Raw genomic sequence first — 515,506 nt, 5'->3', positions numbered from 1 at the left:
GTACAGAACTCTGCAGCTGCAAAGAGTTCTGTGGGGAAAGGGGGGGGGGGGGGAGGGGGATAACATGACCCTTGACACTGCCCACACCTAAAACGTTCTGCGGCCCGCAAAGCCCTTGGGTTAAAAAAAAAAAAAAAAAAAAAAAAATCACTTTTTATATGTGCTGTCAGTTGGTATTTAGGCCTATATCCTTTTACTTTCTGTGAGAAATGACTCAATTTTCACAGTTCATCGTTGCATACAGTATGATTTTTCCCTTTTTGACATTGATCAGAAACCAATGTAAAGCTAAGGTTTGTGAACTAAGTTTGTAAAGAACAATACATTTTAAAGTGAAGTTATAGCATGCCTCCATCCTACTATATTATAATTCAATTCAATTCAATTCAATAGTTTATTTATTTCCATCATCACAAAGAAAAGAAAAGAAAAAGTTGACATAATCCAAAGTGATACAATTTTTGTTCATTTCTCTTACACTCTTCTGATAAAGGATTTTTTCAATACAATATGAAGTATATACACGAATGATGTCGTATAAAAGAAACAATGCACTTTGCCATGGCAACAAAAATAGTAAATAATCACAATGATGGAAAACAGTGTTCCACTAAAAAAGCCAAGCTTGTAAGACGTGGAACACTGGAACAAAACAACAACAGCACCAATTTGTTATTTCAATAAGACATATTCATTTTAGATTCTTCTATATACTATTGTACATTTTACTCATTGATATATGATGCTGATACTATGAACAATACTTACTAGGATTTTAGAATGCAAACGTATAAACTATGTAACATATCACATTTGTGGCACAGACACTATGGGGCCAGGTGTGCCAGGAAAATTGAACGGAAAGGAAGATATGCAATCGGCCACAAAAACATAACGACGATAACAACAACAATAACACAATACACAGAAATAACAGAATTTGAGGATATGCACTCAGACAGATACTGGACAACGAAGAACGAGGAAAAAGGAGCAGGGAAGAATAGAGAAGGAAAAGGAGAGGGAAAAGGAGATGGATGGAAAAGGTCTGTGGACACACTACAAAATCTCAAGGAAAAGTGAAACATGACGGGTTTTTTCATTGAACAGAATTAGCTGGTATATTTAGAAAACAAATATTTTTTGAGTTTATACTTAAATGTAATTAACTTCACAGATTCTTTTAGATCATTATCTATGCTATTCCAAAATCTGGGTCCGGTACAAACAAATGTATTTTGAGTGTGTACAGTTCTCACTAAGGGAAGATGAAATTCTTTAGATTGTCTCGTGGGATAATTATGTACGTGGCTGTTACGGTGAAATAAAGAATAAAATATTCTGGGTAGATGGTTGCAGTTGTAATTAAACATAAATTGACCAAGTTGAAACAAATACAACTCTTTTATTTTCAGAACTTTGTGTTCAAGGAACAGCTTGTCAGTATGTGCTCGGATATGAAGGTTAAAAACGATTCTGAGCGCCATCTTTTGCAGAAGAAAAAGTTTATCTAACAATGTCGAATATGTATTCCCCCAAGCAAGAAATCTGTAATTCAAGTACGGCAATACCAAACTTGAATAAAGCGTAATCAAAGCCGAAGAAGGAAGATAATATTTCAATCTATTCATTATGCCTATGTTACGTGCAATTACATTACAAATATTGTTTATGTGACACTTCCATGATAACTTATTATCAACACAAACGCCTAAGAATTTAATAGACGAAACCTCTTCTAGGGGAGTAGTGTCAAATATAACATTACCTGGTAATCTATCTAAAGAATTACTGAAAAACATATACTTTGTCTTCTTAATATTCAGTGACAATTTATTTGCATATATCCATTGTGAGACATTCTTCAATTCATAATTCACTGTACTAATTAAAGTATTAGGGTCATGGTGGGAATAAAAAAGATTGGAATCATCCGCGAATAGTATGAAAGAGAGTTTATCTGAAGATCTATAAAAATCATAAATGTAAACTATAAACAACAGTGGGCCTAACAAACTTCCTTGCGGAACACTAAATTTTATTTTCTTCATAGAAGAATCAAAACTGTTCACATGTACATATTGAAATCTGTCAGATAAATAACTCGTAAACCATTGCAAGGCTTTTCCGCGAATACCATAATGGGATAACTTAGAAAGAAGTATACCGTGATTAATCGTATCAAAAGCCTTGGAAAAGTCCAGTAAGATGCCTATTGTATGCGAAAATGTATCAAGTGCATGTGTAATCTTTTCCACAAAGGTAAGTAAAGCGTGGGTGGTGTTGTGATTTTCTCTGAATCCAAATTGAAAATTCGTAAATATATTACTCATATTAAAAAAAAATTACATTGTACTGTATACATGGACTCCGGTATAGTTGAGCACTGACGTACGACAGCCATATTGCAGTTCACGCTCTACTATACGCACATGTAGTTGCTCCGCGTATTGGCAGTGATATTAGACATAGCAATAATAATGTCACAATAGAGGAATGCATTAAATGCCAATTGCCTTGATTTTAATTCAAAATCCGAATAAGCACTGTCATCCCTGACGGAGGGGGAGGCCCCAGAAAATTCGGTTTTTGAATTCAAATCAAGGCACTTAGAATTTGATGCATTCCTCTATTGTGACATATATATATATATATATATATATATATATATATATTCACAACAGTAGGTCAATATAAACTCCGTTGGAGACGTAAATTTGACGAATTTTCGCCCATAGGGCTTTGTCAAGTCAATACATTTGACAAATAGACAAATTGACAAATTAGACGAAGAGCGCACAAGGGCGCACATAGACAAATAGCGCACAAGGTAGGACGTCACAAAGAAAACTAGGAAGGTAAGGAAAATACAAGAAGCGTACAACGGCTTGAACTTGATTGAATTAGAAAAAAAAGAGAGACAACATAATAATGAAAAGTCAACAATTCAAATCGAAGAGAGAATAAAACAGCAAGAACAAGCAAAAAGAATAGGAAGTGGTTATATCAAACACTCTAAAAAGAATTCGGGTCAGAACTGACCCGGAACCGGGTCTGTTGGGGGTCACACCCCGTTCCGGGTCAAAAATGACTCGGAATTTGGTCATGAAGATCCGGAATGGGGTCACCCTGACTCAATTCATGACTCTGAATGAGGTTATATCTGACCCCATTCCTTGTCATTTCTGACCCGGAACGGGGTGTGACCCCAACTTACCCTTTCCGGGTCATTTCTGACCCGGATGTTTTAAGAGTGAACCTTACCTACCATTGATCATAGGTATACAGTCAAGCCTGTCTTCAGCGGCTAACCAATGGAGAGTGGCTGTTGTGGCTGCTATAGACAGGCTTTCCCAAATTTCGTGTGCATCACACATACAGTTCTGCATGTAGGCCCTAGTGGTTATAAGTATCAAGCATAATATGCAAGTGTTTCATGCTTTATTGGACAATGTTGTTATTGATCGCGTCATCGCACATGAGCATGCACTGACAAATAAGTTTTTCTGAGTGCATTGCTGTGCACTTTTTTGTTTGTTTGTTTGTTTGTTTGTAACTGTTCACCATGTATGGCTGCAAAGCAGAAAAACCGCCAAATCTTCGACTCAGCTGCGGCCGCTATTCACAGGTTAAAATCTATTAACCACTGGATACATAATTGGTGGCCGCTGGCCGCGTAAGACAGGATTGGCCGTTATTCACAGGTTAAAATCTACCGCGGGATACATAGTCCGTGGCCTGACTATGCACATGGTCTTAGCACTGTTTTCCGAGGGGGGGGGGGGGGGGGGTTCCAATGGCCGTATACGGCAGGTAGCCACTAAAGACAGGTGACCACTAATATAACCCAGGTGTGATCGTACGTATTGTTTAGTTGAAACGCTTTTTTATGATTTGACTTCGTTCAAAGACAAACGGTGTCTACAAAGTTTGTGACCTATCAGCGTATCACTCCGGAAAGAAGATTTATTATTTGGTTCCTTAATTTTCATTACATATAGGAGCAGATTATCATTACGACTGAATGAAGAGATGTACAAGATAGAAATGAATTATGAAACTGTAACTATCAAACAATATACATTATTTGACAAAAGTGATCATGCAGTGTTGATGACTAAAATCATTCAAAATAATGTCTTCGGTGGAATCACACAAAATTAATTATTTAAAATAGTGGGCGCTGTACTACACTTTCTTCAGAATTACGCGCATGCTGTATACCTCATAGCAAGACTCATTATATTTCCCTGATCGTGTTTATTCCTTTTATAGTGTAACAGTGATAGAGATCATCCGAGCTCTCTTTAATTCTTTATGCAGCTGACACATCTTGTATGAGAATAAAGACATTTAAACCTTGTAATGACAGTGTGGTCAATTCAAATTGAGGAAAAAAAAGTGTCTGCGGCTGTTCAAAAGCAATAAGTGGTTTGTTAATCCAAGTTTAATGTTCCAAGTCTGCTATTCCTCAACAGGAAGCAACGAATTAATTGAATAAGACAATTTACAAATTAGGGAGAAAGATTTGCGGTGACACCATGTGTATGTATAGTCCTTAACCGGATCGTTGTTTGGCAGATGAGCCTAGAAAGAGTAGAATTGAAGAGGGAAGCGACATATGGGAGTTGTAAGGAGGGCAGAAAGTGAAGGGTGGGGGACAGTAATGGGCTAGAAGTTGAAGTTGCACTAGTGGAGACGGTAGAGAAAGGAACAGAGAGAGTGGTAATGAAGAATAGAGTGAGAATCAGTAAGATGTTCGGACATACAGAAGGGAAGAGGAAGAGGGAGGAGTTGAATGTTGGAGAATCATGGAGATAGGAGAGAGAAGTGAAGATTCATGAAACCAAGAGAAGAACGAATTCGGCGAACAGTGTTTAGTATGGAATGCGGAATCAATGGAGAAAGGACGAATAATCCCGTGAAGGAAAGGTAAGTAGAGGAGAGATGAGACTAAGTTGAGAGAAGGGAGAGAGAGAGAGAGAGAGAGAGAGAGAGAAAGGAGGAGAAAACAAAGACAACAAGAAGAAAAAGAACAAATTGAAATTCAAGAAGTAAAGGAGAGGGAGCTTAAGTGGATCCTAGAAATAAATGCTGCAGAGGAGAGAAAAAAATATATTGGAGAGGAAAATAACATAGATAACAGTTAAATCCTGAAAAGGTTCCTGAGGGAGAAATGCAAAAATGAGAGATTAAAATAAGGTTAAAGTGTAGACCTGAGGGGAGAAGACAGGAGAAATAACCTGTGAAGAAAACTGTAAATTAATACAAGTGGTCCCCAAAAGGACCGTTGGGTTTTATGAAAGGATGAAATAAAATGAAAAAGCCGGAAGAAAAGAAGAGAAGAGAATAGAAAAGAAAAGATATGTAGCGTAGAAACAGATAACTAGACATCTTGCTCTACCTTCACTTGTTCCTTTTACTCTGTATTTCATTCCTTTTTCCTCTCTCTCCTACACTTTTGTCTGTGGTGTCCTGCACATAAAAAAGGATAATCAGAACAGCATCTCACCGGGAGACATTAGTATGATACGCTTGTGAATAATATATTGTTTCTATTTTTTATTTTTATTTGAAGTGATTGAAATTGTCAGATGCTAATGTGCTCCAACAATGTAAAAGATATAAAACTATGCATGAAATAAAGCATCATAGTTTAAAATCAATCTTGATCTTAACCAGAATATTTCTAGACAAAATTCAGGGTCAAAGGATGTCATGTAACAATTCCCATATTTTTATATACAAAAAGTCCTTGTCTATGGATATAAGCAAACCATATTTTAAACTGGCCCAAAACTGTTGAATGATTCACCTAATTCTTATACAAACAGAATTGTCATGAATAAAATCCTCTTCTTTGAGTACGGAAAAAATAGTTCACTTCATTATTACTTTTGTTAACTGTACAATGAAGTCCAGTTTTTATTATTAGTGTGGTTATGATGACTTTTTCTTTACAGGGTACATGTAGACTATCAATCCGGTACTATTTTGTGCTCGTTTTTGTTATGCCTACATGTATAACATTGTAGGCGTGCCCAATACAACTTTTTGGTGCCACTCCCCCTTTAACGTACACAGATAGTCATTACATTCGATTTTCATTGTAACGATTATTGAATTGTTATTGAAGAATACACATGTACTGAAATAAAAATGTTGCTTTGAGTGCTTCAGCTCTAATGGCTTTTATATAGCGCCCTCCTACGCTTGCTATGCCCTAATAGAGGTGAACTCGAAATGAAGTTAGTTGTCATCTGCGACGACTGTACGGATCGGAGCGATACTGTCATCCCCTTCTAGCCATGTGTAGGAAAATCACAGTCGTCGAACTCTTTTCACCCTCGCTGTCTCATTCCACGGAATCGCACGAATTACGTCCTCCCTTCAGCGTGAGAATAGTCCAGCACATGATTTACCAGACAGAGGTCATGTAGACCGGATCAAAGACTGACATTCGCGGCCGATTTCAGGAATACGTCTAATGAAATTGATTTTATATCAACGTCAGAACAGGTAGCACATTGTGCAACTGATGGAATAAGCGCTGTCGGGGGAGTTTGTGATCTCTTCTTTTTTAGACGAAATCCCAGGTCGTCGTGAGTTTAAAGCAACAACATACTGAGGGACGCAGCTGTTGCTTCAGGTGTTGGCTAAAGTTTCACAGTTTGGAAACGCTAAGGTGTACTGTAATTACTCTATTTGTTGAGATCACTACACAGAATCACACACTGACAAAGATGAGGACTATCTCGAGACAATTGGCTTCTCTCAAGTTTCATGGAGTCACTCATCTCTTTCTTGTAGTGATACAAATATCGTGTGTTTTCGGCTTTACAGTAGGAAACTCGTACAGCGGCGGGTATCAGACCGGTGGTGGCTATCCAGGACCGGGCTCCTCTCCCGGCGGCAGCCCGCCGGGTGGTTTTGGAGGCACCTGCTCGCCGAACGTTTACCTGGCACCTACTGTGAATTGCTCCACGGAGGGTATACAGACTGAGCTGAAGCGAATCCAGCGAGATGTGGCGATGGTATACGAGAATATGCAGCGACTTGTGGATAGAGTCGGATCGGCACTGCCAGGTATACAAATCCTTCCTTATCCATCATGTTCTCTTTTTTTTCTGTTGGCGTGTGTTTTTTTTTTTCTTTTTTTAAGTGTGACTTTAAAGTGCCAAGAGTATTACAGACTTGAAGCACGGGTTGGCGGAAACCAAAAACAGACACAATGGTTCATGAAGCCTATTATTAGATTTGACGATACACCACACACATAGCCATAGATTTACCATATCAGCTGAGAAAATTTACCTATATAATATAGGCCTACCACCATCCCCAAAATAACATAATTGTGATGATAGTGCATGTGTTTGTGCGAGTGTTTGTAAGTTTTGAGATTGTCTCTCTTGTACTTTATTTCCGAAGTTACGTAATCAAAATCGATGAGTGTATTGCATTTATAATTTACTAGATATTTGATATCCATTACATAGATCTATATCCGCAGATATTCGCCTAGTAAATGATTACTAGTACGAGAGAGACAGACAGACAGACAGAGAGACAGACAGACAGACATACAGACAGGCGTTCAAAAAGTGCAGTGGGATAGTCATGAAAATGTTCGATACCGAATTACTTAAAACATGATTCTACCCCAATGCTCTGCCCCTCACAACAACTTGAAATGCGTAGCGGCCAGAATCCTCTATTTTATTTAATAGGCCTATCACTGCAAAAGGTTACTGATATCGATTAGCTATTCATAGATAGAGCGAGAGAAAAAATATACATTCATTTCTTTCACATCTGTGTCCATACCAAGGAAAAACGGATTAAAAACTCTTCAAATCCATGTCCAAATATTCAGTGTCAAAATTAGGTTGACTCGTAGATTGAATTCACCCCATTTTCTATAATTCGTCATCATAATGCGCCAAGTATATCCATGGAAAGTAAAGCAGCATTTTGTAAGGTGCTAGGTGTATATGTGCACGAAAAATCTAAGGAAAAGTTTCGAAATCTGGTAAAGTATTAAAACAAACAATAACAGACGCAATCTTCACAGAGATACAGGCGTATACAAACCAAAATGATACATCTGCAACCCTAAAGATACTTCATAATCTTACACAGTCCACCTCCCGCATTAGATTTGATGGCGAAAATAATAATCGCCAAATTATGATAGTTAAAGTAAATTGAAGCATATCAAACAAGAAAGGAAAACATTTAAAGATATACACCAATGCTAATCGTTCAGCATCAGTTGGTGCACTTATGTACTTCATTGCCCAGGACAAGACCAGTATATTGTGTAATGAACAAACAGAGCAAATGGGAATTCGACCTGGAACAGACACATGACTAAAGTGCTTCATAATGTGAAATTGATGCATGTAATTTTTCGAAAGATTGATGCAAAAAAGTAATTATGCTATTCGCACAAACCAGTAATGGGTCGACGAATACTCGAATAACCCACATGCACGCTTGGGAGACACTCCTTACAATAATGCATGTTCATAATTAATTGCACAATCATGTTTGTAATTCCGTACCTACAACACGTACACTGATGTATGATCGTAATACTGGCAGGAGAGAGATGAGACATGTAAAGCAGTTATAATTGAGACTCTATTATGGAGAATGAAAGAAATTTACTAATAATTCACTGTTTGAAATACGGGGGGGGGGGTTCATGAACTGCATATTCAAGTGTTCAAAGCGATCGCCAAATTAGATTAGAGCGGAGATATTGGATCTTGGCGATATTTTACCATATGAGGACACAAGCTTCCCTCCCCACCCCCCCCCCCCCCCCCCATAGTTAAATTTCTCTCGATTTCTATAATAATCTCTTATTTCTATACATGGTCATTATAGAATTCTCCTATCGTAAATGCATATCTTATATCCCCTCCGAAAGGGTGATGTGTCCCTTCAATCGATAAAGTGCACGTCATCTTATGAGTCAGCTGTCAGGAAATAAGATTTGAAAAACTGAAATCGAAATTCGAATGATATTTCTTGCTTGCTGTGCTGTTGTCATGGTAATCGTATTATGAAGGAGGGTGTGGTCATATACTGGAGACTGTTTAATCATATAATATATGAAATGAAGGTAGAAAGTTTCGTGAATCAATATGACAGCAACATCCCAGCTGTATGCAAGTGGTATGGATTCACTAGCTGATGTTTGCTTGTTTGTTATATACGTCCTTTTTCTACTCCTAATTTGTTTTTTCATCAAGTGCGTCAAGATGGGCTTATCATGGGTCATCATTCTTTTAATGAACTAACCTTCTGTATTTCAACACCCCACCATATCTAAAAAGACCAACGAGAACATCTACATGTATACATTAAAAAAGTTCATATAAAAACCGGTTACTCGTGTTAGGCAAGGTATTGAGCTGAATTATAATATTGTCGTACAACTAACGGCGGTTTCAACACACCACAACACCTCAAGTATACCCACAATAATACCTCGTGACGGTATTAGAACGTCTACCCCGCTTCTTTCCATAATCTTACACAAAAGGTGTTAAAGAGAACCAACCATGATATTCACTCCTTCGTTACATTGAGTTCGAACAAGGATAGAAATCGATGAAAAAATAAGATCCGATAGAAATAAGAACGTTACAGAAATTTCAGATTTCATATTATGTATACAGTTTATACAATGAACAGCCAAAGCGAGTTCAATAATAAGTTATTTACAATGTAATTCAGATGACTTAATGATGTCATCATTCGCTGAATAGATCTTCCATAGACCTATCGACAAGTCTGAACCATCCATTGGTAACAATTATATTCAACAAGGATAAATCATACCCTTCACCGTTCAGGTGAACTAATCATTTAGCAATGATGGGTTTACTGAGACGTTTTGGTTCCTAACTGAGTGTAAATATCATATTTCTTTTGTTTCTTTTGGTATTTTGTGCACGAACCAGCAGAAGTATCCCTTTAAAGCCCGTGTCCTCGGATTTTTTTTAAACCTTACTTAACAGAGTTAATTGCTCTCTGCCTCCCTTCCCGTGCTTTTTCTCCTCCCCGTCCCCCCCCCTCCTCTTTCTCTGTTTTCTCTCTCCCTCTCACGCTGTCTCTCGCCGTCTCTCCTCTGACTTTGTCAGCTTACATTCACTCTCTCCTCTTTCTCTGTCTCTTTCTCCCTCTCTCCCTCTTTCTGTCTTGCTTTTCTAATTTTGTCATATTGCCATTTTTGTCTTCGACGAAAAAAAAAAATTCGTCGGATGTTGCTGGCCACAGTTTAACAGTTCGGAAGCAGGCAGTGACTGATCGATGCACAGGAAAGTGGCTTGCTTGAAACAGCTGGTGGGAAACATGGCGTCACAATTGAATGGGAAACAGGCAACTGACTAGGTGGGGAATAGAGAGAGAGACAAAAAGGACATAAAGTTATAGAAACATAAAAAAGTACAAATCGCAGTCGCGTTCACATTGACTGTATATCCGTGCGCATTTTATTTGATGTTTTTAAGTGTACTGATATCATCAGTAAAAACAGTGATAAAATAAATAGTAAGGTCAGTAGGAGCAGGGAAGTGGAAGAGAGAACAATTAGCAATGTATCAGATACCAACCTGAACAGGTTGGCAATGAAAGGAAGGACGACGGATTTTATACAACTGGAACATTAATGTGAACGAGTGTGTGATAAAAAATGACAATATTTTATGAACATCTTCAGCCGTTTCTTCAGGGGAAGGGACGGGGTAATTGCCCCAGACCCTCATTTGCATGATCAACGGTATCACTGTGACAATTATTGAAAACTAATGATTACATCAGCAGCTCAGTTGAACTTACTTGAATTCGAAGAACAAAGGTGATTAATATTCATATGCCCGATTTACTAATGACCCTTTCTTAAATCTTTCGACTCCACCTCTAAATATCCCTCCAATCAAAAGTAAAATTCGCTTCACCCTTATCGAACGTGATGGTGATTGTGTGAATGCGCAAAAAAAAAATAGATAAAAGAAAAAATATTAGTTCAAGTTCAAGTTCAAGTTCGAATTTATTCGTTTTTCCACAATAAAGTAATATAAACATAAATCTCACTTTCTTGAGTGACAGAAACAATGCAGTACAATACCTCAGAGAAGTTTGAGGAAAAGCACAAAAAACACACACTTTTTTGTGTGTGTGTTTGTTCTTCCACTTTTGATGAATTCAGTTCAATTCAATTCAATTCATTTTTATTCGTCCAATAAAAAACATTACAGGAAACTCATCGTGGGATTTTCACATATAAATGACAATGCATAACAAATACATACACAGAGAGAGAACAACACGGAATAGTACTTGACAGATAGATAAATAACCGGACATAGTTGTCTATGCAAGAGTTAAACTGAAAAGAACAATCGTATAAAAACGTGGCATAAAAACGGACTCCATTGGCATGATGTTAAAAACTTAAGAAACCTCCCCTGTTGTTACGTCCCAATCTCAGCCCCCCCCCCCCATGTCAGCCCGTAATAAAGTGAAACCCAAACCAACTCTCCCTGAAATACAACACAGCAAACAAATCAACACATTCATATTATTACTCTCTTTATGTGAAGTTACTCGTTTTCGCGACTTTCACTTGAGCGTGAGAGAGTGTTCCCCTTTAATACTGGAACGTGGCCCTGATGTCCGTATGGCTAGGTGAGTCAGTCACAGGTAAACATCACCGCGAACACACACGCACACACGCACACACGCACACACGCACACACACACGGATTGAAAAAGAAAATCGAATATTCGAGTCAATTGTGAAGAGCGTGAAGAGAGTTACGGCAGTTTTATATATTGTTTGTTTGTTTGTTTGTTTGTTTGTTTGTTTGTTTGTTTGTTTGTTTCTATAAGCTTTAAGAGCTTATTCATAATGGTGTATGTCAAATGGGAACCTCGTGGCTTATAGTCTGTTTAGTCGCCTAACAGTAATATTTTTGTTTCTTTATGTAAAAAAAATAAATAAATGGAAATCAATCTATAAAAATGGCACTTTTTGCGGGTGAAGATTTCCATTCCATTCTAACCTTAGCTAATGGCCGATAACGTAACATGATGTCATTATTCAGTAATGAGTGTTGATATACTCTTAATGATATAAAGTGGCATTTCACTCACACAAACAAAAACGAGTGCAACATATCAGGGAACTCGAAAACTTTACACAACAGAAAATAAGAATCGTGATAAGATGAATGTTGATAAATGAATGATGTAGTGACGAAGGCGTAGGGCCTATATACAGGTTTTAGACATTTTATAGATCAAGTGACTGTGATCGCACTGTTACTTCTTACAGCTTTGCGGTGTAGACACAAAGAATATATCCTCTGGAGGGAAGTGGAAAGTTTCATTTCAGACAAAAGCTGTTCATTGTGAAAGCACTTCTGGGTATATTGTACATTTATGGGATTCGTGCAAACTCAAAATAGATAGTTCATATGAACTCGCGCAGTCACAAAACTTTGTTTTTCTTTGTGAAAGTGTACATTATTCTTTTAATGTATATACTGAATGCAGGAAGTAGCCGACGAGCTGATTGAGAGCACATTCGCTATAGACAGAGACGCCCTTTTAATGTGTTAGGAGGATCCCAGTTGATGACGTATTACTTGACCTGATTTGCTGCCAAAATAAATACTCCAAGCAGTCAACCAATCACGACGCCTCTCTTTTGTATTCCACGGGGGCGTGATTATTTATGCACTTATATTAAAAGACTGTTATTTGTTTGCCAGTCCGCCAATTTTTGAAAAATGTGACGTCATACGTAGAAACTTTGTCCATGTCGTGGATGGTGCTTCAGTATTAGCTCAAATTCCAATTGATTGACAGCTTTTAAATGAATGTTTGCCTCTAGGAGCCGGAATGATTTGAATCAAATGGCAACGAAGGCAACATATCAAGAGAGAACTGATCACTTCGTGACAAAAATTTCATGTTCTAACATAAAGTTAATGAAATTGGTTGATGGTGTCCAATGGTGAGTTTCTTATTACGTTCGAGTGTTGCAAGTGCAGTTACTCGATATCAAGCAATATAATATCATGACTCACAGTCAAAAGAGGAATGGCTATGTCATTATAGCGATGACAGCTAACACGCAATAAAAGTCAGGCACCTCTAAAGCACAATACCAGATATCTGGAACTGATCGGAGTTTGAGAGTGGTATATGAGAAAGAAAGTACACGAAACCATGCAATTTTAGATTCCCTAATTCCCAAAGTATTATTCACGCACCTTGAGTTTATAATTAAACAGTATTATTATGTAATCGCGAAACCAAAAAAAATTTGCATGTTCTGATTTTCCGTGAGGACTCAAAACAGATAAAAAGGGAAAATCTCTTTAGTAAATTTGTTTATGTATTTTCTGAAAGATCAATTCTTCATCTAACATTGCTAAAATTTGGGATCATAAAACGAATGGGAAATTATATTCTTGCAGTTTCTTTCTGGAAAACTTTGATTCGGTCTGACGTAGGCTTTCTCTTATTTACGGATTCGCAGCACCAAAAACCATTCAGTTCAAACACTTATCGCTTTCAAGCCTTATATCTTTTGAAAGGATGATGCTATTGCTTTGTAACTTAGTATCGGTCATGAATATAATGTACTTAATGATGTGCAAACTTTCAGTTTAGTTTGATAATCCCTTCAAAGTGGTTGCCATGGAGCTCTATATTCCGTTCTTTGTTCCATGCATTGCATAGACCACAGCGGGAAAAATCACGCAATTGTTAGCAAGCTGTTTTGTAAGTATACACACTTTTTTAGAGTTAGTACTTATTTTCCATTATCAAGATGAGTTTGGAAAGTCCCTTAACTTTGCATTGAAGTATATGTTATTTTTAAGGTTAGAGTCTGCTCTGTCCGAATCCGCCCTTGACTAAAAAACTCACGTCTGGAGACTGTGTCATAATTGGAACAACTCTGGTTACTTAATAAAGAAAGATGAGCCCAGAGCGTATTACCACCATTTACAATTATTAGAGACGATTTCATACAAAAATTCATTTGTAAATGATTATGAACAATTTATGAAAAAAAGAAGAAGATACAAGTACGTCGCACTTTCTCGTTGATTTTCTTTAGAAAAAAAAATTCAAGCTACTCTATAAGTTATATTAAACTCAGGGTTAATTTTTTGCCCTTTTATTAATTATATAGATCCAACCGCATGAGTTGTCAATATTTGGGATGAAATTCGTGTTTTGTTGAAATTACGTCAGTGATTAATTTAGTAAGCAAATTTTATTTTCTCATTCTATCTAAACCTTGATGAACAAATAGGTCTGTCGTCTGACTGGTGTTTTTAAAATCTTTGAACAGTCAGCCACTGAAGACATATAAAAGCAAAGTGCTATTAAATTCTTCTCCGTGGAGATGGATACATTTTGATAATTTAATTCAGTGATACGTGCTCAAATTGATGGTAAATGTCTGGACCACGTCGGGCAAACATTCTACATGCAGTCAACAACATCCGTAAACAATATATGGGGGCCTACATAATACGTTGGTAAAACAGTTCATTGTGGTAAGCATAGCGTGATAGATTGGATACTCACGAAAGTCACACAATGGATTGAATTAGGAAGTCGATCACAGACCGCAACTGAAGCTCCAAGAAAAAAGATTGAGGTCACACTTCACAATAAAAACAGCCTGTAAATTTTTTATGACATCTGCAGCAACATTAGCCAGTCGTATTTTTCTTGTTTGTGTTGCTGTAGCCTGGTAACGCATTTGTCAAAAAAGCTTATTCACTGCACGTCTCTTCCGTAAATTATTTGCATGCATTTAGTGTTTCCATCATTATTATTTGCAACTTACTTCAATTAAGAGTCCCTTTGAGACAATGTGCTACCGTGTTGACATTCTGAACACAAAAGGCACTCCAGTATTATGCATCGTATCAGGAAGGGTGATAATGGTAACGTAACGCTTAGGGAGATACTCCACTGTAAACTCCGATGTTGAAACAATAGTATTTACATGAAAAATATAACACTGTAATGAAAAATCATGACTATTATATCATTTTATGTAAAAGTCGTATTTTATCAATCTTTTGCAATCCTAGACTAATGGAATTGTAGTATTAAGGATGTAATTTATTCTTTTTTGATTAATTTCAGAAAGTTTAATGTGTCAACCAATCAGATGATTACTTTTGAAGCGATGACATTATTGCCCCATTCAATCTGCATAATATTCATGCCGTTACCAATGCTGCTGTTTTGTGAAAACACTATTTTGAAAAAACGTAATTCCAACACTGTTATTATCATTATTTTTGGTCTAATTTCAATATAGTTGACTGTTCTGTTCTCGGGGGATTATACTCTATATCCCAAATATACAACGTGCATGTAGTGGGTCTCACCTGAACACACGCACTATATTGTAACAGTATACCTAACGTTTCAGAGGGTATGTTCGTAAGCGGGGTCTAAAAACGGAAGCCCGCTACAGCGAGTATACAACAAGAATAACACGTGGCGGACACTTGAATGTTATTCATCTAAACTTTGCCGGTAGTGTGTGTTCCTGTATGAAATTTAGATTGATTTCCTCGACCATTGTACACGCCTATTTCAATACATTGGTTAGATATGATGTAGTTCCGACCGAAGAGAATACGATTCTGTCTCTTTCCGTCCAAATCCATCCCTTTCACATCGTTCTTCTCTTTCAAATCCAATAGATTGTTTCTGCCTCCTCCCTTTGCCTTAATCGCAAAAGCGTGTACAAACGTTGTTACGAAAATGATACAGTGACGTCGGTAATAAGTCCTTAATCATCGAGGAACAGAACAGATTTGCGTATCCGGGCAATTACCCCCAGAGGGCAATTGCCCCCCCCCCCCCCCCCCCCGGCTAAATACTGGTTAGTGGTAATGTTAGAGTAAAGATTAGGATTAGGGTTAGGTTTAGGGCTAGGAGTTTGGGTTAGGGTTAAGATTGGGTTCAGGATTAGGATTAGGATTAGGGCAAGGGTAAGGGTCCAGGGTAATTGGCCAGAGGATAATTGCCCTTGACCCCAGATTTGGAATGAACTTCAAGTTTTAGCAATTCACCGGACTGTCTTTAAAGTTAGCTTAAAATCAAGTGAACAAAAACAAGGCTATCTTTCAAAACAAAACTGTAAAAACAAGAATTAATATTGTCAAACTAATCATCCTCGACAGGCATAACACCCAAACCACAGTCATGAGGGCATTAATCATAAAAGTATATCTTCTTGCTTATGAATATGACCCACTTCGCAATAATATTCAGTGTCTATGATACCTCCCACAGTCCTTCAAACACGCGAACAGGATATTTTGGCTACCTGCTTCGTATTTCGAAAATCGGATGTGGCGAAAAGCAATAACAATGTAACAGTCTTATCTAATCAATCATATCTGTACTTGTCTCCTTCTGCTTGTTTATTCGCAAAAATTCCGACAAAACACGGCAGCTGTCCGCCTACTTTATCAAAATTTTGATCTCATTATCAATATGTACGCACATTGTATTCCTTATTTTTTAGGAGGATTAATTACATCCACGTTGTTATTGTGAAGGGTGTAACTGTAGTCACTTGTCACCATAGAGTGTATATAACGACTCATGTCATTTAATCTGAGAAGCAAAACTGTTGCCATGAAACGTCCATTCAGAAACACTCGTAGGCTTAGCTAAGAAAAATTATGATGATATAAACTTAAAATAGGAATAGAGGATCAAGAAAAGGTACATATTAGGTTTTTGATACATGGAGCTGTTGAAATTGAATTTAATTGGGTTGAATTGACTTGAATTGAATTGAATTGAATTGAACTGAGCTGAATTGACTTGAATTGAATTGAATTGAAATTCTTGATGAGCATAACATTGACGCATTTGTGCATATAGAATAGATAGTTTATGATAGATCTTGTGTGCTAAAAGTTTGTTTGTTTGTCGGACACTCTTAGAGGTAGTAGTACACGTAGAGCAGGGAAAGTAACCTCAGTTTGACACTCGAATTCCGATGGTTATGATAGTCAAAATTTCCTTGCAATTTTTCAGCGGAGATGATATCGAGCGCCGCGCAGGCGCTCTATCATCCTTGGCTTAACGTAAAAAAGAAAGAAAGAAAGAAAAAAGAATCTGAATTGATTCATGTAATGAAACAGCTACATGTACAAGAAATCAGATATTAAATAGTATGGGAGCCAGAATCAAAGCATCAATCTTTTAGTGTGTTTGCAGGAATTATCGCTCTGTAACAGGAAGAACCGAAGTATTACGTATATAGACACTCAGAGAATTGAAGGATTTATTATGAAATATGGCAGGGTTGTGTTTCTCCTCTCGAGTTAAGAATCATGCCGACAAAGAGAATCTTTCTGCGAAGCACCTCTGATACACCTCTTTTAGATGATGGATGGACTATGGGGCTCAGATAATTCCACTCAAACAATATTGTCAAATAGAGGAGAACACCAATAGCTCCTCCATCTTCCTCGGGCTCACTGTCTCGTTACCATGGTAACGCTCATGCATCATTTTGATTTGCCCCGTTTTTCAAACCTTCAACCGCCCTCCTTGCTTACCCAGAGAAGTGGCAGATAAAAGGGGTCACGACCGATCCCCATGACACCTTCAAGACCTCGGAACCATGCCTGTGTGTCTTGCTGCTATCAGCATCACCTTCCCTGAAAACTCGTTCAGGTATGTCGGGAGTGTTTATCCAGCCCCGACACAGCGGGATCTTTCTCCTCCATGGAAGTATTCATCAAAGAATACGAATACTGAGAGAATAATCGAGCAACATAATCAGAGGGATATTGAAAGTATACCACTCTCTGAATGTCAGTGAAAGGACAAAATGGCGTTCTCCGGCATTCTCAAAATAATGATATTTATATACAGATCGCTCCGCACCATTGTGACGCAATCTTTAAGTTCCACTTTGCACAAGGACCTCATCTTGGCTCTCAGGTAATGCTTAAATGTTGCCTAAATTGCCTTAACTTCCTTTCTTTTCGAGGGTGTGTAAAACTTGCCAAAACTGATGATATAAATGTCAAGTGAACAAGTTTGATACTGTTTTTAGCTCACCTGAGCCAAAGGCTCAAGTGAGCTATTGCGATCGCCCTTCGTCCGGCGTCCGTCGTGCGTCGTGCGTCGTCCGTCGTCCGTCGTCCGTCGTCCGTCGTGCGTCGTGCGTCGTGCGTAAACTTTTTACATTTTCATCTTCTTCTTGAAAACCCCAAGACCGATTTTCATCAAACTTGGCAGGTAGCATCCCTAGGGGGTTAGGAACTCAATTTGTTAAAATGGGCACCATGCCCCACCCAGGGGGCCCCCAGGGGGGCCCAAACCCCCCAAAATTAAGGAATCTGTAAAAATCTTCTTCTCTAGAACCAGAAGTGATAGAGCTAAGTTAATACTATGAGTTAGTACATTGATGACTGTAGTTTCAAGTTTGTTCATGGCAGAATCAGGGGTGCCCCCCTTGGGACCCAGGGGAGGGGGGTGGGGAAGGGTTCTAATGGGGCCTAAATTGTACATTTTCATCTTCTTCTTGAGAACCCCATGACCCATTTTCACCAAACTTGGCAGGTAGCATCCCTAGGGGGTTAGGAACTCAATTTGTTAAAATGGGCACCATGCCCCACCCAGGGGGCCCTCAGGGGGCCCAAGCCCCCCAAAATTAAGGATTCTGCAAAAATCTTCTTCTCTAGAACCAGAAGTGATAGTGCTTAGTTAATACTATGAGTTAGTACATTGATGACTGTAGTTTCAAGTTTGTTCATGGCAGAATCAGGGGTGCCCCCCTTGGGACCCAGGGGAGGGGGTGAGGAGGGGTCCTAATGGGGCCTAAATTGTACATTTTTATCGTCTTCTTGAGAACCCCATGACCCATTTTCACCAAACTTGGCAGGTAGCATCCCTAGGGGGTTAGGATCTTAATTTGTTAAAATGGGCACCATGCCCCACCCAGGGGGCCCCCAGGGGTCCCAAACCCCCCAAATGAAGGAATCTTTATAAATCTTCTCTAGAATCAGAAGTTATAGAGCTGAGATAATACTATGAGTGAGTACATTAATGACTGTAGTTTCAAGTTTGTTCATAGGAGATCCAGGGGTGCCCCTCTTGGGTAGGGGGGGGGGGGTGGTTGGAAGGGTCCAAATGGGGGCCTGAATTGTACATTTTCATCTTCTTCCTGAAAACCTCATGATGGATTTTTGTCAAACTTGGCAGGTAGCATCCCTAGGGGGTCAGGATCTCAATTTATCAAAATGGGCACCATGCCCCACCCAGAGGGCCCCAGGGGGCCCCAATCCCCCCAAATTAAGGAATCTTAAAAAAAAATTGGGCCTTTATTGTACATTTTCATCTTCTACTTGAGAATGCCTGGTCAAATTTTGGTAGAGCTGTGAATAATTTAGGTTAGTGACTGCGTGAAAGGTGAACTTGCGATACTCAGGTGAGCGCTAGACCCGCGGGTCTCTTGTTTTTTCTTAGCCATGAATCTATCGAAGCACTGTATCAAAAACTATGAACGCTCTAGATGGCATATCCTGTGCGATATGCTGCTAATGGGCGAGGTGATAGTTTCTCGCACGCACACTTTTCATTACATCGATGGTAACATCGATGGTAACACTCCGCTTATAGCTCGGTAAATCTATAGTTTGGTAAATATGTCAACAAAACTTATTACTGTTTGAAAGGAGATTTCAACTTAGGTTTAAAGATGTACCAAAGTATATCATGTAGCTTTGTCTGGCGATTAATATATTCAAATAGGTTTATAATTACTCCCTTCGCCCCCTTCCCACTCCCTCCGGTTTTTTTTTCCTCCTTTGGAAGGAACAATGCACTCTCGTCACAGGAAGTCACCACCTGCATCCAATGTTAGAGTACGGACACTCCGTAAGAAATCATATTTCCCCCTTGCCTCCCCTGCCATTAGACACCTCCGACATAGCGGTAGGGATGAATAAGCTTTCATCGGTCATCATTCAATTATTCAATTCAGATTTGCTCACCCGCTCTCACGAATGTCAATCCAAAAGGAAGAAGAAAAGAAAAGTGGAAAACCCTGTTGTCTGACTTTGATGTTTGCCTTGTGGTATTCATATATTTGACCTTCCTCCTGTCGACGCGTCGCTGAATCATTTTGTGTGTTTCTGTTTTCAACAGTTACTGATGGAAAGATCAGGAAGAGTATTGAAAAGTATCCACAACGAGAAAAGTGGAATTTCGCAGAATTTCTTACCAATGCTACATCCGGAATCCTTCCGATGAGAGGCGTTTTGTGCTATCTCGAGGTCTTTTTACATCTTTTATCAGTAATTTATTATCATTATTACTATTATTTTGGTCTGTGAATACGCAGTAACGGCGTAGATTCAGCAACTTATAACTACAATGATTTAAGGGATAAAAGCCACCGATTAGTTAGGACACATTTTCAGTTCTGCATATTTGGTCAATTGATAACAGAAATGGTCGCCTTTAAGCATGATGGAAAACGGTCGATTGGCTGTAGTTTTGCATGACGGGCCCAAAATATTTGTTGCCTTAAATACACCAGCTGTAACTTTTTTTTAAGGCAAGTATAGCACTGTATAGGGAAAGAGGCCGGGTATGAATTTCAAAAGTGCACGCACATGCCTAGTTTTTAACGAAGTGGAAACTGGAGTGATGGAGCTTAATTAAAGGCACCGTGTAAGAATAGTTCCAACTTGAAAGCCTGTGAGCTGATGCTACCAAAGTCTCTAATATTGTTTGAATATTAAGATAGCGAAGAGATTAGGATTGGAAATAAATTATGCTAGATGATTCAAACGTGAAAATCGGCAACTGACTGTGAAATGCTTTTCATTTGCACATAGAGAAGTGCTATAATAAACCATGTAGGCCCTCATAGATAAACGCTTCATCAGCAGGGTAGTTCATAGTTGTCGTAATATAGTATAAGCCAAAACTGTTGTAGTTTTATGCTTTTTATGTTTTTAATCATCCTCATATACAGAGCTCAATCAGCAAACTTTATCAATTTCTTGAATTGAGCTAACATCGTCTTTAAAAATGCGGTTGACGTACTTATCCTAGTTCGATGATGATTTTCGGAAGCGGTGTAATGATAGTAATGCACGGTACGAGAAACATGGATTCACCCAAGGTTGCGGAATGTCGAGTCATCGCTTAATTTGGCTCGTTCCTAAGCTTCCAGCCGCTTCAGAACACTGCCTGTCAACTAAACTTAAAGTTCAATTTCACATCAAGTTGAATAATAATAGTAAGACTATACTACTTATATTTAAGTACAAGTAATGTTGACAACATGCTTGTATAATGGCAAACTAATGCTTTTGTTCAACATAAATGCATTCTGAATAAATATGTTATACTTGCATATCGTTGCTTTTCAGTGGATCACGCTTTTCCATCTCCGTATTTACTTCCTAACGCAATTTTTACAAGGTATGCACTATTTGTCTTATACATGTACAGGTTCATACGTACATTGTACATACGCATATTGTGCTATTCTGTATAGCTTGCACTACTTTCCTTCTTTGCTTATATTTTGTAAAATACATCGCCTCTTGTTCGATGAAAAAAAAAGTGATTGAATTGAAGAAGAACAGAGAATGAGATACATGATATAGTTTTGTAAAAATCGGCAGTACACTATAAGAAGGCTATGGAATTCTATAGTTTTCCATGTTTCCATCGGATACGGAAGTGGAACAAAATGACGATAATACCATCACCTCACAGCTCTCCCATTGTTTTTATAATCAGAAACTGTACTTAAAGGATGTTTTTGGTTGATATAATTAGAATTTTTTATATCTAGAAACTGTACTTGAAGGATGTTTTTAGTTGATACGATTAGAATACTTTTTATAACCAGAAACTTTACTTAAAGGATGTTTCAGTTGATATAATCAGAATAATTTTTCATACCAAGATACTGTACTTTAAAATTATGTTTTTTTTGTGTGATAATATTAGAAACTGCAAACTCTCTCCCCCATAAAAGCCGTCGTTGCCAAAGGTTATTACATGACTACACCATTCGATGCGAAGGCGACACCTAATTCTGATTTATGCAATAAAGATTTTGATAACTCTCTGGGAGACGTGTCAGTCAGAGAGAGTATGTGGTTGCGACTAATAACCGATCTGAAATATCTTTAATAGAACGTTTACAATTACTGATTACCTTCGTCTGATTTTACTTTACACCAAATTGAATGATACTCTTTGGTTTGGAAATTGAACTTCATGTAAGGATCACTCCACTCCAAACAATAATGTGTAAGTTTTTTCGTTAACTGTCTGCGGCTTTTCAAAAGTGAACTAGACGTGATTCTGCTTGTATTTAACTTACGATGCTGGTTCTGCTAATTTGTTTCTCACCTGAATAGCTATCATGATACCAGTGATATTAACCAACACATTGATTCACGTTGGCCAATTGTAATGAAGTATGAATGCATGTATGCATGTCAATCTGCGTTATTTCGTATGCTGATAACGTGTCTATATAGGTTTGAGCGAATTTAAAAGTTGTCTGCCTCTATCGTGGAGGAAATTAGCAATGAGTGATCACGGGCAGCATACTAATATACCATTGGATGGAACGTCCCCATCGCTAAACCCCTGCCAATGCCCCACGTCTTTGCCAACTCGTTTTTTTTTTTTTTTTTTTTTGAAGACCATATAAAGAAACAATAAAAGTGCGGGTAATGTCTTTTTCAACACCTCAGACACGTCATAACAGATGATGGTAGATATAGCTAGGACTGATGTATTGGTGCATGGATTTGTTTGTGGTTTTTTGTTGTTGTTTAAAAGAGTACATATTTAGTTTAGTAACTATAGTTATAATACTAAACATGTACTTTTTTTAACTGAATGTATGACATTCAGTTAGAGATATTGCTATGAATCCTAATCTTGAGCTGTCACATCAATCTGTAAAAACAGATGAATTTATTCTTTGTGATGGCATTACCGTTCACTCATTATCTTTTTATTTAGTCAAAATCAATGGAATCTGTCAATGCAGTAATATCAAACATATACCATTTTTGTGTGTGTGAATGGACCAATGACATACGAAAGGACACCAATCAGTTAACATAAACTACTATAAGTTTACAACTAGGGCACCAAGTATAGGCTGTGCAACAACAAAATGTGAAGTTGATCCACTTGGGTCACAGGTAATTACCAGCATGTCATCTTCTATTTGCCGTGACAGGACAGAATTACCAAGTATTGACAATGTTATCTTCGGTAATTAACTGTGAAAAGGAAGAGTGAAAACAGAATGAAAAACAGAATTTCCGTTCCTTCTTGGATTTGTGGTTCAAATGAACGAAAACACAATGACAGCAGCGACACAAGCGCGGTATATTGGCCAGTTTTCAACTGCTATCTGCGGGGGTCACATCAATTCCCTTTCTCATGGAATAAACCTTTATCGGACAATCGTACTTTTTTTAAAGGGATCTCATGGGCAGAGTCTGTGGAGTCATGTGCTCTATATGACGAGGGAGAGAAGTTCGCAATTTGACAGCAAACTTGCCATGAGCTCAATCCCTTTTGTTTCTGAGAGCGCGTCAAGGCAGTTTTCGAGAGAAGGAAATTGAACGAATTGACGAGTGGAAATTACTAATTAGTTGTCTTGTCATTGGGTCAAACGGATCCCGTTAGCAGCTCACGCTGAAACCAACTCTAACTAGAAATGGATTTTGGAAAAGAGGGGGGAAAGTGTCTCGTCCTGCTGGACTTTTGCCAAATATTGACTAATCTATTTTTGCCTGGAATGTTAGTCTTTTAACCGTGCGCGGTGCTGCTGGAGAATGTTGAAGTGCCATGCGTTTGACGCGGCGTTGAAGTTTTAATGCCGACAGCTCCAAAAACTAGTGATGCATTTCTTTGTAGGACACCCTTTCTTGAAGTCATTTATTTTGCAGTAACAATAGTAAAGGCTTTCAGCTTAAATGCAAATCAGTGGACAGATTTACTGCTGTGAAATTTCCCATGATATTGTACGCATGTATTTTTAAGTATAACTTTCCTTTATTTCATCTTTATACTGGTGCAACCGTGCTTCAGAGCGAATTTGTATACTGTAGTTTACTCACAGTCATCTGCGATTTCTTTTTTCGAAGAGTCAGTTGAACACATTGAGCTGGGCACATCCTAGCGTCTTAATACACGGCTAATTATAGACAAGGCGCTATGAAAATGTACCAATCCATCAGTGACGAAAAGCAACCAATTGCTCGAGCAAATTGACCGAACAGAATGAGGTGCAAAGTTGATACACACAGTTTTCATTCATGGATTATAGCGGCTTGCAAGCTAATGGCAGTAATAGGAAGGGGGATGGGGTTCTGACGTCATCCAGCTGAGAAATTCTGTTTTGTTAAGTTTTATTTCCCCTAATTTTTGACAGACATAGCAAATGTCATATCTCGCATAGTCATTTTTCGTCGGTATAAAAAGAAACAAACTTTCTATTGTTTTAATGTCAAAAATCTTATTTGTTTATACCAAACCAAGATAGTGGCTCTACCGCTTTATCACACGCACGCACACACACACACACACACACACACACGTACATACACGTCGAATCCATCACATCGCATCCCAATCACTTCACACTCCATCACAGATGAAAAACTTTACAGAAAAATACTAGTAAAGCTTTGACGTATTTCAGACATCAATGGACAAAACAGAAAACATGTTTTGATGGTTCTTTTTCAAGAGAACTGATTGCAGAATTCCTGGAAAACGATGCGAGGAAGGTGTGTGTGTGTGTGTGTGTGTGTGTGTGTGTTTGTATGGAGGGAAGAGGGGGGGGGGGGTGGGTGCAGCCCTGCATGCATGCTTCCACCATTATGTCCGCTCGTGCGCCAAGTTTCTTTTTGTCCCACATTTGGGTCCAGTCACAATTCGTGACTTCAAAACAATATTGTCGCAGATGAAACACGATATTCAGCTACATGAACGTGTCTTTCAGGAAGTTCTTGGCATTTATGATTGAGAAAGCGGTCGTTGCAACCGCTGGTCAGACAGCCGAAATTATATCGCTTGACTCAGAGGGAAATGTCCATCATAACTTTGCAGGGAGATGAATTAATAACGAGGACCAGTCACGGCTTGACGGACAGGGCGATTTCCGATGAAGTCATCCCACTGAGAACTGAGGAAAGGGGAAAGGAAGAGAGAAACTTACCCTGACTGTGAGACCGCCTGTAGATTTAAGTTCAACTGAGATGTTACTAATGTTTCAAGCATATGATATTCATCGATACTGCAGGCGGTTTTTATGTGACATCGACCTTGCGAGCCATTATTCATCGGGGTTTTTTTTCACTTTTATTGAATTGAATTCTATACTTCTCATATTTCATGACAATAACCAAATGCATTACATATCATTGAGCATAACAATCTCAAAATCGTCAAAATACAATTCAAAACATAGAACTAGCGACAAAAGCAAATATAATGATAAACGATAAATGACAAATGATAATATGATACAATTAAGGTTTTTATTTAAATAAATGACGGAACCAAAATTTTGGTCCATAACACCAGGGTAATAATAATGGCAGGGCCCACTGGTAGAGCAGTGGCAACACTGAAGAGGCTACTCTTGATAAAGAAGACCATTATCATTATTATTATTATTATTAGGAGTGTGAAATAGTACAGAACCAACTACAAGCAATGCTCATATTAGGTAGCTACTCTAGTAGGTTCCGGCGGTTGAATGCGTCTTCAATTACGTCATAGGGAACACAATTCTTACGACAAAAAAAAAATATCCATAAGGCCAAATTTAGATATTCAGTTCTTGCTGATAATTGATTTTCTTTGATATCCTGTGGTAGTAGGCGTAAAGTCCCTTTGAGCGAGTCAAAACGAACGAATGAGATGGCTGATGTGATGATGGAATCATGCTGGACTTCTCAGGCATACACATGTTTTACGCAGCAGTCAATTAACCTATCTATTGCCGTGCTTCAGTGCTATGCCTCGGGCATAGCACGCACAAGCAGAATTGCTCGACAGCATAGGGCTGCCGAAAGCATGCCTGCGCCCTGTGCACTGTGCACTGTGCACTGGTCATAGCAGGGAGGTGAGAAGACCATTTTCAGCCATATTCAGAATCATAGACCAATCGATCAAGATCTACAACATTAATGGCTTTGACTGGAAAATGATTCTCTTCAGTCAGTATCAATACACACAGATGTGTAGAACATGATAGCTTCAATGCGTTCAAAGTATCAAGGCTTGCAATACAGGAATTACACAGTGGGGAAATTGAGTCTTAGAAATTTTAGTTTCCATGCAGGGCTGATAGGCGATCTCCGCATGTATTCACATTGATGCTCGCACATGCAAGGAATGTTCTAGGTTATTCTGATGTTAGATATTGATGAACTTATAGTTTCCCCACCCCCGTTCCATCTCCTCTCAGAAATATGTCTGTAATAATGAAACGGTATCAGTGACCAAAATATCGTATGATACATAATTTATCTACTATCAACAGTATAGTCGCAGTTACCTTGTTAGCCCAGTGCATTCCCTGATGGAATATCTTTTGTATTTTGTCTCTTTTTTTAAAAAGGAAAGAAAAAAAAAACCCTCTGTAAGGGGCTTTCAGATAAAGCATGCCGAGGTAGATTTGACAGAAAAGAACTCGAGAGACCAAAAATATTGGGATGATATGCCATGAACTATGTAACCCTCCGGGTTATGGCTCTGCTGGCCTGTTTTTTCCTCACAGGGGTCGCCGAATGTTATGACAACTTGTACTACAGGTTACCGCGGGTCAGCGCGTGCTGACTTTTCGTCCTGGGTTATGGCGAGATTGTATTCCCTCCAGTCAGGTAGTGCCTACTGTCTAATTGGGATGACTGTAAACGATCCCTGTGATCCGCAGCCAGACCTCGATGGCTTGCAGAGCGCGACCAACGCATCAACAGGCATGACAGGTGAATTAACCCAGCAAGAACAAGTAAGAAAGATTGTCTCAAAAATGTCCTTGCTGATGTACACAGGCGTTGCTCGAAGACCTTCTCCGGATACGTCATCACAGTGAACTCAGCTGTCGCTGGTCAGTCCGTTACTGATTCGCGGTAATTGTGTATCATCGACGCATATTACATCATCGGCATTACAGTAGCATGATTATACATGTGTGTACCGTGCACATGATGGGTAGTAGTGTAGGCATGTGTTATCTACAATTTACAAAGAGGTTAGAATTTACAATTTTCCGTTTTAAATACTTTTACCTTGTAAACACACTACTTTCTCGTTTTTAAATGATTGAATAATCAGTAAATAAAGAAAGTATGAATCATAGCACGACGGTCGTGCATCGTTCGACCTATGACGTCATCTGACCTCTTCGGGGGAAAAGTCACCTCGAGAGCAAATCAACAGACAGCTTATCCTGGTGTCCTCCGGAGGCTACCCAGAGTTTACCCTGTACGGTCTTAGGGTAAAATTTACCCCAAGTCCTCCGGAGACTAGTCAGACTACGCGGAGGCTACCTGGAGGCTGTCCATCGCGTGGCGTCTTCAGACACTATAGGTAACAATGTTCTTTTTGGTTCCCCGTGGCTACGCGTGATTTGCGGACTGAAGAGGTTCAACTTATTCACGAAGATCCACTCACATCAGACCAGTCCTCCAACAACACCACTGGCTTCCTACAACGGCTCACCTACAAGGTCCTCTTCATCACATCACCGGGCTTTGAGGTTATCGTCACCACGATACCATCCTCATCTCTGCTCAGCCTCCATAAACCATCTCGATTATAGACTGCGCTCCTCTAAAGCCTCTTATCTTCTCATCCCCCAAATTAAAAGATCATGGGGAGACAGAGCATATGTCAGCAGCTTCCAGCTTATGGAACAGACTTCGGGACTCAATGAAGGATTGTGACACTGTCAACGACTTCACGAGAAAATTAAAGATGCACATTTGGACTACCTTTCTTTGACATTATTGTTTGAGGATGAACATGTTGCAGCTGTAGGAAATTATCTATACTGTCAAATTGTGTATTTTGTAATGAACATAAATTGTGAGCGCCTTAAACACCTATATGATGAGTAGATATTTTAGGCGTTATAAATGTCATTTTAATATTATTATTGTTGTTATTATTATTATTACTATTATTATTATTGCTATTATTATTACTACTATTACTATTATTATTAATCTTTTACTGCGCCATTAGAATGGCGCTATCACACGTTGTCGTCATACCGTCCTGCGATCGTTTTGTGCCTGCTTGCACCGATTCCATGAAGTGTGTCAGGGTTGGACTATCACTGTCGACGTCATTGCGTATACAATGTCTACTGAACTTTTGAAAATGGTTCTCATTCTTTGGAGAGTAGAGCCCAAGCTTGTTTTCAACCATGTTTAAAAGAACGACGAATTTCCCCTACCCTAATTGTGCCCTACCCGACAAAGCCGTCTTATGCACTTATCATTGACAAGAACAGTTTCTGTTCTCCCCAAACAATCAAGTATCATGGTCCTAAGGTCTGAAATGATCTTCGTAATAATGCCACTATTAGTCATTCCCTCCGTATACATGTATTTAAAAGCAGATTAAAATCCATAGTTAGAAAAAGATATGACAACGAATCTGTTTCATCCGCTGTTTGTGTTAATGACAAGATTGTTTCCATTCTTTGGCATCCAGACAGTTGATACTCAGTTCGACACTTTTTTTTTTAGATATTCATTTTCTTAACTCAAGAATTTAAAGAGGTGTTTTGAAAAATGAAGTGGCCGTGGTAACTTGTGCCCTTCTTTCTGTTTTTCCATCTTTAAATTTAGTGTTTATTTTTAGTATGAGCAAAAATTTAGTATCATTCTCTTGGCTAATTTGTTTTCCATTATGTATTGTACAAAACGCATTCAACCTTAGGAACCGACAAGTCCGTACAAGTATTGCTTTTTAATAGTTGGTTCCTTCATACAGTGTATTTCACACCTGAGTCTTGGTTCCGTTAGTATTTAGGCTCAAGTGAACTATCGCGATCGCTCTTCGTCCGGTGTAACAGTGGAGAGCGCCCGTCGTGCGTAAACTTTTTACATTTTCATCTTCTTCTTGAAAACCCAATTACCAATAATTCCACCAAACTTGGCAGGTAGCATCCCAAGGGGGATAGGATCTCAATTGTTCAAATGGGCACCATGCCCAACCTTGGGTCCCAGTGGGGGCCCAAAACCCTCAAAATTAAGGAATCTTAATAAAAAAAAAACAACAACAACTTCTTTTCCAGAACCAGTAGTGAAAGAGTTTAGTTGATACTTTGAGTTAGTACATTGATGACTGCAGTTTCAAGTTTGTTCATGGCGGAATCAGGGGTGCCTCCCCCCCCCCCCCCCACTTTGCCCTTGGGACTCAGGGGAGGGGTGGGAGGGGTCCTAATGGGGGCCTAGACTGTACACTTTCATCTTCTTCTTGAAATTGAATGAAAACCCCAATTTTCACTATACTTGGCAGGTAAATATCATCCCTATCGGGAATATCATCTCAATTTCTTCAAATGGGCTTCATACCCCACCTGGGGGGGTGGGGGGAGGGGCAAACCTCCTAAATTAACGAATATTCAATAATATTCTTCTCTAGAATGAGAGGTGATAGAGCTTTAAGTTTGTTTGTTTCTCCAAACTGCATTATCCAACTTTCGAAGTACAGTGTACTCGTCAGGTATTTTTGTCAATGTGATGGAATATGCAAATGGACACCATGCCCCTGCCCCAAGTTTCCAATGTTCTCAGATGAGAGTCTGCACAAGAATGCATGGAAGGTGAACTTGAGATGTGAGCGCGAGAACCCCGTGTCTTTTGTTTACTGAAAGATAACCTTGTGTTATATATTTGCTCTATAACATTATTGCATTTATTTCTGTAGCTATATACGTTTCTGTGTTTTGAATTGTAACTGTGTGATTTCGATGATGTTTGTGGCCAGTGATATGTATTATATGTGGTTTTGCTGTGAAATATGAGAAATAAACTCAACTCAATCCAATTCAATTTGATTGCCCTGCATGCCAGATTAAAACGCATATCCAACGTAAACATATTTGACAGTCAACCGTATAGGTTCAACGTCTGTGGTGCCGATTTGTTGCTAGTTGAGACACTGTTAATATCTATGTGTAATTACAGACATGCCTGTGTATGTAACATGATCTTGATGTGCATTATCTAACTCCATACTCCGTCTCTTTTTCTCTCCCGCCGCCCATCCTTCTCCTCATCTCAGCTTTCCTTCCCTCAGTCTTGTTACTCCCCCACCCCACCCCCGTCCTAATCACTCATTGTTAATAGGCGTCAGCAGCCTGTGCTCCATATCAAATTTGTCTGGCAAGCAAAATGCACCATCTTGAAACATTCTGCATACCATTTAAACTGAGAATGATGATGATGATGATGATGATGATGATGATGATGATGAAGACGATGATGATGATGTGGTCTTCTTTATCCAGGGTAGCCTCTTCAGTGTTGCCATTGCTATACCAGAGGATCTTGCCTTCATCTGTGTTCATCATTACCCTAGCATTGCCAGGTTCCCATACATATGCATTTTGTAAAACAGTGTGTTCCCGTCATAACAAGTCCTCGGGACTGGAGGTTTTCTTTCGTTATTTTGAAATTTCGTTAGAACCGACTGGTATAGTGTATAACTTATAGATGTATATAGATGATAATTTTGGGACCTGAATTTCGATTTCGTTGAAACTAGAATTTCGTTATAACCGCGTTCGTTATAACGAGAGTGCACTGTACATACCCTGGTCGAGTTGGACATGGTGGGCAAAAACATCTTTTTCAAGGAAGTTTGAGGTGTGTTGATCAAAGCGAAGTAGATGAAGAAACTGCAGTTTTAGGGGATAGAGCTTGGTGTGTATAGCTCTTAAAAACAGCCACAATAAATCAGCATTAAATTTGATAATCCAAGAATAACGCCATACATGCAACATGAACGTTTGTAATCATCCCGCAACTGTATTACAGAAGAGTACTGAAGTTGTAAATGTTGACGCTAATTTTTTAAGAATACGTGTAGCAATGTTGGAATCATGTTCCTAATCTCTTAAACAGCATTATTCACTGAACTTTAATCTCATATCCCAAACTGTTACGTGCAGAACATGATAAACACACTTTTTGAAAAGGTTGTTGCACCGACATTACACCCCCCCACCCCCTGGGTTGGCACTCTAGCTCCGGGTCCCCCACCCCCTGGGTGTGGGCACTCTAGCTCCGGGTCCCCCACCCCCTGGGTGTGGGCACTCTAGCTCCGGTCCCCCACCCCCTGGGTGTGCACTCTAAGCTCCGGTCCCCCACCCCCTGGTGTGGCACTCTAGCTCCGGGTCCCCCACCCCCTGGTGTGGCACTCTAGCTCCGGGTCCCCCACCCCCTGGTGTGGCACTCTAGCTCCGGGTCCCCCACCCCCCTGGGTGTGGCACTCTAGCTCCGGGTCCCCCACCCCCTGGTGTGGCACTCTAGCTCCGGGTCCCCCACCCCCTGGGTGTGGCACTCTAGCTCCGGTCCCCCACCCCCTGGGTGTGGCACTCTAGCTCCGGGTCCCCCACCCCCTGGGTGTGGCACTCTAGCTCCGGGTCCCCCACCCCCTGGGTGTGGCACTCTAGCTCCGGGTCCCCCACCCCCTGGGTGTGGCACTCTAGCTCCGGGTCCCCCACCCCCTGGGTGTGGCACTCTAGCTCCGGGTCCCCCACCCCCTGGGTGTGGCACTCTAGCTCCGGGTCCCCCACCCCCTGGGTGTGGCACTCTAGCTCCGGGTCCCCCACCCCCTGGGTGTGGCACTCTAGCTCCGGGTCCCCCACCCCCTGGGTGTGGCACTCTAGCTCCGGGTCCCCCACCCCCTGGGTGTGGCACTCTAGCTCCGGGTCCCCCACCCCCTGGGTGTGGCACTCTAGCTCCGGGTCCCCCACCCCCTGGGTGTGGCACTCTAGCTCCGGGTCCCCCACCCCCTGGGTGTGGCACTCTAGCTCCGGGTCCCCCACCCCCTGGGTGTGGCACTCTAGCTCCGGGTCCCCCACCCCCTGGGTGTGGCACTCTAGCTCCGGGTCCCCCACCCCCTGGGTGTGGCACTCTAGCTCCGGGTCCCCCACCCCCTGGGTGTGGCACTCTAGCTCCGGGTCCCCCACCCCCTGGGTGTGGCACTCTAGCTCCGGGTCCCCCACCCCCTGGGTGTGGCACTCTAGCTCCGGGTCCCCACCCCCCTGGGTGTGGCACTCTAGCTCCGGGTCCCCCACCCCCTGGGTGTGGCACTCTAGCTCCGGGTCCCCCACCCCCTGGGTGTGGCACTCTAGCTCCGGGTCCCCCACCCCCTGGGTGTGGCACTCTAGCTCCGGGTCCCCCACCCCCTGGGTGTGGCACTCTAGCTCCGGGTCCCCCACCCCCTGGGTGTGGCACTCTAGCTCCGGGTCCCCCACCCCCTGGGTGTGGCACTCTAGCTCCGGGTCCCCCACCCCCTGGGTGTGGCACTCTAGCTCCGGGTCCCCCACCCCCTGGGTGTGGCACTCTAGCTCCGGGTCCCCCACCCCCTAGGGGTGTGGCACTCTAGCTCCGGGTCCCCCACCCCCTGGGTGTGGCACTCTAGCTCCGGGTCCCCCACCCCCTGGGTGTGGCACTCTAGCTCCGGGTCCCCCACCCCCTGGGTGTGGCACTCTAGCTCCGGGTCCCCCACCCCCTGGGTGTGGCACTCTAGCTCCGGGTCCCCCACCCCCTGGGTGTGGCACTCTAGCTCCGGGTCCCCCACCCCCCTGGGTGTGGCACTCTAGCTCCGGGTCCCCCACCCCCTGGGTGTGGCACTCTAGCTCCGGGTCCCCCACCCCCTGGGTGTGGCACTCTAGCTCCGGGTCCCCCACCCCCTGGGTGTGGCACTCTAGCTCCGGGTCCCCCACCCCCTGGGTGTGGCACTCTAGCTCCGGGTCCCCCACCCCCTGGGTGTGGCACTCTAGCTCCGGGTCCCCCACCCCCTGGGTGTGGCACTCTAGCTCCGGGTCCCCCACCCCCTGGGTGTGGCACTCTAGCTCCGGGTCCCCCACCCCCTGGGTGTGGCACTCTAGCTCCGGTCCCCCACCCCCTGTGTGGCACTCCCACCCCCTGGGTGTGGCACTCTAGCTCCGGGTCCCCCACCCTCCTGGGTGTGGCACTCTAGCTCCGGGTCCCCCACCCCCTGGGTGTGGCACTCTAGCTCCGGGTCCCCCACCCCCTGGGTGTGGCACTCTAGCTCCGGGTCCCCCACCCCCTGGGTGTGGCACTCTAGCTCCGGGTCCCCCACCCCCTGGGTGTGGCACTCTAGCTCCGGTCCCCCACCCCCTGTCACCTAGCTCACCCCCTGGGTGTGGCACTCTAGCTCCGGGTCCCCCACCCCTGGGTGTGGCACTCTAGCTCCGGGTCCCCCGACCCCCTGGGTGTGGCACTCTAGCTCCGGGTCCCCCACCCCCTGGGTGTGGCACTCTAGCTCCGGGTCCCCCACCCCCTGGGTGTGGCACTCTAGCTCCGGGTCCCCCACCCCCTGGGTGTGGCACTCTAGCTCCGGGTCCCCCACCCCCTGGGTGTGGCACTCTAGCTCCGGGTCCCCCACCCCCTGGGTGTGGCACTCTAGCTCCGGGTCCCCCACCCCCTGGGTGTGGCACTCTAGCTCCGGGTCCCCCACCCCCTGGGTGTGGCACTCTAGCTCCGGGTCCCCCACCCCCTGGGTGTGGCACTCTAGCTCCGGGTCCCCCACCCCCTGGGTGTGGCACTCTAGCTCCGGGTCCCCCACCCCCTGGGTGTGGCACTCTAGCTCCGGGTCCCCCACCCCCTGGGTGTGGCACTCTAGCTCCGGGTCCCCCACCCCCTGGGTGTGGCACTCTAGCTCCGGGTCCCCCACCCCCTGGGTGTGGCACTCTAGCTCCGGGTCCCCCACCCCCTGGGTGTGGCACTCTAGCTCCGGGTCCCCCACCCCCTGGGTGTGGCACTCTAGCTCCGGGTCCCCCACCCCCTGGGTGTGGCACTCTAGCTCCGGGTCCCCCACCCCCTGGGTGTGGCACTCTAGCTCCGGGTCCCCCACCCCCTGGGTGTGGCACTCTAGCTCCGGGTCCCCCACCCCCTGGGTGTGGCACTCTAGCTCCGGGTCCCCCACCCCCTGGGTGTGGCACTCTAGCTCCGGGTCCCCCACCCCCTGGGTGTGGCACTCTAGCTCCGGGTCCCCCACCCCCTGGGTGTGGCACTCTAGCTCCGGGTCCCCCACCCCCTGGGTGTGGCACTCTAGCTCCGGGTCCCCCACCCCCTGGGTGTGGCACTCTAGCTCCGGGTCCCCCACCCCCTGGGTGTGGCACTCTAGCTCCGGGTCCCCCACCCCCTGGGTGTGGCACTCTAGCTCCGGGTCCCCCACCCCCTGGGTGTGGCACTCTAGCTCCGGGTCCCCCACCCCCTGGGTGTGGCACTCTAGCTCCGGGTCCCCCACCCCCTGGGTGTGGCACTCTAGCTCCGGGTCCCCCACCCCCTGGGTGTGGCACTCTAGCTCCGGGTCCCCCACCCCCTGGGTGTGGCACTCTAGCTCCGGGTCCCCCACCCCCTGGGTGTGGCACTCTAGCTCCGGGTCCCCCACCCCCTGGGTGTGGCACTCTAGCTCCGGGTCCCCCACCCCCTGGGTGTGGCACTCTAGCTCCGGGTCCCCCACCCCCTGGGTGTGGCACTCTAGCTCCGGGTCCCCCACCCCCTGGGTGTGGCACTCTAGCTCCGGGTCCCCCACCCCCTGGGTGTGGCACTCTAGCTCCGGGTCCCCCACCCCCTGGGTGTGGCACTCTAGCTCCGGGTCCCCCACCCCCTGGGTGTGGCACTCTAGCTCCGGGTCCCCCACCCCCTGGGTGTGGCACTCTAGCTCCGGGTCCCCCACCCCCTGGGTGTGGCACTCTAGCTCCGGGTCCCCCACCCCTGGGTGTGGCACTCTAGCTCCGGGTCCCCCACCCCCTGGGTGTGGCACTCTAGCTCCGGGTCCCCCACCCCCTGGGTGTGGCACTCTAGCTCCGGGTCCCCCACCCCCTGGGTGTGGCACTCTAGCTCCGGGTCCCCCACCCCCTGGGTGTGGCACTCTAGCTCCGGGTCCCCCACCCCCTGGGTGTGGCACTCTAGCTCCGGGTCCCCCACCCCCTGGGTGTGGCACTCTAGCTCCGGGTCCCCCACCCCCTGGGTGTGGCACTCTAGCTCCGGGTCCCCCACCCCCTGGGTGTGGCACTCTAGCTCCGGGTCCCCCACCCCCTGGGTGTGGCACTCTAGCTCCGGGTCCCCCACCCCCTGGGTGTGGCACTCTAGCTCCGGGTCCCCCACCCCCTGGGTGTGGCACTCTAGCTCCGGGTCCCCCACCCCCTGGGTGTGGCACTCTAGCTCCGGGTCCCCCACCCCCTGGGTGTGGCACTCTAGCTCCGGGTCCCCCACCCCCTGGGTGTGGCACTCTAGCTCCGGGTCCCCCACCCCCTGGGTGTGGCACTCTAGCTCCGGGTCCCCCACCCCCTGGGTGTGGCACTCTAGCTCCGGGTCCCCCACCCCCTGGGTGTGGCACTCTAGCTCCGGGTCCCCCACCCCCTGGGTGTGGCACTCTAGCTCCGGGTCCCCCACCCCCTGGGTGTGGCACTCTAGCTCCGGGTCCCCCACCCCCTGGGTGTGGCACTCTAGCTCCGGGTCCCCCACCCCCTGGGTGTGGCACTCTAGCTCCGGGTCCCCCACCCCCTGGGTGTGGCACTCTAGCTCCGGGTCCCCCACCCCCTGGGTGTGGCACTCTAGCTCCGGGTCCCCCACCCCCTGGGTGTGGCACTCTAGCTCCGGGTCCCCCACCCCCTGGGTGTGGCACTCTAGCTCCGGGTCCCCCACCCCCTGGGTGTGGCACTCTAGCTCCGGGTCCCCCACCCCCTGGGTGTGGCACTCTAGCTCCGGGTCCCCCACCCCCTGGGTGTGGCACTCTAGCTCCGGGTCCCCCACCCCCTGGGTGTGGCACTCTAGCTCCGGGTCCCCCACCCCCTGGGTGTGGCACTCTAGCTCCGGGTCCCCCACCCCCTGGGTGTGGCACTCTAGCTCCGGGTCCCCCACCCCCTGGGTGTGGCACTCTAGCTCCGGGTCCCCCACCCCCTGGGTGTGGCACTCTAGCTCCGGGTCCCCCACCCCCTGGGTGTGGCACTCTAGCTCCGGGTCCCCCACCCCCTGGGTGTGGCACTCTAGCTCCGGGTCCCCCACCCCCTGGGTGTGGCACTCTAGCTCCGGGTCCCCCACCCCCTGGGTGTGGCACTCTAGCTCCGGGTCCCCCACCCCCTGGGTGTGGCACTCTAGCTCCGGGTCCCCCACCCCCTGGGTGTGGCACTCTAGCTCCGGGTCCCCCACCCCCTGGGTGTGGCACTCTAGCTCCGGGTCCCCCACCCCCTGGGTGTGGCACTCTAGCTCCGGGTCCCCCACCCCCTGGGTGTGGCACTCTAGCTCCGGGTCCCCCACCCCCTGGGTGTGGCACTCTAGCTCCGGGTCCCCCACCCCCTGGGTGTGGCAAAATATTCACTTGTTAGAAGACAGAAACACTCGACCAGACAAGACTCAGTATCATGTGCCACACCCAGTGGATGGGTTGTAAACAAGAGTACTCCTGTTTAAACTTCACCCTTTGAGTGTGGCACATGATACTGTGTCTTGTCCAGTCGAGTGTTTTTGTCTTTTAAGAAATTAATATTTTTCCATATCGTTTTGTATACTCTTGTTTACTATGTGATAGGACACCACGCCGTCACTCCAACACAAATTCAGTTTGAAATCATTTTGTATACTGTGATGTATACAAAGTGAAGTGGATGTCACATTTCACACTTTGCACTTTCACAACACTCCCGAAATTACAAGCCTGAATAAATGAATTTTATTTTCCACTTTCATTTTGTATGCCAGAGTATATATGGGATAAATATGTCAAAAGTGCAGAGTGTACATACCCCAGGGGGTGTACTGTCACAGACGGTGCTGACAGCACACCCCGTGGGGTCTGTACATTCTGCACTTTTGACATATTTTATCTTATATACTCTGCATACAAAATGAGATGGGTGTCACATTTCAATCTGGGAACTCTGAAAATAAAGACAAAACAGGGTTTGGAAAAAAAAACTTTTATTTTCATTTTGTAACGTTATTTCTTCTTTATTGCAATCAACTGTACAAGATATCTACAAGAAGTCCATGAAGCAATTTGTATTTCCACTAAAGATTTGATGCTAAATCAGGTCTTTGAGCGATTTTCAAGTCTTAAGATGAAGCTGTCGTTTTTAGATGGTAAGTCATGTTATTCAGCTAAATGTCTCGAGGCAACGGGGAATACTGTTGTACATACGACATGCATCACAAAGCACGTCGCCAGCTATTTTGTTGGTTTCTTGGAAGAGAATTAAACCAAAAGAAGGGTCTGTCTTATGGTTTAAGATATTAGTAGATTTATATCGTCCGTCAGGAAATACCAAAATGGATTGTGGATCTGATCTATCTAAATATCATCTAACCTTACTCGATGTACAAACGGTTTTAACAGCAGTTCCACCCGAAAGCACTATTATACAATTAAAAGCGAAACTTGTTCGTAGTCATTTGCCTTCCAAGATCATTCAGATTTTATCGTAAAGGAATAAAGTTATCTGGGATAAAGCAAAGAAGCAGCCAGTTCCCAAAAAGACAGCCAAGTCACTTAACAAGACTCAAGATGCATTACCCGGGATGGTAAAAGTCGTCCCCACGTGCACCGTGCTGATCAATGTGAAGTACGGGAGGGAAGGCCCCGGCCGTCAAAGATGGCTCTATGGTCAGCTCTAGTAATGGATGTTTGAGCGTGGATTAGTCCCGTTGGTTGTATGGTATGCCACACTAAGGCAATGGGATGCTCGGCATTCTGGGTCGTAGACTGGACAAGTAACCTGTAGAAGTCTTATTAACTAGAGACATAAAAAACATGATATCGATCACAAACTTTTCTGCAATCTATATCTCACTACACTGATCAGAATCGGTATTACTTTTCACTTTTTCAAATAAAAAGAAAACCAAACGGAAGTCGATGATATAGATATGGTGGCACATAGCATGGAGTAGCATAGCAAATTTCTATACTTCCGTCCCAAATATGGAATTCAAAAACCAAAGGCAATGAGAGCTTACAGCCAATACATTATCACCGCTTAAAACCGTATTCTGCTAAAATGATATCCACTTGAGCTAACTGCTAGATTCTATAAATGGTTACGGAACCCTGTACAAGAGATAAAAGAGATAAAGTGGCATATTGGACACGCCCTATACTGTAACACAGGTGAAACAATATCATTTTGCAAGCATAGATTTAAAAAAAAAACACAAACTAGTAATGCATGGCCCATTCGTGGCGGGTACAGGTGGACTGGTGTCTGCTGCCGGGGATGGCTCCGTGGTCGGTCCAGCAAGTGTTGGAGCTTGGATTGGTCTCACTGGCTGCACGTCCCCCATAAAGGCTGTTGGGACACTCGGCATGGTGGGGTTGTCGACTAGCATTCACCTTTGATACGACAGGCATAAAAAATATAAGTAGCCAGTTTAATACAGTTTCCACACAAACAATGTTACATAACATAACTTGTAAACATTAAAAAAAAGCATTGGACAGTGGATGCATACATTGTGTGTAGTTTTTTCCTCACTAAGACCATAGATCTATATAGTCTACAGATATTTCGTGAAGCAAATAAATAGATAGATAGATAAATAAATAGACGGCTAAATGTGTTTTACTTACATTTGCTTTGAATACCGGTACAAAGGAGCCAAAGTAGACAGCTGCCCGACTCCTGGGAGAGATGATGTCCACGAAACGGCCGTGTGGTCTCACCGGTTTGATGTCGGATGCCTTGCTGCAGGGAAAAATGACTCGTTCCTCAGCATGTACGACTCCTTCATGAAGCAAAGACTCTCCTCCAGCGGCGATACAGGCTGGTCTCTATCCACGCTGTCCCCTTTAATACTTTTCACCAGGGAGGTGGTCCCACCTTCCTGTTTTCACTGAATCTACCCCCTAGCCAATGACAGGAGTAAAAACTCTCTTCAACGCCCATATAAGAAATCCCTCGTTTTCATTGGTTCTCACAAAATCAGCAGTTTCTCAATATATTCTGTCACGCGACCCAAAGTGGGTGCGGTTAACATTCCTAGTCTCCAATCATAAGTCTAATTTTATTCAAATGCATGCGAATTCCCGCCAACTGATGTTATGTGGGGCAAACTATACTAGGAACAATACAAAAGGGGCAAAATGTCCACTGACTGCCCTATTGACAAAATACCGTGTCTTCATTGGTGCTACGAACAAAATCAGCTGTTTCTTTGAGTAGGCCTGGCCTATCACATGAACCAAACTGGGTGCGGTTAACAATTGGTTAACATTCTTAGTCAAATGATTCCTGTCAAAAACTGAAATATATTCGAATGCATGCGAATTCTCGCTGATGCTGTGAGAGGCAAACTACTACGAACATTACCAAATAGGCAACCTGACCACTCGATCGAAGCCTTATCGAGAAAATGCCGTATTTTCATTGGTGCCAACAAAATCAGCAGTTTCTCAAAGTAGGCGTAGCCTATCGCACGACCCAAACTGGGTACGGTTAACATTCTTAGTCAGTTGATTCCTTTCAATACCTGAATCGTATTCAAATGCATGCAAACTCCCATCACCTGGTGCTATGTGAGGCAAGCTACTACTAACATTACAAAAGGGGCAACGTGACCACTCCCTGCCCCATTAACAAAATACCGTGTTTTAATTGGTTCTATCGAAATCACGCAGTTTCTTTAAAAGAAAAAAAGTCGCACAAGGATCCAAACTGGGGATGTTAACATTAATGTGCTTGCTTTCAAAACCTGAATCGTATTCAGATACATGCAAACTCCCGCCGCCTGATGCTATGTGAGGCAGGCTCCTATCTACGGACGGTACAAAGGGGCAACCTGATCACTCGCTGCCCTAATGACAAAAAAATACCGCGTCTTCATTATAATGAAGACACGGTATTTTTTGTCATAATAGTGCTATCGAAATCAGCAGTTTTTCAAAGTCGCCCAAGAATCCAAACTGCGTGCGGTTAACATTTCTAATCATGATCCCTTTCAAAACCTGAATCCTATTCAAATGCATGCAAACTCCCACCACCTGGTGCTATGTGAGGCAAGCTACCACGAACATTACAAAAGGGGCAACCTTATCACTCGCTGCCCTAATGACAAAATACCGTGTCTTCATTAGTGCAATCGAAATCAGCACTTTCTCAAAGTCACCCAAGGATCCAAACTGGGCGAGGTTATCATTTTCTAGTCAAGTGATTCCTTTCAAAATCTGAATCGTATTCAAATGCAACAAACTCCCGCCACCTGATGCTATGTGAGGTAAGCCAATTTCAACAATACAAAAGGAACAAGATGTCCTCTGTTATGGGTGCCCTATGGACAATTCCCCGTGTCTTCATTGGTGCCATCGAAATCAGCCGTTCTTGAAGGATGCCTATCACGACGTCCGTCTGAGAGGTGTTACAGAACATTTTCTTTTTTATACCCCAAAATTGCTCCATGTCGCTCAGAAGTTACACGCTCTATCGCAGGTTTTATACTGAATTGCTTTGACCATGGACTTTCATCACCCGTTAATTACAGTTTCTGTCAAAGGCGTTACAATAACATTTTAAACATGCTTTCCCACTTGGATCCCATCATAACCGCCGACAGCCTGCCTGGATAAAAACAAGGAGGCGTTATAGAGCGGTTTTGGAACATGGAACACCAAAGCCAGAAGAAATGCTACTTTTTCAACTGTCATGCTATCGGGCCTATGCATAAATTTGCAAAAGCGCGAAGAGATGTCACTTCTTTTCTAGTAACCACCTGCCTGCGCCACCAAACTGAGTGCAGATAACATTTTCTAGTTAAGTGAATGCTTTCAAAAGCTGAATTTTATTCAAATGCATGCAAACTCTGACTGCCTGTTGCTATGTGAGGCAAGCAACGGCGAGCATTATAAAGGAGGAAAACAAACAAACAAGTCTCTTCCTTCAAGACGAATTCCTTGTCGTCTTCAGTGCTAACAACCAGAGATTCAGCAGATTTCATACAGTATGTCACGCAATCAAAACAGCTTGTGCTTTACATGACTGTGATGGGGCCTGTCATATGAATCCTGCAAACTGTGAAAATTGAATTCTATGATTACTCAAGCAATTATCGGCGCCTGTTACCTTTGAGACCAACTGCTGTAGACATAACCAAAGGAGCAAGATGTGTAGACCTACTCCCTGCCCTCATGACGAAATCTTTTTCTTCACCAATGCAAATTGAATCAGCAGTCCCCCCCCCCCCCAAAGCTCCTATTATATTTTATGTAATTAGTCGTAATATTGGTCTTAGCAGCCATATTGGAATTCAATATGGCGGGCAAACCGTTCGTCAGACAGATCACATTATTCCATTTCCTAACCAAGTGTGTTATAATATTTATGTGCAACCAATTTCAGCGACATTCGTCATTTAGAACTTAAGATAGGGATTTTCAACTTTTGGGTCTAGGCGGCATACTGAAATTCAAAATGGCGGTCATTCGATATGTTTGTGAGACATTTCAAATCCATCCGTCACATGAATTTGAATTTAGCATGTCTAAAAGCCCTTGTGTACGAAACATATTATTGCCACAAGTCATTTAGAAGCCAAGACAAGAATTTTCAAGCCCTAATTGTTTCATCATGGCGGCCATGATATATTGGAATTCAGGATGGCGGCCGACCCAGTGGTCATGTCTCTTGGATTCTGCAATTTTTTTAAATCAGCGCCCCCAAAATACCTCTAGAAACAAGATGTACTCACTAAGATGCACATAATCAGGTGTCGGCGACGATCATATACATCAAAGAAAGACTGCAGTGAACAGCCCATGCATATTATGTCCATGGTAGGGCAAGCCTCCGGCAAGGTTTGCAACTTTTGTGAATCATAAGCATGCATGATATCTTAATACATTACCTGTCTATTCATATCAACAAAGAAATAAAAACAGCGAACATTATCTTTATGCAGGAGAGGAATATGAGCTTTAACGGATTCATCATCTCATCTGATTTGTCTATTGTTGTTCATTATGACTTTGCTGGGAAATCATGAAAAAAGCCCTGCATTTCCAAATTTTCCATAATCTAATCTAATCTTCCTTTAAATGAACTGTTACTATAGGACCTATAATGCAAATGCACGTGGACTTTGCGTTAATTCATGATACCCTCGACGGCATGTGCAATGACCAATGTCTAAATACATGTCATATGTTTCATAATAGTCTTCTATTATTTTTCTTATATGCCCATTAAAAAAAAACACTTCAAAACCAAAATCCTACCAGTGGCCTTATCTGTCAGTCGATTAGGTACTAATGATTAATGAAAGAAATTGGAATGCGGCTTTCCCAAGCCTAACTGTCATGCTTCCATGTTCAAAAGACATTGCAGTTGAACACCCAAGTTATGTCCATTATACTGTGAAGGTGCATTCCAATGTCTTTTGTTAATCAAGTAGTTCCTGAATTTGGGAGCGTTGTGAATGTCGGGGGGGGGGGGGGGGGGCTGAGAAAACAGAGGTACATATGTACTGTATACAACAGTTTCGTAATCAAAACATCACTCTGTTATGGCGATCGCGTCTAAAATAACAGCTAATGCTCTCCACTACTATACCCCCCCCCCCCAAAAAAAAAAAAAAAAAAAGTGTTGGAGAAGAAGTGGAGTCTCTTCGCAATTTGTGCGAATAGCATATGGGGTCTATAGCAAGACAAACCCTAACGCTAACCCTTAGCATTTCACTGGCTTTGATGTTCCATGCTCCACACCGCTCTTCCATAGAGTTTGGATATGGAGACCAAAGAAGAGGTTCTTGGTTTTAAGAATTTTGAACTGTATACAGAGGAAATTTTGAAATCTTGTATGCAATTTGGTGGTAATCGTGTATGGAATAATAATTTTTTTCTTCTTCAAATCTCCTTGTTATTAATACCTCCGGACTGAATATTAATATCTCATAAAAAAGGTACTAGTAATATTTAACAATCTTGCGTATATTTTTTAGTGCATAATATTGTTTGTCGGGTTCAACACTCAATTATCAAATCTTTCGAATTTAGTATTTGGCAATTGCGTGTTTCTGCCTGTTTAGTCGCATTTTACAGTTAAAGAAGTAAATATTTTACTCCATTCCTTCGTGTGTCCTATCTAAATTTATGTTCTTTGCACACTGTACAATTGCTGCTGAAAATATTGGAGGAGCAGCGCATTGCTGCTGGCTAGGTACAAGTATGTTGTATTTTAGGAATGATGCATACTTAAACAGAAGTGCTGTCTTAGGTCAAAGCAACTTATCAACACCTGCCGTATAGAGTGCATAACTTTTCGGCGGCATGGAGCATGGGCAAAAGAAAAGATTCTCGTTTCTTCTCCTTCTCTGACACGCCCATCATGCTGCTGTCAATGATGGGTAATCCCGGCACGTAAAGTAATGCGTTAAATAATGTGCCAAAGCGGGTAGCGTTTTTTATTCAAATGAAGCCTTTCGATCGTCGAATATCATGCAAATAATGCATGTAAAGCTCGGGGCTGTTGCTATGCTGTACAGGGATTCGCAGAGATACGCTAGAGCTGACTTTTATTTTGAACATGTCCAAAAAAAAAAAAAAAAAAAACTGCTCCAGCTTTAGCGTATCTCTGCGAAACTATAGCTACTGGAAACAAAGAACGTCAAACTTGGTGATAGTTATGAGCTATTCTTAAGCATTAGCAACGAATCCGAACGCATCTCCGTTTTTTTTTTTATTCGTTTGGGCATTCGTTGTCTCGATAGGCCTTTAGGCTGCGTTCACATAGAAGTATACTATTCGGGTATACGGTGCTCGTTTTCGAGGGCACGCGAATAGCTTGAATCGAACGATAGGATTTCCTAACACCGGTTCACATAAGAGGGCACTATTCGAAAATGCAGAATAGCATAGAATAGTATAGCATAGTGGGAATCGTGCTTGTTCGATTTTCGAACAGCGTATACCGTCTCTCGTTTATGAAATGATGACAATAATGGTCTGGATTTGCCCTTTAGCAAAAATAAGCATGTAGACTGACAGTCTGATGCAGTTTAGAAATTGTTAATAAGATTGCTGGGATAGTTGTGTAGGAGGAAGAAATGCGGATGGTGCGGGTGATGGTGTACTGGGTCGACTTGACGGCGCATAGCGAATAGCGAATAACGAATAGCGAATAGCGAATACCGTATACCGAATACTTCTATGTGAACGCAGCCTTAGAGAAGGAGCGAAATCTCTTCGCACTTTGTGTAATTTTTTTTCGTAGATTCATTGCATAACAATTCTTGAATGCTTACAGACATTCCACTGTCTTTGACTGTGCTCTAAGCCGCTCTTTTACAGAGTCTGAATATATTACGGATACCTCCGTTCTGAAGAAATGTGGAAATCCTGTGTGGGACTTGGGGATAATGGCAGGAACAAATCCCTTCAGTTTTTCTTCATTAAAAAAAAAATCGATCAACTACCTTGCGCACAAAACGGCTTCGTTTGGGAAGTTCAGAACTTGAATGTGAAATTTTTCTGATTATGAAATGTAATTGGCTAAAGCAGGGACCTATGTGTATATGCTTAAGTATCATGTTACAGTTAACGATCCGAAGTATGCCTACATTTTTTTAACTGATTTTTGTTCACGTGTCCTGTTCTCTATAGACATTGCTGCCGAAAGTATTGAAAGGGGCATCGAACTGCTGCTCGTTCGGTTTGCTGTGATTGAGAGGAACTATGCATATTTAAACAGGAACGCTGTGTTTCGTCAAAGCAACTCATCAACACCTGCGTTAGATCTCATTAATTCTTCCCTGCACGGAGCGACATTAGTCATTTAGAACTTAAGATAGGGATTTTCAACTTTTCGTCGAGGCGGCATACTGAAATTCAAAATGGCGGCCATTCGATATGTTTGTCAGACATTTCAAATCCATCCGTCACATGAATTTCAATTAGCATGTCCAAAAGCCCTTGTGTACGAAACATATTATTGCCACAAGTCACTTAGAAGCCAAGACAAGAATTTTCAAGCCCTAATTGTTTCGTCATGGCGGCCATGATGTTGGAATTCAGGATGGGGGCCGACCCAGTGGTCATGTCTCTTGGATCCGGCAATTTTTTTTTTTTTTTTTTTTTTTGATTAGCGCCCCCAAAATGCCTCTAGAAACAAAATTTCATACTCTCCGCCGATGCAAGCATCTCGACCAATCTTTACAACTGCGCCACTACCAGTGTTATTATATACATACCAACAGCATGCATGAATTCCTGAATCTATCATGCCTAACAAGCAAGCTATGTTTGGTACTTTTCCAGGGTAATCCAGACATGAGGAGTCTACAATAAACATTCTTTATTTTGAATCAAACACACCATTTCTAATTGTCCATTTCGCTACTCGTCCATTTATGCTACAGTGTATAAGGGTTTGGAATAAATCGTTCCATAGTTTATAAGTGACTAATTACTGTACTTGCCTCATTCAAATAGCTAACAAATCAGCGATTCCGTTAGATTTTCCATTACTCAGCCCAAACTGCACGTACAGTATATGGCATAACCAACTGTCAGATAAACCCCTGCAATGTCGAATGTCATAAAAGATTATATACGGAGAATAGATTCTTTGATATCATGCGAAATCAATGCTCACTAATTCTCGGTTGCCAGTATGTGAGGCACTCGTGTAGACCAATTCGGTTTGGGTACTGTTTTTATGCTAATTTCTAACCGGGGGCTTCAAGTATGCCTGACAAAAGATAATTCATGCACTGACATTGCAACGCCCTGACTCATCTCATAACCCATTGAAAGTGCTTTTGTTCTTCTTTGGAAGCCCCCAGTTATGGCTGCCATAAGCTACAGTGCTCTGAAGTCAGATTTATCTATAGGGCGACTTGCCCTCGGGAGTGCTCAACATCGCTATTAAACTATCTGTTACGATTAATGTTGTATTGTTAGGCAGAACAGTGAGGCCAAACAAGCAGATATTGGTAGAAGTTGAATCCAGAAATTAAATAATGGAAAACTTATAACTATCGAAGTTTATTGCATTTTCCGAAACTTCAATGGCCGTCACAAGCACATAATATGTGACGAGGACATTGTCATTGCCTCACAATTGATATTTGACTTGTTTGTTCATTTGAAAAAAAGATATCTAATAAAAGTGTGTGTTTTTTTTCTTCAATATGGACAGGGAGGTGTAACCTCCTTGTCCATATTCACAAACAACATTGTAAAGCCGAATGCCCCGTCCTACTAATTGACGCAAACTAATGGAAACTGATGTAAACTGATACAAACTAATGCAAACTCAATGCAAAGTACTAGTTAACGCAAACTAATGCAAACTACTGATTAATGCAAACTAATACAAACCGTCAGCGGTGAAAATTAGGGAGAATAAGCCAGTTCGGAGATAGCTCATGTGCACATGGATACAAATGACCTTTCATTTTTCTCAGTTGGTTGGGCACTTCACTTAATTCAAAGCGACTTAATGCATCAGCTTGCCCAACATACCGATTTATGGCACTCGTACTCAAATAGAGAATGAACCTGCGTAGATGAAGTGACCAGATTATGGTTCGTCAGTCAACACTTTGGGAAGCATCCATTGTGCTGTTTTGAACACATTATCGGTGGATTTTTTTTTCTGTTAACATTGCCAAATACCTGGCAGGCTTGCTGTCAGGTGGATGTACTGTCAGGCACCATTTATAAGGATTACATGAATAATCATAGCATTAAAAAGCAGCCTGTCTCTCAGTACAAATGACCTTTTTCTGCTCATGCTCAAACTGGAACCCCGAACTGGCTTATTACAGCACCTGACCCGGCTCTTCGTAGGCCACTTAGTCGTCTCGAAACAGATATCGATCAAGTAAATCCGTCCTATCAAAGAATGACTAAAGTCAGGTTTACTTCAGTTCTTCAAACAGCTCACTTCAACAGTCAACTAAAACGCGGAAAATCATTTGTACTAGAATGTTAAAATACAGAACAGAATGATTAATGATTACTTTGAAGGCCGAATAACTAATTAATGCAAACTCAACACAAACTCCCAAGCCCAAGACACAACGCTATCCTATATGAAAACCACGTAATATCGATTACAAATATCGAAAAATGACACCCCGAAATACAGTGACGGGGCGATCGTTAATTGGCAATTAACTATCGCCCCGACACTGTATACAGGCATGCTAACCCGGAAACATTAAACTGCACATTACTTGAATATGAGACCATTCTAAAGCAAATAATTTTCACACAACAATAGATATATAACGTACTCCACAAGGATTGGAACAATCATCCCCTAGCATTCCCACTGATTCCCACTGATCAGTTACTAGCCAATCCCTTTAAGTTTAGTATCAAACAACTATGATAAAGTAAATAAGAGTGACATGCGATTGCTGAACAGAAACAAAGAAGAATGTACAGAAACACATGCTTTATATAAACAATATAGTGAACAAGAAAGGAAGGAAAATATGACGACAGATGAGAGAGGGAGAGAGAGAGAGAGCATAAATAAAGAGTGAGAGGAAATAGTAAGAAGGACACAAAGCTGATGACAAATTCCTTGGACAAATTAACAAAAGAAATATGAGTAACATATAATTGAGAAAACAACACACAAAAAAAGAAACTTAAAAAACGTAAAAACGTATAGATATATATTCATACGATGAATAAAGAATGTTAAATGTTTCTTAGGGGCAACATGTGTGGGTTCACATATCTACGGGCAATAGTAAATAACTTTTGTGTCCCCTGACTCTGATTTTGGCTCCATTTATTTCATTTCCATTTTGTGTGACATATACAGTTCCAGTGTATTCCTTTGTAATGTTCATTCTGGTTTTGTTTCATGTTTGAAATGCTTATAGTCGATATGTATCCTATATTCTTTACTTGGTCGAATAAAAATTACATGAAATATGGACACAAGAGCGAGAAGAGAAAGGAAGAGAATGAGGGGAGAGTGGGATACATGTTGCAGATAAGGCACAGGCTGTAAAAAGGGTTATGTATTATATAGGAATTAAGAAAAGGTCGAAAAAATATTAGTCATCTAAACATATTTCGTTATTAACTTTACTACCCTCTTTTCACAATAAATAATTGATCCACCTTCATTTTGGGTATTTCCTGTGATATCTTACTAAGTATTTCTTTCGCTGCTCATTTAAGAGGCTGCAATGAAAAAGTAATCACCAATCTTATTCTCATTGCAATGGGTACAAAACCTTTAATTTCTAGGAATGTGATTATATCTTCCAGAAACAATTGGCAATTTGGGATTTGCCCGACGGAATTTGCTTTAAAAATTCACTGCGAATCATTGAAGTGTTGGAAGTATTTCTTAAAATAAAGCTCCCGCTTGAAAATTCGAGAGTTCTTAACATTGGGAATTACAATTTCCTCTACATCACTACCCCATTCTTGCTGGAAACTGTTATTCAGTATGGTGCTAATTAAATTTGCGCTTCTGCAAGAGTGAAAATTTGATACAGGAAAATAAGAGTGTTTTTTGAGTCTCGTTTTAAATGTGCTATATAATCGTGTTTTTTTTTAATATCGAGGTGTTATTTTCCGATATTTGTAATTGATGTAGGTAGTTTTCAGGTAGAAAAACTTTTTGTTTTGAAATTTGCAGTACTATAGTGTTTCGATGTGTCATTTCCCGATATTTATAATCGATTTAGGTTATTTTAACATTGGATAACGTTATGAGTTTGCATATTATACATCAGGTGTCATTTCCCGATATTTGTAATCGATATAGGTGATTTTCACATACTAATAGGATAGCGTTGCATCTTGAAGTTTGCATTAATTAGTACTAGGTATTATCCCCCCCCCCCCAAAAAAAAAAAAAATCAAAAAAAAAATCCCACTTTTGATGCTTAATAGCTCAAAAACTCGATTTTGAAAGTATTTTTATGAAATCGACATACCTGCTGGAAAGAATATTTTGATTTGTGAGATTTATAGACCACCAAATTGTAATCATACTGCTTTTTTGATGTATTGAATTCCGTATTGAATTCTGAGTCTTTGCATAAACATTGCTTTTTAATGGGGGATTTCAATTTTGATTTACTGCTGTATCACGAAAAGCCCTATTGCCAGGATTTTGTAGACACTGTGTTCTCATATGCTCTTACGCCGTGTATATCCAAACCTACCAGAATATTTGATTCAGCGTATACAATTATTGATAATATATTCACTAATATTCATTATCCAACTGATCAAGGTATAATAGTTTCGGATATGTCTGATCATTTCCCAGTGTTTGCTTCCAGTCCATTTATACTAAATCGTTTTAAGCCTGCAACTTTTGAAATAAAATCTACATCTCGTGTTATGTCTGAACAAAATATTATAAGATTTACGGAAAGCCTGTTAAATATTGATTGGTCAGTGGTTATCAATGCAAGTGAGGCTAATGACGCATAATATTAAGTTTGTTGATCTGATCGCCCTTCTTTTCTCTTTTCATTTTCCAATAAGATCACAATCTAGATCAAATTATAAAAAGATACCACGATCCCCCTGGATATAGAAAGCTTTGTTGAGGTCTATCAATAGGAAAAATAAGCTCTATTATGTATTCAAGTCTAAAAAACTGATGTGGCTAAAAGCAAATATACTAGCTCTATCGCAATATTCTTACTTCTGTATTGCGTGAGGCACTGTTTCTTCTCCATGAGGACATTAAAGGGACTGTAGAGTACTGGTTGAGGTAGGGATTCATGTTTTGAACATTCCTAAGTGAGATAATGAAAATCCTCTAATGAAATATGAAAGAGCATGTAATTTTAAGAAGGATTCAACGTTTATTTGATGAAAATTGGTTTTCAAATGGCTGAGATATCCAAAATGTGCTAATAATAAAAGGCAACATGCCACAACTTTATCAGGATCTCTTTGTTTCACCTTGTTTTTGGATATCTCAGCCATTTCAAAACCTATTTTCGTCGAATAAACTTTTGATACCCCTTAGAACTGCATGCTCTTTGACATCTCATAGAGTGGTTTCTGAATATCTCGCAAAACGTTAAAAGCTAAATCTACACCTTGACCAGAACTGTACACACCCTTTAAATCCACGTGGAAAGTTATTAATAATGTTCTTCAGAAGAAACGAAATAAATCGGATATTCATAAGATTTGTTTAAATGACATCGAGTTAAGAGATGATAATGAAATCTCTGAATCGTTTAATTCATATTTTGTGAATGTCGGATCCAATTTAGCTAATGCCATTCCGGAAACGGACATACCGTTTTCTACGTATTTAAGTTATCGCAATAATCAATCTTTGTTTTTATGCCTGTATCAGAATCCGAAATTGTTGATATTGTAAATAATCTTAAAGCTAAAAAAGTACTGGTTATGATGGAATTTCTAATTATTTTCTGAAATATATTGTACATGAGATTGTTGTACCTCTTGCCCATTTGTCTTTAATGAATGATGTAGTGCCTATACTAGGATGGAAATCACTAAAGTTATCGCGATACATAAAAAGGGCAGAGAGGATGAACTGGGAAATTATCGACCAATATTGTTATCAACTTCCTTTTCTAAATTATTTGAAAAGATTGTGTACACACGTGTGTTCCGATTTTTAAACGAGTGTAGTGTAATAGATGATAATCAATTTGGAATTCGCAAAAAGCATTCAACAATTAATGCTATTTTACTAATGATAGAGAAATTTACCAAAGCGATCGATGCCAAGTGTCACACAGTAGGTATCTTTCTTGACTACTCCAAGGCCTTTGACACAATCAACCATGAAATATTATCATACAAATTACAACACTATGGGATTCGTGGAAGGGCCTTGGAGTGGTTTGGAAGTTACCTTACTGGAAGAACTCAGTTTGTTAGTTTGAATGGCCATGTGTCCAGCTCACAGTCTATAACTTGTGGGGTACCGCAAGAATCCCTTTTAGGTCCTCTACTGTTTATTCTTTATATGAATGATTTTCGCAGTTCGTCCTCTCTGTTCTATTTTCTTCTTTTTGCCGATGACACCAGTATTTTTTATTCGAATCGAAACTCTCATGTTTTACTGAATACCATTAATACTGAATTAAAGTCAGTATTGAAGTGGATTCAGGCTAATAAATTGTCATTGAATTTGATTAAGACAAAATTTATGGTTTTTAGCAATATGATCAATATTATACCGGGTAAGTTGTTCGTAAACGACGTGGAATTGACTCAGGTTGAATATATAAAATTCCTTGGTCTTTATATTGATTGTAAGTTGACATGGAAAGTTCATGTTGATTCTCTGCGTAAATTATCATAAAAAAATGTAGGTGTTATGTATAAGTTAAAACAGTATTTTCCTAAGCATGTTCTGCATTCATTGTATTCCACTATTTTTATTGCCTTATACAGGTTATAGAATCCTGGTGTGGGGAAACTGCTGTACAACTATACTTAATTCTTTATCATATGATACAGAAAAGAGCTATACGGATAATTAACTTCGCTGAATTTCTGGAACACACTAATGCCTTATTCTTTTCCAGTAGAACACTTAAGATCCAGGATTTATATTATTTCAATATCGGATCGTTTATGTATCAGTTATACTCAGGTGGACTCCCTGATGTGTTTTTTTCGATGTTTGTTAAAAATACTGAAGTTCATTCTTACCCTACTAGACAAAAATATGTTTTCATCTTTCTCCTGTACGAACCGTATTTGCTTTAAAAACAATAACTACTATACAGGACCTAAATTTTGGAATGATTTGGATAGAGAAATAATCTAATCTCAGTCTCTTAATTCATTTAAGCATAAACTTAAACTAGTTTTTCTGAATACATACTTAAAGTTATTCTTCAATCCTCCTCGACATTCTCTGTTCATACTTTGTATTATTGTCATTATCGATTATGTCATGTGCCTCGCTGGTGATTTCTTATCTCCTGAACCTCTTTGTGCATATTTTGTATTTCTGCTATTGTACACTGGATCTGACTTGTACCTCGCTCAGGTGATCACGCAACTCTCAAGAAGTCTTGTGCCGCGGACATTGTTTTCTTTGTCTTTTCTTTGTCTTTTTTATTCTTCGACGTTTGTATTTCCCCAAATCACAATGTCATTCCTTCAATTGCATATCAAGTAAGAATTAATCTAACATCCGCATCTGGGAATCTACACCCTATACAAACAATGCTTCTGTGTAGATTCCTCATATTTCACATGTCAAATTGTCTTATAAGCTGTACTCGACAATTCATCCATGCTTTTGTATTGTTATGTTTATGGTTACATATTTGTTGAAATGTGGAATATTGAACAAAAAACAACAACAACAAAACAAAACTATATATCAGATAAAACTGTCATTGATATGAGTAATAGCTGAATAGTGTACATTTTAGTTGGAGGTGATTTGAGTATGAAAACCTATCAGTTTCACGAAATCCATGATTAATTTCAAAGTTAGGTTCCAGATTTCGGTCACATTTTAACCCTCTGTACAAAACCTGAACTAAAGGAACTAATGACGTGCATGTGAGGGTGTATACATGCAATGACCCTGAACAATGGACCTGGATACCACCTGTTCAGAGCTCTGCTCCAAGGCACATGAATGCTTTATTAATTATTCATGATGGATTGCCTGGGCACTGCTAGATTAAATTCTAGCGAAGGGCGAAATGCATGCACATGAAAAAAGTAAGCACATGTTTCCACGTGCTTGCATACACCACATTTCAGAATGAATAAAGACTAGCTGTGATAATGGGATTTCTCATGAATAATGTAGCATTCAAATCCTGGTCATTGTCCAGGACCATTGTCTGGGTGTCAACTACACACTCCCATACACACCAATCGACTTCTGTGCGAAGTTAAAGTTTTGTACAGAAGGTTGAAAATAGAGCGAAATCTGAAAACTATCTGAAAAATTAATGTTTTATTTAATGAAACTGAATTATGCTGTCATTTTGAAATTGCCTCCAACTAAATTGTAAACTATTCAGCAATTGCTCATATCAATGTCAGGGTTATCTGATATATAGTTTTTGAACTATTAAGGATCAAAGTGGGAATTGTTTTTTGTAACACTTACAATATTAAGGGGTGTCATTTTCCAATATTTGTAAGCGATATTCGTGGTTTTTACATATATAGGATAGCGTTGTGTCTTGGAGTTTGCGTTGAGTTCGCATTAATTAGTATTTCGGCTTTTAATGATCGGTCATTAAAATCCGTATTTCTGTGCCTCACTCTGTTCTACATTATCTGAATTTTGAAAGCAAAATGAAATGCAAACGACATCTGTTTGGTCAAAAAATGTGAATTTAATGATATTTCTATAAAATGATTTTTCCAAGTTTTTGTTGACTGTTGGGGTGAGATGCTTGAAGTAGCAAGTACTGAAGTAAACGTGACGTTAGTCATTCTTCGATAGGATGGATTTAGTTGATCGATATCTGTTTCGAGACGACTAAGTGGCCTAGGAAGAGCCAGGTCCAGGTGCTGTAATTCACCCTAATTTTCACCGCTAACGGTTTGTATTAGCGTGCATTAATTAGTATTTTGCGTTAGTTTGCATTAATTAGTAGTTCGCATTGAGTTTGCGTTGAGTTTGCATTGAGTTTGCATTAGTTTGCATTAGTTTGCATTAGTTTGCGTCAATTAGTAGGACCCCCTCGGGGTGATAGAAGGGTCGGTATGAAAAAGTCTTAAACGATGAGTTATATAAAACAAATATCAACTGCTCTGTATTCGGATGGTGGTGGAAATTATCACTCCCTCGGTGCTTTTCATACCGACCCTTCCATCACCCCTCGGCTAACGCCTCGGGGTGATAGAAGGGTCGGTATGAAAAGCACCTTGGGAATGATAATTTCCACCATCATCCTCATGAGCAGTCAATATTTGTATACTATTTCCCACCGGTGTATAGTACGGATATTGTCTTATGTTTTATAATCCATTTCACTGTTAGGCCCTATGCCTCTATAACTCCCATGTAGGCTCCTAAATATGTACAACTTTTTTTTAAATCTCATGCACGCATCATTCCCCTCATCATTTTCGTTTTTTATGTAGGGCCTATATCATTCTATACTTTATTTGTACGAAGATTGTAAATTACACATCATTGCATTATTCTTGATAGGTTTAAAGTTATAGCCTACTGTTTAGTTGGCTCTAAAAGTGTGGTTGGCTCCTAATTTTATTATTATTATCATTATTGTTATTATTATTATTACTATTATCATCATCATCATCATCATTATCATTATTTTTGCCATCATTCTTGTAAACCAGCATAATGGACTTTGTCTATCGATCCTGTTTGACCACAGGGCCTACACTGATCAAAGTTAAAACGAACCCTGCATGGGTGCATGCCTTATATTGATTGGAACTGTTCATAATATTAAATTAACATAAAGCCCAGATTTTAATACCCAATCTCCTACCCCTTTGTTTTCATTGTTCTGTGTCCCTAGCCCCTCCCACGTGTGCACTATTATGTTGTTATAATAGATGTATAAATAGGCCCGTGTCAAGCCCATCCGTTTTCCCTCCGAGGAATTCTTCTAGAGACGAAAGCTCAGGTGCCTTTTTTACTCATTTTTTGGAAATAATTCATCAATTCGAAATGGGTAGAAATGCGCTTTTTATTGGACCTTTATACTTACAAACTGTATGCAATATTGTAAGATATCCCGGAAGTACCGAAAGTGATGTACGTTACTTTGATGGCCATGTTAGAAAAAGCGGGACAACCTTGGAACTTTGAGACCATATTGCGTTACCAAGTGTGTATTCTTATATCATTCGTTATCGTTGGAGTGTAACAAACACTGCAACAACGGTGTCAATCATGCAAAATTATGATTGATGATGTTGTTTGAAAAAGATAACGATCGATAATGGAGATTTATGTCTCACCAATGGTAACACTATAGCAGTCGGCGTAGGCCCTACATAGGCCTATAGCTATACGGGGAACATGCAGTGTAGGCCCCTATTATGGTAGTAGATTATAGTTATAATAACAATAAAGGATGCATTATCAAAGTGGACACTGAAAAGCATAAGACTCGCGTTGTATGAAGTAGGCAACATCATTCTCTTCTTAATCCATTCTACATTATACATAATTGCGTTGGAACTGAAATATCGAGAGAAACCTCGTCTCATTTTTCTTGTTTGTAAAATCTTTCTAAGGAAGAAGAACAAAAAAATTTTTTTTTTGTTCTATGATGTTTTGGTTTGTGTTTTCTGTAGTTTTGCACTACTGCAGCTTCTAAACTGGTATGTAAATCTCGCTAAATAAAACAGGTGGCATAAAATGATTGTTTTCTGTAATAAAAGATTTAGAATGTGACGCATCATTTTTTCTACAATAAAACACATGCATAAAAGACTGAAATGCAGGATGAAAGCAAAAACCTTTAGGTCGACAAAATTGAAAAGTTCAAGATGTGCCTATGAATGAGATGTTTAAGTTGGCAATGAATCATTAGAACTTATATTCATGATAGAGATGTAAAGTAGTTTTATTTTTAGATAAATATGCATTTTTTTTTTTACAAGGCAATCACTATACACAATACCCATCATGCTAAGAATGTAAAAGAAATGTCTTGTCTTCTCTCTTAGAGGACTTTCCTTTCTCATCCAGCTACGAAAGCCTTTAGGTAGTCACTTCTATATTAATAATGATTATTGGTAAATACAATGTAATACTAATATCACTCGGTTTATTTGACCTTTGATAGCTTAGTTTGGCTAAATTTGTTAATTCTAGTTTTGCCAAATTGTAGTTCACTTGTACTTTAGAGCGATTGTGTTTTACCAATAAGGATTGTTGTATGTCATCTTTAAAAAAAAAGTAAGATTCTTACTAACATTAATTTTGAGAGATTGTAAGTCAGACAGGAAGACATTGGAAGATTAAACATAAGATTACCAGTCTCAATAATACCTCTCAGATCAGAGCAAATGACAAGGGATTATTATACACTACAGATAAAATGATACGTAATCGTGCTTCTTTCATACATAACAAAAACAAAATGCTGCAAAGGGAAACTGGTGACAATAGAGTCAAATCTGACGAATCCAAGGAGGGAAATGGTTGGAGCTCCAGGGTGTATGACTTGTAACTGATCCCGAGGATGGTGAAGCCACCGGCAAAATGAATAGCGCCAGCTATCATCACATTGCCTGTCTGTAAGTACATTGTACTGTACGTTCCATCGATACTGTAGTCCAGTGCATACTCTTTCATGTTGCCCGTGTGTACTCTACGTATGTACGTACATATACATAGCTAACGTTAGAGGTGCGTGACGCGACGGCTTACGGATACTGTACTCGAATATTCAGATGTGAGGTGCTGGTACCTGGTGACAATACAGTATTTGGTCTGCTGGCTAGGTCCTCAGCGAAGGTCAGTATACAACTTTCATCTATTGATATTGACTCAGTATACATGTAGTATAATGCTAAGTTATACATAGCCCATAACATATGTAATAAATCATAGAATTAGGGTCTAGATCCAGGCCCTATGTTTGTAATTGTATTAGTGGTATCATTGGTGAGTGTGACTGTACTGTGTTGCAAATGACTTTTCAGGTGTCGCCATGTCTCGTGCCGTGCTGAGGTTGGGAATGCTCGCTTCCAGCTCGCGAAGGGCAGCCCACTTCTGCGTGCTTGGAGCAGCGGCCGTCAAACTCCCTTGTCAGCGAAATCATGTACAGATGCATGTGAGTTAACATTAATCTTTATTTAATTATAAATATCAGGGTTGGACTTTTGAATGTCTGACGTTTGTTTGTTTTTTTACATCATGCCATGGACATGGTGTACAGTAGACCGTTCTACTAAAACACCATTTAGACTGATGGTCGTGATGGTATCTGTCTCTTCACGGTGGGCTTCTTATCTGACATTGGGACATGTATGGTCAGCCCCCGTTCTAATAAATGGGGGGATGACCATCATGTCCCGACGTCAGATAAAAAGCCCACCAGGAAGAGACAAATACCATCGGTCTACTAGAAGCTTCTAGAATCTAACAGTTAGGTGTTGTTATTAGATAGAGTCTAGCAAGTCCTGTAAAGCATGATATTTTCATGGCATGATATTTTCGCAAGTTGCCTCTAACATTCAATGCATAGAATGGATCTATAGAGTAGACAAGAACTTTCATGTGCATTTTAATTTCGCAAGTCTTGGCTCTCGCAAAATTCGCGAAATTAAAATGCACGAGAACATTCCTCATTTTACAGTGTTGCACCTGCAATCTCGAGGCCCTCACCACTGTGTAGAGTATTCTTGGGCCGGGGGAACAGTTAAACTTCTTTTAGGAAGAATTGGCATTGTTGTATTATGGTTTGAGTGCTTGTTATTGTTTTGCTTAAGTTGCATGCGCAAGGGTCTATAACCAATTCCCCTATTTTTTATTATTATGTATGAGACAACGAGGTTAAAGCAAACACATATCAGACAGTTCGGTTTACATTGGAAATGGCCTTCTCAATCGAACAGACTTTATTTACAACCGATCAGGATCATACGTGCATCGACATTCTGTCAGTTGTAGCGTTGTAGTGACAGACAAAAATCTTATATTATTCTGGCATTCAGAATAATGCTTACAACTTGACCATAAATTGAACAGATGTACATTACCCTTCTTGACTTGTTCAACATCAAGCTAAATAATGTGGATCCACAGATATTATCCGAATTAGGAAATTCCAAATATTGTTATAAACATTCACCACCAATAATCTAACAAGGTGTACCAGGGCAAGAAATCTCCAGTTTATGTTAATTCCGGAATGTTCTGCGAAAGTCCACTGAATGGTGTGCGTCACTTTGCGAGGACGGCGTCGTCGAAGATGAGTGCAAAAGACGAGACCAGAGCGAAAAACTCGAACATGACGGGTCCAGAGCGTGATGAAATGGGAACAGGATGACAGTTGACCGGATGCTCGACGTGAACGAGGCTAGGAGCAAAGAGTCAGAGTTGACTGAAACGATGTAGATGCCGCATTGTGGTAGTCATCGGAAGAGATTGAGCGGACATTATCCTCTTATACACGTGTGTATGTAGAGTCAACAGTTTCTAATTGCCGGTTGTGATTAAACACTGATTTTGGGCTGCGGTGCTGTTCTCCTCCCAGAAAAAATGCTTATTTTCAGGCTGTCGAGGCATGGGGCAGAAAAGCAAGGACTGCCAGGCGAAACAAAGTCCTCTCAAAGTTTTCAGCCAAAAGTTGTGTAGAAACAAGGACTGCCTAACGAAACAAAGTCCTCTCACAGTTTTCAGCCAAAAGTCATGAAGTTGAGGAGAATAATCAGCTAGACGAGCTGATCTCGGGCAGCATAATCAGCAGTCAATGGCAATTTCAGTGTCATGCTATTTCCGAGTTTTCAGGGTTTTTATATGGCTCGGTCATGACAGCGGAGTGGAGGTCGTGGTCATCCTCACTTCCTCTTCAGGGGTCAAAGATGCACACGAAGTCTCCGTCCAGTCTGGGGTCAGATTTTGTTTTTAGCTGCCTGGCTTTAGGATGTGTCAATCAGACAGCAACTGGTATATTTCCATGTCATCTTATTTCTATTTTCATTCATACGCACAATGAGATCTATTTGCCCTGAACTTGGAAGAAAAACGACCCCGGAAACACTAAAGAGTGAGGGGTCAGTGGCGGTGTTCTTCCCTAAGAGGTGGTGATTTGTTATGGTCAGTGATAATGAGGCTTTGGGCCAAGGGGTACTTTATCAAAAGGTCAGGCAGAGCGGTCAACTGTCAGCTGTGGTGCTGTGCTGCAGTGTGACATTTTGCAGTGCCCACTTCTACTGCCTATATCATAATAAGAAACTGTACAAATACAATAGCAGGCACCCGTCCTAGTTTTAAACAGACTTTCCTTCTCTTTTCCTAAATCAATGTAAATATAAGCTGCAAGAGGGTTTTGCACATTTTCACTTTCAGGACGGAGCAGTGCACTGTGGTCACCATGGTAACGCAGTACAGCGCTGCTACATTCTAGTGGACAAGTCAACATTTGTAGTTTACTGTAGTGTACTTTGTAGTTATGGCATGCATGTAAATTATGAATCGTACGATGTGATCATCATGATCATGTATTACGTAACATTAAGAGGTCTAGTCTCTAAATTGTGGACTCTTCCATCTACATGCAGTATACAAGTTCACATCCGCTCCACCCCGCCCCCTTCAGCTGCTTTGTTGTTTCTCACTCCCAGCCAGTTGAGAAACTTGGCATCTCTGTAATAATCAACTCTCGGCTAACATGCAGAAACTTGCATACAATGTAGCAAATAGTTTTGAAGGATTTTACCATAAGCCTGACCACAAGAATTTGAAGTCCGTTATGAGATATGTGGCATGCCTTTTGATTGTATATATACTTATGTACGTACTGTATATATAGGATTTACTGTTGCTCCTTAGCTTTTTGTTTTTGTTTGTTTGCTGTATGCATGGAAGCATGGGCAACATTGATATTCAAATTCACTCCTTCAGGTCTTGAGAAAATAGAAAGTATAAGATATTAGATAAAAAGTTTGGAAATGATAGGAACAGGGGCGGATCCATGAATTTCGTAAAGGGGAGGCACCTTTACAAAACTAGGGGGGCACACGTGCCCCCATTTTTTCTTTTTATTTCTTTTGTTTAAAAATAAATAAAGAGGGGGCGCACGCCCGGTGTGCCCCCCTCTGGATGCGCCACTGTAGGAGTGACAGGTATATGCAGGTATTGTAAATGTAATGAACCTGTGCTTTAACAAGTGTTTTCTTTAATTCCCACTTAGCAACCAAAAAGATGTCGAGGTACAGGAGGCATTCTGGGCAACCTCTTTGGCTACAAGTTCCTCGACAAGTTTGATGAGAGAAGCAAGATTATCGTCGTAGATGGGAACATTGGTGCTGGGAAGAGCTCCCTGGCCAAAGGTCTTGCAGAAAAGCTTGGGATGCGGTACATGAAGGAAGCCACTCTGCACTACTTTGATGAAAAAGATCTGGGAGAGGGCAAGAAATACGATGACAAATTCGTGGGTATGTAGTCTGAACATGTTTGATAGATCAAGCTTAGATTGTTGTCTGGGACCCCGTTTACAGTGCGAGGCTCGGCCGCGGCTCGGCCCAGCCCCGCTTCAGTGTAAACGCGCAAAAGGCCAAATGTGGGGCCAAAATTGGCCTCGCATTTGGCCTCGCTCTGGAGGTGGTCTGGCCGCGGCCGAGCCGGGCCTTTTCTCGGTGTAAACGCAAACTGGGCCAAATGCGTGGCCAATTTTAGTCTGGCTTCCGAACCCTCTGCCCGTACTATTTCGTTATTCAGGATATTAACCCCCTCAACGTCGAAAACTAGTATACACTTGTAGTTTAAGGTGGTTTTGTCCTGCAAAGGATTTTTCCTTCGGCAAAGGCCTATGCCCGAACGGCGACTTCGTTGCCACGGAATCCAGGTGGCAAAGGGTCTGAAAACCAGACTATACCAAATTGCGTTTGTTTACAAGCAGAGCGCCACTACGACAAAATATTGAAAGGTTTGAATCAAAAGCGCGGCCGAGCCCGGCAGTGTAAACGGACAAAATTGTGGGGCTCGGCCCCGCAATTGAGGCTGGGCTCGGCCGCGGCTCGGCCCAGTCCTGCACTGTAAACGGGGTACAAGAACTCCTTAAAAATATAGGGTAACTTTAAGAGTGTTTTACATGAGCACTTCAGGTTTAGAGAAAAACTTTGCTACTAGGTGTTTCAAAAAACATTACCCACTTTTGATTCTTAATAATTCAAAAACAATATATCAGATAACACTGTCATTGATATGAGTGATAGCTGAATAGTGTACACTACAGTTTTGTTGGAGGTGGTTTAAATATGAAAGCATAAATCAGTTTCATGAAATCCATGATTAATTTCACAGTAAGGTTTCAGATTTTGCTCTTTTTTCAACCCTCTGTACAAAACTTTCACTTTGCACAGGGGTCAATGGGTGTGTATGGGAGTGTGTGGTTAACACCCTGACAATGGTCCTGAACGATGGCCAGGGTTTGAATGCTTTATTATTTATTCATGAGAAATTCCACTATCAACAACTAGTCTTCATTCAGCCTCTGGCAGTACATGTGTAAAGTCAAACGCCTGCCGATACTGTCGTTGAGTCACGACAGTGCTCTCCCTACTTCTGAAAAAGGAAATTACAATGAATACCTTCTGTTCTGTGGTAAACATGGTGACAGGAAGCAAAGAAAATCAATTAGAGTATACACTTGTGTATATGGAGCCTTAAATAAATCTACTGTGAAACAAATCGCCCCAACGAAAAATGCTGCTGAACTCTTTACCAAAAATGATCTCTTTTTATCGAAAAAGCGACAAATTTGTCAGACTATTAGTAGACAGTTGTATTAAAATGAAGAACTTTAGATCATTTATGCTTATTTATATCCCAAATTTAATGATATGTGAAGCAAAATTTGAAAATGATTGTCAGATGGAATGGAATGTGGTGTTTAACAAGCACATGGAAACATGTGCTTACTTTTTCGATGTGCATGCATTTTACCCTTTACCGTGCATGAATTCAGACTAGCAGTGCCTAGGGCAATCCACATGAATTATTGATTAAGCATTCATGTGCCTGGGAGCGCGAGACTGACGCCTAGTCAACAGGTGGTTCAGGCATGTCCATTGTTCAGTGCCATTGTCAGCACACACTCACATACACATCATTGGTTCCTGTGCAAAGTTCAATATTTGTATAGAGGGTTAGAATTTGACCAAATTCTGAAACCTTACTTCAAAATCAATCTTATATTTAATGAAACTGATTTATGCTTTCACATTCAAATCACCTCCAACAAAATTGTACACTATTCAGCTGTTACTCGTATCAATGACAGTTTTATCGGATGAATAGTTTTTGAACTATTAATGATCAAAAGTGGGAAATGTTTTTTGAAACACCTAGCATAAAATCAATTTGTACACAAACCTTACAACTTATTGTATGAGCCCCACATACTCATATATAGTTTTACTATGTTTGTGTACATTAGCTTTTAGCAAGTTTGTGTGTAATTTATGGCAACAATAGGATTGAGAATTTCAAGTGTTTGTATCAACACCAAACCACTAAGCATTAGGGTCCCCAACAGTCTACTCTAACAAGTACAACAAATATCCTGTTATCTGCAGATGAAAGCTGATAAGTGTTTGATAGTAAATGCTGAATTCTTTGACAATATTTATATAGATTTACTTTTCATACTTGTGTAGGAGAGTACAAATGATGTTACATAGTAAAATATTGTGTTTTTTTTTCTGTCTACTGTCCACAGGCTACTGTTCGTTAGAGCGGTTCTATGCTGACCCCTTTGACAAGGATGGTCATTCCTTCCGCTTCCAGCTGATGATGTACGCTGTCCGCTTTGTGCAGTACGCAGACGCCGTACAACATCTACTGGAGACTGGTGAGCCACTGGATGTCTCATGTCTCACTCTATGACACAAAACACAAGCCTTATTTTTTTCTTTTGTTGAGCAGATGTGTAGTTGTTCTTAACCTAACAGTCAGTCTTAGTTGCTAGTGGCAGATATTGGGTATTAAAGCTTGTGTAGCATGTTAAAAGACTTTCTTGCTGTAAAGATATTTTGTCAATGAAACCGTTGCCACAATGTTTATGGGTCTTAAAGTAGATTATACTGGCAACACAACTGCTATGATTAGATTGCCTGCTTTTGAACAATGCAATATTTTGAATTTTACAAATTTATGTTAATATATTTGCCTCAGTAGTGGAAACAAACATGGGAAAATGCAAGCTTTATAATCATTCTTGATTGTTTACTTATAGTATACATGGACCCATGTGAAATATGAGTACAAAATGTAGATGTAATGTGTACTATTTCATTGGCATTGTTCTCATTGTTGGAAAATCCACAATGACAGACAATTCAGTAAGGGTTGTCACAAGCAATTCACTAATTGTTTTAGTCTCAATAGTCATACACATGTGCACCATTCTGTTGGGTTGGGTTTTTTTTGTGAGGTATTATTTACATTTACATTTAGGTTAAATGCAACATTAAGCACTATTAAAAAAAACCAAAACCCCAGGGTATAGTGATGGTGCATTCAAACATGAAATACAGTGTTCTAATGAATATCACTGGTATGCTATTCTTGTTAGTGACCTTGTAATCGTTTCCTCTGGTATGTTATAGGTCAGGGTGTGGTGCTGGAGAGGTCAGTATACAGTGACAGTGTCTTCATGGAAGCCATGTACAAGATGGGCTACTTCAGGAGAGAGTGTGAGTCTCCCATTCAGATACATACTAAATGGAATACTTTAAGCCTGAAGGTACTATTCACGTTCTTCACTAGAAGAAGAATACAGTGCACTCCTGTTATAACAAACATGGTTATAATGAAATTCTGGTTACAATGAAGTAAAAATTCAAGAAGTTTCATAACTGTCATATTTCCCTGTGATGTGACTTTCTTATGTGCAAGAACTATGCTGTGTTTTAATTCAAGTTGTATTTGTATTTAATTAATTGTCCTCTGTTTTGCCTTTGTTTTGTTTTATGGACAAACCCAATTAAGTTCTGCAATGCTGTAGTCAAATGTTGCAGTGGGGATTTAGAGGATTTTTATTCCCTATTTACTGACATTTGATTTTAAGACATTGGTGCTGAATGGTCATTGAGCACAGCAGCAGATGTGCCAGCGAGGGTTAAAGCAGTGCATATCTTGTGATTCTCCATAGATTATAGGTAAGATACAATGTACCACAGGAGACAACTTCACATTTTAAATGGTGTACACATATATAATTGTGTGCAGGTAATCTCTAGGTACATACCTAAATATTATTTCAAGTGTGTTATTTTATGTAGACTCGGTACATCCCAGTGGATGATGTTCTATTCCGTCTCACTCATTCTCCTCCAATTCTCACAGGTTATGACTACTACTACGAGGCACAGAAGATTTCCTTGTACCGCCTGAAGCCACCCCATCTAGTCATCTACCTCGATACTCCAGTCTCCCAGCTAGATGCCCATATCAAGGCAAGGGGTCTTGTAAGCATGCATACTTTGACATCGCTCCATCTCCGCATTTCTGAGCTCGTGTGTGATCTGCTTTCAAATCTTTGTACCTTACATTCTCACAAATTTTAAAGCTATCTTTAATTCTTCTCTTTCTGCCAGAGCACGTTGTGTGAGTACATGTGCATGCTGAATTGAAAAGTAACCTCTTGACTGAGAAAATATGACAATAAATGTCAAATGAAGTATAAACAATGATGGAGTGGTCTCTGTGTGGACCACTGTAATAACATCTACAGTCAAAGAGATAGAAACACAGTTGTGTCTAAATTGAGGTAATCTGGCCTTAACCATAGATTCCTACTTTCTCCTTGTAAAATGATGAGTGACATGTCTAGTACTTCGGGTTCCCTGCAGCTACTGTTGGCGAGCAAAAAAAGTGTTAAGGTAAAGCTACTGAGGTAATGTGATTGCATTTTGGTAAAGAAATGTTGTTTGCTGTGTGCATAGTTGCTATACATGGATACATCGATTATCAAGGCATTCAGCAGTCACCTTTGATAATCTATCACACAGTAATTCCTAATATAAGGTTTGAATACTGGTTTTAATATATTTTATAGGCTTTGTGGAAGCTAAATAACAGATCACACTGGATGCTCTACTTGCTTCAATCATAACATTTATTGATTTGCGTCATTCATAATCACCAAATGCAAACTCAACCAAAGCCATCTGTTGCATGTAATTGTAGAATTAGATGACTGCAGTGACCAAGCAAGCTAGTCATATTTCAATGATATAGTAAAATTTTCAGGTAACTTGGCCACTAAGACATAAGACTCATGAATTGGCATGAGTTTCCAAACTTTTCTATGTCTATGAATCAAAGGGTCACCTGGGAACTGTAACTCTACATCTTTTAGGTGAATTGAATCTTGCAGTTATGAACTCTGAAAGAAATAATCCTTTTTGCCTCCTTTGCATCTCTGATTCTTACCAACCTTCCTCTTCTTTGTCTTAATTGTATGTGACTGCTCCCCCCAATCTGTATGCACATTGCATGCTGTATGTACCCTGTCATTATGATCATGTTTAATTTCATTCTTACATTGTTGAACTACACACATTTTTCTGTGTTACCTATTTCATATCTATTCCCATGCATTACATGTTGATTACTTATCTGTACTGTTGATCACTCCACCATATCATCCCTTTCTTGACAATTGTCTTTGTGCATGACTCATTGTCATTTCTTGTTCTTGTGACTTTCCTCTCTTGTCTTTCCTTCATATCTGTACCTGTCTGCCATGCCACTGCAATCCATTTTTCTTCTTTATTTCCTTCATTTTGGCACAAAACAATTTTACCCATTTTCTCTCAATCCTATTTGATATCTTACATGTCCGGTGATATTGTTTGATCGTGATAACCTTTGACATGGTTGTGAATTTGGTACTAATGTATCCTGGCGTCTGGTGGCAATCCTCCCTTCCCTCCATCTCTCCATCTCCTTCCTCCCTGTCCTTCTCCATCTTCCCCTTCCCTTCTATCTGTCTTTCTGCCAGCCTCATGAACAGGACATCCCTGTGGAGTACCTGCAGCACATAGAGGATGAGTACAAGGAGAAGTTTCTTCCCGCCATGGGAGAGACATCAGAGGTCCTGGTGTACGATGTCAACAGTCCCAGGGATGTGGACAGGGTAAGAACCACTCATCCCTATAGGAGGTATCTGGATATCTTATGGGCCCATTCACGCTATACATACAATTTAAGCTGCTGTGCCTCCATGCTATTACGCACGCTCTGTGGGGACTTGCACACATTTTCCAGCAGAGCTTTTCACACAAAGTGTATGACGATGTGCATGGTAAGATTGGGGCGCGGTGGCTTCAAAGCGATTGGCTAATGAGATGTCTAGATACCTCCTATAGAGATCAGTGATAAGACCCCATAAAACCACAGTTTAGACTCGGAATGCATGATTAGGTGATACGCCATTGGCGTATCATCTATTGTATTTGTACGGAATCTTCCTTTTTTTCCCCCTTGTTTCGTAATGTGTTTCCTCCATTTAGGCTATGACTGCTTTAAATTGACATTTGATTTTGATAGCTACTGGAAAAATTCATGCTCACAAATGGATTTTTATGGAACTACTGTTAAACCCAAAGCTTTTGTGTACATGAAATTTTTGCAAATTTTGTGTGGAGCCAAGATTCAAGCGAAAGTTCATGTCTAAACTATATGCATTGGAAACCAGTCAGCAATTTGCAAAAATTTCATGTTATGAAAATATCTAGTTTTATGGTATTGGTGACTAAATGATTGCCACAATCATAATAGAAGTTAAGAAATGAGATTGCTTAAGTGTTACTCTATGAAAGAATTTATCTTGTTTCACTGATTTCTGAGAGGCTAAAAAACCCAAAACAAATCAAAGTTGCAGTAAATTCAGTTTTTGTTACATACTTTATTCTGTCAGGAAGGCTGATCAGGAAAATGTTGCTTCACACAGGTAATCACTTTGACAGAGTTGATGATTGGTTTTGACTCCTTATCTTTTCATGGCAGATGGTTGAGGATGTTGAATTCTTGAAGTATGAGCATCTTCCATGGAATGAGATGACTGACGACAACTTTGACAGGCTCTACAGATTGTGAGTACTTTGGTGTACTTACCCTCTCTTGTACGCACTTTCCCTTGTTTAAAATTTTGTTTGTTTGTTAAGGAGGGCATTTTATCAGGGTACATTGTACATTTAAAACTTGCGTGATTCTTAAGAGAGCATGCCACTATCCTGTTCTGTTCAGTTTATAAGCAAATCAAAAAGCACTATATGTGAGATCATAGCTAGGAAATACATCACGTGATGCGATGGGTGTATATTGTAGGGCAATATATCGCTGGCCCCCGCATGCAACCAGTCGCAACTACTGAGTGTGCATGCATGATTAGCAAGTCTATATGTATTGTATGTGGGTTCATGCAGCCAATGCACCACTATTTTTGGTGGAACCAACAATTTAGAAGCAATAAGCAGTGAAAGTATATCCAGCATTAACATACAAACACACAAAGTCATGCATGGAATTAATGTATTTTATGAATTTTGCAAACGCGGTAGATCATTTCTTGGTTCCTAGTATCTCTTTGCAGAAATCAAAGCCATAATACATGTCTCATTAGCATAAAGCAAAAACAGTAAACAAAAGTCTTGCTAGCCTGGCAGTCCCCTTTACAGCAAAAACTGATATAATACAAAATTCATCTGTATCTTGGCGCTCCCCTTTAAGGACCAGTTAAGATCGGTAAACTGCTTCTCCTGCTGAGTGTTAAAAGGGTGTTATACTGAGCTTTGCTTCTGAGTAGCTTAAATTGCTATGACCATTCCTTATAGTTCTTCATTTCGCCTAGCCTCGTGGGTGAAGTAGAGTGCTTTGCTTCCAGTGTCAGCATTTAAACTCTGCTTAGAACAACGATTTCCTGTATCGCCAGATTGACTGTTTTCTGGTACATCAGCATGGCATCGTTAACAAAGAGGATGGAAGAAGCCACACACAATGCACATACAGTAAATATGGACAGGACATGACTTTCTTTATACCTGTCATCGCATGACAACACTGACATAATACATCAATTTCAGTTTGGGATTATAGTAGTTAGTACATGGGTATAGATGATGGAATGTTGTGGAGGTGATTTTGCATTGAAACCGATTTCTTGTCTGCCTGCAGTGTGCGTAACAAGATGGAGGTGACGCGGTCTATGTGGATGCCCAAGTATCTCCCTGAGATCACCTTTGGAGCTGACCAGTTCAACAGTCTGACCCGAGACTTTGAGGAGGTGAGTGACAGGCCCTCTGTAGACAGAGTTTTGCCAGCTCAGTTTGAGACTGTCATCATGTTGCTTCCAATCACAAAAGTCCTGTATGAGGCAGATGTGTTCACCATGTGAAGCCTTAAACCATTTGCCATGCAAAGTTTGGCCTGCTGAAATTTGATAGGTTCCCTACCTGTTGTAACCAAGCACCAGAGCCCCTTTTAATTTGAGTTGGACCAACTCAATTATAGACAGTTACAATATTCAAGTGTAGACCCTTATAACGTAAAGTTTTGCCAATTTTAGCTCACACTTTCACTTTGTTGTATCCCGATGTGTATTTTTGACAGTGTTTAAATGAAAGCCCATGCTTGACTTTTTTTTTTGCTCACTCTCCTTGCAAACCTTTGTCATAGAATAGATGCAACATCTAGAGTTCTGATGTACTTTGCACACCACATTCACGGCACTTTGTGTGACTCCGGGACAAAATTGTATTGATGGCAATATGGTTAAACCTTTTTTGTATGAGAGACTCTTGCAAGTGACAATGGCTGCAGTTCTCAAATCTCATTCACCATGCTTTGTGATGTTCCTGCAAAAAGTATTTTTTCCCCTGCATTTGCATATTTCTGACACAGAGTTTTTATGTCCTTTTTGGATGAATATGCCTTATGAGTGTTATGTTGTTGCATCTAATTGTTTTGTTCTTTGTTAACTTGATTCTTTTTTTTTTTGGGGGGGGGGGGAGGGTCTGTGAATAAAACTTAAAAGTATTGCTAGGATGAATGAGAAACATTTTGTCCCATTCGTGTTTGACAGAACCACTCCATTCACAAGGGATTCAAACCAGGGTACAGTCCAGACCAACCCATCTCCAAACTCTTCTTCAAGTAGGTCAGAGTTCACTGCCATGGTACCATCCAGGGAGATGTAACCATGGAAATCTAGCAAACCTCACTTGATTGGATGGAATGAACTGTGATGATGAGGATGACAGAAGTTGTGACTTACATCTAGCATGTGTCTGGTGTGTATGTCTCACTCTACAAGTTAACTCTATGGCTGCATACAAGGCTACAATTATGTTTTGTTACAGAAGCAATAAACCATTCTCAGTGGACATTGCTTTAATCGTATCTAGTCTTTACCAGCTTCTTGCTGCATACCAGACATGACATGCCAATGACAGGTTGAAAGACTAGTTCAGCATTATCTCAGTGCTACTATGATCATTAGATTTACAAGGTCTCCAAGAAAAACTGACATATGTGCACCCATCTCTGTGGAAGAATGATAAGAACATGTTCACATAACTTAAGGGAATGAGTGCCATTGACAGGGAAGGTTTAATGTTAGGTCAAGGTTGAAGACTCCTATTGTTTGTTGTACAGGAAACATTATAATTGTTCCCATGCTGTCTTGGACTACTAAAAAGGAACAAAGAAGGACAGACCATATTGTATAGGAATTATTCATTTATATAGGACAGCTGTGTTTTGATACCACCATGGTCTCTTAATACTGTGAAGGTGGCATGGTCATGTCAAACATGTTTTGCTTTTTTCAACACACTTCATATAGCTATGCACCATGGGTGCCAGAATCATTGCTTTAAAATGCACTGTATTTTGAACAGTTTTCTGCAGATGAAAATGTAAATGTGCTTCATGCTTTGGTGCACATGACATCAATGTTATGCTATTAATGATGCACCACAAGAGTGCATTTTGTCTATTTATGATATACACAATTTGTAGAAGAGAAAGCATTGATGAGATGGCAGAGTTTGATGTCTACATTGTCACAGTTCATTCAGCATGAATGGCCTAATCTAGTGAGGGACTTATTTGTAAATAAATGAGTGTATGGAAACACTGATGACTTCTGAGAACAGATAATACAGATAATAAAGTCATATTGAATGTTGAAAGAGAGGAAGGTTTGGGATGTTTTGTAATTTGTGTCCAAAGTTATCTTGAAGCGGTCATTATGGTTTACTAAAGCGATTTGACTGATTTTGCAGAAAGGTGTGGATTGCATACAATATGTGGCTTTACCTGCACACTGTATACATGCATCTGCAGCTATCCTTGCCATGTTCGAGTGACTGTGACTTAGTGTTTGATTATGTGATAGATCATAATAAGCTCTTTTTTTTTTTCTGACCCTACCAAATAGCGTCTGTAGAGTCCCTTCCAAACTTTATTGTTGTGTAAGTTAGACAAGCCCACTCAAGTATGTTGCTGACGTTGCTACAGAAAGGCTATTGTAATACATTAGAGATTAGATGATTACATCATGCCCATCCATGAACAGTTTCAGGGCACCTTTGTGGATTAGTGAACAGGAGTAATGTAGTAGATGAGGCCATCAAGGAAACAGGCCTCCTAAAGGATGGCTTAATGTCACAGCCTTCGGAAGTTACTGAAGTAGCGATGACATATTGTGCAGTATCTGTCAACAACAGCATTCATGTATTGAGAACTTTTATGATGTGTCTTCCATGTGGTGCAGAAAAAACATCTTCCATTATAGTAAACCCCAAACAACATTTATGACTTGCACTTTCATAGCTGGTGGGAAAAGGTATCTTAAGGACCGATACATTTTGCTTCCCTTTGTCTGAATGATATGTTGGCAAGGATAGAAAATGTTTTGTGAGTGATATACTGTACGAGCTGAAATTTTCGCGGTGGCTTTATTTTCGCGAATTTCGCGAATCGCCTTTGAACCGCAAAAACAACACACGAAAATAACAACGCGCGAATAACTAAGTTCAGTTAGACCCTCGCAACCGCGAAACTAACAACACGCGAAAATGTCCTCCAAGTAGCAATTCGCGAAAATATCTGTACGCGAAAATATCTGTACGCGAAAATTTCAGCTCGTACAGTATGACTTTGTGCTCAGTGTGCTTGGTGAACATCGATCAAAAGACCTCCATGTGTTAACTCCACTTCTCCATCCCTTCATACTTCCTGCTATCCGTAGACATACACGATATCACCGTTCCATCTATCCTTCCATGTGTCCATTCATTCACTTAAGTCCTACCCATCTATCTAAACTCCTTCCACTTTCATTTTACCTACCTCTCTCTATCATTCTCTATACCAGTCTCCACTTTTCTATTTCTATTTCTACCTTTCTACCTATACTGTTTCATCAAATCTTCTATAATGCAAACATTCAAATCTGACCTTGCCCCAGTGTTCACACACCAAACATTCATCCAAACTCCAAGAAGAAGGACGATGCTTAGTGTCAGTATGTACATGTCATTGTCACACTGATGGTAGACTTACATGTGGATCATATTTTATTCAGTAGATCTTTCTTTTATCTGTCTATGTACACATATAGAAACACAATATACAGACCATAGATGTATCCACAATTATTACTTTTCAACAGTTCTGGAAAACACTTCCAAATATAAACTTTATATTCACTTGCTATGTACATAGCATTGGTGATATCACAAACTGCACCAAACAATGCCATTTACTCTGGAGCTCGATATCAAACACACTCAAATGGTGAGCAAAAATATAAAAATCTACACAATGTGCACACAAAAAAAAGACATTTAGAAAGTACAAAATGTGCCTGGGATGTCCCTGACAGGACACAGGTATACTTCAGTTGGGGTTCTAATTTCAAGATAGTCACATATTTACTCTGTGTTTGTGGTTGGGATAAGGGCACAAGAACATTTAATATAAAATCACCAAAATAGGTCAATAGTCTCAAAAAAAGTATATTAACTTGTCCTGCAGATATTCTGCAGTCTTTTCAAACATAGTTGTTCCTCTGTGGACCATTAATACATATTGTACTTCACATCAGATCTCAATTAGATCTCTTATGATGCTACAACACCATATTTAGCAATCTGCTAGAGTAGTCTTGTGTGGCAGTAGCACCTTTTCTCCACATATTCCTTTGACAAAGGTGTCTGTGTAACAATCAATTTTATAAACTAGGACAATCACAATTGAGAACCTCTGGCCAAGCTATCAACATTTTACTTCCTCTGAAAATCTGATGAGAAAACTTTCTAGTTCTTGGCTCAACTAAAAAAGGTTAGAGTCGTGTGGGCCATCTCTGCAGATGTATAAAGTTGAATGCAGTGGCTGTCCCTCATGATGAAAGCCACGACTTCACTCTCTTAGCCTGGTGCGTTCATCTTATACTGTATCTCTCACAGGGGTTCTCGATGGTACAATGTATCTACAGATGTTTCCTGAGGTTTACTTAGCACTTTCACCACCTAGCAACAACAACAAAAAATGCATCCACATGCATCAATATATTTTACTAACAGTGCTTAAATCATCATATAAAGAGAGGTGACAGCAATACAGCCTGTACATGAATGTACTCTATAGATGCTCAAAGTCCAAAAATCTACAGTAGTAATAGCAAACAAATTAGTTGAGAAGTTTACACTTCTAATTCTTGAAGAATTACCTTAAACCAACAATATGCAAAACTCAAACACTGTCACTTCGTGAAGTGATGAGCAAAAACACAAATGTGGAACAATTCCATCTAGTATATTTTCTGTAAAGACCACACACAGGAAACTTGTGAACAAATGCCTTTACACTATGTTTTTGGAGCTACTGAATGCTCTTTCAAACTCTCTAGATATTATCCCATGATAACTGTACATGGCATAAACATCACTTCTCAATCCTCCTTTTACCAGTCAATATATGAGATAATACCCAGAGAATACAAAGTGCATTTGAGCCATGTTTTCTTATTTCTTGTCTTACAAACCTTTTAAAGGATAAGAAACAAGATGGCAGTACAGTGAAGTCACCTTGACTTGTTTTTACACAGTGGAATGTGCAGTTTATGTTTGCTTAGATCTCAGTACTTGTGTTTAACTTCATGCTTCATGATTTCATGTTAAAAAAAAAACACAACAAAACAAAAGAAAGAAAAAAAAGTGACTTCATAATCCTGGATGGAAAATTCATAGAGAAGATTGTGCCAAACAAGTACAAAGACATATAAAGATGAATTACTTGAGTGCCGAGTACTATCTTTGGATTTGTAAAAATAAGCTTATTTACTGATGTGAAATCAACATGTTATTTCTGATGTTACATTCACGCTGTACACATTCAACATATAATTTTGACAGTGTGAAAGTAATGGTATCAAAATCAGAAACACATTCATCTATTCATCCTTATCTGAAGTGATGTAACAATTTGCACATAGAAATCTTCTGAACATGAGAGTTCCTCATAACTATTAAAAAAATATATAAATTGTAAATACCTGCTCTTGGGAGTGATAGAATGCATCAGATTAATAGGATAACCCTTTACTGAACAGTACCTGTAGGTGCTTGCAGATTTGAAAAAAAAAAAAACAAACAAACAAACAAACAAACAAACAAACACCACATATCATTACAAAAAATTGCCTTGGCTCTGAGAGGTCCAGATATGTTTTGCTGAGAGAGAATGGGTTCAGATCATAATACATATGTTTGCTTGCATCATTACCAGGGAGAATCTTCAGATTCTCTTTGCTCTATAAAGCAGAAATGATTATAGAACAGAGAATATTTGACATACATGTGTGTTTTGAGAAATCTTTCTCTCTGCTTCATATGAGATACAAGTTCACAGAGGCTTGAATGTCACAGCTTCTCTTTAAACATATCCACTCATCTTCCCCCCCCCCCTTTCCCTTTATTAATGGTTTGGATAGAACAAAGTGTGAAGGCAGGTGGAAAACACTTTGCATTGAAGTCAGCTTTTTAAGAAATCTAAGCATGAACAGGGGGGGCATTTCATGAAGCAGTTTGGTTGGATATTTTTCTGACTAACTGTTACAAACTACTGAAATCCTTGCATCTGATTGGCTGAGAGCAAATTTGTCGGACAAAATGCTTCATGAAATGCCCCCCCCCCCCCCGAACAAAGCTGCACAGCATTAGACTCTAAAAAGTAGAAGGTCTTTGCCATTTCACTACCTCCAATGGCAGTAAGATGTACATGTATAAAACACTCACACACACACTGCATGGGCAGTTAGTTTATACAGAAAAGACACTCACATATACATTGAATAAATTCAAATCATATCATGTTCAGAGACATCTTCCCGTATTGTTTTACAAGCTACTGTTGGCCTTCTTCTGCAAAGCACAAGCTACTTCAAACATGATTCAAAATGTCAGAATCTCCATGACTTGTTATCAAAAACATTCCCCAGAACAATGGTATCATATCCCCAGCTGGACCCCCTCCCCCCTCCATTCCATTTGAATTACAATTGTACATGAAGCATTGTCCAACCACAGCCAAATGTCACAATACATCTAATAGCCTGTCAAAGACATATAGTCTTGGGGAATATATAGCCAAATCAAGAACACATTACCAGTTGCAGAAAGAGACAGGTAGATATGCCCAGTAACAAAAAAAGACAAGTAGACACTTTGAATTCTTTCACCAAAATAATATGACAAAGCATTCTAGGCATTGTCGCTTATTGCACAAAGGTGAATAATCAAAGCACGAGTAAAATCAGGTGAAAGTATAATTATTACTCAATGCTGATTATGTTTAGTCCTGAATGTCTGACAGTGGAGAAGGCCCATGTGATGTTGAAACAAACCTGCCTTGTGTATGATACTACACTCATGAAGGAGTGTACTGTCCTACATGTAGACCATTGGTACAACTGACATATACTCTGCAAAAATGCCTATTCTAATCTCTGTCTCTCTTCCTTTTTTGGTATGTAAATACAAACAAATTATTCTGTAAACTTTCAGACCATGACTGATAAAGATGCATAACTGTTTGTCTCTAAAACTACAAATATAAAGAAATGAGAGTAAAATTTGGATGGAATCAATTCATTTCATCTGTAAACTCTGTTAGAATGCAACTTCTTTCACCTGTAGGTGATCCGTAATCATATACACGAACAAATTCAATACACAACTCAATGACATATACTCCTGTAGACATTTGAAACAGAGGTGATAAAATGCATGTCATGCAGTAGGACTCCTACACATTGCTCACTATTTGCATGGTGTTCTGACACAGCACTACATAAATCACAGACCAGAGCAAGAAACACGCAGCCAGTAATGGAACTAAAAGTTACATAACAAGGCTAACTTTTAGTCCCAACATAAATACACTCAATGAGTGTTTCATTTTATTGCCGTACATATTGTACATACTTGTGTGATGCACCTTCACTTCAATCATCAGCATTTGGATGTTTGTTTGGAGTCTTGAAAGCAAAGCAAAAACAACCAGCAGGGTTAAAAAGGTTAAAGAAATGAAATGAAAATGATATAATTACACAAAAATGCTGGACACACTCTAGAAAGAACTTAACATTTAATACTTAGCCTTAAATTCACAATGTAGAACATGGCACTTGGAACTGGTAACTTCACACAACACTTCGTACTATCAACTTCTGCTAAAAAACTTGATGTAATCTCACTAGTACAGACACTATCGCTATCAATCATAAATTGATAGCATCTTACTTTGTGCTGTTACATGTATGCAGACTGTAGCCTGGATTTCATGGTCACAATTAAGTATTCTACATAGAGCCAGTTTAATGAGCAAATTACATACATGTAGATGGAGGTTCATAGCCACTTTGCGTCTTGTCTCAGTACCCTTTACAGTAAATGCTACATACATGCATTACAAATTCCTCAAGAACATCATACACATTAAGATGCATTATAAGCTTGTTCAGACCTCTTTAAACCAAATCTCACTTCAAATTGACTGAAACAGCTCTCTTATGTCAGGGGGTTCACTTTGTGGGCTGACTGCACTGCAAGTCTTTGATATTTCTCAAATTTCCTCAGATCTCTACAAATACCTCTTCTTCACCTGATCTATTTGCTTTGTAAAATGACAACAAAAAGTGTCATCAATCAATAGTGGGAACTGACCGATAGTGGAATGTCGAATCATCTTATCCATACAGCGAAATGAAATAGATAAATAATAATAATTTAAAAAAAAAAAAAACTTTACACATACCTGGTCAGGAGTAAATCTATGTGGCATGATGGACAGATTGTTATTCAGTCAACCAAGACTGACACATATTTATCATTATTATTATTTTTTTTTTAAATTAAACTTCAAATCCAGCTTGATATTGATATCTCTCACATTGCAGCTGGTGAGAGCTGGAGAATGCAGATTAAGAAGTCCATACCCCAGGACCCTCTCTGTACATTTCTTTTGCTCATTTCAGTGCACAAGAAGAAAAACACCCAATAATGTCATCTTTTTTTGTGTGTGGAAAGCATAGTGAAGGCAGAGTTCATTCCATTCTCTTTAAGACAGCTACAGTACATTGTATTGCAATTTCTCTTACTCTCATGTTCTTGCTGCAAATAATGTTAGAAATACATGACACACTTTTGCTTTGTTTTTACATAGATTGCTGTAATGCATGGTTCTGATGTTACACACTATTCACCCTTTATTCTTTTTACATGAATAGATCCTCATAAAACAGTTCACTGTGAAAGACCATCATAAAACTTTGAAACAAAAACAAAAAATAAACCATTTTCTTAACCAAACACACACATTTGTATAAATAAAGAATAACCAAAAACAAACAAACAAACAAACAAACAAACAAACAAACATAGCACTTCTATGGCAGCAAAGTAAGATCACATACACTCTTTCTTTTCTCTAATAAATGGTTCTACATCACTAAACCAATTTTGCATTGGCAAGTGCTGTCAGGTCATTCATGTCTGGTCAAAAAGCATCCCCCAAATGAGATGATTTCACACTATCTCTCAAAATGTATTTGTAACTGCCCAGCTCAAAACCCACAAAAAGTCTATGATTAGGATCCTCTCTAATGGATCAAAGAATGTCATTTGGATTGACTATTTTTTTTTCTTTTATACTTGGGACAGTACCTTTTTCTCTACTTACTGTGAACATTTGGTGGCTTAAAACAATACAACATCGAGATAGTACCAATTTTTCTGGACCATATCTTTTTTTCTTTTTTTTTCCAGGCACTGCTTTCACTTGGAAAAAGAATATACTTCCTGCACAGCATGCCTGAGTAACTCTTATCTTTAAATCTTCATTTCTCCCTTTTCTATGAAACTGCACCTCCCAAGTCTGATGTTTAAATTTCCTCATATATGTGTTGGGATGGCCCAATTTCAAGAAGTTATTACTTTGATTCTTAAAGTTCACTCTTATAAATGATGTAGAAAGGTGGAAATTCATTTTGGTCAATATTTTGAGGGTTTTGATGGTCCAACTTTAAGGAATTCACTCTTATAAACAATGTAGAAAAGCAGAAATTTAATTTGGTCAATATTTTGAGGGTTTTGAGCGGGGAGGACACATTTGATATCTGAAATATATTTGAATGTTTAGAGGGGAATGATGGCCTTCAAATTTATTCAAAATATTGCTAAAGTCATTTCACATTGACACAGATTCTGCAGTAGACTAATAAAAATAATGGGTTATTATGTCAGTAAGAAATATGTTACCAACTGTGTTATGTATCATTGCGTTATTAAAGTTAAGGAGTAATGTGTTATTTAACTGTAGTGAAGTAGCTTTGAGAGTGCAAATTTTTCGTCAGAGATCTACTGTATACGCTATATATTTTGCAGGGGTTTTATTTTCACGAATTTCGCGAGTCAGGAGCTATTCGCGAAATTAACAACACGCAAAAATATTACCTTCCACAATGAATCCCTTGCCTTGATGATACAAGCATTTCAGTACTAGTATACCATGTCACGGCTTACCGAACAGACCATACTGGCTAAGCTTGTTTACGCACGTCCACGTTTACTTACGAATACTGTAGAGAGTCAATCCATTATCGCAAGGGGACCACTCGTCAGAAATCTAGCGCGATGGACTTAACCACTTCAAAAATGTTGAATTCTAACTTACTAGTTCGCAGAGTTTGGTAAGTTTTTTTCATGCAGTGTATAACTAGTATCATTCTTATTTGCTAGTAAGTTGAAAATTCACACTTTCTTTGCCACTTCATATTTTCTCCGGTCTCCAATCGCGAATTTAACCACTCGCGAAAATGTGTGAAAGCGGCAATTCGCGAAAATTTATGTACGCGAAAATTATAGCGTATACAGTATTGACTCCGAAGCATACCTAGATTTTCCCATACACACAAGGACACCAGAAAATATCTGTGACATGATATATATACCTCACCTTCTGTCTGTATAAACACAGGACAACAAGTGCACCAACAACAACATAAGAAAGACATTCACCAAGATAAAGGAGATCGACATTGTCCACATGATGCTGCACAAGCTAGGCTGGTATACATGTTACTATCAAAGGAAGCAATGTGCATCCTATCAGTTAATTCAGCAGTGAGCTCACAGCAATTACACACAGGCCTGGATATCTTAAAAGTGGCAGTATATCTTGGGACTGCAGATTTGCCAGCTACATTTTTCAACCTTCCACTCATATTGCACAAGCTATCATGCTCAACGGCAACAATCACAAAATCAAAGATAAATATGAGATCACATTCATGACATAGGAGATGTTGAAGCAACTTGCATATAATGGGATTGTTGATATTGCGAACCATATTCAGATTTGATGAATGCCAAAGGGTCATATGTCACTCTACAGAAAACAAAGCTGCTTCTAGTCGAGAAAGAACACATCACAGAGCATTAAAGACATCATATTCATAGAGTAAAGACTATTAATATCAATCAAACACAATTACATTGCACCTGGAAAAAAATTTGCAGTGAGGAGTTCCTGTAAAAGTAAAAAGAAGAAAAAAATGATGCATGTGAACACACTTTGTGTTGACTTTAATACCAGGCTAGTGATACTTCAGCAGATTTAAGTGACTATGTAATTATCAGCATGTCTAGCACACTGTGACCTAGAGACTTTATTTCTACCACGTAGCAGTGACATATTTGAAAAGTGAATGCAGTATGGATTTGTACGTCCCTATGACGTGTGTAACACATCTCTTCTCATGGAATTTAAAGCAGATGCTTAAGGCATATATTGGTGGTCCTGTCAAAAATACCTCTCGACACAAATGTCCAACAAGAAACAATAGAAAGTGCTTCCGAATATTGTGTAGGTATAAATGCAGACATGACAGTGTTGAGACTAAATGACAGGAAATGGATTGAGGAAGTTTCATGTGAACAACACAAGACACAGTAACACATATCTGTGAATATTCATAAACCAGAGACTTACAGGTGTTGCCATAGAGATTGGACCCTCCCCTCTCCCACAGATGTTCCATCTGACATGTTGACTGTCTCCAGCGTACAGTCAAGTCAGATCCATTGTGATACACAGAGAAACAAAGACTCAGGGTTGGCAAGTGCTGGTGCCGATTACAGATAGAATGATCTTTGGCGAAGAGGATGAATCTACAGTCCGGTGAGAGAAATCTCTTGGTCTGGCACCCTTCTGGCCCTGTGTCACCTGGCGTCACGGCGACGGCGCATCTCTCGCTCCCGCTCCTGCTCCTGCTGCTTCTCCTTGCGTGCCCGTATCCGTGGCGACTGCGAATGCAGTTTCTGGAAGATTTCGTTGAACTTGTTTTCCGGGAACAGAGTCTGAAGGAGGTTCTCCAAGAGGACGTAGAAGAGGCGCTTGTTGAGCATCTGGTTCTGGAGCATGTCAAATATCCTCAGCATGCCACGCCTTGTCGTCTCGGAACCAATGAAATTTTTCAGATCATCTAATAAAAAGAAATAATGGGTTCTCAAGTGAGCCTAGATTATCAGTTTATTAACATTACTCCTGCTGCAAAACACATTGGGACTTTGTCACATCCAAACATTCCTTGGTTCAAGTAGTACACTTAAATTTCAAGCGTTGACATGTCAAGTTTATGGAGCTTTCTAAATTCAATTCAAATCATATCAACTCAAATTAGGTCAAACCATGTTACTTGCTTCTCCCTGTAAGAGGGTGTGAGGACAATACCTTATGGTATCTTGTTGATTGTCATTTCTTTAGATGTATGGTATCAGATAATTTCCACACCAGTTTTCCTTCAGCAAATAAAAAACAAACAAACAATAATATTCTATAGCACACCACATAAATGAAACACCTAATAGTCCCCCTATTTCAGCCTACGTACATCACAATGTACATTTAATAGTGTATATCCCTTCCATCACTTTATTGTATCATGTGCTCTGCTCTTACTCTGCTAATCTAAGTCATCTGCAATCTCCTCCATTCTACAGATTTGATTATAAAGGAGACCTAAGTGCCACTGATAATGCATATTTGATTCCTAAAATCAACCCGACACTGACAAATGCACATTCTGACACTGGTCTTACATCCCATTGGGGATTGTAAGGGTTAAAATATCAAACTAATCAATAGTAAGGCTGGCAGCTGCAATATCTCAAGCTACTGAAATGTTCAAACTTGAAAGCTACAACACTATATCTCCGCAGTAGAGGACATGAGATAATCTATGTAGTGGTTCTATGAATCACTAGTCATTATGACTTGATCTGAGGTCTCACCTGGCACACTGCCAAAGAGTTCAGCCTTGGCTGCCACTCTGGTCCTAAGTTTAGTTGACTCTTCCCTGGGGGTAGGGTCCTCAGCCAAAACACCCCCAGGCCAGAAAGATTCTCTGTCAAGGGGAGAGAAAGATATCACCATGTAGACAAGCAATCAACAATCAATGTGACAGACTTGTCCAATGCACGTGATTTTAGGAATCAAATATGCATTATCAGTGGCACTTAAGTCTAGATATAAACAATATCTTTTAAATGCCTATTGAATTGTATCAGTCCATCTTTGTAAGTCTTGTTCTGTCTGTTTGTTTTTATTTGTGTAATGTAGTAGCATATGTCTTTTATTTCATCTTATTTGTCTATGTTATCTGTAACTGTCATTAAGTAATCTGAATGTAACTCTGAATTTGCATTTGCATGTATATTCTTATGTATCCAACTCTCCTAAAGGGGATCACTTGTCTCAAGCCTTTGGCTTTCTTTGTGAACTCCCCGACACATTTTACTCTGTATATATTTCCATTTTTATGATTATCAATAAAGTGAATTGAATTGAATTGAATTGAAACACAAATACCAGTACTGTGGATGCCTCCATACCTTTCGTGCTTACGTGACTAATCATTTCAAACACTGTATGTTCATATGATTGAAGAGGTTGCATTCTTTAACAAGCACTTCACCTGATTGATTAACATTGCTGCCTTTGAATTCTTGCTTCAGTGATGAATATTACAGGGGTACAGGGTGAATGATTTACTATATATCTAGCAGATCTGCACTCAATTTTCCCAAATCTTTTCTATCACTAAAAAACAAGCAGTAGCTTTCATTGGCTTCTCACAAACTGAAGTACATTTGCATAGAATAAAGTAAATCATGATGGCAAGTATTAATGTAACTACAGTAAACCTCGGATAAGTCGACGTCGAGTGAGTCGAAAATCACTTAACTCGAAGCAAAATAAAAAGTCCTGATTTTTCCCTATGTATTTTCTCTAAGAAATATTTGGATAAGCCGAAGTACGAGAGTCGAATTTCGGCTGTGTCGAAGTAAAACAGTCAGTCCCTTTTGTACAAAATACACGTAGTTTACATCACTTGAGCCGAAGAAGATTTGTCTGGCATTCTCATTACATTTAGAGGAGAACAAAATAATCGGCATGTCGCAGAACCCCGTCCCTGGCCTGCTGCAGGTAAGCATGCACACTCACCGTACCGCTCTGCACGCATGTCGAATACATACACATGTATGTATACACACAGCACATCGATCCATGTACTTTATCCATACACACAGCACATCCATACTTTATCCATGTCAAGCCAGAACTCCTTGGTCAACCAATCGCTGCTTTAATATTTTAGTGACAGGCCAAGTGGGTGGAGCTTGTTTGTGCGTGCCCGGCTGGCTGTATAGTTTTGTTCAATGGAGGTAGGATGGGCCTGGGAGAGTGTTTGTCTCAGGGTAGGTTGACAGAGATGGCTACCTATGTTGCACCATAGACATAGCACATGCACATTGCCACATTAGCGCAGACATTCTCAGCGAACTACGTTTAACTACTAGGTACTAGTATTGATACAAATTCCATGTTCAATTTAGAACAAAATAAGAACATTATCTTCAAGTACAGACAAATTTGAATGCAAACACACACAAGCACGCACACACACACACACACATGCATGCAAATGTCCTATACTACATGTACATAACTGTGAGTCGAAAAAAAATCGACTCTCGCGAGAGTCGAATTTCACTTAAGTCGACGCATTTTTGTCAGTCCCGAGAGCTTCGACTCATGCGAGGTTTACTGTAGTTGTAAACCAGTGTTGTGACACGTAGGAAACACAAATGAATAAAAAGTGTTCAAATTTTTGGTAAAATTTAAGTGGGTAAATATAAATGTAAGTAGAATTTGAAAAATTAGTTCAAAATATTCTACCTGTTGGGAACCTCTATTAAAAGGAGAGTTTACAAAACTTAATTTTGGCATGGTTTTAGTGCGTAATCAGAGCAATAGGGGAAATTTCTCTGTTGACAAATCAACTGTCTTGAAATGAGTCACTCAGTTACATCTTTTTTATGTTTATATTTCTCACCTCTGTTGCACTCATTTCTGTGCTCTGGAACAATCTGAATTTTCCTGCCTATAACTGTGCTAGCTGTAATCTTTTACTTACATACTATAGACAGACCCTGATGTTCTATATGTCATTTCCACAATACGTCAATCCACAAAATGTGATTGCAATGATCACATTCGATAATTTTTGTTTCTGGGATCTTTAATTATCTGTTCAAAAAACACAGACACATTTCCACAAATTACAAGCAGGTTATATAATAGAGACTCAAAACTTTATGACTTTTCTTGACAGAGAGGGGTATTAGACTCTAGAATGATGTCCTCACTTGAATCTTTTCACGAGTTCAGCGACCTGTCCCGGAGCCGTCAAAGCCTCAACGCCCTCAATGATGCGAGAGTTGATTTTGGTGCCGAATGCTGCCTTTATGATCTGGCGTAACAGTGCGATCACCTGTCGCCGCAACCACTGGTCTCGGTTCTTGAGGTCAAATACTTCATCCACCAGTAGCAGCATGACTCGAAGTGGGATGTTGTCATCATCCTACCAGAGAATAGAACCAGGAGGATGGTGATAACAACAGGAAGAGAATGGCAAAATTAGGTTATAGATAAAAACAAAAGAAGACACTAAATATGAAGATAAAAGAATATCTAACAGTTTGTAAATACAAAGATAAAAGTGAGCTAATTCTCAGTACTTGTTAGTTGCAAACCTTCTATTGCTTGCAATGTAATCCTCATTATTTATCAGTTTTATTCATTTAGTACCAGTCCTTGATATAACTCTCTTCTCAAAACATGTACTGCATTACTGAACTGTTCATTAAGATGCTGTGTAAACATTTGAAATCTTATCAACCCATTCAAGATTGTAAACGCATGGTGGTGGGGTTCAAGACAGCTTACAAACTTGTCCATGCTTGCAAGATATGCAAACCTGCGCCAGTAACGAGGGCTGTATCAGCAAATCTACGGTGAATTAAACATCTTAGACTAGGTACACTATCCTGGAACATGTAACATTTGTTTTGTTTATTTTTATTTTCATTTTTTGAATTCTAAACGAGATGTAATGCATTATTCATGATGGTCATAATAGACATGTGAAGAAAAGGCTTTGTATGATGTCCAGGTAAACACTAATAAAAAACTATTCATGTTGGAAGCCATGCCCAAATGACGATTAACAAACATGATACTGTAAAGCAATGTTTTACTGTCTATGATATAGAGTCAATTCACTTTGCACTGCATGAACAACAATTATCACCGTAGAACCAACTTGCTACGGGTTTGGCTCTTATAAAATTAGAAATCGGTTTGTACTCACTGATGATCCAATAACTGAAGAGACTCTGCCTATATCTTGAAGTTGTTTGTGTGGCTGGAGGGATACAGAAAAGGGTCAATCCAACTCAATGTAGTAATGCTATGGCATTTCAATACTGAATGCTTTAATGTGACCACATAACATGATTTTGAATGAGGAAATAAATATTGACAACCAGCATCAGCATTTTGCTCTGCACATGTCAAACACATGTCTACCATTCAGATCTTTCTTCATGAATAGATGACTAATTTAACATGCACATTTTCAACACCTCCCTATCAGTAGATGGTATTTAAAAGTCCATGTTGCCTGCCATCTGCTGGGCTTAGATTGGATATTGATCATTTGTTCTGCTGGTCCACATGACACTAAAGTAAACTGACCAAAAAATGAGGAACAAGAGTGAGACAAGAGGGAGGCTCATCAATCAAAAAGCAGAAATATAAAAGCATTACTTACAAATCAGAGCTGCACCATTTGCTACATCTGCCACATTAGTAGAGATCTGTTGTCAAGGAACTGCCTGCATATTACTATTCTAACATATGTACATTCTGCCTAGCAGGTAATGATTTGAGAAAACAGCTATGGTATGAAACAAGCTGATTAAATTAAGTTACCATCAACATCAGACAGTCAGTATGTCTGAAATGACTACATGCTTTCTTACCTTGTTCATAAAGACTTTATTAATACTGTCAGTCATCTTGTCTGATACCATGTTCACACCATCAAACAGATTGCCTGGGACGGATTTAACTGTGTGTGCCACATTGCGTACGCCTGTCTTCAGTGGGTTCACTATGTGATCCATCTGTTAAGTTGTCACGGAAACGTGGCATGATAAGCAGAGTGAATTTCCAGTGGTTATTTAATGGAAAACACTTATTTGATATAAATTCATGAGTAGACACAGCTAATGTGTCACTCAATGAGAGTAACTTCCTTATTCTCAATGACACTTAAGACCTTGAAGTTAGTGGAGACCAAAAAGTGTTTAGCATCACACATACTACAAGACAGCACCCTGCATGTGGTAACAAATGGGGTAATGGGCTTTAACCCTGTGTTTCATGAACTGGATGTGAGGGCCATTACTTCATTACATATAGATTGTTGAGCAACAAGCAATACTGTAAACGTGGAAATTTTCGCGGTACATTAATTTTCGCGTATTTCGCGCTACGTTCGGCTAGCGCGAATTCAAAAACGCGCGAATATATCTTCACAATTTTCTATGCACATTTTGAACAGGATGCGCTTCATCGATGATACTGCTACGTAGTACAATGTACAGGCATGTTTACGCTACTGTGCGAAGAGACGATAGATTGCTGTGTACTGTAGCATGCATGTGTGTGACTAGCAGTATTATCGCACGCACCGCACGCACCGATGCTACATTCCCCCGTGACTACGGTACTACAGTCACAGCTGTACTACGTATTTGAGTGCTTGCACTCGCAGTCGAGCCGCTCGCTACGTCGCTTGTCGTACGCTGGCATAGCAAGCTATGTAGCAGAGGCTTTGGATGAAAGCAGTGAATGTGTACTACAGTAAAGTAACCTGCTGCGGAGCGCGAATTTAAGAACCCGCGAATACGTTTTTGAGCCGCTCAGCGCGAAAAATTAATCGCGCGAAAATATTGACGTTTACAGTACAAGGTCTCAATTGACACAGGGATGTTTTTATGCATTTCATTCCTTTCCTTATAAATGCATGGAAATGAATATGATACAAGACTATAGGAGACTTCAGGTACATCCTGAATAAGAGTATTGATAGCAGTATAAACCTTTTGATGTAAGTTGATTCTATTGCATTGCTTTGACACGGAAACCAATTCAGTACTCCTGCCATGTACTGTCAAAGTGATTATTTTCACATACAGATACTTTTGCGAGATGTTGTTTTCGCAATTTGACACCTAAGCTATAGGAAAAGCTCTAATGCCCAGCCCTTCATGATATTTTTGAATGTCGTGACATGTAATTCACCTCGTGAAAATAAAAGCTTTTACAGTACGTAGTTGGACTCACCCTCCTAGCCAGTTGACCTTTGCCCCTTGTGTAGACTCCTGGCTCCAGGAAATGACATACAATGGACTGCAGGCCAGGATTGTTGCTAATCACATCCTGGTTTAGGAGGGTCTGGTGATAAAGAATAGATGACAAATTGAGGTTATTACTTTGATGGCACCATTTAGAGTGACAAATAAATTGGTCTTTAGCTAGATGATAACTTGAGGTTCATATCACATTGATATCATCAATGCCATTAAACATTTCAAATGAATAAAGTCAAAGTTGTAAAAGGAAACTTTGGACCTATGATGCTGCAAAGCTGCAAACAGATAGTACCGGTACTAATATATTTTCTACACACCCAAAACAACCTGCACTCCTCCTGAAAAATAGGGTGGGGGTAATTGCCAAATTTGTGGATTAATTCATTTTTTGTTATAATGACAGCAAGCTAACAACAACTGCAGATGTATGCATGTATTATTATTTCTTTAAAAATGCCAAATGGTTTCACACAAATGTCATTCTTGTTAAATCTGACCTATATGGTTTTGTAGACATAATGACAAGCAAGTAAGTTTCAATGCCATGCTGTGTATAAGTTCTGATTATGCCACAAGGTATCTTTCAACAGTTAATGTAATAAAGTTTTGTTCCTCACCTGCAAGTACTGAGTAAGTGCCTTTGCTCTTTTTTCCAGGAAAGAAGAGCTGGTGTTCTTGAAAGCCCGCTTGGCAGGCAGCATTAGCGTCTTCAGTGACTCGTACTTCTCTGTCAGACACATGTGAAGGTCGTGGAAGTCACTGTATCGTCTGAAGACATCCCAGATTTCAGTCACCCCTTGGGGGTCTGTCCGCGTGACGTGGATAGCGTACACAGCGTACGACTTGCTCTTTTCTTTGACAATGGCTGGTAAATGGAAAAGCATTCAGTTGATGGTATCAATATATAGTGTCAACAATCACATTTTTTTTTTTAAGATGAAGATGATTTGTGGTGAATTATGGATATGCTTAAAAGACAAAATGATATGTGACATAAAAACATGATGTCACGCTGGAATCATGTCTCTGTTGCTTCTTCATGTTCATTACTATTTCTTCTGCTCAAAGTCTGTTAAACTTGTCAGCTGTTCTACAAAGTGCACCGCAGCAAGTTTATTGGCTAAAACCCAGCTTATCTCTTGGTATACAAAGCAAGACTCATGATTTTAAGATAATTCATTTAGTGTTATTTTAGACAAGCTAGTGGATGAAAAAAAAAAAAAAATTGTGAGATTGACTTACTGGCATGAGTGATACATGCCACAATGTGAGGTTTGCTGGTGTCTACATCACCCAGAGGCTCTAGTTCACTCAGGGCTTCCACTGAGCCTCGGCTACCCAGAGAGGACAGGTCCTCTGATGACTGAGTAGGGAGAAGGAGAGAAAAATTGCCACTCACAGAAATTTGTAACAACACAAACAACATACATTCCTAATTTTAATTGTTTTCTGAAACATGTAACGGTCCGGCATCTCACAGTTAAGGTTACGATATGGACCACATTTAATGCCAACAGGTTCACATTATTTTCTACTCATATTTGGCACAGTTTCAACATTGCACATCCCCCTAAAGATATGGTTCGTCAACACAATGCAATATAAGCATTAACTTTTAACTGTGAACAAACACGCTTGGTTGTTCTGTAAACATGGAATATTTTGCACTTTGGTAATCTTCAAGAAATTGCTCGTTTTTGAACAAGTGCAACAATAAGAACACGTAAACATTTCTGTGAGATATTGAAATACATGCATATGCACAAAAATATTTTCATTTTACAATTACAAACAAGTTACTGATATTAGCCCAATACAAAATATTCATTCCGAAAAACAAAAAAAAAATCACTTTGACAATTTCTGTCAATATCACTCTCTTTGATTATAGAATTATGACAAAGGTCACAGAATTGCCATAATCACTGTATTAGACTTGGATGAAGCCAAGAAGTACCCACTTTTGTGGTCTTTGTGGGAAAAAGTACATGACATGAATTGCTGCTGGCTGGCATGTAAAGATTAAGCCACTCACTGCAACAGTGCTATTATCCGGAGAGGAATCCAGCTGGACCGAGGCGTCATCTCCCAGCCTTGCAGACTCATCATCTTTCAGGAGGTCCAGCTCAGCTAGACACTTGACATAGCTGGGACTCTGCTTGAAGGCTGGTAGGAACCTATCCTCCTCCAGCAGACTGAAGACCTGGAGATCATCCATTACCATGGCAACAGATCGATAAGCATTACGGATTAACTTCTCTCCTAATTCATCTGCAATGCAGTCTCTACAATAAACTGATTCATGACAGAGAGACAAGAGGTCTACAGGTGTAAGCCATGGTATCAAAATGGGCAGATACTTCTTATATGGCCAAAGGAATAAGGTACAAGAATCAAACTATATACAAACAGCGTTTTCAATAATTTGACACAGATGAAGATTATAACATGCCATAAGGTTGATATGATTCAGTTTTGATATGAGTAGCTAAAAGAGCTAGAAGTATTATAGAGGTCAGTATGATTCCAGGTTGTATTTACTGCTCAATGCAGAGCATAAAGAGCCTCTTTCTCCCAAAGAAAGATGCATTTTGTCATTACACTGATCTTACTTACCCTTTTCTGTGCTTCATCAAAGACTGTCTCTAAAGAGTCGTCAGTCTTGATCTTTTGACTCGTTCTCTTGACAATTTGACTGTCAACCTTGACTCTGTTGGTTGCCTGCAATAACAAGAAGCATTTTGCAGAAACATGTTTGATGCAAAGCACATTGGTAGCTGGCAATTCATCACTATCAACACTGTCCTTGAGGAAGTAAATAGGGTAGAATTCTTCTTTACCCTCTGTTCAGAATCACATACCGGTAAATAGCATATACAAACTAGAAAAGCACTCTGAGAGCGCACACCTCCGCCAAGCAGTTTTTTACACCACTGATCTTAATTGTTCTTCCATAGAGATCAGTGATTTCCACTCATGCATGCTGAAAATTGACCACTTTCCCAATATAGAAGCCTTTTGTTACGTCATCAACCCTCAGCTGCACGGCACGCCTCGCCCTTTAGTGCGCGCATGAAAACCTCAAATGCGCGCAGCTTGAACTTCCAAGTTCATTGACCCTACCTTCCAAAATATTGAAAATCCTTCATAAAATCCATAAAAATTCCCCGATCACTACCAAAATTTAATTATCTGTTCCTCGTGTCATTCTCAATCTTTCCTGTAATTTTCATCCAAATCCATTCACAACTTTTTGAGTTATTTTGCACACGGACAAACAAACAAACAAACCAACAAACCAATGCCAAAAAAAACATAACCTCCTCCCTTGGCGGAGGTAATAAGGGTACATCCTACAGAAGGAAGTTAATAGCACATATCTACCTGTTTGTGCTTTGAAGGATTGAGGTACACAGAAACACACACTAGATACCTCTTTGGGAAATACATGAGGTAATTCAGGGTTGCAATTAATGTATGTGCCTTGCGTGGGTTGCCTGGTTGGAGATGGATTATTCACTGTTTTTCAGAAAACATCCACAGCAAAACTCAACATCTGTAAATTACTTACATGTAACTGAAAAGTACAACTCTGTATATTGGTCATCTCCCCAGCCTTGAAGTAATAAACTCATTTGCAGAACTACAACATACAACTTCATATGAAGGTATGATTAGGTGAAATCTGACTTTTGCAAACATATATCCCGAGCAAGCAAATAAAAAAGAAATCCTATGCAATTGCTTAGATCTATGTCACATTTCAATGAAAATACAACAGTGTAAATCGAACACTCACATCTTCGGCCAAATATTCTGTGAAGATGTTGAGGGCTGCTGATCTGAGCATCTCTATGGCAGCTGCCTCTTTTTGTGGCGCTCCCTCGTTGGGCTGAACCTTGGCCAGGTGAATAGCCGACAGCTGCTGCTCTGCCATAGCTCGATAACCCTCCACAGTGTGCCAGAAGAACACATAAGACTGACAATCCTGCTTACGCATGAAGTCTGCACAAACAAACGGTCGCATAAGACTTATGTTAAAAAGATGAGGTGCATTCACTTATCAATGAATGAATACTAACTTGAAAACCACAAGGATATCTACAAAAATTGAAACAATTCATTTGTCATCCTTAATACTTGCACTGACCAAATTTCACACTTAAAGCCAGATCAGAAACTAACATATTTCTTTCCATTTACAAAGAAACATTATGATCATGTCATATCTCACAAAGAAATATTACCTCTTCAAAGGTTGACTTATCACGGCTCAAGATTAGTGTCCAGCATGAAAAACATATCCTGGATTATGTCATTAACTTTCATTACAAAAAAAAAAAAAAAATCACAGAAATTCATGGAATTGTTTCTTTGTTGAAGTAAAATTGAAACAAACAAACAAACAAACACATTCTTGCCTTTTGGACATACATTGTAAGGGTGGAAAATGCCTTTGGAACATTGAATATTAGAACTCACCAATGAAGTAGGAGAGGGCAATGCTGTTGACTAGGACAATATTCAGTGGCAGCGAGTAGAGAGTCTTAGGATCCAAGCACTGGGTCTCTCCTTCCTACACAGACAGACAGACAGACAGACAGACAGACAGACAGACAGATGCACAGACGGACAGGAGGACAGACACAGAGAAGGAGAAAGAACAGGTGGCAAGGACCATGAAGGGTGGCTCTAATAATAGCATGATGTTACATGATGCATGAACTTACTTCAAACTGGATGAGGTTTAATACTTCTCAGATCTTTTATACAAACACAAGTTAGTTGACCACAGGCTAGGATTGAAGAGAATGTGGATGACCTTATTAGGCAACTACAAACTGCTTTCTTTACACAATCTGGCAATATCTTCAGGGAGCTGTAAATCACAGGTGTCCCTTGTTCAGCAGTTCTCCAAAATATAAACACAGAATACTTCAAGTCACAGGGTTTTAATGCTACTTTGCAAGGGAAATGAAATAGGAGGGTGTGTCATATGAATTGGTGTTGACTCGCGAGAACATGTGATACTCAGTTTGTGTCCTACAAGAAGCACTGGCGGCTTAATTGTCTCTCTATAGACGGAATGCCATGACATCATAATATGATGGCTTCAGCTGGTCTCCATGGGGCTTGAACCACAAACCTCTTACATCAAAGCCAATGTGTTAGCATGCTGCTCATAGCAATTCATAACAGATCTGAATAAAACTTCGGCTAAGCCTTTACAATGCATATAATGAAGGTAAGGAAACTAGTCTACAGGAAAGTGGTTATTACGCCATGAATGCTACACTAAATTTCAGTGTGTGAATAATTGTTAGTTATAGCATCCCTTACAATTGATGAGATTTATGATAGCATCCCTTATGATAGATGTAACCAAGGAGGCAATGGATATATGCTGCTGTATGTGAGCTTTGTTAGTGGATAGCCTCTAGAGAGAGAATACTAGAAAGCGATTCTCTCACACACTGACTTGTACAGAATCATAACACAGATAATTCATCTGACGTATCAAATGGCTATCAGTACTAAACATAAATTGAGAATGATACAATACCGGAGACAGGAACCAAACACAGTACAGCTAAGAAGTATCATGAATCATTTTGACCTAGAAATACCAGAACACCACATGTTCTACACTCTCTTTGTCTTTAGTCCATGTAAAGCATGTATCCGTGCATCTACTTTCTGAATGCCTTTTAATTTTGACTTCCATTTTTTCCCCATGTGTCTACTTTCTTTTTTTCCCCTCACAAGGACTCAAGTTATTACTATAATGATGAACACATGTATATTCCTACATAGCATCATAAAACTAGGTTTAATGTTGAACACCATGACATCCCAAAAAATTGTTAAAAATAAATAGCGCAAAAACAGTAGCAAGTAAAAGTATGCATATTTTCTTATTCTTTTTTTTTTTTGATAGATATGCATTTAATGTGGCATGAAAGAATTTTGCAAAAGTTTGAAGATTGGAGATAAAAGAGAAAACAAAATATGCACTAAAGAAATGATATCTGTAATACATAAACAAAAAATATGAACGAGATCCAAGTATCATCAACATTGGCATCAAATGGGGAAAGATTCTCTACCAATGGTCTGTTTCTGTTCTCATAAGAAAACTTCAATGGAAATTTTCACACTATGTAAATTATTCTCAAGAAATCAGTGACATCAAAGCCTACAATGCACAAAACATGACAAGTAATTCAAGACTTTTAAGGAAACTAAAAATAATATCTTGTTTTTCTGTTTTGTGTAAATAAAATGGATTTGATCATGATACAATGTGAATTGAGACTACATATCTACTGTGATTCTCCCAGTCTGTTGAGCTCATTTCTCTTTATTGCTCTGTTTAACAATCATCAAGTGGCATCCCCATAGTTACACACAGGTCTAGTCATGGAGGCCAAAGTGTGGTAAGTGTATAGTAAACATACAGAGTCATAAAAATTGGACAATACATGGGAATTATGACTATATGTTGTAGCGTTCCAAAGTTCAGATTTACACTGAGACTACAATGCAGCTAATTAGCTCCCACAGGGATCACCTCTAATGCTTCTACCATCCACCACAATCAAGATATCTTATAATTTGCCTTAGCATTGACCAATATGGCTAACCCTCTCATAACTCACCCCAGCAATGCCATGTTCTGCTTTTAATACTTGGAAGAATCAGTGACAGTTTGGTATTAAATACAATTCATTAGACCAGCTTCCATAAAGTATGGGTTATAAACACCTGGTGTGGAAGACTAACTCCTGGCAGTAACTTACCACCTCCTCAGCAGCATCCAAGTCTTCTCCTGAGAGAATCCTGCTGATGGTGTCAGAACACAGCTGTCTCAAGTACTGTAGACTCTTCAGCTGGGTCTTAGCATCTACTCCTTCTGTACCACAGCAAAAGTACAATAAAGAACACTTTACTTCTATTTTTTGTTGTTGTTGTTGTTGCTACATTTGGTTATTACGATGGGAGTGTATGTACAAATGTAAATATTTGATAGAGATATATTCTTTACAGATGAGCAAAGACAAGACAGAAAGGCTGGTTCTTCCTTCTCTTTATGACTACTTTTACTAGGTCTGAGGACATTTCCTCAAACCAAGCAAAGGTAGTCATAAAGAGAAGGAAGAACAAAATGGGACAAGGTGTTTAACTTGTAATAGCAACACGTGACAAAGTCAAAAGTTTGGCTTTTTTTTTTTTTTTTGGTGAGGCCAATACATGTTGATGAGATTTAACATACACTCTGTCTGGATGACAAACAAGACACAATATATATAGCTTTAAGACCTAAAATTGACAAGAATAGAGTTAAATTGTTTTGTGATAAAACTCTTCAATTGTAGAAGCCTCTTCTCCCTCTTTGAATAGGCTTTGAACCCCAGGTAACAGACCCTCCTTTCCTCACCTTACTTGTGAACTTTCCTTGTCACTGCCAGGCTAAGGTAGCAGACCCCAGCCAAGCCCCCTTTTATTATTACAGATTTAGACAAACCCATTGTGGTGAACCAATTGAACACACCCACAGAAAGGTCTTTGTGTCCCAAGGGTGACTAGAGGATTAGGTAACCTAATCCCAATTCATTGAGAGCTAAAGACACCTGAGCAGTTCAGCTATGGAAGCATAGAAAAGGGTTACAATGTGTAATCTCACCATCTCTGATCACTTTGTTTGTGTCCCTTGACCTCTGTTTGTACATCTCATGTTCAACGATGTCAATCATGGCTTCCAGCTCATCAATGTTGGTTGCAGTTTTGATGGTCAGGAGAAAGGCTTCAGTCGTGAAAGTACTGTCCTTGCACTGCACAGGCCAAACATACAACATGGAATTGTATCAATTGCATTCACTGAAATATTTTGCACTGGAAAGAAAAGTCTTTTCAGGCCAATCTATTTATTATTCATTTCTATCCTTCTGACTACATGACACGACTACCTTTGGTGCTGTTCATAGTAAATGGTACATCGGTATTGCCAAAAAAAACGACACTTTTTAACTGAAACAGTCTCATATCCATTAACTTACATCAGCCCATATCATTCTCAGCTTAAATTGCAGTTGCTATGACATTGTTTTTCTTTTCATCACATATGATTCACTGGCTTATTTTCTCTAATATTTTCATTTCTTGACATTCATGATGAAGCTACAGCTAAAATATCAGAAAAATCTTATCATTGAACTTTGACCTTTGAACTTTGGGATTCAGCCCAAATTCTAAAAAGTGCATTTACACCTCGTGAAGCGTACATTTGTCATGCACACACAAAAAACCCCAAAACAAACAAACAAACAAACAAACAAACAAACAAACAAACAAACAAACAAACAAGTAAAAACCAAACCATGAAACATATTTGCCACGACAATCTGAGATAAGAAACATCAAAGTATGATGCTTCTGGCACCCTTCAGGGAAGTGGCATAAATTGTGTTATGCACCTAGTGAGCAGACTTTGGTCCTCAAATGTAGGTCTCTTTTACTTGTGCTTCAACAAGACTAACTTTCATTTTTGCCAGGAAGTTCAAACAAGTATTTAAGAGAGTCTTCCTGTGATGTTTTATCTTAGCATATAATACAATCCTCACTTAATATAGTGCAGTCCCATTATTTCATAACAAAGTCCTTGGGACTGGCAGTTTTCTTTGGTCATATCGAAATTTCATCAGAGCAAAACAGTTAAGTATATAAAGACATATGGATGATAATTTTGAGACCTGAATGTCTACTTTGCTGTAATGAGATTTGAGTTATAACTGTGTTCGTTATAAAGCGGGTGCACTGCATCAGATGACTGTATACACGTAATAGTGGGTCTATTTTTTTTTTTGCGAATCAGGACTTCCTGACAATTTAGCTAGTGGTTCAATTTGTGATCGAGGAGTACAGGAATGAGAGGAGAAATGCATCCGTGCATGTCGCATTCACTTTTACATCGGAGTTAATATTTTCACATGTTTTCTGAATTCGCGAATAGCACCTGACTTGCAAAATCATGAAAATTAAATCCATGTGAAATATATGTTGTATACAGTTAAAACCTTGGTCCATTCAAGATTGTCCAACTTACAAGCCATATAATGGTTTGATTGACGTAGTCTGGGTCTGTCACATGTTCTATCATCATCTTGATCACATCGTTAGCCACGGCTTCCCGCAGCACGAAGCAGAGTGGCTTGCTCTGGAACTCATCCTCAGGAATCAGCAAGAAGAGCAAGATCTCCGAAATGGCTTGAAGGTATTCTTGAAGACAACAACAAATGCACAACAAACTTTAGCTGTCAGTTACCTATCTATTCATTTTTGGGTACAAACTTTCATGAAGACAAACACATAAGTAAATGTCTTCTATGAAACTTCACAAAATATGACATACACTTGTAATGACTTTGGATATTGCATTCTTGCCTGTAATCATACATAGATTGATCACAAGACTCAGGAATATTTCTAGCTTGTATCATACATACTTCCATCTTAATCTTGGTTGTGGTGCTCGCTAGTAGCACGTACAGGCTACTTCACAGAATGTATTTCACATACAATTTACTCTTTGTGTGCCACGGTGTAAACGCCCTGTGTGCTACATTACTCTAAGACTGCAACGCAAGAGCGATTTTGTTTATTTTTGTTTTGTAGTCTGTTTTTCAGAGCCATGTAACTTTTTACGAAAACGTTAATATGCGAGACACACAATGAGCAAAGTTCTAGAGAAAATTCCAAGCTTTACTGTGAGTTGAATTTTATGACAAAGCTGGGCTTGTTTTTCTTGCACATGGCCAGTAGTTATGTATATATTGAAAAAGGTTTAGGAGGCATGCATTTTGCAGACACAATGACAACCACTACAGAAAATTAAAACCCCCATGGGGAATACTCCTGTTCAACCCCCACACCACGCAAGCTATCTGTGTAAGGAATGGACTCTCAAGTGAAGCTTTCATTGTATGATGGCATTTGGTGATTTACAGTGTATTTAGTGATTTGGGCAGGGTTGTGCGTTAGAGGAAAATATGCGAACTTGGCAACTTGGCATAAAGAGTTAATGGAGATACACTATTCAAAAATAATAGTTTCCTTGTGCTTGATCTGCAAATCTCTCTGAAGGAACCACCACAGCATTGTAGTGTATAGATACATGCACACACACACACACACACACACACACACACACACACACATACACAGACAGAAACATACAAAAGTGAAACTGAAATTATTCCTAAAAGTAGATCTTCCTTTCTGGACACAAACCTTAATACTCTCCCGAAGGCTATAATCCAGAAATAGCTCCAAGAAAACAATCATATAAGTGCAATGCTCAACACTGGCACTGGTCCAGCGGTCCCAGAACACTAAAACTCACAGAAAGGCCAGTAATTTTTCAGAAATTGCCTAATTTGCTGGTCCAGTGTGATGTACTCTGGGGATGATGTGGCCCGTTAATGGTCTGACAATGAATATCAATGACATTCACAAAGGCTATGCACTCAATAAAGAGTGTGATTCCCAGTGAAACTTTGCTTCAGAACTGGAGAAGGAAGGAATAATTAAGGAAACATTATTCCTGTCGGGTGCAGTAGAATTTGGACATTATCAATTGTTACAAAAATCAGTTTTTGTACAAGCAAATATTGAAGAGTCATGTCACATTATAACTAACTTATTTACCTCCAAGCTACAGTTGCTAAGAATCACTTCTTTCACTTCTTCTTTTTGTGTTTTAAATGTTGTCCTTCCATAAGGAAGAAATGTTTGTGTTTCTATGTGAATGTGCATACCGTCGCTGAAGACCTCGTATCTCCAAAATGTCAAATCTTCAGGAGAGCAAAAAAAAAAACCCATGACAGTCAAAGCCCTAGATATCAAATGGGATAGCCTTTCCTTTGATATGCTGTGGTGGCTTCAGTTTTGGGTAAGACAGCTAGGATTCAGACAATACTTAATTTATCTGATTATCTGACCATTAATCCAAAAAAAGTCATTTTGATCAGAATTTGAGATACAAGGTCTTGTCACCCCAGTGATGATATGGGTTTCTTAACTGTAGTAGAAGACAGGATGTTTGGCTGTGTGTCCATACCTGCTTCCTTCTCTGCTGAAGTACAGATGAGGTCTCTGCAAAGACCATTCTCCATTTCAATCTCCAGGTCAAAGAAAATGGACTCCAGGTCTGGTGGAGGCTCTACATTGTCTGTTGAAAGTATTTGCACAGCTGACATATTAAGCAAAACCAAGTCTACGGAACACTTATTAGATAAAGCAATAACATTTTAAAACTTTAAACGCAAAATTCAGGTCAGTAAAAAAATGTAGCTAAGACTTTGGGCAATCTACACATTACTGCTGTGAAAGTGAACATATGGGTTTGACTTTCTTACTCTCATTTTTGTTTGAATCAACTATATCCCCAAACCATGCTGATACACCATGTCATGAATTATTCAAAATCATTCTGGTTAATCTGTATCTAATCATACTTTAACCAGGGCTCGACACTAACGGTGGCCCGGGGCCACCAAAAATGCACGTCGGGCCACCAAAATTTCAGAAATGAAGAATTTGGTGGGCCACCAAAAAAGGTTGGATGTTTGCCTTTGGGCCACCAAAAATAAAAGTTAGTGTGGAGCAATGCTTTAACCCATTAAAGACAAGTTCCAAGCATACTCGAGCAGGCATCTATGGGAAATGCATGTTGTAGCAAAATCAGCCCGTCCTCAACGGGTTAAATTGTATGTGCCATTCATTCAAATACATAAAATGTACATTGTAATGACAGATGTCAAGAGACAAATATGGCAATAAACAAAAAAGGAAATAACACAAGGCAAAGGAATGGAAGCCAAATGTCCTACATTGGAGTTATGACTATGTAAAGCTGCCCCTCCCCTCCCTTCCTTTACAGTCCCTACCACCCCACCCCCCCCAATCTTTAGGGAGTCCCTGAGCAGATTACCTTCAGCATTGATGATGACCTTCAGTTTGTCCTGAGCCTTTCTGAACAGTCTGACGTGGGATGCCACATCGTCCACCAGCTTCCTTGTGAAATAGTCTAGCCAACCTACATCCTTGGACCTGGGGCAGTGTAGACACAAACACTTCTGGGTTTAGAACATGACCTTAAAGGGAATCAATTCAAATGCATGTTTGCTAGGACATGGCTAACTAGAATTTGGGACTGGTGATACTTCATTTAGAACAGCCAGCAAATATGCAGAAAATGAGAGTCTGTCTAACAAGTGATATTCAAAATAAAAGAGCTACACAGGATAACACACACAGTTAAGAGAATTGCTGCATAGCTCTGTGGACATTTGCAACACAGTCCAAGTCTGGAAAGCAAAGACTACAGCAATAGTAGGGGTACAGTTGAGTCGTATCTCTACAAGTGATCTACTAAGTTTGAGTGATGAAAAACTTGGCATTTGAGCCGTCTTTCATCATGGGCATCCGACTGTTGTCAGGATGTATTTGCACATAACTTAAAGTCTGACACAGGACAGATGCGTCACAAACAAGATCAAACTGCCCTTGAAGGCAAGCACCTCCCTATTTATACAACCTGCTACACATGACATTTAGCGATAGCCAGACTGTTTTTAATGACCATGTCCACAATGCCTTCAAGGGTAACTCAGCACGCGGCATCGTCATGACCAAAGCTTTGAAAATCAAGCTTCTAAGTTCATGATCTTCATAGAGTCCAACATGCTACTTTAATACCCATATCTGTGTTGGTATCTGAGGCCTAGATGTGATATCTGGTAAGTTTTTATCATACCTGATACAGTAAGATCATTTACCTATTAATCCAAATAATCAACACTGCATGGAAATTTGTATCATTATCCTTTTAGAACCACAATCAGTTCCCCTTCTTTCCCTCATTTGAATTTCTGTATCAATGTCTGAATTACATTTCGTATACTGAAAATGTTCTGTCTCATTCAGGTGCATTTAGAGAGTAACAAATGTAGATATCACAAATAACAACCACATACATTGATTACCTGCCATTGAAAGAGCTAGAGTCAGTATATACTGAAATCACATGACATCATCACATGATTGGAACAGGAAGTCAACACAGCCAACACATGGCAAACAATATAGTGTGCACACATTCACACATCTACAGCTACCGTACAGCCATTACTCCCTCTCTTTGTCCATAAAATGGTACATATGGTATTTGCTAACTAAATTATTTGAATTCTTAGATAGCCTTGCAAGGCTACTGCTCAGAAACTCATTTGCCTACATGTATGTCAGCTCCATTCAGAAGTAATAGCTGAGTGATTGTTTGATAAAAAGTATCATGATTTCATCCAAGGAATCTCAAGGAGTGCCAGAGTAAGAATAAAATGTAAGGGAGTGAAGGGCATGGTAGATAGGCTTACACCCAGGTGTTCACCACTACATGATCAATGTGATGCATGGGTACTGAAACCATTGTCAGAAGATAGTAGCAGCTTTTGTTACTGTGCAGTGTGTGAACAGGAATATGGGGGAAATTACTTTAGTAGGTACAGCTACAGTTGGCAGCAAAATTATTCAACCCCTCTCTTGCATTTTGGACACTCTGACAATGAATTACATTATAACTGTAGATTACTACTAAATCATACAAGTGGTGATCAGATAGTTTGTTACAAGTACTTAAATAACAGATCAGTAGCCTTTGATTTGCATATTTTACAAACTTTGATCACTCATGCATAAAGAGATTTGGTCCAGTGAGCACATTTATGGTCATTTTCAGTCCTTTCGGTGATTACTGAAGCGTAACGTGAAATGCTTCATTGAACATGGTTTGTTCACTCAATGTTTTGATAGGTGACACAATATGACTGAATTTGATGTAAGATTCTTAATATTTCAATTGGTATTTTTCATTGTACAAAGATATTTAAATGAACTAATTTCTAGTGAAAGTTGCCACCATAGAGTTTGTACAGAGGTTTAGCCATGATATTAATATTCAAAGTTTAAGTCATGTCAAAATGAATATAACCCATTGAAATGCTAAGAGTTGTGTATAGAATGGCAAGATATTATTTAAAATTCCATAAAAACAAAATAAATTAATCATGATCATCAGACCATAACGAGTCATGCTTCAGTAGTCACAGAAAGGTCTGAAATGACCATAATGTGCTCACGGGACTGTATCTCTTCATGCATGAATGATCAAAGTTACTAACTATATGCAAATCAAAGACTATTGATCGGGTAAGCATTTGTAATAAACTATCTGTTCGCCACTTCATATGATTTAGTAATTGTAATGTTATTCAATTTGCCAGATTGTCTATAATGCAAGGGGGTTGAATAATTCTGCTGCCAACTGTATGCTGCAAGAGCACCTTAGGCACAATGTGCGTACTGTGAACTGTGAGACTGTTGAAATAGTTTTACTTCAACTTTATAAATGAACTGGAATTACAACTTGCCAAACTTCCTTTTATAATGAACATGCTTTCATATTGAATAGAAAGCGATCCATAATGGAAAGAACACTGTGTTGTATTCAACAATAATAATGATTCATGTGCCCCATGTATATACCTGTAGGCTACTGAGATATTTCAATAAGTTTCTCATACAGTGGGAAATCTAGTATGAGAAATAATTCAAATGCTATCTCAGTAGTTTGTCAAAACTGAATATACATTATGTAGAGGCTAAAATTGGGAGTGAAAAAGAAAGAGAAAAAAAAAATGGTATGATGATGGCTTTTGATCTAAATAATATTCATGTAAAGGGATAATTAAGTTTTTAAAATAGTTGACTTCTTCCCCATGAAGTCAAATGTGCTCCATACAAAGCCCTATAAGTGAAGAGAAAACAACAATAGTCCTTTTTCCTAGTATTGTAAAAATAGGTGCTGAGATTAAAAGAAAATAACAAAAGTTGATGGAGCACACTTTTGAATCTGTTATTCACGTCAGCTACATCACGTGTACTGTACAGCTAAACCTTATTCCATGAATACGCTGCCATTTTTGCAATTAAGCTATCAAGATTACTGATTACACCATCACTCCTAAATATCTGACATGCTAATCACTTTTGAATGATACCATCACACCTTTGCCACGTTCAAAGCACCTGTTGACTCAGCTCTGTACAGGACAACTCTATTACAGGTCTCTAACACTGTACACTTTATCATCTAACACTTTCTCACAACTCACACACTGAATTCACAATAGAACACTACCATAGTTTGAACTCTGTGTGAACTTTGTATCCCAAAACACATTATTGAGTTTTCCTGCAGTGTGAAGCCAGAATCACACTGTCACTAGGTATTGTACTTTAAAAATCAGATAATGACTTTAATTTGGCCTGACCTTGTCTTAATGAATGGCTTGGGAATCATATATTTCCTACTTCTCATCTGTTGCCTGCTGTTTACAAAGGAGGAAAAAGAATAAACCTTCAACTTTGTAATACATAATCTACACTGTATGATAACATCTCTTTGCAGTATATTTGTATGGCTGTTATAATGGAACATCACTATTCATGATGAAAAACAATAAATTTAGGATATTATGTGTAGAACATGGGAAAAGTATAATAAAGTGGACTGCATTACATCATTCTTTTTCCGCATACAGATGTTTTCCCGAATGAGGAGGTCATGAACATTTTCACGAGATGATGTTTTCGAGAACAGACACCGCGGCTACTGTGAGTGCACAATTACCCTAGTGCATGGGGATATTTTCGTGTGTTGTTGAATTTGCGGTCCAACAGTGATTCGTGAAATTCGTGAAAATATGTAACAGCTTATACAGTACACTAGTCTGTTTTATTTAGTCTGCAATGTATAGATACACTTGTAATCATATGCTGAAGGTCTGAGAGGTAGTATTTCATATTTATGTAATTTCATGCTTGAAATCTGTTAAGTAGTATTTTGTATTTATGTAATTTTTTATGTTTACATAAATGCAGTTTTACAGGGGACTAACCTTGACAGGTCAAGGGTCTTTGCTAGTCCCCCACATCCATTGCATTTAGTGAGTTGTATTCAATTGTTGGTTTGTCATTGCCCTCGTTTATAATTGTTGTTGTACTTTGTGATGTCATTTATTTTGTTAAGAGACCAGAATATGAAATAAACTTGAATTGAATTGAATAATGATGTTATCTCTACATTCCAGTTTCCACTCAAGTAAGATGCTCACTTGGTTGCCACGGTGATGATGACATTCTGGATGACTTGTTTGAGGTGATGCAGAAACTCCTCATCATTGCTAAGCTTGTGGTACCAGGGATGGACGTAATCACGCAGCAGCAGCACCACAACCTGTGAGGGAGAGAAGGAGCTACTGTATTCAGAGACTGAAGTGTGGATGGTGTACAATACTGAGTGTGCAGTAGATCCACACACAAAGGCTTCACAGAATCCAGTACAGTCATGGCACTGCAGTCTGCAACTAATGTAATTACACATAAACTAGAGCAGATGACACAGGCATAAATCACTGATGTCCAGGAAACCAATCACAGACTGGGAAATATATGGTTGTTTACCATAAAGACGTATCATATTAAGTTGGTAATGAATACACTGACGTAGAAAAAAAAACAAAAACAACATACAGACACATCAAAGAAAAAAAAAACCAACAACATACACACACATACACTTGCTTAAGACAGAAGAAAAGAGATCTCCTCATACATACAGTACATAAGAGACTCTTAAGAGCAGAGTACACAGCACACATCCACTTTGCATTCAGAGCGAGAGCTTTACAGACATCCTACACTCACACACAACATATCCTTGGCTTGTGCTTTGTGCATACATATCAAGTCTCTTAACATAATTATGGTAACTGCATAAACTGATGAGAAGATGCACAGAGGATCAAGAGAGAGAGAAAAAAAAAAGTTGCACCACACGGAGGATTCAGCTGCAAGTAAGTAAATCAGATAGATCCTGTGGCTGCAGCCTGCAATGTTTTCTTAATTCAAGCTTTTAAATTAATTTCTACTCAGGCAAGAGAAAGCAAGAGAGGGAGTGAAAGTGAAATACAAAGCCATTTATAAATCTTTAAACAGAAACAGAAACAGAAACATATACAAAGACAGAGGATAAATAATATGATACATGATACAAATCCTCCCTCAGTGAAGTAGAGACATGCATGAAACAGAGATAGCAAGAGAAAAGATATCAACTAGATGACAGCTATGAATGCCAGAACTGAATACCATTCATTATGGAATCTTAACGAGAAAGGCAGAGAGACTAGGGAAGCATGGCATGAAATGCAAAACATGACTAACAAGAGATGACAGGCACGGGGCAGAAGGAGAATGAGGAAAACAGACATATCCACTGAATCTTAGCAATACACAGAAATGGTAGTATTTCTACAGAACCAAAAAAAAAAAGAAAAAAAGAAAAGAAAAGAAAAAGACTGGAGAAGAGTAACAATGCAAAAAAGAGAAAATTCTGTGTGTTGGAAAGAGGAACAAATCTATGTGAATTAAATCCAAATAGTTTGCATGCGAGCCAAAAAGATGAAAAAGTCAGTCATATCCTACAATACCAAACTAAACAATGTAACAAATCTACTCTGCATTTTTAAATGAAGCAAGAAATGACTTGAGTTATAGTCAACAGGAATTTCAATTCAAAGTTTGGAGATGCAGCCGCTGCTTACATACCAAACTGAAAGAACAAGTGTGCACTGGTAAACATGCCATTATTAACTACACAGAGCTGACAAGAAATATGCATGTAAAATCTGGAGTTTTGTAGACATAAATGATCAATACTACATGTAAATGAATCATCCTACAAGCACTCAGTGCACTGAGTACTTGCCATTATATACTACATTTGTATGCATGGTTCCTATTCCTCTCTTAACCTCAAATCAGTATTCATTCCATCCGATACATTACGGATTGGTATTCAGTTCACGCACTTTTCAGAGTCAAGCCTGATGAGCCATTCAAAAGGAAATTTGGACTGCACTGCAAGTAGTGGAGAATATTAAAGGGACATATCTGTTATTTCCTGATGTACTTGGGTAGCAAAACATGTACATGTAACTCTCCTGAATGTCATAATTCATACTGGATATTAAAAATTTACCAAACAATCAACTTTGGTTTTATGAGCAGTCATCTCTACTGCAAAAAAAAAAGAAGGAAAAATATAATGTCACAAAAACAAAATAAATGCTTGCACACAAGAGGCTTGAGATCCAAATTTGATGAAATTGCAGTATATCATTTAAATAACTAGATATATCGCTACGGCTACTGATATGCCTCCGCCATAATGCATGGTTCTCCTAATAGGTCTATAGTACAATGTCTTGACAATGTGTGATGACAGTTTCACACAATTGGCAAAATATTAAATGACATTATCTAAACCTGGCCTTTGACCTTTGACCTCACAGTTCCAAAGAGAATCACTGTTAGGTTGAACATGCATAAATATGTAAGTTTCATGATGATACCTTGAGTTACTTTCGAGATATGGAGGAAAAAGTGCAATTTAGCACTTTCATTTGACCTTTGACCTTTTGACCTTTGACCTTTTGGCAAGAAACTTCCCCAAAAATATATATTGGGTAATACATGCCATACATCAAGTTTAAAAAAAAAAAACCTTCAGGCATACTGCATTTTAAGGAAAGTAGTGATATTTTGAGGAGTTGACCTTGACCTTTGACCCCCTGACCTTTGACCCATGACCCCCAACTTCCCTAGATAATCACTGCCCATCGGTACAAGCATATATACTAAGTTTCATGAAGATACCTTGAACCATTTGCGAGATATGGAGAAAAACATGAAATTTCAATTTTATTCACAAAATAACCTGTGACCTTTGACCTTTGACCCTGTTACCCTAAAATCCACACAAAGTATTATCCCCCAAGGATATACCCTCATACCAAGTTTGATGTAAAACCACCACACGGTTCTTGAGATATCGACAAAAACAAAACGGGACGGACGGACGTACGGACGTACGGACGGACGGACGGACGGACGGACGGACGACCCGAAAACATAATGCCTCCGGCCACTTCGTTGCGGAGGCATAAAAAATGGACAATCAGAGAGAAAGAATGAAAATTGGTTGGACTTGAAATGACAGCTGCTCTATGACAATCAAAACAATCGGCTACTATACTAGATCCTCACAAGCCATATATTGGAGACAAAAACAAAACCAAAAAATGTTCAGCAAAAATGCAGCCAATTCATACAGTATAGTATGTATTTTGAATGAGCAAATGGAATTCACTCGACAAGATGAACACTTGGTGTTCAAATTTTGGACTGTATGTAACATGTACTATGCACAATCCTTCCAGCTCTCTATTCAGGGTGTCAATCAAATCACACTCAAACACAAACAAGAGGATCCATGCATACAACAGGTGAAAGAAGTGACGTATGATTCATGAAGAATAAATCTTGAGTGATAAAGAAAACTGTCATCGGTTAGGGAAAGATCACAACCAAATTGGGCTTTTACCGAGCTCTCCTACCAACCTTCATAATTGGCTGTCTAGCCTTCATTTAATCCTGTCAACTGTTGAAGACTAATCCTACTTTGAATAGGGACTCTGGATACACATTGTCACCTATCTATGCTCCAGTAATCCCAAAGTTTCATCAAACAGGTAGTGAAGGTGTGAAGGAATCATTCTGCTTTAGAAAGTCTACAGTCGTGGACGAAAGCTAGCTAATCAAATCTGAAGGTTGGTTGAAGCTTAATTTTATTGCGATAAACCATGAGTGTTTGTTATTTAATAAACAATGCATTAACAGGCAATTTTGGCTGTCTTGCTACTGATGAAGGCACTGTTATTTTGTGCTGTGTTGCATCAAAACAGGTTGCTACAATTTACACTGAAATACGTCAACATAGCAGCAGTCACGAAACAAATTATGAAACTTGAATACTTTTATACATCAGATTGACCTAGCTACTGTCACATATTTTAAGTTATAACTTTTATAGTCTGTTCTGGAAATATCGCCCCTAAATTTCAGCTTGTACAGTAAGTTGTATTACTGTTGTTGAAAAAGAGACCCCTGAATCTCATCCTCTGCTCCTACTGTAGGCTTCCTCAAAGGACAGAAAAACTTTAAATCTGCATTATCAAATTTTCTGGGACAAACACTGAATTAGGGCTTTCTACAGCTCAGTCGGTAGAGTACTGGGCTAGCAATCCGGAGGTCTTGGATTCGAATCTCAATGGAATCCCATTTTCTTTGCTCAATTTCCACTAATTTATTATAACAATGACAAACATAATAGAGTAATATAACATCAAATTTATCAAAAGGAAAGATATCTAGGACCACATCTTTCCAGAGGAAAATGCAATCACATAGGGTACCAAAGTGTGATGTCATAACGGTAACCAGTCATCGCTATGGAATCTGGTTCTAAACAACTTAACCTGGCCTGAATAAGATCTGTGAACACTATTGCTGCTAATGCTTGCACCTGGTTCCAACCCATGCTATAACTAGGGTGTGACATCATCACTTTGGTACTCTATAATTGTAAATTTCAGAAGATGTCAAGAATGTCATTTTCGCTACCAATAATTACACAGTGCATTCAGAGCACTCTAGGAGTGCTCCTAACTTCCTTTAACTCTGTATAAACAGACAATTGGGCCTTGGAGTGCTCTAAAGTTATGCCTTTCTTGATGCTAGGTTCAGGAGCACTCCTGAAGCGATCTAAACTCCAGGTATGAACAGACAACCTGGCCCTTGGGTGCTCTAAAGTTATGCCCCCTTCAATAGGCTAAGTGCTCCCGAAGCCCTCTAAACTGATCATTAAGGTTTAGAGTGCTCTGGAAGAAGTATGTGGTGCACCCTGTGCATACAGTTTGTATGTTACAAGTTCCTGCGCACCTGTCACCATGACAATTAAAGCCCATCTCAGCCACTTAAAGTGTGGTCTCAGTGAGCTGTGATTCTCCATATGAACAGACTCAGAGGGGCATAAGTCGAGGGACATAGACAAAGTCGAAGTGCTTCAGGAGCGCTTCTGGGCCCGACTGTGTATTCTCTACAAATGGGGTAAAAGAGCAGCAAGACTCATCCCAGTCCTGTGGATGCTTACCTCCTGCAGCTGGTCATCAATGATGCTTGCTCCTGTCAGTCTCTTGTCAATTTTGTATGTCCTTGGCTCTACCTGCATCCTCTCCACATCCTACACCGGCAAAGGAGAACATAGGATATCAATGGAGTATACACAGAACACAAGATACATGTACTAATGCACGGTACGGAGTATGCACGACGAAGTGGAGTTGACACTGAACACAATATTCTAAGTTTCACTGAACATAGGATACCAGTAGAGTATACTGTTAAACCAGAAACATTTGAAGCATTAAACTTTTGTAAATTGGAGCCAGAGGTTTTTTTTTTTTTTTTTTTTTTTTTTTTTTTTTTTTTGGCATGAAACTTTCATGAATAGCCACTGGCATTCATTGCATTGCATCTAAAGACAAATACTTTTGCTTGCATTTAACTTAAATTGTGAATCTTGGCTCCTTGCAAACAAAAGTTTCATGCACACAGAATTTTCTAGTTTTACAGTTGACACAGAACACAGGATACCAATACAGTGTACAGAGTATGCACAACAAAGTGGAGTTAACACTGAACACAGGATATCTGAAGCTATACTGTACATAGGAAAACAGTGGAGTTTATACCAATAATCAACACATTTATCATTGCACAATGATATGTCAATCAACACATGTAAACACTCTGTTTCACTCTTCAGTATGTGTTTGTTCACTGCAACATCTTAAATGTTGCAGGTATATAACACCACAAAGCACATCAATACAACTGTTTACTTTGCTGAAAACACACAACAACAAAAGGCTTGATTATCAATATCATCATACATTGGTTGTTACCATGTGGCTACAACCTGCATTCATCATGAAAATCCAGAACTCTTTGGCAAAATACAATTTGCAGAGCCCTATAAAATTTACCCAGGAACATTTGGGATTACAAAGTGTATGACAAAGATCAAAGCAGACTGAATATTATCATTTTTTTTCTTTTATACACAAATCTACAAATCACAGTTTTGTTGAAGACACACACTACTCTAAAAAGAACAGATTATGTACGAGTTGTATCACTTAATAAATAGAAATACCTGTTCTCTAATATAATACTTAAAGCCCTCTGATGGATCTTGCAAGTTATTTGAATATTCTGTTTTTGTCAAATTCTTCACATGACACACAAGGAGATGAGAATTCGATGTAATTCTTTCAAATGCGAAAGCACAGAATCAAGGTTTACCAATGTCATGGTGTATTTGAAATCTGTAATTGCAACTCCTTTCAATATCACTCTCAAACTTTGTAATAAACACCTTGTACAGTATTGGGATTTAAAAAAAAAACTCAGATTAATGCTGCCATAATATTATGATCAGCCCACTTTATTTACAATAAATTAACTGAGCTAACATGACATCGAAGTGTTAGGAGAGTTCTACAATTGCAAGACATATCTTGGAAACAAATATTAGCTAGATGATAACACATGTTTACCCTGTACACCTACAAAGTACCAGAGTACCTGACACAGCTATGTTGCAGACTTTGTTTTTTTCTTGATAAGACTACTCCCCCAAACTTCCTTATTAATCTGATACAGGAGGACATTACATTGTATCCACACACACACACACACACACACACACACACACACACACACACAACAACATGCATGCATATTATACAAATGATGCACAGGATAGAGTGTGTTAGTGAAGGTGCGGCGTGCTCGAGAGTATTGACAATGGTGCGACATGCACGAGGCGCAGCCAAGTGCATGTTTGCAACCGTTGTCAATACTCGAGAGTGAGCCGCACCTTCACTAACACCACGAAATAATCCTGTGCATCATTTGTTTTATAAAATGGGTCGAAAACTAACAGCATTATTCACGTACCTTTGTGGGTCAATACCAGTCAGCTACATGTAGCACTCGCTCAAAAGTCAAGATGTCCGAAGATGTTCGTCCCAAACATTTACGCACGTCGCACTCGGAAATCCCGCACATAAGTACTGTACGTACGTATAAGAGTATACGTACGCCACGTGTTATGCACAAGAAAGGCCGCCGGCTGTTGTGGCAGCCCGAACTAGAAGTTGTTTACAGGATTGACAGCGCGTATAGTAGCGCGTGACGCACTTGTAACAACTGATTGAGTGCGCACTGCTAGTGTAAACATTGTGACGTACGTCAGGCCCCGGCCGTGCATTTACTAAGAAATTAATGCACGCACATGTGACTCATTTCAGCGCTTCCAATTGGCTACATTCTTGAACCCATTTTATAAATATGCACAAACGCACATAATGTACACTCCCTTTCTTTCTCACCTTTACTTACACACACTATGAACATGGAAATCTATTCAGAGACTTTTCTTTCTTGATCACAGGCCAGAACAAGCTGACCAAAAGTCTTTTTTATAATTTATGAATACACAAATAATTTTTGACAAATTATTCAAAGGACAACCACACTACATTGTAGCAAAAACAAACAACAAACAAACAAACAAATAAACAAACAAATAAACAACCCTCTAAAAGTCTAAAGTCTACTTCTCTGCAGTTGTCTTTTTGTGCAGACAATGCCTTTGAAAAGTTTTATGTAGACCTATTTAAAGCAGTAACAGTCAGCTGATTGGTCACACGCAGAACCATGCCCAGTTCTGACGTTGCGTGACATATATATGTAGTCCACTACAAAATCGAGACTTAAATTGTTTTGCCGCAACAAAGCCTGGTTAGGTTCATGGGGTAAAACAATGTTTGCATTGATTCATTTAAATTATTTCGAAATTAATGGTTCTAGTTAAATCAATAATTTGCATTATGAAATATATTACATGTAAAACAAAAACACAAAAAAAGCTCTACTTTTGCTAAACTTAAACCCGAGTATACTGGAAAAGAGGTTGCATGAATACATTAATTGTCTTGCCATCTCATGGCTGTACACGGAACCACAGTAATGAAGACACTATTGTTGAATATTATCACTGGCAGCTAATCTGTCCAACATCCATATGAACACTAACCACTGAGTTCTATAGATACATATTGTATCATTGTGTGGGCAACAGTAACACAAATATTGATCAGCCATATTAACAATGGATATAATTTACACAGTAACTGTGGAAGGCGCGAAATATAAATTAAATATATTCCAATCCGTGTAGTCTGTATTTCTTTCTTTTTTTTTGTCAGTCAGATGAACCAAACCAGACTTGAAATGACTCATTTCCCTAATATAGTACAATACGCAGTTACTGCCTCACTGAATGAAAGATCAGAAAAAAAAAAAAATTTACAAAACTTCACCGCTGAACTGGAACCATTGTTCAACTTTGTTTGACTTCCTATAGATCACCCTTTGTTGTGGGTTAGTGCTGTCTCCATGGATCTCTGTCACCATCAAAACTGGTGCTTGGTATCATTCATCTACACGTAACACTTACAGTGCACATCTCATCTGTCTAAAACCCTTGAGATTCAAACATTTTTCTTTTCTTTTCTTTCCTTAAATTGATGAAACTTTCTCTGCTTTGTTTGTGTTTAAACTTTACAACATATCAGGGGTCGCACTTAACTTTTTTTTAAACTAGCCAAGTGGACTACTTAGGATCAATTTTGACACTGAAGCGATATTTTGGCTAGCCAGACGGACCAGTAACTTCAGAATTTTACGATTTTTAGCTAGTCCGACGTGATTTCGGGTGGCCAATGGCCACCGGACTATCGCCAATTTCGAACCCTGCATATCCACTTAGACTTGGATTGAACCTGTAGATTTGGACATCTTCATGTTCAATGCATGTTTGCTGGGTTTGTGACGGCAATCCCAATTGATCAAGACACAGTGCGCCGTGGGATCTTGACCATTCTTTTTCTCTGTATTCAAGTATAATAGCTGGGTCATGCTAAGATACAATGTACCTCATGGTCTATCATGGTATTGTGATGGCGGGGGAAGGGGCTACTGAGTCCAGAGAATCACAGGCCTGCAGTCTACCAGGGATACCAGAACATTCCTTCCCAGCCTGTCGGTTCTGATGGGGTCCATCATGTTTCTCATGTTCTGATCAAGGTCTGATACATTTTTCACCTTTTGTCTAGATATCTCATGGTCTACCATCGTGGTATTGTGATGGGCAGGAGAAGGGGCTGCTGAGGCCAAGAGAATCTATGTGTCCACAGCATAACATGAAGGCCTCTCATGCAATAGCAATAATCATGTGTACATCCTGAGACTTCAAGAAGCCAACATCATGAATATCCCGGATGAATAGTCAAGATTTTGTGTTTATATAACAGAAATGGGATCATTGGGTCTGAGAATTTGGAATTCCAGAAGTTATTGCATATACATGGTTTCACATTGGTTAGGAATTGAGGAGTAGATAATGAAAAAACAAAAAAACACACACACACACAAACATGTCATATCTATTAACTAATGAACAAATTTATGATTATTTCCTTTATCTATGATGTAATAACTCATAGACAGTAAGGGAAAAATTGGCAAATAAAACCGCAAAAAATCACTTTACAAAGTTCAGATAAAACTCATTTGGTTGATTACATTTTGTATGAAGAAGAACAACATGATAAACAAAAAGGCAGAAAACTGTCTTAGATCACATTTGAAGTGTCCATGGATTTTGCCATTTTGGCCTAGCTGAATATCACAAAACATAAATCAGACCAAATATACAGTCAGATTTTCCTTTTCCAGAATCAAGCTTGGCATTCTATAGTACAGTAAAGTCTAAAATTCAGCTAATTCTCCTGGTCCTTTTCTACAAGCAAAATTTTGGTATAAGTTAATTTTTCAAGCATGCTACAGATTTTCTTAAGAATACAAGATCTGAGTTTACCTGTCGGATGCCAATAGTTTCCTCCCGAAGCTGGGTTGTAGCTGTGATTTCATCTAAGATGGCTGTAGAGTCTACGGAGGCTGGGCCCTTATACACTACCCACAATCCCCTGCGTGGACAGGATATGAAAGAAAATCACAGTTATAATATGTACAAGTTAGCATTTCAGGAACATACGCATACACTTATGAAGTTAAAGTTGTGATTTTTAACAACGTTAAATCAACATTCAGTTGCAAGCAAGATACAGTAACCAGCATTCTCTTTACATGCTTCTTTGGTCATAATAAATTATACATTGTTCTGGGGTCAATTCTAAATTGTAAGGACCATAAATCACCTGGGATTTCAAGTTTCATACATCAATTAATTGTGTGTGTGTGTGTGTGTGTGTGTGTGTGTGTGTGTGTGTGTGTGTGAAAGGTACAGTGTGCATGGACTGACAATTTTTGCATGTGCTGCATTTTATGGAAAAATGCATACAAAAAAGTATACAGTGTTGTACAATCATCTAACACTAACCCATTTTTCTATTGGTAATACACACATATGGACCGCAGACAATGATAGGAAATATATGAGTATTTATTTTATTAACAAATTGTTGACAAAATCAGATTGCACCATCAGTGGGCTCTTTATGCATACGCTGCGTCTGTGTACGTACAGTATACAAATGTACCAACAGGGAGCTTGAGCTAAAAAGCACACCCCCCTGCAGATTGGACATTGCACAGTGCAGTAATCTAAAGGGTGGCTGGCCTGGTGCGCGCATTTTCACATGAACTGGAAAGGCGATGGAATTACATCATTTACACGCGTATAAAGTATGTGAAATCTTCTGTGTTTAAATGCTCCCCCATGCAATGTGCAGTTGCCGATCATAAACGCATCTTCTTGTGTGTTTTTAAATGATGTTTTAAAACTATGTTTTGAAACGGCGTTTACATCAAAATGAGCAAGGATGCAACCACATTTTGTACTATTATCCCATTTCCAAATGCTGATTATGGCTAGAAAAGGGGAAGCATAAACACAGCCATACACCAACACATTTGTCTGTGCTCCTCGCCCCCCTCTCCCTCCTTTACAGCTAGTCCCAACCTGTGATCATTCTTCCAATGGTTTGTTTAATACACAACTACTTTGGCTTCCTGGTGACCTCCTCATACAATAAGATCTGTAATCTTCAAATTTTGCACTTGCAGTCTGACATTTTGGTACTGTACTAATTGTTTATTTACATTTTGATATCTTAATTAAGTGAAAATTAATAACTGAATTAGATTGAGTCAAATTCCAAGGACTTCTTGCACTCATAGTGTTTGTGAAATGATTTTATGTGCCATTGTGTATAATCCCTTGCGTGCCACATTAATTTGAGACTGCAACAGAAAATATTTAGGCATGCTTTGGGAATACATTCTATTCTTCAAATCCATATCTTTTTACAGATTTTTGTTATGCAGGACATGCAATGAGCAAATGTGTAGAGAAAGAAACTGCCAAACTTTGCTATGACTGATAGGACAAATCTTTTTTCTCTCAAATGACCAGTAGCTACAGTATTGTCCAGGCATGTAACTTTTGCTCATGAAACAGTGACAAAAACTTTGAATTTACTTGAAAATCCAGTAGGGAACACCTCTTGCTATTTAATCATCACACAATGCAAATTATATATAAGAGGCATGTAACTACATGTACCGTTGTATTTGGTGATTTATCAATCAATTTGGGCGGGTTTGTGCATTTGAGCAAAATATGCGAACTTGGAATGCTGTAGAGTGCGCAGGGGGCGTGAACATGGCACATAAACAGATGAATGAAGCAACAACTTTTCCTGGGCATGTGCAGTGATGCTACTTTGCATAATGAAGTCTCCCAGGACAGGTAAAGTATGCTCACAATCATTCAAATACTAAGTACTCACCCAGCTAAGAAAGCCACAGAGCTAATAAGAAGGATGATGGGATAGCTGAGGCCGAATGTCGTCAGGAAAAGGCCCACAGCCAGCCCCACCCAGCCAACAGTCACATGGTCCCCCTGGAATGAAATCACAAGAAGACACTATGGTGTAAACAGAGAGTCATCTATACCTTCAAAAGATTTAACAACTATTCAATCTTATGTACACACATTTTTCGAAACAAGTTTCATCGTAAATAATACACAGTGTAAGCATAAATTACTGTACTTTCTCAATTATAAACAGACAAAAAGAATACATACAATGTAAATCACACGATAAATTATGTGCATTAACACAATAAATATATGCACAATATACAATGTGTGAGGTTTGAATTTTCTTCAATTTGTTTCCTTCTAGCAAATGAAGGTACAAATGTAAGATCGCTACTGCAGATCTTAATTAAACAAACATGGCGGAAAAAAGTAACCACGTGACTCGTACCTCTTACATGTACTGTATCTACTACTTTCCGGGCAGCGACACTACCCCCAGGCTATCCCTGGTTGCCGGCTGTGATATGATGAACTTCGAACTTCAAACCTCTACTTTATATTCTCTTGCAATATACAATGTTATAGTCATAATGGTAACTGGTCAATATAAATATCACGCTTCAGGTTGTACAAATAATTGTTACCATTGTTACCATCGTTGACAAGATGAATGTAATAGCAACAAAAGCATGAACTCTATGGTTGGCATTATCATCAATACTTTGGGTCCATGTAAAGGTTGGAAAGTCACACATACTGCTTCTCTTTCATTACTGTTAGAAAATCAGAGATAATTATGACAGAAGTGAGGTAAGCTATCAACCAATTTCCTCTAAAACTGGATAGTTGACCAAAAAAAAATAATAAAACTAGAAATGTCGCTATGGCAACTGGTATGCCTCCGCCATAATGCATGATTCTCCTAATGGGTCTATAGTACATGTGGACAATGTGTGATTACATTTTCACAAAATTGGCAAAATATCAAAATGACATGTTTGTCACAAATGTATTGAATGTTTACCTTCCTTGACCTAAACGTGTATGTTTAATTGGATGAATTGGAGGAGAGCATGTATTTGGGGATTTAAGAACTTTAACTTGACTTTGACCCTCTCATAAGTTTATGCACCGAGTAATTTTCAAGGTATGGAGAAAAAGTGCAATTTCTGTATTGAACAGTAAATTGTTATCATTTTCATCTGGCCTTTGATTTATAAGAGAATCACTGTCAGGCAGAACATACATAAATATGTACTAAGTTTCAAGATAACTTGAGCCACTTCCGAGATATGGAGAAAGAAGTAAGTTCAGCACTTTCACTTTGACCTTTTGACCTTTGACCTTCTTGGCAAAAAAAAAATCCCAGATAATTTCTATTGGGTTATACATGCATACATCAAGTTAAACAAAATAATCCTGCTGGCAAAGCATAAATATAAGGAAAATAGTAAAATTTTGAAGTATTGCCTTGACCTTTGACCCCTGACCTTTGACCCAATGAACCCTGAATTCCCTAGATAACCACTGCCAGTCAGTACATGCATATATACTATGTTTCATGAAGATACCTTGAACAATTTCCAAGATACAGAGAAAAAAGTAAAATTTCAACACTTTACTTGACCTTTTGACCTTTGACCTTTTGACCTCATGACCCCAAACTTTCACCAGAGAATCTTAATTGGGTAATACATGTATACACTAAGTTTCAAGAAAATATCTCTAGGCATTGCATAGATATGGGGGAAATAGTGAAATTGTAATCATTTGACCTTGACCTTTTGACCTTTGACCTTGAGCATGTGCACCCAAAAGTTGATAGGCACAACTTCACCCCCTAATACACATACATGCCAAGTTTCATTAGGATACCTCAAAAGGTTTTGGTAGTTACCCTGTCCACAAAATTCATTACGGACGGACGGAAGGACGGACGGACGGACGGACGGAAGGACGGACGGACGGACGGACGGAAGGAAGGACGGACGGACGGACGGACGGACGGACGGACAACCCGAAAACATAATGCCTCCGGCACCACTTCGTGGCGGAGGCATAAAAAATCAAACATTAAAGATGATACAGGCTGCATTCATTTCTCAAGGCCAAGGAATCTTTATGAGTAATTTGTTTTGTGTGTGTGTGCTTTCCATAGACTACCAATATTGTACAGGTGTGTCATTTATCTGATACATTGTGTAACACACCTGCCACACAGTATGATGTTTCTGCGTTTTTTTGTTTTTGTTTGTCTTATTCTGACAATTGTTTGTTATACATTGCATGAAGATGAGTGGTACATATACCTGTATGAGCATGCCCCCTTTGACAAGGGGCCTATAGATGCAGACAAGTATGAACACTTGAATTCAATGACTTCTCTCATGTTAGTACATGTACAGTTGTAGATTCACCCATGTCAACCTGCATGAAGACCAGTCTTTGACAGACTGTTAATTGAAATGATAATGCTCCATTACAAAAGAGCACTTAAAATGGAAGTTTGTGGCTTCATGATTCTTGGCAGGCTTCTCTTTGTTTGTTTTCTGGACATGATGATCAGCATTCATCTAATTTCCCCTCTCTCACACACCAACACACACACATAAGTGTACTGTGCACTGTACACACCTTCTCAAAGATTACAATCTTACACAAGAATGCTAACACTAATTTTTTGTCTAAAATTTTTTTAATACTAGCGGCAATACTGCATTGTCTCTGATAGCATACCCCCAATATAACGTTGAGAGAGAGAAAAGAAAAATGAGCAAAATCAAACTGACTGAATGATACAGTGCAGTCTGATCTCTTTACTTGACTGTTTCATCCAACAAGTGGGCTGAATCTCTGCATTTTTAGCATAATTTGCATAGTGCCTACTGTAGAATACCGCTCACATACAACTTTGTCCCACATGCAGAAACAAATTACTGTAGTGTCAGCTTCCTTCATCCTGTGTTTAATAGGTAGCCACATGGTGTGTTATCATTTGTGTTTTTTCTCCCTTTAATTTTCTGGACTACCACAATACTTTAATATGACTGCTAACCGCCAACCTGCACACATGTTGTCTCCATTGCTCAAGCCATCAGACCAAGATGCATCACGAAGTACCCTGGATGCTATACAGGTACACGTATATATGGTATGCCACTTTTTCATCCTCCAAAAAGCATCCACTCTATTCCATCTTTTTAATGACTCTACCTTATTCTGGATGTATAATGTCTACACAAACTCAGACTCATGTTTTTAAAGCAGGATGATTGATTTCCAAGGCACTACTGTATTTCACTTGAAAACGACTTTTTCTTTGTGAAGTATTGTTCTCCTCAATGTCGGCTGTGAGATGGCAAAACAACACTCTCACATGAAACTTCTTTTAGTAAATCGAGTTTAAAGTTTTGCAAACGTACAACTCTTTTTCTGTGTTTGTTTAATACTTCATATCTAACCCTGAAGGGACCAACAGTATCAATGATCCTGAATGCAAATTGATTTTCTAGACCCCTTATTTCTACAATAATTTGCATTTATCAAAACATACATTGTTTTACCGCATCAACCAAACCAAGCTATTGCTACAGCAAAACAACGTAAGTCTTGATCAATGGTGCACGTACAGGTTATACAATGCCATTTTGCGCGTGGTTCTGTTGGCCATGCATGGTGCGCAGCCTATCACTCACTACGTAAACGATGGCAACAAAATACATTGCATGCACAAGAGTAGATACATTGTTTTGCCAAGTTCATGACGGATGAGTGTTGAGAAGGGGGCCAGCGTATCGCCGCTAATGTTATTTTGCCAACAAAATTATAACAATTCCCACTGCGAGGTGAAATACTGACACCAACAATATACATTGTACAAATGAGTGAGCCGATGATGTTATAAAGTGACAATTTCCCATTGATCATTTACCAAATAAAAATAAAAATAACATTCTTTTATCATAAAAGTGCAAAAATAATGTAATTCCTGGTTGAATAGCTTCAAGATACAGTAATGATCAGTCATGTCTATAGCAATTTTAGACGGGGGTGGGGGGGGGGGGGGTGGGATTGCATTTGAACCAAATTTATACTACAGTCACCCATGAACATGCTACTCACAGCCCTATTAAATAAGCTCTATCAGTTCTAGTTCTTGAGAAGAAGATTTTCACAGATTTCTTAATATGGGGAACTTGGGCCCCCCTGGTGCCCATTTTAAGAACAAAGTTACTGTAGATCCTATCCAAGATTACACTGTAGTAAAAATCTGTCACAAGGTTTTTAAGATAAAGCTGAAAATGTAAAAAGTTATGCTCGCACACGGGATGATAATGATCGCAAGTTCAATTGAGCCTTTCGCTCAGGTGAGCCAAAAATGTTTTAAACTAACCTAGAGCTGCAAGAATAGAATAGTACAATCACTTTGAACATTGTTTCCAAACAGCAGACAGTACCCCCTTTCTTTGCAAACACTATGTTTCAGCATTGGAGTATCCAGTATACACAAATGAACATCTTCAGTTCAAAATGAAAAGAAGGAAAAAAACAACAACAACCGAATGATACTTGGTCTAGAGGAGACAAATACATCACTAATAAGAAAATTAAAACAAAAAACCAAGAAAAAAAAATGCATAAACAAGAAAAACACTGCACTGATGTGATTGTATAATAAAGCATATCGGGTAAGTTTTACAAAGAAATCAAATACATTCTTCTTCGTTTTCTTTATTTATGATGGTAGCTGTGAAATGTGCCTGGGATGCACTTTGTTGACTATCTTGTATAATTATACCACTTTCCTGCAGCCTGCTACATTGTATGTCAGAGTCACAAAAATTGTTATTTTGTATCACATTAGCCGCGGCACTGTACTATCACCGCAGGTTTTGAGGAGATGACTGACTATACTGCTGATATGTTTTTTAAAGCTCCCAAGGCTTCCTATTATGGCAATGAAAGCACATGGTACTGCAGTGTGTCTAAAGCTATAAATACATGACCTCAACTGCACTCAGGAAGACTCACATTTTATGTACACTGTACAAGTGTACCTGCACTAATATAATGACAATGATCTTGTGGTTTTTTTCATGCATTATGCACCTTTAGTGAATTGTGCAGGTTGATTAATACACGGGTACAAGCAATATTTGATACCAGTAGTCTGATTTAAATTCTTATCATTCACAGATGTACATTTCATGATAGTCCAACTAAAACAGGACATTTGTACATGGGATAGGAACTAAAAATTTGCCAGGCTGTTTTATCTTTTTCAATTATTTTTACTACATGTGTACCTTTTCTCTGTATCCTTAATGTCGGTGTACCACAAAATGGGTGGAGATACATTGTTACATATGTATTTGCAGTGCTTTCAATGCAAGAATATTTTGCTGCACATAAGTGATCTTAATACACCAATAAATGAATGCTGATCACATGCAATAATGTAAGAAAAGATCAATGAACCCCTTTGTTATTATGGATCTTGTGTCTTCTCATGTAAATTGGAAACCAAATTTTGTTCATTATAAAAAAAATACTTGTCTATTTCTAAAATAAGTCTATTTTTTCCCCTTATAAAAGGACAAGTTCACTTCAACTTATACAAATGTACTGCATGTGGATTGAATGAATGCAGCTGCTTAGTACAGCACAATCAGTGAAGTTTGAGAGAAATCAACCAATCTGTTCAGAAGTTATGAAATGTTAAAGTTTCAGTGACACCACTGCTGGATAAGAAGACTACAATAGTTTGTGACATCACTGCATGACAGCAATAATTATAGAGAATATATAACAGAGAAGTCCACAAAATTTCACTGTCTTTTTCTTTTAATGAAAAGTAAACATTTCACAGCATGTAACTCACACATGTTAAGGGTAATATTCCCCCCCCCCCCTGCTTTCTGAAAGCGGCCTGGGCCCTGTTTTATGAAGAGTTAAAATTGATTATATAGTTGATTTCAACTATAAGTCTATGGCAGCCTGTGTAGCAAGGAAATTTAAAATTGATTTTATCTTTTGATAAAACGGGGCCCAGCAGTACAATTATCAAGAGCTCTTTCATTTTGCTAGAAATATAAAAATACAGTGTATGGTGAATTCGGTTTATACTTACAGTACACGTAAGTATAAATTTTCTTTTTGTTGTTGTCCTCGAGCGATGTGACGTGCAATGTGTTGATAGTGTGGGACATCACCTTAACTAGTTCCCTAAAGAGAATCTGAAATTGCCATCTTTTTACCCACAAGGTTCCTATAGGTAATTAGTTACTGGTATGTGCCCTTCTCTGTCAAGTGTCACACAACAACATGTTTTGCAAAGCTCTAATGACTCCCACACACGCAACTTATCCCAAAGGTCCTGCTTTATCAGGGTAACAAGGTATTTCACGTTTGTTTTTGATTGTTGGTAATTAATATACAACATGTACATTGCTACAGAGAATATCCACATTCTAGATCATGTAAATGTACACATTCACAGCAAATATCACTAACTAAATACACAACTGCAGCTCCGCAAAAGAAATCCTGCTATAGAATGAAACCAAAGCATAAAAACATGTAGGCCAGATAAACCCATGCCAGTTTTACAACCTGTCAAATTACCTACATAAGAATACAGTGTATCAGTACTTCACGTCAGCTATGCTTGATACTCTACCTAGGCTGCAGAATAAAACCTATTTAGCCTTTTAATAACATTCTCTGTGACTAAGCACCATATACATCATTTGTACGTCATTTGGACAATATTGCAGGAAACCTCCGAGTTTCCTCTTACTAATACCAAACAAACAAAAACACTGAATATGTATAGTACAAAGTCGCGTCATCATCTATTCTAAGCCCTGTAAACCTGCAAGTTTCTATTCACAGCACACCAACAGATTTACATGATAAAACATTAAATCATGAGTTTTGAAAAATAGCTGTTGTTCAACTTTGAAGCAAATGAGATATTTTATCTACTGTACATTGTATAGTGTGTTCATAATGATTTAACAAAAATTATTGTGTTGAGTGCATGTATGAGCATGGTCTTCTTTCAAAATGTATCAACGTGGAGAATGTGTGATGCAGTCTTGACAAGCAGCAAGCTACAGTGAACATGAATCATCAAGTAAAATCAGTTGGGACAATGATGATATAAATCTTCAATACATGCATTGTAGGTAGACTTCTTAGAGCTTCTACATGTATAATACTATCATGTATGGCAGTGAATAGTTTGCACTACTGTTCAAGGTATGGAAGCTTACAAAAGAAATAAAATATCAGTATGTATGTGTGTAGAAGTTTGTGTTGAATCCTTCTTTCCCCCTCAAGTAGTACTTTGTACTCAAATACAATGTGTACATATAGTATGCATCCATGTGCAGAGTTGCATGCAGGATGTACGTGATTAGTATAAATGCAAATTTTCATACATCTCCAGCATTATTCAAATAATTCATGTACTTAATTTACCAGAGAACACAGGAGCTGAAGATAATCTGCCCCTTCTACATGTATCCACACAAGTAGCCCTCCATGTTTTGACTAGTTATTTAAGTAAGGCAGTCCTCAGCGTAATACTGTAAAACGAGGAATTTTCGCGTGCATTTTAATTTCGCGAATTTCGCGAGCGCCAAGATTCACGAAATTAAAATGCACGCGAAAGTTCTTGTCTACACTATATGCATTGAATGCCAGTGGCAGTTCGCGAAAATTTCACGCCGCAAAAAGGCCGTCGGCTATAATTCGCGAAAAATTCATGCCGCGAATATGTTTTACAGTAACACTGTGTTCTGCTCATTGTGCATATATATACAATCATTGTATAAGCTCACTAGTGAGATTTTGTTTTCTTTATTTTTGTCCATCTCAGATCCATCTTGTGAAAGGTGGGTTGTATGGTTGAGAAACCTCAGTACAACCAAGCTGAACATAAAAACTTTCATACTAACATTCTCCAAATCATGTTGTATGCGCTGTGCATATTAGTTCCGTGATACACACGCGTATACTACATGTAGTACATGGTATATCCTAAACAATGTCTCTGTCATTGGCTGACTGACATTTTTTGCACTCTCTCAACATTGGAATAATGCTCCAACATAAGCAGCTACACCACTGTCCTATTGACATAGAAGAGTGAGCAATTATGTACAATACAACAATTTTCTTTGACGGATTCAAGTCTCCTCTGCCGAAAAAACTGCACAGCTGACTCCATACAGGGTATTAGTAATAACATGAATGCGCGTGTGCGTGGTTTGTACGCAACATACAACTTGTACCGCAACAAGAACGTCAGCTCGAAAAGGACCATGCCGATTTGATGTCTAATGCATGGTATTTTTAGGTTTTTAAAAAAATCATCTCAATACATTTTTTAATCAGTTTTCATATTTGTTGTATATAAGCTTAAAACAATTTATCTAAAAATAATGAAACCGCATAATAATAAATTATCACATTTTATGACAAATCATGTACGACCATTTTGAAACACTTAAATTGGTTTTCTAAGGCACTACCTCCTACCAATGAGTTGGGCATCGCCTACAGTACGTCGCACCATTTTGCAGGCTCTTGCACGATCGCTTGCAGGAATTTTTTTTTTAAAAATTGTGTATGGAGACAGTGGTGGATTTCCTTGCGTAAGAACTGGTGAAAGATTTTATTGTTTACTATTCTTAATTATCAGTATAGTAAAAATCCTCAGGACTGCCTCCCTTTAAAGAGACTGTACAGTACTGGTTAAGGTGAGGATTTAGATTTAACTTTTTTTTTTTTTTTGCGAGATGAGAAAAATATGAAAAATGAAAGAGCATGTAATTTCAAGAAGGATTCAACATTTGATGATAATTGGCCTTGAAATGGTTGAGTATATCCAAAAAAGCGATCGTAAAAAAATTGATATGCCACGACTTTTATCAAGATCTCTTTGTTTTACCTTGTTTTTGTATAGATATCTCAGCCATTTCAAAACTGATTTTCATCAAATAAACTTTTGATTCCCCTTAGAATTGTAAGCTTTTTAACATTTCATAGAGTGGTTTCTAAATCTCGCAAAATGTTACAAATTGAATTCTCACCTCGATCAGTACTGTACAGTCCCTGTAAGGACCAAATGTAGGAATAACTCAATGCAACAGCAACACTCTAATGGCAAACGTTTTGCTTTTGTGAGTTATGCACTAGGATACAGCACACGGTTGCAGATGCACTACTGGTAGGGTTGTGCAGTACTCATCTCTACAGAGCACATATTGTACAGTACAAATGTATGTACGTATTAATAATGGACATTCAAGAGTGGTAAATTGTTCAAGCAGTGGGATGGTCAAGAAGAGTATAATTCAAATTGTAAAGATCAATTAGTAGACTATTCTCTATGATTTGGGTGTGTTTTATTTGTTATTTCGCCAGATCAAATGCAAGCTTTGTGTTCATTAATAGAGGATAGATACAACCACATCAAATAGTGGATTAAAAATGACAAACACATGTGAACTAAAAACTTGACATACTTGAATGGTTAACTTTATCGCATTTAATAGACTACATTGTACAGTGTTTAATGGACTGAAGAGGGGTTGATCTACAGCTGCATGGAGTCACTACTCAGGCTAAGTGTTTCCTGGTTGTCTAGTATTTCCCTTTGAGAAACACAACTAGAATGTATTACAATGTATTATGAATCTACCTCAACCGCAGTCTAATTGTACAAGCCAAATACTCTATACTTAAAGACAATAAGGTCAAACTATGAAAGCCAGGGTGCACCAGGTGGGTTGGGGAGGATGGCCCGAGGGCCCAAGTCATTTAGTTGGCTCTTTCCAGACCCAGGCTGCCCAACCTGGTGTACCCAAATAACTCTCCATTGTATGTTCTGATTTGGAATACGGGTAATGTAATATTATATTGATAAGTTTGTGACTGAAAGCCGAATAAATAAATAAATAAATAAATAAATAAATAAATAAATAAAGATAATAATAATACTAATAATAATAATAATAACATCAACAACAACAACAATAATAATAATAATAATAATAATAATAAAGCCATGAACCAATGTCATGAAGGTGACATATCAATATATGTGATGATAATACACCATAATGACATGATGCAGAGTCACCATATCAACACTGCTTTCTAATCCTACATGAATGCAAAAAGCTGTGAGAACACATCCTTATTTGATAAAGAGAAAATATTTGGCAGCCCTTACATTTAATGTACATGTATGTGCAGTGACAAAACAAAGCAACTAAAATTAAAATCAAAACCTTTCTCTTGCCTCAGTATATGGAATCCCTTTGTTAGATGACCTCAGACTACAGGCTGAATGGATGAGTCTGCAAATATATTTAGAATATTACTTTTCTATTGTAGTCTATCAATTTTCCTGTATAAAGCTGTTTTCATAATGGTGTTACAAGGAGATAATAATATACATGTATGCCGACGAGAGATACAATTTGTATAATTCAATTTGTTTCTATGGTGTTACACTGGACTGTACGAGGATGAGGTTTGAAGCAAAATCACCATCAAAGATACTGAGGTCTTTTAAAGTCACACAAGAAATAAACTATGAACAAAGTAGAGTACAATGTACTAGTACTACAGCTTCTGTCTCCTTTGACTACTTTTTGTGGAAGCATCATCAACATTAAAAAGGTCTTCAGGAAATGCTGTCGACAAAAATTTCATTTCATCTTCATTTCACTTTTCACTTGTTGAAAATGACACATGACATTCAATATTTTTGCCACTTATCCTTGTAATGCCCCTGGAACTTGAAGACTTCTCGAATTTGTGCAGCTTCACCGTTGACTCCAGCTAGAGTCGTAGCTGAGCATGCAGCCACATGCTGCAGCACTTTCTGCTGTCCTTACAGTTTTAATGGCCACCATACACTGTAAGTCAATTTTTCCATGAACAGCCTGAAGAGAGGTTAGAGTCTCAGTGGAGTTAGTTTATAACTCCTTTATCTTTCTTAGAGCTGCTGCAGCTAGACATGTGCAGCGATGAGTGTGTCAAGTGTATACATGTAAGTGGTTTGTAGTTTGAGTAGTGTGCAGTGCTAGTGGAAGGGTTTATATACATGTACATACACCACGCATGATATGCAAGTCTACTCTGCACAAGCTTTGTAGTGATAGGATCAATTGATAATACACTGCACATTCAATGCGTCACAAAGGTGAAACTGAGCAATCCATCTCGCCTCACAGCATGCACTTCAGAATTTCTTAAATCTATCTATTTAGCCTGGTCTACACCCACTTTCATTTTGGGAGGAAACTGACATAGACCAGGTTTGCCTGGAAAGTTTCTGATAATTAAAGCCAAAATGCCTGTATCGGGTGAAGCAGAAATCTACACTGTATATTAACAATAGATATGCACCAGATCTACAAGTAGAAGCCAAACCAGATGCCACACAAAAGTATCAATAAGTACCTACAAGGCTACATACTATCATAGAGAGACCCCTTGTAGCACAGCTCTACAAAATATCAAAAATTTCTATATTCTACACCAAATTTTATGTCTTGCTCACATGAAATCAATTTCTTGGACTTATCAAATGTGAAATTACAATCCATAGCGAGCTACTACCCAACGTCCATGTCGCAAAATCTATGTTTTACTTAGACTGCAAAACCGTGTTCATTGCTGCATTAATTCAAGTTGCTTTGTAGCGAGTGCAGCATGTGTATTACCTTTGGTCTCCTGCTATGTCAGCAATCGTTTGTGTTTGTGTGCTGCTTGAGTGTACCGCCACACGAAAGACAGTGTGACTTTTTTAAGTGCAGCAATTACACTGTATAATTCTGGTAACTTCTCCCTTTACTACAGTTGTAGGCAGATAATCATGTGGAGACTATGTTACTGTAGAACGAGGAATGTTAGTGTGCATTTTAATTTCGCAAATTTCGCGAGAGCCAAGTTTCACGAAACAAAAATGCATGCTAAAGATCTTGTCTACACTATATGCATTGAATGTTAGAGGCAACTCACAAAAATTTCATGATGCAAATAAGGCTGCCGACTCCCAATTGTGAAAAATTTCATGCCGCGTACAATGTAAATATTGTGTTATAGTATTCATCGTTAATTGCTTTCCTCAACTCTGCCAACTTTGCCGCGCCACCCAAAATCAATTCCAGACAGACATTTAGTATCATCATTATACATGTAAACATTAGATTGGATAGACCATTAGACTACATCAGTTCGGGAAACCCACTCACAAGGGGGGCCCCTCCTTATAAGTAACCCGTCCCCCTTATAAGTAACCCCGTCCCCCTTATAAGTAACCCCCGGGGCACCCCTTACAAGGAGTCTCCACGCTTTTTTGCAATGCAACGCGAAAATGAAAGGACTGCGGCAATTCGCTTGATTATGTCCATAAAGCTTCACAAGTTTCCTAGTTACTCACGAAATTTGAGCAAAATCGGTTTGAGGCATCATATCTAAAATCATGGATTTAAATGCGATGTCAAACGACCCATGCGAATGCTGAAATGCGAGCGATTACTGGCGTGAGTGTCGCCAGGCGCGGCGGCGCGGCAATGCTTGAGTGCAGACGTGGTGGCTTAGCCACCTGACTGAATGAACGAAAGTCTCCGTACTCAGTCGCCACGTCTGCACTCAAGCATTGCCGCGCCGCCGCGCCTGGCGACACTCACGCCAGTAATCGCTCGCATTTCAGCATTCGCATGGGTCGTTTGACATCGCATTTAAATCCATGATTTTAGATATGATGCCTCAAACCGATTTTGCTCAAATTTCGTGAGTAACTAGGAAACTTGTGAAGCTTTATGGACATAATCAAGCGAATTGCCGCAGTCCTTTCATTCTCGCGTTGCATTGCAAAAAAGCGTGGAGACTCCTTATAAGGGGTGCCCCGGGGGTTACTTATAAGGGGGACGGGGTTACTTATAAGGGGGACGGGTTACTTATAAGGAGGGGCCCCCCTTGTGAGTGGGTTTCCCGAACTGACATAGAAGAAGTATAAAGCTTATAATGTACGTACAGCTTTTTGACTACAATATCAACACCCCAAGGACAAGGTTCAACGTCTCGTGCCAACGTTCGACCACGCGCAAAAGCGTATCGGTTTCTAAATATAGCAGGCGGTCAAATTCTTATTGTAGTCGAATTATGGGCCATTTGCATTAGTGACAGTTTGAGTTGGACTTGAATATCAAAGCAAGCCGCCCATGATTTCCAACCATAACGGCGTCCAAAATTCGACTGCCTGCTAAAACCTTGCGTGTGGTCAAAATTTGGCACGGGAGGTCTAACCTTGCACTTTTGTTTGAATTGTTTGTAAAACTTCATGCCACTTGCCATGCCAATCACATCGTCATTGGAAAAGCCTCATAACAAAGAGTCATAGCCTGTCTATAGGTGTAGATAATATAATTGTTAGTCTCTGTCGTCTACAGTACACACCTGGATTGGAATCAGCATACAGTATTCTAAATCTAAAACTAAAAGACATTTAGCACAACAACATTTGGGTAACATCAAGTCAATATCTTGCTCTCAGTTTCAGACGATTGAAATGTTTACCAGTGTTTACTATTATTGTCACCGGCGCACGAAATAGATTCTTGAGATCTACTACTTATAGACTTCATTCGTCGCACTCTCGACCTCTGCACTGCACTGTACACTCCCACTTGCACAGACCGCATTTACTATACGGGGTAACATACTACGCTACGGGACTGATCGTCCAGACCAGACGGCGTATTCCAGCTTTCGGCTGAACTAGAATTGAATTCACTCACCATTTTACGGCTCTTGCTGACAAGTGATACTTCTAGAAACCATTCTACCAGCAGGAGCGTTCATATGATGAAAACTAGCTGCATTTTGGATAGACGCGAAATATTTTTAGGGAAACCACCCACTTCAGGTTGTCGCCTCACCTCTGCTCGTAAACTCGTAGTCTCACAATTACAACACATGAATGCTGTGCTAGCTGCTCTGGGCTACCGCGCTGGGGAGACATACAGTGGTGGTATACAGTACATGGTACGTAAATACCACTACGTATCTTATGGGGAGAGAGATGGAGAGAGCGCGCACTCGTAGGTTTGATCCACAGCAAAGAAATGGTCATACTACTGTAGTCTACTTCTCGGGCTTTTGAAAAGCAATCTCACTTTTGTAATTATATACATGTATATACATTTTTATGTACTCGATAGGTAAGATTATTTGTGTGGTGTCATACTAATGAAAATTTTGACGCAGAAATTATTCTAGTTATCAATTATTGTAAAAAGCAATATTTCAGTAGTGTCTAGAGATACAATCGCACGAAGGGGGCAACAGATGGCGACATTCAAGTAATTGCGATAGCTTTCATTGACTACATTGTTGCACGTCCACTACCAGAAAATAGGAAGCGCAGGTTTGTGCTGGCAGGGGCCGATAAACTCACATTTCGTTTTCTTCTGTGCTAAAGCAGACCAAAATGTTATATTCAAATTATGAGAAGAGTGAACTATAAAGGTGAAATGGTTTGATGTTAATTTTTGGCGACACAGCATTTGCTCTAGCGACAATGTATTGTTCCTGTCCTATTTTCTCCAAGGCATCAGGATTATTAGGGTTAAGGTTATGTTTGTAGGAAGGTTTTATGTTGGCTATATAGCGTGCAGATATTTCATGGAAGCAACTGCGCCGCAGGAGTAAATGTCATGAAACCTAATTTTTACCTTGTTATACAGGAAGTTAAGTGTGCAGTCATTATATATGCGCCTAAATTTCTTAACCTGAGGGTTAGGAAGATGCGATGTTTCATACAAGTCGCTAATATTCTGGACATTCGTTTTATATTCATCTATTTTAATTAGTTATTTTGTCTTTCCACTCACCAGAGACTTTTCTTGTTGGTCAAACTAAAAAAGAAACAAAATAAAAATGAAGTTAATACGATACTTACCAACATATCTCATTAAATATATACGTACTAGACTGAGTCAGATGAATTAAAATGATATGCAATTTATATCCGTACTCGAAAAAGAAACGGGGATATCAAAAAACACCAAAGAAAGGGATGGATACCATGTTTGTATTTTCCTGTAATATCTGTCGTAGAGCTAACAGAGTATAATTTTACACGTCCATAACACACAATTTCTGATTGGATAAAACATTTTGCAAGCACAAATCTCTCTAGTTACGACAGAATCCTGATTCCTGTTTGTGACTGAAGTCTCCTAGATATTATGGTATAACTCCTCACTGCAGGAAATCTTCTTCAATATCCCAATATCAATTTCGAGCGGATTAGCCCTGAAGCAATAACTCATGATGAACTACAAGATAACCATCTACGTATCTATACGCGTTTATAATGTGCATCAATATTCATTGTGTTTTTTTCCATTACATTCTTTGTATAATGACAATCCGTGGAATGGAAATGAACGATGGTAAGTAAACGGTTCTCTTTGATGTTCCTGCTTCGACTGATAATTACTACCCCATCTGTCTGTGCATATGAAGATAAGCGTTTCCATTCAGGGCAGTAAATGGCTATTATGGGAATTCTGATCGAAGAGCGTATACAAGATGTTTCAGTAAGGAACTCTTGATGGTGTGGTATTCCTGATGTATGTATGTATGTATTTATTTATTTGTTTGTCTATTTATTCACTTGGTTATTTATCTATGTATTTGTTTATCATTATAGTTTCCTTAGTGCCACTATCTGTATACGGGGTTTCTTCAACAGAAAGTCACTTTATGATCTCCCTCTCTCTTTTTAAAGATATATTTTAGCCAGCTTGTTGGCTTTTTGGCAAGGACAATGTTACTGTAGCTCGTCTCTATCCTCGATCAGTGCCAATATCTTCACTTTTTAAGTTCAACTCTATTTTCATATTTCCACTTTCTGAATGAAATTTAAAAATGATTGACAATAATACAAGTAAGAATACAATATATAGGCCTATACAACCATGTCTTTTGATTGAATATAAAAAAAACACATACTAAACACAAATGTACATGGTCATATCGTGACTAATAACGAAGGTGCCACAAGGAAATAACAGAAATATGATGGGGCCTACACAAAAGCTGTAACGCTTGTAAAACTGTATGGATTCCCAAATTCATAGGCGTGGAATTATACGGAGAACGGATATGTTTATCTTGACCAACTAAAATTTTACCAGTACAACAAAAGTCTATATTGCTCAAACTAGACTGTACGGATCTCGCCATGTTTGAAAAAGAATGCTATATCTAATATATCGTTACCATTAAATAACTTAATGCTGCGGATGAACACAAAAGACTTCAACCTGTGAGATTGTTACAAGTCACACCCCGCTAGCTTTTTAATTTGTCGGTATTCCCCGTGAGAGTGCGTTGAGTTTAATTTGGCCTTGAGATATAGGCCCTATATGATAATTGCTGTCTGCTGCAGTCGAAGTGATATTAATCCAAGCTGCAACGATCATACATATCGAAGCTATATAATGTGGAATTTTAATACTGTGACACTATATCACATCATCTGATTGGTTTTTGTCATTTTTCTGTGACCTTTTCTGTGACCAAAGTGTGAAAACCATAAAACCTCGCAAATCTGTAATGTTCTTTCCCACCTTATGTCTGATTTTTGTTAAAATTTCGATTTTCCCCTATTATTTTGAACATGAAGTGGTCCACCCTATGCCCTTCAATTTCCAGCGCCTGTAAGAGAAGACAATAATTATTATATACACGCATACCATCTAGGTTTATGTTTTCATATTATCATGCTAAGATGATTATAGAATTCTCGATGGTTAGGCGGCGGTCGGTAACCTATACAGCCAAATGTGAAATATGAAACACAAAGTAGAAATGAAGAAGAATGGATTGCGAGGGTAAAACTGAGAGGAAAGAGAAAATCGCCTATAAAATAAGGTGAAAAAGGAAAGGAGTATGTGAGTGAAATGTGAGAAAGATAGTAAGAAAATAATGGAAACGGGGAAATAAACTCTAGATTATTTTTTTACGATTTTTATAAAAAGAGAAATAACAACAGAACAAAAAAGCTGAAATGAAAGGGAAAAGGAAAAAGAATAATGGATAATCATCGGTCCAATGCAAACGCATGCTTGACGCGCTCTATCCAGCGGCGAACCTTTACGTACCTCCCCCCACTGGTTCAATTCATCATTTTCAAGATTCTCTTCTCCCCTCCATCTCCGGTGTGAAACGCATGAAGGAGAAACGGTTGCACGAGGTTATGCATGCATGTACGAATGGGTGTACGCGCTCTTGCCGAAAAGCAAGAGAGCTATTGAGCAGACAGCAGGCTGATGCGCTACGCTGCAATACAACCTGCCGAGCGGGAATCAGGTTTCATCAGTAAATGGGCGGACAGACGATCGAAACGAGCGATCCTCCGCGCTTTGCTGTAGGTGGCATATCATCCATAAGGTGTTTTCTAGCAGCGAATTATTGCTGGATTTTCGTTTCAGCACGAATGTCAGTGAGAAGTGGTGAAAGTGTTGGATATTTAGTTCGTAATTTTTAAGTTTCACTCATTCTTTGGAGTTGGGCAATGGCGAGTCAACCTCACCAGGCCCAGTCCTTATCACCGGCGGGATGCAGACGGGCTGCTTCACCGCACCGCCCGCTCAAGATGTCCTCGGATTGGGCTCTTAGGCTGGACAAAAAGTAAGTTTTTCCACAAGAACTCGTAAATCATTGATCACAATTTCTTTGGGACAGCTCTATCAGTACACAAGTCATTTTTGACCCAGACTCTCTGTTGTTTCCCAAGTTTGAGATGTTTCAACTATTTTCCCCATCCTTTCCCACATCCCTCACAGTTCACACAGTTATATCTCTATTTCTGGCATCTCACAATCTCTTCCATCTCACAATCTCTTCCTCTCTCTCTCCTCATCACTTCCTCCTTTTCTTCCTCACTTCACTTTCTCTACTCCTCAGTCTTATCCCCCTCTCTCTTCTTCCCTTACCTCTTCCTATATACCATTCTCCATCTGATCACTTCTGAGGCCATTGTCCTCATCAAGCATTTATTTGCTATGCCTATGGTCTCCTGTACCTGGTTCTGTTATATTTACAGTTGCTAATTTGTCTTTTGAATGACAAGTTATATGTGATTCTTAAGTTTACTTACACATGAAACAACAATTGATAATGTGTTCATCTTCATTTTGTATTATCAGGGAGTAATAAAGTATACTTGAATTGATCATTTACCTGTTTCAGCTGTATTCGATTAGTTTGTTCAATCTATTGATTTTATGTTACATTTGAAGAGTTTGTTCGCAAAAACCGATAAGTCCATTTTTGAAGATTTTGAAGTACGGTCTCTGTCGTAAAGTACAAAATGATACCTTTTAAATGATATATTGGTCACTACATATATACATTTGTGAAGTTATGGTCAAAAGAAGCAAAAAATTTCTTATTATTCTCTATACTTTTCTTGACCTTTAATCGCAATATCTCCATTTGGCAATTATGATGGACTTATCGGTTTTTGCAAACAAACTCTTCATTTATGTATGAAAAGAAATGCAGAAGTAAAATCAGTTTATCAAAACCTTTTTTTCTTTATTCCACCCCTCTGTCTAATCCCCCTCTTTCTCCTTCCAGCATCTCCTCCTGCCATTCTCCATCACCTTACCATCTTTATCCCATACCCCTGTCTAATCCCCCTCATTCTCCTTCCCTCATCTTTTCTTACCATTCTACATCACCTTGTCTATCCCACTCATCTGTCTAATCCCTATCTTTCTTCCTCTATTATCTCTTGTTACCATTCTCCATCTTCTTACTTCTTTATCCCATTTTTCTGTCTAATCCCCACTTTTATCCTTCCCTCATCACCTCCTACCATTCTCCATCACCTTACCTTTCCTACCCCGCTCCTCTGTCTAATCCCCCTCTCTCCTTCCAATCTTTCTCCAATTCTCCATCATCTTATTTTTCTATCCTACTCCTCTGTCTAATCCCCCTCTCCTTCCCTCATCTCCTCCTACCATTCTCCATCACCTAACCTTCTCTCCAATCCACTCCTCTTCCTAATTCCCCTCTCCTTCCGTCATATCCTCCTTCCATTTTCCATCATCTTTATACCTTCTCTACCCCTCTTCTCTCTCTAGTCTCCCTCTCCCCTTCTCTCATCTCTTCCCACCATTCTCCATCACCATTGTTTCTGAGGCCAATACCCTCATTAATCGTTTGCTTATGATGGTGGTCTCCTATATTTCTGTCATATTTAGAGTTATTTACTTTGCATTTTAAATGGCAGGTACCCTATCCCTTCTATCTAGTTCCCCTCTCTCCTTTCCTTGCTTCTCCCCCTTTTTTCTATCATCTCACATTCTCCGTCACCCACTATTCACTAGTCCCTCTCTCTCCTTCTCTCTTCTCTTTCTGCAATTCTCCATCACCTTACCTTCCTTATCCCACTCCTCTGTCTAATCTCCCTCTTTCCTTCCCTTATCTCCTACCTCTTTCCATCACCTAACCTTCTTTATCCACCCTCCGTCTAATCCCCTCCCTCCTTCCCTCATCTCCTACCTCTTTTCATCACCTTACCTTCTTTATCTGACTCCTCTGTCTAATTTCCCTCCCTTTCTTTAATCATCTCTTCCAACATTCAGCATCACCTCCTCTGTACCATCCCACTCCTCTGTCTAATCTCCCTCTTTCCTTCCCTCATTTCTTGCCATTCTCCATCACCTTACCTTCTTTATCCCACTCCTCTGTCTAATTCCCCTCCCTCTCTTTCCTCATCCCTTCACCCATTTGGCATCTCCTCTTCTATACCCCACTCCTCTGTCTAACCTTTCTCCTTTTCTCTTCTCCTACAATTCTCTATCACCTAACCTCCTTTACCTTTCTCCTCTGTCTAATCCCCCTATTTCCTTCCATCATATCCTCCTACCATTCTCCATCACCTTACCATCTCTATATCCCACTCTTGTCTAATCCCCCTCTTTCCTTCCCTCATACCCTCCTCTATACCATTCTCCATCACCTTACCTTCTTTGCCCTTCTCCTCTGTCTAATCTCCTACTTTCCTTCCCTTATTTTCCTACCATTCTCCGTCACCTTACCTTCTCTACCCCACTCTTCCTTCTAATTTCCCTTCTCTCTCCTCTCATCTCTTTGCTACTATTCTCCATCACATTATCTTCTCCACTCCTCCGTCTGTCTACTCCCATTCCCTTTACCCTTCTCACTTCTGCCTCCTGTTCTATCCATACCCTCTCCATTCTTCTTTCTTATTCCTTTCTTCCATTTAACCTTACTCCATTGATGTCCCTTTATCCTATACTATAATACTCGAAGTTGTTGTTGTTGTCGCGGCCTTATGTATTTCCTGTTTTATTTCGGCGTTGCTGGTTTCTCTATCTCCTCCCGAGCCGTCGGCTCCGGGCAGTTGCGACCGGTGCCGTCGGCCGCAGGAGAGTATCCTACATCGAATGGCGTGGGTTTCGTCCCCTCTCCGCCTCCGTGTCGACGTCGAGGACGAAAAAGAAAAATTAATTAGCTACATGCATAATGCATTTTTGTGCGTGACGAAAGAGCCGAGCGTTTCAATATTCACGGAACCTGCGCTGGCCTCCTGCTTTCTCGATCTTCCATCTTTTAGCTTGCAGAGACACTGGGGGATACTAAAGATGATGGTGCAGCGAAATCTCTGACATCTTCCGGCGGACGCGCACGCACACACACAATGTACTTCGCAGAACTCTATACACACTCTACACTGTGTGTATATAGTTCTGTGATGTACCTTTGCCTCCGCCTGTTACGTGTACTGAATGTATTGACGATGGTTTCACGAATTTGTGTGTGCGTGACATGGACTACAAGGGCATTTACGTACAGTTCGCCATTATTGGCGTCCCCAAATGAAAACAACGAACGTTGGTTATGTAATTGTATTTTGCACAACTGCAGAATACTATATGCAGCTCAGGTACGTCATTTAGTTTGCTCGCCGTTTGCTCTCAAGTCCGGTGTCATTGTACGCAGACTGTTTAGGACGCGGCTAAATATATTTGCCGATCGTACCCTTACATATCAGATTACACGCGCAGCTGTGTCCATTCGTTTACTGCAGAGCTGCTGTAATCATACATATTCATAAGATGAGCGGACGTAGAGGAAAACCTCGCTTTGCCGACCGCCTATTTTTAAAATTGCAAGTGGAAATAGAATGTGTGGTTCTATGGTCTATCAAACCAAGTTTTGGTGACAAAAAAAAGAGGGAGCAAATGAAGACGAATGCAGTGATGTATATATTCTTCTTTCTTCCATAACATGGGAAAAATATTAAAGAAAAAAAAATACGAGGTCGTGAGAACCTACTCCCACGGGTGCCTATTAAACCTGATGACTATGATCTCCCCCTCCCCAAATAATAATGATGATAATAATAATAATAATAATAATAATAATAATAATAATAATAAGGATAATGATAATAATGATATAATAATAACAATAATAGGAGCAATAATTGTAGGCCTAATATTAATTATGATAATGTACAATCTGAAGCAGATGTAGTTCTATATTGATATGATATATCAAGCCAAGTTTTGGTGATTAAAAACAACAAGGAGGGAGCAAAATTATGAAGACGAAAATATCTTATTTTTCTCTCATAACGTGGGGAAAAGAAACATGAAAAAAAAACACAAAACAAACCGAGGCCTTGAGACCAGCCGTGGATTCCCGCGGGTGCCCGCGTGGATGCAAGAGCAGGGGGTAATCAAAGTCATAGTGTTAATATCTTCCCGTTTCAACGGGAACAACCTGTGGGCAGAACTTTCGGGGAATCTCATTTGCGTTTTTGGTAATTTTTCCCTGAATGTTTTTGTTTTTTGCCCTGCGGAGGTGGAAATGTGTGTGTGCGTGAGGGGGGGGGGGGGGAGGGGTGAGGGGCAACAAGACAACTGTTGGACTTCAACGGGTGCAAATAACCCCTCGAAACTCAAGTTCTATAATAAAAGCAAGTAGTGGCGGGAATGATCCCTACCAATGGACCGGATCGCCTGGCATATACTACAAAAATGTATTATAAAATTTCTGGGAAGGGTGGTCATTTAGAAGACAGCACAATTAACGAAAGAATGAGAAGACTTTTCTTTTTATTTCTTCAATAAAAATGTGCAAAATCGTATTATGAGAAAAAAAATAAAACCCCTCAGACCCGTGGATTTCCACGGGTGCTGCTAGTGAAATATAAACGTAAATGTATCTCTCACTTTCCTAATGTTGTTGCATTCATTGTAAAGTCATGTTAACTTGTCAATATGACCACAGGTGTATCTGTAAATGTAACCACAATAAAAAAACAACAACTTTCAAAACAATGGGAAATTCAATTTCTTGACTACTCCTGTTGTCAATGGGTATTCGTCACATGTATACATCTCTCTCTTTATGCGCTCAATTTATGTCTAATAAAAAAACAAAGTGCCCATCAACCATGTTTTGTTGGGTGAAGTTACCATCTACTGTAGATTTTCCCTCTATGAGTTTTACTTTTCTTTAGTAGGCCTACACAGAAATAGATTTTATCTTTTTTCAAGCAGATGAATTGATGTTATAGTTGGATGAAACATTTTGTTGATTTGCAAATTAATTGAAATTGTACTCTGTGTTAGGAAAACAAAATGTGGAGCAGAGATAGTGCCTGGGTAACAGAAAAGGGCCCTTTGGATGTATCGTAACTTTGTAAAAAGAGATACCCAGTATGGTTCATACTGTGAAACAGTCTTCATTCGAGTATAGTTAGTTCAGAGATAATTCAGTTCAGTTCAGGTTATTTTGTTTAGCACAGAACCTGCTTCAGACAGTGGCTGTTCTTCATCTGGTCCATGCCCGATAAAAATGCATGTACATCATTATATATTATACAATAACAGAAATAACAATACAAATACCCCCCCCCCCAAAAAAAAAAAAAAAAAAAAAGAAAAAAGAAAAAAAAAAAGAAAAAAGAAAAAAATAAATTCATTATCTAGACTGCAGATATCAGTTACATTTTTCATGTTACATCATTTTCACAGGAAGACAGGAAGAGAGCATTGACATCAATAGTTTGTGATGGAAATAAACTGGCTTTAATAGTGCTATACTACGTTTTTAGTTATTATACCTGCTTCTTCAGCTTTTCTTTCTTTTCCTTCAGTAAAGTCTTTTATGTACCCTCTGGTCCATCTTATGATATGTGATTTATTGATACTTGCCATAAAACAATCTTTTTTCTTTGGACCTCATAACATTTCTTATTTCCTCTGGTATTCCAACATGACATTTCCATTAATGATCAGGAAGTAAAGTAGTCAACTGTGTCAAACTTTTATTTTTATTTTTGTGTGTGTATCTTCACTCAGGACATATTGTCACAAATGTACACACTAGTAGTTATGTACATATGTATGATGTACTGTATGCATGGCTGTTTTAATGTGTATGTACACAGGTTGACCAGATTAATGGAGAACATTCTATGTGGTATAGATATAGTACATACAGGCTGACCAGATAAGTGGAGAATTTTCTAGGTGGTATACAATGTAGCTATACAGTACATGCATGTAACAGGAAATACATTATAGCTCACTCAATCTAGAATGATTTCACCCATTCCAGAAAGTTCTGGGAAGTGCTTACATGTTTGGCTGAGTGAGGCACTGTCCCTGTAGCCCAATGTGATTGGTAGTTATTCTTGGTAATGATGTTTTGTACATAGTTAGGCAGTGAGTCATCCAGGATTCCTGGAACTTGGACTAGCTAGAATGTGTGGCCCCAGGTTGGAGAGAGTTATAGAATGTGCTAGAAGGGGTGAATAGATAGTATATAAGCTAGAGAAATTCTGCAGTAGGCAGAGTACCCAACACCTCTGCTCTGAGAGTTACGTCACTTCTGGCTCTGAAGCGACTTGTTAGAGTCAGTCCTGTGTTACCTGCTGACCTGTTATGTTTGTGGAGATAAGGCCTGGGAGACATTTTGCCTGCAGAGAATTAATGTGCCTTCATTGGACTCCATATTTTAATGTCAATGGACATTGCTACGGCAAAGCTGTGATGGGCTGGATTCCTAGCTGGACAATATAAAGTGAATCATCATTCAACGCATCGACTGGACGTGGTCGTTGGATTCTGCACATTTCGCTGGGAATATTATACGGTGGATCTATTGTGGACATATACCCTGGATTTATAACGCGGACTATTGTAACCTATGCCTCTGGATTTACGTCGAAGGAATCATTCATCGGTGCATCGCGGATCATTCGTTTGTGCATCGAGCATCGTATTTGGACATTTCCAGGGATATTGCGTGTAATGTGTACGTAAGTGATTCCATTACTGACTTATATTTGTTTCTATTGATCATTATTGTACTGATGTGAAACCGATTACCAGTCTGTACCTACAATATCACTGTTAATAAACCGCCTGAACATCAGTTGATTGTTTCTTTTGTGCGATCATTCTCGGAGTGATTTTGGTCGTAACAAAATTGGGGGCTTGTCCGGGAAGTGAATTTAAAGCCAAAACTTAGAATTTGGAACGTTCCGGAATCTAGAATATTGGTACAGACAAAATACCAGCTGAGTTGATTGTTCACCTGTATATTGTGTGTAATACATCGTGACAATGTCAATCAGTACAATGGATGTTCAGGCATTTGTTCAGAGGACAGATTTGTCCCTCAAAGATTTGCAAAGGTTACGCAAATGTGATTTGACTGCTATTGCACAGCATTTAAATGTAGATGTTCCACAAGGTGCAAGAAAGGCAGAGATTCTTGACTTAGTAGCTGGTCACATGGAGCTCAAAGAAGAAATTGACACTCCAGATCAAGCTCAAATTTCTGATCAGACACGGCTTGAGCTTGCTAAATTGGAAATAAAGGAGAGAGAAAGAGCAAGGGAATTAGAACTGGAGAAAGAGAAGATGAGACTAGAACTGGAAATGAAGGAGAGAGAGAGGGCAAGGGAATTAGAACTGGAGAAAGAAATTGAAATGAAGAAACTTGAAGTGGAGCAACAACTGAAATTGCGTGAGATGGAATTGACTCATGCACAGACTGTTGGAAATCATGAAAGGGCTCCCTCTGAATTTGATTTGGCCAAGAACATTCGACTGGTGCCAAAGTTTGAGGAAAACAGAGTTGATGCATATTTTGTGTCATTTGAGAAGGTGGCTAACAGTTTGAACTGGCCACAGGAATTTTGGCCCTTGCTCCTTCAAAGTGTGTTTGTCGGCAAAGCAGCCGATGTGTACTCATCTCTCTCTGAAGAGCAATCACGTGACTATGCTACAGTCAAGAAAGCAGTGTTGAATGCTTATGAGTTGGTGCCAGAGGCGTACAGACACAAGTTCAGAAATTCGTACCGCAGACCAGGCCAGACACATGTTGAGTTTGCTCGTGAAAAAGAAATGATGTTTGATAGGTGGTACAGGTCCCTGAAAGTGGATCAGGATTTTGATAACCTACGTGAGGTTGTTCTCTTGGAAGAATTCAAAAAGAGTGTTGCTTTCAGTGTGAGGTCACATTTGGATGATCACAAAGTGACAAGTTTGCATAAAGCAGCCTTGATGGCTGATGAGTATGAGCTGACCCACAGAAATGACAACAGACCACCTTTCAGGAATTTCTCTGGAAATAAGAGAGACAAAAATCAGTCGAGCAATCCAAAGAATGCTGGTCCTGAAAAAGGCACGAGTTCTGAAACTTCATCGGCACCAAAGCCTCAATCTGACAAAGGGTCTAGTACAAGTGCAAATGTCATCAAATGTTTTCACTGTAACAAGACAGGGCACGTAAAGTCACAGTGTTGGAAGTTGCAAAACGGTGCAACAAAAGAGGTGGGATTTGTCATGTCAAAAAGTGTCCTACCAGAAAACAGTGTCCCGTTCAGTGAAACACAGGCCATTGAAAGTCAATCTCCCAAATTCAAAGATAGGCTGAAGCAGGTGGATGAGAGCTATCGTAGCTTTTTGTTTGATGGTGAGGTGACCCCATGTACTTCTGGTGAGGCAGGTAAGCCAGTGGTCATCCTGCGGGATACGGGGGCCTCTCAGTCATTGATGGTGGATGGTGGTATGACTTTTCCACCAGATAGTGCAGTGAATGCAAAAGTCTTGATTCAGACTGTTGATGGCAGTTATATGTCAGTGCCACTGTATAGAGTGGATTTGAAGTGTGACCTAGTTTCTGGTCCTGTGACTGTTGGAGTTGTTCCTGAGTTGCCCATGGCAGGGATTGATTTCCTGTTGGGGAATGACTTGGCTGGGGACAAGGTGGTTGCGTCTCCAGTTGTTTCGGAGAAACCAGTGGTGGTTGCTGAAACTGAGCAGTTGCAGGAGGAGTTTCCTGGGATTTTCCCAGATTGTGTTGTGACTAGGTCTCAGGCTCGTAGAGCTGTTCAAGATGATGCGGATTCTGTTGATGTGGAGGAGAATTCCGGTGTTTGGTTGGCAGAAACCTTTTTCAAGGATTTGAATGATGGGGTTGCTGTATTAGGCTCCGAGGCTAACAGTGATGGGCTGTTTAGCAAGTCTTCCTTGGTTGAAGCACAGCAGGCAGACTCTGAGTTGAAAGGCTTGTCTCAGACGGCGTGTTCTGAGGCTGAGGCTGAAAAGGTCCCTGAGTGCTATTATGTCAAAGATGGCATTTTGATGAGGAAGTGGAGACCTCCCCATAGGCCAGCTGATGAGGATTGGACGGTGGTCCGTCAAGTTGTTGTCCCTCCTAGTTACCGCGGTGAGATCTTGAGGATTGCTCACGAGTTACCTGTTGGCGGCCATTTAGGCGTCAGAAAGACAAAGGATCGGATCATGAGGCATTTTTATTGGCCAGGGTTGAATGTGGATGTGGCTGAGTTTTGCAAGACTTGTCACACATGTCAGGTGGCTGGTAAACCACAGCATTCGGTGAAGCCAGCGCCATTGATTCCGATACCTGCGTTTGAAGAACCATTCAGTCGGGTTCTAGTTGACTGTGTTGGACCTTTGCCTAGGACTAGGTCGGGTCATAAGTACCTCTTGACAATCATGGATATGTCTACACGGTTTCCAGAGGCTATCCCATTGCGAAATATCACTGCAAAGACTGTGGTAGATGCTCTAGTGCAGTTTTTCACTAGGTATGGGTTGCCCAAGGAAGTGCAGTCTGACCAAGGGTCAAATTTCATGTCAGGCATATTTCAAGAGGTGATGTATCGTTTGGGTGTGAAGCAGCTGAAGTCGTCAGCTTATCATCCCCAGTCCCAAGGTGCGTTGGAGCGCTACCACCAGACCCTAAAGACAATGATTAGGGCATTTTGTGAGGAGTATCCCGAGGATTGGGATAAGGGCATCCCTTTCCTGCTGTTTGCGACGAGGGACTCCCCAAATGAGTCGACGGGTTTCAGCCCATTTGAGTTGGTGTACGGTCATGAAGTTAGGGGCCCACTGAAGCTCATCAAAGAGAAATTCATGACTGAGGATGATGAGGTCCACCTACTTGACTATGTGTCAAAGTTTCGTGAAAGGCTTTCAAAGGCTTGTGAGGTAGCTAGGGAACACTTGAAAGTGTCACAAGACTCTATGAAGAGAAAGGCAGACAAAAATGCCAAAGCCCGAACTTTCAACCCAGGTGACAAAGTTCTTGTACTGCTGCCCATACAAGGTGAACCACTGAAAGCCAAGTTCAGTGGCCCATACTGTGTCAAAAAGAAACTCAATGATGTGAACTATGTGATCAGTATGCCAGACAGAGGCATTGATCAAAGGATGTGTCATGTCAATGTGCTGAAAGAGTGCTATGACAGAAAGTCAGTTGGTGTGACATAGATAGTGGATAGCACAGTAGAAGTTAAGGGTGAAAAGTTTTCACCGGCATATCATTTACAGAGTATGTGTTTAGCATATCCATTAATGTATGCAATTCTAGTTTGACATGATTGTATAAGCTCTGAGAATACAAGCAATATCATTGTAAATGGTATCCATGAAAAGAGAACATGGAATTAATGCAGCTATTCAAAAGGCATGTGATAGTATGTGATTATTGTTGCTTGACTTGGACTTTACCTCACATTCGTTGTAAATAACAATGAGAAATTGTGAAGGTAAAAGAAACCCTTGCCACAGCAAGGCTTTCTTTTTCCCATGGGGGATGGTGTCACAAATGTACACACTAGTAGTTATGTACATATGTATGATGTACTGTATGCATGGCTGTTTTAATGTGTATGTACACAGGTTGACCAGATTAATGGAGAACATTCTATGTGGTATAGATATAGTACATACAGGCTGACCAGATAAGTGGAGAATTTTCTAGGTGGTATACAATGTAGCTATACAGTACATGCATGTAACAGGAAATACATTATAGCTCACTCAATCTAGAATGATTTCACCCATTCCAGAAAGTTCTGGGAAGTGCTTACATGTTTGGCTGAGTGAGGCACTGTCCCTGTAGCCCAATGTGATTGGTAGTTATTCTTGGTAATGATGTTTTGTACATAGTTAGGCAGTGAGTCATCCAGGATTCCTGGAACTTGGACTAGCTAGAATGTGTGGCCCCAGGTTGGAGAGAGTTATAGAATGTGCTAGAAGGGGTGAATAGATAGTATATAAGCTAGAGAAATTCTGCAGTAGGCAGAGTACCCAACACCTCTGCTCTGAGAGTTACGTCACTTCTGGCTCTGAAGCGACTTGTTAGAGTCAGTCCTGTGTTACCTGCTGACCTGTTATGTTTGTGGAGATAAGGCCTGGGAGACATTTTGCCTGCAGAGAATTAATGTGCCTTCATTGGACTCCATATTTTAATGTCAATGGACATTGCTACGGCAAAGCTGTGATGGGCTGGATTCCTAGCTGGACAATATAAAGTGAATCATCATTCAACGCATCGACTGGACGTGGTCGTTGGATTCTGCACATTTCGCTGGGAACATTATACGGTGGATCTATTGTGGACATATACCCTGGATTTATAACGCGGACTATTGTAACCTATGCCTCTGGATTTACGTCGAAGGAATCATTCATCGGTGCATCGCGGATCATTCGTTTGTGCATCGAGCATCGTATTTGGACATTTCCAGGGATATTGCGTGTAATGTGTACGTAAGTGATTCCATTACTGACTTATATTTGTTTCTATTGATCATTATTGTACTGATGTGAAACCGATTACCAGTCTGTACCTACAATATCACTGTTAATAAACCGCCTGAACATCAGTTGATTGTTTCTTTTGTGCGATCATTCTCGGAGTGATTTTGGTCGTAACAATATGAAAATGAATTTGATATGAAATGAAATATTGTCCACAGCTGTGTCAGTGACTTTGTGCCAACAAAACAGTACCGGTAACAGAATTGTTTTAAATAGCTTTAACAATCACTGTTTGATAGATTTTACTGCACCTAGTGTGATGGTTATCAAACAGTCTGACACTTAATTATCTGATACCTGCATATGTGATACCTGAATACTATTTATGCCTCACAGATACTCAATACAGCTGCCAGCAAATTCTGCCAACAAATGATCATGAGCATATGGAGCAAGGGTCTAACTTGATGTAGAATGGGTATACTCAGATCTCCCAGTATGGATAGGATGTCTCGCTTTGGAGTTAATTGCGTTGTGATTTCATTAGTGAGCATACTGGCTGCACCAATGATGACCCAGTCTTTCCATGTAATCACTTTTTAATGAATTCTCCAAGGAGACAAATCTGTATGAGTGAAATAGTTTTCTCCCACCCCCCTCCATATTTGCTGTAGACGTGAATGACTCATATCTGGTAAATGATAGCACAGAGAAGATATTTTGGACAAGTTTAACAAACCATAATAGGCCTACCTGACAAGACAGTGTACCACCACTGACATAGTATGCATGACCTATTTCACCAATAATGAGAAGACATTCACCAAAAAAAAAAAGCTTATGGACATCTTAATTCACCAATTTAAGACATACATTTACAGAGTATAGTAAAGTATCAAATATACCACAGAATACAAACATTGTCCTTCAGTCAGTCTTTGAAGTGCCATGGTGTAACCCATTCTTCAGTCGACAAACTTTGGAACACTGTCGTGTAGTCTAAGTTATAAATTACCGAGTGACTCAGCTACAGCTCCTAGCACCATCTAATACAAAATGGCTCACAGAAATGAAATTCAAAGGGAATTTATTTGGTCGATTTCTCTTTTTCTCCATATGTATTATCCAAAGGTATTGCCAGCTTCAATTGGTCACAAGACATTATAGGAATATCAGCAATGAAATAGATGCAGAAAAGGCCATGTTCTATGTCGATATCTCCCTCAGAGAATATGAAATTCATTCTTCTCTAAATGAGGAAGATTGAGTATTGGTTTTCCTAGCTTATGTACAAACTCTTGCTTGACATCTTTTTGCGGATATCTTAGACAGTGGACTATTTAGTCCCATTAATGTATGCATAAGTAAATAGAAACCTAACACTGCTAGACAACAGATATGACAGAACAGGGTCTTTAGAGTCAACCGGGGTAATGTAAACATGAATGTGTCACTGTGCTACTAGGCAGGCAGAAAGATTACATAATGTACTGGAGCTGTTAATAATTGCCAGGGAACATGGATGACATTGCTATGCACTGGAATTTTTCAATTAATGCTTTGTGACTACAGGATTGCAATAGAATTGGTATCTATCTTCATTGGCCAAATATCTTACTAGATTTAAAAAATGAATCTAATCATATTTGTATCACACTTGTGACCAATAACAGTATCAAATATACCAACAAGGAGTCAATCATGAAACAAATGGTTGGAATGTACACTGGCAGTCTTCAAAGAGAAAGCAAAGCAAGCTGTTTGTCTTGGAAATGACAGATAAAAACTAAAGCAAGAAAAAAATATGCTGATGTCAAAGCTGAAGGAGAAAATATTGGATAGTGTAAATTTGCTAAATCAAATGTAAACTGTCTCATGTTCAAATCAGTAATTCAATAAATATTTGTGTTTGTGTGTGTGTGTGTGTGTGTGTGTGAAAAATCTTGGGATGTTGATATGTGACCATGTGTCACAAAACCAACATGAAGCTTTGCAAGACCTGATTCTTATGTGAAGCCTCAAAGTAGGTGAAATTGATCAACCTAGTCAATATGATATATTTTTATATTTTCTGAAAGAGCAGTTCTGTATAATTCTTAAGTTCAGAATCTCAAAACAAAGGGGGAAATGTCTTCTACTTTTTTTGCAACTTTTCCAGAACACTTTGCTTTGTATGCCAGTAGGCTTTCTTGGATTTACAAATTTGGAGCATTTCTTAAAAAATACTGTACATGCTTTTTACTTTCAACTCAAATGATAATTGAGATAATGATGCTTATGCATTGAAAGATGGTATTAGGCATGAACAGAATGCATCCAAAGAATGTACAAAATAAATTGTTGCTTGATTTGATAATCTCTTCATAGTGATTGCTATAAGTTTTATATTCTGTTATTTGTCCTGTTTATTGCACAGAGCACCACTTGAAAGGCCTCTTTTCTCAGTAAACACTTTTCCAGGGGTGTACACTATTTCCAATAACTTGATAGATGAAGACAGTCAATTTGTAGTGCATTATATGCCATTTTAAAGTGTAGAGTCTGCTCTTTCAGAATCTGTCCTTTTAACCAAAAATTCATGTGTGATGAGTTTTTGCTGGTTTTGAGATGCAGGGTCACGTAAATACAAGGGGAATATGGAGCCAAGGGTCATGAGCAGATTACATACATTATAGATTTAAAAAAAACATACATCAAGCATAACTTTAAAAATGAAAAATAAAACAATGCTTATGATGTCAAAGCTGCAACTGGGCATGTTTGATCTATCCATCTACTATTTTGATGATATTGAATTCAGTTCATTCCTTCAACATTGATTATTAATTAATTGTGGGGGCGCTGTGGCTTAGCGGATACAACTCCCGACTCCCATTTTGAGGACCCGATTTTGATTCCCGCCCAGTGCTTACATCCTTGGACAAGATGTTTCTACCCACAAAGTCCCTCTCAACCCAGGTATATAAATGGGTACCTGGCAACGCTAGGGTAATAATAATGGCAGGGCCCTCTGGTAGAGCAGTGGCAACACTGAAGAGGCTACCGTTGGATAAATACGACGTTGTTGTTGTTGTTGTTGTCTGGTAGAGCAGTAGTAACACTGAAGAGGTTACCCTGGATAAATAAGATGTTATGCTGTTGTTGTTATTATTATCATCATTATTGTATTATCAGTATTATTGTAGTCATCAAATGCAAACTTGAAAACATGTACATGGAGTATAAAGAAAATATTAACAGAAGTGATATGATGGTGGGAATATCTCAAGTGTGTAATCTCAGGGATACAGTGAGTGATGAGCACTCTCAGGATACCAACCTGTGTACTTGTAATTAATATTCAAAGTTCATGTGTTCCTGTTACAACCCTGACAATTAGATTTCTGCTAACATAAGCTGGTAGACTATAGAAGTACCGGTACATGTAGGTAATTTAGACCTTTCCCCAGAATAATAAAACTGAAAATTTCTTTCTAATGGAACGGGAAATAATGTTAGATTTCCAGTAAATTTTTGAGACCCCCCATAATTGTGTTATAATTGTAATTGTATTTGTTATTCTTCTGTGCTGTAAGGGAGCCTATTCTTGAGCAACATGGGGTTAGTTTCTTATTTCTTTTGTGAAACTCTGAGGTGTGGGTAAGATTTCATATACATGCTGTTGGGAGAGATCATTCTTCGACCATGCAAAATGATAATGTTAAAGGAATTATACAACCTTTAATGTTTGTCTGGCCAGCATAATATCTATGTATTCTGTGGGAGCGTCCCCTCCAGAAGTCATTCTTCTTTAGAATTTATCAACCATAAAAAGTCTGTGGCAACCAAGTTATGACAAGGAGCAATGACCATGAAAGTAATCTCTGATCGACCCCAGTATTCACAGCAGAGGGGATGCCACATGGTTAAGAGACTTTGAAAATTTCAGTTAAGTTTTCACGATTAGATGGATTCTGTTTAGAAAAGATTGTTCTGGCTGTCAATCTTTGTTTTACAACCAGATTTATAAATGAGATGTGAAAAAGTATGGTTATCAGAAGTTTCTTTGCGGTTTCTGTCAACATTGTTAGCTCTTTCATATGTATATAATGATGACGAATATATTTACTTGCATAAATGAATCAAGATTATCATCATTATGGTGGTAATAAACAAACTAGTACAACATTTACCTATTGTCACAAGTGGAAACGTACATCATCATTTATCCTTTTTTCCTAACAATTGTCATTTCAATATTACAATCCTTTTAACCCGTTGAGGACGAGTCCCGAGTATACTCGGGCAGGTGTCTATGGGAAATGCGTGCTGTAGCAAAATCAAACCGTCCTCAACGGGTTAATGTGTGTATTTGCATCAGTAAGAAGAAACATTCATGACTGGCTCAGTAAGCCACTGGTATTTATCACACATATGCACTTGCAATTTTGTGTACATCTTAAAATACCAAGTTGTTTTTTTTAAGAGCAGAAGAGCCATAAAGTATGATTTGCTGGTGAGTGCCAAAGAATGTCTACCAGCAACAATGTTACTTTTTCATGAGGAAATACAGGAAAAATAACATGAAAAGTTACAAATTGGATATTGTACCCAAAAGCTGCTTCCACATGCTATTTTATTGCCTGTGAGACACCTGTAAAAAGAGCTTCTGTTTTCCCTTGGAAATGAAATCTTGAAAGAGGACTAGCTGGTATCCCCTGATTGTAACTCTAATGGCACAGGCTGCCGTGCCTCATGGATGTCATGAATAAACTTCCATTATGCACCATTAGGCAGAAGAACTATGCCCTAAGACATGCAGAGAGAAAATGATGAGAGATGAACATGGGAGGATCTTTAGCTGATTGAAATGACACATCGGGACAGTGAGATGATTTTTCTGCTCCGGAGACATGCAGATCGAATCTCAAGTCAACACAAGGCTTATCCAGACAAGCCCTGTAGTGTGTCAGATTCTGATTGAATTTGCCTACAACCACTTTTGTAAAATGGAATCATGAGTACACAGATCTCTTGGTGACAAATCAGTACTGGAGGATAGATGAACAAACACATATCACCTGTAAGGCACTTTGTGTAAATATTCTCTTATGGATCTATGTAGAATACAACCGGGGATTGGAGCAGAAAATGAAGAAAAGCAATTCAACCACAAAGCTTCAACAAAAGAAGATCATTTCAACAACTTAGTTTCTTTCATCCAATCGATAGCAATCTGGAATATATGATATTTTGATGCTTCATGTCCTAAAGCAGGAAATGTAAGAGAAAGTGACATCTTTTATGCAATCATAGGCACTGTTATGGACTAGCAGTGATTGTTGTTTGGTATTCACAGTAATGTCACTGCTGAGAATGAAAACAAAAACAAGAACAGTAACAAGAACAACAAAAAACAACATGAATAATGTCAATGACAAAAACAACAGGAAAAAAGATACATGCTATAATAAGCTGTCCTTATTGCTGCTACAAGCTAATATGGCTCCCCTGTAGTTTACTGTAATTTGCTGTCTTTATTGTTGTACGAAAAGATTCTGCCTTACTCGCCTTTTGCTACAGGTACAGTCATTATCACTTATTTGTAATGCAAATGATCCTTATGTAGTGGCAGAGCTACACACCAACCATTAACACACTTTGCCTCATTCCTTGAGTAGCTGGACAACCATCAGAGTCTCTAAGTCTTCATAAAGACTGGAAGGTCAAGCCCTAATAATCCCTTAGCAAACATGAAGCTGATTTATGCTGTCATGGTAACCAGCCAAGGGTACTCCACAATGATAAACACATGTAGCATTCCCTTTGCACATTGGAGAACAAGTGTTTGTTCTCTCTATAGAACTGTGTCAAAGATGTCAGCATTCAACAGAAGATGTAACACAGAGTGTTGGTTTGGAACAGGAACAGCAAGATAAGCTCTTGATATTGATTGCTGCACAAACAATGGTTCTAAACTTTTTATTAGCCATTATGCAGGATTTATGGGATTGTTCTCAAATTGTGCACATTTTCTTTAATACATGTGTTCTGCTAAATCAATATGGGGTTATATGTATATTTTACAATACATTTTACAATAAAATATTTTTGTGAGAGAAGATGAAAAAATGTCAAATTTCCATTGTTTCAGAGACAGTTATGGGTATTTTGTTTCTCCCCCCTCCCCCAAAAAAGAAGCTTTCATTGTGCGGAAGAGATATTCGAGATGAAATTAGATTAAAACATCCACAATTTTCTTTGCTTGAAATAATACATTTTAAGGAAAAATGGCCTGATTTTGGACACCAAATTGTGACTTGACCTTGAAGCATACAGGAAGAACTTGGTGTGTGCTGCACTTATTTTTGATAAATACATTCACTGTAGGCTTCTTTATCTGTAAATAAATGTACTTTGCAGTAGATAAAAAAAACCCACACACCTTGGTGCTGAACATGCAAGTGCCTTGAATAGCTACAAATGGTTTCCCATGAATGTAATGCTCATTAGTCTTGGTGTCCAAATTGTTATGATTATTAGTATTACTGTGGATGCCGAATATTTTGCGAGATTTTTATTTTCGCGAATTTTGCGAGACGGGTGCTATTCGCAAAATTAAAGACACGCGAAAATATTGACTCTGATCCCGATGTGGATGTGACGTACGTGTGTGCATTTCTCTGTTGAGTACTAAGACTCCACGATCGCAAATTCAACCACTCGCGAAATCGTTGGTAATTCCTGATTCACGAAAATTTAGACTTGCGAAATATATGGCGTATAGGCCTGCAGTATTGTGATCATTGATATCTTTTTTTCTAGTAATAAGCATCATACCATGGGGTTAGATTAAGGCCTTGTATTTGAAAGAGAGGTATAAAAATGCTGTGGTTTGAAAAACTCTTTGATGATGACACATAAAAGGTAGTCCAAACAATGGCAGTGTTGCACTGCTGCTGGATTATGACATTAGTATATGGTTTGGTTTTTTTTTTTCATAGTAATGCACATTACAGCTGATTTTTATATTTGACAAGCAATTCTACCTTTATCTGCATCTTTAAATTTTGCACCTAAAATAACTCATGGAGATGTATCCAAAACATGCAACATATTTGATCCAAAACACATTAGATTTTGACATTTTGCAGATACTGTTGCATGCATTACAGAGATATAGCTGACATCAGAAATTATCCTCAAAACTATGCTAAAGCAACATTTCCAGAAAGAAAATGAATATGCAAGACTGAATCCAAAACAAGAAAGAAACAAACTCTAATTTCAACATCTTTGTTGGATATGAAAGCCTCTAGTAAAAGGAAAAGATGCCCAGAGTAATAAATTCTCCCATTTTTGCCTCCCATTACATTTTCTATGAGCCACAGTGTTTACATCAGGTAGCCATTCTGCTACATCAAGCAGGCACAATGGTATTATTATGGAGGGATAAACTTTGAAAATTGGAGCAAATTCACCTCACTTCCCTTGTGGGTGTAAACCACATTGTTAGCGATGTTGATGCACTCGTTTTGTGACAGGCCTAATTTGATGAAGTGTGCAGCCATGCTCAGCTTCATCCTATTAGCCCTAAAATGGTGCATGGGTTATAAGTAGCCTGGGTATGGCTGACCAGTTTTTTTTTTTTTTTTTTTTTTTTCTGCACACCTGATGTTGTGGCATACCAAGCACTAAGGCCAGCCGCATTTATGTTTTATCCCGATATCTCACTCTGTATAATATGACTACTTGCAATTGAGGGTATGAGCTGACTTGCTACCACACCAAAATGTAATGAGCTTTGATAGTCATATGGGTATTTTGTAAGATACAGCTGAAAAAAAAAATGAATGAGACAGTTAGTGGAGGCCTATTAAACAAATTCAGAGTGTTTGACTGAATTTGTTCTGCATTGGGCGACAGTGCATCAAATATTGTAAATTAAAGAACTGTCTGATGTTGAAGTCAGTGCAGAAGTATGATGATATTAGTATTTACAGTTGAACATTAATCTCCAACATAACTTTCTCTGCTGCATTTGCAGTACATGCAGAGGCTAAAGACACCAATACTCAAATCTCCTTGTGTGCTGCTACTTTTTCAAAAGACTACATGTAATTGTATTTCCAAAATTGTATGTCTTTATTGTTATGTGAAATAGAAAAAAAAATAACAGGAATTAAATTACCAAAATCAATCTTACAATACTTAAGCTATAGATTTCAGAGTCAATATACCAGAAATGTCTATCTAAAATATCTTAAAAACAGCCAATCCCTTTTGCATGCAATTTTTTGAAAAATTGGTAAGAACACTTAGGTATTGAAGAAAACACTATTTGGAAACCTGTAAATTTTGAACTCAAGAGGGTCTTTATTTGTGTAGTTAAATTGACCGTTAAGATTTGAATAATTTTTGCGAACATCGCAAAAATTACAAATCTAAATACTAGTCTAGTTTTACAGACCTGTGTGATGCACTTAGTTGTACATGTAGTTCATGTAAGTGGTGTGTTATTATTTGCCATTGATAACAAAGTAAGAGAAGCTAGTGAATTCTTCTTTTCTGACAGCTTTAACATGCACATCTGTTGTTCTAAGTATAAGTATCATATTAAACCACAGGAGGATTAATGTATGCAGCTGTGCCTATAGTACACAGAATACGTTACGGTGAGCGTTTGGTGCATTATTTGAATTTTAACGGCTAACAACCTTCAAATATCACAGAAATGTTATAGATTTACAATAGTCTTGTCATTCTGGTGGAATATATCATGTTCTGAGCTATTTGGGAAGGAATGCAAAAGGGAAGGGCCATACATCTTTAAAGGACACCATATACTCATCATGAACATGCTGATCATCACCTGCAAACATCAGTAAAGCATGTTTTGATCTCAATTTTTGGTTTGGAGATCACAGATCAGTGATACCATGAGGAGAGCAGGGAATAACATGAAATGTTGCTCCCACACTGCCCTTACATTACATGTTTCTCCGGCCTTAATGTCATAGTCAATTTCCAATTGGTTACCATGCATGTATGAAACAGGACATGGTCAGTATCGTACTGGCCTTGAATCCGTAAGCCCAGTATGTAGGAAACATGGAGATTTCACATCATGCAAGACACTTGCCAGATGACAGCTGGTGGGTGTGTAATGAAAGCCTTGAGAGAACATCTTGCTGCCATGGCAACAGTAAATGCAATGACTAGAGGCAAAGTTCAATGGAAATCAACTACAACACAGAATGACATGGAGAGTGCAGTGTGACTAGGCTCTCCTCTTAGCTGAACCTTTCCTCTGGCTAATGTCTCCAGTGGGTCATGTCTCACCCGACCCGTCGTGCACATTGCCTGTGGTTATTGTGGTTTCAAGATTTAGCAGGTTTTATCGTAATTCCTGGACAGGCATTGCCTTATTGTAGGTAATGAATCCCAAGGAAGGATTAAGCTTTGTGTGTGTGTGTAACATGTGTTAAGAAACACTAACTTCAAGAGAAGATTCAACCCTGTATTCTCATTTGACACTAATTACCCACGCCGATGAAAATCGGCAGGGGGTTATGTAAAGGGTTCCGTATGTTTGTTTGTTTGTTTGTTTGTTTGTTTGTTTGTTTGTTTGTTTTTTTGTTTGTTTGTTTGTGTACAAGATAACAAGAGAACGGGTAAACGGATTTGCACGAAATGTTCAGGGAATGTTTGGATAATGACAGGAAAGAATCGATTAGATTTTGGTGATAATCGGTTGACCCTTGCAAATTCTGTGTGACCTTGAAGTTTTGACCCCATGGTATAGTGACCATTCCGAAAATTTCCCGTTTCTCACTTTGCGATTTTCCGCTACCATACGAAGACATAAACTCCCCAACGATCCGACTTCGCTGCTCAAATGTTCGTAAGAATTCCGAAATTTACGTTTAGGCCTATTTGAGGGACTATGTCCTTCTAGATTTATGAAAGTTCGTTCTCCGTCATCACAAACTGGCCCGTATTTTGATGATTTTTCAAATTAACATTGATTGTTTTTTTCGTTGGAGGAGCATTTTGCTCGGTCGCAGTCACACTGCACGATATGCGTGCTCAATGTCAATGCGTGTGCAAGGCCGCTGAAAATGCATCGCGCTCTACACTGTTGGTGCAAAATTGCACCGGGGACGTTGCGGCGCTCGTTGGTGCCTGAATACTGGTGCAGTAGACATTTGCATTCAACCCTTGCATTGAATAATTCCCGTAGACACTAATCATAGGGGTAATTGCCTAGGGGGTACGTAAATTTTGTTTTTCTTTTTTGCTTTTTGTGGATACCATCAAAGATCGTACACTCATACGACCTTTGATATTTGATGATTTTTCAAATTAACATTGATTGTTTTTTTCGTTGGAGGAGCATTTTGCTCGGTCGCAGTCACACTGCACGATATGCGTGCTCAATGTCAATGCGTGTGCAAGGCCGCTGAAAATGCATCGCGCTCTACACTGTTGGTGCAAAATTGCACCGGGGACGTTGCGGCGCTCGTTGGTGGCCGAATACTGGTGCAGTAGACATTTGCATTCAACCCTTGCATTGAATAATTCCCGTAGACACTAATCATAGGGGTAATTGCCTAGGGGGTACGTAAATTTTGTTTTTCTTTTTTGCTTTTGTGGATACCATCAAAGATCGTACACTCATACGACCTTTGATATCATCACACTCTCGGCTTGCTATAATCAAAATATCCCGCAAGAAAACGGCGTATTTCTCGATTTTTAGCGCTTTTTTCCGCGACCCGTCGCGTAGACAATACTCTTAAAACTGGACTTAATTCGCGCGCGCTTGGAAAAGTTCCGATTCTGCACTTTTGACGGTGGAATTTGGGATTTTCGATGGATTTTTGGAGGAGACTTAAGGACTTTCCTGTACGTGAATGAGTGTTAATACCGTATGTGTAATTATGTGATTTGCGTGTGATGTGACTGTAGAACCAAAGATCGTACACTTCAGTGTACGATCTTTGGTAGAACTCACTGGCTGGTGATAAAGCACACTGGCAATTAAGTGGCCGAATTCTGGTAGATGACCGAATGCACATTATGTTTACCCCGACTTTGTACTTAGGCGTGGGTCTGCCGCCTTTGACGGCCCCTCTCTAGTTTCATTTTAAATAGGGATTGCCACTTTGTCTTTTTGCTTTTTGTTGTTGTTGTTGTTTTTTTTTTGGGGGGGGTTGCAGAGGCTCTATAAACAATCACTTACACAAAGGAAAGACTGTTTTACAGGATTGACATTAGAGACATTGGCCCTTAACAAATAAAATGAAACAAAAGAAATGTTTTAATGAATATGTGCAAATGAAGAGAGGAGATGTGAGAGAGAGGGAGAGAGTGAGTGAGAGAGAGAGTGTAACAGACAACAGAGGCTTGCAGATTTGATAGACTGTTGAATATGTAATGCCTATTTCGTTTTCAATCATGAAATGTGAAGCGTGACCCAATTTCAATCTCTTCATCGGTAATGGTTCATGATATTGAATTAAATGCCTTGGTTTGCCCACCAATTGAAACTGGACAGTCTTGGGTGGAATTAGGCTCCTAGCTTACTATCTGACGTGGACAATTCAAGTCAATTAGGAATTCTTTAGAAACCTCAGCACACCGACATCACTTGATATGAGCAAGAATGTCAGGAGGAAGAAAAGATGGCAACAATCAACTTTAAATAGTGAGAGCTGGGAAGAGATAAAGAAAAAAAGTGAAGTATACATTGGCTCGTCAATTTCCTGGATAGTTGGTGGCATACCAAATTTTCATCACTTACTGTCAGATAAATATCAGTTAAAAGATTTTTTTTTCTCCAAAGGAGGGTGATTTATCAAGATGGATGTATAGAATGCATAAGAGGAAAGAAGAGCAATACAGCAATGGAAACTTGAATGGATTAGTGTTTTGATCATCAGATTGCATGATGTCTGAGGTGTTTCAAAGTGTGCGTTCATTAGATATATTCATTGCGCAAAATATTTTATCCATCCGATACATGTAATGTTACTTCAAGTGCAGAAATCTTTGTCCTGCACATTGGAGGTATGAAGGTGATACTGATAGCTAGATATCTAGCTTGACATTTGAGTCTGCAAAGGGTTCAGCCTAGAGGAGCACAACAACTCCTGGCTATGCAGCCATTAGCAGTTTACCAATCATTGCTTCCTCGTTATACTGCTGTATATGTGATCTCATTCAAATGCTCAGCATTATAGATGGAGATGGAGTTTGGATACTCTGGTAAAATTACAAAACAAAAAAAGTAGCTATATTGAAGGATTTAGGAAAAATATCCTGTAGGGCTTCTAATATAGAAGGATACTTTGTCTTGATTTACTTTGTGTATCTTTCAGAAGCCAAGCTGTAGGTTGATATGATTTGATCTGACTTAGATGGGATCTCCTAGGCAAAGTGTATTTCCATTTAATGTACTTCATCCAGCTGATATTTATAGAAATATTTTGAATCTTGTGATTCATCGAGTGGAAAAAAGAAAGAAGTCCTAGAAATGAGAAAGGAAATGGGAAATTCAAATTAATGGGTCATACCTAATCATGCATGGTGATTGAAATTCATGGATTGTTAAGACTTCATCAATCTTTCCATCTGATGGAATATTTTTCATCAAATGTCTTTACAATTGGCCATGAAGGTGTAGAGAATGATAACATTTATTGTACATTTCATCTCTCTTTGCAAAACAAATCTTTGCATATATAACCATTGAAAAATCAACATTAATTCCATTGTTGATTTAAGTACATCATTGGTCGTGATAGCATGATGGTCATCAGACTAATTTTGTACCACCTACAATGACATTGTTCTTTTGTGTGCTAACTTTATAAATTAACAAAAACTTTTTGGTTGCAGAATCAACATTGTATGTGTTTATTAGGCCTATAAATGTATTTTTGTCAATGCTAAATTTGTTTTAATGGAATGAGAATGTGTAGTCACCCAGCTATAATGTCTGTGTGTGCAAAAATTCCATTGTGCCATTAATGCAGTATAAACACTTGCCCAACTTGGCATATGGTCAATAGCCGGGTTCACACGTACAAATTAGCGGGATGACGATCGCGATGCTCATCCCGAGTTTTTTGGCGAGCGTCCACACGTACCAAATTAGCGGGATGGCGATCGCGATCGGTATCCCGCTAATTTGGCGAGCGTCCACACGTACCGAATTATCCCGCTAATTGCCGATAGAGACAACAACAAAGCCTGCAAACTGGGTCACACAGCGCCCTTCTCTATCACTGCTTGCGCGCACTTACCTTTGTCTATTGTCTTTTACGCGTCAGTGGTGTAGTTCGCGCGCTGTTGTTGTTGTGCTCCAAAGAGGTGAAGGACCTCTTCGCAGAGGCCTCGCTGTTGTGATGTGCGCATTGCATGATGGGATGTAAAAACTCGAGATTGTAATCCCGACCGTTCACACGTACCAGCGCGCGGCCAATTATCCCGCTAATTGACGAACCAGCGCAAGATTTCTTGGGATTAGCATCGCGATGCTTATCCCGCTAATTTTCGGGTTTTTTCTGTCCACACGTGCAAAAAACTCGGGATGACGATCGCGATGCAAATCTCGAGATTTGTATCCCGCTAATTGGTGTACGTGTGAACCCGGCTAATGACAGATATTTCCTTGTAGATGATGCAGTTAGCTATGACAATAAGCCAACCTGATGCTAAATTTGGTTGTCCTTGATAAGTGGTCTTGAGGGTTTATGATACCAAGACTGGTCTAACTGATCATTGTCTGAATGAGATGTCAGGAATTCAGGTAAGGAGTAACATTGCACACCACAAACTACTGTATCTCTATTCTGTCATGACCTACACATCAATGGTGTCCAGACACCAGTCTTTACTTTATGACTTCAGTACAAGGTTGCCGATTCATTGGATTCTGCTGATCTCCAATAACATGGATAGGCTCGAGTGATTTCAGTCCATGTTGATTCTTGAAGGTCCTTGGATATAGGCCCTATCACATGAATTGTTTTTTTTTTGTTCATAATTAAGGGCATAAGAATGTTGTACAACAGGAATTGACTTTCCGAGAGAGCAAACTTACTATCTGTTTCAAGTTGAAGTTAGTGTTAAAATGTTCCCTGTCTGAAAGGAGAATTAGAAACAGATGCTTGTCTTTTGGCTCTCTGTATGTTTCCAGATAGTCTCCATCCCTTTGTTAATGTCTTGTTACAAACCCTTTTCATCCAAAGAGGTGCTAGGCTGGCATAGTACCTCCTTGCTCCAACTCAGCTGGTTATGTCACACAGTCAGTAGAATGGAATGTCCTTGTCTATGTGTTTATTGCAGATTGTAGCTTAAAATTTGCCGCGATCCCTCTGTTTATCATAAGCCTGGAGTCTCAAAATGAACACAAAATGCTTTGCCAGAAAATTGAGAGACTGTTTCTTATCACACATCTCATCATTTTTTGTGATCAATATTGGCAGTTAGATTGCGTCATGCACAAGCTTTCTGGATTGCAAATGACAATTATAGTTCCATTGTTAGTGCTATATAACTATTCTACATAAGACAGATAAAAAAGAGAAAATTACTATCAATAATGATGCTGATGTTAACAAATTCTATGTGTGATTTGATCTATAAATTGCCATTTTAATAATGATACAGGTTTGGAAATAGGTCATAATTATATATATGCCATAAATGTGCTATTTGGCTTGATAATGAAAAAAAAGGACAAAAACAAACACAAAGAAATCCTTGAATCTACCATCCTTCCATTGATTTTGAAGTACATAAAGCCCCCGTTTCACTATCACGATCTGGACCCTGATCTGTCCCGATCTAGCAGATCGGGAGAGAGCGGCAAAAGCGTACGGGGATCGGAAGCATCGTAGCAGCAGCGTTTGGTGGTCTGGGTTGGAGCGGGCATTTTTTCAGATCAGGAAGAAATTTTGAACCTGTTCAAAATTTCTTCCCGATCTCCCTGATCAAAATTGACGTATTTTGAATCGTACAGCAAGCGGGGAGAGCATAGTGACAGCGTAAACACCGCGGGATGAACGTAACAAGGTCTTTTTGAGCGTGGTAACATCGGCACAAGAATGGGAAGTAAACTTAGACTCCACCGTGGTCCCGCTGCTGCGCTGCTCTTCCCTGATCAAAAGACGATCTTCCCGCTTTAACGCCGCTCTCACTACGTTCTCTACTCTCATATAGAATCAAGGCTCGTTCCTACGATGCTCTCAGTACGCTTCATTCCCACTTTAGTTACGCTGTTTCCGCTTTAGCTACGCTGTTTCTGCTTTAGCTACGCTGTTCCTACGCCTTCCCAGACTCAATTACGCACGTCTTCCGCTCTCGCCGCTCTAAAAGGGATGCAGCCGATACGCTGGAAAAAATCGCAGCCAAAATGTCTGCCAGAAGATCAAAGAGATTGAGAGGCAAAACTTTTGATGAGGAGGAGGACATTGTCGCTGCACCTGTCGACGCAGAATATGAAGAAGAAGGAGCTCAAATTTTCAAAGAAGAAGAAAAGATGAAGAAAAAGAATAGAAGAAAGCAGCGAAGCAGCTACCCAAAAGGCGAAGAACTAAGAGAGACTGCACGTGATGCTAAAAGAGGAGGAAGAAGAGGACATAGTAGAATTTTGAAGAATATGAAATCATCTACATCTGGAGGAAAACGGACTATAAAAGCAAGGACATCAAGAAAAAGCCTTGGAAAGATCAGCTCGTCTTTCATTAACAATGCATTGCTGTAAAGGTACCGTGAATTGAGGAGCCTCTTCGAGGTCCACAGTATATTTCTTTGGTTGTGCATGCTAATAAGTTGACTGACTAAGGATCGGCAGTCGAATTGGGGTACATCGGGCACAGCGGGCACTTTTCAGCTCTCTGGACGGGGTAACAGCGTGATAAGATCGCATAGATCATTCAGAGCGTAAATACAGCATGCATCGATCGGATAACATCGGCAACATCGCACTGACAGCGTAGCTACATCGTTCTAAAGCGTAACTGCCGCGGCAGAGATTGTAATGTCTCATTCCTGATCATCGTAGTAAGAGCGTAGCAAGCACGTGGTAGTCGTAACTGTAGCGTTCTTAGAGCGTTCTAACATCGTGATCAGCTCAGGTTTTACCTGATCCTTCCCGATCTGAGAAAATCGTCAAATCGTAGCGAGAACGCGTAGTGGAACAGGGGCTTATGCTGCATCAAACAGCATTCATATATCAAGAATATACAGCCATAAACAAGCAGGTTAATGCTTCTTATTATGAAACCATATATTTGAGGAAGGACTGAATTTGCTACAACAGGCATTTCCCATAGACACTTGGCCGAGTATACTTGGGACTCGTCCTCAACATGTTAAGTGCTGAAACTTAATATGGTTAATCAAAATTGATTGACGGAAACTGCAACATGTATTAAAATGTAATCTTTATTATTTATAAACAACCTTTGTCTCCAAGTTTTGTTATGAAGCAGAATTGATAGAGGGTTTTCACACTTGGAGAATTCATTTCATTCATGTTTAGAATGAAAAGCTGTTCTGACATACAAGTTAGTCTTTTCAACCACTCATTGCAGATAATTCATTCCATACAACACCTGAGTCACTATAACACCATGACCCACCCGCAATTCAACATGCAATCTGCTCATGTTCATGTGCTCTCTGGCAAAGGGGGCAAGATAAAGAGAGATAGATAGATGGGGGGGGGGGGGGGGGGGGGAGGGAGAGATGAAACAAAGGTCTTAATTGAGCAGATAGAAACTTACGCTATTTTACCCTGTACTAGAATTAAATCTATTAATTAGCACAGTAATGACCTTGCTCATTTTTTCCTCTGTCTTCTTAAGACAAGCTGAAAGAAAGATAACCATTTTTTTTTTCATCAAGATAAACCATAACATTTCATTCTGACTTGATGTTGCAATCTTTTCTGAATAATTTTCTGGAATATGAACAAATTACATCAATATTCCAAATGACAATAATAACATCAAAATATTTATTTACATGTATAACCAGAGAAAGCATCAAATAAAATCAAATAAAGCATTTAGAAGCTTAAACAAGGATCTGCCAAAACACAATTTGTTTACCTCAAGTTCTAATAGAAACATACATAACTCAATCTACATTTTTTTTTGTGACCAATACCTAGGCCCACACAAAAGTGTAGTACTACTGTAAAAGTGGAAATTTTCGCGGTGTTGAAATTTTCGCGCATTTCGTGCGACCCGAAACTAGCACAAAAATAAAACACGCAAATATTTTTGCTTGCCATATGTTCCAGTAGTCGATGTCTTGATTCCGTGGAATTAAAAACATGTAAAACTCTTCTCAGCTCGCCCAGCGCGAAAAATTTGTCAAGCGAAAATATCCACTTTTACAGTATATCAATTCATGAATGTACCAAAAAACTATAAAATTGTAGAAGTAATTCTTTCAATTTGATATCTTTTACTTTTTAAATCAAGTTATGTACAAAACAGTAATTCCATGTTACACTTGTGTCTTCATCCCATGTACCCTTTGATGAATTGTCTCATGATGTTTCAGTGTGTGTCATCATGTCTCATTATGTCTATCATAGGCGGAGTCAAGACTCTCATGTGGAATATTAAGTGGTACATTTTGTGATTGTGATCCCGAAGGGGTTAAAAGGTTCTACGAGGAAGGAATTATTGAAATCTTGCTCTCCAGGTTACTATGCGTGAATGTTTACACTCTCTGTTTACTCTCCAAAATCAGGCCGCTGGATCGGACACCAGAAGACGTGGACATCATCTATTCCCGGCTGAGCAATCTGAAAGTGTTCACCCGCCTCCCTCCTCTGCTCATTCAACAGATCTGTCGCTTCTCCCAATACGAGGATTTGGACCAGGAAGTCACACGTGAGTGACAATGCCTGATTTAAACCGTGGAGTGCTCAAGCAGTCTATTGTCTGTCCCACAGGCCTCTTACATACATTATCTTCTTCAGTCTCTTTTTAGTCTTCCTGTCTGGAATTTAGTCTGACATTATAAGAGGGTTCACCAATGTGAAAAATGCAGAGCTTAGTGGAGGTATACCTGTACCTCAGAGAATAGCTTGTCCTAATAGAGGTCGAATGTGTGAGTCAAACACATAATAAGTCCATCAGGGTGTGCCTATAGACCTAGTCAACTAATTGCTATATAGTATGACAGTGTTTTCTAATGATTAAAGGTACCCTCATATGCAGACTCTTACAGCATCATGCTGTTATGGCATTGGGGAGAACAAGTTTTATCTGCAGTGTGTCCATCTCTGGATATTACAAATTTTGAGGAAAATGAACGCGGTAATACTTCATAATTTGAATAGTGGTGGTATTCAATCCAGTTATTGCACTGCGTACAGGTGTCTCGCTCCGTCAGGTCATCATGCACAAAGTTACTCCAGACACCGATTAGTTGATAGAGCTATGTTTGTGAAACCCTTTAATGGATATAATGAAATTGCACCTTTTTGCCCATCTTCAGTAAGGTTCCACTGACATTATAATGACAGGATATTTCATAAGGTTGCTAATGTTGAGGGACGTGGACTGCTTAGTAAAGCATTTAAGGTCTCTGAGTCCATGTTTTGGGGGAAGTTTCTTTTTACATCAAAGCAAAGTCATACAAAACAATTCTTGCAGTCCTTGATGTCAGGCATACAATGTTGTTCCACAGAAAACATTTCAAAGCCTGTTATTCAGCAGCCAATTTATATTCCTGTAAGATTTCTCGAGGGAGATTTGATCGAGTAACCAGCTTCCAAGAAAAGAAATGGAAAAAAAAGTTGGACAGTCACTCAAATAGAAAACAACATTATGCCTTTATGTTGTAACTTTATGCTTTCTTTGTGATTACTGTGGCATATGGGGATTTTTCAATTGGTTTGTGAGTGGTTGTGTGTGTTTGAGCAAAACAACTGAAGTTGGCAAGCCATCAGCTGAGTTGACCTTGCACTCATGAAACACGATTTAAAGGGATAGTATAGTTTTGGTTGAGCCCTAGCTTCAGGTTTCTAACACTTTTGGGTGAGATAATGAGAAACCTAGCTCTCATGAAATATGAAACAGCATGTAATTCCAAGAGGAAATCAATAATAATAATAATAAAGGATATTTATATTATGCAGCTACTATAATAATATACTCTACTGCGCATAAAAAAATAAGTCCTGCAGAATCTCTGAGCTTAGTTCTTCAGGATGGTACAACTTTAAAACAAAGACCAGGTCAATAAATCACTCAAGATCAATGCTGAATGAAGAGCACAGAGGAGAGCTGCATCATGTGCTCGATCCATATTCCAATGTTTATTTGATAATTTTTAAATTAGTTTTGAAATGACTGAGATACCCAAAACAGAGCGATCCTAATAAAAGGTGGGACCCACCTTTTATTACGATCGCTTTGTTTTACTTTGTTTTTGGATATCTCAGCCATTCCAAAACTGATTTTCATCAAATAAACTTTCAATTCCTCTTAGAATGGTATGCTCTGTACTTTTTCACAAGTGTTTTCTTGATATCTCGCAAAAAGTTAAAAGCCCAATCCTCATCTCCACCAATAATACTATACCATCCCTTTAACATGTTCTTTGTATTTAAAATCTGTCTTTTAACTCATATGCATTGATTAGCAAAATACAGACAACTAAAACAAACTGTCCAAACTTTAATGCTAGAGTCACACATGGCCAAGTCACAAAACGGATTTGATCTGGGTGAAAATGAGCCGGATTAGTCCCGGAATGGAGGGCAATTTATGCTACAGTCACACACGGCCGGATTTCGAACCAGGTCCATAAGAAATTAAACCGTATCGTCACGGTTCGAGCCATAGAGACCCGTATTGACCCATATCGAACAGTATAAAAATCCGCTTTAAAATCCTTAACTGAATCCTTTTCGACCCCTATCGACCCGTACCGGCCCAGATGTAAACCGTGTCATCATCCGTTGCATGAAGGCAATGCGGTATACGGCGAGGGTCCACACGGTTTTACGCTGCGGGTTGCAGCTAGTCGATGTGAGTCAATGCGGGTCAATTCGGATATCAATACGGAATTGAAATCTAGAAAATTGTGAACATGACCAAAAATTTTTCACCGCCGTATTGTAGCCCCCAGAATCCATCAGGAATTGACATGGGTTACGATGTACGTGGGTCAATGCGGGTCTCTACGGCTTGAACCGAGTCGATACGGTTTTAATTCCTTATGGACCCGGTACGAAATCCGGCCGTGTGTGACTCTAGCATTCAGACATCAGTTAAGATCAGCTAAGACTTCATGTGCAGTATTTTATCTTAGCAATTTCCTAAATCAGAAAAACATGCTTGTTGAGAATTATCAAGAGTTGATTAAAACTGAAATGGTTTGTGTTTACTGCAAGAAAAATGTAGAAAATGTTTTTCTAACTCTGCAAAAAAAAGTCAATGGTAGTTGGATGGATTGAGTACACTCAGTGCTACAGCATCGTCTACCAGAATTGCTCAGAACTGGGGGTGAAAATGTCTGTGTAGCACTATCATATCGGGTAAATTTTTGATTTAAAAACCAAGCCTGACTTTGTCACAATGTCAAGGCTGTACTCTGATATATTTTTATCACAGTCGACCAGCAGACCATGGAGGTCATGTACCTGTAAATGTCAAAAATGGGGTCTCAGAATTTCTGTTTACTGGGAATAGATATTGCTTTCAAAGCAGAAGATATCAGCCTCCATGAATGAGATAATCTTATCATCACAGTTGGCCGTCATCGTAGTGTATACAGTAAGGTGCATGGTCTGTGATACCCCTTTTTCCTTGGTCTTTATCTCATTATCTTTGCCTTCAGTCATTGAGGGAAACCTCTCCATCCAGCCATATATCATGGGTAACCGCTCTGATTTGCAATGTTTGATTGCCTGACTGAGGTCAGCCACTCTAAATTCACACTGCCTTTAAATAAACCTCGATCCAGGGACTGCCATGTTAGCTTCAGCTTAGAGATGCTGTTTAACTCTGACATTGCCTCTGGCATATGGTGTCAGTGATAACTTATAACAGTGGCTAGCTTACAGGGGGTTAATCACATTTGATCATTATAGATAGCCAGCAGGGCAGTAACTCTTCTTCTTGCGGGTAATCTGCTGCATTCAGTCCTGAAGTTTCTTCAGATATCAGCTATTTTTTTAAATGTTTGATCACTTGACCAGGATTTCACCCTGCTCTTTGCAAGAGAATTGAAGTGGGCTCTAATATGCATTTTAATTTCGTAAATATCGTGAGCGCCAAAATTCGCGAAATTAAAATGCACGTGAAAGTTCTTGTGAACACTATATGCATTGAATACCAGTGGCAATTCGCGAAACTTTCATGCTGCTAAAAAGGCCGTCGGCTCCAATTTGCTAAAATTTTATGCCGTGAATATATCATGTTTTACAGTACCCAGAATTCAAACACTATTTCTCTCTGAATGTGTGTCAAGTATATATAATATATGCAAACAAGATTTTAAAGTACACATGTAGTTGAAATATGCTAATTGTACGTACGTTAGGCATTGGAAAGCAAATATTTATTTCACAGTCAGAGAGAAAAACAGTTATTCTGCATCAATTCCCTGCTGGTTCTTAGTTGAGGATGAATGATTGTCAGTTGTCATGGCAACCATCTCACCTTTGGTGTAAAAACTGGTTGTGCCCAAAATTTACAGAGTGACATCCGATCCTTCCTCAATATTAGAGTGTTGCCTCATCCTCAAACATGAGACAGTCAGGAGTAAAGGGTTTTAGCCTTTTAAATTGAGACCTGATATTTCCTTGGATACTTTTTGTAAAGAGATTACTGGCTGCTTTTGTCAATCTAAATGGAAAAAGAGCTTCCGAGGTGCAAAATAAGGAAATGTCTCGCAGTATGTAACTGTATCCAGGATTTGTATATCCTTGGTAAATGTTGAGGTATCACCTGATTGTTGGACATGGCATGATGTGCAAGCCTTTCATGAAAAAAAAAGTCATCACAATGTAAACTGGTTTTCTGAATCAGTGACATAAAATCAAGGATATCAAATAGATTTGGTATGTTTGTGCGTAAATACATCTCTTTCTCTCATTGTCATATCTATCGCCTATATATTTATGTATTTATACGTCTGTATGATATTCATACAGAGAGAAAAGGAAGGAATGACAGAAAGAGAGAAGATGCAGCAGTGAGAAAAAAAAATCATTCAAACAGTTTTTCATAGCATCGTGTTTATGACATGCTGTGCTCAAATAAAGAAGTAACGACACAGATCATCTGCCATCATAGACCTTGATATCAGTATTGAGCAAACAGACAGTCAGGAATGTATGAATTATATATATACATTTCATGAGAATAAGAATGAATTAAAAGAAAAATGCACTAACTATTCTTACAGACCTTTCATTAATACCCAATAGTGCAGGGGGGTCAACCAGCAAATGATTGTTGGAAATATGGCAGCTACTCTTTCTCGCACAAAGAGTATTTATGTACTAATAGTTTCAATCATGCAGCAAAACACAAAGTAGGAGAAAATAACCAAGGGAGGCCATGATGTGATTAGGACAGTAGTGATAGTTGTTTACAATAGAAGTAAGGTATTTGAAGTCAATTTCATCCGTCATATTTTCTTCATGGAATGGACATGTTTTCCATTCTATAAGCTTACTCACTGTTGAAATTTCATCTTTTTGACAAGAGTGTCTAATTTCCATTAACCATTATGTTGACATTTTAAGTGACTAAAAATTCACCTGATAATGCATTTGAACCTATGATGCACTTTTAATGATCTGTTTTGTAGAAAATAACTGGCCATGATTGTTGTTAAGGTAGAACTTTGAGTTATTCATTTCATATTGGCTTTAGAAATGTTTTTTCTCTCTTACATTTTCAAATTTGTGCTGTCTCTTAAGAGTTTTTGATTTGTGCAGGAGGGCAGTATCAATATTTGTTGACCATGATATGATGTGTTTTGGGCTGTCTTGATTGGAGATAAGATGTAACAGTAAAACTATGAATTGAAGAGAGACGTTTCCTGCTATGTAAGGTGATTTCCCAGGAGCTAAAGGGAAAGCAGTCACCCAACTATGCTCTGCTGACCAATGCTGGCATAAAGACTTCCATGAAACAGGAAATTGTATTTTGTCAAGGCCCCCCCCCCCCCCCCCCCCAAAGGACTGGCTGATGACTTGCCGTCCCAAATTACTTTTCCTGAAAGTTGGCAATACATTGAAAGCAGACATCTTTTCCCTATCCTCCACAAAATGAAGAAAGGTATGAAACTACCACCTGCCCCACCACAGATCATTGAGAGAGAAGGGGAAGGAACATAGAGAATGAAAGTGTTGACACCAAGTCCTCCAACCTCAGTCATTGCAGGCTTGATTTCTCCATTCCTCTTACCTTTTAAACACTGTGGCATCATGTTTCTAAGTGAAAAAAGCTGAACCCATTGAGGACGGACTGATTTTTCTAAAACACATATTTTCCATAGACACCTGCCCAAGTATACTCAGGACTAATCCTCAACGGGTTAATAGCTATCCAGCATTTTACCTCTATGAACCTTTAAGTCCCTTATACAACTCAGCAAATTCTTGATGGAGCTGATAACTTGAATAATGTGTTTCTTCACATGAAAGTCAAATGTGATTTCCTTTCCAATAAAAAATTGGATCTCTTTTAATGTAGCAATATAGGAAAGAAGATTATCTCTGTCGGTATGATAACATCGATCTATTCAAATCAGTTATATGTTTGGAAGATAAAAATCTAAATCAGATACCAAAATGATGCATTGAAACTAATGCTACAAGTACAAGTATGAAGGGAAATGATGAATTGTTCTAAAGTGATATTTTTTAAATAGTTTTATTGAATCCTTTCCTCTTGTTACATAGTACTCCAAAATGGATTGGGTTCTTTACCATGGCAGTCATTTTTATTTGAAAGCTGATGACTTTATGCCAGGCTGCACACTAACCCATTTTTTTTTTCTACTGGTATGACCTGTTCCTGTCAGACCAGCAGATACCCAAGTTTGTACATTTTTCAATGGTCTGAACCCAAAATTTACTGGTCCTGTTCTTGTTTTCAACTGTGGCCCGACAATGTCATTTTAATTGTTTTGATTTTATTTATTTATTTATTTTTTATTTGTTTTTTACCGGTCATGTTGGCAATTCCTGAAACATTACTGGCCCGACAGTGATTCTTTCTGGTCTGGAACTGTCAGACTGGTGCCAGTGTTACACGTTGCTTTATGGATATTTTAAATTAACTCAGACATAGAAAAGTGGCTGGGAATACATACTGTGGAGTGGTAATGATTGATGCATAGTGATTGGTGTACTCATAACCAAGGTTTAATTAGTATGCTCAAGATCGAGAATTGACATTTCTTTAAAAGAGATTAGATTTTGTGATGTTTTTCTGTTCTTTCGACTGCTTCAGGGATTTTGGTTCCTAGAAAATAATGTCATCATGTCTGTAGCAAGCATTATGTGCATCCGTGTTCAAATACAGTAGATTTTACCTTCAGACACTACTATAGACACCAATATGATAATAATTATAATAGTAGACATTTATAGAGCGCCTTTTCCACTGGATGCAAAGCGCTATGACATGTCATCCCTGGTCGCCATAGGAGATAAAATATATAAAAAATACCAGGCAGTGACAGTATAAGTCCAGTGCACATAGAGGGACATCAAAATAAATAAGTCTTCAAGTTTTGTTTGAAATGATCAAGTGTGGGTGAAGATATACACAGATGAAAACATGTGCCATGTTTAAGTACACAGGAAATGATTGTCTACATATATATCTAATGATTGTAATCATTATGACATCTGGTGTAAACAACTCAACTGATTCATATGTACACAAGTATGTTCATATCATTCAATGTGAGATGACATAATATTCAGGCATAATGTGGAAGCTAGCACATTAGTTTGCAGGGCTAAGCAGAGAATTAGATGAGGGAATTGTGTAGAGAGAACATCAACACAGAGTATACATGGGCAAAGTGTGCTTCATGGACAGATGGAAAAGACATTACCTAAAATCACTTTCACCAGTGTGTAGAGAAAACTATGCCGGCTGACTTCAACCCACAGCTCTAATGTGCCCCATTTGCAGTGTCCATTTGGTGATCCTATTAATGGGCGTGTAACACATCCAGATCAAATTTGCAATTTGAGAGGTCCCTGCGTGGTGAGGCATCTTTGTGTATTGTATATCAAGACACAAAATCTCTGAGAATTGTAAGTCCTATACTGAAATGTCATTAGCGAGGTGTGGCAAAATGACTTGAAGAAACCGACCATTAGATGAATGGCACATCATGGTGGGAGGTGGGTGCCGTGCTATCCAGTTACTGCATGTCTGTAACATGATGCCATTTCAGTTTCACAGCACATCATCCAGTCCTAAGTGTTCATATCCCTGTCAGGTAGAGAAAGCAGACTGAAAAACACTTTTGATAATACTTCTTTTTGCTTTCATATTGCCCTGCCTCGCTTCCAAACTGCACTTTACTCTCATGTTTTGTTGGAGGTTGGGCAGAAGATGGCTTTCCAGTGCTGAGTGAGAGAGGAGTATCCCTTCCTTGTTCAAAGCTGAAATATTTCATCAATATCAAATACCAAGTTTAGTTTGTTTGATGCACAGAATTAAGCAGTAGCTAGTTGTCAAAGCTGTGCTGTCAAACATTTAAAGAATAGGTTCATCTATTAGACAATGTTTACTAATTGCTCATTTTACTTACCATGTACGATAACGATGATAGCAAACACATATAGCCTGGAGATACTACCTAATATGAAATATGGGTTTCTAATGGTGCATATCTGTCAAAAATGATATCCCATAATGAAGTTGACACCATAATCACTCAATGATATATCAAACTACTCCATCCTATACCTCATGCCAAATAATTCGTAGATTGTGTATCATTAGATTTCATGTACTATAGTCATGTTAATGACCCTCAACACTGGTAATGAGCAAAAGTGTGCTACTACTCGTCTGAGTGCATGGCAGAATTTGGGATATTTTGAGAGCGGGTGTCACACACACACTACAGCAGTCTGAGATACAGTATTGAGTCTTTATCCACCCTATGTCACATGTGCATCTGCATGCACCCTGTATCAAATGTAAGAAAGTATTCTTGCATTTACAGAGACATGTTTACCATGTGTCTCTATTTACGATTTCTGCTGTTTCTAGTTTCTGCCTATTTGCATGTCAAAGGATTAATGGATGAACTTTTTGACAATATTGTTTATGCTTGTATCAACTCATTTGAAATGCTGGTATGGACTATGTTTCTGGACAGATAGTCTGTCAAAAGATGAGAACTGTGTATCAGCTTTCAATGAACAATAATAGTGATCATAAGAATTCTTGTAGAGCGCATAACACTGCTGCAGTATCATAAGCTTGAGTAAACTAAAAGAAGGTGAAAGGACTAGAAAAAAATAACACATAGGGGCTTCACCTGGTATGGTCATTCTCAATGAGAAAAATCATTCAAATGTGGTATAAGTGCTCAGGAGAATTCACCAGTTTCCAGTGCAGATGAATCTAGTTTCACAGGAATGAAGCACCAACAGAGAGAACTAGCTTCCAATGAAATTTTAGGCACACTACAGGGCGTTGGAGTAGATTTCTCTGTGTATTGCATGGTCAAATTCATCTTCACACAGGATGACTTCTTGAAGTACATATGTTAGAATCATCTCCTTAGCATAAGATGTCATATGACTGAGTGATTACACTACTGTGTAGGAAGGGTCATCTGTTGCCTTGACAACCGCTCCTATCCCACTCCAAGATGCTGTCCGCTTCTGAGAGTGGTTGGCACCCATCAACACACCTGCTGGAAGCATCTGAAATTTCCACCATGGTTATTGCTGACCCACCCCAATGAGCGTTCCTTTCTTCCAAACCCCACGGGACTGGAGTAGGAGCTTACCTAGCTGCCGCTGCCATGGTAACAAGAAGGAGGGATCTTCCTGAGTATAATTACCATGGTAATCCATGCTTTAAGCATCCATGCTTTAAGCACAGCTCTGTGTTATTTTGGTGCTTGAAACTAAGCCCAGACTAGCTTGAAAATTGATCAGTTGAAGCTAAGAAGTTTCTGATGAGTAATGCTATACAGCAGAGTGTGAGGATTTGTTGGAAAGTCATATGAATATAAATTGCAGCATTCGTCATCATATGTGGGGATTAAGTTTTATTGTACAATAACCTGTATGTGTGATGTGTGAGTTGGTGGCTATTGGAATGGTTCCAGATTATATGTGCTTTTTGCCCCAGCTTGTGATCAACTCTTTTCACCCATTTTGTGCACTGCTTGCATGCATTAGTTATAAAAGCTGCTTGTAAACATGATAACATACTCAAGACAGAGTTGGCAGACAACCTGAATAACACCCTGAAAGAGCAAATGGGCTACAACTTCATCTGAAAGCATTCAAATTATAATTAAAGTGTTAACAGAAATTCTGTACTCTAAGCAGTCTGTCCAAATATCACTACTGTATATATATGCCATATATTTAGGGAGTCTAAATGTTTGCAAATCAGGACTTCTCAACGATTTCGTGAGTGGTTAAATTTGTGGTCATGGAGTACTGTACTGAATGGGGAAATGAAAGTGTGCATGTCACTTTCATATTGGGAATTAGCACCTGCCTTGCAAAATTCACAAAAATAGAAACCTCACAAAATATTCGGCATAAAATACAGTATATTAACAAAGTTTCTAAAGATAGGTAATTTGTTCATATCTACCTTAGAATATCATATCTCAGCTACCTCTCTGCCAGATACATTGATGTATCATACATATGTTTCATCTACATTCAGTTATATGTATACATCTTTTGCATTTGTGTTAAGAAACCAACTGTTCCAAGGAATACTGTGAAACTTCTAGTGTAGTGGCAATCTCATGGGTTGATAGATGATTTTTATCTGACCAGTGGAAGCAGCCATCACTCAAACCAGATTCTTGCAGAGCAATTTACCAAAAAAAAAAAAAAAAAAAAAAAAAAGAAGAGAGATGATAACCCCCTCCCATAACCCATGATAAGTACTGTCTGTGCATTGAAAGCTGACTGCTAGTCTTGTGCACAGACAAAGAGAATTATTCTAACAATATGTTTTGATTATGTATCTTTTTCTCTCCTAATCAATTTTTATCTACTAGTATTATATTCCATGATACACAACCAGCTGCACATTTTAAAGCCAGTAGAGGAGCTAAACAGTCATTGTGTGCAGGTTGTGTGAAAGATTGCTCCAAAAGTCATCTGTTAGGCAATGTCAAATCATCATGAACGTTCACATCCAGGATGAACTTCATTGAAAATTTCGTCAAGCAAAGCATACAACCTTTCATTCAAAATCATCAGTCTTCCTGCGTCAAGCAGTGAGAGTGTCTCTTAAGATGATGAGCTCAATCTATCTGTCACTCTCATATGAGTTCGATTATCTCTTTCTGGGACTTAACAAGGAGGATGAAGTGAAAGTGAAGCACCTTTGCTTAGCATCACAACTTCTTTATCAGCTACCTCAAGTAACCTCTCCTTGTAAGAGGTCTTAGTAAACAGAGAGCACTCTTCTTGATGATATCCTGTGCAGAAGAATACCTGACTTGCAGACTTCTTGGATGCTTCTTCATTTGTTATCAGGAAGCCTGGTTTAGATTTCAAGTTGCTGCACTCAGTGACAGATAGGGTGCATTTCCTGCATTCTGTGTCCTCGAGAAGGCTACAAAGGAGCATCTCAGGATGTTGCCCCCACAGTACAGTATCTCAAAACTGTTACCTTTGGAAACAGGCTGGTTCACTCATTCGTGCCCGGCATGAATCTAGCTGTCATTCAGAACTTTACATGGAATTGCAAGTCAAGCTTAAATTGAAAGTCTCTTGAACTTTATTTGGTTTGACTTCACTGGTTTTCTTTAAAGTTTGCATTGATTTATGATACTTTATTTTTTTAACCTCCTTTTGCTCTTAAAGAGGGGGATAGTGGTGATGCTGTATTTTGCTTTATCATGTCCTCTCTATGGCAGTAAAGATAAAAATATCACCAAATTCTGCTCTCTGCTCTGCTGGCAGAGGTTGTATTTCCCAATCTCCGGTTATCTGGAAACGAAATGCATAGATGGAAGAACTGGAGAAACATTTCTTTTTCTGAACCTTCCTGCCTCTTTTTATCTGTGGTAAATACGACTACAATTTTTTGTGCATGTGGATATAGAATTTGAATCAATAAAGCAACATTGCAATGGTTTTAAGGCTTCTACATATTCATATTACAAACCAGTGGTAGTATTATCCAATTTTGTAACCTGAGTACACATGCACAAAATATTTGAAATCCAACCATAGACTTGCCTTGCCTGTAAGTAAACCTTTGTCAAGAAACCCTCTTCTTTATAGTTGTTTCCCTACTTGACTAGCCTGCTCAGCACAAAGTCACACCATATGCATCTCTATCAAGTAGACACTTTACAATTTCCTAAAAGTCTCGGCTAGAAAGATCGACAGAAGGTATGGAAAGAGAGGATAACTGTGTAGACTGGGATCCAGTTGTCTTTGTCCCTTGCTATCTCTGTCACCTTGAATGTGATGTATAAAAGGGCCTTGGCTGTCAGACATAGCCAGGAGCTAGTGTCAATGGTGCTGAGTACATTCATAGATTGTCTGACTTAAAGGACAGAATCTTTTGAAAGGAGGAAAGAGATCAAAGCAAACCATCCGCAGACTGAACAAGATAGGAGGCTGAGATATAGAGGGTCTGTAACAACATTATCGAGGCATGCATTTCCTATCCCTGAAAACATTCATTTCCTTCTTTTGATATATCAAATTATTACAGTGGGAGTTTTTTTTTGGATATTATATATAATGAAGATTCCTGCAATAAACAGATTCTATGTGTTGGGATCTCTCTAGGGTGTAATAATGGTAGTGTACCATATTCAGTTTTATCAAATCAACCCCATAGAGTGAAATATGATACTTGTTCATGTAGAAGTAGAAAGTTATATAGAATTGGATGATTATTATGTATCAAACTGAATATCCTGTCCAAGTGCTTCGGTGATTTTCTTTTCAATAATATGATTTTACTTCCATACATGTATATTTTCCTTTTGAAATTATATGGTTAATCACATAGAAAATAATAGATTGTGCAAATCAGAAAGAGAGTCAAGAGTCACATAATATTATTATCTTTTTAATTTTCAACGCAAGTACACAGTGAATGATATAGAAAAACTGCAGACATACAGTCTTTTGTGGATGTAAGCCCAATGTACATATATGAATGTAACATTCAGCATTATAAACATTATCAATTCAGTCTATGTTTCACATTCCCAATCAAACCTTAAACCGCTGCACCCTATTCTCATTGCCACCTGCCACTGAGCACACTGCAGCATTACTATCTCTCTTTCCTTCAGCAGGTGAAATAGCTGGGGGATTCTCTATCCTCTTTTACTGGCACTCAATCAATTCAAGGCTCTGTATGTGCTCACAGTAACAATTTTGACTCCAGGGTAATTGAGCTTTAATGAAGTTTAAGAAGAAAAGTTTTAAGGGCAAGGCTGACAAAATGTTTGCCTGTGTCTCCTATTGATTTTTGAGTCTTCTGTCACCTCTCAGAGAGAGAAAGAAAACTATTCAGGAAAATGGAATTAAAATATTCATAATTGATATAAAATGTCTACATCTGCTGCTAGATTTTGGAAGAAAGTTTCCATTTTGAACAATATTGTTCTGCCTATTATCATATAATCATCAATATTCATAGTGCACAGTAGATGTATGGTAGACAAGATATATTGAATGTATATCTCTGTCAATCTATCTCTTAATTCATCTGCCCAGCTATATTTTTCTATCTGCACATAATGAACAAGACTGCAATTATGCTTGGTGAATGAACAGAGTTACATCAATTTTGAGAAGAGAAAGAGAAAAGGAACAGAAGTCCTACCTTTGGTTGGATTAGAATTAGCTCACTAAGACCCCGTTTACAGTGAGTGAAAGGGCGGCTGAGCCCGGCCTTCATTTCACTGTAAACGTGCAAAAGGCCAAATGCGGGTACTAAAATCGGCCGCGCATTTGGCCAAGCTCTGGCCTTTTCTCACTGTAAACGCAAACTGGGCCAAATGCGGTACCAAATCGCGACGGGCGCCCTCCCAATAATAGCGTTTGTTTACAAGCAGAGCACCACTACGACAAAATATTGAAAGGTTTGAATTAAGAGCCCGGGCCGAGCCCGGCACTGTAAACGGACAGAATTGTGGGGCTGAGTACCGCAATTGAGGCCTGGCTCGGCCGCGGCTTGGCCCGGGCTTGGCCCTTCCCTGCACTGTAAACGGGGTCCAAGTAATATTTTCCTTTAAGTCGTAGTGGTATAATTATTTTTATGAAATTTGTACATGAAATTATTCCTTTTATGTCAATGTTTATTGTATATCTGTGCAATTTGACCTTTAGTCACCAGTCAGATTATGATAAAAGCACTTTTCAATTCAATTCAATTCAATTCAGGTCGATTCAATTCAATTCAATTCAATTCAATTCAATTCAGTTCAATTCAGTTCAGTTCAATTCAATTCAATTCAATTCAATTCAATTCAATTCAATTCAATTCAATTCAATATTGAAAGTGAATGTCACATCTTTAATACACCATTTTCCTTTCTGTTACCCTGGCAGTATTTCGTCAGGGAGATCTTGGCATCAATTGGTATGCAGTCTTGAGTGGGTCACTTGAAGTCCAGGTGAGGGAGACATGTAATGACAAGGTGAGTTGTTTCCCCTGCTTTATTGTGTGACAGAATTGCATGAAAAGTGTTAATTAACAACACCTTGCTTAGTCACTCTGCTCATCAAATGTAATTGCTTCATGAGAGTCTACATATTCCTTTTTGATGTTTTTTGAGATGTTCCTGTGAATTGAAAAATTCAGAAACGCAAATTCTTCCTGAATAGAATTTTTTTTTCTGAAAAAAGAATCTAGGTCTTGTGAAATAACATTAGTTCTGCATTTTTATAGATGTTCTGGAATGTGTGTAATATTGATATATCAGTCAGGTTTAAATGCAACTATTAAAGCAATGGTACTGTTCCTGTTTGTGTGGCGTATCAGAATGTTATTTGGTAGTATGAATGGTGGCTAACCCATGTATTTGCTCCCTTTAAATGTTACCTAACTCCCATCTTTGCATTTTGTTGTCTGCTCATTTCTACTTATCTTCTTTTAGTTTCCTTTCTTTTATCTTGTGTGGCACTGAAATAAAGAGATATATATGGAACTTGTCTCTCCTTTTGTTTTGTACAATGCAGCTTGTGTTTATGCAATTTTTTAACGCTCTGTTGGAATGATCATTCTACTACTAGAAGTACCGGTACTAGTACATTTTCTCCTGATTCTTTGTAGTGTTTTTTTTCTTGTACACATGTACTTGTCATGATATGTATGCTGTTGTTATTATTGGAAATGATGGGAATCAAATGCACTGTAAACTTGAACCACTTTTCTGTAACCCAATTGAGTAAAAATTATTATTATGCAAAAATGGAAGACATCAAAATGTAATTTAGTTAGTGAGAATGAAACCTTATACATGATTGGTTACAGGTTGGTTTGTGGTGATATAGATTGCTTCTTGTTTGCCAGTGTCAAATTCAAGTAGTTTTTTTATTGTGGCTTTGGACATAACATTTCTCTTAGCAATATGATACTTTAAAGAAAATCAAATTTGCCAATTCGTATCTATATAATGTCAAGTTTGGTTTCATCCAGAAAACAGGAACGTAATAAAGATTCTTCCTTGGTTTTCCTCATCTTCTGTACGTGATTTTAAAAGGAGGACAGGCCGTCATTCCTAGCTTGTTATTCATCACAAATATTGATATCTTGGCAGATATTTGAGAGTTGTCACGATTCATTGTATGACATCTGATTCTCAGTCAGTCGAGATTGTTGTTAGCCTTTGTGTTTTAATGTTGTTGCTTTTTTCTATAATTCCAACCTGTTTGGATCATCTAGTTTATACTTTTAAATTTTCTTTCCACCTTTGTATTATAAGACTACAAGTAATTAGTAGAGTCATCCATTTAAACAAAGGATTCTGTTTTTACTAAGTCATACGGGAACTCTGTAACACAGGACTTGACATATCTTTTCGTTATGCTGAATATGATTTACAGATGAAGGTTGTATAGAAGAGGTAGGAGACCTTTAACATTCACCGTGACGTTATCCCTCCCTAAATTGAGTAACCTGAGTTTTGTGGTGTGAGCGGTATTATCACCTCCCACTTCAGTAGCCAAATTGATGCTGGAGTTTCCTGTTCGGTAATCCAGGTTGGTGCACAAGGAACGAGAGTTATAAATCATCCTCTCAGACTGACAGCGTTACCATGGAAACCTGGTTGATGGAGAGCAGACAGAGAGGTTGTTTATGAGGAGGTTGTCATGGTTATGGATGCGGATAAGGGTATCAGAATGATGCCAAGAATTGTCTACTTAGAATGAAAGGGAGAAGGGCTTAAGTAGAGGCAAGAAAGTGGGCGACAATGGGAAGAAAAAAAAAAGGTTGAAGAAATAAAGTTGTCTGTGAATCGATACAGTGCAAGCTGGTCTGAAAACCACATCTTTCTCAATCAGGGGCTTTATCTTCTGTCTGCCATGCATTAGTATGATCAAGATAAATATCAGTATTGAGTTGGTGCAACTGTGAAATATTATCTTATCTGTTGTATTTGGCCATATTGTGTAAAGATACTGTAAAACGAGAAATGTTCGCGTGCATTTGAATTTCGTGAATTTTGCGAGCGCCAAGATTCGCGAAATTAAAATGCACGCGAAATTTCTTATCTACACTATATGCATTGAACGCAAGAGGCAATTCGCGAAAATTTCTTGCCACGAAAAAGGCCGTTGGCTCCAATTCGCGAAAAATTTTTACAGTACCCTGCCAATGTCAGAGTACGGTGTTGTGCATATATACATCTGCATACTTACCTCTAGAGCTAGGTAATCCTGTTTCCAAATTTCATGTTTGTTTGTTTGTGTGTTTGAAATGACTAAAGCTAGCCCAGGGCTTTAAAGATGTGAGCACAACGAAATATAGCCACAATATGATGACAATTGCATGAAGTATTTCTCCCATTTGCCCAAATTCGCATTTGTGCAAAGGCTAAGTACTTTTTAACAACCCAGAGCCTATTCACCTTGCTTGCACCAAGCAAGTGAGCACTTGGATTTGTAGCACCCTTCTGAAGAGAAAATGAGCGGTGTAAAGAAGTGGCTTTAGGTGGGTAAGAGGACTCCCAAAGTTGGAAAGGGACGATATCCACTGAATATTGCATTGATCCATCTTCCCCTCTTGGTCAACGCTAGAGAGCACATTTTAATACTGCATTGATTTATCACTTCCCCATGTAAATTGGACAACACATTTTTAGTTCGGCATCAATTTATCTTCCCCTGTGGTAGAGATAGATTACAGATTTTTACCCACAGCATTGATCCTCTCCTTTTGTGCCGCTCACGTTACAAATCATTGCACTGAGAGTGGTAAAGAAGAAAGTCATGTCTGTTTTCTACTGTCATTGCCAGCCAGTGAGAAGCCACAATCCACTCCGCCTTACCTCCAATTGACCTTCTTAAAGCTGGGTGAGCAGGTGTTTTGGAAGCACTTCACTTCTCTCAGATTAACTGATTGGCTTTCATCTTAAATTATAGAAAAAAAAGATATGTTCTTCAGTTCAGTTCTGAATTTTCCATGAAAATCATACATAATTTATGATACATTTGATGTTTAATTTACTGCTTTTTTAACTAGTGAGAGATAATAATAATCAAAGACTTGAAATCTGATCCCTAGAAAGAAACAACAACAACACAGTGTGCTGAGGGAAGATATAGGTCTCATTGTTTTGTGTGAATGTGATTATTTTTTGCATAATGACACCATTTTCACACTTGAACATTTTCTATTTCATACAGATTTTCCATATTGAAAACTTCAGATCATCTGTGTAACTGTGCTTGTGCGTGGAAGCTACAACACATAGAATTGGTGAAAATTAAATCTACACATCTTTCCATAAGATCTGTCTTAACTTTTAACTGTTGAAAGTGGTAAAATCTGGGTTCCCAGATTCTGGAAGTGTACACTTCAGGGATTATTCATAAATGTGTATATCATATCATTTTTGTAAGATTTGTAGCTGTCACTTTCGATCAGAAGTGTACCTTATGACTCAATATGTCAATGGCAATCTAAATTTTGCCAATTTGAGCATGTTTTGCCATCTTGCAAGTCTTCAGCATGGCATATCTCAGGAACAAAAGGTCGCACAAACTTGGAATGTGCTGCTCCAGAAAGCAGAGATTTTGCCCATTCATGTGATACGAAAATCAGTTTCATTGGTTGAGTAGTCCTGACAGGCGAGAAGAGAAATGGAAAGAAGGAAATGCCTGCTCAGCAAGCTGTCTTTGACACTAGCATCAGTAATGATTCATTACTGTTGCTAATCAAATCATTTTGTCCTTTGCCTAACATTCAGAACATCATCATCATCATCATCACTTGAGCTATAAACACCTCAATAAACACAGCACCAACACTCCAGTTCACGGTTACGAGGCAAACACATTGGAGGGTGGAGGTAGTTCTCATACTAATTGGTAGCCGTACGTCCCAGCTCAACTGAGAAACAAAAAAACAAAAAAACAAAAACAAAAACAGATATAGACCACTTCCAAAATAACAAACACTATACACTACCAAAATTTATGTTGGATGGCTGGGGAGCAGAGCCATGTTTACCCCCCCTCCAACTTCTGGTTTCATGTTACAAGTATTAATTTGCAGAGTAAATGTCAACTACATGTTGTTTGCCTCCCAATTAACTTCCATTCTAAGTTTGAGCCCATAGACACACTACTAAAAACTATAGCAGAGTTTTAGTGAGATGAATCTAACTGTACTTTTGTTCTCTCACAGGAAGAAAAAAATGCCAAAAAATACACTCATGCATGCATAAACAACATGAGCAGATCTGTTATCATGTTACAAGCTCCTTGTTTCAGCCAAGTACTAGGTAGTGAAACTACAAATAGTTTTGTGTAGTGTCAACATGCATATACTCTAAAACCAGAAATATTAGCAAATTCCCATTCAATGCCTATCGTGCTTACAAGAACTTTTGCCTGAATTCTAATTTGGGGATCTTGGCTTACAGAATCTGGGAAAATTTCATGCACTCAAGAATTTCTGGTTTTACAGTTTCTTCAGGGCAGTTATTGACAGAGCTAGTTTTGCATATCAGTGAAGCAAATATCGTACTGCCATAATGTTGGCTGAGCCATTTTTTCTTGAACAATTATCGGCATAGTAAATGTCGGCATAGCAAATTTCTTGGAGTGTTTGTGGCATTTTTATGAGCAATTGTTGGTGGAGCATATTGGCTGGTGGAGCATGTATGCTATGGATCTGTGCTGCATAGCTGCAAATTGAATGTAAGCCACTGGCCGACTCTTAAAGGGAAGGTAAACCCAAAAGAGCAATGTGGATTGAGTAAAACCAGCAACATTAGTAGAACACATCAGTGAAAGTTTGAGGAAAAATCGGACAATCGATGCAAAAGTTATGAATTTTTAAAAGTTTTGGTGTTGGAACCGCTGGATGAGGAGACTACTAGAGGTTATGACGTATGAGAGGACAACAATACAAAGAAAATATAAAGGAAATTCAACAAAAATTTATTTTTCTAGCATTATGAAAGAGCACTTGACTAACCGCTTTCAGGAAGCAGGGGGAATAATTGCTACCGTTAACATATGTCAGTATCAAGTTGACAGAATTTGTAATTTTAATGAAAAATGGATTTTTTGTAGAATTTTCTTTATAATTTTCCTTTGTATTGTTGTCCACTCATACGTCATAACTTCTGGTAGTCTCCTCTTCCAGCGGTTCCAACACCAAAACTTTAAAAATTCATAACTTTTGCATCAATTGTCCGATTTTCTTCAAACTTTCACTGATGTGTTCTACTAATGTTGCTGCTTTCACTCAATCCACATTGCTCCTAGGGTTTATCTTCCCTTTAAACTCCCATGGCATTATTGGTGTCATATGAATTGGTCTCTTTGCACATTTCCAAACATTGTTGTTTTTCTCTGCTTTGTTGTGATGATATTTCCAGTGATGATATTTCCAGCTATGACCTTGCTATTGCCTTGTAGCACTCTATACATCCTCCATGTGCGGAGATTGCTTCCGGGGCTGTGGTTTGCGGCACGTACAGAACTGTTTGTGCTAATCATCTATCACTGGTATGTTGCCTGGAGCAAAATGGAGAGGGAATCATGGCCATCAGAATGCCAGGGTATTGAACCTGATTAGCACCTGGCTACAAGCAATTTAGACTGGAGTACTCTACCAACACCTGTAGGTATTGGTGGAATTAGATGCACATGGAACAGAATTAATTGTATTGGTTTGTTAATATTTATTCCATTCAAAATTCAAATATCTATGAGAGTAATGCCATGAGCATTCCAAAACAGAAATTCTCTATCATCACATTTCTGTGGAAGAAATTATGCAGAGAACTGTAATTCTGACTCCTTTGATATATATTACATGCAAACAAAAAGGAGATGGATATTGATTGAAACTCAGAGATGTATTTTATCTAACTGCAACTGTAATGTGAATCTCCCTATTAAATGAAAGTATGAGAACTTTGCGTGAATGCCCATATAGGGACGTAGAGGAAAATAACTCTGGTAATACCCTGGTGAGACCCTCTCCTGGCAGTCAGCAACCCATCCTATGTTAGATCTAATAACTCATAACATAATACAGTTGAACCTCTCTTTAGTATATCCGGCCTCCCTTTATCCGGATCTCTATTATACGGACGCAATCTTGCCGTGATTTTTTTTAAATAATTACGGGAAGGAAAGGGGGATTCCCAACTCCTTGAGAACTCCTACACAAACACACATGAATTACATGTTACTTCCAACATGATTAACATACATTACATCAAATTTCCTTCCAAATTGCTTACCTTCAGACATTTTAACATCCCCAAACATCCCGAAATCATCGCAAGAACATGGACAGATTATGCGCTCGAGTCCTCTCATATCGCATTGCCACATATAGGTCCATACACAGCCGTCGATATGACTAGATAGACATGCATTGTTTCGAGTCATTGGCTGAGCAACGAATGGAATTGAACAATTTATAAAAGAAAATGATTTCATTCTTGCAAACACGAACCTCTATTATGAGGTCTGTTATTGAGTGTAACAATGAAAAGGTTGCAGTATACACATTACTACATGTGGTACTACAATGGGCTACATCAGTACATATGTATGTATATGTACATGTATTAAGCATTGAGTCTCCCGTATCCGGCCAAATCCCTTATCCGGATGAGCCCCGGTCCCGATTTGTCCGGATACGAGAGGTTCAACTGTAGATTTACGACTCCACTGCAAAGCTAAATGCAGGGGGCAATGACCTAGCAAAGAAATGTTATTAGAAAAAACTTGACTTTTTTGATGTACCATTCACACTGAACCCCCCTCAAACTCAGAAGCCTTTATTTCTTTTTAAAAGGAATATGCATGTGTGAGAACCCCTCCCCCCCCCAATATTCAGGGTTTTTGGTAAGTACAGGGGTAGTGCCTATATGCAACTCTGTCACTGGTTTTGAGTGTATGCAGGTGGGCTGGAGAGCCATGATGGGAGTGATTGTCACATGACCAAAAAGAAGAGTAAAACTGGCATGCCAGGGAGCACGCATTTTGCGCTGTTAAAAAAATGTAATAAACTGCTGAGTTTAAAAAACTTCTCTTCTTAGGTATTCAAAATATTTTTGTCTTTGTTTTTGCTCTCATACCAGTTTATGCCTAGCAACTTCTGACAAAAAACTGGACTGTGAAAAAAAAAATGGTTTATTATACTTGCAGGATAACCATGGATGAAGCAGGGATTGATACAAATAGCAAAGAATTCTGTTTTAGTGTTTGTGTTTTGTTTTGTGTTTCCACTTTCATGAATTTCATATCACTGTTGTTGTTTTTTCTTAAATAATGGTAGATGCAGAAAATTCATAAATAATTAATTAATGACTCCCAGTGAAAATCTCCATATTTATCCTGAGAGAGCATGACTATGAGGACTATCAAAAGAAACATATGGCATGCTGATTAGTCCGTCAAATCTGTGCTAGAGGTTTCCCTAGCTTAAAGGAATTGTGTAGTATTGGTGGAGATGGGAATAGGGCTTTTAACTTTTTGTGAGATACCAAGAAACCACTTATGAAATAGTACAGAGCATATCATTTTAAGAGGAATTCAAAGTTTATTAGATGAAAATCGGTTTTGGAATTGCTGAGACATCCAAAACAAAGTAGAATAAAGCAATCCTAATAAAAGTTGGGTCCCGCTTTTTATTAGGAATGCTCTTTTTTGGATATCTCGTTGAATCTCTCTTGGAATTACATGCTCTTTCATATTTCATGAGAGGTTTCTCATTATCTCACCAAAAAATATTAGAAACCTGAAGTTAGGTCTCAACCAAAACTATAGCTCCCTTTAATTTCAAATTGACCCCTTAGTCTTCAAGAGGTAGTGGCTTTTCTCAATATACCCTCTAAGGAAGCAGTAAACTAATAATTCACACAGTTTTGCATAGGTGTAGACACACTGATTGTGTGACATAAAGTTGAAGACTAGGACAAGACAGGGATCACATGAAATTGGCCAAGAGGCACATACCAAGTTTGAACATGCCACACCTTCTCTTTCTCTAAAATGACTTCAGTCTTTGAGTGAAAAGAATAACAAATAATCATGTTTGATATTCATATGTACAAGTAGAGGAGCTAAAGTGAGGAGTAGCAGATATTCTAATAATGACATGATGCTATTTTCCTCTACCTCTGCTTTAATGTGAAACATAACATTATTCATAGAAAAATACTTCTGTACAGAGATAATGAAAATATGAGAAGATCTTACGTAGAGTGGTCCTGAAAATCAGTGTACAAGAAAACCACCTTCAAAGCTTTCATTCCAGTGCAAAGTGCAAAGAGCTAGGATAAGGTGAAAGAATTTCATTGTGACCAATGGCTGGTATGCTCTTAGAATAGCAACAATGTTCATCCAGGCATAGTGCCAGGTGTCTGTCAAACAACCAATCAATGACTGTGCTGCCGATGGTTCCAAATCAGAGCGAGCTTTTACCTCTGCATTTTATCGGTTTGTCAATCGCAGTCACAAACACACATACTATTCTCATGGGTATCGTCGAAGCAGCTGCCTGACCGTAATCACTGCAGGAACTAAAGTGTATTAGTTTTACAGAGCTTTACTCCAGCAGAATGTTGATTCCCTAACATTTCCTCTGCCTTCCCTGTGGATATTACAATGATTTCTTTATGAGTTCAGATAAATGGTTCTCCTCATTTGAACAAGGGTATTGTATTTCTCTTCCTGGAATCAATTTGTTACATCATCGGTATCATCGACGCGATGCATCATTTGTCTTTATTTATATGGTGTTGCATTACAGGCTGTGTTGCAAACATCATTTTCCCTCTTAAAGAATGTTATTCAGTAATTAACTTTTTCTTGTCAATATAGTTGATTATGATTTGCCTGTTAATGTGATCAGAATGAAGTTATCAGGGTTTCATGTGGGTGGACATTTATCCAGGTATCATTTCCTGTTTAAGCATAATTTGGTTTCAGAAATTTGGAATTTAGAACAAGACCTACACATATTTTCTCTAATTACATTCTCCTGAGTAAATGCAAAATATCCAAAACTACACTACCATATATACACAATCATTTGATATGCAGGAGACAGATATATTTTGATGATGACCAATTTCAGCAATCTGATTTTAAATGCCATATTGTTTCTGACTTTTGTCTCCTTTGGTTTTGGCAGGTTACTTACATACATGTGTATAAAGTGACAATGCATATAAGTGCATTGTTTGTATGCATTGTGGTTGAATAATTGTCGTCAATTGATGCTATATTGCTTGGTGACAATGAGTATGGAAATACAAGAAGCTTTAACTGCTCTTATTATTATGTTCATCTGAGAGGAGGTAAGTGTCCTGCCTGTGGGTTTATCCTAACATTGTTAATGTGACTACAGTGTAATGCGTTCGAGGTTGACTGTGAAATGGTTTTGTTTATGACTAGGAGGTCTAGTTGAGTCCGCAGTGTCTACATAACCTTTGCATTTTCATGTTTTGTCCTTTTCTGTGTTTAGGAAGCAGCGACCGTGTGCAAGCTTGGACCTGGGGCTATGTTTGGAGAATCGGTTCTGGATGACACTCCACATCAAGCCACCGTGGTTACCAAGGAGCCCTGTGAGTTGATACGCATTGAACAGCAGGATTTGCGGCATCTGTGGGAGGTGAGGCAACCATCATCTTGTCTCCTCTATGGCTGCTAACCAGGAAATATGATGTTTGATGGGCATTACCTCGGTTGCTAGGCAACTGTAGCATCTAAACTGCATAATTTGCAGCATCATTATTTTTTTGTCTTGAAATTCCTGTTTGTTTGATTGAACCTTTGTTGCTACAGAATGGCTGATGAAGGGCAGAATTGTTATTTTAAGGTAAGAATGGTTAGATAAATTATGGGAAGAAAGATAGCAGTGATAGATATGTGGCAGATAGAAAGAGAAAGATGATGAGAAAGAGATACATGAATAGAAAGAGAGAGAGACGGTATAGGGAAAAATGAAGGGTTAAAAAATAGAAACTGCAATACAAATTTGATTTTGAACATTTCATTTCCCTTGTAATGAAATGGGGTTATGATTGTGTGTAAGTCTCTTGTTTCACATATCCTGCCCATTCCACTTATTTGTGTGATCAAGAGATGACGTGCATAGAGTTTGACATTATTTATTTCATCCTGCTGTTCAAATTTGCAGGGAGGAACAATCCATGTGTAATATCTCCACAGTCATACACTTGTTTAGTCTGTATTAAATTACTTGTGAGGAGGCAGAAGTGAAAATCATTTACTGTCAAGAATTCAATTGTGACAATCCAATGCCTGAGTCTGACATTTTAGTTGACAGTTCTATGAGTGTCTCTTCTATCTACACTGTAAATGTCATGTGTAAGTGTGTAGAAAATTGTAATCAGCCGATTTCTTTACTCTCATGGAATTTTTTCATCACTTGTCAAAATGGAGAAGTGGGAAACAGGATTTGCAGTTTAAGTAAATCTTACATTTTTGAGACTTAAAGTGTATGAACTCTGCTGACTGATATTCCTGTAAATCATTGGTGTGATAAGAATTCTGGGGTGTTAAAGTGGCCATGTGGATGGGGGATGGAGCAAGTAAAGGGATCGTATAGTTTAGGTTGAGACCTAACTTCAGGTTTCAAAGATTTTTTTTAGTGAGACAATGAGAAACCTCTTCTGAAATGTGAAAGAGCATGTAATTTCAAGAGGAATTCAACATTTATTTGATGAAAATTGGTTTTAAAATGGCCGAGATACCCCAAACAGAGTGATCCTGATAAAAGGTGTTATCCACCCATTAATGCGATCGCTTTGTTGTACTTTGTTTTTGGATGTCTGAGCCATTCTAAAATCAATTTTCTTCAAATAATCTTTGAATTTCAATTAGGTATTTTCTATTCTATTTCATAAGTGGTTTCTAAATGTCTTGCAGAAAGATAAAAGCCCAATTCTCATCTCCACCAATACTATACCATTCCTTTAATAATGGGCCCAGGTAAGACCCGTGCCTGAAGTGTTTGTTCCCTGAGCAAGACATTTCTCATCATTGCCTAGTCCTCTGGAAGGGCTTTAACCCATTGAGGACAGGCTGATTTTGCTACTAAACGTATATCCCATAATACCTGCCCAAGTATATACTCAGGTCTCATCCCCAATTGGTAATCCTGTAGGTGCTTGCTTACATGCATTCAGTGCCTTTCTAGTAGTCACTTAAATCAATTAAACTCAAATAAAACTAAAATAAGATTCAAATCAGACATGGCCATTGAGGTCGTTTCTACAAGCTTACCTTTTCAGTGTCTTGCATGATGTCAGTCAAATAGAAATTGATTTCAAAAATTATCAAAAATATTTCATTGGTGCATATGCTTCAGGGAAAATATCTCTGTGTATAACCTGCCATGTTGAAAAAAATAGAACTTTCAGATGAATTGTAACATAAGACAAATAATACCACAATTTAATAGGATGCATGCATGTAATATGGGTAAATGATGTTACATATGCCACATCATTTCTTTGACAATAGAGCTTTTATTATTCATCAAAGCCATGGCAAAACACAATTGAATGTTCTATGTTGATGCAAGATGTTTGGATGGAAAATTATTAATGTATGATTTTTTGGCAACAGGTTTACTCTCCCATCTTTAAAGCCCTACGATTTTTGCAGGTGATGCCAACACTGTTTGGTCTGTGTCTGTGTACAGAATTTCCTCTGAGTCATATCGTATTCAACAACAGACAGGTACAACCAAATTTCATTTTACCGAAAATAATTCAATATTCATCGAATTTTGAAATGTCGTTGACCCATTATGACCACCAAAGATGTCTGGTAAATCTCTGATTGCATTGTTGGCAGATCGTTGTCTTCCTGCATTGAGGCGAGTGAAGGGTCTGCCTGGAAAATTGAACAGCAATAATGGATTGCAGCCAGTCAAATGGAAACAATTTATTTTGACTCAATTGGAATTGATCTCCACCCACTAGAACTGTGTACTCTCACTAATTTGATAAGGCCATGACGTCTAGCAGTGCCCACAAATTCGTCCTCAGCATGCCCATCTAACCCTTGTACAAGTCTGCAGAGAAAATCACTTCCCCTCACTTTTCTCTTCAACAGTCATGTTGCATTCAAGATATCACTTATGATCCTGGCAGGATCATTAAAAGAATGTGAGAAATTCAAAGTTTTTAATGGGTGATGTCAAACAAAAGCTGTCATGGTATAAAGGTCTATTATTTTGGGAAAACTTTGATTGATTATCAGTTGCCTTTGTATGCATACTGAAACCATTTGAAGACAAGATGACATAATGATTTGAAATGTAGCTTAGGCTGAAACAGAATTCAAAGGGTGATTGCCAATATCAGTCTCACCACAAAGGAATCATGACTCATGCTGTTTTTTGTTTTGATCATGACCTGGTAGGTGTTATTGTTATGCTACATATTCCTTTAATGAGCATATATGATGTGTGTGATTGTTATGGTACATATTCCTTTAATGAGCATATATGATGTGTGTGATTGTTATGGTACATGTTCCTTTAATGAGCATATATGTGACCGTGCACCTCAAAACGAACATAAAGTCGCACACACTGATTTTGCGTGAGGACTGAAAATAAGTGAAATGGGTCAACCTAGCCGAACTTGACTTTTTCATATTTTCTGAAAGAGCGGGCCTTCTTTTACATTATGCTAAAATTTGGTATCATAAAACGGGCAGGAAAGTGTGTTTTTTTTAGCAGTTTATCTCGAACATTTTTGATAGAATAGTGGGATTAGGTGTGTCTTTAGAATCCCTTTTTCATTTCTGAAAAACCTTGTCCACACTCTTCACTTTCAATTCTAATAACTTGTGAAAGGATAGTGCTATTGCTTTCAAAGTTGGCATTAAGTATGGGCAGAATGTGTTAATGAGACATGCTTAATTTCAATTTAATCTGATAATCTCTTCATTGTTGTTACTCTGGTTGTTTACTTCCTGTTTTTGTCCCATTCATCGCACAGCCAGCACGGTTCGGTAAAGATTAAGCGCTTGAATAGACACTGTACTTCAGAGCCTCTTTTCTCAGTTCACACTTTTCCTGAGTTTGTGCTTTCTTTCCAATATTTAGATAGGTTAGGAGAGTCCATTTGATTTGAGCTATACATCATTTTAAAGTTTAAAGTCTGCTCTTTCAGAATATGGTCTTGACTAAAAATTCATGTCTGGCGACTTTTTGTTTGTTTTGAGGTGCAGGGTCACATATGATGTGTGTGATTGTTATGGTACATATTCCTTTAATGAGCATATTATGATGTGTGTGATTGTTATGCTACATATTCCCTTAATGAGCATATATGATGTAAATGGTTGAAGAAAGTGTTTGTCTGGGATTGAGCTGTGAATTTTTAACTTGTAAAATACCATGACAAGTTCGATCTCTCAGTAAGGTTTCTATTGTAACAGTATATAGAATAAGGAAATGGAATGCTGTGGTTTTTTTTTCTCATCCCCATCTAGTTTTGTTTTGCTTTGTTTTAGGTCACATGCATTTGTTTTATTCTGAATATAGTCTCAAACCCTTGTTCAAGGATGAATATCCCTCCAGAAATTTTCACCACATACGTCAAACTTGATTAATCCCCACTAATTCCAATTCAGGAGAGTTTTTACTTTCCTGCCTGCGTTCTCTTTTCTTTTGTCAGCCAAGACGAGTCTAATCTCACTCCAGGCATGAAGTAGTGAGGCTGTGATGGTGTACACAGATATTTGTTGAAGATTAAGAAGAGACGCCTTAGGAGTTTGATGAAAAATTCTATACCAAGAAGCCGGGTTTACACAGTATGTTCCTCTGAGAGGTTTTAAAAGTAGGTCACATGATTAACACTTAGCATACACAGACTATTTGAATTTAGAATATGTCTAGAGATGATTTTCTGCTTTGTTCACAAATTTTTGTAAGACTATAATATCCATTAATTTAAAATGTTTATTTTTTACTATGGTGTGTAGGGGTAGGGTGTTCCTCTCGTTGCTAGACAAGGATCAAACCATGTATTGTAAAATAGGTGGCGTTTTTTTTTTTTTTTTGGATGTAGCCTCTTCTGTCTAGTAATACCGGTTGTTAACATTATGTTAAAATATTATTTGTCTTCATGGACAAGATAGTGAATGACATGGTATGCTGTTTCATATTGACACTGCATGATTAATGCAGCACAGGTATAGTGAATGGAAATTATATTTGGATTCCAATTCAAATAACAATTTCTTAATTATGTGTGGATAAAAGAAATTGATAATTAGATTGTGATGTGGATTGGAATTCTAATGAAAAGAATAAAAAAACACATGGAATCCTGCATTTGAAGAAAAAAAAAAACTTTTCCTCATCATTGTATGATAAAAAAATGAAAGACCTCTTAAATGAAAAGAGTGGTGTCATCTGCTGTGTGCGGTGCTTCATTGGATTATCAGAGCCAAATTAAATTCAGGGCTCCAAGTAAAATGCTCTCTGCGGGGCTAGACCACACTCTAGGCAGCAAAGACAAACAGATTTTGTGGTGTGCGCAGTGACCAATTTATTGACCAAACATTAATGAAAGTATATTGACCAAGAAACATTAGTGGAGGCAAAGAAGAGATCAGAGAGTGTGTGGGTGTGTGCTATGTGGGGAAACACGTTGTATTGTCTCAGTGTAATTGAGCATTGCTGAGCTGAACCCTCTTTTTGTGTAAGTGAAAATATTCATATGAGATGCAGTTGGGTCTAAGTATAGATAGTTTATTCATATTATTTGATCTGAAATTTTTACTGCAAAGCAAAAATTAATTATCTTCCATATGCCTATCCCCACAAGAGGGGGAGAGAAATGACTACTGTAAAACATATTTTCGCAGCATGAAATTTATGCAAATCGGAGCCAACGGCCTTTTTCGCAGCATGAAATTTTCGCGAGTTGCCTCTAACATTCAATGCGTATTGTGTAGACAAGAACTTTCACATGTATTTTAATTTCACAAATCTTGGCTCTTGCAAAATTTGCAAAATTAAAATGCACGCAAACAATCCTCGTTTTACAGCAGTATCATTGATTTTTCCTAGTGTCATATACCTGCAATTTTTATAAATGTTTGTTTATTCATGACCTTGTCCTTGGATGCATTTTATGGGAACATCTGACTGTACATTTTAGTTCCTATCTTTTTTAGTTCAACACATACTGTATGTAACATTGTATTGAATAGATGTTGTATTAATTGTTTGATATATCCAAAGAGAAAAGGAATGTGAGACATTGCGTCTAGAGATAAGGAATGTATATTAACATTACATAGAGACCATGGCCAAAGCCTGTAAAAAGCTGACTTCATCTGCATACTGTAAGCCTAAGAAAAAACTCGGTCTTCAAATGTAATGTTTGACTTATTTAAACAAACTATATACAAATGAATACTATGAATATAGATACATAAATGTATGCATAGTTGTCATTTTGAGAGCAAATCTTGCATTTGTAACACAAGCAATAAATGAGCTTTAGGCAATGGTAAGGCTAACTGCAACATTATGAATGGCTCCCACAAAATTGTTACTGGCCCTTTAGTATTGAATGTGTATGAGTTTGCAGACTGCTTGGCTATGACCTCAGCCATTTAGTAGATGAGGGAAAAGAAATCTTTGCCCCTGGGAGCTAAGTCAGAGAGATTTGAGGGATTCTTCTCTGCTTAGCATCCCACACCCTCTCACTTTCATTTTTTATATATACCTCTCTCAATCTTTCTTGCTCATGGCTGCACCATGTGTGCGTGTGATATTTAAAACTCCAAATCAACATTATTGAACCCAGCATGTTGGAATGGCAGGATTCTCTTATAAAAGCTATTCATGAATGTTTATATTTTGTGTCGTTAGAAAGACTGTTCAGGTCAATGACTTTTGTCATTGAATGTACCATCTATTTTGCTTTTATATTTGCTTGGAGTAATTATATCATTCCTATTTTTCAAGATTTCAGTACCATCACCCAAGCAAACGAGTAAGAAGTTGGAATAAGTTATTTCAGTAATCAGTAAAATTTCATTATATTGCATTATCTTTTTGTCTTAGCGATTACCTGTCTATAGCAGCCACTTGCCGTATATGACCACTAAAAACAATTCCCTTGAGAAAAAAGGATGTTAAAGAACCTGTCTATCATGTGCACTTTTTTTTTGTCTCCCTTGGGTGGCTACTATAGATAGGTTTGACCATATAAAATAAATCTAATGCTTGCTCTAATGAGCAGAATTAAGTCCATTGAAGGGCATTTTCCTTATAGGTTGTGTCATGGAAAGACTTAGTGAACATTAAAACAATTTGAAATATTTGTGAGTCAAACTTCATTCTAGGGAAGATACTGGTGAATAAGTGTACAGTTCAGGAGATGTGATGTAGCCAGTGAAAGCTGTTAGCTTAAAAGATAAAAGATAATAACTGACTTCATCAAAAACAGAAAATTAATAAGCTGATGGATTATCTAAACAATGGAATCAGTCCTGGGTGCAATGCAATAAAATCCATTGAGATCAATACCCAAAGGCTCAGTCGCTTACTGTTGATTTTTGTCCAAACATACATGGCAGTCTGCTGGTGATGTGTGGACATGAACACACAGTGTCAACCCGTTTGATACTAAATTCTGAAATCCCCATAGACTTAATACATAGGTCACCAGGTTCCTGTATGGAATGGGTTAAGTTTTTGGGCATGTATAACTCCTATAACACCAGCCATCACTATGAAACACTGATGAGAAAATTACGCAAAATTCTGTACATTGTATGTCGTTGTTTTTATTCCACATGTCATATGATATTACAGATCAAATTGTATCATGCTCGTCTAAACAATACCGTGATTAACATGAATGCAGATCTAATTTGCAGAGAGAGTGTAGTTTGGTATCTCTTTTGTCTGATACTCTCTCCTTCTTTATCAAGAGGTGTGTACAAAAATGGCTGATTAACGGTGTGATCTAATTTTCAGAGAGCAACATCAAAAAGAATTTCTATTGCACTATGGTGAAAAAAGAGTGACATTTCTCCTCAAATAATTATATAGAATCATCAAAAATACATAATTATGTAACTTTGTATGATTATAAGTCACTTTTTTAACATTTTATTGTCTCCAGTTCAGACAAGAAATAGTTGTCATATTATACATGCCATCACTTGTAATTAAACGACACTCTCTGTTTGCAAGTTTCATATGCCAGAACCATTTCATCTAGCTGGAGCAATTCTAATAGATCACAGCCTTTTAGCCCAAATTGTATTGACAGAAAACAAGTCATTGTGCACTGGGTTGGAATCAACATGCATGATTTACGCGTGTCTATGGGGACAAGAGCTGCTTTAGCTAAATGCGCAATAAATCATCGATCGCAGTGCCGTCAAGCTTGGGTTAGCAATGTTGTGTGCATGGCCATTCAAAGATCTTGCTACAGACAATTTGGATACATGTAATCATATTCTTTCCTCAGCACTGCGTTAATGAGAATGACTTTGCTACCCATCAGGTTTATTTGGAAAGTTATACGATGAGGAAAATATGAAAAAAAGGAGAGAGAAAAGAGATGCAGGTGCAGAAACAAAATAAAGGAACAAAGAGCAAGAGAGATAGAGCGAGAGAGAGAGAGAGGAAATGTAAAGAGAAAAGGGAAGTTCATTTATAAGTCATTTTCAGGGATTCTACTTCTCTATTATGAATTTCTTTTTGAAGATATTAAACTTTTTATCATCAATTAAAATATTGACAGAATGTGTAGATCGGGCATTTTTTTTTCCAACAACCAGCATATAGTGTATTAGAATCACTGTACTCATGAAGTGTACACCAGCTCATTGATACTTTGGCAGATGTATATTTAAGCAGGTATCAACAGTATTTTATTCTGAGTATCAAATCAAAATTTGTGTATTTACAGTACATTTTTTGATTACTGGAAACTGATAGATTTTTAAAAATAATTGTAGGGTCCATATTTGTGGTTTTATCACAAAACATGCACATTCTCTATGCCTTTATCCATATAAGGTAGGCCTATGTAGACTACTAACTTACTGTCATTAGGTGAAAGTTAGTTGCTTTATTTGACATTCTTTAGAGAAAATTTTTCTTGATATGGTTGGAACTTTCATGTATTTTGAATTTTAGAAAATATAAGTGGCAGTAGTGAAGTTAAAAGACTATTTTATTTTAGGTAAGAGAGTGAGAAGGAAAGAGAGAGAGAGAGAGAGGGAGAGAGGAAGGAGAGATGTAAAAGTGAGAGGGAGAGGGAGAGAATAGACAAAGAGAAAGAGAAAGAGATTGTGAGAAAAAGAAAGTGAGAGAAAGAGAAAGAATAGTGTTAGGTGGTGTCAGTTGACACAGAAGCCTGCTCATCCCAAATATGTCAGGGTGAGAATGGGGTTAATGACTCACAGTGAAAAGAAGAGTGGTAGATGGGATATTCACAGAGTTCAGATATACTACATATATTCATAAAAACATATATTTCAGTCAATGTTCAGTGAAAAACCGTAATCACCATCACTCCGATCTATTCAGGGCATCAAGGAGGGATGTGTCCCACTGTATTTGTTGAAATCTCAATATTGACTGAGGCTCCACGGTGAAGGTTAATGTCACTTTCACCTTGCTCATAATGACAGTGCCAATTGGGATGTTTGTCATGTTGTCATGGGAACAACAACGACCCCTCCCCATCCACATGTGGACCTGGCCTTTAATTAGATGGGAATGATTCAACTGTTGCTGATTAAATTCTGAAAGTACCAATAAGTTAAGGTAATTTTCCACAAGGTCATGTAACGATACCAGTTGCTCATATGTGAATGGTTGCAAGCAAACAGCTGTGTATTGATCTGTGTTCAGTCATAATCAGTCTTGATGAAACCATGATAATGATGCTAGTGTGATAGTTATGAATAGCTCTTCCCTGGCGTGTTGACCATGCACCCCATGCATTCAATTGCCAGCTATCCATTCTGAAAATGTCACTGCAGGGCTTGTTGGACAGTGGAATAAGGATATATATTTTTGTTACTTTAGTTAAGAGATGTTGTAAAGTGTATACCCACTTCTCTCTGTAAAATTCTTGCAGACATTAAACAAAATATACCAGTATTCTATAGGCCTTGGATGAACTATGGAGTACCGCCTCCAATCACACAGTCTTCGTGTTTTCACTTTATTTCAATTACTTGGATTGTATATGAGCTGTAGATAGTAAGTCCTCAGTCAGTTTACCACTCTGATGTGCAGATGGGGGAGGGGATAGATTGGCATTTCAATTTAATATGTGGTTGTATATGAGCTGCAGATACACTGTACTAAGTCCTTAGTCAGTTTACCATTGTGCTGTGCAGATAGGGGATGGGATAGATCGGCATGTATGCTTAATGTTTGGAAAAATGAGGACTCTAGTTTCATTTTGTCTTTACGAAAATTCATTAGCATGATGCATCTCTGGTCATCTACACTGGTAGAAATGCCTTCTATTAAAGGTGTCTATTCAACTCCCAGTATCAGTTTACCAGTTAGTAGTATTTTAGCATGGGGCTGTCTTAAATAAAAAGTTATGTTTTTATCTGATATGGGTGCACCCAAAGACCCACACACTTGGTAGCATCCAGTCTTTTAAATGCAAACCACTTCTTTAACTTTTTGATGTAGTGTCCTCACTTTTATTTTCAATTTGAACATATTCGTTGACATTTGATTTGTATTGATCTGTAGCTTGTAGCTGCATATGAGGCATTGTGCAAAGAGATATGAAAAGAATAGACACAGTCTGACCTCAATTATCTGGCTCTCTCTTATCTGGACTTCTCTATCAACCGCAGTGGAGATGAAAAAAGAAAAGAAAAAAAAAAGTGATTTCAAACTCAATTGAAACTCCTACAAACCTCACATGATTTACTTATAATATTCTGTACAAAAACATGTTTCAAATTCGCATTAAAAAGGTTCAATTTCGGAAAGAAAAAAGATGGACTATAATTTTTAGTATAGGTCTACATAGGCTGGCATATAGAATTCACCACTCTTTTTGTGTACACTACGTATTCAGCTACCACTGGGTCGGCATCTACATGTACATATACATGAACATTGTTTCGCCCATTGTTTGCCGATCTGACATGGCTGGATAAGAGAGGTTGGACTGTAGTATTGTTTGAGTGACCAAGCTTTTCTTGTTCAGTCATTTTTGTTTTTGTTTTCACGATGAAATCATTATTCTTGTATGTTCACTGCTTCTTCATGAGAAAACATTATTTGTTCGTGCATGTTTACTATTAGTAAATAAAAAAAATCATCTGAGCTATATTCAGGTCATGTCATGCATATAAGACAATGAATAGCTAGCCATTTTAATTAAAAAAACAAACAGAGAACATAAAAATGAATCATACAGAAAGACCAGTGGAGAGAAACCTAACACATCGACACACATACCATGGACAATCATCAATATATCTCACCATTCATTTAAATTGGCTGGTAAATGGTTGGTTCCCATTCTTGCATGCATTGCGATTGATGGTAAAGGACTGTTTATACACAATTACGTATTCAATGTCAACATGACTAATTGGTATTCCTAAAAATGGATGAGAATTGAGAAAAGCCTGCCTGAAACGTCTTTCCTTTTCAGCTGCAGTCGTAAGCCAATCCTGGTGTGATGGATGACAGGCAAGCAGCCAGTGATGGGGGATCTAATGCCATTTGTGGCTCAGATTTAAGCATTTTCAGGCTCCCTGCTCTCGTAGACCCACTCTGATAATTGAAATGTGCACTGCATGCTTTCTTTCACAAGAGACATCACTCTTTGTGCAGCAAGTGTGAAATTTATGCATTATTAAGTTTACTTGTTTAAGTATAAGAGCTCTACATCTATCATGTACCTTCCACTTTCACTTCAAAATTATCTGTCCCAGACACTAAATAAGTATTTTGCTATATCTTCTACTTCTCCTTTTTCTTCTCTTTCTTTTTTCTTCTTCTTCTGTAACTTCTTCTCCTTAGTATAGTATAACGTGTAGATTGTTAGTCCCTGTCACACTTCACAAAAATGTGCAAAGATGCACATAGTTTGCTTCCTGATGTTAGAAACCTGATATTTGGTCACTGTTAGTAGTGGCATATGATGACATCCCAATATATGAGACATACTGTAAGAGACAGTAACTTCAGTGAAGAAATCCTTCTAGACCAATCTTCTGTTGTATTTTTTTTTTATTGTAATGTAGATTATGTATGATGTTTTAAGCAGGTTTAAAGGGACTGTACAGTACTGGTTGAGGTGGGGATTCACGTTTTGAACATTCCTAAGTGAGATAATGAGAACCTCTTATGAAATATAAAAGAGCATGTAATTTTAAGAAGGATTCAATGTTTATTTGATGAAAATTGGTTTTCAAATGGCTTAGATATCCAAAAAAGTGATAATAATAAAAGGCGACAGGCCACGCCTTTTATTAGGATCTCTTTGTTTCACCTTGTTTTTCGATATCTCAGCCATTTCAAAACCGATTTTCATCAAATAAACTTTTGATGCCCCTTAGAGTTGCATGCTCTGTGACATCTCATAGCGTGGTTTCTGAATATCTCGCAAAACGTTAAAAGCTAAATCCTCACCTCAAACAGAACTGTACACACCCTTTAAGGGAGGGTTTCAAGGTTCTTCCATGTTCATGCTAGATGGTCTGGCATGATTTTTATTCCATGTTCATGCTTTGTTTGCCCCATGTTTGTGCTTTGTCTCATGACAGTTTGTACTGACAAGGGAGGAGGGAGGTTAGACACGGCACAACCTCCTAAGGTTACCTCACATTCGTACTGCCTGTTTGCTCAGTATAAATGGATATTAGTTTACCCTGTCTCCTTCAGAGGCTGCAAGGTCATTGACTGAATGCCTAACAGCTCTCAAAGGGATGCCTGCTCCCTTCAGCGGTGTAAGCTATTGAATGGTAGAGCAAGTTGTTCCACAGGAATGGACTCAATGACTTTTTTTAATGAAAGGAAACTGCAAGATAGTGCGAGACTTTAGGTTTAGATGAGGGGAAATGAGCCGATAGCATTAAGCAAAAAAACTTGGAATATAAAAAAGTGTAAAACCAGAAACATTCGCATATTGGAGCTGACAGCTTTTTTCATGGCATGAAACTTTCTCAAAAAAAAAAAAAAAATACAAGTGTACAAGTACACATGCACTGAATCTTGTTGGCAAAACCTTTGGCATGCATTTTACTTTTGCAAATTGTGGATCGTCCGGAAATTCATGCCCGTGAAAATTTCTGGTTTTACAGTAGATCATTATTTGCTTGTCAAAATCAAATGAAAGGAGTAAAAGATTTTCAACATGAAGTGGAAGATGCTGATCGGAAAATTTTGAATGTGATGGAATAAATGTTGAAGATATATCACCCCGTACTATTTTTGTATCTTCAGTTTTGTCCTCACACCTTGCATTCACATATTTTATTTTAGCTGGGCAGATGGGCAGAATTTCTTTTGTCGACTTCAGTGAATGCAAAATTCAAAGTTATATGCATTAATCAAATCTTAATAATTGTCTTCCTCATAGAAGGTGCTATCTGTTTAGAATCTCCATAACATTTGGAAGTGTTCTGCATTAAGCTGAATTATTAAATGTCTCAGGAAGCATCTCTCAACTATTATTGACTTGTATTCTTGGCAACTATTTGATTTCAAAGCATCAAACATCTCATTAGAGCTCTGTGATTGTGAATGCCTTGAACTTGACTGTAATACCTTTAGGATGTAAGCTTGTAGGCATAGTAACCCATTTGAGTAGTTTGTAGTACTTAGTGTGTGGGGGCTGGGGTGGGGGAGGGTATATTCCATCTCTTTATAGTTTATTTGATTCAAACACTTTATGAATTTTCCAATCAAATAGCATTCACTGCCCAGTCAATTATGTCCTCATTTTTGGGTCATTCAGCTTGACGTTGCGTGTCCATAATTCCACGGTGTAAGCCCCCATTATTGGCAAGTGAGAAGATTTAGGTCATCTCAGCTCATGAAACACAGCCCCTCTCGCTGTTCAATACCATCTGTAATAAACAACTGAATGACTGTTCAGTCCTTGTAGTGTAAAGAATTTGACCTTGTGAGTTGCAAGTTTGACATATGAGCATCATTTTTTGTCGGGATGTTTGGTGTCAGACCAGGAGTCCAGGCCGATGGTGCCCTGATTTTTTCCCTTTGGAATCGATCACTTCTCCATCATCATTGTATTTCTTAAGGGAACTTCATTTGATTTGAATTAGGTTTCCATCCAAGCATTGCTGTTATTATTTTCAACATTCTAGCAATGCTCCTTTTTATAAAAATCATCAGTGCTGAACTTGCTGAACCATGGACATCATTTAGAGGAAAAAAGAGAATATTGTAATAGATCAGTGATATGAGTACAACATCAGTAAATTGGCTCTCATAAACATACTGAGCATATGTTGTATCTCTACCATTGTACTTTCTTTTATCACCTTTAAAAGAAAGCATGTTTGATGTGAAAGCAAATCAATATATTTCTCTGTCCCTGTTTAAAGTGTAAAGATGAGTGTGCATGTTTTGATGTTATTTGCACAGAAATGTACAAAAAATACAGACTTTTAGCTAGTTTCACAACATAAATTTCATCATTGTGTTTCATCAGTCATGCTAGTTCACATCTGCTACATGTGTTTTTCTCCACATTATTAGTGTCAGTCTGCAGTTTTCTTCATTGACCAAGCTTTTATGTACCTTGAAAACGTGTTGTTGTTTTTTCCAGTGCTTGTTAAAGACATTTCCTATGATCGTTAATGGAGAGAGTGTAGGCTGATGAAAGACTCAATGTGGGTTACACCAGCTGTCACATCTTGATAATGATATCCACTAATGGTTTCTACCGTCATTAAGGTTATCTGATCTCTAGCGAGGGAAGATGTTTGTCTAGGGACAAATATCATTATTTGTGCTGTTTTCCCATTTTTGCATGGCCTTAATGTATGGCTTGACCATAGAAAACCGGCGTACACAACTTTTGAAGATCTAGCAAAGAGTATTTGCCGTAGGCAAGCGGTTACAGACGTCAAAAAGGGACAATTGTTATAGGAGATCCAGAGCAATTATAATTGACTGTTCCCGCCCACCGGCTCATGAATGTGTTTTCTTACTTCATAGTGTTATTGCTGTATATCTTACTTTCACAAACTATTTCATTTCTTTTTCTCCACATTTGGACTTAACAATGTTATTCCCGAAGAAAATGACATACACACCACTGACCATAAACATGCACAGGTTGCACAAACATCAATAAATGACACTTTTTAAATGCAGTAAAATGGCCAAGCCACATGAAAAGACACATTTATCATTTCTACCCTTGTAAATATTGTCAATATGAAAAGCCATTTGTGACTGTGACTGTATCAAATTTGAACATATTGCTGCATCAACTTATCAATGCTCGTAATCAGAAATCTTCTTCCTCAACAGGAGTTCTGATTCAGTGAGAAACCATAATTCCCTCTAAGTGCTTTCCAAATATTCCCTCTTACTGCACACAATAGAGATGTAAGCTAAGGTTTCTTAATGCTACACACATAGAGATAAGCTACATTTGTGTTTTGGCTGGAGCCTTTTCCAACAAGTCTGGAGGAGAATTTTAGATTGCAGTGAACCATTTATGTTTTTATATGGAATACGGCACCTTCAAAGTGAATTCATGTGTAATTCCTTGCTTCCCAATCTTTTTTTTTCTTTTTTCATTCCAAATCTACCGGCTGGGAAACGTTCAGGAGCTTACTGTGGTCGTTCCGCCAGCCTGCACTTTTTTCTCATTTCAGCTGGCACTCGGGCTTGCCTATTCATGGGGGATCAATAGCTTAGTCAATATTTTACCACAGCACTCCTTGTCTCCCGATGAGTAGTGCTTGAGATTCCTCCTGGTAGCCTGTGTGGCTTTGCCAGGGGATATCTCACCTCATATTCTCTCACCTAATATTTGGGGTGGATGATATTGTGATAATGTATCTTAGCTTCAGTTGGCTATCTCGCACAATGCATGCCAAATAGCACTGGTAGATAAATGAAAGGGCATTGCCTTAGGACGTGAACACCTGTCTCATCGAATACCTTCCCCTCAAAATCTGTTTACTCTTTGTAGGATATGCCTAACTTCATATACACTGGTGTGTTGAATGTTCAATCCTCTACATGTTGCATGTTGAACCTTGGGTTTTTGATATCAGCTCCCCAAGATAAGGTGGAAAAAATGTGGCAAGAAGTCAAGTTGTGAGAATGTCTGATAGCAATAATAGATTGAAGTGCGATACCGGTGACATGCATTCTACCATGATGAGAGGGGCTATTGCTGCTTCATCAGTAACATGTCTTTGGAGACTGACAATGTTTGATGAGATGTGATGGGGAGGTAGAAATGGGGTTTTGATTGATTAGAATATTGACTGCCGAATTAGATGCTCCTAAGTCTCCTGCAACCTCCTATGCCTGACGACTTCCATACAGTAATCAATGCTTCATCCGGCCTTAAAGGGGCTATCAACCTACACTGGATCCTTCCCTGTTCTTCAACTGATTGTTGTTTTTTAAATCTCCACATGTGACATCATCTGAATCAGGCTAATAATGCACTGCCAATATGATTTCCAAGCTCATGTGCACCCAATACCCTCCTCCTACATTGTTCTGTGTCAAATACCAATGATTGTTGTCATGTCTTTATTATGATTACATGTATGTAGTATAAATGAAGAAAAGAAAGGGGGCTTTTGATAACACTATCAGACTTAAGCAGATAATTCTGTACTAATCATTTTGTAATACAGCTGGTGTACATATTTCACAGGGAATCATGCCTACATTGTTATCAACCTAAACTTTACCTGAGTGTCTGTAAAATACGAGGATGCTATTGCATATATTCATTGTATTTTTGTCACTGAAGAAAGTGAGATTTATGTTTATTTTAGCATGGTGAGATAAATTTGAACTTAACTTGAACTATTCAAATAAGTGATGGAAACATGTGGTAGACATTCACTTTGTAGTTGTAGAGTTTACTGACTTCTTTCATTACAATCCCGTAACTTCAGCTGTAAGAGAGACAAGTTATTCTGGAAATGGGAAAAAAGACACAAATATTTCGTATTAGACTCTTATTTCATGATATTTTGTGTTAGTTTTTATTGCAGCCATATTTAAAGAAAAATGCTATGGTGATGAATAGAAATACCAATATCTCTCACTACAGAAGACTTTAAGCCCAGCCCAAAGTGTCTGAGTGTGCATCTAGAGAACATTTGCAGAGAGAGGCAAAAACTTCACATCCTTGTTGGAAATTAATAATCAGCTGTCGATTTCACAAGAGTGCCGATTGTTGGCTCACAAACAAGCACATATCCTGGTCTGTCATGATTAATTATGGCTGCAGTACTCTACAGTTTCCTGTGTAGCCGGGACAAGACAGTAGCTAATATCATGGCCACATTTCATATCAAACCTTGATGATAGAACATAGTGGAAGCAGAATGTTGCTTGGAAATGTTTGGTTTGAAATGTAACCACTCAACTATTCATTATGTTTTGAGAGTCAATGTCACTGAAATCCATGATAGGAGTGAAGAAAACCTTAGTACGATTGTGCTCGAGAGCTGTACCTCATGCACTAAAAGTGTGCATAACCTTTTTGATCTTAATGATTCATAGAGTCAGGTGGATTAATGAAGGAAGCATGTTGCTTCATTAGTAATGAACAGTGAGTTCTCTATTCTTAGGAGTCTTTAAATTTGTGAGCTACCCAGACTTGTTTGATTAAAACCATTGAAGGAATGAATGCTAATTTGTTTGGATATCCTGCAGTGAAAATATGTGACTATTATGAAATGTATGTACTAATTTTTTTAAAAATGTTTATGACTGCAAGGTTACATCAGTTGTATTAATATGAGCCTCCTGGTGCTGAATGCTTGTAATCCACTGCTTTCCAATATAACCCACTTTATGTGAGAACCAGGTATATCAAGTGTCAAAGTTGTGTGAAAATGATGATATCTTTAAATAGTGGGTTAATTCAGAAACTCTACTGGAATATTTAACCCTTACAATGCAAGCATAGTTTAAGATTTTGAAGAAATATCTTACTGGATGATGTAAATGAGCCGCAGTTTAGACCCAAATGCTAAACTCATTGACTTTAGTATACAAACATACCATACAGAGCCGCTGTGCTTCATATTACAAAGAACTTTTTTTTTTAAACAAGTGCCTTACGCTGAGAAGGAGTGTACTCTTGTTTTCTGTGCGAGCAAAATCCTTTTAAGCCACAAAATCAGAGATACTTTCGGTTTTATGCAAAGTGCAATTTATTCCACACAGATGCAGACACTGCAGCGATCTAAGGAAGATTGCAACTTACCAGCTAAGAGGATTTTGTCAACTTCTGAACAAACAGGACTTGCTGTCCTGTGTGTATGCTTGTAAAGTTCCTTAAATGGGTGCATAGGATGGATTGTAATGAATCAGGGCATATATTTTACATTGACCCCACGGTGTCCCTGTGTTTTTTGTCTATTGTTTTTATCTTTTACTAAGTTTGTGGCTCACAAATTGTGGTAGCAGGGAAGATATTACTATTAGTAGGTAGGAGCTCTGTAGACTCATTCATTAGATCATTACAATTTAGAGGTGTAGTGTATTCCAGTGGTCTTACCTTTCCACCTTTCAATATAACAGAACAAAAAGGTATGATGCATAGTTGGGTCACACCAGAATAGTTGCTACAAATGTTAGTCTGCAGCCGAACTGACACAGCTTTCCTGCTACCTGCTGGCCAGTGCTATTGTCCCCAAGTTACTTTGGTCAATTGACTGATGTGGGAAGCACACGACACATGCAATATCTCCACACATCTCCTGGCTGATTTTCTTCAGAGTCTTGCAATGAGTTTGAAATATGCATGTGGAAGACAGCATGCCCAAGACGGCATGCCCCACACGTTCCAATGATTTGTTTGTCGTGGGGTGATTCCTGCAGAAAAGGGTTGACATTTCTACCATAGCCAATCCATCAAGACCAGTCCTGTGTTTGACATCATGGATTGACTTTGGTTTATAACCAAGAGGTTAGGTGTAGTAGCCACCCTTTTTCATATTTCCAAATGTGTTTTAAAGTTCAAATATTGGTAGACAATGTAATTTTATTCAAATTGTGTGTCCTTCATTTTTAGACATTTCCCTCCACCCCTTCATAAAAACAAAATGTCTAGGGAGAAAAGAAAAAACGTTTTGTCATTTGATTGAAATTGAAAGCTTTCAGCACATTGTTTTGTGTCATTTTGTGTTTTTCTTAAATATAAGCATGCATATTGAGCTGTTATAGATTGTTGTGAATATCTTTTCTTCATTATGTTTTTGTTGCTGAAATGCACAAATGCAGATATTGTACTTCTTAATCTGCTTTGTATGGACATTATTCTTTAAGGCTCATTTTCATTCAATTCATCAGTCTGTGAGACAAGCTATTGTAAAAGTGTTAATTTTGCACAAGTTGCTTTTTCATGCTTGACTGGGTAAGATAGATTTTGTGTGTATGTAGTCATAACATTTGAACATGCACTTGAAACAGGTTACTGCTGCCACAGTGGCTAAGGGTTTTGGCAGCACATAATTCAGTATCTGGTCTGCATTACGACAACCAAAATATGGCCTCTTGCTTAAGGACTAGTGAACATTAAGAAAACCACAGATACATAGCAGATGTATCCTGACAATATACCTGCCTTGAAATCAAAAATTTTTTTGCCGTCTAATTTTCACACCAGCTTCATGTTGCGCGAAATGCATGAAAATTTCCGTCCCGTGAAAATTTCCGCCTTGACAGTACTGTGCTTATAGACAGAAAATTTCAGAATCTCTTCCTCTATTTAGTGGCATCCAGCAAACTCAATGGTATGATGCAGAGTCATAGTGTTGGTGCTGGCTGTTGGTAGTCATACAGATTATATGCTCATATAGACATAGACAGAGGCAAGTTTATGGTTGCCACCTGCCTCAATTAAACCTGCCTCACTCCAGAGGCAGGGTAGGAAATTGAGGTCAAATGTATCGAGCTGATATATTACCAGTGAAGTAAAATGGGAATTATCTTGTTTATGACTATCTTCAAGTATCCATTCTTCTGAATATAAATTTGTAAGATTTCCTATAGTGTATTTTTTTTTCACCTTGTCCCTCTTTTTTTGTCCATCTTCCCCTGATAAAATCTGTTATGATCAACTGCCATTGGAGACATACAGAATTTTTTTTTCTCTCTCTATTTCCTCTCCTCCTGCTCTCCCTTATGTGGGAGGATCTATGGTTTTGCATGCAGACAGTTGCCTTTATTTGCATGTAGCGATTGATGCATTGAAAATTACTTGACGTAAAATTACAACATATAATTAACCTGTTGAGGACGGGCTGATTTTTCTACAACACCCATTTCCCATAGACACATGCCCGAGTATACTCCGGACTCATCCTCAACGGGCTAAAGAAATAAATGATAAGAAAAGTAATTCATCAATATACAAGAAACTGAAATCAAGGTGCACATTTTTAATTTTATGCCTATTTTCCCATGTTATTTGCTCATTTCATTGCATTGTGTGGTGACTGAACTGACACTGCTTAACAGAAGAAATCATAATTTAGCAATATTTCCTTTTATCAGTAATGCTCCTGTTTACCCTGAATAGCATTACTTAATAATAATGATAATGATACGTTTATATAGTGTGCTGTATGCTTCTGTTTCAATGCACTTTGCAATGATAAAAAACTGCACATAAATGCTAAACACTTCATTAACTTAAGTGGCACGCTTGATGTGAATGGGAAGTTTGCTGAAAGAAATATTTTGTACATGGGATATTGCATGAAAGTGAAAGCCAGTTAAGCAAGAATATTGGAATAATGGCAAGTGCTTCATATGTTACAAAATTAACCCATTGAGGACAAACTGATTTTGTTATAACACACATTTCCCATAGACACCTGCCTGAGTATATTCGGGTCTGGTCTTCAAAGGGTTAAGAAGAACTGTAATGTTGATGATATATGAATGATGAAAGAAATGAATGCTAATATGAAGTCCATTTGTTAGACAAGAATTCTGTGCTGAGTATATAAGACCATGATAAATTGACAGACAGTGTGTAAATGCATGATTTGTTGAATTAGAGATGAAGTTCAAATGGTGCTTTATAAGCTCTTTAGAAATTAAACATTTGATATTTTTCTCTTCAAACTAAGCATGACACAAAACAAAAATGAAAAGGGACTTATCTGGTATCAGTTTATCAGTCAGCTGTACTTTTAGGTTAGATTCAGCCATTATTTTTTCTCCTTTTTTTTTTCAAAGTGCAAACATTGAGTGAAGACCTAAAATATCTCTCTGTTGCACTGGAAAGCAACAAATGCACGACATCTTTGCTGTGGCCCATTTAGCATGATTCAACAATGCCCTCTGCCAGGCTAAAGCGCTTTCCTCATTTTTGATCATTTCTCCACTTTCCGCCCGCCTTTTCAGAAATGGGTTCGGCAATCATGGATGATTTGTAAGCAAATCACTGTCGGTCCACAATAGGCTGGGAGAGTACACGGAAGCACCCTATCAAAACCTCTCTGGAATATGTTGTCATGACAACCAATCAGACCCACATTAACAAGATTTATGACAGAATGGAGAGCATTTATAAACATATATACATATGAATATATCAAAGGACATGTTTCCTTTATTCTCTTTTTATCGCAGTGGGCATTCATATAAAATGGTCAGACCTCTGTGTCATTGTACTCCTGTTGCTTGTCTTCAAGTTAACAAGGAGCAAAACCTACACAGCTTTCATAGTTTCTTTAGGGTGGGGTGTAAGGAGCAGAGCTGCAAATTTTCATGTTGGGGATATTGCAGTTAAGAGTTTGTGCAAGACACAACCAGTTCTGTAAGCAATGGGTAAATGTATTGTAATCCGCAGGGTTCTTAAGTGTGATGTAAGAAGGCAATGTATATCCATGATTTGTCTTTTATACATTGGCATGTGACTGGTTTTATTATAAGTCAGTGAAACTGTATTTCCTCACTACAATAACGAGGGAAATTTCACAGCACTCTACATTGATAGTACTATATTAAGTGTGAATTCAGGATTGATATACAGAGAATGGACTCAAATGCAGATTTTGCCAAAAGAAAATGCTGGTAAACTTAAGCAAATATTCTGTTAGTCACATATTTTAAAACATTCCAATGTCAGTAAGTGAAATAAGAGACAAATTGGTTAAAGACTGTAATGTTCTATCTATGATTCCACTCGCCTGATTTGTGCACAAACTTTTGTCAATCTAACAGTCTTTTAAAAACCCAATTTGTAATGATAACTTTTGAACTTAAGATGTATAGTGTTCAGTGTGATCCATTGCATGTCTTCAAAAAACAAATATCAAGTCGATTCCTTATAAAAAAAAATCTTGGTATGGTTTTTTTTAAGATAACGTAGAATATGATTGAGTCTTTGTGATAAAGATAGATTACCAATCATCATAAAGATGGACCAAAGAGGACTGTGTTTGGTTCATACATGTATGAGTTGTTACTGTTTGTTTTATATCAAACCTAGTTTTTGATTTAACATCCAATATTCCACTGACAAATCCAATTCTATTCAAAACATTTTGGTGGTTGACTTTTAATTTCAAATAATTTCAACCCATCCTGCAGGCACATTTTAATGCCATAATCACTCATATTTACCTTTAACAACACACAGACTGGAGGTGTAAAATCCTATCAAGAACTACTTATCAGGACTCTCTTTCCAAATATTAAAGGCTTGGCATATTTTTTTCTTCTAAACCTGCAGTTCAACATGTTCGAACGCTGGCAGTGTTTCTTGTCATAGTAAAATGACTCAATTACTGCAAAGATTGGTTAACATAGAAAATGAGTTATTAGAATACATAATCGATATCATTTTTTTCTGCTTATAACACTTAGCGACATTAGAATTTAGGAAGTCTGTGTGTCAAAGATTGTTGGTGCTCTTGCTTGAGATGATAGAGAAGTGCATGTGTTCATTTAGAGGTTCCTTTAAAATTCTGATCCGTAAATTCGCTAAGAGGCACGGCGATGAATAGATAGCCACTTGATCTAACAGTGACAGGCAAGAAAAATGCTGGTCATAAAATGCCGACTTTGCTCTATAAGTCTCTTTTTTAAAGCACGCTTTCTATCTCTTTCTCTTCCAATCTCTCTCTCTCCTTCTTTCCCTCTTGGCAGTATGCATGCAGTGAGGCTCTAAGTCACTAAGGGGAAGATTTTGGGAGTCTAAGCTTTCTTTCATCCCAAAGTCACGCATCAGGAGATGAAGTAGATTTTGTGACCGTCTGGCGACACAATGCGTTCATTTTTTTTTTTTTTAGATTCTGGAAGTCAGGCGTGCATGCTGTTTAGGATTCCTGTATGCATACTTTATTTTTTCCCCCATCCTCTTTTCTGAAGTCAAGCATATTTCCATGGTTTGTGATAATTCTGTCAAATTCTGTCAGTTGCATTTCATGGGTTCTTGACCTTCAGATTTGAGTTCTTTAAATGTCAAAATTTGGGTCAGGTTAGACTGCTTTGATAATATGGTTCTAATAAGCAAGGCTCTGTAGTTGAACTGAAATAATAGTCCATGATAGTGATTTTGCATGTTAGTCAGGGGACTTACTTCATTTTGAGCAAAGGAGACTGCATTAAGAAGGAGACCAATACAGTGTAATGTTATACTTAAAGGGAAATGAAAGCTGAATATGTGTCTTGAGTGAATGCAGAAAAAGAAATGAAAATATAACATTTCTCCAGATTTCATTTTTTAAATTGAAAAGTATACATTCTCTTGACTTGTTACGGGCATATGTTAAGGGTAATATTTTCCCCTGATTTCTGAAAGGAATAAATTAAGCACTCTTTCATTGTGCTAGAAAAGTGAAAATACCTTGAATTTTATTCCCTGAATTTATATTGAGTCACCACAAGGTCTTCTCAACTAGTGATGGCACTACCAAAACTGCCAAAATTCATTATATTTCAACAGATTGTCTGATTTTTCTCAAACTTTGTTGTTGTGTTCTTCTAACATTGCTGCATTCCCTCAATCCGCTTGTATATTTGGGTTTCATTTCCCTTTAACCCGTTGAGGACGAGTCCTGAGTATACTCGGGTAAGTGTCTATGGGAAATGCGTGTTGTATCAAAATCAGCCCGTCCTCAATGGGTTAATGATAATCATTAAAGAGATGAGAGGAAAATAGCGTAACCCATGAGTGAAGTGCTTATACTTTGCCAGAAGGAAGAATGAGACACCGGTATCTCTTGGGTGAATCATTTGCTCTGAGTTGACTCTGGCAATATGGTTTTGACTGTGGCAGGCCGGAAATGCAGAATGCTCTGTAGTTGAGAGGAAAATTAAAGTATTCATAATCTCTAAAAGGTCAGCAATTTACTAATGTCTTACTTTTGGATGTGTTTCAATTAACACTCTGCATGTTTATGCACTCACAACCACGTGCAAAAATGCTTAGATTAGCTCAGTAGAATTTCACATTACAGGTAATTTTGCTGCTCTAGATTCTAATTAAGATGGTGTGCAGTGATTTGTCATTATATCCTGCCTGTAACCATTAATGCAACAAACAGAGATTTGCTGGCCTTCCAAGTGATATCTACTACACCTAGATTGATAGATTCGCAGTGGACACATTGCTGTTTTTTATTTGTATTTGATGGCCCATTCCTTTGCTGTGAAAGAATAGATCTTCCACCTGTAATCTCCTGTTACCCTCCTGTAATCCACAGAAATATAACTGAAAAGTTTCTTTCAGTTTTGTAACATTTTGCTGAAATTTTATTAAATAGTGGCATTTGGTATTTTTATTCTATTCCCACCCTGAGATTATGGATGGACTTGAGAAGTGAAATATTCTAATCTTACAAGTCACCTGTATTGAAGTCGGTAAATGCAGTGATGCTATTTTCGTTCTTCTTCATTCCCCCCCCCCCCCTCCTTCTATTCAGGAAATCCTGTAGATATCTATGGCCTCCTTGTGTACAGATTAGCTTTTTAAGGTTAAGAGAATCCATATCATATGTGACTCTGTAGCAATAGGATGATAAGAATAAAATGAAACACAAGAAGTAAAAAAAAATCAAGCAACGTGAAGATGATCGTGTTTTCTAATTGACCCTTTGCAGCCATGCAACACAAGAGAATTGACCACTTTGCTGACCAGTAGCCAACGCCGTGGTCAATAACTCTTTCGCTTTCATTGTGACATTTGGCCCAATGTGTGTTGTACTGTGCTCAAGACAAGCTGGGTACAGCTGAGAACATGTGACTACCAGGCATTGCTATCTATGTAAAACTAGGCCAGGCAAACAAATTGGGCATTGATTGTGAATCTGTTATTCTGATAAAAGCGGCTATGACCCAAATATAAGGAAGGATTTTCGTGCCCAGTAGACAGCGCAATCTTGTGCAATTCAATCTTCATCAAATCACATGTTCGGCAGTGAACGTGCTACTTGGATTTATAAAGAGTGCAGTTACATTTGCTCTCTGTAAAGATGATATTTAGAGCATTTCTGTAGCAACAGGAAATAATATCTTTGTTCTGGATATCCATTCAGGGAATATGAATATCACCCCCATTAATAATTCTGGTTCAATGATGAAGTAAAATCTGCATTTGTATGTTTGCTCACATTTGTAAGATATCGGATGCATGGCAATGAATGATGGCTGCATCTCTCTCACTTTGTTTCATTTCTTTGTTGCAGTTATGATATCGTTGGGCAGTTTCAAGTATTACGCTTAAAGGGATCGTATAGTTTTGGTTGAGACCTAATTTCAGGTTTCTGACATTTTTTGGTGAGATAATGGGAAACCTCTTATGAAATGTGAAAGAGCATGTGATTCTATGAGGGATTCAACGTTTATTTGATGAAAATTGGTTTTGAAATGGCTGAGAAATCCAAAAAAGAGCGATTCTAATAAAGTGTGGGACCCACACTTTAGTTACGATCGCTTTGTTTTACTTTGATACTGTACCATCCCTTTAATGATGCTTGAATCATTAGCCTTCTAAGACAGCATGCATGTCTGAAGCATGTGCTCATTTAGTGTCAGACCTGATTGGTTATAGAAAAAGAAAATGATTAAGCTTCTTTTGTACTTTTGTGTGTTTTTTCTCCAGAAAAATCGTGCTGGCATGGAGATGTTATTGTCACATCGACCAATCACAGTACCTCCATCTCACCCTAAGACGTCACATCTACATCCAGGTATTATCTCTATAAGTAGCATTCTTTTCATCCAATTTCCAGCCTCATCACTGGTAATTACTCCCTGTCAGTTTGATATTGGCTCTTATGATACTCCTTTCATCGTAAGTCTTCCCCAATATACACCTCTTTTCAGCTCAGTTTTATTTTTGTCATGCAACTTGTTCAGCATAGCTACATGTAGAGTAAGTTGAAGCATGATCATGTAATACTTAACAAAGAACCAAAGTCATAGGCTGGCAGTAAGTATTATGTTTCATATAAAATCTGAAAAGTATTTTGATTGTTAAGTAGTCTTTTTCTGCATTTTATTTTGCTTTTGAGTTAAAAATTTGACTCAACTCTGTTTCAGTAAAGGTAGGCAACTTTTGTTTAGATGTCTGTAAATCAATGTCATACTAGAATAGCCTGAATGAGAGACAAAGATAGTGTGAAGAAAATGTACATAATATTGAGCTGCTGTGGTTCAGTGGATAAGGCATTGGATTCTCAATATCAAGGACCCTGGTTCAAGTCCAGTGGCAGCAGCAGTTGTGACCTTAGGCAAGGCTCTTAGTCCTTATTGCCTGATCCTTAACCCATTGAAAACTTGTCCCAAGCATACTTGGACAGGTGTCTATGGGAAATGCTTGATATAGCAAAATCAGCTCATCCTCAAAGGGTTAATTTGGATGGGACACACAGAGGTCTGTCTCCTGATAGCTTGCTTAGAGAGCCTTCAATTATTACTTCTTGAGTAGCCATGTCAAAAAATCCAAAACACATAAGAAATGACAAAACATATACTAAAAATAAGATGTTGAATGTATAAATTGCGGGTAACAAAATCTAAGCAGGTTTACAGTTCATTGATATTAACAAAGACATGTTCTTTAAAGCCAATTTGTTTGTGTAAAAGGACAGTAAGAAGTTATCTTGTTATCTGAAGGTGTTCTGAACTAAGAGAATATCTTTAGTGTATACTCCATGAAGCATGTTCTGAATGTCAGCCAAGAGAACTCCCACTAAGAAGTGTGATTTGATAATTAATGGAAGAGTGTCCCCTGATGAGATGATGTTAATAACAGGCATCTAAGGTACCCCCCCCCCACCAGACTTCAAAAGGGACTCCCAGCAGAATACATGATATGGATAAATCCACCCTACTGTGAGGAATGCAGGGTAATTGATGTTTTCTGAAGACGTTACCCAACAGGGAGGAGTATACGGGGTAATTGGTGGTGTAGGTTAGGTTGGATACAGACTTGTTCAGGTCAGATTAATGGACTGTTCTGTTTCTTCATTTTTTTTGTGTATCTTAAATTTGCCATGCTGTTGGCTGCAAGCAAAGATAATCCTACCTTGTTGTATGCTGAGATTTGATGAGAAAGAGAGTTGGTATTAGATGCAGATAGAAAATTGCAATTCATTGAAGGTCTGTGAATGGAACATGAAATTTCAGATCAAAATTAATGACACGCTAAACAGCATTGGAGAGAGGCTAAGTCTTCAGTGGCTGAAAAAGAGCCGACAGGACCTTATTACTTGTCACCAACAGTGAGGAATATCGGGAAGGGGAGGCAGACTGTTACATGCTGGGCAAAATGTCATCTCTATGGGTGAATAATCACCGTAAGATTGTTATTAAGATGGCAAGTAGGCCCTTACAGTATGAAAATTTCAGTTGACTTATTTACGATGCAGAAGTAACTCATGGGAAAGAGTTGACTTTTACACATACAAAGTTCAGGAGAAAATTTGCAGATAATTCCCACATTATCACACTCTATCCATGAGGGAAAATAGATGAATTGGTCACTTTTGTCACCTTCTATAGTCATGCATTTTGCAGACTCTAACTTAAATAATATGAAATGTCACAAATACAGACAGAAATTTACAAATGAACAAGATACAAGCATACAGCATGGAGGTAACTTTATATCTGGTTTTCAACATATAATTATGGTCATATATATATATCAATATATATATATATATATATATTTTTTTTTTTTTTTTTTTTTAAATGTACAGAAGTATGCCAAATGGCAAGATTATTAACTCGTTGAGGACGAGTCCCGAGAATACTCTGGCAGGTGTCTATGGGAAATGTGTGTTATGGCAAAATCAGTCCATCCTCAATGGGTTAAGTGTTTAATGACTACAGATTGAAATCTGAGGAAGATCATTAATCATGGGTCTCCTCTGTACTTTCATTTTTTTAATGCCCTTCCATTGTGAAATTGAAACTTTCAAGAAATATGGTTTTTTTATTGGTATTGAAACAAAGAAAATGCCTGAGAAGTCCCTCCACTGATGAGCTGTTAAAATGATAGTATTCTATCACTTATTTTAATAATCTTTATTGGTCCATTGAGTTTTCAACCACAATCAAGGAACTAATCATCCACTGTCATGTTCATTAAGCAACTTAAGATGTAGTTTACCATAGGAAACTCCAATTACAGACTTTTTTTCCTACAGCAGTCAAACAAGTAAGCCTGAGAATTTTGTGGATTGATAATCCAAATAATGAAATCATTCAAATGGAAGATACAATAGTACTGACATCAGGAGGCAAAGATAGGACTGTATGAATGTGCACCACCAAATGTGAACATGGTGTTCTGTTCAGAGACAAGTGAACATGACTATGATACATTAAGGGTTAGCACACTGAATATTTAATTGTGTATACGTAGGACATTGTCTATGAGAAATGTCTGAATTTGGATATATTGTAAAAGGTAAATTTTTTGGTGAGAAATTTTTGTGTGTTTTGCATGACATGAAACTAATGCAAAATGAAAGTATGTGAATTTTGTGAGTGTTGTTTGTAAAACTATCTTACATTTCTATTCCTTGGAATTAAAGACACAAACAATCCATCTTACCTTTACCTCTTACCTTTTACCTTTGGGAGAACATTGAAAAATACTCTCATGAAAATATCTTTTAACCGTAATGGTATTATCTGCAAAGATTGAATTCTTCCTGGAGTGGAGGTGGTCACTGAACCAATCTGTCATAATGATGTCAGCCATCATGCGTAATGCAATACTGTCAACTTCCCTAATAACCTCTTCCAATGAGTCTTGAATTGAGTGATGTTAATTGAATTTCTCAGATTGTATGCACAACCACTGGAATAAATTGATGTCTTGAGAGATGCAGGTAGCACCCTTTAATAAAAGAGCTGTTTCCCATCAGCGTAGACTTTATACCTGAGACTTAGACAGAATTATTGGTGATTAGTCTTTCTGCAGGCTGGCTAATAACAGTCTCATCTAATTGCTTATTGGATGTCATATGATATCCTCCTGTCTGTAATAGAGAAAGTGAGAAAGTGTGCTGAGAGATGAACAAATGTCTCCAATTTAGCCCATTGCATACATGAACCTGGTCAGTCTTATGTTAGGTCTTCAGGAATTTCAGAATATGATGGGGAATGACCCTTAATTCTCATTTTCCCTCTGTAGTGACACCTGTCACCAGAAGAGAATCAATTTTCTCATTCATTATTATCTTCAGGTTTATTATTTTAATGTTTTTAATGTCATAATTTTGTTATTGCTCTAATTACCAAGGAATCTAGAAACAAAATGTTTAGTACAAAAAAAAAACTTTGATTGGCCCTGTTGATAATGTATAAAGAAAACGAAAACTCATGAAATGCTCACTGTAGGTAAGTCATGATTCCAGTGCACAATAAGCTACTGAGTAGGAGATACTCTTAAGATTTTTCATTACACATGGGTTTGGATCTAGAAAGTTGTCTTGGCTGTTTACACAGTGCCAATCATTGTAGGTCTCGTAGCTGTAAGAGAGATTTAGATTGACTACCTGTATTACATGACATTCTCTGCAAACACCATTATTACTTGTTTGTTTTGTATAATATCTTAAGCCCTTTTTACACTTGTGTTCCTTATCCCATACTTTCTCTGATCCAGGACTATCGTTAATCCCGTACAAATTTTTTCAGCTTTTTACACTCGCCAATAAATCCCGTACTAAGCTCTTGTCCTGGGCTAAAGAGAAAACTGACCTTTTTACACTTGTATTTTTTAGTCCCGTACTTTCCAAACCACATGAATATTCATGATTACGCTGTGCACTGTACAAGTACACGCACGCACCGGCAGCACTTTATTACCTCGTTTCTGATTGGTTAGTGGGGGTCGGACTTCGTCTCCATCGCTTAGCCCTGGATTATTTCTTCGTTCTGTTTACACTCACTTGCTTGGCACCGCAATTGCGGTGCTAACCTGGCTTTTTTGCAGGGCCAGATAGTACGGGATTATCGGTGGGTCTAGCCCACTTTGGCAAAAATGAGTGTAAACAGAAAGTGGGTTAAGGAAAGTCCGGTACCAACGGTGGGGCTAAGGCCCCCCCCCCCCCCCCCCCCCCCCCCCCCCCCCCCCCCGCCCCACCGTTGGTACGGGACCAAGCAAAAATGCAAGTGTAAAAAGCCCTCTAGTGACAGAGAACACCTTGGGTTTTCACTAGCTCAAAAACAAAAGTTCTTGTCTCTCATTCAATTTCATCATTAGATGATTTGTCAATCTTTGAAATCTACATGTTGATTTTATATGATGATTTCACTCAAATTTTGTCTGCCATGTATGCTGTATTTGTTACAAATTAAATTGTATGTAGTATAAATGAAAAAAAAAATACAGCCATACATGACTTGAATGTAGACTAAAGTTAGCTTACATTTGGTTGTGCATATTTGTTTTTTAGCATTAAAGCATTATACTGAAAGAGAGAAATAGAGAGAGAGAGAGAGAGAAAGTCTGATCAATACAAATATGGATGATTTTGATAGACATCGGTAACACCAAGAAAATAGAAATGAAAAGATCAACGAATAATTGCATTTAGATAATGAAGTAGTCACACCAGAGAAGTATATGGATGGAAACACTGGACATGTGAATGGGTTACAGATGAGATAGGTATAAAGATATATAGAGAGGGATGACTGAATTACCGTGACATGAAATGATATACAGATATTATTCTTAATGACAAAACTTGTCAGGTTGTAATGTAAATAGCCAACGCAGGTGCAGTTATGTGATTGTATAAATGGAAATCAAACACAAAATAATGAATGTGAGTCTAGAGTTACACTTAGAGGCACTTATCCCAAGTCCAGTTGTCACTTCCCTGTCAATGTACAGGTGGGTGGTGTACTCTTCTCACAAAGTCAAGGCCGTTAGTGTTTGTAGTTGCTTTAAAATGATATAGTCAACTTGAACAGAAATATGATATGTCCTCAGTAATAGTGTAGGTACTAGATGCTTTATGTACACCCGAAGGAGATAATCCTTTTGAAAGTCTGCTGCTCTTTCCACTTATTTGAAATGGTCTATTACCATTTCATAGTGCATAATGAGTTTTTTTTTTAATGTAAAATAACATGCCAGGAATAACAGCAGCAAAGGAACATAAACCACATTAAGGTAGCTCAATGGGTCATTGTCATCACTGCCTGATGCTTGGAATATGAGTCAGCATCAACCATAATATAATGATTTGATATATTCATTTGTTTTTGATCATGTATCATTTGCAAATGCGGTGATATAGTTGCGCTATGCTTAGCATACCTTAATGCCTGATTATGATATTAATGATATAGATGAAAGAATGGTTACATAACATGATCTTTTTTTACTTCATTTTTCTTTCAAGATTGTTCCTTTTCCATAGAAGTGACATATTTTGACATAAGCAATTCATATGTACATTCGAGAACATACGGGATGAGACTCATTTTACTATGAAATGTGTTCATATTGTTGCATTTCTATTTTCATAAACAAATGCAATAAAAAAACTGCTGCAAATATGCTCCTACGTTACAACACACTTACAGGTAGGGGTGTTGTTTTGCAAGTTTTTTGGCCATATGCTACTACAGGTACATTACTACACACTTACAGGTAGGGGTGTTGTTTGGCAAGATTTGCTGCCATTATTTGTGAATTTAATTTGCAACAAGTCACATGTAGCAATTTTCCAGAAGTGAAGACATTTGATACATCAACAATGACTTTAGCTCCTCCCAAATTTCAATATAATGCCCATGCCCACTATCACTATAAGCTTAATTAACCTCTTCACGCACTCATAGTGATGAATTCAGAAACTAGTGGTTAATCTGTCGTCTCTCTTATCTGAATATTATATCATCAGGACCCTTCCACACTTTGCTGTGCACCATCTGTTTCTCATCCCAAAAGTAAGACCAGAATGATGCAAACAGGTGCCACTGGGCACCATCATCAATCATCGTCATGGCAACCGTTAATTAAAACAAATCAAAGCTGCTAGGGATAAATTGTGTCTCTCTTTCCATCCGTCAAATGAAATGGGTTTCCATCACCTCTTCATCATCCCTCCGTAATTGTTTCTTTTCTGCTCCTTGTCATGTGATCCATCTTAGAAAGAAGCCCCTCCCCTGGCAACCAGATGGGCTCTCGGCGACAGCTCAAGCAATCAAGATCCCCTAGCCCTCAGGTGAGTGGGTGTAAGCTGTTGGGAGACGTCTCCTTAGAAAATATGAGACAGGGATAACATTCCAACGATGTAATGAAGCAGATTGATTTTCTATTCCCTTTCATCCAAAAATTATTTTCCTCGTAATGTGCACTTTATTTTCTTTGTTGTTGTTGTTGTACACGCTTGTTTGTTCCCGCATTAGCTCTTTCTGTGCCAGGGAATTTAGACAGTGTATACAACATTATGGGATTTTCCATGTCAGTTGGAACCAAGAGGGATAAAGTCTCTACCCTTGTAGTGTACACTCATAAGTTTAATGTCGCATTGAATTTTTTTTCTTTCTCTGGGAGATGTTGATCAGCCCAAATGATAATATCAGTTGGGATATTATCTGGTTTTGTGTTGCAATGGTTAAAATCACACCACTCTTTTGCTCTTTCCACCTAATGTAACAATTCATATATAGTAAGACATTTTTCATCTCAAAACACATGGGATTCTTCTCCCCAGTCAACCCTCAGTCAGGATACCAACATACCCCTCTATTAATGAGGCTTGAAATATGCTTCCATATTGCCAACCAGGAATTTGTGAGTAGTTCTTCGTAGGGGTCCTAAGGATGCTTATGATTCAGTCCAATTAAGCTGTTGAATGCCATTCACACTCATTATTCTCACAAAGTTGTAAAAACTCAAGAAAGTTCGCAAATAAAAACGCACAAATGTGGGTGAACACTGTTGAGTTTGTGTCCACATTTCAAAAGCTCCTCTTCTCCTTCACCCCCACCCCCCAAAACCCCCCCAAACCCACACACAACAATAGCAGTCTGAAAGGTCATGTATTTCAGTGCAAGTGTAAATGACTCCAGTGTAGGGGAATATTAATTAACATAGAGGTCATAGATGCAGTAAAATGTGTGAAGCTTTGACACATTCATTCTAAAATAATAAACCTTCAGCTCTCATGATTTGATTTGGCAAAACAGAGAAATGGTACTCAATTCAACTTAAATTCTTTCTCCTGGCTGTCCATAATAGGGTGTAGAGTGTTTCAGACCATATGCTCCAATAGTAGACTCAAAGCTCTCTTTCTTCCATGTTTCAATCAAAGGCTATGTTTCTTCACGCTGAAATGACAATGAACTTCTGTGAGGAAAACAGTGAGTGCAACGTAACTCATTGTTAGTTTTACAGGGGAAAGCAGACACCGAAGAACACCTAATATACTTAAGGCATGATGAATTGTAACCAAAGACAGAACACTTCTTGACTTGCGAATTGTGACTGTAGGACAAACACTGACCAAGACTTGCCAGTTTCCATGGCAACAGTTGTGAAGGAAACTTGCATTAGCATTGATCAGGGGAAATCCATACGACCCGGTTGCGGCTCTGCAAGCCTAGAAAGAAAGCTTTTTGTTGCGGTATTGTGTGTCCTTAACATGCAGATTTTCAAAGAGTTAGTGAATTTGACTTCAAATACAAAAATTCACACAGAACTAAATTGTCCATAAAAATTGTTTTCCCGTAGATTTTTATTTTGTTTGCCATATGAATTTAGATATCCCAGTTGCTACGGGATTTTACCATCTGTAGCCCTGCGCTGATATAACATTGTACAAAAGTCCATTCAAAGGCTGGCCTGATTATAAATGAAAACTCAAATATAAGGTATTATTTCCCCATGAGAGAGAGGAAAAAAAGAGAGATAGGAAGAAAGAGAGAGAAGGAGAGTTGGTGAAAGAGAGTATAAAAGTGAGAAAATGAGAGAGGGGGAGGGAGGGAGGGAGAGGGTGAGGGGGAGGGGATGGAGACGGAATAAGAGGGAGAGTAGGCGAGATAATAGTGTGTTTGTTGCTATAAAAGACAAAAAGTGCTGTAGTGGCTTGAGCTGTTTGTTTTAAAGTCAAAAGCCCATTTTCAAGGAAAGATGGTTGAGGCAAAGAAAAAGGGAATGATGAAACTGAAGAATATCAAGAAAAGAGACAGAAAATCATGACATAGCCAGCATGGGTAAGATACGAGTATATATTCCTCAAGTCCCGTGCAAGCGACAGGCAAATAACAGCCTAAAGGAGATCATGGGGATTCCATATGCTTGCAATTATGAGTGCAAGCTGGTAACGCTGTTTAGACCCAGTCTTCTCATACAGCCTCTTTGGTGATGCATTTCACTAATTTGTCGCTTGGTATGGTGTACAGATTTCTCATGTTACCCTAGAAATGATGAAGAGTTGTTTTCTCAAAGTATTAGGTGCACTTTTTCCAAACTGTAATATGCAGGTCTCCCCATGCTTGAATACATGGTCATTTATTATGTCATTTTTTTTTTCTATCTGTGAATGTCAAACTGAATAAAAACTGATTAGCAACTGTGTTTTTATTATTTCATGCTCCTGTATACTTGCAGCCTCTGAAAAGATTTTTTTTTTCAAATGTATTCCAGTGTAAGTTTGTTTGTTTTTGGGGTTGAACAAAAATCTCCTTGCAAAGCAATTAGTTTTTTTGGAAATCTTCAAAGAAGAAAAGCCTGTTTGGAGTAAAATTTGACCAAAGGCACTAATTAGACCAGCCTGGTTCATAGAGCTTTTGTTTGATCAAGACTGCAACCTTAGAACCACACGTATCATTTTTTTGCCACTTGTTAACTTACACCTGACTCTCAGCTTTCTTGCTTGTTAATTGTCACAGGAATGCCAAAGCCAAGTGGAATCTGTAATAATATCAGCATATTTCTCCATTTCTTTCTTTTTGCTCACAATCTCACAAAATGTAGTAAAGTAATAACTTAGGTAACAGGTTATCTTGATGCTTACTAGGATTGTATTCAAAACATTTTACCTTCCTCATGACACTTTTTTTTTTGAAAGAGGTCTCGAACGGATTCATATCTTTTAGATTATCTCATTCATTCTTTGGCAAGAATCAATTTTTATCAATAGTCAAATTCTTTCAAGGACACGTCTTTCAAGGGGATTAAAGACATTGAAGAGATTTGTAAGATGATTTACCATTTTCAGTGAACTTGATGATCATCACTTTGCTTAGTCATTTACCCTTAACTCGTTGAGGACGCTTTGATTTTGCTACAACACCCAATTCCCATAGACACCTGCCCGAGTATACTCGGGACTCGTCCTCAACGGGTTAACAGCAAAGAAAACAGTTCGCATGTATTGAAGATGTTTTAAAGACCATATAGCCAAATGTCATTGAGAAATAAAAACATGACATAGAGAAGATGCTAGCTTATGATGGTCTACATTCCTGTAATCAGTGCCCACTACCCACACACAGCATGAAAAAATCAATTCATATTCAATTATACTTGGCAAGCAAGTTCCTCTGTATCCATTTCAGGTGGCTTTATCAGTAGTACCACTAAAGAGTAGCATATGAGTGAAAACTATCCCATGATGCATTTCTCATCTAAAGTCATACCCTGCTGTGGACAATTAAGGGCTCGAGTAGGATGTATGGCAGGCCACTGATTGCAACCAATCTCATCCCTCTTTGATTGGTATTTGGGGGCAGTTAAATGTTCCACTTCAGATACCCTAATGAAAGTGCTGACTACCGGTAGGGAAATGCATGATATTAAAAGATACTGCAATCATGCCATGCTAGATTTTATTATATTCTACAAAACTTAAATTCAACAATACTGCATATTGGCTGTCTATATATTCCATGTCATACGATTTCATGTTTTTCTGAACAAAAATTCCCCAAAGTAGTTAATAATAATAATAATAATAAACTGGCACTTAAGCCCCCGTTCCACTATCACGATTTGGACCCCGATCTGTCCCGATCTAGCAGATCGGGAGAGAGCGGCAAAAGCGTACGGGGATCGGAAGCATCGTAGCAGCAGCGTGTGGAGGTCGGGGTTGGAGCGGGCAGTTTTTCAGATCGGGAAGAAATTTTGAACCGGTCCAAAATTTCTTCCCGATCTCCCCGATCAAAATTGACATATTTTTAATCGTACGGCAAGCGGGGAGAGCGTAGTGACAGCGTAAACGCAGCGGGGAGAGCGTAATGACGGCATAAACGCAGCGGGATGAGCGTAACAAGGTCTTTCTGAGCGTAGTAACATCGGCACAAGAACGGGAAGTAATTTTAGCTGTAATTTTCGAAGAAAAAGAAGAGATGAAGAAAAAGAAGAGAAGAAAGCAGCGAAGCAGCTACCCAAAAGGCGAAGAAAGAGAGACTGCACGTCATGCTGAAAGAGGAGGAAGAGGACATAGCAGAATTTTGAAGAATATGAAATCATCTACAACTGGAGGAAGACGGACTATAAAAGCAAGGACATCAAGAAAAATCCTTTGAAAAATCAGCACGTCCTTGTTTATACAATGCATTGCTGCAAAAGAACCGTGAGTTGAGGAGGCTCTTCAAGTTCAAGTTCAAGTTGATTTATTTCACTTCCAACAAACAAATAATAAAAAATACAAAGAAACGCTCATATACACAGACGTCATGAAATCAGTACCACAATGCGATGAACAGAATAACATTGTAAAAGAGATACAGGCAAATTATCAACAGAGATACAAATAACAGTTACGTCACTGTGGTAAATGCATACAAAATATTGCTGGAAATGGAGTGGACTGCTAAAAAGCAGAGCTTGTAGTATTAGAATGCAGTCCCCTCATAGAGAAAAATATATAATTGCAAAAAACAACAATAACAAATTTCCCTAAGCGGTAGCAAAAAAAAAAGACAGACAGAGTAATACACACATACAGTCAGACCATTAAGTTATGTTACTCCCGCACGCACTGCGCACGGGGCTGCTTCGTGCGGCTGCGTGCGGTTTCGCACGGGTGCGTGCGGCTCCGTGCCATTTCGTACGGCCTCGTGCGGGTGCGTGCGCTTCTGTACGCCCCCGTGCGACCCCGTGCGACCTCGTGCGCCTCCGTGCGGCTGCGTGCCAGTCAGTGCGCCTCCGTGCGGCTGCGTGCCACCGTCGAGTGCGGACCATCTGGCACGCTACCGTGCGAGGTGTTGGCACGGTACCGTGCGTGGTGTTGGCACGCTACCGTGCGAGTCCGTGCGAATCCAGCATCCTGCTAGTCCCGATACGGGACTCTTTTTTTTTCACCCTCTCATACGCCCTCATTGGTGGTAGCGCGAAGTCTTCTCGATCGCGACAGTCCACGCATCGCGTGAGTCCACTAATTGCTGCCCCCGAAAAAAAAAAGAAAAGAAAAAAGATCTACACTTGGTCTCTCCTTATACTTCACGCCCTCAACGACGGTATTTCCGTGTGCAATATTGCTAATACCATACACACCGTAATAGTACACACCGTATACGAAGGCAGTCCAGGCAGTGGACTAGCATCCTGCGTGCGAATCCATTGGAGGCCGTGCGTGCATGCATTGTAAATAATAATGTCCCCTTTGTAAGTGTGTGCTCATGACTATGTGTGCGCCTGCGTGTCCATGTCTGTGGATCCGTGCCCATGCCTGTGTGCCTGCAAGCGATCGCGAGAAGACGATGCGATGTACACACTGTACAATGTTCAATGAAAGCCCTTACAAGTGTGTGCAACTGCGTATTACATGTAAACACTCATGCCTGTCCAAAAATGGACGATTTTCTACATTGCAGAGATCACTGCCAATCTTTCTAAAAATATGGAGTACCATCACCGTGTGTACATGTATCTCTCCTTGAAAAGAAATTGGAAAAATTGTGTGGTTGTATGTGTGTCTTTATCACTCGATAACTTGAACAGTGTAGAAATAATTATGGTAATAATGACAATTAACAACAACAACAACAACAGAGAAAAGCTATTGTATAATTACATTAAGGGAACCATTTGTTGATGATGATGATGATGTTGATGATGACTCAAAAGGTAGTAATAAATGTACATTGTAGATGTTCCATATTGTTGGATTATCAGTATGGTGTATTAGTATTTTTACTATTTTTGCCTCCCGTTCCTTCCGCAATTCTCTGAGTGCCTTTAATGCCCCCAAACGAGATTCTTTTCGCCCGTCGACAGAGAGGCACACAGGTAGTCCATGGGCCAAGAGCCGAAAAATGGGTTGTTGGTACCACCCGAGGTGGCAAAACCTTTTTGGTGTCATTTTGTTTGTCGGACATAGATATGCTTATCAAGCTATGATAGCATTTCCAAATGAGTAGCTTAGTCATAATAAATGAATTTTTAACCAATTTGGTCTCGTTTTTATATCCCTATACTTCTGAATCGAAACTAACCGCTATACAAATACGAGCACTGCCTTCTGTATGTCCACAGGTGTTCTGTTGTAAACGCGGTGCGCTTAGTCTTTATTCAAGGCAGCGAAGGGAATATCCAAAGGGTTATGATGTCCACAGCTGTCACGCGGTGCGCTTAGTCTTTATCTAGAACAATGTACCGTTATCATTATCTAAAGTTCCTAATAAAAGGGATTATCTATACTGTTTTTATACCACCCTCTCAACAAATACATCAGTTTTAAACAAAAACCACTCTGTTCATTTACAACATTATTAATTATAATGTATTGTAGTGTACCGGCTTTACATTGTTTTTGCATAATCTTTCATTGTTGGATGGAAATAAAGCGACATTGGCGTGGTATTAGCGTTTTCAACGTAGCTTTTTCACCGGAAAATGATAAATAATTGAAAAAGACGCTAAAATTCACGAGAAATTGCTTTTTTGTTGTTGTTGTTTTTAGATAAAGGGATATACACTGTATCATAAGCTTTGGATATTTCCTTCGCCGTCTTGAATATTAGACTAAGCGCTGTGGACATCATAACCCTTGGATATTCCCATCGCTGCCTTGAATAAAGACTAAGCGCACCGCGTTTACAACAGAACACCTGTGAACATACAGAAGACAGTGTTCTTCTTTGTATAGCGGTTGGTCTCGATTCAGAAGTACAGGGATATAACAACGAAACCAAATTGGTTTAAAATTCATTTACTATGACTAAGCTACTCATTTGGAAATGCTATCATAGCTTGATAAGCATATCTATGCCCGACAAACAAAATGACACCAAAAAGGTATTGCCACCTCAGATGGTACCAATATCTGGCCTGGCCCATGGACTAAGGTTGGTAATCCAGCTGTGTGAAGGCAGTCAAGCGGTTCATTGTGTTCCCCTTTCTACGGTCAACTACATGTGCTCGTGAACAATGGAAATATCGATCGGGTGCGAGGTATGAATAGAGCGTGCGCTGATGAGCTCTCAGAATATTTTGTTCTACACAAAACCAGGTACCTGAATGAGGTGACTGGGGTCAGCGAACCCGCATTTCTAACTCATTTCAGCCTTGATCATTTTATGGACATGTTCGTACGAGTTTACAGCAGAACAAGCAAAAAACTAAATCAGGAAAAGGTACATAATACTGTAAACCCCCCCCCCCTTTTTTTTTCAAAGAGCAGGAGAACAAATCCTGATAGAATAAACTCAGATCTTTTTATCAAACCCACTTTTCTGAGCATTTTAACACAAAGAAAAATGAATTTAGGCCACTGAAGCAGGCACCCTTGTCTTCATTTTGGGAACCTGGTAAACCAGGTTCCCGTATATCAGTTGCTCCCACGGGAACCTGGTAAACAAGGTTCCCGTAAGGAATGGATTAAAACACACACACACAGACACACATTCTTTGTCCTTTCTGATATTCCCCCAAAGTCTTGAAATATATGTAGAGCTTACACATTGTCGTAAGCAGGAGATTAAAAAAAAACATCGTCGCTGCAGGATAGGTCGGTATATTAACAGTTTCCGTCTCGATTGGTTTGTAATCTTGGCAAAATACTGACAACTACTAGATTGCTAGAAGAGAGCGAAGTCATATGTGGATTTAAAACGTTTCTTGTGATGGCTTATGCACCAACATGCCCCTTTGATAATGATCGATTAACCCGCGAGTATCGTAAAAACAAACAAACGAACAAATACCTCGGGAAAATCCGATTTGTGACTGGTTCACCATAACATTCGCGCCTATCGCGTGCATGTGTATTTGCGTAATTGTTGGATGTTGACTGGATATTGGTAAGCTGGCTTAGTGCATTGTGGGAATGTGGGTAAATAAACATCCATCATGGCGGTTTGAACGATTTGCCGATCGATGCATTGAATAGTGTTATGTATGGTGTGGTTTGTTTTCAGCCTAGTTTGGCACTTTCTGATGATGAAGCACAATCATGTCATATTTATACTTCTTTGTCATACAACTTGTACCTCGCATCCGGTGTATCGGATTATTATTAACCATGCATTGTTCCATTGCGCTGACGGGGGAACTAATCCATGAAGAACAACCTCGGGAGATTGTTACGATAATCAAAACTGTTTTGGGCTTTCGGCATCTGAAAAACATTATTCTAGCTCTTGACTTGACTCCGCCACTAATTAATATAACGTAACCCTCACTAAAAGAACGCATTGTGCCACACATAAAAGGCGGATTACACCTCTGAAAGCCATCATCGGCGACCAGGCTTCTAGAAATGTCTTTTGTATCGATACAGTACTGAGGTCATACTCCAGCCAAATGTTTTGATAAAATCATTAGTCTACCTGAAATGAGAATCAAGGAACGAACTGATCCCCCTTTTTTTGTTTTGTTGAGTGAACGCTCCCTACATCCCCTTACCCACAAGAAGGCTACGACCACATAGGAGCAAGTGCGCTGTTAGCTGTCGTGCTTGAAACAAACCACGGGCATTATACATACATATATATGTATATATATATATATATATATATATATATATATATATATATATATATATACATATATTAATGAATTTAAATATACATTCATATATATATATATATATATATATATATATATATATATATATATATACAAATATATATAGATATTGATTGAATCGTTTCTTTACTCAAGAAAATGTTTTACATTACACCACCGGTCTAGTTATCCCAAGGTTTCTTTGAAAATGCTGCAAGCATCAAAATATCAAACATCGTAATTTCTATATACAATTTCCCGTGAATGCTAAGCGTATGAGAGAAAGAGATATAGAAAAGAACAAAAAACTTCTGCCATATGTCTTGTTTCTCGCTTTATTGCAGCGTATGTCATTGTCGAAGTATAAATGCTATGATAAATGTTTGTAACAACCACATGAGAACTTGCACATTCGATTCCCAACAACCATTAAATCATTGGGGTCCGTAAAAAAGGTTACATAATACATACGAAGCACCTCATTATAATGTATTCGATGGACCGGTGCAGAAAAAACTGGCTGTCTGTAATCGGCCTTTGAACATCTCTATTATGCTCATAATCCCCGACTTTTCAGATGGCGGCTACGAGCGCGTCCAGGGATGTTTTTGTATCAACGTTCTGATTATTCATGGAGGTACAATGTAACCTGATACTCTGGCCACCTGGTCTATTCAAAGTATTCTTGCGTAATACACGCGCGTAATTATGTTAGGCTGTGTTTCACCATGATGAATATATAGGACCCCATAGTAGCAATATCGGCTCTTGCGTTGTATGAATGCTATACAGGGATCCTCCATTTGGTTCGTTGGCCAAGTAGATTCTTTTAACGATCTTATAAGCAGGCTGTCATTCATAAGTATGACAGAAAAAACAACAACTTCAAGCAACAACAAGTTGAGTTTCGCGAACTAATCTTCCATTTGAGTTGGTTTCTCGGTTTTGTTTCAACAATTTTTATAATGTTGACAAAAGCCTGATGGGATGTTCAATATTCAAATAAATCATTGCACCTTTCTCGCAATCTTTGACAACTAATGATGACTAAACCTGTGAAATCCACGATTTATTTATTTATTGTTCTATTTTTTTTTTTTTTTTTGTATAGAAACGTTTTCTCTTTGAATTTATCCATCATGACTGCCTCAATATTTCGACCGTAATTATATGACTTAGGTTTCCATGGGATCAATAAAGGAGATCAACGAACGCATTTTTGTAGGTTTCCTGTCGGGTTTAATGTTGCAAAGTTTATGTGCAATCACGATTCACTTACAACCCTATATATACTGTAATGTCGGGATGAGATATTGTTCACTACACATCAAGTGAGATTAAATCTTACACAGTGATATGATATATATGATAAAAGTCATCAGCAAACGGGATAGATTATTGTTTTGTCTATGTGTGTGTGTGTGTGTGTGTGTGCGTGAGCGTGTGAGAGAGAGAGAGAGAGAGACATGAGAAAGGGAGAATATATATATATATATATATATATATATATATATATTTATTTATTTATTTATATATATATTCACTTACAACTATATAATTTTATAAAACACATGTTCAAGTCAGTTGACGGAACATTTATAAGCTCTTCCGGTCTGCGTATGAAACATCTGAGTCTATGCGATAAGAAGAAAGATTGAGAGATAGAGAGAGAAAAATAAAATAGGCTGGTCTTCTAAATTTTGTTCGATGAATGGTAATCTGAACACACTTTTGCAAACGAAATGAAATATTATACACGGCTAGGTTTGCCTATAATCTGTGTTATGGTAATATGTTATTAGATTATACATAATAATACGGGCAAAATATCTTGGATAAGTGATCGCCACCATCGATGAGGATATTCAATCTAGACGACTAATTGAAGATGATGAGAATGAAGAAGACATAGTGGATAGCTGGAAAGGAAAGTAATGTGATGCAATGAGATAAAAATGAAAATGAAGGAGCACGAATCGAGGCAAATGTATTACAAAGGAAGAGAAAATGGCATATTCGAGTGTTTAAAATGGTTTAACATTATGCGAAGATTTCATGGTCATTTTTTTTTCTGTGTGTGTGTGTGTACGTTTGTTTTCTAATTTTACAGTTATGTAATTCAAACTCGTCGACAAAATAAAAGAAAAAAAAGATAGCGCCATGAATATGTTCATAATTCAATCTCAGTTTCCTCTCACTATATCCTATCACTTCAAAAAACGTATTCAAATTAGAATGTCCATAGACAATTCAAATTCGTCTCCATGTGAGAGAGCGTCTTTTCAAACAGGGTCGCAGGTGACCATTCCCGAATTCGACGCAGAAGTTAATTCAATTTAGCAACAACAACAACAAAAACTAGAGAGGGGCCGTCAAAGGCGGCAGACCCACGCCTTGTACAAAGTAGGGGTAAACATACTGTGCATTCGGTCATCTACCAGAATTCGGTCACTTAATTGCCAGTGTCCTTTATCACCAGCCAGTGCGTTCTACCAAAGATCGTACACTGAAGTGTACGATCTTTGGTTCTACAGTCACATCACACGCAAATCACATCATTTCACATACGGTAACACTCATTCACCACAGGAAAGTCCTTTAGTCTCCTCCAAAAATCCATCGAAAATCCCAAATTCCACCGTCAAAAGTGCAGATTCGGAACTTTTCCAAGCGCGTGCGAATTAAGTCCAGTTTTAAGAGTATTGTCTACGCGATGGGTCGCCGAAAAAGCGCTAAAAATCGAGAAATACGCCGTTTTCTTGCGGGATATTTTGCTTATAGCAAGCCGAGAGTGTGTTGATATCAAAGGTCGTATGAGTGTACGATCTTTGATGGTATCCACAAAAGCGCAAAAGAAAAACAAAATTTACGTACCCCTAGGCAATTACCCCTATGATTAGTGTCTACGGGAATTATTCAATGCAAGGGTTAAATGCAAATGTCTACTGCACCAGTATTCGGTCACCAACGAGCGCCGCAACGTCCCCGATGCTATTTTGCACCAACAGGGTAGAGCGCGATGCATTTTCAGCGGCCTTGCACCCGCATTGACATTGAGCGCGCATATCGTGCAGTGTGACTGCGACCGAGCAAATGCTCCTCCAACGAAAAAAACAATCAATTTTAATATGAAAAATCATCAAAATACGGGCCAGTTTGTGACGACGGAGAACGAACTTTCATAAATCCAGAAGGACATAGTCCTTCAAATAGGCGTAAACGTAAATTTCGGAATTCTTACGAACATTTGAGCAGCGAAGTCCGATCGTTTGGGGAGTTTATGTTTTCGTATGGTAGCGGAAAATCGCAAAGTGAGAAACGGGAAATTTTCGGAGTGGTCACTATACCATGGGGTCAAAACTTAAAGGTCGCACAGAATTTGCAAGGGTCAACCGATTATCACCAAAATCTAATCGATTCTTTCCTGTCATTATCCAGACATCCCCTGAACATTTCGTGCAAATCCGTTTACCCGTTCTCTTGTTATCTTGTACACAAACAAACAAACAAACACACACACACACAAACAAACAAACAAACAAACAAACAAACAAACAAACATACGGAACCCTTTACATAACCCCCTGCCGATTTTCATCGGCGTGGGTAAAAAAGGCTTGCCATCGCGTATACTCCAGCAGCTGTAGAAGAAGCCGACATGATCATAGAAGTATGACAAGCACAAGCCTCACAGGCTTGAAGGCCTAAAATTATTACATCACTTGAGAAAATAAGGAAAAGACAATATTTTTGTTGAAATAAACAACATTTCTCCTGGCATTCTTCAATCTCTCATAACAGACGGCTAATTTTGCTGAATTGTTCTTCTCTTATGTCATGAGTGTAAATCAATATTTGTTTTATTGTTTATACAGTACCAGTCATCCCCCGATAAAAGACAAGAAAGAAATGAAGAACTAATCTCATTCAATAAGCATAATACTATTTGATATCTTACTATTATTTCGAGGATTGTCAAAATGAAAGTAATATGTGTTTCTCATCCGGTAATTCTGAGAAAGGTAACGAGAGAGGGCTTTACTATTTTCTTATATCCAATTTATGAAATGAAATATCACTCTGGTAGCTGTGTTATGAGAGACCAGGTTCCAAGTGTACAGTATGTCTTGCCTGCACTCTGTGCATTTTCAAACAAATAGATTATGTACCATACTTGAAATGAAACTTCATGCATGCAGAAATACATTTGCTTTTTCTTTCCACTACAGATGTCAAGGGAAAATGACCATCTTAATACTGGTATTATTAGTGTTGTAATGGCATTTCTCAGGGGCGGATCCAGGAATTCTGTAAAGAGGAGGCGTGACTAATATTTCTCCTGGTGCCACTTCCGGGTTTCATTTCATCTTTTTTCTTTTTATTTTCTTTGTTTTTAACGAAAATTAAAGGGGGGCGTGCGCCGGTTGCGCCCCTCTCTGGATCCGCCACTGTTTCTGATACCAGTGTTATACTTGCAATTCTGATGTATTGTGCTACTCAGAAACAGGTATAGAACATGTCTTTCAACAAAGAATGTACGACTGAAATAAATTCTATGATATTCAAAACACTGCTTTATTCATCATTGGTGTTTGTGACTTTTTGTGTCCACACAGCTGGTATGTATCTGCATTTCTTCACAGTACAATTGTAGCACATTTAACTGGAAACTGTTGTACAATTGCAGATGGATGTCAAAATGATACTGATATGGCATTATAGCATTAAACGTTTAAAGATGTTTCTTCATGTTCTAAAAAGACATTTGAAAATCACTCATCATTTGGATGATGAATGATTGTATACCACACTACAGATGATACGACTCACGGCCGTGTCCGTGAATTTACATCGTAAAGAAAAGTATCCCGCAGAAATACGAGACAAACCAGAATCCGTGGAAAAGTTATTTATTTTGCAGATACACCCATTTGATAATTCTACATTTGCTGGAAAAGCGCATTCACTTTCTCTTCAAAATAGAACAAAAATCGCCGTCAGCGATGCAACGTTACAGAGCAGAGTGTACGGGCTTCTACACATTCGAATGTGTTCATGCGTGCGTGCAGACAGCTGACAGACAAGTCCCGTTGCATAAAACTTTTTTAGCAACCTTAGAAAATTCAGGTTGGGATTTGCCCAACCTGAATTTTTTAAGGTTGCTAACCTAAGAATGTAAAATCCGTTGCATAAAAACTCTGGTTGGGAGCTTCCAACCGGAATTTTGTGATTTCAACCGGAAAAAAATCCGGTTGGGGTTTTATGCAACAGGTATGGTACCGGTGACCGACCCTGGACAGCTACATGCCTTGTTAAATACAGACACGCACACTTTGCCAATACGGTGCGGCACGGCCACTGCACCGGCACCGTACCTTCCGACACTGCACACACATGCACATACAATTGTAGTCACAATAACATGAAAATGTATACAAACTCGATACAATCCTCACAAGCATTTGTACAGTACAATTCATCCGCTTGAAATATGAGAAACGGGGAAAATACGAACAATGCGCGAAATATGCGTGGCATATCAGCGATTGATCGCAAAAAAATGTTGCCGCTATCGCGTTCACGACGTACCGAGTGCGCTGTTCATCACAGCTAGCCCAGGCCGGCGCCGCCCGCGCCCGCGCCCATCCAACTACAGTTCGACTGCTTTGTGGGTCATTCCTTCTTGCCGAGCTCGCAGTGTGAAATGCATGCGTTACGCGTTATACATACACACTGACTGAAGCAACAGCTGTACTACAGAAGCTACTGCTGTACTACAGCTAAGTAGAGGACGCAAGGCGTAATTAGAAATGACATCACGATTGGTAGGTGAATTGTCGATCTTTTTTTCGGCGGCCGAAAAAATAGTAAATATCAAAAAAATTGATGCGGCAATTGAAAATCGAGGCGGGCGGGGAGCGGGCTGGGACGAGAATTATGTGTATGAAGGAAATGAGCATTTGCTGCAATCGTTTATGAATATGAAAATGCTGCAATGTGCATGAGTTCGCGAAGTCTAATGGAATGAAAAAATGTAGTCCTACCTAAATGCAGATATATGCTTAAGATATGAAGAGTTTGTTTGCAAAAACCGATAAGTCCATATTTGCCAAATGGAGATATTTGCGATTAAAGGTCAAGAAAAATAAAGAGAATAATAAGAAAATCTTTGCTTCTTTTGACCATAACTTCAAAAATATACCTTTATATGTTGTGACCAATATATCATTTAAAAGGTATTATTTTGTACTTTTTGACAGAGAGAGTACTTCAAAATCTTCAAAAATGGACTTATCGGTTTTTGCAAACAAACCCTTCATATATATATATATATATATATATATATATATATATATAGGGCTCCACACTAACTTTTATTTTTGGTGGCCCAAAGGCAAACATCCGACCTTTTTTGGTGGCCCGATCAGGCCACCAAATGCTTCATTTCTGAAATTTTGGTTGCCCGACGTGCGTTTTTGGTGGCCCCGGGCCACCGGGCCACCGTTAGTGTCGAGCCCTGTATATATATATATATGTTACATATATATGTTACACTGGCACGATAAGTGAATAAACCACTTCAATAGCAACATGAAAACATTTGATTACATCGATACACATGAGATAAGACAAGAACACTTCATGCTTTTATTGCCCGAAATACCTTACTCCTAAACAAAGTGTTCAATTGAAGCGATGGGTTATCACAGGTCCATCTCTCGCAAAATTGAATCACCCTTCGCAAATTTGGAGCGCTTTCTACGAAGGCAAATGCATTCTATGGACTGGTGCAGAAAAAAGAGACCGTCTGTAATCGGCCTTTGAACTTCTCTATTATGCTCATAATCCCCGACTTTTCTACGAGCGCGTCCAGGAATGTCTTTGTATCAACATCCTGTCTATTCAATGAGGTACAATGTAACCTGATACTCTGGCCACCTGGTCTATTCAAAGTGTTCTTGATAAAAACATTCGCATATGTTAGGCTGTGTTTCACCATGATGAATATATAGGACCCCATAAAGGCAATAACCATCGGCTCTTGCGTTGCATGAATGTTATACAGAATATCCTCTATTTGGTTTGTTGGCCAAGTAGATTATTTGAACGATCTTTAAATGACATAATCAGACTGTCATTCATAAGTATGAGAGAAAGGAAAAAAAAAACTTCAAGCAGCATCGAAGTTGAGTTTCGCAGACCAATCTTTCATTTGAGTTTATTTCTCGGTTTTGTTTCAGCAATTATCCCTTTCATAATGTTGACAAGAGCCTGATGGGATTTTCAATATTCAAATAAATCATTGCATCTTTCTTGCTTTCTTTGACAACTTATGATAACTAAATCTGAAAAATCCATGCTATTGCGGTACCTGCCATCCACACAGAAGTTTCTCTTTTTTTGTATAAGAAGTTTGCTTTCTGGAATTATCCATTATGTCTGCCTACAGATATGACTTAAGATTTCCATGGGATAAATAAAAGAGATCAACGAGCACATTTGTGATTCAACAGTAGGGGGTTAAATGCTGCCAATTTTATGTACAATGTTATAATTGACTTAAACTCTACTGCCAAGAAGTATTGCTCATTACGAATCACATGAAATAAGATTTCACATAGTGATAAGAAAGAAGTTATTTGTTATAATATGATTATGATGAAAACTCATCACTAACCGGAAAGACTATTGTTTTGTGGAATTTGTATATTTGATAGAACATTTATGAGGTCTTCCGGTCTTCAGGTGAAATACTGGAATCTATGCGATGAGAAGAAAGATTGAAAGGGAGAGAAAGAGAGAGGGAGAAAAATAGGCTGGTCTTCTAAATGTTGTTTGATGAATGTATATATATATATATATATATATATATATATATATATATATATATATATATATATATATATATATATATATATATATATATATATATATATATATATACACTGTAAAAACATCGGTGTTAGATTTAACACCACGGGTGTTAAATCTAACACCGATCGAACTTCAATAAAGGACCACACCCACAGGTGTTAAAAATGCACTGTGATGGTGTTGAAAAGTGTTCACCTGACACTTCGTGGTGTTAATTTGACACTGTACCTGGTGTTATTTTGACACTGCACTGGTGTTAATTCAAAAATGACACCACATGGTGTTGATTTGATATTTGTTGGTGTTAATATCAATGGTTTAACACCCGTCAAGCTTCAATAAGAGACCACACCAGCTGGTGTTACTTTGGTGTAAATCTATTTTCACATTTTTTCAAAAATCTAGTATTTTAATGTAAAATTCTTGATCGTCTTGTTTAAATTAAAAATCAACAAGAAGTGCAGTTACTAAGAAACTCTTCAAAAAACAGCTTGAAATTTGGAAATGACACCCGGAGGTGTTAATTTAACACCATAAATGAGCACCGAAAATTTAACACCAGCTCGGTGTTCACTTTTTAACACCGGACTTTTTGCAGTGTATATATATATAATACAGGCAAAGCATCATCGAGAAGTGATCTTCACTAATGATACTATTCAATCAAAGAATTGGATAACTGGAAAGAGAGGGAGAGAGATCAAAGAGGGTGGGGGGAGAAATATGATGGTCTTTTAAATTCTTTTTGATGGATGGTAATCCGATCACACTTTAGCAATCGAAATGTAATGTTACATCCGGTCAGGTTTGCCTATCTATGTTATGGCAATATCTTTTTAGATTGTATATACGGGCAAAATATCTGTATACGTTTGTCGGCGGGAATGAAGTGGATAGCTGGAAAGGAAAGTGATGAAATGTACTGGGAAAGAATAAAGGAGCACTAATCGAAGGAATTGTATCATAATAGAAAAGTAATGGAAACTTGATTATAAATAATGGCACATTATGCAAAGATTTTGCAGTCGTTTTTCTGTATGTTTTTCTTTCAATTTCATAGTTAAGTAATTCATAATCGCCAACAAAAAATAGCTTCCTGAAGATGGCCATTCAGGTTTGTTTTCCCTTCGCTATATGCTATCTCTTCAAATGCAGCATGAACACACTTCAATTTATAGTCCATGGGCCAAGACCCGAAAAATGGGTTGTTGGTACCACCTGAGGTGGCAAAACCTTTTTGGTGTCAGTTTGTTTGTCGGGCAGAGATATGCTTATCAAGCTATGATAGCATTTCCAAATGAGTAGCTTAGGCATAAAAAAATGATTTTTTAAAACCAATTTGGTCTCGTTTCTATATCCCTATACTTCTGAATCGAAACTAACCGCTATACAAAGAAGAGCACTGTCTTCCATATGTCCACAGGTGTTCTGTTGTAAACGCGATGCGCGTAGTCTTTATTCAAGGCAGCGAAGGGAATATCCAAAGGGTTATGATTTCCACAGCTGTCACGCGGTACGCTTAGTCTTTATCAGGACCAATGTACCGTTATCATATCTAAAGTTCCTCATAAAAGGGATCATCTATACTATTTTTATACTACCCTCTAAACAAATAAATCAATTTTAAACAAAAATCACTCTGTTTATTTACAATTATTCATTATAATGTATTGTAGTGTACCGGTACATTGTTTTTGCATTATCCTTTTTGGTTGGATGAAAATAAAGCGACATCGGCGTGGTGTTAGCGTTTTCACACTAGCGTTTTTGCCGGAAAATGATAAATAATTGCAAAATACGGTAAAATTCAAGAGGAATTTTTTTTTTTGGTTGTTGTTGTTGTTTGCAGATAAAAGGATATACACTGTATCATAAGCTTTGGATATTCCCTTCGCCGTCTAGAATAAAGACTAAGCGCACCGCGTTTACAACAGAATACCTGTGAACATACCAGAGAGCTGCATTTTGCAGCTCTACGGAACATACAGAAAACAGCGCTCCTCTTTGTATAGCGGTTAATTTCGATTCAGAAGTATAGGGATATAACAACGAGACCAAATTGGTTAAAAATTTATTTATTATGACCAAGCTACTCATTTGGAAATGCTATCATAGCTTGACAAGCATATCTATGCCCGACAAACAAAATGACACCAAAAAGGTTTTGCCACCTCAGGTGGTACCAATATCTGGCCTGGCCCATGAACTATTAGACCCCGTTTATCCAAGTGCGAGGCTCGGCCGCGGCCGAGTCCACCTTCATTTCAGTGTAAACGCGCAAAAGGCCAAATGCGAGGCCAAAATTGGCCTCGCATTTGGCCTCACTCTGGAGGTGGTCTCGGCCGCGGCCGAGCAGCGGCCGAGCCCGGCCTTTTCTTGGTGTAAACGCAAACTGGGCCAAATGCGCGGCCAATTTTAGTCTGGCTTCCAAACCTTCTGCCTTTATCTTTCGCTATTCAGGATATTAACCCCCTCAACGTCGAAAACTAGTATAGTTTAAGGTGGTTTTGTCCTGCAAAGGATTCTTTTCTTCGGCAAAGGCCTTTGCCCGAACGGCGACTTCGTCGCCACGGAATTCATGTGGCAAAGGGTCTGAAAACCAGACAAAACCAAATTGCATTTGTTTACAAGCAGAGCGCCACTACGACAAAATATTGAAAGGTTTGAATCAAAAGCGCGGCCGAGCCCAGCAGTGTAAACGGACAAAATTGCGGGGCTCGGCCGCGCAATTGAGGCCGGGCTCGGCCGCGGCCGAGCCGCGGCCGAGCCCGGCCCCGCACTGTAAACGGGGTCTTAGAATGCCAATCGAGAACTTACTGTCGTCTCTATATGAGAGAGTGTTTTTGGTTTTTTTGTTTTTTTTTATTCAAACAGAGTCGCAGGTGAGCATTTCCGAGTTCGTCAGAGGAGTTCACTCAATTTAGCAACAAAAGGATTGCCACCTGGAAGATGAAGAAGTCGGCATGACCATGGAAGAATGGTGAACACGTGCCACACAGGCTTAAAGGCTTAACATCGATACAACACTTTAGAAAATAACGAAAAGACAACATGTTTGTTGAAATTAAAACATTTCTCCCGACATTCAGCGATCTCTCATGGCAAACGGCTACTTCCCATGAAATTATCATCTCTTCTGTCAAGAGTGTAAATCATTTCATTGTGTGTATCAATCATCCCCCGATAAAAGACAGAAAATAAAGTACTTTTCTCATTCACTATGCATAATGTATTAGGCAAACAAGCATTTGCTGCAATCGTTTATGAATATGAAAATGCGGCAACGCGATTTCATGAACTCTATTATAATTCGAATGAAAACATGTACCTAAATTCAGATATAGAGAGAAGACACATGCACAAGTGCTTAAACCACTTTAGTAATAGCAATAAAACATTATTTATATCAGTTAAAAAGAAGTTAATTTCGTACTTTTACTGCTCGAAATACCTTACTCCCAAGAAGTCGAGTGTTACACAAGGGCTCCATAATCACATCTCGGTCTTTCGCAGAATTGAATAAGCGCTTTGCAAATTTTGACCGCTTTCTACAAATTTGAATAAAAAATAGATACTTTCTTCTTTTTTTTTGGCATAAGTTGTCATATCCGATTGACTGAAAATGGATTGAACTACAACCACTCGCGTATGGCTAATATCCTTGCAACTCGATGATTGCAAAATCATTTAGACTTATGAACTTACGAAACAAATGAACTAAAAGACCCAGATTTCTAAACATTTTGAATAATTTATCGAGCGACTGCGGCTGAAAAGAAGCATATTATAAAGAATTCATACAAAAATATAGAATCAGACTGCACAGACAAAGTCACTATTGTCACTTTCAACGTAATATGGGATATAATTTTTATCTAATATACTTTTTCTAACTGTTGCAGATATCAAATACCGATCGTTATTTTCATAGACAATTTCTCCAAATGCTATAAGCGTATGAGAGAAAATTTGTGCGATGTGTCTTGTTTATTCGCTTTATTGCAGCGTATTTCGTTGTATTTTAATTTCTATAATAGATAAATGTTTGGAACATGCACATGAGAACTTGCACATTCGATTCCCAACAACCATAAAGTTATGGTTACGTAATACATCCGAAGCACATCGCTAACATCCATTCTATATGGACCGGTACAGAAAAAAAAGAGACTGCCAGTAATCGACCTATGACCTTCTCTATTATGCTCTTAATCCCCTGCCCTTTTAGATTGCGTCAAAGAGAGGGTCTATCTAGGAATGTTTTTGTATCTGCATCCAGTCTATTCATAAAGATACAATGTAACCTGATACTCAAATTGCCAGCAGGTCTATTCAAAATATTTTCGCCCAAAACAAGTGCACATGTGACGCTGTGTTACGCCATGATGAATATACGACTTCGATTAAGTAGCACAATCGACTGCGGTGTTTGTATGCCATACATCCTGTACTAGGTTTGTTCCGGGCCAAGTTGTCTTTTTTTAACGATTTTATAACATAATCAGATTATAATTCATGACGGTAAAACCCTTCAAATAACTATAAATAACATTGCTGTCATGATAACACACACACAAAAAAACATCAACACAACATGCAGGGACACGCTAACGATTTTACTTTTGACTTTATTCAATTTGCCGAGTTTTGGTAAATCTCAGGACTCGGCAGCAGAAGAAGGCCAACATTTCATGCCAGTATGGTAAGCAGGTCGCCGTGCTGAGATGGCTTTCATAGAAAATCCGTAACTGCATTACTGATATATACGACGTAGTATGCCACAATTCTTTATCATGTAAATGTGTGCTAATAAGGTAGGTGCGTGCACACAATGCTCTTGACCGCCGCACGCACGCTTTTCACTCGAGTGTGGCAATTTGCATAACGATGCAAATGAGATCGCGAGAGCGTGCGGATGGTTGCTCGTCATTGGTCAGTTTCCCAACCGTTGCAAAGGTCTGAATGTCGTGAAAATTTCACTCATGTTTGCCGACATTTTGCTTGTTTATAGACATGATGTAGCCTATGACCAATCATCACAAAATGTACACAGATGGCAACTTTGATGTATGTAGTCCCACAAAATATAATTCATTTCTAACATAGGCATCGAATTGTTGGTGAAATTCTAAGTTTAAAAATGCGTTTTCATTTCATTCGCTCAGCCCGAGTATACTCGGGACACCAGCGGGTTAAGAAACAATGATGGGTTGTTGTTGTTGTTGTTGTTTTAGGTTTAATGGCAATTAGTCATAATTTTGACTATTTTTGCCAGACTATATAATATCTATATTTCCCTATGATTCAATTATTAATATTCATTTTAAAAAGATTAAATTCTATCATTATATCAATATTTCTTTTATTTCCAACCAATATGTATATATATATTTTTTTTTTCTTTTTAATTACAGACATTTATTGTCATCCTCGCTCAGTCAAAATGATTTGAATTACGCTGATGAGGGTGCCAGTTTTCGTAACTGCGACCGGCAGCCCCACAAGCACAGAGTAGATGCGTATGGGGCAGCGTAGATGCGTATGAGGCTGCTTGTCGTAGTTACAGTTTTCGGCACTTTAGCACATTTCCTTGTTTACGCATTACCATCAATACTGCACCGTTTTAGCTCGGAATTTCGATATGAAATTGAACTATTTAAAAGGCCAATAATAATAATAATAATAATAATAATAATAAGTTCGGGCTATGTTCAAGCTAACAACCTGTTTCTTTCACGGGACGAAACAATGCAACAGTCCTGCTTAGCGACGGCGTTTACGCTCAATCGCACGCACTACCGTATACGGCGATAGTTTGGATGTGTAAGATAATGACCCAATCGCAGGACAGGTCTATCATTAACTATTCTAACCAATACGGCAGCCCGAATGTAAACTGAAGTGCGTTTGTGTCCGTGCCGCTGCCGCCGCATGAATGAGTCGGTAAGCGTTGTGTGTCGGCTGCGGTGACTTAGTTGCCGCAAGTTTTTAACTCACAAACAATAGGAAACAGTAGAAAGAAAGGCACGCAATGCGTATTACAACAAGCGTACAAGAGATGCGTTCAGCAAGTACCAATACCTATACTAGAGTGAATAGAACCTGATAACCCATTGTAGGCGGGGATTCAAAAGACAGCATCAGTAGAGAAAGTTAATGAAGTTAATTAACGATAGTCGTCTTTTCAGATCGTGTTCTTTGCGTGTACTAAAAACACTCTAATAATGCACATGGTCGTAATGTTGCAGAGCATCAACGACTGCTTTCGTGCCTGCTCTGCTACAGCTGTATACAGGCGTAACATTCTGAATTCCCGCCATATTAGGCACATTCCCCTTACAGGCGTTGCGTTCACATTATTTATCGCTTTTATCGCGCTTGCCAAAGCTGCACATAATTTATACTATACGTATCAGAAGCAAATGTTGATGTATAGGTCTGACAGCTTCATGTTGTTTTTTTTTTTTATAATTATGATTGTATCATATTAATTTAAAATTATAGTACTTCTTATTCTCGGTCACTTTTGTGATACCATAGCATATAAAGAACCATTAACCTATTTTTATTTATTTTTTTTTTACAAAACACCACATTTACAGTTGCAATCTTTCTGCATTTGAGAAGTTGAGTATAGACCGATAATCATATTTACAATTATATTCGGAATTAATACTTGAAAGGCCGTCCTCGTTTCGTTTTGTATTCACAAATCTTATACTGAAATAAGTGATTGCTTGATTACTTTCGGGTAAAGGAACCACCGGAAAAGGAACGCATTTATCTGTTTATTTTTTTTTTCTTAACGAACCTAAGCTAATAGCGAACCATATAAATTTTGTGATCTATGAACCTTCAGAATAATCAACCCCCCCCCCCCAACAAAAGGAAGCATTTCATTGTCATACGTTGTCAATAGAGATAAAAGGCCAGTTTTTATTTCGTAGTGCGTCTCAGTACTCCTGTGTTTATTTTTAAGGATGTGGCTTCTCTTTATGATTGCGATTGATGTTCAACTATTTCTTTCCCGCAAGCTTGAAAAAGAAGAAGCTAAAATTCAGGCAAGGAGACGAGTTTTCTTCCATAAGATACAATCATTAAGACATACATTTATTCCCAAAAGTTGTGTGATTGCTTATGCGTTAAAGAATTTTGTCCATTACATGTATCAGGCACTAAACAAAACGGTTGAAATCTGCTGAAAATTGTACTTCGTTTTCTTTCTTCTTTTTTTTGTGTGTGTAATTTCATTTCCATTTCAAGCGGGGATAGACGACTAGAAATTAGTTTGTCTATACTGGTGGGAGACATTAGTGTTCCAGTACATACTCCGCATTTAAACAGTTGTCATATTTTCGTAGTCATAATCAGATAATGGACACGTGATATATTATAAAAATGAAAATACAAAACAACGAACACGTCATATGTACAAACATTATTAGCTTCAATGAATTATACTTACCTGAAATATTCTGCATAAAAAAAAACACGCGTGCCAATTCAACAATATCAAATTAAACAATATCATAGAATTAATAGAACACACAGCGATATCATGCACGGCAGATCAAATCAAGTTCGGTTGGTGAGAAAGCTAATTGAAGTTATAAAGTTGACTTATTTACGTTTTCCTTTCTATCTATAAAAACAGAATTACATTGTATATCTATGTCTCTGTTGCAAACTATTGCCAAAGATAGCATTGTTAATCTTCTGAGCAAATCCGAATCCTTAAAGTACATGTACTGTAATTTTTGCTTGATAATGTAATAACCCATATAACTTTATAAAGGACTCGCAAATTTAAAGTTTCAAACCGAATACTAAAACATTACATTGTACACGGTCTATTAAAAAAAAAATAATTTGAATGCGTTGTGTTAGCATTTAATAGCATCAATCTGCCTTTTATTTTCCGTACGTAAAGCGCACAAAAACGTAACCGACATTACCAAATACAGTGGAATGCCTTGTACCACTTGTTGTACGGCGTGATATTATCATTAGAAGTATATCCCATTCCTTTTCCTTTTCTTTGCTTGAAGCAGTAGTCAAACCAGGTGTCATTTTCAAAGCGACATCACTTGGGAATTAGAATGTATGCAGATGATCGTTAATCGTGTATTTCGCGCTATTATTATAGCATTTGCATTTTCCAACTGTTATTGACAGTATTTTGTTACTGTATGCTTACGATTACGAATGTCGGTTATGAATTCAAAAGACTAGTTCATCAATCGAACTATAAAGGTAATAGTTGTGTTGAAAGTAGTTCGGTACAAGTTCAAAACGCAATCGAAGTCATCGTCACAGGGTGAACTAATAGCTCTAAAAAACTTGTTTAGGCCGTAAAGATTGCCGTATGCAATCTTTGTAGAAAGTTTTGATTGAGGCCATCTTTTGAGTATTTTGAGAAATTATATGAAGATTTTTTTTTAAATTATGTAAAGAATTAGTTTGATTTTGACTATGAGAATAAAAAGGCGCAGTTACCTCAATCATGTCGTAGTTCGATTAGGCACGATGGGTAAAGTGAATTCATGACTTGTTGAGAGAGAGAGAGAAGAGAGAGAGAGAGAGAGAGAGGCCAAGCAAGAGGCAATAGGCTACTTGTACATAATGCCCACCGACAGACACAAGCACAGTATATCACAGCTAGTAGACGCTTATAATTGACCATGTCAGTTACGCTGGGGTCGCTCATAACACACAAAGGGCATCCATGGAACACGTCAATTTCTATATGTGGGACAGTACAATATTTTCGCGATTTCGTGCCGAGTAAAGGAATGATATCCTTATGATTTCAGCTGGCGCGCGCTGCTGACCCATCTAATCGTCACGTTACACCTTTGGTATCATCTTATAGCTGGATAATAATTTTCCTTTTACATGGTATGCGTTCGTTAGTGCCCTACAATGAAAAAGAAGACTCTTAGGGGAATTTTAGACGAGTATGTGAACCCATTATTTCCGGGACATCGGTAATGAATTAGCCAGGCACGAAGTCGATGACCTTTCATGTCGCTCTTGGGAAATTTAAACAATATTGCTTTCAGGTTTTAACCTTAACCTGTCAAAAAAAAAAAAAAAAAAAAAAAAAATCATGTGAAAACGTAATTCAGTTATCATGATCTGCGGGGTCAACTCGAGGTCACCCGTGCGAGAACTTGGATATTCTAGACGGGGGTTTTCGGCTTGCCGACTGACTGGCAATGCGCAATTTTAAGCAAGGGTTTGAAGCTCCTTGGCGCAAGTAACAAGCCTTGTATTGTCGGGAATCGTCTCATTTCACGCTTGCGCTGAAACTGTCGGCCGGGGAATGGCGCATGGACTCGCACGCGGTATACACCTGATACACACGTACCGTGTAAGCACTGCGGGAACCAGGGAGGTGAGATGGGATCATGCGGGAACCAAGCACTGGCGGCACGGGGCCGTGCGAAATCGCACCCCAAAGCCGCACGGGTCCGTGCGCCCGACCCGCACGGGCCCGTGCGCCAGACCCGCACGGGTCCGTGCGACAGCGTGCGAGGGAGTATGGATCCGCACGCAGGCGTGCGGATCTGCACGGGGGCGTGCAGATCCGCACGGAGGTGCACGACCACGCACGGCCGCGTACAGGGGCGCACGGAGCCATACGCTCCCGTGCGAGATCGCACGAACCTGCACGCAGCCGCACGAAGCAGCCCCGTGCGCAGTGCGTGCGGGAGTAACATAACATAATGGTCTGACTGTACATGCACACATACGGACGCACATTCACAAACACATGGCGGCTCTCTTGTAAGGAAAAAAATTGATGAGAGGATAGAAAGATATAGTAGTGAAGAAGGTAGTAAGTTCGAGGTGGACAGGGGGGGGGGGAGGAGGGGAGAGGAGAGGGAAATGGTGGGTCATAACCAGGGCACTGGAGGCACAGAAGCACGGGCTCGCTGATGAAGAAAGAGTAGTGAGAATAACGAAGCAACAACAACTTTGAAAATCAAAAGTAAAAAAAGAAGAATGAATCTTCGAGGTCCACAGTATATTTCTTCGGTTCTGCATGCTAATAAGTTGACTGATTGCTGACCCACAGTCGAATCGGGGTACATCGGGGCACATCGGGCACTTTTCAGCTCTCTAAACGGGGTAACAGCGTGATAAGATCGTATAGATCGTTCAGAGCGTAGATACAGCGTGCAATGATCGGATAACATCGGCAACATCGCACTGACAGCGTAGCTACATCGTTCTAAAGCGTACCGGCAGCGGCAGAGATCGTAATGTCTCATTCCCGATCATCGTAGTAAGAGCGTAGCAAGCACTTGGTAGTCGTAACTGCAGCGTACTTAGAGCGTTCTAACATCGTACTGTGTCCAGATCGGCTCAGGTTTTACCCGATCCTTCCCGACCTGAGAAAATTGTCAAATCGTAGCGAGAACGGCATAGTGGAACGGGGGCTTTACATAGCGCATATTCAATTAAAAACTGCTCTATGTGCTTTACATACAGCTCTCCAATATCGTTACATTACAATGAAAATAGGTATGTCTTTAAGTTTCTCTTGAAAGATTCAAGTTATCACAACATTTAATTTACATGAAAATAAGGATATTAGAAAACAAGAAATTTAGTGCCTAAAATCATAAAATGTTCCCTGTGTGTATTGTGAACTGGGCTGTCATTGATATTTCCATAATAAGTATGACTAACTGCAATTTATGAAGGCATTTTAAAAGGAAACTGACAGAAATTTAGCATACACACTACCACTAAATGAATCTGAGATGTTTATGTTACTTACAATAGACAGTATGCACAGCAGTCTGTTTTGTCTTTGAATGATTATGTTTTTATGTGGATTTTTATGTAGATTTCATGTGGATGAAGGCATTTTATTTTCCTTATCCACATGAGACTAGTGCACTAATGCACTTAAAAATGAAGACAACTACTTGATATTATTTCAATAGTCTAGGCAGGAACTTTGCTGTCAAAAAGTTCACAATATAGCAGTGTCTGACAATGTTGCAGGTGATTGATGTTACGTTGGGATAAGCCAGTGTAATATATTCTTTACCTTGGTTTGTATCATATGTAAGTATGATTAAAGAATATGACATGAGCTCTCATTCTACACAATTCTGCAAGTTTGGTGTCTAGGCAGTTTCGCTATCTTTTTTTATTATATTCCAAAATTGTGCAAGGTCATAAACCCTCTGACAGTGTTTGAAATATGTAAGTACTCAGGTCATACTGGTGCTGGGGAAAAGAAGGTGTTCACCAATATCTTCCAATCATCGTGCCAACCTATATCCACCAACATAGGGTCTGCTGGCACATCCATATGAAAGTATACAGGAGGCATTGATGGTGATATATTCATAATGATGGACTCAGCCCCATCCAAAGCTTTCTGAACATTGCTGTAAATTGTGTTGAATCATGAGTCAATGTGGGAGTGAGTGAGTAATGATTGGCGAGGAGACATCGCGTCGTTCGATGGCCTCAGGCCGCGGCCGAGGCAGGAGGAGAAGACTAATGGTATGACTCAAAGGGAACTAACGGCTCCCAGTCAGAGCTCCAGCTAACTTAATGGTTCTTATCATGGTGCTATTTTCCAAACATGATGTCATATCACCCTCTAGCAGGTATTTTGTGCGATAAAATACTGTTTTTAAGATGTATACATGCTTAAGGAGGAACATTGAACCAGCATATGCAAAGTATGAGTGTATTAATAATTCACGTAAATGCAATTACATGCATGTGTGCTGATATCATCACCAGCCTCAACACAAAGATGAAGTGAATATGATTTTTACACCAATGATGTCACCATCTCTAACACACACATAATATTTCATTCTTGAATGATTCTAAGCGAATGGGCAAAATAAATGTCACACTGATTGATATATTTGACCATCAAATAATATTACCAGTCAAGAGATATTTGGGGAATGCTTTTGTTTGTCGGTCAGATTATCTTCTGCTTACTGTGCAAACAAATGAAATATTGATAAAACAAATCCCTTTTCATATGCAACGTTGTTATCTAAGATGAATTAGATACGTTTAGTTCATGCTGCAAGTATGACATTTTGTCCTGTCTATTGTGTACCTTGTTTCCACTTTATATGAATTAAGTACATGACAGATAGATTATGTCAAAATAGTCTTTAACCATCTGAAAATCAATCAGTTTGTACATACAGGTTTTATGAAAGTATCTGGAGTTAAGTTGATTTAGAGGTAACTCAACATGATGTAAGCATAGATGCCATGGCCAGCAATACATCATCTCACATTCCTCACTGTTTGAAGTGAACAGAGATTCATGAAAGGATGTGTTTGCACAGACAGACAACTGTACACACAGACAAAGAAGGAAAGCCTGTTTGGAGTAAAATTTGACCGAAGGCACTAATTAGACCAGCCTGCTTCATGTAGAGCTTTGTTTGATCAAGACTGCAACCTCGGAACCACACATATCATTTTCTTGCCACTTGTTAACTTACACCTGACTCTCAGCTCTCCTGTTTGATCATTGTCACAGAAATGCCAGATCCAAGTGGAATCTGTAATGATATCAGTATGTTTTTCCATTTCTTTCTTTTTGCTCACAATCTCACAAAATGTAGTAAAGTAATAACTTAAAGGACAAGTTCACCTTCATAAACATAAGGATTGAGAGAATGTAGCAATATTAGTAGAACACATCATTGAAAGTTTGAGGAAAATCAGACAATCCGTTCAAAAGTTATGAATTGTTGAAGTTTTTTTGCAGTACCCGCTGGATGAGAAGACTACTGCAGTGTATGAATAACTTAGATGTCACATGCGTACAACAATATAAGGAAAATATAAAGAGAATTTCACAAAATTCCATCTTTTGAAAAAAGTACACATTCCCCTACCTCGTTACCGATAAATGTTATGGGTAATATTATTCCCCCTGCCTTTAGAAAGAGGCAAGTCAATTGCTCTTTTATTATGCGAAAAAAGTGAAAATATGTTGAATTTTCTTTTATATTTTCTTTATACTGTTGTACGCATATGACTCACAAGCTGTAGTAGTCTCCTCATCCAGCGGTTCCAACACAAAAATTTAAAAAATTCATAACTTTTGCATCGATTGTCCAATTTTCCTCAAACTTTCACTGATGTGTTCTACTAATATTGTTGCATTTTCTCAATCCTTATGTTTATGAAGGTGAACTTGTCCTTTAAGGTAACAGGTTATACTTGATGCTCACTAGGATGGGATTTAAAACATTTTCAACATACCTTCCTCATGACACCTTTTTTTTTGCAAAGTGGGAAATAAAAGAAATCTGCATTGTGCCACAGAACACTGTCATGGTTTCTTTAACTTCAGTAAAGTAACTTGCAAAGAGTGTTTGAAATATACAACTTTATATAAAAGGAAATAATGCTTCAATATACACAGATTAGATCCTTTTTATTTACCATTGATAGTAAATGAGCCGGTAAGTGTGAGATCTCACAGAAATTGTCCTTTACTTATGTGTTAAAATGCCATGTGAAATTAATCTCAATTCTTTTTTGTGGAGCTTGATATAAAATGAGGCTGTATTACAAACCAGGCAGCATGAAAATAAACTTTTTCTAGTCTAAACGCAGATATGTCTGGTTTTTAACCATCAGCAAAAAAGAATATATCTTGTAACTACAGTGTATTAGCCAGTTTTCAGTGATTCTTTGCACTATTATTATGTATAAACATTCCAAAATCCATTTCATAGTGGTAATTTATAATACATCAGTTTTGGATTTCTTTGAAGTCATAGAAAGCATGGACTTTCCAAATGAAATGTATACCGTGCTATATTCTGAGATTTGTATATCTATTAAAAGACAATATCTGTTACGATCTTTATAATCTCACTTTTTAATCTCACTTTACTTTCTTCCATTTTCTCTCATTTAGAGGTCTTCTCCAGTCAGAACACATGATGGTCCAGACCCCATCCACCCAGCGCTCCCCATTGTCAAGGTAAGAAAAGATCTGTAAAATGATTTGAAGTGTTAGTCCTGGCAGTAGTGGCAATATAAGATGATGCATGATTAGGAAATTCTCCCTCTAGCATATAACTGTAAAAATTTAAGTGACAGTGGCGCTGTTTACTTTCTGTAACAATGTGTTGACTACCTTGTGCCAGTGCACAACATGATCTATTTCATCATACTGTAACTTTAAAACTACTGTAATTTTGAAGATTTTCTCAGCAGTTATAATGTGTTGGGGAAAAGAAATATCAAGGTATCAGATTTGAAAATGTGTTACTGTTGTGAAATGATGATGTTTTATCATGATAAAAAGGGAAATATTAGATGCGATTTCTGCATACATGCTCTGTAACTCATTGTGGAAGTGCACAAGTGAACACCGAAAATGTGATTCCCTTGACCTCCGCATCCTGCGTGTGGGTATGTAAAATCACCTCATCGATTTACACTTAGCGTACAGCTAGTGTACTGACCCATCCACTAGTGACGAAATGTTTACATTATATATATGTGATTTATATGTGATAAGGAGAATTGGTCATGGTGATATAATATGGGGTGTAGATTTGATTATGCTTATCTATTTTGCCAATGTTGCCATTTTTAGCATTTGTGTTGCATCTCATATAATATATTCAGCTCCTATTATTATCATTATATATCATGTCATTATCATTATTATCAGATATAATCTTTGTCATCATCACCCCACTAATTTTGTCTCCATGTCAATGGCAAGTTCCACTTTTTACTGTATTCTCTTTCTAAAGTACATCATAGAAGAGTTAAAACATAAGATGAAGGTAAATTGAGTGTAAGAAGAGGACAGTAGTTGTTATCATTCATTATCATAGGACATTAAATACACGGCAAACATGTTCCCAACATCCAGCCCATTTCCATTTTCTGCCACCTGTGATCCTTTTTTCAACCTCTCTGTTTGGAAGAAGAGACTAGTATTTCTACAGGAGACAAAGTTTGTTAACCTGGTCAGTGATCCTAGTTGACAGTAAGGCACATGGATATAGATCCCCAAGGCGTCAACACACATCCCATGCATACCAATCAGGAATCAGAATCACCTGCTGAGATGGCAGCTCATGTATACGATGCAATCCCAAGATATCTCAAGAGAAAATGGTCGGAGATTGTGGATTTTGTGCCTGATTACCTCCTCCATGTACCCATTGTTAACAAAATAGATTGCTCCTCATCTGATCTCTCCATGGATGCCATAGCAACCCTCATCTCTCATCACCTTTATCACACTTACATCCACAAGGGTTCATTGACCTCCTTCAGATTTTGATGATAGGAGGTCTCTATTCAGGCACCCTGTTCCAGCTTGACAATGATAATATGCTGTGTCAGAGGCTGTGTCTCGCAAAGATGTGAATTTGCCTGAGGAATTTATGTGATTCTACCACTCGCAATCCCAGAGAAGAGGAAAAATATGAACCTTGCCAAACTGATTGTGCCTTTGGGGTTCACATGGATCTCAAAGAGAATGGGGTGAACAGGTGATCAAAAAATTTTACCACTTAATCAAAATTCTATACAAGTCTGTCATCCTCCACTAGCATATGTAATTCATGTGTGGGATACCAAGTGTTGGGTATTGCTCACTGCTTTTCCCCTCATATTTTGGAAGGGCTTCTCATAGTGAGATAAACACATGAGATATTTTATATTTCTTTGAATCCCCAAGTATCCTTTTAAAAAACAGCAAATCTGATGAATGCAGACCCTACTCATGTATCCCCAATTGCCCTGAATAGATCTATTAAGGTTGCAGAAGCCACTGTGCACTTCTATGTTGGTATTGGAATGGAATCAACAATGTTTGCAGTAGTGGAAGTAAGTAGTGGAAGAATCAAATCTGTTTTTTCAAGCATTGTAAGTTGCTCTGACAGCATTTTACTCAAGAGAAAATTGGAGTTTGGAAAAGTATATCAAGGAGACAGTCTCAAACAATGAGAAAAACACATGAACAAACAAATGAAGGTCTTATCAATGATGATAGAAAAAGTCTCATTGCTCATTAAATGCATGTTTTCAGAAACAAAATTACACCTTCAGCCTTACATGGCACTAGGGGGCATCTTGTAAGGTTGATGGTCTATAAAGGTAGTGATCTCATTCTGATAGGCATCCTTGGATAGCGTCCTTCTCACATCTTTCCAACACTTTCACTGCATCCCGTCGTCATGGTAATATGAGGAAGATGTCCTGTGGAAACCAGCCAAGATTGCTGTCTGGATGGTAATATTCCTGAAGGATTTTCATTCGAATACTTCAGGCACATATCCATCCAGGATGACTGCTTTCTTGTCATTATGAATATTACATTAGGTTGTTACCAAGGTATCTGTAATCTTGTATTAACCATTGTATTTGTGGTTGATCATATTACTCAAAAAAAGAAAGAAAGAAGTCATATTTTCACATTTCTTGAATTCATCAGTCTTGAATTCATATCATGTGTAACACTTGTGTTCTGTATCTCTCTTTTTTGGGGGTATATTTTATGTGTTGTGTTTATATGTGTATTTTGTGTATTCATGAGTGCATAAGCAGGGGCGGATCCAGGAATTCCGTAAAGGGGGGGGGGGTGCCTTTACAAAATTAGGAGGGTGAGGCGGCACACGTGCCCCCATTTCTTCTTTTTATTTCCTATGTTTTAACAAAGAAATAAAGGGATGGGGGGCATGCACCAGGTGTGCTCCCACTGGATCTGCCACTGATGCGTGTGTAATGTGGGTGCTTTTGATTAACTCTGTGTGTGCCGCGATGTAAGCCCCAGTGTGCCACATCATTCTGAAACCGTAATGCATGAGTGCTTTTTGAAACATTCTGTTACTTTTTGTAGAAGCATTATGCTAGAAATGCTGGAGAGCAGTGTTATAGAGAAAATTTGCAGGCTTTGCTGTGATATGTGAGGAATGACACTTTCAGTTACTATGGCATATGGGGATGTAACTATTGATTTGTGCGCAGTTTTACGTTTGAGCAAAATATGCGAAGTTGACAAGCCATTCCTGAGTTTGGCTTACAAAGGTAGCACACAAAGAGATAAAGGAATGGTACAGTTTTTGTTGAGATGGGGATTCAGGTTTTCAACATTTTTGATGTTAATTTTTTGAGATAATTAGAAACCTCTCATGAAATATGAAAGAGCATACTATTCCAAGAGGAATTCAAAGTTTATTTGATGAAACTTGATTTTGAAATGGCTGAGATATCCAAAGTAAAGCAATCCTATTAAAAGGTGGGACCCACCTTTTATTAGGATTGTTTTGTTTAATTGTTTTTTTCTGATTTTGAAATCCTCTTAGAATTGTATGCTTTGTAATATTTCATAAAGGGGTTGTGAAATATCTCTCAAAAAGTTAAAGCTGAATCCTCACCTCAACCAATACTATACCATCCCTTTAAACAGAGAATCAGTCACTTTCATGATTACTGTTTTCCACTGAAAAAAAAAAATCATGCATTAGGAACCGTAACAAATCAAAAGGGCACGATTGAAGCATAAGTCGTGACTCTGAATTAGAAAGCAAATTCTTTTCTTTCTTTTTTTTTGAATAATCAGTTTGAAGATATTTGGACTTGCCTTTTCTTACTTCACTGAAATTGTAATGCTTGATCTTTGGCTGTGGTTAACACATGACTAACATTTGCCAGAAAAGGTTCTCAGCCCAGGAGGAGAAAAATAAATTCCCTTAAAATGCTTCCACATTGCAAAGTTCAACAAGTTTAATGAGCCATAAACTATTGATATTCAAGTCAGTGGAGAAATTTTGTCATTGATATTCAGTGCAGTCTTCCAAATGGCTGAAAAGGCATCGCATATTCATTGCTTGACATCTGTTTATGGCTACAAGAGCTTATGTGAATTCAAATTTTGGTCTTAAAATGAGTTCGCTTATAGATGGTAGGAATGCTCCTTACTGTTAAATAGAATGGTAACTTTGTCATACATAAATGAAATTCTCTCATCATTGTCTGATTACCTGATTCCATGAAAGCAGATGATTCATATCAGCAAGAGAGCTGTTCACATGACTCTTAATTCTCAAGATTTAAGCCTGATTTTGAGTCATGATACTCAAGTGAGATCTATATCTATATAGATCTGTATCTATTTCTATATCTATATCTATATCTATATCTATATCTATATCTATATCTATATCTATATCTATATCTATATTTAATCTATATCTTATATACATCTCACTTCAGAGCCTGATTCAGAAGAAGATGTAAAATCACCATCAATAGAACATAAAAACTGATGACTTTTATGTTTATTTTACTTGCATTTTGAGTTTGATTTAGATAATGGTAGAATACCGTATATATATTTCCATTCATTGTATTCTACTTATAAATGACTATGTAAGGTACTTGGAGCCTGTGTATCAGGATGCCAAGTATGGGATATGATGTTCAGCAATGCTGAGGACATTGAAATGAAATAGTGTGATAACAGATCTAACAACATATTAGAGTACTCTTAAGTTGTTTATGCATGGTCTGTACACGGCATCTCAGATTTGCACAATAATATGATCATGACGAATGTGGTTCTGTACTGTCTTCAGTTTTTACATGAGGTATGTCACAACAAATTTCTGTCCCAGCTTTTGCTGCAAAGTTAGAGTTCACTGGGAAATATGTCACCTGTCTTTGGCTACAAAACAACAACAACAAACAAACCAAGACCAATGTAAACATTGCAAACAGCCACACTGTGGAAATACCATGTTACATATCATCTTACCTGATCATTACATTGTACCCAGGTAATGTGCAACAATCTCATTTCCTGAGTGACAGGTCATGGTATAATATGCCTCGATGTGTCTCACACATGGCTTCTTTCTGAGAGCCAACACATGTATGTAACCAACCAGGGTGGTGGGAAGGCAAAAGGTACTTTTAACCAAGTGACGTATCCTTCATAGGGAGACATAATGATTGAAAGCGGGATTCATTTTTTTCACTTTACATCAAGGACAGATTTAAAACCAGCTCACACTAAAATGGGCATCTATCTTTCACTATCACACTATTTTTTTTCTGGGTCTCAATGCCTCACTCACATACTGGTCATCAGTTCTGGCAACTTAAAACTGTTTTATTCCAGGGGGAAGGGATAATACAGGTGGCCCTTAAAGATGCAGCTTAAAAGGATGATACACAGTTTTGTTCAACTGATATCAGTTTTGATCTTATTTATTCATTGTATTTGTTCATTGGTCATTCACACTAATACAAGGTGTGCAAAAGTCACAATCATGTGAAAATTATTTTGAATGCTTAAAGAATCCCTTAACACTGTTTAAAAACATGACAGAAATTCAAAAGAGATCCTAGTCATATTCTCACTTGTGTGTTTTAGTTCTTATAGTTCTAATAGTTCTTACTTTCTTAACTCCACTGTTTAGACAAGTGCTCACAAGACATGCCTAATTCTTATACACTTTTTCTTGTGTCCCTAGTAAGGGCACTATATCGTTTGGAGGTCAAAGAAAAAAAAACCAACATGCCTACGGATGCATTAATCCTTCCTGCTATAAAACTTGCACTTGCATGGAAATCAGTTCACACATATGAGACATTAATGAATTTCTCTCAGCTATTTTTCAGCTCTCTGCTGTCCGGGGTATTAATATTTCATAACGGCATTTCCATCCAGCCGTGAGGGGCTTCCGAGCCAAGTAATATGCCGATATTAATAATGCAGGCTGGGATATTGTGATCACGTTCAGGCTTGACAAGACAGCAGACCTCACAGCCTGTGGGGGACATCTAATGTGAGGTCAATGTTAGCCGTGGATTTATAGCCTTACTCCTTAGCTGTCTCATTAAATCAGGTGTACTGTACTACAACCAACAATCCACTGAACAAACCCATCTGTTTGAATACTGGGCTGCCAACAATCACTTGTCAAAATCAGGCAGATTCCAGAGAGCTTTCAGAGATATTGTGTGTGCTACATTTGTCATGATATGCATAAATAATTCCCAAGTGAGAGAGGTTTTTATTCTCTTCTTAGGGCATGGAGAACTAGTTTGATTTTTCAAGAAAACTCCTGCAGATTCAGGTCTGTGAATAATATTCTTGATATTCTTGCACAAAACAGGAATGTCTTTCTGAGAAAGAAGTGTGCTTTTTAAGAATTCAATATCAGTATCATCTTTTATAACAGGAAAGTTGATTCAAGGTTTTGTTTTTAATGTAATTTTTTGATGGGTGTGACAACAGGTGATGATAGTAAGTTGTGTCCATGTTGTCTTTATGAATGGTTGTGATGTGATGCTTTAAGCATCACACAGTAGATTAGATATTCCTGAGCTCCGAGCAGACCCGTTTCATTGAAACATGACAGCATGCACATGATGTAGACTAAGGTTGCCATGGTAACTAACTCATGGCCAAACTATCCTCAAACAAAACCCTCACCTTGCTGGTCAACATTCGGTAGTATTATGGATTGATGTCAAGTAAACCTGGATTAATGCATCAAAACTTACCAGTTTAAAACAAGTCAAAGACAGTTCAGTGATTTGATTTGATTTTGTTTTTTATTTAATTCAGTTCAATCAAGCTTTTCATACTTCTATCAGAACATCACAATGTCCCATCACGGTGTCATATTCAATTAGATTCATGCATTTCTCTCTCACATCTCTGCCTGTGTGCATATTAATTTTCAATGTACATGTTTTTGTGATTTTGTTGGATGGAGGTCAATGAGAACTGAAATGCAGTAGACACTGAATTAGATATGAGGCTTTTAGATTCATTGTCATCTGTGCATTGTCGTTCATTGTCATTTGTGCGACAAAATGACTATGTACTGAGAACTCCTGTTTATATGTCCTTGACTTGTGAATATGTTTGATACTGAGGCTGAAACTGAAAAGAATTTAACCCTCTGATGACAATAAACTCAGAGTGCCACTGACATTGGAGTTCAGCCTGATTTAATTCATCATACCAGCTTGCAGAGTTTGGATCCCCCTCATTCAAAACACATATCGTGACGATTGCTATACATGCGTTACTTTAATGTGCACTCATAATCATTAAATGGAATTCTGTAATGTGGTAGATAATCCTGTAGACTCCTAAGCAGGAATTTCTTAGTTTTAAACCCATGTAGTGTGTACAGCCATTGACATGGTATGTCTTCCCCTCTATGAACCTCGAGACCCAATTGCCAAACAGGTTCCTGAGGATACAGCAATAATAGTAAGAATACAGACCTCAGGGAGAATAGCTCTAACACTATGGAGGCTACACTTGGTGAATTACTAGACCTTAAATTCAATTTCCTTCAATTCCACCCATTTCATTTCATTTCATTTCATTTCATTTCAATTCAATTCAATTCAATTATCATTGAATTATCATCATTAAACCTAAAGACACTATACATAAAAATCATTCTATCACCATTCTTTTCATAGTCAAATGGTCCAGATTGTAAAGTTTTGCTTCGTTTAAATCAGTTGCTTAGTTTAATGCATCCATCTAGTCTCATGATTACACTTAACTGCTGATATAAGTATTAATGTAAATTACTGTGTAGAGTCTGCACAGCCATCTGAAAAAGATAAAGTTATCCAACATTTTCTTTCACGTAGCTGTAATCTGTGGTCAATATTCTGTTTTTGTGGATGTCAAATATATCACATCCATCTGCCATAATGACTAGAAAACCCAGTTTATGAATATATTGTACTTGATAATTCAAACGTAAATTTGAGTACAGCATTATATGTATATCACAGGGATGTGAATGTTCAGAGTTTAATCTGATTTCAGGTTTTTTTTTACTCTGCTCAAAACCCATCTTTCAGACTTGTTGCAGTTCCACTGCATTGAAATGTTCTCAGTTTTTGATACACTTTAGACTTGATTTTTTATGAGTTTCAGATTTTTTCCAAAAAATCACCTTTTTCTGCAAGTAATCTCATACCCCTCATACCATCAAGTGTACTGACCACATTAGAGGTAATCTACATCCCTTATTATCAATACTTAACAATGGGAAATCTTTTAATTATGAAGTCAAAGCATGTTAATTTGTTATATTAGTTAAGTTATGGTGAGTTCTACACAAAGTCTTTTTTTTTTCTGTTTTTTTTTTAGGTATGCTTGGCATGTTTCATTAGGATTTTTCATCGGATACTACATAGGATATTACATAGGAAAAAACATTGGATTTTGCAGTGATATTTTGATGCTTTTCATGAAAAGTCATGAAAATATCTATATTTTCATATGGAACATCAAAAGAGGTCTAATAAAGAATGAGTCACACATGGTAGCAATTTTAAGAACATCTCAGTTTTGTATTTCATTCAAATAAGCAAGACTTCAAGTATTTTCCCTCCTGGTGGATGGATGGGCTCTGTCTGTTTCATTTCTTTCTCTATGTGATTGTGATTGGTGGGTTGCTTGAAACCTTTCAGCTATTCAGCCAGACTCTAGCTGTAGATGCTAATGACAAGAATTTAGATGAAGTAGTCACGTCGCAGGCTAAATCTAGGTACTCTTTCATAGATGTAAATCAGAAGATAACTGATAAAGATATTACATTTTATTTCTTTTTTTTTTTATACGTCCAGGCACACTGCATGACTGAATCATTTTCAGAAATGATAATGCCTTTGAGCTGTATTCCTGACCTCTTAAGATTGCACATCAAGACCCTAATGAGGCTCACAGCTCAGGGGTATATATCCGTTTTCAGGGCAGATGCTGAGCGCCTCTGGGTCTAATGAGCCCTATGTCGCCATTCCTAGACTGTTGAGCCTTGGTCTGGAAGCATGCAATGTGCAGAGAATACCTGATTTGAAAGGGGCTAGGCAATGATATGATCTATCCCCAGGGTATACCAACTCCAAGTGGAAAAAAAAATCTCAAGACTTCCTAGGATTATATCACACCATATGGAAGAGTGCTTAAAGGAATGGAGTCTCAGAGTAGAAAGCTCTTTGTAATTACAAATAACCATCTCCCATAAATTTTTCACAAGATAGTCAACACATAGTGTGATCTATAAAGAGCAGTATCTTGCTTATCGGTGGCATAATACAGTACAGGCATATTTTGTCACAGATTGTCTCATGTGATATTCTCAGTGAAACTACATGTATGAATTTTCACTGTCAGATAAATGGAATGTTCTTCATTTCTTTATCAGTACTGTAGTTTTCCTTCTTTTCCCTATTACTTACTTCACTTTTTCATCTTATTTTGGAAGGATGGTCTTTTCTTGTGCTTCTTGTCCTGTTTGTATAATATTTGTTCCTATTACAGCTGTTTCTTTAGTCATTGCATACAGGTGTTCATGATTGCTTATTTTAGCAAGGAGGAAGATATGACTGTTTATTTGTCATGTGTTTGGAAACATATCCTTGCTAAATAAGTTGTTAGATTGATAACATTTGAAAAGATCAGAAAATCAGATTTGTCTATTATTGCTAACATCTCTGCTGGCATCATAGGTGGTACAGAATCATTGTTTTGTTTTTTTAAATTCCAACACCCCTCTTGTTCTGTTCTGACTTTTTATTGCACTCAAGACACCGGCAAACTCAACCTGGTGGTGGAGTAGCTTCCCATGCAGAACACCATCTCAGAGTAAAAGTATAAGATATACCAGGAACCAAGAATGTCAAAGTACATTGGCTGCATTTGAGGCCTACCAGACTTCCCCACCAATGATGGTGCTCCATCATGCCCCCCCCCCCCCCCCCTCCCCAGCAGTCATGGGATCATCTGTATGTTGACCATGTGCTAACTGCCATTGAGTACTGATTTTAAGACATTGGGAAGCTGGGATTACATTACTTCGTGATTTAATGGTTTTGATCTGCAGCCAATCATCTAAAATGTAAAAATGTAAGTTTTTAGCAAGTTGTTCCCCACTCCACCAGGGGGCCGGGCCAACATCCTTGTCAAGATCACTTCCACAAGATTATTTACACTAAAAGTTCACTGACTAAGATGTTTGTGTAGTCTCAACATCTGGAATGAGTGACCATTATTATGTATTGTGGCACCCTTTAGAAGTGAAAAATACCAAAGTTTTAATGAATTACAGAAAAGGATGTTTTGACTACTGACTGAAAGTGGAAAAAGAGCCTAGAAACTGGATAGCAAATCACACTTGAGAGAAAGTCTTCCATGAATAAGATCCTTCTGACTAATGTGATGTTTTGATGAATCAAACATTGTTATTAATGACAAAAGTCATTCATATCCACCATTCAGATAAATCATGAATGACTGCTGAAATCAAATCTTTAATCCATAAAACATAGCTTGCCTTCCAGCAGAACTACTTATGTCGATGGCGCCATCTCAGAAATAAAGTTTATCGATCTTTTAAAAGGGCGAGATCTGCTTACTAGAGCACTCGAGTGAAGGACCTCAAAGTTGATAACTCTGTGATGAAGTATGAGATCAAAATATATGCCAACAATCATACATGCACAACACCCATTTTGGTATTTGGGACTAATGCTGGAAATCCCTATCAGTTCAAAGTCAAAGCTAATTGCATAAACAATTGTTTTATATGTTTGAAGCAGGTAATCACCTGCCTGCTTTCCTTCCAGCTCTATCTCCTCTCACTGTGAACCAAATTGGCAACTCCGTGTGATGAAGGCCAGTATTGATCACCGTGGCTAGTCTTGTTCTTCATATTTGTTTTGTGCTTGTAAATATCTATAAATAAACTGTATTATAATGTAAATAACACAGTCTGCAAGAATCTTCAGATTTTTGAAGGAGGCAGACTTAACCAGAAAAAGAAGAAGAAGTACACTGAAAAAGTCTTTATTATACTCCTGCATCAAAGTTGGCAATTTTTCTTTACTCTCTAAACCTTTGCAGTTCATGATTTATTGGTGCCTGTCTGATTTTTTCCTCTAAATTTTCGCTTATCTACTTTTCTGATTTTTCTGTATTCATAAAAAGCAATATTTATCAGTGTGATAACACTCTGTATCCTATTTGCTTAATTCAATTGTAGAATCTCTCAGTAATATGTATATCTACCTATGATGTCAAACCTATTGTTTACAGTTTAATACAAAGTTAATGCTGTTTCACTGATAACCATCATACCTTGTCATGAGTACTGTAATCTTTAGTTCATTTTGATAGTGCAGTTGTGCTATCTAAATAATGTTTTGATGCTAAGGAATGACTTATGTAGGCCTAACTAATGTAGAGTCAAACCGTCGGTTGCCATTCTTATGAATTTGATAGAGACCGTTTCGTCTTTCTCTCTATCTGGCAGTGAAGGGACAACCATTTTAGGTCCTCTGGAAGGACAATTCTCTTAATGCAACCCTGCCTAAAAAATGCCATATTCCCGTCAGTGCTTTTCTCATCAGAAGCATTTTGAAGTTAAAAACATAAGTGATAGTGATGGCCATGTAAATCACCTAAAATTCACACACGTTAGAGGTGTCCAATCCATAGTGCATACTGATGACACTGTATAAGGTTGTTTGATGTGAGACAGTGTGTGCAAGGTATTAGTCTGAATTCTGAATTCACGGCAGAAGTAGGGTTCCTCCCTCTACCTTTCCAGCACCCTCCCATGGTACTCTGCAACAGAAACAAGGAGCTGGGTAAAGAGAGATAAATGATGGCAGATTCCCCAGTCCTGAGATATGCGCATGACATTCTAACTGGCTGTGTAATCTTATTACTAATCCCATTATAGTCAGCCATAATCTAATGAAGATGGCAGGCTACTGGGGTGTAGCAGATAGAGTGAAGTATTTGCCCCTAGGCGGCAGGCTATAACTTCTTTGCCTTTAAGGTGGCAAATAATCTGTGGCCATACTCCTTATTCGGGTGTGATGTTAAAATGTCTGGAGTGTAGAGTTCAAGTCTGTACAACAGTATTTTTGAACATCAAAATGGTTTTGCTGTCATGATGTCTGATTGTTGGTGTAGTTAGTCTCAAAGTGAAAGATGATGTGATAGGAAGGACTTGATATAACCTAGCAACAAACTTTTCAGAGGAAAGTTGATTGTACTCAAGGATATTGCATTTAAGAGAAGTGATTCCCTACAGGTATGTGATACTCATTCCAAATTGTATTTGTGGTGAAACAAATATATATCATATGGAATATAAAAACTTTTTAAAGCATAAAATTTGGTATTCATCCATTTACCTAGAAATATAGAGTTCTATATCATAACAGATAGACATGTGAGAACCAGAAACTGAAAGTGTTGTGTAAAGTATAGTGAGTTAAGACCTTTTCTTTATGGCTATGATCATCAATACTAAAGTTTTGATTTTTTGGTCTGATAAGAAACATGCAATGTAATGTTCCTAATGTCAATGAGGTTGTAGAATGCTGGCCGAGAAAGTGAAGTTATAAAGACGACTCCCATTATAACATAGTGTGGCAGTTTTCTTTCGTAATATATAGATTTTGTTAAGTAAAGTGGATAAAGTTATGTAGATGATAATTTAGGACCTGAGTTTTTACCTTTTTGTAATGAGAATTTCATTGCATCTGTGTTTGTTGTAACACAAGTGCACTATATCTGGATTTGATATCATTGTGAAATTGTCAGTTTATGTATTTTCTTCGTCTGTGTATATCCCTTGAGAGTACAGTCATAGTCACATCTGCACTAAGTGATGGCAAGAATCAGCCTTATTCTTACACTTATCTTCTGTTTAGTCTGCATATATATGTATGTGCAAATAAGCACATCACTGACTTATAAGGATTATAAAGCTCAATGTTTTTTACTTTAATGGTAGACATGCATCAAAGATTATGAACTCAGCACTGATTCACCCTGGATAATCTGTCAGTATTTGCAATGATGCAAGAGGTGATCCCAATGGAGTGACACATCTATATTTCAAGAATGGCATTTTGCTGTTGGGGCGACAAACCCTCCTATCTAACAAATGCCAAATGTTACGGAGAAACATGGCAGCCAAAACACTACAGCAAATGGGGTTGCCTTTCTTTTGACATACCATGATGGCTTCATTTGTTTTTTGTTTTTGTTTTGTTTTGTTTTGTTTTTTTTTGGGGGGGGGTGTTAAAACAGCTAGAATTTGGACAAGACATCACTTAACTGATTACAAATCAAACAATTAAATAAAAAAAGTGATTTTTCTCCAAAATTTGAGATACAAGGTATTGTCACCCCAGCAACAATTTCTCTCCCTGGCAAAAATGTCCAATCTCAGGAATGCTCCTGAAACATCTAGCCATTATCAAGATTCCAATCTTCTCTATTCACCATTATGCATGTCCGCCTACCAGACAGAATCAAGTATGCATTGTAATCAGACAAATTTGGAAATAAATGAAAATGTCTTGTCCAATCCTCAGATTTCATTAGACTTTGAGAGAAGCTTCCCCATAAGATTCCAAGGCCCCAGCTCCTGAGTGAATATCAAATTTTGCGAATGGCAAATTGTCTGTCTTGTAATCTTCTCAGCAAATGTAATCTGTACTAGGATGATCAATAATACACATCTTCAGTAGATGTGAAGTGCCTGGTCAGGAAATAACTTTTAGGAGTTAGGACAAACAAGTCTTACATTTCTTAGTTTTTTTTATGCCTCCGCCACGAAGTGGTGCCGGAGGCATTATGTTTTCGGGTTGTCCGTCCGTCCGTCCGTCCGTCTTTCCGTCCGTCCGTAATGAATTTTGTGGACAAGGTAACTATCAAAAGCTGTTGAGGTATCCTAATGAAACTTGGCATGTATGTGTATTAGGGGGTGAAGTTGTGCCTATCAACTTTTGGGTGCACGTGCTCAAGGTCAAAGGTCAAAAGGTCAAGGTCAAATACATAAAATTTCACTATTTCCACCATATCTATGCAATGCCTGAAGATATTTTCTTGAAACTTATTGTATACATGTATTACCCAATTTAGATTCTCTGGTGAAAGTTTGGGTCATGAGGTCAAAGGTCAAAGGTCAAAAGGTCGAGTAAAAGTATTAAAACTTCTTTTTTTTTCTCTGTAAATTGGAAAATTGTTCAAGGTATCTTCATGGAACATAGTATATACATGTACTGACTGGCAGTGATTATCTAGAGAATGTAGGGTTCATGGGGTCAAAGGTCAGGGGTCAAAGGTCAAGTGCAACACTTCAAAATTTTACTATTTCCCTCATGTTCATGCAATGCCAGCAGGATTAGTATTTTTTTTTTACACTTGGTGTATGCATGTGTAACCTAATAGAAATTCTCTGGAGAGTTTTTGTTTTCTTTTTCTTTTTTTTATTGCCTCAAAGGTCAAAAGGTCAAAGATCAAGTGAAAGTGCTGAACTAACTTTTTCCTCCATATCTCGGAAGTGGCTCAATTTATCGTGAAACTTACTGCATATCTATGCATGTTCTACCTGAAAGTGATTATCTTATGAATTTTAGGGTCAAAGGCCAGATGAACATGGTAACAAATACTATTCAGTACAGAAATTGCACTTTTTCTCCATACCGGTACCATGAAAATTACTCAATGCATTAAATGTATGAATGGGTCAAAGTCAAGTTAAAGTCCTTAAATCCCCAAATACATGCTCTCCTATTCATCCAATTAAACCAAGGTCAAGGAAGGTGAACATTCAACACATTTGTGACAAACTTGTCATTTCAATATTTTGCCAGTTTTGTGAAAATGTAATCACACATTGTCCACATGAACTATCTAGACCTATTAGGAGAATCATGCATTATGGCGGAGGCATACCAGTCGCCATAGCGACATTTCTAGTTCATATTTGCATTGTCCCTTGCAGAACCATTTACACATACACACACACACACACACACACACACACTTACATGTTAACTTATTTGAATGGGAGTTACAAAGTTGCCTATTGTTACTTATATATAGCATTTACTACCACTTTTTCCACCAAAAAAAAAGAAAAGAAAAGAAAAGAACAGCTTTTCAGCTCTCAGAATACTGCAGTGCTGTTTTTTCATGTCTTTCCATTTATTCAGTAGATCCATAGCAGAAGGGGCAAATTCAACCAACACCACTTAACCTGTTAGACAGGTAGTAAACTAAATGAAGAAAGTGGGATTTTTTTTTATTTATCTTGCCTTGCAAAATGCTAGTTTAATAGCAGTATGTTCAATGAAATGATATCTAATATGTTAAATTTCTACCAGCCACACAAAAGTTTATCTTGATGTATCAATGTGTATTGTAATGGTATGAAATTTGGTATTTTTTATCATTTTGTAGTTGTTTTCAGATTAATATCTTATCACATACCCTTTAAATAGTTGTGACCCCCCTCCCCCATAAATTCTTGATTTTTCATTTTTCAAAAAGGGGGTATATTTCAAGGGCTCAATTCAGGGAAAAAAATTCCCCAATTCATTGGAATAGGGGTATTTTATTTATTTTTATTTTTTTTAATAGTTTTGAATCTTTCCTGAACAATCACCCACAAAAAGGGTTAGTTTCAAACCCCCCCCCCCAAAAAAAAAAAAAAAAAAAATCTGAAATAGGATTTGTGCGGCTTCTTAGTGTTTGCCCTCATTCTCCTGAATGTGCCTACTGGGAATGTTTTGCTGCAGAGTATGCACGGCTGGCATTTTTTTTTTTTCACAGGACATTTCACACTCGTGCTGCACACACATCATGCCGCTTGCACATACGCTAGCAGTTTTCCCTCCCAAAAGCCCATGATGGGAGGTATGGGGGGAGTGCCTTCTTGATGGTTTCTCTTTTCAGCTCATGATAGGAGTCAAAATCCTAACCCATTTCCATCCTTAAAGGGGTATCTTCTGAGTGGTGGAGGCCGTGAGTGAACCTGTCAGAGGATGTTCAAATCATTGATATTCATGAATCTATTTATATGACATTATCATAATGCCATATACAAAAAAAATGTTATTCCCTGCATTCTACAAGGATCCTTGTAGCTCATGTCGGTTATATGTAAATTGATAAGACTTTCTGTAATTGTGCAAATTCTGAGTGAAAATATTCATTTCTGTCTGTCCCAGATCCCTACAGACAAACTCTCCCATGCTGGGTCAATCTTCCGCACACTCCTCCTCGCCAAATCCCCACATCTTATTAAGGACAGGAAGTACAACCTCCGAACCTACAGGAAGTGCATGGTGGGCTCTGAGATGGTTGATTGGCTGATGCAGCAAGGTCAGATGATGTTGGTGAGGTCACGCCCCCAAGCAATCGGCATGTGGCAGGCATTACTTGAAGAAGGCGTCATCACAGAAGGTAGATAATATTCAGCTCTTGTTTACTTTTAATATTATCATCATGGGCACTGCTATTAATTGAAATATAGAAACAAATGAGAACTTATACGATAACACTTAATTGGTTTAATATTCTTATCTATATTTGCACTTTATGCTATAGAACATATATGCATTGACAGAGACTCCGACCCCAAGCACCTTCTGAACTGGAGATTCTCCCGCCTTCAACCCCTAGCAAACGGGAGACTCCAACTTGATTTGCGTGAACATCATGAGCGTGAAGTTCCTTGTGACCAGGGTTGTGCTATCTAAGGCTTTCTTTTTGACATACAATGGCAATAAATAAGAAATCATTTGAGCAGGAGACACAGAGCCAGGGCGGGAGAAGTTGAATCTCAAGCGGGAGAACGGGAGATTTTGCAAAAATGAGCTTTCAGTGGGAGATCTCCTGTCGAAAGCGGGAGAGTTGGAGTCTCTGCATTGATATCCACCAGCTTGTCTTTGGAGAAGAGGCACTTTGATGATATACGTGTACATGCATCTTTATGGTGTCAATTTGAAGTTGGCTCTTGTAGTCTAGACTACTTGTTCAAAATATACAACCAATCATTTATCGTTGTCACAATTTCCTTCCGCAGTGTGCAGAGAGCATCCTTTCCAAGATGCCCAGCATCACTACCGGTTTCGGGAGGATGACCTGGGCATCACCAGCACGCCAACATCCTCCCAGAAGAAGGCTGCTGAGGAGGAACTGCCAGAGATCATTGCGATGCTGGCCAAGGTCGCCCCAGATGCCATGATGAGACTCATTCTCCGCAAGCCGTGAGTATCCCATCATTCCTTTCACTTCCCTTGTGGTTGCTGCAGACCCTCAGTAATTGTTTCCCTGTGTTACCCACTGTTTTGTATCATTGTTTCTTCATTTGCTGTAAAAGTATTCATTGATGCAAAATTGTATAATATTTCTTTTGTATATTGTATACAGTATCAAATGTGTGTTGGATGATGCTAGTTTTATGGCAAAAAGCTTCTCTTTTTATAATTGATTTACAGGTGTTAAAGTTGTCAGCTGGTTGTTTGACAGGGAAATTCATCTACTAAATCATAACTTTGCTCACCTAAATTGTCATCATTAGTAATATTCTTTCAGATTGAAATATTCAATGTTCTAATTCTTTGATGTTAATTCCAAAATATGTTTTTAAGTTATGTGATATTTTGGTTTCACTGGGATTTCAAGGTTTTGAATGAGCTCTTGATTTTCATGAGGGTTAGGAAATATAAAGAAAAAGTTAGATTGAAAGAAACCATAAATCCATAAAAACAAAATGGCACTTACTTCATTGCTCATTATTTTCAGTGAACATGTAACATCTAGAAAAGCAAACATCACAGCAGAAATGCAGTTTATCAAAGAGTTTCAAAACTTAACACATACCAAAGAAAGTAGCTGATGTAGAAAGTGTATGTTTCAGTGAAAATCAAATTTTTTTCCACATTTTGATGCTTTTTTTTATTGACAGAAAATTGGACAGAAGGGAAGAAATATTTGATGATCTCTGTCACAATCACAAGCTTAAAAATGTACTAAAAGCTGGAGTGCAGCATGTTGTATATCATATGAGGAGTTTCATTGTGTCTTGCTGCTTCTTGTTCTTTGTCCACTTCTTGATTATCTCCTTATCCCTTCATGTTTCATGGATTTCCAGATTTAAAGTCCCTTGATATCTCAGACAAACTCAAACGTGAAATTTTCATCAAATTTAGCACCTGGCAAAGGTTCTCACATGTGTACATTGTATCTGTAGCTGATTAGCAGTGTGTACCTTTAAGTCCAATCTCCATTCCTCATTGTAAGGTGGGAGGGGTGGTTTGGGTCTTTGAGTGATCTAGTGATTCTTTCCTTAAGACATGTGAAGAGACAAAGCTTTAAGAAATTCAAAACATTTTGAGATGGATTTTTTTTTAATGTTCTAAGCAAGCAAAGTTTAAGTGATAACAGGTAACTAATAGTTGAAGGTATAAGTCTTTGACCATTACTTGTGACTAAATGATGCATTATTTGTGATATCAGTGGTGTTAGTGCCTTTTTTTCAATAAACATTGCTATGCAGGAAGTTTACTGTAAAAAATGTAAATTCATTTATGTACAATTAATGACACTTTAACTATTGTCATGTTCAGTATTTTAGAGATTGTATTTCATGCAATTTCCCAAACATTCCTACTTGCAATATTTTCATAATGACGTGTCTTAAGCTAGTGATGCTCAAGATAAAACATGGTTTATGCTTAATTTCCATCACAGAGGAAGCTAACAGCTTTGCTGATGTTAGAGAATATTTTTATTACTGTTTATAGTGTGAGAACATTAGAAGAGGTTGTTAGAGACAAGGTTGATAAAGGTAGCTATTTCCTATCAAGAAAAATGACAAGTGACATGAAAAGATTAAGAATTCTTAGGAAGATGATGTCAGCTGCTTAAATGGCCTGAGGGTACCAATCTGGTAATGATGAAAACATTACTTTATCAATGTGCATAATGGATAAAAATCAATACAACCCCTTATGTGTAGTCAGACTAATGGGCAGCAACTCATGACCTCGATGTACAAAACCATGCTTAGCATGTTTACTTAATCATTGGCACACATTGCTTATCATAAGACTTAAAATTGGTAATGGGTTAGCAAAAATGCCGCTCTCTTTGGCATTCATGTGTTTTTTCTCCAGTATGAGGAAATGTACCTTCCTTAGAATATAAAACACAACAAATATTCCTGAAGGAATTTTGTTTTTATAGGTGATTCAGAGGTCTGAGGCCACCAATCTGAGCTATCCACTCTCTGATTAAACAAAAAATAGTCATCTTTTTATAGATGTAAAGGAAAAGTTATGTTAATCATGCAGGCTGGAGTCATAATGTTAATAAATCTGATTGGCTAAGAGACTGTTTTAACATTATTGTCCCGAGTATTAATAGTGGTAGCAGTAAAGTGCTAGTAATTCTGATGACATTTATTATTGGTATTATTTTTCATATCATAAGTACTTCTGTTTTGAGTAGAATGGTTTAAATGCAGTACACTTTTGCAAGGTTAAAATATGATTCCACTTCATCCATGTAGAAAACAAAGTTGTTGGCAAAAGAATATCCATGGGTGTCAAATATTCTTTAGGATGGCTTTCTTATGTTTGTGTTTGTATGTGAGAGTATGTGTGTGTTCTTGTGTGGTAATGGCTGCTTGTATATCCTGTCTTCTGACAAGATGACATTAAGGACTGGATGCTAAGTAGACTTTAGCCTAGGCTGTAAATGCTAGATTGCAGCAGATGAAACATTAATGTTGCCTCCTAATTTGAAAGCCTGTTAACATTGTGTTGTTCAAGTTTTTGCTGAAAGCTCTGGTTGCAGTCATTACTAGAAACCATCCAGAGATTCAGAGAATCGTGGGAATGTTGTACAGCAAATAGGATTTCAGAGCGTGTTAAACAGGAGAGCCTATTGCCTGCTGCCAGGTGCATACAACCTTGTTCAAGACATTCTACCTATGGTGTGTGATATTCTTTGACAGTCTTAACCCTTTAACACCTACCTGCCAATGGCTTCCTGTTCATAAAAAAGCACTAAGTGTGTGTGTGTGTGTGTGTGTGTGTGTGTGAGAGAGAGAGAGAGAGAGAGTGTGTGTGTGTGTGCGTGTGTGTGTGTGAGAGAGAGAGAGAGAGAGAGAGTGTGTGTGTGCATGTTGTGTGGATGTATTTAGATGTGAGTTTGGTAGTCTGATTAACATCAGCCGTGTATTATGCCCTGTGCACTGCAAACTAAAACTATCTCAGGCAACCAAGTCTATGCTGGTACTATAACAGAGTTCAGGGATAATGAAATGAAACACAAATATATTTGTTAATTGAGAGAATGCAGCATTATCAATAGAACACATTAATGAAAGTTTGAGGAAATTGGACAATCTGTGTGGGTGCAGCCATTGCTGGATGAAAAGACTATTACAGCTTGTGACGTCATGTATGTACAAAGATATCAAGAAAATGTGAAGGGAATTCCGCAAAATTTTAATTTTTTATGAAATTTACACATTCCCTTGACTTGTTACTGACATACACAAAGGGAAATATTCCCCCTGCTTTCAAAAAAGGTAAATAGAGTACTCTTTCATGGTGCCAGAAAAGGGAAAATATATTTTTGTATGTTTTTAAAAGTATTTTCTTGATATTGTTGATATAAATTATGATGTGACAAAAGTGTTGTAGTTTTCTCATCCAGCAATGGCTGCACCTAAAATGTAAAATTCATAACTGTTGAATGGATTGGTAATCTTCACTCATGGGATGAATTTTACTACTTCCTCGAGGACAAGACATTGGCATTGTTAGAAGCCTCGAGATAAAAGAGAGAAACAATCTGTGTAGACGCATTTCAGCTGTTAAACAAAGAAAATAAAAGTTTCATTTAGGCTAATTTGGAATACAAGTCAGTGTTAGATTTCATCTGAATATGATATTGTCAGGATAGTGTAGAATATAGTGTTGGAAAGACTCATTTCTTCAGCATAGGTTGTTCAACATTATAAAAAGAAGATTTACAGATTCTATTTAAGGACTCTAGTTTTTTAGAATTAAGCCCTCTTGCACTATAAAGATTTCTGTCCCTTTTCTTCTTCAAAAACTCTACTTTTCCTCAAATGTACAATTTGTCCTCAAAATTGGCAACTACAGCATCCGTTCTTCCCTTCAATGTTGAATGGTCATCGTCAAGTTTTGCTGCAGTCTCATGTTTGTCATCAAAAACCTGACCCTCAGTACCCACATCAGCTGCTTAATTGAAGTCAGCTTTGTCTTTGTAGCATCCTGTTGGCGTCGCCACGACGTTTGTCTGTGAAATTCTTTCTTGTACATTTCCCTACAGACCACACATGACACCACTCTGATCCCTTCACTTGTTGATTTAAGAATCCAACCCTTACATATCTTTGAAATCACAACGTATAGTGTGTCAGTATAATAGCTTAGTATGCATCAAGGGTACTTAATGTAGACAGTAAGGTGCATTCATATCTTATTAAACATTTAAAGCCTTGAATTGTTGGGTGTTATTTTGCTGATATGATATTCAAACAAGTTTAGTTCATCATTATTGTCATTGTTTCTGTAGCATCCTAGCAACCGCTGTCTAACTCCTATCGTGTCATTTTCTGTGAATGTATTTTTCTCCCGTTGATTGCTTTGAATAGTCATGTTCAAGAAACCAGTTGATTTGTTATTAAAGCAACAATTGACACAATTATGACAAAAAGATTCAAATTTTCATAAACCTATTAGATATTTCTTCTTTTTATATGTAATGAAAAGTGTGACAAAAATATAATTTATTTATGATTTTCTCTATATTGAGTGAATTGTTTCTAAATAAGTATGTTTGGAGAATGTTAAGCATGGCATACATCTCATATAATACAGTATATATATTGTCTCATTTGTGATACAAAATATATCCCCCAAATGTTTTCACTCTTTACACCTAATACATTATAGCACTCCTATGCGAGCATGGGGTTTTGAGTAAGTACTTGTTGAGTAACCATGGTAGCATTCTTGTTTGGCTGAAATCTACCTTTTCCATCTGCTGTCTTGTTCAGTGAAAACAATCGATGACTGGGTAGTCAAACTGGAAGCTTGTTCCTTCAGACATTTTGCCAATTACTTCATTAAAAAGATGTGTAACAATCCTATATGTCTATTCACAATCACCATTTCTATTTCAGAAAGAAGATAGAGAAACAATTTTAGGGCATGTGGCTTATGCTCTTGCATAATTCCATTTATGAATTTCCTGTTTTTGTCATCAGTAACTAATCAAAATTCTTGCTTACAAGATATTTAGATACAATTGTGTTCTGCTCATTCAAATTGTTGTAACAGTTGCCTTTCTTTAAAACTGTTGTAAGAAAATATTTGCATACAAAATATTTCTTTTTGTCTTGATGAACATTGAGAAAGAAACTAAGGTGATATCATTTGGTTAATTTGCACTAGTCCCTTTTAATGTGTAATGCAGTTTTACCAAAGCATGAATACCAGGGCATGACTCATTAACCAGCTCTGCTCTGTTTACACAAAAGATTATTCAATCATTATTATCGCCAATGTCCAATCACAATGTCACATACTTTTATATCATATGCTCCCTCAAATGTTGTTGAAGTATTTATTACCCTCCTTACCTGATAGAACCAAAATCTACCTTCAGGAATTAATGAATATCAGCTCATGAAAAAGACACATATGTAAATCCCAGATTTGTGAGGAAATCTTTGTAGACAATTTAGAAGAGCACTGAAAATGCTTTTGAATAATTATCCCAGTTTCAATAGGTCTGAGCTTTTAAAGTATTCTTTCATAGTCTGTTGGTGCCCCATGAAGTCACAAAGTAGAATATGAGCATAGATTAGAAATTACATCTGATTGCCAATTACCCTTCGATGTAAATAAGCACTGATTATTCAGTATTTAAATAGTAGTAGCTATAAATATCATGGGCATACATACTCCAGTTGAATATTCTGTAATTTCCGTCAATGTTTGTTAATCAGTTGCAATAAAAACAACTTGATGCAAGAATTGATTAATTCAAATAGATTAGAAATATCGCAATGTTTCATGAGGTACTGAAGAATTGAGTTATTTTCAATTGAAACTGATGGTTTTTGAAAGCTAATTAACCTTTTTATTTACAACATGATGACAAATACACTGCATGAGCACGACAGATTTTATCAATCATTTCAGAACTTGAAATCATTTGCGACATATGATTGCATCATTGTGAATCATAAATGGCACATATTTATAAAAATAGTACGTTAAGGATAGACAAATTAACGTTTGTGTCTTATGATTGTGCCCTATCGGAAACTGTAAAATCAATCAATAAGATTGATGGAAAATTTTAATTTTAATTGACTTTCATTTATTTGATTGAATATTCCAAGAAAATAATTATTTCATTTTCAGTTGTTCTAGAATTCTGGTTAGATATTTGGGAAAGGACAATGAATAAGAGAGATTAATCTGAAACCATTGAAAATATAATCTAACTTCTAGCTCTTCCATTCAGAACTATGTGGATGTTTCACTTTAGCAATTGAAACTTTGTTAATTTTCCCAGCAGCTTATTGATTGATATAAATAAATACTGCCCACTATCATGACAATGTTGATGGTGATGTGGCATAATAGTTATAAGATTTATGCTCATCATAAATCATTTTGTGTTTAAATCCACCCTGCCCTTTATCCTAGCACTGAGAAAGATCAGCCATGTCCCCATTTTACAGTTGATGTTTCCATTTTCCCTTGTTTCTCTGAGGGAGAGAGAATGGTCTTGATATGTTCATTTCATGTGTCCAAAAATCTAGCACCCCCATAGGGAGCACTTCACTGAACAAGATTTGAAAGCTGTCCACACAGAATGTGATTAAGCTCTGAGATTCAAAGTATAATGTCAAATTGAGAAATATAAATAATCATTCTAAATGATTTGGTGCATTGCGTTATGCCACAGTCACATCACATCCTGTATGGACAGCCCTCAAGTATCAGGCTTTTTGTGTCCTCTGGTCACTGCAAGCTGGTCTAGGTCTTGCTCTTTCCTGCAACCAGCCTTTCTCTATCAAGGCAAAGAGTCTGCTACATTGTGCCTCAGTGTGCATAGTCTCACCTGCTCCTTAGTGTCTCTAGAGCATGAACATTACTATCTCATCACATGTTCTCTGCCCTTTGCTTCATGCATGATACGTAGAGATATTGCTCTAAATGTATTTATGTTTGAATGTGAACAATTTCCTTACACTGGGGAATAAATCATATCAATATTAAAATGTTTATGATGGCATGATACTTTTTAATGGAGTACACCACACATGTTATGTGCACACACAGGTACTGACTAAGTTGTTCATTTTTTTTTTCTGGAATGTTTTGTCTCATGGCCTGGAAATTTGCCTGAATGTGTTAATTCTCCCAGAATGGATAAAGGAGCATTGTGCATGTATGAAATCAAAGCCCACTGTAGACTCGAGCAGACTTATTACAAGGGAGAGAATAGTACCACTACGACATACTATGATCTGATGTAATGTACAATAAATGGAGCCATTGAAAAGACAGTGTTTGTAATATGTAAGCTCCTCTGAGGAGGAGAATCAACCTAGAAATTTGTTCGGTATGAATTGAGCATAAATTTTAGACTCTCATTTTACAACACACATTGTAGAGTGTGTGATGTGACCTTTGACCTTTAATAAGATAACAGGTTGCAAGCTGTGTTTCATTTTGGTTGGTCTACCGGTATGAAGGGTCAGGCCAGCCCGCATCATTAACCGACGCACCTCGGCCAGTGTCCAATAACACACCTCATTGGACATTTCACAATTACCAAGCCCATCTGCTTCTTGAAACCCATCTGTGGCTATCAGAAGGTGAAAAAGGGAAAAGAAAATACAAAAACAAAAACAAGAAAACCTTCCTTTTCCCAGTATTCTCTGGGCTGCTAGAAGAGGCATCTGTGAAATCATCCAGTCTCCTTATTCCATTAAACTGTTCAAAACTTCCCCAGAAAAAAAAATATGTGAAAACAATTTCCACTGGACTGATGCAAGAGGCCAGCTATCATATATTAGTCAGTCATTCCTCTGAAACAAATGTTATATCATACAAATTACACATAAGATGTAATGTTTGCAAGATTATGTAACTGTCAAAATCTGGAATGACAGTCATATTACAGTCATCTTCTTCGTTATAATCATCTTCAGGTAGATGTATGTTGAAATGATCTACACGACACTTGATCTTTTGACATGCATGTCTCATTGACTGATAAAGTACACAAAATTACAAGATGATTCTGTCATACAAGTCAATCAGAATATAAGTTATTTTTACTCTCTAACCACAATGCTGCCCTTATACATCAATGGCCAAAAATGTCTTTATTGCAAGGTTTCGAAATGAATATATATCCAAACAGAGTATCTTGAAGGTACTGTTCCTTAAACTGACTGTATTGGAATACTTTCCCGTTTATTTATATTAGTATTGACTGGTGATAGCAATTTGTATTGAGTAATTCTGAATATTTCTCTGAGCTGTTTTTTTTTTTTTTTGGAGAATTATATTACCTTACCCAGGGATTTTTCCCTCGGGTTGTGTCTCATAGAATATCTCACCTTTCCTTTTTTTAAAATTAAATACACTCAGCAAAAAAAGAAAGTAAACACTTTTTCAAGTTTATATTTCTCATAGAATATTGGCTGAAAGCTAATTTATTATATACCATATTAAAGGTAATTTAATTGGCAATCAACTTGGTAGGTCAACAAAAAGGGAAACTTCACACATGAGTGAACACCTTTGTTTTTTTTCTTCCAGGGCACAAAAGTAAAAATTGCAAAACTGAACAAGTTGTCATTCATGCATATGTGCTCTCCCATAGAACATTAATAACAAACAACAAATTTCACACAAAACAAAACATGAATTAAGTTGCAAAAATAAATCTTTGATCTCTATATCTTTAAAGCCCAAATGATCAATGAAAGCTAAAAATAATGGAGGAAAATAAAGAATCTTATGTCAAATCTAAATTCAAATGAAATAAGAGAAGTGATTATTAACTAAAATGGTAGAAATTTTGGGCTTTTTTTCAAATTAGGAAATTGTAAATATTGTTTGGTTCTTGAATTTGTCTCATGAATTCTTAAAACACTAGATTAAAAGAAATAAATAAAGACATTTTGCTCATTTAATTATCTGTATGCTTATTATTCCCTGTCATTTGAACTTTGACTTGACAAAAAATTCTTATTTCCCCCTTTAGTTTCCCACTTTTGCTTTTCTTAGAGGTCATAAAGAGATAAAGAGAAAGAAAACTTGTTTTTGCTATTTTATTCATGTCTCTCATTGTGTTAAACTGGTCTTTTGTTGTCAATGTTATCATGAAGGGCATTTGCAAATGAAAGAGAACATGTCAATTTTTGCAATTTTTAATTTTGTGCTTTGGAGGACAAAAACAAATGTGCCCACTCATGCGTAAAGTGTTCTTTTCAATCAACCTATGGGCTTAGTAGCCAATTAAATTACCTTTAATATGGTATATAATACATTGATTTTCATCAAAATCTTCTATGAAAATTATAAACTCAAACAAGTGTTTACTTTCTTTTTTTGCTGAGTGTATTTGAGCAAGCAATCCCCCCCCCCAAGAAAAAAGACAACAGCAAAAACAAACATGTTAATTTACACCCAATCTTCAAATGGTATGATTGAATAAAGTTGCTAATAATTTGATTAGTGGTGTCCTATCTATAGCAGCCTCCCGCTCAAAGTCCATTCAAGAAATCCTCTGCTGAAATACTGCATATTTTCATCTCTAAGAGAAAATTACAAAATGAAAATGAAATGGTTTGCTAAGTTGATTTATAAAGCAACAGTGATCAATGTCATCTTCATATCTTCATCACAAGGAGAAAAAAATGCATCAATTATATGATATCAAATCTGAAACACATTTATGATATGATTATTACCAAATTATGACTACTTGAATTTCTCATTAATTGTGCAATTAGAAAAGATATTAGTTTATTGGTAGATGCCATTATTTCTCAATTATTTTGTTTCATTTCTGAAATTAGCATTGATTTAATTTTTGTGTCTTATATTTTCCATTAATAACAAAAAAACAAAGTGTTTAAAAGCAAAATTTAAACTTGCAGCATTTTGTACACTGTTCTCACTCATGTTACTTGACTTAGATGGCTATAATATTATTTTTTCAATCTTTTATCATCTAGTAGCATTTCTTTGTTTCAAAGCCCATGCTCTTACAATCTGTTAAATCAGTTCATCATTCACCTGCTCCTTCATCTAGCTTCAAATCACATGATCTCTTTACAAATCTGTTTCTGTGGTTTCTGTTACGCATCTGTTCTGAAACAAATCACATCTTTTCAGTGTGATTTTCTTTGAAAACTTGTATAGTGGCAGTACACGTAATTGACATGCTATCAAAGTTCACATTGTGCAGTTGAATAAATAATAGTTGACTCACAGGTACGTAAGCCTTGTCCTTCTAACAACCTGTCTCTTTCTTTTCTTTCAACATTAGTACGAACCCAAGAGGTTTATCATATTGTGTGTCATTAACAAATAGATGTTTTTGTATCTGTTGATGGTAAAAAAACAGACAAGTGATATAACATGTGACATACAAGTATATACTCTGCAATTGGTTGCATTCATGTGATCTCAAAAGCAACATGTATGCAAACAATTCATCTTGTTGCATTTCCATTGTAACTTGCCTTGAAGTTTGCAAGGACATATAGAATTTAAGGGTTATCTTGATGGTATATTTCTTTGTCACTCAAAAAAAAAAAAAATCAGGCTCTGATGAAATACCCCACAAAAGAATGACTTTCTGGAAGTGATATTCCAGCAAGGAAATGTTATCGCTGTTGAAATGCAGAGGAATTGGCCACTAACTTGATTGCTCAAATATTTGATGACTAGAATATATGTTATCAAATTTTGTGAAAAAGGTGATATTGAATGGATATAAACTGATCTGGTTCAGTTTGATAGAAAGGAATGCTGCATAAAATTACTCATGAATACTTTAGATAAAATGTGTAAAGATCCTCTCATGTACCTCGCAGGGTGGCAGCTCTTGTGATGTTCTAGCTTTAACCCGTTGAGGACGGTTTGATGTTGCTACAACACAAATTGTCCATAGACACCTGCCTGATTATACTCGGGACTTCGTCCTCAATGGGTTGATATGAATTGGTTGTGCAGGAATGAAATCGAGCAGCAAACAGAGTGTACACGTTTTCACTTTTTTTTTCTCAATATTTAGACTGTTTTGCACTGTTTTTTTTCTATCAGAGATTTGTGAGTAAGCCAGACAAAGATGTCTGCCGTGTGTGTCAGGCACTTTGTAATAGTTAGTAATTTTATAACATGTGTACGAGAGTGGGCTATAATTTGAAGACTTATCTACACTGAGACATTCTGTTACTTGATTTATATGTTTTGTTTTTCCCTTCATGTCATCTCTTTCTATCAGTCCTCAGGAGAGGAGTGTTGATGACCTTGAGATAATCTATGAAGAGCTCCTCCACATCAAAGCCCTAGCTCATCTGTCCACTATGGTCAAGAGACAACTGACCAGCGTCCTGGTCTTTGAGTGCCATGAGAAGGCAGGGACAGTTTGTAAGTTTCTTATTCCACCTGTCGCCAAAATGCTCATGAAAATAACTGAAAGATTCTGTCAAATTTCATGTCAGTCAGCACTGCCTGTTCTCATATTTTCTGAAATGATACCTACATGTCATTTTTGGTACCAAATCTCAAAATTTCCGTAGTGGTCATATCAAGTTGTCTTTGGTTTTGACGTAGTAAAGTTAAAAAAATATATATTATTAAACTCATTTGCTATAACATGTGACAAACAACTCAAAATAAAATAGAATGCAAGAAACCATGAGAAAAATTCGTAATTTAGCAGCGAGGGGTAAATTAGTAAGAGAAATTGGTAAATGAGTTGTAATAATACAATTGATAATACAATAATTTGAAATGAATGCATTTGTTTGAGACAGACCGCCTGATCATCAAAATGCAATTTATGACTGTGCATGATAGATGAACTTGATATCATTAGGGGCTGCATGGCATGTACTGTGTTGAATGTGAAATGTAATGATATGCTTAAATGGACGTGGAAAAGGGGATTCCTTGGAAAGGTTAATGTGAGTATCATATCACCTTTTAAGAGCATATAGACCCAGGGCATGCTTAAGGGACTTCAAGATTATTCCACTTCACAGGGCAAGGGAGAATTGCAGCTTATTGTTGGTAGAACATAGCTGTCTGGAAAGAGAACTTGGTCATCTCTTCTTATATCAATCTTGTCTGTTGGTTGAGATGAATGTGTGGACAGGTAACATGTGATTCAGAGGGAATGAACTGTACATAAATCACATAACTTTGGTACAGCTCAGAGGACTTGATCAAAAGAGCTCACCTACTTGTTGTGTACAATCATCAACTTGATCTGATTCCTTGATGAGCTGCTTAGTGTTCAAACAAGGCTGAATTTTATTTTTAAAAGTGTACATTTTGTTTCGTTAAGTGATATATAGACACAGGAAATATGGATATGCCTCTGTTTTTGACGTTCCTTTAAATCTGGGTTTGTTTATTTGTGATATGCCTCAGGTATTATTTACCCCTTTTTGTCTGTAAAAACACCCTAAATATTTGTCAACTGCTGTCATATTATGATAGGCATTTAGTGTAATGAATATGAGAAGGCACACTACAAATAAGGCATGAGCATCTGAAATGCTCTCCTGTACTACTCATTGTATAGATGTTTGAAATGTGATACCTTTAGCTATGGAATGTATTCAAATGAATTTAAAGGATTTTCTTTTTTTTTAAGCAGGGCTCCACACTAACTTTTATTTTTGGTGGCCCAAAGGTAAACGTCCGACCTTTTTTGGTGGCCCGATCAGGCCACCAAATTCTTCATTTCTGAAATTTTGGTGGCCCGACGTGCGTTTTTGGTGGCCTCGGGCCTCCGGGCCACCGTTAGTGTCGAGCCCTGTTTTAAGTAATTAGAAAGATATCATTTCATACAGCAAATTCAAATTGTGATATGTCATTACTGTATCATCAGTCTTCTTCCCCCTTTTTGTAATGCCTGTAAGTAGATGTAACTGCCACTTTAGAATTTAGATGGATTGATTTGCAGAGTTGATATCAATCAAAACTTTATTGCTAATTTTGTATCAAGCAAAACTATTATCAGTTGGTACTACAGCATACAAAATTATCCTGGGCGTTGTTCAATTATGTTCCTCATATAGGAATGCCTTCTAGGATGTGTTCATCCTTTCTACGCTATCTCCTCCAGACAACTAATGATAATCTTACGCTTCTGCTGCCCATGTTCTCGCCTCCCATGTACAGTATTCCACCAAGGAGACGAGGGGCGTTCATGGTATATCATCTTAAAGGGATCAGTCAATGTGGTAAAGTATGGCAAAGGAGTTGTCTGTACTCTACATGAGGGAGATGACTTTGGAAAGCTGGCACTCGTCAACGATGCGCCTCGGGCTGCTTCCATTGTGCTGAGAGAAGACAACTGTCATTTCCTGCGAGTCGACAAATATGACTTCAACAGAATACTCAGGGTGGGTAGCTGTCACCGTGGTTTGTCTCCTCATTACTATTAATGCTTTTATACTTTAAGCAGATCTCTGGCACAACTTGATTGATTTCTATGACATTCTTTTAGGATATGAGTAGACATAAGTTATGATTTATCAAACATCCAAAAGGCTTTTGTCTGTTTGCCAATTTATTTGACTGCCAAAGAAGTGGTCAAGATTGAGCTATGTTCGAATGAATCCTGAGAGATTGATTTGTCTAGTTATTTTGTTTTTGCTGATAGTAATTCTATTTATACTCTACCTGGAACAAAGGTCTGTGGAGACATATTTCAGTAGTTATGTTGCCAAAATAAAGTCAGACCCTGTGTAGGGGAGTTCATATGGTCAGTGTATCATAAGATGTTCATATCTTCTCCTGATGCCGGATTGCATTTTGAACCTGAACTGCTCACATGATGTTAAAGCATGTACACTCAGGAAAATTTGCTATATGGATAAATTCCAGCTATTGCTGCAATCCTGACGTTGATATGTTATTTCAGTTATGTATTATTTTTGTACTATTTACGTACTGTTTACAATATGCTTTTATCATAACAGAAAACAAATATTTTAATCAACATAGATATATTTTGGACAGACATGCACACTGTTTACCAAGGAATCCGCATCTACGAGCTATGCTTTTTATTGGGTCACTCTTTTTATCTTTTTATTTACCTCTTAAGGTAATTTCTGCAAAGTATACATTGTTTGAGTCATACCATAATACATTCATTTGCATATACATTAAGTAGGACCCTGCTATTCTTGGTAGTGTATATACTTTGCTGCATGTTTTTATCATTTTATAGAGTGGATTCTATGTATCTTGCAAAAAGTTAAAAGCTAAATTCTCACCTCAACCAATACTATACCATCCCTTTAAATGTTGATGTGTCTTTACCTGTGTCTGTTACAGGATGTGGAAGCCAACACAGTCAGATTAAAGGAACATGGACAAGACAGCCTAATATTGGAGAAGATTCCAACAAACACACAGCACAGCAATAGCAACAAACACCATCATACCAGCTACAGGTATACACCTAATAGTGATGTTAGGATTGTCTGTTTGCAAGGATTACATGTGAGTCAGAGATGATACCTAAAAATGGACATGAAGCATTGCTAGGGGGTCCTTCAACTCATTTTTGCCATTCTAGCATGTTTGGAAGATATTTACAGAAATTTGCCGTCCTGGGAGTACATCCATCTAATATCCAAAATTCTTTAATTTGGAATATGGCAATTATACTTTGCTTCCTTATTTAAGTCCATTCTGGCTTTTTTTTCTATCCACATCTACTTTGTATATATCCAAATGGTTCCTAAAGATAATCACCCCATAAAGCATCATTACCCATGGAAAAAGTGGATCTCTCCTGGAGGACTATTACTCCCTTGGGAGATATCAGTCATTGTGCTGATGATAATGACTGCTAGGGGACTGGGAAGGGTTCATCTTTAGTTGTAATAATTACAAACTCAAACTGGTAACAAAATAGCCTTAGTGCCAGACCTTTATAACAACTAGGAAACTACTATAATTGGGCATTGTGATATTTAATCAATGTTGGCTAATTGAGTTTGTACAATTTGTACTACTTAGTGAAAGCAGTGGTAATTCAATGGAAGATATATATGAAAGTGTTGGTAATTATACCCCCGCCAAACGAAGTTTGAAGGGGGTATATAGGAATCAGCGGACGGTCGGTCGGGCGGTCGGGCGGTCGGGCGGTCGGTCGGGCGGTCGGTCGGGCGGTCGGTCGGGCGGTCGGTCCGTTGCAAATCTTGCGTCGCGAACTACTTCCTCAGTTTTCAACCGATTCCCATAAAACTTGGCACAGATGTGTGCCTTGGGTTGTAGATGTGCAAGACGTATTTTTTGACAGTACCCAAAAGTACGTTGCCATGGTAACGGCATATTATGGGCAAAAATGGGTACAAATCTTGCGTCGCGAACTACTTCCTCAGTTTTCAACCGATTCCCATAAAACTTGGCACAGATGTGTGCCTTGGGTTGTAGATGTGCAAGACGTATTTTTTGACAGTACCCAAAAGTACGTTGCCATGGTAACGGCATATTATGGGCAAAAATGGGTACAAATCTTGCGTCGCGAACTCCTCCCACAGTTTTTGATCAATTTTTATGAAATTAGGTACAGATGTTCATCTGAATATGTTAATGTGCAAGGTACATATTTCCGCAGTGACAAAAAGTGCGTTGCCATGGTAACGGCATGTTATTGGTAAAATACAGGGCAAAATGCTTCATGGCAAAACTGCTTCATCAGTGTTCTTCCAATTCTCATGGAATTCATATTGAATGTTTGTCTTAGGATATAGGTCAGCATGACACATTTCTTGACAGTGACAAAAAGTATGTTGCCATGGTAACAGCTCACATATTATGAGCCAAAATGATAGAAAATTTTGTGTTGCAAACTACTTCCTCAGTTTTTGCCCAATTTCCATGAAACTTGGTACAGACGTGTGCCTTTGGTTGTAGATGTGCAAAACGCATTTTTCGACAGTACCCGAAAGTACGTTGCCATGGTAACGGCATATTAATGGCAGAAGATCAAGGAAAGATCTTGCGTATTTAACTACTTCCTCAGTTTTTTGACCAAAGCTTATCAAATGTTGTTTTGACCAAAGCTTATGAAATGTTGTTTGACGGGGGTATAACCAGTCGCTGTAGCGACATTTCTAGTTTTCAATTTGATTGAATCTATATTCTTATTTGAATCCTAAGTAATTGTTAATTGGATTTTATTTCTAAATTAGATTAAATTAAATTATAAATTAGATTAGATTTTAGATTAAATTAGATTTCTAATTAGAATTAATTTAATGGGTGATTTATCTGAATGGAAGCTTCAGCTTAATTGACATCCGTGGAAAGTGGCAATTTGCTCCTCATGACAAGTCTTTAGCTATTTTGAACTTTTAGAAAAACTGTCATATGTTATGTAGTCTAATATCTAGACAGCTCAAAGTTATGAATACAACTTTTTTTTCTTCAAAATAATGTGTAATATTGCTGGTATTTCAGATATTCTGTCATGGCTGGTGTACCAGAGAAAATGCTGGAGCATTTACTTGAGACTAGGATCGACAGTAAGTATGACCCAACGGACACATTCCTGGAAGACTTCCTCCTGACACACATCGTCTTCATGCCTAGCGACAAGCTTTGTCCAGCACTCCTCACCCAATATCCTTTTCAAGCTAGTTCACATCAGAACAACTTTAAACTTTGGCACGAAGACATTCAATGCCAAGGTGCACAGTTTTCCCTTTGTGTACTCTGGCATTTAACCCATTGTGGATGAGTCCCGAGTATAGTTGGGCAAGTGTCTATGGGAAATGCATGTTGTAGCAAAATCAGTCCATCCTCAATGGGTTAAAGTTAGGTAGTGTGAATATGGTAGGTTAGTATATATATGCTAAAATATTTTGCAGGGCTCTTATTCATTTTCACGTATGTCCCTAGTTGGGTACTATTTTCAAATTTTAAAACACGCTGAAATATCAATTCTGATCCCGACATATAATGTGACATGCACATGTACATTTTTCCATCCATTGCTATACTCCTTGATGGCAAATCTAACCAATCATGATATTGTTTCAAAGTTAGACTAAATAAATATGTGCTGTGTACAGTGTGTGAAAACATACAGTTGTGAAAGCGATGTCAAGACAGAACAATGCCTTGATGTAATGTCATAAGCTCATGGCCACACCACTTGCTTAGATTCTCATTAGAACTCTATCTAGACTGACTTACTGGAAGTCAAATGGGAATGATAACATTTTGATAATTGCAGAATATTGCTATTGCTTTTGTGTGACAACCTATTGTCTATAGAAGTAACAGTGGATAAAGGAATCAGCATATTTCATAATATTTCCTTTCCATTTGTCTGCTGAATTTGGGTGTTATTGCTACTAAAAGCTGTTGTTCCTGTATCAATCAGTAGAAATGAGAAAGAGTTAAATTGGAGACTCAGATTGCTATGAGTTCCTTGACTCTAGTTGCACTTATCACTCTGAGCGGACCTCGAGGGGGCCAGAGCAGGAGACAATAGATTACATCGTTAACAACAAGAGGCGAGTGGTCCAGCTGGTCTGTCTCTGGCATGTGGTGGCTGGTGTAGCCTTCAAACAGGACCCTACCATCATGCAGTTTCTAGAGGTGTGTGGTAGTTTGATTTCATGTGAATTAATTAAATAGCTGCTGTTTCATGATCACATAAGTACCAATTTGAAATTTAGAAAATTTCTCATAATTTCAAGGAATCGGCCTAAAATATTTTGCAATTAGAATTAGAAGCTGTGTCGCAAAATATATATGATATATATATGTTTTTTAACATAAAGTAGGTGATTTTATATTCTTTTTCGTTACATGGCAGAATAGTTGATTTGCAGGAGAGAAGAGGAGGAAAAGGGGATGAAATAAAATTTGTGCTACATTGATTGTAAGAAGAACATTATAATTGGAGGGAATGAATATACTCCAAGTTAACATAGACTCCAATGATATTTTATATTCCCTCCATTTTCTTCCTCATTTTACTTCTTCCTCTTTTCTGTCTCCTGTCTGTCCACACACATAGTGAAGTACAAATTCTGTGTGTTGGATATTCTATAAGCATGACAGTCATGGAAGATCTCTTATTACATTTTATGTGAGGGCAGAATTGACTTTCACACATGCCTTCCTTTTCCATGCTAGACAAGTGTTTTGGAAACTCAAGCAATTCTGTCACTTCATGGATATATAGAAATTCATTCCAATCATCAGTGTTGTACAATGAGGAATATTTAGAGGGTAAAATTCTCTTAGGCATGAATATGCAACAGTAAGCAATGTGAACTATCACTTTGTAACTATTTTCTAATTCTAAGTTATCCTATGCAAATTAATTTTGATTTCTTTCATTTCTTGTGTTCAATATTGTCTTGAAGTAACTCGTATTCACCACAGAACTTTATGACTGATTTTGCTATTGACAAAACAGGAGAAAGGTAAAGTGTAAGAATGCAGCAAACCGTAAGTATGATTATGACATTTTGTTAATTCATTTATTTTGTCTTTGTAGACTCTGTTCTCAGCAGTGTGTGATGATTGTCCAGCATATCCCAGTCTGCAAGATCCACTTGCCAGTCTAGAACAGGTTCTAAAAGCTGTGAAGGAGACTAGCAGGAAAGAGAAGGAATCTCATCACACATGGCAGGTTAAAACCCAGGTAAGGAGTCTGATGAGGTCTATCTTCATTTCAAAAATGCAGTTTGTAAGAGCTGAAATAAAGATAAAGCTACCTAAAAATTAACATCAAATTTCTGAATATGACATTCATTACACTTTCTATGTCTTACATTGTTCCCACTTTTATCATCCAAGTTTTATTTTCATTTCTATAGTACTGTAGTAAAAATGTCATGTTACCTTTTTTCTTCTTATTGAAAGTTGAGTAGACTGATATTCAAGGAGCTCCACATGTATACCACTAAAGCCTACTTTGAGATGTTTTGCTGGACATCATGATTTCATTTTATTTCCCCAACTACCTGATTGAAAAAAAAAAACACATCTTGAAGCTGCATATCAGATTGCCTATAAAAGCAAGATCCTATGGTTTTGACACAGATCATGTGTAATAATGTGTAATTGAAAGTGATTGGACATGACCTTTTACCCCTTTTAACTCAGGTGTTGAGTGAAGCCAGACAGCATATGGAGGATGAGCTTCATCGCACACCAATCAGGTCTAAGGATGAGAGTAAGTCAATCTCCTTATCTTTTTCTTTTTTTTTAGATATTTGGTTACAGTTTGTTGACTAGGTGCATGACAATGCTTCCAAGACCAAATTTAGGACTTTTAGATTTTATGGAACACAACTAACATTGTCACATTTTGTTCTGTTATCATTTCATTATTTATGTTATGAAATGCGTGTTGTAGCAACATCAGCCCATCCTCAATGGGTTAACCAGTCTTCTTGTATCGTCTGTGTCACATTGTTACTAGCACAATGCCATACAGTCATGGCAATAATGCTCAAATCTAGGAATATCACTAATCTTTCATCAAGTTAATTTGTTACACACAAGGTTTTCACAAAATTAGACAGAAGAGGGAGCTGCAATGTCCTTTGTTCTGTGTTTTTGAATGATGTCTAAACATTCTTGCCTTAAAGATTCATTCATATTAAATAAAACACTCTCCAACAGTTCTTGATTCATTATATCTTGCCATACGCAGGGGATTAAAGAGTACTGACGTCTACTGATTTGTTGCCATCTTATATTCTTTATAATTCTCTAGCAATCTTCAAGGTGTACTGTGCAGACCACACCTACACAACACTCCGTGTTTCTATGGATACCTCAGTAACGACAATTATCCAGACTGTGTCAGAAAAGATGTGCCTTGGTAATGACCTCGTCTTGTGTGAGGTCAAGTCTTCTGGAGGTATGATCTTTGTAGCCACAGTTATGTAGACTTTATCTTGTTTAGTTCTTTGAAGACTACAACTTCTGTGTGGGGTTTATCTTGAATTTATAATCACAGCATTATTCTTCACCTGTTATATTTAGGCTGCTAACAATTGATTTGATTTTCTTTCTTATACTTCATTCACTTTTCTCTTTTTCATGTAAGCGCATGATTAATGGCTTCTGTTTGTTTTTGCTAGAATGGAAGGGGAGATAAAATACTTTCAAACAATAGATATTTTTCTTTGTATCTTTTATTTAGTGTTTTCCAGTTTTCTGTACTTTCAGCTCTCAAGTGACATGTGAGGTATTTAAGTAATTCGTTAAACTCAGCTTTAAAGTTAAAATGCAGTCAAGAACGTAGTAAATTTGGCGCTTAGACAAAATAAGTCAATTTTAACAGTATGGCGACATGCTTTCAAAAACCTCCCAAGTTTTGTATGTACAGATATGAAGTAGTTAAATAGGATGCCAAACTTAAGATTTTTGATCAAATAAAAAATTGTTGGCTTTTTTTTCCTCAGCCAAACTATACTATGAGGGGACCTTACCATTATGCTGTATGTTTCTAAATGTAAACTTGCCCATGCATAATTGATGATTTCATTGGTGCTACATTTATCCTTCTCAAACCATTTTGACATCACATATGATACATACATTACTCCATTTTAATTTCTTTTTAATGATGTCCCTTGTAAATCTTATTTCTGCTTGGTGTTTGTAGAGCGGCTGTCTTTCCACCAGAAAGATGTGTGTATAGCCACCAGTCTCAGCTGTAACGGCAGAGTCTTCATAGTGCCCAGAGACCACCTTGATGCCCTGGTAAGTACTGCCTACCCCACAGGGTCTTCAACCATGCACTACCCAGGGGCAGATCCAGGAATTCTGTGAAGGGGAGGCGCCTTTGCAAGATTAAAGGGGGGGGGGGGGTGCATGCACTCCTCATTTTTTCTTTTTATTTCTTTTGTTTTAACCAAAAATAAAGAGGGGGTGCACACTTGGTGCGCCCCCATCTGGATCTGCCACTGCTGCTACCCACACTCCATTTGATTTGCACGGACATAATTTTCATTTTCCTTTTGGGCTGAAACACATTCTTGCTGAGAGTAACTTTGCTGTTGGTGTATGAATTGACACATAAATAACCAAATTAATGAATGAATGAAAGAATGAAAAGATAGATAAATAAGGAAATATTCATGTGATTATATCAATTATATTTATGATAATAACTAGATATATGGCTAATGTAGTTTCTGAGGTAGGAGTAGAGAGAGAAAGAGAGAGGTTAAACAGTACATTTGTCAAGAATATCGGTGTAGATAATGGGTAATGAAGTGGTAGTGGTGGTTGAGGGGGCAGTTGTATTTTCATATATGTGCTTTTTAAGAAAATCTAAAACTATAACACTTTCCTCCATATCTACAGACTCCACTCCCTGAACAGGAAGGACCGAGTGAGGGCTCTGCTGCCTTTCTTGAAGCAACAAGTTCCCGTGAGCTGGCCTATCAAATGACAATGCATGACTGGCAACTCTTTCTCTGCACCCATGAGGTATTATTCCTTCAATTCTTCTCAATGACTGGTCTGTGTATTGACAGTACAGGAGTCAAAGTCATATAGCAATTGAATAGATTATTCCAATGTATTTCCTGAGCTGTAGAAAAGGGAATGGCAACCGTGATTGTTGATAACGCAAGGTTTCTTTAGATAAATTAATGTTCAAACTGTGACACTCTTTGGGCTGCTAGTGGTTTCATATGCCTCTACGGAGAAAAACTATGTAGCTAAAAAGTGAAATCATTTTCATATTTTATCAGATTGTCTTGTTAAAGAAAGGCATGTTGAGTGAAGATGCCTGACCCAAATTGTACTTGGGATGTAAAATCTGGTGAAAAAAAGAGAATTTTGTATTGATTATGCACGTTAGTTGTAATTTACACATCTTGTCTTCTGTGCATATCAACCCACTGTTACTTTCTATTAATATGGCCTACTTCCTGTAAAACAGACTGACCTTTATGTGATATAATCACTTTGAAGCTTATGATTCAATCACTTACATTAATGACTACCTCTGTAGTGGAACTTATAAAGTTTTTTTTTCTTTATCTATTCAGTGTGAGTTCATCTACCACACTTTTGGGAGGCAGAAGTTTGGCCGCATCACTGCTAACCTTGATGTCTTCCTACGCCGCTTTAATGAAGTTCAGTCCTGGGTTGTGACAGAGCTCTGTTTGACATCAAACATCAGTAAACGAGTTCATCTCCTCAAGAAGTTTATCAAAATTGCTGCACAGTAAGTTTTCACCTGCAGGTGTATCCTGTGGCTTGCACCTGTTCCTTTCACATCTGCAAATATGAATGCTAATGTGAACCTTCTTACATTTCACTGAAAGATATTGGATACAAAGTTAATACATATTAACGGATTAGTCGTGACTGCAATATCTACATTTTTTTTCTACACAGATTGAAGAGCTACATATGTAAAATTTGTCTGGTAGTTATAAGACTTTCGCTGTTGCACATTGTTTTGTGGCTCTCATTAAAGATTGCTGATAGTTTGCAAGTACTTATTTTTCTTCTTTACGTTTATCATATTTGTGTGTTGATACAATTTTCATTCAAATCAAATAACAAATTTTATTCCCAAGGAGTAATTTCTGTTTATAAATCTTCCCTTTTCAGATTTGAACATGATTTTTCTTCTTTATTTTGAGAAACCAAATTAGCTTCATATTTGGGTATGTCTCCATTAAACTATCATTTCCACTGTAAGTTATTATCATGTGTACATTATGCAGAGCTCGATGCTAAATTTTCTCTGGTATATATGCCATTCTGTCCACTAAAATCTTTGAATTTGAAATTTTGGTGACCCGAAAAAGGAATGCAATGTCTCGAACCTAAAGAGGCATAAGATTTCGTTCTGAATTTTAGCTGCCCTATGGGGCCACTAAAAGGCAACCTTTTTGTTAATATGCTGGCCCTCGGCCACTTCCACTAATATCAACCCCTTCATTATATTTTCCATATGTTGTTTTTTTTTTTATACCTTCATGTCTGCAGGCAAGATGAGTTAACCTGTTGAGGATTGAGGATGAGTAACGAGTATACTCGGGCAGGTGTTTATGGGAAATGCGTGTTGTAGCAAAATCACTCCGTCCTCAACAGGTTAAGTTATATTCCCTATAAGATTAAGAAAATGTCATTGACTTTTTACAAGCCCCTCATGATTCCAGTGGTTAAATCTGATTAAACATGGCATGATGAATATTGTGGTTAAATCAGAACCGATTGTTGATATTTCCACGTTTTGTTTTATCTTGAAGTTGCAAGGAGTATCAGAACATGAATTCTTTCTACGCCATTCTCATGGGTCTTAGTCACATGAGTGTCAGTCGACTGGCCCAGACATGGGAGGTGAGAAGTCTTCTGCTCATATTTTTCTCTCTTTTTGAATTTTTGTTGTTTGTATTTGGGACTTAATTTTTTCTCTCTTCTGACTTTGTTTTGTAAAATAATCACTTGAATTTCAATAACCATCATTATTTCGCTGAAACTATGCTAATTATTACGTCTATCTTTTCTTTATTATTTTTTTCATGAATTTAAACTTTTTATGGACTAAGTAAATATCACTTTTTTTCCTTCCAGTTGTTTCATATCTCATGTGTGAAAGTATATTGATTTCTCTTGTGTGAAATGCTGCATGTCAGTATTTTCCCTCTTTCATTTGGGAATTCACAACCAAAGCAACTTTATTTCTTTTTTCAGTTTTTCCAACTAACTCATCAAATATGTAATTCACCATTTGAAAAAAGTAAAAGTTTGTTTAGGCAAAATCCTATGTTGTTGTGCAACCCAGAAGCACAGGAATGTGAACCCAGTTGAATTTTGCATTGTCCTGTGAAATTTGTAAGTGTGATAAATAAAAGGTCAATTGGATGGATGTAATGTTTTGGAATAGAGGGCGCTATTGGCATTTTTCAACAGTGCTAGGATTGACTTAGATACAAACATTTCAGGTTTTTTCCAGATTTCTGTATGCACACAAATCTGTAATCTGGAGGTTGTAAAGTTTTGCTGCTCTTTGTAGGTCTATCATGATTCTTTCATTTTATTGACTCGTTCATCTTGGAAATTTTAGACAACCTTTAAACATCCAAATATGGGAATTACATCTCTCTTGCTTATTAAGTGCACATATGAAATCAATAACAATTTGATTTCACAATCAAAATTGTGACATTGACATGATAGATATGAAATAATCTTTATTAGATCCCAGAAAAAAAAAATCGAAGGAGATTGATAAGAACTGTTTGTTTTGGGTTGAGGAACCTTGTCACAGAAATTTGGATTCTGCAGTCTGTATACTGTGATGGCACTGTAAACTTTTGGAAGGTGCAGTCTGTGTGTAATTTCGATTTACCAAGTGTGCAAGGCTATATCAGTTGTTTATTTTGGCATTTTCAGTACTGAAAATTGTAGGTAAAGTGCAAAAGGTTGTTGAAATATCAAGCTATCTTAAATACCAATTTCAGTAAAGAGGGCTTGTGGAATGCTGATATCATCTGACAGAGCTTTCACATGATTTAAAACGTCAAATTATTAAGTAATTAGTCAATATGTGACCGTGCACCTCAAAACGAACATAAAGTCGCACACACTGATTTTGCGTGAGGACTGAAATAAGTGAAATGGGTCAACCTAGCCGAACTTGACTTTTTCATATTTTCTGAAAGAGCGGGTCTTCTTTTACATTATGCTAAAATTTGGTATCATAAAACGGGCAGGAAAGTGTGTTTTTTAGCAGTTTATCTCGAACATTTTTGGTAGAATAGTATGATTAGGTGTGTCTTTAGAATCCCTTTTTCATTTCTGAAAAACCTTGTCCACACTCTTCGCTTTCAACCCTAATAACTTTTGAGAGGATAGTGCTAGTGCTTTGAAAGCTGGCATTAATTATGGACAGAATGTGTTAATGAGGCATGGTTAATTTCAGTTTAATTTTATAATCCTTTCATTGTTGTTACTCCGGTGGTTTATTTCCTGTTTTTTGTCCCATTCATCGCACAGCCAGCACGGTTTGGTAAAGATTAAGCGCTTGAATAGACACTGTACTTCAGAGCCTCTTTTCTCAGTTCACACTTTTCCTGAGTTTGTGCTTTCTTTCCAATATTTAGATAGGTTAGGAGAGTCCATTTGATTTGAGTCATACATCATTTTAAAGCTTAAAGTCTGCTCTTTCAGAATAGGGTCTTAACTAAAACTTCATGTCTGGCGACTTTTTGTTTGTTTTGAGGTGCAGGGTCACATATTTTAAGTATGTCTTTGAAGCTTCCAAACTAATTTGAAGCAGGCATAGCTGCGTAGCAGACATTGTAATCTGGAGCAGAAAAATGAAGTTAATCACTTTCATGTGAGATTGTCATTAAGATGGAGACACCCCTCACAGAGTCACATGTGTTTCCATCATTTAGACTGACACTTTTACCCTTGTCATACATCAGACTTGTAGGCTGACTTAGTGTGCTGTATTAGTCTTCTATGGAATTCTGTGTCCCAGTGTTGAAATGATGTTTATACATTTCCTGTAATGTTGATAAGGTGACAAAATGTTTATACACATTGTCAGACTGCACACTGAAACTACACATATTAATATGTATTTGTGTGTAAGTTCTGCCTTTGTCACTCTGCAGAGGGCTTAAGCAACACTAGTTCCAATTTGATGTTATTATTATCATTTTTTGAAATATCCAGAAATTAGTATGAAAGAATGAAACAGCATTTCATTAGTATTCTGTTTTAGCTTTTTTCTTAAAGCTACAGAGGGCAGCATTTCTGTATGCGGCAGTTATAGATATAGGAGGCCGAGTGATTTTTCCTCTTAATTCAGTGATAGTTTATTTTCAACCAAAAATAGGTAATACATACTACAAACTATACATTTGTCATTTTGTCTTTTCATGTGTCTTTCAATCTTCCTCAAGAAAAAGTTCTTAAAAGTTAGTGTGTTAAAGCTGGTAGTCTGATATCAGATTGATTTTCATTCACCTTTTTCGTTTCTATTGATGTCAGAAACTACCCAACAAACTCAAGAGGGCGTTCTCTGACTTTGAGGCTCTGATGGATCCATCCAGGAATCACAGAGTCTATCGCCTAGCCCTGTCCAAGATGCGTCCTCCAATCATTCCCTTCATGCCTCTGCTCATCAAAGACATGCTCTTCACCCACGAGGGAAACAAGACTTACTTTGAGGGGCTTGTCAACTTTGAGAAAATGGTACTAAATGGATGAGAAATCAAATTAATACTTACACTGATAATTGATATGTGTAGTACAGATTGGTTTGTACTGATGAGTGAAAATGGAGCATAAAAGAGGGAAAATTGATTAACTGCATGCATTTAGAGCATTTCATTCCTTTTTAGGGCCCTTTACTCTACAATGCATCACAGATCCCATCAGTTCTTATAGTGAGTAAGCAAAAATCATAATCCAAAGTGTACTTTGAATAATATTGTTACTTTTGTCTGTCACACAATTATTTGTAGTAAGAATTATTTGATAGCAGGCTTTTTTCTTTTTGGTCAGATTGAAGATAAGTTGAAGTTTGTAATACAAATCTTGAAAATATTTGGGAATTGAGTAGATGTAAGAAACATGCTATTTCCCTTTTTTCAAATGGGAATGTTTTGCATTTGAACAATGCAAAATGTCGTACTTGTGTCTAAGAAATGGAAACATTTCCCTATTTAGTATTTAGTCTGTTCATTGTGGGTTATTTGATAGAGATTTTAGCAACTGCAATACAATTCTTTTTAGCCTAGTTTCTTTATATTTTAATTCATATGTTGTATAATCCTATATATAATCTATGTAATTAACTCCAAGAATCATTTAACACACTCCTTTCTGTAATGTCCATGTGCTACAAATTGATTGGTGTCCTGTTTAATGTCCCTTGTAACAGCACCTTGTGGCATCTATCATGAGAGTGGTCAAGTATTGCCGCAGCGAGAACTTCAAACTGGAGCCCCCACCTCCGGTCAAGAATGTGAAGGAGATTGTCAACTATGTCAGGTGAACTCCTCTGACAAAGACTAGCTGGCATTCCCATGTCATTGTGTAGTGTTGTACTGAAAAACCAGAAATGTACACATGTTTAATATGTGCATTTAAACTATGCAAATTTTGTGAGAGCCAACATTTGCAAAATTAAAATGCATGCGAAAGTTCTTGTCTACACTATATGTGACCGTGCATCACAAAACCAACAAAAAGTTGCATGCCCCAATTTCATGTGAAGACTCAAAAATACTAGGTAAAATGGGTTAACCTGCTCAATCTTGAGTTTTTCATATTTTCTGAAAGAACAATTCTTCTTCTTCATCATTGTAAAAATTGGGATCATAGAATGAATGGGAAACTATTTTCCCTTCCAGCACTTTTTCTAGAACACTTTTTAGGAGAATAGTGTCATTAGGTACATGTCTTAGAGGCCCCTTTTCATTACTTATAAACCCTATACACACACTTCACTTTCAACTCTAGTAACTTCTGAAAGAATAAAGCTACTGCTTTGGAAGTTGGGAGTAGTCATAGATAGAATGTTTTAACAGAGCATGCTTAATCTAATAGTCTCTTCATTGTTGTTGCCTTGGAGTTTTACATCCTTTTTTTTTTTTTTTTGCCCATTCATTGCACAGAGCACAGCTTGGTAAGATTAGGTGCTTGAATAGACCCTTTTAACTGTAGAGCCTCTTTTCTCTGTACACTCTTTTCCAGAGTGTGTTGTATTCCCATTATTTTGATTTAGGTGAGGGATGTCCATTTGTATCGAGTTATACATCATTTTAAAACTTAGAGTCTTCTCTTTCAGAATCTACTCTTAACTAAAATTCTGTGTCTGGCAACATTATGTTGGTTTTGTGGTGCAGGGTCACGTAATACATTGAATGCCAGTGGCATTTTTCTTTTCATGTTGCGAAATAGGCTGTCGGCTCCAATTCGCGGAAAATTTCATTCCACAAAAAATATCTTGCATTACAGTATCTCTGTCCTTTCTTTTGTGAAAGATCATGAGATTGAGATATGTCTGGATTGTTTTCTGAAAGGGAGAAAAATCTAGTTAGTACAGGGAGCTCTGGGACACACACAAACACTGGGGATAGTTAAATGGAAATGTAAACATTCAACTTTATTTTTTCATTTCCATTAAATATTTTTTCATTTCCATGGAATTGAAATTTAAACAATGTTGATTTGTCATGTGAAAATCTCAAGTAATCTGGACATTAAGATATCTTTTAAATGTTTCCTTTGTTCTTTCTTTGGAGAGGGATTCATGTTGCTCACCTTTCATGAGAGAAGTATAAATATACAAATATTGCATACAGTTTCCAATTTTATACCTTTTTTCACAAAGAATTTGCTCAGCAAATTATATCTGTAGGCCTATACATGCCACAATGTGCATAATGCTTATTTCTGTCTCCCATAATATTAGCGTGACATATTTTTCTTTGTTATTTTCAAACTTGTCAGGAACTTACAAGTGATTGACAACACCAAGAGATTGATGCAGTTATCCTACCAGCTGGAGCCTCCAAAGATGTGACCATCTCCAACCAACAAAGTCTCAAGTATTATCAACTCTTCATCACCATGGCTTCCATCTTCACAGATCCAATATTTCCACAAGATCTTCTCTCTAATCACTGTGTACTGTTATTTCACTTACATAGTTTGGTCCTCTATAGCCAGCTGTATGCTCAAATCCTCTTCAACATTCCATGATTCAATGGTAATTTTGTCCTAGTTCCTAAATTCTTTAATCTCCAACAAGCTGCATTTGACCATGCAACCACAATTTTAAGATAACTCTTTCTTTAGGAGCATCTTATGTATGCCCTCAGTTGGGCCATCTTTTCCCCATCATTTTTCACGTAATGCAATATGAATATGTTTTATCAAGGCAGTGCCTGTGTAAGGGTACTTGAAGTGGTTTGAAACAGTTATGTGCCGATCGAGTGTGGTTGGAATAATGGTGAAATTCTATGAAAGTATTTAGTGGAGACTTATTGCTTTTACAATGTCTTGACATCCACCCACTGTGCTCAGATGATACTCATTTAACACTGAATAATTGAAATGATATATCCACATGCAGTATGATATTGCATATTTGAATTCAATTAAATATCAAATTCTACTAATGGCTTCATGCCATAGTTACAGCCCTGAAGTATGTGTTACATTCTGTGACCAATCTGCTCTTTGTGCTCTTTGTGCTACACGACCTCAGTATTGTGAGGTGACCTCAATGTTGCCACTAGATACCTTCTTTGGAATACCCTTTATACCCTCCTGGTGTTGTAGGCTAGAGGTCAGAAGTGAAGATCTTTTTCATACAGTATTTGTAAGAGTATGATAGATGGAGGGCTCCTAATATACAAAGGACATCAAAATCAGTAAGTAACAGAAGTCTGTTGTTTTGGTAATATGAAAGAGTAAAGTATTTGGATGCATATCACTGTCTTAAAGGATCAATATGTAAGTACCTTTTGATAGATGCATTGATTCATTCACAAGATACATATCCTGTGCATTATTTGGTTTTTAAATGGCAATGATTTTACAACCAGGATTGTGATATACAAGTTGTGTCAAAGATATGGTACTTGATTTGAAAACTTTTTGTTATCAGAATTTCATGGGGATATTTAATGTTAGATTTTATTTAAGACAACAACATTCATAAAATGACTATACTATGCAGTTTTTGACACTGCATGAGAAAAGAGCCTGAATATGTAACATCTTCTTTGAACTATGCAAACTAATTCTCTTTTATACACTTTAGTCAAGGCATGTGTAGTATACTCACAGGAATGTTGAAAATTACAAAGGATTAAGTGTATACTCCATTGTAATCAAACCCAAAGTATGTCTTTGTTTCAGATATTTCTTTTTAATCTAAGCCTGCATATAAAGATGATTTAGTGAGTACTATTTAAAAGGGCAGGTCCCTTAGTAGACTTTTATCAGGTTTAGTTTTCATAGACCCTATGACATGGACTTGGCTCATATGATGTAGAAGAGTAGAAGACAAGAAAAAGAACTAGAATGATATCTATTGTTCCAAAGGTTTTGTTATTCTGCATTATGTCAAGGGTTCGTTAGTCCAAAAATGAAATAAAGTTTTCCAAATGTTTGTTAATCCAGAGATAAAATATTGTGCATTATTATGATGGTTTGTTACTCCAAGTATGAAATAAGAGTCATTATTTTGAAGGTTTGATACTGTGAAATTGAAATCAGTTTGATTAATCAAAAAATGCATATAAATGAACCTTTGGAATTACAAACCTTATGTTTTTGGATTAACAAACCTTTGGGATAATGAACCCTTTCATTTTCAAACTGTTAAACATTTATAAACAGCAAACCTTATTTAATTTTTGAATTGATAAATCTTTGGGATAGCAAGCCCTATTTAGTTTTCACATTAATGAACTTTTGGAATAACGAACCTTTATTTCATTTTTGGTTTTATTAACCTTTGGAATTCTGCACCTCTCTGTCTCAGGAACAAAGAAAACCCTGTCAATTGTCTCTGATTCTTCCTTCTGCTTCCTTCTTCAACTCCAGCCATTACCACATAATTATGTCACTTCCAGACATAAGTCAGATATGTTAGCTTCTTCTGAATTCCAGGGCATTCTAACTAGCATAAGAACTATACATCATGTTGTTCTCACACACATGATTCTATTTAGTATTGAATTCAGTGATAAAAATGGCATAATAATTGATCTTCTCATCAAGGTTTGTGAAACACAAGTCATGACTACAGGTTAGAAGTTTGAATTTGGGATGTTTCATAGAGAAATCTGAATTATTATTTCCTTGTTTGAATTTTTTTTTGTTCAGATAGCATGCAACAAACCTTGTAAATTGGTAGCTAACCTTTTAAATCAGTACCTGGGAAGCAGATACTGATTTGATATCTTGAAACATTTTCCAGTTATTGTGAAATTCTCCAATGATGGCAACCATAGAGTATAGGAATGTGTCAATGGAGCCTTTCAGTGTGACATAATATACTCATACCAAGCTGTGACATTTTGAAATGTATTTGTTTCCCAAAATGTATCCTTTCTCGGTGACGACCTAAAAAACTGCCTTCAAAGAATCTTGATGTTGATGTCTGTGGACGGAAAGACAGACTCACCTGGTGCAATACTTGTCATTTCATATCTTTTATGAATGTATTCAGAACTGTACATAGATGTAACATATAAAGGGAGAGATTATGTCAAATACACAAACTGTAGATATGAACAGAATATGATGTGGTATAAGATATTCCTTCTTTCCATTTATTGTCATATGTTATCTGATACATCTTTACACCTACGGAAACAGAAAAAGTTATGTGGTTCTTTGATGTGGATTGTACTTTAGTATTCCAACTATTTTGTACGTGAAAGTGTTGTGTATTAATGATTAGATCGGAGAGTGCCTTCAATTGTCAATCATGCATATTACAGACAGTTAATCCCTCAATCATGATGATGGTTTTAAATTCATGTCTTGAAACTGACTCACCCACAGATTGTATGCTTGTTTAAAGCAGTCAATGTTTGCTTGGCCTTTCACAAAGTCCAAGAATTTTCTATATCCACAGCTAGTTGCATCAGGACAACATTCATCAAAACACATGTTCATCAGCTTTCTTCTGGTGAAGCAACAAATGACAGAACATTCCCTTGATTTAGATTTCATTGCGTCATTGCTTGCATGCTCTATTTTAGTGGCCTTTGAGTTTATCTTTACCCCGAGAGTTTTGATTTCTAAACAACCCTTCTTATCCCCCCCCCCCTCCTTTAACTAAAAACCTTTATTTATTAAGTCATGTTGGATCTGTTATAAAATATGGTAGACCTATTAAATCAGATTTAAACAAATTCACAACTTGACAGTTTCAAACTTGGCCAGCTGGGTATAGACATACAAAGTTTTAGGAATTGTTTGGATGAGTGTTGAGCATATCTGTTTTCTTTTATGCATGTGTTCCTCTGGATATAGATATTTTTTATGATGAATTATTTTGTTTTCATGTTTGTGTGTAATATTGATATTGAACTCAAGTATAATGGTATGCTTGATATGTGAAAAGTCATCCCATGCTGAGGCTTATTTTAGGTTAAACCACACATTGCTCTGCCGGTGAAGGAAAATATCTCCACGCTGGATGACACCAACTGCTCAAAGAATATCTGGTACTCTGATCTCTCATGATAATATTCTCAAGAATCAAGCAAGGCCATCCATAATTTTTATGAAATGCATCGATGAACCATACAGTATGTCAGATCAAGATAATACAGCTTTATCCCTACACTGCCTGTTACAAGTGAGTCAAGTGACATATTCCACTTGCTTTCATCACTGCTAAAAAGAAGATATCAGTATGTGTCCGCCATCTTTCAGTGCATTGCCTGCTAACAAACTTCTTCTGAGGCCAGCCACTGTTCCCTCTGAGCATAATACACATCCAAACTAACAGCTCTCAAGAGATCAACTCTTAAGTGGCAAACAAAATATGAAACATGGGCAAGTTATCCATCATCAAAGAGGAGAAAAAGAAATGTCTTGTTTTTTTTTCTTCATACATGAATCACTGGCTTTCATTTCATTCAGTGATTTGAACATTAACAAAGTTCTAATGAAAGGTTACATCGCTGCTTTTTTAACTGCAGGATGTTCCATATGTAGCCTCTGTGTGGTTTTTTTTTGCAGTCTACCGGCTAAATAGGATATCCCATATCTAGCCCAATATGGGTCAAGTAGCAGAAGACCGTTAGTCTCACAGACTCTATTGCAGAGTTAATGGCCTTCATGTGATCAGCTAAAGATGTATCATATTGACCACTGTTTAATGCAAGTTTGGTCTGTCAGATTTTGAGACTTTAAAATCTTTCACTGTTAAGTAGGCAGAACATAGCATTGGTTTATACTTTTTTTTCATTAGACTGCTTATGAATAATCACTTCATGCCTTTCAGATGGTATTTGAGTCATCTTCCAAGTCAAATTTGTGTTCAGTTGTGTATTTGTTATGGAAATTTTGTTGAAACTATGTATGTGATTAACAGAAATTTTCTTGTATTTAGATATTGAGCATGCTGTACAGTGAATATCAAACACTTTTATTTGTTTTACAGTACAAGGAACAAATTAAGTCACAAATATGAATGTACTTTCAAACTGTGTGGTCAGTGTTCCAACAAAGAGTTGATATGAATTGATAGATTCCCTACTGATTCAATTCTTTCTATTCAATTCAATTCAATTTAAATTCCACAAATCTGATAAGCCCAGTTACATCAAAGCATAGAGGCATATGAAAATGTACAAAGCAGAGGCTATGAGTAAAATGATGATATGTAGAAAGGTTAATCCCAAGGATTCAGACAAGGCTTTTTCAATCATCTGACTGACTGTTTTGCTTTTTCCCTGCTTTTTTTTTTGGGGGGGGGGGGAGGGGGAGGGGGAGGGGGAGGGGGAGGGGAGGGGGAGGGTATGTAATGGATGGTATAAAAACAATTCTTTACATTTTGATTGTCTTTGTATTTATCATCATTCTTTCTGTATTCATCCTCTATTGGCTGTTCTGAAAGTCTGAAGTTGATACACTGGATCGGATTTAGGGGGAGGGGCACTTTCTCTAAGGCTCATCTTTTTGTTGATGTAGAAAAAATTCAATCTTGTTCCTGTTGCAACCAATGTAGTATCCTCTTCATGGCCACTGCGGCCAGTTTGCACTTTTGCATGAAGTGACAACAAAAAAAGTCACGAGAACACGGTTCAGTAATCACAAAACACTCATACCAATCTCACGACACTTCTTTTTTCTTTTCTTTTTTAGATGAGAGAAGATCTGGGCACCGTTTCTTGAAAGTTGTCAGCCCTGACAAGTTGTCAGTCTCTGACAATCACCATATTAATAGTCATGGACTAGAGCTTCTCAGCCGGTCAAAACCAAGGGTGTTGCTGAAATTGTTAGGGCTCTCATGAATTGGTGCCCCGATTATGGTATATCCTTCACCATGCATCATGTGATAATATTTTGATTTTACATATTAAAGGTAATCATGACTGGAACACGAGAGTTGGACATTGACCATGATTGATTGTAAGTTCAGCGCTCAGATGCTTCTAGCAAGTAATGTATTTTGTAGACATCTAACTTCTTTCGGTTAATTTGTTAAACTTCCACTCCAATGTTATATGTTGGACATTCAGTATCCCTATTACCTTTTCCAAATATGGCCGAGTTATTTAAGTTTGATGACAGAATAATGGTAAACACAGAGTGTAAACATTGAAGAACATGCAAATGCTTTAATCTGTGACAATTTTTGTATGTTTTGCCGTGAAGTCTTCGACAATGAATGTGTAAGAAAGTTTGTTGACTCGAAGCAGTACTGCCTCTTGAACGTTGTCTTGCAATAAAGAAACATCGGATATCATTTGTATGAGCTCGCCTTCTGGTGTGATGTCATCTTTTAATGTATGACTTCTCGTCCACTGCTCTCCGTGTCACATAAAATTCGTTTCACACCAGTCTCGTCTACGAGAACACAAGTTTGACTAACTGCGCCACACATTGCTCGATCAACCCAATCGACACTCTTAGCTGTTTGTAAGGTACCTTAACTCCTTGAATATGAAGACTTAAAATTGGACATGCACAGATCTCAGATAGAACATGACAAATAATTTGTGGAATCGCGATGCCTTGTACACTATATTGATTATTGGACCTGTCTGCACATAACTTACTATCCAGAACTTGCCTATAGAAACAAAGGATGGAAATTCATACACAAAGTGGAAGAAAAAGAAGGAAAAAACATTTATGAAGAAGTTAAAAACAATAATAAACAACAATGTAAGACTAATAACTAAAACTTAATTCAGGAATATTTCCTCCAGTAAATACATGTACAAGTTTCCGTTTTTGGCATGCGCACGTATGAACAAACTCATTTCATGTGAAGTATACTGTCCACTTCAAGGGGTCGCGTTGGCTCTTTAAATACCAAAAAAGAAGATGAAAACCTAATCACCCCCCATGGGAAAAATGATTTAAAATAAGACAAAAAACATGACTTTCCAAAAGATCCGACCGAGATTCTTCCCTTCGAAGGGGGAGGGTGGAAGGTACATGTACCATTGACCATTCACTACCCTTGACCCACTCTTCCCTACCACCCTCCCTCAAACCCCCCCCCCCCCCCAAAAAAAAAAAAAAAAAAAAAAAAAAAAAAAAAAAAAAAAAAAAAAAAAAAAAAACTTCCAAAGAATGAAAAGTCCGCTGCCCCTGGAGTTGATATTATTTTAACAACCCTGACGAACTGTCAAAGTCATTAGATTTCCGGCGGCATGTGGCGGCGTGACGGCCAGCAAGCTTCCCGTTGTCGTGTGCAGCCGTGCGTACTGGATTATTTCAAATCTTCCCATCCCATCACTTCTTCAACTGTAACTTCATAGTTTGACCATGTAAGGTCAGTGAGAGCCAGCTTTAATAGCCCAAGGCTGTGCCACCGGTGAAGCAGCTGTGAATCAGAAGTGGGGCCATTATCAAGTTTGAGTGTTTGCCAAGTCAGTCATGGATTCATATACCCTCCGCACCCTTTTTCTATTTGCGTCTGTCGTGGTGATCGTTGACCACGCCCTGTCCGCCGACACCGTGCCCGACTCGCGACGACACCTGGATAAGCGGTCATCGTCAGACAGGAAGACTCTGAATGACGCGCGAAGTTTTCTTGCAGACTACAATGAGCAGGCGGTGAAAGTGTTTTTCAACCAAGTGGAGGCCACCTTCACGTACCTGCTGAATCTCACAGATGAGAATCAAGCAAGGAATGTAAGTCCGATTCCTATTTTTGCGCGGCGTCACTTCAACCTCTCATTTATCATCAGTATATCTTTTTATAGTTAATTTCGATTACTGTAATGATGGCGATGATGTTGATGATAGACTTAATAGCAATAATGATAACGATAATGCGTTAATTGAGTGTGTGGCTTTGTGCGGTGAGGTGTTTATGTGTGACGAATTTGCGATGTCAACATGTGGGAATCCCGAGAAGGAATGCGTGAATTCTTTCTGGGTAGTTTCAAGAAGAGCGAAACAAGCCAAACTTCTAAGAGACGACGGTAACTAACAATAGTTATTTTCACAAATGAGTGTAATGATAATGATAGCACTAACATTCATGTTGATGATAAAGCTTGTACTCATAAAGCCTTATTCATAACCAAGTTCTCCTCTGTGCGGTGTAAGCACTGTTCTTACCGGCCTTGCCATTATCATTACCCTTATTTCCAGAAACTCATTTATACACTGGGTTGCAGGAGGAGTCATTGGTGCCTTGTCTGAAAGCCAGGGGCACAGGGCAGGATTCAAGCTCCTGACCTCCAGGGGTCAGGTTCATAAAAGTCTTCTGAGAGACATTTCGCCAATAAGACACACCTATGAGAGACTTGATGAAATGGATTTTACTTCTTTTTGAGAGTCTCTCATAGCTAAATGATGAAAGCCTTTGGCCATTCTGATATTTATATAAAGACTTTCATGTGATGACTCCATGAGACAGACCCCAGGTGCAAGACCAGGCCTCGGACTATCACTTTGACCTCTGTGTTTCCACAGAATGCCTCATGACAGATCATAAAACAGATAGCCCTTCGAAGGAGATTGCAGAGAAGAAGAAGTGCAAAAGAAAAAAAAAGAAGAAGAGAAGAACAAGTTGAATAACAGCTGACCGCATATTATCAATTACGAATATTTTGTCATCTCGTTATAATTACATATCACACGATGCTTTATAAAGTGAGTTGTCGCCGTATCATAATCTAATTTTATTGGGTTTAAATAGCGTACGTCAACAATCAAGATAATCATATCCTCACAATAAATCCCTATGAGCAAAAGAAATAAAACACATTCTGATTAGATTTGGAAGTGGACGATGATTGGGATCAGGCTGAATGTAGAACATAATGTGACAATGTTTAATTTATAACTCATTATTTTTTTTTCACGTTAAGACATTTTGAACATTTTATAATAGAAAACACATAATGCGTGTGACGTTACCAAGCATTTGCAAAAGACGTTATGGCGCTGTGGCATAGTGGATAAGACTCCGGACTCCCGATCGGAGGACCCGAGTTCGATTCCTGCTCAGTGCTTACGTCCTTGGACAAGATGTTTTTACCCACTATGTCCCTCTCGACCCAGGTGTATGAATGGGTACCTGGCAACGCTAGGGTAATAATAGTAGCAGGGCCCTCTGGTAGAGCAGTGGCAACACTGAAGAGGCTACCCTGGGTAAATAAGGCCTTATTATTATTATTATTATTACAGTTCATTAGAATATAAAAAAAAGAATATATATATATATATATATATATACATATATATATATAAGTCTATACATACATATATTACCACACAAACTATTGCGCATTTGTACACTTGTACACCGTGATAATACAAAATTCGCTCATGTTTCTTTGAGTAGTTGAAAATGACATATTTCACAGGGGCGGATCCAGGAATTCTGTAAAGGGGGGGGGGGGGCGTGACTAATATTTCTGGTGCCACTTTCATTGCTTTTTTTTTTCTTTTTTTAACGAAATATAAAGGGGGGCGTGCGCCGGTTGCGCCCCCTCTGGATCCGCCACTGTTTCATTAAAGGATGATAACTTACTGATGACAGACAGTCGAAGGGAAATGGAAAAACTATACAGGTCAAGCACGAGCTTTTGAAGCTACATAGCAACTCTGCATGTCAAATGCATTACAAACCAGTTGACCAGAACAGTGTCAAAATAAAGTACGGGTGAGAGGATAACTTCCTTGAAATTGAACCTCTTCCTTCGAGGAAGCCACTACTGTACCTGGGATCAGATATAATGACATCTGGTAAATCAAACACAAGTGAAGCGGAGCATGAATTCCTAGTCTGCTTGATAGCGAGTTAATAACGGTATGTCCAGCTGTCTAGCTGCGTCCCTGAGAACAAATCATAACGACGAAAATATAACAGGCTTATCGTATGATTATCAACATAAATTTACTCCGCAGCGTGTGTCGCTGCACATCCGGATGGATGGCTTTGAAACGAAAGACATTTACAATAACATTATTTCTGCGGTGTATAAACATAAGGAGGTTATGCACTTTTATAATTCAGTAATTTCTTTATATAAAACCTGCAATATACACTTCCTTCAACCTTAGCACACAGTGTCCACACTCTATAGAGGAGATGATAAAATTTATTTCTTATTATATTCTTATTACATATTAAACATCTTCATGGTTTTCTTTAATACATTGTACAGAACCTTCCCAAACATGTTCTGTCATTGTAGACTAAACTTTATGAACATTACCAGTAGTATATACATGTACCCGTTCGCACCTCGTGGAGCAGTGGAGCTGTGGAGCGGTGGAGCTCCACAGCTAATGAATATTAATGAGCTCATGAATAGTAATGATCATGAATATGTATGATATGTATTTATGTAAATAGACATGCATTATGTATGAGTGTGAGATATAATAGTCTGTGAATGGGTGTGGCAAAAGCAATAATGAATTGTGGAGCAGTGGAGCTCTATGACCTAGCATATCATATTAGTGAGCTTAATTTATGAATATGTATGATTATGCAATTATGTTAACATTGTATAAACTATGCGTACGCGGTGGAGCTATGGAGTTGTGGAGTTGTGGAGCGGGAGTGACTCTCTTGCAACATGGCTAGTGTGGAGTGTATGTTGTGGAGTCTATGATTTTTGCACGTATACAGTTGATGCGAATATAATTATGCAAATGCGTATAACAGTAAGGTGCGAAGAAATGTACATGATCAATAATAAATTGTGGAGCTGTGGAGCTTCAAGATGACCTAACGTATGAATATTAATGAGCTTAACAATGAATATGTATGATTATGTATTTATGTAAATACACATGAATTATGTATAAGCTGTGGAGCTATGACGATAAAATGATGAACGTGATGAACTAACGAAATGATGAAATGACAAAATGATTACACGATGAAATGATGAATGATGAAACGATGAAATGATGAAACGATGAAATGATGAAACGATGAAATGATGAAATGATGAATAATGAGCTCATGAATAGTAATGATCATGAATATGTATGAATATGTATTTATGTAAATAGACATGCATTATGTATGAGTGTGAGATATAATAGTCTGTGAATGGGTGTGGCAAAAGCAATAATGAATTGTGGAGCAGTGGAGCTCTCTGACCTAGCATATCAAATTAGTGAGCTTAAGCCATGAATATGTATGATTATGCAATTATGTTAACATTGTATAAACTATGCGTACGCTGTAGAGCTATGGAGCTTTGGAGCTGTAGAGCTGTGGAGCGGGAGTGACTCTCTTGCAACATCATGGCTAGTGTGGAGTGTGAGATGTTGTGGAGTCTTTTTTATTTTGCACGTAAAGTTGATGCGAATACAATTATGCAAATGCGTATGACAGTAAGGTGCGAAGAAATGAACATGATCAATAATGAATTGTGGAGCTGTGGAGCTTCAAGATGACCTAACATATGAATATGAAAGAGCTTAAACCATGAATATGTATGATTATGTATTTATGTAAATATGATTTGTTTATGCGTGTGGAGGTGTGGAGGGTGACTCATTGCAACCGATGGTATGGCTTGTGTGGAGTGTTTGTTGTGGAGTCGTATGATTTTACACGATGAATATTATGAAAGGGTAAATTATATCAGCAATGATTAAATGTATGACACAGATATGTTTACCTTGTGAATGGGCGTGACAGTAACGCGTGTGGGCTTAAGTTTATTTGATACTTGATTGTGGAGCTGTTGAGACTTTCATTTTTTTTTTGCAACGGATTACAACACGATAATACATACAGAACATTTCATATCATTACAGATATTCGTGTAAATATGTAAACACGACGTAGGATCATAAGATAGGCCCATGATCACGTACCCGCTGAGCAGCGGAGTCGTGAAGCAGTGAAGTTCCAAGATAATGCAAAATGTATGAATATTCATGAGTTGAGGGTTTAATGTGGAGTTAATGGTGTGATGGGGTTGTGCGCGTTTTTATGATGGAAATCTTATGTGACTTTGCTTGACGTAATATCATTACGGTGTGAGTACTTGGCATCGAAAGTGAGAATAAATGAGAACAATAATATTCATCTTTTCATCATTTCATCATTTCATCGTTTCGTCGTTTCATCATTTCATCATTTCATCATTCCATCGTTTCATCATTCCATCGTTTCATCGTTCCATCGTTTCATCATTCCATCATTTCATCATTCCATCGTTTCATCATTTCATCGTTTCATCACTCCATCGTTTCATCATTCCATCGTTTCATCGTTCCATCGTTTCATCATTCCATCGTTTCATCGTTCCATCGTTTCATCATTTCATCGTTTCATCATTTCATCGTTTCATCATTTCATCATTTCATCATTTCATCATTTCATCGTTTCATCATTTCATCGTTTCATCATTTCATCGTTTCATCATTCATCATTTCATCGTGTAATCATTTCATCGTTTCATCATTCCACTGATCATTCAATCGTTTCATCATTCCATCGTTTCATCATTCCATCGTTTCATCATTTCATCGTTTCATCATTCCATCGTTTCATCATTTCATCGTTTCATCATTTCATCGTTTCATCACTCCATCGTGTAATCATTTCGTCGTTTCATCATTTCATTTCGTCATCATGTCCATCGTTTCATCTCATTTGCATTATCTACAAGTGGGAAGTAACAGATTGTAGCGTTTTGTACGATAATTGCGGAGTCTTATGCTTTGCACAATAGTATACGAAAAGGTGATATTGCATTCAGGCATAATTATGTGTAAATGTGTAAACAAGTTGATCGTAAGGTAATGACCGAGTACCCAATGAGCAATAGAGAGTTCCAAGGTGTTGCATGATGCATGAATGAGTGCTCATTACAGATATGACTAAGATGTGTGAGTTCTCTGTCGTGGTTGAGTGATTGATGTAATCGACGTTTTGATATTCCCAAAAACATACACTCAACACCAACCATACAATCAATTGAAAAAGAGAAACCCCTCACAGCTCCATAGCTCCACAGCTCCTTAGCCCAAACATAATTCATATATTAACATAAATGCATATTCATACATATTCATGAATAAAGCTTATCAATATTCATATATTAGTCATCTTGGAGTTCCACTACTCCACAATTCACTATAGATGATACTTAATACTTCAGACGTTACCGGTATATATATACGCATTTGCATATATATCAACCTTTCGTATCATCGTGCGAGAAAACAAACAAACAAACAAACATAAAAACATAGCAACAAAAAAAAAAACACGACTCCACAATATGCACTCCACACTGTAAGCCATACAATCCGTTGCAAAAAAATATAAAAAAATGTAAGTCTCAACAGCTCCACAATCAAGTATCAAATAAACTTAAGCTCACATGCGTTACTGTCACGCCCATTCACAAAGTAAACATATCTGTGTCATACATTTAATCTTTGCATATGCTGATATATTTTACCCTTTCATAATATTCATCGTGTAAAATCATACGACTCCACAACAAACACTCCACACAAGCCATACCATCGGTTGCAAAGAGTCACCCTCCACACCTCGCACACGCATAAACAAATCATATTTACATAAATACATAATCATACATATTCATGGTTTAAGCTCTTTCATATTCATATCTTAGGCCAATTTGAAGCTCCACAGCTCCACAATTCATTATTGATAATGTTCATTTCTTCGCACCTTACTGTTATATTTGCATAATTATATTCGCATCAACTTACGTGCAAAAATGATAGACTCCACAACATACACTCCACACTAGCCATGTTGCGAGAGAGTCACTCCCGCTCCACAACTCCACAGCTCCATAGCTCCACAGCGTACGCATAGTTTATACAATGTTAACATAAATGCATAATCATACATATTCATGGCTTAAGCTCACTAATATGATATGCTAGGTCAGAGAGCTCCACTGCTCCACAATTCACTATTGCTATTGCCACTCCCATTCACAGACTATTATATCTCACACTCATACATAATGCATGTACATTTACATAAATACATATTCATACATATTCATGATCATTACTATTCATGAGCTCATTAATATTCATTAGCTGTGGAGCTCCACCGCTCCACAGCTCCACTGCTCCACGGGGTGCGAACGGGTACATGTATATACTGAGAGAGTGAGAGAAAAAAGGTAATAGTACAGGCTTGCACATACGATATATACAAATTACTACTAAGTTAAATACTGTTAGATATCTAGCAATCCACATCAAGAGAGAAGTTTACACTACGTTATACACGCTATTACAATATCTTCTTACAAACTATCGAAGCTACGTGCGATTTGTAATAGAGTAAAAGATGTATCATGAACACGATGGGAAACATCAGAACGTCGATTAAACCAATCATTCACTCTCTTATCATTTCTCGTATAATCCTTGCCAAACACATTTAATACACTTCGAGTTGTTTGACCCCCTACTCGTTTCGTCACGTAATAGATACAATATTGTCCGCAAACTGTGGATACAGTTCCTTGTAGCCGTTTGGAATTAGAGGACCATGCCGAGGCATTATTGTCCAAAAACTTTACAAAGTCAAGACTGTAAGTTAAGGGTTCATATCCGTAAGAGTCAAAGAATTCGCCTTTTCCGTTGCAAAAGTAGAAAGCCACCCAGTGTGTTCCTGGTTTATCGCTAGGATCGGTATTCGCGATGAAGCATTGCTTCGCCCCACTAATTGATCGCGGTAGACAATTTGACGCATATACTCCTTTGAAATAGGGCTTGACAATAGGATCGTTCTCTAAGAAACGTTGAATCTGCGATGTATACATAGTCGATTAGAATATTTCGGCAGTCGGTTGTCCGGAAGAGGTTTTATTGGTAATCGTAGATGATGTTTCTGCTTTTATCAATCTGAATCAGTCCTTGTCCTTCCGAGTAGACGATACAGTTGACGGTGTTTGGAATGGCCACGTCGAATTGTAGCTCTAAGCGCAGATTTCCTTGCTTGATGAGATTCAAGTGACATCCGTCAGATAGGTCGGGCGTAAGGTCGAATGCAAAAAGGGTATAACCTTCGCAGTATTCTTCTCGATTGATGTTAATTCCCTTGTCTACAAACAGTCGGTTGGTTCCCATGAATAGTGAATTGTAAGCGTGAATGTAACTTTGTCCAGCTCCCGCTGCAAAGCTAGGACGTAATGGTCTCATCGGCACCGTTTCTCCGTCAATAGTGAGGGAGATGAAGTTGAGGCGTAAATGTTTAAAGTTGAAGGGGTTCTTGCCAAAAGTACCGTTAAAGGCGTCTGTGTCAACGAATCCTACGACCACCCGATTTGGTAACTGTCCGTGAAATAGATTGTCTTTATTAATCGACATGCTTCCTGCAGGAATGGAAAAGGACTTCACGTCTACTTTGTTGACGGGGTATTTCGCGGTTGTCTTCTCCAAGGCCTTGGCGTGGTTTAACATGATGGTAGGACTGGTCTTTACTCTGCGAACGTAGAGGGCAGCAGATTCTATTTTAATTTTATATCGGGCATTCTCCGTCGAAGACAGAAGACAAAATGCGTCTTTGCTACGATTTAACTTGATTTTCAAATCAACCCCCGGGAGTAACAGTCTTTCTTGAAAAAAAATGTCGGCGTAAATCGGACCAAGTAGAGAAAGTAATTTACTCTCGACGATGAATCCATGTCTTTTCGCCAGACCGGGATTAGCTTCTGCAGAGCTTGCCAGCGGGTTAACGGCATCCATTTTCCCCGCTTTGTCCTTGTAATATAGTTGTTGAGTGAGTTGAGACTCTTTGGTCTCTCCTCCATAGTGCAGCAGAGATTCGATGTACGCTCTGTAAGGGTATGTATTCGACGGCTGAGACACTAGTTTTTCATTGAGCATGATATCAACTTGTGCAAAGAGAGATGGGAGAAACAGGTTTACGGGACCAACTGGGGCATCAGCTGGTAAAGCCGTGTTATCATTGTTCGTAACTTTGACTGTCACTTGAAGCATGGTCTGAGAGAGGTCCAAGTATTCTTCCGACGTGCCGAACACGTTGAATTCAATGGGCCCTTCATCGGTGATGCTGCTAACGGGGTGATATTCTACCCATGGTCCTTTGACGATGCTCATTTGAGTGTGTGGTACCGTGAACAAATCCAATTCGGACTTGCAGCAGACATCGCTCTTGTCGTGTAGAAGCGCCATGTTCAGCAAAGACAGCAAGGAGTGTATGAGACTGGTAAACGAATAGTCCGAATTAATCGAAGATGTCGCGCAAGCGAGCTCTTTTCGCTGGAGAATTTCGAGACCGAATGATACGCTTCCTTCCTCGCCTCCTTCTTTTAACTCTTCCTACAACTACTAATCGCGCTCCTCCAGTCTGATTCCCAATTTTTTTCTTTACTGCTCGAACAGTCTTTGAGGCCAGGTGTTTTTCCGCCCGAGCCACATTTTTTCTAGTTGCACTTTTAAAAGATTGTCCGTTGATGGTGTCCTGAACAATGTTCATGCCTGTATGCATAGCTTCTTTTCCCAAAGCAACAGCCCCTCTTTTTAAGAGAGGAGTTGCGACTTTGAAGAGCCCCTTCACCAGACTACCCAGCCCGTGTCCTCTCTGCATGGATGCCCCGCGGAAGACGGGTAATCCCGAGCCATATTGGTCGTGAAAAATCCTTGCCGGTGCGCGAAATACCACCATAGTTAGACGTATCGCTGTGTAAATTTAGCGTCCAGCTAGTTCGTAGAGCGCTCTCTAAAGTGTAACTTCACGATCACTTTCCCGCGTTCAAATGGTACCACTTCACCCGATTCGGTTGTTAATATAATCTCTATCGTTTCAAAATTGTAAAGCTTAAGAGGGACGTAATGCGGAGTGATATAGGTATTGACGATATTATCGCGATCCTTGTCAGGAATGACTGCTATCGTCCTCAGTAAAGGTACAGCAGCGTCACCTACGTGTTGAAACTGAACGATATCAGAATAGACATAAAATGTATGAAATTTCATGTGTACATCCATTGGCATGGGACTCAGTGTTGATTCCGTGAGATGGCATTCCCCTTCAAACCCGAGCATCATAGCCAAACCACAGGGAATGAGGAGCGCCGTATTTCCTTCTAATCGGATGAAACATTTTCGTTGGGTCCTCTTGTAATAAAATGTGATGCTTTTACGTAATTTTCTCCGGAACTGTTCGTTGATCGAGTCAATGAGTTCCTCTCCAGAATTATAATATCCCGCAGGAATCTCAATTTTTTTCATCAATGGAACAGCGTCGTCCTCTACTTCATTATCGTAAATAGTGAGGGTGTTGTTATCATGTCGTACATTATACCACGTGCACTGAAATTGAACTTCTGCCAACCCCACCTCGTAATCTTCGTTGAGTGAGAGAGGTGCGTGAAGCCGCGTCGTAAACTGACACGTTTTGTTATTTGGATAGTACGACATGGAACTATTACTGGGCAGCGTCACGTAAAATTGAGAAGCCATGTTCGATCAGCCTCTTCTCCTTTGTTCAAAGCGAAGAATGATAACGAGAGTAACGTGAATCGTGTTTTTAACGCGGAGTTAAGTGTCGAACCCAACTATCAAATTCTTTGCCATACCCTGACCAACGAACTAGGTATTCTTTCTGCCCATTGCGCATGCGCGTGCGTAAAACCTTGTCCACGTTGTAAGTAGTCTCCTTGTCTTTCGAAACTCTTATCAATTCCCTTTCATAGAACGTACCCTTCACTCGTTCCCCGTTGTAATCCTTTATTCTGTAGACAGGTACCCTCCTATTGACGCGGGAGCTGATTGTAAAGACCTCCCTCGAAAAATTTGCTTCGTAACCCTTTTCGAACTTTAGTTTGCTTTTACTAATACGAACTTGATCTCCGATTTCATACTTGAATCGTGGAGCTGTACGCTTCTTCCCTCGCATTGCCCTACCGTAGAGACTTTTTATGGCACGCTTTTGATTCTCAATATTCACGTCTTTTGGTTTCATGCCAATACTAGAATGAATGGTGTTGTTATAGCCTTTGACCAAATCTTTTATTACACCGAGATACCTGTAAGTGTTTTTGAATGTGAAGAAGCGCCACATTTTTGTTCGCAGCGTTCTATTGAATCGTTCAGCAACGCTGGCTTTGGTTTCATTTTCTGTTGTGTAGAAGTGAATGCCTTCTTTCTCGAGATATTTCTGAAAATGTCTGTTTGTGAATTCCGAACCTTTGTCTGTATGTAGCATTACAGGCACTCGGCCCTCTTTCAAGATGCTTTCGAATGCCCCGACAATGTCTTTTGATTTTTTGTTTTTTAAAGGAACCACCCAAGCATATTTCGACAGTACATCTATACACGTCAGTAAGTAGCGATAACCATTATTAAACCTTTTCAAATTTTGAACATCTACAAGATCAGCCTCCCAGATTTCGTCGATTCCTCTCACTTTCACAACATTTCTCTTAAATGTCTTTCTCGCCGGTGCGTGCATTGTATACGCATCTTGTTTCGTTAACCAGTCTCTGACACCCTGCAAGCTCGCTTTTTCAGTTTCCACCTCTCTCACCGCATTCCACAACTTACTGACACCACCGAAACTAGCTGGATGTTGAGGATCGTAATAGATTTCCTCTAACGCTCTCTCAAATGAATTAGACATTATTCGTCTCAGCAACCACACACTGCAGAAGCAAACATCAGAAATGGCATTCCTTTCACGTTGCAATGACATAAAAGGCATCAATGATAGACAAGGTAACGAGTAAAAAAAATCATTTGAAAATGAAACGCATCATTTATTGTACACGCATACACACAGTGCAGCGAATTTCGTTGCTTGAATCAATTCACATTCTATTAAAATCTACATTCCATACATTATACAACATATACAGACAAAAATGTAAAACGTATCGCGACATTAGTCCAACAGTCATTTTCGGAGCGTGTTCCGACCAGCGCACTTTGTAGCGTTTGAGTCCTTCCACGAATTGCGCGCGAAATTCCTCTTTCCGCTCGTCCGGTATGCAGGCATATTGGTAGATGTTGACAAAATAGCATAGAGCCATCAGCGAACGTTTGTACTTGTTGGGATGATTGGGGTTCTCTATACAATTTTTGAGCAGGGCCTCTATACAATCGTCGAACCTCTCATTGCCTCGAAGCTTGATTCGTCGCACACGGGAAAATTGTTCCTCGCTTGCAATTGTCCGACATGCGCGTAAGATTGTCTCGGTGTCTACGGCGTGAAAGTCGGAAGGAAATGTGTCCTTTATCACCGTTAATAGCAGTCGTTCGTCTAAAGCACGTTCCACTGAGGGTCCGTCAAGACGATGTCGGGCAGGCCGGTCTCGAGCCCCAAGGCCCTGTAGACCACTCTCACAGCGGCCTCTATCCCCTCCACGTGTCTCCCTATGTTGACTCTTCTTTGTTCCAGATATATCATATAACTCCAAATCATGAATATATGTTCTTTCATGTCTGGGAAAGCTAGTTTGAAAATAAGAGAATTAAGTTTGTACCTTTATGTCGAAACGTTGAGTGATTGTGACAGTTTGTTACCAATGGAATATATTATCATTTACAATTCATAGACCATATATTACTTAGGTTAGCGTACCTAGCGTAACAACCGCTTGAATACTTTGTAAAATTAGGTAACCTATATATATATATATATATATATATATATATATTAGATTAAACTTGGGCTGGGTTTCGTTCTTCATAGTAATACACACTTTATTATTTTCGTTACGAGTATATGTCTCATTTTCTCTTTCGCTCTTCGTTTTCTTTCTCGCTTCTCTTTTCCTCAGTCACGCTGTATAACACATATCACACAGGACAAAACAAAAATAAGATGTAACGAGTGCGTTTTGTATCGTAAGAATATTGTACGTGGTACCCGTTTTATTTTCTCCAATAAAACAACAGACTATAAATATGTAAATAAATTTCTCCTTGTTGTACTTGTTTTTCTTTGCTTCCTTCTACATTTTGTGATTGTGAGAAAAAAATCATTACACCGTGCAACGAACAAACTATATACATTTCCACTGGATACGTAAAGAACTATTCCTCATATAAAAAATACGATTACATTATTCAATTATGTTTCGATGTTCAAGCATGGCTTAAATCATACATGGTGATGAAAGAATAATTAACAACTTATAAACCATTGAGGTGATGTAGTCATCAATCTGCAGAATCTGCGTGAGACATTTTACAGTGTATTTCCGTTTCGTCAAAGTTTGATTTCTAGGTAAACAGACATTAAAAAAAGAAATTTGCATGCGTTACATGCACAGATTTAAAACAGCGAAATGACGAAATGACGAAATGACGAAATGACGAAATGACGAAATGACAAAATGACGAATCGACGAAACGTCGAAGTGGTGGATATATGTACAATATGACGGTCTTTATGGAATTAACTACGAATAATAATAAAAACAACTACTTTCACCACTGAATGTAATAATGCATAAACCAGGCAGGATTTGACTATTTACATCGTTTCATGAAGTAAGACATATTATGTACAACTACGCCAGGAGATAAAATGTATGACACATTCGGTAAACACCACAGATAAAATCAAACGTCACGCGAACTTATATTTACAATATTTACATAGCAACTAGTCGAAATGTTCAGACGATGAAATGTTGAAGTGGAGAAACGTTAAGATAGTATAGTCAATCGCTATATCATGCGGACAAATTCAAAAGAACAGCTAGCATCAAAATTTCAAATACATTCAAACAGAATATTATGTATGTATACACTCCTTCACATCTGAACATAGACCGTACAATCTTATATACACATTGCGGGTCACCTGATGAAATAATTGGTTGGGGATATGTAACGATGTTAACGTTAATACAATCAAAAAATCATCATTCGTAAAATATAATGATACATATTAAGTATGTAAATGCTTGTGTACACACTTTCATATCACCCCATACGCAGCATCGATGGCGTACTTCAACACCCACCTAGATCAACACGCAGATCATAATGGTAAGGGCTACTATTTAAAATTGTACATAACTGTTTGAAATAGAAGAGTAGTAAATTAACATACAATAAAATCATTACACGAATTAACGAGAACAGCTCGGGTTAACGAGGATTGTGGTCATACCGTTTAAGCCGTATTTTAAAAAGATTGCCACTTTGGGGTTTGAGAACCATTAGCATCACTAGCTCTTGTACGCCTTGTACGTGTATAACTTTTAGTTGTAGTAGGGGTTGTGTACATTTTGGGGTCTGGAGAATCTAAACGACGATGAATCGGGGTCTCCAAATCTTTCCCCCTCTTAACACGTTGAAGTTGGTCACGTCGGCTGAGATTGGTCAACGCAGTCTCTGGAATGTTCAAACGAGCCAGCGCACGAATAAAATGTTCACTACTAGTAAGATTGTCTCGGTGTCTACGGCGTGAAAGTCGGAAGGAAATGTGTCCTTTATCACCGTTAATAGCAGTCGTTCATCTAAAGCACGTTCCACTGAGGGTCCGTCAAGACGATGTCGGGCAGGCCGGTCTCGAGCCCCAAGGCCCTGTAGACCACTCTCACAGCGGCCTCTATCCCCTCCACGTGTCTCCCTATGTTGACTCTTCTTTGTTCCAGCTGTTGTTGAGTCTCTCCCCTCAGAATAAATTTGATGTACTCCAGGAAAAAACCGCACTCGACGAGATCTGGTCTCATCCAGAGCACCCTGCCAACGTAAGGGTACACTCTCTCCACAGTCATTGGGTCCAAATGATGAACCGCCTGGAACACTTTGCGCTGTGGATCTTCGGGAGTACCGTCTATTGGAGAATCTGGCACGTTTTGCACCCGTTTCAAGACTTCGATGAGAGTTAGATACTCCGTCAACATCAGCAAGTCCACCTTCTCCACCGTCCTCTGCATTTCGGGACACCAGGTGTTGGCGATGTTCGGCTGAGACATTCTGTAACATGTGATGCTCTCGGAAGGTTTCAAATTGAAATGTGTCCCTCTCGCATGTTCTTCGAGTTTTTATTCTTTTGCTTTGCAAAGGACGCCACCATCTCTTTGAATATGTATGAGGCATTTATTGTTTTATGCAGGACGAGTCCGAACCCGTCACTGGCTCCAGGTCCAGTTTATGTATTTCTTTATTTAAAAATTCTTTTGTCTTCGCTCGCGTACAAGCGTGGGTCAGAGGACAAGTCCGAACTTATCGTGAACTTGAGGTCCAGTCTTATGTATTTCTTTGTTTTTCTAGTCTTTTGTCTTTGAGTGTGCGAGCGTCGGTCTGAGGACAAGTCCGAACTTATCGTGAACTTGAGGTCCAGTCTTATGTATTTCTTTGTTTTTCCAGTCTTTTGTCTTTAAGTCCCCGAGCGTTGGTCAGTGGACACGCCCTGACTTTTGTCTTCGATTGCGCAAGCATTGCGCAAGCGTCGGTCAGAGGACACGCCCCCATTTTTATGTATTTCTTTTGTTTTCGATCGGGCGAGCGTCGGTCAGAGGACAGGTCCGAACTTGTCGGAGTGACGTCATCAAACAAACAAATGTCATGCATACGATTGCAATCGTCATTATGACCATTTCGACCATTGCCTTCGAAAATATCTCTCGATGTGAGAACAAAAGAATATGATGAAACAATGACGCGGATTCTTAAAACAATAGCATATTTTTCATAATTCATTCTTCATATTTCATATCGATCCATAAATATTCATATTTCATAATCATCATTCATCGTTCATATCTATAATTCATATCTCATGAATATTCATCTTTCATTTTTCATATTTCATACATTCTTTTGTTCTTTCCAATTTCTATTGTTATGTAAATATCCATAATTCATATCTATTATCATAATTCATCGATTTATCATAATTCATATCATAATCCATCTTTTTATCATAAATCATATCATAATCCATATTTTTATCATAAATCATATCATAATCCATCTTTTTATCATAAATCATATCATAATCCATATTTCATAATTCATAATTCTTTTGTCTTTTCATATTTCTTTTGTTCTAGAACAATAGAAATATGAATCATATTTTTATGACGCTATACGTACACCTATACTACTATTACCTTCGGATGAATTTGTAACCTGGTTTTTAGCAACCTGTCTTCAGGGAACTAGGGGAAAAATGTAAAGTTTTTACATTCTATAATGCACATGTACTCTATTATACGTACATTATACATATCATACACATTCTATCATATACAAATAATATATGTCAAATCTTCACAATAATATCCAGTCTTAAAGTTAGTGGCAGTCTTTGACGACATAGAAACAATGTTGCCTTTTGTTCTATGCCGAAAATATTACAGTCGTGTTCGAAGCATAACAATGATGGGATGTGGTATTACCCTGTATGGGAATGTGCATTTAGTAGTCAATGTCGTTTTTAAAAGATATCCTTGCAACTTATTATTATCTTTTTATTTTACTCAAGTGCGATGCATCTGATCATCAACATTTTCATATTCATAAGACTTATCACCATTGCATATCACCATTTCTTGCAGTCCGAGGAGAGCTTAAAGGCTGCAAGTTTTGATAAGAAGTCGGCTGCGGCAGCTCGAGAGTTCGATGGCGCTCTATCTACATTTCCTGATGACGTCACACGTCAGCTGACCTTCATTAGCCAGATTGGTGTCTCTACCCTCGACAACCAAACAGTCGCCGAGGTAAACTTCTCAACTGCACGGGAAGCGCAGGGATACCTTAACCGCACGAACAGCTATACTGCTTAGTGGTACAATTGCAACTATCCCCATATACTTTCCGTTAAAGATTAATCACATTCACAAGCTCATAAGTTCAAGTAAAATAGACTCGATTCGCACAATGGCTTTATCACAGTATCTGATAAGAATCTTAACGTTTTTCTTAAATTTAAGATCGTTTAGTTATCGCAGTGCCACCTATAGAAGAGCACGTAGTAAGAAAGTTTTGAATCGAACGTGCAAGACTTCATGCAGTTCTGTCTATCTCACCATTTTCTTTCCTTATGAAATGTTCCTTTTTAAGACTTTCAATTATTTGGGCAGCATTATAATTTCATTATCATGATTACAATGTTCATGGTTTGTCTCTGTATGGATTTGCTAGCATTGTCCTGTGTTTATTCATGTTTATGTTTGTGTAAAGTGTGTATGCATATGCGGTAATTTCGTATGTAGTTTAACCGCCTGACCTCGGAGATGAGCGAGACGTACAGCACAGCCACGGTGTGCCGGCCCGAGCAGCCCTGGAATTGCGTCACTCTCGACCCAGGTGGGTGGCTTCAGATCTGTACACTAAGGGATGTCATTGGTGATCTATCACTTGGTCTACTCTCACTTCGTCCAATGGCAATTTAGTCTAAAACCAGTTCGTCTAATGGCCATTTAGTCCAATTGCCACTTAGCCTCATCAGCAGTTGGCCTACTTCAAGATGGGTTATGCCCATTTCGTCTAGCTAATGCTCAGTTTATTAGACCAAATGGGGAAAAAATCCCAGTGAGACAAAATTGCGATTAGACCATCTGGTTATTAGACGAAACGATTATTAGCCAAACTGATGGGTATTACAATGTACTAGTAGTCCAAGTGAGGATTAGACCAAATGGCATTAGACGAAATTGATAGTAGACCAAATGAGTTTAGCCCTAGTGGTGTAAAACGAACTGGGAAGTAGACCATCTGATAGTAGACCAAGTGGCAATAAATCTAGCAGTTGCCAATATTGTTCTCTCTTGTCTAGATAGGGTTTGGGCCATGTTTCGCTAATTTGGGAACTATAGTTATCAAGTCAAACAATGAAACCACTGTTGGGACAGATTCAGATCAGGGGTCCGTTTCATATAGTACTTGTCATCAGTGACAAGTTGTCATAGATGTGACAAGCTACTGAAATCCTTGCATCTGATTGGCTGAGAGCAAATTTGTCATAGAAATGTGGCAGTTGTCACTGATGACAAGTTTTATGAAACAGGCCCCAGATGTAATTCGGAATGATACATAAATATCCAAGATGTATTCTATCTCAACATGGCAGGGTGGGAGCAGGATAATGTTCCAAAATGGCTCAGTGAAACAATTCTTAACTTCTGAGGACTTATTGATCCCAAAATTGTCCTTTATGATCTGTTTAACTGAACTTAAACCATAGGATTGATGTTAGAGCTTGGTAAAACAGGCCCTGGTCTGCAGCAGCCCTCCCCCTAGAGAGGAATTCTTTATTGTAATAACATTCATAAATTAAACGCTCTCTCCCTCTACATGACCATAGTAGTATCCATTAATCCCCTACACACACTTCTATCTATGAATACATCGTATACTACATTGTTGATCATCACTGTATATCGTTCCTAAAACCCTCATTAAGACGAAAATACTGTACATGATCATAGAAATGAAAATGAACATAAAGTTTGACGGTAATATACTCTAGAGTCCATAGGGCATAATGCAATTTCCTCTCAACTTACAACATGTCTCTCTTTTTCATTCTGCAGATCTATCAGAAATTATGGCGTCTTCAACGGACTGGGACGAGCTGGTGTGGGCGTGGAAAGGGTTCCGCGATGCGGTGGGCGTGCCAAACAAACCTTTGTACGCAAAGTACGTCGACATTGCTAATCAAGGGGCACGGGAAAACGGTAGGAAGGTTTATAACCTATATTCGTAAGCCACTATAAATTTCTTAGTGTCTTTATAGGTAAGCTATGCAACTACTTCGATCAGTCTTTAATAGTAACGGTTGAGGTTGTTATAATCTATAAAAATAAATTAGTTGTAATACGTTAGTACACGTGTGATTTTTTTTTTCATTTAACTCTGCAAGACAACAAGAAAAGGAAATTCGCGCAACAAGGAACTAGCGCGAAATTAAAGGCATGCGAATATTTTGTTGCTTGCCATAAGTCCGTTGAGTAGTTAATGTCTTGATTCTGCGCAATCAAAAACAAGCGAAACTCCTCTCAGCGCCTAAAATTACTCACACGAAAACATTCTGTTTTACAAGAGTATGCTTAACCTTTAGAGAAGAATTCTTCACGAGCATAGTGAAATTGATGAAGTTTGATAAATTATAGATTCTTCTGAGGAGTTTAAAGAGGAACGTCAAATTCCACTCTTATACCCCCAGAACATACGATGGGACACATTCCATTCTTTATTGCTGTAAGCTACATTTACATAGATTTTTCACTTTTATATACCAAATGTAAAAAAAAAAGAAAGAAATGAAACAAACTAAGAAGTCTATGTCATACCAGCATATAAACAAAGACCAGGGATAGAAGGACAGATATATTAAGTACTACCATCACAAACACTATCATCATCATCACAAGTACAAAAAAGCAAATATCTTGGTCATGGATGAGGAAAGAGACGATTTTTTTTAATTGGGCCACCTGCAGGATACGAGGACATGGGTCACTCCTGGAGGTCTGAATACGGAGACGATGTGAAAGAGAAGGTCCAGGAGATCTACGAGGCTATCTTACCTCTCTACAAACAGCTCCATGCTTACGTCAGACGCAAACTCCATAATGTGTATGGCGACAGGATTGATGTCAAGGGTTATCTACCGGCCCATGTCTTCGGTGAGAGCATGTTATGAATATTGTATTTCGAGAAGAGACGCGACGGTTCCTTTGTATTGAAAACAAAAAAGTTATTATGCTTTTGATTTTATTTCGTCAATCGTTTGCGGAAAAAACGATCAGCGCATCCCTAATTCAATGTATGTTAGTTCAGAAACAGAAATGGGAAGAATACTTTACCGTAAATGTGTGAAAAGTAAGCAAATGAAATGTATATTTTACTGAATCTTAATTCTGACAAAGTAACGAAACCTAAAGTACAGTGTGCATTCTTGATGTTTTAATAAGCACAAGCAGTGTTTTGATAAACCCTAAACTTTCATGCATACAAACATACAGAAGAACAAATAGCTCACCAATGCAAACATACAAACACACACACACACACACACACATGCATACACACTCGCGGGATCAGAAAAATTTCAGAAAATAAAAGAGAGCTAGATAGATTTACAAAAAAAATATAGGTAGATAGGTAACAGACAAGGAAAAAAAAGAGGGAAAAAGAAAAAAAAAAGAATAGAGAAAGACATTCATATATCTCTATAGGTAATGTTTTATTAACATTCAGTGCTCACACAATACAATTAATGATGTAACGAATTGTTTTATTTTACGGCACTGTCTGTATTGCATCACCCAATTTTAGTTCCTTTTCTGTCAAAAAATCAACCAAATTAAAAACAAACAAACAAACAAACAAAACAAAACAAAAAAGGTCCGGCAACATTAAACATGCATGACATTGAAGACATTAGCAACGAGTTCCATTTTCCTTTCAACTTTAGGTGAGATGTGGGGACGATTCTGGGACAACATTTATAACCTGGTGGTGCCTTACCCAGACAGACCAAATATTGACGTCACAGACACCATGAATCAACAGGTGAAGTATCTAATCAATGAAGTAATGTACCTCGAAGACGTGCGTGCCCCATCGACAAACAAAATATCTCAACTTCATCACGAATATCTTAAGACAGTTCAGTTTTCGGTGAGGGAGGAAATTGAAAAGCAAACATGCATGAAGACATGCACACACAGAAACATGTATACAAGCATCTCTTTATCTGTCTACCTATCTATCTATCTATCTATCTATCTATCTATCTATCCATCCATCTGTCCATATACAGTCTATCTACTTATACATGTATAACTACCGGTGTTTAGATTTCTACACATATGCATACGCGAATATTTGAGATCTTTACTGGGCCCCATTTCATAAAAAGTTGATATGATTGCAACTCTTGCTGGGATGGCAATTGTCATGTTAACGACAAGAATCCAGCTTCCTAATTGGCTGTTGCTATTGGAAGTTGGCATTCCAGCAAGAGTTGCTATCCTAACATCTTTTATGGAAGGGGGCCCCTGGTCTATAGTGGCGTCTTGAATGTAAAATTGTTCGCAGCAATGTGTAAGTGAAACAGTCCCTGGACCTGCTTGGTGATAACGTTAGCGTATTGATCTGGGGAAACATATCTGTGTATTTATTCTAACACTCCTTTTCACTTGTTATATTACCTATACTAGCGTCAACTATAAGAAGATGTCCACAGACAAAAATTGCCGCTACATTTTAATAACACAAGTCTTTTCCAACATACTATAAAATGATGATGGTGATAATAACAAGAATGATAACGATAATGATAGTAATAATAATAATAGTAATAACAATAATAATAATGATAACAATAATGATGATGATAATAATAATAATAATAATAATAATAATAATAACAATAATAATGATAATAATGTATGACTAATTTGGCGCGAATTCCACTCTGCAGAGTGCTCAAGGCGCATATATACTATCATTACCTCGGTCATTGGATCATAACACCGATCTGTTTGTATCCTCTCAGGGTTACAACGCCACCACACTGTTTGAGATGGCCAACGAGTTCTACGTTTCCATGGGACTGCTTCCTGTCAGGGATGAATTCTGGGAAAACTCCATGTTTGTCAAACCTGATGACGGTCGTGACGTGGTATGCCATCCCTCGGCCTGGGATCTCTTCGACAACAATGACGTCAGGTGATTAAAACTCTCAGGTCTAATCAAATTGCCCCAAAGAATATAGACCGCGGGTTTTTGTTTGTTTGTTTGTTTGCTTGTTGTTGTTGTTGTTTTTGTTTTTGTTTGTTTGTTTATTTATTTATTTATTTTTTTTTTTTTGGGGGGGGGGGCATCGTTCCCCGTCATGATGTCAAGAAGAAATGCATACCATGGAATGTGTAAAACTTTTTAAACATGAGTACATACATCTACATATATTTTAGTCATGTATTATATAGACATTAAATACTCGATATGTACTGTATATACTTATATACAGTGTAAATATTTATCGAGTATTAATGGCTATATTCACTTATTCATCGTAGCATTTGAAAACTTCCCCAAGCTTGAAACTAACTTGACCAATTCGTTCTATACTCAGGTTGAGATCAATCTCTCGTTTTTTTATAGTGTATTACATTGGGCTCATACATTTTTGTTTGATTGAATGCAGTGACACGTGAGGTTAAATCTGAATTCACGACATGAATATTTCAACTTCTCGTAGACAACAGGTGAAGTGACAAATCCCCTGAAAACGAATGAAATGATAGGCAACTATCTGATGTTCCAGTCTGTATACTCTCATTCACTAGGATCAGTATCTGCACGGAGATTACGATGAGATATTTTCTGATCGCCCACCACGAGCTCGGTCACATCCAGTACTTCATGCAGTACGAGGGCCAGCCTGTGGCCTTTCGAGACGGAGCCAATGGGGCCTTCCACGAGGCCATTGGGGAGGTTATGTCCCTCTCCGTAGCCACGCCCAAACACCTGCAGGAAGTTGGACTCTTTGAGGGACTAGAAGAGGGGGATTTCGGTATACTTTCTTAGAAGTATAGAAACAGCAGCTTATATATATATATATATATATATATATATATATATATATATATATATATATGTATATATAAATGTTGAGAATTCATGTATTGGCTCCACGAAGAAACGAAGAAATAAACTGGTGATGCAATTTTTTTTTTTGCCAATAAAGAATGACTTTATTCGACTCGAATTTTCAGCGGCCTCCGCCTTCTTCAGGAGTCTTGACTAACAACGATTGTCAAGACTCCTGAAGAAGGTGGAGGCATTACCACGTTATTTCTTCATTATATATGTATATATATATATATATATATATATATATATATATATATATATCTATACATATACATATACATATGAGTAAATAGATAAATATTCAGATATATATGTCTCTCTCTCCATATATATATCTGCATGTATAGGCCTATTCATATTGAAATAAACTTGCTGACTGCTAGAGAAAGAGGGAAAGAGAAAGGGGAGTATAAGAGAAGGAAAAAGCGAGGAAAGAAAGAAAATAAAAGAGAGAAAAAAGGACAACCTATTATCATTATGTGAAGAGCTCAAACTTTAGTGGTAATGGAAACACTTATTATTATATCTCATAGTAACCAATAATTGTGCTTCTTTACAAAAAAGACGTTACCAGAAAATTGAGCTATTTGTGAGTATCACTGGTTGTTGGTACCTTTTAAGTAAGCGTGTCAACACTTTTAAAGGAATGAGTATTCAATCGTAACTAGTAAAATAATTAAGCAACAATCTCTCCTTGCGTAATCTCTTTCCTGTACAGTATATAAGAAAAGTTGGAAACACTTTGGAGTTGAGAGGTTGACTTAATTGACGTCTGTATTTTTCCGCGTTGTTGTTGTTGTAGAAACCGACATCAACTTTTTACTGAAGACGAGTCTGACTACGATAGCGACATTGCCGTTCAGCCTGGGCTTGTCGAGGTGGAGATGGGATCTTATGAGCGGTGTCTATGATGTCAATAACTCCATGGCAAGATGGTGGCAGCTCAAGTAAAATTTGATTTTTGCATTTTTCATTTTTTTGTCCCAATATTTTCTTTTGTTTTCACTGTAAATAAACGCACTTATTCATTACACTCATCATAAGGATGATAGATAATACGGATAACATTATGGTGCACGTAATAGCAATGGTTGTTACATTGTAACAAACTTCACATTTGAATCTTGTATTCAGCCTGCGACCCTTGTCAAGATTTTACCAGCAGTATAGCCTCGTAATATTTGTTATTTACTATTGTTTGGACTCTCTGTTGAAGCAGACCATACAATAAACAGATAAACAGAATCTCCTACTAAAGTAGAAAAGACAATTTCCTATCATTATCATCATTATTACACGTATTATCATAACTAAGTTTGTTACGATAATCATACGTCACGGCACGGTCGTTTTCTTGTCTCTCCATACAGGCGAGATTTGGTTGGCGTAGAACCTCCAGTGCCGCGGTCAGAGAATGACTTCGACCCAGGAGCTATGGACCACTTCATTACTCATTATCCTTTTATTGGGTACGAACACTGTCTTTAGGAATATTCACGCACATACAGTCAGATGCACAGATATGTTATATAATTACAGACGAATATACATATGCATATTACATAAGACGGGCAGACAGATATAGGTACCAGTATAAACAGGCAGGCAGGATACGTATATAAATATTTCAAGTTAGATTGTATTGCTGAGCTGCATTGAAGGAAAACAATTCTAACGCACCAGATTTGATATCATCCGTCAGATGATGCGTAGCGAAGTTGCACTTACAGATTAGTTCTACAGAAAAGAATCTAATTTGCTGTAAAAATTTCAAGATGACTCCACAGAAATTATCAAAGATGGAAGGAACCAAACATGGCAAAGACAATGACGTGTGGCTTAGTTTTCAATATATATATATATATAATATATATATGAGATATGAGAAAGGGAGGAGAAATCGGTGCGTAGCTTTGACATCGTTATTCCTCTTACTGTTCCTCCATTTTGGAAAAAGCGCAAGAGTTGAAAAATTGGTCTCCGCCGGGAATCGAACCCGGGTCTTTGGCATGGAACGCCAACGCCTTAACCGCTCGGCCACGGAGACGTCATAGCGATTCAGGCAGACCTAAGCTCGAATACCCAACGGACCAACCCTTCAACTCTTTAGCATATACGTTCCTTTTTGGGGCAGAGAGTTATGAATAACGACCAGCCGCGTGCCTCAGCTGGATCTGCAATGAGATTCACGTAGCGGTGAATTGGGATAATGTTTTTGTGAAAGAGATCACCGCTACAACAGCTTTTTGGCTTCTCCTGAATAATTTTGCATATGTGAGATATGAGAAAGGGAGGATAAATCGGTGCGTAGCTTTGACATCGTTATTCCTCTTACTGTTCCTCCTTTTTGGAAAAAGCGCAAGAGTTGAAAAATTGGTCTCCGCCGGGAATCGAACCCGGGTCTTTGGCATGGAACGCCAACGCCTTAACCGCTCGGCCACGGAGACGTCATAGCGATTCAGGCAGACCTAAGCTCGAATACCCAACGGACCAACCCTTCAACTCTTTAGCATATACGTTCCTTTTTGGGGCAGAGAGTTATGGATAACGACCAGCCGCGTGCCTCAGCTGGATCTGCAATGAGATCCACGTAAGCGGTGGCTTGTACATATATATATGTACACACACACACACATATATATATATATATATATATATATATATATATATATATATATATATAAATGTATAAGCCAGTTCACAGTTAGCTCATGTGCACATTGGTACAGATGTCCTTTCTTTTTTCTCTAATTGGTTAGGCACTTCACTCATTTTCAAAGCAGGATGATGCATAAGTATGCTCATAAATTGTGAGCATGCTTACGGAATTCAAGTTCAAACAAAGAATGAACTTGCGCAGAGCAGGTTGACAAGAGGGGTCTGTCAGTGGACACTTCGGCAGGCATTCATTTTACTGTTTTGTGTTGAATGCATAAACAAAGCCTTTCTACCAACATTACTAAATACCAGGCTTGCTGTCAGGTGAATGTGCTAGTAAGCACTATTTATAAGGGTACATAAATAATCATTACATCAAGGATGCTTATCTCAGTGAATTCAAAGGCAAACATGCCTGATTGTGCAAATGACCTTTTTCTGCTCATGCGCAAAGTGGAACTGTAAACTGGCTTATTATACATTGCATTGTAGTGTGTGTGTCTGTGTGTGTGTGTGTTTTACGTGTGTGCACATTCTATGTGCATGTGTCTATGTGACTCTGTTAGTGTGTCCATGCTTTTGTGTTCGACTCATATTGAAAATGTTGATGTAATTCTGCTTGCCTAGATCATGGAGGTACAAAGAAAGTCTTTTCTACCTCCATGCCTATAGATACTACATCCGAACGATCCTCCAGTTCCAGTTCTACAAAGCTATGTGTGATGCAGCAAACCACGAAGGACCATTGCACAGATGTGACTTCTATCAGTCTCGTGAGGCGGGCACTCTCTTGGGGTGAGTCGATTTCAATCATTTTAAAAAGACTATCATTGATTAGGGAAGTGATGAAGTGTTTTAAAGATTAGCTAATTTTCGCAGAATAGTCCTCAAATAGTTGATTATGCAAACGAGTGTTGATAAATATGTTTCACCACGTCATAATTTTCTGCTATGAAAGTGTAAAACATAATGTTATTCCTGCCTAAATAACTTTAATATAATCATCAGTCTGATACATCAAGATTTGAGACTGGGATATAATTGCGGTTGAATCAAAGAAAATAAAAACAAAAAACCCCCCCAAAAACCAAACAAAGCAAAAACAAAACAAAAACAGGAAATATTGATTTTCATGACTCTGTCTACATAGAAAGATGTGTCGACATCAACTTTATTATTTGTACATATTCACATTGCATGTTCAAGAACTGCTCTGTAAAAATTATTGAAATACATGTATAAAAAATGTAAAGTTTCCTTTAATTTTCATCCAATTTTTATCAAATTTTCAGGTTGTGATGGATACAACTTTTGTTATTTCTTTTCAGACTAACTTCTTTTAAAATTGCATTACACACCAGGGATCTCTCAGTGTCAGTTGCAGAGAGTGGAAATAGTTGTGAAATGATGTACACTGCTGGGAAATATACAGTAGGAACCAGTACAACTGTCGGTCAATTTGTCTTCGGTAGATTGTCTCCAAAAGGCTGAAAATGCAAATGCAAATGTTACCGCAGGCAACGATTTGGAGAAAATTTGAGCCTCAATGTCATCTCTTCACGATGATTCTCTTTCAAATTCTGCAAATCTCAAAAGTCACACATCTGTTGATGTTTATTCATTATCGTTCGAATAGTCCCAAATGTTTCCCCCCATTTCCTGGCGGTTTACCTTTTCCTGGCACTTGTGAACTAAGAGTCAAGGAATAGGTTTTGCTAACACAAAAAGAGAAATTCCTCAGTCTTACTTTAGGTCCCTATGACAAATATAATTCTACAATACTGTAGACCAAAATGAGGATGAATTTGAAATAATACAGACGTAGAATGCCGGCCTGAATGCTAAACACGACTGTAATTTTTTTAATGTATTCTTAAAGGCGGAATGATATCGACCTGAAGGTTTATTTCTTATAATACAAGGATACAGGGGACTTTAATATAGCAATGGTAAAGGCAGGCCATAGATAATAGATTACCTGAAGAAAATTTTCTGTCCGTGCGCTTTATTTTGTCTGTCCACCCTCACGCAGAGACATGATGTCAATGGGAAGAAGTCGCCCATGGCAGGAGGCCATGGAGGTCATTACGGGACAGAGGGAGATGTCAGCTGACGCCATTTTGGAATACTTTCAGCCCCTCATGGAATGGCTGGAACGGACCAATGCTGAGAATGGCGAACAGATCGGCTGGGACTCCCACTCTGGTAAGCAGGCAGAGGTGTAGAGGTCATGGTAAAGGGTCTGTTAATGGGCATTTCGTTACTAGTAATATTTGGGATGAAGTATGTGAACCTGTTCGTTCCTTGCGTGTGTTTGTGTGCTGGGGGGAGGGGTGCCTGGTTTTTACTGTCCTACATGCCTAACGGTGCAGTCTATTTTGTAATTCTCGTTATAACAGTATAAAGGAAGCTCTTAATCTTAGTACCTTTCATTTAAAGGGGATGGCTAGTAGCTGATCAGTGGGAATCAGTGCGTTCAGTGGGAATGCTGGGGGATGATTGTTCCAATCCTTGTGGGATTCATTTAAGAGTACATATATCTATTGTCATGTGAAAATTATTTGCTTCAGAATGGTCTCATATTCAAGTAATGTGCAGTTTAATGTTTCCAGGTTAGCATGCCTGTACAGTGACGGGGCGATCATAAAAGGATGGTACAGTATTGGTGGAGATGAGAATGGGGCTTTTAACATTTTGCGAGATACCAAGAAAACACTTATGAAATAGTACAGAGCATACCATTTTAAGAGGAATTCTTTGATGAAAAATTGGACTGACTGAAACATCTAACAACAAGGTAAAACAAAGTGATCGTAATAAAATGTGGGTCCCACACTTTATTAGAATCGCTCTGTTTTGGATATCTCAGCCATTTCAAAACCAATTTTCGTCAAATAAACGTTGAATTCCACATGGAATTACATGCTCTTTCATATTTCATAAGAGGTTTCTCATTATCTCACCAAAAAATGTTAGAAACCTGAAATTAGGTCTCAACCAAAATTATACAATCCCTTTAAGACTAACTTTTTTCTTCTCTCCTAGAAATTCCTATATACGGATATAGCAGAATGAGTAACCTTGGGTGTAACCATAATCCATGCCTTTTTTTTCATCGGAATCGTTTATCGTCTCTTTAATAGTACAGTCTCCTCTTTATACCTCGATGAGCCAAGCGTTGCGTGCCTCGCGTGGGTTGGTTTTGATCCTTCAACTCCACTTCCTTTGTCTTTTTCTCCTGTCCACTTCAATTTCTTCCTGTTATTCCTCCCACCCTTATCCTCCACCTTGTTTTTAATATAAGGGCTACCACGTGTTTGTATCTGTCCTTCACTCTCTTTCCTTTAATAGTCAAATAACATAATTTTGTTAGTTCAGCAATTTCTTATTGCTATTGAAGAAATTACCCACTACAACCTCTGCTTTTTAGCAGTCCCTTTAATTTCCAATGATATTGATTAGGTATTTGTCATAAAGTTCACAACGCGCATCTAATTCAGTTTACAATATTTTCCTCTTACAATCATGACAAAACGAATCTTGTACTGATTTTGTGTAATAACGTTGAATAATGTGTATTCAAATATATTATTGCTATAATTGCATTTTTGTTGGAAATGAAATAAAATGAAATAATGAAAGAATGAATGACTATTTTTTTATGAATTGCTTAAAATCTAGAAAAAGATTGAGTTAAACGTGATAAGTTTCACTCAAACAGTACAGAAAAAAAGAGAGAAAGTTTAAATCCATGGAGTTTGGCAGCAGTTGGTGAAACTGCAATTGGGTTGCAATCACGTGAGGTAGATTAGACAGTGCGATAGTATTATCATCTTTCAACTTTCTTTTGATTTGTACATAATTCGACATGAAATAATTCTTTTTGTCTATGACTCAGCTACTTATTTTCTTCCCTATACAATGTCATTACTGAATCGTTATGTGCAATTCTAGTATAATTCAGAGAAGGAAATTTAGTGAAGATGTGTGAGACTGTGATACTTGTCAGGTCATTCAAGCTGCACTAGCTGGTCTTTCATGGGGTCGTTTGAAGTGTGACGAGACCACTGCACCGGGTTATGCACCCTGCTCTTTTCAATGAATGAATGAAGCGGGATCTTTTACGTGATTGAGCTGTAACTCTCACACACGGGACCATCCGAGGGATCGAAAGAGTATTTTTGCCTCTTACGAGAGTGGACGACATTACACACAACATTGCACAGATAGACTCTGAATCGAACCCGGGTCCTTTGGATCTGGAGGCACACCTGATACCAAGAAATCACCGTCCTGTGTTGGTGTTAGGAAGTTGAGGATCTCTTTTTCTTCCTTTTTTCATGTCATTGAAACGGACAAAACATTTCAGGAAAATAAAGACAGTTTGTCTGGTAAAATCCTCTCATACTTACAAATCTGATTGTATCTCAAAAAATCAGCTCGCTATATCGAGTAAGTTGTGCCTTAGATACGAGCTACTGTACCCCCTTCCCCTCCCCCCCCCCCCGTTAAAATGTTCTTAAAACATGGGAATTCTTGTCATTTTTTTGCTTATTGAAATAATCTTTCAATTCTCACTCAAGATACAGTGACGGCCTAATTAGATAACGATTTATACCAACAAACTGAGGACTTGAAAAAATACTCTAAATTAGTACGCGCGAGTGAGCCAAAATGTATTATTTCCGCGTCATCATCATGTTTTCTTCTTATCTCTTTTTGTTTTGATACATTTTGGCGAGCGAGCCGAAAAATTTTGTATTTCAGCTTACAAAACATGGAATTCTTGTCATTTTTGGCTTATCAAATCTTACAATACCTAATAAAGATATAGTGACCCCCCCCGTATGTTCGAACCGTTGGCGAACTCTTTTGATCCAATCGGCGGTCACTTCAGGACGAAAGAAATTGCAGCCGCTGCTCCGTGTAACATTTGCCTGCCAACGATGGCATGTGTGAAAACAATATACAGTGTCATTTTGTCCGCTTCATCATCACATGTTGTTCTCATCTTCTTCTTTTTTATATGAATTTTGGCGAGCGAGCGCAGCGAGCGAGCCGAAAATTGTGTATTCAGCTTACAAAACATGGAATTCTTGTGTGAACACAATAAACATTGTCATTTTGTCCACGTCATCATCATGTTTTGTTTTTATCTTGTTTGATTTGGTTTGTGCCCCTCCCCCCCATCCTCTTCCCCCCCCCCCCCCCCCGCCACACACACACACTCGTCCGGGCGAGTTTTTTTTTTTTCCTTCTTTTTTTCTTCTTCTTCTTCGGGTTTTGTTTTTTGTTTTTTACGTTTTTGGCGCCCCCAAGGAGTGGCGCCCGGGGCACGTGCCCCCCCCCCCCTTGCCCCCCCCCCCCCCAGATACGCCACTGGAATGTTCATCATCTCCAAGCAACGACAGTAGACATACAGTTATATTGTTTTGGCATGCATTCTTGGACATTCGCGCTTTATCTCCGTATCTATTACGTTCCTCCACTGAGCAAAGTAAATCTTAAAAAAAGACTTCAGCATTTAAAAAGTCATCTTCGCTAATTCGGCTCATTATGATTCTGTTTTTGTGCTGTTAACAGGATGTTCCAAGCTTGGATGTACCGGTATAGTTGGACAACTCTTCATTGCGGCTTGGATTGCTATTTGGAGATATTGACCAGTGTAGACAGTGCCTCGTAGATAGATGAGAAACTTTAAGCTAAAAAAAGGGGGGGGGGGGTGAAAGAGAAGATTCAATTCCTCAAACCACTGTAGACACGGTAGAGTAAGTTCTCACTGCTTAAACTTACGTATAACAGTTAAAAACATTTCTTAGACTTATGAACTTTTGTGCCACGTTTAGCAAGATGAAGTCAATTCTTCTACCTAGCATTTTTAAAACATTTACGTTTGAAACAGAATTAACTTTAAACAAGATAATGCTGACTCCTGTGAAACACGAAGAAACCAAAAACCAAGACTCAGGATGAAGCCCATTGAGTGATTTTTTGTTTATTTGTTGTTGTTGTTCGAAGCATTTTGCATAGAGTTGAATCATCACAGAACATTAAGCACTGGGCCTTGGAAGTCAAATAGTCACGAAATATAAATTCGAATGATTGTCTCTTGCATGATTGAATAAAATGAACAAAATATCATAAAATCAAATATGTCCCGTTGGTTATTTGAGTGCTGGCGTCCATAGTGTGGATTTAATTGATATGGAATGATGCTACTATCATGTTAAGTTACTACAAGATGAACCAAAAAACAGAAACTAAACCAGAGAGTTCCAAGTTATTTCTCAATTTTATTAATATGATCCAGACAACAATTTGCATTATATCATTGTTACAGTTCCAACAAACTTACAACAGTTTCTTGTGTTATACATAGTGCGCACACAAATTATACACAACACACACACACACACACACACATATATATATATATATATATATATATATATATATATATATCTGTTTGTGAGTACGTAACTGTACTCGCTGAGTGTGTTTTTTACAATGTAAGATGTATTTACATGTTTTTCTGGATTGTCCTTTGTCTTTGCCTTCTGCCTCCTGTTCAATTCAGGAGACAACCTATGCCTTTCATGTTACATTGTTTATTGATATAATAAAGAATGCTGAACACAATATATATATGTTGGATCCTATTTATGTACATTTTAAACACCAGCTGATAAGGCACATGAGCACAGGAACACACAATGATAACTACCAATAGGTCCCTCTGATGTTTTCTGCCCTGAACTAACAATATTATTGTCTAATGTGCGCTCTTTAATCACTCAAGTGAAGATAACGACAATATGAAAATAAACGAAATGTGCTAACGAGATCAAAGACCATTCCGATGCAGACAAAACATCTCAATGAACAACCCTCATTCAAGTTCGCAGGGGAAAAATAGGATTACTCTGTGTTTTCTTTGAGAAGCAGCTTTCCGAATCCAGCCTACCGATAGATATAGCAAGAGACAACAAACCATTTAACAAGCGTTATTTTTGCAATCGATATGAAGCTTAATTCAAACTCACAGAAATTACACTAAAATGATTTGATAAATTCATTGGTAAGCATATTTCATATACCTATGTTTAATGCATCTGATGATGACTTTATTGTAAATCACCCTCAAACCATTTTTACTTTTGCCCTTCCAGAATGATTTACATTATGCACCCCACTGTGGGTATGATGATAGAGAATAATACACTGAAACAAAAGATATGAACAAAATGTCACTTTAGCATAACGCTTATTACACCATTATGACAAAAATGATTGCAATTTCATATTTTCGATGACTCAACAAGACGCCATGTAACGGGTGTATCTCTCCTCCTTCAGGACACAATGGCCTGATTTACAGATGACTGCATGTAAATAATTGTTATTCACAGTCACATTTAGCATTATCAGTTCTGCAAAATATATAGTTCTATGTTCTGTTATAATACTCTATATTTGCAATAAACAGGTACAATGCTATACGGAAATAAAAAAACACTTTGAGATAAGAGTATTGTAAGTCTTTAAACTAAGCATAATTCAAATCTTCATAATCATATTGGTCTATCATGTTGGTTTGCTGTGTCGGCTAGTCAGTGAAGGGAAGGATGACTCATGACGTCATCATCATCAACCTATCCTCGGAGCAACCAAATGAAGGCGCAAATCATAAGAGTGTAAAATAAGTTAGCAGGAGCAGCTGCGGATGAGCCTGCGGGTATACAAAGGAAATGACATATGTTTGAATGATATGTCGTCCAATCATGCAGTCGTCTTGTTATTAGAAGCATGCAATAAGTCTCAGAAATATGCAAAACGCATATACATCGATGTCTCCCCCATCTTTTCGAAAGGATGATATGATTACTATACTCGTCATCGTGATGTATAAATTAGCTTATAATTGATTTACAAATCAACTTATAATTGATGTACATGGAAGGTATTCTTCAAAACTCTGAATCAATCATTAGACACCAGTATTATTCTTCTGTCTCTGTGCAGACTGTATTAATATATTTTTAATGCACAAAAATGCAATGGAAAACGAAAAAAAAAAACAACCGTGCATCGTAATGTACGAACACTGATTTTTTTTTTGGAAGTATTTATTTTATCTTTTTTTCTTACAATTTTAGAAAGAAGTTTCTCGCTCGAAAACACACACGCAGACACACACACATACACACTTTAGTTTATTTTGTGATAACACTGACTCACAAGATTAGGATACCGACATGTCTTGAGCAGAAATATATGTATAAAACGAGACTACGAGAATAAAGTAACAGTAACCTGAACTTTGAGGCCAGCCGATCACCTCCCCATTCTCAGCATTAGTCCGTTCCAGCCATTCCATGAGGGGCTGAAAGTATTCCAAAATGGCGTCAGCTGACATCTCCCTCTGCCCAGTGATGACTTCCATTGCGTCAGGCCAGGGTTTGCTTTTCCCCAACCTTAGCATGCTCCTTAGGTGTAAGACACAACATCAGGTTAGACTCCTTGAAGCTGCGACATTGCATAATATAGTTTAATAACTAGGATAATTAGGGAGGATTTGAGCTGATTGAAATTGCAAATTGAACCATGAGATCAGAGCATTCTCTACCGGGAATCCCCTACATCAAAAACCAATATCCTTAATTGAATTATATGGTTAGCAGGGGCGGATCCAGGAATTCCGTAAAGGGGGGGGGGGGGCGCAAAATATTTCTGTTTCATTTCATTTTTTTATTTTTATCTCTTTTGTTTTAACTGGTTAAGTATTTTTAGAGGAACGCATACCTTCCATGTGAATTATCTGTGGTAGCCATTAGGACAGGGTTATCAAGTAACACAGAACTAGCTAACCATTTGCTGAGACCATCACGCTATTGTTGGCACTGACACCCACAACCAAAGCGCTGCAAAGCCAAGCCGAGAGCGTCAATGGTCAATGCAAGGGTCTTTGAGCTTTGCGATTATTACCAGCCAGGGTTCCACACCAGCTGTTGTCCGCTTGCCCGGGGCATGTGAAGTCTTATGTCGGGCAAGTAAAAATTACAATATTATGAAATTTACTTGCCCCATCTGGCTGGTAAAATTTCTAAAATGGGAAAAGGTGAAAATAAATCTTTCAAGTAATATAAATGTTGAAAGTCTACTGCTTGCGATTGAGCTTGAATGAATTTAGACATGATTTTCAAGCATCACTCGTGATTTTCAATCACCACTTGTGACGTTTTTATTCTGTTCGATACCAAAACGACTTGACTTACGCCAGCTTTTCTCCAGCCTCCCTGGATCGATAGAAATCACACGTATGCAGGGGACCAGTGTGGTTTGCTGCTTCACACAGTGATTTGTAGAACTGGAACTGGATGATTGTGCGGATGTAGTATCTGTAGACAAAAAGGAATGTGATTAGAACAAATGATTCCTCTATCGTTGCTCTCCTCTGAAGTATCGGCCATGATGTACAGACAGGCATCTGTCAAAGCTATACGCCGCAGTTCCACGACGACTACAGCCTCACAAAGCTCTGGAACTTTCACCTTTTCTCAAGGGAAGTATATGTGTTTGATTTTGGTAAATGTATTAATAATCAAACATTTGGGCATACAGCGAGGGGAAACATTTGCGAACAAAATGCCGGGTTTTTTTTCTCTCAAATAAGTATCAATTCATGGAAATTTTCTGCGATCCATGCTCAGCTATCTAATACACAAGTAATACATTGGGTACACAATAATCAATATAATGTCACACATTCCCACATTTCGACGCAAGACAATTTTGACAGGACAAAAGCATGGCAATGGTAAACACACTTGTCTCATTCGAAGATGACATTCGATAAAAAAAACTCGGTAAACTAATACAAAATGGAGGGTGGAAATTCCTTATGTTATTCAATGGTAATACGAGGATTAATGAAAATGGGATAAAACATTCTACACAAAATGATGAAAAGTAACGTTTATAAAACACATGGACATGAAAGAATTACCCAATAAAAGGATAGTCGATAATGAAATGGAACATCGCTCCAGGGTCAAAATCGTCATCTGTTCTGGGAACAGGTGCATCCACGCCAACAACGTCACGCCTGTCAGATACAATAAGGCTATCAGTTAAAAAGTTAATTGTAACCTTTGATTATTCCTTGTTTCTCGTCATAACAAAATTGTGTCGACCCTTGTACTAGCCTAATGAACGTTCCCAACCAGTCTTGTTCTGATTGACAAGTGATAGATACAGCCCAGATTATATTTATCAATATTCTTACATGATCCGTCATGACTGTATATACCGACAAAAAAGTAGCGATTTACGTCGTTGTTTCAAGCCATCACTAATCATTGCAATGTGAAATGAGAAAAGTACCTCAAATACGCATCGACATTAGTGTAAGGATAACACTGTCACACAATAGACGACAATACGATTTGCAGGAATTCAGTGCAATGCCCATGAGACATTAAATTGAAATACAGAAAGCAGGACTGAACAGCAAACACCAAACATGGTGATCTTGATAAGATATTGACAATAATGATAATAATAATGATAGGTGACGGAACTGACTTGATTTGCCACCATCTGGCCATGGAGTTGTTGACGTCATAATCTCCTCTCATTAGGTCCCATCTCCAGGTCGACAGCCCGAGGCTGAAAGGCAGCGTGCCGATCGTATCAAGGCTCATCCGCAGCAAGAAGTTGATATCAGTTTCTAACAGAATGTAGTATGATATAATACAATGTACATTGCATGCATGATTTATTTTACAAGCAGTCTCATAAGATGGTTTTCACCTGTGTCTTATACGTTTCTTCCTAATCATCTTCATTTCTTTACTTATAAGTGTCCATTCTTTAGGTAACATAATTGTTTGAGGCTGAAATATTCTTCGTACTTTATCCATGTAATTGCAGCGTGCATATGTTCATTCAAATGAGGGCGTAATTATCAGAAAAATTCAAAAGAAAAAAATAAGAACAATTACTTGAAAAAAAAAACCAACATCAAATGCACGAATTCAGTATAAACAATGTCCTAAAATCGCACGCAACGATAAGATAAGAGTCTAATCTTCACTCATGATATATAATCAGTGCTGTTTCTATGGTTTATAAAGCAGAATTTACCGTCATCCCCCTCTTCCAATCCCTCGAAGAGTCCAACTTCCCGCAGATGTTTGGGCGTGGCTACGGAGAGGGACATAACTTCCCCGATGGCCTCGTGGAAGGCCCCATTGGCTCCTCCTCTAAAAGCTATTGGCAGATCTTTGTATTGCAGGTAATATTGAATATGACCCATTTCGTGGTGTGCTACCAGGAAATCCTCCATTCTGATGAGCGTGCACATGGCAATACTGAACAGTAGAACAATAAAACAACAAACACAACTAAAACAACAAACTATCAATCAAGATGGTATAATGAATAGTTCTGACCTTCGTGTTTCTAAGTAATATCCTGTATGCATTTTGTCCAGTCCGTCGCGTGCATCCAGGAACATACCTTTTATCTTTTTGCCTTTAAACCTGACAATAAATGATGAAATTATGGAGATGTATCTCAGATGCTGTCAATAGTATTTCATTAGTATTTCATTTCCATCTACACAATTTCAGACTCGACTTCACATTTGCCGGTGGTGTACGTGTACTTTGCTAATAGTGGAGCGGCATAGCCGAACAATTGTGATTTTGTGATAAAAGCACCAAATTTCGTACACATGTTGACAATAACATTGAGATTAAATTTAGATATTGGGCCATCGAAAATAGCGCCCTCAACGTCCATGGCAGCCATTTTTCAAAATGGCTTCCATAAATGCCATTTTTTCGTAAAATTTGCTAATTTTAGGAGAGAAAAGTCAATAAGATTTTGGTTACAAATGGGAAATTACATTCAAAATAAATCTAGATATCTGGCTATCGGAAATAGCGCCCTCAACGGCCATGGCAGCCATTTTTCGAAATATTTATCAACATTTTTCCATACATGTCATTTTTTCAAAATATTTGCTAACTTCAGAAGGGAAAGCCAGTAAGGTTTTGCAAACAAGTGGGAAATTACATTCAAAATGCATTTAAATATTTGGCCATCGTTAATTGCGCCCTCAACGTCCATCTGTCTAATAATGTGCCACTTTTTCGATGATTTTGAAAATTTCAGATGGGAAAAGTTAATAAGATTTTGCCCATAAATGTTGATTACATTCAAAATAAATCTAGATATTTGGCCGTCGGAAATCGCGCCCTCAACGGCCATGGTGGCCATTTCTTTCAAAATGGCCGCCATAAATGCCATTTTTTGTTTAAAGATGCAGATTTCAGAAGGGAAAGCCATTTTTTTTCCTGTTTTGCAAACAAGCGGGAAATTTCATCCAAAATAAATTCAGGTATTGGGCAATTGAAAATTGCGCTGTCAATGGCTATGGCAGCCAATTTTTTTTTTTTTTAATGGGCACTATAAGTGTCACTTTTTCATTAAAATAATGCTAATTTCAAAAGGAAAAGTCAATGAAATTTTGGTTATAAATGGGAAATGACATTTAAAACATATCTCGATATTGGGCCATCTGAAACTGCGCCCTCAACGGTCATGACAGCCATTTTTCAAAATGGCCACCATAATTATTTTCGAAAAGATTTACTGAAATCAGAGGGGAAAGCCAACGAGATTTTGCAAACAGGTGGCAAATTACATTGAAAAGTAAAGTTATTGGGCCATTGCAAATTGCCCCCTCAATGGCCATTCCTGCCATTTTTCAAAATGGCCACCGTGAATGTCTTTTTTTCGTAAAGTGTTGCAGACGTCAAGCAGAATTTCCACAAAGGTGAAAAATTACATTCAAACTGAATTTGATAATAGACCATCCAAAAGTGCACCCTCAACGACAGCCGTAGCAGCCAAGTTTCAAACAGCTGCCATGGATGCCCCCCCCCCCGTTTCTTTGCAAAAATTTGCTGACGTCATAAGGAAAAGTCAATAAGACTTTGCAAACAAGTTGAAAATTATGCTCAAAAATGAATCTAAGTATAAGGTCTTCTTAGAAGGCGCCCTCAAGGGCCATGCTGACCGCCAGGATGTCTGCTTCTTTTTTTTCTTTTTCTTTTTGATGGAAAAAAGAAGAGTGTATTGTAGCCATTTAAATAGCAATTGAGAACACAGCTTATGATGGCTAAATGTCTAAACTTCTTTGTTTGTAATTGTCAACTTGCGCAAAAAAAAAAATGTTTATTGTCTTCTTCCGGCATTAGGACATCTTCATTATTAAAAAAAAAAATGGCATCTATGACAGCCATTTTGGAAAATGTCTGAAATTGCCGTAATTAGCATTTTTTTCTTCTTGAAAATTTGTGAAGGAACAATTTCTAGAGTTAATGCAATCTAGACATATTGTTTGATTTTAAACATGATTTTTCAATTTATGCACACATTTGCTAACTTTTCTGTCAGAAATTACCATTTTTAAACAAAATGATTATGACAATGGCAGCCATTTTGGAATCCAAAAGTGCACCCTCAACGGTGGCCGTTGAGAGCAGTATTATAGTAATCTAATACAACCATTTATTTCAAACATAATTTTCAAATTGTCCGCAAAATCTTATTGACTTTTCCTTTGGTGAAATCAGGAAGTAAAAAATAATGGAATCCATGGTGGCCATTTTGAAAAATGGCTGCAATGGCCATTGAGGGCGCTATTTACAATAATGTAATACATAGGCGCAAGATATATTTCAAACGAAAATTTTGAACCATTTATTTCAAACATAATTTTCAAATTGTGTGTAAAATCTTATTGACTTTTCCTTTGGTGAAATCAGGTAATAAAAAATAATGGAATCCATGGTGGCCATTTTGAAAAATGGCTGCAATGGCCATTGAGGGCGCTATTTACAATAATGTAATACATAGGCGCAAGATATATTTCAAACGAGATTTTTTAATTGAGTGCAAGATCTTATTGACTTTTCCTTCTGGAATTAGTAAATTCAGAGAAAAAGGTGTTATTTATGGCAGCCAACTTTAAACATGGCCGCCATTGGCGTTGAGGGCGCAATTTGCAATGGCCCAACATCTAAATTTATTTTGAATTTTATTTCCCACTCGTTTGCAAAATCTTGTTGATTTTCCCTTCTGAAATTAATTTTTATAAAAAATTGCATTTATGGCGACCATTTTGAAAAAAATGGCTGCCATGACCGCTAGAGGGCGCAATTTGCGATGATCCAATATCTAAATTTATTTTTAATGTTATTTCCCACTCGTTTGCGAAATCTTACTGATTTCCCTTCTGAAATTTGTAAAATTTTACGAAAACTGGCATTTATGGCGGCCATTTTGAAAAATCCCTACCATGGCCGTTGGAGGGCGCAATTTGTGATGGCCCAATATCTAAATTTGTTTTAAATGCTATATCCCAGTCGTTTGCAAAATCTTATTGATTTTCCCTTCTGAAATTTGTAAATTTTTACGAAAAATGGCATTTATGGCTGTCATTTTGAAAAAATTGCTGCTATGGCCGTTGAGGGCGCTATCTACGATTTCCCAATATCTGAATTTATTTTTAATGTTATTTCCCACTCGTTTGCAAAATCTTCCTGATCTTCGCTTCTGAAATTTTTAATTTTTTTGCGAAAAATGGCATTTGTGGAGGCCATTTTGAAAAATGGCTGCCATGGCCGTTGAGGGTGAAATTTGCGGTTGCCCAATATCTAAATTTATCTTAAATGTTATTTCCCACTCATTTGCAAAATCTTATTGATTTTCCCTTCTGAAATTTTAAAATTTTTATGAAAAATGGCATTTTATGGCGGCCATTTTTAAAAATGGCTGCCAAGGCCGCTGAGGGCGCTATTTACGATGGCCCAATATCTGAATTTATTTCAAATGTCATTGTCAACATGTGTGCGAAATTTGGTGCTTTTATCATAAAATGCACAATTCCTCTAATTTTTCAAGCTATGCCGCTCCACTATAAGCAAAATTTTCTAAATTGTCAAATGCAGTCTAGACTACGGCAGAATAGTAATATGCAAATATCCCACTTCTATGAATGCTTAAATCATTTTTCATTTGCGTTGAGGCAGTGAGAGTATTATAATGAACATGAATGGAAAGAAAGAGACACGTTTGACACACTGATTTAAAAGGTGATGAACTTTATTGTGCCAAGATGCGAAACAGACTCTTCTACCAGTCAGGGATTGAAATTCATCTTACCGAAAATCGTCGCCAGTGTAAAAGTCCCAAGCAGACGCGTGACACACCACATCACGGCCATCGTCTGGTTTGCTAAGCATAGAATTCTCCCAGAATGCATCATTCACGGGAATTAATCCTAGCGACGTGAAGAACTCGTCAGACATTTGGAATATTCGAGTGACGTTGTAGCCCTAATTGAAAAAAAAAAATGAAACCAATACGTGGAGTAACCCTTTGGAGAATAGGATGTACAACGCAACAATCTGGACGAAGGGGTTAAACAATTCAACCGTGAATAACGCGCATGCTCTGTACTCAAAACGGATGAAGGACTGCTCCGTAAATGAACACAAGCTGTGGCCAATTTTGACTTCAATATCTTACACAGTCATAGTAATATCGGTATGACTACGTTTGCACTCTATGATGAGACACCTGTGATTAAGTATGTACCATACATGACCCTTTAGTACAAGGCGAATTAACGTGCCTCGCATATATTTCTCCTTTCTTTTTTTCTTCAACTGTAGGGTTTTGTCAAGGATTTGAGACTGAAAATGTTCATAAACAAAGCCCCTGAGATGAAGAAAGATAACTAAAATGCCCCCGTCAGCTCATACCTGACCTCAAAGTTTTGGAAAGAGATTCGGCTTTACTTATCATTGTCAATGTGACATTTTGTTTGTATCATTTCTTGTCAGAAGTGGTATACGATGCCAACGACCGAATTCTTACTGTGTTGAGCTATAGTTCATGTTGCTGCACGATTCTGTGCCAACAAGAGGAAAGGGTGTCCTAGTTTGTTTCATCGGTCATTGTGTTTTTAAATAAAGTCCACGAGTGCGAATCCGTGCAGGGTCGACTGAGCAAAGTGTATGCTTTTGAACTTTGAAATGTTGCTCAAGTTCAGACATCTATTTTCATCTTCCTGCGTTCCTAGACATTGTCATGGTGTAATGACCCTGATATACATGTATGTCACGCAACCCCTTCTACCTACAAAAACATAATGAATATTGACTTGCAGGCCCTGACGTATATCTCACCTGTTCTACCATAGCCTCAGTGATGTCAATACTAGGTCTATCCGGATAGGGCACCACCAGAGGGTAGATATTTCCCCAGAAGCGACCCCAAATATCGCCTAGGACATTTGGGAAGATAAAAATGACATCATCTATTCTGCATTTCTGTAGTCATAAGAGTGTTGAAACATTACCGTTGATGAAACTTGTACAGGATGTGTAGACTTCTCAGGGAAAGGACAATTTGCATGACGTGCAAGTTTGTTTTCTTACCGGTTGTTGGTATAACCTTAATAGTGTATCTCTAGGTCCTTGTGACATACTTTTGCCTTGGCATGACCTCATCAAGGAAGTGGGATCTCTTTCCCCGGGCTTATCTTGATGCACGTATCTACAGAGGATATTACGCCTCAGTACATATCATTCCTTGTTCCAGATGGGATTTTGTCGTTACTCTTTCCTGTTCTCCTATCCCTTTTCCCTGTCCTTCATTTTCATGTAGGCCTACTATCTAGGATATATAAGTCTCGTTAAAGTGCAAAATAGGAATCATTACAATGATAAAAGTCGTCACTTTCCCTCCTTGGCATCAAAGCTTGAGGTGGTTAGAGGGAATCAAGAAAAGAGTTTTGAATTGAATAATGATCATTATTGTGTGGCAGAGCAAAATTTAAACCGAAGATCGTCAACCTTGTGATTTCATATGTGTTGACCGAACATTTAGCACGATATCCTGCGTGATAAAACAATTCACTTCTGGTATACATACCTTTATTGGCTTAAATTGCAGAGCCACATCATCTTTAAGTTTAATTAAATCCATGGAATGAAAATAAACGAACTATATTATATGAGTATGATTCCTCTTAAATTGTTCAAGGTTTTCAAGAAACAGGAATATTGATCTCACACAAGCAGCTCGGAAGAGGCGATGATGCCAAAAACTACCGCACACGTCTTCTATTTTCTTATATGCATACAAAGGGCACAATGAATAAGCGAACCTTTTTTCCCTATAAAGTTATCATTGCTTAGTCGGTACAACGTTGTAAAAAAAAAACACACACACACTTTAATGTATTTCTTTTGATTTCATTACACGTTTATTTAATACAAAACTTGATCTTAATTAATAGGCACATTACACCCGTTTACTGTTACTAGTATTTAATTTTAGTGCACCTTCAAACTTTTATGTCACAGGTAAAGTTTTCAACAAGCGAGGAAGCAATCTTATCATTGTTTGATTGATAGTGTTTTCTCGTGTCTTTGTTTCTTGTATCTGGAAAGTATATACAAGCGATTATACGATCAATTCACTTTAGTTTTGTTTTGGACATTAGTGAATGAATATACATTAATAAATGAATGTACATGTATAAATGCACGAGTGCATGAATGTCCATACCTTACCTAAGACATTAGCAGGAAGGTAACCAGTGACATCGATATTGTCTCCATAGACTTCATGCAGTCTGCGTCTGACGTAAGCATGGAGCTGTTGGTAAAGTGGTAGGATGGCCTCGTAAAGTTCCTGGACCTTATCTTCGATATCCTCACCATACTGCGCTCTCCAGTAGTGACCCTGATCTTTGTATCCTGTACATACATAACACGTCATAAAGATCGCCAAATCGCTATAAGCAACACTGGGTTTTTGAACAAGACGCCTGGCAGATACACATGTTCACAGACAATACGGCAAGGTGACGAATGATCACAGTAGAAACTACCTTGAACGCACATCTTGCTCCGTCTTTCTTGCCTTTATGAGTCATTTTAGTACAGTGCACTCTCAGTAATAACAAATACCTCGGGACAGGCGGTTTTCTTTCGTTATATCGAGATTTCGTTATAACTGAACAGCAACGTATAATATAAGTCATACAGAGGATATTTGTTTTTTTGTATGACCAGAATTTTTACTTCCTTATAATGAAATCTTGTTATAATTATGTTCGCTACAACGGGAGTGCGCTGAAGAATAAAAAAATAACACCACCGCACGACTAGGGATATTACAGTATTTCGTTGTCACGAGGCAACGTTACTATACAATACATTGAATTACATTGCCCACGTCTAGTCACATATCCAGTACTCTAGATCTTTCAAGACTGGAATTATTTGTTGCCATCCACGACGATAGTTACAAGAAAGTATAAACTTTATATGATTAATTTCACCATATCACATCTTAAATGGCTTGATAAAACAAGCTCTATGTCATCAAGGTCATGCAAAGAAACATTGGCCAATATACGACAAGTTACTATTGCAACAGATACTTTACCATGATAAGATTATCAAAAAACTTCCTTTGGTGATTCAGTCATTTACCAAAGTTTGTAACCATGCAAAATAATATAATTGTAACATTGTTTTAAATCTGTTTGTGTGCCTTTACAATTTGAGCTCTTCACAACACATAGTTTAGAATTTACGGAAAATTAACAATTAGATTATTGGATAAATGTACAGTTCTGATATATACAGATACTCACAATACCTTTGAATTTTGATACCGTCAAATTTGATAGTAATTGAAGACTGAAAGTGTTACTCTTCCTGCTCTGAGCTCAATTCAAAAACAGATAGAGCACATTCATTAAAAGAGGTATCAATATCAATGACAGTTACGAAAAAGATGCAGAAACAGATACGTTACCATGGACATGTGGTCATTTGCGAGATTGTTGTTCCAAAAGTGTACAATAAAGCCTTTTGGAAGATGGTCATTTTTGGTCGTGTTGGCCATCCATGTAGTTGAAACCAATCTAATCAAATATATTGGCGTTTTTGTTCTTTGCATGTCTAACTGAAATCAAGCGAAGAAAAAAGGTAGGAAATATATACAAATTTTGCGTGAACTCCTTATCAATGCAGCGAAAAGACAGAGTATATAATGAGTTTGTCTTTATTCTTACTTTAAAAAGGCAATTGGTGTTGTTGTACAGGATCAGATGCCATTCTTGGGTGAAGTTCAGTTTCAAATAGTCAGATATACATTGATGTAAACCTGTTTTTATACCATGCTGTGTCCTATCGGTAACGTATCTGTCATAGAGTTATATAGAGAAATATATGCCCAACTTCGTGCCATTGTTACATTGTAAATGCGTTCCTTTGGGAATTTACCGTGTTTTGTTTCTTATCCAGCAAGTGTTGTTGTTTATATAAAGACAAGTTTTGAACGAATATTTCGTGCTTGATTTTTGGGTTTTACTCTGACTGAAATTGAACACTTTATGTGAGAATGGCCCTGGCAACAATTATTTTGATTCTAGGCTGGTTGCAGCAATCGAAAATGACTCCCTGGATGTCACATAATTTGAACACGTGAACGTGATGGTGAATGTCTGCATACCGTTTGCTCTTGCTCCCTCGTTGATAATCTCGACATATCTTTCGTAGAGAGGCTTATTAGCCACGCCCACTACGTCGCGGAATCCCTTCCACGCCCACACCAGTTCGTCCCAGTCAGTTGAGGTGGACATGATTACTTCCAACCCTATGAAGAAAGCCCGGCAAACACTAATTACAGTATACCATCTAATAGCCGCTAAGCAGATGGTGAAAAGAAAACGTCCCATCTCTATTCATTTTTCATTTATTCATTCATTCTTTCATTCATTCATTCATTCATACATTTTATTTTCATCTCCAAACAATATACTCGCATATTACAAACGAAATAAAAGTATATTCCACACAACATAATAACATACATAAACACAGCTTGTCTTATAACATTATATTATAGAAGATAACAAGCATGGATAAAGCAGTTGAGTACTCAACCTTTATGTACTACAAGACTAGTGATGTTTAGAGTGAATAAAATATTTTCACAAGTACTTTATATTCTGACCTCTTCTTTTCCACGTCTTCCCATAAAAGCTGATTTTACTTAAACCAACTTGAATACCTCAAGTTCCAATAGTGCTTGATACACGCAACGCGTTATCATTGCATACTGGGTATCTTGTACGCACATCTATATTCCAAAGATCGGTTGCTGTAATAATGTTGATCACCTCTACGTGCTACCCCAAAGTTTCTTCCGACTTTGTTGTCTGAATCACAATGGATATTACCCAAAATTGTAATCATGTTCCTTCTTGTCGAGTTCAAACTCAACGTTTGTTTCACAACCATGTTACATTGCTGTTAAACTCATTACATGGAGTATTTTACCTGGAGCCTTCCGGAGACATTCCGAGGGTTTGTTAGGCCGACATATCTCTGACGAGCTGTAAATCTTACTCATTTCCGCCAATATCTTGTGAAACTAATAAAGAAAGATAAAATAAAACTCCGTTCACGAGGTCTTTTGCTAGTTATGTTGTATCATTGGCTTGATGTCAGGCTAAAGTATTTCCTTTTTTTTCCCCTTGATGATAAGCATGGTCTTCTATATTCAAGCAAATATTTCGTAATGGCATGGTATCGGAACAAGTTCACGCGGTTGACTGCAGGTTCATCCGTATTTATTGCAACTCTGAATTTCATGCAACCTCCATGAGGTGCAATCTTCAATGATATAATGATTATATAATACATAATTATATATATATATATATATATATGTATATATATATATCACTTCCATATTACTTCTTTGCTCCCACTTATGACTTCTAGATGTAGCTTTTATTTCTTTCTTACTTCGTCGACGGTGCGGTTGTCGAGGGCAGCAGTGCCGATGTCGCCGATAAAAGTTAGCTGACGCTTGACGTCATCGGGGAAAGTATCCATGACGCTGGCGAACTCTCTGGCCCGTTGCCCCGATCTCTTGTCAAACAGTGACGTCACCAGGCTTACACGAGTCTAATACAGGAAGCCAGAGGACCGATGGGAGACTAATACATAACATGTCAAAGTTCAAGTCGCTTCCTAATTCTCATGATATCCCACAGTTTCATACAGAACAAACAACTCTAACTCTAACACAAATGGACAGGGTTTGGGAAGAAAATGCTTAAGTGACAAATTTGCGGAAGGCAGGTTCGTTGATCAGCTGTGGTTTTTTATTATATGACAATAAAAGTTCTTATTTGTTATATGCTTTACAAGAAATCGTGCTCCTTGACAATCAATGATGAATAGAAAATAAGCAAATTGAGTTTTTATGGCATTCGCGGCAAACCCTTACAATGGTTTGAGAGTTATCTTGCGAATCGATCACAAGTAACATGTTACAAGGAAACAGTCAGTAGTCATAATACTTCAAAGTGTGGTGTACCGTGTACCACAAGGATGAGTTCTTTAGCCAACGCTCTTCTTATACGACCTACCAAACTTAACTTCATTGATGATTCAAATATATTTCATACATTCAATTTTGGACAGAGGGAAGTTGACAAGGGATCATCAATCTGCATTAAGGAAAAATTCAAGAGTGCATAGTGCAATTCTAATAAAGTAACAATTAATTTGAAAAAGAGAAATTATATGATTATAAAAAGTAAAAAATGAGAAGTTATTGTGAATGGAACAATGAAACTATCAGATGATGTCATTAGTAGAGTGAATGAGGCATCTTTTGTTGGAATATGCATTGATAGTCATCTGACTTAGAAGAGTCACATACAAGCTGGAAATAAATGTGTAAGAAGGAGGGTTGGTATTCTTTTAATTTACAACACTGTGTCCCCCAACATACACTTATTCTCCTGTACAAATATTTTATCCAGTCCAACATTACATACTGATGGAACTGAAGTGTGGGGGAGTACAAGCAAATCTTATTTAAACTGCCTTCGTCTTAGTCAGAAGATGGCCATGCGAGCTATCACCTTCAGTCCACTCAAAACACATTTTGATCCCCTGTTCCAAAAACTGAGAGTAAAGGACATGGCATTGTTTGAATCACATAAACTTTCCATCTGTACATTTATATTTGATTTGTCAAAAGGGAATATGCCACATGATCTAGTAGAATATTGTCAAAGTATTCAATATTCCTATTCAACGAGGGGCAAAAAGAAGGCTTGTTTATCTACCAAAATGTGAAACTATGGATGGTCAACTCTCACTTTCATTTCTAGGAGTTAAATTGTGGAACGCTTTGCCAAAAACTGTAAGGATAATCAATACCAGGAATTTCCGAAGCAATTTAGCAAAACACATCAAATCTGTATTGACAATGCCATGGTAGTACAAATCAATAACGTTATAACAACATTTTCAATTCATTTGTTCATTATGTATTACGTGTTAAAGGACCAACTCCCACTAGCACCTGTGCTATCACTTGGTTCTTTCAGCAAACTCATTGTGTACTATATATTACCATTGTATATATATTGTATGTTTAATGAAGCTCTTTTTTGATAAATAGTTTGAATCATTCATTATATATTCGATATGTTTTTATAATGATAATAACAATAATGTCTTATTTACCCAGGGTAGCCTCTTCAGTGTTACCACTGCTCTGCCAGAGGGCCCTGCCATTATTATTACCCTAGCGTTGCCAGGTTTTTTTTTATTCTAGATTTTTATTCTAGATTTATTAGACAGTTATGTACGCTATGTATTAATGCTGATGTTGACACAAAAGTGGAGTGTTAAATTGCCATTATGTACTCAAACTTTCTTGTACATAAAATGTTGTTGTTATAAATAAACTCAAATAAACTCAAATAAACTCAAACATCAAACAAAGAGTAAGATTTCAGATCATGTGTTTTGTATACGCTAACCCTTTGTCATCACGCTGGAAATCAAATCTATTTACTGATAGGGAGACACACAGAAAGAGAGAAATAGGGCGTGAGAGAACGTAACTTATATATATATATATATATATATATATATATATATATATACACATATATATATACATATATATAGTGAGTGTGAAAGGTGTGTCTTCAGCTGCTAAACCTCTGGGCCGTTCAAAAGCTACGTCTATACCGCCTCTTCTTTATCTCGTTTGACATAATTATATAGTGTATACCAAGTTCATGCTGTAATCAACAACAGTTTATTTCGGCACACAAATTTTCCCGCGATTCTCTCTTGTTCAAGTGTTCAAATGTTCCAAAATAAACTGTTAGTGATTACAACATGAACTTGGTTTCTGTTTTATTTTTGATATTTTTACGCGAACACGTGGACAACTTACTCAATATATTATACTGTAATGGTCGAGAGAAAGAGAGAGGTGTGATTGAGATAGATAGATAGATAGAGAGAGAGAGAGAAAGAGTGTGCCTGTGTACGTGTGTGTGTGTGAGTGTGTGTGTGTGTGTGTGTGTGTGTGTGTGTGTGTGTGTGTGTGTGTTGAGTTAGAAATATAGAGATGGTGACAGAACAGAAAATTCTTTCTGCCTTCCTGCATATTCGAAGTGCATTCTAAAAATTCTGACGCTATTCTGAGTGCGTTCCAAACATTCGGGCCCATTCTTCTGGCCAGCCCGAATATCTTAAGCATGCTTAAAACATTCGAGGAGCATTCGAAGTGGAGAAATATCGATTTTTATTCGAAGGGATGATATATTGTAACTGGACTCTGACTGCATTCTAAATATTCCTACGGCATTCTAAATATTCTGACGACATTCTAACATTATTTGAAACAATCTGATCTCATTTGAGGGAGAATCGGAACGGTGTTGCACCTCAAATTCTGCCAAAATATCTCAAATGCTCAAATGCTCATATGATTACCCCAGTTAAATACTGGCTAGTGAAAAGGTTAGAGTAAAGATTACGATTAGGGTTAGCTTTAGGGTTAGAGTTTGGGTTAGGGTTAGGATTAGGTTCGGGATTAGGAGTAGGGTTAGGGTCACGGCAAAAGGTCTGGGGTAATTGCCCAAGGGGTAACTAGCCCATCCAGACACTCTCTGTCAAGAAGGTCTTGCTGGAGGACAGCAATCTGTAGCATAGCAATACTTTTTCACACAGTGCATATTATTGACAACTATTCACTTTCGTTACCTCAGCAACTATTGTAATGTATCGCTACTGTTAGTTTTTTATTATTGTTGTTTTCTCTGTACAATAGTATGCATTGTTTCTTTCACTTAAGAAAGTGAGATTTATGTTTGCATATTGTGGAAAAAACGAATAAATTTGAACTTGAACTTGAATATGGTCGGGTTGAGACTGGTGAAAATCACCATTTTATACGCTATTGGAGACCATTCCGGCGGCATTCTTGACACGCACGGGACATTCGTGTTGCATTGTAAGTACATTCTAAGTGCATTCTAAATTTTCGGGCTACATTCTGTTTGAACCCGTGAACATTCAAAGTATATTTGGTAAAAAGCCATTCCTGTATGGAACGTGCTGACAGCATTCGAAATGAGTTTGTACAGCATGCTGGACGCTTTCCGACCATCAGACTTCAAGCAGCAATCGAACCGCGCTCGTGCGGCATTCGAAGTGCTTATTAAAGATTCTGACCCCATTCTAAAGGCCGTGTCACACCAGCCTTGCGTGCGACTTGCAAAGAACAATTTTGACTACCCGGAGGTCCCCGTAGGTGATCCGCACATGACAGTACCTAGCATGTATCTCAAAAGTAGTCGCCCGGAGGTGCGCACGCATATTTTTTTACCCGCAACCGTGTTTAGGCCCTGTCACACCTTTCCGGGCAAGCTACTCGGGCTTGTTACGTGTAGGGATTTTCTAGCATACCGGACATTCCTGATGGCGGAAAAGGATTTGTGCGAGTCAGCGCATGTGTCTTACTTGCTGGACGCGTTATCCTTGCGAGTATACTGTGTGACCTTTGTACCAGTCGCGTGGAGGCTGACAACTCAGTGAAGGAATTCCTCTAATGGAATGGCTGAAATCTCACATAATTTCATTATCTTGGCTGCATACGGGACTGCGAAGTACTTGCGTGGGAATTGCCTGGGAAGTACTGCCGCTAAGGGTCTCCTACTGGCGTTCTGGGTGGACCTCTACGGGCATTCCCGCGACTCACCCGGAAAAAGTCTTGGTCATGCTCAAAACTTGGCTGCGGTTAAATCGGACTTGCATGAGCACCTCCGGGCAACTACGCGCTAGATACTGTCAGGTGCGGACCAACTGCGGAGAGCTTCGGGGAGTAAATTTATTTCCCCGCAAGTCAAGCCGCAGAAGTTCCCCCGTACGGTATGACAAGGCATGAATGAAAATTGCAAACATTCTTGTTCGCCTGATGAAAATCTTTTACGTGCTGGAAACTACCTCCTCGCCACAAGCCCGCGTAGCTTGCCCGGAATGGTGTGACACGGCCTTTACAGTATTCTGAATACAGCGGTCCAAGTACATTCGAGCAGCATTCGAGAGCTAACTCATTCGGAATGTGCAAGAAGGATTCGAGAAGGATTCGAAGTCCATTCCAAGCATTTGAACAACATTCCCTACCAAACTGTTCGAATTTGATATTTTCTCCCGAATGTGGCACGAATTTGGAAGATATCTAATTCCGGCTGGTTCTGCTTGATTCGTGCTGATTCCGAATAAATGTGACGGGGGTATAAGAAATAATCTTCAAACACTGTCATCCCATGAAACAATTTCTGTCAGAGCTCTTGGACAGACTGCCATCACGGACTACTCTCTTTAAAAAATTAATTAACCTCATGGCTTTACATACTGTGCCATGGCTATCTGACATCGCACAACATAGCAGAGAGGACAACTGTTCCACACATTTCAGATGTATCAAATTGCAATACATATCATTGTAGAAAGTTTGTAGCCTACTTCCAGGCGCTTTGACCTACTTGTATTACATATTGATATTCTTGGTTTGGTTTCTTTTGCAAGTATTACAACTATGAATCAATTCTTGGTGACATTCGTTACTGTCAAATCGTTACAACCCAAAACATATTTTGCTCGTTTGATTGATAGAAAATGTAGTAACGTGAAGTTTTTGGGATGATGTTTCTGCGTTAGCTAATAGAATGTTACTGTAAAAGATTTTACTGCTTCGCGAATCATGTAAAACTGTGAAATATAAGAAGCTTCTTACATTTCATCTAATTTGAATGAATGTTTTTTTTTTCATAGTACTCGATCTGTTGGATTTGAATAGAATGGCATTTCCTAGTTGGTTTAAAGGTCACAACCGTCATCTGCCACGCACCCGCAGAGTGAGAGAGACAGACTCAAAAGTGATTTGATGACGATTTAATTCACAGTAACACACGTCATAATGTTCGGTCCGTTTATCACAGCCATTTGGCATTCATCCAGCTCAAGAGATTCTGATGACCTCTTACAAGTTCACTGTACGAAAACAAAATTACCCTTGCAAAGAATGCATTTCATTTCATTTCTGAGTGATATATAATTCAACGCAATCAGATGCATTGTGGTAAAGGTTGGCTATCAAGACAGAAGTCATTCACCTGCTGCATTTAAACATTGATTTGAAAACAACGACGTGTTTACAAGGGATACTAATATATGAAACCTTCCATAATTCCTATCAAAGCTATGTGTGTCTAGTGGAATATTCCAACAGAAAGATAAACAGACAGAAAGAGAGAGAGAGAGAGAGAGAGAGAGAACACAAGGAAGGAAATGATTAGAGAGAGATACTCAAGTACAATTCAATGTCAGTGCTTATTCAGTTTTTTTTTTACCTTGTAAACGGAACCATACTGACCACAATGATCCATAACAAAGATTAAAAAACCCAAACATTTGTCTTTACAGGAAAGTAAAACATCATCCACCTATTTTGATATAATGAGAGTCAAGAAATGAAGCAATCCTGAAGCACATCTTATGTTTCACTTGTATTATGAGAGACTTTAGAGATTAATACGTTGTAGATTTAATTGGTCTGTTTAATCACGGTTCGTTACCGTATCAAGCAAGGAACGTCACTTACGTTAATTTCAGCATTTTCATCAGTCAAATTTCTGTCGTAATTCCAGCTCGCTTCTATCTGCCTTGAAAATACAGCCCCTGCCTCAGCGTTGTATTCCTCCAAGAAATCTATCGCATCCTGCAGCGTGTTGCCTTCCCGAGCAACCCGTCCCCCAGTTCCCCCTCCCTGGTCGCCATGAGGGGCGATGGCTTGGACATTTGCAGCCAATGTAAGTATCGCGAGGAGGCACAGAGTTAGCGCCATAGTTGTTTTATGCCTGAGAGCAAGGTGAGGCAATGCCAAGATACTTTCACTGCACAGAGGAAATATCGGCTTCGACTGAAGGCAGGCAGTTCCGATTATCGGCTCGCACTCAAGTACATTCACCCACAAACATCAACACACATACACTAATGGATCCTGTGTATGGATCATACACACCGACTCTATACATGAATGCACATACAGAAATAAAGCTTGCGATTAAAAGGATATAATGCGGTATTATGCCGAGACGAACCGGTCGTGATTTTCGGTTCATCACGCTAGGCCTTTAAAAAAAATATCAAAATATAGGCTTGAAAACTGGTTCAAGTAATATTTCAAATAAAGAAGAGTTAATAACACAGGAAACAGGATATTGCAACTTTCGATCTTTTATTATTCAGTTCGGTGCAATTCGAGTAAAAAATATGAACGATTGCGATAGGCCATGGGGTGAGCTGGTTTTTTCGCTTGTTTCGTTCCGACAACTGCGGCACTAAAATTTCTCCACAGCTACGTGTAAACAAATAACCAAAAAGGCTACAGGAAAAAGTTCGACACAAACCCTCCTGTAGTATTTTGGTAATTTAGGGGGAAACAGTGAACTTTTTTGTCACTGAGGAGCTGAATATGTACACTTTGCCGTGTACGATATTCATTCGCGAACGATCATGTGATGTATGTTATCCAATCCGAATCGAGAATTATCGTTTACGAGTCAAAATGGCCGCCCCCTGTGAGCCTGTCGACGCGTCTACGTCGTCTGCTCTGCCGAAACTTTTAAGATGCGTTATTATGCATGTAACATCGATGACGTTTGAAAATTTCACGGCCATGACAAACCTAAGATAGACGAAACCTATTTTGTGTGCCAAAGAGTGGATCAAATTGAGTGGGGGAGACCGTGAAATCGCAGACCAGAACGAAGTGATTCAGCTGCTCGGGGGACTGGCTGCAACCTACGTAGGATAATTTACAGGTTAGTTTACGTGCGTACAGTCGTAGCAGTCGACACTGCAGTGCAGTCTCTCTCATGTTTAATATGCGTAATGTTAATGACCATGATGACTACAAGTACAACGTTAGCTATGTTATGAACGTTGCTTGTGTATGTTATAATGGGCGCTAATGCAGTAGCTTAGCCATTAGCGTGTCTGTTACATTTTAGATAAATTATCTTGAATTTCACCGTGGCATGGCATAGCGCCGTTATAATGTAGCCTAGATGTAATTTTACATGTTGTTCTATGTACATCCCAGGTTAGGTTGATGTGGCTGATCGGTGATATTGTTTTGTAAAAATCTTGACACACAGGACTGGATTGAAAAAGGTCTAAACTGCATGTAAATTTATATTTTCATAATCATGGCCATGGAGTATTAATATTAAAAATCCATCCTGTTTCTCTCACCCCGAAATTGGCGAATCCCCCCTCAAAACACACATTTAGCATCTCATTAAATTAACTTATTAATATTTGATATAAATAGGTCTAAAAAACCAACAATGACAAGAACATAATTTCAACAATTAAACTCCCTAAAACATATGATTACCATTATGTTGTGCCAAACTACTGGGTGGTGGCGATAGTGAAAGGCCAAGGATTACTAGTATTAATGATGATAAGGCAGTTGTATTCATAATTATGATAATTGATATTGCATGTGATCAGGTGCTGAAAGCTGTAGATGTAATTTAAAATCAGTAATTGGACTGCAAGTACAAGTTGAAGTAGTTGATGATGACAATGATCATGAGGTGTTAATGATTACCTGGCATAGTACTAGGGCCTATTGGTAATTACAAGATTCAAATATTGGCAGTCAATAGTCTACCGTACATTTAATGATATATTGAGTGTAATGTTCAACCCCTCCCTCTAGCGTTTAGCCTTTTTTTCCCCCTAACAAAATCCAACGGCTAATCATTGCTGTTCATTTCTCCATTGTATTGAATAGGATTCCATGAAACGTGCTACAAGAGGTTTATAGATAGCAAACGCCTGAATCTCGCTAGGAAACGAAAGCTGAAGGAGGAGCCTGGTCCGTCAGCAGGAGCATCTGTTTCCTCCCCTAAGACGCTCACATCAAGATCAAGATTTTCTTCTGGAAGCTCTTCAGGTTCTGCTGTGTTGCCTGTAAAATGCATCATTTGCAACAGAGTCAACCTGCTCATTACTTGCCAAGGGAAATAGGTTAATATGATTGATATTGAAGCATGAAAACATTGTCATGTTACTATAAGTTGTCCTTGATAAAATGGAGCAATATATATACACCACTGAAACATTCACACACATACACAAAGAACTTCAGTGCAAAGTTCAGAAACAACAGAATGTACTGTATATGCACCAGTGCTTTGGTCAATGTGATTGATATTCAAGAATTGACATCTTACCAAAGTTGTGCATGATAAAATGTCTTTGTAATACAGATTGCTTCCTGTATTTTGAATGCCAATGTTTATGCAACATGTTTTGACTCCTTGCCTCAGTATGTGATTGTTCGCCCTTTAGCAAACATTTCTGCCCACTATGATGATTTGATTAGGGTTGAATTATTCTAAGAACAAAGATGTTTTCCTAAGTGTGGTTTTTTTCCTAAAACTGAATGACTACAATTAAAATTTGTTTCTCCCACTCTGGGAAAAAGAATATGTAAATATTATTAATACTGAAACAGAATGTTCATGTAGAAAGGTCAGTACAATGTAGGTGTGAGTACAAAATCAGTTTGCTAAAACTAATACACACCAGCCAAATGAAAATTGTGCATAAGTTTAGTCAGGTTTGCACAGATCCTCTGATATTGGAAGTTAATTGCAATGTTATCATAATTTTTAATGCCAAACCTGTTTTATTCTCTCCAAGATTTTCAGGTACACATTGCCTCCAATACAGAATCCAACAGTTTTCACTCATGAATGAGTAAACTATAATTTTGCCTTTATTTTATATATTGGCATTTTTCAAAACTTTTACACCCTTTCAAGGATATTTGGACCATGGAATGTTCCAGGAATTTTATTAAAACTAGAAAATTTGACTGATTATCATTTTGAGCTATCTTACATGAAAGGAGGTAGTGTCCCACCATGCTGTAACCTAATGATAGCAATGAAAACTTCAAGAAATTTTATGAAGATTAAATTTTCTAAAGTACTGTATAATATTTCATGAACAACGTGATTGCTATGTGATCTAAGTATATTAAAGCTTAAGAAGAAGAAGAAGAAGAAGAAGAAAAGAAAAACATGTTTACTGATAAACAATATGATCTGTTTAATAGTAATGTCTCATGTGTGTAAATGAGTTTGTATGTGTGCATGTGAGTGTATATAATATGTCAGCGTTTTTATGCACCTGTGTATGTGTAATGCACTGATCAATACATGTATTATATCATTGTGTGTGTTCATGTTTATGATCATCTTTTTTATGATGCTGATGTGATAAATGGCCAATTAAAGGCATGTAGAATAATATTTTCATACACTTGGGTATATTGAATCTTCATAACTATGTGTGTGCGTATGTGTGTGTGCATGTGAGGGTGTGTGTGTGTGTGTGTACAAGAAGATTCTCCCACATGCACGCGGACACACACACAAACAAACGCACTGAATTTTTTCTTTTTTTTTGCCTTGAATGATTAGTCATTTGATTTGCCTTGACCTCTGACGGTCAGTCAGTGCTCTCTCTCTCTTATGGTCTCGAACCACTTTGCTCTTGTCTTCCTTTGCATAGCCAGCATCAGGAAAAGCTGAAACATGAGATATAATGCAACTATTAAACCAAAACTTCACTTTTTTTTTCTAGGTATATGGCTAAAAGCAGTGCTTTACAAATGTGTATATGTATTTCAGCTTAGAAACACCATGGGAACTATACTGCGGCTAGCAGCCCCATACGCATAACTGCGGCCAGCAGCCCCATACGCATAGCGTCATGGGGCTGTGAACTGTAGCATACAGGATCATGACGGAAGTTTTATCGCGGACAAATATCAACTTAAAATCGGGGAAAAATCTTCAATTTGAAGACTTATTAATAAATTTGAAGTATTGATAACAGAGTTCGTGCAAGGGTTGCTTCTGCAAATAGTTCCTTTCTGTTCAAATTGATGACTAAATGTGACTCGGTCGAGAGGAAACTGGGAGAACTACACTGAATTGACGGCCAGCGCATGCACACACAGACAGCTTAATATCCAGTCAATGGATTCGAAATTTGTGCGCAGTGATGTGTGCGCCTGCGCTGACCGTCAATTCAGCGTAGTTCTCCCTGTTTCCTCTCGACCGAGTCACATTTAGTCATCAATTTGAACAGAAAGGAACTATTTGCAGAAGCAAACCTTGCACGAACTCTGTTATCAATACTTCAAATTTATCAATAAGTCTTCAAATTGAAGATTTTTTCCCGATTTTAAGTTGATATTTGTCCGCGATAAAACTTCCGTCATGATCCTGTATGCTACAGTTCACAGCCCCACTACGATATGTGTATTGGGCTGCTGGTCGCAGTTTATAAAATATGGATTTTCGCAAAAACTACAGGATATTTCGAGGAGAACTTTTTACAGTATATTTAGGATGTACAAAACATCACATTTCCGCATTCAGAAAGTAGTGCCAGTGTTGCTGGAACGAAACCCATTTTCTAAGCCTCTTTTTCAGCTTCACCCCATGGCCTACGATAATTCAACTTTGGCAAGAAATACTTAAAGGGGATGGCTAGTAACTGATCTGTGGGAATCACTGGGAATTGTTCCATCCTTGTGGAATTCATTGAAGAGTAGGCCTACATCTTATATCTATCGTTCTGTGAAAATCATTTGCTTCAGAATGGTCTCATTTTCAAGTAATGTGCAATTTGATGTTTCCAGGTTATCATGCCTGTATAGACGGGGCATTAAACTGCACGTTACTTGAACATGAGACCGTTCTGGAGCAAATAATTTTCACACAACAAGAGAAACATAATGTACTCTTAAATGAATCTCACAAGAATTTGAACAATCATCAACCAGCATTCTCACTAATTCCCACTGATCAGTTACTAGCCATCCCCTTTAAAGAGATGGTACTGTATTGGTGGAGATGAGAATTGGGCTTTCAAATTTTTGCGAGATACCAAGAAAACACTTATGAAATAGTACAGAGCATATCATTTTAAGAGGAATTCAAAGTTGATTTGTGGAAAATCGGGCTTGGAATGACTGAAACATCCAAAAACAAAGTAAAATAAAGCGATCGTAATAAAATATGGGTCCCACTCTTTATTAGAATCGCTCTGTTTTGAATATCTCAGCCATTTCAAAACCAATTTTCATCAAATAAACATTGCATTCCTCATGGAATTACACGCTCTTTCATATTTCATAAGAGGTTTCTCATTATCTCACCAAAAAATGTTAGAAACCTGAAATTAGGTCTCAACCAAAACTATATGATCCCTTTAAAGTTACAGCTTTGAAAATGAATGAATCATCACACGGCTTCAGCTGTTCAGTATTTAAAATGTGCTCTGTCCCATAGCTGCTCTTAATTGAAAGCTACATGGAAAGACATTGGGAGAAATACTAGCATGTATCAGATGCCGTGTCTACACAAAAACTGAATGATTCGTCTTTTGCTTTGCTTCTTTCTTTTTCAACAAGGAACATTTTGAACATCATTTCTGCATAAGGTCTGATTTTTTATACCAGTTTCATTGAAAATACGAAGTCAAATGCAAAAAAAAAAAAAGACAAACGAGCAATATTCCCGTCAATTTTCAAAACAAAGACAAATTTTCTAAACGTCTAAATGCAATCTTTATAGATAATCTCACACGATAGGATAATGCTCTGTGCTATAGACTAAAGAAAGCGAAAAGGCGTATAAACGCATACACCTGCGCATGACCTTTGAATCATTTTCGGGTTCAAGGTTCCTGCTGATCTGGATATCTCTTTTTCAGGTGTCACTTCCGGTCCCCATGAACTAGGTCTATACTTTGCCTATAATGTGTGAGTAGATTGGCAAATGATTCCTTACAAAAGGCAGGGGTTCGCAATATAAATGAAACCTTGTTGATTAACTAACGTTGTTGTTGTTTTAAAGAAAAAGAAAGAGAGAGATGCTAGTAACGGATAAAGTCGAAAATCATCCTAACCTGAGGCTAGACTTTTTCTTCTGCTTTAGAGCACATAAAACACATAAACAACACAGCACTTACCATAAGAAAGCAAACGAAAACCTGACGTTCGTGTTGGTTCTATAATGCACACCCAAGACGATTTGAATAGACAAACTTTCAAAGCTAGAGTCAAAGTAGGTGGAAACATAATAAATTCCATTGAATCCTTCATGATATTGTTGATGATATTGATTTTTCAAGACAAATCTGATAGGGGGAGAGCGGGAAGAAAAGGCATCTACGAGACGTTCATGATTAATGATTTTCCCCACACTGCCGCTAGAGGGCGGATATGAATTTTATATTCTGCATCATGCAGAAGACATTAGAAAAAGGGACAGAGAGAGAGAGAGAGAGAGAGAGAGAGAGGGGGGGGGGGGTAGAGTGAGAGGGAAAGGTGGTAGAGAGTGAGAGAGGGAGGGAGAGATGAGTGGGAGAGTGAGAAATAGAATGGGGAGGGGAAAAAAGAGAGAATGTAAGATAAAAACCTTACTTATCGCAGGCACGGTGTGAGAAGTAAACAAATCAGTGAGCGTCATTTCCAGACCAATAGCCTAAAGGTCTTTGGAGGCTACTAATGGATGAGCTGTATTGCAGTACAGTGGTACCGATTATTTTACAAAGAAGAAAATATTGAAGGGCGTTTTCGCATTTTGAATTGAAAGCGACAGACCCTGGCTGTATTGAAAGGTATATGCATTGTGAACGCATCACCGGAAAATATTTCGTAGAGAGAGAGAGAAAAAAAAAAACCACCACCCTTTCAAGAGCAAAATAATTGATTGAAAGCAAAAAACTCTAAAAAGAAGAATTCAAAAAGCAGTAAGAAATGTTGGATATTGAGTCTAATGTGGCTATTCACTATGCCATTTATAACTCCTTTAAGCACTAGGCGTCTGACAGAACAGTGCAGAAAGTCAGTTTAACTCAACACGTAAGTCTCTGATTTTATTGAATATGTGAATACTTCACTTTCTTTTGAAAAATAAAGATAAAGATGAATTTGGCGCTTGTCCGTCGTGTCTACGCCAGGTTGCTTTGTTAGGAGAGCGAAAGGGAGAGATGGAAAATTTGGGAAAAGAAAAAAATCGAAACTTTAAGGCTTCGATTCAATGTTGCTCACACTTGCCTGAATTTATGAGTCATGAAACTGCCTCCTAACTGTATAGATTTTCTTTCTTATAGGAACAGAGACTCATACACCTATTATTGTCCATGCAGGTAGTTACACATGCAGTCATACAGACACACACGTGCACGCAGAAATCGATGTGCCCATTCTTAACTTCTTTTTCTTCGTTGATGTTGATAAACTTTTTTTTTTTCAAATACGTTGTATAAATGGTGCACGCACGGCTGTGGGGGAACCAGAATATACGTTCTTAGATTCCCAAAAAGGTTTATAATCAGATTAGAAACAACTCGTCAGTCAGTGGTGTTTTGATGACATTCTGTAGGTGACAAGACATTTTCTATCTTGAAGCGAATAACCGTCAGCACCAACCCCTGTTCAGCTCTCCGGGTAAGATAAAACCATATTTGATTATATTTAATCTGCATTATGTCGAGTATACATCTTCATTCATTGAAATTATCACTGGTGACACCTTGTCACTAAGGACGAAATTCTTACAGTATATTCTTCACTTCAGGCAGGGATGTGATGTGTGACAGATAGCTCGCTTTATTCCATGGGTAAAAACAGTTAAATTGGTGATAACGAGGTCTATCTTCTGACAGACAACACTTGAAAAAAAAAACTCACAAAAGCCAAAAAAACACGGAAGTCAACACCACCAGGCATAGAATCTGATGCACACAACGCCTTAGGCTGTTGGTCTCATTAGGTCTGTTAATCGCCGGGATTAAGCCTGTTTAACATAATGTCTGTAATTCAAGTTAAGTGAAGAACATTGTTTTGTAAGAATCCCATACATAATTATGTGACAAAAGAAAGCCCAAAGGACAAACAAGTTCTGTGTGTTTCTTTCTTTACTTTAAAAAACACAAACCAAATTCAAATGCAAAACTGGAGAGAATTTAAGATTGTTGATGAAGAGAGTATTAAATGAACCAAGCAATCAAGTGTCACTATATTAGAGATATTATGTAACGGAAATAATGTATTAATTTATGTAAAACTAATGTCTTTACAACCTTTCAATTTATTTTTGCTTTCAAAAGCAAACTTGAGATTTGATTTAATTGCCTGGGAGTTGTTATTCTTTCCATGTTTAACGTTATGTGATTGCTGTCACGCACGCATGGAGTCCTGTCACGCACGCATGGAGTCGACTGGGCGGTTCAGTGTTGGCGCTGGCTAAGATTTTGACCTATTTCTGGGTCTAACATGTCTACCTTGCTCCTCCCCGTCAACTACTACTATGAGCAAACGTAATACAAGCCTACAACCATCGAGAGAACCATACTGTTTGAGAAACAGGTCCAGAACCCAGCTTTTAAGTTCCAACACTTCAACAGCCGGCAGGGCACATCTACAACAGGCTACTGCAGCAGACGCACCTCCCGAAACCTCCGCGCTCAGCCAACGGACTGAACCGGTTAAAGAAAACTCTGTAGCGGATACGCAGCAACCCACGCACCATTCGTCGTGCAGTACCATGGCGCCTGGGACTGAAGGTACGTTAAGCCATTCCGAATTCACAAGGGTCACTGAAAAAATTATGGATAAACTGGAAACGCTTTCAGTGAGCGTTAATGCAATTCGTACTGAAGTATCTGACATACGAAATACCTTGACTGAGTTGCAAACTGCTGTTTCAGACTCGAGTGCAAGACTTACTACCATTGAGAATGACACTTTACCCCAGATGAAAAGAGATAGAGTGAAGATGGAAGCTGAGTTGAAAGAACAGATACTTTTAATGGAATTGCATGACAGGAAACTTAATTTGTTGATTTATGGAGTAGAAAATCGGCAAAACGAAAAGGCTGTTGAAGTTGTGAGAGATGTAATTAAACAGCTTGGTTTTTCTGAGCAACAAGTGCAAGGAATGTTTGTGGTGAATGCGCACCGCCTCCCTAGACGTCCGGTGGCTGGTAGTGACGAACAGAGCAGGCGTGGCCCTGACCCGATTATTGTAAGGTTTGGCGCCATGTTTGATCGAGATGCGGTTTGGAATGCGTACCAGAGAATGCATATGCGTCCCGCCACTACGAGAGGTCAAGCCCCTGCTCGACCTAACTTCCGGCTCGCAACAGACTTACCAGCGTCACTCAAAAAGAAACGCTTTCAGTTGGAGCAAAAGGCCTATCACATGAGGAAGAATGAAAATAAATCAACCAGAATAAAAGTGGTCGGGGTGAAAGTTCTGTTGGAATGCAGAGAAAAGGGTTCGCTATCGGCATGGAGGGTAGTTGGAGATTGAGTTTCAGATTGATCAGGACCAGTTTGATTTCTGCCAAATGAAACGCGGCCATCGTTTTGCTCTCCCTTCCCTTTGTACAGCGATACACAGTAAAATGATTAAGTCAAGTTTGAATTTATAATTTTCTTCGAGTCCTATCTGTGTTGGAAAACGGAAATCGGAATTTGTCTTCAATGTCTGCGTTATTGTTGTAGCTAATGATTGTAACTTTCGTCGGCACGAATGCTAGTAGTAAACAAATTGGGCATTGTATTCTTCAGGTGAGCTGATAAGAGCAACACGACTTCATTATAAATGGCATCTTGTGCGCAGGGTGCTTACAGGCGGCGTTCCGGGAATGTGAAACACCCAAACTATAACAACAGAAGGATCAGACATTCTAAAGTTGCAAAGCAATGCAGCTGAGACATGGAGTGCATAAATTGGTTCCTATGGTTACGAGTCAACGGAACTGAATATGTATTAGTGTGTATTCATTGTAATAAGGAGAAGAGTTAAAGAGGAAAGCGATTCTTACCTCTGCTGAATACTTGGATTTTAGTATGTATGAAGCCCTTCGTTTTATTCTGTTCGAGGTTATTAGAGATTTGCCAAAACAAGCATCAACCTTACAGGTATTTCATGCACTGGTTTGTATTCATGGTTGCAAACAAGCATCGACCTCACATTTAATGTACTGGTTGTGTGCTTATGGTTATGTATCAGCTAGTAATAAAGGACGAGACATTTTTTTTTTTCAATCAACGCTGTAAAACAATCTGATTTTGGGGGGTAATATTTGTCGTTGTTTATTTGGTTTGACCTCCACAAATATACAAAGTTTTTGTGTAATGGACATTTGTAGTGGGTTAAACTGATACACTGTATTTTGTAACACTGTGTTTTGTTAAGGTCATTTGTAGGGGGCAAATTTGGTAAAGAAATGGTGGCAACACGAATGCATATCTGTGTATATGCGGCATTATGTGCCAAGTAACGGGAATGTATATATAGTTAACAACAGAACAATGAGTTGAGAGTCGCAAAGTAATGCGGTCATGCTCTGGAATGTATAAATTGTTTTTTATGTCTCTGAGGCAACTGGATGGAACATGAATTAGGGTGTGTTTTTTTTTCTTCTCAGAAAAGGATCCGAGATTATGAGGAAGGTGACTCTCACCCGAAATGCTGGAATTTATAATATAGGACATTGTTTAAATTCTACTGCAGTTCATTAGGAACTTGACAAAACAAGAGTCAACGTTACAGTGTATTACGTTCTGGTTGTGTGTTCATGGTCGCATATCTGCTGGTTACAACACAACTTAGTTGCGTAATAATGTGGATTTTGTATTTTCGTTGTATGGCTGGCCTCCACAAATATGTTCACACTCTTTTATTGGGTAATATAGAGGCCGTAGTGTACTTTTTTTGTTGAAAAGGATCAGAACCTATTGTGAACTTCCTGTGTAAATTATTTTTAGCTTTGATTAAGTAATAGACTTTCTCAAGTGTGTATTTCTTTTTTGGGAAAACTACCTGATGTGCTAAAGCCCAATTATAGTGTTGTGTTGCTCTCGGTCTTTTTGGAAGATTATTATAAGAGTAATCTTTGGTTTATCATGGATAATATGCATGGTGCAGTTTTGATATGGAAGTATATTAAGTTCATTAGAATTATAATTGATGGGTGAAATATATATTATGGTGAATGGTTAAACAAAATGAATACAGGTGGCATGTTACTTGAATACAAAACGTGTCTGAACAGTTGCACATCAATATAATGAAAGGATGACACGTTTTTATGTCATACGATATGACTTTGGATGCAATGTTGTTTGTTGTTTGTTGTTTGTTTTTGTTTTTGTTTTTTTAACCGGAGTACATCCGTTTTGAAAAAGAATCCGAGTATATTATGATAACAAAAATGAATTTTGGCGTAATGCAGGATTTGTATTGCGCAACTTGCTATGGTTTAATAGATGAAAACTCATGTTTTGTGATCATGGAATTCAAATTTTCATTTTGATATAGTATGTATTCCCTGTGTGTTTGATGTGATCAGATAGACAACTTTACAGAGTGTTATGAATGTGACATTACATGGAAAATTACTGTCACGTTTGTAAAGTTTCGTTCTCGTGTGAACACACTTGAAGATCAATTAATTTGTGTAATGAAAATAATATATATGGAATTTATTGACATTAGAATGAAAATGTATGGTTTTCGATTGTGTCATTGACCGTGTTTCTGACAGCAAATGCCGTTAGGTCTGAAGTAAGAATATCCATGATTTTGATTATTTTGCAAAACATTGCAGTGTAATCAGGATTAACAATGTTATTGGTTATAAGTTTTTTTCCCTTTTTCAAAAAAGAATGTAAGGAAACGCCAACAAGATATTGCTTTGCCTAACAGTGTTGTTCGGCAATATGATGTATAGTGTGACAAAATGATATATTGTTTACGGCTGTGTTTTTGACCGTGTTTCTGACGACAATTGCCATCAGGTCTGAATTGAGAATACCTATAATTTGATTATTTTGCAAATCATTACAGTGTAATCAGGATGAATATTGTTACTGGTTGCAAGTTATTTCCCCTTTATTTTTTTTCCAAAAAAAATATATATGTATGGAAATGTTATCAGGATGAATATTCTCACTCGTTACAAGTTATTTCCCCTTTATTTTTTTTCCAAAAAAAATATATATATGGAAATGTCAACAAAGTATTGCTTTGTCTAGCAATAGGATATGTCGTTTAGCAATGTGATGTTATTGTCTAACAATATGATATTGTTTGCGGTTGTGTTTTCGACTGTTTTTCTGACAGCAACTGCCGTCGGGTCTGATGAGGATATCCATATAATTTTGATTATTTTGCAAAACATAACAGTGCAATCAGGATAGATAATTCTACTGGTCATAAGTTTTCTCCTCTATTTTCAAAAAAATATATATACATATATAAGGTAATGCCAACAAAATATTGTTTTGTTTAACAATATGATATGTTGTGGTATGCTTTAATTGAAAATCCTGTAAAATTAGAGATGAATTGGATTTACGAATTTAGATTTATGTAACTGTTCGGATTTCTTTCTTTTTATTTATTTTTTGTTGGTGTTGGGGAATTACGCAAACTTGATGTTATGATGTAATGAATGATATACATGAATATTGCAGTGATATCTTGTACACGACAATAGTGAATTTCATTTTTTCAGTGCCGAAAGGCTATGCAGTTGCGAGTGTCCCCCCCCCCACCATATTTACACAATGGAACAAAAGATTTCCAGGGGTTCCAACTGATTGTGTCTGTAGTGTGTATTAACTTCATTTGTCTGTATCATATTTTCAATACATGTGTATTCCTTGTTGGGTTGTACTTTGACCAGTTGAGGAATATATTGCATTTTATAAACGACCCCCCCCCCCCCATCCATTTTGTTTTTGAGATGATTATTACTACAAGTCTGATCCCCCTCTTAATTGTGACAATTTTTGGAAAAGTTACAAGTTTTTATCCGTACGTTAGATCTTTATCGCTTGTCTGCATATTCATATGCGCACAACTCCTGCGTACTCATCATTCTGCCAAACTGGTGTAATGTGAAGTACAGTACTTGCTTGTACAGCAATTGTTCACTTGTACGGTCCCAGTATCGTCTGCACTGAACCGAACCCTTTGCTTATCTGCCTACACTCGCAGCCACGCCCACGTCAAACACACACACGTTAAGACACACACACACACACACACACACGCACACACACACCCAAATCTCACACTCTCAAGCACAATCATACTCTCGCATGTTAAAACACTGCTTACACACGCCATGCATACACACACTACCACTGTTATAATGATGCCATTGGCGGCATTGGTGTGAAAATAATTATGTTTCGTATTCAGACCTGCGGTGTGCTAACAAGTGCCCGAGAAGGTACATTATTGGCCTGGGGTTTTTGGAGCTATTCTGTACTTATCGTATATTATTGATGATCCGGAAATTGATCGAATGTAATAGCCAAGCCACGTTTGTCCTTGTCTAATGTCGGCTCAAATTTTTGTGTATGTATGTTTTTGCTGTCGTCTCGGAAGCCCACAGAGAGACTGGATTTATTCTTATTATGTTGTGTGTGTTCTATGTCTTTTTCTGTCCATGCTTCTCAGTGTTCTTACTTACCTTGTTCAGCCCTTTCTCGTTTCACGTTCTACGTCTCTTCAGCGATCTTCTGCTTATCATATTGACGTCACCCATGTTCGTAGATTACTCCAGCGTCTTGCCACATCCCGGCGACTGGGTATTTTCTTGTATCGTCCACTTATTCACGATATCCTAGTTTTGTTAATAACGCAGACTTTTAAAAATTCGTCTCGTATTTTTAATTATGGCTAATTTTCTGAATGCTCCATTTCATTCCGTATCGAACGATGATTTTTTTGAATTGTTTAGGAACACAAGCTTAGATTCTGACCCAGTTAGTGGGTTAACCAGTACACGAACCACCCCTTACGATGATTTTGTTACCGATAGCCTGAATACAGCTGCAAATGAATTGCCTCATGATCTTAGTAATGATTTCACTCAAAATATGTTGTGCAATTATATTACAGTGAATCAATGCAAAGATATGATTCATAATTTTTCTGAGGACACGTTTTCTTTGTTACATTTAAATATAAGGAGTTTGAATAAACATTTTGATGATTTAAAATTTCTATTAGAATCTGATGCAAGCCAGTCGCTATCCGTTATCGGATTAAGTGAGACATGGTTAGCTTCCAATACAGAAAATTATTTCGCAATTGAGGGTTATAATTTGTTTGTTAACAACAGGCTTGATAAGAATGGAGGGGGCGTTGCATTGTACATATCACGTTCCTTTGATACTATTGTTCATGAAGATATTTCTAGAATGGACAATGTTGTTGAATCTTTGTTTATAGAAATTCTTATCCCAGGATGTAGAAATCTTATGGTAGGCATTATATACAGACCTCCTAATTCAAACGCCAATGATTTTTTAACTTATTTTTCAGATCTTGATAATTCACACGTTTTCCGAAATAAGGATTGCTTTTTACTCGGTGATTTCAATATTGATTTGCTGAAGTCTGAGCATGATAATATCTCTAGTGATTTTCTTCACACACTTCTGTCCTCGTCCTTTCTTCCTCTTATTTCTAAACCCACACGTGTTACAGATCGCTCTGCCACCCTCATTGACAACTCGTTTTGTAATATTCTACCCCTCCCTGACTCTTTTATAATCCTTTCAGATATGACTGATCATTTTCCAATAATGACTTGTTTTACTCTTAAAACACCAGCTAATATTAAACCTATTTCACCTCTTTTGTTTAGACGTAGAGTTTCACCTGAAAAGTTAGCTAGTTTTGATGTGGCCCTGGAGAATGCTGACTGGTCAGGAGTATTTGACAGCGATGATGTTAATATATCCTTTTGTAATTTTATGGAAACTTTTAATCATCATTTAGATGATGTAATCCCAAAACAAAGAAATAGAACAGAGTATAAAAAGACACCTAGATTACCTTGGATTTCCAGATCAATTCTTCGTTCAATTAATAGGAAAAATCGTTTGTATTACAAGTACAAATTGGAAAAAACTGAGCGATCGAAGAATAGATATACATCATATAAAAATACTTTGACAATGATTTTACGTTCTGAAAAGAAAAGATATTACTTTAAGCAATTATCGAAATATAAGTTTGATATGAAAAATACTTGGAAAGTCCTAAAACAGGCCATGAATGTTCCGAGTAAACACTCTGACATTGATAAAATTAAATTGAATGATGAATCGATTAATGATCCTCTTCATATTGCAAATATTTTTAATTCTTATTTTTCAAAAATAGGCGAAAATTATGCTCAAAACATTCCTGCAACAGATTCTCATTTTACTGAATTTTTAGGTCAGCGTAATTCTGATTCCATATTTTTTATACCAACTAACAGATTTGAAATTATTGATATAATTTCTTCTTTTGAAAATAAACGAAGTTCTGGTTATGATGAGATAGATAATTTCATACTTAAGGGTGTTATTTCCTCGATTGCTGATCCACTTGCTCATATATTTAATCTGTCAATTTTTAATGGTGTATTCCCTGATAAAATGAAATTAGCTAAAGTAATCCCAATATTTAAGGCAGGCGATAAGTTCGAAGTCAGCAATTATCGCCCAATTTCATTATTATCGTCATTGTCTAAGGTTTTAGAAAAACTTATTTACAAGAGAATGATCAATTTTTTGAAGGTACACGACGTTTTTACGAATTTTCAGTTTGGTTTTCGTGAGAAACATAGTACTACGCATGCTCTTTTGCATTTTGTTGATAGAGTTGTTCACGCAATCGATAACCATTCTCATCTAGTTAGTATTTTCTTGGACTTCTCCAAGGCCTTCGACACTATCAATCACGATATTTTACTTTATAAGTTATCGCATTATGGAATACGTGGGAAGGCCTTGGAGTGGTTCAAGAGTTATTTAGTTGATAGAAAACAATTCGTTACAATTAAAAACAATGATTCCGTTGTCAGAGAAGTTAAATGTGGTGTCCCACAGGGAAGTCTCTTAGGGCCGTTATTGTTTATTATTTATATCAATGATTTTTGTCGCGTATCCGACGACCTCTCTTTTATTCATTTTGCAGATGACACTAATGTATTTTTTGCCCATAATGATATTGATTTTCTCGTTCATAAAATTAACATTGAATTGAAAAAAGTGACAAATTGGGTCAGGGCCAATAGGCTATCACTCAATGCTCAAAAAACAAAATATATGCTTTTTAGTAATATTGTTGATAGTTTAAGTACAAATATAGTATTAGATGACTCTCATCTACAAAGAGTCTCACATATCAAATTTTTGGGTGTCATTGTGGATGAAAAACTTTCCTGGAAATCACATGTTGATAATGTCTGCAATATAATTTCACGTAATATAGGCATTGTAAATAGATTGAAATTTCATATTCCACAGAAATCATTACTTATGCTATATTCGTCGTTAATATTGCCTCATCTTAATTATGGAATATTAGTTTGGGGCAACACGCATCAGAATTTATTAGAGAGAGTGTTCCTCTTACAAAAGAAAGCTCTACGTGTTATCTGTTATTCCCCTGTACGTTCTCATACAAATATGTTGTTTGCCTCCAACAAGCTCTTAAAAATTGCAGATTTGTTTTTGTTTAATTTAGGGCAATTTATGTACAAGTATTGTAATAACTTGCTTCCGTCTATTTTTGACTCTATGTTCCTAAAAAATCAATCATTTCATGAATATCCTACTAGGCGTTCCAATGAATTTCACTTACCTCTTTTAAGAACGATTTTTGCTAAAAACACACTTATTTATGTAGGCCCAAATTATTGGAATTCTTTGAATCAAGACATAAAAAACGCTCCATCCATATGTTCTTTCAAGAGGAGACTGAAGTCTTTTTTATTGCAATCGTACGACTCTACAATACCGAATTAACCATTTGGCCTTTTTTCTCAGTTACACTTACCTGCTCACTTTGTCCCCTCTTCAAAGAATTAATGGTATCTTTTTCCTGGATGCTCGCAATGTTGTCACCTATGCCATTTTGCCCATAGCGTCTTGAAGTTGACTTTCCGTATGTGACTCTTGTTCATACGTCCCTCTATTTTCTATTTTCTTGTCTTATTTCAGGCGTCAAAATATTACTTTTCCCCTGCAACTATTCTCTTATTCTCTTGGCATGCTTCTGCCGAAGATCGCTGTTTCTGTTGTTCTGTTTCTGTTTCTGTTGTGCATTTTTGTCTGCTATTTTGTCTTCAGTTTGTCAGTCTTGTCCATTCCGTTTGTCTTGTACAACCTTTTTTTTTTTTCAGTAGTTGTCTCGTTGTCTAGTCCTGTTTCATGTTTGTTCGCGTCTATGAAAGTGTATATATGGTAATCTAATTTTTAGTGGGCTTCCAGACTTCTTCCACTTTATTATCTTTTGTATCCAGACTTCTTCCACTTTGTTATCTTTTGTATCTACGATGATTCGATTCCATCAATGTTCTTCTCCAGAGGGGCCCACACACTACAAGCTCTGTCTTTTTAGTGGGTCCCTCCATTTTTCGCACGGTATACATATACTTCATTTCGATCACTTCTGTTTCTTTTTTACTATACAATGTATGATTACTAAAGGTCCTCAATTATTGTACAGTCTTTTCATTTCACTATGTTCTATTTACCTTGTTCTCTGTTATCAAAAGAAGTGAAACATATGTTATGTCGGAAAATGAAATAAACTTTGAATTGAATTGAATTGAATTCCTTTATTTGTAAATTTCTCAAAACTGAATAATTCTCATAGAAATATAAGACCATCCATTGCACTGGTTGCTCAGATGATAATAGATGGAAAGAAGATACTACAGACTGCTCGAAGTTTTCATCCAAAAGTGATGAATTTGAAAAGTGAAAAGGTATCTTCACTATCATTACCGTTAAAGGGACATTCCAGACGATTTTCATAATTTCACATCATGTAGTACATAAATCAACAACTCCATGTACAGATTTGTGGAATTTATTGTGGTTCTTTAGAAGAGAAACAATACTTTGAAAAACCTTAAACAAATTACACTGAACAAGGATGATGACATAGGAGGTTCACATATTTCAGAAATGTAGCAGTGTAGTTCCATTACAATACCGCTTGCTTGCGAGTTCACCTGTGCATAATCTATGCATGCCTTCTTGTTTTGTTATGTTTCCTCGAGCCCCAACTCATGCATTCTTATGGTGACTCTGCCATGTCATCATCCTTATTCATTGCAATTTGTTCTAAATTTTGAAAATTTTCTTATTCTTCATCCAATTTATCACAAATTCTGAAACTCTGACCTCAGTATAACTAATTCATAGTTGTTCAAATGAAAAAATCTGAAAATCATCCGGAGGTCTCCTTTAAAACTACGTAATACTTTTGTTTTTGTTGACTGAAAAAAAAATCAACAAATCAACTCATCTCATCGAATGTCATCGACGTGTTATTTATTACACACCATGGTAATAATTTCTTATAGCTGTTGATGGTGTAGTCTATACATGGAGTTTAAAAGAAGTGAGCATGGCAATGGGTATTGTAGGTCGATTGAACAATACTATGTAGATCGATTGAACAATACTTTATGTATGGTTTTGAAGTTACTAAAACAATGATATTTTCACATCTACCAACGATGTGATGATCTAAATAACCTTTTCAATGTTATTGCTTAAATTAAACTGTTCTTACATGTGAGCATCTGATATCGAATATTTTTCTTCTTTCTCTCTCTTTCACGTGTGATGCAGAAAAGATGCGCATTTTGATGGATACAAAATAATTAAGAAGGAAAATATTTGAATCATACGAATTTTAATAAATAAACACAGTCTGAAATGAATGGAAAGGAACTTGATGTGTTTTGCTGTTAAAACCCTGGACAATCGACAATGAATTTTCGGTGGTGGAAAATTAACACATGATCTTTGTATTAATCTGATTTACATCAGGATCCTGCTTTGAATAAGATTTCATTACCTATTCCCATAAAAGGTTGAAAAGGGATTCATTTTGCTGTTGCATTTTATCTGTGTGACTATTCGAAGGAATTGATACGAATTACCTCAACTCACCTCAATACTAATATCGTACTCCTCTATACTTTAAACTTCGCTGAGACAAGGGGGCTTGCATAGCAACACATACACTCAAACGATCGGAACCGGCTACTCTCTATTCATTTATCATATAGCGACAAACGGTGAAGAAAAGCACAAACTGTCAAGTATGAAACTCTTATCTACTTTTTTTTTCTCTGATCCTTCCCATGTAGAATCTGGGGCTGCTTTATGCGGAATCGGCTGTTAGCCATATTGAGGCAATATAGTTTGAGAGACTGATAGTTTGAATCACAGAGAGAGCGAGCGAGGCAACAAATCAAGAAATGGTAAAAAATCTGCGATTTATTGATTTAGGAGGATTATTCTTTGTAGTCATGTCAACACAATTGCTGAAGGGCAGTCTTCAACATGTCGGCAATGTTACTGGCTACAAAACTGCTGCAAATATCAATGAGACATTTTCAAGTCTGTCTATTCGCTTGGAAGAAGTGGAAGATGTGACACTGGTGGGGGAAAGGCTCAAATCTCAGCTGTCATTGACCACTGGAAGTCAGAGTCGAACAGATGTCCGTACTCATTCCGTTTTGAACAAGACCATATCGATCGAATTAGATAATGACTTTAAAGAGAAGCAGATAGTGTGGGCGTGGTATCCGTTACAGTGGTCATGGTGGGTCATCTTACAAACCCTGGCTGCTCTGTTAGGAACAGCTGGGAACCTCTTGGTAACGGTCGTTTTGTTTCAACGCCGATCATCAAATCGATCCACCGATGTTTTGGTCGGTGCGTTGGCTGGAGCTGACCTGATCACATCTGCTCTCACGTTCCCTATTGCAATTGAGAGGAGTATTCCAAATACTTGGGTGGGGCTGGTCTACTGCAAGGTCTTTGATTCAGAATTCTTCAAACTAGTTGGAGCGATCGCTTCTTCCTACACACTCATGGTTATCTCGGTGGAGCGCTACATCGCCGTCTCAAACCCACTCCACTTCCGGCAAATCTTCAGTCCAGCTCGTTTACGACTGTTCATCGTGGCCGTGTGGATTGCATCCTTTCTTTCCATGGCAATCGCCCCTATACATCTGTATGGTATACGCAATGATAGATGCGCCTTTTTTGTGCACTCATCCCATGCCACTATGTACGTAGGAATATACTTCTTCATCATCAGGATGGTTGTTCCCTCTGTAGTCATGGCGATCACTCAGGCAATGACGGCAGTACGTCTACATCGTCATCAGGTTCATTTTCCTGCCACAAGTGGTGATCAAGGGATAAATCTCAATAAACCCTCTTTTCACGTTGTTGCTCGCAATCGTGTCATTAACCTCATGTTCCTCGTTATTTCGATCTACATCATCTGCTGGAGTCCCAGTCAGATTGGTTTTCTTCTGTTCAGCCTGGGTTTACTACCAAACAGTTACGTCCAGAGTCCTCTTCAGCTAGCTCTCTTCACCGTAGGATCTGTGAACTTCTTCATAAACCCAATTATCTACACCCTGCGCCATCCTCCTTTCAGGGCTGCCATCCGGGAGATGGTGACTGCTTCGGGATCGGGAGGTAAAACATCCCTCTTCGGATCTGCCCTAGGCGCAACGTCAGTGCCTCTGAACATGTAGGACCGAAAACGAGGTAAAACAACTCTGACCATGTTGCACGCAGGATTGATATTTTTGTAAGGAATCTATAGAATGTGTGTAGTCGTAATGTCTGCTGACGTCAGTGTAACATGCTCCTTTTGATATGTACAACCACATAGGCACCAACTAAAGTAGGCCTATACTTGCATTGTAATATATGAAAGTGCTAATTCAGTGGTTGTAAAGATGGTATCAAAGGATAAACGTAACGAATATTAGATCACCTAGAACTCATAACTTTGTGACAGACCCATTTTAATCAAATTTACAATATGATTATCAAACTTGACCATTCAAAATAAACTTGTTTTTTAATGCACCGACATTTTTTTAAAATTGTGTTAGCCTAATCATAATCAGACATTGGAATAGGGTGAAAGTTAGCTGCAAACTAGCAAACAGACATAAAAACATTTTCGTTATACTCTACATATCACAGCTTACTAATGTCATTAACTTTCTAAATAACTTGTGTATTTCCTATGAAAATCATAGTATAAAGCTATACCTCTATCACTGCTACCTTACAAAGTAGTTGATCGTAATTGTATCATCACAGGTTTTCTTGAGCACTTAGATCCCGTCCATTTATGCTTATTTTATATAAGAGCACCTAGAGTGACAGACATGAATTTGTTTCAGTACGGCTCTTTTTTAGGCCTATACAGCGTGTCCCAGAAAAAAACGAAACCGGGTTTCCATGCAACTTTTTACTATTGAAATCATACATTTTCTTTACGAGCTATACATCAACGGGAAGATAATCTTTTCTTCTTTAATTTGATGTACAATTTAATGTTCATTGTTCATGCATGACTGAGTTAGAACAATGAAAAGTGGTGCTACCAACTTTTCATTTGCACGCGCAAATGGTGACTTTAAGTAAATTTTTCAGACTTTTAACGTTACGTTTTCGAAAAATAAAGTTCTTAACCCAAAAATTCATATTTTCTTCTTTCATATGAGACCTTACGCGTCAAATATGAATAACGCATGCTTGAGAAAAATCTGTATGAAAGCATGCTTCATTTCTGCCAATTCTACGGATAGTCGAAGAAAACAAGCATTCAGCTCTCCCGACATAGCATTAGACAATGGGCTCATCTGCACCATTGAATTCACACAAAACAACCGCAGTGCTACAGTGAATGTTGTTGGGGGGGGGGGGGGGAGGGGTATTTACAGAGGATGCTGTATGAGACGGACAGCCCTTTGTTGTCATTTATTTAGAATAAGCTATGAGACATAACCAATAATTGAAGACTAATATCGTGAGTATGCTCAGGTTGCACGCAGTCCAATGGCTATTAGTCCAGTCAAAATAGGGTTTCACCCACCACTAATTGCAACAGTATGAATTCCACTGCAGTGCAACTTGTTATGGGCTCCTAAACACCATACTAAAAGTCCCAAGAAATCCAATGGGGTAAAGTGGCTAAATTTGCATAATATGCAAATTAGCTCCATAATGATAAAAATACAGTGTTTCCATGAAAACTATGCTTCTAGGTTTCAGATTGGAAAACCGAAAGTGTTTTAACGTATGTTTACAATGTCAGCTAGTGCGATGCAAACATTTCCATGGACATGATCTGGGCCTCATTTGCATAATATGCAAATTAGCTCCCATAAAATTTGATAAAAATACAGTGTTTCCATGAAAACTATGCTTCTAGGTTTCAGATTGAAACACCGAAAGTGTTGAAACTTATGTTTTCAATGTCAGTTAGTGCGATGCAAACATGTCTATGTACATATTCTGGGCCTCATTTGCATAATATGCAAATTAGCTCCAATAATGATAAAAATACAGTGTTTCCATGAAAACTATGCTTCTAGGTTTCAGATTGGAACACCCAAAGTGTTGAAACATATGTTTGCAATGTAAGTTAGTGCGATGCAAACATTTCCATGTACATATTCTGGGCCTTATTTGCATAATATGCAAATTAGCTCCAATAATGATTAAAATACAGTGTTTCCATGAAAACTATGCCTCTAGGTTTCAGATTGGAACACCGAAAGTGTTGAAACATATGTTTGCAATGTCACTTAGTGCGATGCAAACAATTCCATGTACATAATCTGGGCCTCATTTGCATAATATGCAAAGGGTACCGAGCCAACGGAATATTCAAATACACCAAAGTGCCCGATATGAGCATATCAAGAGTGTTCAAATGTGACATTTCAGTTTCTCTTCACCAAAAACAAACTTTTCAGCATTAGAAACCTAGCATGAATAATTTTAAGCGAATAATAGTTTGTTATCAGAAAGATAATGATAGCTTATCCATTAATTACGTAGAATCAAATAATATAAACAACTGTCAACATCTATAACTTGTCCAATTTTGTAATTAATGAACTCTATTTGGAGAGGTGCTTATTCGAATCTGGATGATTCAGCTCTTGCACCCTTGAGGGTTTTGAGATATTGAAGATAGCACAGTCAAAGGAAACTCTGTGGGTAGTGACCAAAGTTACCCCTATCGATCATATCCCCACGGCCATTTGCAAAACATGCATCAACCAACGCGATTTCCGTTGTTCTAAGCGTACAAGATTTTTTTTTTTTTAAGTCGTTTGGCCGTCTAGCAAAGACTATTTCTATGAAAGTATATCTTTAAAAAGTGGTGCACATGAGTCAAAGCGACTCGGAGGGAGGTACCCGAATTTATCCCTATACCCTCACAGCCCGGTACAAAACACAGTATATACACGTGAATACACCCTCTATAACCCTCTATAACGTCCTTTTCGTTTCATTTCCATTAAATTTCAGTGGAAGTTATAGAAGAATTATTGTTCTACAATATCTATAAGATGAAAAGGTGAAATCCTAAAGGCAATGAAAAACATGCAGTATATACAACAGCGAAAAAAATGTTCCATGGGTACATGCCTCTGAAAAGTTCTTCCGCCTGTCTAGCACATACTCTTTTATTTTCGTAAAATGCAATTCAGGTAATACAGGAGACGTTGCTTTACAATATCTATATTGTCAAAAAGTTGGACATTCAAACGCAAGCCCTTGAGAAGTGCCCAAATCACCCATACCTTGACCTTCGTGGTCCCAAAACAGGTTAACAAAACATGCATTATATGCCGAAGCAAATTCAGTTGTACATGCACGTAGAAAGTCGTTTTGCCGGGTTGTAAATAAAAACACTTTACTTTTCATGATTTTTAAATGGTAGAGACACTGCTTTACAATATTCATATAGTCAAAGGGGTGCACACTCAAAGGCCACCGAGTGGGATGTGTTCAAATCATCCAACCCCCAGGGCAATATAGGAAACATGCACTATCATTTAGCACGAATATGTTCCAATTTTCCAACGGTTGTACAGCAAGTGCCCTATTGTTTTCAAGAAATGCAATATAATTGAAAGAAGAAAAAATTGCTCTACCTTAACTTTATTGTCAAAAGGGTGAACATTTCAAAGCAATCCCTTGGGAAGTGTCCAAAATTACACCTCCTCTCAAGCCCCGTAATTACAACACACGGATACTATGAACGCAAATACTGACGTTCTTTGGTACATGGTTTTAGAAGTAGTTCCGGCAATACAGCTACACACTTTTATATCGATGAATGTCGTGGAAATGATAGAAGAAGCATTGCTTCACAATATCTATTCAGTGAGAGGATGCACATTAAATTCCAATCCTGTGGGATGTGCCCCAAAGTACCCCACCCTCACGGCAATATAGAAAACATTGAATATCATTAACGCGAATATACTATATGTTCCAAACGTACATGTTTCAAACTTCGATCATGCCATGCAGCATGGGCACTTTTGTTTTCAAAAATACATTGTAGTTAATAGAGGAGACATCCCTTAACGATATCCATATTCTCTAAAGGGTGAACATTAAAGGACAATCCCTTGGGAATGGTCCAAAATTACACCTACGCTCACGCACCCTTAAGACAAAACACAGATATTAGCAACGCAAACACCGTTGTTCTAGCGTGGATGGTTTTAAAAGTAGTCCCGGCAATACAGCGAATACACTATTTATCAATGAAAAGTTATGGAAATGATAGAAGAGGCTTAACCTTACCAGATCTATACAGTGAAGAGGATGCACATTAAATGGTAACCCTGTGGGATGTGCCAAAAATATTCAACCCTCACGGCAACTTAGAAAACATATAATATCATACAACGCGAATATATATATGTTCCAAACGTACATGTTTTCAAAATTCCATCGTGCTGAATAGCAAAGGCACCTTTGTTTCCAAGAAATGCAACTAATTAATAGAGGAGACATTGCTCTACAATAACTATATTGTCAAAAGGGTGAACATTCAAAAGTAATCCCTTGGGAAGTGTCCAAATTCACATCTACGCTCACGCCCCCTTATTACAAAACACAGATATTAGCAACGCAAATACCGTTGTTCTAGCATGAATGGTTGTAAAAGTAGTTCCGGCAATACATCAAATACAATTTTCATCGATGACAAGTTATGAAAATGATAGAAGAAACTTAACTTTACAAGATCTATACACTTAAGAGGGTGCGCATCAAACGGCAACCCTGTGGGATGTGCCAAAAATACTCCACCCTCACGGCAATAATAGAAAACATATAATATCATATAACGCGAATATATATATGTTCCAAACGTACATGTTTTCGAAATTCCATCGTGCCGTATAGCAAAGGCACTTTTGTTTCCCCCAAAAAATGCAACTAATTAGTAGAGGAAACATTGCTCTACAATAACTACATTGTCAAAAAGGTGGACATCCAAAGGTAATCCCTGGGGAGGTGTCTGAATTTACACCTACGCTCACGCCCTTTATGACAAGATACGGATATTAGCAACGCAAATGCAGTTGTTCTAGTGTGAATGGTTTTAAATGTAGGTCCAGCAATACAGCAAATACACTCTTATATCAATGAAAAGTCATGAATATGATAGAAGAAGATTTGCTTTACAAGATCTACACAATAAAAAGGGTGCTTATTGAAGGGCGACCCTGTGGCGTGTGCCCCCGAAATGCCCTTTATCCTCTTGGCAATATAGAAAACATATAATATCATATAACGCGAATATATATGTTCCAAAAGTACATACTGTCAAAATTCGATCGTGCCTTACAGCAAGGGTATTTTTGTTTTCAAGAAATGCAATGTAATCAATACAGGAGACATTGCTTTACAATACTTATATAGTTAAAAGTGATGCACATTTAAAGCGGCCCCTTGGGAGGCGCCCAAAGTTACCCCCTCAACCCCGCGTCCCCATATGCAAAACGTGCATTGTGCCAACGTGAGTACTGTTGTTATGAATGTACTCTTACAGTTACCGCTAATTTGCATTTTATGTAAATTATTTTTGTACGACCAATTCGAAAAGGCATCTATCGTGTTCAGTGACCTACAAAATATAAGTTTATACATTTAAATCTTTAAAATTGGATAACGGGAAGCTGAGATCTGTCAATTTCCTCTCATTTCAGGTGCTAATTTGCATATTATGCAAATTTTACTAAATTGCCCCGCTGGATTTTTTGGGACTTTTAGTATGGTGTTCAGGAGGCCTCAACGACTTGCTCTGCAGTAAAATTCCTACTGTTGCAATTAGTGGTGGGTTACCCCCTAAAAATCGCTAGATTGACTGGACTATATACGGGAAATCGAACAACAATGATACACATTTTGATGATTTTATACCTTATTTCACTGTTTTTATTCCTCTCTACATTTCCATCACTCGTGCTTAGTCCTTCATCACTGACAGGGTTTTGAAGTTTTTGAAGGGGAAGGGGAAGAAGAAAGAGAGTGTTCTTCGCTTTATTTATCACTGAACTTGCGCTTCTAACATTTCAAAGGTACAAGTGCAGGGCAAAAAGTCGTCGTCTGTTTTGTTTTGTTTTGTGTGTGTGCGGGGGGGGGGGGGGAGGGCTCGGAAAGCTTTTTCAGTTACTTTCATCCCCATCACATTCCGCTGATGAACACCCTTGCTCTGTGGTTGGATCATGTGCTAATTTATGACCCTATTCCGAACCGTCTGTAACATTCCCTTTTAACCCGTCCCTTCATGTTTGTGTAAATTCACTGAAGCATGAAGGCCATTGTTATCTGCCAAGTCGGGCAGGCGTCGGGAAAGCTAACTGACTCCTTGATTACTATCCATCTTTCTGAGTAAAAATGGACACATATTTCCAAAATAACTTTTCTCGAGTAGGTGTAGATCATTTTCTACGCATGAGATATCATTTGAAAGGAAAAAGAATGAATATTAAGGCCATGATTTCATTTTTTTACAAAGGATTGCCCAAACAGCCTTAAAAACTCATCAAAAGTCGCCATTTGCTCGTGCAAATGAAAATTTAGTAGCATTACTTTCTATTGTTCTAACTCAGCCATGCATGAATTATGAACAATGAATCGTGCACCAAATGAAAGAAGAGAAGGAAATCTTTCCATTCATGCATATCTCATAAAACAAATATGTTATTATGATCGCAAAAAATAGCAATGAAACTCGGTTTCGTTTTTTCTGGGACACGCTGTACAGTATTTCACTAATAAGATGAAATGCTTAATTGCCCACGTCATTTATGCCACTTTTCCTACTATGGTAACAAAAACGTCATTTCTTACGGTTTTTTATTTATACTGTACCCAACAAGACGATGTCATAAGTTTGTTTGTTTGTTTGTTTTTTTGCAGCGTAATCTAAACACAGGAAAAGATTTGAGTTCTACTGGACGTATCTGGTCAAAGTGTCTAATTAAATGTTATTACACTGTACCTGCTGCCTGAAGTTGTAGAACTCTGAAATTCTTGTATCCAGTTGATACAGCTGTGGAAACGTTTGTTACTGTTTTTATATAAATTGATATATATATATATATATACACACATATATATATATATATATATATTCATATGCGTCCCTGGAAGAGCGAAAGCAAAACACCTTCGTCTTTCACTATCGAGCAGAAGTCACGCGCAAACGTAGTTTATGTGTCACATTTAGCTGTGGCGTTCTACCTTTCCATTAAAACCTCGGGTTATTATTTTTTTTTCGCACGTCACTATGCGCAGTAGAGTTGTTTGCATAACAATCACATGATAGGAGGGACCTTGTGTATTATTATGAGGATGATAGAGAAAACCAATAAACATGATCGAGGAAAAAAAAATCGTTTGAATATTGGCAGCGATATTTTACTGAACTTCTACTCGTGTTGACAAATCTGACTGTAATCAAAAATTTCGTATAATAAATAGAGCATGCTTGAATGTGCCTTGAAACAGAAATACAATGCATATTGCATCAAATATTATATACACACATGTTCTTCAATTCTTTGATGCACGAGTACCCCCCTTTTTAATTGTTTATGTGTTTGTGCTTGTGAAGCATATTTCAATCATTCTGTTCCAATACGCTTAGTCTTAGAGGTATAGGCGAACAATTCATGTGTCTGAAAGTGCGATATTGTGATCTTTTAAAAAAGAAGAAGAGAAAAAAGATAACAAGAGGAAGAAACGGAGTGGCTAGAAACAAGGTATGTAAGGATAAAATTCGACACCCACACGAGCTTATTTATCAGACCTTTCCTTGATTCAGCCATAGAAACGCGGACCACTTGACGTGTAATGTAGAAAAGAATAGACCCAAACCGGTTCTTCTTCTCTGACATCTCTCTTAGTCTGTATCTAGCACACACACACACACACACACACACACACACACACACACAAATCAACCCAACTTTGCTATCACAAAGTCCCTTCTTACGGCTAGGAGGTTAATGGCTAATACGCACCGAACAGCTCAAAATAGTGAACCCAGCCGAGAACATGGGACATGTCGGTGGAATTCACTTGTTTCTTTGTTAGTAATCATTTTGAAGGGGGGGGGGGGGACGCATCCAATCTAATTTGAAATTATTCAGAGTCACGAAAAGAAAAGTACTGAAATGATAAACGCTCATCTTTAAAGAGATAATTGTTTTAGAAAGTCCTTTAATCAAGGCCTGAGTAATTTGACATAAGTGCAGAAGTATAAACCACAAAAGTACACGTCTTTCAATATAATTATGTCTTAATTCTTGATTTTCAAGTAATTAGAGCATATCGGCATTTTATCTTCTCGTCTTCACGTTCGTCTTGTTGGTATTCTCACGTCTTCTTCTTTCTCTTCGTCTTCTCTTGGTTTGGCCATGATCAAGATTACTTGATAACATCGGCACACGAAGGAGGGTTGAACAAACATGTTCACAATACACCATGCACCCAAAGAATGAAAACACTCATTTCATTCCTGCTGCCTATTACGAGCTTGGTCATGCCTCTTCCAACATTGCAGACATATATGTATATAATATATATATATATTTTTCTCGAAAGAACTTGATATCTATTCGCCCTCACATTAGCAAACCCCCCCCCCCCCAAAAAAAAAACAAAACAACAACACCAAAAACAAGAACAAAACACACACACATATTGTACACACACACACACACACACACACAAACGAAAGACGATGAATGTTACAGCATGTTAACATGTTAACTCACTCATTCGTCCAGATTAGGTCGTTTGACCACCCAAAATGAAATATACCTTTCATTAGAAAGGGGAACAAAATAAAATCCCCGGTACATTATGTGCGTGCATTTGAAACATACATTCATTAATGTAATCACTGTATACTGCTGAAAGATATCATTTTAAAAGGCTGACTATCAACTCTTCATTCTACTTATCAGTTTATGACATCTTGTACAATGGTATTTAATAACAATTCACGGTATTGACCTGTATAGTTTATCAAGTTATAAGCTAGTCTTTATCCAGACTTCAACTGTAAGGATGTTATTCAAATTCATGAATTTCTTCCGTCGAGATGTTTTCATTGCAACTGATTGACAAATTGCCCTACTTCGACGTAAATAAGCACTGAATTGATCAGTGTTTTAGTAGTAGCCATGATAAAAAAATCATGGGCGTACATACTCGAGCAGGATTCGAACCTACGACCTCCTGATCACCGGACAGGCGTCATCTCCACTAGACCACCGAGCTTTCGCCCGAAAGCAAGTGCTGGCTCCAATCCAGGATTGGAGCCAGCACTTGCTTTCGGACGAAAGCTCGGTGGACTATAAGGATGTTGTTCCAGTTTCCCAAGTGACTTTTATAACAAAATTCAAGTATTGACTTAAGATCGAGACTCCGGAATCGATATCCATCGTGAGTGGGAAAAACAACGAAGAGCTTAACGTAGATAGCTTGGAAAATTCAATGTCGAGGCGACAATGGCGTCCCACAGCGCGGCGACGTTAGGTCGTGCTGCGGAGACTAATCCAGCCCTAGGATACGTGACGCCGTAGGTGGACGGGCCTCGAACACATAGAGGACAAAAGTCCTAGCACGGTGCCAGGCTTTACGAGAGACACCCGAGGTGTCTTAACCAGTGACGGGATAAGCCTCCAAACTTTATACATAGCATTCGAAGTTGTCAGAAATAATATGTTTTATATAGAATAAAATTATTTACTCTCCAGACTACATACATGTATCGGGAAACAACAGCACTGTCCCACTACATCAAATTAAATAATAACACGTTTGTCTTCCAGGGTACAACTTCCGCTAAATCATGGGTAATGTGCGTGTATTGCGAACGCACCCAAACACTGTTCTTCTTGAACTATCTGAATAACAAATCTTTGATTTCACGCAATGTGCTTATGAAATACGGCCTGATTTCGTAATGTGCATTGATTATAAAACCAAATCTCCAAACATCCTCATTATAGCAGATCACTACGAAGTTACAAAACGGAAAATACCTTAACCTGCAAAAACATACTTTCACATGTTACGATCAACGTTTGAAATTCATCTTATAAATTCACTCCTTTATAGCACACTTGATAGCTACTTTCATACCAAGCTTGAATACAAAAAAAAAAAAAAACCAGTAGTGACGCTCTCAAATTATTCGAGGCTAATCATATCTCCATGCCTCTCCTCCGACAAATAATGAGTAAATAATCTCCGAACTAGTTCCAGTGTGCACAGGGCTGGACTATGAGCCAAAATAATGATACTCTCAGTGCAAGTTGACTTCTGGACAAGCTTTACCCTTGAAATCAGACCATTTTCCACATTGTAAAATCATAAGATAACAGAAACCTGTACAGAGAGTCTGGCATTGGATACACTAGCCAAACCATTACTGCTGGCTACGTGGCGCCTCTGCCCTCTGGTATAATAAGGAGCTTTAGATTTTAGCAATGGGAACGTTCAGAGGGGGGGGGGGGGGGGGAGGGGGGACCTGGTCTGAGCATGCGCAGAATCGCGTATCAAAGTTGATCTGTTTATAGCTCGCGCGCCTGAGTTTTTCACTGTATATAAGCGTTCTGTGCTATTTTTACGTCCGCTCAGTTCACGACGTAGGGAGCTACTTCATGCACCCATTATATGGGGGCGCCATTTTATAATAATAATGATAATGATAATAAATCATTTATCAAGCGCAGAAACTACGTCTATATATTCTACTGCGCTTCAAGAGCTCTTAAATTCCTATGTTGCACAATGCTGCATGGGAAGTACAAAAAGAAATGAGCCCATGCTAAAACAAAAAAGTTTTCACTTTTGATTTAAAACTATTTAAAGTCTGACATTTCCGAATGTCTAATGGTAATCTATTCCACAACCTAGGGGCTGCACAAAAAAATGATCGGTCACCTAAGGTAACTTTTGTTTTGATTTGGGGTATCTGCAATGTCAATCTTTTTCTTTATGTTATTCTTTGTTATGCAATGTTATTCTTTATAGGTTGCGCGTCAGCGTAATAAAAAGCTACTTTTTAGCACGACGCAGGGAAGAGGAGAACGTCCAGCTCAAACATCGTCTCAAACGTCCGCGCAGCAAAGCTAAAAGGGCGTGGCAACTTCGCTGTCTGGCCAATCTGTGATACATCTGACCTATACATATTCATTAAATGTGATAACTCCAACTTCTTTAAATCACTACACTCCAGCAAATCGTTAACAACCACCTTTAACAGAGACAAAGAAATGCCCGAAACATAATGGTTTACTGTGACATAGACTCGTCTTCCACATATCCAGTACTGGTCAACCCATCTGGAATGGATGTTTCAATTTTGTCATTAAACATCCGCAGCTCAATATCGCTTGTCTTCTTCATCTTCTTGACGTTCCCTGACCTCGGAGTAGAGGACGAGACATCTCTACCGCTCCTGGAGGAACAGAAAGATTATGATATTGGGTGAGAAAAGTTATCAATATACCTCTATTTTCCACATCATTGGCAGATGAATAGACACACGGAAATAAATAAATGGGGTTCCGCACTACCAATGGATGTCTAATGACTAAGAAGCATATCGCATTATAAAATGGGATTTAGAATCTTTGCAATCTGATTGGTCAATTGTCATGCATTGATCTTTACTGATCCACACTGAGCCATGCGTCCGGTTAAATCTGAACGCACGGCCATGTGTCCGGTAAAATCCAAACGCATGGCTCAAGTCTTGCATGATGGGGAAAATGGTTGTATTTCATGAATTTACGGGCCCATTGTATAACACAAGTGATGCACAGGCCTATTTCGTGTGTCAGTGAGAATCGAATGTTCTCGTTTAACTTTGGAACAGTCTAAAATCCACTCGCTGCGCTCGTGGGTTAAAACAGTCCTAAAGTTAAACTCGCACATCCAATTCACACCGATCCACTCTGTCCTGTGCATCATTTGTTTACATGAATATCTGTCACTACCTGGACATTCGTTATGCTCGTAACTCTTGCATAACAGGAGGCTGTTTTAAGGATATTTCAGCGATTAATGATGCATGCTATTGTGTCGAATGTTTGCAGTAACTCAGAAGAAGTGAACTATGGGTGAGATGTAATAATCATATCCAGGGCTTCATCTTATGCAGGGATCAATCATAAAGAAGCAATACGATTATCAACTATTCGTTTGTGGTTTCAGCAAAAAGTGAAATATACTTAATCACGCAGGAAATAGAAAAAAAATGCAGTTAATAACGGTCTTCTCGTGACAGTTATGTATGTTTGCTCGAATTACTAATAGAAAAATTAGATCTCAGGAATGGGGTTTATGCTATCACATTAAATGTCCGACCTGGTTTTGTCCGTCTTGTTGTCGGGAAACAGCAGCCGAAGATCGCTCGTCAACTTCCTGGCCTTTCCTTTCCTTGCAGTGAGGTCATAACTTCCTTTCCTGGACAAACAGGGTGGGGGTAGGGGGTATTGGACGAAAAGCTCTTATCATTATACATCACTCAAAGCCATGTAAATTGATAAACGCACGGTGCAGGAATTTGAGGAGGCTTCAGAAATCTCGTTGATAACAAATAACTGCGACGATAAGCATGCATGTTATGATAGCCTTGAAATTTTACCTTTGTGTTGCTAAAGTCATGGCAAACATGCTGATAATTTCGCCGTGAATCCAAAGGAATGACGAGATTTGTTAATGGAATCATTACGTGTATGATGACATAGACCAAACAGGAAGAGTTATGACAATTATTTTAGTAATACTCGTAATCTCATTTATATTTAACAACTCATCTCTTTACAACACTGTGACAAAGGTCAGTCAAAACATTCAGAACATGAGAGTGTCAGGTCTGCGACCTAGCCTACTGTAATTGATTACAGTGTATTGATGTTTGGTTTTGTTTGACGGAATGCAATCTCATTTTATCAGTCATCATATCATACCTTGCTTCTTTCCTCATGAATACTACCACGAAACTGACAAGGATAATGAAGGCAATTATTGCAAGGACCGCTACGACGAAAACGAGAAACAGATTCGAATCATGAGAGGTTCCTCGACGGTCTGCAGAAATTGGAGTGAAGGGGGAAAGGGGGCAGTAAAGTGCATATGAGATCATACAGGATACTTACTCGACGCTCACATTATACCGCTCTTTTTGACATTCACAAATCTCTATCATTTTTATAGAATGTCCTACGTTCGAACCTATGGATGTAAGGAACTCTACACGGGGCGTCAAGAAAAATTACACCTTAACACCAGGATAACTATCATAATCATGTTCAATTCATAACTGCATATTATTCAAATAAAAATTGGACCTAAGATAAGGAAGCCATCTAACCTTACAGCTTTACATGGACAACAGTACAATGATAAAACACAGTATGCCTATCATTTCCTTTTCTTTCCACATACCACTGGGGCACTAAAGTCTTAAGACTGGCTGACATTACCACCTCAGTTAATTTTAACACATGGTGGGGGCCAATATCACTCGTGAAAAGATCTTAGAGATTCAAATTCCATAACTTTTCTCCTAGATTTCAAGTACATGTAATAAAAAAGAAAAAAGGTTTTACCATTTAGTTTGTATCATTTATTTCGAATACGCGTAGAAGCTATACAGTTATACTTCCAGCCCCTCACATTAAAATCTGGTCCTATGAAATTCCATTGCCAAATGAATGTGCATCATCTACTACTACTACTACTACTACTGCTACTATTATCATCACTACAACTACTAAAACAGTTTACACCGGAGCAGTATCAGTATCTTGCTTTAACAACAATAAACGAAAATCGAAGATGTCAGATATCCCAGCAACCATTTTACTAACTCTGACAGTCCGTGGAATTCTGTGAGCCTTCAGTCAGGGTAATGTGACCGGGCGGACAAGCAATACACTCTTCCTCTTGGTGAAGCAGTCTGTCCTGGTAGGTGTGGAGCGGACACGCCTGGCAGGATGGGCGGGGTGAATCCGTGGGGTGTAGGTACATTCCTTGACTGCATGCAACTAAATTTTTGCACAGAAAGCACATTAAAGCACCATATCATTCATGATATACAATTCATTTGTTAAATCGTAGTGGTAATTTCGCGACTACTCCGCCGCGCGAAATTTTTTGACCGCGCCGCTCGCCGACTTTCTACTTTCAAGTCTCGCGCATCTTCTGACACCATTTTCGCGACAATCGCGCATACCGTTACGACGCTGCATAACGTTTTATACATGCCTGTTAGACCGAAAATTGCTCAAAAACGTGATTTTGTGTATAAAGTCTATGCAAATGGAGTTTTCTCTTCTTATTCATAAAGATATGATTATTTTCACTTTCATAGGCTGAAACTAATTAATTTTAGCATAATTATGCTTGAAATAGGTTCTGTTATAAATTTTGCGAGAAAAAAATGATAAAACAAAAGGTCGAAAAAACAAAGAAATACATAAGAAATTCATAAAACAATACATAAGAAATTGATTTTGATACCATTTTTTTTTTCAAGTACATCGTTAGGAATGCTACAAAGAATGTTTTCACCAAAAATTAGGATTCTAGGAGCTTTAATTTCTGATTTAGAGCAAAATGTATGATTTTATGCATATATTAGCATAATTAATTAGAATGACAAAAATTTCCATTTTTTTATGTATAGCTTGGTAGATTACGCCACAGGTAATGCACGTGCCAAATTTCATGGCGATTGCGCGATCGACGGCCGAGATCTCGGGGGGGGGGGGGGGGGGGTTGAATCAACCCCTCCCCGGCCACAGAACACCCAAAAAAGCCCGGCCTGGTTAGGGTTAAGGCATTATTGATATACAATTTATTTGTTAAATCGTGGAAGTATTTTTTGCTGTCCTCAGTATTCACCTGTCCTACGATCGGTTCTGAACGCAACCCTCTTTGAGTTTAATGTAGGTCACTTCAAAACTGACAACACAGTGGAACTGACCTAGATTTGGTTTGAATCAAAACTTCAATTTCACTTTTTCATACAAAACACAATACCAAAATATGTAGATACCGCTAACTAAATGAAAGACATTGAACTCCTGGTGTTTATATGTAAATATCTCGAAATCATGAAAAGAACAACAAACCGAGATAAATTATAGTACTACCACGATCACGGCAAAAAAAGTCCCCAGAAATTATTTTTCGAGAAAGTAAAGAATAAAACTTGTTGAGAGGTTGTATAGAGCGCACAGTCTGAATAATATTTCGCTTAAGATCTTAAAGTAACTATACTGTACTGTAATATGCAATTATAAAGCTGTTACACTGATCCAAAGTGTCAATATTTATGTACTACCTATCTTTTCATTGATTCTGTTAATATCTTTATGTTAACATGCTGTTGTGCACTCTGGATCTCTCTTACGCTCAGGAAAACCAAAACATTAAAAATAAAAAAAAATCCGACATTTTAAACTGGAAGATGAAAGACCAGAAATTTTTTAAACTAATTGATCGAAATACTTTCAATTGCAGTAAATTTAAAGAATACGAAAACCACTGAATATTTGACTCGTATATTCCCTAAGGGTTGATGACTAGAAACGTTAGCCGCTGTTGGAAATTCGCAGGCGGTAGTCAACTTTTTGTTATCTTGAATTTAAAAGATATAAGTCGATTCGGTGTATACCTATCTCTGCATTTAGTCTGGAGTCAAAAAACCAAACCTCCCCCCCCCCAAAAAAAACCCTCTGACAAATGAAATGGTCAGATCAGTAAAACACAAAAAGTAAAGTGACTTGTCTCACCAACACAGTCAGTGACGTCTTCCGAACCAGATTGAAGAGTGACGTAACCCTCAGGACAACCGGTGCAACGCGCTTGCCCCGTCTCGTTCTGGTACGTGTTCCTGGGACAGGGTCGGCAAGGTGCAGCGTCCTCTACCGTCGGATTCTTTATATCATGATACATTCCCTCAGGGCAAGCCACTTTTTGGTGAATACAACAGGGAAAATGAAAAAGAAAATCAAGAAAAAAAATGAGGACGACCTCAATTATAGTACTGATATTGTATACTTAGCGTAGTTCTTTCTTTTTAGAAAAAAAAATGTATTTGAATTTATGTCAAAATATCATCGGTCAAATTTTCTTCTTCTTTTTATTATGCTTGTCCTTTTTCGAATTATTCTTCCTGTCAGATAATCGTAACTGTCATTTTCATCATTACTGTCGTGATTATACAATTTGTCATCTGCTTCTGTTAATATACAGTTTGTTACCAATCTTCGATGCATAAGGTATTATCTTAAGATACTTTTAAAGACAAAGTGAGAGGTAGCATGTATTGAATAGTTATGAAATATTCGTACTAATACAATCGGATGACTTTGTGGACGAGAAATCGATGGTAATCATGCCGTCTGGGCAGGGAGAACATTCCGTCCGTCCCTCTTCATCCTGATAAGAGTTTGGTAGGCAAGGAACACAGTAGCTCCGCGTCTCATTCAGCACATACTGAAACGTTCCAATGGGGCACAGTGCTGAGAGAGAAAGAGAGGATGTTGATTATAATACACAACATTTGCACACTATTTGGGGGAGAGGAGGGAATGGGCACACTTGCGATAGATAAAAAATACATTCCTGAAGACAAATTTTGCTTTTTTCAGGATTTTAGTATGGTTATTTTGTTATATTACACAAAGGATTAATTCAGGTTCAACTGGTATGAGGCAGCAAGGATAGCAATGATAACAATCAATACTAGGAAAGTGGTAATAATAAAGTAGAACACAAAGAATCATAATATAGGTATGGGAGTATTTTGACATTATGTATGAAATTTATCTCCTTTCAACAATTTAATAGATCATGAATTCCTCAAGGCAGAGCTATGAATGTGTAGGAAAAGTGGCTTTCTTACTGAGAGTGGGTGTGCAGACTAAACTGAAATAATCAATGTAACGCTTATCTCATACCTAGGGAAATGTCTACGCCGTATGAGAATATCTTCGATTTGTGTCACTCCTTGCACTGTTTAATGTGCTTACATTGGATTTGTATAATCGATACTGTGTAAGAAATGAGACAAACTTTGTTGCAGACCTTACAGTCTTTACGATCAGAGTGCAACTATCTGGGAGACAACTTAATTAAAAACTTCGACATAGGTTTTGCGATGAAATTGTCAAAAAAAGTCTGCGTAGGCCCAAAATCAGAACACGTTGCCAAGGATGTCTATACAATGCAGTTTCAGCGAGATATTTACAGCAGCCACCAGTAGCAGTCTCGCCGAAGCCCTCGGGGCAGACGAGCTTGACTTGTCCCGTGACGGCGTCTGGATCAAGGGCATGCTGTCGCCCATTGATTGTCAATGTTAACGATCCGTTAGCCATGAGCGTGAGCAGACTTGAGCGCATTTTGTCGTATGTCTGCGCACCTGTTGACGGAAATTACATCGCAGTGCAAGACGATTCAACACCATTCTTCTCAAATTATTGACATGATATCTGTTTTGTTTTACCTTGAAATTTTGTTTACTGAAACATTCATGTACAAAATAAATGTCACATATGATAAAGACGATAAAGACAAATAATACAAATTTGACAGGCAGCTACGGAACATCTAAATAATATGAATACGATTCCGATTAATTTTAAAATACAAAACCTTTAGTTTTCTCAGACATATTTGTCTACTTTCTTCACTTGCTTAAAACTGGACAAAATTGGCTGAAACGTAATGATTTCTTTTTATTTCGGATAGAAAATATGATTTTAAGTATTTTGCAAACAAATAAAGCACGTTGTAACACTTCAGGTTTTCTGTAGAACCAAGTATAAAAGCACTTCTAGTAATTGGAGTTTGATTCTGTAACATAATTTCCTGAATTTGAGCAATATTTTGATATATCTTATTTTGATAGTTTGCTTTTTTTTAACGAACAATACTGTGACTACGGTGTATTTTGATTGCTTCGTCTGGGTGAATCAGAGAAAAAAAACCCAGCATGCAATGCTTAATACCCCCCCTCCCCCCGCAACACCACACACACACACACACACACACACACACGTGGGGGAAAAACAAAGTACAAAGTTTTTTTTTAAAGTCTGCCCACAAACTTCTCTTATTTCGGAGATGCTTTTAACCCATACCAGATTCCCCGGATGTTGACGAGAAATTCTTCTTGGCGACGACAGAAATCCTGACGGGTTCATCTACCACTGCTCGTTTTCTGCGATTGGCACAGTTGCTTATCTAATGAGTGTGTGTGAGGGAAAGAGGGAGATGAGGTAGAAAGAGAGAGAGAGAGAGAGAGAGAGAGAGAGAGATGGAGGGAGTATTGTCATGTTGGCTTTAATACGCAAATATACATTTACACATATTTTTGTATCACATATGATTATATATTATATACATACATATATAATGTATCATATGATTATGTAAATACATATATTATACTCTTATAGTGATATTTGCATCGATAATCAGTTCGCTTGACACCTTAACCCTTAAAGGGCCGGGGGTTGAATCAACCCCCCCCCCCCTCGACGTTTTCTGCGACTATTCTGCCGCGCGAAATTTTTTTGACTGCGCCGCTCGCTGAGTCTCAAGTCTCGCACATCTTGTCTTCATCTTACTTCGCGAAAATTGGACATAACGTTACGACGCTGCACGACCTATTATTCATGCTTGTCAGACCGAAAATGGCTCAAAAACGTGATTTTGTGTACAAAGTCTATGCAAATAGAGTTTTCTCACCTTATTCATAAAGATATTATTATTTTCACTTTCAATGGCTGAAATCAATTAATTTTAGCATAATTATGCTTAAAATAGGTTCTGTAATAAGTTTTGTGAACAAGAAACGAAAAAAACAATAACAAAAGGTCCAAAAACAATGAAATACATAACAAATTCATAAAACAATAGAATACATAAGAAACTAACTTTGATACCAGATTTTTTTTCAAGTACACTGTTAGGAATGCTACAAGGAATAATGTCACCAAAAACTTAGGATGCCATTAGATTTAATTTCTTAATTAGAGCAAAATTTATGATTTAACGCATATTAGTTAATATGAAATATAAACGATTAAAAAAAAATCATATTTTTTCTTTTATAGTTTGGTAGATTACGCGACAAGTAATGTACTGTATGTGCCAAATTTCAGGGCGATTTCGCGATCGACGGCCGAGATCTCGGGGGGGGGGGGGGGTTGAATCAACCCTCCCCCGGCCACAGAACAGACAAAAAAGCCAGGCCTGGTTATAGGATTAAACAAACATTAAAATGAGGCATTAATCTAAAATGAATAACTTACTTTATTTACCAATCCATTAGAATATGGAGAGTGCTCTTTTTTTATTTACCTCTATATCTTCAATGTCACAGTCCAAGTTAAGGTCACAACTGAGAAGGTGCGACACATTGCGGAGAGTGGATGTGAAAGTCTGTTGCAGTTCGTCCCTGGCGGCATCCGAGGTACACGAGGTGTCGGGGTAGGTGAAAACAACCGATGCTTCCAGAGAGTTCGGAGACTCGATCTCTGCACGAGTTTCAAACACAACACAAAGTAAACTTGAGGTACAGCACTTGTTGAATATGGAAATATCCCACTTCAGAGGAACTAAAATCAAGGAGAGTTCTTGAACTGTTGCGAGGTTGCGACACGGGTCATCCATGACACTTCGGTTATACTTCGTTCCTAGTTCGGTTATGCTTCGGTTATTATGCGGTCATACTCCGACAGACCGAAGTGACATTTAAATGCAACACTGTAGTTCCCTGCTAAAAGTTACGTTGTTGTGGAATTTATGTAGGAGCGACAAGAGCTGCAGTAGTCGGCATTGGGACGCAAATCCCAATCCCCCCACCCCGCGCACATTTCGTGCAGGTTTTTCCCGTATAGGGAATCCTTCAGTCATAATAAATCTGTGATGACGATAATTTATGCTATCCACCGCATTCGTTAGAACATAATTATAAGCTTAAAATACTGACAGGTTTCAATGAAACTATAAGAAAACACCTGCAATGCCTTGCTTCCGGAGATGAAACAAGCCATTCCTTATCTCAAGACAATACACATGGCGAATGATGCGAAGTGTTTCAGTACATTAGTGAAGCACTTTGTGATGTGATCATGGCGTTTTGTTCCAAACCTAGTTACAAGCCCGTACAGAACTCACTTGGTTGAATGTTACCCTCATCCTAGATGTGCTTTGGACGCCTGCGTAAAGTATTTTGAGTATGTCTGGGGAGCAGTCATTACCATCATTATCATCAGTATTATTTTCATGATTAGGCCTAATAGTCGTTAGTAGTACTACTTCTGCACCAGAAATTACTACTAATCCCACCGCCTTTATACTACTACTACTACTACTACTGCTACGACTACTTCGACTACTACTACCACTACTACTACTACTACTACTGCTACTACTGCTGCTACTCATAACGTACTCCTGCAGGCCGGCAGGGTGCCAAGACGGTTGAAGAGACTCTGGTGACTCCAGGCAAAGTTGGTGGCGGGGCCGCACGTGTAGAATGGCTTGACAGGCTGAACAAAATCATGTTCTGAATCGTCGCATCGAATCGTACAGTTGTGTGTATTGTTATTTTTGATGCAGTGAACGCTGCCATTAACAGGAGCGATCAGAGGCGGACATCCTATATGGTGAGTAAAGAATTAGATAGTTGATAATGATCATCAAGTATTCACTTCCGAGGAGCCTGTAGCATAATACAAACTAGTGATGACAAAGTACAACATTTTTATTATATTCTCCCTGTGATCGCTGCTTTACAGCAATGAAGAAAGAATCAAATTAATCATATAACACGCGTAGGATCATTGCATTGTAACAGCCGTTGAAAAGCAAACATGCGCTCCAACGTTATTCTTACATCAACAAAGAGAGAAACGCAGTTATCTCAAAAGGAGAAATTAAGTCATGAAAGAAATCGCATCGTTCATATTACAGCAACCAGACTTTCCTGTTTTAGATGATCAACACATATCAATAATCAATTCAGTGCTTATTCACGTCGATGTAGGGCAATTTGTCAATCAGTTGCAATGAAAATATAAATATGAATTAGTTTTGAATAAAAAAATACATTAGTTTTGAATGTGAAGAAAACTCAATGTATGATTTGTACTAATAAGAAAATTGATATACTGAATTCAGCAATTCATATGAATAACAATCTTATAATTACGAGTTCATTGTCATTTCTTGGCGTCATTATTGATAATAAATTATCTTAGCATAAACATATTGATTCAGTCTGTAACAAGATTTCTTAATGTATCGGTATACAAATTACGAAATTTTCCTCACAATATTTAATGTATGATTTATAACGCTATTGTATTAAGTCAACTTCAATATGGTAACATTGCTTGGGCAAATACATCAAATTATTCTATGGTCAGACTTTTCCGTCTGCAGAAGAAAGCAGTAAGAATTATATGTCACGCCAATAATCTTGCCTCCACTAAACCTTTTTTTAAAATGAAATGTAAGGTTTTAGATATTTTTGAATTGAACAATTACAATATTGGTGTATTTATGTGTTTATGTTTTACAAACTGCATTCCCCCAAGTCTCCCTTCCTTTTTTTTCAGTTAAATAGTGTTATTTATCGTATTGTTTGAGAAATCTTCTGAATGTTCATTTATCTCTTAATAAAACAATGTTGGTTTATATTCTGTTTTGTATAGAGGACCTTTAATTTGGAATAACTTGCCACAGCCAATTAAAATGAGTTCCATCTATAAATGTTTTTTAAACGAAAATTTAAATTATTCTTATTGGAAAAAGAAAAGTAATCTACGCATTCGGGTACTACTCTGTCTTTGTATTTTTGTTGTTTTGTTTTTTTGTCTCTTTATGTGTCTGTTGTAGAACATGTATTTTCAATTACTTTGGCTTTAATATCTATGCACATTTATTTGTACGACTTAGTATGACTTTTATTATAAATGCTTTTGTTATGGTGGCAGCTGCTTATGAAACTTTGTTTTTCTTGCTGTCTCCACATTCTGTTACATTTGTATTGTCAATTTGAATTTATTTATATACCTTGTCTGAATGTTTTTATCTGTTTGAATGAAATAAACGCGAATTGAATTGCAAATTGAAAACATCTCGACGGAAGATTTTCTTGAATTTGGACATGTTAATACTTTTAGTTATTTTTGATACTTGAGTTTATCTGGGAGATTTTATATATCAAGAACTGATTATTTCACCTGGACATTCATTGGTGTTGCATTCCTCAATGGAGATGTTTGATCCTGAACATGACCTGCCGAACTCGTTTGGTGGAGGGTTGATACACTCCCGGCTCCTCTGACGCGTCCCTCCCGCACAGCTTGCCGAACAAACTCCCCACGTTGACCAGTTTCCCCAACCACCGTGCACTGCATGCCGAAAATCAATAATCAATGAAGAACTTAGTACAACGTGAATTATCTAATTAATTAACTGAACCTCCAGTGTAAAATAATTGCAAACACACCTAGGCCTATCTCAGTAATTTCTCAGGAAAATTTGGATAATCAGAGTCAATTGAAATAAACATCATACTTTGATGTTTATTCATGCTTACATTTATTTATATTTATAGATCCAAGGCAATTAAATGCACTTGATGGCATGATTTGATTCGGGTATTACGCATTGTTCTGCCCAATTTACATTCTATGCTTTAGGACTTGCTTTGTATAAAAGCATGAAATCAATGTCATACACGGACCGACACATAATCGAACTGAAAATCTCAATAAATTATAGAATACATAAATTACCTATGGGGATTTCACAGAAGGTACCGACGTAGTCTTCAAAACAAGAACAGACGACCGTGCCATTGACTGAGGAACACGTCCCGCCATTTTGACAAGAATGGTCATCGCAAAGATCAGCGTGAGTCTCGCAGAGCGAACCGTTAAAACCCCGCGGGCAGATGCACTGGTAGGCATGGAGTTTGTCAAGACAGGTCCCTCCATTAAGGCAGGGCGAAGACAGGCAGTCATCGATATCTGAATAAACATATGGATGCATAAGTGGAGTATGTATTATGCACTGATCGACTGTAGCAAATAGCGTACCAAAATTTTACCATGTGTTTTTTTTTTTCCACCATTGAGTTCTATACTTTGAGCACGTCTTGTTGTACGTTCTTTCTTTAGCGTAGTGCTAAGGATTCCCAAAAACAATGACGGCGTTAGGTTTAACGAGTTGTATTCCGAGTTGTTTTTACCAAGGAGGTACATTCTCTCGTACCTCCTTGGTTTTTACTCTGGAACTGATATCCAGTCTATGATTGCGGGAATCCAGGGCTTTAGATTTCTCTATGACACAATGTGAAACACTTCGGAGTGATTTAATACTGAGAAACCAAAGAACGCGTTCACAATTTTTCTTTGAGAACAAATTGCGGCAGCTGCAACAACAATAGAAAACCAAACGACAATGCAGAGCGAGTACGTGCTTGCTACTGTCATTGAACCCAACATGAAGAATACTTGGAAAAAACATGAAGAGAACTTGGACGAAACATAAGGTGAGGATAAACTCACCCGAGTTTAACTGCCTTACCATCACACTGTGAGGGTGCGTAGAATACATCTTGGTAGGCTTCATCTGTGGCTAAATCGGTCCAGGAAAGGACGTTGCCGAACACACCTGGATGACATTTCGCCTGAATTCTGGCCAACAACGAATCATCTACCAAGCCACTCCAAATATTGAAGCCTGATATCTGAATAGTCTCTGTGAGTTATTGTACAAAATTGGTTGTAGATAATTATGAGTGAGAAAAGCAAAGGCCTTAGTGACTATCACATATTTTGGATTATTATGAGATTGGCATTACAAAACAGAATTTGGTCCTAAAGTTTGACCGACTAAAGAATCTCCCCAAAAGTCATTATGTCTCATAGTTAATTGTTGCATGAAGCTCGATTCAGTCCACTTCATGAAATATATGTCGTTTGACCCTTGACCATCGACAGTTCTGCAACTCCACCCTCTGAAATTCACAACACTATCCTGATGATCTCTGAATAAAGTGTGATCATCACTTTCAAACTCCTTTTTTTTAGATCGTAGATTACATTTTATATATCGACATCTACTTTGGTATGGCGGCCATTTGGTTTCGAAATTTATGATGTAATCACATCACCTTCTTATTGCCGTAATAGGAAAGCACGATCAGACCAAGTTTGAATGAATTGTCTCCACTGGTTTTCAAGTCCATTTGAAGTTTTTTCTTGAATGTTTTCTTTGATTTTTTTTATAGTTTAAAAGCACTGATACCTGGTACTTTTCCTGTGAATCTCGGTATGAAAACAAAACAATTGAGATAAATGTATGATGCGAATTACCAGGATAACGGATAAACGTTTGACGTCTTGCAGTAAAAGAACAGCTGATGAGGGATCCGTCAACAGAGGTAATTCAAGGTTTCAGTTGAGAAAAGGGACTCGAAATTCACAAGCTTTGGTTAATAGGACAACATGGCAGTAATTGATAGGAAACAGAATAAACGACACAAAACCGAGCACATGAATGACCCGGACATTGAAGGATTGTCTTTAGTAATATCCACAGACAGCATACCGTTAATGTTTAAACTTTCAGCTCCAATGGTGAACGCCAAAGGCTCGTTGAAATCATAACCCGTAGTTCCGAGACCCGTGGAGCTGATAGCAAGAAGTCTATCAATGTACAGGGCCCATTCCCCTGACCCGTCATACTGCAGAAGGATGGAATGCCATCGGTTGTCGCACAGAGCTGACGGTTCGCCTTCATCAATGTACCTGGTACAGTGTATGCAAGACAAACAAACAAGTATTGTGTATTTGACTCCTCAAAACAATACATTTGAATCAATAAAATGGATAAATATATGCACACACACACACACACACACATAACATTCTTTGTAAACTTGAGACTCGAATAACGTATGTTAAGAATAGGTCAGAGATCAGATTCTCAACCTACTTTTGGACATTACCATTATGATTTACTTCAGATAATTTCGTTCCAGATCGCTAAAGGAGTGGCAGCTTTGACCCCCACGCAGATATTGATTAAAGGGCTTATTTGAAACAAAACCAATTATGCGTGATCTAGGTAGACGAAAGAATATTTATTCGACTTACATTGATTCAGAGGCAGTCATCTCGCAGTTGTCGTTTAAACGGAAGGTAAGATTAAGGGCACGCATCGAGAATATCTGCATGACCCGGTATTTTGAGAGGTTGACATGAATCCAAAAAGCGCTGGTGAAATTTGTTGCTCCGAGCGAATGAGTGGTCATATGATTAATAGATGGCCTACTGTTGTCCATGAGCAAGTCGTAGTTTGAAGGAATTTCTGTGGATCGGAATAAAAAAAAAAACAGATTTGAGTGTCTTTGTCCAACGCCCATGTAGTGGCAAACATAACTCTTCACTAGCAAATAATTCATCTATGAATGCTTTCACAGTATGTTGTTCCTATAGGTATTATAACCAACACGTGACACCCAAACACTGTCTTCACGTATTTCTTCTGGAAATTCTGGATTAAGAATATTCATATGAAATTATGCTCCTGCTCGTTTCAAATCGATTGTCGTCCACACGTGGATTCCTGTGGTATTATGAAAAAAAAATCGCAAAACGCGTATTCTACATGCGAATGATGTACTGTACCTGCTGTAAGTTTACTGAGAAGCTGTCACCTCAAATCGAAAACGGGTATATGTTGCATACCTCTCTCGCATCTGTCTCCTGTATATCCGGGGAGACACATGCATGTGAACTGTCGGAAGCCGTCCACACACGTGGCGTTGTTCAGACATGGATTCGGCAAGCAAGCTGCTATCTGCTCTTCACATAACAAACCTCTGTGAAAACAACAACAACAGACAGAAGTTGTGAAGATTTAACCATCCGTGCCATCGCTGTATCCACTGTCGTCACTGGTCGGTCTCTGACAAATGTTTGACACACACACACACACACACACACACACACACACACAGATATACGTGTTGCTTGCGTGTGTTGTGGTAAGTTTGTGTATCAAGTTTTGTGAATGTGAAGACTTATATCCATTATTACTATAGAAAATTGATTTATACATAGTACAGTTGGTGTATTGATAATACGATTTGACAGACAGCTACAAACAGCCTAAATAATATGAATAGGATTCCAGTTAATACTGAATGGAATAGTTTTGATTTTTGCTCATACTTCATCTATTTCTTGGCTTGTTTAAGAAATGACAAAATGAGAAAAAAGACCTAGTGATTTTTTTTTTTGTTTCTGGTAGAAATTTTAACATGAAGCACTTCGCATTAAAAAAAAAACCGACGTTATTACATTTAAGGTTTTCTATAAAACCAAATATAAAGAAACTTACCAATTTGAATTGTGTATGTAACATGATTTCCTGCATTTGAGATATCAATTTTTTTGTGTAACATCACATTCCCAAATAATTGTGCAATTGTTTCATCTCAATGCCTGATAAAGTTGCAGAAATACAAGTTGCAAACCAGCTAAGGAGATATAGCTAAACAGAAAAGGCCATTTGATATTATTTTGTTCCCAACTCTACTGGTTGATTCTTACCAACTCCTCTCTGAATTTTTAGATCTATTGTACTGCTATTGTGAAATGAAAAACTTTTCGATGACAGTGAAACATGATATGGCATTCGGAATCAACATAGTCAATGTGGCCAATATGTGTATTTTGTACTCACAAATGCAGTTACTTCTTCCGCAGCTAATTGTGTATCATTTCAATACTTTCAGACGTACACTGTGTTCTGAATATCCTGACGTTTTTATTCCTTCCCGACTTCCTTCTAGGTTTCTTATCTCAGTCTTTGCTTCCTTCTATGAAAATATATCACTTTTACTTGAGTGCATAATATTCTGTGTCTCTAGGGGAACTTGATGAATTATATATAGCTCTGCTTTCTTTTAGGTCCCACACAGCATTTAATGTATACTTTGACTTGTTTCAATTTTGCTATTGATATACATTATATCTTCAATTTGAAATAACGCGTAGACATCTATGTGAGAATGCTGATTACATGAATGTTTGTGATATAGGCTGAATTGAATTGAATTGAATAGTGTCGAAATGCCTGCACTCCCGGACGCTTAAGAAAATTTGAGTACATCACAACTCAAAATTCTAATTTATATGTACAGTATGTTTTGTCCCGCTAATTTCCGTTTAAATAGCAGTCTTCTTTTTTAATAAGTGGGCTACGAGAATAACATGATAAAAACCCATGACTCCAAAAAATCAAAATCCAGTGACTTTAGATGACTTTGGTGGTGGCAGGTGAATACATAGTGAATTATCGTACCGATATCCTGGTAAGCAGTGGCATGAAAAGCCGTCTACTCCTTCTATACAGGTCCCATGGTTGACACAAGGGTTGGACGCGCACTCCTGAACATCCAGCTCACAGTAAGTTCCCTTGAATCCTGTTACAGTTAGGTGAGCAAGCATGATTAATGTCACGAGCAGTGACTTTCAATCTATGTTGATATCAAGTAAAATTACGATTTTGAAAGCAAAACATCACAGATGATCAATGGAGCGGGAAGGCTGGCCCGGCTCGGATGTATTCGTGAATCCCTGTAACTGTATACAGCTTAACCACTGATCTCTGCCGAAAAATATCCAATTGGAGTCAACCGTTGCCAGAGATGATGCACTTATTTACCGATCAATGCCGATAACCACACCGTATTGAATAATATTAGTGGTTTTCGACTGTAGGCCTACACCGGTGGGCAGCGAACGAATCGCGTCATCAATGAATCCACACGCTATACCGAGTCTTTAACTTGTTATCAGCTCATGCACTAATCTGTAACAATTTATTGAATTCACTCGTCTTTGATTACCTCCCACATGACCGATAAACTCTTCTTTGCAAACTGCATTCAGATGCCCGACTTAGTAGGCAGCTCGCTAACTTTGCAAATTTTGTTCAAAATTAATGCTCAACCAAATATAACTATGTCGTGCCGTATTTCTTTAAAAATGCTTTCCAAAAGGGCTTTTGCGTTTTGGTCTCAAAATGATCGCCCTGGGGGTTTGCACTGCGGCACACAAGGAGTTAAGTAAGAATGACAGTCCATCCAGGCGTAATAATGTCACATTCCCTCAAAGTCCTGTCCTTTGTACTCAGACATTAATATGCGGTTCCAAGAGCATCCAAGTGGTAAACGTTCAAAGAAACAGACCCATGATATGCTTTACACCGATCCACATTTCTCTGTGACCACTAAACCAAATCGAATGGGATTTTCTGAAAAATGTAGGTTAGATGTTATATTTTTTCACCTTGAAATTACATTTAGGCAGTTTAATCAGATAGAAAGCCATCAATGCGGAAATCGATTGCACTTTTTTTGGGACGTACTGTATGTCAATGCCGATATAATACCGATATAATTACTCTGTACCTGACACAGAACTGTGGGCAATGAACTAAAGCGTAGGCACCTACAAACACTGCAACATCGTTTTTCTTTTTTTTTAAAAGTAGAACACAGCAGACTACAATTCAGACTCCTCGTTCTTGAATCACCTGGTGGACATTGGCAGGAGAAGCTGAGGACTCTATCTTGGCAGGTTGCTCCATTTTGACACGGGTCTGACACGCACTCGTCAGTTTCTTCTTCACAGAATTCACCTGACAAACCCAGTGGACATCGGCACCTATATCCGTTGATCTGGAAATTGGAAACAGATTTGAGCAAAGAAATAACCACATGGTACTTTAATATGAATGACATAGCTTCACCTTTGGAATTCTTACGCAGATGATGTCACTAATTTGTATGGTGGCCATATTACATGTGTATCATGTTTCCTCTATGAATACTTGGATAATGTTTAAGTTGTACGAAACCAAAAATTTTAAATTCTACTTGTAATTTAAAAAATGAATGGACATGACAGCCACATTATTGACTCCTTCTCTGCCAATGAGTCAAATACGCATAGATTTCATACACGTAGGGTCTACTTATGGACAGGGATCAATGTGGCACTAAGAGGGTTTATCTAAGACGTCATTTTAAGCTCCAGTCAGCCCATTTTCTCACACAATCGGACATTCTTTTTGATGAGAGTTACAACACCAAACGTGCGATAAACGTTACCTTGTGGCAAACACGCAATGATATGAGTATCATACCAAGGATGGACTAGGCTTGCCTGGTCCTAGTCATTATAGAACTTTGCCAGTAAACAATACGACTGTGGTCTAGAGTGTGGCCTAGAAACATTGCTATTGCGCTCAGTACCTGGTCTTCACAGACGGATCCAGCCGCACACTTATGAGCTGCACAATCGTCGATATCAGTCTGGCAGTATGGTCCGGTGAATCCAGGAAGACAGTTACAGGTGAATCCGTTGCTCTCATCGAGGACACAGAGACCACCATTTTGACAGGGATTGACGTCACAGTGAGTGGTGTACAGCTGACATCTTGTTCCAGAAAAGCCTTCAGGGCAGCGACAGGAGAACCCGTTGACTTTGTCTATACAGGTCCCTCCATTATCACAGGGATCATCGTTGCAGTCGTCTGTATCAATCTGGTCAGTACACAGCAATATCGAGGTTTACACAACAATCGTAGACGTTGCCACTTTTTAAACGTCTCTACATTATATGCAAATCACTTTAAGTTGTTCAAGTTTTTATTAAGAAAGAAGAAGATATTTCTTGATATTCCCGAACAGCATAAAATCGGTTTTCATACTGTAACGAGGACTCTGACATTATTCAACTATTTTTTTTTTTGGAATTATTATATGAGGTGGTGAAATGTTTCTTATTCCATTATTGGTTTATCTTCTTATGAAGTTATTTACTCATTTATTATTTATGTGAAATATCCCTGACAGATTGTGCTTATTTTCAGCACATTACGATCTCCAGAAAGAACCTCAAAATAAAAAAGAATTTATGAATATGACACAAGTAATAGAATAATGTATCTGCTTTCTTTCAAGGTAGCCTGTTCGGTGTTACATCGTTTTGTGCTACCAAAGTGTAATCATTTTACTATTACCCCAGCAACATCAGATGGCCATTTATACATCAGGGTCAAGAGGGATATTGGATGGGCGTGAATCATCTTTCCAAAGATGAACGAACCCATGTAGGAGCCTATTCCTGTTTACAAATCCAGAGCCTTATTCACTATACTACAGTCCTCCCAAATAGGGAATACTACAAAGTAATTCAAATCATAAAGTTTAAAAAGTAAAAAATAAAAAGAAATCAAGAGAACTGAAAAAAGATAGTGGTAAACATGTAGTGCTCATACGTGGATGAGATAGCCATTTTCTGAACACAAATCTTCAATGTTATGAAACGTAAGTTAAAAAACATGCAGCGTTTGCCTTTCATTGTATGTAATGCTAAAAAATGACCTGTCACTGCACAGTAAAAATCGGGTGTTAAATATGAAACACCGAGCTGGTGTTAAATTTCTGGTGCTCATTTGTGATGTTGAATTAACACCTTCGGGTGTCACTTCAAAATATAAAACTGATTTTTAGGTAAGTCATTGAATACTGTTTTTCTTGTTGATTTGGAACTTCAATAGACGAACAAGAACTTTCTGATAACGTATGATCTTTGAAAAAAAAAAGATATAAACACACATTTACACCACAATAACACCAGTTGCTATGGACTCCTATTGAAACAAGGCTGGTGTTATACCATTGACATTACCATCAGCGATATAAAATCAACACCAGATAGTGTTATTGTTGAATCAACACCAGCGCAGTGTCAAAATATCACCAGCTACAGTGTCAAATTAACACCTGAAAGGGCCAGGTGAACACTTTTCAACACCATCAAAACACCACGCTTTTTACAGTATGTATAGATATAGTTGAATTTGATGATTGGTTTCTCTCTCTTACGTAACACAGATCGCCCTCATAGCCAGGTAGACATTTACAATGGTAGCTTCCCCAGCCATTCACACACTCCGCTGTGTCGACGCAAGGTGGTGGGAAGTCATTACTGCATTCATTGACGTCGCTCTCACAGTGTATGCCGGTGAAGCCAGGTTTGCAAACACACGTGTATTCGTTATTTCCGTTCAAACACTCCACGGTGTTTTGTGATAGACAAGGGTTACTTCGGCATTCGTCATGATCCCTGTGGCAATATTTCCCCGTGCTGCCCGGATAGCAGTCACATCTTTGGTAATAACAAAACATTCAACGAAATTTCAGATATCAAAAGGTCGGAGAAAAGAAGTGAAAAAAGAATTTAAGGGTAACAGGGTACACACATACACACACACTCACACACACACACACACAAACACACACATACATACATATAATGCACAAAATCATTATACATTCATTCTTTTATTTGAATTTTTTAAGCGTTTACGTTACGAAAACGGATTTCTGGTTTCATATCCGCCCAGTTTTGCCATATCACATGCATTGGCAGATTTTTCTTGCTTGTTGGAATCGCTGTGAAGAAAGACAGACAGACAGGCAGACAGAAAGACGGACAGACAATACCTGTAGGTGGTTGCTAAGTTGAGACACAATCCATTTTCGCATCTGTTTTCCGAACAGAAGTCAATTTGCACGTTACAAAGGCGTCCTGTATAACCAGCCTCGCATGAGCACGTAAAGGTCAGGAGTCCATCAGTGCAATCACCGTGAGTACAGGGGCTTTAGTAGAGATACAGACACACGTTAGGATAGCAGTTGTCAGAAACAGAAATTAGCGGGCAGCAAGGTATAACTTTGTATAATTATTCCCTTTATTTGAACTGCTTATTCATTTTCACTTCGGGCTTTTATGAAATTATGCAAATAAGGTTATCATGCTAAATACGTGCGACTATTTTCACTTTGTATCGATGAATTTCCACTACCATCCCAAAGGAGCTCATCAAACGTTCTTACAGTCCTATTATGGACATCTTCAGGTTACATGATGTTTTGTACAGAAATAGGAGAAATGAAGGTCACATTTTAAACTTGTTTGTTCAGTATTTCATCATTCCTTTGATGATTTTGTTGGAAAGAAATTACTTGCGGTTTAAATCAAACCAACTCACCTATCTGCACACCAGTCTATGTCGTTCTGACAGTTGGTCCCATTATATCCTTCGGGACAGTGACATTGGTAAGAATCTGTGAGATCGCCACAGGTTCCTCCATTCTGGCACGGTTTCGACAGACATTCGTTAATTTCATTCTCACAGCGGGCTCCTATGAAAATGACAACCATTATGAACTGTAAAATTTACTTTCACACGAGCAGTACCTTTCATGAATGCCAGACTAAATGATGCGCAACATGAAATGTTTATAATACATTTCATACTTAGGCCTACAATATGCCATACTATATTCCACTGCAAACGTTTCACAAAGCGCCAGCGTAGCTTTTAAGAGCTTTCTCATTAACGCAAGTAACACACAACACCGACCATTCAAAGATCGACTGCAGAAAAGTCAAATCAAAATTACAACAAAACGAAACAAATCGTGCTTTCATACAATGTATAAAAGAGGTCGTAAAGGTTCTCAAAACAAAAGCTGAAAATGGAAAAGAAGTTCACGAGTTTTTCCCCCAAAGCCTTTCTTACCCTGATACCCAGGTGGACAGTGGCATTCGAAGCTGCTTTGATCCCCAGTGCACGTTCCGCCATTACTACACTGCGTCTGGGTGCTGCAAAGATTGAGTTCTTCTGTACACCACTCCCCCGTCCAGCCCACTGAACAGGTGCACGTAAAGCCATGGGGCTTGCTGATACACACGCCATTTGGTCCACAAGGGTTGTCAGTGCAGTCGTCAAGCTCGTTTTCACAGTTTGGTCCTTGGACGAAATGATTGAGACAACCCTGTGATTATCGTATTTACAGTCTGAACATCAATTTGTCTGCTTTGTCACTTCTTGTCTTTTTGTCTTCTAACACGGCTCCCGAAATGGTGTTAGCTTGGTCAGCTTCATGTAGGCCTATAATCGGCTGAAATTTTTAAGATCTCAACATGGACTACGTGAAACACTGTTAATGAGATATTTTCTGATTATCTCTAAGCACATACCCAAAACATTGTTTGATAAAAAACAACTAACATCATAAGGAAATTAGCAGGTGAAGATAGGCAATTAAATTACACGAAAGTTAACGTCTCCCTTAATTTGAAAAAAAGCAAGCTATTTACATAACAAATATATATATATATATATATATATACACATATTTGTTTTCAGAAGCGAATAACAGTTTGGAGTTTATTCCATTTGTGACTGAGTACCCATGTTTACGCGAAGGATTTATTTCATTAATTTACTCATATCACAGAAGTTAGAATTGTTACCATTGAAACCGAGTTTACAGGAGCAGGTGTAGCTGGTTCCATTATTTATGCAAGTTCCATCGTTAGAGCACGGTTGGTACTGACAGTTATCCTCTGGGATATCACAGTTTTGCCCAACAAATCCATCAGGACAGACACATGTGTAAGCCGAGTCCATGTCGACGCACACACCTCCGTTTACGCATGGCTCATCCTCGCACGCTACTCTGGTTTCCTCGCAGAAATCCCCTGTAAAATCCATTGTACATAGACAGACTGCGGTACCTCCGAGTTCACTGCATGTACCCCCGTTGAAGCACGTGACATTCGCACAGAGATCTGCGTCTATGTCGCACAAGAACCCTGTGAATCCTGGAGTACAAACGCAGCTGAAACTACCGATGAGGTCCAGACACGAAGCGCCGTTCTGACATGGACTACTCTTGCATTCATTAATGTCTACTGAACAGTTTGTCCCTCTATAGCCTTGGATGCAATGGCACTCGAACCCACTAGGAGTCAGCTGGGTGAGGGAGCAAGTGGCTCCATTCTGGCAGGGGTCAGGCTGACACGGGGTGATCTCGACGTCACAATCCTTGCCAGTAAAGCCATCTTGACATCGGCACTGATAATCCCCGTCAAGATTTAGGCAGGTTGCATTGTACCAGCACGGCTCAACTGTCAAGCACTCATCAATGTCATACTCGCACCTTAAACCTGCAAAATTTGAAAGACACATCGAGTGACAGGGAGAGTGGGAGAGATAGAGAGTTTAGAGATAGAGAGTTTATAGGTAAAGAAGGAGATGGAAATGACAGAAAATATAGGAAATATCAATTCTATGCAAACTCTGTGAGTGAGTGCGTGTGTGTGTGTATGTATGTGTGTGTATAAACAGGGGAGATAACATGCTTTGAGAAAAGACATTACGTTTTGAAGTCCTTTATGCATCAAGCTACTTTAGCCACGCTACAATTTGGTTGGGTTACTGTGGCATAGCTAGTTGACCAATCGTAACTAATATTATTATATATATATTTTTTTATTTGTGTATTTATCTATCTATCCTGTCTTCTTTCAAATAATACACAGGCTAGTCTGGTTCAGAGCCAAGGGACCTGCCTTACAATACAACTGAGCCCCGTGACGTTAAACTGCATTGTACAATAATGAATTTCAGAAATAATGATAATGAACAACACATGAAACACTAAAAACATTACTGAACAATTACATTATCTTTACATAAGAATCATCAACACACACATACCAGAGTAGCCCTCAGCGCATAAACAATCGAAGTCATTGAGAGAATCACGACAGGTCGCTCCATTAGCACAGGGGTTCGATTCACATTCATCAATCTCTTTCTGGCAGTTGAAGCCCGTGTAGCCAGCCATGCATAGACAGCTGTAGGACCGGCCAGTGTTCACGCAAGTGGCGTGGTTGAGACATGGCAAAGTCTCGCAGAGATCAACATCTGAAAAATGAAGACATCATGGGATTATCGATAGAGATTCGTTCAGCATTGTGTATTTCTCGAAGTTGCCTTTCACGTGACTTTGTACACATGTCATGTAAAATCATATCACCATAACTTAACACAATATTGATCAAAATGAAGATGATGCAAGAAAATACTCAATGCACAAGCAGTGGGCAAAATTATGAAAAAGAAAACAATATTACAGAGCGCTTAAAGTTGTGGAGCATTTCCCTTACCACTACACAAGGAAGCTAGCGAGGTCCCTTCATGACGAGTAGTGGTATTTCCTGGGCATGGAAAGCAACGTGACTGTTGAGGTAAATGTTGGTAGCTTCCCACTGGACACGGTGAGCAAGGGGCAAATCCTCTCATCGAAAAGGTTCCGGCGTCACACACCACTGTGTAAACCAAAGATAACGAAAAGAATAGTTACTTCCGATTTTATTAGCCCAGCGCATTGTGTTAGGCAACTAAGATTACTTCGAAAATCAGTTCAACAGTGTTCGAAAATGTCGTAACACACCAACACACCAACGCAAAGTTCATGAATCACTAACCAATATCATTCAACCATTCGACAGGTACCTAAACCGCATTTTTCTGAAGTTTTTAAACAAAATACGTGTAAAAGAGCATGCTCACCTTGGCACTGATCGACATACGTTGATCCTACGTGTGTAGTGGTTGTTCCAATCGGACAAGAAATACAGTCAGTCCCCAAGACACTGGGTTGGTAGCTCCCGATGCCACACGGGAAGCATGGCGCGACACCCGATTCAGAGCTGTGCCCGGGGTGACAGACATCTGCAGGCAGTGGAATTTTTAGATATAACAATATTTCGCAACGTACCATTATATAATAATAACTCAGTAAAATTACTCATTAGGCTGAGAGGGCAAGTTTTCAATTGAATGTCTTTTGTGTCGTGCATTTCAAAATAATGGAAAACACTCTGAGAAAGCAGGAAGAAACAATATTATCACTTCATCTGTGGACAGGATGAAGCAAATGATACTCTAGTCCCCATCAATTGAAATGTGTTTCACGTAAGCATGATAATTGTTTGCAGCTGTAAATTCAAAGTATCTGTAAAGCACCTAGATTAAACGATAACCACACATTTTCCTTCGGTCATATTAACTGGTCATACTTTTACTATTTGTGGAGATGGTAATGCGTGCTGTGACTGAGATTCATCCTTCCCACCTTTGCATGCTGAAATGTTCTTTGCACCCTGTCCTTCTGTGGATTGTCCTTCTGGACACTGTCTGCAGCTTGTCTGAGCCTCTGCGTCTTGGTACGAGCCCTTCTCACACTGTAAACAGTTTCTGGTCTCGTTCGAATAGTATGTCCCAGGCGAGCATGGCACTATTGCGTGTTGAAATAAACGATATCAAAGGGGAAACAACGTCAAGGTCAAACATAGACTTCGAGTATACATAATTATGATAATATTCTGTAAGGTCGAGGAGCCCAATAGGAACGAGAAATGTTCGTTGCTACGCAATGAAAATGTACCCCAGTCTCTGAATGTATGCAATATATGCAATAGAGGGGAGAGGAAACAATATCAAACGATGACTTGGAGTACAGTATATGTAGTATAAACTGCAAAATGATGCGAAGCCAATAAGAATTTTAAATATTCCTTGCTACGCAACAGGAGTGCACCCCTCATTTTTCAAACTATATTCAAATAATTATATACAGGTTTTGTTGAAATCATGTCTGGCAGTCAAAGGCTGAATTGCACATGTTCACAGATATACATAATCCTTTATACGAGTAGATATTGCAGTACTTTTGAATAACAATAATCTAAAGTTATGGGTTGAGAGTATACCATGATGGACCTGCAAACAAATAAAAAACTTAAAAGCTGTGGCCAGTAGAGTGCATACAAGTCAGGAACCTAGATATGACATGTGACCCTATTACAGACGGAACACTCAGGGCAGCATCAACAACAAAAAAGAAATAAGAGGAGTCTAGATTTGACCATCATCAAAAGTACCTGTTCGAAATGCCACCTGTATGGCACACACAGGACATCTACCAATATCATCGGGGAGAAGTTTCTCATCTAATAACCACTGAATTCACGGTTGTATTAACACTGGGCTGAAAGGGTATGTTTGCTCAAATATCCACAGGTGTTTCTGGCCAAATATAGCTAACTCGAAAATTGCCCGGTCTGAAAGTGTTCTTTCACCCAGTTGAGGTGATAACAAAGCAACAGCAGCAACAAGTATGAACAAAAATTCTGCGCTTCGAAAATGGTTAGAGACAAAATGTCTCTTTCAAACAAGAAAAGGAAATCTGCAACTTACAGTTGTATATCTGATGCACAAAAATGATTGCTTTGTTCGTCATTGCTGTGTAAATGATGATAGTCGATGTCCTGTATGTTAAGATCTATGCGTTGCTTACGAAAAAAAATATTTACAGATAACTGTCGTATCAACTTCTTAAACTGATGTCATCAACAATTTTACCCCACTACACAACGATCCGTATCATTTCAGCCAAATATTAGAGTTTTGGAAAGTTATGAAATTGTTTAAGTATTGACGCCATACCACAATTATAATCATTATTGTTGGCCCAATATCCGGCATCACATTCGCCTTGGATGAAGGTGTGGTCGAAACTGGAGAAACCGATGTTTTCTTCATCCGTACCGAGGTCTAGTTCGAACACGTCCTCATCTATCATTTCCTCAATGACGTCAAGCAGATTTTCCTCAGTTTGTAGTGATGAGTGGTAATTCGTCTCGTTAGCCACGGCGATGAAATTGGTCGATATTTCGAATTCAACAAGGATTCTGTCAAATAAACGTAAACATTCCCCTTTTCTCCAATCAAGATTTCGTACACCTTCGAATACAAAGACAACCGATTTAGAAAGACAAAGGTAATTGTATGTCTGTCATTATTGTGAGAAATTCTCTGTACAACAGAGGGGTTTTGAAATAACCTCTCTTAATCTCAACATGAATAGATCGTTAAAAATGCCATGAAATGTATATAATTAGCGGAGTAAGGTTAGCGATGTACATCTATGTCTCTTAAATGAAAAGGAAATGGACTAGCTAGTACAAGGTCATTTGTACCATGTTTGTTGGATTGTTTTTACTTTATATCATGCGAGGACAGCCTTACTGTTGTGCTGCTCGTCTTCGGTGACGACCATTTACGTTAGTCACGTGATAACGTCGTCTTTTGGACCTCTCATACAACTCCCGGATATCCGGCGACACACTCCTCCTTCTCCGGTTGATGTTAATTCCACATCTCACTCGAACATTTTCCACTAAGCAGTCATGTTCAGCAGAGCATACGTCTTTGGCAAGCAACGAGGATCTGACGTTCTGTAAGAATGCCTCTTGTATGAGTTTGCTTGTGTCATAATCTATGCAAGATCCCTCAAAGTAAAACTCAAGTGGAAGTTGCAAGCGCCTCACATTTCGGGATTCTGTGAAGTAAATAGTGCGTTTAATTTGTTGAAAGAAATTTACAAAGTGAGCCACTAAAAACTACAGACAGAGCACAAATCATTACACTTCCAAAATGTCAGTCTTTGATTGTTTGTTTGGGTTTTTTTTTTTGGTATAGAACTGAAAACTAAAAAAAAAAAAGAGTATCAAAACAAAAATAGTCACAAGAAGTAGATACAAAAACGTGCAATTACAAATCTAGCGAGTTTTAGACATTAATACTGGATAACGCAAGTGTTTCATTCTAAGGGTATCCCGATAAAGCGGTTGTGGCTCCGATTATTAAAGCGGTGAAAACAACACGTACAAGTTTGTTATACTGAATTTTTACTGCTCGGTGTTTCCGCTTGCCCGGTTCTTGCTTTAATCGGATGAGCAATGAATTACGCTATGTCAGCACATGTTTTACTGTTGTTGTTGTTGTTGTTGTTTTTGGTCAGTCTCTTTTATTTACATTTTTTGTATTCTCTAATGTTCTCTCCTGACTTGGTTAAACAATCCTCTATGCCATTTCTCAACGACGATGTTTACATTTTGAGGAGCCATTGAAACATATTTTGTTTACTTCTGAAATTATTACACCCTGTACACGTACAAACATGACATTACGGTTATTTATTATCCTTTATAAGTTATGTTTTACCTGTGCAATCTAAGACCGTGGAGTGCGGTTGCCATACGCCAGAATGGGTACACACATACTGCGTTGTTGCGGTTAAACCTCGTACGTAGGGCACGTCGTAGCGATCATTGCAGAACGTGTTACAGAACACGCCCCCCAGCCAGCCGTCACACGCGATAGCCCCATTGGCTGGGGCGTCAAGGCTCGGACAGGGGTGTGCTAGGACAGAAAAGTTTGACACACAGGTGGATAAAGAAATTGTATCCCAAAATTTGTCACTCGTCAGTTAAGGAACACTTCACAATAACAACGTCAAATAACATCTAACAATTACGAAAGAAACAAGGACTCAAGCCAGCTAGAGTACTGCCAAGTGAGACGTAATGTAAGGTTAATATTATGTTTGTCTTTGATAGGCTACTTACGGTTTTTGTTGAGAAATATTTTCCATGTTGATTTCAGGAAATGGGCAACGTAATCTTCTTTTTTTTTTTAACTGGGGAATAATTGTTGGTCGTATTCGTTTCTAACTCAGTGTCTCTAAGTATCATTAGGGCCTTATCATTATTGGATGATATACTGTTTTTTTGCACTATCAAGATTATTCGTATGCTACTTATCTACTTTTTTTCTAATTCATCTGTTTAGTTATAAGTTTTGTTTTGTCTCTATCGACCTGTTTATTTAATAATCAAGCTGTTTGCTCAACGTATTTCATTGGTAGAGCAAATTGCTACGAATCCAAGTTGGGTCCAACTCCATGATACAATTTACAAACAAAGGGGTAAAATAACCCATATTTGGAACAAAACATGAAGAACAATATAACAGATAAACTTTTGATTCATTCCTCACGTCCATTTCTACAAGCTATAATATCATTGAGACTCGCATCAAACTCTGCCTTTCCAGTTTTGTTGCAACATTTTGAGTCATGGTAATATTCGTGGTATGATTTTAATCTTTTCCATCAAAACTTCCTGTTTCTAACCTGAATGTATCCATGCATATATGCAATCATAGAATGATCATACTCACGTTCAATTTCTATGCGGAAGCTGCATACAGCGGTCTTTCCGTTGTCTAGATTGGTTGCGCTGCACGTGATTTGATGATTACCAAAATGGAAACATCCTTCACCGTTGTCATAGTTACAAGTGATGTCTAAGTCGTCTCCAGTGATCTCGTGGAAGACGGGTTGTTCCCACGTGACACAAGTCGTCTGTGTGTCGCTCATTAAACTCATATTTGATGGGCAGGAAAGCAATATTGGTGACAGCTCGTCTTATATTAGAAAAAGAAAATCAACGACATGGAAATGAGTAAAATCATCTATTCACCTTTTGCTGCCAAATATGTAGGCCGTATATTTCATACCCAAGAGAATCTCAAACATGGATAAGAACCAATCATGTAATCCCTGCAGTTGCTAATATCTGCACAACATCCTTCAAAAACAAACCGAAGACACAGATAAGCAGCAGGATGATTTAATTTTGTCCAGTGACTTGATACCAGATCAACATCTCAATTCCAGACCAAGTTGAATGTACATCTAAGTGGGTTGATAAAAGAATGAGTAAGTAAAGTTATATGGTGTCCGCCAATGCTGTAACCAATACCCACCAAACTCAAACGACCAACAGCCACAGCAGGATAAACACTCTCTCAATCATAGGCCTATATCGTTGCAGGAATTTACTTATTTCCGTACGCATTATGAAATATCCATGTATAACAATATGTGACCCGCTACAACAAACGGATCCTAAAGTCGCTGACGGGTGAGCCGAGAAAATCGACTTTAAAGTCAGATCGCCAAAATCTGTCAAAACGTTCGGATTTCTGTTTTAACACAGTTTTGTAGTCTAACGTATCTTCTATCATCTGCCGAAATTTCAGAGCTAAATGATCAAAGGAAAGGCCTGAAAACAGCATTTTTCTGGGCCATGCTCGGCTGTTATACCCGTCAGCGACTTAAGGATCCTTTTGATGTATCGGGTCACATATGCATGATTCAAACTATTTATCATTTTTCTGTTCAAATTCCCACTCATTATGATTTTTTTTTTCGTTGTTAAACGGATAAAGCTGCGACAAATGCCAAGAAAGCCGAAAGACGAAACCTATTTCATTCGTTTACTTTATACAGATGCCATTCAACCTTCGAGTAAAAAGACGTACGGTGAAACACCTTGCATTTACAAAGTGTGTCAATGTCACATTTTTTTGGTACTATGAGAGCAAAGAGTTTATCTGGCACTGGGATTCTGTCAGTGTGTGTGTGTGTGTGTGTGTGTGTGTGCATGCGCGCACTCATGTAGGACCCATATCTGTATGAATACTTATCATTATCATCACTATGATAAGATGAATCAATGATAAAGAGATTCCGTGAAGCCTATTCATACCTTTGACTGCAACATTGAATTCACAGGTGGCGTTGTTCCCTGCTTGGTCAACAAAGGTGTACGAACAGTGGGTATCTTCAGTGAAATTGTAGGGAGAGGTCAGACCATGGGGCCTAGTGATAACTTGGAGTGGTTGTCCCCCTGTGTCAATAGCTGTAGGTTCTCTAAATGTGACCTCCACGCCCCAAGCTTCGGTGCGATCCGCTATCAGCGTTAGAGGACAATAAGTCACTTGTGGCTTGGTTTTGTCTACATAAACAGAGAAAGCGTAAAGAAGTTATTATCTACTTTAACACATATACTGCGCACTGCCTACGCAAGCAGTGATTGAAAACAATGTCACACATATCTTTTTAGAAAATTTGATATACATAAAAAACCCTTAAAAAAACCCATTTCATCATCCAAATTATTTCGAGTCCGTTTTCTTGTGGATGCATCACTGAAGAAAGCCTTTGACTCAGTAGACCATGAACTTTTACGGGGAAAGCTAAGTTTGTACGGTGTCAGGGGAAATGCATTGAGATGGTTCCATTCATATCTCAGTGGTCATACGCAGCGCACCTCCTTAAAGGGTGTCTTATCGGAAAGTACAAGTGTCTGTGTGGGTGTCCCCTAAGGTTCGATATTTGGGCCACTTTTGTTTTTAGTTATGTTAAATGATCTCCCCGATTCAGGAAATAAGTGTGAAGTCATGCTATATGCAGATGACACGGTTCTGTTTTATAGAGGAAATGATGCCCAGGAGATTGAAACCGTGCTGAATATTGTTATTGCACAATGTAAACCGGTGGTATGGACAAAATTGTTTGATGTTGAATGTTAAGAAAACTCAGTTAACGGTGATAGGAACATCAAGAAAACTGCTATCTGCAGATCGGCTGAAATAAAACTTGAAATTGACGGTAACGAATTGGATAGAGTGAGGGAATATAAGTACCTAGGAGTTTTGATGGATGAATCAATGAGATTGCAAAAACAAGTCGAAGAATGTTGTAAAAAAATTGCCACATGACGAACATTGCTGAGACGCCTGCGGAAGTATCTAACCGAAAGTAGTGCTAAAATCCTGGCAAACTCATTAATCCTACCGTACGTTGATTATTGTTCTTGTGCATGGTCAAACTGCTCACAAAGTCTTAAAGATGTGCTTATCAAACAACACAAGAAAATGGCCAGAGTGGTATGGAGAGTGGATCACACAGTGCCAACCAGCCAGGTGCTTGGAAGGTTACGTTGGACGACGCTTGAAGAGAGGTGGCGTTTTAACACTTGTAAAGCAGTCTTTAAGACACTTCATGGAAGCACGCCCGAATATGTACGAGAACTCATTACGCCCCTTGGAAACACACATTCTTATAGTACGCGAAGCGCAATTAATAATGGCCTAATAATTCCACAAGTAAAAACTCAAGCAGGAAAAAAAAAAAAACGTTTTCACACTATGCATCATGTATTTGGAATCAGCTCCCCGCTCAAGTCTGAAACGCCACCTCCCTTCAAGCGTTCGTAACAGCATACGTATCTCACTTGGGGTAGAATTCTTTTATTATTGATATTTTTGTATAATGTTAAGGTATCATTTTCCCAATAATGTGAGCTTGTGTATTATTATCGCCAAAGATTAATTTTGCATTTATATATTCATATAGAGTATTGATATTGTGTTGATGTTATGATGTAAAAAGGGATGTCCTTGATTTGTTATTTTGTGTATGTTGACCTGTAAGTTATTTTGTCATTCTGTTGCAGGGCCCCCTAGGATAACAGTGTGTAAACCACTGATGGGGCTACCCTGGGTAAAGAAAATTGAATAAAATAAAATAAATAAATAAATAAATAAATAAGCCCTATATTCAAATTGATTTGGAACTATTAAAGGTAAAAAGCTCCGCTCTTGGTACTGCACACACATTAACACGACCCTTAGACCAAAGGGAATGGCGCTAAACAACCTTGCTCCAGAAACTGTCAAAAGGTCTGCGTTACATACATCTCGGTGTGTACAAGTTACAAGCTGGTTACCAGGTATTTGAGCGCATATCACATACACAATAGGGAGCTTTAGATTTGCGGCGCGAACGTTTGAGACGACGAGTGCGTTGGACATTCCCCTCTCCCCTTGCGTCGTGCAGAAAAGTAGATTATGCTGGGACGCAACGTATAAGAAAATAAATTGGTGCCCCATATGATCGGTGCATGAAGTAGCTCTCTATCTCGTGAATTGAGCGGACGTAAAAATAACCCAGAACGCGTCGTGACAAAGTAAGACGACGCGAGCTAAAAATAGATCGACTTGATGCGCGTTTTTGTGCATGAGCAGAACACGTTTTTTTTTCGTTTTTTTTTCCTCTGAACGTCCCCGACGCAAAAATCTAAAGCTCCCTTACATGTCATGTTCTGGCACAAGCGCACATTCCTTGACGTACACAAATATTTTGACACCAAGTGGATAGGTATACAAGTATTGTAAAATAAGAGAGATCTGTCTGGACTTCTCTTTAGTCACTGACCCTCGCATCGTGCGGCGGACAAGGCATCGAGTGTCCTGGTCCACCGTCCGTCTTCTCGGCACATCAACACGGCTTCGTCATCTATCAGAGTGAGTCCGACGTGACAATAGAGGGCGCACTGCGTGCCCTGCCTGACACCTGTCGGGTCAAGGCAGGTAAGTGGGTTCACCTGTACATCCTCTGGAAGATGGAGCGGCGGGCATCTCACGTCTGCTCAATTGATGACATAAAAAATAGAATTAGATGGTCGTAACAACTATGATGTCAATAATATTTAAGGACAACAGATTGTCTCAACTTTTGGGATAGCTGATCAACTGACTTTGCGAAGTAGTGATATTAGGGTGAAAGTGTATGATTTCTTGTATTCAATCAAGCATCTACACGAATTTCTTGCATAAGTATTCTATTGCATTGTGTCTGCGTAGTGCTCTCTCTTTTTGTTAAATCTGGTGTTAAATACTGAAAACTGTTTTTTTTTTGGGTATTTGTTTGCGCAAAGCTTTCTTAACAGAGTTTCGTAATCTGTAAAAAAGATGTGTCCCCCTAATAGATTCATGACAAAACATTTTTGCAAGCAGCACAATAACGTACTACATGGAACAGCGACAAAATTCGTCATTCGGAGTAATTCGGCAGCTGGACTTCATTTTAATTTTTCATTTATATTATTATTACTTTTTGTAGGGTGTAACAATATTCTGTACTTGATATAAAAAGTCAAATGCTAGCCATGAATGACTTTATCTAATGAGAGGACCTACAAGAGAAATTACTATCTGAACTGATTTAAACAGTAATATTAATGTGGATTATCTAAGGTTAGTCAAGAACAATCGACATGTCTACCTTGGCATAATGGCGCTTCCTCCACATCCCAGTACATCATGGTTCCATCAAATTCACAAGTGATGACACTGGAACCAATCAGCTGATAACCACGTGAACACGCCACGTGACAACTTGAACCCCAGGCTGTACTACAAGTGCCGTTGAAGAAGCTCCTTGCAGGCAAATCGTACTGGCGACATCTGCGCACTGTATTTGAAATCAGATAGAGATATGAAAGAAGTGATACTAGAATTTTTGATTGGACATGATATGATAAAGAAATTGGATCAAGCATGCCAACTCACAGAAAATAACTAGAAAATAACAATAAAAATTAACAACTTAGTTCCTTAAAACATCTTGTACTCATGTAAGCGTTATGTATATTGCTTTGTATGACTTTATGTGGAAATAAAAAAGAAGTCACTTGAATTGAATTGAAGAGAACTTTATCATTATATGACAATTCCGTTTTATCTCTAATAGTCATTTATATTTGCCATGTATCCTGTCAAAAATGTTTTTTTTTTTGACAGGATTTTTACCAATAATGTATTCAGCGACAGTTATCAATATCTCAATAAGTAAATTTGAAGATAGAAGCAAAAAGAATGGATTTCTTTGTTAGTTTTTAGCAAACAGGCTGTACACTGAGAAGCCATGAGAAAGGGCTAAACTATAACATTGCGTGGGTATCGTATCAAAAGAATGTGTGTTCTTTCAGAGGCTCACTCCATCGAATGTGAAGAATTCCACTGGCCAACAGGTTTAGAGTTAGCTTGATAACATCAGCTGTCCAACGAAAGTTCTAAATTTTTGGAAACATTTTACTTGCCACCTAACTGAAAACCAAGTATTCATATGTATGACACCACAGGTCCTTGAAGGTGTATGCCAATTCATTTATAGAGGAAAGATATTTTCTCTCTTTCTCTTCTTTCTTTAAAACAACTACAAAGATATTGAGAATAGTGCGAGACTTAAATGAAAAGCTTTCTTGTTTTTACGTAAGATCCCATATCAAGACTCTGCTTTCAATAATCTACCTCGAACGTCGACATCAAAGGAACAAGTGGCTTCATTGTCCGCCTCGTCTTTGGCCCGGCAGTTGATCTCGTAGTCTCCCTCAACGAAGACACCTTCTTGCCTGTCACAGGACAGCGAGGGTGACGTCGGACCATTATCCACGGCGGACACATTCCACGAGACATTGACCTCAGTTGACCGACGTGGAGCGTACGTCACGAAATCGGCAGGGCATGGTGTGAATTTGGGCTCTTCGACATCTGTAGTAGGACAATCAACCCATTTAAAAGAAAATACCTCATTCAAATCATATTTCAAGAGTAGCGATAATAATACATGTACCTTCAATGATGATGACAAAGATGATGATAATGATATGCAAAATGATAGAAGCAATAATAAGAACTACAAGAATGATTTCATAAAAATAAAAAATATAAACAGTAACAACGATTAACATACTGTTTGTCCCCAAGTGACTAATGATATCTAAGTGAATCAAAAGGGAATGGTTGACTATTGAAGGACAATTCTATGTCATTATCATATTATTTGCTACTGTTAGGGATAGTGTATTTGAGAGCTTTATATTTGGCAGATTTGATATTGCCGCTTGAAATGATAGCCAGCGAGTAAATACAATTGACACAAAAATGCGACTGACACTGAATTTACTTTACCTCAAATAATTAAATAATAATAGCTAGTTTTTATATAGCAAATTTCACACTTGTTAAGTATCTACCCTAACAGCTCACTATACCATAAAGATCTGAACATTTCAAAAGCATGGAGTACGTTTCTCTGTAATGACAGGAAAGTGATTCAAACATTGATCAAAATGTTTGAAGTTTAATGACTATTCATTGGATTATGATTAATTAAGCGACTAATTCAAACTACATTGTTCACAAGAGAAATTTGGTAAGTTTGCTACAAATCTGCACCAAAATTGTTTGCTTGCACCAAAGACATCGGAAGCTAGAAACACTATCCTCCCATTTCTGTTCTTACCCTCCTCCTTGTCCTTGAAAAATAAAACGACAGAGGACTTTCTGGTTTGTAGAAATATATCCAACAACGAAAATCTCCCAGATTATTCGACTGATGTTCAATGAAAAAGAAATTGGTACGAAAAGTAACTACGGGGTTAAACATAGAATCCAGTGAAAATACACTAGCATGACCGTAAGAAAGAAGGTGAAAATTACAGTGAATTTAAGTAACCACTGAGCGATACCTTGGCAGGTGACAGCCGAAATGTCGGTTGGAAACCACAAGCCGTTACCCTGACAAGTTAGGATCGACGATGACAGTGGAGTAACTCGGAAACCTCTAACATCGCATGATATCATGCAGACGTCACCGAAACTTGGATTCGTCGAGCACTGTCCAACAGTAACACCACTCTCCGCGGCGGGGTTTAAAGCTGGACATGCCGTGGCTGTGTGTAAAAATATCAAAGATGTTTTTGATTTTTTTTTATTCGTCAGATCTTAAACAGAAACTGTATGCAGAAGTTTACATTATTATCGTACATTACTCGATAAGCTGTTTGACTAATATCAGAAATGTAGAGCCTACATAATTACATGACATCTGAATGCACTTCACAGAAAGAATGAAGCAACAATAAATCTGTACCGTTCAATACAAATGATATATCAACGAAATATACAGTATATCCCCCCCAAAAAAAACTACAATCCACTTTTCGCACTGATAACACCCAATAAGACTAAACCATCTAAATGCTACTTCAGAGTCTTAAAATATAACATCTTAGCTCTATTTTGCAGAAAACTCCATTCAATTTGGTTAAGCGGTCACAGAGAAATGTGGATTGTTGTAAAGCATGTCATGAGTCTGATTTTTCTAAGTTTAGCACTTCGATGCTGTTGCAAATGCAAATTTATGTGTGAACACAATAGACAGAACTTGGATGGAAGAAACTTCTGACATGCTCTAGAAAATTCCTCATTTCTTTTTGACCACTTAAGCAAATCGAATGGGGTTTTCTGTAAGATGTGGGCAATGATTTATAGTTTCATACTCTGTAATTGCATTTGGATTGATTCACTATTTTTAAAGCTGCCACTGCGGAGGGCACCGTTGTATTTTTTTTATTTATTTTTATTTATTTTATTTATTTATTTAATTTTTTTTTTTTTTGGGGGGGGGGGGGACATATACGGTATATGCTTAGCCATTTTCTACTCAAAATCTGTAATCTGCACAACTGTGGATCAGTTTACGAATCAACCGTGGCTAATCATAGTCATTATTAACCTGGTATTTATGGATTTTGAGAACTTTCCCCATAGACATGACGATATGACGGGAATGGTTCATGCTTGACTTGTTTGAGGACTGGAATCTGCTTTTAGTAGCACGCCCTCACCTCGGCAAGAGAAGTTGTTACTCGACCACGTGCCGTCTGCTTGGCAGATGGCACTACTCTCACCAACACCCTCAAAGCCGTAGGGACAGTAGAAGTAGCAGCGGGTCCCGAACACCTCAGAGTACGGAGGGCTCCGCGGGCAGCCAGACTTGATGACGTCAGGTGGCAGGGTAAGGGCTGGACAGGTTTTAGCTGATGACAGATACAACGCAAGAAGTATGTTTGTTTCTTCATTTGCAGACATCACAGAATGTCATTATATGTGACACTTCCATTTTTCATCATGTAGAAAAAGTTTCTGTCACGTGTCTTGCTGATACCTTGATAGATTTTACAACAATTTTCGTTTTTAAGACGTGGTCCTCGACATAAAGCTAACTTTCGGGTACACATATATTGAGTTTGCTACCACAACTTTGGCTAACAATATGAACCGTCACTCATACACAGTCTATTAATTTTGTAGTGTCATTGCGACGAAGCTATTTTAGCTAGTTATCGCCTATGTCTCTCTGGTGAACAACGTACTGCGTAACATTACAAAATCTGACAAAGAATGAAACATTTGATGATTGTTGTACTCGTTATGAATATCTGTTCATAGTATTTCATTCATCAAAACTCTTCTTAAGGGTGATTTGCTTTATTTCACAACTGGTTAATTTTCTGTCATGTTAAGTCATTTTGAAAGTTTTACGTAATGTATAGTGGTATGTACTATTTATATTTGGGGGACTGCATCATACAGTTGGCTTCCTACTAGCCCCTCAACTTTCATTTACAGTCTTTTATCATACAAGCTGTGTTTTAAAGGGATCGTATAGTTTTGGTTGAGACCTAATTTCAGGTGTCTAACATGACTTCTGTGAGATGAGAAACCTCTTTTGAAATATGAAAGAGCATGTAATTCCATGAGTAATTCAACGTTTATTTGATGAAAATTGGTTTTGAAATGGCTGAGATATCCAAAACCGAGCGATTTTAATAAGTTTGGGACCAACACTTTATTACGATCGCTTTGTTTTACTTTGTTTTTGGATGTTTCAGTCATTCCAAACCCGATTTTCATCAAATAAACTTTGAATTCCTCGTAAAATGGTACGCTCTGTACTATTTCATAAATGTTCTCTTGGTATCTCGCAAAAACTTAAAAGCCCAGTTCTCATCTCCACCAATACTGTACCATCCCTTTAATATGGAATTACATGCATGTTACATGAAATATATTATTTTGTCGTTTGTAATTATACATGTATACGTATTGTTTGGACTTGAAAACAAAGAAAAAAGAAAAACAAAACGAGTCATCCATAGAATAGAGAAGACACATGTGAGTGTCTCTCTGTGTGTATAATTAATTTGAACATGTCCTCTTCCCTTTGATGATTTCCTACCTTGACATTTTGGCTGAGTCCCATCCCACGAGGCAGGTGCTTGGCCGCCATGCAGTTCGCACGACCTGTTTGAGGGTCCAGTCAGCTCGTAACCCTCGTTACATTGGAACGAGCAAACCGAGCCGAAGATACGCGAAGTGCAGTCGATGAGAGAACCGTGGGAGGGCGCTTGCAGAGGCGGACACCTGAAAACTGCACGAACCAACATCAAGGATCATAATTTTTATAGTTATGTGTGAATTATGGCGTGTATGTACCAGCATTAATGGTAAAGTGAATATTAATAACCTATAGCCCATTGAAAGTTGAATGAATATGAGCTTACTTAAAAACAAGAAGGACCAACGATTATGTATAGGTCCTACATCAAATAAAAAAAGAATACACTATGTAGCTTGCAATATCCTACAAAAATCCTGAAAACGTCAGGCAAAATCGCCCAGCAAGATTTTGTCGAGTAATAGAGGAATCTCCTTATCTTTTCTAGGTCTCTACAACACACCTGTATACGAAGTGTCTGTGCTAACTATTAAACTAAAATGGTTGCTGGATGTCACTGCCTGTTTAAAATTACATCCTGACACCCGGGATACAAGAACGCACCCGTAACGGAGACATAGATGTCACAAATAGCCGAGTTTCCTTCCGGGTCAGTGGCTGTGTACGTGACAGACGTTGCTCCTTCTGGATATTCGTTCCGAGGTGAAACACCAGGAAGGCTAGAAGAATAGCAGGGATTTTTTGTCACCGTCTCTTGAATATATGTTTTTGACTGAATGCTAACCATCAATTCACAATATTTTCTATCGGAGAAACACGCAAAATAGGAACTTGATCGTTTGATAATCGTTATCTCGATGTAGGAATTGAGGAAAAGGGCATCTATATAGCGTCTGACTTACGGGTGACATGATTATACATCATCGTCCTAGGAATGAGTATCATTTTGCAAAATCTGGTATTATAGTGTAGCACTCTCATTTCTCTTTTTACATACACATGTATTGACTGTGGACGGAAAATGTAAATAAAGAGTTAAAAGAAGCACAAATACAATGTCTGTTAGCTAGATATTTTAACGAATTGCACGATACTTTCCTCCATCCTATATTCCCTTTTAGCAGGTATTCATCACAGTTAACGGTCCTATTAAAGGAGAATGAACTAAAATGCATGTACACATGTGGATTGAGTGAATTCAGTAATATTGATAGAACACTTTACACAATCCGTTGAAAAGTTATAATGAATGTTTAAAGTTTCGGTGCAACCATTGTTAGATAAGAGGACTAATACAGATCGTGACGCCACGTTTGTGCAAAGGTATAAAGCAAATAAAAAGACAATTTTATATGAATTCTTGGTTAACATACATCCCCTCCACTTTATTCTGACATAATATGAAGGGTAATGCTATTCTACATGCTTTTCATTATGAAAGAAAAGTAAAAATATAATGATTTTTTAAAAATATTTTCTATATATCATTGTACATAAATAGCGTCTCAAAATGTTGTAGTCTTCTCATCCAGTGATGGCGCATCAAAATGTTAACAATTCATAATTTTGAATGGGTTGTCCGATTTCCCTCAAACTCTGCTGATGTGTTCGACAAATATCGCCGCATTCCTATAATTGACATATATCTTTGGGTTTTTCTAATTTTATGATTCATTCAAAATTCACAACTAGGAAGTCATGAAGTTAAGAGATAGCCACACTCACAGCTGAACAGTAACATTGCCCGAGTTATCGGTGGCCGTTGGAGTAGGAATGTCCATTCTGACGCTTGTATAGCCTCTATCGGCTTGATAGCTTGAAAATGACGGACAAGGAATGTCAAACACTGGTGCTTGGATATCTGTAAAATGTTCGAGGGTAAAAAAGTTACTGGAGACCATCTTCTATAATACATACGGCAAATGGACTAAATAAAGAAAAACAGAAAATATGAGCGCATAAACAACACAATTCATTATACACATGGATGCAACTATACATACTTAGAAAAGAGAGTTTTACGAAGAAGGATCTATTGACTCTGTACTCGGCTCCCTGCTTAATCTCAAAGCCATTTATAGTGGCATATGTAGTGATCTAGCTTTTGGAAGTCGTTTCCCCAAGTTTATGCCTCCATATTGGATAGAGGCAACACCACAAAGATTTAGGACAAGACATTTTACACAAAACTGAATAAATTAGAGGAGCTGAAAAAGCACATAACGATACGTACGAAACAAATATATGATTACGTCTAATCGCAAAAGTTGTATCTGCATTACCCGCTATCATATCTATTATTCGCGTCTGTTCGGGGGGGGGGGTGGTCAAGTTTCCCCCTTCTAGCTTCGATAGGAAAAATCTTCTGGCGTAACCCTAGGAACGGGTTTTGTTGTGATTCATCTAGTATATTGCAACCAAAACACACACAAATACACGCATCAAAACGCAATGAACTCCGACGGGTTCACCTTGACATGTGACAGCCCGAGAGTCGCTCCACTTCCCTGACGAAGCACAAGTCTTTTGAAAGGGTCCTACCCGCTGAAAGCCCATGTCACATAGCAGGGAACAGGTAGTGTCGTACGGGACGCTGGCGGCTTGGGTACACTCCCCTGGTGTCACTGATCCATGCCTCAGTCTTTCTAGTGGTGGGCACGTTATTGGCACTGTAGAACACCAACATTTAAAGATAAAGATGCGCCTTTAGACATTATATGGATAGATCTCGAGTAATACAAACTTCACACTTGCACTCACAAGTTTGAACATTGTCATCTTGACAATGAGCAAATTGATTATGAATTTCATTTCCCCCTTATCTTATTACTGTTTTGGGAAATGCATACCAGAATATAAACAAATCTGGCCGATTGGTTTGACGATATGGACACTTTAGATCTAGTGACTCATGAAACACTCAATTTACAGACAGTTTAGTGTCCGCCATAGCACATGCATAGTATGTGTCTTGTTAACCTTATTTGCGATGACATTCGAATAGTGTGTGTGGGTGAATATATTTGCAAGCAAAGGCCGAAATTTTAAAAGTTTATTTGTAGTGTCCTATTTTGTCCCCATTTTGACGATTTATGATAAGAAGCACTTCATTAACAGAAAATAGTAGGGATGTATTTTGATGGCAACTGATGAAAGTGACGAACCATCGCACGTCATATTCTGTCCCGACAGTGTCCCGTCAGCCTGACACCTTCTGGTGGAAGACGTTCTCCCGTCGGCAGAAGAAAACCCCTCGATACATGAAAATTGACACACGTCACCATAGCTTGAAGCCATTGAAGGACAGCCGGACACAACTCCGTTGGGTAGGTTCGGTAATCTACATGTGACAACTAAAATAAGTGGTACGGCAACTTAGCTCTTTTGCCATTAAAATCCTTCGTGAAAACTGTGATAATAGTAATGGCAATGATGGTGATGACAATGATACTGCTATGTCTATTATAAAACTCAATTTTGTTCAAGCGGACCCTGCTCCAAAGGGCAGGGGGGGGGGGCATGTACAATATGTATGTTTGATTACGGTGGTTCATCAGGTGTCATGGTCGTAACATTGGCATTTTATTTTGGTCGCGGCAATACAGTAGTATTCCGCTGAGAATGACCCTCCAATAGACAGGTCATGATTTACAAAATTCTATAAGAAAAATCGGAAGTGTAAATCGTCAAAACAGATTGACAATGACTACATCCTCAAACAATTGAGACACTCCATAAAAACAGCAACATCAACAGACCTTGATAGACACGAGTCTTTGGGATATGTGCATTTTCTCTGTGTGTCTCAGTCACAATTTTGCATACCTTATCCACTATCACAACTCTCATCATTTCACACTCTATCATCATTAAGATGAGTACAAGGTTAACCCCTTCCCCACCCCCTTAAAAAAGGTGAGCGGGTATTTTTCGTCTTTCTAAGGCTGGGAAAGAACAATAAGTATAATATCCAAAGCTTTCCAAGGATTACTACTCAACAGGTAATGTTGATTTCAACTTGTATGATCTTACGTAGGTGGAAATTCCATGCTGAAAGGAAAAGAAGATAATTTCTTTCAAACTTACTGTTACATGTCGGAGTAGGTTCATTCCACATGCCAACAGTAGACCGTAACCCGGTACGGTTGCACGTCATCGTGTACGCCTCATCATCGACAGCAGGTGAAAGTTCATAGCCCTCGTCGCAGGAGATGGAGCACCTCGAGCCGTAAACGGCGCCATTCTGGCAAGAACCATGACCTTCGTCCAAGATAACATCACCATTGGCAGGGGCATGTAACGGCAGGCATCTCGTTACTGAAAATGATGATGATGATGATGATGATGGTGATAATAATAATAATAATAATAATAATAATAATAATAATAATAATGATAATAATAATAATAATAACAATACTGATTTGTACGATCCCGGGGTACCATTGATTAACAGAGCAGTAAATGAGTGTGATTTTATCTTGTTCTGATGCCAGGATGTTTTCGGCAGAACGCAGTGAGTGACATTTCTAGGTTCTACTCGATTTCATGAGAGAGATGAAACGAGGAATGAAAACATCAGACAATTCACTCTTTGTTGACTCAGTTTTGGCAAGTAGTGAAAGAAATCAACAAAGGTGTTATGGCCATGTATTACGAAAGCCCGACACAAGAGACACGAAACGAATATACAATTGGAAACCCAAGAAAGAAAAGACGAATTGGCCGCCCCAGAAAACGATGGGAGGACCAAATCAAGGAGGTAACCCAAAGGGTGGAAAGAGACTTCAACAAAGTCAAGACCATGGCCCTTTAATTGATAGAACAAAATGGAGAACGCTGATGAAGAGGCTTTCAACTGATAAGCCAACTGACCTACAGGCATCAGGGTGGGCAGGTTAGTGTAGCAAGTGAGCACTTGATTTCAAAAATTTCCTTTATAACACTTTCGTTTAGTCATCTATACTTCATCTTCGCTGAACAGGGCTGTGCAGTCAATGCAGGTCCAGCAATGTCCAGTGTAGAAAGAACAGCCATTACCACCTTACGTAACATAAACTATCTATCATTTATCCTCTGTCTGCCTGCTTCCATACTTTATTGTTCCTTTACAAACAAGGCAACTGTACATACCTTTGACTTCAACGTTGAAAGAACATGTTTGAAAATTTCCTGACAAATCCTCGGCTTTGTAGACAAGGGTGTGGTCACCTTCTGTGAGATTGGTTGGTGGACGATCACTCACTTCTTTGGAATCAACGGCATGAAGGTGAGACCTTATTTGACGACCTGCGTCCAACGCCTACAGTGAAATTTGACAAAGTCCATATCACTTTAATCTAACGTGAAAACTCCAACACAAGATTATTTCAGTTGAGGATCATACAACCTATAATAGCACTTTTCACTCAATGGCCCACTCATCAGTGAGTGAGGAGAACAATGCATGCTATCAATTAATGCAGCCCGACCACACGCCGTGCTAAGCACGGATGTCGCGACATGCTGTGCAGCGACAAGGGTGTGTATATGTAATGCAGTCTGGTTATCCAGTGTGTACCTGTTTAGTTGATACCAATACTAACAGGAAGGTTGCTTCCTCCTGTTTTATACCAGACAGCAACACACCAGCACTAGCGTTACCCTCGTCGTAAGTGTATATACAATTGTAAATGCAATGGATGCTCTATAGGAATTTCTCTTTAATATTTCAAAAAGTTTTCCGACACTATACACTGGATTTTACTCGTGACACGGCATACTCACAATGATTGGTTCCCATTGGTCATATTGTACGAAAGCAGTAACCTGACCTTCACTGGCAAACAAGACTTGATCAGAAGGACACTGTAGGTCTGGATCTGTGTCGTCTGAAAAAAACAACAACAACAACAAAGGATTAGGATAGAAACGGAACTCATCATCATCAGATGGAATATGATCGATGTTTATCATTACTGTGCAGCAGAGTTTAATGGAATAAGATCGATGCTTAACATTACTGTGCAGCAGAGTTTCATTTTTTTTTAAATTCTAACTCGCGTCTCCTCTCTTTTGATACTGTGAAACACAATTACAATGAAGTCTCAGAGAGATTATAAGAAAGCACAAAGAAAGCCTACAGAAAAATTCCCAAATGAATACAACCAATAAGTTAGTAAGAAATACAAACATGACGAAGTGTGTTAAGATAATGACGATTTGATGTACATCACCTTTTTCCACCTTTTCAACTTTCACCTTTTTTCATCTTTCATTCTTTTTTTTTAAAGTCTCAGTCCACTTGATGTTGACATTTACAACTTCAAAGAACTGATTTTTTTTTCTCAATCCTCCTTATTGGTAACAGATTCGATTTCGATTTCGATTTATTTTCATATTTCTCGATGAAAAAATACATCAAATATAACAAAATGAAATGAAGTACATGATATCAAGCTGGAGACATACATAAAATATTGCAAATATATAAAACATATAGTGGTCGATCTATGACGTTTTGAATCTGTGAATGGATGCTAAAGAAATATGAAGGAACCTACTTAAAAGCGAGCTTGTTAAGCGTAGGTCCCAGTTAAAATCGAGTCAAAGATTAAGATGGGGTACAACAATGACCGAAACGTAGAGAAAAAAAGTACATTTATACAGTTATATAGCAAATTCTTCTCTAATGCAGATTTGGGGTCGGATAAGCCACATGCTGTAGGCGGATGATTAAAACAACAGAAGATTAAAACAACAGAAGATGTGGACATGTCTTTTGTTGTATAGGCCAATTTTTGTTTTGAGTTTTGAATAAATCTGAATTTCAGGATTAAAACATTTCGGCGATGATCATTTTTGATTCAACACATCACACAGAATAGTAAGATGTACAGTGATCGTTGGGTGAACATCGCCATTTGCTTTTCATGAGGATTATTTGTCTCATTACCAACGCAACGCTGATCTACACCATCCCACGTGCCGTCCTGTCGGCATCGCCTTGACTGACTGTAGAGGGCGGTATAACCTTCATCACATCTCGATTGGCAGACGCTGTTAAACTCCTGATAGCCTATTACGGAATAGTTGTTCCCGCTCTTACTGCACGATGCGATGAATCCATTGGAGGGATGCTGCAGGGGATCACACCTCACGACTAAAAAGATTACATGAATAGTCCATACAATAAAAAGCAAGTGACACCAAACCTACTACAGTGTAAGGAATGTTTTATTCTTCCTGATGCAACGATTATAATAAAGTAGGAATTATAAAGACAGATTTTCAATCATTTAAAAAAAAACGAACGTTTTCAGATTTTTTTTAACCATAAACATTAATGATATGGTCAGCAACAAGGATGAATGGCTGTTCATTATTTTGGCTAGCCACGAAATGATATCTATCATTTCTTGAGCGAGGACGGATGTTCAAAACGGAATGTAATAATTTCCATACATGGGAGCCGGCAAAAATGACATTCTTTTGGTCTTGATGGTACAATAAGATTAAAAAGACTCGATTCCATTTATTTTCTTGCTGAATAGACGTTACAACACTCACTGTCATGATGAAAAACATAATCCATGCAAGAGTTCCTTCCTCTCCTAAAATAAAAGCAAAAATAACTAACAAATAAACCAACAAAAAGAAACAGACAAACAAACAAACAAAATCAAAAGACCTAGGTGAAAGGCACTGGGATGGAGGAAGTAATTGATTTAATTATGGTCTCCCTCCCATCTCCAATAAACCTTTAAGTCTTAACAATCTACCTAAAGCCTCGGTTACACCGGAGCCGAATCAGCTGCGACCCACCCGAATACACACATTCGGGTGGATTCGGGAACATTCTGTTCTCCTTCCACGAATGAGCACAAATTCGCGAGGGATTCTGGAACATTCGTGGACGGGTTCGGCTCGTTTTAAAATGTTCAAAAGCAGTTATACCCTCGAAACTACTCCCGAATGTGGCCCCGACAAATTTCATTCGGGCCGCATTCGGGACGTATTCGTATGGAATTCGGTTAGATTCGGGGAGGCATTGAGGGCATTCTGGGCAGATTCGCGGCTATTCGTATCATTAGGGGAGTAACGGTCCGAATCATCTAGCCAAATAGACCCGAATATCACGAATAACGCCGAATCTTCCTAAAATGCCCCGAATACCGGCTCAAATCCATCCGAATCGTTACCCGAGTAGTAACATAGCAGAATACAGACGAGTGAGCCGAATAGGCCAGAATACGGCCGAATGGCAGCCGAATTGGTCGAATGAGCAGCCAGAATGACCCGAGTAGTTTCGCGAATATAGCCAGATTAGGAATTGTGCTCTGATTCGGGACCTATTCGGGTCCTATTCATCTCTGATTCGGGGAACTCCCCAATCAGACACGAATAGGTTCCGAATCCACCGAATCCATCCGATTCAGGCCATATTTGGACAGAATCGGTACAAATTTATTCGGGAGAATTCGGCTTTGGTGTAACCCTGGCTTAACGAATACTTTTGGGTACCCCTTACCTGAACAAGAAATAGTCCCCCCATTCCAGACACCAATGTTATGTTCGTTGGCAATACACGTCCGAGCTACAGGCACGGAAGGGCTGTAGCCTACATTGCAGTATAGTGTGCAGGTCGTGCCGTATCGCTCCTTTCTCGAAAAACACCCGGATTTGCCCCCGTTTGCCGGTGTTGGTAAAGCGTCTGCTTCACATTCAATAGCTGTTGGAAATGTTGGTCAAAAGGAACCAAAATGACATCAAGTACACCACACGGACAGCTTATCATCATAAAACAAATTATCAGACACGAATGTTTCTCCTGCAGGAAAGGCACACAAATTCCGTTCGGGTTAAAGTTTAATATATAGTTCCTAATTCATTTGTATCTGATACCTTTAAAGTCCTATAATCGGAAAATTAATTATAGAAATATACTGATATAAATCAGATGTATTCCAATATCAATGATATCTTAAATCTTTGAATGATTATCATTACGCTGATTGAGAAATTTGAAAGACAGAACTTTCATTGACAAAAAAAAAAAATCATTTTTCTAGCATAATGAAAGAGCACGTGACTAACCGCTTTCAGAAAGCATGGGACATAATTGCTACCTTTAACATATGTCAGTATCAAGTTGATGGAAAATGTAATTTTCCTGAAAAAAAAAGAATTTTGGTGGAATTCTCTTTATATTTTCTGTAGATTGTCGTCCAAACATGACGTCATAACCTCTAGTAGTCTCCTTATCCAGTGGTTTCCCCACCAAAACTATAAAAATTCATGGAACTTTTGCATCGATTGTCCGATTTTCCTCAAACTTTCATTGATGTGTTCTACTAATGTTGCTGCTTTCACTCAATCCACATTTCTCTTTGGCTTTTGGTTTCCTTTAAGTGATACAGCGCCTCAATACCTCGTACCTTCACATCTTGGTGTTGGCTGCAGCCAGGAGCCGTCCTGGCCACACTCGATGGTAGCTTGCCCAGTCAGGACGTACCCTTCTCTACAGGTCAGCTCACAGCTTTTTCCAGCAGGCACTACTGACGACATGGCGCAGGATGAGTTTGGATTGGAGACTATCAGCCCGCCGTCCAGGTAAGGGACGGCGCATGTTTGCACTGGCGTGTAAGGAAAAGGGCAATAAAACAGAGTAAAACAATGCAGTTACTTCACAGTTTCTCTGTTACGTGGTATAATTCCCTATACGAATTTTAGTCTGGGAAAATGTTATTGTATGGTGTCAGCATGGCTCTCAAACTTAAAACAACAACAACAAACAAACAAGCATGTGATATCTTGATCATTAAAGACATTATCGTCGATGATGACTTTTAAAACATGAGCTGACTCATTTGATAATAGCAACTGAATCAGAAATGAAGAAACTAACAAAATTTGTAGATTTTAGACTTGTGTGTATTACAAGGTACACTTTATTATATATCTAATCGAAGTAATTATGTGTTTGTAACCCATAGTGGGACCCCTATGTCAGATTCATCTTCATACTCAAGAAAGCATGTGGCTAGTCCCCCGGAACTCCAGTGGTTTATACATACATGATTATCATATACATATGAAGAGTTTGTTCGCAAAAACTGATAAGTCCATATTTGCCAAATGAAGATATTTGCGATTAAAGGTCAAGAAAAATACAGAGAGTAATAAGAAAATATGTGCTTCTTTTGACCATAACTTCAAAAATGAGCCTCTATATATAGTGACCAATATGTCATTTAAAAGGTATTATTTTGTACTTTATGACAGAGACCGTACTTCAAAATCTTCAAAAATGGACTTATCGGTTTTTGCGAACAAACTCTTCATAGTTGTATATATATATATATATATATATATATATATATATGCGTATATCATATACATTATGATATTGTATAAGAGATAGAGAGAGAGAGAGAGAAAGAGAGGGGGAAGAGGGAGAGAGAGATAGGGGAGGGGAGGAGGGGGGGGGGAGGGAGAGACGTCTGTGTGCCTATAAAAACAGGAGACAGAAAATTGAGATAACTAAAAGTTTTCCCATCCATTTTCGCGCTTTTGTCATTCAGTTTCAAAGATGTATTATTCAATTTCGTCCCGAGAAGCACGTGGAACGCAAATCCTAACTTCAATTCCGTAAATTGTCAATGTAATTCGTTTTTCGTCAAACATTTTCAAAGACATAGCATTCAAAATTGTCAATTGTCATTCAAATTCATCCCTTCCGCTGACGGATCGCAGAATGTGAAGACCAAATTCGTTTTTGTTCAAACAATTTCATGAATTTTTCATTCAAATTAGCCAGATGTTGTCGTATGCGAGACGGTACGTCTGTTTGTATCAGTGTGTACTCGGATTGCTTATGTGTGTCTGCATCTGTGGTTCTGTGTGTGTGTGTGTGTGTGTGTGTGTGTGTGTGTGTGTGTGGGGAGGGACACTTGTGTGTATGTTAACTCCTGAATGTAAAATGTGAACGGTTACAGAAAAAAATTCATGAATGACTGGGAAATCACACCGAATAGAGATATGAGACGAATATGAATGAAAATTTAACGAAAATGATTGACCATGAAGACGAAATCGATCCTGCTGTTTTGAGTGCTGCTAGTGAGACTGACGAATTTGAACTGTAAATGACGAAAATGTATGCCAAATGACTAAATTGAATGGACTTTATTTGAAAATTAACGACGAAAGACGAATTTGAAAGTAAGACTGGCCTATTCCCGACATCCCGCAATGAAATTGAAGTAAGAATTTGTGAAATTGAATGAAAAAAGTTTGAAAATGAATGGGAAAACCTATATTATCACCTTCACAAATCGGTTGCTCCCCAATCCAGTTGGCTTGCTCCGAACCGATCTGTGCAGCGCACTGCAACACCCCACTGACGTCATTTGCAATTCTGTAACCGGGGAGACATTCCAGGCAACAGAGGGCGCCATGCACTGTGGGGCAGCGTACTCCCTGACAGAAAAACCCGTTCTCTGGGGGCGCTATGTCCGTACAGTGTAATTCTAACGGCATGAGCCAGCACAATACAAATATTAAAAACCGTCTAGTTATATGAATTGTTTCATTAACGTTGCTTCATGTCACATTAGGGAGCTTTAGATTTTGACGCGCGGACGTTTGAGACGACGAGTGCGCTGGACGTTCTCCTGTCCCCTGCGTCGCGTTGAAAAGTAGCTTCAGATTACGCTGGGACGCAACGTATAAAAAATAAAATCGCGCCCCCATAGCCGGGTTCACACGTACAAAATAGCGGGATGACGATCGCGATGCACATCCCGAGTTTTTTTTTGCGAGCGTCCACACGTACCAAATTAGCGGGATAGCGATCGCGACGGTATCCCGCTAATTTGGCGAGCGTCCACACGTACCAAATTATCCCGCTAATTGCCGATAGCGAGATAACAGCAAAGCCTGCAAACTGGGTCACACAGCGCCCTTCTCTATTACTGCCTGCGCGCACTTACCTTTGTCCATTGTCTTTTACGCGTCAGTGGTGTGGTTCGCGCGCTGTTGTTGCTGTGCTCCAAAGAGGTAAAGGACCTCTTCGCAGAGGCCTCGCTGTTGTCAGTGCCGTATATTAATATACGGCACTGGCTGTTGTGATGTGCGCATTGCATGATGGGATGTAAAAACTCGAGATTCCAATCCCGACCGTTCACACGTACCAGCGCGGGGCCAATTATCCCGCTAATTGACGAACCAGCGCAAGATTTCTTGGGATTAGCATCGCGATGCTTATCCCGCTAATTTTCGGGTTTTTTCTGTCCACACGTGCAAAAAACTCGGGATGACGATCGCGATGCAAATCTCGAGATTTGCATCCCGCTAATTGCTGTACGTGTGAACCCGGCTACTATGGTCAGTGCATGAAGTAGTCCTCTACGTTGCAAACTGTGCGGACGTAAAAATAGCCCAGTACGCGTAGTGAAAAACTCAGGCGACGCAAGCTAAAAATAGATCGACTTGTCGCGCGCTTCTGCGCACGCTCAGAATAGCCGGGTTCACACGTACAAAATAGCGGGATGACGATCGCGATGCACATCCCGAGTTTTTTTGCGAGCGTCCACACGTACCAAATTAGCGGGGTAGCGATCGCGATCGGTATCCCGCTAATTTGGCGAGCGTCCACACGTACCGAATTATCCCGCTAATTGCCGATAGAGATAACAGCAAAGCCTGCAAACTGGGTCACACAGCGCCCTTCTCTATCACTGCCTGCGCGCACTTACCTTTGTCCATTGTCTTTTACGCGTCAGTGGTGTGGTTCGCGCGCTGTTGTTGTTGTGTTCCAAAGAGGTGAAGGACCTCTTCGCAGAGGCCTCGCTGTTGTGATGTGCGCATTGCATGATGGGATGTAAAAACTCGAGATTCTAATCCCGACCGTTCATACGTACTAGCGCGGGGCCAATTATCCCGCTAATTGACGAACCAGCGCAAGATTTCTTGGGATTAGCATCGCGATGCTTATCCCGCTAATTTTCGGGTTTTTTCTGTCCACACGTGCAAAAAACTCGGGATGACGATCGCGATGCAAATCTCGAGATTTGTATCCCGCTAATTGGTGTACGTGTGAACCCGGCTAATATGTTTTTTCCCTCTGAACGTCCGCGCGTCTAAAATCTAAAGCTCCCTATTGTTGTCTTTGGGACAACCATTTTATGGAATACTTAAAGAAAATAAAGAGAGGTGATAATGTATACTGTAAGTGTCTCATTCCATCACATACAAACACACACACACACATACACACACACGCACATATGTACACAAGTAGAAGTAAATTATTACTGTAATTTACATTGGATAAATGAAGTCATTTCAAAAGTTTAATTATTACTTGCGATTTTGCTTACGTTGCTTAATTTCTAGAATGGCGTTTTGTTACCAAATGCCATCATCATGATATATCGACATGATGAATAATTTCTCTCGACCACTGTTACAATATGAAGACAAAACATTCTACAAGGTTATTTATAGATCAGCCTATAGTGATACTGGTACATGTTTCGCAATCAGTTTAAACAAACAAAGTTGATAATGATTTTGATATGAATACATGATTGAACGGGGATGCATATGTATGTTGCTGAATGTATAAACCGATATATTGATATATGTGCATAATTATTTCATCTTAATTCCTATCCTATGAAGACGCTATTGTCACACATTTCATGTCCGGACATTGAAGTATCAAATCAAAACAATTTTGGCTCAGGCATCGGAGTCTTCCAGGCGGTTTAGATCACTGTAGCTGACACTGTTGGCAAACCTCTTGTAAAACTACCCGTATAGCTTCATCAGGCATACCAGAATGTGAAAGCACATAAAACAGATCTGCAATGTGACGTGTGTATGAAAAAAAAAAATCACAAGGGAATCATAACTACACTAGTTAATAGGCCCTGCTTGGTGCAACATATTGTCACGCATTTTGGTTAAGATGTTTGATGTAATATATATGTATATAGCATTACTTGTTTTTCATTGTTTTCATGATTATTGTACAAGTCTATGTAAAGGATGTCTCGCTAGCGCTATCACAAATTACTAGTTTAGCAAGCCCAATCCCAATTGCTTTGCATACAGCGGAGTACGCTCTTTGGCCATCTTCTTTGTTCTTCTGACCTTCACATGTCATTCTGTGCCTCCCTCGCTCTGACTTTGCTTTCACCTTCAGTACTTTCGCTTTGTCCCTTCTCACTTGACTTTGCCTTGTCTTTCAGAACTCTTGCCTTGCTCTCCGCAGTCCAACCTGGCCCTGACTTTCAGAATCCTTGCCCTTACCCTTCGCCCTTGCCTTTCACTGCCCTTCAGCCTTTTCAGCCTGCTCCCTACGTCCTTGACTCTCACTGTCCTTTAGCCTTTTCAGCTTGCTTCCTTTCCCCCCTTGACTTTCACTGTCCTTCAGCCCTTTGTGCTTGCTTATATCTTGACTTTCTCCTGTCCTACAATTGTATCCTCTCCTTGCCTATGACTTTCAGCTCTTCATCTATGCGCTCAAAGACGCCCTTCTCCTATATTCTCCGCAGCGCGATAAACGTCTTTCTCGTGACTTTTATGACTGGTCCTCTCTATCTCTCTCGAACAAGAGGAGCTTGTTTGACAGCGGTATTAAAGACAGACTTTGCGCTTATCTCAAAAAGAATTGACCTAGAGGAGAGTGTGTCTGCTAAGAGTGAAACCCGTGTTTGAACAGCGAGAGAGTAACCTACGAAAGAGATAAAGAGTCAACCAGTCCAGAAACGGTCTTCAGTCATGTTAGCTTTTCGTATTAATTAGTCTAAGTCTTTCACTGCATCGCACCTCTCATGCCAGGCGAGACATCCTCACAATCCAACCTTGTAAATGTGTTCGAGTAATTCTCCACAATAAACTTCTTTAACCGTGATTTCTGCCTGACAACTGTAATTTCTATATGTCCCTCGGCATCCTTCGACAATGAACTTCAACATATAGCGGGACTTTATTTAGGGTCATTTACAGAATTGGAATTATATTCTGCCCATCTTCGACAAATATAGGTCGCCGTTACAATATAAACAAACAGAAATCATGCTGCAGAGTTCAAGGGAATACACGCCAAACCATAATAATCTGTTATCAGTGAAAGTGGGTAGGCAGCCCTTATTTCTCTAAGACCTATGGTCATTCCGGGTCAGTCAAGGGCTATTCCACACACACACACACACACACACACACAAACTATACTATATGTTACTTAGAATAGTGTTTGCTACAATTTTGACATTAGTAATGTACATACATGTTGTATGGAAATGAGATTAAAAAGAAATGGATGAATAAATGAATAAAGTAATGAATAAATGAATAAATGAAAAAATGAATAAATGAATAGAATAATGAATATTATCTGTACCATAATTTAATCACCAACAACCTTGAATAATACTTTACAAAGCCTTTTTGGAGAATTTCATACTAAAATGCAAGTGATGATGGTGATTAATAATAACAAAGAAAGCAAAAAAAAAATACAATTCCGTACGCATCATACACGTCAGTTATGCTTATGCAGGGCATATTTTTTCAAAACCCCATTTAGGCAGTTTTGTTGTTCGAGTCTGACTTACCAAGGCACTGGGGAGGTTGGTGTGTCCACTCCCCTCGTATGTTTCGCTTCTCGCATGTGGTCGAGTTGTGACCCTCAAGTCTGAAGCCAGTACTGCAGGAGAATGTGCACTGTGAGCCGCGGTAAGTACTGGCGCTACAGTATGTTTCTAGTCCAGGTCGAATCGGTAATGGACTGCACTGGATTACTGCTTGGTAATAGCCACATAAAGAAGAAACACGGCGAGACAAGTTATATTTACAGTGTGCAGAGAAGTGTTTTTAAAGGACAGTTATTTTCTCACCATTTAAAAGCTAGTCTGAAAAGAAAGAGCAATAATTTAAAAGCACCGGAGTGAAAATTTGATCAAACACAGATAAAAATTAGGAAAGTTGCAAGTTTTGCTAATTTTCACAAAACAGTTTTAACATTAGACGGTCAATACAATTATGACTTTTAAATGAGTGAATTGGTTTGGTTTGGTTTGGTTTGGTTTGGTTTATTTCTGGATTTTTTTTCTCCAATTACAATACCAAATAAAAACAAAGTGATACAGAGTATGGAAAAAAAGGACAGTACAACATACAAATCAATATAAGAAATGTCTATTTCGTAACTACGTCAGTCTGTAAAAACATGTGAATCAAAGCAACATGTTAAGGCATAACTGTATTTATATATATGACCAAAGGAGAAATCTTTACAGAGGACCAATATCAGAAGCAGAGCTTGATGTGGATGAGGCCCTATCTTAAATATACGAATATATTACAAAACAATTAACCTACACATAAAACTCTTAATCTTAACGTTATGTTCCAAACACAGTTTGGTAAAAAAAAAAAATCCAACAACAACAACAACAACAACAAAAGCAACGGAGTTGATGGTGTCACCACCTCAAGACTTTCAATGCAGTTTGTACTGAAAACCTTGAAATTTCCAGTGTTTTATTTGTTTGTTTGGTTAAACCACAGTTTCAAAACTTGTGCCTGACTGACCATTATTTTGACCTTATTCAGCTAGGAATAACACAATGCTTTAAACTTTAATGGTAGAAAATTGAAGATTCGTCAGTTTTTTGTACATGATCAATGGAAAGTTGTGAGGTGATGATGACATTATCGGCTCACTCATTTGCATACGAATATTCCGATTTGTTCGAGAACTGTTTATCAAAAAATAGCGAACCTTTAACATTTCATAACTGACGAAATAGCTGACGAAATGTTTCGTAGATCGTTAGTATTTTTGTCTGAAGTCAAGTTATTTCAAAACCAGTATTACTCTTTATTGTTTTTATTTGCCAGTTGTAATAGCGTAGCAACTGCTGATTACGATTATGCTCCTCTATAGAGTAAACAAGTGCGTAATTTGTAATCATCAAAATATGAAGTATCTCATAATCGTTGCTATGAATATGATACTATTTGAAATGCGACTGTTGTCATCATTGCTATGACTGTATCTGTGATTTATGATTATAAGTAGTTATCATTATTATCTCATTGGAAAATATCACATTAGTACCGTTGTTGTGGCTAATGTATGATTGTAAGCAGTGATTAGTAGCATTATCGTTAACGGTTTATTATGGTTTCTATCATTTTGCCTTAGGCATTCTCATAATCAACGTTTCTATTACTGTTACCGTAACCGTTTCAAAGCAAGAGGTTGACCTACGCTGAACAATCCTAGTAAAGGCACACTCGGCAACGTTCTCCTCTCCGTCTTTGGCCCTGTATCGAATCGTATAGATGCCCGGATCGAGCTCCGTTCCTGGTGGCGGACCTTTGACTCGGTTGACATCAACTGTCGCCACTGAATTGTCAGTCGCTGAGGGCACTATCCAGTCAACAACAGCTCGGGTCTGTCCTGGCGGCGCGTAAATGGGGGGTTCGCTTCCGGGACAGTTGTTAAACGATGGCCCGGTTGTGTCTGTCGATGAGGACAAAAGAAAGTGGGGTATGGGATGGCAGCAGGCTTAAATTAAAATTCCAGAACAGTATTTGCTTAAATTTGCAATCTCATGCGACTGGGAAAAGAAAACTATTAACTGACATTGATTAGTGTTCAGGCTGCATTCATATTATTTCCCTTAAAACCGCTAAGACCAGGCGTCCATTAGGGCGCGGACAAGACGCGGACAAGACCCGGAAAGCAAATTTGGTATTCCGCACTACTGGAGAGGCAGAACCGCATGGTCAAGTTATGAAACCTCTCCCACAAATGGTCATTTTAGGTGGCACCCATATACCCATGACATCGGTTGACCCGTGGTGCTGAACATTTTTTTTTCTTGCACTCTTTGAACGTATATTTTTCGGAAAAGGCAATATTTTTTTTTCTTTTTTGTCGGGGATGGGATGACTGCATTTTATTCCCTTTTCTAGCCAGGGAAGGTGTTGGACAGCGATAAACTATACAGAATGAGAACAAATTTAATATTTCTCTATAGTCTTACCCACTTTACGCTCCATGGAATGTGTATTACTTTTTTATATTGTATTTGGGTGTGGGAGGAGTGTTCGAAAGTCCCAAAGTCTTTTTCTGGAAATGTAATAAGCATTGCTTTATCATAACAATCTCCTTAACATAACCCAGCAAGTCATGAATATCAGTGCACAATGACAACGTAACCACAGTTTGTCTATTCCATGACTGTAAGTAAAATTTTCTTTTTCTAATGTTTAACATCGATTTATGTTGTATTTTATATGTGGTATAATTCTGTTAATGTATTCTTTACATTTACGATGTTTATTCATCTTTGAGTTGCACAAATAAAATTGAAACTTCAGGTTCAAAATTTCATTTTTTATTACTGTAAAGCAAAGTAAAGGAATAGGAAAAATTTTCACAACTTGTACGTAATTCAATTTCAGTTTTCCCCAATGTACAATATAAGACAGTCCAATATGTGATAAACTTGCTGTCGTAATACACTGACTTGGCAGGGATCGTCAGAGAAAACCATATTGTCCATAATCATTTATAACAATCTGTAACTATCCGTTATATTCCGAAAATATCCGCAACTCTCTGTAAATATTCGCAACTCTCCGCAAGTGTTCAGAACAATTCGGAAGTTTACGCAAGTTGAAAGAAGAAATTACGTGCCGATTCGTAAGAATATCCGCAAGTGGACGCAAGTATTCTCATTTGGTCGTATCTGTCCGTATCGCCCGCATTTTTTCCCGTATGTTTTGTAAAAATTTTCTAGTGACGGCAAAGGATCCGAGGGAATCCACAGAAAAAAAAAGACTTGTATGGACGTAACGCCTGACGCAGAGCATCATGTGACTGGGGACTTAAATTTGGACGCGGAAATAAACTTCCTGACACATTCGGAAACTTGTCCTGACGATGTCCTGAGGACATCCCGCCTGTCCGGAACCCTTCCGCTCCTTCCGCAAACGCTCCTGAAAGAATCCCGCGGTGTGGGGAAGCTTCGTGAATGAAAGCGGAAGACACCAGGAATGTTTTAGGACAGCGAGGAGCCGATGCGGAATATGCAAGTGTCCGGAGCCGATGCGGACATTTTGTGATCAAGACATGAAAGAGTCGATTCAACACGTTCCATGAACGAAATGATTTTGAAAGTTGAAAAAATAGATCAATGCAGCATTATGTCAATGAAACGCAAAAAGACCAATAAGGGAGGCGAGGTCCCCATGCATCCCCCACAACCAAACCTCTCTTCATTTGATGGAGGAAAAGGTAAATATCAGCATTTTCAAGTCCCAAATGAAGGAAGCAAAGCAGAAGGAAGTGGATATTCTGCCAACTGTAACTAGGAAAAAGAAGAAGTAGAGAAAACTATGTTTTCTTTCGCGTTCTTTTCAGAAGTCATTTTCATTTGAGGGATTTCTGATAGTTGCCATTACATCTATACAGAGTGCATCGTTTAGCTCGCTTTAAATGTGACCGCCCAACTCAAACACCACAAAAGTGGAACTAGGTCATTATATATATATATATATATATATATATATATATATATATATATATATATATATAAATAGGCATAGGGCCTATATACTTGTGTTAAAAGTGGGGCCTGCTATGTTATAAGCTTGAAAATTATTTAACTTATTCAATAATGACCATCCTAAAGAGACCAGGCCAGTGCTCGTTTGTTCGTTCGTATTTATTTTGCTTCTCAAATCAAATCAAATAAAAAATGAATAACATCAATGTGACAAATTTAAGCCAAACATAACCAAATGACAAAGAAGCAGCACAAACGTTTCTAAATTACAATAGTATGCTTTAGAGGGAAATGAAGATGTGAATGAGTGCTGTGTGAGTGCAATAGGTGAGTTGAATGTTTTTGTTGGGGTCATGTTATGATATAATTTGTTTGCCTAATTGCTTTTCGTCAGTGCTTCTCCAAACAAGAAACTACGACAACAAACAATCCAGTGAATCCTCACCTGCACATTTAGGCACACTGTCACCTGTCCATCCGTTCGCCAGACACACCCGATCTCTGGAAGCAGTCGGCGGGAGCGAGTAGCCGTCATTGCACAGAGTGGAACAGATGCTGTTATAGCCATTTGAATTCGTGCATGTCAAATGACCATTCAATGGCGCCGCAAGAGAAGGGCACGATATTTCTGGGGAAGAACGAAAAATTCATCAAACTTATAGTGATATTATTATCTTCTTATCATTCATTCATCATCATTATCATTATTATCATTATCATTGTATATCATCAACATCATTATTGATATTATCATTATAATGATCATCATTATCATTTCCGTTATTATCACTAATATCAGTATTCATGAAAATAACATTCAGACAAAATGAAGAATAACTAAAAATACTGGATGAAAACCATCATCTCGCGATACCCGTTCCTATCAACAGCGATCAGCAATACCTTGGCATGTCGGGGGATTGGAGACCCAGTCAACAGTGTTGGACGTCCCAAATTCAGCGCACACTTGATCTCTCAAGCCCTCTAGGATGAAACCCTGTCTACAGCTGTAATGGCAAACAGTGTCTACCGTAGCGTCGTATGTAGAGGAACAATCATGGTAGCCATTTGGTGGGTGTGGACGAGCAGGACATTTCAGAACTGTAACGATTAACATGCAAAACATGGCCACGGATAGTGTAGGCATGCAAAGGCAAACACAAAATAAGAGATGTAGCAAAAGAAAATGGCAGAAAGGCAGAGAAAGAATATGAAAAAAAAGGAAAAGAAGAAGACCTGTGCAGTGAACACCGTTCGATCACGTTTTGTAAAGTAAAGTTCAACTCATTTGTTCGCACTAAATGATGACACTTTTCCGAAATGTGTATTAACGTGCCTTTTGAAATTACAATAGACAATCAGTGGAGATTTATTCTATATAAACCAAACGAGATAAAAGCAGCGGGTCAGGAACAGTTTGGGCCTCCTGACAAAATACTGAGGATGTGGAGACCGCGCCATCCAACATGTTAGTCCATGGGCCAAGACCCGAAAAATGGGTTGTTGGTACCACCTGAGGTGGCACAACCTTTTTGGTGTCAGTTTGTTTGTCGGGCATAGATATGCTTATCAAGCTATGATAGCATTTCCAAATGAGTAGCTTAGTCATAATAAATGAATTTTTAACCAATTTGGTCTCATTTTTATATCCCTATACTTTTGAATCGAAACTAACCGCTATACAAAGAAGAGCACTGTCTTCCGTATGTCCACAGGTGTTCTGTTGTAAACGCGGTGCGCTTAGTCTTTATTCAAGGCAGCGAAGGTAATATCCAAAGGGTTATGAGGTCCACAGCTGTCACGCGGTGCGCTTAGCCTTTATCTAGACCAATGTACCGTTATTATATCTAAAGTTCTTCATAAAAGGGATTATCTATACTGTTTTTATACAACCCTATCAACGAATACATTAATTTTTAAACAAAAATCACTCTGTTCATTTATAATATTATTCATTATAATGTATCGTAGTCTACCGGTACATTGTTTTTGCATTATGTTATATTTTTGGATGGAATAAAGCGACATTGGCGTGGTATTAGCGTTTTCACCGGAGCGTTTTTCGCCGGAAAATGATAAATAATTGAAAAATACAGTAAAATTCATGATGAATTGCTTTTTTTGTTGTTGTTGTTTTTAGATAAAAGGATATACACTGTACCATACGCTTTGGATATTCCCTTCGCTGTCTAGAATAAACACTAAGCGCTGTGGACATCATAACCTTTGGATATTCCCTTCGCTGCCTTGAATAAAGACTAAGCGCACCGCGTTTACAACAGAACACCTGTGGACATACCACAGAGCTGCATTTTACAGCTCTATGGAACATACAGAAGACAGTGCTCTTCTTTGTACAGCGGTTAGTTTCGATTCAGAAGTATAGGGATATAACAACGAGACCAAATTGGTTAAAAATTCATTTATTATGACTAAGCTACTCATTTGGAAATGCTATCATAGCTTGATAAGCATATCTATGCCCGACAAACAAAATGACACCAAAAAGGTTTTGCCACCTCAGATGGTACCAATATCTGGCCTGGCCCATGGACTATGTAGTGCTCTCTGTCCATCTCCAAACAAAACATGCGATTGTAACGTCGCCTGCGTTTTACGTCTCGCTGTTTAGTGCTTGAAATTGTAATTTCTTCACACACATGATCACCACGAGGTAGGTTCGAAGGACTGCACGTCACAGCTCAATACCCAGGAGACACACAGGCCACGAGTCATACAGTCTACCAGACATGCAGCCCACGAGACACACAGCCCATGAGTCATACAGCCCACGAGTTCGACACTAAGCAAATAAGCCCATGTGTCCGACACTATAGGCAGATAGGCAAAAAAGGCTCATGAGCGTGTTACCAGCCAAACAAGTACCATGAGTCCGACACTGATTACATCACGGGCTTAATGTACACTGTGTTGATCTCGTGGGCCTTTCTTTTTGCCTAGTGTCGGACTCGTTCGTTCAACGTATCAGAAATCCTTTGTCCCGTTAAATTTCATTTTGTCTATTGGTCGTCTCTTTGCTCTCACACACAAGAAATAGAATGATGTTGATACTGTAATAATTTGCAATGGTAAAAAATGTGTCACTGTTTGCGAAAAATTAATTAACGTGTGAATCAGTAGAGGAATATAGAAATGACCACAACCGACTCCACTTAATCCTATGACTTTCAAGGGGAGAATGCAAATGTAAGGCTCATTATGAAACAGAAGTGGATGAAAATGTAGGCCTACTAACTTTCTACTTCAAACACCAAGACACAGATGGCTCGATTCGGCACAGGAGCAGAGTCCTGGGCAATGTACGAGACCGCGTGGAGTCCTTCGCCGAATTTCTCCGGTAAGGGGATCAATAACCTGCGGCGTAGAGACAAAAAAGGAAGCGGAATAAAAGTAACTAAATTTTCAGTGGAGATGTGGGAAGGATAATGAAAGTACAAGAGTGGGGAACGTAGAGATGATATCATTCATTCTTATAACTTTTATATGCCTAATTTAGCATTCTTTTGTGACCGTGTATAACAAAACCAACGGAAAAACACTATCTTTTCTGTTAGTACTCAAAATAGATGAAATAGGTCAACCTACTCAGCTTTTACGTTCTCATATTTTCTGAAAGAACTCTTCTTCTGTCTGTTTTGCAGCTTTTCTAGAACACTAACTGTCTTTCTTTTTTCTCGAATTGTGTGCTTAGATATATCTTAGAGGTAACCTGTCATTCATAGAAAAAGACATTACTCACTTTTCACTTTCAACTCTATTGTAACCTTTAAAAGGACATGTAATTGTGTGGAAAACAGGTATCAGTTATCAATAGAATGTGCTTAATATGTATGCAAACTTTCAGCATAACCCAATAATTCCTTTACAATGGTTTCTTCGGAGTTTCATATCCTGGTTTTATTTTTCTGCCCCACTCAATGCACAGAGCACTATACTGGGTGAGATAGAATTACGAAGACCCTATACTTCACAGCTTCCTTTCTCTTGTCATGAATGTATGTATTTTATGGTTATCTAAATGTGGGCATACATGTACACATACTGGCCTGACCAAAATTGTGAAGAAGTTTCTATTTGCAGGGCCGGCGCAACGAGGGAGGGAGGGGGGGGGGGGGGCGTGCCCATTTTTGCAAAAGATATGGGGTCTCACTTTTTAGACCCCCACTTTTTTTTTTGCACGAAATATAGGGTTAAACATTTTCTCTTATTTTATCTATTAGTTTCATTTTTTGTTGTTGTTGCTGCTGCTTGTCAGGCGATGTCAGGAAACAGTCATCCATAGTGTCACCAGAAAATGTCAAGTCCCCCCTTGTTTTTGCCAGTTAGCCGATTAATCCCGAAAATGGCACTTGAAAATGTTAAGCCTTTGTTTGTAATGCTTGTCCGCCGATTAACCCCGGAAGAGGAACCAGAAAATGTTGCAGCAAATTCCCCCCCATCATAAAAAATGAATCGAAAGCCATGCTCCCATAAAGTCGGTCCTGTCACTGTGAAAAACTTAGCGCCACGACCCCTGATTTGTAAAGCTACCAGTGCATGCATGTGAAAGAATAGAGCTCACACAATACAGATCGTTCCCTTCACCCGTGTATGTAATTGTGTATTAAGAATTCCTTAGTGTGTCATGTGTGTGTATTAATACACACTGTGAGTCAATGCATACACTATACAGAACATACTTAATTGTAGTGTGTAGGCCCGTTTTCTGTAGCTCGTTATTTTAGGGATGATGCCATACACATAACTAGACAATGAGCTAGGGTGTGTGGAAGGACCTAGAACTCACAGGTATATAGCCCTGGTTTGGAGATAGTAACAGAATATTCAATAATGGTTAGAGGGAATTATATAAGCAACAGATATTACGAAGTAGTCAAAGTACCCAACGACTTTGCTCTGAGAGTTTCATCACTTCTGGCTCTGAAGCGACTTGCTTTACATACTTTAATAGTACCTGTATTACCTGCAGACATGTATGTTCGGTATCGAACATTTTTATCTACGAGAGAGCTTTACTTACATATCGATATAACAATTGTCATTCTAATGCCGATTAGAATTGCCCCCCGGTAGCTAAAGTTTCTTTGAACCCCCCGTTGCCCCGGCAACGACAGGGAAACCCCTCACACACTCCACTATATAAGCCCGCGCGCGGGCGATCTCGTCCTCTTTCGATGCCGATGAACCGGCTGAGCCGCAGATCGGGGAGGAGGGAGGGACCTATAGGTAAGTAAAGCTCTCTCGTAGATAAAATGTTCGATACCGAACATACATATCTACTTCATTACGCTTTACTTACCTATCGATATAACAATTGCCAGATTCAAACAGATCCGAGGATGGAGGGACTGCGGAAGAAGCCTCATAGGTAAAGAACCTTCGTCTCTTATTGATCATGGCTAACGAGCTGTATGCTCGCCGAGGCAGGAGGTTCAGTCAAGACGGAAAACTACTTCCTGCTAGGACAGGAGAGAACTGTAGAGGCAAAGGAGGCCTCATTGGAAATCACATCTAACAAGTAGCAGGATGTAAATGTGTTGGGATTATGCCAGTAGGCAGCCTTGAGAATATCTTTCAAGGGGACTCCCTGAAATAGGGCCCAGGAGGAAGCCATACCCCTAGTGTCATGGGCCCGCACCTTCTGAGAGAGGATCGAAGTCGTAACCCCAGCTTTAATAGCCTGTACTATCCAGCGAGAAATAGTATCAGGGGATACCGGTCCATGGGGAGAATTGATACTGACAAATAGATTGTCTGAAGTATGCAATTCCTCGGTTTTGTGAAGATACCATTTAAGGGCCCGCACTGGGCATCACAATTTGTCTTGGGAAATGGAGGACAGAGTCTTAAGGGAGGGGATGAAGACCTCACCTGGCGTAGAATTCATGGTTTGGTTCTTAGCCAAGAATTTGGCATGAGGGATAAGTCTAACCCCGTTAGTCTCCCAACGAATATGACCAGGTTTGGTAGAGAGAGCATGCAAAAAACTGCGTCTTCTCCCACAAGCGACTGCTACGAGGAGGATGGTTTTGATGGTTAGATTAGCACGAGAACTGCTGTGCATAGGCTCAAAGGAAGCCCTGGACAGAGCACGCAAAATTCTTGATAAACTCCAAGAGGGACTCAGTTTCTTCTGAGGAGGCCTAGACAAAAAGAGAGATTTCACTAGTCTATAGTCGTTTCTCCCCCTCTGAAGCCTTTATGTAAGGCTAAAATAGCAGATCTGTAGCACCTGATAGTTGAGAAGGTTAAGCTCTTGTCAAATAGATGCAGGAGGAATTCAGCAATCTCACCTACAGGTGCTGTGGAAGGATCCACTTTCTTATCGTGGCACCACTTGAAGTAGTACTGTAGTCTAGAGTCATAAGTGGCTCGTGTAGACGATCTAAGGAAGGAGTAAGATAGCTCTGCAGCCCTCCCCGAAAAGCCTGCCTGGGACGCAATTTTCCTGAAATGGTCCATAATGTGCTAGCACTTTCTGTCATGCCCTTGGTATCAATGCAAAGGGAGAGAACGCATACCCCAGAAAACCGTTCCACTGCATTGTGAATGCGTCCGTCATCAGAGCTGCTGGATCGTTGTGTTTTGTGCAATAAACTGGCAGCTGCTTGTTCAATGTCGACGCGAACAGGTCGACCTGGGGAGTCCCGTACTTGTTGAAGATCTGTTTGGCAATGCTTGGATTGAGTTGCCACTCTGTGGGGAGATAACTTCCCCTCGACAAGAAATCTGCCACATAGTTGTCTTTTCCTGGTATGTGAGAGGCTATTAGGTTCATCTCCACCGAATCGCACCAATCTAGAATGTCTAGAGTGAGGTTGCACAAAAGTTTCGATCTTGTGCCCCCTTGTTTGTTTACATAGGATACTACCGTGAGGTTGTCTGACTTTATCAGAACCGTTTTCCTCCGAACTCTGTCTTTGAAGGCATATAGAGCATTCTGTATCGCCAGCATTTCCAGCACATTTATGTGCTGACCTCTTTCTTTTTCTCCCCAAGTTCCTTGAACCTGGTCCGAGTTTAGCACTGTACCCCACCAAATGATCGATGCGTCTGTGAGAATGGTCAGGGAAGGGGCTGGGGTTGTGAATGATTTCCCCACTTGTAGAGTATTTGGGGGCATCCACCAGCGAACCACCTGGGACATAGTCCTCGTAAGACAGATAATTTTTGTCATCGGGTCTGTTTGCGGGCGATACTGACTGAGAAAAGCCATTTGGATTTGCCTTATTCTCCTTCTGCAATCTGGGACTGTGTCCAAGAGACTTGCAAGGAGGCCCAAAAATCGGAGCCAGTGCTTGGTTTGTGCGTGAGACGTGCGGAGCAGGAACTCCCCTACTAGGTGTACCTTGTCTATTCTGTGAGGGAGGGGATGGGCAAGCCTTAGTTTTAGGTCTAGTTTGGCGCCCAAGAACTCCGGACTCTGAGTGGGTTCGAGATGGGACTTTTCGTAGTTTACGAGAAAACCCAGCTTGGAGACTAGGTCTAACGCAATGTTTAAGTGACGGCGTAGTGTGTCTGCAGAGTCTGCTATTACAAGCCAGTCGTCTAGATAGACACAAATTCGAATGCCCCTTTCTCGTAAGTGGGCTGCGATTGCCTGTGCAATATTCGAGTCAAGATGCGTGGAGCAGTGTTGAGACCAAATGGCAGAGCCCGATATTGGTACACTTGCCACTGCGAAACCGAAAAAATGCTGTGCAGCATGAGCAATGGGAACATGAAGATAGACGTCTACTAAATCTATGGAGACGCCCAATCGTTTGCTTTGATGAGAGGCAGTATTTTTCGGAGATTTTCCGTGTTGAAAGTCGAGTTCGCGATGTATCGATTTAGCTTTTTTTACATTTACCATGCGGAATCCGCCTTTCCGCTTGGGGATGAGAAAAACTGGGGATATCACAAGATGCCTTCTTGTGTGGACCCGAACGATCACTCGTTTGGTTAATAGGGAATCTATCTCTTGTAACAAAGCCCTTCTTTTTTCTGGGTTTGTTGGCAGGTTGGTTTTCTTGCTTATGTCCGGAAGCAATTCTGAGAGAATCAGTTTGGGTACATATCCCTTCTGGATTATTGAGAGGACCAATTTGTTAGTTGCTATTTGTGACCATTGATGGGCAAAAACTTTGAGTCTGCCCCCTATTGGGGCGTGCCCTGCGCGCTGTTTCAGATAGTCATAACTGCGATGAATGGTCCCGCTGGGGGGGGGGGGGTAGGGTGCTGTCCCCGAGATCGTCTAAACGATCTTCCTTCCCGCTCTCTGCCTTCAGGCCTGCGAGAGTCGGATGATGACCTGTAAGAGTGACTGTACGGTTGTCTCCGATAAGAGGAACCTTGAGGGGAGCCCCTTCACGGAAAGACCCTGACCGTGGGGCATTAATTTTGGTCCCTTGAGGGTCGAAAGGAGCGGTTGGGTTTGCTCAGTTTGTAGGTGGTCTTGTCTGCAGTGCTAGACGCCGCGATGGTGTCCTCCAGTACCTGTTGAAACTTTCCCGCAAAGAGATCTGAGCCCGTAAGGGGCAGTTTTGCGAGTATGGTATCAGCCTCTTTCTCGAGTTTGACCTGTTCCATCACCTGAGTTCTGCGGAACTTGGAACATAGTAACGCTTTTCGGGCGGCCTATTCAAATTGGAGGTTTGAAATGCGCAGGAGCAAATCAGAGATCTTTTTCAGGTCCTCCCCGTCTATGGCCAAACGTCTTACCTCTCGTTGCGCCGTAGATAGCTTTGGTAAACCGCGAGCCTCATCGAGCTACGGGCTATCTTATCAATGTGGGCAATCTGCGAATCTGACCTTTGGAAGGATCGAGACCTCATACTGTTGAAATTGGTTTTGCGAGCGCGAGCTCGACTGCGGGTGTATTGAACACCGCGTTGAAATAATTAATGCCAAACTGAAAACCGGACGGAGTGCCATAACGGCTAGAGCGGGATTGCAGGGATGAATGGGCTAGTTTTGTGTAACAAGTAGCGAAGGGGATATCGAGTTTCACCGCGCTGGGTCCCTGGCTATGAGGGGACAATTCAGATTCCAAGCAAAAATTGGGCTTGGCCTCGTCTTTTCCCTCAGTATCAGTAGATTCGGCCTTTAACTGAGGACAGTATTTGATCAGCATTTCAGCGGCTGTCTGGCCGTCCCTTCTACCTGTCTGTTTCTTTGATTTTTTTTTTCAGAGGGAGGTAGCTCGTCGGTAAAAAGGGTTTCCTGACCATCTGATCTGATAGAGTGCACTGAGTGAGACGATGGGAAACTAGCACCAGTCTATTTTTTTTTTCTTGGGGGGGGGGGGCGGTATCCAAACTCATCATCGGACTAACCACCCACACTGATCGTAGGATCGCGAGAGTGGAAGCGAGACCCGATATCTTCCCCCTCTCGCTGGCGGGGGGAAGCCCTATCACGGGTTCGGCATCGGGCTTGTCGAAGAAGAGGGGCCAAATCGGTACGGGCCGCATTATCGCGTGTAGGCAGGCCGACGGACCCGGGGGGGGGGGGGAACGGAGCTCGCGATACGGTAGCTGGAGCGAGATTCCGGGGGCCTGTCACATCCCACCCGTGCGGGAAGGGACCCCGGAGGATAACTGACAGATTGCGGAGAGGTCGGAAAAACCGAGGAACCTGTAGAATCGAACGCCCGTGCCGGAAGGGTTCCCTGGTTTTGCGTAAGAAAAACCGTTTGTAAAGCCTGTATGAAGAAGTTGCAGGCCGCTGTGGGATCAATCGAGTTGGCTGGTAAGAAACTCGCACTGATGGTATCTACGCTAGCAGGCTGGTTTGTGTTCGTGGGTTCATTGGAGCCTACCGACTTGGTCGGCGGGGCCAGAGCAGGATCGGTGGGTTTCACGGCAGGAAAAACCGCTGATTTTGAGCCTGGTTTTTCGGCCGGACCGGGAAGAGAGTGCTTTTTAGGGGCACTCTTTTTTCCCTTCTTAGGTGGTGGTGAAGAGGCAGGAGGCACAGGATTACTACATGAAAGTCTCTTTTTTTTGTGCCCTGCCCCGCTTTAGCGGTGTTGGATCCCGCCTTCGTTGTGTCGTTCAGTACAGCCTCCGACGTAGTGTCCGTTCGGGGCGGCGAAGAACGCGACGAATTAGGCATATTAAATGCACTAACCAGACGTCAAGAAACAAGAAACAACCAAACTCGGCTAAGGAGCCGATAGAACAAGGGAATATAACTAAATAGTAACTAAGAAAACGAACCAGATAAGGTTAAAATGGAACGATCTTTTCTGTATGTACGTAGAGCTACAACGTGGGGAACTCGTTGTGCGCAGCGGCGGCAGAAGAAAGAGGACGAGATCGCCCGCGCACGGGCTTATATAGGGGAGTGTGTGAGGGGTTTCCCTGTCGTTGCCGGGGCAACGGGGGTTTCAAAGAAATTTTAGCTACCGGGGGCAATTCTGATCGGCATTAGAATGGCAATTGTTATATCGATTGGTAGGTAAAGCGTAATGAAGTAGATTTGCTATATTATGTGGATATTGGATTACTTGGTGCATAATTGCCTGTTGGATTATCATTTGCAACTGACTGGGCACGGTCGTCACGACATTTGGATACGACACGAGTCACCGTAGATTTATACATGGATTACCGTATAACCTGTGACCTCTGAGAGTTCATCTGGGAGGACCACTTCTCTGTATTGAGGATCATTCATCTGTGCATCAAAGGCATTATTTACCATTTCATATGAAACAAAAAACCGAGCTTTAGTGCTTCAAAATAGTTCTAAAATGAATGTGAGTTAGGGATAGAAACAACCCGTGCAAAAAAGTTAATCAGTATAATCAATGTTAAGCATTGTGAAATAAACAAAGAATAAACAATAGCCAAGATAAAACTGTCTCTAGACTAAACCGTCTACTATGGGTTAATAAGAAAAATAGTGATATCTATTCATATTTAAGGCTTTATTGCTAAATTTTTATATGGTATAATGTATAGTGATACAACTGACCTCCACATATGCATCACATGTGATAACTTGGAACATTTTTTTAAAAAATCACTGCTCTCGAAGATAAACAATACCTTTAAGCCTCATCTCTTAGACATTTCCAGGGGATTACATTCAACTGTAACATACTTTAATTATGTAAGTGATCATAATGGTTGATTGTACTAGGATAGTGATTTACAGCGAAAATATTGTTATTGATAAAGTGCCTGAACATTAATTCATTGTTCTTTGGTGTAATCATTTTTAGTGTGACTTTGGTCGTAACACTCTGTAAGCGCTTTTCCAGAACCTTTCCAGCACCTTCTTTCCAATGTTTGGATAGGTTGGGGAAAGTCCATTTCATTGAGTTATACAGAGTCTGTTGTTTCAGAATCCGCCCTTAATTTAAATTCCATGATCGGTGATCGGTTTTGTGATGCAGGGTCACATTAATTTTGTAATCACTTTAACTCTTCGTCCTGCCCAACCTCCAAAATCTTGACATCCCTGCCCTTTTGTGAACATTCACAGCTCTAGTTTACCATGGGATTGCGATGTGAGTACTCTTGTTCAAATCCTTTGGAACCGTCATTGTGGTAGGGCCTTCAAACTATTTAAACAGCATCTCAAGATGTTTTATCTGTACATAATTTCACGCTTTGATATGTTCTGAGAGCTACCATACACAACATCATGAATCATAAATGATGATATTGTTGACGTCACTGGTACTTCTGTCATTTACATTGACATTGTTATTCTTTTACTGTTTTAATTTTTCGTCATATTTATTCCTCATTGTTATTTCTCAGGTGCTTTTCACAATTTCATTGGTGTCTACTTGTAATATCTCATTAAAGGACTAGTATAGTTTTGGTCGAGACCTAACTTCAGGTTTTTAACATTTTTTTGGGTGAGATAATGAGAAAGCTCTTATGAAATATGAAAGAGCATGTAATTCCAAGAGGAATTCAACATTTTATGAAAATTGGTTAAAATGGCCGAGATACCCAAAACAGAGCAATACTAATAAAATGTGGGACCCACATCTAATACTACGATCGCTTTTTTGCTGTCTCAGCCATTCCAAAACCGATTTCATATGATAAACTTTGAATTCCTCTTAGAATGGCATGCTCTGTACCATTTCATAAGTGGTTTCTTGGTATCTCGCTTAAAATTTAAAAGCCAAATCCTCAGCTCCACCAATACTGTTCCATCCCTTTAAATTCTAATTTGAATAAATTTGAATAAATAAATATTTGAATAAATATGGTTAGATTCAGCAATGTGTATCATTTAACCGCGGTAAATGTTGACAACATTTCGCAGTCTCTCAGGCTTCGTCTTACTTATCAGTACTTACTCTACACTAACGGGGTTACTTTCGGTGTCGGTAGCTGAAGGCTCGGACCAAAAGTGTGTGCTGATTGGTTCAAGGACAGTCCTCTTTCCTAGATTTGAGGCTGGCTTCTCTTCATTACATTCTTCGTAAGGACTTTCAAACGTCGGTGGCGAAGTGTCAACTACATATTTATTGAGGGAAAGATGAAGTAAACGTAATCAAATCTTGTAGCCGCGTTCGAGGGCCATTTAGACTGCGCTGATGAAATAATGTGGAATGTAGTCCCTACTGACTTGACCCTTCTGTGAAGGAAAGCTTATTGAATTGTTACAAAGACATTAATGCTATCACGAGTCGACAAGCTCAATGAGGAGCCACAGGAAATTAACTCATGACTTGAGAGCACCAGTTGTACAATGAGTTAAGATATCAATGATAATAGTTATTGAGATGTTCAGCTAGTTTATTATGAAAAGAGCTGTTTCAATATCGTAGTGAATACATCAATGAGTACAAATGGATTAAATTGGTAAATCTGCTGATTTTAGATGTAATCGTCAGCCAATGCTGTATGATCACATTAAAAAAAAATGGTAAACGTTTTGTTCGTTTTATAAAACAGATGATACGCATTGCTTTTTTTCCTGCCGTCGCAGGGAACAGAGTCCAAGCGGTGATTATGGAAACCAGGTTTAAACTCACTCGGCTGAGAATCGTTGGTTTAACATTCCATTGTTTGTTTTTTTTCCACAAAGAAATTTTATTCACATGAACATTCAGGTATACAATAAATGTCACATACAATACAAAAAGACAAATGATCCAAAATTTACAGACAGCTGCGAAACGACTAAATAATGTAAATACGATTTCAATTGATATTAGATACAATCTAATATTTAATTTTTCAAAGCACTCAGTGAGCACTCTCGCAATCTCAGATTCTCTCTTGTTTTCTAGATTAATAAAACATCAAATGAGAAGGATCTATTTTAGGCGTTATATAAAACAAATAATAAATGTTTTTCATTCGTGCTATGGACAGAATATTTCATTCGGTGAAAGATGAAATGTAGATCTATTCAACTCGGCTGCGCCTCGTTGAATGGATCATTTCATCTTTCACCTCATGAAATATTCTGTCCATTCTCCATTGCACTCAGAAACATTCATTATGAAGAGTTTGTTCGCAAAAACCGATAAGTCCATTTTTGAAGAGTTTGAAGTACGGTCTCGGTCATAAAGTACAAAATATACCTTCTAAATGACATATTGGTCCCTACTTATATAAAGGTACATTTTTGAAGTCATGGTCAAAGGAAGCAAATATTTTCTTATTTTTCTCTTTATTTTTCCCGACCTTTAATCGCAAATATCTCCATGTGGCAAATATGGACTTATCGGTTTTTGCGAACAAACTCTTCATTTGTATACTATCACATGATATTCGGTGTATATATCGACATATCTTCATTCCATTGTTACGTTATGTACACAAGTCTAAGCAATACACTCTGACTGGTGCATCCTACTGACACTGATTATCAAGGGAAACATTTCATGGTCATTTGGAATCCTAGAGATTTGAAGGAAACATATTTTTTCGTCTGTTAGTTTTACAATGTTAAGCTGTTGCTCTTTCTCTATATATATTATATTGATATGACATTTTGTGTTGATTTACCCACGCATTGATAATCAAGAGAAAAACGGTCGATGCATTTTAGCCATCAATGACTTGTTGAATTAATGATTTGATTAATTAATTGTTTTTTCTTCTCTCTCTCTCTCTCTCTCTCTCTCTCTATATATATATATATATATATATATAATATATAGTGTGTGTATATCATATCTATATATTTAGTGTATATATTAAACTCATGAAACATGGTTTTGCACCTACCCTGTGGTGGTTCTTTACATGCGAAAGAGCCCAAAATACCTCCAACGGTGCCGCCGATAAGGCCTCCCACAACTGTGCCAATTAGTCCAAACGCTGACCCGACTACTGCTCCTTGCGTTCCAAGGACCACTGTAGGTGGCACCACACATTCAGCTCTCTTGCAACAATCTTGCAGAAATGAAAAGAAAAGTCGAAATTGGTGGCAAGTTAAGCGTGCTCTATTAAAAAAAAAAAAGTTTCTCAAACCATCACGAGAAGAATGTGTGATCAAACACCAAGAACTTAGTCTAGCGGGCGACGTATTTTTAGCCTAAATGGCCCGAATTTACGAAGGTGGTGCAAATGAAACCATGGTTTAAACCATGGACAAAAACCATGGAACGCCAAGTGTAGCAGAGAATATTTCGTTACGAAATTGGTCATTTCGTCGACAAAATGACCGTTTCGTTAACGTTAACGAAATTTCGTGGGCAAAATGTCCATTTAGTTACAAAATGTTGTAATTTCGTTACAAAATAATCATTTCATTGACAAAATGACTGATTTCTTAATGAAATATTCCATGCGACACTTGGCGCTCCATGGTTTTTGTTCATGGTTTAAACCATGGTTTCATTTGTACCACCTTCGTGAATTCGGGCCAATAAAACCGTGATTGCGAGTCAATAGAGGGCGCGACGGTGTGGAAGTCAAGTCGACTAAAAATACGTTTAAACCTCCGAATAGAGGAGTGGAACCGGGCGTGGCAAGACAGTTGCCAGCCTTCAATATCGAAGTTTCATTGGCTGAGCACCAGTGTCAATCAAAACACACCGCAGAGCCCAAAGGAATTCTAATCTACTCTCCTAGGTATAATGCAGATTGGGCCGGATGCATACACGCTAGCAATTGCTTATGCTAGCCTTTTACTCGAATCCGTATGCATAAAAACAAGCAATTTCTTGTGAGCAGAAGCTTTTGCTAGCAAGCACAAGCAATTGCTTGCTGCCCGCAAGCAATTGCTTAGAGACCAATCATTTGCTTAAAAACGAATGCATAAAACATACCTTTTACTAGTTCTTGCTAGCAATTGCTTACGCTTTTCCAAGCTCTGTAAAATGAGCTTGAGCTTTTGCTTATCTGGAACGTTCCCTTTTAAGTGTGATTTTCATATTCATGAAAGAAAGACCACCCTTGTGAAGGAGTGGTATAAATCTATAAGAAATTACTCATAAGTAGAGTAAGAAATTTTTCATTTCAACAACGGGAATGTCCAGTGGTTAGCATGCAAAATGTGATGAAAAACATGTAGGATGTCTGACTTCGGTGGAGAGCAAGGAGACCTATCTCCACGTGCGATCTGGCAGATCCGGCCAACTGCAAGCAGTGATGGGAATCAGCCAGTAATGCGTGTTTGTGTGTAGTTGTGTGTGCGACTGTGTGTGCATTTATGAGTGTCACTTCATAGCTCTTCTGCTATGTCAGGAAATGTTTCCGCACACACATGCCCTTTCAAATACCTGCTGCCACACTCGCCTTTGTTCTTGTGTTCGCACAGGCGTGACGTCCCTTTTGTTGAAAACGCAAGCAATTGCTTGTGCGGGACAAGCAAAAGGTATAAGCACCAGCAAAAGGTTATGCATATGGATTTAAGCAATTGCTTGAGCTAGACCTTTTGCTAGACGAGCTTGTGCTTTTGCTTGAAGCAATTGCTTACAAGCAATTGCTTGTTTTATGCATTCGGCCCATTGTCTCTCTATAAGAATAGAATTTCTCTGTCTCTTTCACATTATAGTATTTTGTCATTCTTTCCCATTCATTATGAGGTGTATAACATCTTACCTCAGCAGTGGCGTATCTAGGGGGGGGGGGGGGAGGGCAAGGGGGGCACGTGCCCCGGGTGCCACTCCTTTGGGGCGCCAAAAATGGAAAAAAAAACGAAAAAAAAAAACGAAGAAGAAGAAGAAAAAAAGAAAAAAAGGGAAGAAAAGGAAGAAGAAGACGAAGAAAAAACCCTCGCCCGGACGGGGGGTTGCCGAAAACCAAATCAAACAAGATAAAAACAAAACATGATGATGATGCAGATAAAATGACAATGTATATTGTGTTCTCACATGTCATCTTATATTAAGCAGGCAAAATGTTACACGGAGCAGCGGCTGCAATTTCTTTCGTTCTGAAGCGATCGCCGACTGGATCAAAGGAGGGCGCCAACGGTTTCGAACAGGGGGGGGGGGGGAAGGGTGCGCAAAAAAATCAAACAAGATAAGAACAAAACGTAATGATGACGCGGAAATATACAAATTTCGGCTCACTCGCTCGTACTAATTTAGAGTATTTTTTCATGTCCTCTGTTTGTTGGGTATAAATCGTTATCTATAAGGCCGTCACTATAATTTCGTGATTAGAATTGTAAGATTTAATAAGCAAAAAATGACAAGAATTCCATGTTTTGTAAGCTGAAATACAAAATTTTCGGCTCGCTCGCTGCGCTCGCTCGCCAAAATTTATCAAAGAAAAAAGAAAGATAAGAACAAAATGTGATGATGACGCGGAAATATACAAATTTCGGCTCACTCGCGCGTACTAAGATGGAGTATTTTTTTCAAGTCCTCAGTTTGTTCGTATAAATCGTTATCTATAAGGCCGTCACTATTCTTGATTAGAATTGTAAGATTTAATAAACAAAAAAAGAATGACAAGAATTGCATGTTTTGTAAGCTGAAATACAAAAATTTTCGGCCCGCTCGCCAAAATTTATCAAAAAAAAAAGAAGAAGATAAGAACAAAACTTGATGATGACGCGGAAATATACAAATTTCGGCACACTCGCGCGTAGCAATTTAGAATATTTTTTCAACTCCTCAGTTTGTTGGTAGAAATCGTTAGGTTATCTATTAGGCCGCCACTATATCTTGATTAGAATTGTAAGATTTAACAAGCAAAAAATAAAAATAATTCCATGTTTTGTAAGCTGAAATACAAAAATTTTCGGCTCGCTCGCCAAAATTTGTCACAAAAAATAAGATAAGAACAAAACGTGATGATGACGCGGAAATATACAAATTTCGGCTCTCTCGCGCGTACTAAGTTTGAGTATTTTAGTTTGTTGGTATAAATCGTAATTATCTATAAGGCCGTCACTATGTCTTGATTAGAATTGTAAGATTTAGTAAGCAAAAAATGACAGGAATTCCATTTTTTGTAATCTGAAATACAAAAATTTTCGGCTCGCTCGCTGCGCTCGCTCGCCAAAGTTTATCACAACTTATTACATTTAAATCACTCTCAAAAGACCCCTTTTAAGTGCTTGAAAAAGCGTATAATTTTATGAAAAAGCATAAAGTCCCTACCGGGATGGAGTTGGGGTTGAACACTTTTTCTGAAATTAGGGGCGTAGATTTCCGCGTTTGCCCCGGGCGCCGTTTTCCCTAGATACGCCACTGTACCTCACTTCAAATAAAAGACTAATAGCAATCAATGCAAGTACATGCATTTGAAAATTCACGAGGGTTCTGCACGTGGAAGCTACTCCAAAATTACAGCCGAATGCAAACTTTTCACTGTTGTTATTAAGTCTACGAGATATTCACTGTGATAGTTAGTTTTGAAAGTGTTATTGATGAATTTCTCCCATTGGTATTTTTTTTTTTCACTTTGGAAAAAACTCTATATTTTCCTATTAAAGCTATTAAGATATTTGCTAAATATCAATAAAATGTGCCGTCAAGATAACAATGGGCCTGATGCATAAACGCTAGCAATTGCTTGTGCTAGCCTTTTACTCGAATCCGTATGCATAAAAACAAGCAATTGCTTGTGAGCAGAAGCTCTTGCTAGCAAGCACAAGCAATTGATTGCTGCCCGCAAGCAATTGCTTAGATACCAAGCATTTGCTTAACTGTATAAACGCATGCATAAAACATACCTTTTGCTAGTTCTTGCTAGCAATTGCTAACGATTTTCCAAGCTCTGTAAAATGAGCTTGCGCTTTTGCTTATCTGGGACAAGTATCATTTTCTTATGGAAGAAAGACCACACTCGTGAAGGGGTGGTATAAATCTACAAGAAATTACTCATAGGTAGAGTAAGAAATTTTTCATTTCAACAACGGGAATGTCCACTGGTTAGCACGCAAAATGTGATGAAAAACAGGTAGGATGTCTGACTTCGGTGGAGAGCAAGGAGACGTCTATGGCAAGCCGTTTGTGTAAAAAGTCGATAAACTCTGTTTTTCACTGATAAACTCTGTTTATCACTTGATAAACTGAGTTTATCAACTGATAAACACAGTTTATCAGAAAAACTGTGTTTATCAACTGATAAACATTGTTTTTCAAGAAAAACTGAGTTTATCAAGTGATAAACAGAGTTTATCAGAAAAACTGTGTTTATCAGTTGATAAACTCAGTTTATCAAGTGATAAACACAGTTTATCAGAAAAACTGTGTTTATCAACTGATAAACATTGTTTTTCAAGAAAAACTGTGTTTATCAGAGAAAAACAGAGTTTATCGGAAAAACTCTGTTTATCAACTGATAAACACAGTTTTTCCGATAAACTCTGTTTATCACTGATAAACTGAGTTTATCAACTGATAAACACAGTTTTTCTGATAAACTCTGTTTATCATTTGATAAACTCAGTTTATCAGAGAAAAGCAGAGTTATTCAAACCTTCTCGGGAGTGGGCACTAGCAGCATTTAATACGTCTGCTCTGTTAATACGTACATGTACATACATGTACATGTACATGTGCAAGTGTACATTCTTGCGCACTCCTAGCCTGACCAGACTAGACCGCTATGAAGCTAGCTGTACTGCAACGGAACGGCCGGTGTCACGGTCGATCCGTCCCGGGTTCCGGAGGAACCGATATACTGGCCGAATCCAGTCGATTAGTTCCGCGGAACGAATATACCGCACAATAGGCAGTACGCAGAAACGTTTCGCAACCGCTGATCCTATCCGGGTTGTGCGAGTAGGCCTCATTAAAAACAAAATTATATCTGTTTATTGTGGATGTCTATACCAATTCCAAAAATCTAAGAAAGCTATTTCTTCATTTTTTAAATGATATCAAGGACAAACCTATTTTTACGTTCTGATAATTTCCCTTTAAATGAATCATATTATAGCCTCGTACAAGTGGCGCGAAGAAATGAATTACTGTAGGGCCTACAATGTATTAGCTAAATAGCAAGCGCAAATACGTACGAGTCGATCATCTGGAGCCGTTGCACAGAGTGTGCGATTAGCCTTTATTTATAGACAAAACTTCAAAGAACAGTTCCACGAAAGAGCATGATAATACAGCTGTACTATAGTAATAGGTCCTACATTTATAAGAGACTGCTTGAAGTGGGAAGGAAGAGAGGGGAGGTTTTGCTGGTAGGGTGCAGCAAGGATAAACATTTTTTTTTTCGGTGAGCTTTGTTCTGATAAGAAAATTATTGTTCAGCTGTACTTCAAAACAAATAAGGAAAAGTAGAAATTACGCGGTGCGTAATATATGTCCCCGCCGGAAGTAGCATTTAGTAGCAAAATGTACAATATAGGTAAAAAGATGAAGGTCAAAGGTCAAAGAAGTCAAAGGTCAAAATTCTATGTAGAAGTTTTGAAGCCCTCACCTAGTGCCATCACATAAAGCAAACGGAATCGAAATCGGGTTAGAAATGGCGAAGGAGTAGCATTTTGTAGCCAATGTACAATAAAGGTAAAAAAATCAAGGTCAAAGGTCAAAGAAGTCAAAGGTCAAAATTCTGTGTAGAAGTTTTGAAGCCCTCACCTAGTGCCATCACATAAAGCAAACGGAATCGAAATCGGGTTAGAAATGGCGAAGGAGTAGCATTTTGTAGCAAAATGTACAATACAGGTCAAAAATCAAGGTCAAAGGTCAAAGAAGTCAAAGGTCAAAATTCTGTGTAGAAGTTTTGAAGCCCTCACCTAGTGCCATCACTTAAAGCAAACGGAATTGAAATCGGGTCACAAATGGCGAAGGAGTAGCATTTTGTAGCAAAATGTACAATATAGGTCAAAAATCAAGGTCAAAGGTCAAAGAAGTCAAAGGTCAAAATTCTGTGTAGAAGTTTTGAAGCCCTCACCTAGTGCCATCACATTAAGCAAACGGAATCAAAATCGGGTTAGAAATGGCAAAGGAGTAGCATTTTGTAGGCAATGTACAATATAGGTCAAAAATCAAGGTCAAAGGTCAAAGAAGTCAAAGGTCGAAATTCTGTGTAGAAGTTTTGAAGCCCTCACCTAGTGCCATCATATAAAGCAAACGGAATCAAAATCGGGTTAGAAATGGCGAAGGAGTAGCATTTTGAAGCAAAATGTACAATATAGGTCAAAGGTCAAGGTCAAAGGTCACAACTGAAATTCTGTATAGAAGTTTCAAAGCTCCCATGTAGTGCTATCATATAAAGCAAACAGAATCAAAATCGGGTTAGAAATGGCGAAGGAGTAGCATTTTGAACATTTTGATCACACACGGACGCACACACGGACGGACACACGGACGGACGGACGGACGGACGGACACACGGACGGACACACGGACACACACACGTACGGAGCCCGTTTCATAGTCCCCTGCTCGAACTGAGTCGTTCGGCGGGGACAAAAATAATGTTGGTCTAATAGTCTGCAAACAAATTGTTAATGTGTATGCAGGGGACTAAAATGGAGCTTTGCATGTGGATTTCATTTCATTTATTTATTTTATTCTCATTTTCTTTCAACAAAACAACACAAAGTATATCAAAAATGCAATCATAAGTAAATATACATTAGAAAGTATGACATTCAATGGTAATCAACAAACTAATGAAGATATGCACACATACTGGAATTACAAAGTAATGTTTGGTTACTAGCGCAGCAATACGTATATTGCAAGCGCTAGTAGCATAGCGCCATAGCGCTGCGATTAACGAGATATCAAACAGTGAAAACACCCTCTCTTGTGGAGAGATAAATAACTCTGCTTATCAAAGTGAAAAACTGTGTTTATCAACTGATAAACTGAGTTTATCAGAAAAACTGTGTTTATCAACTGATAAACTCTGTTTTTCACTGATAAACTCTGTTTATCAATGAAAAACAGTGTTTATCAACTGATAAACAGAGTTTTTCTTTGATAAACTGTGTTTATCAACTGATAAACACTGTTTTTCTGATAAACTCAGTTTATCAAGTGATAAACTCAGTTTATCAGATTTATAAACTCTGTTTATCAATTGATAAACAGAGTTTATCGCTGATAAACAGTTTATCTGAAAAACAGTGTTTATCAGTTGATAAACTCAGTTTATCAAAGAAAAACTCTGTTTATCAGTTGATAAACACTGTTTTTCACTGATAAACAGAGTTTTTCTTTGATAAACTGTGTTTATCAACTGATAAACACTGTTTTTCTGATAAACTCAGTTTATCAAGTGATAAACTCAGTTTATCAGATTGATAAACAGAGTTTATCGCTGATAAACACAGTTTATCAGTTTATCAGTTTATAAACACAGTTTATCAGTTTATCAGTTTATAAACACAGTTTATCAGAAAAACTGTGTTTATCAGTTGATAAACTCAGTTCATCAAAGAAAAACTCTGTTTATCAATTGATAAACACTGTTTTTCACTGATAAACAGAGTTTACCAGTGAAAAACAATGTTTATCGACTTATTACACAAACGGCTTGCCATAGACATCTCTCAACGTGCGATCTGGCAGATCCGGGATACTGTAAGCAGTGATGGGAATCAGCCAGTAATACGTGTGTGTGTGTGTGTGTGTGTGTGTATAGTTGTGTGTGTGCGTCTGCGTGTGCATTTATGAGTGTCATCTCATAGCTTTTCTTTTATATCAGGAAATGTTTCTGCACACACATGCCCTTTCAAATACATGCTGCCACACTCGCCTTTGTTCTTGGACGTTCATCAGTTAAAGTGAAGTCCATGTCATTATGTAAATAAAACTATAGGTTCATGTACTTGTTTTTCTTCTACGGGACTTTGAGGAATATGACTAATCTGCCGTCCTGTACAAAAAGAATAGCGTTACAGGATCAAGACCATGATTGGCAACAAAATCGGCAATGACAAACTTAAATCCCCATAATTCTTTCAAAATCCACGTTATTTTCTCCAAATTTGCAAGAATTGCAGAAAAAGGTAAGCAAAACGAAGAAAAGGTTTTAAAGTTAGGGTTTACACTCTCATTCTTGAGTGAGCAGCGCCCTCACGCGGCAGAAAACACCGAAATATCTCAAATCCTTCTCATCGACATTTTCTGTTAGGGGTGAGTAAGAGGACAAGGTTCATAAAACTTATGCTGTACATTCAAAACCCATGTCATTTTCACAAAACTTGACCAAATTGTAAAAGAAGGCTAAGTAATTCAAGAAAAATGATAAAAAGTGGGGGTTCATGTGCTCGATTTTGTGCTAGCTGCGCCCCCATGCGACATATATCATCGTCAGTCCCCAAAATCTGGTCAGGAACCTATGCAGGGATGCCCTGACAAGATGGGTTCATAAGACTTATGCTGTTCATTCAAAACCCATGTCATTTTCACGAAACTTGGCCAAATTATAGAAGAAAGCTTACTTCGTCGGTGTTTTCACGAACCGACGCTATTTCGATTTTGGTCAAAATTTTCAAAATCGAGATATTGGTACCAAATGAAAGTGCTTTCAAAACTCTACCAAATCCCCAAATTTTAGATCACAAAATTAATTAGTCTTAATTTTATCAAAGAAAGAAAAAAACGACGGTACTCGAAATATCGAGAAATTGAGAAAAAGGGGTTTCACGAACCGACGCAGGAAAGATACGCCGGTTCGTGAAACCCGAATTGCTAGGGTGAAGAGCAATGCGGGTTTTACGAACCGTCGCAGTTGCATTATTTTGAGCTTTGTTCAACTTACTGGCCTAGAATTAGGTTTTGGCCCTAATCCAGATCTCAGAGTGAGAACCAAACCTTCTGAAAGATGAATGACGACCTAAGCCAGCCCACTGTCCACGAGTGAAGTGAATGGTAAGCTATAATCCTATTAAAATCATGCTCAAAATAACAGTTTCAGTTGGACTACCATAACCATTCATTGCGGTAGAGTGTAGTCCCATGTATTCAATCGCGTGATGCTTATGAAGCCTAGTCTGTAAACGCCATCCAATTTCAAATTAGATCCCAAATCATATTATTTATAGTTTCTTTTCAACTTATGTCGTTACTTCTGAGACTACTGAGTACTGTAGTCGTAACGTCTGTGTGCAAGACATGCAAGATGTCAAAGTCTCGAAGACACTCATGGCTATGCCTTGACTTGAGTTGAAAATGAAATCATGAGATTGACAAAGTAGGCCTACTAAACTAAAAAAAAAGTAAAAAGTCTAAAAGTAAAACTCAAAGGAAGAGTAAAGAATAAAGTTAGACATGTTAGACATTAACTTTCAAGTTTAACTATTAAGTCTAAGTTAAGACTTTACTTGTAATACCAGTTACTAAAACTAAGATCAGCTGAAGTCTAAGACCAAATCAAATTAACACAGAGTCTATAAAATATAGTCTAGTTCTAGATCTACATCTAGACTAGTGGTAATAGTAGGTAGAGTCCACCCATTTTTTCCCCCAATTTTTACTGGTCCATTCCTGAAAAAGTTACTGGTCAGTGTCCAACAGTGATTTTTCCTGGTCAGGGACCGTCGGACCAGTGCCAGTGTGCAGCGTTGGTGTAGATGTCATCTATGACAGTATGTGGTCTAGTGATACTACCTAAACACTACGAGTAGTTTACAGGTTAGGTGGCTTTCCTGTACAGTGCAGTGTTAGTATACTTGTGAATTCAGCCCTAGTACCGCACTGTGTGTAGATATGTGACATTATGTCTAACGTTAGTTCGAGTGGAGTACCTTTGAAGCACAGCGGTGGGGCTTTTTTCCCCTAAAACTTGTGAATGCGGCCCAACCAAATGGCGTTTACATATTTACGCGTGATTGATAGTGATACAGTAGCGCTGTCGATTTCCACAGCAGCCATACACAATCTTTTGTCCTTTCTTCTTTCCTTTTTTCCCTTTGTTCTTTCACCCTTTTTATTCTTGGAATTGAAGGACTTGTAAGAAATGTCCCTTGACTGATTTAACCAGGACTCTTGAGTCCTGGTAAACCTAACCTAACCGAGCAACCGTTAACGTTTGTTAGGCCTAACATAACAGTAACACTGACTTAGCCCTGTATTGACTTTGTCTTTGGCCGACTTACTGAGATGGCGAGTCTAACTCTTTAACGTTAGTCTAAACGTAGTCGTTAGATCTGTCAGTGTCAGTGTCACCAGTTATTGTATATGGTGCCATCTCTAACGTACGTTAACAAGTTGATGTTAGTTATCTATGTCAACTTACTGATTCAGTAATAGTGGTACTGTCATCCTGTTGGATATCGCCGCAATATCATCCGTGACGTGTTCATTTCGTGTCACAAAGACAAAAGTTGCCAAGATCTAGTAGTATTAGATGTCTAGATCTAGATGTAGTCTAGATCTATAATATAAATTCTGTGTGCCACTGGTAACTTAAAAGTGAAAGGTCTAGACTTCGCTTAGTCTATAATTAGACCAGACATTCATGAGGCAAAGGCCTATTTAGTAGATCTTTTCTTATTCTATTTTAACGTCAATTCCTACTAACTCGCCACGTGTTATTCCTAAGGCCAAGGACTTCCGGGTTAGTGATTTTTTTTTTTCATAAATACCAAACAGCAGACATGTTTCATTTGCATTCTTGCACAGACTTCATGAAAATATGTGCAGTATCAAAGAAATATGATGCACATGACAATGCCAGTGTTTTATAGGTGAATGGTTAATACCTTTAAAAGCTGAATGATAATGTAGAGTCTAGGTCTAATTAAGGTGTTACAGTCTCTGATAAGAAACAGGTTTGATTGTCATAGACTGTTTCCCAAATGCAGGTACATGTAGTTATATTCAGCTATTTCAATGCAATGCCGTGTTTACAAATACATGTAGATTTATATTCATGTGAATGATAATTCAATTTCTACATGAGACTTACTAAATGCTAAACATAATATCTTGCATCAGTAAAATGTGTAAATGACGAGACAATTTGAATATGCATCAAATACGAAGAGCAGCATTTTTTGACATTCTTTGATCCTGCATAGGCCTACCATTTTGTTTTATGTTTAATATAAATAGAGCAAAATAATTTCAACTTCAGTTTTGTTGGCTGATTTTTTTTTTCTTCTCAAAATTAAAGTTGTATCTTGTACCATGATGTTTGATTTTAATCAAAAGTTCTTAATTTCTTTCTTTTCTTTCAGATGACTGGTGCCATGTAGTAGCGAAGAACTGGACTGTCTCAGAAAAGAAAAGGAAAAGTACAGGGTCGTGTACATCACCAATGGATGTGAATACAATGGTAATGTAGAGTCTAGGTCTAATTAAGATGTTAAAGTCTCTGATAATAAACAAGTTTGATTGTCGTAGACTGTTTCCCAAATGCAGTTAGTAATATTCAGCTTTTTCAAAGCAATGCCTTGTTTACAAGGACATGTAGATTTATTCATGTGAATAATAATTTAAATTCTACATGAGACTTACTAAGTGCTAGACATAAGATCTTGCATCATTAAAATATGTAAAAGGCGAGACAATTTGAATATGCATCAAAGACGAACAGCAGTATTTTTTTGACATTCTTTGATCCTGTATACCGTTTTGTTTTATGTTTAATATAAATAGAGCAAAATAATTTCAACTACAGTTTAGTTGGCTGATTTCTTTTTCTCAAAATGACAGTTGTATCTTGTATCATGATGTTTGATTTTAATCGAAAGTTCTTAATTTCTGTCTTTTCTTTCAGATGACTGATGCCATGCAGTAGCGAAGAGCTGGACTGTTTCAGAGAAGAAGAAAAAAGTACAGCATCGTGCTGATCATCAAGGAATGTGAATACAATGGCTTAGGAAAGAAGACAATCTACAGATAGGATAGAAGGGAGAAATTGGGATGAAGGGCGACAACATAAGGACGGTATATCTACAGTGAAATGTGATTGTAAAGTGGAAACATGAAAGGAGATCCTAAGATTGAAGGTGAAAACAATGCATTCCATTCTGTGATGTCGTAATTACAATTTTGCTACACTTTAATAACACTACAGAGAGACATTTATATCAAGGAAAGCTTCATGTGGATATGGAATGTTAGATTTTTTAAAGTGTTCATTGGTATGTATTTCATGATAATAAATCTTGAAGGTTTTGTGTGGTAATCATAACCTTGTGATAAATCTTGATAGATTTCTAAGTGCACATTGGCAATATTTAGATGATGCTGTAATCAGATTAAGTTCTATTCTCCTTTATTCTTTTATTTATTATTTTGTTGTCTTCAACCCACTTTGAATGTGTCACGTATGATTCTTATAAACATGGGAACATGCACTCCATGTAACTGATAGGACTTATAACAAATTGACATAATTATTCAACCATCACTAGACAGTTCTGTTATAAGATGTTCTTTATTTAACTAAAATTGTAAATTATGATACGTGTATGTTCCCATGCAAATTCACAACAAAATACAGAAATATGATTTCTTTTAATAATAATTCATTATGTCTGTAAATTTACAATTAAGAAAGTGATTGCAATAAGGATGTCAAACATTGTATATTAAAATAATAGATTATTCATTTGTCTCTATCCGTAGTAACGCACGCAACTGCAGTGTGCAGTTTGTAGGCTGCTGTGAAAAAAAAAAAAAAAAAAAACACAGGCAGCCCAAGCAGGATTCTAACCCACGACCTCTGGATTACTAGACCAGCGTTATAACCACTAGACCACCGAAGTGCCCTGGCGCTACCTTTACACATGAATAATTAAGTATAGAAGGGCTTGGGGGCGCTTCGAAGTTTACTGCTCTTATTAATTATGTACATGTCATTTGCAACTCGACTAAAGATGATTAAACACACTGAAATTCTTACTTTAAATGATATTCATAATCTGTTTTTTTTTTCTTTAATAGCTTGGGATGTACACTTTATACACTGTATCGGTCTACATTTTGCCTACAATATGGAATTCTTTACTTCGAGACGTTTGTTTTAACAAACAAAAAATTAAGAGTCCTTTAAAGGTGCTGTAAAACAGTGGTGTTTGTTTGTTTGTTTTTTGGTGTGGGGGGGGGGAGGGGAGTCAAATTAGTCTTGGCCCCTCTCCGCCGTCTTTTTTTTTCCTTTAGCTGCATTTTTTTTAGTCATCACATGAAAATTCGTCTGCATCCACCCCGTAGTTTTGCTGATGACCTTTCTTTTTAATTATTTTAGCCACACACAATTTTGGCCGAATTTCCCCACCCCTCTTGTGAATTTGCTAGTACATGTACTAAAACACATTCTCAGAATGTGTTTACACATGTAGTACATTGTACTGGTGGATTAAGGATTCACAGGGAGGGGGGAGGGGGGGTGTCGGCCAAAATTTCTCTTTTCTCATATGTAACAAGCCTACGGGGCGAAAGGCTGATATTATGGGCTTTCTACACACATTTTTAGATGCTAATTATTGGTTAACATGAGCACGATCATTTATGTTGTGATTAATTTGTTTCCTTATATATGTATGACTTCTATTAGAGACTTAATTGGCTTGGCACTCCTTACATCGACCTATTTTAGACACCCATTTCCTTTTCTCTCTCGTGCTTTTTCTCTACTGTCCTGTGAATAGTGTAACTACATGTACATGCAGTACCTCTTCTCTTTTGTATATGATATACATCAAGTTTTTATCTGAGCATATGGGTGTTGCAGCACTCTCAAGCTTCATGCATACGTAGCAACATCTTTGTGTGTTCATATACATAGTTATGCTTGATATATTGATTTGAGAATGTTATTCTTTCTCTTGTATATGTTCCGCCCGCACTCTATAGATGTAAATGTACGATGTAAGATTTGGTGTGCATGTTCGAACTGTGTTCCTCTTTTTGTGAACACACAAGAACTGACATAATAATGAACTTGAATTACACATATTCTTGAATCTTGATTCCATCTCCATTTGCCATTAGATATGTATTGATTTATGGCGCTCTTCCACAATTGTTATCCTTCCCATTGTCATTACTCATCTCTGAATAATTCAAATTTGATATTTTATTGAGGACCTATGTTTCTTCGATTACATAATGTACCTCTTCAATATATTGCTGCAAAAGGCATAATTAAACATGACCATTATTAAATATTTAAAATGAAGCTTGAAATTCTGATAGTGTTGATATTTATGTATTTTTAGGAGTTTATCAGTTTCGAAGAGTGCATGCAGGATGAGTTTTATGTTTTTATATGATCAGGTGCAGCTATCATAGAATCTGTTGAGCAGGAAAGAGAAAGATGGAAAATGAGGAATTATGAGTGAATTCGCATGCGAGCCAAATGACAATAATGACACTGATAAAAATTGTGACAAAGTAAACGTCACAAATATGTGGAATAATAAGAAATAAAGAAATTAATAGATTATTTCAGAGAAAGAAATAACAGAGTGCATGCATGAGTATGAAAGATGAGTAAATACAAGTAATTATTACTGACTGGCACGTCTTTTTCCCAAGATTTAGCGGTATCCTTCATCTTAGAACAAACATTCATAATTATCATGAAAGAAGTGAACTGAATTTGAATTAAAAATAATGTGAAAAAATAAAAAAGTAAGTTAAAAAAGTTAAAAAAAAACAGTAAAAAGTAAAAAAATATGAAACACAGTATACCGAGTACATGTATTACCAAATGATAGATGTCCACATGCAAAAGTGTTAAATAATTTGTCCACAAAAAGGGGGGGGGGGGGGCAAAGAAATCTTTGGAACGATCAACCACAGCTACAATAACAATACATGCGTGTACTAAATGAAGATGAAAACAATAACACTCTTTTTAGAACAATTAAGAGAAACTGGCTTGTATTATCATCTTAATTATCACTAAATGTATTGTAATCATCACAACAATCATTACATGACAATTAATTTCAATTAATAAGGTTATTGTTGATAAGCAGGTATAGCCCAATAGTATTTGTATGTAAACACATACGAAAATGAAATAGCGACGGTTCGTAAATGCACGCGTATTGCACGTTACCTATTGTACAGGCCCTACAGCGCGGGTCTCACGAACCGGCGTAATACAACTTAAGTCGGTTCGTGAGACCCGCGCTTAAGTACATAGCCTATGGTGCGCGCAAGAAACGATGGATTTACGAACCGACGCAGTGAGTTTGAAGACAGAAATCTCGTAGATTTTTTGAATTCACACTAAAATTACACTATGGATATGAAGAACAACTTCCACTCTCATCACCCTGTCAAAATTTTCACACACAAGACAGGAAAAGTCATTGATAACGTCGTCTAAAACTTGTGAGATCTTTAAACGCGATTTTCTCAGAACTGCATTTTCGCTCAAAAACGAAATAGCGTCGGTTCGTGAAAACGCCGACGACTTATTCCAGAAAAACAATAAAAAGTGGAGGTTCATGTCCTAGTTTTTGTGCTGGCAGCATCCCCAGATGATAGAAATCACCTTATGACCCTAAAATCTGGTTATAAACCTCTCGTGGGTGCCCTGATTAGGTGGGGTTCATGAATGTCATGCTGTACATTCAAAACCCATGTCATTTTTACGAAACTTTATCAAATTGTAGAAGAAGGGTTACTTAATGCAGAACAATTGTAAAAATGGGGGGTTCATGTGCTCGTTTTAGTGCTAGCAGAGCCTCCTTGCGACAGAAATCATCGTAAGACCCCCAAATCTGGTCAGGAACCAATGCAGGGATATTCCCTGCTATAGGATGCATGAATCTTATGCGGTTCACTCGAAACCCCATTTTCTTAAAAAAACAACAACAAACAAACACAAAACGTGTCACAATTGCAGTGATATGGTGAAAAATATTCAGAAAGAAAGGTCCATGTGCGTTTTTGTTACTATTTCCCTTACACAGCCATAATGATATTATGTGGATGCAAGCGTAGAAAACTCCATATTGACATGCACGCTTGTTTGTTTGTTTGCAGAAAGTGATAATGGAGGAAGAAGGAAAAATAGGCCTATAAGGAAATGGGAGTTTTGGCATTAGTCTGACGGTCTAATATAATACAATGACGTTGATTGTAGATTGCATGTGTTGGTTGTTGCAGTGGTTGGTAAAGTGCGTGTTGTAAGCTATGGAGATGTACCTTGCCCCCCCCCCCCCCCCCCCCCCCCGAAAAAAAAAATTCTTTGATTCTCGTTTTGTTACACCAGATTTTGTAATAAAAAAATAATATATGAATGGTAAAAGTGATGAATAGTCTTGTTTGATAACACTTTCGTGACCTTGTATTTTGTCAAAATAAAAAGCACCAATATTTTGGATATACTAGTAATGACAAGTTAGATCTAATTTGGATTTTAACGGAGATACTTAGATTGTGTTAGCTGCTGGACCTAAAGATGAAATGTGTGTCATATGCTTGTTTTTGTTGTTTTTGTTGTTGTTGTTGTTGTTGTTGCTTTTTAACACCTAGTCCAGTAGACTAGTGAGTAGACACCGACTAGGGCCTACAGGCCCTTGGTACCTTAGCACTCGACTTTACCATGTTCATAATGACCAGATAATGAACTTTGTCACAAAACAGATCTATGGATTGAAAATGGAAACAGCTCTGTTCCACTTCCAAGCTTCGCGATTCCGTCGATCAGTGTTGTGCTACAATGACCATGTATATGCGGCTCGGACCGCTGAACTTTGTGTAGTATGTACAGATTGTAACGCGTACAGTCGGCACGCAAGCCGAGCGAGGCCGCCCAGCGCGGCCGCGGTGGGGAGCTGTCGGGTATCCGTACGTACACGTACCACACTCTAGCTCTCGATCTACTAGCAGCTGCTCAGCTCAGCTAGCTCAGCTCATCACTCGTGCGTGCGCTTCTACGCTCTTTGTTACGTCACTGACACCTGCGCAGCTAGGATGCGCACAAACTCAACTGAGGAACGTCCTTCAGCAATTGCTTGAGGTAGACCTTTTGCCAGACAAGCTTGTGCTTTTGCTTGAATCAAGTGCTTACAAGCAATTGCTTGTTTTATGCATTCGGCCCAATCTCTATTGCCATGCACCCATCGACATTAAACAAGCGTTTGGACTGACGTTTTCTTGGGTGATCACATTGTCATAGGAAAACCCGTCCGTGGTACATTTTTGTGAAAGGGGAAAGAGAGGATCTGCGACACAAAAGGATTCCTACAAAGCCAAAGTGCCAGAGGAATATGGTGCATTCTTTGCAATCATGAAATTACGAGACGCCAGTCTCACAGAAGGCTCAATAGGCGTTTTCACATCAGCCCGATAAAAATCCAAGCTCGAGATATTTTTCGCGATTGCGAATTAGAGCGCTATTTCATTTCTTATTCACATCAGCCCGAAGAGAATCACCCGATTTTTTTTCGAGCTAATTCGACAGCTGAGTATGTGCAAGGAGGTTTGAGAAATGGAGTAACAACAGTCTCATTCCCTGTGATCCCATGTCTCATGCCGCCACTCAGAAATATTTGAAGTATGTGCTAAACTGGAGCTGCCTCACAGATAGGAAAACAATTGATTCATGTGGCATTGCATCATGACTCGTCACTCTCAAAGGAAGATATGTCTTTATGATGGTAATTGTTTTTCGCCGTCCCTTCCTAGAAAACAAGCAGCACATTAATAGTACAAGCACGGGGATGTGCGAATAAAAATTGTACAAACATTGATGAAATGAAAATCAAAATTACTCGTTTTTACATGACTTTACACTAATTTAACATATAAATGAATAAAGAACTATACTCGAAAATTATACCATATCAGTTTCATTTGTCGGAAGCGATCGGAAAGATGATAAAATTGGCTTTGTAGTGAGAGTACAGTTTCAAACATTTTCACAACATACAGCTCAGGTTTACATTTTTGCACATAATCTGGGACGGGATTTACTTTTGTTTCATATGCTTTATCATTAAGAAAACATTCATTCTATTTGACATGTAAACAAGCAGAATATAGACGATCTAATGTTAGAGTTGAAAATGAATCTTCAGATTGCTCAAAAAGACGGCGGCATGGAACCATGATCATCAAAGGCACAAGTGCACCTGTGGATTTTTTTTTGTGCATCAATAGAAAAATGGCAGCTGTTTGAATAATTACAGCCAGTTGGAACTCCATCTCTTAAACCTCCTTGGTATGTGCAAACAGCATCAGTAATGTGTGTGCCCTCTCAAAAATTCCTCATGATTTGTGTGCAGTTTGCCTCGATCGATCGGGTCACACACGCTAGGCATGATGGGATGCATCGCGCTAATTTCTCGAGTCGTTTTCACATTATCAAATAGCGCGCTACTATCCCGCTATTTCAGAAATTTTCTCGATCAGAACGATACAATTAGCGCGCTAATTTGTGTTCACATTATCAAATAGCGCGCTATTTCGTGATTGGGTTAATTTCCCAAGTCAGAATATAGCGCGCCATTTCGAAACATCGGGCTGATGTGAAAACGCCTTATAGGTACTGATTAACATTTTTTTAACTCAAATTGAATTGAAAATGGTGTTTTATTGATCAATATCTTTCGCAGCCCGGAGGCTGAATTACAGACATTGTTAACAAATGGCCATGTATACATTGAAAATACTCACAAAATACAGTGTAGCAATGAAAAAAAAAATACATAAAACAACAAAGGGTCAATCTTATTCATCTTAACCATTGCACAATTAGATTAACCTATAATACAAAACAAAAACAGATATAACAAATACAATATAATAATTACTGTTCTCTCAATGATAACCAAAAAACAAAAGTTTATGTTAATTATGTAGGCCGGTCATTTATACTTATTAATTAATACAGATGTTGTGTTGTCATACGGCTCAAATCAACACATTTTACGCAACAAAAATAATCAGTTTTTCAAAGATAATCAAAGATATTCAGATAATCATACTGCTCAAATCAACACATTTTACACAACAAAGATAACAAGTTTGATTAAAAAAATAAATCTTCACAATCTTCTCTTCGTAATATACATAAACTTCCATATCAGAATACATTCAATCTATACACAGCGCATTACATTAAATCGGTCAATCAATAAATGATATATTCGCATTACATGTGCATTGTATATACGAAAATAGCATATGATAATTGCACATCTCTCCCCCTCTTTCTCCCCCATCTCTCTCTCTCTCTTTCTCTTTCTCTCTCTCTCTTCTAACTCTCATTCCACTATTACACACACTCTCACGTATATCTAACAAACAAATATATACTATTATTTCTATAACCAACACTCTGTGTTATATTATTGCACATTTTACACCAAAATTCGATCTCACAAATGAACAACACCAAAACGCTAAAACGTAACATTATAAAAGAAATTAAACCGTTTCTGAGGATAATAATATAAAAAGATACAATTATACTTTTTCAACTTGTTGTTAGGCCCTTGATCCTGTGATCTACAACCTTTTTTTACATTAATGATAAACTCTCTGACAACGCATACCATGCAAATAATAATAAAAAAAAAATGCTTTCAAAAATTACATCTTCACATAATGAAGGAAATAGTGAATGCTCTGTGGCAGTTTATGACGGAGACATAAAACAAAACAAACAAACAAACAAAACACTGTACTATTTATTGATAATGTATGAGGTAGGAAATGGCACTATTTGAAACCATTTTGTTTGAAACCGTTTTAAGAGAGTCTGATATTTGCACATCTATCTCCCTCTCTTTCTCCACCTCTCCCCCTCTCTCTCCTAACTCTCATTCCACTTATACACACACTCTCTCGTACATCTAACCAGCAAATAGACACTATTGTATGTAACCAACACTCTGTATGATGTTATTGCACATTTTTGTACCAGAATTTGATCTCACGTAATAAAACAACACCAAAACTCTGAAAGATAACATTATAAAATATTTTGAACCGTTTCCGAGAATAATGATATAAAAAAGATACAATTAGGTATATACTTTTTCAACTTGTTATTAAACCCTTGACCCTGTGGCCCACAATCTCTTTTTTTTTTATATTGATGGTACAGGGGAAACTCGGTATAACGAACACTGCTATAACGAGATATCGGTTGTAGCGAGGAAATTTTCCCGGTCCCAATTTTCCTTCCACACAAGTCTATGTAAAATGCTACTCTTATAGCGAGATCGGCTATAACGAAATAACTGCTATAACGAGATAAATTTTGTGACTTCCAAACAAAGAAAAACATAGTCAATCAAACCTGCTATAGCGAGGTAAAGCAAAATGCCTTCCGTAAAGCTTTACTTCGCCTGTGCTATCGTCTTCCGAGATTGTAAAGCTTGATGCGCCCAAAACTGTCTTGTACACACAGTCATAATCATTTTCTTCAGGGCACTCCAGCTAGCACTGCATGTTGAACGTGTAAGTGTGTGTGTGCGCGCACACTGATACATGCAGAAAATGTGGTGGGACGGCCTTATGTATACATGACATCATCATGACGTTTAGCAGGTGTGAGGCAATCTGATGCTGTGATTGGCCTTCTACGTAGGGAATTCCCCATCTTCACACACACGCAGTCATAATGTACATACAGAATGTGTCACATACACACACAGCATTGTACAGACCATATTCAAGCTTTCCACACAACACACACCCATACGATAACCACATACCAATCCACAGACGATCTTGATACAATCGCAAGCTATATAAATTTACAAATTCAAACATCTACAATTAATAAGAAACACATTCATGATATTGGATTTCCTTGACGAAAAACATCTTCTTACCCATAAAGGTGAGTAATTCCCTCACACACAATATCTAGTTATCAGTATTGATTGAAATATGATGGGTAGTCCCACATGTGCAAATTAATGTCTTTATGTTATGCCTTCTTTTATGCCTACTGATATAACGAGATATCGGCTATAACGAGGAAAATGACTCGGTCCCGACCATCTCGTTATATCGAGTTTCCACTGTATATATACTCTCTGGCAACACAAACCATGCACATATTAACATAATAATAAAATGTAGATAAGGACATCTCTTCTAGTCATTCAAAATGCATGCCTATGTAGAAAATGTGAAGCTGAATCAAAAACATTAATGAGCTAACCTACGTCGATGGTACACACACACACACACACACAAACACACTAAACGAACAAAAACACGACATGTTACGAAACTAGAACACAACGCACAGCGCACAAAATCTATGACCACGTCAAAAGCGCCAGAAAAGACCCATGAGGCTCAAATGAAGTGTCTGGTACCATTTTCATGAGAAACGTCTCGTTTAGAGGAAAAACAATGAATTGTTGACTACGTAGGTCCTATACAAATTTGTTTAGATCTATCAGAGATAAACTCTATCTGCCTTTTTTATGAAAAGATTTCATAAGAATTGTGTTCCTTCATGTCCTTTCCAAAAAGGATCGTTAATCCGAAGACGAAATAGGGTTCGTAATTCCGAAGATGAAGCAAACTGTCTTTGTTGATAGTGACATAATTATGGTGATGTACTGTAACAAAGAAGTACGATATTACGCAGTGGAAATTGAACAAAAACACACACAAGTACTACCCCACTCCCTACACACACACACAAACGCACGTACACACATATACACACACGCACACGTATTTGAAAACACACAAACACTATACCGAAACACACACTCACTGGCGAACCGGAATACAATCGTAGTTGTAAATTATATCATAAATGAAAAAAAAGGCAAGTATACACCCATACTCATCTGCAACATCATAGGATGAGCCATGTATGGTGTAGAAACAATTATTACGCTAACAGGCCACCTAAAGGCAAAAAAACAAACAAACAAACAAACAGACACTTAAAAAATATCGCTTTGGCGACTGATATGCCTCCGCCATAATGCATGGTTCTCCTAATAGGTCTATAGCAGAATGTCTTGACGTGTGATGACAGTTTCACATAATACCTATAGGAAACAAATAAAATGCCAGGTTTGTCACAAATGTGTTGAATGTTCACTTTCCGTGAACTAAGTTTAATTGGATGAGTGGCTGTTACTGTCTAAGAGTGCGGGTTTTGGGGGATTTGAGGATTTTTACTTAACTTTTGACCCTTTCATAAATTTAAGTAAGAAGTGGAATTTAGCACTTTCACTTGACCTTTGACCTGTTGACCTTTGACCTTGCGGTACTTCCAAGAGAATCTCTATTTGGTAATACTTGCATACACTAAGTTTCAAGAAAAATCCTGCAGGCATCGTATAGATAATAGGAAAATAATGCAATTTTAAGGAGTTGACCTTGACCTTTGACCCCCTGACCTTTGACCCATGACCCCTACATAATCACTGCCAGTCAGTGCATGTATATGTACTAAGTTCCGTGAAGATATCTTCAACCGTTTGTGAGATGTGAAGAAAAAAGTGAAATCTTAACATTTTCACTTGAACTTTGACCATTGACATTTGATCTTACAACACAAAACTCCCTCTGAAGAATCTTCATTGGGTAGTTCATGTACACACAAAGTTTCAAGAAAATACCTTCAGACATTGCATAGATATGGGGGAAATAGTGAAATTTTGCGCATTTGACCTTGATCTTTTGACCTTGAGCATGTGTGCCCAAAAGTTGATTGGCACAACTTCACCAACCCATAAATATACATGCGAAGCTTCATACCTCAAACGGTTTTTTAGTTACGCTGTCCACGAAATTGATTTCGAACGGACGGACAGACCACCCGAAAACATAATGCCTCCGGCAACATTTCGTGGCGGAGTCGTAAAAAAAAAAGAATCACCATAACGGAGACACAACCCTTTTTGAACCCAAATCCTTCACGTATAGGGTGACAAAGTCAGTTTCGTCCAGAATATCGACACTTTGAACAGAATTACACCAATCCCAATATGCGATAGGAATAGATTATTTACAACTTTGTTGTCTACCTGACATGAGATCTACATGATAGTATGTTGCAGTTCTGAACATGCGTTTTAAATGCTAGAAAAAGTTGTAAATAAAATATTATTACTGTAACAAAACCAATTCTACCCTAAATATGCTTTAGAATTGCACCGTAAGTCGTTATATTACGTTTCTCAATGTGCGATATAGAGTTTCTTCAAAGAAAGAATTAATGTTTATAGTTGGGTAAGAATTTCTGATATGAATTTTCCGATGAATTAGTTTCCCAGAATATGGCGAAGCAAAGTAGTAAATTGTCATAGCTCAAAGGTTTTGATATGCAGTAACAAGAGATAATTTCCATTCTATAATCCTTTCATTAACGTGCCGAATTGACATTTCCCATTGGGTAGCAGAAGGGCAGCTTTAGACTTTCGAGAGCAAGCGGCGAGGATGACGAAAGCAGTTCGCCCTTGATATTGGTACACTAACAATTAATATTAGATTTGCACTCCTCCAAATCATGCTAATGGGCAATGGTAACAAATAACCTCAAATTAACATGAGATTTATGTTTAATACACAACTGACGTCACCGTTTTCACCTTCTCCGTGTCTCATGTATTTGATTCCTCCAACCCATAACACACGTCTCTTGGTGGAAGCTTCTTGATATCGCACATAGAGAAACGTGCGATAATCAAGAAATTATGACAAGTTAGTATTTGAGCATATTCTGGACCAAATCAATTTCGTAATGGCTGCCGTCACCTTTTATTCATTTCATTTCATTTCATTTTTATTTCATTTCCGGCCAAAGCATCTGTAATATGACAATTTCATGTAAACAAATTATTAAGTACAATGTAACTTTTACATTTCCAAATGAAATTTAGATACACGTCATTTGTTTACATGAATCAATAAATATACTAGTTGAAGAAATACATGGACAAAATGTGACTGAATCATAACAAAGAAAAGGTTGGAAATGGAGGGGACTGCTAAAACGCCAAGCTTGTAGAATGTAGTCCCCTCGTGAGTCGTGAAAATTATAGTAATAATGCAACGAGACAATTTGACATAATCCTCGGGAAACAGAACATAAAACGATTACGCACACAAACGCACACACAGACAGAAACAAAGCTGCTCTCTTACATACGCGTCGAAAGAATAAACAGGAGGTCAAAGGCCAGAGGGGGACAGGAAGACATAGGAAGACAGAGGAAAGGGCAGAGGAGGAAGAGTTCAAGGGTCGATGCCAGGGCACATGAGACTTTGGTCTTACCGGGAAGTGGACTATCTATGAGTGATATATTATAACGGTTATGAAATAAATTAAACAAAGTGAAGACATTAGCAGTAAAGAAATCAGTTAGCAGCTTTCGAAATGCAAATTCCCAGTGATATAAGAATTATTCACAACCTTCTCATGTATTTCAGCCTTCTAATCCAACGCACATTTCCTCTAGATTAAACCTCTTGATATTGCACAATTCCAAGCAAAGTGGTATAACGAGTTGATACATTACCTAAGCATATTATTACATTATTCTTGGGGGAATTAATTTTGTCACTGTTTCCGCCCCTTTTAATGCCCTTATTTGCAACTTTTTCACATACTTAAAGCACTTAAACCAAAGGACATGTCTCATGGAGGAAACTGCTTGATATCGCACATTAACAAGCCTGCATGCAATAATTAGCAAAGTGGCATGAGTTCCCCCATCTCCCAACCATATCTAGGCCGGAATAATTTCGTCACCGCTATTTATATTTTATTTACTGCTTCCTCGTGAATTTGAGCCCTCGAATCAAAAGCCCATATCTCTTGGTAACGAAAAAACCTACAACGGTGACGAAATCGATTCATCACACAGCATGATTGGGTAATTCATCAACTAGTAATACCACTTTACTTATCAAGAAGTATAATCGACGCTTAATCGAATTTGTCGCCGTTGCCCTCCATTCTCGTCACCCTTTATTTACAACTGTGTCATATATTTGAGGGCTCTTATCGAAAGCACCTGTCCCACGGAAGACTTCTTGATATAGCACATTGAGCAAAATGCAGTTCTAAGCAAAGTGGTCTAACAATTTGATGTATCGCCGAGGCATATCCTGGACGGAATGATTTCGCAGCTTTTTTTTTCGTCACCCATTATTTACAACTGTCATGACTGTGTCATGTATTTAAAACGCAAGTATTATCAACGCCTATTATCCCACTTCAGAAATTTCCCGAGTTGGACTCGAGAAATTTTATCGATCAGAGCGATACAATTAGCGCGCTAATTGTGTTCACATTATCAAATAGCGCGCTATTTCGCTATCGGGAAAATTACCAAAGTCAGAAATAGCGCGCTATTTCGAAACATTGGGCTGATGTGAAAACGCCTATTGAAGCAAATACTATTCTCCATGACTTCCGAAGGATATTAGACGTTTTCACATCAGCCCGATAAAAATCCAATCTCGAGAAATTTTCGCGATTGCGAGTTAGCGCGCTATTTCATTTCTTATTCACATCAGCCCGAAGAGAATCACCCGAATTTTTGTCGAGCTAATCCGACAGCTGAGTATGTGCAAACAGCATCAGTAATGTGTGTGCCCTTTCAATAATTCCTCATGATTTGTGTGCAGTTTGCCTCGATCGATCGGGTCACACACAATAGGCATGATGGGATGCATCGCGCTAATTTTTCGAGTCGTCTTCACATTATCAAATAGCGCACTACTATCCCGCTATTTCAGAAATTTCCCGAGTTGGACTCGAGAAATTTTCTCGATCAGAGCGATACAGAAGGATAGCGCGCTAATTTGTGTTCACATTATCAAATAGCGCGCTATTTCACTATGGGGAAAATTTCCCAAGTCAGAAAATAGAGCGCTATTTCGAAACATCGGGCTGATGTGAAAACGCCTATTATCAAATAGCGCGCTAGTTCGCATTAATTATCCTGCTATTTCGAAATCCCGAGTTGAACTCGAGAAATTTTCTCGATCAACGCTAATTTGTGTTCACATTATCAAATAGCGCGCTATTTCGTGATCGGGTTAATTTCCCAAGTCAGAAAATAGCGCGCTATTTCGAAACATCGGGCTGATGTGAAAACGCCTTTTGAGCCTTCTGTAAGACTGGCGTCTCGTAATTCATGATTGCAAAGAATGCGCCATATTTCCCCTGGGCCTTTGGCTTTGCAGGAATCCTTTTGTGTCGCAGATCCTCTGTTTTTTCCCTTTCACAGGAAATGTACCACGGACGAGTTTTCCTATGACAATGTGATCACCCAAGAAAACGTCGGGAAATGCCTGTTTAATGTCGATGGTGCATGGCAATAGAGATTGTTATCTTAACGGCATATTTTATTGATATTCAGCAAATATCTTAATAGATTTAAGATGAAAACATAGTATTTCAAAGTGAAAAATTACCAACGGGAGAAATATCATCAATTACACTGTCAAAACTGACAATCACAGTGAATTCTCGTAGACTATACAATAGCAGTGAAAGGTTTGCATTCGGCAGAAATTTTGGCGTAGTCTCCACGTGCAGAACCCTCCTGAATTTTCAAATGCATGTAGTTGCATTGACTGCTATCAGTCTTTTATATGAAGTGAGGAAAGATGTTATACACCTTAAAATGAATGGGAAAGAATGACAAAATTCTATAATAATGTGAAAGAGACAGGGAAATTCTATTCTTATAGAAAGACAATCATACCTAGGAGAGTAGACTAGAATTCCTTTGGGCTTTGCGATGCGTTTTGATTGACAGTGATGCTCAACCAATGGAACTTCGAGATTTGATAACAGACAACTGTCTTTCCACGCCCGGTGCCACGCCTCTATTCGGAGGTTTCTTACTTGACGTATTTTTAGTCGACTTGACTTCCACACCGTCGCGCCCTCTATTGACTCGCAATCACGGACTTATTTAGGCTAAAAATACGTCGAACCAGGGAGGTTTCCCACCTCCCTGCTCGAACTGAGCGGTAAGCGGTAACGGGGGGGGGGGGGGGGGGGGAAAGAGAAGAGTGGCCGGGTTGAAACGGACCTCCATTTGCTGAGAAGCGGGTTACGTTTGAAAATTAAAGGAGACCTCCAGATGATTTGCAGACTTTAACATTTGAACAACTATAAATTAGTTATACTGAGTACAGAGTTTCAGAATCTATAGTGATTGGGTTGAGGAATAAGAATGTATTTAAAATTTACAGCAAATTGCAATGAACAACGATGATGACATGGCAGCCTCACTATAAGAATGCATGAGTTGGGGCTCAAAGAAGCAGAACAAAAGAAGGTGGCATGCATACATTCTACACAGGTGAACTTGTTAAGCAAGTTGTGTTATAATGGAATTACACTGCTACATTTCTGAAATATGTGAGGCTCCTATGTCATCAACACTGTTCAGTGTAATTTGTTTAAGATTTTTCAGAGTATTGTTTCTCTGCTCAAAGACCACAATAAATTCCACAAATCTATATAATGGAGCTGTCGATTTATGTACTACATGATGTGAAATTATAAAAATCGTCTGGAATGCCCCTTTAAATAATTATGTGCTTCAGATCGTATTTTTATCGGTAACGTTCGACTCTAGAAGATATTCTTCGGTCTTGTCGGCTCTGTGTTTACTTTAATAGATAAAGATACGTGCTATAAACCTGTTCAATTTGGGTGCTGTTTTTATGCTATTGTTCGAAGTGCGTCAACAATAACTGGGGTACTACAAGTATGCCCAACAATTGTAGATTTATGCACGGATAGAGCAATGTACATGACTCATTGCATAACCCATTAAATCATGTTTTTCGTAACTTTAGAAGCACTTTCCCCCTTACATACGTTATGTATACAATGTTTTAAAACCGAATATATCCCTAAAACTGTGCACAATTCGTTCCGCGGATTCCCGAATATAGGCGAGTTGGGTCAGTCTTCCCATTGCATGGGGTATCCCAACCCTGCCGGGTCTCTCAGGATAAAACATACAACCAAAATTATCAACCTTGAAATAAGTTTTCATTTACTAATTTCTACGATGCATATCCACGATATTTGAGTTAGAATTTGTAGCATCTTGATAACCGACGTCATTAATGTTAATGCCTAATGCTCAATCATAATTTTATTATTATGAGTCAGGTGCTTGAGATAAAAGAATTAGACTTTGACATATCATTAGCTTTCACCTGTTCCAGGAAATTGTTGTTCGTTCGGGTGCTGTTCGTTATTCCGAAGGTTCGCTATTCCGAAGGTTCGTTATTCCCAAGGGTCGTTAATCCGAAACACACAAATTCCCTATACCTAGAGGTTCTTTAATCCGAAAATGAAAAAGGGTTCGTTAATCCGAACATTTGTGGCGTTATTCCGAAGGTTTGTTATTCCGAAGGTTTGTTATTCCGAAGTTTCGTTAATGCGAAAATGAAATTCGGAACAATGAACCTTCGGAATAACGAATCTTCGGACTAAAGAGCCTTCGGAATAACGAACCTTCGGAATAACGAGCTGTAACCGTTCGTTCAAGCAAGTCTCGACCAGACAGCTATCTAATATTCGTTAGGACACTGTTGTTAGGAATTTAAGAATAATAGGGTAGATTGAGACAACACATTAGAGTAGTACTATATGGCATAATGTTTACTGGTACAGCAATGCACTTTTTCTCATCAGCACTTTAGTCCTAAGTTTTTGACCCTCCTGCTTCTTCTTCCTCTCCTTTTGCCTTTTTCCTGGATTAATTCCCAGTGCCAGTAGTACCAATCACGGACAGCGTAAAAAAAAATTAGGCTTTCCGTTCCTTCTTTCCCTCTGATTTGTGATTTTATGATAATAATGGTTTATATACACGTAGGTAGCGCCTTTTCTACTGCTTGCAAAGCGCTACGAGATGTCATCCCTGGTCGCCATAGGAGATAGAATAAACACAAATTACCACGCAGTGACGGTACGATTCCAGTGCATACACAGGGATTTCAGAATAAGTAGGTCCTCAAATTTTATTTGAAGTGATCTAGTGTTGGTAATTGAGCCTATGTGTTTGAGGAGAGAGCCTATTCTCTAGCCTGGTTGCAGTATAGGAGATCATCGCTAGCCAATCGTTGGTCGTGGTCAAGTGAAAGTAACAGACGATGAAAGACGACTGCGCCTATAGAATGCGAATGTCGGTGCAGACTCTTCCCAACGCACTCCGGAGCTCTATACTGTCGACTACTTTGTAGATCAGTACGAGAAGTTTGAAGAATATTTATATACTAATTTCGCCAAGAAGAGCATTATAGTAGTAAAATCGTAAAAAGATCAGTGCAAGGACTGCCGTGTGGTAAGTATATATAGTGTCAATGAATTTCCTGATCCTTCACAGATTTATGATGTAATGATTAGCTAATTTGCAGATCTGTTAAAAATGAATAGTCATCTTTCAGTCTAATATTGACATAGATTGTAGTCAGGGACCAATCCAAATGTTGGATTGATATTTTCAATCTTACAGAGTAAGAATTCAATCTCATTCGGCTGAAATTTTCAATCCAATGTTGGATTGGTCCCTAAATCTATTAGATTAACTTTCAATCCAGGGAATTTAAAGAGCTGCGTCGGAGGAAAAGATAACTCCCTGATTGCGAAGATGATCAGAGGGAGATAGGAGTGTTGTACCGACAGCAAGTTTGATGTCCTGTACAAGATGAAAATGGCGTTGGAAGGCAAGGAAAAGGTTTTTTTTTCTTCATCGAGTTTCTGCTTATTAACAACCACCCATTCCTGCACTTTGCCCACACATCTGGGCAGTGCTCTGGGAGTGAATTCAGAACAAAAAGGATCAGTGGGGTGAAACTCAAGATTAACTTGCACATCACCGGCATACATAGTGATACCTAGCATTTTCAGCACGAAAAAGATTTCCATGAGTACTGGTTTAAAGGGACTGTACAGTACTGGTTGAGGTGGGGATTCAGGTTTATTTTCATTTTATTTTTCATTTTATTGTTTCTGTATGGCACAATATAATAAACTCTGATCACTTTCAGAAAGAAACACATGATTCATGATAATTCATGGCTGATTTTGCACATGACAGGTAATCAAATCATTGTGACAAAGAACGAAGACATAATGATAATGAACAAAAAGTCAAGGTACCTTACAGGAGGATCCCCAGTAAGCCGAGCTTGATATTGGGGCCTCATACACAGATAAATAAATAAACAGTTTCAACCAACTGTCGGTTTACTTAACTACAACAAGACAAACTAGTTTTACACAACAAAAACAGTTACACAACAAAACATACACGGACATGTACGCAGGTGATGCTAAGAAAGAAAAACAAAGAAGAAGGGGACAGCGATAATGAAAGATGGTGAGAAAGAACAGGAGAGAGAGAGAGAGAGAAATAGAAAGACTCCTCGTTCACTGTACAATAACACACTGTGCAAATACAACACTATTGCAGGTGCATACACCCTGTTGCCAGGTAACGGCTGGGTGTAGCAACGTACGGACCAGTTACATCTGTATATAAAAATAGAGAAACATTCCATGGCATGCCTACAACAGAAGGCAGAGTACAACATAGAATGAAGATGCTTCAAGTACAAAAGAAATTCATGTTCTGGATATGTTAATTAAGTCACTGATGTTTAGCAACAAGCATATGTTTAACAAATCTTTTAAAGGAACCAATCGTGCGAATTGCACGGGACTGAGATGGTAAAGAATTCCATACGTCTGGGCCAGTGTGCCGAATTGACAGTTCTGGGATTTATAAGATGAATATTGTAGGCATTTCTTGTAGGGTAGGAGTGGATTTGTTTATTGAGTTGGAAAATATTCATGAAATAAGAAGGTAAACACTGAATGATGTAGCGAAACATGAAGGTAGCAGTCTGTAAAAAATTAATGTCATCAATTTTCAGAATTTTATGCTTTTGAAATATTGGGTCTGTGTGAGCTCTATAATCAGTCCCAGCACAATACGCATGGCTTTCTTTTGGAGCAAAAATATTGAATTTGTACTTCTGTATGAAGTTGCCCAGACAATGTTGCAATAATTCATATATAGCAAAACGAGTAAGTTATACAATACAAAAAGAGTTTCTACCGGAAGAAAATACCGTAATTTACGTAGAACACCAATATTGCGTGCAATAGGATTTGATATATGTCTGACATAACATTCCTAAGTGAGATAATGAGAAACCTCTTATGAAATATGAAAGAGCATGTAATTTTAAGAAGGATTCAACGTTTATTTGATGAAAATTGGTTTTCAAATGGCTGATACATAAAAAAAAAGTGATAATAATAAAAGGCAACAGGCCACGCCTTTTATTATGATCTCTTTGTTTCATCTTGTTTTTGGATATCTCAGCCATTTCAAAACCGATTTTCATCAAATAAACTTTTGATACCCCTTAGAAATGCATGCTCTTTGACATCTCAGAGTGGTTTCGGAATATCTTGCAAAACGTTAAAAGCTAAATCCTCACCTCAACCAGAACTGTACACACCCGTTGACACCCGTTAAATGGTTAACCATAGGGGCCCAATTACTGATCCCAGCCGAATAACAACCAAGACAGGAGAGCAGACACCCAGGTATGACTCCTGCGGATTGTGAGGTATGGAAGCCATCCGCTGTATAAGAGCTGAACCTTTAACAAGGTGTTCTGCAAGCGATCAAACAAAAATTTATGATCGGTTGTATCGAACGCAACAGACTGGTTAAGCATTACCAGCATTACCCCTTTCATTTTGTCAATGCTGCGAAGGATATCATCTTGGACTTTGAGGAGGGCTGTCTCGCAGAAATGGTCACTCTTACAGGCAGATTGGAAAGATTGAAAGAGCTGATAGTGGTCGATGTACTGAACAAGCTGAGATGTAACAGCACGTTCAATGATTTTGGATATGAGCTAGATGTTGGAAACTGGTCTGTAGTCCTTGAGAATGTTTTTGTCACATGAGAATTTCTTTATCATTGGAATCCCAATTCCTTGCTTCAGTAAGTCTGACAAAAGTTCCTGTCGATACAGAAGCAATTATTGAAGCAGTAAGCGAAGGGGCAAAAAATGGAAGATGTTTCCTCAGTAGTCATGTAGGTAAAGGATCAAGACTGCAAATCTGAGATGGACTCTTCATGATTATCCGAGTGAGCTCTTTAGTGGTTACCTAAGAAAATTCACATTCATGTTGAATTTGCTGATCTGCGTATGGCATTGAAGACAAAATCGCCACTCTGGTTACTCAGGTCACAGCTAATACCATTGACCTTATCAGGACAGAAGGATGCAAATTGTTTCCTCACATCCACAGGTGAATCATAGGCTGGTAGAACAGTGTTCTTGATTGTTCCAAGGGCAGTCTTTTTGAGTACAACACTTTTCCTTACAGTATTGAGATTTGACAGTTAGAAGAGCACTCGTGATCCTGTCCTTGAAGACATGGTAACATTTCAAGTTTACGAGGGATTTCACTTTGCACCATCTCCTTTCCGATCTACGACCTTCAGGACGGACAGAGGATTGATCCTTGTCATACCACTGAGGGTGACATCTTTGTCTAAAATTTCTGAAATTTAGCTGCAGCATGATGATCAGTTGCACCTCCCACACTAGAGCTGAAAGGGTAAAAAGTTTATCAACATCTCTGCAGTCATTAAGAGAAGCACCCTCCTTGAGCAATTTACCAAGATCTTTTGAAATATTCTCATGGCTTTATAATACCCTTGTATTCTCTGAAAGTGGCTATGGCTTTGGTACGTGTAGACGAAGACAGGTAGCATAGTGATCAGATTCATGGTTGCCACAGACCTCAATATCACCCAGAACTGACTCATCGGATCTGGTGATCAGGGGGTCCAAAGTGTGACCGAGTCTATGAGTGGGTTGATTATGTGCTGGACAAGATGACACGACACAAAAGCAGAGTTGACTTTACCAACGCCAGCCTGACTTGGACGATCAAAGTGGACATTCATATAGATCTACACCTATCATCAGCTTCCCTGGAAGCAGATTCAGCTCCTGGACGAAATCCTCAAACTCTGCATTGAGTGTGGAAGTTTAAGTCCGTTCTTTGCTGATGGTGGAGGCCTGTACAGAATGTGGATGATTACGTATAGTGCGATGTTCGGGAAATGTTAGACACAATAGTAAACATGTAGAAACACATGCAGGAAATACATCCTAACGAGTATGAACTCGAGGTCCTTCTTCGCAAGGATACCGATACCACCATGATAATCTGGATCGATGGCTGCTGAACGAGATACAACAATTAATGAAAGTGTACCCAAGTGGGGTAAATTCTCCTGTGACGACTATATCTTTAGCAGGGAGCCACGTCTCAGTGAGAAACCGCAGCATTATCCTTCTCAAGAACAAAAGGTTGCGTTTATCAACTTTCCCCTGTTTAAACGGCTTTCGAAAGTCCTTTCGATAGCCCTTTCGAAAGCTCTTTCCATAGCCCTTTACAAAGCCCTGTACTATTAATGTGCCGCTTATTTTCTAAGAAGGGACGGCGAAAAGCAATTACCATCATAGGCTGCGTTTATCAACTTTCCCCTGTTTAAACGGCTTTCAAAAGCCCTTTCGAGAGCCCTTTCGATAGCCCTTTCCAAAGCCCTTTCCAAAGCCCTTTCCAAAGCCCTTTCCAAAGCCCTTCCAAAGCCCTGTACTATTAATGTGCCGCTTGTTTTCGTCGGCTGCGTTTATCAACTTTCCCCTATTTAAACGGCTTTCCAAAGCCCTTTCGAAAGCCCTTTCGATAGCCCTTTCCAAAGCCCTTTTCAAAGCCCTTTTCAAAGCCCTTCCAAAGCCCTGTACTATTAATGTGCCGCTTCATGGGCGTCACCAGGGGGGGGGGGGTTGCGTTGGGTGCGAACGCACCCCCCTTCAGACCCTAAAAAAAAAAAAAAAAAAAAAAAAAAAAAAAAAAAAAACCTTCAGTCTGCGAGCGACCTCAACGCCGGACACTCAATGATTGTTATTTCTTATCTATTTATTTTTTTTTTGAAATTTTGCATCGGGGACAAAAACAAAAAAAAAAAGAAAAAATCGTGGGCAAAAGCAATTCGCACCCCTGGTTCTGGCAGCACTGATTTGCATACATAATTATCTACTAGTGCAAGTGTATTCTATACAGTGTTGACTATATACATAGATTTTGGACATCCTTCCCATACTTGGTCACTTCGACGCCACCTCGCTGGTCATACCTCCCCCAGTCATGAACATAAACCGACACCCTTGACTACCAGTGGCGGATTCAGGGGGAGGGGCGCACCGGGCGTGAAGTGGAAGTATATCTACAAACGGCAGTTTTTGGACTGTAAAATGTCAAAATTTTCAAGCTCGCTCGCTGGCATTTAGTCGTAATGCCATTCTCCAGAAGTTGCTGCCAGTAATTGCCGGCAGTTCCACCCGGTGCCCCCACCCCCCCCCCCCCCCCCCCCCCCACCTTACTGCAAAAAAAATATAGCTACAAACGGCAGTTTTGGGACTGTAAAATGTCACAATTTTCAAGCTCGTTCGCTCCGCTCGCTCACATTTAAATTCTCCTAATATTGCTGCCAGTAATTGCCAGCAGTTGCGCCCGGTGCGCCCCCTCAATTTCCAAAGCAAAAAAAAGATATAGCATCAAACGGCAGTTTTGGGACTGTAAAATGTCGAAATTTTCAAGCTCGCTCGCGTTTAATCTTTATGCAATTCCCCTGATGTTACTGCCAGTAATCGTCCAGTTGCGCCCGGTGCGCCCCCCCTTAATATCCAAAGCGAAAAAAATATAGCTACAAACGGCAGTTTTTCTACTGTAAAATGTCAAAAATTTCAAGCTCGCTCTCTTCGCTCGCTCGCATTGAATCGTTATGCAGTTCACCTGATGTTGCTGCCAGTAATTGCCAGCAGTTGCGTCCGGTGGCATGCGCTCCACACCCCCCCCCTTAATTTCCAAAGCGAAAAAATATGGCTAGGAACGGCAGTTTTTGGACTGTAAAATGTAAAATTTTCAAGCTCGCTCGCATTTAATCGTTATGCAATTCACCAGCTGTTGCTGCCAGTAATTGCCAGCAGTTCCGCCCTGTGCGCCCCTTCCCTTAATTTCCAAAGCGAAAAAATATGGCTAAGAATTGCAGTTTTTGGACTGTAAGATGTATAATTTTCAAGCTCGTTTTCTTCGCTCGCTCGCATTTAATCTTTATGCAATTCCCCTGATGTTACTGCCAGTAATTGTCTGCAGTTGCGCCCGATGCGGCCCCCCCTTAATTTTCAAAGCGAAAAAAATATAGCTTCAAACGGCAGTTTTTCTACTGTAAAATGTCAAAAATTTTAAGCTCGCTCTCTTCGCTCGCTCGCATTGAATCGTTATGCAATTCACCTGATGTTGCTGCCAGTAATTGCCAGCAGTTGCGCCCGGTGGCATGCGCTCCACCCCCCCTTAATTTCCAAAGCGAAAAAAATATGGCTAGGAACGGCAGTTTTTGGACTGTAAAATGTAAAATTTTCAAGCTCGCTCGCATTTAATCGTTATGCAATTCACCTGATGTTGCTGCCAGTAATTGCCAGCAGTTCCGCCCTGTGCGCCCCCTCCCTTAATTTCCAAAGCGAAAAAATATGGCTAAGAACGGCAGTTTTGGGACTGTAAAATGTAAAATTTCCAAGCTCGCTCGCATTTAATCTTTATGCAATTCCCCTGATGTTACTGCCAGTAATTGTCTGCAGCAGTTGCGCCCGGTGCGCGCCCCTTAATTTCCAAAGCGAAAAAAATATAGCTACAAACGGCAATTTTTCTACTGTAAAATGTCAAAATTTTCAAGCTCGCTCTCTTCGCTCGCTCGCATTGAATCGTTATTCAATCCACCTGATGTTGCTGCCAGTGCCAGTAATTGCCAGCAGTTGCGCTCGGTGGCATGCGCTCCCCCTCTTAATTTCCAAAGCGAAAAAATATGGCTAAGAACGGCAGTTTTTGGACTGTAAAATGTAAAATTTTCAAGCTCGCTCTGTTCGCTCGCTCGCATTTAATCGTTATGCAATTCACCTGATGTTGCTGCTAGTAATTGCCAGCAGTTCCGCCCGGTGCGCCCCCTCCCTTGATTTCCAAAGCGAAAAAATATGGCTTAGAACGGCAGCTTTTGGACTGTAAAATGTAAAAATTTTCAAGCTCGCTCGCATTTAATCGTTATGCAATTCACCTGATGTTGCTGCAAGTAATTGCCAGCAGTTCCGCCCGGTGCGCCCCCTCACTTTATTTCCAAAGCGAAAATATATACCAACAAACGGCAGGGTTTTTTTTTAAACTGTAAAATGTCAACATATTCAAGCTCGCTCGCTCCGCTCGCTCGCATTTAATTGTTATGCCTTTCTCCTGATGTTGCTGCCAGTAATTGCCGGCAGCTGCGCCCGGTGCGCCCTCCCCCCTTTATTTCCAAAGCGAAAATATATAGCTCCAAATGGTAGTTTTTTTACTGTAAAAGATGAAATCCTAGCTACGCCGGTGCCCTTTCCCCGCTTGGTTTCCCTCAACAACAGTAAAAGTCTAGGGATTGAGAGCTTCCTACATATTCCAAATGTCTGTCCAAAAAAAAAAAAAATCTCGTTACATTAGGGTCAAAATGCACCCCCCTTGAAAAAAAGCTGGTGACGCCCCTGCGCTTGTTTTCGTCGGCTGCGTTTATCAACTTTCCCCTGTTTAAACGGCTTTACAAAGCCCTTTCCAAAGCCCTTTAGAAACGGCTTTCAAAACAGTCGCGTTTATCAACTCATCGCGAACAACTTTTATTCGCACATCCCCGTGTCTGTACTATTAATTTGCCGCTTGTTATCTGAGAAGGGACGGCGAAAAGCAATTACCATCATGAAGACATATCTTCCTCTGAGAGTAGGAGTTATGATGCAATGCCACATGAATCAGTTGTCTTCCTATCTGTGAGGCAGCTCCAGTTTAGCACATACTTCAAATATTTCTGAGTGGCGGCATGAGACATGGGATCAAAGGGAATGAGACTGCTGCTACTCCATTTCTCAAACCTCCTTGGTGAGAGGTACACCTCCCTGTCCCTAGCATATGCGTGCATTATACGCACAGCTGTATGTATACACGTGTGTACACGTACTCGTGTGCACTTTAATAATAATGATAATAATAATAATAATAATGATAATAATAGTAATAATGATAATAATAATAATAATAACTATTTCTTATTGAGCGCTTTTACAGGACCTGATCAAAGCGCTGTACATATATCAACAACCAACATTCACACAGTATAAGATCAACATAATTACAATTGAAACAGTTCAGTCTTGAGCCACGTTACGTGGCCCGCGTCTTTTCAGAAACCGGAAACGCATGTAACCGCAGCAGGGCGACCTACAAAGCCGTTTCAAAACAGCTTTGCATTTGTCAACTTCAAAAGGCTTTTACAAACAGGTGTCTGAAAACCTGTTTAGGAAACCCGTTTGGAAAGTCACAAATTTGCGGCTTTCGAAAAGGCTTTCCGAAAGGCTTTCCGAAAGGGTGCGTTTAATTATCAACTCTCCCTTCTCGGCAGAAACAGGTTATCCAAACAGCTTTCAAGGAATTTTCACGAGTTGATAAACGTAAAGCTGTTTTGAAAGCATTGTAATTCCATCACAATACCGCTTGCTTCACCTGTGTATAATCTATGCATGCCTTCTTCTTTTGTTCCACTTCCTTGAGCCCCAACTCATACATTTTTATGGTGACCCTGACATGTCATCCTTGTTCATTGGAATTTGTTATAAATTTCGAAAATATTCTTATTCCTCATCCCAATTATCATAAATTCTGAAACTCTGTCCGATAAAAATCCAAGCTCGAGATATTTTTCGTGATCGCAAATTTCATTTCCTATTCACATCAGCCCGAAGAGAATTAGCCCGAATTTTTTTCGAGCTAATTCGACAGCTGAGCATGCGCAAACAGTGTTGGGTATACCATAGAGCGCACGTTTTCGGGTCACACACGCTAGGCATGATGGGATGCATCGCGCTAATTTCTTGAGGCGATTTCACATTATCAAACAGCGCGCTAGTTCGCTATGTTACCCGCTATTTCAGAAATTTCCCGAGTTGGACTCGAGAAATTTTTCTCTATCAGAGCGATACAATTAGCGCGCTAATTTGTGTTCACATTATCAAATAGCGCGCTATTTCGTGATCGGGTTAATTTCCCAAGTCAGAAAATAGCGCGCTATTTCGAAACATCGGGCTGATGTGAAAACGCCTACTGTGATTCAAATGTAAAAATCTGAAAATAACCCGGAGGTCTCCTTCATTATCAGAAGTATTCAAGATATGCTGAGTCGCGGGGAAGATGCATTCCAATGTCTTTTGTTAAACATTTCAGTGCATGAATTACCTCTTTTAAGCTGTGTTCAGACGAAGGCAATTTTGGTCGGAGTAACTTCGGATGGGTCGGAGGAAGCTTGGTCGGAGGAAGGTCGGAGGAAAGGTCGGAGTAGTGCCCGTCTGAACAAGGTCGTGGTAACTTCCTCCGGTCGGGGGAATTTACCACGACCTCTTCCTTCACAAGATACTCCTGAGTTTTCATAGGAGTATCTTGCTACCCGATTAGCCGGTCGGAGTAAATTGCCCGCGCGGACAAGCCCTCGGAGTATTTATGACCTTTACGACCTTCCGGAGTCAAATCGCAATGTTGACATTTTGCGAGTACACAACGTGCGCGTGTAGTGCAATTCGTAAGGGTGGGATTTCACGGAGCACGCGAACGATTTGCGAAGGATGCGAATTACAAAATCCAGCATTCGGAAACGTTTTTCTCCGAATGTGTTCCGACAATGAAGCCGAAAACTATTCTTACGCAATTTGTGCGAAGTTCCCACGACGTATGTGCGAATGTCGTGTGTATCATTGCTAAAGTACAGCGTGTTACGTACACGAAGAACACGCGACGGAAATGCGAACAACGAAAAATTTTCAATAATCATGGGATATAATGTACCCAAGGAGAGGTGGAAGCTGTCTTGAGTTGATTTTTTTTTCTTTCCTCTATTTCTCCTTTCTTTTCCTCTCATTTTTCTATCGTGTGCTTGCCTACATTTTCTTTTTCCTGGGACCTATCTCCACTAGTAAAGCATTTGATTTTTTTTTTGCAGTTCCTCCAACACATAATCTCTATAGTTCAAATGAAATTTTGCATACTTTAGATTAATATTAAGTGTATTCTGCGATTTTTTTTTTGTATATCAAACATTTATTTTTTTTGCTAGTCTTTAATTTCTTTTGTTACTGTAGTTGTTAATAATTGTTTGATGTTAAGATGTATGCTACGATTTTTATTTGTTTTATTTATAGGTCATACATCCCCCAAACGTGCGCTAAACGCTCGCGAGAATGTCTCAAAAGGTACGCGAACAGTTTGCAATTGCGTCGTAAAATGATCGGAAAAACTTCGCAGATTTCGCGTAACATACGCGAGACAGTCTCCAAAGTTTCGGAGTCTGTTTGGGGTTTCACGAACATTTTGCGAACATCGCGCGTGTCTTGCGAAGGTCTTGCGCATATGACGAGGCTTTAAAGACATTTTCGAGAACAATTCACGAGCAAATTACGGCCAAGTGTGCGGAAAAGGTTCGCAAAAAATTTCAAACTTTTTTGAAATTCACGCCGAAGTAAAAACGACATTCACGAACATCTGACGACGCTTCCGAACCCTCACGTTCGTTTGGCGATCTTTTGCAGACTAAAATACGAATGCTGGATTTTGCCATTCGCGTCCTTCGCAAATCGTTCGCGTGCTCCGTGAAATCCCACCCTTACCTAGTCGATCCCGACGAAAAGCTAGCGCTCAGAAATTCTCATCAACAAGAATGGAGAAGACAAATGCCGCTGATAAAAAACAATCGTATGGTCGACGTGCGCGGCGCTACCACTTCCGAAAGTTACACCGACCCTCTACGGTGATCCCAGCGAAGGCCGTGGTAAATTGGTCGGAGTTTCTTCCCACGACCGTCGTGTGGACACAGGGTCGTGGTGAAATAAGTATCAATTTGAATTTTAATTGCTGTCCCCCAAAAATTTACTCCGACTTGGAATAGGTGTGAACATGGCTATAGAAAAGAAGGGGAATTATATTATCGTCAGCAGCTGTCAGTAACAAGTCTAGGGAATGCGTACTTTTCATTAAAAAGACATTTAATTCCTTAGAATTCTCTTCAAAAATTTCTTTCACAATTTTCTAATTAGAAACACTACTGCATTCATTAATCCAAATGCATATTTTGGTTTCATTTCCATAAAGAAGCGTTTGAGGTAACCAAATGAAACTTGGCGTATTTATGTATGAGTGGAAGAAACTGTTATGGTTATCAACTTTTGGTGCATGCGCTCAGGGTCACTGTTTTCTCTATACTATTATATCTATATCTCGGAAATGGTGATTCGAGCTATTTTCAGGAAGCATTATACGTGCACTGCCTGATGATACTTCTCTTTGAAAGTTTTTGGTGAAGGGCCAAAAGTCCGTCTGGAATACTAGAATGATACTATTTAATGCTGAAATTACAATATTATTTTTCTATACCTTGGAAATGACTCTATGTATTCACGTAACTAAATTTGGCATACACGTGCGTTACCGCACAATGATATTGCAGGGAAAAATTGTGGTCATATGGTTAAAGGTCAAGTGAAAAGGCTAAAAATCTACTAGATTTACTACATTTTGAAAATGGTTAAAAGTACTGTGAAAATTGGAATTACCAGATCATGATTACTTGAGATTTGTAAAATTTTGGCTAGGGGTCATTGGTCTTTTTTAGTGGGTCCCTCCACTTTTCGAATTTTGTATATTGTTTACTTCCCTCTGATTATTTGAGTTTAATGGCAATGTATAATTATCATAAAGTTCTACAAGAGTACAAAGTGCGCTCTTTTCATCTTGTATAATTTTACGCACTTTATTTTCAGTAACCAAAAAAGTGATGTCTTTAAATTTTTTTCTAGAAAAAAATTAGATAGAAATTCAAATTGAACTGAATTTAAAGGTCACGGGTCAAAGATTTAGTGCAAATGCTCAAATTCCTGAATTATTGATCTCTGAAACAATTTTGCTATCCACATGAAACTTGACCACTCAACACGATTTTGGGTTTGCCTCATCAAACTCTCAAAGTATACCAGTCTCTTGCCAAACATGTCACATTATCAATATGTACTAGGAACTGGTACCAATGACCTATAGGGAGAATGCTGTAATCTTTCGGATGCATGGACCAGTCACCACAGCGACATTCTATTTTATTTTTCCTGTGTTTCTTGCTTTCTTTCATGAATCCTTCGAGACCAGCTGTGCCAATCAGAGGCTTCATACCTGTTCTTAATTTTTTTTAAGCAATTACTAATGGGTCATTTCTATATCAAATTTGTCGATAAATCACACTCTTAAAACATCCGAGTCAGAAGTGACCCGGAGCTTGGTCCGTTGGGGTCACACACCGTTCCGGGTCAGAAATGACAAGGAATGGGGTCAGATATGACCACATTCAGAGTCATGAATTGGGTCAGGGTGACCCCATTCGGACCAAATCCCAAGTCATTTTTGATCCGGAACGGTGTGTGACCCCAGGGGCGTCACCAGCTTTTTTTCAAGGGGGGTGCGTTTTGACCCTAATGTAACGAGATTTTTTTTTTTTTTTTCCGACAGACATTTGGAATATAAGAAGCTCTCAATCCCTAGACTTTTACTATTTTTGAGGGAAACCAAGCGGGGAAAGGGCACCGGCGTAGCTAGGATTTATCTTGGGGGGGGGGGGGGGGCGTTAGTATGCGAGGGAGCGAGCAAGGGGGGAGAGGGTGTGGAAGTGCCTGTTGCCCCCCCCCCTCCCACGGTGAGAACTTTTTGCATTTTGATGTTGTAGATGGTGCAATTTGATGCAGGCTTTTTGCGTGTTTTTATCGACTTGAAACAGTCCCACTTGTTTAAGGTAGCAGTACATTTTGATGGAATTTGTTGTTGAACAATGTGCCTATAAACTATATAATTTCAATAAACTTCTTGTATTGATTCTTACACTGATGTCATGAACGCGACCGAGCCCGAGCAAGCGGAGAGAGCGAGGGGGGATTTGATGCATGTTTTGCTTGTTTTATCGACTTGAAACAGTAAAGTAAAGCAGTATATTTTGATGTAGATTATATCGAACAATTTGCCTATAAAATAGTAACATCCAAATAAATTTCCTGTTTTAATATTTACACTGAATATCATGAACGCGGCCAAGCAAGAGCGAGAGGAGTGAGCGAGGGGGGGGGGGGGGGAGGATGTGGGAGGGAGTGTCCCGGCCCCTCCCACGGTGAGCACTTTTTGCATTTTGATGTTGTAAATGGTGCAATTTGATGCAGGTATTTTATGTGTTTTATCGACTTGAAACAGTCCCACTTGTGGTGTCAGTACATTTTGAAGTAAATTGTTATTGAACAATTTGCCTATAAATGGTATAATTTAAATAAACTTCTAGTAATATATTCTTACACTGATGTCATGAACGCTACCGAGCCCGGACAAGCGGAACGAGCAAGGGGGGAGGTTGTGGGAGGGGGCCCAAGTTGTCCCCCTATAAATTGATTATGGAATGACGGTGTGAAACGACAAATTACTGGCAGCATATCGGAAGAATGGCTTAACGATTACATGCGAGCGAGCGGAGCGAGCGAGCTTTAAAATTCTGACATTTTACAGTCCCAAAACTGCCGTTTGTAGCCTTTTTTTTTTTTTTTTTTTTTTTTTTTGCTTTGGAAATTAAGGGGGGGGGGGGGGCGCGCACCGGGCGCAACTGCTGGCAATTACTGGCAGCAACATCAGGTGAATGGCATAACGATTAAATGCGAGTAAGCGAAGAGAGCGAGCTCGAAAATTTTGACATTTTACAGTAAAACAACTACCATTTGGAGCTATATTTTTTCGCTTTGGAAATAAAGGGGGAGGGCGCACCGGGCGCACCGGGCGCAACTGCCGGCAATTACTGGCAGCAACATCAGGAGAAAGGCATAACAAAATGCGAGCGAGCGGAGCGAGCGAGCTTGAATATTTTGACATTTTTACAGTAACCAAAAAAAAAAAAAAAACCCTGCCGTTTGTTGCTCTATTTTTTCTCTTTGGAATTTAAGGGGGCGCATCGGGAGAGAGCGAGCTTGAAAATTTTGACATTTTACAGTAGAAAAACTGCCGTTTGTAGCTATATTTTTTCGCTTTGGAAATCAAGGGGGGGGGGGGGCGCACCGGGCGCAACTGCAGACAATTACTGGCAGTAACATCAGGGGAATTGCATAAAGATTAAATGCGAGCGAGCTTGAAAATTTTGACATTTTTAAGTCCCCAAACTTTCGTTTGAAGCTATATTTTTTTTTGCTTTCGAAATTAAGGGGGGCGCACCGGGCGCAACTGCTGGCAATTACTGGCAGCAATATCAGGAGATTTTAAATGCGAGCGAGCGGAGCGAGCGAGCTTGAAAATTGTGACATTTTACATTCCCCAAACTGCCGTTTGTAGCTATATATATATATATATATATATATATATTTTTTTTTTTATTTTTTTTTTTTGCAGTAAGGGGGGGGGGGGGGGGGGGGGGGCCGCACCGGGTGGAAATGCCGGCAATTACTGGCAGCAACTTCAGGAGAATGGCATTACACTCGAGTTGAATTGAATTGAATAACTGAAACTGCACCGGTCTTACACTCGAGACACAGTTCCAGCATATTTATTTTCATATTTCACTTGAGATATACATTTCATCGAAATACACTAAAAAGAATACAAACCAAGCAAGATACAAAATATGTTATAAATCGGGTCATGGACAGAAAGTGTGTCAGCGTATATAATGTACATAAAACAATTCTCTATAACTTGTGAAATATGACGGAACCGCAAAAGCAAAGCTTGTAAACGCAGGTTCCAAGAAAATATACCAGTGTAAATTTGATATGCATTCAATGGAGATAGGACACAAAGTAATGACATTACGACTAACTGCCAGCGAGCGGAGCGAGCGAGCTTGAAAATTTTGACATTTCATAGTCCGGTGCGCCCCTCCCCCTGGATCCGCCACTAGTAGTCAAGGGTGTCGGTTTATGTTCATGACTGGGGGAGGTATGACCAGCGAGGTGGCGTCGAAGTGACCAAGCATGGGAAGGATGTCCAAAATCTATCTAAATATAGTAAACACTGTATATAAAATACACTGGTACTAGTAGATAATAATGTATAAAATCAGTGCTGCCAGAACCAGGGGTGCGAATTGTTTTTGCCTACGATTTTTTTTTTTTTTTTTTTTTTTTTTTTTTTTTTTTTTTTTAGGGTCTGAAGGGGGGTGCGTTCGCACCCAACGCACCCCCCTTGGTGACGCCCATGGACCCCAACGGACCCAGTTCCGGGTCAGTTCTGACCCGGATTTTTTTAGAGTGCATTATTGACATATCTCTCTGAAGTGTATTATTTTCTTTCTCTGTTGTATCTTTTTGTGAAGCCAAGCCAAATCATTTTTTTTTTCTATTTGATATGATGCCAAAGCAATTAATGCAAGCAAACAAGCCAATTCAATAATCATCAGTGTGTGTGCGTGTGTGTTTGTGTGTGCTAAAGAAAATGGCAAGGATAGATACTATGGTATGGAACATCTTGTTGGTCGTTAGTCCTCGAAGATTTAAATGGGTTGAAGAAGATTGGAAGGCCTATAAGTTTGGCCCAGGCCCGCGTATTAGCAAGTGGCGACCTTTCGTAAAAACCTTATTGTAAACCACTTGTTCTTATTTCCCTTTCTTTCTAGTTATGCCTGTCTTTAGTTTGATTTCCTGCCTGTTCCTTCCTTGTCTTCGTTCTTGTCCTTGTCATAGTAGTTTCTTTCTGTTTTGCCTGATGTCACGGTATCAACATTTTTATTCATGGAGTCCTTGACGGATCCTGTGGTGCCCTCATCTCCCAGAGTAATTCACAAAATTTACAAGCTATGCTTTTCTTTTGATTTCCTCCTTTCCAAAATTATCATAGGCCTACAGTTAAAAAGGAAATTGTTTTTGTTTCCTTGTTTAGGCCCATTTTCATCGAAAAATAAAGATTATTTTACTACTGTATCCTTGTTTTGTTAAAGCTTGTGATTCAAAATTCCTTACAATATTCTGTACTCATGTAAGCGTCATGCATATATTACTTCGTATTACTTTATCTATTATGGAAATAAAAATCATTTGAATTAAAATTTGATGCTCTTACAAGACAACTCAATAGATCCCTATGATTAATGCATATCAAGGCCAAATCGTAATTGATGATGATCATTGCTCACTCGCGATTACGCTCTTAATGTGTCCATGGAGGTGGGATGAGCTAGTTGTCACCAGAAGTGATGAAATGAACTGAGTGGAGACAGAAATCACGATAATGCCAAAAAGGACCAGATCGTTGTAATCCGTGAATCAAAAAATTCGTCGCACATGGGCCGAATATCGCATTATCGCACGCGAGCTCATCACTATTCCATCGTGCTGGTGTGCACGGCGAGCTTTTGATCTATACTGTGCTGCTAGGCTTGTGTTTTCAGACTAAAAGCTTCGCAATACTATCGCGTAAAACACGCGAACATTTGTAAATTTGCACAGTTTTTTCGGGAAAGCTGTACCCGATGCTTCGTAAACAATAGGGGTCAAATTCTGAAACGCTCCTCCCGACTCTTCGGACATTAGGACCCTACGAAAGGTTGTGCAACGCGACCAACTGCCGCGAACGCGATCAGCCGATGGAACAAAGTAAGCCTCTTCACCCATCTCATGACAGCCGGGGGCATTTCATGAAGATTTTGTCTCATGACAAAGTTGTCGGACAAATTTGTTCTCAGGCAATTGGATGCATGGATTGCAGTATCTTGTAACAGCTTGTCAGAAATATATCCGCCCAAATCGCTTCATGAAATGCCCCCCCCCCCCAGATGAAGTTTTTCAGGCTCCGCCTCCAACTTCGTGAGCGGTTGCAAAAAACGATAAAACATATAGCCCACAGAATTATCAAAGGTCTATTTTATAATTAAGATTCACATCTTTGAGTATCCTTCGAGGGCCATAAATAGAGTGGTGTTGCACTGTCCCGAAATTTATACAGGATAGCAACAATACGGAATTTTCACGGCTACACAAGGAATATGTCACCGCTCTCAAAATTGCTGTTGGAGCCTGAGAACATCCACCGGCGGTCATACGATAGCAAAAGATGCCCTCAAGAATGACCTGATGTATATTAAATACGATAAGAGCCAATGTGAACTTTTCTGACATCATGATTAATTATGTAGGCCTACATCTTTGCTCAATATCGGGACAGTGTGACGCCTGCATAGACATGATAGAGTTTATTACGTATACGACACCCATTAATATGAGGAAATCCCAACTGCCTTTTGTACACTGAGAATGTAACACGATAAGGGATAATATCCCTCATATATTATATAGGTTATTATGAATGGACGTAGGCATACATGTAGTACATGTACATGTATGTATTGACAGCCAATAGGCTAAATAACGCGAGGAATAGGAGTTTATTCGTTATTATTGCTATACAAAAATTGCCAACATCTGTAAGATGAATATATATGACACATAGGTCATTGTCTGGTAGATTGTAAACTGTGGGGTTTGTTTAATTACAAAAGTATGTAAAATGGATATACCTTTACATTCTATAAAAGGGGGTCCTTAATTCGTTTGAAAATTGACAAGAAGTGCACCCTTGATCTTGCCCACTCTGTCTCTCATCCTCATGAAGGACATGAGTGCAACTAAATATTTGTTCTTTTTCCCGTTTCCTATCATGTTGTAGAATATTTTTGACATATATATCAATAGGGTACATGCAGTAAAAAGTAGAAGACATTAGTATTGAAAAACAGGTAAAATGCTATCACACTGGTCTAAAGTAGAAACATAGATATAACCTTCCCAGCTTTAGTTCATTTCTCGACAAAACATTTATATATCACTTCCTCCATAACAGAGAATAAGATAAGTAGAAAAATTGAAGAATGAAAAAACTATACAATAGTTGAATGAGGAACCTTATAGTATTTATACAATGTGATGAAAACTGAAGTGGTCGAAATAAAGTATAACATTGCGCAAAGTGCGAAAAAATGGGGGGGGGGGGGGCCACACGCTATGAATAAGCTTGATGGGTTCTCAGGACGCTGGTTTGTGCCGATATCATCGTAACCATAACTAGTTTAATATCAATACGTACCAGTTTGGTGAATACCTAGACCAAGGACGCACAGAGAGACGATGATGAGTTTGAAGTTCCTCATCTTCGCTGGACTGTGGATACAGAAGACGCTTCAGATCTGTAAAAGTTGGCGGATAGAACCGTGACAAGATGCAAGCCAAAGAACATGAAGAAAACGACTTCTCCTTCAGGTCCCTCTCTTCGAAGGGAACGGAGTCTGCATCTGATTTGCGCTCATGAAAGTGATCGTCTACATCTTCAGGCAAACGTGTGCAGCACGCGCAAAATCGCTACCTGTGCACGTTATGCTGTTGGTGCGTGCGGCCAAACGGTTATACATGAAGTATTCAGAGGGGTCGCCGAGCCGGGGTCCCCCCCCCCCCCTCTCTCTCTCTCTCTCTTTCAAATACACAACAAAACTGAATTTCTTTCCGTCAAAGTGGGAGGCGGGTGTTAGTGGAAGGGAGCAGAACTCAAAGCATTTAACCCAGAGACGACCACTCATGTGACATCCCCGCCCCCGCGGGCACACCTACGCATGCATAAACACACGCACACGCACACACACAATTCAAAAATATATTACTGTATCAAATCGATGCCAACATTCTTTGCCAATCCCACGCAATCTTGTCTGTTTTAATCAGCAACTCAATCCAGCGCATATTATCTTATATTTTGAGAAGACATTGCCTAAAAAAATGTAATAATCGTACTTAGGCCTATATGCTTGGTATACTCCATACGTTTTTCACTGATTCCGTAATTTTGGATAACGTCGAAGATTACAATCAATATATTGATACTTTACTCCGAAGTGGTTAAATTTCTAATAGTTTATTTACTCAAAGTTTGGAAACATACTCAAGAAAGTTCACAAGCAATGTTGTTGATGACGTTAATCAATTGTCAAATATGGAAATTGGCAACTTTACATTGGATTCAAAAAGGATGTTTTAAAAGAAAGAAAAACAATAAGGAACACATAAAGAACTTGCGGTTGTGTAAGATATGCACGTATTTTAGTGTTTACTTTTCAGGGGCTGGGTTTATTTTCGTGTTTGCATGCATTGTTTTCGTCCGCAATGAGCCACCCCATTGACCCCTGTCAGCTGGTATAATGCGCGCGTCTGGGGCGCGGCCAACCAGTACCGTTATGATTATGATTATGATTATGATGATGATGATGATGATGATTATTATTAGTATTATTATCATTATTATTATTATCATCATTTATTCGGCTTTCAATCACAAATTTCATATTACATTTTTCGAAATCAGAACATACACTGGAGTGGTAAGGGTGCACCAGGTTGGGCAGCCCGGGTCTGGAAAGAGCCAACTAAATGACTTGAGCCCTCAGGCCATCCTCCCCAAACCACGTTTTTCACGTTTGATCAGATTTCTCTGCAAGTGACGTACTCATGTCAAGGTTCAATTTCACAACAAAGTTCAGTTTTAGCAAGAGGAAACCAATGAGTGTGTTGAATAGATTACTCTCGATTTCAAGCTTGACATTGAGCACATTGTCATTGTTAGTAAAATTGCGCAATCGATCTGATTGATGCCTCATACACCGTGTCGTACGATCCACGAAGAAGAATAGACTAGAGTGTCAAACAGAAAAAAGAAAGTTTATCTGTTTTGCAAACAGACTCAGAGCTCGTCATGGTTTGTTAGGAAATTGCACTCGTTATCAGTATAGGAGCAAGTTGAACTGTCGAAGAGTGGAGAAATCTTATATCTTTTAATTTCGTATTCGTTTCTTTTCTTTTGTCTATTAAAATGTTTCCCAAGTGCCTTCAGACATATGGCTAAGAGTTCTCTTTGAAACTTAATACAGAGACTATATTTCCTAGACATATGCTAACTATTCATGTCACTATTGTCTCTGGCTCTTTGAAACGTCAAGAAAGCACATTACCATGTATAAAATCGTTTTCAACGCGATGTCTGTTCCATGCTAGCGATATCCAGAAAGAGGCATCGTTATGTAAGTTTTCACAGGAATTTTGGCACTGAGAAAATTCTGTGAAAAAATACTCAATTCTTTACTATTGACACAGAAGAGAGCCATACGGATAAGTAACTTCACAACATTTCTGGAACACACAGATGCTTTAACGTTTTCAAGATCCAGGATTTCAGTATTGAATCATTTATGTATCCGTTGAATAAAGGTGGTCTCCCTGACGTGTGTTCTTTAATGGTAGTTAAGAATACTGAACTCCATTCTTACCCTACGAGACAAAAAAGATTCTTTTCATCTTTCTCCTGTAAGAGGGCGTATCTGCTCTAAAAACAATAACCACCACAGGACCTAAATTCTGGAATGCCCTAGAAAGAGAAATAATCCAATATCATCTCTTAATTCATTTAAGCAAAAGCTTCGAAGTAGTTTTTCTGACTTGATACTTAAAGAGATTTCTTCTATCCTCCTGAACTTTCTTTGTATTTCTGTCATTGTATGATCTCACGCCACTCTCTAGAAAGTTTTTTTTTTGTTTTGTTGCGGACATTTTTTCATTTTCTTTCTTTTATTCTTCAACGTCTATACTTCCCTACTTCATAATTTGTCATTCCTTTCAGTTGTGAATATTTAGTAAGAATTTATCTCATATCAGCATCTGGGAATCTACACCACACAAGCAATGCTTCTACGTAGATTCCTTATACAATGTATTTCACGTGTTCAATTGTCTTTAACTGCTGTATTTGGCAATTTTTGCTATGTTTATGGCTTATTTGTTGAAACGTGGAATAAGGAACAATAAAAACAAACAAACAGAACCAACAATCACTGTCCTGAAGTACAGAGCAAATATGGAATATACGATACAGGAAATGTTCAAATCGGTTCTGATCACTGCTGAGCGTTTACCTCTGGCTTTCATGAGAACATTTTAAGCCACCATGTGACCAGCGGCGAAGTTTTTTTCAACTTCCTTCAGTATCATAGCACGAAGTCTACAAGGAGATGAGGATCCTTATCATCAAGAAGTTTACCCGAAAGAAACACAAAGAAAACGGCACACAAAGAAAATGGCAAGATTTTGCCACTGCTCACGAAGTTGCTGCTGGTGCCTGAGAGAAGCCACAGGTGGTCACACGATGGCTCAACAAAGGAATGGTATATAGTTTTGGTTGAGACTGGGCTTTAGGTTTCCAACTTCTTTGAAATAATGGGAAACCTCTGATGAAATATAAAAGAGCATACAATTCTATGAAAAAATTCAAAGATTATTTGATGAAGATTGGTTTTGAAATAGCTGAGATATCTAAATGCAAAGATATCAAAAAGAAAAGAAAAGATGAAACCCACCTTTTACTGGGACCATAGCCTGTTTTTGGATATCTCAGCCCCTTCAAAACCGATTTTCATAAAAAACAACAACTTTTCATTCCTCTTAGAATTGTATATGCTCCATAATACTTCACGTAAAATGGCGAAAAGACGAAACCTGAATCACCATCTCAACCAAAACGATACCATATCCCTTTAAAATGCCCTCGCAAATAACCCGATGTTTATACGATCAAAGCCGAATTTCAACATTTTCTTTATCATGTGTCCATCTTTGCCAAAAAGGAAGTGGTGTAATTAAATTGCAGGAAATAAGAATAAGAACTTACATGAGTCAAATACGATTGTATCTTTGCCAAAAAAGAAAAAAAAGAGGAAAGTTTAAACCAGGGAGGTCATGGAGGTGGAAAGTTCCACCTCCGTGAATAAACTTCCTTGTGAATTCAAAAGCGGATTGCGACACAGGGATAATAACGGGAAATTCCCAATACCGATCAAAACAGAGCAAGATATAGGGCTTAGACAGACAAACCACCCCCCCCCCAAAAAAAAAAAACCACAACCACCAACCAAACAAACAAAAACACGACTGTATCATAATATATTTAACGAATAACGTAGGGTAGCTGCTCAAGGAACAAATAACTGATCAAAGTTAAAAACAAAACAAACTTGGTTGTCATAGCAAGAGACACCTCGCTGCGCCCACAGTGACACGTGACAGAAGGTAGTGACGGAACTAGTGGGGTTAAACAGACAGTGAGGGGTGCGCATTACATCGTTTTTGCAGATCGAAAATCAATGAATGTAATACAGTATCGATCTCCCGCCTACCTCCATACAGATACGCCACATATAGTTATAATAGTAGAGCAGTTAAGCCCTCAAAATCACGTGAATTGTGCAAAATTTGACTAAAGCATGAACTTTCACCAGTGTTAGTACATACCATAAGATTTACTTTAAGATCGGGAGGTAAGTCTGATTTGACCTCTGATGACCTCCAGAGGTCAATGTACTTTAGATATCAGAAAATCGATGTTTTTAGACATTTGCGAATGATATATGTGGTTATCATATATGTTGCACTAAACATGCATTTATACCACAGAGAAATCATTTCCAGATTCAACAGAGCACTGACAGGTTTTTACCTTTGACCTCTGATGACCTCCAGAGGTCAATGAACTTTAAATATCAAAATATCGATGTTTTTAGACATTTGTGAATGATATATGTGGTTATGATTCACTAAACATGCATCTATACTTCAGGGAAACCATGTTCTGATTCCACAGAGCATTGACAGGTTTTAACCTTTGACCTCTGATGACATTTGGAGGTCAATGACCTCAAAATATGATATTGATCTGTGATGTCACTGGTTAATGGTAACCATTGTTAAGATGTACAAAACAAGCATATCTGTCTTACAATGAAATTGTCTTCATATTCTAAAGAGCAGACAGGTTTCTACCTTTGACCTCTGATGACCTTGAGAGGTCAATGACCTCAGAATATCAGACTATTGAAGTATGACATCATTGGTGAAAGGTCAAACATGGTAAAGATGTACAAAACAAGCATATCTGTGTACAATGACATCGTCTTCATATTCCAAGGCACACAGACGAGTTTCTGCCTATGACCTCTGATGATCTCAGAGGTCAATGACCTCAAAGTATCAGAATAGTTTGGCATCATCAATGGTAAACATGATGATGTTCTAGAGAGCACTCGTAGGCCCTGCTTATCAACGAGCCATTACCGTTCACCTATGAATCTCACACAAGGTCAAATACCTCGAATGAAATGTGAGGATGTTAATATTGATATTGCGATAGTTAATAGTTAATAATTGTTTATAATGTAGGGCTTACAAACCATGCATTTCTGTTACCAAAAAAGTGGCTACTCATTCCGCAGAACTTTTCAGGTAATTATCTAAATCGGGTATGTGCACAGAGAAAGGGGTGTCGATCTGTTTTCACGTGGGGGGGGGGGACTTGGAAAATATGTAAAAACATAACTTCATGGTGCAAAGGAATGAAGCGGAGGGGGAGGGGGAGGATGTGGGTGGGGGATTGGATTTTTGCAGGTTTAGACCTGAAATCAGTGATTCAGTGTAGCTCTTGTTTAATGTATGCGTCATCACTTATACGGAAGTTGATGGGGTGTGGGCGCATCTCACCTACCCTCCTCCCAAAGACGAAGTTTTTTTTTTTTTTTTTAAAGAACCTGATGCATACGTTTTGGGGAATATTTGGAAAATTATGGATCACCAAGGTGCACCAAGTCTATATGGATGGGAACCCAGCAAGCGCAGCGTTGGCGAGGGTAGGGTATTCCACTCCCATTCGAGAGAGCTCTTGTATTTTGAGAAATGAGATTCAACGACCTGGCACACAGGCACTTTTGAAGGAATACCTCGAAATTTGTATCAAAAAGGTGTAGTAAGTCAGCCATCTATGGAGGGAGACCAATCGACAGAAGGATGTGGGTGGAGGTATCCCCCTCCCACATTATGGAGCTTTTGCATTCTTTTATTTGCAATTCAATGATCTCGTGCCACTCTTGGTTGAACTACCATTTTGAAAAAAAAAAGTCCATACCCAAATGTGTAGCCATAATCAATGCATGGAGGAGAGGTTGATACAGCGAGAGGAGGGTATCAAAGGGGCTGTCCCCCAATCCTTCCCATGCGAGGGAGCCTTTGCAGTAAGAATAGAAATGTAAAAAAAAAAATCTAGTACCATGTATACACATTTATGATGGAATATTTGGGAAATTATCAGTGAAAGGAGTGTACCAAATCTAAGGGTAGAAACCGCGGAGGGATTGTTAATTGAAAGATACACTACCCCCTCCAACAAGAGGGATTTTCTTTAATATGTCGAAACTGAAATTAAAGATCTAGTACATACTTTGTGATGATATAGAACAAAACTGGGACAAAAGCACTGAGCGTATATGGAAGGGGACATAACGAAAGATAGTGTGGGGGAGGGGGTATGCAAAGGAGATTCTGCCTTTTAATCTGGTGCATACTATAGCTGAAATGTTCAGTGACAATTCATTTTCTGTCAAAAAAAGTGAAGAAAAAAAAATCTCCATCTCAGGAAATACTTGGAGGCAAAGTTCTATGTCCCCACCATTCCCCCTCCCATATTTTCTCGGGAGGCGGGGCAAATGCCTCTTGCCCTCCAAAATGAACAATCGTGCATATATAGGAAAGCCTTTTCATCTTTGGAATTCAAATAAAAATATCTCTTAAAAACATTTTTCATAGAATAAGGGAAATTATCATTCCCCAAAGTATGTTATATCTGTGGAAGGAACCAAGCAGGGGGGAAGGAGTCTATTGAAAGGAGATATCCCCTCTCACAGAAGGGAGATTTTGCATTTCAGAATTAAATTTTAACAATCCGATGCACACTTAAAGTGAAAAACTTGGGCAGTTTTCTGTCTAAAAAGCAAAAAGCAAAAAACAACAACAAAAACTAACAACAACAAAACATAGTCCACATCTCAGAATTTAATGGGGTGGGGGTCAACTATCCCTGCCACCACCCCACCCCTCCTCCAAACTGATGGCCCGGTATGTGCATGTGTTTTATTCCACTTGTTGAAAAGAAGAGAGAGTTTTAAGAAACAATATTGTTCAGTGGTCGCTATCCCAGTCAAGTAAATTGTTTATCAATAAGGTGATTTCCTTCACCTGTATACCTTAAGATGATGTAGGCCTGGTATTTGCCTTGCACGTTATTATATCTGTTTCTTTTTTAGTATTCTCGTTTATATTTTGATGTGAAAGTTGTTTACTTTGCCACGATTTTATTTGTACATAGAAAAAATAATCCAAGACTGAAAATGAAACTGATACAATATTTAATGATTGACATGATGCACATATTGTGTATTTCTATAGCAATAAAAGTGAGCAATTCAAAAGGCGTGCACTCATTTCACATGAACATTAGCGATGATCCTCTGACCTCTGGAGGATATTGAAAGATATGCATCAAATGTAAGAATATTGATGTCTGGTCTCATTGTGTGTGTGTGTGTGTGTGTGTGTGTGTGTGTGTGTGTGTGTGTCCAAAATTGTATGCAGAGTATTCCACACACAGTTCAATTTTGACTTCCATCTAGGAAAATGAGCGGTTACTTTTTTTCTCAACTACACTGTAATATCAAAATCTATTGAAAAAACACGGTGGCGGCTGGGTCTAACACATTATCATTCCTTTTCGTTGGAGATCCATGCGAGATGGTCAAAACAAACATAAAAAAATAGATATCTCAGACCTAATTGTTATAACAAAGCATCATATCCTCATATACCCAACCCAACCCTCTATGCCCAGACAATGTAAACCACCCCATGGACTTACTTGGAGCTTTAGAATATCCTTTGTCAACAGAGAGAGACATCCAAACCTTTGCAGTGCCGACTAAGATCTGCCATGGAACTGATTGGTATTGGCTCTGCATCATTGACAGCAGATCTCGTTTCCTATTCTCCTTCTTCTTCTTCTTCTTCTTCTTCTTCTCCTTCATTATACTGTGTAATCTTGTAATCTGCCATGGAGCCTTTTCTTAATTGGTTAAAGAAGGTATCCAAAGAGCTATATGAAGCAAAAAACAACAAACAAATGCAAAAACAACTAGAGATTGTAATTTGTCATCACTGACAAATTAAGGTGATCCGATTTTTTTTTAATCAATGATTCGAGGTCTGATCGCAATAGGCAACACCATACAGGTTTCATCTGTGTTTAGAGACATTGGTTGTGTGATGTTTGGATTCTCATTTAGAAAAGGGAGTCAAATCTGTCATCTTTGGTTCCAAATTCTGTATACACTAGATAACGAAGATACAGCAACAAATATATAATTTAGGCATGACCATACAGGTTTCATCTGTGTTTAGGGACATTCGCCGTGTGATATTCGGAATCTCATTTAGAAAAGCGAGTCAGATCTGCCATCTTTGGTACCATATTCCGTATAACACGTCATAATAAAGAGACAGAATGAAGTATATTTGACCACTGACCTCACTTTGCACAGCCAGGATGGCATCTAAGCAAAATGTGGTTATTTTGTAAAATGATTCTTGTAACATGGTCTTTGCGTGTGCAAAATATGGAAGAGACAGGACATGTATTCACTAAGATACAGAATGAAACATTTATGACCTTTGACCCTAATTTACATACCCAAGATGGTGTCTGATCAAGAAGTTGTTATTTTATGAAATAATGTACGTGACATGAACTAAACATGTGCAAAATTTGAGGGTGATAGATGCTGTTTTTCTTGAGTTATTGCAAAGAAAGTTGCAGAAAGAAAAGAAACATCTCAATACATTGAAGATAAGCTTTAAATTCAACCACGTTTTTTAACGTGATCCCGACATCGTATGAAAAAAACGAAAGGTAAAATACAATAGCCCAAAGTCTCAGCTACAACATATTAAGATCTGGGAGAAATTCACCGAAGCATAAGTGAGCTATTGCTCGAAAAAGATTGTCATAGCTTCATTCGCAGAAAAACTGCACTCCCATAGAGATAACACGTCATAATGAAGATACAGAAAGAATATATGACCTTTGACCCCACTTTGCACAGACATGATGGCATCTGAGCAAAAAGTGGTTATTTTGTGAAATGATTCTTGTAACATGGTCTTTGTGTGTGCAAAATATGGGAGAGATAGGACATGTATTCACCAAGATACAGGATAAAACATTTATGACCTTTGACCCTAATTTACATACCCAAGATGGTGTCCGATCAAGTAATTGTTATTTTATGAAATAATGTACGTGACATGAACAAAACATGTGCAAAATATGGGATTAATAGCCATTGCTGTTGTTCATCTATTGCACAGAAAGTAGTAGAAAGAAAGAAAAATAAAGAACAAATTATGTTATTTTTATAGAAATTTGAAGGAGAAGCATGAAAAAATCAGAAAAAGATAAAGTTAGGAAAGGAGATTAAGACTAACTAAAGAAAAAAAAAGGAAAAAAAAAAGTGTTCAAAAAAAAAAAAAAAACTGGCAGGGGTGAGCATCGAACCAGGGACCTTAGGATTACGAGTCGGATGCGCTATGCAATGACCTATTTCATGCTCCATAGGCCCTGTGTATTAAGCAAAATGACGCTGCATCGAAGCCACATGCAATTTTTCAACCAAGTTTTTCGATGTGATACCAACGTTGTATGAAAAAATGGAGGGCACATTTACGATAGCCCAAAGTCTCAGCTACAACATACTAAAATCTGGGAGAAATTCACCGAAGCATAAGTGAGCTAGTGCTCGAAAAAGAGAGTCATGTCAATTTTCACTGCCAGAAAAACTGCACTCCCATAGAGATAACACGTAAACTGGTGAAATTTTACAAGGATACTTTCAATCCATTTTTACGAGGTGATGACGTTATCCAATCAAAATGTTGTTATCACATTGATGAAAGAACATTTCATAAGCTACAACATACTGAAATCTGGGTGAAAATTGGCGAAATTTAAGTGAGATACGCTCGAGTGAATTTGAAATTTGATGACGTCATTTGGAAAATTTACTTTGTTTACTTTATTAAGAAATTTGATATCTTTTTATCATTTTTTCAGTATCGCCAACCCATGAAATGACATGTACAACTCATCAGCTTTTAGAATATGTCAAGAAAATGGGGGGTCATCGTCCATCCTGACGAGTAAAATCCGATTTAAAATTGGCGGTTTTTTGGCATAGTTGCACAGTGTATCCCCATTGACGCACGCGCGGAATTTTGAATTTGACGGGCCCGTATGATGTCACATTGAGTCGGATCGACTTGAAACTTGATAGAAATATTCCTTGACATTGTGGACATCCGATCCGTGTGAAAAAACTGAAAATTTCTATTGCATATGAGCTGTGCGTGCGTATATGCGCGCGCGCGTACGCGTCCGTCCGATTTTTTCAATTTTTCAAAAAATGCTCTAAATGGTCTGAAACGTGTGCAAAAAAATTTGAGCTCGATTTGAGCATACAAATATTTCAACGCGCGCGTACGCGCACGTACCAAGAGAAAATGTGAATTTTGAGAATATGAGTAGAATGCGCATAACTTGAAATAAATGTGACGTGAATTTCATTGAAAAACTTCATTCCATTAATGAGATATGATTGAGAATGTGTTTTCATATAATGACGTCATAGTGACGTCACGGTCGACTGATCACTTTGATTTTAGTTCGATTGCCGTCTTTGGGACACGATACATACATGGTATAAGTTTGAACTTGATAGGCATAGTACTTTCTGAGCTAACCTCTGCACAACTTTTGGGGAGAAATAAAGAAAGAAGAAGAAGAAAGAATCCGTACAGATACAATAGGTGATCCGAGAAGATACTCGGATCACCTAAAAAGAGAGACATATGTATCTTTAATAACAGAGCTGAATATTGAGTATCTCTCTCCTGTAGTGTTTCAAAGAGATACAAGAGACAGTGGCCGAGAGTAGCCGCCACCTTTTTTGGGAGTAGGCCTACTTTGTGTTCTTGCAAATGATGCCTGACATTTTTGGTCATTGGCCCTTTTTGAAGAATGCAGCAATAGAGCCACAACTTCCTGCGGAGTGGATATTGTGGGGTTCTTGATGCAGAACATCATCGCTGAATTTGCCTGTGCTGTACTTTCTTACAGGGATTGCCATTGTAGTTTTGTTTTGTTTTGCTTTGTTTTGTTTTTCAAGTGTGGCTGTAACACTGCTTGTTTAGCATATGATGGTCATTGCAGCTAAAGAGTGCATATCTTCTCTGGATCATTCCAAACTTCATGATGTTTCACCTGGGTGAATGGATCCCAGATGATGCATGCATATT

At 38.5% G+C, this 515,506-nt stretch overlaps 8 protein-coding genes and 2 non-coding genes across 10 annotated transcripts; 4 read left to right on the top strand and 6 right to left on the bottom strand.

Annotated features, from left to right (window-relative positions):
* Window positions 1-56,676: 56,676 nt before the first annotated feature.
* Window positions 56,677-70,182, top strand: LOC139716390 (NADH dehydrogenase [ubiquinone] 1 alpha subcomplex subunit 10, mitochondrial-like). The gene is made up of 10 exons (XM_071627940.1): window positions 56,677-56,773; window positions 56,962-57,092; window positions 60,177-60,420; window positions 62,706-62,837; window positions 63,595-63,681; window positions 64,334-64,455; window positions 66,006-66,128; window positions 67,001-67,086; window positions 68,168-68,276; window positions 69,075-70,182. The coding sequence occupies exons 2-10, from the start codon at window positions 56,970-56,972 to the stop codon at window positions 69,147-69,149; spliced, it is 1,101 nt and encodes a 366-aa protein (XP_071484041.1). The 5' UTR covers window positions 56,677-56,773; window positions 56,962-56,969; the 3' UTR covers window positions 69,150-70,182.
* Window positions 70,183-78,705: 8,523 nt separating this feature from the next.
* On the bottom strand, window positions 78,706-128,308 carry LOC139716467 (sorting nexin-13-like). The gene is made up of 22 exons (XM_071628013.1): window positions 128,167-128,308; window positions 114,306-114,418; window positions 112,373-112,481; window positions 107,516-107,605; window positions 102,576-102,697; window positions 98,333-98,451; window positions 97,460-97,570; window positions 95,447-95,619; window positions 94,028-94,175; window positions 93,144-93,256; window positions 90,826-90,919; window positions 90,143-90,348; window positions 88,960-89,064; window positions 88,379-88,546; window positions 87,586-87,706; window positions 86,961-87,208; window positions 86,315-86,425; window positions 84,946-85,089; window positions 84,273-84,326; window positions 83,269-83,483; window positions 80,851-80,963; window positions 78,706-80,042 (listed from the first exon to the last, which is right to left on the bottom strand). Exons 1-22 carry the CDS (start codon window positions 128,167-128,169, stop codon window positions 79,780-79,782), a joined length of 2,943 nt encoding a protein of 980 aa, XP_071484114.1. The 5' UTR covers window positions 128,170-128,308; the 3' UTR covers window positions 78,706-79,779.
* A 3,646-nt stretch (window positions 128,309-131,954) lies between these two features.
* Window positions 131,955-293,768, top strand: LOC139716427 (rap guanine nucleotide exchange factor 4-like). The gene is made up of 24 exons (XM_071627973.1): window positions 131,955-132,070; window positions 161,272-161,414; window positions 175,316-175,404; window positions 184,932-185,078; window positions 219,961-219,981; window positions 228,574-228,592; window positions 259,559-259,572; window positions 264,061-264,295; window positions 264,918-265,101; window positions 276,425-276,570; window positions 278,335-278,558; window positions 279,499-279,617; window positions 281,635-281,796; window positions 282,627-282,780; window positions 283,691-283,837; window positions 284,302-284,371; window positions 284,918-285,064; window positions 285,815-285,912; window positions 286,519-286,644; window positions 287,211-287,389; window positions 288,426-288,516; window positions 291,181-291,384; window positions 292,076-292,185; window positions 293,650-293,768. Exons 1-24 carry the CDS (start codon window positions 131,955-131,957, stop codon window positions 293,720-293,722), a joined length of 3,018 nt encoding a protein of 1,005 aa, XP_071484074.1. The 3' UTR covers window positions 293,723-293,768.
* A 14,434-nt stretch (window positions 293,769-308,202) lies between these two features.
* LOC139716426 (uncharacterized protein F54H12.2-like) lies at window positions 308,203-309,534 on the bottom strand. The gene has a single exon (XM_071627972.1). The coding sequence runs from the start codon at window positions 309,532-309,534 to the stop codon at window positions 308,203-308,205; it is 1,332 nt and encodes a 443-aa protein (XP_071484073.1).
* A 7,280-nt stretch (window positions 309,535-316,814) lies between these two features.
* On the top strand, window positions 316,815-327,815 carry LOC139716425 (angiotensin-converting enzyme-like). Its single transcript, XM_071627970.1, has 11 exons — window positions 316,815-317,045; window positions 317,541-317,634; window positions 318,861-319,004; window positions 319,770-319,955; window positions 320,747-320,844; window positions 321,833-322,005; window positions 322,626-322,852; window positions 323,735-323,879; window positions 324,303-324,401; window positions 326,263-326,385; window positions 327,623-327,815. Exons 1-11 carry the CDS (start codon window positions 316,815-316,817, stop codon window positions 327,813-327,815), a joined length of 1,713 nt encoding a protein of 570 aa, XP_071484071.1.
* On the bottom strand, window positions 324,908-324,979 carry Trnag-ucc (transfer RNA glycine (anticodon UCC)). The gene has a single exon. It is a non-coding gene; the product is annotated as a tRNA-Gly (tRNA).
* Trnag-ucc (transfer RNA glycine (anticodon UCC)) lies at window positions 325,308-325,379 on the bottom strand. The gene has a single exon. It is a non-coding gene; the product is annotated as a tRNA-Gly (tRNA).
* Window positions 327,816-333,175: 5,360 nt separating the features above from the next.
* Window positions 333,176-346,114, bottom strand: LOC139716389 (angiotensin-converting enzyme-like). Its single transcript, XM_071627939.1, has 11 exons — window positions 346,032-346,114; window positions 345,202-345,345; window positions 343,248-343,433; window positions 341,856-341,953; window positions 340,828-341,000; window positions 336,736-336,962; window positions 336,175-336,319; window positions 335,597-335,695; window positions 334,866-334,988; window positions 333,904-334,076; window positions 333,176-333,319 (listed from the first exon to the last, which is right to left on the bottom strand). The coding sequence occupies exons 1-11, from the start codon at window positions 346,102-346,104 to the stop codon at window positions 333,243-333,245; spliced, it is 1,518 nt and encodes a 505-aa protein (XP_071484040.1). The 5' UTR covers window positions 346,105-346,114; the 3' UTR covers window positions 333,176-333,242.
* A 26,428-nt stretch (window positions 346,115-372,542) lies between these two features.
* Window positions 372,543-373,787, top strand: LOC139716424 (allatostatin-A receptor-like). The gene has a single exon (XM_071627969.1). It carries the CDS (start codon window positions 372,543-372,545, stop codon window positions 373,785-373,787), a length of 1,245 nt encoding a protein of 414 aa, XP_071484070.1.
* An 11,116-nt stretch (window positions 373,788-384,903) lies between these two features.
* On the bottom strand, window positions 384,904-504,518 carry LOC139716423 (uncharacterized). The gene is made up of 58 exons (XM_071627968.1): window positions 504,336-504,518; window positions 457,011-457,178; window positions 455,126-455,285; window positions 446,051-446,169; window positions 443,698-443,895; window positions 443,240-443,422; window positions 440,487-440,741; window positions 438,826-439,011; window positions 434,527-434,730; window positions 432,637-432,834; window positions 431,730-431,930; window positions 430,155-430,361; window positions 428,987-429,090; window positions 428,354-428,522; window positions 427,307-427,537; window positions 426,385-426,573; window positions 425,692-425,889; window positions 424,946-425,081; window positions 423,824-423,939; window positions 423,221-423,412; window positions 421,827-422,018; window positions 420,666-420,869; window positions 419,446-419,685; window positions 418,418-418,606; window positions 417,569-417,778; window positions 415,056-415,304; window positions 413,683-413,928; window positions 412,666-412,863; window positions 411,688-412,000; window positions 411,106-411,350; window positions 409,733-409,894; window positions 409,168-409,329; window positions 408,762-408,923; window positions 408,310-408,519; window positions 407,061-407,756; window positions 406,324-406,554; window positions 405,790-405,943; window positions 405,242-405,397; window positions 404,621-404,903; window positions 402,983-403,273; window positions 402,262-402,406; window positions 401,026-401,146; window positions 399,405-399,538; window positions 398,811-399,024; window positions 398,263-398,462; window positions 397,237-397,410; window positions 396,444-396,677; window positions 395,886-396,056; window positions 394,091-394,297; window positions 392,995-393,170; window positions 391,770-391,872; window positions 390,878-391,048; window positions 389,979-390,149; window positions 389,418-389,597; window positions 387,489-387,665; window positions 386,586-386,706; window positions 385,981-386,079; window positions 384,904-385,069 (listed from the first exon to the last, which is right to left on the bottom strand). Exons 1-58 carry the CDS (start codon window positions 504,397-504,399, stop codon window positions 384,904-384,906), a joined length of 11,235 nt encoding a protein of 3,744 aa, XP_071484069.1. The 5' UTR covers window positions 504,400-504,518.
* Window positions 504,519-515,506: the final 10,988 nt, after the last annotated feature.

This window comes from Diadema antillarum, unplaced genomic scaffold (assembly GCF_040938485.1).
Source record: "Diadema antillarum isolate AM-2024a unplaced genomic scaffold, OU_Dant_1.0 scf00000065, whole genome shotgun sequence".
Lineage (NCBI taxonomy): Eukaryota > Metazoa > Echinodermata > Echinoidea > Diadematoida > Diadematidae > Diadema > Diadema antillarum.
The sequence above is the reverse complement of the archived record's forward strand: the minus strand, read 5'-3'. Positions and strand labels throughout refer to the sequence as shown.

Excerpts from the sequence above, each read along its gene's own strand:
- LOC139716467 (XM_071628013.1), bottom strand. Across the intron at positions 98,452-102,575 it reads ATCATCACCGTGGCAACCAA|GTCCAAGGATGTAGGTTGGC; the intron begins GTGAGCATCTTA and ends ACACTGCCCCAG. Across the intron at positions 89,065-90,142 it reads CAGAATATTTGGCCGAAGAT|GCAACCAACAGAGTCAAGGT; the intron begins GTGAGTGTTCGA and ends TTGTTATTGCAG.
- LOC139716423 (XM_071627968.1), bottom strand. The coding sequence starts at position 504,399 with ATGAGGAACTTCAAACTCATCATCGTCTCTCTGTGCGTCCTTGGTCTA. Across the intron at positions 443,423-443,697 it reads CAATCCCCCGACATGCCAAG|AAATATCGTGCCCTTCTCTT; the intron begins GTATTGCTGATC and ends GTTCTTCCCCAG. Across the intron at positions 430,362-431,729 it reads GGGGACTATTTCTTGTTCAG|TCGTGAGGTGTGATCCCCTG; the intron begins GTAAGGGGTACC and ends TAATCTTTTTAG.
- LOC139716425 (XM_071627970.1), top strand. The coding sequence starts at position 316,815 with ATGCATCTGATCATCAACATTTTCATATTCATAAGACTTATCACCATT. Across the intron at positions 317,635-318,860 it reads TTGCGTCACTCTCGACCCAG|ATCTATCAGAAATTATGGCG; the intron begins GTGGGTGGCTTC and ends TTCATTCTGCAG. Across the intron at positions 320,845-321,832 it reads CAGACACCATGAATCAACAG|GGTTACAACGCCACCACACT; the intron begins GTGAAGTATCTA and ends GTATCCTCTCAG.
- LOC139716390 (XM_071627940.1), top strand. The coding sequence starts at position 56,970 with ATGTCTCGTGCCGTGCTGAGGTTGGGAATGCTCGCTTCCAGCTCGCGA. Across the intron at positions 57,093-60,176 it reads GAAATCATGTACAGATGCAT|CAACCAAAAAGATGTCGAGG; the intron begins GTGAGTTAACAT and ends ATTCCCACTTAG. Across the intron at positions 68,277-69,074 it reads TGACCCGAGACTTTGAGGAG|AACCACTCCATTCACAAGGG; the intron begins GTGAGTGACAGG and ends CGTGTTTGACAG.
- LOC139716424 (XM_071627969.1), top strand. The coding sequence starts at position 372,543 with ATGTCAACACAATTGCTGAAGGGCAGTCTTCAACATGTCGGCAATGTT.
- LOC139716389 (XM_071627939.1), bottom strand. The coding sequence starts at position 346,104 with ATGAGTAAGATTTACAGCTCGTCAGAGATATGTCGGCCTAACAAACCC. Across the intron at positions 336,320-336,735 it reads ATTGGAAGAGGGGGATGACG|AAACTGATATCAACTTCTTG; the intron begins GTAAATTCTGCT and ends ACATTCTGTTAG. Across the intron at positions 333,320-333,903 it reads CGGCTGGCCTCAAAGTTCAG|GCTCATCCGCAGCTGCTCCT; the intron begins GTTACTGTTACT and ends GTATACCCGCAG.
- LOC139716426 (XM_071627972.1), bottom strand. The coding sequence starts at position 309,534 with ATGGCGCTTCTACACGACAAGAGCGATGTCTGCTGCAAGTCCGAATTG.
- LOC139716427 (XM_071627973.1), top strand. The coding sequence starts at position 131,955 with ATGGCGAGTCAACCTCACCAGGCCCAGTCCTTATCACCGGCGGGATGC. Across the intron at positions 281,797-282,626 it reads TGTCCAGCACTCCTCACCCA|TTATCACTCTGAGCGGACCT; the intron begins ATATCCTTTTCA and ends CTCTAGTTGCAC. Across the intron at positions 288,517-291,180 it reads GACTGGCCCAGACATGGGAG|AAACTACCCAACAAACTCAA; the intron begins GTGAGAAGTCTT and ends TATTGATGTCAG.